This window comes from Didymosphaeria variabile (genome assembly GCF_027946475.1).
Source record: "Didymosphaeria variabile strain IMI 356815 chromosome Unknown scaffold_1, whole genome shotgun sequence".
Classification (NCBI taxonomy): Eukaryota; Fungi; Ascomycota; class Dothideomycetes; order Pleosporales; family Didymosphaeriaceae; genus Didymosphaeria; species Didymosphaeria variabile.
In genome coordinates, this window is record NW_026611620.1 from 2,899,953 (window position 1) to 3,325,069 (window position 425,117).

Genomic DNA, 425,117 nt, shown 5'->3' on the forward strand with positions numbered 1-425,117 from the left:
GTATTCCCTTAACTTACTATCTAAAGTTAGCTAACCTAATTATCTTTACTACCTTAAGGGCTAGTCCTTTTAGCTAGAAGTACTCTATTCCTCTAATATAGATATTCTTTCTAGGAGATATAGGTACTTCCTATACTAGTAATAAGGAGAAGGGCTCCTCTCCTTAGAGGATTAACTAGAATAGGGTATTAATTAATTTATCTAAACTACTCTCCTTTTTCTCTTTATCTAATTTACTATCTAAGTTACTTATATTAAAGAATCCTAGAACTTAGGTATTTTATTTCTTAAGCTATAGGATTATTTTATTAAATCTAGAAAGGGTAGCTAGTCCTAAATAGGTTAAGGTTAGTTCTTAGGTAAGACTTACTAAGGGAAGGAAGAAGGGGTTCCTATTAATATAGAAGTATCTTATAAAGTGTAATAAGTTAATAAGGGAGGCCTAAGTAAATCTAAATAATAGATTAAAACTTAGGTTAAATATAAGAATTAATAAGATTCTTCTATTTCTATATATATAGCTAATCCTATAATATCCTATAGTTCTATAAAATCCTAAGTATAGGATCTGTGAGATTCTATAGTATATTATATAATCTTTCTATTACGTGGTCCTAGTGTCCTAAGGCTTAGCGTATAGAACACTATAGGATATTACCTAATTCTTTAGTAGGGCTATAGCCGTCTTTTATTATAAGTAGCTTTCTTCCTATATTAGATTCTAGATCCTAATATTACCCCTCTCCTTCCTTTTGTATGCCCTTATATAATAATTAATATCCTTATATAGTACTATTTATCGCCATACTATTAGTAATTAAATAAACACTATTAGGTGGACTGCTATAGTGTCTTATAAATATTACGTTAAGAAAGGTTTAGCGTGTAAGATATTATTATTAAAGGTGTAGTATAGAAATTACTATAAGAATAGTATTTCTAAATGTAAGCTATCTAAGCTAGTAGTTCTAAATTTCGCTTAGATTAATTCTAAGGTTAATTATCTTAAAAGGTTAGAAGAGGCTATGGCTATAGAAGAGGAAGTAGTAATTACTACTCTATAAGCTATATAAGTAAAATATAATTATCTTCTAAAATAGAAACGTCTACTTAAGGAGTAGGAAAATAAGTTATTAGAGAATTTAATAAAGTTTATAGAAGAGATTAAGCACCTAGAGGGGCTTAAGGTCCTAGGGTAGAACGTTATTTAGTTAGAGAATAGTCTAATACTAAGTATACTTATATTAGACTAGTCTACTTATCCTCTACCTATAGATCCTAATACTCCTAAAGTTACTTCTTAGGTGCGTTACTTAATTATTACTATAGAGTAGCTCTTATCTCTACTAAAGCCGTTTCTAGTTACTCTAGTATAGTTATAGTAGTTATGGATTTTCTTCCTTACTTATTTAAGAAGCTACTAGTAGTTCTTTCTTAACTTACTTTTAGGTTCCTATATATTTTCTAAGTGCAGGTAGCCTTTCTACTTAACTAACTATTCTTATAGAAATCTATTATCCTAGAAGTCCTTTCTCCCTACTTTATAGTATTCTAGGAGTGTTTTAACTTTAAATTCTATTTCTTCCTCTAGCTAGTAATAGAAGGTGGTTTTAACTAGTATCTCTAGGTCTACTAGTTCTAATAATAATATATAAAATACTAGGTGTATCTTTATATCTAGTAGTAATTCTAATTTGTAGTTTACTAGTAATATTTATTTAGAAATATAAAATAGTCTAACTTTAATATAATCTAGTTTCTTATGTTTTCTCTTCTAAGTTTAAAAATTCTTTATAAGTAGATATGCTTTATCCCCTTCTTTAGCTAAGGTGCCATTTTTTATTTCTAGTTTATATATAAAATACTTTACTATTAAGCTTTCTTAAGGTTTTCTTAGAGTTTATTATATATTTTTTTATATTATCTACTATATCTATGGCTTCTTTTACGTTAATATTTGTTAGTAGTTGTTAGTTAAAGAGATTTAGATATTTTCTATATATAGTATAGTAAGGTGTCTGCCTTATTATTATTAATACCTTATTATTATGTACTAATTATGCCATAGGTAGTAGTAAAACCTAATTATTTTTCTATTTATTATAGTATATTTATAGATATATTTCTATAGTTTAATTTATTCTTTTTATTTTTCTATCTATCTATAGATAATATACTATAGATAGTTTTTATTTTATTCTAATAAGTACTATAAATATTATTTAAAAGTTTAATATAAAGAGCTTATCTCTATCACTAATAATTATCTTTAGAATACTATAGTGTCTAACCTACTTATTTTAAAAGAGATAAGCTAGTTCTTTAGCTATTATATTCTTTAGATATAGAATTAATTTAACGTAGCTTATAAATTAATATATAATTACTAAAATGCTGTTATACGAGGTTTTTATAGCTAGGTTAATTAAGTCTAGTATTCCTATAATAAAGTCTATAGCGATGTCTTTAAAAGGTACTATTAGTATACTAATTAGTTATATTTCTCTATACTTAAGGTATATGCCATATTTATTCCTTTAGTATTCTATATATTTTTAGATATACTTAGTTATAGCTTCTTTTATTCCTCTAAATATATAATTTCGCTGTATAAGTTCTATTATTTTTATGATACCTAGGTGTCCATATATAGGGTTATTATAGTATTATTTAATAATCTTAGTTTATAGTTACTTTAGTACTTCTTAGTTTATAACTAAAAGTTAGTTAAGTTCTACTATTAGTTTAAGAGATCTATTTTTATTTCTATAAAGAATTACTAAGTAGGTCTTAACCTTTTTTCTACTAGATTACTTTATCTACTAAGTACGTCTACTTATCTATTTTCTTTTCCTACTATATAGATAATTTTAAACTTATACTATCTAGTAGTCTATAACTATCTTTATTATTATAGTGTTAGTTCTTTTATTATTATAAACCTAAGTAGGTTTTTATAATCTATATAGATTTCTAGCGTTAAATAGCTAAGAGTGTATATTCTCTAGTATTTTAAGGCTTTAATAATAGCGTAGAGTTCTTTATTATGTATGTTATATTATGTTTCTACGTTGTTAAATTTATATAAGTAGTAGGCTATTAGGTACTATTTACTATTTTACTCTTATTTTATATATACTCCTAGTGTAAGATTGCTTATATTAGTCTTAAATTATAGTAGTTTATTACTTTAGAAGTAAACTAGCACTAGTTCTATAATATATACTATTTTAAGAAGTTAGAATAATATTCTATATTTATCTATCTATCTAAAAGGTGTGTCCTTTCTAGTAAGGTTTATTAATAGTATTATAACCTTTACGTAATCTTTAATAAACTTATTAGTTAAATCTATAAAATCCTAAGAATTCTTAGATATTCTTTATAGTTTTTAGTATAGGCTAGTTTCTAATACTTTCTATTTTACTTAGTGCTATCTTAATTCCTTCTATAGTAATAACGTGTCTAAGGAATTTAAGTTATTTAACGTTAAATTAGTATTTCTTAAGTTTAATCCTTAAGTATACTTTATCTAGGGCTTTTAGTACTATCTATATATACTTAGTATAGTTAGATTTGTTTTTAGAGAAGATAAGAATATTATCTATATATATAATAATAAATATATCTAAATATTTATAGAGTACGTTATTAATAAGTGCCTAAAAGATTACTAGTGCGTTAGTAAGTCTAAAAGGCATTACTAGGTACTTAAAGAGTCTATAGCGTAATTAAAATACTATTTTTTATTCTTTACCTTTCTTTATTCTAATTAGGTAGTATCCGTCTCTTAAATCTATTATTATAAAGACTTTTACTCTTAAGAGTCTATCTCTAAGCTCTAAGATATTAGGTAATAGGTATCTATTCTTAATTATTATATTATTAATTACTTAGTAGTTAATATATAGTCTATCTAATCTATCCTTCTTTTTAATAAACATAAAAGGGCTTACTACTAGTAACTTTAATAGTCTAATATATCCCTTTACTAGGTTTATCTTAATAAATTTATATTCTTTCTAGAGTTCTTCTCCTATTTTACTATATAGTAGTCTAAAGGGTGGCGTCTTCCCTTCTTCTAGGTTAATTATATAATCCTAGGGTTAATATTCTAGTAGGTTTACTTTTCCTTCCTTCTCTATAAATATATATATCTATACTTTATACTCTCTTAGTACTTCTAAGGGTGTGCTTTTCTCCTTTTTCTTATACTTTATAACCTAGTGGTTCCTACTAGTGTCTACTAAGGGTAATTTCTATTTTTTAACTTTCTATTATAAGTTTATATTATTAATAACACTCTTATCCACCGTTAATCTCTATTATTACGTAGGCTTAGCTTATAATACATATTTATAGTATTCTAAGGATAGCATTCTTAAACCCTAATTAATATGTAGGTTATACTTCCTTAACTAGGGTAATCCTAATATAATATTATACCTAGATCTATCTAGTACGTTAAGTATAATTATCTCCCTATGTCTATAGATCTAAAGTATAGTAGTAACTTTATAGGTAATATATAACGTGTTTAGTATTTAACTTCTATTTATAATATAGATAGGATAAGCTTTATCCTTAAGTATTAGCTAGAGTTCTACTTATAGTGCTACTTCTTAGAATATAAAGTTTTCTAATATGCCTAAATCTAATAGTGCCTTAATCTATATTTTATTAAGCTAAACTAGTAGCTTAATTAATACCTTACTATTAATGGTATTTAATCCTTTAATAGCGTTATCCTACCTATCTATTAGTTTTTAAGGGTTTCTTAGGCCTTATAGGCCAGGATTTAGTCTAAAAAAGAACTATTTTTCTTAGGAGCTAGGTAGTCTATATTCCCTTATTATTATTCTTTCTATTTCTACCCTTCTCTTCTTCTACTATAGTTATTCTTCTACTATAGTTTCTTTTTAGAAGCTTTACCTTTCTATACTATACTTATTTCTATTTAAATATTAATAACTATTCTTAGTTAGTTAGGGTTCTTACTAAATCTATAGATACGTTTATTATCCTAGTACCTACTATAGTTAATATTTAAGTAAGTCTACTATCTATCTTAAGTGCATATCCTATTATAGAGTGTACTAGTTACTATATTTTATACGTTATTTATGCTTAGGAAGTATAACCTTTTTTACTTATTCTATAGATGTTTATTACATTTATTAATTAGGTAATTATACTATTCCTAATAGTATTATTATTTATTTAGTGGTTATTTACCTCTATATAGCTCTTTAGCTCTATAGTGGGTTAGGCACTAGTTATATCTATATTTAATCTATTAGATATTTAAGTGCTACGGGTTTTAGTGGTCTAGGTAGTACTTTTATAAATAGTCTAGGTTCTTATTATAGAAGTATTTACTAGGGTCTTATTATATATATCTATAATCTACCTATTATCTATCTTCCTTTATAATAATTTCTAGTTAGTGTTTATTATAAGCTTCTAGTAGTATAGAGAATAATAGTAAGATTATTATAGGTAGTAATAATATATCTCTATTTTATAGTTAGATTAGTGGTTTATCTAAGTATTCCTATATATTTACTCTATTAGTAAAGATTACTTCTTTACCTTTAAACTATAGGTAAGGTATTAGTGTCTACTTAACTTCCTTATCTACTATTTTAGATTATTCCTCTTCTGTGTCCTTATAGAGTCGTAAATTAGTTAATAACTCTAATCTAGATTTATTATTAAGTATAAGGTTATTAATAGCGTCTATAATAGTCTATTCTTTATCCTTAATTTCCTTTATTAGGACGGTAAGTATATTTAACTACCTAATAACCTTATTCTTAAATCTACAGTTCCTAGCGATATGGCCTAATTTACTATATATAAAATATATATAAGTCTTAGTCCCCTAGTGTTAGGTTCTATCTAAGACATGCATATTAGGCTTATAAAAGCCTAGTCCTTTTTCTTTTCCTTTACCTAAGTAGTTAAACTAGATATCTTCTATTAGCTAGTATCTATAGGAGTCTTATAATGCGCGTTAAGGTCCTTTTAGTAGCACCCTATAGACTATAGGTGCTAATTATCTAAAACTAATATTTCTTAGATTACGTTAAAATTCCTATTATAGTGTAAACTATTCTCTATTAATCCTAATTAATTTATTATATAATTTATTAAGGGTTCTAATAATTCCTCTACTACATAGAAGTTCTTTTTATAGAGGTTTCTTAAGACCTTATTTATATATTATTATTAGTAACTTATTATTCTAGTTAAGTTATATAGCGTTCTTACGGAACTCCGCTATATACTTAGCTGCTAATTATTATTATATTATGGTTTAAATATTTTGTGCTATAATAGATACCTTATTAGTAATTCTAAATATCTATTTAAAATATTTCTTAAAGTTAGTATAGTCTTTAATAATATTAACTACGTCTATATAGTTATTTATATATTCTTTATCTTTATTATCGTGGTCTATTTCTAGATACTTAGTTATATAAGGTTAAATCCATTCTCTAGTATTACCTTACATATAAGTAGCTATAAAGATAACCTTTTATTTATCTTTAGGTTATTTATTAAGTTTAAAGAAATAGAGGTCTAACTAAAGAAGCTAGATATTAGTATACTTTCTATTACTATAATATAAATTAGGTTTATATGCTTTACTCTTAGAGTTACCTATTAGAGTAATAGTATTATTATTTAAAGCTATAGAAGAAGTAGGAGTCTTTATAGTTATATTAAGGGTGTTTAAGATATTAAATCTAGAAAGGGTAGCTAGTCCTAAATAGGTTAAGGTTAGTTCTTAGGTAAGACTTACTAAGGGAAGGAAGAAGGGGTTCCTATTAATATAGAAGTATCTTACAAAGTATAATAAGTTAATAAGGGAGGCCTAAGTAAATCTAAATAATAGATTAAAACTTAGGTTAAATATAAGAATTAATAAGATTCTTCTATTCCTATATATATAGCTAATCCTATAATATCCTATAGTTCTATAAAATCCTAAGTATAGGATCTATAGAATCCTATAGTATATTATATAACCTTCCTATTACGTGGTCCTAGTATCCTAAGGCTTAGCGTATAGAATACTATAGAATATTATCTAATTCTTTAGTAGGGCTATAGCCATCTTTTATTATAAGTAGCTTTCTTCCCATGTTAGATTCTAGATCCTAATATATTTATCCTTCTTAGGTTACTACTAACTTTTTACCTATTAGCTAGTATTCTATATCTTTCTTTATTTTTATATATAATATATATATATTCTAGAAGTACTTAGTCTAATAGGTTACCTTATATTCCTTACTACTAGCTAGTTTCTTCTTAGTATCTCTTAAGATTTCTTATTTCCTTAGTTCCTCTTTAGTACCTTTTATAGACTTATCCTAGCTTTTACTTAGATAGTTCCTAGCTATATAACCTTTCTTACTATAGCTAAAGTAGGCGCCTTCTTTATATTACTTCTCCTTTATTATATTCTAACTTAATCCTTTTTCTTTATTAGTATTTAAGACTATTAGGTCCCCTTTATTATAGGTTTTATAGTTTTACCTATTTATACTATATCTACTTTCTCTCTTATTATCTTATTTCTATAGAAATAACTCGTCGTCTACTTAGATAGCTTATTTAATTATTATAGGTAGAGTTATTAGCTTCTCTATTCTAATTATTTTATACCTAATATCTAACTTTAGTCCCTTATAGAATTTTTATATTAGGGCCCTTTCTCTATAGTCTAAGACCTTATTAGCTAGCTACTTAAATACTAATATATAAGCTACTACTATCTTAGTTTATTAGAGTTTTAAAAGTTTCTATTTAGCTATATATTCCGTATTAATATTACTAAAGGTTAACTATAGTTTTTCCTTAAAGTAAGTATAGCTTATAAAGATAAGGTTAGTTTCTATTTTCTAGTTATTAACTTAGCTTATTCTCTAATCTATAAAATAACTATTAAACTAGTCTATTACTTTTCTAGTAAAGTAGATAGCTATATAGGCTACCTTCTAGTCTTTATTTCTAAGATATTCTTAATTTAGATCTAAGTAAAGAAATATTAAGGCTAGAAATCTTCTAAGTTTAGTTTAAGTACTATTAAACTTCTCTAGATCTATAAGTTTTAGTAGTCTATTCCTTATTTAGAGTTCTATCTACTAGATCTATTTTTTTATAGTATTATTAGCTTCTCCTACTATCCCTTCTAATATAACTCTTACTTACTTAACTAATTACTTATAAGCTTTCTTAGCCCTAGTATTCTCTTTATTAAGGTAGTTAAGTTATTTCTTTATCTAGACTAGGTCTATTAGGTCTAATAATATTAGTTAGTTTACTATAGGAGCTATTATTAATACTAGTAATCTAGGTATATACCTATAAAGACTCTTAAAATATAATTATTAAAGTATAATAGGGCCTCTAGGACTCTATTACTAGCTATAGCCCTATTAGGGTTCTAGTAAGAAATAAGTAGTGTATAGGGTTATATAGATTATATATAGTATAAATATTAATTAATTACTACTATAAGAGTATATTACTAAAAGCTTAATAGTAATTTTCTATAAGAAAACTAGATATAAATAACTATATTATAGATTAATAATAAAGGCTTATCTAGTAGTAATCTATTATCTCTATATACTACTATCTAATAATAGCTCTATAGGCTCTACCTATAGATTCTATAGATTTAGGCTCTATAGCTCTATTCTATAGATCTATAGATCTAATTACGTAACTTCCTTATATACTTATATTATACTTAGTATCTAACCTATAATTATATTCTTCTCCTATATAATCTAATTAGTTACTACTATTATTAATATAAGTCCTATAATTCTATTATAGTATAGTAGCCGTAATAAGGTCTATTACTAATAAAACTTATTAAGGTATATACGTAAGTTATTACTATTATAATAGTGGAGGTTTATAAGGCTCTAGAATAATAGAATAGATAATTAGCCTATATTATAATTAAAGTGGCTAGTAAGGTAGTCCTATGCTACTAGTAAGGTTTTATAGTTAGTAACCTATTATATTAGGTTATTATAAACTAAGAAGAGGATTATAATAAGTATTTTAGTATTATTAGTATTCTATACATTAATTATCTTAGTATATATAGCTAGCGCTACTATATCTATATTAATAGAAGGAGTAGTAGGGCGTGGCTTCTTCTTTAAGATAACTAGCTATAGGCTAGCATATTAAAAAGTAATTATCTATGCTAATTAGTACTTAGTAAAGTTATTACTATAGGTAGAGAGCTTAGGTAGTAACGTAGGATTAAGTTTAAATAAGAATATTAATATTATAGAGGTAGGTAGGCGTTAGTATATAACTTAAGTAGTAAGGGTTAGTAAAGTCCTTAATAATAGACGCTATCTAAAAGAAGTTTTAGTAATAGCTTTAGACTATGCGTTTTAGCTACTATTATAGTAGAAGTATTATATAGTAATTAATCTATAGCTAGGGTGTACTATAGGTATTGATTAGGCAGCTAATAGTAGTAAGTAGAATCGCTAGTGGTGGTAAGCGTAGTAATACTTATAGGTGTATAGCTAAGTAGAGCGTAAAGTAATACTTAATATAGGTAGTAGAGCGCTAGGCTCATAACCTATTAAAAGTAGGCTTAAAACGTACAGGAAACATAAAGTTAAGTATAAGAGTGATAAATTAAGTAGGCTCGGCAGAGCCTCTATATAGGGCTAGTGCCTAGGGCGGCACCTACTAGCTGCAGCGGAACACCTTCCGCCAATAAACTAGGCATGTCCAACGTCTATTTAAGGAATCAATATACCTATATAAGTAAATTCTGCTTATCACGCCATACAAAGTTGTATCTAAATAGGGAGAAAATCATACGAAGTCGAGGTCATTTGCTCAACTGGCTGGAAAGGGGTTGGTGCCCAGGGGCATACCACGTCTCACGTGACTTGAGGTGGTGTTTCGTCTTGAGTCAGTTCAGCATCAGGCGAAAGCTTTCGTATTGAATATGTGCTGCATAACATGCAGGGTCCCTGAAAAAAGGAGATCATGAAATCGAATATGCTGCAGACATCAGGCAAGCTGCCAGCAAAGGTTGTCTGTGGAAATCGAAGTGGTTATCGTATTTTCGATCGATGCCAAAATTAGCCACCCACCATCTTGCCTGACGTCATAAAGATGCAGGTTTCACATCGTCCGGACTGTCAGAAGATGCAAGCTCATGAGTGGAAGATGTAAATAGGACCTTGAAGAGTCTTGAACGTACTCAGGTAATTAGATCATTTCCTGGTTCTAGAGACTCGAGTAGCACACGGGCTACTCTCAAGGGATGGCTTAACGCTTGTAAAACAGGACTGGATGGCTACGCACAGATCAGGCCGTTCAATTCTCAGCACGCTACTTGAGATTGGTTGAGGTCGGTGAAACAGCCCTAACATTCACGGAAGTCACAAGTATGGTGCGTTATGCTTGTCTCAGCCACTGCCCGGGGTCCAGTGAACGCCCACATTGAGACGGCCGCAAGAAACTGAAGCTCTCTTATGACTGAAGGTATCGCATTGGATCTGTTCCCCAAGTCATACAAGGAAACTTTCTAGTCATGCGAGTATCGGTGTACAGTGCGTTTGCATCGATAGCGTTTGCATCGATAGCGTTTGCATCGATAGCGTTTGCATCGATAGCGTTTGCATCGTACAGGACATTGCGAGCGAGTGGGTCGAACAGGCTTACAAAGCACTGCATCCACCGAGGACTCACACGAAGGGCGTATTTGAGAGGGTAGGCGTATGCTTTCTTTTCTGGAAAGGAGGGTTTATCGTTAGCAGATATGGGCAAGGCGGTTTTGAGGGCAAAAACAAGCAAGATATCGTCACTGCGCATCATGCGATGTTTTTCGGAAAACTAAATGTTAAATGTTCAAACCGGACACGGTATTGAAGCTCTCTTCGTGCTCAAATGTACATCGGGAGGAGCGCGCCACCCCGAACTACAGCCTAGACGCGCAAGCTAATCAAATTTTGCAGCATTGGTGAAGATAGGTCGGATTATAAACTCAGCTATTAGATGCCTTTGTAGGGTGGTGGTAAGGTGACGTGGTGCGGTAAGTCATGTGACCGGTGCTTGTTGCTAGGGGCAGGGATGCCGACTCGGTTAGCTTTGTTTACCCAAAGCGCCGCGCTGCTTCCACCACATTTGCATGCACATCGCATACACTTACACCCCGCCTGAGCCAGACACACAAGACACACAAGGCTTCTGCGGGCCGCAGCAAACCATCCTACAACCGTCAAATTGGCGAAACTCACAGAAAGCCCGAGCGGCATGTCGCCGCCGTCACCCTCCAAATCGCCCGCCAAATTTCCCATGTCGCCGCCCATGTCCCTCTTTCCAGTAAGCCCAGAGCGTGTAGCAAGCACGAAGCCGCCGTATGGCACTCCATCAGCTCAATCGCCGTCACTACCCGACCTACGCACATCACCTTTGCGTAAGCATCGCCGCAACGACTCGGACGTCTCGGTGCATGGCCTCGCCGCCATGTTTGAGAACCTCGAAGTTAAGGATTTCAAGGAAGCTCAAGCGAAGTACATGGTGGCTCTGCAGAAAGAGAAAACAAAACACGCTGCCGAAATCACGAAGATGGAGCGCAAATACCAGATGATGGAGCGCTACAGGGTCCGTGTAGACGAGCTTGAACACGAGCTGAAGAGGAAAGCCCAGGAACACGATGGCTGCATCGCGCGCGATACGTACGACAAATGTCGCAAGGATAACCGCGATGCGATTGCCAAGTGGGAGAATGCGTTCAAGCATGTAGAAGAGCAAAGGGAGCAAATGAATGCAAAGATAGTAAGCCAATCGCAACTGGTATGGGGATGCAGCTGACAATACGGCAGGCGAAACTGAGCCGCAACAATGAGGTAGCCATGGCTAAAGGTCATGTCTATAAGAAAGCCATGCAGGATGCGAAGGATGAGGCTGCCCATGTTAAGCCTCAGGTCGCCATTCTCAGAGGCAAGAACGAAGGGCTTGAAAAGACACTGGCACGCGTGGAGTCAGACCTCAGGTTCTACATGAAAGAAGCCGAGAAGTACAAGAATGAGTGCTATATCCTGGACATGCGAGTAAACGCCACCGAAACCCATTTGGGCGAGGAACTTCACACGTTGAAGGAAAAGCTAAGCCTGGTTGAGGGAGAACGCGACGCGCTCAAGACGAGTTTGAAAGAGGAGGAAGTGCTGCGCATCGCCGCTGAAGGCCAGATCCCGCTTCCGTCAGCTACAACAGACGAGTATGATGATTTTGGTTCCCCAGTACGATCTCCGCGTAAACGGCAGTCCTTTGCACGGGACGAGGAGGACAAGGAGAACGTGGCGCCGAAGAAGGCGGCTGTAGAGCTCAAGCTCGCGCAGCAAGAGCTTGCCACGGAGAAGCGCCTTCGCGAGCGCGCACAAGAGCAGATCGACTTTATGAAGATGGAGTGCCAGTTCCGTTGCTGCTCCTGTCGTATTGCCGACTCCAAAGGTTCGGACTATGTACACGACAACAGCTATGCCGCTGCGATAGACGCGATCAAAGCTTCATTCCCTGCCATGACCCCTCCGCCTAGTGACCATGGCGACGAACACATGGAAGATGTCATCAAGTCTGAAGCAATGACAGCTGAGCGGCCGATCACTCCACCGGCAGAAGAAGTACAGCGCGATGACCGCAGCGCGAAATCTATGGACCAGACTCTCGACACAGTCATCGTCAAGCGTCCGACTAGCACAACACCCGAGCCAGCTGTGGCTTTCTCGCCAACCACTGGCACTTTCCGCTCTATCTCATCGGCGGAAAAGGTTGACCACTCAACACGAACAGTCCCTTCGGAAAAGCCTCAGCTGGTATCATCTGCAATCACTGGATTGGCTTCGCCTTGGGTTCCCAATGCCCGTCGCCCTCAGTCTCGCGCTAGTATTCAGGCTGAACAGAGAAAGTCGAAATCAGGAAGCATTCTCATCCACGAAGACGCAGTCATGGACAGCGATGACGATGATGAGGAAAATAATGAACCTGAAAGCCCCTCACGGGAAACCTCAGATCCTCCGGCGACTCCTTACCTCACTCGTACCATCACGACGACCACGACGATCCCACTGCACTTTTCTCCGGTTACGCCGGCTATCAAGTCAGGGGTTGAACCTCTTACTCCCTCAACAGTCGCCCATGCTCCCACAAATGCGCCTACGCCAGTGCTCGGCGAGCTCAATCTGAACAAGCTCCCCATCGACAGAGAAGCTGCCCTTGAGGCGATTAGGCAACGCCGTGGACGTGCTAGAAGCATGGCTATGGGTCAAGAGACACCTCGAAAGCAAATGATGGAAGGCGTGAAGGAGCGTAGAGACATCAGCGCCCCAGTCTCAAGGGTGCGGCGATGACGGAAGATGGAGCGGGAAGCTTCGCCATTGCCTGTTCGGTTGGTAGGATTGTGTGGTGTTTTTTTTTTCGTTTCGCAAGGCTTGGATAGCGGCATTGCAGGAGTTTGGAGACGCGATGGCCTCTTCCTCGCGGGCCTTCTTCATCGGCGTTTGGTATTGTTCATCCTTCATTGGTTCTTTTCTGTTTCGGCTATATACCACCGGTTGCGCTGGAGGAGTACATGGTCTTAGCTTAGTATAATTGAGGTTATTGGATCACGACGATTTGTCCACGATGGGCGAAGGTCTTCAGGCCGTACGCCGCAATAAGCCTGCGTGTGAATGCGGGTTTGAGTGCACGACAACAGCACGCAACACATGATGAAGATCACATGAATCTCTTATTGTGAAATTTTTCTGTAAACGGCAAAATTTTGGTGCTTGTCCTCTGACGGTGCACCCATCGCGCCTACCTCGGCGTTCATGGTCCGTGCCTGCCTGCCAAGTTCAAACCGAGCTAACTAAGCGAGAAGCACACACTTGCCATTGCAAAAGTTCCACGCAGAACTTCGAACGACACCCACCCAATCCGCCGAAACCAGTCGATCCCCATCAACTCACAACCATGTCTGACGGCGAAGTCGAGGTCGAGAGCCAGGCCGGCTACCCCATCCTTCCCAAGGACGTCACCGAGGAGATTGGCAGCGTGAAGCTGTTCAACAAGTGGAGCTATGAGGACGTTGAGATCCGGGACATCTCTCTTACGTACGCCGTCCCCGAGTTTAGACACTGGAAGATTGTTATTCTGGGTGCAATGCGTGGCGTACGGGGCGCATCATGGAAAACACATGGGCTAACATAGTGCGTGCAGCGACTACATCCAGATCCGCTCCCCCGTCTACATTTCACACTCGGCCGGCCGATATGCTGTCAAGCGATTCAGGAAGGCCCAGTGCCCCATCATTGAGCGTCTCACCAACTCGCTCATGATGAACGGCCGCAACAACGGCAAGAAGCTCATGGCTGTGCGCATTGTCGCTCACGCTTTCGAGATCGTACGTCTCCAGCTATGCATACATCGCTCGCTCTTGCAAACGGCGCGATCATGATTTTACTTCTGCGCTGACTCTCCCCAGATCCACATCATGACCGATCAGAACCCCATCCAGGTCGCCGTGGATGCCATCGTCAACTGCGGACCCCGCGAAGACTCCACCCGTATCGGATCCGCCGGTACTGTCCGTCGTCAGGCCGTCGATGTGTCCCCTCTCCGCCGTGTCAACCAGGCTATCGCTCTCCTCACCATTGGTGCCCGCGAGGCCTCTTTCCGCAACATCAAGAGCATCGCTGAGTGCTTGGCTGAAGAGCTCATCAACGCTGCCAAGGGTAGCAGCAACTCGTACGCCATCAAGAAGAAGGACGAGTTGGAGCGTGTGGCGAAGAGCAACCGGTAGAGAGATTTTTAGTGGATGGCGGACTTGGAGTGCATGGATGTCAATGGTGGTTTCAAACCGAGCGGCAAGGAGTTCTTCATGTGGCTGGTCTGGGTGGTTTGCCTGGTCGGTATGAATATGAAAGGCTTTGGCATGTATCGGGTCTTCTAGGCGAATAACACCTCCCATGGTTGCATGACAAAAATGAACATTTCGATACAACACGGTCCTCATCCTCTCGCATGACCGTAAATCATCATACCACCATATCTATCTGTCTGCCTATGGGTGGTGATTGGAGCTGTGTGCCTAAGTTCTGATCATGGAGGCGGTTGCATGTTTAACACGTACTGCGCAGAAAGCCTATGCGCACGTACGCAAGGAGTTAACTCAGTCTAATTTATGTTCGTAGCATTCATTGGCCTAGTCCGGGTATAATGGCCGTTCTGTCTACATCATGTAAATGCATCATAAACACCATTCCATGCTTATATCCAACAGACGCAATACTCAAACTGCGGCCAACGCCCTCGCCCTAACTACCTTCTCTAGGATGCCGCCAAAGTTGGCAAAATTGACCTTGCCATCCCTTGAGTCGCTGAAAGACGCAGCCTCCTCGTACGCCGTTCGCATAATCTCGGCATCGATTTTGACGAGCCAACCTTCGCCTGTTATCATGACTTTCTCTTCTCCCTTTTCCATCTGGCTCAGCAGCCCACTAGCCCGCACCAACCGCTCGATCCACACCTTGTCCTTGCCCTCCTCCATCGCAGCGTCTACCAGATCAACCGCACCCTTCCGTACAATGTCCTCTTTGACCTTTTCCACCACACGTTCGCGCCGCTGGTGCTCTTCATCGGCCTCTTTCCTCTTTTGCTCGCGTTCCCAAGCCTGCCTCTCGCGCTTCTCTTCCGCAAGCAACGATTCCACTTCTGCGCGCCGTGCCTTCTCCTCCGCAAGCGCCGCTTCGCGCCCCTCCCTTCCAGCCTCTTCTGTCAGTCTCCGCTGCTCCGCCTGGCTCCGGTGAAACTCGTGGTATGCCCGCCTCTGGTCGCGGCGTGCGAGAGACTTCGCCTTCTTAGCGCCAATAACCCGGTTTGCGCGCGTGGGCTGCGGATGATCATTTGCTGGGCCGGGATCGCCATTTGCGAAATCGTTCTGCCACGCTGCATCCTCTATAGGTGGGTTGTGTAGTTGGCCTGGGGGCGGGGTTGGTGCGTGCGGTGGGGGCTCAATGCCGGCTTCCTCGTTGTCCCCGTCGTCTTGCAGCACCCAATCTTCGTCTAGAGGACCATCTGGTACATCGGGTGGAGGGCCGTTGAGGATCCGTCCGATCGGGGCGGAATCGTCAGCGTTTGCAGTGGTGTACGGCGCGGCAGGCCGGTGATGTGCGTGGTAGTATTCTGCGATTTGTGGTGCGTAATACAATGTTGTGACGAGGACGGCAGTGTGTATAACATCCTGCACGAGGGGAGTATCTGGGTGGGTGAATGGCAGGAGGAGGTTCAAGGTGCGCTGCACGGTGGAAAGAAAGACCCCCATTGAGGGCACGGAGGGTGGGGTTCCGCAGTTGAGGTTTCGTATGTAAACAACTCAGGTGCGATTTTCATACGCGTGCGTGGTGTTATGAGGACCCGACAGACATTGAAAGTGATTTATGCGAGCGACAAAGCGCGGTTCGGTGGGTTGCGCTAAGGATCGAAGGGCTCGGTGATGCAACTTTCGCTCCGCGTAGGGCTGGAAACTGGACTAACCCCTCACAGAATAGCGTCTACTATCTCAGTGTCCAAGCTTCCACACTGGTGCAATGTCACGTTCATGTCTACGTCTAGACTCGTATCGAATCATGCTTTGTATGTCAGTAGCAATCGCCTTGGGAATGGGGGTTCCTACTACTCCGGTTAGTGGCAAATAGGCCCGTCGACTGCGAATGTTGGAGTAGCTTTGGAGGGATGGAAGGCAACAAGATTCACGAATCACAAGTCACAAGTTGCATATTGCTAATAACGCATATACCCATTGAGGGCCACTCGCCTGGGGGAAACTAGAAGATGAGAATCATACAAAGTTAACATTTACCGTATTTCTAGAGCTCCACTTTACACGTGATCTGGACTAAACCTTGGAAGTACTCGTAGGATAGGAGGCCGAGAATCGATTACAGGAGGTTAGGAATTTACGTAGCGAGGCCGCCCACCCCCCACCAAATCATTATTTCAAAGTTTACGTTGGCAATCTTTATGGTAGCTTAGCGGCATTTGTTCTACTTCAAAAGGAGCCATCTGACACTGTAACATATGTACTTAGGATAATACGTTACAGTCATGACGACATGATCGATAGATACCGGATCTCGAGCCGCTCTCGTATCCACTATATCCTTCCTGGCATGGCTCACATCTCAATGAAGAGTGCAAGCTGTCTAGGCACCGTTACCGTTGTAGATGAATACGTTGGGGCTGCCGTTCAGGGATCCAGTAACCTTACCAGTCACAGCAAGAGCCTTGATACGGTTGGTGACAGCAGCCGGGGTGGACAAGCCCTCAAGTGCAATGAGGTAAAGAGCAAGACCAACAGTGTGAGGAGTAGCCATAGAGGTACCGCTGAGGCTGGCAGTCGCCGAGTTGCCACCAATGTAAGAAGACAAAACGCTGACCCCAGGGGCGAAGACGTCGACGCCCGCCCCATAGTTAGCGAACGACGCAACGCGGAATGAGGAGTCGGCGGCAGAGACGGTGATGGCGTTGGGAGCGTTGGCGGGCGACTGGCCAGAGACAGGGAGCGGGTTGCCGTCCTCGTCACCGTTTCCGGCAGCTACGACGGAAAGCACACCTTGCTGATAGGAGGCAGAGATGGCGCTGGTCCATGCAGTAGAGGCTTGACCACCAAGGGACATGTTGATGACGGACTTCGAGGTGCGGCCCTTGCTGACAATGTCGTTTACAGCCCAGTCGAAACCGGCGAGGATAGTGGACTGCGAACCAGTTCTACCATCGAATACCTTGACGGAAATGAGATTCGTCTTCTTGGCTACACCATAGGTAGATCCACCAATGGTGCCGGCGACGTGGGTTCCGTGGCCGAGGGTATCAGTATGCTGAACGCCGCTCACGGCGTTGTAACCGAGGGAAGCACGGCCACCGAATTGGGTGTGGCTCGTGATGATACCACTGTCTATAACGTAGGCGTAGGTGTTCTGTCCAGCGGTAGAGTCGTAGATGTAGCTTGTAGAAGAGCCGGTATTATGAGAGATAGCACCAAGGCCCCAGGTAGCGCCGGTCTGCGTTGTGAGAGCACGCTTGTCGAAGACCTGCTCCACCTTGAAGGGGAGATGTACAAGGTGGTCCGGCTCGATTGCAGCAACCTGTTGAAGTGTCAGTTCGATCACGTTGTATTTTCCTGGATCATGGCTGGACTATGCCTGGGACGTGTTGAAAATTACGCACATTGGGGTTGGCCTTGATCTCGGCCAGAGTGTTCTCATCGAACTCGCCGGCGTAACCTTTGAAGGTCTTGATGTCGTATGTGTGCTCGACACCAGCAGTGTCACGCTTGGCAAAGCTGCGCTTGTGCACATCGTTTACCCAATTGACCTGGATCTGGACCTCGGCCTCCGGCTTTAGGGTGATGATGTATTTGCCTTCAATAACATCGCTCTGCTTTGTTACGGGAGCAGCGAGCGCCGTGGGGAGAACAGCTCCGACTATGTAAATGTTAAACTTGCGCAATAGACTGTGGAGTGGAATAACTCACAGAGGAAAGCGAGACGGCTAATGTTGAGCATCCTGGGACGTGGAGGCGTTAAGCGACTGTGAGGATCCGTGGATGCTCTTCTAATGGTGTTCTAGACGGTCTCTTTATACATGTTTGATGACCAGAGAGTTGATGTTAGCCACAACATCATTAGACCACCGACTGTGGCCCTCCGCCGTTGCCAATGCTGAGCCCATCTCGGAAAGGAAGGTATAGTGCCTGCTCTCTCGAGCACAATGGTGCATCGGCCCTTTTCTGCCCCCGACTCGTGTAAATATGGGCATTCGCGGAGTCCCCTTATTGGTCAACATAATGTCTGTTCATCAGAATCTATCTCTATGAGCAGGTGTGAACTTTGAAACCCAAATGACCCTTCAAGCGCTTTGATGCTACTCATTAGTTGGGTCCTCCAATTATTTGCACCGAGCCATGTCTTGCCAACTCCCGTTGGAGTGTGTACACTAAGCATCTGGGCATGGCCAAAGGGGAAGGTCACAGAGAGATACAGTATAGCTCAAGCGGTGTCGACGGCGGTTATACGGCTTTGGTTCTACAGAATTGTAAGCTGGAGATAAAGTCGTGCCTCATCTGGCAACGTAAAACGCAAATGATTCAAGGACGCTGCAATTTCTCGCTTGGGTCGTCAATCTAAGCATAAAAACAGAACCCTGTAATATCCCGGACGCATATGTCGACCGCATCTGTAGATAGGTGCTGTGTGTGCCGCGGCGGTTGGGATAGGCGGCCATGTTGCCCTTCGCGGATGGGGTCCGAGAGCGGCGGGCTCGGCATCTAGCACGCGATCACCGTCTGCCGCGGCAGAAGTGTGGAGGCGAGGGGCTGTGCGTCCAGGTAGCGCACCTGGGTGTAGCATGCACCAGAAGTTTGGAATGGTATTTGCGCTCAGAGAGGTTGTATCTTAATTACCATAATGGATCTCACCTGCGGACTTGGCTACTAACAAGAGACGGACAGGGCAGCGATTGGTCTGTCTTGGCACTGCCGATCCTAATTGGTTTGGACATCTCGCCGGTGCTTAGTTAAAGGTGTTATATCAAGTCCGGTTGCGTTTAAGCGACATGGCGAGTTCGAACGAATATTGGGATCTCGCCGTAATCTAACCTACAAGGTTCTCTTCAGTACGTTCACGAGGCGGGATGTCCCCGAGTCTTCTTCCAAGATCAAAGAAGTTAGCCTGTCACTACTTGACCGTCATGCAGTGTGGATATTGGAGACAGAATTGTGGTTGTGGTGAATCGATAGTGTCAATGTTGGCTTGTGCGACTGAACCAAGCTAGTTTGGGCATAGCCCTGCAAACAACATCACGTGATTTTCAACCTTCCAGGGCTGCCCATGGGTCTTAGGTCATCGTTCTGCAGAGCGTTTACAGTCCCTGACGTCTGCGGTGATTCCGCGCTCCAGGATACCGGCTCGGTGTTTGCGCTTCGCTTAGCCCCTAGATCTTCGCGTATTGCATTCGCCTAGTTGTAACGGGTAAACACCGTGGAGATTTCGCGCAGTCATCTTCTTTTACCAATCATGCTTGTTCCTTCAAGCTGCGCATCGCTTGCAAACATTTATACGGATTGCGACGGTTGAGTGGCGCGGGGCAATTGCTCGACACAGAAGCTTCTTCCACAAATTCGCGAGCTTGTTCAAGCCAGCGAACAGTCCTCGGAACGTCGGTTTCACTGTCTCGATCAACATGCCAGGCGGCGGTCATTCGGAAAAGAAGGGCCCACTGGCCATCAACAGGTGGAGACACCACAACTGGAAACGGAGCTGCGGTTCTGAATCAAATCGGCCCTGTATTCCTAGAACCAAAGCGTGTCTGCCGTCAGAACTGGTTTCATACCAGATCAGTGGGCCAGCTCTCAGCTACCCACGCGAATACAACTACAACCTCGAATTGGTATACAAGACCACATACCGTATCTTCCGCACGTCAATTTATGAGTGATCTAACTAAGATCATTGCTACATTTCAGGAAAGCCGGCCTACCTGCACTCGCTCTTCCTTACCGAGAACTAAACTGTCTGGAATTGCGACGTAAGCTGAAGTGGAACGTCTATCCTGTACCCAAAGAGTATCCTCGATGCAGTCGCGCCGTTCGAACGTCTTGGAAAAGCAGACTGGTACGTCATCGACCGCGCTGGTCGGGATTTTGTTGCCACGTACGAATCCGACGCTTTCTTCTGCTTCCATACTGTCCAACGCCTGGGAGCAAACGCCCTTCAGCGACGCTAAGAAGACGGACATCATCTGCGAGCTGTCCCTGTACGAGGACCTAGACGTCGTCCACCGTTACTACGAAAATCTAATGAGCGCACACGACGCTTCAGAGGCCTATGCGGGCAAGAAGCGTCTCTCCTGCCTCTGGTACCTCATCACGCATTCCTTCTTCTGAGCGTTCAAATGTTGATTCAAGCGTCGCTCCCACGCACCCTCGTCCCGCCAAACTTCTCTGTAAGGCCGACCCTATGATCTCCATGGAACTTCCAACCTTCGATCCAGCGTACCTTACACGCAGAGATCGGTACTCGTACAGTACAGCCGACCATCTGAAGTCTATATTAATGGACGGCATCATCAAATTTGACAGCGTCACGAAGAATGCGGGTTTTCTGGGATACGGAAGCCCACACGCCGGATGAATCGATCTTCGTGGCCGATCCGCAGGCAATATAGGAGGACGAAGGAGTATTGCTGAGTGTTGTGCTAGATGAAATCAAAAAGAAGAATTATTGTTGGTGTTGCGGGCATAAGATCTAGCGGAGCTGGCCAGAGCGGGGATGAGGAGCCCGATGAGCTTCGGGTTTCATGGCATGTGCAAGGCAGTGGGCAGGGGGTATGCTGCTAATATTTGAGAGAAATATGAAATTTTCTTTTCTTCTTATTCTTTTGTTATCGTCAGTCCTATTTGCTACATACTTCTGCGCTCCATACTCGTTCAATCCTGGAAACGTCTCTGTCTTAACCACCAAGCTCATGCGTTCGCTTACAGCTTTTATTATCCGAAGTCCTTCGTGTCGTATCTGCACTGAATTTCTGCAGTTGATAAGGATCCGTGACAAGTGCATCATAAGCGGGCTATACATGATGTTCCGAACGCGATCTTCGTGAGGATGGTGGGGGCGCAAACGGTGCATTTCCAAGATCTACGCCTAGCAGCGTTTCAAGCACGTTACACTCTACGGCAATCAAATACCAGCCCTTGTTGGGCGTCGCTACCACCGTAAGGGTACACTTCACCTTTCGTCATATGGTAACCGTCACCATCGAGTACCACTGTGATATATAGGCCTGTGTGCCCCTCAGCAATACGACGAGCGTAACCTGAGCACGTCGCCCGTGAGCCACATTTGCCAGTATCATATACCGCCCGAAAATGCAACGCGATGGTCGTATGCAGGTCCCACGCCAAAGGATCGCGAATGTAAATGAGGTGCCATTGTCAATACAAAATGGCAGCGGTGGGGAGACAGATGGCCGTTCACGGGAAGCAGACGCTCCATCGCTCGGGACAAGGTGGCGAAAAGTCTTCACTGGACGTGAGGCTCGGGCGACTGAAGGTTTCTCTGCAGTCGCAGTGACTACAAGTGTCGGCAGGGCGGGGCGGACGGAATATGGAAGCGGATCTGCAAGCACTCGTACGTATATTTGATTAAATCTCTCCAAGCCTCAGGCTTCCACCTTATGCCCCGCTAATATATAAGCGCAGGTACCCCTTCCACAATCCCAGCAGCAATCGCAAAACTGCATCATCGCTGTTGTCTGCTACCCCCCTTAGTAATCGTCATGATACTCTCCGGGGCAGTCGGAAGCTTAGCTTTGCTTGTGCTGGTCCTTCCTGCCCATAGCCAAAGTAGCAGAGTCGAAATCCCTGCCCCTGACCCTTCTGGAATGTGAGTATTGTCGGCGCATAAAGTGGACATTCCAGCTGTCGCACATGTTTGAAGCTTTCAGACATCCACAGTTGGTCGGGGCATCTACATGTACCAGTTCTCCGATCTGCGATCGTCACACTGACTTTGTTTCCCCGCTATGTAGGCCCTGGAAGGTGGCCTATAGCTACTCTTTTCTAGTCGATCCTTCGCGCAAGGACCCCTATAACGATTCCGAGAACCGCAAGGTGGCGTACTCAATCTTTATGCCCGTTTTCAAGGAGGCCTGTGGTGCATTTGCGGACAACAATTATATGCCCACCCTAACGGCTCAGGCAAGCAATCTACAGTTCTTTGGCGACAAGAGCGCAGGAGTATTTGAGCAATTACACTTCGAGAGCTGCTCCAAAAACACTGATGATTATAATGCCAACCACTTTCCTCTCCTCATCTTCGAACCTGCTATTGGCACGAGTCGATTTGTGTACAATCAGCTCGCTCGCCAGCTGAGTGCGAATGGGGCTCATGTCGTCACCATCGATCACCCCAACGATGCGCCCATCGTTGAATTTACTGGCTTGGATCCCATCCAGAAAGATGGCGCCGTCACTTTGGATGCCTTTCAAGTCAACAGGCCTGTCAGCAATATCGAAACCAAGAAGGCAATTGATACGCGCATCGCTGATGTCAATTCTGTAATTGAAGAGTTCGAAAAGGCCGACACGCTTCCAAAGATCTTCCCCAACTTCACCTTTACGGATGGTAACACGAAGGTACCGACACAGCGCCTTTTCATGCTTGGACATGGTCTCGGTGGCTCCGTTGCAACCTCAATGGGTTTTAGTGACAAACGTGTCGAATGGACAATCAATCTTTCCGGATCCACACCTGTTATCACAGAAGACGTCTTGGCATACACCATCTTCTTTGGCCGCGAAAATTACACTAGCGAGAATGACACGGCCTGGCAAGAGACCAAGAAGCATATCGCTGGTCCGCAGGTGGAGTGGACCTATAAGCAGGCTGACCAATTTGACTTTAGCGACCTTCCCCTCGTCTCCCATCTTGTTGATCCAAATAAGAAAGCCAAGGGCCTCGGGACGCCTTACGAGAAAATGGACCCAAACGATCCAACCGCCACATTCCGCGCCGTGAGCTGCTTCCTCGAGGCGTACTTCCGCGATACTGTAATTCCAGGATGGTCCGTCGATCCACGGTTGCCAGGAGAAAGCCACAACGCTGTTCAAAAGTGCCTTGGGTGGTTCGGTGGCGCCATGAAACCCCATGTAGCGGACAGCAGCCGAGCTTCAAAGAAGAGTAATTAGTGTGGGAGAGGTAATCTTTGCAATCAATTTCTGCCCGCAGCCGAACTGCTAAACCGTTTATTTGGCGTTCTGCTAATCTGAGTTTAGCTATCGGACACGGAATGAATCATGGAAATAGGGCCTGGATTCAAAGTAGCTGGATCGATCATGATACAAGCTCCACTCTTGAGCGACGTTTGTGATGGAATATTTAACATTAGCCATGTTCTTGAATGTGTTATTTACTGAAAGACAATGATTTGAGAGAAGAGGAAATGTCTGAATCGAGTCGGGCGCATAAACGTGCTTTACTATGAAGCAAGCAATTCAATGATGTTGACTATACCCAGGCGAAAGCCAGATCTATGCCTTGTCTGTGTACTTTCTTGGTAGACTGCATTCATGACGCATTTTGGAAGCTCCTCGTAATACTCATGGAAACTTGAGACACGTCGTCGTAGGATACGACAAGTCATTTATCTGCTGCTGAAAAGACCCCTAAGTTTATCGAAAGAGTTTCACAGGGTGAGCTTTCGCCACTGTGGATGAAGACCAAGAGCTAACGATCGTTACGGGACTATATCGCATTTGCCACTCCTCTATACTTCCCCACCCAACGCCTAGAACAGTGTGAAACGTGGTCTAAAACTTTCTACAGGCTAAATTTCTACGGTGTAGAACATGATTATCTTCTATGTCCGCGGCTATGGTTTCCTTGTGGGTAAGCTGCTTGATGCCACTGAGTCGCCCGCTTCTAGGCTAATGTTAGTGAATCAGATATTTACATATCGTGCTTCTGTATATCTTCCCAGGTACATAGGTTCTGTTCTCAGCCACAAACTCTCATTATTTTTCAATGGGACTCCATAATTTGATTAGGATACACCGGCCAAAAGTAGAGCCCGCAGTACAATTCATCAAGTCCCAGAATAGTCGAAACTACGCACGATGCTCGCTGCAACTTCTCGGGCGTGCAAGGGTGAACGGACTTTCTCACAGGTCGCTATAGGCTACACTGGGTGGAAGTTTCCAGGGTGGCTTGCTTCTTTCACTGTTTTGCCGCACCTGCCGAGTCGAAAAGGCGAATGTATTAACGAATGCACCGTGAACGCGCTAGCGAATAGAGAGCACGGTCGGTCGTTCATTCATACCCCTGTCTACATAAAGAACTGGCCTCTTCATTCTCAGTTTCCCTCTCCCTCGAACACCTTTTGCAAACGCCACTCAAGCAAAAGTCTAATTCTTTGTTCAATCGTCTCCCATCGTGAATCCTCCTCGTGCCTACCAGAACAAGCGCGAGAAGACCCGAGATCCCAGCCGTGATACCGAGTGATGGTTGAGATGGACGGACTATGCTAATATATTCCTACCTAGCCAACAACGCCGAGCTTGATTTGCTTACTGCAAAGATTAAGCATAAGGGCCAGCAGAATTAGATCGAGGCGGAGAAGGTATTTAAGGAGTTTATCTCGAGCTTACTGATTGACTTCGCGTAAATGGACGTCGAGCCGTACGTCAATCCTACCTGATAACCTCAATGTAAAATCCAAGAACAAGAACGCATTGGCCTAGTTCTCCAAGTATTGGTCCGCCGCACTTCAGCATGCTGTCGTCAACAACAACATCCACGTCCACGACAACCACTCCCACCAGACCACTCAATAACTAACAATATGGGTACTGTAACATTCGCGTGAACGGTGGTGGACCAGGCGGAGGGGTACAAGGTTTGACCGCGAGAGCCGATGGTGGCGGCGTGGCTACACCTGCTCTCGTCACACCTTTACCTCCAACTCTGCCGAAGTACGGGAAGACTTGCCAGTCCGACAAGAAATGGTAGATGCCTGTAGTGCACGGACTGTCTTTTTCTCCATGCGGATCAACGGGCGTTCTATAGCGTGGGCTTCATCAATACCCTGCCCTGCAACAAGCCCTAGAAATGGGCGTCGTATGATGTGGAGGCAAAAGAATGGTCAGGCTGTAGTGAAGGTTTAGCTGGGTGTCCAGGTCGTTTAGTTCATTTATAGACGACCAACGAACTGTCTTCTGGAGTCAGTTCTACGACTTCGATGGATCCTGGAATAACCTTGGACCATGATATTCATATACTTGATAGTGTGTCCCCGAAGTAATGGCCCACATCTTAAGAGTGAGGCATTGACATGTGTTGATATGCTCTGCTGATTCAGATAGATCTGAAGTAAATTGGGTCACTATACCCGTAAAGATGAGTATTTCGATAGTGATTCCTTAGGTGTGATATCCCACACGATTGTCAAGGGCGAGGCGCCGCTCTACAACGTCGCCCACGAGCATGTACATGCATATTGAATGGATCCTAGGATGGGTTGAGCCGATTTCATTTGTATCTTCGTAGTTCATCCTCAAGTACGACAATTTACATCATTCTGAATGAGAGAGACGTGAACACGAGCCGTCCTAATGAATGTTTTAGGCACATCACATGGAACCTCTTTCTCAAGCCTAGCCTAGCAGGCATAGTACTCGACGAGGAATAGTGAAGGCAACACGCCAGCGCGGCACCTGGAATCCCCGATATATGCTTCCACTGCGCCTAGCGCGCAGGTCGACACAGGGAGAGCAACGCTGCTGGAACCAGCGAAAGAAGAAGCTCCTCCTATGCTTCGGCATCAGTGTTTGCTCGCCGGCGAGCCAGGCGTGCTGAGACCGCACTATCCTCTTTCGGCACTTTTATCACGTGCTATTAGGCAAAGTTCGTGGGAATAGTTTTGATGTGACTTGTTGGTGTTTTGTTGAGTGGTGATGCCTAGGATGGAACCACGGTACGCGGCGTAGCTGCTTGATAGCACTCAGAGCGCAATCAACCTCTGACTTCCATGCTAATTTTCCACACCCGCACTACCCTTGCCAGCGACTGCTCGAACTGGTTGCAAAGAGAGAAGATGTGCAGGCAGGAGGTCTCCGATCAGAAAGCTGAGTGAACAAAAGAAAGAGCGCTGCGCAGAGAACATTGGGTGACGAAGAGAAACGCACAAAACGAGGTGGACATCGGCGGTGGACGCGGGCTGATGAAGAAGAGGCCAGGCTCGCGCCAAGACACCGGAGTTGACACGTGATCGTGGCCTAGCGCAAGGAGGGCCGGGTGAAAGTGATGGTGAGAACGCGCCGCAGGCTCCTTTCAGAGCCTCGGAAGGAGTGTGTCCCCCTAAAGACATTCTCTGCGCTCAAACCTTTTCCTATTTGTCAATGCGTAGAAGGCTACATATGCAAGCTCTCGGTACATCCACGTCACACCTGCAGACGCTCTTCCGCTCCAGTCTCGAGTGAACAAGTGCGGTCGCATGTTGGGCCCGTTCATCAGCGCGTGGTCTCATGACAGACATTCGAGCGCTCTCGGTCAGGTCGGTCCGCTAACGGCGCAAGAGCGCACTTGTCTTCGTTTTGATTGCGGCCTTCCAAAGCACGAACAGCACTCGGCCATGGGGTACAGTATGCAGCAGGCACGATACTGTGTACGAAAGATCATACAGCTGCAGCGTGGACCAATGTCGCACAGCGACCGGACCGCGCCACTCGGATGCGCTCCTCATCATTCAATTCCTCTTACCGACCGACAATCCTCACAAATGCACCATGCGCTGTCTTCCACGCCTCCAGGGCCCTGCCTATGCGCCTCCCGTCATCCCACACCACTCCCACCACTCCCTTCTTCCCCGCAGACCCACCCCCTCCAATTTCCACCAACAATTCCGATCTCGTCGTACAACGACCCCCATGGCGGCAACCCCTTGCGCAACATGCTGCATGCAGGGCCAGCGCAGGCAATGTCGTCTCCATATAAGTCTGTTTGTGAACCCATCGAACCCCGCTGTCAAGCCTTCCGAACCCCTTTCCCTAGTTTTGTGTTGCCTCTTGAGTTTGAAAACGAGGCGTTGCTCGCGTGTAATATTGATTGACTTAGGCATCGCTTGTTACGAGAGAAAGAAGCGAAGTGTGTGTGTAAGAAGCATTCTACATCATCTTGACCACTGTTGTGGGATTCAATCCGGATATATAAGACTGCACCGGAAGGAGACAATGGCAGCACGAACGCGGTTCATCGCCCCGCCGCGCACGCCCTCGCCCAAGATACGGATACACCGCTCGCAGTCGTTCGACTCCCCTTCGTCCCGCATTTCGGTCACGCCAATAGACGACTCGCCGTACTCCAAGTCTACGAGCGCAATTTCGAAGCCGCTACCAAGGTACAATGCCCTCAGCACCGCGGAAGACGCCATAACAGTCCGAAAACCGATTGTCCTACAAACCAAGATGAGTTATGAAAGTATGATGTCCAGCGCCTCGTCCTCTGCTTCCAGCTCCCCGACCTCAGATAACGAGGCGTTCGGCCTGTTCTCAGGATCGCCGGCCGCGCCGTCTCCAGTGTCGGCGACAACACGTACACAGCGTAGGGCGCGGCCTGCGGACGTGAATACCAAGCCAGACGTTATGCCTTCTCCGCCGGAGATCATTTCCTCGACGCTGGCACTGTCGATATATCAGGATCCTACCGTACCCATGTATGACCCCTGGCTGGTGCGTGTGGTGCTAGACATGTATGACATTCGAGGCTTTGACTGGACTATGATTGCGGAACCAATTGAAAGGATCTGGGGATTTAAGACTAGTAGTGCGGAGGTGTTGGGGATCTTGAGTAACAATGGAAGAGTAGGGAGAAGGTGGTGGGACTAAGCGACATTGTATTTGAACAAGAAAGAGAATTGCATTTGCACATGGTGTTACTCTCGGTCGAGGGACAAGAAGCCAATCGGGCAGGGTATAGGATGGGTCACGGGCAAGACAGCACGGAGTTATGGCAGGAAGGACACTGGACAGCGAGCAGTGGGTTGATACACGGTTTCTTTCGGCGTTCTGGTGATTCCGGTTTTGCATGTCTCGCACATCACTTCTTTGTCTCTTTGTTTGCTACTTTACTATTCCTCGTGCATTTATTGGATATGACTAACGACTTAACGACTCAATGAAGGGAAGGGCCTGGACGCCCGACACATCATCATGACTTAACATTTAGTGTTCATAGGAATTGGCATTGATGTACGTAGACACGATACCATGAATCTCGATTTCGGAATCTAATGCTCCTGATGCTGTTCAGTAAAGCGTATTGGTTGCATCTACAATCCCAACGATACAGTATCACGATGAACGTCAGTGTAGGCAATAATGTTCAGGTCGACCATGCTCCGTTGATAGCCAAACCGCATCTCGGCTCTTTAGCAAAGGATGCCGAGGGCGCCTACCGGGTCTGAAATAGAAAGCGTCGACGATCATGCCTTCGAGGATAGTTTGGGGGGTACGATACCGAGCATGCGCGTGTACCAGTGTGGATACCTACACTTTCGATTGACATTGTACGTCCCATAGCCTGAACATCGCGAGAGGATTGCTGCGTTAGACATGCAGCTCCTTACATGGCTCACCACCTGTCAGGCAATGACTGGTTATGATTCATTCAGGAAGTACCATGTATGTGATCGGCCAATGCACCGACCATGCGCAAGCAGAGAGGATTAATCACTGCCCAGAAGCTGCAGGTCGTCGTGGAACCAGTCGAGTGGGTTGTAGTAGACAGGGGTAAATGTGGGATGGGTGGGGTTGGACGAATGGGGAAGTGCACGATAGACGGTACGCATGGGTCAAGAGAACAACGAGGAATGAATATTGTAGAGAGGTCATGAATGATGTTGTTGATATGTACCCTGTAGAATGCGCCGGTCGCGCCTTGTGTGCGCAATGCTCAACGCCGCAACCTGCAGCGCGTCACGGTTCTGTGTGGGTGGCGGATGTGCTGGCTGCAACGTCAGGTCAATCTGCACATCGCACAAGAATGCGCGTTGTACATTGCTGTGCGAACTTTCGTATGGAAAGCGCGGCAGACTTGGGCTAACAGGCCCTGGACACGGGTTAATGCGGCGCAGTTGCAGACCACTGTCGGTAGCTGTATGGGAACCTAAATCCTTCGATGGCTTTCGTCGTTGGCGCGTAAATGATCAACGCGCTAGGTGACGCTGTCTTGAATGTTCGCTCAAACGTCGACACCAACAGACTGATCCAATACCTCCACCCTGCCGCGACCCTTTGTTTGGTTCTCGATAAACTCGTTCAGATTCTTGTAGTTTCCTGGCTCAACGAGGCCGACCGCCTCCCATTCAGAGCCTTCTGTCTCGTCTGTCTCCACCTTCTCGATGTAGCTCAATATCGTCTCTTTAACGCTCTTGGGCGCCTGCTGCTCTTCATCGGCTGCGCCCTTTCCCTTCTCCTGCTTTCCTGTTGACTTGACTGTTTGCTTGGTGACTGCGGTTGGGCAAACAATCCGAAGCCTCATTTGGATGCGTGTGACAGGTATGGGTTGGTGGGCCATCAGACACTTGATGGCATGATTGGCTTGTGATTTGGCATCTTTGGTAACCACGACACCTCTCCACTTGGGCAGCGCTTTTTCCTTTTCCTCTCCATCTTCTGCCGAGGCACCATTCGCCTTATCGCCTTGCTGCTGGACAGAAGTCTGTTGGCTCAGCTGATCCAGCGATTTCTCAATCAAACCGGTTGTGTAGACGCGCTTCGATTTGGGCTCGACGAGCTTTGATGCGACGATGTTGATGACCTCGTTCTTGATTCGTTCGAGCTCTGCGCTACGCTCCTTCTCGCCGACCTGGTATTCACCGTGTTCCAGGATGTCCTCCACAATCTCCTTGTTCTTCTTGCCCGGCCATGCCTTCTCGAGATCTGCCTTGGAGGCCTTTTGGCCCTTGTTGACATTGATAAAAACACCCTCGAGTTGTATTACGTTGTCGATGTCTTTCTCGATCTTGTTCTTCCAGTCTTGGATCTTGTTTTTGTAGCATGCGACCTCGAAGCGTTTTTTGCCTGCATTTCGTCAGTCTCGTCAGTCTCGTCAGCCTCGTCAGTCTGCTGCGGGGTGTAGCGGGGCAATCTACCTTTTTTCATGCGCACCAAGGCAAGGTTGGTGAGCTTGATTTGATTTGAAGGCTGATTTATTCCGACAGGCATAGCGACTAATTTCTGAGGTTCAGTGTAGTGCGAAATTCGTGGAGGTAGTCGTCAAAAGTATAAGAGTCGGCCGCAAGTTTTGGACGGCATGGCTCACAATGGTTCACCGACCAGTGACAGGGCTGAGCTCGCCAAGCCACTAGTCCTCTCTCGGCGCATGCAGGTACGACTGAGAGGTGCTGCCCACGAGCAGATGACATTGACAGTAGATGACCTTCGCTGCAGGCACCAGGTCCATGAATGCACTGCCAACGACAGCGTGAGTGAGGCGGGCGCGCTCGACCTGCCGCGCCAGTCAGTGCTCGAAACGCGGAGGCCCTCGTGATGAGCGCTAGCGGATGGAGCTCCAGCCACCTGATAAGCTACCCGCCTGCGTCATCCGTTGCCTGGAGACGGCGCACCTCTACACGCACACCCGTCACCTGCATCCCTCCCAAGCTCCTTCCCTCATCCCATCTCCCTTCAGCTCAACGCTATTTGCCGCGTCCATCCATCCATCCTTGTCTCTCGTATCGTAGCGTTTATTCTCGAGCCTCTCTTCAACCACCAGTCGCATCCGATCGCCGTAGCTCGGGAAGCTCTCGCGCTCGTTGGCCACTATGAAGGTCGCCGCCTCCGCGCTCCTTGTTGGAGCCGCCTCTGCCGCTGTCACTCCGCAACAGCAAGTCTTCAAGCTGCCTGAACAGCTGAAGCACCTCAACACAGACTCATGGGCGAAGCCTCTTCAGAACCTGGAGGAGTCGCTCAAGTCGCTCACTGGCGAGGCCCGCCGTGTCTGGGATGAGGTAGCACTCATGTTCCCGGAGGCATTCGACAAGGCATCGTTTCTCTCCATGCCCAAGCCGCACACGCGCCGCGAGGACAGCGAGTGGGACCACATCGTCAAGGGCGCCGACGTCCAGAGCGTGTGGGTCGAGAACGCCCAAGGCGACAAGGAGCGTGAGATCGACGGTAAGCTCGAGAACTTCGACCTGCGTGTGAAGAAGGTCGACCCGAGTGTTCTGGGCGTCGACAAGGTCAAGCAGTACAGTGGCTATCTTGACGACAACGAGGAGGACAAGCATCTCTTCTACTGTGAGTACTTGCATGGCCAAGTCGGATCGCACTTACTGACAACACAAAGGGTTTTTTGAGTCCCGCAATGACCCGGAGAATGACCCTGTCGTGCTGTGGCTCAATGGTGGCCCCGGCTGCTCGTCACTCATGGGTCTCTTTATGGAGCTCGGTCCCTCGTCTGTCCAGAAGGACGGCAAGGTCAAGTTCAACGACTTCTCGTGGAACGCGAACGCCTCTGTCATCTTCATTGATCAGCCCGTCAATGTCGGCTACTCCTATAGCAGTGGCTCGGTCAGCAATACGGTCGCTGCCGGCAAGGATATCTATGCTCTGCTCACCCTCTTCTTCAAGCAGTTCCCCGAGTACTCCAAACAGAGCTTCCACATCTCAGGCGAATCCTATGCTGGACACTACATCCCCGTCTTCGCATCCGAAATTCTTTCTCACAAGAAGCGCAACATCAACCTGCAGTCTGTTCTTATCGGCAATGGTCTTACTGATGGTCTGACTCAGTACGAGTACTACCGCCCTATGGCCTGCGGTGAGGGCGGCTGGCCTGCTGTTCTCGATGAGAGCCAGTGCCAGTCTATGGACAACGCTTATCCGCGTTGTGCCAGCCTCATTGAGAACTGCTACAACTCTGAGTCCGTGTGGAGCTGCGTGCCCGCCTCAATCTACTGTAACAATGCCATGATCGGCCCGTACCAGCGCACTGGCCAGAACGTTTACGACGTCCGCCGTCCTTGCGGCGACAACGATCTCTGCTATGATGAGATTGATTGGATCAGCTCCTACCTCAACAAGAAGGAGGTCATGAAGGCCGTCGGTGCCGAGGTCAACTCCTATGACAGCTGCAACTTCAACATTAACCGTGACTTCCTTCTCCAGGGTGACTGGATGAAGCCCTACCACCGCGTCGTGCCCGGCATCCTTGAGCAGATCCCAGTCCTTGTGTACGCTGGCGACGCCGACTACATCTGCAACTGGCTCGGTAACAAAGCTTGGACTGAGGCTCTCGAGTGGCCTGGACAGAAGGACTACGCTAAGGCCGAGCTCAAAGATCTCAAGCTTGGTGGTGATGGCAAGAAGATTGGCCAGGTTAAGTCGAGTGGCAATTTCACCTTCATGAGGCTCCACGCTGGTGGACACATGGTGCCGTACGATCAGCCCGAAGCGTCCGCTGACATGCTGACTAGGTGGCTGTCTGGTGAGTTCTGGGCGTAGAGCGACTTACCTTACCGACCTTATATTCCCAACGGGGCGAGCAATTTGAAAGCATTCGGATTCGATATTGATCGCGGCTATTTTCCTTGGTATAAGATGCATTGGGGGCGTTGAAACATGTTGCTCCTTCGCGTGTACGATACCAACGAAGGCTTTGGTGACTATATAGTATGTCGTAGGGATAAATACATGCTTCTTTTGAACAACAACATCCTTTCGATTGCAATGCAAGGAGTCGAGTGAATGTCGTCTAGGCCAATCATGAGCTCCAGGCACCCTGTGTGACTGGAGACGTCGTTGGTACGTCGCACAAGGTCTGCTTTCCATAGACGCGTAGTCTAGAGTAACATGGCTTCCACCCTAGCGCCAAGACCTGGCAAGGCATGTGCTGGCGAGGCTGAGTGCTGTGCATGATACCCTTATTTCCCTACAGCCTCAATCCTGCCCCCTTCGCACCTCAGCATACTCTTTAGTCCACAATTCGCTTCTTGAAGATAGTCTCATCTATTCAAAGATAATTTTAGAGTGGTGGATACAATGAGACCGAGATCGACGAACCCGTAATCGTCCCCGTCTCGAACCAGTCAGGAATTGAATGACCAACCGTTGAGCAAGCCCGTTAACCCCATATCAAGTATAGCGTCGAATGAATGGGGAACCCTTGCGAATCGTATAGTCCGCGAAGACCGCGAACGCCTTTCTCCAGAAAAGCTCCCCCAGCTTGACACTTAGAAGAGCCGTTCTTTTTAGGAGCCTCATCAGAGCGAGAATGTATAGAAGAAGATGTGCGACTATATCGACTAAGGTTTTTGACTCTAGTGAAACCACTCGGTGAGGGAAGAAGCGGGAAGGTGGAAAAGGTCATTGACAAAAGGAGCAGCAAGAGCATGGCTCGAAAACGCTTCTTCGTCCCTGACTTCCGAGGGGAAAGGCTGCCGCACAAATCAGCGAGATCAGAGGCGAGATCCTCAGCTTAAAACGACTCTCACATCCGCACATCGTTCGCTTTGTGAGCTGCCATCAGCAAAAAGAGAACACAAAACACCTCTCCTTATGCAACCGGTTGGAAAGTACGACTTGCAGACTTTCATGGATATCGGAGACACACAAATCTAGAGGTATTCGATAAGAGTTGGATCAAACGGTGGTACATGTGTTTGTTATCAACTCCAGCTTACATGCACTCACAACATGTCCACCATGACGACATCAAACCGAGCAACATCATATGTCGACGAGGCCGGATATACTTCACTGATTTTATTTCTTCTCGTCGGAAGGAAGCAGACGACGAGACTTCGATGACAAATGAAGCAATAATTACTCGACTCTTTGCTGCTCCAGAATCCTTCCGCGGCGAAGAAAATGAAGCGTTGTCTCATGGCTCCAAGACGGGCGTTTTTCACTTGGTCTCGTGTTCGTCGAGCTGCTTGTAGTCCTTGGGGATGGCAAGATTGGAGCTTTTCGTGACGAGATGTTCAAAGACTGTGCGCCTTGCACGAGACAGTACCACCGCGTTGCGCACAAGGGCATTCTAGAGATCGAATGGGGCAATATCTCGGACTTTGACAACCACACTGTCTACGAGACATGCTGTGAGCTCATGCTAAAAAGGCATCGTAACTTCGACCAAGCGCAAGGAGTTTGTTGGCGAAGATAAAGCAACAGCGGAGAGCTGTTGGTCGGATAAGATGTGATTGCAAGATTGAGAATGAGCCACGAGACTGGTCAGAGAAGAGTAAATATGAAATGGAGGTTGAGGACGAGTCGGGTGTTACTATAGATGATGAAATGAATGACGAAGTGACTGGAAATGAGGTTGATCAAGATTCAGACTGGGTGTATCTATGAATTTCGAGATCTCTTTTAAGCGCTCTCGTACGCATTGAGCAACAACTGTTGATAGCACTGAAGCCAGAAATCGTAGAAATAGGTGGTAGACTCAATCTCTACATATGATATACAGAACTTCTCAAACTTTGACCGAGAACCAGCGTTTTGCACACTGTCACGGCAATATATATGCTAACGAGTGTAGCCGCTGCCATGGTACCTCACATAGCCCCATATCGATATCTGCCTATGGTACCAGACCTAGCGTCTGATTAGCGTTTGGTAACCAACTCCTGAACGCGAGGTTCTTTTGATATAGCATCTCAAAACATACTCGCTCGCACATGTACTGTACCGTCTCCAAATAGAAGATGAACCCTGAGAGCCAAGCCCAGTTTGCAAATGTTACACAAAGTTTTGAGGCTATTAATCTGGACTGATTGAGGCAGCCATTGCTTATCCAAGCATGGCTAGAGAAGACTGCTACGACTACCACGATGTGAGTAACTGCGAAGGATTTCCCGCTTCTGCTACTCCCATTACCGACCCGCGTCAACAAGGATTGGTGACACCTCCAACAACATCCGCCTTTTCGAATGGGTCTTTCGGCCGATACGCCGCGCTTTCCTACTGCTGGAGATCATCTGCCGGGGACTCCATGACCACTCACTCGCACAACATCTGCAAATTATATCATGGGATGCTCTACCACTTACAATCCAGGATGTTGTACTTGTCACGCGAAGCTTAGGGTTACGGTACTTATGGATGGGCGCGCTATACATCGTGCAGCAACCCAGCGATTGGGATGTCGAACCTGGAAGGATGGCCAGCGTGAAAGCGAATGTCTATATCACCATTGGTGCCGCTTCTTCCACCAACGCTATAGAAGGCTTCTTGCGCAAGTCCCGGGTGCCGGGGCAATCAAATGTCGAGGTATACACGACCAATTTATCCTTCTACTCCCCAGATCTAAAAAAGCGCGATGAGCAAGTAAAGCACTTCATCTCCGCAACAAAGTCTTTCCCTCTATTCCAGTGCGCATGGGCACTCCAAGAATTCTTACTCCCACCGCGCACTGAGTTTTTCAACGAGGCCGCACTCGTCTGGGTCTGCAAGACGCGCAGGCGGTTCCTGAACGCTACGCGACGCATCGACAATATGGTATTCTTACCGAGCTGGCGAGTTACTACAAGAGTACGAAAGTCGCAACAAGTTACATTTGGTGGGACTGGGTCGCGGATTGCCTCATGCGCTGTCTTACGAAACCGACCGGTAGCCGCAATCTCAGGTATGACGCAGTCCTTCGCTGAACAACGAAGTGGACGCCATCCTCGGGCTGTGGAAATAAGGCTTCCTGTAGGATATACTGTGGCGCGCGGAATGACCTACTAGTCGCTTGACATATTCTGACTCGAAGATGGCGTCGTGGTCCTGGTCCTGGTCCTGGTTTTCGCACAAGGAACCACGTTTGAGACGCCGCATGCGAGCTACCACGATACCTCACCGAGCGTCAAATCGGTAGATTGCGAGTCAACCAGGGCTTGGAGCTTCTTACACGAGATTTAGCATCGGCAAACGATAATATCGAAGTTATCGTCTTCGAAGCTACCGTGCGGCCGAAAGCGCACAAGTACGCCTCTTGTCTGAGACAAATGTAGCTCTGCTCTGAATTAACACGGATTGCGAACCTCGATTGTGCATTTGCTTGTTGGATAACGAGGTGGACGCTGGGCTCGTCGATGCTCATAATGATGGTGGATTGATATGAGGATTGAAGTTCTCGTCCCGATTGGGGCGCATGAGCCTGAGGGAAGCGGCTTGTGGGCGTTATGTGCTGTTGTGGAGTGGAGGTGCTAAAGAAGGCTTTTGGCAGGAGCCTAGCGAGCCTAGTGGGAATCCAAGGAGTATTTAGCTTATCTATCGACGTACAGCGAATAGGTGGACGACATAGATGATACGTAGAGCACCATTTTTGTTTGAAGAACCAGGTAGATTGTGTGATTTTGGTACAGGCTGTTTACCCTAACCGCTAGAAATCCTCATGCCATTTCATATCGTCCGAAGCGCATGAAGTAGCGTGAAAGCCAATGAATGCCCTTTGTAACACCGTAAGTGCACCTCCCCACCCGAAGAAGCCTTGTTCCCGCACCACACAAAGCCCCAGCTGCCCAGCGAAAGCGAAAACATTTATCCCTTCTTCTTGGAAACGCCAACAGTGCGACCACGGCGACCGGTCGTCTTGGAGTGCTGGCCACGCACGCGGAGGCCCCAGTAGTGTCGGAGACCACGGTGGGCACGGATCTTCTTCAAGCGCTCGAGATCTTCACGAAGCTTCGAGTCGACACCGTTGGCGAGAACCTGAGAGTTCTTGCCGTCGACAATATCGCGCTGCCTGTTGAGGAACCAGGTGGGGATCTTGTCTGCGGAACGTCAATGCTTGCTCGCTTAGCATAGGTAGTGGCCAAACGTACACTGGAGAGGGTTCTGAAGGATGGTGACAATACGCTCGAGCTCTTCGGAGGTGAGGTCACCGGCACGCTTAGAAAGGTCGACATCGGCCTTCTTGCAGACCAAGTTGGAGTATCGGCGACCGACACCCTTGATCTTGGTCATAGCGTACATGACCTTCTGCTTTCCATCGACGTTCGTGTTCAACAAACGGATGATGTACTGGAAGCTGTGGCAGGTCAGCATTCGTCAACAATCCTTGTAGGGCGAACAATATCCCTAAAAAGCCACGAAGACCATCGCATCCCACACAACTGCACGCATCCGTAGCTCACACAATATCGCTTCAGACAGCAAGGCTCCCCGCGACCCATCTCCCTGTGACTTGTCATGTTGAAACTACTGTTCCTTCTCTTCATTTCCATCGTAATCGAGCGGCCAACCTTGCTGTCCAACCTCAATCGTGTGTGCTGCAATGGATTCGAGTGCGGCTGGGTCGAGATGCGGTCTTGCGGGATATGGGCTTCGAGGGCACAGGGTTCGCGTAATAGGCTCTACGTACTTCGACTTCTCTCCGGAGACGAGCGCTGCAATATTGTCAGTTCATCTGTGCGTCGAAGAGCAAGAGTGATATCGATGCGTCCAGCTCTCGCCAACCGAAACCGCGCGAACAAGGGGGGCGGCGAGCATAGAACAATCGTACACCGCGAAAGGGGCTCTGCTGAAGGGCGTACTCACACATGATGGCGGCTTGTCGGGGGGCTCGTCGATGGGTGTTGTCGTTGGCTTTAGCGAGTTCGAGGGAAAGAGGGCGATTTCGAAAGTTGTGTGTGCGCTGGTTGACGCTAGCGGCTCGGCATTCCTGGAAGGCGCGCTAACCGAGTGTGACATCCCCATCGCGAACCTCGCCTCCTCTCGTCTCAATTGTTTGATCTAATATAATGTTCCGTCATCTTCAAACTGTGATACGTTTGGTCTCGACCGCATCGCCTATCTGCACTCCCGCCGCTCCCTCATGCGAATGTTCAAGTGACCCAGATTGCATTGAGAAGGGTATGCGCAATTCGTGTCCATGCAAAGATGCATCGTACCCAGCCCCAAGTCATCGCTTCTGCTCTAGCATATCGATCTTTCATTTGCACATGAGGCGGGTGTCGCCCCCAACATCTCAACCATGGGGTGGCGGAGTTCGTGTGGTCGGAACTGCGCCACACCAGAGCCCGGCACGACGCAAAATCGCCGGCCTCCTGAAGGGGCTTTTGATGCCTTGTTCAAGGCAACAACTTTTGAACAGGTCATCGGTGATGTGCGATGACAGTGTCGTCGCGATAAAGGGCACGTATCGCCCTGTACAAACTAAACTGGTAGCCTTGTGTGTATAATTTACCATTCTATCCTCAAATACCTATCTTCCTCGGGATAGTCTGTATCTCAGGTCTACCCTTCGGTATCATGTTTAGACCCTAGGACCCAATGGTTCCCTTGTTGAGCTAGTATTCCCATTCTCGCCGGGAACCTTACAATTCCTGAGACCAGCTTATCGACGAGTGATCGAGGAGCTTCTTCGGACTCGAGATCAGTGTTTAATGTCCTTCGCCGGAACCTCTGTCATTATGGACGCACGTCCCGAGACCTTTCCGTTCTCGTCGGGTTCTATACGGCGCGACACTATGTCGACCATTAGTAGCGACAAGCAGCCTTCGCTTCCCTCTGGCAGATGGCCTCTTACATTCCACGGGAACTGTGCGAGATGTGGTCATCATCACAAAGCCGCTATGATCCATATCCATGTAGTCGAAGGCGTCTGCGAAGCCAGCCACGTCCTTTGCGACCGCTGCGGTCAAAAATGGCTCACCATTGGTGGACTAAACAATACGCAAATATCCTTGCTTAGTACCGTTACGACCGATCTAGAGGACGTGGAGATCAATTTCCGCTACACTCTCTTCAACATGGTACGATCAGCAGCTGCCATTGCTTCACCGACAGCTTTGGCCAACGTTCCCGAAGATCCTTCGCCAACACCTTCCCGCAGCTCCTCCTCACGGCTCGCTCGTAACTTGTCGGATGCTTCCGCAAACACAGAGTCAAGAACTTCTCAAGCGCATCACTCCAACCCTGCGCTAGTGTCTGATGTCGCAGCGAGATCGACACAAGTGCTAAGTAACGCACCTACAGGACAGCATACATTGCCTAGCCTCCCGCAAGCTAGTGCGCCGACAATCAGAAGCATCAAAAGCAAGCTCAAAGACAGGATTGGCGTCTTGAGAAAAGTACGCTTCAAACCTTTCTTCCGCAGACCGAAAGAGCCTAGAATGGCTGCAGATCGTGAAGGGGAGCCTCCCAAAAGTGATCGGGAAATTCAAAGGGAGGTCAGAATGCCCAGAGTCGTCGCATCCTTGCTGTCTGGGATTGACAGGTCGTCCCATATGGAAGATGTCCCTACCAGACCTATAAAGACCACTAGACAAATTATCGAAGAACTAGAGTCCACCGATAAGGAAGCCATTCGACAAATGACCTCACAGCAGCGTCATGCTTGGATCCGGGAGCGCATAACGACCTTCAAGCGTTCAAAGTGTTCCCCTGCCGGCCAATTTGACTGCAATCGACGCCACTCAGCTTCTTCTATTGGCGATTATCATAGTCTAGCGCCACACCTGCTCTCATCCACCACGCCATCTGTTCAACGGTACTCTCTCGATCAAATGGGAAGCCAGTTTGACGGAATTGCTGCAGGCGCCTTGTTTACCCACACCGGTCCATTGACCATCAGCGCGACCAGGATATCTGAGGCAGATACTGCTGTTGAACATCAAGAGGGCTCCTCTAGCCCGCGATCCTCTCGACTAGACCTCGCGCAGCATGCTCATCGTTCTCGCTCACCGCGTCCAGCGTCCTCGTTTCATGCACGGCTCTCTTGGCAGAATTCACGGCACCCTCGTGCTCAGCGTGATTCTATGGATTCCGTGCTTGCGGGTACGGTTCGTGGCTCTTGGCGGGGATTGGATAGGCTTTCAATGGCTTCGATTACTTCTCATGACGTCTCGACCGTAGGCGATGCTCTCGAGGTACTATCTTCGACCGACGCTGTAGTGGAGGAAGAGGTGGCTACAGATTCTCAACGCTCCGAGAGTCGGATGTGAATTGAGTTATTCGTGTCATCCTCCTGTGAACACACTTCTATACCAAAAACAACAATTGCTACAACGGTCTCTAAACCTGTTCCTGGCGAACTCAGCGTATAGCACGGATTGTCTTTGGAATAACCTTCAGCTGCGGTGACAAAACGGCACCCATGGTGAGCAATTTCGACATACAGAATATGAGGAAGATCACATTCGAGGTTGATTCATACATGTTTTAGATACGCAGGGTAGATTCAGTTCGCTTTTGTATTTCCGATTTTGCTAGCATTGAAAAGCACACGTACTGTTCATACCCGCGCATTTGCTTGTCGATCGTGTTTGTTGCACCTAGTTTAGTTAGAATGCTTCTCGAAACTGTTCGCCACTGCTTTTACAGCAAACTCACAGACCCTTCGATCTTGTTTTAATCACCAATCCCTCCCTCTTTGATTCTGGCTCTATTTCATGATGCACAGAGACCGGGCGTTGGCCGGGCGACGTCCAGCAGCTCTACATAAACCCAAATACTGATCATCTGTTCCCTCCATTTCTCGCTCAACGGTGGATCATCCCGACTGGCATCTCAGCACTCTGAGATCACATCGTTGCTCAGGTAAGCGCTCTCCATTGTTGGCTCGTCCTCAAAACGTCGCTGATGCCTTCTCTGCTTCTAGTCCCACCTCTCCTCAGAATCAAGCATCTGTGTCATCAAACTTGCAAGACTTGCTATTCCACACTCCAATAACCTGGACTATACCTCTAACTGCGCCAATCTCGGAACTAAGCAGCACCCTCTACGAAGTCTACATCTTCCGCGTCGACGACGTCGACATCGGTATTTCTTCCGCTTCGTCCACGTCCAATTCTACGACAGCTTCATCGACGACAACTTCTTCGTCATCTTCTATCTGTGTCGACAACATCGTTCTCATCATGCGTTTCGCTGTTGTTCCCGAGACCAGGGAGCCATGATTGGCCCGGGAACTTTGGCCACAACTGCTGCAGGGTTTGCAAGGTGTGCAAGGACCGCTCCTACCCGCTTCCGTCAGAGCTTGGCAGGTGACGTCATCGAGGGTCTCGGAGCCTGTCACACGCACGCAGCACACCTTAGAACACAGCCTCCTCACAGATCGCCTCGCTGATCATACCGGTATCAGGGACGAAACGCGCTACTGCTCGGGTTGTGAGACTCGAGGAAAGCACGACACGCAAGTGAGATAAAAGAGGGGAAGGAACACCACGTTGCGCCTGCCGCTTGCAATCGCCGTCACCCCATTTCCTCGCGAAAGCCTCGCTCCTCGACCCTTGATTCCAACGCGAGCGTCACCATAAGAGCAACGTCTGCCTGAGTACCTCGACGCAAGCCACCAGCCGCGCACGCACCACGATGACCACCGTCACTTCAGGCTTCGGCACCGCCAACGGCAATGGAGGCACCGAGTTCCTCTCCATGCTCGCCCCGCCCAAGAACGACCTCAGCGAGTATGACAACACCAAGCCGCACACTCAGCAGCCCGCCTCGATACCACAAGTTTTCCGCGATGCCATGTCGGTGCGGGAAGAAGTCTACGGCGAGCAGGGCGTGCCTCTTGACGCTGAGTTTGACGAAGACGACGCGCGAAGTTGGCATTGGGTGGTTTACGCATCCGTCGCATCCACCGCGAGCTCACCACCAAAGCACATGCGCGCGGAAGGATCAACTACCAAAGAGGAGGATACCAGAAGAGCAAGCGCGTCAGCGGCACGGCTACCCGTGGGTACGGTTCGACTGATTCCTGCGCCACATAAACCGAGCAAATACCTCGAGAACACAAACAAGCATCCGGATGCGGACCCGCCTGCAGGCACCTACGCTGCTTCCAAGAAGAAACACTCGACAGAGCCATACGTCAAGCTTGGTCGCCTGGCTGTCCTTGCGCCCTACCGTAAACTCGGCCTCGCAAAATTGCTCATCAACACCGCCGCGGACTACGCCGCAAAACACCCCGAGACCATCTATCAACCACCCTCACCAACGACTATGGAACTTGCCAACTTGCGCGGCCAGGCAACCCAGGACGCTGCCACATGGCAAGGCCTCGTCATGATACACGCGCAGGCCAATTTGAAAGGCTACTGGGAGAAACATTTCGGATTCAAGGAGGAGCTTCTCAACGAAAACGGCGAAGTAGAGATCGAGAAAGAGCCGCATTGGGTGGAAGAGGGTATTGAGCACGTGGGCATGTGGAAGAGATTGAAGATTGACAATGGAAGGTTGTAGTGCTTGATCCCCTCGTTCTGCATTGCATACCTTTCCTTTTGTTCATCTTTTTGCCGCATGACACCTGCTTGGTCGCAGGCTATTACTTATCTGATCCTAGGCCGAACTACATAACCACTCCGCCTCCTGCGCTGTGGCCCGGATTTGGATACGGTCACCCTTGAGATCAACAGCACGGCCGATCTGCGACTGAACGAGTCCAGAATTTCTTATGTTCTTACCATATTCATCAGCGGCGACGAGAGATATCCCTATACCCCCTATACATGATAAAAACGTACGACGACACGACCTTTTCTTTCTTGTACCTTCATGTCGGAATTCTGGGCTCGCTGTAGAATGGCAGCTTCAGGTAGAGTAGGGCGGTGGTATTTTGTGGACGAAACGATAGATCCGGCACAAGGAAGATCCCCAATCCAGGATCATCCCAATCAAAAGTTTTTGCTTTCCAGTTTTTGCAGTGATTTGTCTCCACGAATGCATGGCGAAGAGCTGTGTCAAGCGCTTTATTGGCTGGAGCCTTACACTTTGGTCACATCAGCTGAGAGATTGACACCACCAACACTGTGAACGCACTCTCACATCGCCACGATCGATTTCTACGCTGTGGTATGATATCTGCGAAATCCTATAAGTATCGCCAATCACACGCGTGCGTATTAAAGACATACTTCACGCTCAAATTGGCAGCAATAATCCACACCGACGACAACGATGACCAACTCAGACACACTCCACGACCGATACATCCACTCAAAAATCTCGGAAGGAGATTGATAACCTTGTTTACCACTCAGGATGCCGATGTAGAGCCCACTAAAGATAGTGAAAAGGAACAAGGCCTACAAGGTCGAATTGGCCAAAGAATACGACAAAGCAGAAGAGGAGCAGGAGGGACAGTTTGGAAGGGAAGAGAGGTATCGGATGACCGAGAGAAGCGGCAGGAACAATAGCAAATGGGCACTAGGAATAATAACGCTTGCTAATGGGGAGTGGACTAAGGACGGCGGGAACCCCGTGACGCTTCTATGTTTTTTTCAACACTCCACGGATACGCTCAGTACGAAGGGTGCATAGATTTCACTGTGCCTACATCTCCACACCATCACATGGTAACGAACGTCACGCTTCAACGAGTGATCAATTGAAAGAAGGTATCGTATCCCGAGAAATCTGAAAGATACGGCAACACCGGACCAACACATTTCCGGTACATCCTCCGCCACGACATCGTCCAGGCGCGATCACTCGGTACGTATTATTATTGAAAAAGACTCTGTGTCCGTCAATCGGCTTGACACCCGTAAGGCTTTTTCCATGGATCCGTTGCACGTGAAGCCGCGCGAGTGGCCGTTTTCAGCGTGCCAGTGTTCACGGACCCGAAAGCGTTCACAGTTCTCGTCAGCGCCAGTGCTGGCTGGCAAACTTGAAGGCATACAAGATTTGGAGGCCTTGATCCGACTCCGAAGTCTGTTCGCTTGACGGTAGATGTCGGAGGTTTGATGAGGTGCGGCGTGCACAGCTGCAGCAACCAATCAGGAGCGGTCTTTGGCGCCGCACGTGCTCCGCTACTGCACTGCAACCACGCACAACATCAACCTCGTTATTGACTCTTCTTTGCTTCCGCTTGCAGATGCATCACGAGTTTTTTCTCGGCTTCCCCGAGGACCGATTCCTGGTTGTTGAATCTCCTGCGCAAAGGATGTGTTCCTGTGCGAGAGTGCCAGCGTGTCTGATCCGCCAATGCATCAAGGCCCAGAATTATCCTACCGAGTCCTGATTCAATGTTTCATCCCATTCAATCATTTGTAAGTGGTGGAAGGGTCGGGTTCAAGGAATTACAACAATGTACTACATTGAAGCTTTTCTGGTCACGAACCCTACGAGTACCAAGGCCATTCCTATGCCCGTACTTTTGAGACAACTGCAGATAGTTCAAGCAAAGCCTCAGCAGCGTTACATGTAAAAAGAGTATACTGTGTACAGTATGTAAGTACAACATGCTGTAGTCATATTACCATATCCTATATGCCAGATCCCTTGGCCCATCCAAGCCGTAAAACTACTGGTCCCACACCATTATACATAATGAAACAGCGCCACCAAGACCCCTTCCACCGTGACAGGAGTACCAAGTGGTCGCTCGGAAATCACATTGCCGCAACGCCGCTCGTGATGCGCACCAGTCAGATTCACTTACACAGAGACGTCGCCTTCAGATAGTCCATCGGGATAATACTTTCCTCGCCAGGAGATCCAATCCTCGCACCAACCATTTACCTTGTCTAATGTACCGGTGATATCGCCTGCTCGCTCGACAAACTGAACACCAAAGCCTTGCGAGAGGTGGAACGGAATATGGCAGTGCATGAGCCACAGGCCTGGGTTGTCCGACTCGAAGGCGAGCACGAGGTAACCTTTGACGGGCAGCGTCGCTGTATCGCGTCGAGGGGGGTTGTCCATTTTGAGGCCTGAGATGTCACCGTCCCACGTCTTTTCCGATTCCTGGGCAAGGACGTAGAAGTCATGACCGTGGAGATGGACAGGGTGCGGAACCGCAGCGAGGTTAGCCGGGTCTTGTTGGATCACCCAGTATTGGAACTTGTTCGCCTGCCCGATGTTGTATGTATTCTCCGACTTCGAAAAGTTGCCGTCGTTATAGGAGATTTGCTGAATGGAAGGGCTGCTGAGGTTGATGTGCATGGGCGTGTCGCCAATGAGCCATTGTACTAGATTCGCGCCATCAACGACGGTGTTGCTGAACTTGACTTCCATGTCTTTGGGTGTTGTCTGGGGTACTGTGGTTTTCACCCACGGCACCAGATTCTTTTCGTCATCACAGCCTGTCGATAACTGCGCACTTGCTTCTGATTCGGGGTTTTTTTCGTCTGCGCCTTCGTAGCGGAAGATGCTTCGAACGTTGCCTGCATTAGCGTTTGGTCCGTCACAGGCTCCTCCGCCAGTGCCGACGCGAAGCCAGTAGTTGCCGGCGGTCTGATTCGCATTTATTACAACGTCGTAGCGTTGGCCTGTACCTGATTAGCGGGAACGCTCCGAGATGTAGTAGCGCGGAGGTTGGTGGGGCTGGTGCAGGTATGAGGCTGGGACACCTGGACTTACCAACCGCTATTGTTAATGAGTCGGCACTAAAAGGAACGATCGGATTGAAATCCGCTGCAATCACAGTGAAGGGATGTCCATCGAGAGCTATGTTGACCCAATTGTTGATGCCATTGTTCATGAGCCGAAGAAGATGGGTTTTCCCTTTCTGGAGCGTGGTAACAGCATAATTGCCGCCTTGATCTGAGACCATCGTCCCATTTACCAACATGTTATCTGCAGTAGGTGGGGCATTCGCGTGGAGCGTGGCTGCATTTACGGTAAACCTTGTCCATCGTAAGCGAAAAGAGTCCAGAAGGTAGAGCGAGAGTCTTACACAGGAGTGTGAAACCAGTCGGTGAACGGCAAAGGTCCAAGATCAACGTCCCAATTCTTCGTTGAAGGACCATGGATCACGATGGGACCAGAAACACCTTCGCTGTACTGCACCGAGTAGTGACTGTGCCACCAAGATGTACCATACTGAGAGGCCTTGAACCTGTAGGTCCTTGAACCACCTGGTGGAATGGGGCACTCGGTCACGCCACCTGTACCATCCTCATCGTTCGTACCCAGCTGTCGGAAGCCGTGCCAGTGAATGCCTGTGCCATTCGACTGGAGGTTGTTGGTGAGTGTGACTTCAATGTTGTCTCCCCAGTTTGCTTCAAGTGTCTAAGCGTTCTCAGCAGACTCGGACGTTAATGTCATGCATATATATTTTACCGGTCCCGGGTATTGCCCGTTCACCAACATCAATATCCTCTCGTAACCATCTGGCGCTCCAGTTGTGTTGCTGAGTTCCCAGGTGTACTGGTCCCGTTAGCTACGTTCATCATATGCGGCAATTGGAATGTTCACCTTTACAGTGTTCCCGGTATCGGGCCATTTCGAGTCCATGTCAGTTTCGATATCGAAATCTCCCCAACACGACCTCGACTGTGGACCATTTTGGCAAGAATAGTCCGTCGCCCTCTTGATCGTAGACGACAAGACGGAGGGACATATGAAGGCCACCAGCAGGGCTGGAGAGGCCGCCCTGATAGACATGAACAGCATCATGAAGGTATTGACCACGGATGAGGGAGGATGAGGTTGTGTCAAGTGCGCGAAGCGCTGGAAGACCTTAAGATGAAAGCAAGGGTGGCGTCCTTCTGGAAGAACAGCCACTACCAGTGAAGGACGGTTGCGGCATTGTCCAGATCAGAAGGGTGGGATGACTATATACGCCATCCCTCCTGCTTCTTCGAGGCTGGCACGGTGATGGAAAAGCTAAATCATAGGGCTGTGGTCCGCGTGGGACACCGATCCGATCAGGAAATACCGTTGGCCGTCAGTTTAGCTTGACACCTGCGTGCAACCTTGTCGGACGTGAGGTTGCTAGCGAAAATGGAAAGGTCGGTGGGAGGTTGTGTTCCCGCCACAGTGTTCGTCGGTCGTCGGCGGGTGGTGTCAATGAAACTTGATGCCCAGAACCCCTGATAGTCATGCAAAACAAGTTAGTGGGTTTACGGCGGTAGCTTAGCCTCAGTGTAGGTATCTTAGGCCAGGCTGGTAGCGAAGGACTACTGCGGCTCAATTTGCAGTACACCGATCCATGATGGCATGGACGGGTGATGGGCGTTACATGTTTGACGATGATGCAGCATTGGTCTGTGTAATGGCGAAGGAAAGGCCTTAGCTTTCTGTTCAGCGAGAAGACGGAGCCGCTGTTGGTACGATTCATCGCGCTCGTCTGCTGTGGCGCTCACGCGGTCGGTGTTGTTGTGTGAAGTCGGAGTTACGACATGTCCTTCCCGCATCCGGCTAAGCCTTTTTCGGCTGGGGGAGACGCACCGATCGACCAAGGCTTGTGCTTGTGCGCGCCGCCTGAGCGTAACCGGAGTCGAGTCGGGGAGCCGGCGCAGCCAACACCAATCGCTGTCTCACCGTCACGCTGTCATAGGACGGCGAAGCAAGATTGCTGCAGTAGTCTGCGTTAACAAAGGCACCCTGCCGGTCGCCGTCCGCGACGGACCAAGATCGTGACGTTCTCATCGTTGGGAAAGAGGCTGAGAGAAGAGACTGGTAGCCGGATCTCTGCTACTCCGCGCGCAAAGATACTCGAGATTAACCAGACTCGATTGCAGTGCCATCAGGGTGCCGCTGTGCCGAGGAGATATCACCATGATCGTGACACTGTCGCTGTCCTGGTTGTCAATGTAGTACCACTGAGCATCCCTGCAAGCATGTGCATTTGGACTTCCGATGTCAGTTGCAAGCGAAGGACACCTCCAAGACGAAGGACTGAACATGGAAAAAATCTGGTCCAAGTCAGGCCTTGTTCGAGCAGCTGGCTAGGCCAAGTTTCGAATAACCTGGGCTGACATTTGATGTGGCTGCATTGTCTGACACCACAATGGCGAGGAAGTCGGCATGAAAACCAGTCGCTCGTGTAGGGCGCCTATAGATCAAGGGCAAAAGCTAAATCTGGTAGCTGGGACAGCGTACTCCAGCCACAGAGTTGTATGCATACCGCAAGCTCAGAGTAACAGGAACTCGTGGAACGGTATCTTGCACGAGTGAATCATGTCAATAGTTGGTAGCGATGCTTCACAGCATCTTCACGATATGTCTGACCGATCGTTCAACACCTTCATAACCAACTCTGCTGCTAGAACCCTATACCAGTCTCACTCAGCCGCTCCAGCCGCCGAGGTGCACGTCGATGATGAGTGGCGTGAGAAGTCGATTTCCATACCGTAAAACCAGCTCCCGCGCCTCCAGCCCAACAGTTTCCGAGGGCTGACTTAGGAAGCTTGATTAAGGTTGCATGATACTAACGGCCGCTAAGATACACGCTGAGGTGGAAACGCATGCAGTAAGAAGCTTGTCCAGACTACTGGTGGAAGTAGTCCGACGGTCTTTACTGGATGAGCGACACTGCCGTAGTAACCGCGCTTTGTATGGGGTGGCGCGCTTCGAAAGAAAGCGTTTCTACGTAAAAGTAACTGGGAGTGATCGGAGTCTCCGAGACAACGCAGTCTGTGCCTGCCCCGACGCTCTTTCGGTTACTTTGTACCGCTCCCAGCAAGCTTTCCTAATGTATAAAACCGAATGTTCGATATTCGGGCAATATAAACCAGCTATAGAAACACAGCTTAGTGCTCTGTAGACCAACGATGGCACTGATGTTGTCTCCAGAATCTGGGATCGCACGTTGGAAGCAGGCACCAGGTCTATTATTGGAGGTTCGAGCCAACGGTAAGAGCGACAACGCTATAGCTCTTATCCGGATATGGGCAACAGTAGAGTTCGAGGTAACATCAACATCGCTTGATGACATGTGACCAGGATTGTAAGATCGTGTTCTTTGTACTCATGTGCGGAGGGATTTGTGGTTTGAAGGACCTCCCCGAAATTTACGCGCGCTCCACAACATCACCAAGGTACGACAATATGTCATTACAACAGCATGTATATATAGAAAGCTTTCTTGAAGGTGTAGGCCACGGCAGAGAAAAGCGGAGGCTGAATTATGCGCTCTACCTGTGCTCGAATGATCCGAAGGGGCGATTTAGATATGCCAATGACTGAATACTCTGCGAGTTGAGCTGTAATATGGAAGAACGCCAGTGTAAATTGCTAGAATCATTGATCTGGAATGTCTGAACAGTTTTGAATTTGAGACGTTCAACGTGCAGCATTTCCGCTGGTGACTTGTATGCCGCCAAAGTTGTATCGCTAGGGCTGGAACGTAGACACAGACTGGATCAACCTGCCACCTTTTACGGCGTAGCCTGGTTGATGATCTCAACCCCCTTGTGCTCGCCGATTCCACCCTTATTCCCGCGACCCCAGACATGTGACGTAGACGTCGGATAGCAGAGCCTGGCTTCCTCTCATTTCTCCTGGGAGCATGCCGAGTATCGAACTAAGACACGTCTTCGCGGGTACGTAGAGCGTCATCGGTTCTATACCGCATGCAGCAGGCACAGCGTAGCTGCGCCTTGCAAAATTCAATGGGTGGAATCTGGCAGTTTTGAACGTCGAGAACGGCTGCGCATAGCCAGAGGATGCTCTGAAAGAACAGGGAGCTTGATTGACGATATCATTTAATAATGTATATCTGTCTGCTTCTCCTGTCACCATTTGCTGGTCATCGTGCTCAACGCCCTCAGTGAGTGTTCCTCCTCGCCATCCTTTTCGACATCCGCCTCCTGTAGGGCAAGCGTGACGATACTGAACTTCTTGCAAAGATTGCATGCAACAGCGCCTCCCTCCGGCAGCTGGAACGAGGATTGCTAGGCCTCAATCTCGCGGAATAGACATGTAGCGGCACTCTTCTTCTTCGTCCAGCCGATGCATTTGTCCACCTTTTCAGTGCTCGGCAAGGTACCTCCCGGTTACAACCTGGTAGGACATTCATGATGTTTACCCCCGATATAGGCTTTCGCTATTCTGAGTCGCGCAACGTTCTCCTGCTCCTCGCGCGAGTGCGGCGTCGGACGTGTGTTTTCCTCACTGCGCTTTTGGGCAGTCTGCTCGCGGGCCTTTTGCGTGCATTCTTGGGCATCTCGATTTTGGCTTGGCGGCATCGGTCTTCTTCTATTACTTTTTGCGTTCCTGCTCCCCCTTCTCAAGACCGCGCTCCCCCTCCACTTGACGACGCTTCTCTTCTGCTTTCTGCGCCGCACGCTTAGCTTCCTCGGCAGCCTGACATCCTTCGCATTCACGTCCAGTCTAACAATTGATGGTTGTGCCAATATTTTCCATGGACCAAGCATGCTCTTCGCGCTTCCACCACATCTGATCTACGCGGGCAAGGAACACCATATGTTGATCCCGCAGCTGCTTCACTGCCGCATCGTAGTAATCCTCTTCGTCATCCCGTTTTGCTGACTCATGCTTCCCTTCTTGCGTCTCGTTCGTATCTTCTTCACAAACAAACCAAGTAGAATACTCCGCGTCGTACTTCGCACACTCATGTGTATCGCAAAGCAAGACATATCCCGCATTGATCTACACATAGAGGTAAGCCCTACTTGACCAACACGTCAGGGCTTAAAACATACCCGCTCGAAGTCCGCATTACCTTTGACGTTTCCGAGACCCTTTATGTCTGCATGGTATAGTAGCGCAAGCTTACGGTACGTAATCTTGATTTGAGCGATTGTCGAGGTGCGAATCAAGCTAATGGCCTGCAAAATCCAGCTTGATAGGCGCCCTAGCGAAGGCGATACGGTACGCGACGGGGGTTATGATAAGAAGATGCGGCGTATACGTCAATAGGAGAAGGATGCTGTAGCTAGAGATCCTCAGTTATGCGTAGGGAATCTATAACCAAGACCAGTGAGTGAAACAGCGAAAGAGCGACCAAGAAACGGCGTGGAAATTTGACCAGTAGCAGAACGTTTTAGACCGAAGCTAAAGTCGCTTTATGGTTGTTGTTGTTGTTGTTGTTGCTGTTGTTGCTGTTGTTGCTGTTGTTGCTGTTGTTGCTGTTGTTGCTGTTGTTGCTGTTGTTGCTGTTGTTGCTGTTGTTGCTGTTGTTGCTGTTGTTGTTCTCGTTCTCCAATTGACTTGTGGTAATCTTCGCATATCGATGGTAGTGCCAAGACGAGAAAGCTGGAGTCTTGGGGTTAGAGTAAAGGTAAGAGACAAGATGTCAAAATTGGTCAATTGACGAGGAAGGAGCGACCACGCAGGGATGAGGAAAGTGAACAATTTATAAACCAAGTATTTGTGATTGCCAACCTCGGACGGAAGTCGTATGTATCTGTTCTCAATAATCGATGGAATCCGAATGAATCCAATTGAGCTAGTTGAGCACGCCGTAGTTGATGGCGGCCGAGTCCCTCACCAGGGCAGTCGACTAATTCGGGGAATGTCCTGCGTCCGTGAGGTCGTCGTGTAATTCGTATCGGAGCGGAGGGGTGTTCAAGCCGCAATTATTGACTCGTCGAGTGAGTCTCAAGACGGCCATTCTCTCATCCACACACCAGCCCCTCCTTCGGTACCTCAACCTCCTCGTTCTGCTTGTTCTCCGCCGTCACCGTATTATCAGCAGATTGTTCATCGCACATTCCCGTTTTCAGAATCTCCTTCTCAGTCCGACCCTCAGGTTGTAGCCAAACAGCCTTAGCGTCCGCCTCTTGCTGTTCCAGTCTCTTCTTTTCCTTCTTACTGAGCTGCATTGAGCCCTTCTCGATAGCTTCTTTTGGGAGCGGGCGGACGTAGGGCTGGCACACCCAGAAAGGACGTTTGCATCTCGCAACGGTGGCGAGTGAGGATGCGTATGGGTCCAAATCTACTTGTTTGGTCTCGTCTTGTGCGATTTCCGGCGCAGACTTAGAGTTAGTAGCGCTCGCGCCGTGGGCAGTTTCGGTATCGGCGTGTTCCCGCTCGTACGCCTTAATGCCTTCCTTTACAACTTTCTCCGTAACCTTCAGCACGTTCTCGTAAGCATCGATGTCGCCCATTCGGCACTTCGCTAATGCGTCCCTCACGTTGTGATGCTGCGATACGAGTGGCCGCAGGAGATGGAACAAATGTGCTTGCATAGCTGTGAGGTTTGGGTTTTTCAGCTGGCCTTTCTCCTTGTTATTCTGTTTCTGCTTCTTGCGCGGCGGTCCTTCATCTTCTTCCTGTGGCGGCGATGGTGGCTCCTCAGGGTCATCGGGATGGAAAAGCGGCTTTCGCACGGGCGGTTCCTGTCCGAGCGCATACTTGTGGATTATGTCCAAATATCGCCGGAATACAGCATCAACTCTGTATCCACCCTTCCCATCTTTTCCGCGCCAGTATTCGCGACCTTCTTCACCCACTGGAGGCGGTTTGGCGAAGATAGTTGGGTCGTACAGGTTCCCTTCAGCCGCCATAACGCCATCAGCGCCCGTTGCTTCTAGACACTTCGCAATGTCCTCATGCTGGAGAATGTTGCCATTTGCGAATATGACTGTTTCTTTCGGCAGATGCTCCCTCAAATAGCGAATAATTTTCCAATCTGCGAGTCCCGTATTGTGCCCCTTTTGTTCGCGCCGCCTGCCATGTACGGTGAGTATGGTCGCGCCGGCCTCCAGTATCATCTTTGCGTATTCCAGAGTCTTCTCCTTCGTCTCTAGTATCCTAAACTTTGCCGTAACAGGCACGTCCAGCTCCTCGTCCAATCTTTTTATCATCTTCGCAATCAGTTCTGGGCTTTCCTGCAAGAACGCTCCGTAGTTCCCCCTTCTCGCGATGCCCTGCGGACACCCCAGGTTCAGGTCCACCGCATCGCAGAACGGGGCCACATGTTTCGCGGCATTAAGTAGGTCGTTGGGGTCGTTGGAGCAGAACTGCACCGTGAGTGGGCGGTCGAACGCGGGGTTTCCGTCAAGATGGCGCTCTGATTCCGGCAGCTGCGAAATGTGGTATGTGTCGGGAGGGGAGGGTATGGCCGACTTGAGCGGTTGGAAATGCGAGTCGCGGTACTTGGGGCCTTCGAGGAACATTTTGGAGTGGAACATTGGCGTGTAGGCGAGAAGGTTGGACTGCTCGGAGGCGAGGAGGAAGGAGCGGGACAGCATGCGCCAGGCCTGGAAATGCATCTTTAGCCACTTTCTTTTGTTGCAAAGTCAAGGTATAGTAAATCAAATAACGTACGAACTCGGACTGCTCCACCATGGGCGCAAGCACAAGCTTAGGGCTCCCTATGCTCTCATAGAAAGCCCTTCCACGCAGCTTGACTCTCTTGTTCGGCTTCTCTACTACGTTACTACCCTCCATCTTCGTAGTTTGCGCCTCAGAACCCATGGCCACGATGCTAGTACCAAAGAACCGTCTGCAGGAACCAGAAGTGGTAGTCGCAATTTTCAGAACAGCGGGGACACCGCCCGCGGCGCGCACAACGAAGGAATGAATGACCGCCAACTCTGTCCCTTACGGTATTGATCGGGATGCGAACCCAGCAGAGCGGTGAGCAGACACGCGTGATGTGACTGCGGATATGGAAAAGAGGTCATCCACTCTCAGAATGTCGTGTTGGAATTTGACTGCCACGAGCCAGGGTTCAGCCAATCGGGGAGCGCCAGCATTGCCGGCAGCGATCATCGATAGGGCTGAAGACCGCTCAGTGGCCCACCAGCGAATTCTTCCTGGGCATTTTGTGGATCGACCAGCCTATGATGTTTCATTAAACGTGCATGTTGTCTAGAGAGCTGAATCTCTCCTGATGTGCTTGAAACGATATATGAAGTGCTCCTGCCGAGTGTTTGCTCAGGTGCGGCTGTCTCCACCCTGTCATACCTTCACTCCGAAAGCCGCTAAAGAGACCATCGGGACCCCATCACGGTCCTCTTCCCATCACGCCATCGCTAGTCATTGAGTCACCATCTGCAAACGGCTAAATCTCATAAAGAACTTGATTCCAGCATTGGATACCATATCGACCACACTCCTAAAGGGCCCATCCAAGATTACACGCACGACCATGGCGGCCCGCGAGCAACCCACCGATACTGCCTCGCAGTGTGCTCTAGCACTCTGCGATACCGTCGAACGTAGGAAGGAACAAAGTCACCAAGATTCTAAACGCCAGACCCATTAAAACGCCATTTCGCTGGAGCATGAGCTCAACTATCTCGCCGCCAGCTCAGAAGCCAGTCGACTGATCAGGTCTAAAAGAAACAATCATTAGGTTGGATATCTCGTTGGCCGTAGCAGCACGCGTTGACGAGAACGCTGCGATCTAGGAGCGCACTAAGTAAACACCGATTCGCTGCAAAGGCCCACCACCCGGATAATGCTGTACGCCAGGATACCATGCAATTATGCTGATGCTTCGGAACGAAGCTGAAAGAGTTGGAAAGATTGTGGACGACCGCGTGTCTTGCGATGGAAGATTGGCCGTCCGGGATATCATCATGTTGAGAAAGAAGGCACGATGCCTAGAAAGAGACGTCATCTAGAAAGTGCTCCAGTTCCAGGTGCCACCACCGAAGCTCTGTGACAGGAAGCTAGCCTTGGGAGCACACTCTGGGCGCTTCGCCTGCGGCGGCTCGATCTGTACGGCAGCGGGGCTCTCGATGCTGCCAGAGCTCTCGCTATTGGTGCGGCTAGAGCGCATCTGCTCCCATTCGCGGAACTGCGTGTGGCAACGATCGCAAGCCTTGTGCCAGTCACCCTCGGGGTGGAACAAGGCGTGCTCGTTGAGGCGAACCTGCTTCTGGAGGTGCTGGTAGCAGAAGATGCCGCCACACTTGCGACAGTGATGGCGACGCATGAAGAGACCGAACGGCTGCTGGCAGCACGAGGCGGTACACACGACAGTCGAACTGTCAGGCTAAAACCATTCAGTCAGCTCTATCCGATTGGCCCAGAAGGCTCTAGAATGAGGCTCCAAATGTCAAAGGAGTGGACTAACGACGGAGAAGACCGAGGCAGCCCGGAGACGGGCGACCCTGCATTCGCCAAAACATAGTGTGGGGGACTCGTGGTGGGTGAGACAGTGGAACCTAACAAAAAGCGCACGGCACCCGTCTCAACAACGTCGTGGCATCGTGCCTCATGCGCACATGGCAGCGATGTCAAGTCTCGAGGCAATGTCAGAGTTGTTGAGGTGCCAGGATGCACTTGTTGCAGCGCGCATCGGTATTCGGCGAGGCGTTGCCACGCTAAGGGGCCCGCTCCGAACCAAGTACGTAACAGCGGCTCGCTCAAGGAAAGGCACGCGACAAAAGTGGAGGAGAGTGGGTGCTGACAATAATAACAGAAGATGAACGAGCAAGCAGTAAAGGAGATCAACGTACCTGCCAGTGGTTGCGCGTAATCGGTCCTGCCACAGGAGAGAGCGGGGTGTCGTCGTAGATGGATCGCATATCCTCCGTCGCGACGCGAGAGATGGACGTAATATCGCCGGTGCTCTGTCCGAACAAACCGCCCGTGCTCCAGCTGGTATTCGGTGTATCCATGCCGGAGTCAAGGTTGGGCGGCGATCGTCCAGCAGGCTTCTCCGTCCTACGCAACGCTGCGGGGATGTAGCCAGGCGTCTTCAGCGGTCGAAGCGCCGGGGCATGCTGGGGATATGTCGGCAGGTGGCTCATGGTGCGTGGCGAGGTGGGTGACACGTTCATCGGCGTGTTGGAGCCCGAGTCGATCTGGCTATAGAGCGCAGACTTCTTGTATGCGTGCTGGAACGGGTTGTGCTGCGCAGCAACGGCCGCTCCTGAGAACTGGGTTGACATGGAGGGATCGAATAAGGGTGCGCGCCAGCAGGGAGCGAGGCAAGGTGTATGAGTGCGGGTTATAACCGGACGGCGGTTGGAGTGGCGCGACGAGCGTTTGTTCGAAGGATCGCGTGGGTAGAGATGCCAGAGTCGGCGGGCGGGTGGTCAAGATAAAACCGCGGGTGAGAGTCGGGAGGCCTTGTTCACAGCGCGACGCTGACGCTCTCGAAAGGGTATGCTGAGCAAGCCTGCGGCTCTGCGCGTGTTTGCAGTCGAAGGCAATTGGTGTTTGGGCAGAGGCGGTGGGCGATAAGGACGGGTACACGACAGGAACGCCCCGGGGTTTATCTGTCTCTGCTGCACGACGAGTGGACTGTTGCCCACGCCGGTTGGTATTGGGCGGGAATGGTTGGGCGGGCGGATAGATTGGGCTTTGTCGGTGAAGGAGCTGCTGCAACGAGCGGTATGGAGGGGTCACGTCCTGGAATGGAGCGAGGGAGTGAATTAAGAACGACGTCGTTCTGCCCGTAGCGGACTGGCGATGGCGAGGGTCCAGCGACCTTGGACCGAAGTGCTAACGGCTAGCCTCGCTGCAAGCATCTGTCTGTGCAGGATCATCCCAGCCCGCCGCCCAAACATGGCGGATCGCTCCACTGATCTCTGCGCTGCGCATCTCCTCGGCCGCACCATGTTTGCGGGCGCGCAGCGTCCACGACAGCACGACGACAGCGCCGCAGTCGCAAAGGTGGTCACCGCGCACAACATGTGGCGCTCTGCAGATGCCATGCAACATGCGCCCGTTTGTTGGTGTGTTGCGACGGCCGTGACGGCAGCGACCCGTAGGCTTTGGCAACGGGCCTTGGTGCTCCCAATTAGGACGCGGGCTTATCTCTGGCCACTCGCGTCGCTTTCCTTCGTAATTTATATTGGCAACCTAACGCCGCCGCCATCGGATGCCCTCTGGCTCGTCATGATGGGACCGTGGATTCATCTGCGTCGCTGCAACTCGGCGCGCTGAGCAATGTGAGCCGCACGCTGTGGACAGGCTTGAGGCAAACCAGAAAAGGGTCTCGTCCCAAGCCGCCCAGCCCTGGACGCTGCCTGTCCAGGTAAGGTAGGGCCGGGGAGATATCCCCGGCGTTAAGATGCGCACGTGAGTGTGGCTTGCTCCTGCGCCACCTCGTGGCGTCTGATCGATGCCAGTGCCGAGGTTGGAAAGTACGACTCGCGCACATGCACCAAACGAACCTAGGCTCTCATGCACTCCGCGTTTACTCCGCGTTTGAGGCTGACTGTCGTGCCACCAACAAACCGCATTGTTTCGAGCACTTCTCGCCCTCCAATGTGAGCAGTCCATTCTACGAGCCGTCAGGCTTCCTATTGCAACACCCGCGCCGTTGGTTGCCATGTCTGAACTCATCGCCACCACAACCGTGTCTCCAAAAGCCACTACTCTGCCTCCCCTTCCAGCTGAAGACCCTCTGACGCCAGCCCAATGGAAGACACTCCTCGCTATTGCGGAAACCGTCGTACCGGCTGTGAAGCCCTCCGCAACTGCTCGGGGCAGAGCCGAGATCGTCGTCACCGACAATGAATACTCGGCAACCGTAAGCAGACTTAGGGAGCTCACGCCAGACCTTGATGGCGAGGAAGCCGCCAAAGCATTGCTTCATGACAACCCGGCATTGGATCCCGTATTTAGAGAGGAACTTCGAAGAGTCATCGCGCTCACCTTGCCTCAATCGAACAAGAAGGATCTCTCGATGATCTTGAACATACTCAACACTCGCGCTGGATCACTCGTACTTACAGGAAAACTAACGCCCATTAGCAATCAGCCTATACGTGTGCGAGAAGCCATTCTCCAATCATGGGCTACGGCACGGTTGCCTCTCCTGCGGCAGCTCGTTCGATCCTTAGCCACTTTGTCCAAACAAACTTGGCTGAAAACAACCGAAACATTGCCACGGTTTCTTGGTTACCCACGAGTACCAGTTGGCATGGTTCCCGGGAAAGGCTTTGATTACGAGTTCCTCCAGATCCCTCCTGGTGATCAGCCGGAGGTCATTGAGACGGACGTTGTCATTGTAGGTAGTGGTTGTGGAGGCGGAGTGTCCGCGAAGAATCTATCTGAGGCTGGACACCGCGTGATTGTGGTTGAGAAGGCACATCATTGGACTCCGGAGCACTTTCCGATGCGTGACCAGTATGGATGGAATAACTTGTTCATGCATGGTGGAGGTACGTCCCTTGGCACGCTCTTCTGCCCCACCTAATATACTGGCCAAAGTATCTCGTTCAGCTGGGTTCTGCTGACTTGCATTCTAATATCTAGCCATCCAATCCGACGACAGCACAGTGGCAGTCGTTGCAGGACAGACATTCGGGGGTGGTGGTACGGTGAACTGGTCTGCATCACTACAAACACAAGCATTTGTTCGTAAAGAATGGGCTGAGCGAGGGCTCCCATTCTTCACATCTGCAGAGTTCCAAGACTCGCTCGACCGCGTTTGCCAACGGATGGGTGTTTCGACAGACTACATCGAACACAGCCGCACAAACCAGTTATTGCTCGAAGGCGCGCGCAAGTTAGGCTACGCGGCTAAGACTGTTCCCCAGAACAGCGGTGGAAAGCGACATTACTGTGGTCATTGCGTCTTCGGCTGTGGCTCCTGCGAGAAGCAAGGTCCAGTCGTTAGTTGGTTACCTGATGCGGCTCGCGCTGGTGCAAAGTTCGTCGAAGGCTTCCACGCTGAAAAGGTCATCTTTGCGAAACGAGGTGGGCATCAGGTTGCCACGGGAGTAAGAGGTACCTGGATCTCCAGAGATATCAACGGTGGTATCGCAGGAGATCCAGTTATCAGACGGAAGGTGATAATCAAGGCCAAACGCGTAATTGTTTCTGCAGGAACGATGCAGTCGCCGTTACTGCTCCTACGATCCGGGCTCAAGAACGATCAGATAGGGCGCAACCTCTACCTCCATCCCGTCATTCTCCAAGGTGGCATACACAATGAAGAAATTGTACCATGGGAAGGCGATTGTCTGACGTCAGTCGTCAATGAGTTTGAGAATCTAGACGGCAAAGGCCATGGGGTCAAAATCGAGGCAACAAACATGACGCCAACGGCCTGGCTTACCTTCTTGAACTGGAAGAATGGTTTGGATTACAAACTCAACGCTGCACGACTTAGGTACATGACTGGCTACTTTGCACTCGCCCGCGAAAAACATCCCGGCCAAGTCTATCCAGACCCCCACGATGGGCGCGTCCGCGTCAGATACACAACGTCGAATTTCGATAAAGCCCATCTCATTGAAGGCATCATCGCCCTAGCCAAGATGCTATATATCCAAGGCGCAATCGAGATCTTTGCCATGATACCAGGCACCGAATCTTTCGTTCGTGACCCAGCGACACCCGCTAGCGAAGGCGTCAACGACAACAAGTTCCAGGACTGGCTGGACGGTATCAGGGCTAGAGGTCTCCCGAGCCCTGAGACCATGTATGTGTCCGCACATCAGATGGGTACGTGCAGGATGAGTTCAAGAGAGAAGGAAGGCGTCGTGGATCCTACAGGACAAGTTTGGGGTACGAAGGGCCTGTATGTTGCGGATGCTTCAGTATTCCCGTCTGCGAGCGGAGTCAATCCCATGGTCACCAACATGGCCATCTCTGATTGGATTACTCGCGGGATCGCGAAAGGGTTGGCAGAGCGGGCGAGGTTGTGAGATTGTCACTCCGATGTGGTCTGTCCCGCCAAAATTTTCGGATATCAGAACCTTGATGACAAATTTCGACTCCTATTTCTCTTGCGAGTCAGAACTTCTCGCTCGATCAACTCCAATGAACTTTGAATGACAACGGTAACGGTACACGACACCCGTGCACGACTTGTCAAACTATCCATTATCATGAAGGTGTTTCTTCTCTGTGTCTCTTCTCAAAGTGTTGTGCAATAACGCCTAGGTAATTCGTCTTTATCACGAAGCTGTATTTCGGAGCTTTAATTCCTTCGCTACAAACATAACCCGCAGGGCCGAGGATGCTCTCATGGTTCCCCGCACCCCGCACCGCACCCCAGAGTTTCCACCGGTAATTTCTCAAACAAGGATGTCCTCCCGAAAACCCATGTGAAAGGTCACATCACACTGCATCGTATAGCATCGTATAGCATCGTTCTTACCGTGTCCGCTTCCTAGACTTGGGAGCAAGCGGTATAGTCACAAAACTAATGTTGATACATAGCCTATTGCGACGACGCACTTGAAGAGCCATTGTTCAACCGCCTCAAGATGAAGCTTCGTGTACTGCTCTGTAGCGGTGCTGTATCACTTGCCCAGCAAGTGTATATTCCAGTGGATGGACCACCGTCGCTTCCGCAATGCACTCGAAACGGATCGTATGCTACGGCCATTCCGTCGCACTCGTTCCGCGAGTTCAGCTTCACACAGACAGAGACGGTGAAGATGGCGACTTCAAGACCTGCGCCGACAACTACGACCACATTTGCACCAAACTACTCTCGATTGAGCAGCCTGGTACCAAACCTTACGACTACGCAATGGGGCAATTGGGACCCAGCTTCCAATGCTACTCCCACGGATACTGGAGTGCCTTACGGTAATGCTTCATGGACCGCACTGTGGACCGCAATACCGTGGGTCAATTTTACACGAGGAATTTACTCGACAACCGTGGAGCCAACGCCGGTCTCTACAAGCGAGCTCGTTCTTCCTCCGCCGGAGCCGTTCGTTCCTCAAACCTGCTATACTTTTCCAAAGGATTTTTTACTGGGCGTAGCTGCGTCCGCGGTCCAAGTTGAAGGAGCGGTCGCCGATGAGGGAAGGACGCCCGTGCACATGGATGCTATTAGTCTCCTATCACCAGGAGCGGCCAACGATTTTGTCGCCAATGAGAACTACTATCTCTATAAGCAAGACATTGAACGCATTGCGTCAATGGGAATAGGCTATTACCGCTTCTCTATCCCGTGGAGTCGAATCCTGCCTTTCGTCCTTCCGGGCACTCCAGTCAATCAGCAAAGCCTGGCACATTATGACGATCTGATCTCCTACGTACTTGAGAAGGGAATGCTTCCAGCCATCGTGCTACACCACACCGACACACCGCTCGAATTCTATCCCAATATCAGCGACATCGGCATTGCGCCAGGCACTGGAGGCGTTGGTTACACGGATTCTGGTTTCCAACGTAGCTACCAAAACGTGTCCTTTGAAGAAGCATTCGTCAATTATGGCAAGATCGTGATGACGCACTTTGCGGACCGTGTGCCCATTTGGTGGACTTTCAACGAGCCTCTACTTGGTTCCAGGAATGGCCACTCTGTAAACGCCGTCATCAAAGCACACGCGCGCCTCTATCACTTCTACCGCGAGGAGATTCAAGGGACAGGAAGGATTTCGCTGACACTTAATGATAATTTCGGTGTCCCACGCAACCCATCCGATCCTGCGGACGTCAATGCGGCAAACCACTTCAACGACTTCCAGCTTGCCACGTTTGCAAATCCCATCTTTCTCGGCCAAGACTACCCCGACGCGTTCAAGGACACTATATCAGACTACGTCCCGCTCACACCTGAAGACCTCGCTTACCTCAATGGCACAGCAGACTTCTTCTCCATCCAACCCTACACAGCCACAGTCGTATCTCCACCGCCGAATGACACAATCGCCGCGTGCGCAGCAAACATGTCGCACCCCTTGCGTCCCTACTGCGTCACGCAGTCGACCACTACGACCACCGGCTGGAACATCGGCTACAGGTCCTGGTCATACGTCTACATCACCCCCACCTACTTTCGCACGTTTCTCAACTACCTATGGAACACATTTCGCCACCCCATTGCCGTCACAGAATTCGGGTTCCCTATCTTCGCCGAAGCAGAGAGAGAGCAGGCCGACCAAGAGTTTGATAGTCCACGGACTTGGTACTACCAGTCATATTTGAATGAAGGGCTAAAAGCGCTGTGGGAAGATGGCGTCGACTGGATTGGAGCTTTCGCGTGGAGCTGGGCAGACAACTGGGAATTTGGGGACTACAATGCTCAATTTGGGATTCAGACTGTAAATCGGACGACGCAGGAGAGGAGGTACAAGAAGAGTTTTTTTGAGTATGTAGATTTTGTGGAGAGTAGGAGACAGACGTGAGGGGATCCGGTTAGCATTGGGTTAGGACGCTCGCGATGAGTGCGGTGAACCCCACGTTTGTTGTGCGAGTACGGAGCAGTTGGTTTGAGCAATGCGAGAGTCTGGATCTGGAACCTTTTGGCGGTGAGATGTCGTAGCGCAGCGCCTTGGCGCCCCTGACCTGCGGGCGCTAGTGGGCTCCCGCTGATGTCACTCCGCGATTTAGAATGCTTGGAACCTGACTGGCTGCCCTTGGCGCGGGCATTGTTTCGCAGGACCAAGCGGACAAGCAACGGCAAGGTGTGCGAAGCTCGCGCCGTTGCTGAGGGCGAAGACTTGGAGAAGACGGTGGAGGGACGTTGTTGCATGTGGTGCTTTGCGTGTGGTCTCGGAGTGTTGACGGGCACGGAAGCAGCAATGGGCAATCGCGAGTCTGATGCCCGATCGCCGCAGGGCTTCGCGTCGTCCAGTGGCAGCCATCCACGCGCCGCTCGTGCGTCCCGCGCCTCCATGCAATAATAAACTTGGAAAGAAGGCCAGCTCTCCAGATGACGCCGTCTCTCGCGTTCCCTTCACACATTCTCCTCGCACGAATCTCCGTGGCCCCTTCTCCATAGCAATCACCCGCCATTGCGTTGCGTCCCCACAACGCTCCCTGAAACACGCTCCTTGTCTGCTGCGCTGACGGTCTATGCACTGTCCGCCCAGCTGAAGACGCACTTCTCTGGACCTCATGCCGCGTTCCTACCCTCCGCAACACCACGCCATGTCGTCTCGCCGGTCGCGATCTTCACGCGAGTACGCGCAAGAACCCAAGTCCGAGGTGCCCCATGGCAACAGTAACGGCCACCGTCACCACATGCACCTGCCGCGTTTCAATCACAATGGCCACGAAGTCACACCAGGCATCGAGCCTGAGGGGGAGAGCGGCAGAAAGGGCTTCCACCCGTTCAAGTTTTTGAGGATTTCCTTCAAAAGCAACAGTCTCATCTCCAGCTGCGTCAACATTCTGTGGCCCATGGTGCCCGTCGCTATCGCCTTGGTACGTCCGATTCACACAACCAGGATGATTGGCAACTTTGTTAACACGCTTCGCAGCACTTTGCCCTCCCGGACAGCCCACGGAGTCATCTTGCCATCTTCATCACCAACTTCATCGCCATGATACCCGCCGCCAACACTGTGGGCTTCTGCGGCTCGGAGCTCGCTCGCAAAATGCCCAAGGTCCTCGGTGTCATTGCCGAGACTACGCTTGGTTCTGTAGTCGAGATCGTCCTCTTCATGGTGTTACTGGTAACAGGCAGGGATGAAAATGTCCCCGTCATTCGAGCTGCTATCCTGGGTTCAATCCTTGCCAACATGCTGTTGTGCTTGGGCTTCTGTTTCATGGCTGGCGGGCTCAAAGGCGGTGAACAATCGTTCCATGAGGCTATTTCAGAGGCTGGTAGCGGTCTCATGCTCGTCGCCGCAAGTACGTTTCCTCAGGCATGTGTGGTGAGAGTAATTGCTAATTTTCCTCACAGTGGGCTTGATCCTTCCAACCGTCTACTACAACGCTTTGAATGGTCGCACAGACCTCGAACTCGCTACCGAGGAGATAGGCACCGAAATGTTAAAGATCTCGCGTGCGACCGCCATCATCCTCCTTATTGCTTATCTTGTCTTCCTCCTCTTTCAACTAAAGTCGCACGACAATCTGTTCCACGAAATCTACGAGCAGGACGAACTCGTGGACAAGGATCGCCACAAAGAGCTGGCCAAACCTAAGCTAACCCTGACGGAGTGTATCGTGGGTCTTTTGATCTCGCTAGCTTGTGTTTCGATGATCGCCGTTTTCTTGGTCATCGAGATCCCCCATATGGTGGAGCAGCGTCACATTAGCGATGCCTTCATGGGTCTTATTCTTGTTCCCGTCGTAGAGAAAGCTGCAGGTACGTCGACGTTACCATACATATAGCCCTTTCGCTGACGTTTTCCAGAACACTTACTCGCCATCGATGAGGCATGGGATGGTCAGATGAACTTAGCTCTCGCTCACGTTCTCGGTGCCTCGATCCAGACCGCACTTTTCAACACCCCACTTGTCATCATTGTCGGTTGGGGCCTCAACATCGGCATGGACATGCGTTTCGAAATCTTCGACTCGGTTTCTCTGGTCCTCGCTGTGCTCGTTGTAGGGTCCTTCCTGCGCGACAGGAAGTCCAACTATCTGGAGGGCAGTCTGCTCATCTGCATCTATGTCATCATCGCCATCGCTGCCTTCTACTACCCTGACCCTCCTCACCATGCCAGCGGCGGTGAGTCTGGTGAGACAGCGAGCCACGAGAGGCGTTTCTTCTAGATGGGCTTGTGCGCCAAAGAGCAAAGTCTTGTGTGAAAGAAAGGAAGAGCATGGTCCCTCGGTATGTACTGTGTGTATTTAGCGTGCAATGGGCATTTGAGATGCGCCTGGTGATTTCCTCCATTTCCTGTTTTTGTCTACGTATGAGCGAGCAAGAGATACCTATTTAATAACTGTTCTTCAATATCACGAATCAATGACTATGCCATCACCAACAAACTTTGCTTCGTCGAAAGCGTGCTGCACTGCCACTGTTCGCAAGAGTCTACCACTACACGCTCCCTACCAAATTATCTCATAGCCTATTCGGAGCAACGTAGTTCAGCAAAGCACGGACCACGCACTATCGCTAAAAGTGGGGCTAAAACGCTAGTAGCGCTCGCTTAGAATCACACAATTTCGCAGCGCACACCGCGCACACCAAGGCCATCTCTTCGACAGCGACCGACTAACCCAGCAGCCTCCATCCTCTTTCCCTCCATACATTCTCACAGTCAACCGCCAACATGGGTCGCGTCCGAACCAAAACCGTCAAGAAGTCCGCCAAGGTCATCATTGAGCGATACTACCCCAAGCTCTCCCTCGACTTCGAGACCAACAAGAGGATTTGCGATGAGGTTGCCATCATCGCCTCCAAGCGCCTGCGGAACAAGATTGCCGGTTATGCGACACATTTGTATGTCTCGACGATGCGCATGTAACTGCTAGAATTGGTTGGCTGACACGGCTCAGGATGAAGCGTATCCAGCGAGGACCCGTCCGCGGTATTTCCTTCAAGCTCCAGGAAGAGGAGCGTGAGCGCAAGGATCAATACGTCCCCGAGATCTCCGCCCTCGACTTCACCCAGAACAGCGAGTCTGGCTCCTTGGACGTCGACCAGGAGACTAAGGATCTCCTCAAGAGCCTCGGCGTACGTCTTCACACAACCCTTACTTGCCCGCGAGTGGTCCGCTAATAATCATGCAGTTCGACTCAATCCCCGTCAACGTCGTTCCCGTCGCTGCTCAGCAGGTCGCTGAGCGACCCCGCCGCTTCGGAGACCGCAACCCCCGCTCTTAGACGCTCGATACGGTATTTTCTTCCTCGGTTCGGTAATTATGTGGTGCATGGGCTACGGATCTTGCCACGATTACGGCTTGGGATACCGCTCCTTACGAGAGCTTCATGATTAGGTGTCAATGAAAAAAAGGTTCTTTCCCCACTAGGTGTCGCCAAGTCGAAGTTCCGCGAGGGACAGAGACGAGGCTTGATCGCCAGGCTTCATTGCCATCTTTACCCTCTACCGTGATGTGATTGTGAAGTGTAGTTTTGGGGGAACGCAACGGTAGCTAAGTATCTTGCACGGGTAAGTAGCACGTATCAAAAGTCATCTGACTGCATTGAACCTGGACCAGACAGCATCTCTGTCAGTAGTAGACCGTGTCACCGCTTGGCCGCGAATCCATCATTGACCATTATGGCATTCGACGTTTTGACACCTGAGCAACACTGCACAATAGGTTCAAGGTAAGCGTGCACGATTTCTTTCCTTTTATGAAACCGATTATAGTCTTGTAAGAGGAGTCTTGATCGACTCGAACCTGAGATTCATCTACGATTTTGTGTCCATTTTTGAAGCACCATGTCCGTTCAAACGTTGCTTAGCCATCGCTCAACACGTCGTGCTTTAGCCTCACACCTCCCTCACATTTCGAGCGATCTCCCACCCAACTCCTCTCTCTACTATCGCCGATTCCCATGCACTGCGACCCCCGAGATACAGTCCCACCCAATCTACCAGATCTCGTCTTCTTCTTCTTCTTCTCCTCCATGTCCGTCCCCCTCGAATCCAACTTCACCATCTCTCTCGCACCAGTTCCGTCAAACACGCCCAGACTCTCCCTCTCCTTCTCCATCTCCTTGCCTCCTAGGCCCCTCATCTCGAATCTTCCGCCCGCCTTCTTCGGACTGCGCTGACCATGATGATTCTCCTCCTGCCGCCACTGCGGATGCGCTGGCAACTTATGAGGAATTGCATCGCACTGATGCAGATGGTACACTGCGTAGGCGAAGAGGAACGTCCATGCCAGTACGATGCACACCAGTGCGATCAGGACGGGAGGTATGCCGGGGAGGTAGTCTTCGGAAGGGCAGGAATAGAGGTCGAATGGGGATGCGCATGGTGGATCTGGAGGCGGATCTACAGTGGCGGGAGCCCTGCCGACGGGGCTTGCGAGTGTGGTGAAGGTGCTGCTCACTGCGCCGAGCGTGATAGATGCGGCCATAGTTGAAAGGGTTTCGAAGGTTGCGTTCTTGACTGGCATCGCCTTCCTCGCACTGGCCGCAGCAGCAACGGGCCGACTGGACGCATCAGACATTACGGGCGTAGTAGAAACCGGGATCTCATGCTGAGGATCGGCCATGGTGGTGATCGACAGGTCGTTCAGCGTGTCGGGAGCACTGCTCGTAATTGCGACCGCCTCGCATGACTGCGAGGCCCAAGGCGCGGCATTGGGGTCCGGGAAGGGGCATGGATGCAACTTAGTCGAGAGAACTCGGTCAGTGGGCGCATCTGGGGCAGGAGATGACTGTGACGCTGGCCTCACGACAAAGGCCGTGCAGTCGAGCGGCTGCGGGGACATCGCTGCAGAGTAAAGAACAGAGCGATGAAATTGTTGGGCGCTCTGGTGCAAAAGAGAAGTGTTGCGGAGTGTTCATCGCGCTTATGAGGCGCAGATACGAGGTGTCAAACGGTGAGTGAGTTCAGAGGTGCAGATTGTCGTGGTGGGGTGAAAGCAGGTTTGGGCTACGTTGCTGGGCGACGCGACTTTTGACGGCTTCACTTCGTCAATTAGGCATCGGTTGACGTTGGCTTTTGTACGTAGAGCGAATAGTGCTTGAGTCAACTGATGATCGCAAGAGAATGGGCGGCTCCATGATGCGTTACAGATTCCTGCAGCAGAACTAAGCAGCACGTTGTGGTTCCGGCAGCGTCACGATGGTACGCAAGTCGGTGATGCTGATATGAATTGAGGCCAGTACAGAGTCCATACCTATAAGCTTCCACGTCTCTTTGATCAAGTAGCACAAGTAAATCCAAAATTGTTGAGAGAACATAGCATAGCAATGTTATGCCATGACCGCACTCAAGTGGTACGAAACTTAGAGACATGATGCAAATTACAAGTCACTCGATAATCAATTCATGATATCGGTGATGGCTTGAGAAAAGTACTCATTCCACTCAAGCGTTCTTTTAAATTGTCTTTGCTAATTCTAAACGGTCAAGTTCTATCGAAAAGAGTGCCATCTTATGTCTTCCAGGCCCAAAATCTTCGTGTGGTTTGTTTTCTGAATTTATTCTGTGGCTATTGATCCGACATCAGAGACCTTGTTAGCGGGACGAGAGCGAGTGAAGACAAGGCTACCTATGGTAGATTTGGCATCCTCAACGTAAAAGGTTCAGGCGAAGCAACATGCTGGCTTCTAACTATGTACGTAGGGCGTGTCCGATCTAAGACGCATCAAGTTCTCAATTCTGGAGGATGGTTTCAATGTCATATTGGTGACCTCATTCATTTCAATATGCGAAGCTGAGGGACAGCCAGCCCAACTCTTAAAAATCATGCCGAGATACATGTCCGAATTGGAACGGACTGCTGAGGCACGGCGGTAAATGAAAGAGTTAGTTACACAGCAACACTGGTCGAGTTTAATGCAGTGGTATGGCGTGAACCGAAGCGTGAGGTCAGGTACCCACAAGGCGTAAACCCTGCGATATAGTTTACGTGGTGAAGATACTGCTGCCCGACGTACTGCTAGATCATCTAGCAAGGCGAAACGACCCGTCCCTTAGGGTATTGAGCATCAATACCAGGCATCTTGACCTAGCGTCTCCGCTCGGGCCCGCCGTTCTATCTGCGGCCTCCCATAACGTCAACAATCAGCGTCTGGTGGCGGTCTAGACGTCTAGTCAGTTCATCTTGCGTAGGTTATACTAGTCAAAGCACTGGCTCACAATCGCATGGGATTGTGTCACGCCCAGCTCGATGGTCGGCCGTCGTGGCGGGTATATCCCGTCAAAGCAAAGTCAGCGACGGAAAGAAAAGATTGGCCCGTGGGACTGGAGCCTTGCGAAGCGCCCGCCAACGCGGTTCACACACGGCATATCCGTCCAACAGAGCATTCCGGGCCTGTAGAGCGCCCAAGCATTGCGTTCAGCTGGACCAGGGACAGATGTCAGAAGCTTGGTATTCCTGATACACCCGCCGCTTCTCGCTAGGGTACCTTCGCGGCTATGGTTGGTCGTGATGGGCAGGATGGGTGAATATGGCTCAGCAGAGGTGTGGCGGACAGATCCGTGCCCCGTCTGATGAGTAAGACGGTTCCTTGATCGGCTCGAGCATGTATTGACATGCAAAAGGAGATGGGCTCGGGGTCTGCTATGCTAATGCTCCGTGATGTGTCACACTAACAATTGCTCCCGCCGTACCAGGGCCTTTGTGGAAGCCTCGATGCACTCGACTACAATGCAACGCGAGCTGAGTAATACGGAAAAAGCACCACGGGTCAAGTTGAGGTTGGCGATATTGTGGCTTGTGGCTGTGGTGGCTAGTGTGCACCCGCTGCCTGCTCCGTCCACGGCCGGCACCTGCTGGATGAGCGAGGACGAGACGCGGAGCGGACGACATACACAGAGGGAGATATGTTTAGCAGACGAGCAGGGGATCGCGTGGCGGGCGTGAAAACAGCACATGGACAGTCGCGAACGACAGAGATGCGCCAAGTGGACGTTGACAATCAAGCAAAGTCTCTCAGTCTCTGACGAGCCTGGGTTATTTGCACTCGCACCGGCGGACTGTTACTCTAGCGCTGACTTTCGTGGCTGACCTGTGGCTGCTATTTGTGGCGCTGCATCGCCGCTTCCCAAAGCGATCACGACTCTTTCCAGATGGAGGACCGCACACACCGCCTGGAAAGCGCAGACTCGTGTCTACAACGTGCAGACCTTGAGGCGCCAAAAGTCGGTCAAGCTGCAAAGGGGGCATGGAGCAATGTTGGCGCAAGGCTGCGAGGATCGCGGGGTTTCTGGGGTGGAACGGGGCGCATGCACACACGAGCTGCCATTGTCGACGGGCGCACTGGCGACTGCCGCAGGACCGTTTGGGCATCGCGACACGCCCCGACCGACGGCTTCCAGAAGCGGAAGCGTGCTGAGCGAGCATGTCTTTGCTGCCTCGCGACCAGAGGCGCCCGTCTCGTCCGACTCTCAAGGCAGCAGTGCAGGTGCCCAGGTGTCGCCTCCTGCACGTGCAACGGCGCGCCGGCCGTGCGCATCTGTGTGCAAGGCGGCCGAGGAAGAGGGTGTTCACGCAACGTTCGCAGGCCTCACGACTCGACATACGGTGGCAGAATGCAGCCCGATGCGAACACAATGTCTTTGCGTGTGGGCCGCTGCGGGAGTCGTCGAAGGACCGACTAGCGCCCGCTTTGCCAAAGCCCCACCGCGAATCGCTGGGCCAAGCGCCTTGCACCTTCAGCCTCAGCAATGCAACATTCCCAGGCATTGGGCGCCGTCGACACCTCCCCCTCTCGTGCCTGGCAGCCCCGGCGACAGGCCCATCACCACAGCCTCCGCCATCGGTCGCCAGCCGCCGTCGACACCTCCACTGGACTGCGAGCGGGCACGACGCCCGTCGCTGCCATGTGCAGCCTCACGCGACGACATGGTGGACAAGCCTACCGTGATTTCCCCGCCGCAGGATCCGTCGTAGGGCATCACTCGCCGACCGACGACGCCATGGGCCATGGCTGCCCGAGTCGCGTCGTCTGAGACAATGTCATAGCGGCCCGTGAGTGGCTCATTGTACTCGAAACCTACGCACTTCACCAATCGAGAGGCCCGCTTTCTGCTTGTTAATTCCCTAGGCATACCAGACCGGTTTTGCGCAGGGGTCCGCAACTTGGCCGTAGCCCGTGGCTGTCGCCGTCGGCTGTGCAGGGCAAAGTGAATTGACTGCTCCTCAAAGACCGAATGGACCCCACGGCGCCGGCTCCTCATCCCTTCCTTGCTCACCCTATTTCTCATGGCTCGCCGTTTGCTCTCTATTCCCAAGAGGCTCGCGCGCCCTTATAGTCTCGTTTTGCATTCTCGTTACAATCCTCCCCGGCTTGCAGCGCGTCTTTCCAGGCTCCCACCCTCCGCATATATATACAGCCTACCGCCCCCAGCAGCTCATCTTCTCATGCTGTGAACTGCATATCCCTTGCATTCCCCTGCTGCAAGTCACACTTTATTTTGGTATTCGCCTCTCCGACTCTTTCTGCATTGGGCCTTCGCCTCACCTCTTACGAATACACGGATACTGCTCGCCTCCCGTCACTGCCCAAGGAAGAGTCATAAACCATCAACATCTCCAACTTGTTACCACACCGCAAGACTAAGGAATTTGTCGTTTCGCAATCAGTGCCGCCCACTTTGCGCCCAAAAGGAAGCAGGCTTTTTAAGGTTTTCCACTCGCCTACCGTTGCCGGCTACAATTTATTTTTATAGTTCGGGCTCCGGATCTTAATTCGGAAAAAGCTCAAACCGTAGCACCAACAACGTTATCCAAGACCTCCACCTACCGTGGCAGGAGGTTGGGGGTGAGTAGCCGTCGACCCAGGCGCAACCAATTCGACTTGGATCAAACGCAAACCTTGATTCCACACCGCCATCACCATGTGCCGAATCGAGGAGAAGGTCTACATAGGAGCGGATGGAAGGAGCAGGACCTTCCAGGATACTTTTGAGTGTGACAGAGCCCGCCGTCGCGGCAGGCGCTGCTCGAAGCCCGAGAAAAGGACCAGAGAATACAGAGGCGCACCACCGATTACTCGCGATGACGCACCCTCGCCTGCTTCGAACAACCCTCCAACGCCCACTGGAGTAGGAAGCTTTGTTGTCGAGGAACGTAGACCATCAGCAAGCGGTGGACGGCGTCCGTCACTGAGACCCACTAGCTCAGTGAAACCTGAAATCGTCATCCAGATTGGCTCCAAAAAGGACAGGGACACGAAGTACCCACGAACATATGTGCCCAAGACGTACAAGAGGTCCTCTTTAGGTGCCTCATCCACGGCTTCTAACGAGATTGCCGTTGATTCACCAGGCTCCGACGCATCTTACCCGATCCGAACCGGCCTGCCAGAGACAGCTGTTCCTCAAACTCCTCCCTTCGGACAGCCACAAGGCTACGCAACCAGGCGAGCTGTGCCACATGGACACCGCAACACTCCGTCAGCCTCCTCGGTCACTACAAGCCAGACGCCTTCACTCTATACGACCTCAGAGACTGAGCCCGAGTCACCTTTGGGTCGACAGGCTCCCGAGTACCCTCGCACTATTGTTCACAATTCACGGCCGAATCCGTCTCCACCAACCACGTCACGTGTGCAGACCACGCAGTCAAGTGCCTACCGTATAAGGCTTGATGTTCCTCATAACTCGTCACGGGACACGAGCTCGTCGCGCGATAATTCAGGCGACTACTCCGACGTTGTTGATCTATATGCTTCTTCCAATGCATCCAACGCAAGCTCGACCCGCGCCGCGGCGCCTGAGATCACTGATCGCGCCATCGATCGTGAACGCCGACGGAAGAGGAAAGAGGAGCAGGAGCAGGAACGTCGTATTGACGAGGCACTAGCTCAGGCAACAGAGCAGGCAAAGAAAGAGGTGAGATTCGCAACGCTTGAGACTGGTCGCTATGAGGAGAGAGAACGGCTCCGCAAAGGACAGAGTGACAAACAAAAGGCCGAAGAACGCGATAGGGAACAGGAGAGGCAGCTTAAGAAGGCGATAAAGAGGCCTGAACGCGAGAAAACCCAGCCACCTACGAGCTACAACCAGAAGCATACAAGTGGTAAGCGTTCGCGTAGAGGTTCCATGACTCAAGCAGACATCGATGAGCAAGCCCGCCTTCTCCGGCAGGAGGAATTGCAGATGTCCCTAGAACGCACAGCTGCAGAACAACGAGAACGCGAAGAAGCCGTGCAACAGCGTTTTGTAACACGACCCCAGCCTCAACATTCACACTCGTATCCTGTCGAGGAGACGAGGCCTAGTGGCCGACGTCGACAAAGCATCATTGTTGAACCACCGGTTCTAGCGCCCTTGAACACTTCCTTCCAGCAGCAGCCATCGTATGCTACCCGTCCACCGAGTTCGCACGCGCAGTCCTACACGACACGTGATCAACTCCCTTCCGCACGTTACTCGCCCTCTCAAACAGGACATCCATTCGCACAACCACCCCGAATCTCGAACTCTAGCATGGACAACAACCCCTTCGCTGCCCCTTCGACTCGTCCCATTCACCCGTCCCATCCACCAGTACCGGTTGTGCACCACTATCCTCCTGTCGGGTCCAGCAGTACATGGGACACTCAAGCTATCCAGAATGCTTTGCCTTCGTACCCTAGTGGGCAGCCAGCGCAGTACGCCACGCAAGGACATAGTCGGGCTCAGCAAGCAACCCGGAACATGAACCAAGCCTACCAAACCCATGATGAGTGGTCCTCGCGCTAAACAGGATGCACGTGTCGGTCTTGGTAAAGATTTCTCTTAGTTCATGTGCTGCGAGCGCTTTTTTCTGCCTGTTGATCATTTGAGTTCATTTGTTTAGGCATGTGTACGTTAATAAGAGGTGGTCCATGTATACGCGAGGAAATTTTCTCTATCTCCTGCTTTTGTAAATCATAGACTAGGCGTTTTGACTTTCCTTTCTCGACGCCTCGTCCTTGAACCTGCTTCTTTCTTACTCCTGTAAGATGGATTGGCATGATGGGTTGGATTTTATTCCCCACCTACACATTGGGAGCCTTCGCGGGCGAAAAAAAAAAACATCTGGCGTAGTAGCAAGATTTCTCATTGTTATCATATACCCAAGCTTCGTAGTTTCATCAAAGTGAAGAGCGTTATATAGCATTGGTTAGCATTGCACAGTGTACGCTAGGAGCCCATTAGGACGGCTCATCCCGGCGATATAGAATAGACCTCATTAGACATCGCGAAATGGGACGCCTTACGTCTGCCTAATTTGTTTCTTTCGCTAGACTATGCGGTTGCGGTGTTGCGGCGAACGAGGTCCGAAATCTACGAGTGCCTAGCACCCTCGTTATCAGCGCTGGTCACACATCAAACCGCCGAGGTAAGCGAGACCGTAGCCGAGACCCATAGAGTAGTCTTCGAAACGAACGTTGCGGTCGCGTGGGGAATACAGGTGTTTTCCTTAGGAGTAGCCTACCTTCGCCAACGACCCGCATGACCGATAGTGGGAGTACATAAGCACTATTGTTATGGACAGGCGTACGCTTGCTTTGTATTCCTGTGGGTCTATGTTACCTAGGTAGCACTTGGATCTTGGTTATGGATCCCAAGAGCTTCCAAATCACTAGAGGGTAGGATATAGACCCATGGGCTCTGATTGGATCCATATGATAGGCCGGCTTACTGAGATCTGAGGGGGAGTTCATCTCAATATTTATTGCTGGATTGTTTCGTCTTCGTAATCTGTGCTGGAAGCTGTAAGCGTGAGTCACACAGGAGGGGGCAGCGCAACCCACTTGCACTCCGGCTTTTCTCGATGCGCACGTAAGAAATCACTTCAAGACTTAACTTCAAGACTTTTCGTTGCATTGCAATTGCTATTACGCCCCTGTCATAGAAATTTCTGTTACTTCAACGCCATAGGATAAGAGATTTAAGTCTTCGTTCGCAGACTCTTTCTGGCCTCAAGAACTTAGTTACGCGAAAGACCAGAAAGGTCCTGCCACACTTCATATTTGCCTTGTTCCTTCAACTAGAATGCTTATGGCCATTCATGATGGCCAAAAGAAGCGACTGGTGGAGCGTTACCCAAAGCCTTATCTAGACTAGAGCTTAATAGTTTGTGCTACGTTCAGAAGCACAATGTTCTTCACTTCGATCCCTCTTCTCTTCGGTTCGTCTGGACCATCCTATGGCTCGCGGCCTGTTTTCATGTGCCTATACCACTATCGTTCTATTCCTTGGCTAACTCCCAGTCATTTGGTAATTGTTCAAACCGTGGATCCTCGCAGTATACTACCTATGATCTTGTAGATGGCGTCAAAATATGCTTCATCAACTTTTAACATGAGTCTTAAGTTAGGTGAACGCGGCGTGACTCGCTTCATCAACAAGGGACGACGTGGGTTGTTCCTACGGCGAAAGGCGCCTTTAGACGACTCCCTGAGGCAACACGGCGAGCATAATGTCGAACCAGAAACCACGGAGCGAAGACACGACTGCCAGTTCTCAATGTGTTTTGGATGACAATAGAAAGTTCGAAATAATTATTCACATATGAATTTGTTGCACTTCTGCAGCTCTCTACTTCTCTCTGCATCTCCCACATCATTTCACTGCACTAATAACGCTCCGTTACACAATATCCTACGCCTTGGGCACATCCTCGACCCTCTCGGGGCTCTTCTCATGATGCAACGCCTTCTCCTTATCATTCAAATCACCAGCCTCCGCCCTCCTCGTACTCTGGTAATCCACATGCGTCTTCCAGGCCGGGACACCCACCAAGAAGAGCTCTTCGATATCTTCCAAAGTTTTCCCTGACGTCTCAGGGAAGCAGAAGAAGACATGAATCGCCATAGCCGTGCAGAACACACCAAAGATGAGGTAGACCTTCCATTGAATGTTGACGAACGCAGGCGGCACGAAGTAGCTGAGGGCAAAGTTGAAGATCCAATTGGAGGAGGTCGTAATAGCGACAGCCTTGCCGCGGACGCGCAGCGGGAAGAGTTCCGGTGGGTAGATCCACGAGACGGGGCCCCAGGTGGGCGCGTACGACGCGACGAAGAGGTAGGTACAAGCGATGACAGCCTTGGCGGGGGCGCCGCCAATTTCCCAGGATTGTTCAGCAATGTTGTTGAGGCCGCCTGGCGGGGCGGCGTGTCCGTACGAGGCCATGAGACCGGCGTTGGCAAACATCCAGGTGGCCATCAGGAGTGCGCCGATCATGAGAGGCCAGCGACGACCCCAGCGGTCAATGAAGATGAGGGCGAAGACGGTCATGAAAACGTTGATGACGTATTGGATAGACGAGGCGATGAGGTTGTTGTTGCCGCTGAGACCGGCCATACCAAAGACGTAGGTGATGTAGTACATCATAACGTTCATACCCGTCAGCTGACTCCAGATCTGGGTGAAGACACCAATATGTAGGCGGTTCAACATCTTGGGGTGGAACAGCTCTTTGATGGACACGTCGGCGTTCTGCCTCTCGAACTCTATCATCTGCTTGATCTCATTTAACTCAAGCGCAACAAAGGGCGCATTGGGATCGCCCTTTCCGTGAACCAAGGTGAGCACGGCATGGCACTCTTCCCACTTATCGTGGCGGGCCAGCCAACGCGGCGATTCAGGCAGCAAGAGCAATCCGAAGAAGAGGAAGACAGCGGGAAGCATCTGAATACCCCACGGGACACGCCAAGCCTGAGGTCCGTCGAGGAAAGTGCAGCCGTAGGAGACATAGAACAGAATTAGGATGCCCCAGGTAATTGCCCATTGCTGAGCACCGACGACACGACCACGCTTTGAGGGAGGAGCGAGTTCGGAGACGTAGACAGGGACTTGAGCGGAACAGATACCGACGGCGATACCGTTGATGAAACGGCCGACGATGAGCATGGCGATGTTTTGAGAAGCACAGGAAATGATGGAGCCAATGCACCAGATGACGGAACCGATCTGAATGGCGGTCTTGCGACCCAGTTTGTCGGTGATGTAGCCGGAGAGGAGAGCGCCGCAGAAGGACCCACCGGGCATGGCGGCGGTGATACCACCCTGGACGTTGGCCGTGGGACCTGAGCAACCATCTGGATCGTCGGCATACGAGGGTCCTTCGTTGAAGTAGCAGCGGTATTGTTGTGTGGGAAGACTACCAATGTGTTAGTCTCAACGTTGATACATGACTACGATGATGCGTACATGGCCGACATGCTGGAAATGTCGAATCCAAAAAGGCCACCGCCAATAACGGCGATGGCGGTGATGCCGTAGATGTTGCCAATCTGATACATCTTGGCTGGACCCGTGGAGTATCAACCTAAAGAAGATAAAGAGCTGCCAGACAAAAACGCAACCCAGCGAAGCGGAATCCCCAAGCTTATATACACAGTAGACGGGCAGACGGTCGGTCAAGCGTCGCCTCGGGAGGTCCCAAACGACATGCTCTAACCCAAACCCCAGGCATGCCGCCCACGGGGCCAATCCCCAAGCAAGAAACGTGGTGCCCCGCCTGGAGACAGTCAGACCAGCGAGCTGTCAGGCTCCCTCATCCCGCTCCGCTCCCAATCTCCAGGACTGCTCTTTCGAGTATAGGCTCCGGAGGTGGAGACATTGATTGGTCTCGCAGGGGCGTTGCTGCTATGGCAGACGGAACGATGGGTAGTGCAGGGTCGAAAACAAGCAATTGGGCAGCGGACAAGGCCGGCTCCATCGCAGCTCGTGCATCGGCTGCCGATGGTGTTGCGATCGTCATCAGCGGCTCGATGCAGTCCAAGACACGATGCCTGCTCTTTGTTCCTGCGAGGCCAACCGCAAGCGGGCTCGTTGTTGTTTCCCGAGCACCTCGCCATGCACTTGCGGCCCATTTGCCGCCTGAAACTCGTGGCGGCGAAGTCGATGCTGTCCAGGTGATGAAACGGGAGTTTTCGAGAGCGCGGTTGCGTGACGTCAGGCTCGCGTTGAGAAAAGCCATCACGCTTTCCGGTGTGCACGGGCCGGTGCGCGCTCAGCGTCGCTGACGTAGACCCGGTTTTCTCGTGCACCATGTAACGATGCCATGGCGACTAGCTCGAGCGCCTCCCGCCCATGTCTGCAGCAGCGCCCGCAGCCTTGATTGCGCCTCCAAGTGCCGAGTGCCGAGTGCCTCCAACATCTTCACCGGCCGATTCGTCCGTGCTCTTGCCTTTCTAGCGCCATGGACAGACCGGAGAGGTCAACGGCGGCGGGTGGGTTTCGGAAATGGCATTTTCCTAGGGCAGATTGGCGCATAGCTGAGGAACGGCCTGTCGAAGACCTGATGCATGGTGCCTTCGAATGAGATGCCCATGGGAAAGAGGCATGACCGACGTCTTGCACAAAGGCGACTATTCAGCGCGACTACTTCCTAATGAACCTCGTCGACTCCGACAGCGAGCTGCGAGCACCAGGAGCCTCAAAAACTCTCCATCGGATACGCTGCCAGACAAGGAAAGTACTGCCGCCGATCACAATGCAACCGCGCAAGTGGTGCGTCTCCACCGTGGCGTGTACTCGGATCTCGGACGTACCATACTGTTTCCACGAATGCGCGAGGACGCGAAAAGCTATTCCGAGTGGGCTTCTGTTGCATCGGTAATATTGGAGACTTGCTGGAGAGCTGGGGCGTGCTTGTCACCACATGAGGAGAACCGACTGGAGATGAGAAGACTTGTCTGGAACTTTGAGCAATGCACGAGAGCCTCAAAACTCTAGGGGCAGTGGGGGCCTCATGAATCGTACTACCTGAGCTTCGTCGGCCATGATGAATCGTGGCAGAACATAAAACGCTTGCATAATGTTTACCAAGCACATGGTGCACCGTCACGAGGACTCACGAAAAACGTCTCCGTGCCAATGGCTTCAGCTGGCATGAGAAGGAAGAAATGTGCGTGCCATTACAGCTTTTACGTGGTATCATCTTATGTGTTCAAGCCGTCCGTCACATCTACCCATCCCCCTGTCGACCATCTCAGCCCCAAACCAGCTTCTTCATCGAGTATGCCAGCGTTTCTACATAGCCAGTGCTCCTCTTCGCATCTGTCAAGCTGATGATATCTTTGTCCTCAACCAATAACCTTCTCGTCTGCGCCTCTTCCCCAATATTCTCTTCCTGCTCCGTCCCAGGAATGCTAAGCTTTACCTGCTCAACTGCCCTCGTCTTATTCACCACCTTCACGATCTCCTCACATATCCCCTCGACGACCTCCACCTCGTTCTCTGGGGTTTCTGCGGCTTCCCCAGATGCCGGCATGCTGGTTCGCGGTGGGAGCGCTTTGAACGCAAGGAAGCGGCCAGTGGGCTGTGGAGCCTTCGACTTCGACGCTGGCTGATCTTCGGATAGGGCACCACTTTTCCCAGAATCAAGCGAGCGCGTGTTGCGCCGCACGAGCTCCCCGCCTGGTCCTGCCCGATACCGAATCACAAACCCGACGTTCTTCTGTTCGTCCATATGGCGTGATGCTAAAGTGCTAGTAATGTAGACACCCCGGAATATGCTCTCTACGTTGTCAAGCTCGATACGCTCAAATTCGCGCACCTTTTCTGTGCCCCAATCCAGCCGGCAGAAATACAGCGCTTTTTCGGTGAGCAGTAGAACGGCCTCTTCAAAGGTCGCCGTCTTGAGATGATCGGCCGAAGTCGGCACGCTTAATGTCCAGCCAGCGACGAGGTCTTCGTCCTTATCTTCTATAACAATCCCAGCTGAGCGGTCGATGGCCGCTTGTCGCACCTTTCTGACGTCGATGAAGTAGTCTGCACTCTTCATGTCTGCCTCAAACTCGGCGAAGATGGTATCGGTCGCGCGTCCGAGGAGGTAGTCGATGACTGCTTGCGCAAAGTAGTCGTTAACGATGTTGTTGTAGTACCTTGTCAATGTGAGCCCGAAATCAGTCAGGGCGCCAGTGATTTGGCGTTTCCTAGTTCGGGTGAAGTCCCCCTTGAGCGCAGCAGTTCCCGCGTATTGCTTCGATATGGCGTCGCCGTTATCTGCCCAGAGTGTGTTGAACCATGATGTACTGGGGTCATTTTGGAGATCAATGCTGTAATCACCGGCTGACAACTGAGCCTCGAGTGTTGTTCGTGCGCAGGCGGACTGAACAACATTTGTACGATCGAGACAATCCATGCAATTTGTTCGCAGTACACCAGACTGCGCTTGCGCGACTTGGTCATTAGAGATCTCGGTCCAGCTGGCTGCTTTGAGAAATGGTGCGATGGAGTCCATGAGCAGAGAGACGTTCTCAAATCGCATGCCACGACAGACATGATGGAAGTCAAACCATTCAAAATCGAGCTTCTTCCCTTTTCCATCCATACCACCATGTTCATTGAGTATTTTCGCGTGTTGATCGTATAGGCTTCCAATCTTTGCTTCATTTCCGTGTTTGTCAACCAAAGACGCAGCATATACGGAGCCGTATCTTCCTGACAGCTCAGCGAAATGGCGTCTGAAGGCTCTCGCATTGGTATCTGTAGACCCCCAGGTATCTACCTGCGGCTTCAAGCTGTACGGAGACTGGGAAAAGAAGAGGGGGATCGAACCGCGATACTGGGTGAATGAGAAGATCTTGTCTTGGGAGGTGTTCCAAGTGGACGACGAAAGGATCTGCTCGGTCTCAACGCTGTTGGCTGTACTGCCTTCGTCATCCACGCCACGCCGAAGGTAACGAAGGCCGGCTCTTTTGACAGATCGGCGTGAAATGAGTGTCAGTAGGAAGTCTTTACCGTTAGAGGGCTCTGGTGGAGGCGTTTTCGTGTTCCTATCTGTACTAGTGACAGACTCGGTCGACTTGTTTTGGTGTATCGAATGTAGCTCCATGTCATTTGGAGTGGCGTCCGGATCTATCACAACACTGTTGGACTTCGTGTCAACAATCTTGATGCTGAAGGGGCGCTGGCCGACAAAGCCCTGGATGACAGGCAGAACGAAATTATGTTGACCTGCATCCGTGAAGGGCGTTATAATATGCTGGTTCCAGAAAAACTGTGCCGAAACTCAGCGATGATCATTAATACAACGCAATGAACATACCAGAGAATCAAACTGCTTGGAGAGTGATACACTAGAGCTAGGTTGTTGGCGTCCGATTCCATGCGAAAGGTCATAGTCGTATGAAAAGAAAAAGTTTCCAGAAGCGAAGTACATCTTTGTAGTACTCAAGATTTTGGGCAGCAGGGCGATGGTAGTTCTATCCTTATCGCCGCCGAGTGCTTTCGGTATCTCTTCAGGGTTGACAGTTTCCGGCACATTCTCGTCCTCGACTGGAAGTGCATCAGCGTTGGACGGGTTCACAGGACCTTCCTGATCCTTTGGTACCGACTCAACATTCTTGGGCATGGCCTTGCGCAAGTCTTCAGTGGAACTCAAGCCCTGTGTACGGCGCTTGTCGCTCTTCCATCCCTTCTTCGAGAACCATTTGTCTGCGAAGCGGCCATATACGCCCTTCCGCTGCATTACATCTTCGGCCACACTGGTGCGTCTGTCCGCCGGGCCCTCCTGGCCGGTAACGGGGTCCTTGACTTCGGTCGGTGGTGCTGGTGGTTCCTCTTCGAGCGAATCAGTCACGGTCGGCGCGTCTTCTTCGTCGCTCTCGCTGTCATAGTCGTCCTCCCCCAGACCCTGTGCCTTCCTATGCCGTTGTACATGTTCACGGGCAGATACGATGGCCTTGTCAGCGTCGGCCTGCGAAGCAAGTGGGATGAGGGCAACGTCGGTGATCTTGTAGATAGGCTTGCCGCGTATCTGGGCCACCTGCTCGCGGTCGCATATCGAGATGAGGAAGTACGATGTCGCGATCTTGAGCAGACCTGTGGACGCATCAATCGATGTTGATGACGGTGATATATTATCAAGTCTTACCTACGATGCCGTGAGCCTCGAGAGTGTCCGGGGCCGTGTCCTCCTGGTGGCGATCCTTGAGCAGCGGTCCGACATTGCCCTTGTAGTCGATCTTGATGGCCTGCTGCGTCGTCGGCGGGTGGTTGCGCGGCGGGGCGGGCTGCAGGACGAGCCCGTCCACGGCAGCAAAGATGAGCAGCTTGCGAACCAGCCCAGGCATTGTGGCGATAGAGCGATGCGCTCAAGGGAGCATTCGCGTGCACAGGCGATGCATCAAGCCTCCACTAACTGTGGAGGGGTAGCTAGCTGCTGTGGTGTGTTGACCATGACGTCGTGTTTTCGCAGGCTAGGCCTAACTGAGGGCACGTGTCTGTGCCCATCCCGCACCCTCATCTTTTCGGACGGAGAACCGCAACTGATGATGTTTTCATCGTCGACGATCCATTAGTTCTTGATGACTGACTGACATTCCCGGGCAGCGTGCGACCATTTACCATAGCCGCATCTGATATACGAGTCTGTAATCGCACATACCTAGTTGCCTGATGCATATCAAGATACCACGCGAACTCGCAGCCACAGAGCCCTCGCAAGGCTGGAATGCTGACTTGAACTTGGCGGTCTGCACCTAGCTCTTCTATCCTCTTTTATCGTCGCTACCGCTCAGCATTGCCGCAACTCCGAAGTTGCATAGTGAGATTCCAGCCCTTAACCCCCTTAAGCTGTCTGTTACGCGACTTGACTTCACGTCCATACCAAGTACAATATTATTACCGGCGCGTGACGAGGGCACGCTACTTCCGGCTTGTGCTGGCTGAAGGACCCTCAGTCGCTAGTTCCACGCCGATTTCAGCCTCGTAGCAGCTTCCTTGAACGGCCACGATGCGTCTACTTGATGTGCATACTAAGGAACTCCAGACTTTCCACAACGATTGCCCGCATTATGCCATCCTATCTCATATCTGGCTGGAGGATCATGAAAAAGTCACGTACCTACAAATCCACGACCCAGGGGCTTGAATGCGCATGGCCGGCTTTAGCAAAGTCGATTTACATGCCGATAGGTAACTGAAGACAGATCTGACTGGGTATGGATCGATACTTGCTGCATAGATCAATCGAGCAGCGCGAAACGTTCTGAAGCTATCAATTCCATGTTCAAGTGGTGTAGAGACGCTGCTGTTTGTCACGCCTATTTGCCGGACATAGAGGTTCTGATCAGACCCATAAGGGGCTTTACAAAAGCAGATGGTGGAGTCGTTCGTGGACGCTCCAAGAGTTCCTGATTCCTGTTCATCTCATCTTTTGTATGAAAACTGGAACCGCCATGGCACTATAGATGAGCATGCACAGACAATCGCTGCGTCCACTCACATTGAGGAAGTCATCATTAAGTCTCCTAAGTCGATGTTTAATGTCACTGTTACAAATTGTATGTTTTGGGCCGTGGAGAGGTAGGCTCAGCGCTTAGAGGACCTTGCATACGCAGCGCTCGGAAATTTCCAGATCAGTGAGTGTTGCTGGCACAACACATATCCGCGCTACATCCCCTGACCAGGTCTCAGATGTGCCATTGCTGTACGGAGAGGGCTCCAAAGCATTCTCCGTTTACAGAACGGAATCCTAACAACGACCGGCGATCTGAGCGTGTTCGCGTGGAACTTTGACAATTCTTTGGTATTGAGATTCGAAGGCCCAGCCAGCAACGAAACGCCCCGACCATTACTTTCTACTGGCATGTTTGCCCATCATCCAATGCAATTCCAAGGGTGTCGATGCATCACCTTCTATTAAACCCACTTGACAGAAAATCGCGACTTCAGTGGTTTTCTGAAATTGTCCATACCTCTAATTAGACACGATCCATCAGGCGACAATTTTTGGGCCGCTCCCTTGCAGTGGTGTACGTCAACCAGAACATCTTATAGGTATGCACCACAATATAATTAGAATCGGGCATTTTTGCTTATTTCTTCAGGAATATCTTGAAATTGGTGATTTTATGTTCACCCGCACATGGATCAGGTTACCGACGAGAGTAGTCCATGTCAGGGACGCCTTGAGTGTCGAAACACGAGAAGTCCTAATAGAGGCCCTGGGCTTATCACAGCCATCACCGTTTCTCAACTACAGCATTTTGCTTGACTGTAGCTTCGTCGACTCAAAACTAGTCTTTCTCGATGAACTAACACGTCCGGAAGGCTAACAGTACTAAAACAACTCTAACCGACGTAGGTACAATTGCCTCAAACGATGTGGTTGTGGTGGCTTGGTTTGATGAGCGACATAGGCATATACTTTGCGCGACGATACGTATGGACAAGATTGAACTCTTCCGTGAACCAGCAACTCCGCCGGTCAATACTCGAAAGGAGCTTACCATTGTTCCATCTTCCGAGATCCCGGGAGTCGATGCTGGTTTCACGAAGCTCCCAAAGAAATCACGCTTCCAGGCATACTTCGACGTAAAGGATATTCAACAATGTCATATTAATTTTGAGGGTTGAGAGTTAGTACCTTCCGACGGAAAACAAGAAGTTCGGTTCGTGCCATAAACGAAGCGCGTTCCCTATGACCAGAAAGGGTTCGTGGAGAAATAAATAGGGCGATAACGAGCCACACCGCCAATCCACCCATATGCTGAAATCGAAACGTCGATGACGAGGGTTTTGAATACTTGTAGGCTCGGGCTGAGAACAGAATCTTCGAGACGTACTTGCACGCCCACATCTCGGGATGATGGCTTTGTGTATAGCTGCTCGGGTATGATGATTCGACCTGTCCACATCTGTACAGTCGGACCAGTGGCCGTAGCTGACAAAGGTTTCATAGGTATATCACTGTATTAACATGATCGACCAAGCAGTCTTCATAATGCTATCAGGAGCAAAAAGGCAAGATATTCTCACGTGCAATAGCTTGAAGCTGAACAAAGTCTACATATGACCCATCAATTCCAAGCTTTTATGATAATCACTCGTCCCCCCACCCGGATCCCGATCCTTCGGTTTGCAATTCTGGTTGAATGGTACCTTCCCCTTACCATGCGCGCCATCAACGGCCATGAAAGACTGCCCCTTCGCTTTTAGCATATTCTGTGCGGCGTCCTCAAACCAGCCGTTGATGAAGTCACCATGGAAGCAATAACCGTCACCAATCTTTGGTATCCGTCAGCATACGTCATCTTTCGGAGATGTAGTGAAAGCAAAGGACAGGTCTTACCTCTCCGCAAGCAAGCTTGAACGGCGGCACGCCGCTCCACCCACCCGGAACAGCCTTGGTGTTATACCTCACCGAGAACCTCAAGCTCGGCATCCGCTTCATCCCACTGGGACACTTTCCACCAGGACTCGCAGCCGCGTATGCATACTCTGTAACCTTGTCTGGGTTAACGCAGTCCGGGAACCTGACGTGCAATGTTAATTGATGACCTGACAGTCCAGTCTTGATTTCTGCTTAGCATACCTCAGTATCGCCTGCATGTGCGCGCTACATGTCCTTCTTGGAAACGCAGCTCTTGGGCGACTGTTGCGATCATCTGCACCCGTATCGCACCACCACGTTAACGCCGTGACCTTCTCGTTGATATCAGCCTGCGACTTTGCAGACGCATTGCCGGCGACCATGTACAGGTCGCGCGGAAACGAGATCTCGGCGCGGTCGATGTTCTCGTAGTAGGTTTTGAAGGTCGCGGGGTAGATCTCTGTGTACGTGTCTCCATTGACGTAGTAGAGGGTTGGTGCCCCTGAAAGTATTAGTGTGTCGTTGCATGGGTTTGCACGAAGGGAGAAGCGTACAGTATACTGACAAGTCGTTTGGATTCTCACCTGACGGACAACCTTTCTGGAGGTCTTCGGTGGTTGGAAGGTCCTTTGTGACGGCGTCGGAGCCGTAGAAGGAATGCATATGGGAGACATATTTTCCAGGGAGGATGATTGGGTCGATGTTCTTTCTCATGAAGGGTTTGTGCTCGATGTCGGTTAATGCGGCAACAGTACCCACGAAGGCAAGTAGGGCGCCGCGCATCATGATTAGTGCCCCTTGGATGGTGAAAAGAGTCGGACATGAGCGTCCAAATGCTGTTCGCGTATATATATGTCGCTTGTTGCCGGCATGCTCAAGAGTGTGGGGTAGAAGTGCCGGTAAACGTTCTTAATATACAGTTCCTTATTTGCCGCGAGGTAGCCTTCCAATCACGACTTTGATTCGAATACTATTACACAGAAAGCTTGGAAGGACGGAGGATCAATTTGGGCAGACGGCCTCTGATGCGTGCATAATGCTCCATCCTGTCTATCAGAGGTGTGGGTCGATATCTAATTTGAGTTTAGAAATCAAAAGATGAATCTGAGAGATGACTTGGGAAGCGGTGTTTCCAAATTGATATGCGAGAGGAGCTGTGGAAACACTGGAGTCTATGTGGTCCAGTCTTCATTGTTACAAAGAGCAAATTTGAAAAGCGAGGCAAGTAGAATACAAAGTGGCAGGTATGCAGCCATTAGTACAAGTGATAATTCCCGCGAACTGCAAATGGTATTATGGTATATCTTAATGGGTATCTTCGCTTCGAAAGAATAGGAGGCTTAGCCTCCATTGTCAAGGTATCGTCGGCACAGCCAACATTATGTCGTCGCACAGCTGCTCTGTCGAGGTGATTCCCATGTTTCATCGAACCACAATAGTAAAGACGAGCTTTCTCGTCTCATGGCTCCGGACCAAGTATTTGTTGGGTCGCTGAGTGCGGTTAGCATTCTGCGGCGGCATATGCTCGGGATATATTATTGCACTTGGGGATCGATATGGTAGGTAGCGATGAGATGGGTGAGCCATGATCGCCAAAACGTGTCTCTCGATCTAAGAGTACTTTGTTATAGTATCCTCTTTCGTCGGAGTCGATGGGCTGATCTCTTTGCTGGCACTGGTTGTGCTGCCCATCTTGTCCGAAGCATGATGCATCTCCGCTGGCAACATAGTCCCTTCAAGTTCTGCGCGTACGGTTCCTGCCGATTCGTACGTGATATATGGCGGCGGATTGGCTTTCGAATCTGAGAGGAGTATCGCGTTGTTGTGACGGTTTGCCTTTCTCCGTCGCATTAAGAACACAGCACCCACGATCGCAAGGACTGCAACGACACCTAATGTGACACCGACTCCCAGGCCTGCTTTTGCGCCTGACGACATGCCAGACGACTCGGCCGATGCGGTTGGAGTTGCGGTCTCCGATTGTGCGGTTGTGGTGGCTGCAGCCATGGAGGTTCCGGATGTTGGCTGTCTGCTGGTGGACGCTGAGGAAGTAAAAGCACTGATGGAGGACGTGGTGGTGAGCCGCGGGAGTGCTGCGGCTGCAGTCCCTTCTATGACTGGCGCAGCGGCCTGGAACACCAAATCATCATCGTTACAGCAACTCGTATTACGTCCGGTGACTCCTGCCTCAAGCGTGCCTTGTGGTGCGCAGCAGAAATCATTTGTAGGGTCGAAGCAGTAAAAGATGAAAGCGTTGAAGTGGTCGGGTTCCTCTATGTCCAGATGTGAGCGGGCTTTTGTCGAGAGCAGATGTGAGCATACCTTTGCCCCGACAGTAATTAGGGCATGCGGGATCCTTCCATGTTTTGTCGGTACAGCCGTTGCGCCAGTAGTGGTTTGCGCCTTTTTGCTCATTCTGTTGCTCCATACACAAGCCGTTGGTCATGCAAAGATCTCCGATGGCGCAACAAGAAGAGTGTTCGCCATTTTCAACGGCCGTTATGTTGCAGGGCACGTACGTGGCCGCGGTGTTTGCATAGAGCGATCCGTTGTTGGCGTAGCATTCGGCGGCCATTTTGCAGTGGTGCGAGCTCCAAAATCTTGGAGGAACGAGGCCGAGAGGACAGTATAGCGGGAAGCAGCCGGACTGCATATAGTCTCGCACTCACTCCGCCTACCCGCACACGCCGCAATAGCGTGTCGGAGCGCCAAGTCTGGTACGCTTCGACGTGGGTGTCAATTGGCCGATGCTCGCACCAAGAGCTCGTGCGCGATGGCTCAAGAGTTTCACGTTACCCTTCGTGTCGCGAATTATGGGTCGGGCGTAATCTCGTTGGTCTGGGGCCGCATATCACGCACAAAAGTCTACAAGTCCGCATCTCGCGCGAGAGGCTGTCTATCATCAGCGGCCTGTGCATGAAAACGTGCCATTCTCAGTTAAGCGGCAACAGCTCTCCAAGGCTGTTTTCCGTCCGTACACGCTCGGGTTCTTCAAGATCCCGACCAATTCGCCCCATTCTCCACTGTTGGAAGCTTGGGCACCTGGGTGCTGCCGCTGCTTTGGCCTTGAAAAGAAGGGTCCGCACTGGCGCCGTGGCGATCGACTCCTCCAGGTCTGTGTTTCTGCGGACGGGGCTCGAAGGCAGTCTCTACGTTGCCTTTCCTGGTGACTTGTGCGCACTGGATAATCAATGTGCGCGATCTGGAACACCCTAGGATGATGCTCTGAGTTTGCACGTCTACGTCTTGTCACTGAACTTCGCATAGCAGGGTGCCCGCGTGTTGAATTCGCATCTGTCGGGATGCATCATGATGGCAGCTCATGTCAACGTTACGGATTCTCGCGCCCACAAAGAATCCCGCATCTATGGTAGAGGTCCCTGTAACAATCCAGAGCGAACGAACGGCCTGATCGGAAAGCGCTGTACTTCAAAATGCGCCACTAGCGTAAGTCTCAGCACGATGGTATTCGCCTAAACGCTTTGTTGGTTACACCATAATAGACATCCTTTGGTGTGTAGGGGTTGACCCCGCAGCACCAGCTACATTGCGAAAGAACCTAGAGCCAGTGCGGCTCATGCAAGCTTCAACATACATCAAGCTCCACTATACATCTGATTGGGACGCGTTCGACTGGTGTGCTCTACCCGCTAAGTCGTACTCTGAATTCCCGACACCATATCCGCTCACAGATCAGGACTTGAACCATCAACCTGAACGCTCTCTTCCTTTTTGTAGAACACCCTGTTACGCGACTATGTCGACCCAGAGCAGGCTACTTCGTTGCCCGTACTATAGCACCGCTTACTGTCCTGGGCTGGCTCAACGTTGTCCTTTTAAATGTGCGAAGCTTCTTGCTCAGCGATCGCCTGTAAACTATGCCATATCCTTTTTAGCTTGTGGAGACTAAGCCTGACTCCATTCCCATCGGCCAAATATTTGCCGGCAAGGCCACTGACACATTCTCTTGGTACCCAGACATGGAATTTGTCCTTTCCCCCCCGTTCTCTTTCCCCTCAATTCTGATTTTCCCTCACGGAGTTTCCAGAGTACCACTGACGTGCTGACTGAGCCCGGCTCGAACGCTCATGCAGCGGTGTTTTTCCGATGCCCACAACATGGCTTGGTGTTGTTTTCTTCAGTGTGTAGCATTCCCCTCCCGGCATCTGCGGTACCTAGGTATTTGTGCATAGGATAGCGATAGTGTCCGAATCATCGCCGAAGTGTTTGCGACCTCCTCCAGAGCTAATCCTCTCATTCCTGGAAGGATCGAACAGAGAGCGATGAATCTAATCTTGAGAGTAATGCATTCCTAGACCTTCTTTAGACTTGATCCCCAAACAGAAACCCGTAATGTACCATTTCAGTGAACGTGAAACCGCGTATACACCTGAGCGAACTCCCAGCCAATGCTGGCAAATGCATATGGCATGACCTGCCAAAAGAAGGTACAATCGTTAGCCAGTTGCTATTGTAGGTGATTCTAGCATGTTACCACTATGTAGATACATGTATGAGGATAGAGACTCTAACAAGGAGACAACCACTAATGTATGATTCCATCTTCTCAACAGCCAACAAGACTGGCGGCTCGGGGGTCACCCAGCCAGCTGAATGCAGCAGCTGAGAGGTGACATCGTAGCTATGTGAACACCACCTGGGCAGGTGCTGATGGTATGAAGGTTTCGTGGACACCATTCTCAATTAGATGAGGCAGCTCTGTAAGGGCAATATCAACTGAGCGCTACGTCACGTAACCTTGATATCTCTAGCCTCCGATCAATCTCCGTTGGAGCAGCATCTCTTCGGTCTCTCTCCTCGAATTCATCCTTTCCACCGAAACTGTTAAATCCGCAAAGGAAGACCACCAAGAAACATCGCAATGTTGAGTGATGTGATGACGAGTGCGCCACTGAAAGATGCCCCAGAAAGGATTATAGACGAAGAAGGCGCGCCGGCCGAAGCAGTCGAGGATAATACCGGTGATTATCACCTTGGGCGGGCATCGCCTCACTTCTACGTTGTTGTCCAACCATCTACTTAGCTCTGAAATAGCCGCAGTAGCGCTTAAAAATTCTACCGTCGGTTCCTAAAACCTATCTATATTGTACCGATTGGATTTAGCGACTCTGAGCAAGTCGAAGATGTAGTGCGGCTATAAAGACAACACATGTAACTCTTGACCTAGAGAGGGTGTTGAATAGCACGTTACAGAAGAGATATCGTACCTTGTATATCTCATTGCACTGTTCATGCGTAGGGTGCATCTCAGTATATCCCTACGCCACGGTCAGATGGTGATTTATATAGCGCGACGAGTCGAGCACTTCCCCTACTGGAGGGATTAGGAAAGCGTCTTTCGCTCGGGCCTAAGAATTCGAATTCAACCTCGCGGTGACGGACTGCTCTCACAGATGTGGGCCGCACGGACCTCGTTGCCAGGGCAGGTGCGGTATCATTGCCAAGGCAGGTGCGGTGATTCACTTCAACATAAATCGACCGTCGACCTGCTCTTCTAATCACTTCTCTATAACACCTCGTCGTTTTTCTGGCTCAATCTCCTGGCCTCGAAGACGCTCTCTTCATCACCTGCCACCCGCCCTCCTTTTGCGCCAGTCGAGCGCTCTCTCTTCCGCCAGCAGAGCGACCGCTTTCCCTCTTGCTGGGGGCGCTTTCTCCACCTTGACGACAGCATGCATCTGCTTTGTCTGTCTGCCTTTGCGGGCGCCCTTGCCATTGCCTCGAATGTTACATTCTTCGGCGCACCACGCTTCTCACTCCACGACACCCTTCCCAATCGGGATTCTCACGGCAATGTCCTCATCGCGCAGGATTTCAGAAACACTGTGGATAAGCCGAGTTGCGGAGGTGGCAGTAGCGCCAATGCCCGCTCCATTGCCTATTACCAGTAAGCCCTTCGTCTGCTGTTTACACTCTGTGCTCTCCTGCTTGACTTCGTGCCATGTGTCTCTCTAACGTGTATATAGAGAATGGAACATCCGAACGCGGCCCTGCGACAAAGTTCGACCATCACAGATCAAAATCGACGGTTTGACCCAACTCAACTTGGCTTTCGCTTATATCGACCCCAAATCATTTCAGATACGCCTGCAGAACCCACAAGACGATATCGTCTATCGTGAGTTTGTGGAACTCAAGAACCGTGGCATACAGGTCTGGCTTGGTGTCGGCGGCTGGGAATTCAGTGATGAGGGTCCAACGCGCACCACTTGGTCCGACTTAGCCAGTAGTCCTGCGAACCGCAAGACCTTCATCACGTCGACGCTTCGATTTCTCAAAGAATATGGCTTCCAAGGGCTCGACGTTGATTGGGAATGGCCTGCATCTTCCAGTCGCGGTGGGTACCCTGAGGACACACAGAACCAGGTATGTCAACATCAACTGCCTCCTTGCGGTCGGACCGTCTAACAACTATAGGTCAATCTCATGAAAGAGCTGCGTGATGCACTCGGGAAGGACTATGGTCTCACTTGTGTTCTGCCCCATGATAACACCTTTTTGCAAGGTATCGATGTCAAGGGTCTGTCGCAACACGTCGATTGGTTTAACATTCTCACGTACGATCTCCATGGCTCATGGGACGAGAACAACCCAGCAATTGGAGCCAGAATCCGCCCGCACACTGACTTGAAAGAGATCGATACTCATTTAGAAGCTATGTGGGCTACCGGTGTTCACCCAAGCAAGTTTACCCTTGGTCTTGCCTATTATGGCCGTGGATACACTGCTGCTGACCCCAATTGCCTGTACTATGGTTGTTCGTTCACTGGTCCAAGCAATCCAGGCAACTGTTCCACTCAAGCTGGTGTTCTCAGCGGCTGTGAGATAAAGCGTATTATCAAGGATCGGAACCTGACTCCGAGCTTTATCGAAGGAGGTACCAGTGCAATGCAATTGTCCTGGGGTAACCAGTGGATCAGCTACGACAATGACCGAACATTCGCGCTGAAGAAAGACTTCGCAAACGAGCGTTGCATGGGCGGCACTGCTGTGTGGGCCATCGATTACGACTCGTGTGACGATAATGGTCAGCTTTCCCCCGTGGGCCCGGGCCACTCATCTGCTTCTTCAGTCGCACCTCCTGTCAGCTCCATCGTCTCATCAATTCATTCCTCAGATACAGTGCCAAGCACTTCTGAAGGCTCCTTGAGCATGTCGTCAACAGCGAAACATACCTCGGTCAATCTCGCATCTTCGACTGGTCTTACCTCAAGCGCGCCACCGGCTGCGAACTCGTCCACAACAGAGAGCTCGATGTCAAGTGTATCATCACTTATGAGCCGAAGCTCAGCAGTTGGTTCTTCCCGTCCAGAGAGTCTGACTTTATTCACTTCCTCTGTGAGCGTCGATATAAGCTTTGGGCGTTCGTCGACATTATTATCTTCCGAGAGTCGAGTTTCATTAGATCCCTCCGCGAGCGTCACCACGAGCTCTGAGCTCTTCTCGTCACAGAGCAGCCATTCTTCAGCCTCCGCAATTTCCAGTCCGACTACGACCTTGTCGGCCTCCTCCGATTCTACATCCATGTCTCTTTCGTTGGCTACAAAAAGCAAGACCAGCACCTCTTTCGATAGGACTAGCTCAACTTTCACGGCTGTTCGCCCATCGTGGCTCAGTAAATCGAGCAGCGCTACTGACGCCGTGTTTAGTATTCCTACACTAGAACCGCAAAGCTCTTCTACAACGCTGAAGCTATCATCGGGAATTTCTATGCCCTCTAGTGTGACCTCTCCCACTCGTGGTGTCACGATTTTGATCCCGACCACTTCGTCCTCAAGTGCTACCACGTCCACATCGTCAGGGATGCCCGCAATAATTCCGTGGCCTGCAGTTGAAACAACGAAGGGCTGCACAGCGGATTTTGGAACGTCTGCACCGAGCAACTTTCTCAGTGCACCCTCGCACATATGGAGCAACACCTCCGCTGCTCTTCGTTGTAGTCCTCCATGCACCTTCGACCTACCTTCGTCGATGTTGTCTTTACAGAGCACTTTTATCTGCGCGAATATTACTGAGACATTTCTTACGATTGGCGGCGGATCGACCGTCACCACCACCAAAGAGATTCCATCTTTTGCGTGCGGTTCGGTCACAAAGGTTCAGATCACCAATATATATGTGCAAGGAGGTTCCACTGGGACGACAACGTCTGTTGTTACTCAGGCTCCCATCATTACGAATGTAATGAGCTTCTGGCCTGTTACGGTGACGAATGTGTCGCAATCTTCTGTCCAACCGATCCCGAAGGGACAATGTCAAGCCAGACAGACAACTCTCCTGCCTGGTCTCCTTCCTCTTCCCCCACCTGGACAGCCTGCACCAACTGAGTGGCCCAACAACATCCGTCACTGCGTGTTTCCTCAGGAGTATCCCTATCAGTTCTGGGACTTGCCTTGGCAGTGCTGCATGTTCGATTGGTGCTTGGCTCTGTACACTATGATCCCCTTCCCTACGATCGCTCCTCAAGAGTGTAAGGATCTTGATTGGTGCATCGGATTTCCTTGGAACAGCATGCGCACGTCTACTCCTAGTCCTACATCCGCATCAAACCTTTCAGTGGTTCCACCAATCCCGGTGATAATTTGTACTGAGGACTGCGATGATTCCGACTCCGATGACGAGTTTCCGGTTGTTCCTTGGTTGATCTTGCCTGAAGGTGAGCCAGATGGCGATTGCCCAAAAGATTCTGGGCGTGCAAAGAACGGTATCAAGACACGCGGCTTCTTCGGCTGTGGGTGCGGTTGGTCTGGTCTTCCTTATGGGCCACCTGGGTGTCCCGAGCCACCTATATGCGGATTCAAGCCGTGGTTCCCGATCCCAGACATTGGATGCTGGCTGAAATGGGGCATGGAAATTCTTTGGTGGACGATCACCCCGTGCGGTCATTTGTTCGAATGCAATCCCTGCAAGTGGGTTGGCTGTCCGGAATTACATCCAGAAATACCATGTGGAATCATCGGCTGCGACGGATATTGCCATAGCGAAAATGGATGCGACCCTGATTGCCCCGCAGCGGTAAGTAGCGTGAACAATCTCTTAGTGACCTTCCTCTAACATTTACCATAGGTATGCGGCACTTGTGAAGACTGTAAAAAGATCAAGCCCGGTCCACCACCTGGCGGGAAAAACCATCCGACCAAGCCATCCGAGACGCCTGAGTCGACGAAGAAACCCACGTGTAAGCCCAAAGACTACGTCACAGTCACAGAGGTCCTGAGTCTGTGTGTCAAAAGGAGTACGCAATGCCCGGGTACGAAGTCGATCTGTCTTAGACATAAACACTTCGTACCGTCTCCACTTTTATGACTTAGCTGACTTCGTACCTGCGCGTCTAGGCATGCCGGTCCTCATCGCGCATAATGAAACATCGACCACGACCATTTCGACTTGCACGGCACAGAGCATGGCTTTTGGGGGTTGCCCACCACTGGAGGGGCTCACTACTACCGAGTGGCAGACCCTGACGGACACTCCTTCTTGCACCGAATCATCCACCGTCTACTCGACATTCTCATCCTGTCTTGTCGGCACAGACTCCAATGGAGGCACTCAAACGTCGAGCTGCATGAGTACGGTCTCGCCGATCGTTGGGTGCGATGTCACCGGGGGCGCGACCAAGACTCTCTCAACCACCAGTAAAGCTGGTGGTTGTACGCTGGCGCCTTTGATTTGGGGGGAAGATGAAGGGATCAACTCGGGGCTTTCTAAAAACGTTAGCGTCATGACTACTGGAATTCCGATACCCTACCTCGAGATGATGCCCAATGCGACCAGCAGCGGTGGATCGTGTCCCTGGAGTCCGCTCATCATCGAGGACGACGACGGAGACAATTTCAACGACACCATAGTCATTCCGACCCTCTTCATGAAAAATGACACCAGCGGTAGATCATGTCCCTGGGTTCCCCTCGACATCAATGATGCCGAAGGTGACAACCCCCAGAATGGTACCATTGAAATCCCGACACTCTTCATGAAGAACGACACCAGCGGTGGATCATGTCCCTGGGTTCCCCTCGACATTAACGATGCCGAAGGTGACAACCCTCAGAACGTTACCATTGAGATCCCGACCCTTTCCATGAAGAACGACACTAGTGGAGCATCGTGTCCTTTAAGTCCCCTCAGTATCAACGATGACGAAGGGGATAACTTCTCGAACAGTACCATCTTAATACCTTCACTGCCGATGAAGACGGGCACTATATCCATCCCAGTGCTCACGATGAAGACAGACACCATCTCCATCCCAGTGCTCACGATGAAGACAGGCACCATCGCCATCCCAGTGCTGACGATGAAGACAGACACCATCTCCATCCCAGTGCTGACGATGAAGAAAGACACCATCTCAATCCCAGTGCTGACGATGAAGCACGATGTGACTAGCATAGGGAAGCCCGTAGCTCCAACTCTTGCGCACGAGACGATTACCGAGCAGAAGATAGCACCGACACTGTCGCAAACCGCCCATCCGACACCCTCGGCTACATCAACGGAAGCCCTCGGGCCCAGACCAATCCAGGCTGGAGGCAAGTGGGAGATCATGATCGAGCAAAAAGTAAGCGACTTGCATTGGAGGTTGTTCGATCCGGCCCAGAATGAGGCCGGACGCGGCGATGATAGTCTGCCGATACAGTGCTTTGGACGTCCCCAGAAAGACTGCTTTCCGTTCGACATCGAGTTCACTGTCGACAAAAAGGACGACAATCCGGTCGACTTCGAGATTATGATAGATCTCCCGAGCGGACGGCGTCTCAAGTTTAACGACCTGCAAGCCAATGCGGATCTGCCGGAAGACGGGTACCCAAGCGAGAGCTACGGCTGCAAAGACGACAGTCGCAACGTCCGCAATGGCGCTTCACATCGGATATTTTGGTGCTACTTCGAGTGGCTTGGTGCAGGCGGTTGGGATGGTCAGAGCGACGGGCCTGTTCCTAAGGATCTTTGAAGGACGACAAGCCGAGCGTCAGTGTTTTCGATCGCCTGAAAAGGACATGGACGAGTAGCGCCGTCGCTGAGCGTGGAGGGAAATGCTAGCGAAATTGGGTCGTGGTAGTCAGGATATGGCCAATGATGGCCTTGTAGCGTCCGAATGCTCACCGCATGTTGCTTCCTTTTTCAACAGTACCACTACTAAGAGATCCAAACGAGTTGCGTGATTCCAAGACTTCCGTACTATAATATCTAGCGCATTTGCGATTCTAATGTCGTGGGCATGAGAGATGCCGTTGCGCTCACATCGGTCTCGCCGAGTCAAGCAAGACCTTAATGTGCGTGAACAAGAATTAGTCAGTACATCCGTGTGCTTGGAGTCGTGAGCTTTGTCCAGGCAATAGCGACATACGGAGTGCCGTTCGATACGTGGGCCACATGTAGAAGGGTCTTGGGTTAGATACAGCGTCGTGATTTCTGATTTCTGATAGCGGATTGTCCTCAACAGGTTACCTTCCCAAATTCTTGGAGTAGATGTGCATTAACCGTCACCCAGAGATGTTTCAAGCTTTTCGAAAATCCGCCAGCGGCAGCGCGCCTCGACAATTCTCCGACGGTCCGGCCGGAGGCTTATGATCAGCTCTACGCATCTTGTACCGTAAACTACACACCCATGCTGCCTCACCATTTCCGCGCCTCCACCAAATTCTATATAGTATCATCACTGACAGACGTCACACAACCCATCCACGGCTGTCTCTTGCCTTCTGTACCGCATCGCGCCGCGCCGCGCGTCGTCTACGCAGACAGACCCATTCATAGCCGCCCCAATGCCAGCGCTTGGTGCACGTCCCGTTTCGCAGGCTGTCCGCCGCCACCACTGCCGGACCAACGCTTGCTTTGTATGAGCTGCACGGATACGAGTTGGCGTGCGCGGGATGGCAGTATTGAGGAGGCCTAAGGAAAAAGTTTCAAATACCGCCTTGCTGCCTCAGAATGTTTCTTCTGATTCCGGACTTGGAGACGGTGATTTGGTGGGTGTTTCTGAGGCTGAGATTGGGAAGACTGGGCGTGGGATGCATGTCCTGGACGTGGACATGATGGTAGGAGGCTGAGGTGGCGAGTATCGTTGGTGGCGGTGAGGAAAATAGCAAGTGATGCATGCAGAGGATTGAGGGGAATCGGGCCTTTGGGACGGAGTATGAGTTAGTCGAGCAGTGTATGTTCGCTGAAGTTGGACAACCTCCGGAGGCGAAATTTGGTCATCTCGATAATCTGCCATCGCACCGACGACAGTGGATCATGTTTCACAAGGCAGGACACTCCGCCATGCCCCAGGCCCAGCCCCATGAGGGCCATCTATCAGAGGCAACACTTGGTGGATTGATAACGTAGCGTCCGTACGTCAACAGTACGGAGTGGGCCCATAGCTACGCATTCACGCACATGCACAACCTTGTGAATATACCACCCCTGATCAAGGTAACAACATAAGAGTGCTTGGCCTAGAAACACGCAGCTCAGCTCTTGGCTCTCCAGCGTCGTTTCCGTTCTGTTTGCGTCTTCTTCCTTTACGTGACGTTTCTCGTCTTTTCGTTTCTTCGTATCTTGTGCTTTGCATGTCTGTCTTTACTAGGTAGACTCGACTGCTCTTCAGTTCTTGTACCATTCCTTTACCGTGCAGGTCACTATTTCGATATACTTTCGAGGCCTACGATCTCAGTATCTATTACATTCGATCTCATTCGTCTTTCTTCTTCTACCACCTTGGTGTCCCCTCATCCCAACAACACTCTAGGTGGCGATGGCATCCCACAACACCGGCCGCTCCTCCCGCTTTTTCGCCCGGAAACAAAATCGTCAAACCATCTGGCCGACACCAGACCCAACCACTTCCGACATCCAGCTTAGTGCGCCCTGGCCTGACCGTTATGGTTCCTTCGTAGCACCAAATAAACGATGGACCAACGCTTTCGACACTGAAGCTCGTGCTTCGCGCATGAGCTTTCTTGTGGACAGTACGCTTCTTCCACGAGCGCCGCGCGCGAACTACGAGCACGAGCAATGGGTGGGCAAGAGACAGACGTGGTTGGCTCCTGTGGCCCAGGCGGACGTACCAGAAAGAGTATGGAGTGGGGAGTTTGACGTTGAGAGGCGGCCGAGTTGGGTGGGCAGGGAGTCAGGAGCATTGAATAGTGACGACGATACAAAGTTGTTGAAGGAGAAAGAACAATTTTTGGTGCATTGGGAGGAGGGCGATGCCAAAAACCCGTTGAACTTTGGAAAGGGAAAAAAGTGGATGAACGCGATGATCCTCGCATTCGCATGCTTCATGGTATCGATTGCATCGTCCGGATTCTCGCAAGGTACGCTTCCCTTGTACATGGCTCGAGAAAAGCGACATAGTTAACATGGACGTAGGGACGCGAGACTTGAAAACCGAGTTCAACATCGATCAGGTTGTTGCATTGATGACCACGTCTGCTTTCGTCCTCGGATTTGCGGCCGGAGCTCTCGTACTGTCGCCATTGAGCGAAGTGTATGGTCGTCGCGAGTTGTATATCTCGACCTTCGGTGCATTCGTCTTGCTGACCGGAGCATTGTTCTTCTCTTCCTCCATGACTGCAGTAATTGTACTACGTTTTCTTGGTGGACTTACTGGCTCCTTCACACAGGCGGTCGCCCCGGCCGTGGTCGCGGACATGTTTGACGCACAAGAGCGTGGATTGGTACTCAGCATCTTCACCCTCGCAGGCCTTCTGGGCCAGAACTTGGGTCCCATTATTTGCGGATTCCTCGATGCCTACCACGGCTGGCGCAGCCTCGTCGTCTTCGTCACTGCGGCGTCTCTTCCCACCTGGCTCGTCTTGACCTTCACCTTCCCGGAGACATACGCACCCGTGCTACTACAACGCCGCGCCAACAAGTTGACCAAGGAAACCGGCAAAAAGCACATCGTCGCAGGCGCAACACCCAAGCCGATCAGCACACAACTCCGTGTTGGTGCCTTGCGCCCCTGGATCATGCTCGTCTACGAGCCCATTGTCACGCTCCTCTCCCTCTTCCTGTCCGTCGTCCACGGCACGCTCTTCCTTCTCTTCGCCGCCTACCCTATCGTCTTTCAACAAGTCCGCGGTTGGCCTCAGGGCGTCGCCTCACTTCCTTTCCTCGCACTGGTCATTGGCATTGTCCTTTCCCTTTTCTACGTTGCATTGATCGACCAGAGGCGATATGCTCGTGTGGTAGCTCGCAACAACGGCGTCGCACCGCCCGAAGCGCGCCTTCCACCCGCCATGCTCGGCGCTGTCGTCCTACCCATCGGCCTGTTCTGGTTTGCATGGACCAACGGACCCGAAACTTTCTGGCTCATCAGCGTCAGTGCAGGCGTTTTCTTCGGCTTCGGCATGGTTCTTCTGTACATCAGTCTTACGAACTACCTGGTAGACTCTTATCTGGCATATTCGGCGTCTGCACTTGCTGCTAGCACTGTCTTGCGCTCCTGCGCCGGTGCTGCATTTCCTTTGTTCACGAACGATCTATACAACAAGTTGGGCATTCACTGGGCGTCTAGCATCCCGGCTTTCATGGCACTGGTGTTCGTACCATGCTTGGTTGCCCTCTATGAGTGGGGCCATATTTTGAGGAAAAAGACGAGGTTCGGGCAGGAAGCCGCTGCTTTGGCGGCACAGGCGCAGAAGTAAGCGCCTGATACCATTTTCTATTGTAATTATTAGGGATAGATGTGTATATGGGCGCTGTTACGTGGCTCACGAAAGCACGCGCAGAACCCCTTGTCGATAGATGAATAAGAACTGCACAAAAGATGAGATATTGTCGACCAAAACGTGTTGCAAAGCCACGCACTGGGCAGGGACGTATTATGTGTGGTGACTCGAGCAATGCATGAGTGAAACCGGGCATGACTCGCATGCGTCATGGGCGTCGAACCGTGCAACTTTAGACGTCAGTGCATTCACCTGTCTCATTTCACTGTTTGATCTTCTATATTTTGCGCACGTAATGATTATATTAGTAATTAGAGAGTCTACTCGGAATTATTTGTCCTCAATTCCTGGTATGAGCGATGGCATATTCTATTATGACAAAGTGTACGCAAATTGGCATCTGAATTTGCATTCTGGCTCCTCAGATCCGCTTGCTATCCTTGCCTTCTACTGGGACCACGACCACGGCTACCACCTGCTCTAGTCTCCTGAGGGAAGAAAGTTGGCCTACCATTCCACCCGTTTCCATACCACTTCTCCCCGCGCTCGAACCAAACCTCCAATTGGGGCGTAATTTGCACCTCCTTCGAACGCTCCACAGCCGGCTCATACAGCCTCCGAATCATATACAACTGGCTCTGGCTCATAGGCATTCGCGAGTATCCCGCGTTCACGCTGTCACCAATGGTGCGTCGCAGAAACGCTGTGAACTCCGACCTAGCTGGCATCTGGGTAATGCCCATGGCTGTCAGAAACTGGGGGAAGCAATCGATAGAATGAATTGCACGGATCTTGTGGGCCATAGCGGCGGTCATACCGGGCGGCGGTGCGCTGTGCGTGTCAAACAGTATCTCGCGCAGCTGCACGAGTGTCTTCCCGGGGGTTCGTGCGGTGGAGCTGAATAGTTTGAGGAACATAAGGAGGCGGTAGGACGTGCGCGATGCTCCAAAAGTCTTCTGAAGCCGATAGTCGGAGATGGGCGTGGGCTCGAGGTACGCTAGCTCAGCCATAGCGGCACCTCTAATATCGAGCATCCAGACCACATTACGCAGGATTGCTTCCTTTATGATGTGTAAAGTCAGCTCCTGAGTGAGGCCCGTATGGGAGATGAGCGCTGCCACGAGAAGATGGCCAAGGTCTGGGAAGTGCGTCTTGGTACGTGGTCCGACAAGGAAGCGCGCAACCATACGGTTTGCGTTATTCACAATAGTAGAGTTCTCAGTCGCAAAACACAAGAGAAGGTGGAACAAAGCGAAGTAGGACTCCACTGCCTTCTCAGACGCGTGCGATAAGGTGCTTCGTGCATCTGGCTTCTCCCAAGAGCGTGCGGCATCGTTGGAGAATTGCACCACGATCGAGTTCATGAAGTGGTAGAGGACAGCTACCTTGTCTGTCTCGTAGAGCCCCGCAGCCACCCGCAATCCTTCTAAGGCATGGCCCGCATTCTGCTGCACAGACTTCCAGTGGCGATACGAAAGGGGTATAGGGAGCCATTTCTCGAAGCCGACGCCCTGTATGGATTTACGAACACCGAAGAGGTTGTATGCTTCGTTGGACAGCAAGTCGAACTCGGAGCGAAAGACTGGCTTCCTACCACCAGCGATTGAAACACCGACACCGAGCTTGGCCGTCAGAAAGGACTTCTTCAGGCAAAAGCACTGCAGTTCGCGAAGACGAATGAAGTCGTACGAGATAAGCATATGCTTGATGGTGGGTACGGCGTCGGCGAAAAAGATGATATCTGTAGTGTCCATCCACGACAAAAGATTAAGAATAACTTCGTCGGGAAGCTCAAACAGCTTAGAGTGTTCCGGATGAACGAACGATTTTGCAGCCTGCTTGTTCGCCATGACTGCAAATTTCCGCGCGACCGGATCCGGCCTTGAAGGCACCCACGACTTATTGAAACCACAGCAGTAGCACTCGTAGAACCAGGTGCTGTTGTCATGTCTCTCTTCTGTGTGGTACTGACGGTACGTCTCGCGAGCAGCCCTCCTCTGCGCTCTGTAGCTGGCGAGATCTACCTTCTCGCCTGCAAGGCCGTCGTCCTGCTCGATCATATCGCTCGAGAAGAAGCTCAGAAGCTGGATCAGGATGCCCTTGAGGGTGTAAGCCGGCGTCCAGCCCTCATCCGTGTTCAAGATCGTTGCGCAGATGTAATTGTCGAAGATGTTCGGATGGTCGACATGACTCTGGATCGTAACATTTGGGGCGCAAATGGGGTAATTAGTCGGAAAGTTGATCTCCAAATGCAGCGGCTTCTGTTCCTGCGGCGTCAAGACCAAGCAGGCGCGTGTTATGTCCTGATCGTCCAAGTACAGGTGCACGCCCGGGTAAGGGTCTTGTTGAACCTCCGCGATGTCGGCAAGGAGGCGTCGACGAAGAGGAGGCGGTGCGGCCGTCGCACGATCCGACATGACTGTATCGAGGTAAGATGGTTGTAAGAGGGCTATTGCGATCATAGAACCGGTATTTCTACCAAGCTCTCGATGGCGTTGAAAGGATGAGGATGCCAGGTGCTTTATAGGCAGAGCGGCTTCCTAAAATCCCCAATCGCCGCCAGGCAGCAACCCGAACTCTCGCATGCGCCTTTCTAGCAAACACAAGTGAGTCTGCGAACCGCTTCAAGTGAGTGGGCTTTCAGGTAAGGCGACAGGTGCGATTGCTCGATCGGGTTTAGATGCGCCCAGCTCGCCCTTCTCATCATTGCAAGGGCGGCACCTGCATCTTCATTCACCCTGCTTTCAAGCAAGCAACATGCGTCTGTATCGATACTTACATGACAATCGCAGGCAGTCACGCGGAGCCCTTCTCAATACGGTTCTAGGTCAGTGGGATCTCTGCTGCGTGATTAAGTGAGTGCAGTCACGATCAGCATCTATCATTCTTGGACTTCCTTTGATTGAATTTGGGTGGAGTAGTCTCACTATGAGCAGTGGGAAATGAGGATTTAGTCAAAGCCTTGAGAGTGTTAGATGATTCGGACAACTAAATACACGAAAACCAGCAGGGTGGCCAGAGAAGGGATGTTGGGATCAAACCCGGTTGCAACGATTGACTGACGCGGTGGTAATCATGACCGCTATCTTCGGACTCGACAAGGGCATTAGCCTGCTGGATAGCATGACTTCACTTGCCCATGTGTTCAAACCTCAGCGACTGGTAGGTTCATGAGGATTCCATTGATTCATTCTATTTATGTTATGTTATTTTTTACCTTGTCTGATCCCTGCAACTCACACTGCAAGACTTAGACGACGACCTTATGCGGCGCGTCCTTCTCTTCCGGCTCACCGAAGATGTTGATCGGCCACCTCGGCTTGTTGGCAACGTACGGGATGTTGAAACGGCGCGGCTCCTTCTTGCCAATCTCCTCGATCTTCTCGAAGTCCTCTTTGGACAGCTCAATTTCCCTGAAATTCTCCTGGATGCGCGACGCGGTGACCGACTTGGGGATGACGGAGTGACCGCCGACCTGGGCCCAGGCAAGGATAACTTGGGCGGGAGTGGCCTTGTTGGCAGCTGCGACTTCCTTGACGGTGTCGTGCTGGACGAGGAGGGGTAGGCCGAGCATGTTGTTTCCAAAGGCCTGGAGGTGTTAGCTTGTAGTCATAGGTCGTGGTGGGGAAGGATGCTCACAGAGTACTCGGTGATGTGGATGCCCTTCTCAGCGGCGAACTTGATCAGCTCTGGTTGAAGCAGACGCGGGTGACGCTCGATCTGGTTGGCGGCGGGCGTGACACCAGTGGCGTCAATGAGAGCCTGGAGGTGCTCCTTGGTGTGGTTAGAGACACCAATGGCGCGAGCCTTCTCCTTGGGAAGCTTAGTCATGGCCTTCCATGTGTCGACGATGGAGATGTCATCGAGGATCTTGACATCGCCATCAGGGTGGTCGGACTTGTCCTGTAGCGGGAAAAGGTTCTGGTTGACGTCGCCACGCTCGTCAAAGGCAACGGGGAAGTGCACGAGGTAAAGGTCAAGGTAGTCGAGGCCGAGCTCAGCAAGGCAGTCGTCGAGGGCTGCGGCGACGTGCTCGGGGCGGTGCTGGGAGTTCCAGAGCTTGGAGACGAGGAAGAGGTCCTCACGCTTGATGCCGAGCTCGGTGAAAGCCCTCTTCAAGGCGTTGGAGATCTCCTTCTGGTTGCCGTAGACCTTGGCGAAGTCAATGTGCTTGTAGCCGGCCTTGAGTGCCTCGTAGACAGCAGCCTCGACCTGGCCAGGCTCTGCCTGCCATGTTCCAAAACCCAATTGGCTGTAGGATTGCGTTCAGTAACGCGTCAACAGGGGTGGTCTGTTCAGGTACTCACGGGATGGAGGCACCGGTGTTGAGCTTGACGGTTCTTCCGAGAGACATGTTGGGAAGAGTGCGTGCGAGTGTGTGGGACTGAAGGCAGAAGGAAAAGTTTTGGGTGATGTAGTAGAAGCTTGGGAAGTGACGCGGGGCAATGCTGGAGGTGGGATGGTGGGGTTTGGACGGTGCCATGTCCGACTTGAGCACTGCATCCGCTCCGCGGTCCACTTCCTGCGCGTCATCGATTGGTGGACCGCTTGACAAACCTCGGGTGTGAGGCTCAAGGGCGCAAGAGGGCGCCCTGTCTGGCACCGCGCGCGACGATTGGTGGGGTAATGTGCACAGGGCTGCCGGTAGTGCCTGCCTAGCCCGGGCCGACCATGTCAACACCACCCGCGTTCCGACTTCACAACTACCGCGTTGCCTGCTGGGAGCGTCAACCCACGCTCCGACTTCACAACTACCGCGTTGCCTGTCGGATGGCATCCAAACGTAGCGGCAATCGGTGCACAACCCTCAGGCACACACGCTGCATTCGCTTGTGCTTTGGTGCATCCAGTGAACAACCCTCAGGCACACGCTGCATTCGCTTGTGCTTTGGTGCAACAAACGCGCAAAGTTTGGACGAGCTCACACAGTCTCACTCCGCATAAGAGCATGTCTGGCTGGACCGACCTCAATCTCTTTTTCTTCGGCTTCCAAAGGTCGTCGTCCTTCAGAACACGCTACCACTCGAACAATGAGCCAGATGGCCTCCACTCCATCACCCTCCTCGACTCGTCTTGACCCCAAAATCCGATACTATGTGCATCGAAAGCATGGAAACACCATCGTGCCGCTTATACCTGCTGACCAATTACCCTTCCACTTGAAAGACTTTCCCAAGAACCTGAACCACCGAGAGCTGTCCCAAGGCGGGTGGAAGTACTTGGAGGAGACATCTGAGATACCGTTTCCGCTTGCGCTGCTGAGCCCGGACGTACAGGTTTTATTTGAGGACAAGCCAGTGCAGAACGTGGATAGTGTAGTGATGCCCGTGAAGGAAGCTCCCATGGAAAAGGCGTCCCCGAAGCAAGTGGCCGCCACAGAAACACCAGCAAAGTATGTGTCTATTGATGAAGGACCTGCACAGGAGGCGCCAACGAAGCAACCCACCAAGGAAGCCGCCCCCAACGCGCAGAAGGCCACATCAACGATTATCTCCGGTCGTCCAACCCATGGCAAAACCAACTCCCTCACCGACAGCATGGCAGCCATCTACACTAATGATGCTCATCGGCTTGGCTACACTAAAAGCTCGTCCACCCTCAAGCGCACCGTAGCCGCGAAAGATAAAGAAAACTGCCGCCACTGGGTGAAGAATGGCGCATGTAAGTGGACTAATAATGAGGAAGGATGCCGGTACAAACAAGAAATACCATCGCTGGAGAAGCTGAAGGAGATGGGTATCAGTGAATTGCCTGGGTGGTTTCGGGAGAAAGATCAACACTCGAATGATTCCATCCCGAACAAGGCCGGCGAGCATACGGTTCCTGCGACTTGTGGCACATACACAACGAATACAGCCGACGAGCCTATGCTTATGGACATGGATACAAACATGAGTGACATGGCTTCAGTCCAAGATAATGTTCGCATCCCTCCCATGGCACAAGACATAGCACAAGACATGCCAGGCGACTTGCAGGCCCCATGTACTGTTGCAAAGCCTTCGATGACATCCAACAGCCCAAACAAATCTCCGGTAGGCCCTCCTGTATCTGCTTCAATGCCTATCCAATCCGCAGATTCATCAAGCGGCAATCTTCTCGCTGCTTCCGGTACTACAGCTCCAACACCAAAGCTTGCTCCAACATTGGTCGGGAATATTGTCAATCACCACGATATCTCCGCCTTAGCGCCAGCACGAAATCCAGGCCCAGATCCTAAATCAACATCCACAAAGCCCGCTTCTTCTTCTTCTCCTGTTGCTTCGCCCCGAACGAACGCACCCGAGTCTACGAAGACGCGACTGAGGCCATCTAGTACATCCGCCCGTCCCAATCCTGCGCACAGGCAAAGTCTTCAAAGTGCTCAGACGAAGAAAATAAAGGCCAATCATGCGACCAAACGACCAACTTCGCGCGTGGCTAACGAAGACGATGACGGTGCCGCGACCCTGGCCAGAAAATCCACGAAGCACAGAAGCTCTCCGAATAAGGGATGCAAGGTGCGTGTGAGACAGCCTGATTTGATGCCGCGCAAGAAGACGGGTCTCGTGGTCATTGAGGAAGGAGAGTTCGGAAAGACATCGTCTGGTTTTGGAAGCTATGTTAGCGCTGCTGTTGAGGAGGTTCCACATATACCATGTCGTTCTGTATGATGTGCTGTTAGCCTGGTTCTTCTCGATGTTTCCAGGATAGACTGTCTATATAGATCACTCTGCTAGAACAAATTTCGGGTGCATAGAGCGTCACGTGGCCGAGGGGACATCGCGGTTGATAGGTTGCATGTCTTGTGTGAAGCGATTGAGCATCGTGCCAATAGAGGTTACGTCGCGGAAAGACTGCTTCGCGCTGTCGCTCTTTTAGCACCGTATTCTAACATGTATACGACGAAAGACTGCGGTTCGACTCACTAAATCACCGTATCCAACAGCGTGTCATGCAAATTCCTTCCAGTATCCGGGATCAACACCATATAGATGAGCCAAATCCCGAACAAGAGGCACATAAGCCCAAGAAGAGCTGCTACTCCGTAGGTGCCGAGGTAGAAAGCTGTTCGGTTTGGTGCATCGGGTTTTTGAGCAACAGATGACCATTGCTTCAACCAGACAGCTTGAACATGTCAGCCAAAGACAAGGCAAAATTATAAGTGAAGGACTCACTAGGAAAGTTGTCAAGCGCTGCGCTCACAAGATGCGCTCCAGCAAGTAAGCCGAAGCGCCACCAGCCGGCTGATTATATGTAGTGCTTGTACAGCGCCCAGTCACCTGTTGAGCGACCAGTGCCCCTAATTTCGTTCTCCTCAGGCTTCACTGTGGAGACTGCTCTTGTGTCTATCTCGTCTGTCTTTGCAGCGCAATTAACAGCTTCCAATAGCTGTGTAGGAGGCGAGTTCGCACCAGCTTCTGGAATGATCTCGGGTGGCGACTGCAGCTGTTCGATACGGCCGTCTAGTATGAAGCTTAACATTGTGTCCATCAGGCGAATGATATTTGCTTATACGCGTCAGCGATTAGGGATTAAGATTATGCCGAACAAGAAGAGACTAGACTTACGTGAGTGCGATGCAACAACAGCAGTACCGCCAAGCTCTCTTAACAACCCTTCTTTACCAAAAACTGCGCGGCAGATATTCGCCGTAGTATGCGCATCAACAGCCAACAGAATATCGTTGAGTATGAAGATCTTCTGCCTGGAGAACAGAGCTCGGGCAAGGGCCTAAATGAACTACTTAGCGTGCATACTCGAAGTGAGTAAGTGAGAATGAATATACCACTCGCTGCTTCTGACCACCACTCAAATTCGTTCCCTGACTTCCTATGTCCGTCTGGTCGGCCGCGTTTAGAGTTTTGAAGTCTTCATGAAGTGCGCAAGCATCAAAACTTTGATGTACCATTTTCCATCGGGCTGCGATCCACCAATTATGGCATCTCGAATTGTACCGCTGGGAAGCCACGGCTTCTGGGCGCAGTATACGATCCGTTCATCTGGTTTCTTTACATGGTATCCGTCGACGACAGGTAAGCGATTGAGGAGGGCCTTGATTAGTGTAGTCTTCCCACAGCCTGCCGGTCCTGTGACGCCAACCAGTTGGCATTGGTATATGTCAAGATTAACATTGCGAAGGGAGAAGCTGTTAGAGGCTGCCCCGGTCTTCAGGGTGGAATCTCGTAAAGAAAAGAGTGGCCGTCCGGTGTCCTCATCAACTGGACCTATCCGAATATTATCAATTTCATGTTCTTCCACAGTCCTCTCTGTGCTATTCGGCGTGTTTATCACGGGCTGAACTTCGTGGAAGAACTCTTCTAGCCGTTTGAGACATCCTGCTGCCGCCGCAAAATGTGACATTGAAGCGATGAGTCCCAGTGTCGATATCTCTAGCAGCGAAATTAACGAAGGCGATGTAAACGCCCTCTCGATAGTAAACTCTCCTTTTCCGAGAAGCGTAAAGACAGCAAATGTCAGTACCGGACTAGCATAAAATGGTAGGTTTGCTACCCAATGTATCAGCCTACTACTAGATCAGCCCAGGCTCGTAATCATCCACGTACCGAGCGCGTTCAAAAAGACGGTATACCGTCTAAGCACCTTAAACGTACGAGTCTCTAATCTCTCAACGCCTGAATGTCTTCAACAATGTACTTCGAAATCCCCATTATTTTGATTGACTTCACAGGACTCAGGACAAGCGAAGTCGCGGAAACGCGTTCCTGGGTTGCTGCGTTCCACTTCGCAAGTCGCGGACCCATCTGACGGGACAGGTATACGGCGAGTCCGGAACTTACTTTTCAAGTCAATATTCCTCAACTATGGTCATGATGAAGGTATGGAAGTGACTTACGAAACGCAACCCCAAACGGTACAACCCACACAACGCCCAGCTGCCTCTGTAATGGATAGACAGCAATACCAATCTCCACGGCACTAGCCCAAACCTCGTTATACATTGGGACAGCATTAGTAACGCCATCAACATCAACGCTCATGAGCGTGACGGGCGCTCGATCACACAGTGCATCAGGTGCCGACCCCAGCGTGCGAGCGTACAACATACTCACCAGAGCGCCGCGGATCTTGGTAACAAGCTGATATGTTTTATGCTGGTAGTACGTCTTGCTAATGGCCAGTGAAAGGTACAAAAGACCAGTCGCAGTGATGAGAAGATACCCATTACTCGGATTGCGGTTGTCGAATGGCATATCAAGATGACCGATAATAGCCTGGAAGAGGAATGGTAGCGTGTAGCTCAGTGTTAGCATGATCGTTCTAGGGACCACCAAATATGCCACGTCCAGCTTGAACGCTCGAAGACAGGCGCTTAGCAAACCGCCTTTGTCTTTACCAGATTGAAGGGCTTCGAGCAGGCTTCGACCCAAACTCCTCTTGATAGCCATCAAGTCCATCGGCCGGAACGTCGCTTTATACCCTCTCTTCATCAGCCCGTTCAACCACCAGAAGACTCTCCTCGCGTACACGCCGCTGAGAGTCTCTGGAGCCTGGGACCGGTAATCTTCTCTCAGCCATGTGAACTTGTTCTGTGCTTCTGCGAACCAGAGGGCGAGCTTGACCGCGAAGCGCACACTAGCCGCGACACAGACAGACGTGGGAAGTGGTCGAAGCCACAGGGTGCGTAATTGCACTGCATCGAACATGGTGCTGGAAAGGAGGTAGACGTTGATTGTGTCGGAGCTTCGAGGTGATTTGACATGCTCGAGGAGAGACAGGCTACTTGGGGCTAAGACTACGGCCGTGAGGAGAGTTCGTGCTACGATGGCGGTTTATGAGCCAGCGGTGCCGTGGGAAGATGCTGTGAAGACGAATAGGGTGAGTTGTGCAGTGAAGAGGACGGTATATAGTAACTACAGGATCAGTAAAGGTCGGTTGGAGATGTGTCTAGAGGGTCACCAACCTGCTTCCCCATCACCAAGCGACTCCATTTCGCCTTCTTCTGCCCGCCCCAGAGCCACCATGCTCTTAGTGGAACATAGATCAAGACTAATGCAGCGGGCCATATACTCAATATACTCCTCTCAAACAGTAACGTGAAGTCAAACTGGACATTGTGACCTTGAAGCACTGGGCCAAATAGCTCGTCTTGCGCTGCACTCGCATTCGCAATTGATCTTAATGCGCCATCCGTTTCGCATTCCGTTGGAGGGAATGGAAACTGTAGAGATTAAATAGGACCGAAAGGCAAGACTTGATTGGAAGAAATGGTATCACTTGGGAGCCCGGCAGCTAAACGCGTGTCAGCGATTGGGCTACGTTGGAAGGGCGGTCTTTATACCCAGATAAGAAGGTGCCTTGGCGGCTGACCCACGGGGCGAAATCACCATCCGCAATCGTGCCGTGACTCAAGGCTAGCGAGGACGTCGTGACAATGCTGAAAGTATGCAACAAAGTCAAGGAACGTAGGATTTTAATACTCTTATCTCACTACTGAGCAACGCACTAAGCCCAAGGGATCTATTTGGTTGTGCAGCATATCAGGTCTGCTTGCATTTCACAAGTGTGGCGCCTGACCCTCCCTCGAAAGCCTATCATCAATGCTTGTTGTACCTCATATACTCATGTTAACGCATCTCTTCGTGATGTGACCAAAAGGGCACTATGCCGGCCGAATAATTTTTCCAAAGATGCCGGGGTTGCCTGGAATGTAGGGAGATGTGATGAGCCCGCTAAAATGCAAAACAAACAGATCACGATGTGAGACACGTATCCAACACAGATGCGCATGTATACATGACTTAGGCGTATAAGCCCGATGTCTTCACATCATTTACCTGCTTCCAGAGCTCGGAGGCGCGCTCTGCTTTGAGCTGTGTTGGGTCAGCCAACTTGGCCAGACGTGTGGGAAGGGGTCCGTTCATTACCCTGAGCATATGTGACTCAATCTCGCCAGTTGCCGTGGGTGCAGTAAACAACAGTCTGCCATCCTTGGGCTCGTTGCCCGACGCATCGCCGAATCTTAATTGGCTTGTTACCGCCACATTCAGAAGCAGACGATGCGTGCCGTCTGCCCGCAGGACAAACCTGGCCTTGTATGGCTCTTCCCGGGTAACGTTCAACTTCAAGGGCCCAACACCACGCTCTTGCCATGATTTCCTTCCCTCATGATTGACAAAGGTGTAAAGTTTTGCGCGACCTGTCCAAGCAGCGTCTTCGTTCTCTTCGCCAGTCTCGGGTGGTCCTGCTGTCGAATAGAGCGGTTGGCTGCTACGTCGTTCAGCTTCGTTCCCACCTTCATCTCCATCTTGATCATCACCAGTGTCATCATCTCCTTCTTCGTCAGATGCGGCCTTGACTTCTGCAGCTCCGAATTCAGGGGCGGCCTTTTCCTTTAAGCCGGTGATACTACCACCGCCTCCGAAGGTGGAGAGGCCAGGCTTCCCTCCAATGACACTCCCAAACGCACTTCCCCCTAATGAGCCACCGAAAGTCGACTTTCCCAAGTTAGATGCACTCGCGAACGAGGATGTACCCCCTCCAAGGCTAGCAAAACCGGTCGAAGTGGTTGTTGATGCAGCTGGCTTCGATGCGAAAGAGGACAACTTATTACCGGTTGCTGCACCGAAAGGGGAACTGGTGACGGGTTTGCCGGCGGCTGCGAAGGGAGAGGCATTCGAGCTAGCGAACGCCCCAAAACCGGAGCTTTTGAAAGCGGATTCTGACGTCTGCGGTAGATTTTCTGCGTGCGCCTCAGAAGGTTTCGCGGGGGATTTGGGGGTTATGGCTGCAAAAGGCGATGCAGCAGAGGTATTGGAGAAGCCACTGCCGGGAGGGATCTAGCAAATGGTCAGTATCATGTTGCTACATGAGATGCAGAACATACTGTGGACTTGATTTCTACCACCTTCGATACGGGATTAGACTTAGCACTGTCCCTCGCCCGCTTCGTGTCGCGCTCCTCTGGCTTTGGTGTTGAACTCGATGCTTCAGAAGGCTCACTTGTCGTATCGGCGCCAGGTACAGTCTGCTCAAGCTTCCTTTTATTCTTTGGGCTAGTCACGGTAGCACCTTCCTTATCTGAAGCTACGGCTTCGGGAGTTGCCTCCTTACCAGCGGTCGCAGCGGTGGAGGGTAGGTTTACGTCGCCGTCGTTCTCGGCAATAGGAGCAATGGAACCATTCGCCTTCTTCAACACCTCGCTATCAGAGCCTATAGGACTGGTGACGTCTCTTGACTTCTTACGAGCATGCCGCTCGTGCTTCTTGCCGAGCGGTTTCGCATCCTCAGCTATATCCTCAAAGTCCTCTCGGCTTCGCTTGCGCCGCAGCCGACCCCGCTCGTTGTCTGATCCAGAGGTGCTGGCTTCGCCAAGGTGGCCATTGACAGCAGCGTCGTTCATGAATTGATCAGAGCTCGGTGCTTCATCTACAGTTCCCTGCGCATCGATGCGTGTTTCCTTCAGCTTCTCCCTCACTGGTCGGCCTTCGCTGTCACTGCTCCTGTCGCTCCGCGCCGGTGAGGTGAGGTGGTCGGACTTTGGGGCGGAGGTCCGATCGTTGCTTTCGAAAGGGGCTGCCGCTACACTGAGCGGCCTGTCCATGGTGCGAGGAGCGGCGTGCCAGACGCAGGCGGTTACGTAGGGTCTTCGAAATGTGGGGATCGACTGGTGTTTAATGGACAGGACTTGCCCGCTTCGGTAGGACTATGGTCGGTCGAAGCAGGGAGCAGTCGCCGTTTTGCAAGGAAGACTTTGACTCCGCGCGCAAACGGATATTGCCCTCGTGAGTGGATGCTCGTGCCGATGAAGGGCGGTAGTGCGAGAGTGTGTGCGAGAATGCTCTGCTCAGGCTGTGGCGAGGGCGCTTAGCAGCAACGACAGGAAGGGTTGTCGATGGGATGGTTGCTCGCGGGGTGGAGTCAAAGGCGGTGTGTACAAATTTGCTGGCTCTGTCCGCGGGCTGGAGAGCGAGCCGAGCGGGACCGTGTGGTGGTGAAGTGAAGTGGGAGATGACGGTTCGAGCTTGGACACGCTTTGTTGGCAGCCGTTTGACTAGCTGCGTCGGCGCTTGTAGTATTTACGCATGCAGGACCCTCGCGCAACAACAGCACGCCTGCATTGAGCGTGCAGTTCAGTCAGCCTGGTGAGTGGCCGTAGGTAGACGCGCAGTTGTTGTAGGCGCCTGAACTGGTCGAAAAAGCCAATGACGCGAGATCGCATCTGTGGTGGGGCGCATTGTTTGCGGCGATACACTCGGCGAGCCATCTGTATGGTAGCGACTGCTCGGCTTTCGAGACTTCGAAAGCGCATGGGTACACTTTGAACGAGACGGAGATGGCGCAGTCTTAGAATACTTTCAGTGAATGTGTAGCAAATCTTGCCCGTTGTCCACTTCACTGTTTCTATTCGTATCACTTTGCGCCGTTTGACCAACCTAGGAAGTGCCCAGTGGTATCGCTCCCACAGCTACAATTACCCGTCTATAACCAAAGCGCTAGCTGATGAAACAGATGCAGCCCAGCGCGATATAGAACACGAACAGAGGGTATACGGCGATGCCAACGCGATTCCGCACAACGCCCGAACCGCCCATTATACTGATTCCCGCTGCCAGAGACCACGCGATCAGGACGAGATAGACTGGTATGCGCACTAGCATAGGTACAATGCCGGTTGCACTGAGTGCCGAGGCGATGACGAGGGGGAAGAGCGTGTAGCCGATGATTGAGACGGACTGGAAGAAGGCACTGTCGTTGTCAGTCTTTGACATGATCTTGTAAGTTAAAGACTCACATGTTGCCGCCCAACAGCTTGATCTGCATGGTTACCACGGCCTCTCCCAACCATACCATTGCGAATATGCCAGAAAACACTAGATCCTTCTGCTCGTCCTTTGCGCCCCTTGAGAGGAACAGGCTCAGCAACAAGCAGAAGATGAGCGGACCCCACAGATCCCAGTCTCGCAGACCTTCACTCATGCCACCCTGCAGAATGACATCCGCGTCTGGCCATCTTCCAGCGATCCCCCGAATTCCGCCGCCCAGACCGTCGGCCTCTCCACGTTCGGCAGCTCCTATCCCTCCACCGCGTTGCATGATGCCTCCCAGAAGGTATTTGGGCCACAAGACTTGCTTCAGCTTCTCCCAAATTGCCAGCAGGTCTCGTGAGAGTGTCTCCCATACTGTCTCGTCTATAGTATTCGTTGGCGCGCGACGGTCCTCGCCGCCGACCGCAGATGTCAGGTACGACTGCGTGTTCCCTCCAGACCGTGATCCAATGTTCCCTGTGAGTGGCGCGCGGTCGGAGGTGCCTTGAATGGGGTCGTCGAGGTCGTCAAGGGTTGCTATACACGTGTCAGCTGTGGACGCTAGCTAAGTTAACAGCGCTCCGCCATTCGACAAAACGATTTCCGTGAAATGTTCCGGAGGCTTTACAACCCAGCAGGCATCGTGAAGTGTTCGGCGAAGTGCTGCAGGTTCAGGCAGGTAGTTTACCATCATCCGGGTCAATCAGGTCCTGTTCCAGGGCATCGTTATCATAGCCGTTCGCCGTCGAGGCGCTCGGCATCATGGCCGCCATTGCTGCAACCACTCCAAGTCGGTGCGTGGGTATAGCTAGCTCGAACGGGCAGCTAGGGTGTTGAATTGATGGCGCGTGGTGAGGCTCTTTCCCAACGTTGCAAGCTGGCAAGAGCTACCACTCCGGCCGGCGGGCACGATTCCGGAAGGAGCAGCGTGCCCGCACTAGGCCTGCGTCACATTCACTATATTATCCTCGCAACAGGGACCATGTGCTTGCGAGTTCGTCGGTAGTTCCGCCAGCGGCACTTTTAAATATCCCGTGCTCCCGCGTGTCGGCCTCGTATTGGCGATTGTGTGTTCACCATGGGCGACCCGATACTGAACGACATCTCGCACCGCCGCTTTAATCTGTTGCGAGGCAGCTGGGTCCTGGTCTCGCCGCACCGAAACAAGCGTCCGTGGCAGTAAGTCAAGCACTTGGCAAGATTATGAAACCAATGCTTATATTGTCCCAGAGGGTTACAGGAGAAGCCGTCCAGAACGTCCCTCCCAGACTACGACCCAGCGGTACAAAATGCCCGTGCTGTGCCCCACCAGAATCAAGGCTGACCGATCGTAGTGTTACCTGTGCCCGGGTAACACGCGGGCAAATGGCTCCAAGAATCCCAAATTCACGAAGACTTTTGTTTTTGTAAACGACTACAGCGCCGTCAAGGAAGAGCAAGAAGAGTATCATCCAGCGCAGAATCGGAGCTCCCTTGCGAGCCGACTACTCAGAGTCGATCCAGTAACGGGAAAATGCTACGTCATCTGCTTCTCCCCTTCGCACCATCTGACTCTTGCGGATATGAACCCTGTTGAGATTATTCCCATCATCGAGACCTGGACAAACCTGTACAAGGCGCACCTGGATCCAGAGTCACCGCTAGCGGAAGCTGCTAAAGCACTATCACTACCTCCGTTCTCCCAGGGCGATATTGCTGCACCAAATGCACAATATAGGTACATGCAGATCTTTGAAAACAAGGGTTCCACCATGGGCTGTTCAAATCCACATCCTCACGGCCAGGTATGGACAACGACATCATTACCGGAGGAGCCAAACACGGAGATTCAGCAACTCAGCAAGTACAGGCACGACCAAAATGGATGCCACCTACTGGTCGACTATGCAAAGCTGGAATCCGAACAAAAGGAGCGAACAGTATTTGAAAATGAGTCGTTCTGGGCCGGCGTCCCTTACTGGGCTGTCTGGCCCTTTGAGGTTATGATAATAAGCAAACAGCACAAGCGTGCGTTGGTCGATTTCAACAACAAGGAGAGGGAACAGCTGGCCGAAGCCATAACGGAAATCACCCGGCGATACGACAACCTGTTCGAAACTCAATTCCCGTACAGTAAGTCTGAGCAGTTCATTCGCGTTCAGGCACAGACTAATCTCCGTGAAGGTATGGGCCTGCACCAAGCACCGCTGCAAGGAACTGAGGAGGAAATTGAATCCAGTCACTTCCATATCCACTTCTACCCACCGCTCCTCCGTAGCGCAACAGTGCGGAAGTTCCAGGTGGGCTACGAAATGTTGGGGGAGCCTCAGCGGGACATCACCCCTGAGCAGGCTGCAGAGCGGTTACGAGCGTGTGGTGGCGAGCTCTATCGCAAGAAGCTTGAGCACCTCACCAACGGTCATGCTGGAAATGTCGCCGACGTGGGCCAGGAGCAACAGAAGCAGTAAGCACACTGCCCAGCCTTGTGATCAAGCACGTTTATATTTGAAACTTGAGATTCGATGTAAATATATCGAGCATTAAATTCGGAATACCATGTCGGATGCATCCTAGTGGTGTATGAAGTTTCGAGCTTTTATGCTCACAAGGTTGGGAGCTGAGGGGATGGCGGTTGTGAACTATCCGGTAGCCCTAGGATGATATCTTGTTCTATTGATAGTCGATACTCTATCTGTGCACTTGTTGGCTGCTGTACACGAATATGGTGAAACATATGGAGTGACCCGTCAGTCGAACTGGAAGTTGTTGCTCAGGTTCGATATTGATGATGCTACCAGGTAATTGACACGCACAGGCCACCCTTTCCGAAAACCTGCCAATGTTTTCCGACCATCTTGTTTCGTATTCTGATCCGTCGACGCGCTCCCTCCGCCGCCTCCCTTTAACAATAATTCATTTCCGAGCACTGTCTCGCGACACATTGCCTCTCCCTCCTACTCGCCTTGCAGTAGAACAATGGGTTTGGAACTTGCATCCCACCTCCCGCCCTTTGAGGGCCTGCTACCGAAGTGGCTGCTACTCGTACGTACCTCCAAAAACATCCAAACGCACATCTCCTCGCACACGATGCAACGAAGGATCCGCAATTGATCTTCTAACCAGCTACCAGGTCTCCATAATATCTCTCGCGAATTCAATCCAAGCCTACACAACCCTCCACTACGCAGCCCGCGTCTACAACCCTAATCCAGACAATGCAAAGATCCCCTCCAACCTCACACAATACACCGCCCCCGGCAAACCCACACCATTACAACCCGGCGAGTTGCCTTCCCAAGTCACACCCCTCTCCGGCCGCAAATGGGGAACCTGGACGGCCCTCACAGGCATACTGCGGTTTTATGTTGCGTATAATATTAATCAGAAAGGGATGTATGAGCTGGGGATGTGGACATATGGGGTCGCGTGGGCGCATTATATGAGTGAGTGGTGGGTGTTTGGGACAACGAGGTGGGGGGCGCCGTTGGCTGGGCCGGTGATAATTAGTACGGGAAGTTTGATATGGATGTACCTGCAACGGGATTTCTACCTGGGTCAATAGGATGGGGCCTGGGAGTGCGAGGGGGAGTCAATATGCTGGAGGAGGATTATTATTCTTGGGAATATGTCGTACGAAATCCAACCAAGAGCTTTGTAGGACTTAGTTGTTGGGATTGTGCATGGGTCGTGATGAGGGAGACCGTGTATATGGATGAGTGATGGATAATGTTGATACTATTACCGACCAACGAGGAAAGCTGGTTTGCCAAGTGGCATTAATGCCGAAGTCCTTGTTGATAGGTATCATGTGTTCATATTATCAAGAGCTCAAGTGCTCTCCTCTGGCAAGGCTTAAGGCCATCGGTCGCTAATGAGCGATCTCGTTCATTTCGATGCTTTGTGTTAGCTATTGATTCTTCTCATCTCTGGCGGCTTTTCTCAACGCTCGCTTTCGGATGTCTTCGTGCATGCTCTTGTTGATCTTCACAACGATCGGTGCCCTCTCACCGATGAATCGCGAAAGGAACCAGATCATCAACCCGTGACTCCAGTAAGGTGCACTGGTAAAAGCAACATTCTGCGCACCACCACTTCTACCCAGTTTGCCAAGCACGCTCCTTACGAACTGTCGTGGATTAGGGACAAGCGCGGACGACTTGCGGATCTTGGACATAGCGGTTGTGACAAGGTGCGACTGTACACACTGCACATGCACACCGTGGGGTTCGAGTTCGGAGGCGAGCGCAGTGGACCACTGCTGAAGAAAGGCTTTGCTGCCGGAGTACGTTGCAAGGAGAGGTGTGGGAAAGAATCCGCCGGTGGAAGCCATAGTGAGGATAAGCCCGCGCTTGCGAGAGATCATGCCGGGCGCAACCGTCTGCGTGACCTTCAGAGTAGCCATGCAGTTAATAGTGATGATATTGTTCATCTCGTTGGCAGGCGTCTCCACGAATGGCACTGGGATGCTGTGGCTCTGTCCCACGTTGTTAACCAGAATACTGATGTCCAAGCCGTCAATAAGCTTCCGCAGCGAAGCGTAGTCGCTATCCTTGTTCTGACCGAAGTCCATTGCGAGCGTCTTTGTAGAGATATTTGGACCATATTTGGTGGTGATGTCGGAAGCGAGACTGTCGAGTTTGGACTGCGTACGCGAAATGAGGAGGAGGTTGTAGCCCTTTGCGGCGAGCGAAAGGGCGAACTCTTTACCGATGCCGTCGCTAGCACCAGTGATAAGAGCCCATGAGCCACGAGGACTGTAGGACGATAGCTGATAGGGTTAGTCTCCGAGTTGATAATGATTTACAGAAGAGCTCACAGATTTTCCAGGCAGAATGAACAGACTCAACAGGACACGAACGAAGCTTATGATTGGCACAGCGAGAGCATACGTGCCAGCGACCAGAAGCACTGCAACAAGTAGGTAAGATGAGTTGGAGTCGACCGTGACTCCGAGTCGATCCATGAACTGTCTCGTAGGATCCATGGTGACGTTTGGAAGAGAAAGAGGAGGAAGTGCGCAAAAGATCGAACGACGGTGAGGATTGTATTGATCTTCAGTTGCTGCCCACGGGTAAAATTCCTGACAACGCAGGTTACCTTGCATACGACCGGGTCTGGTTGAACCGCGCAAGAGCCTTTTCAAGCACAACGGCCCTGGCAACTCAATAATAAAGTATTTGAGTTAACCCAAGCAAATATCTGGGGGATGAGATTATTTTGAGAGCTTGAGGGGTCGAAATGCCGCGGCACTCGCCCATTGGTTAGCGCGGGGTGCGGCAGCACAATTGTTCCGGGCTACTCCTTCCTCTCCACTAGCCCGCCAAGCGCCAATCCGTTAAGCGAGCACAGCGATTTTCGACCACTTCACGACAGCGACTGACCAACAGACCGACAATATATCCCGACCGCAACCATGGCCACCGAGCTCACGTACGTCGCAATAATACTGCAATCGAGTCCCCATGCTGATGAGAAACAGTGTCCAGTCCGAGCGCGCTTTCCAGAAGCAGGTACTACCACTCGCACCCGCCGCGTCGCGTTTCGAAGTCTCGCAATACTGATACAACATGTAGCCGCATATCTTCCTGAATCACAAAGCTACTGGCCCTCGCAAGAACACTCGCACCAAGCGATGGTATAAGGATGTTGGTCTCGGCTTCCGTACGCCCAAGACCGCCATCGAGGGTTCCTATATCGACAAGAAGTGCCCCTTCACCGGTATGGTCTCGATCCGTGGCCGTATCCTGACCGGCACTGTCGTCTCCACCAAGATGCACCGTACGTACACGCTTTTTACCGACCGAGCGCTCTCCGCGCATTTGGTAGCATATGATTTGGGACACGGCAGACGCTAATGGATACTAGGTACCCTCGTCATCCGCCGCGAGTACCTTCATTTCGTCCCCAAGTACTCCCGTTACGAGAAGCGCCACAAGAACCTCGCTGCGCACGTCTCCCCCGCTTTCCGTGTCGAGCCCGGTGACCAGGTCATCGTTGGCCAGTGCCGACCCCTCTCTAAAACCGTCCGTTTCAACGTCCTCCGTGTGCTTCCCCGAACCGGCAAGGCTGTCAAGCAGTTCAGCAAGTTTTGAGCATTTGGTATAGACAACTGGGATGCTAAGGCAGGGTGGTGCGGACTGGATGACAATGGGATGAGATTTCGATGGTTCAATCAATGCATTTGGGACTAGGATCCGGAGTCCATCGGACTGTGTATGTTTCTTCAGTCTATGAGAAATGAAACCCCTTGGCAGGCCAAAAGCGCCGCTGGGGCAGGTCAAAAAGCAATTAGGGTTTGTGACACATTTGGTGCCTTTTGACCGGTCCGAATGAACGAACTATCTCCAGCGGTGGTGCTGTGATGTTACAGACGTGCTCTAACCTACATTCAATCATATTCGGCCATGGATGGCTAGCAGTGATGCGTATGGCCTCTTTCGAGCTACGACAAACCCTTCAGGCGATCTTTCCATGGACCACTGCGCTCTTAGAGCAGAACCTCTCACAGTACCTATTCCCGATGTACTAATGCCACTATGTCCAAAACGTAACTCCACTAGGACGAGCCTCGACGATAATACTACTCTTTGAAATCGCCCGCATCCAGCCTTCATTGACATCGCCTGCGTCTGCATCTGGACTTCCTCTGGGGTCCAATTGACTATCCAAACTTCATATATGTCATTTCTCAGACAACAACTACCGCGCGCATAGTATTGCCCCTGCATACGTTCATGAACGCAATTCATCGTATGTTTTACAGCCATCTTCAAATAGCACGAAGTGTCCGCTTTCACGCGCTGGATATGTGCACTGTAGAAGTCGATGGTTCTTTCTTGAAGCATAGAAAGTATTCCTGTTGGGAGGACCAAATGTCATATCAACTCCTATGGTCACCTGGATATGTGGAAACAGCGTGTGCACTTAATTTTAGCCCTGGAAGTATCACTATACTGTACTATGCTCTCCGAGCAAAGCGTTAGGTGGTTTTTCTCCGAAGTCTTATAATCAACATTCCAGTGGATCGATGTTCTCATACATATTCAGGGTACATTTACAATGTTTTGTGGTCAAGTATTTGGAAGGTAACGGTGTAGCGGCGACGGCGAGTCAACATCGGTAAGGAAGGAAGAGCACGGGCCTACGGTGCATACTACTTCGTAAGAATAATGCAAGGCCATCTGTCCATGTAGCCGTGGCAAGACTTGATAAGACTTATCCCATTTGACTTGGCCATAATCGCCACATCTTGTTATCGCAGCGCGAAAGTGCGTAATATGTGGCTGGCGCAATTCCTGTTGCATCTACGTCTGTCCATGGTATATGCGTTTGCTGCTTGTCTCTAAACGGCTAGTTGAACCAGGCCATAGGCAGGCGCACCTGGCGCTCGACCTCTCACCCAAAAGTTATCTTTTACTCTCTTTTGTTGCTCCACATTTCACTTCACAACTCTTCACCACCACGCATTGTGCTACATAACTCGCAACAGGCTGAAGTGCAAATTCCCCGATCAAAGAAATTTATGTAAGATACGATCTAGCAGTTCCTCTCGCAGGTCATATCAGTACTCATAGCGGTGCCTCAGGTCTCCTAAGCCGCCGACAAATGCGCTCGAAGCTGTTGCGCCTAAGAGCCGCAAGCGACACGGCGACAATGACGACGATGCCAAAACGTCTTCCAAACGTCCGCAGATGAGCCAGCTGCGCCTGAAGAAGGAACCTCCTCCTCTATCATTTAGATTCTTGGATCTACCTGCTGGTAAGCATGATGTCTATCTCCAAGACACTGTCCTGTCTAACAATTAACAGAACTCCGCAACCGAATATACGAGTTTGCTTTTGACGTTACCTACCGAACGTTCCCGACGAGCACTTTCCGTAAGGAGCATCAACCCCGACTTCGCTGTGCAAAAGTTCCTAGCGTTGTCGGCAAATGTGTGCCTATCCCATGTCTTGGCTTGGTACAGTCGTGTACTCAGATCCGTAAGGAGTTTCATCCTTGGTGGATGCAAGCCCACCGTATACCGCTATGCAATCTCAACAAGTACTTACGGACCTTTTTCCCACCCCGCCCGAAGACTAACACCGCCTACTATACGTCCCCAGGTGAACTCAGGATCTTCCTTCACAGAGTGGAACTGCACGACCGGAACCTGCTCCATTTGATCAAGCACTTGATCCAGTTCCCTTACCGAACGATAGATTTCGTCCTCCAGAACCCCTCCATTAGCAACAGAGAGGTTGATGGCTTGGTCCAATTGCTCCAAAATCGACATCCTACGTGGGTGCGCTGGATACGGGCTAATATCATCACCCAGATCCGGCTGGAGGTCAAGCCTGGATCGCACCACAAGCACATTATTCTTGTTGTGAGGGAAACCCATGCTGCTGCTTGGATGAAGAGTGTTTTCGGTCAAGCCTCACAGGCGCCCCTGGACGAGCATCATAGCTTTTTAATATCTATTGGCCTGAACACTATAGTAGGTTGGCATTTCGCTGTTGGGGTTGATTATCGTTGAAGATTTCTGCCGGAGGTTTAGGCCAGCCTTGCAACAACCAACCACGCCTCATTCGAACGTTCGATATGATTTGGAGCTGTAGATTTTCTGTTCGAGTTGGGTTTCCCTCCGAGCGTGGCCATCTCGATTTCCCCTGTATGTTCTATGCTTTGGTAGCAATTCCTTTCTCTTTTGCTCCTCAACATACCAGATCCTTGTCCATTTATGATGGGACGCTGTCTTAAATGACCAGATATCCGGAAATGCGATGCCAATCGACACATACGCTTATGGATCACTGGGCCCCTCTTTCTTTTCTCTATTTTGGCTGCGATACTGTTTGTCAATTTTCTCCAATTCGGTCAGAATGTACTCTTTGTTCCTGAAATAGGCTACGTCGAGAGTGGCATTCCGAATTTCAAGACGAGCTCAGAACGAACGATCTTTTTGCGACCTTTGACGGTCAGTATTTGCTGGTCCTCGTTTGCATCCGTAGCGGAGGGTAAATGGAGCAGCTTAATCTCGAAGGCCGTGAGATTCCAGTCTCTTGTGGATACTATTGCGAGTTGTTTGCTTGGCGGTTGATGCCAATTGGCCATCGGCATATTGGTCGGACAGAGGATATGAAGTCTAATACAGTTGGCACGGTGAGAGTCCAGACAAGTCAAGAGAGATAGACAGACGAGCGGATCCATGCAGCACGCAAAAACATGTGAGAGGTAGTAAAGGCGCAAGCGAGTACGACAGTAACAGTAAGCAGGAGAACCTCAACTAGAACGCGAAAGAATGCTTTAATACGTTGACATCCAATCAAACAAGATGTTGAGTTAGCGCAACAGCGAAGCAGACTTCGCATTATCATCTACAATGGCTCTTGATCTAAATTTGTGACTACCGTGACAAGCTAAGTAAGGTTTGGATGCTTTCCAAAACGCTCTTAACCACTAACATCTACTACCTCTCCAAGTTTCAGGCATAATGCCTCCCAGGTCTCCCGCCCTTCATCCTGCCGGTCACAAACCCCGCCTTCACCGGTACGGTCTCCATGGCCCACTTCAACACATCCTCCATCAAGCTAATCCCGCTCACCGAATCTTTGGTCGGCCGCCACCTTCCTTCCACGGCAAGCACTCCTCTTCAAATCACACTTCTAACCACTCGATCGGTCGGCACAGTGCCCGAGACGGATTCTTTCAAAAACTGCATGTAGATGACGGATTGGATATATCTGTTGAGCCGGTCGCCTTCAGACTGGGGAAAAGACGGGTGGGTATGGCGTGAAGAGAGGATGCGTCCCCTAGCAGCGATCGTCAGTAAGGGTAAGAAGGGTAGAGGAAGGTTGAATGGAGGGGAAAACGCCTTCCCAGCGAGCCTTAGCGGCGGGGAGGGCAACGTTTTTGCTACTCCGGCAGTGTGACAAGAACTCCCTAAGATAGGTGATGGAAGCCTCGTGGCGTCCCCGGTCACCGTAAAGTGTTCCCTTGATACACTCCAATCATGTTTTGTTGCCCCAGCCACGCCATGCACGCTAATATCTTGCAGACTGAACTGTCCACTTTTCCCGCAATCAGGTGCGAGAGGCGGGGCGCGGTGCCGAGGAAGGTCGTGAGCCGGAGGAGATGTTCATAGAAGATGGGAAGGTTTCGACGAGCATGGGGATGATGAGGTTGCATCAATTGTGTGGGATGATGTAGTAATTTTCCAGCGGATTTAGGTCAGGAAGAGGAGAGCAGAGGGTGCCATTTTGTGAAGGCCATGTTCGTGGCCCTCGTGGAGGGGTTGATCGATATTATAAACGCTGACAAAAGTTTCATCTTGACAACCTTGACAAATTCGACTTGCAAGTCTGCAATACGATGCGGTATAGACACATGTCTATTCATCCATGATCAATACTAACGAAGTTTTCTAGGCTGGTAATCGAAGGAGGTAAGGCAAATGCGGTGTGCGGAGTAAGGATTGACTCCACGGTTGTTGTGAAGCTCGCGCTAGAGTGGACACGACTTGTGTAGTAGTCGAGATGCTGATCTTGAAGAGCAGAGTCTAATTTGGGGGCGCTTAGGATTGGGGAAGGGAATTGGGCTCTGAGTCGTGGGGTTGAGAGTGTCAGACTCCGCTGGATGAGAGCTTTGGAAGGAAACGGGTCATGTGAGCACGCGATGGCGCGCGTTCGCGGGGTCCTCTGCACATTCTTGACCTGAGCATACATAGGAGAGAGCACAGACCAGTTCGAAAACCTCATTAGTCTTCGATATGTCAGGAACGCCCATCGGAGTGGTAAAGGAGCGACAGGAAGAGAGTCGATAGAGAGAAGAGAGTTTGCGAGGACTGGTCCCTGCGGGATGGACGAAATCGCTAAAGTTCCGCGCCACCGGTACCTACGAGTACGTCACTACGCTACCCAAAGCTCCAGGACCGCAGTTGCGAATGTTGCAAAACCAGCTATCAACGCAATCACCCTGGGTTTAACATCGAGAATCCTACGGCGTCATGTCTCCCCTCATCCCACGAAAGCGCCCCCGCTCGAATTCGCCGAAAGCAGAATCCACACCAAAGCGAACTCCCGCGCATCCTCGTCGCCAAGAACCCACCTCGAACACGTCACCGAACCTGCCGCGCACCCTTTCACAGAAGAAGCAGCAGTTAGAGAAATTCATCGGCGGCGATGACGACAGCGACCTTTCCTCGCTCGAGAGTAGCGAAGACGAGTTTGAAGACGTCCCGATGGCAAGCACCAAGGCGCAAGGCAAGCAGAAGGCACAGAGCGACAGCAGCGATGATGAAAGCGAAGAGGAAGAGTGGGAAGATGCACTCGGAACAAAACACCACACTAAGCACGATGCAGAACCCGAGCGTGAACCCGTTATTTCAGGCGACTTGAACCTCACGCTCGATGCGCCGGTGGTGGTCGAATACACCAAAGAGAGTGGCAAGAAGGGACCAAGTAAAAGGGACAGGCAAATCAGGATTGTCACACATTGCATGCATGTGCAGTTTCTTATGTTTCACAACCTGATAAGGAATGCGTGGGTATGTGATCAAGAGGTGCAGAGAATAATGTTGGGGCATCTGAATGCAGGGTGTTGGAAGGCGGTGAATCGCTACTGGAGAGATGCGGGTATTGTGGACGGACCAGAACGCATTGTCAAGGGCGGCTGGACGGATAAGATAGTGGATGACATTGGGAAGACGGGAGCGTGGATATCGAGCGGTACGAAGGGCGTGCAGGTGTATGAAAGCCCACAGAAAGCAGCCAAAGGCAAAGGTGGAAAGGGTAAAGCTGCGGCAAAAGCTGGATCATCGGAAGACAAGGCAAAGAAGACAGGCAACGATCGAAATGCGCGGGATTGGGGTGCGACCTCAGAACGTGTGGAACCTAACACGCCAAACCTCTCTGCTGGTGATCCATTACCGCGGCTATTGAATTATCTGGCTATGTACTGGAAGGGAAAGTACACAATTACGGCACCATCGTTGCGCAAGCGCGGCTTCCTTTCTCTTGCCGATTTGGGGACAGAGATATGGGCTTGGAAAGATCACCAGGACGATGCCAACGCCTTTGGAGAGCGGGTGGAAGATTTAGGTGCGTTCAGAGAATTGGCTCGAAATTGCGAGGGCAGTAGGGACGTTGGACAACAACTCTTCACGTCCCTTATTCGCGCTCTTGGAGTAGAAGCACGGATGGTAGCGAGCCTTCAACCTGTAGGGTACAGGTTCAACAAGGCCGAGGAAGGCAAGTCGAAGGATCTCAGCAACCTCAGAAATGACACCAAAGGAGCTCAGACGAATGGTTCAAAACGTACATCGAATAACCCAAGTCCTGTGAAGTTGCACGGCGGTAAGGACGATCCCATCGATTTATCGGATTCAGAGCTCAGCAGTGCAATATCGATAGCATCTGGTGACCAAGAAGAGCCTGGGAGCAAAGACCCAGAGAACGCACCCCAGTGGCAGGATCGCTTTTACGGTCGTGTAATTCCATACCCGACGTATTGGACTGAAGCCATTTCGAATCTTACCCATACACCAGTTGCAATATCAATACTCCCTAAAATAACGGTGGCCACACCTGCTGATGGAAAGTACTACCTATTCGAATCAACCCCTGCCAATGCAGAAAGAGGCCACCAAGTCTTCGCATACCTCATTGCTTTCTCTTCGGACGGCTCCGCAAAGGAAGTTACGACCCGTTATCTGCGGAATCGCCGCTGGCCAGGCGTAACGAAAGGCTTCCGAATGCCCGTCGAGAAGATCCCAATTCACAATAAGAAAGGAAAGGTCAAGAGATGGGACGAGTGGAACTGGATCAAATCCGTCCTTCGCCCGTACGCCCGCCCACACTCAAAGCGCCAGCCCTGGGACGAGGTCGAAGACGAAAGCGACCTCGTCCCTGCGCAGCCTGTGAAGCTCAAAACCATGGACGAAGGCGCAAAAGAGACACTCCAGGGCTACAAGAACTCTGCCAAGTACGTGTTAGAGCGACACCTGCGCCGCGAAGAAGCTATCGAGCCCGGTGCTTCCATGGTCCGCTATTTCACTACCGGCAAAGGCGACAACGAGAAGCAAGAGCCGGTGTACCGACGTGAGGATATGGTGACGTGCAAGTCTGTGGAGTCGTGGCATAAGGAGGGACGCGCGGTCAAGGAGGGCGAGCAGCCGCTCAAGTTCGTAAATATGCGTGCCGTTACCGTTCAACGAAAGCGTGAGATCGAAGAGCGCGAGCGGGAAGAGGGTCAGAAGATGAAACAGGGCTTGTATTCTGAAGCGCAGACCGACTGGATTGTTCCTGATCCCATTGTGGATGGCAGGATCCCACGTAATGCTTTTGGGAATATTGATGTGTACGTGCCTACGATGGTCCCGACGGGTGCGATACATATCCCACTCAAGGGCACTGCGCGGATCTGCAGAAAACTTAATATTGACTATGCAGAAGCGTGCACGGGCTTCGAATTCGGCAAGCAGCGTGCTGTACCCGTTATTACGGGGGTTGTCGTCGCTGTGGAGAATGAAGATTTAGTCATTGATGCATGGGAGGCTGCGGAAGCGGAGAAGGCTAAGAAAGATAAGGACAAGAGGGAGAAACATGTCCTTGGGCTGTGGAAGAAGTTCCTCCTCGGATTGAGGATCGTGGAGCGTGTCAAGCGCGATCACGGCCAGGATGCGGTGGAGGTCTGGCAGAAAGAGACGACGAAAAAAACCAGAGGACAAGCGCAACCGAAGGGACAGTCGGAGTGGGATACATTTCAGAACCATGATGGCGGATTCGAGGGCGGGTTCGTGCGTGATGAACTAAGCGCTGCAGGTGGATTTCTCCTTGAGCATGACGATACGCCTAGGAAAGATGCAATTATGGCGGGCGATATCCTGCAATCCGATGAAGAGGACGCACAACCGCCTATATCTTCCTTACGTTTGGATGGCGAAAATATCGAACATGCACATTCAGAGGCCAAGGCAACCGCAGCAGAGAATGCATACCAAACACCCATCTCCATGCAATCATTGCACCAAAAAGACGCTAAAGAAACACAAGACGACCAACAGGATGAGGATCCCAACGTCGAAGTCTCAGACTCAGATGATGAACCGCTGGTACCTTATTCAAGCAAACATACACGTAGGATCTGCTCCTCTCGAGCTCGTGTTCGCGACCAAGCCACGAAGCGCGCTTCAACCTCGACATGCAAACCAACTACCTGCAGACCCATCGTCGGTTCCGAAGATCATGGTTCCAGTCTTTCTAATCCTTCCCTAGATGTCCCTGCCTCCTCCGCCGACCCTATAGACGCCGGACTCCCAGACAACAATTCGGGAATTTTCACCCCAGCTCCACGGAGTACACGAGGAAAGCGCAAAGTCGCCACCTCACCTGTAGAGAGCAGATCAGTGCCCAAGCGCAAGGCGGCTAGGAACAGTACGGCGCAGGTCAAGAGTCACTTTTTCGCGGGGAGCGATGACGAGACTGATGCAGCGGATCGAAGTCCGCAGAAACATAGTATCATGGAAAGAGGCAGGGGTCGACGGCGGGGTAAGGGTCGCGGAAAAGTCTGAGACACCCGGTGCAGCGAAATGGAGTTAAAAGACTTATAGCGAACACGCGATTGCAAGACAGATCTTCGAGGTGAGGATCCAGAATAACACCCTGGAGTCATAGCCATCGTGTTTCCTTGCTTAATCGCCGTGACTATTCACTGAATAGCTTCGACAGGTATGAAGGTATCCTTCGCTAGAACTCGACTCGCAGTGCACTAGGCGAAGAATTGCCTGGTTTTGTTCATGTACTTCTCATCATTCCAGACCGCCCCACCATACCTCGCCTCCACAAACGGATTCCCCTCTGCCCCAACAAAGTACCTAAAACTCCCGTCCCCAGCCTCAACCGCCTCCCAGACGACCGCCGCAACATCCGCTGCGCTCTTCGCCCCCTCGGCTTGATCAGAAAGCGTCATCGTCTTGCCCATCGTCCTCGCACCCTCCGCTACATACTTCTCTAGAACCTTCCTCCGGTCAGGTTCCTCACCGCTTAAATCAAGCTGCTGGCCCATGAGGCTGGAAACAAGCAGCGGCTCCGCCTCCGGGAGGTTGTTCGCGCCGAACTTGGTCCCCTTGATGCCACCCACGGGGACAACATTTTTTACGACAATCCCTTGTGGCGCAAGTTCATGGTGCAGTGCCTCGGTCAGTCCTTCAAATGCGAATTTACTCGCTGTGTAGTACGAGAACAGCGGAATGGCGAAGTGTCCGCTTCCCGAGCCGATGCTGATGATGAGGGATTGTTCTCTAGTTTCGGTGGGAGACGAGCGTAGATAAGGAATGGCGAGCCGCGTGAGCTGTGCTGGCCCAAAGAAGTTCACTTCGAGTTGTTTGCGGAGCTGTTCTTGAGAGAGGAGCTCAAAGGCGCCGAGGAAGTTGATGCCGGCATTGTTGAGCAGGACGTCGATTGTGCTGTATGTTCTGATTGCAGCTTCCAGGGCGGGCGCAAAAGTATCTTGGTCGGTCAATTCTAGAGCCACGAGCAGAAGTCGCGCGGCATTCTGAGATTGCAGGGCTTGAAGTTCTTCGGAGGCGGATGGATTGCGGGAAGCGGCGACGACGTTCCAGCCCTTTGAAGAGAAGAGGCGGACGATTTCAAGGCCAATTCCGGAGCTGGAGCCGACAACGAAGATGGTTCGGGGCATGGTGATGAGTATGTGTTTGATGATGAGGGATCAAGAGTTGTCAAGCTGTCTGTTCCAAATCCATGATGAACAACAACGTCTTTTTATATTGAAGAGTTCGTATCATGATCTAACATTCTATGCTTTGATAGTCGCAAGGTATTACCTCAGTAGTTTTAGTCCGATTATTGGGTGATCGAAGGTAATCAACTTTACCCCTTTCGGCGCAGATGGGGGCCGCACAGATCTGATGAGCTCAGCACACTAAGCTTGCTTACTTCTCTCACTCACGACATCGAACATAACCAAACAAGATACGATAACGTACCAAATGTTGACTAGCAAACGATGCCTATCGGAAGCGAGGAGCTCAATCAAAGCAGCAATCACCAGGCCAAGAAGGCGCCGACAAACGCCACAACTGCCCAAAAGAGAAAGCTACAAAATAGAGCGGCACAAAAGACATACCGTATGCAAGACCACTAGGTCCGATGAAGGTAACCGCTCTAATGTAACGCAGGAGAGAAACGCAAGCGCAAGCTGCAAGAGCTTGAGGAGCTCACCGCGCGGTCTGGTCCTGCTAATCGAAGCACCAATGGAAATACAAGCCTGGAACTTGTGACCTCACAAGGCAGTGATACACTCCCTCCGCCAGATTCGGACACGAGCAATACCGTGGAGAACCCTGATTGGCTATTCGACTTCATCGCCCCTACCGCCATAGACCTTACTTCTCCATCGATAACCACCATGCCCCACGCAACCGTCGTAACCTACCAAATGTGCTTCCCGGATCTCCCCACAGAACAGCAACGCGCGGCACTCGCTTGCAAAGTCTTCGCCGCCTACACCCGCACGCGCACTCAACACCTGTTCGACCCATATCAAAACAACCTAAACATCTCAACACTATCCTTTGCCGCAGGCTTCTTTGCCAACGCACTGAGTTTGGGCTTGACAGACCACATGTACTGCAATCCGTCCGCACAATCTAACTTCTACCGCCCGAAGATCACGGAGTCGCCCTACGCGGATACCATGATGCTCGCTGTGCAGCGCAGCTTCGACGGCCTGAAACCGGATTTGCGACCCACATCCGCCCAAATCGTACAGTCGCATCATCCAGCTATCGACTTCTTCCCCTTCCCCAACTTTCGAAGACGGTTGATTGAAGGTTTGGCTCAGAATCCGCCCCTAATCAATGAAGTCGAATTCTGGGAAGACCTCAAAGCGGATGCGATAGTCTGTTGGGGAAGTGCTAGTGTGGACTTGGGTGGTGAAGGCGTGCCGTGGAGCTGGGAGGCGAAGGAGTGGTTTTTGGATAAATATCGTGGGATGCTTGGGGACGAGGAAGATGAGCTTTGGCGGGCGAGTCGGTGGTGGCGGGAGATGAGGGGAGAATATACGTAAGAGAGGGTTTGCACACTTGAGCAGCCTAATCAGATAACTGTATGGAATACAGTCATCAGCGTTTACATATTTGAAGGGTTGGGGCCTGTTTGGTTCGTGATGTCTTGGATCCGATGCTTTAGACGTCGAATGGAACTCATCATCACCAGACACTTGACAGCTGTGTTCCTTCTTGTGGCTGAACGCATGTCCTCTTCCATTTGACCATTTACGTATGACTTGATCCCATGCGTCAGATGCTCGTATACTGGTAAAAAATTGGTTGTGTCAACCCTTGATGCGGGATGTCCGACGAGTGGCGGTTTTCAGACCAATACAGGCCCATTACGGCAACGTTGTAGCAATGGAACTCTGCTGGTAGAAGCGCAGCAGGGCGAAGAGTTTAACGATGGGGAGTACACGGGAAGGGCCCGGCAAGTTTTCGCCTGGTATGCTGTAGATTGGCCTTGTGACCTTCTGTTCATAGTACCGAGGCTGCGCCAACGCGGGAATCGAAGGCTGGTGTCCGACAAATGCTTTCCACCCATTATCGCGGTCAATTTACATCGGTGAATCTCTCTCAGAGATAGAACATCGATGATGGTCCAACATGAGGGATGCATTCCGATCGGTCGTCTAGGGTATATAAATCGCAAGTACGGTTCTCTCAATATCTCTGGTAATGTACAATACGTTCTTCGTCGGTCGTGTCATTTTAAAATACCCCTAACATAAAGGCTCCAGAGTGTTAAGAACCTCTGAAATGGAAGTCAGTTAGGTATGGTACATGGCTTGGGATGTACTGACCTAGGTTATCCCCTATGCTACACGTTTGCGATACGCACGAAGTGACCGCATCCAAGAAGGGGCCACACAAACAGCTGTCGTCTGCATTTGGGTCGCAATTGGCTGTTACCGCGCTTTCATTCCAGCAATCTTGCTGCATGCGTATTAGTATGTAACCTCAATCGCATGCGCTATACAACGGATGACCTACTGCGCACGATCCGACACTCGATACGGTAACTGATGCATCTTCTCCCTTGGTGGCTGGAGGAGCAGGAGGGGCGGGTGCAGATGGCATGGGAGGCGGTGGTGCTGGAGATGCAAAAGCGCACACAGTCGCGAGGGCGATGACAGCGACGAACAAGGACCGCATTTCAATCTTCAGATGTTGTTCCTGGGTAACGAATGTGTAGAAGCCGTGAGATATTGTGTCCTGAGGGGGCGATTCTCTTGCCGACAGAGTACCATACCCATGATCCTAAGAGATCCTCTGCTATATAGCTATTCGCTTGTTCTGTCAGATCATACGGTCTCGCCACGATCTCTATGCACTAAGGGTTTCGAAAGCTGCGCCCCGACGGTTACATGTTCTGTGGTAACCCAGGCCAAGCGTCGGCATAATCCCCGTAAATTTCCACTGGCTGGGCGTTTGACTGCTTTTTCTGGCGTGGGAAGGGGTTCGATATGCACAACGCATGGGTCACGTGATATGAGGGCCCCGGCCTGTTTCAGGTTTGCTTGAGGCCTAGCGTCGTATGATCCCCAGTCTCATCCTTGCGTTTGTCCGTTGCCCCAAGAAGGATGTCCTGGCTCGAGCCAGACGATGAAGACATCACGATACGATGATAGCAGCGTGCTCTTACGTCAAGTACGGGTAGGCGGCTTGACAACCTTTAAGAGTTGTACACTCTTGGTATTTCCAATATTTCATGAGGCTTTGAGCACTCAGGAAGCCTTGACTGGCATTCGTCGCACCGTTTGCGTTACCCTGCGATATCAGAAACCGACTGACTGTTTCAATGCGTAGGGAAGTCTGTTCAGCGAACCAAAGACAAGTCTGGGCTGAAACTGTTTTCAAGATGTTGGAGGATAGTTTTCCAAGAGACCACAAGAATATCGAATATATTAGTATGTCAGTGCATGCTTTTCGTCGCTTGTTGTGGGCGTGTAGTCGAGCGTAGATGGACGCCGTGGTGGAGGAGTATTTGGACTAACCATATTCGCGCTAACGCTCACCCGCTACTTCCTTCCGGGAACAATATTGGTAAGCAACAATTGCACTTAGCTTTGTGACCTCTTGCTTCAATTCCACCTTGGATACTGGATATCGTGGCTGGAACGACACAGCATCCAAAACCATGACACGTAGAACTAGCCCCAGCGAAGACGACTGGCGAAACGTTGAAAACGCGAGGGAAAGGAAGAAAATCCAAGATAGATTAGCGCAAAGAGCACGACGTAAGTTTCCCCTATGTGGCCTGTTTCGGTCATCGACTGTGATTGAAGAGGAGCTTGTTTCACTATCTCATCAGGGCATGATATGCAGCTTCAATCTTAACAGAACTCGATCGCCTTACATATACTATCTGCCCGCTCGTTCGGGTATCGAGACCCAAGGCAATTGGCATAGAACGCTAATTGGTGGGCATGTCTAGGTCAACGGCTTCGCGAAGCAAAGAACAATGCGAAACGGAAAAGTGAGGAAGATGAAACGCGGAGAGGAGTCGGCACGCAGCACCAGGGGAAGGTATCCAGCGCCCTCAGACCTGGTGCCGATTGTTGGCTTGCCACTGCTTCCAACGCTCTCGAAATGGCACCGCTGATGCCGGATGCGGACTCAAGTACCTCTTCGTCATCAGCCTCGCCGTCATCAGCATTTGAGGATTTCCTGCCGTACCACCTTGCAAACATCAACCTGCCGGGGTCCCTTACCAATCCTCTGCCGACAATTGAATGCTCATCAATTCCACCCGAGTACCCTTTGACCTTTTACGGCGCGCTGTACATCAATGGAATGTACTTGAGGATTCCCTGTAGCACCGTTGTGCCTGCGAAATCCGATCCGGTTGGCCCGGATGTCCCAGCACCGCTACGACCAACGGAGCTGCAGCTTATCACCATACATCCGCGTTGGATAGATCGCTTTCCATTTCCAAAGATGCGCGACTCCCTCATATCTCTCAGTGGTGTGATTGATGACGAAGAGTTCATGAAGGACTTAGCGCTGATGCCGAGTTTCGAAATCATCCAGGGCAAGGCACCCTGGGATCCCAAAGCGTGGAGGATTAAGAAACCATTCGCTCAGAAATGGGGCTATCTCTTCTTTTGAACATTTTCCAAGCGAATACATGACTACTTGAGAGGACAGATCGGAAGATCATTGTATTACTTACTTGGAACTGGACGTTTCCTGGACACCTACGCTACTCTCCCTTACAGTACTACGTCAAAAGTTTGGGTACTCCATTTTTAGTGCTAGGGTAATACAGGGTACCAAAAGTTCTGACGAGGTACAGCAGGTTTTATCCTTATTCCTGTCCGGCCTTTTTGACCAACGGAACCATCTAAATCACTACCAATTGCGGTGCACCAACATGCGGCATATGGTCAAAAGGAGTCTTCATGACGTTGACTTTTTCCCCGCTCGCGCTCTCGTTATTGCCGATGCTCGTCTGCTGCACGCGCGGAGGAACGACCTCATCCTTCTCGGTGAATAGCCACGACACAGGGACATCTTTATAGCCAGCATACGTCAAGTCAAACAAGAAGCTCTAAGCCGATTGCTGCGTGAACTTCCTGGCCCACTTAAAATAATCTCCACGGACTTGATCGCCGAAATAGTATTTTGCGGTGGTTGCGGGTTCTGGATGCCACAACCACCCGCAGTAGGATTTGACAAGGAATGGGACAACGGACTTGGTCCTTGGTGGTGTAGTCCATGGGAACCCGGCGTCCACCTCTGCTCACTGCTCCGCCAGATGCCAACGCTGCTAAATAACTTATTAGCACGACACCGCACTTCTTCCCGCTTTGTCCTCTTTCGGCTTTGCTCAAGCCCTTCAACCCTTCGCTCATAAGAGTTCCACCGTGCGAGTGCGCTGCTATCGATACGTCTTTGCCTCCATCCGCAAGCTCACTTAAAAACTTGTGCGGCGCTATCGTACATGGATGGTGGAGCACGCTTAGTAGTCGCAGGTAACAGTACTGGCAACAGATCATGGCCCCGGGAAGTGAAAAGAGAGGTTAGATGCGGGTAATGGACGTCCCCGTGGCAGAACTGTTTTGAGATAGTTATTATACGCAGGCCTCATTGTCTTTGGTGGTAACTCACCGATCCCGGCATCATTACCAGTACTTGCTTATGATCTGCCATAATGTCTTCGAGGCTCTCAGATCCCGAACATGAAATTATAAGGGTGCTACAGATACTTCTCCAGCGTGTATGTTGATCGAGTGATGGTCCTAAGTGGTTATAAGCTCGTATATAAGATAATGTTGGAAAGTAGCCTGCTTGCTACTCCCACCAAATTGTCGATAGATCGGCTCGCTGCTGAGTCATGTATCCGAGCGGTTGTTCTGATTGCTCTGACGTTCGGTAGTCAGAATGTGGGATACCTTTGTAGGCTGGCATTTGCTGCTAGCTTCAGAGTGGGAAGAGCAGCTTCTCCCCTTAGCATAAGCATTTCGAAGTAGGCTCTTCGGTCGATGATCGCGCTTAAGGGCGTCAAGAAAGCGGTAGTACTGTAGTTCTGGGCATGATGTTAAGCATGGGGAGGACTACGCCCAGAGATAAGGATCTGAGTGAGACTTCGTGGTAGTATGTGCTGCATCCGGCCATGTAACCCACTCAATGCACGACGGTGAGTATGAGTACAACAACGGGATCGTCCAAGCAGTTTGTAAAAATTGTCGGATTTGTAAGCTTCGTCTGAACACGGAACATACACCGCCTCGTCTCAACTTATCCCAAGATGAGCGATGCAGTGCTAAAATTTTCGACCTGTTACGATATGGGGAATGCAGTAGCAGAATTTCAACCCATAATCTTGGATGTACCGCGTTGAGCCTATTCTCTATATTAGTCGTACTTCGCTGCATCGCGAAGCTTTTTGTGACAACCACAAATATTTCAAGGCGACGATCTCGCACATACAAGCACAGACATGTTCGTATTCACATTGTCGCAGTTGTACGAGTCCAAGGATCGATTTAGCACCTAGAGTTTACGACGAGACCTTCATCAACCCCCATTGTGGACAAGTTCCAAGAATCATAACTCTATTCGAACGCTATCAGCCCTTCAACCTCTAACATGAAGGCCCATTCTTCGCCTCCGCCTGCAAAGCGGCATAGTTTTTGCGCTCGTGTTCTGAGATGGCCGCGACCTTCTTCGCACTCGCGCTGTTGGGATCGAACCGATATCCAATCCACTCTTTCGCCAACCTTCTCGCCAACTCAATACCGACAACACGCTCCCCCATGCAGAGCACCTGGCAGTCATTACTCAAGATCGAGCGCTCTACACTGAAGCTGTCGTGAGCGGTGACGGCCCTGATGCCTGGCACCTTGTTCGCAGAAATTGCAACGCCCAGACCCGTACCACATATCAGAATTGCGCGGTCGGCTTTGCCCGCCGCGACGAGTTGAGCCGCATCGACGGCGATGTGCGGGTACGCGGTCTTATCTGTGTTCTCAGGGACGCCGACGTCCGTGACGCTCTCGACGCGCTTGTTGTCTGCTTCGAGGTCCTTGATGATGGCCTTCTTGTATGAAACGCCAGCGTCGTCGCACCCAATGGCGATGCGAAGGGGCTTTAGGTCTGACATTTTGTCCATTACTCTTGAGTGCGTGGTGTGGAGGGACTTAGAGGTCGCTAGTGTCGTACTGGTCTTCGATCCTCTTGCCCGACTTCTTGGCTTTTACCGTTCGAGTGGATGTTCCCTTCTCTGATTTACAGACGGAGGTGTGTACTTCTCCCTCTGCACTGTGTACTTCCTTCCCAGTTTCGTCGATGAAGCTTTCGACCGTGCGATTAACCGCCTGTTCAAATGGCTTCGTTATGATGGACAGGCTGGTATTTCCGACGGTAGGTCCTGAGCTCTCAAGGACCTTGACTTTGTCTTTGCCTTCCTTGTTGTGGTCTTCGACTCGCTGGTAGATATGATCGGCGTTGGAGTCAAGGTTGAGTGAGAAGAGCGCGCGCTTTGGGGCCATTGCTGGGAAGGGGCCGTTGTGTATTATACCACGTCGAGATGGGCAAACAATAGGTGGGGCGACGGCGTCGGCGCGAGCACTTTGGGTGAGCGGAGGGGTCGCTTGATCAGGCATGCCGGCCCGCACCCCGCATTCCACTGCCTCGTCACGTGGACACATGACTGCAGGTGGTCCTCGACACGAAGCACCTCGTCTCGAGGTGCGTGGAGCGTCGGCTATGCTGCTACAACGCTTAGAACGTATTGACAACTTTGTACCATGATGCTTTAGACAGGCTGCCTCTTGAATGCGTTCCGAAGGGTTGATGCTGGTATATAGACAACTTAGTCTCTTCTCCCCCATAGCCTATGCCACTATCACAGTAGTTGAAGTCTATGTCAGTCCCCATTCGTGTTGAGAAAAGTGAAGACCAACGACAAAGTCCATCTTATCATCCAGTTGCGCTACCTTGTTTTTGAGAAACCGCGAAACAGTTGGGGCAGCAAATCCTTAGACTTTAGTACACAAAGAATCTGTTTAGCTATCTCAGAACCGTGTATCGAGTTCTTGAATTGCGAAGCAAATGCTTCTCGTGTTATGGAAGATCCCGTAAAGAAGCGTTGTCGCGAGCAGATCAGTTCGGAGGTAGCGTTGCGCATCCTCAAAAAGCCGTTGCGTTGAAGCAGACTGATGAGCAAAGGATCATGTAAAGGGTTTCAAACAGGCTTATGAGGCATGTCGAAAGGATGGAAGAAGTAAGATGTGAAGAGACGCCTAAGCTATCGTGCCATCGCTCCAGCCTGTGCAAGCGCGGGTCGCACCTATTGGGGCTCGATACAATGCTATGTTATGAGTCTGGGCGCTGCATTGCTCATCCTGGAGTAACACAAGGTAACAGAAGCTCACCAAATCCGATGAGATACGGCAGTAAGACGCTTCAAAGTTGCGGCGTAACGATTATATAGTACATATTCCCTTTTCCCAGACCGACCCCCATGGGTGCGGCTATTTTCGACCGTTAGACCTGCCCCTGGTGCCACCGAAAATAATCCAGCGTGCTATATCGCATCGAAGAACGCCTTGCTAATCGAACCGCATAATCTCGATTCGAGTGTATGCTCGAGATCAACCATATACATGCCAAAGCAGTACTGATAATGGCAAATCACTGCAATCCCGCGTGATAAAGAGCGTTCTGGAACGTCTCTGCACCCTCGCCATTGCCATTGAAGCCGAAGAAATTAAACCTTGAACGCGCAGAAGTCAGTATCGCATCATCATCATTCACTGAACAGGAAAGGTGGGTTGTTGATAGCCGTAGAAATCGGAACAGGCGTTGGCGCCGGAAGAATTTTGGAGGAAGACGTACCAGTCTTCCACGTTTAATGTTGTGGGTACAATGGGATTTTGTCGTCCATTGCTACTATTGCTCCAATTGTCGTCGGCTGAAGCATTTTGCTGATTCTGCTGCATCATGTCCATCTGCTGATGCCATGCTTGGGGGTTGTTATGATCAAAGCCTGCCATCGACACCCCGCCTTGCAACTGCTGCTGGGGCGGAATTGGTTGTTGGGTCGCCTCGTTCGCTGGATGCATTGCCATTGTCTGTGGCCGCGATAACGCAGGATCCACAAGGCTGTGGTTCTGTGACGGTGACTGTTGCTGAATGCTGAGATTTGACTCTGCAGGAAACAGCTGATCAGGTTGAAAATTCTGCCACAGTTCCTGAGAGATATTGGGCGATTGACGTGTAACCAAGAACAGATCGGGAGGCGTACCCGGATACGAATACGAGGGGTTGAAGGGGGTTGTAGGGCGCGTTCCAGACCGCGATGGTCCCATGAAGGCGTCATTATTTTGACGTGACATCTGCGGTGACCCATGTGTGATCTGTGGCATTTGCGGTACTTGCGGTAGATCTCGAGAAGGGGTTACAGCAGGTGTCTGTGGCCTTGAACGCTCATACGATACTTGCGGAGCTGGAGGAGCGTTGACTTGCGGGAAGCCCCCAAAATCCATGTCATCGAACTTCCGCTTCTGTGCTGCGTCTTGCGCAGGCCTTGGAGGCGGCTGCGGCATCGACGCTTTGTTCTTCTGGTGTCGCTTGCCGGCGGCCTTCTGTAGGCGCTCCTCCAAGTGTTTGTTACCCAAGATGGATTCAAATAGAGTGTGCACCATCTTAGCCACAAGCCATACCTTCGAGACCTCCTTGAGCGCGTCCATGCATATCTGCAGCCGTTGCTCCGTAGCTGAGACTATCGACTTGTTCGACGACCGCATTTGATAGACGTGCATGATGAGGGCGGAGAATAAGCTGTATACGATGAATGCCGGCGTATATCGTATTTCGTCATGCGCGCGAAGATTTTCAACAATAGACGTAATCATGGCAGCTGCTTGGTAGGCAATGGTTCGAGAAGGATAGGCGTGCTCATCGAATCCATTAGCATTGTTCGCTTTCGGAGAACCCGCTGCTGGCATGTGAGCCCGATGCAAGAGACAGAGCGTCGTGCTACGATGCGTCAGTAGGAGACTTTGAGCGAGGATATGTGAACATACTAGTAGTTCGAATGTAACAGCGCCGCCCAAAAATGATGCCGCGACTTGTCCCACTGCACATCTGGAGGGCAATTCTGCAGCCAATCGGCAAGTGCCATGTCGCTATGGGTCAAATCAAGAGCGTTTCTTCTGAATTTGGAAGCGACCGAGTATTGCTGGGAGAGTACCAGACCCATGATTTCACAAAGCTTGACGTAGTTGATGAAGAAGTGGACGTGTACCGGATCGGGCGGATACTCTGCGGGTCGATCAGGTTCGTCCTCGATGAAGTCGTCCTCCGTAATCATCTCAACATCTGAATCTTCGGGGTTAATGGCAACGGGTCGTCCAAGCGCGACAGCTACAGAGCGGTCTCGCGAAAAGAGCGACCACCATATCCGCTTCCAGAGCCTCTTGTCGGATTTGGTGAGTTGAGAACCCTCAACGCTTCGATGCATGCCCGAGCCTTGCGCCACGACTATTCCGACTCTACTCCAGTAGAACACATTTTTCGTGACGTCTTCGGGGCCTTCCCAGTACCATCCCATGAGGATGGTAGACTGTACAATGGTCACTCTATCATCTTCATAGTTGGCGTCGAAGAGAGCTTTCGCCCGCTTATAAAAGGTCATGGCTGCAGGCGTGGTCGAGCCATTCGCATCCATAAGCTGAGGGTTTGTGCAGACCCGCGACCCCGCCAGCAGGATAGCTTGTAGCAGCAACAACGAGGGTGGGTTCTTTGGATCCCTGTATTGTCGCATGAATCGACTCCGATTTATGACTGGCACCACGGGAGCTACCCATTTGAAGAAAGCCTCGACCAATTCGTCGCACAACGCTCGTGGGGGAAGCAGAAATGCGCCTCGCTGGTGGAGGATCTCGATTTCCATGTTGTCCAGCTCGTTCACGCGTGCCTTTGCTCCTCGGACGTTTTCAGGCAGCGGGTAGTGTACGGTGTCGGTGGTGCCATAGCGGTCATGGACCAGCAGGGAGAGGTTGGAGGACTCGCCCAGGTATGCGACACGGCCGGCTTCTTTGATGGGCGCACGCGCAAATTTGGGCTTCATAAACTGCACGTACGTGCCATTGTGAGTGGCCTGCTGGGCGGCATAGGCTGGGGAGACGGTCGTCGAGGGGGTGCCGTCAGGCGAGTTGTACACGGTCGTCTTGTCGCGCTGCTGCTCGCCAGGAGTGGCACTGCTCGGTGCGGGGGAGCGATCGTCTTCGCCAAATTCACTGGAAAGGTGTGTTAGGGGCTGCCTTCCTGAATGTAGTGAGCTCATACCTCTGGGAGTCCTGCGTCTTCACCGCGGCCGTCTTCTTGCGCTTGGGGGTGGGGATGCGGCACTCGATGGAGAAGGCGGTGCAGTTGGTGCATGGCACACCGAGGCTCGCGGCGTCGCAGCGCACCTGCAGACATCAGCTCACATTGCGACGAGTGGTCGCGCCATCCGCGACGATTACTCACTTTCCGGGCATGGCAGGCTGCTGTGTGTTAGCACTTTGATTATCGCGATGCTCGGTGCCTCGGCACCACGTTGGCCTCGGCTCGTGTGCTCACTCGCTCGCTCGCTCGCTCAGGAACAGCGACGCGCTTGAAGCCCAGAGTCGCGGATGCGGGAAAAGAAATGCGACTTACTCTCGCAGGCCCTGCTCGCGCGCTGCCTCCGGAAGGAAGGGTGCCCCGGAATCTGTGATTGAGGCTGGGCTGCCGCGTTCCTGCTGCTGGTGAGCACTGCTCGATTGGAGATGGATGCGCCCGCACTGGCGGGGAACGTACGGAGGGATGCCGCCTGGCTGCGCTGCCAGCGGTGGGGGCTGCGGTGCGGATGCCGAGGTCGCCATGAAGCTGTGCTCCGAAGACATGCTTCCCGGTGTCTCTGGCGTGTTCGTGGTGGGTTCGGCGGTGCGCTGGCTGTCTGCACGACGGCCGTTGCGCGAAGCGTGACTTGAAGCCAAGCTTGGTTTAGCGTTAGTGCCCGCTGCTGCTGCCCCCCAGAATTCAGAGCTCGACTGAACAGGAACCGCGAAACCTGTTTTCTCTTTGTCCAGTCTGTAGAAATCTGCAAACATTCCTGCCATTGCGTTCGTCATTGTCATGGTTGAGATGCTCATTGTTCAGAATTTCCATTCCCCAACTGCGCAATTCGTACCGTCCCGTTGTAATTAGCAAATATGAGGTCGATCTGAAGAAGGCTACAGTGCTGATAGCCCAATCTGGTGCTCTGTCAATGCTCGAATTGCATCTACTATATACGTCTTACACAGTTGGTGAGGGTCATTCTGCGCAAAATGTAACTGTGGTATGGCATTTCCGCGCCTCATTTCGTGCACGGGCTCTCCGTGTAAACGACTCTCCAGTGATTGGTGGACAGCCACACCTCGATCGCCTACATCATGCCTTCGTTGAGGCGCAGCACCCACTACCTAGTTGTGAACACCGCTACGAACATGCAATTTCCACAATGTAGTAGAAATTTTCGTACGGACAACTATCTATTATGGCTGTGTGCATATTGTGGTGCGGAAGATTCGGAAAGTCTCATGTAGGGGTAAGGGGTGGCTTGAAGTCGTCGATAATTTGCAATTCATTTTTAGATGTTTCAGATTCGCCCGAACGGGCCTCTTGCGCCTTTTTGAGACGCTCTGGTCTCCGACCGCTAGCAACTTGGAGCCGCTCTTGGTCCTCCGTGTCTTCCTCGTATCCCTAATTAGGATTGCAAGTCTACATACCCGACTCCCGCCAGCGCTACCCATATCCTACTGTGGGCGAGCAAGGGCTTCGAACACCTTGATCATGATTGCTTGTTGCATTGAGTTTCGTCATGGGGGCAGGCGCAGATTCTTTTCTTCCGTGATGATCCATGGCTGATGCCTATAATGAGGCTACCCCTCTTCGCCGCTTAAAAGCATCAAGCTTCACCCGCTTGTTGTCGGGGCTGATATACTTTAGCACGATATCTCCAATCCGCTCGTGGACGATTTCATCTTCTGTTGCAAAGAGGTAATCATCGTGCTCCTTCGGATCCAAGTCAATGTCTAGTTGCTTGACCTGTGCATAGAGATGAGCATACCAGTCACTGCTCGAAGTATATCCTGCTAACATACCTCCATCTCGAAAACTAGCTTCATCCAACGCTCGATCCTGCCTTGAGTCCTAGGGATCTCGAATGTCATGTGAGTCGTCTGACGGACGATTCGTGCTGCTACGAGTCCAGTCTCTTCCTTCAATTCGCGCACCGCAGCATGGAGGAGTGACTCATCGGGCTCATCGACTTTTCCGCCAGGAATCTCCTACGAATGGGTCAATGCATGTCACAGATGAAAGTACTTTGAAGCCCTCGAGATATCGCAAGATGTGCCTCTTGGCACCTGTACGACCTCCTCACGAGATGCTAGGTTAACGTACCCAAAAGTCTGGAAAAGCCGATTCGGACGATGCCCGCTTGACGAGAAGCAGCTCTCCCTTCTCGTTGAAGACCACAGTCCCCGTGCACACAGCTTGGAACTCGGGATTTTGCTGCAAATATTCTCGCTCTGTGACTTTGTATTTTTGCAAGCACGGGTCGTAGTCGAAAGGCGAAACCTCGGCAGGAGCAGCCGCCATATTGCTGTCGTTGGTATTGGAAAGAGCCAAAGCAAGTGTCTCCATCTTGGACGCGGGTTGCGTGGTACTTCTACTTGACTGGTGCCTACTGGGGAGCGGTCAACTACCACAGGTGCGGCTGCCTTGTACTCGCAAGGCGGAATTCTCTTCGGGTTGCGCACGGCTGCCAAGATATAAATCTTCCGCCCGCGAATGTGTACGGAGGTATCCAGGCGCACTTGCCATCCACTAAGCGATCTTCTTTTTACCCTAAATGGACGTCGCCATGCGAAAAATTCAACTTCGACGCGACCCCCTGGAGGCCATCACACATGCAGAGCAACCTCTGAACAATCTTCGGTGCCAGATGACTCCCATTGGCTCGATTCATGGTGCCTGGCGATGTCATGCGACCAGCCTGCGCGGAGAATGGTGCAAACCATGACATATGAAGATGATGTTCTTCTCCGCGCGCGAACAAGCATGATCCACCTCCACGTCAAGGGTCCCACCGGCGTGGTCGTTTTGGTGGAGTCAACCAACTAGCCCCAACGGGCTAGGCCAGGCCACCGCCTCAACACGAACACTCACTTCACAGTGTTTGGACACGATGCTCGACAAGCGACAAGCCCTTCACCACCTGCGATTGTCATCATCCAGATCTTACGGTCGAAGATGTTGCACTAGATTCCTGCAATGGCCCGAGTCACCCGACTAAATCACAGCCTTTACTGTACACATCAATGGCTTCTTCTCCCAAAGAACGTAACAATGCTGATCCCTCCAATTTCCGCTCTCCTCGCAAAGCTCCAAATCGAACGTGTGAAGCACTCTCGTCATGATCAAGCGCATCTCGTGGTAAGCCATGCTATATATAATCAGCCCTCCGCGACTTGCAATAGCGAGGCTTTACACTTACTTTTTGCCTAAGCAATCCCTAGGTCCAACATGGAAGGGCTGCAGGGCGTGTCGCTTGTCGCTTTCGAATCGGGCGTCTCCAAGCCAGCGCTCAGGGATAAAAGAGACCGGGTCCTTAAAATTGCTGGCTGACGTATACATGGCTAGATGCGGTGCGCTGACGATCCACTGAATTAGTTAGTTGTGTGAGTGGACCGGAAGCTCGAAAGGAAAACTTACACCCGGAGGAACATAGTGTCCGCAAACAGTCGAGCCTTCCGGCGGCGACACTCGGGGCCTCCCAGTAGCCACAGGTGGGTAGAGTCTCAGCGCTTCCTTGATACAAGCATTCAGATACGGCAGCGCAGCGCACCTTTCGATGGTCATGTCCTCAGGCGTTTTGATTGCTCCTCGTATCTCGGTTGTCAGTTTCTTCATGGCCCGCGGATGGTCCAGCAACATCGCCGTCAAGCCAGAAACCAGCGTCGCCGTAGTCTCGGTACCAGCGATCATGAAAAGGCCCGCGTTGTTGTCCATCTCGGGGCGCGAAAGGCCTTTCTCTTCCGACTTGTTCAACACCAGATCCCAGATATCCACACCTTTGTGCTCGCGGCCTCTTTCGAGTCTTTTGGTCACGCGCTCTTCGGCAAATTTGTGATGTTCGTATCGCTTCTTCGTCATGATAGATGGCGGGATGAGTGCTTTGAAAGCTTTCTCCACAAGTGGATAATGAACCATTAGGCCGAGGCGTGTCCCCGTCTTGGTCGCAGCGAAGATGGCGGTTACCCATGGGTCGTATGTCGCATTCGACAACATCTGAAGAGGCTCTCCGAAGGTCAAGTCGCCCATGACGTCGAACGTGGTGAAGTTGTACATCTTGAGCATGTCGAATTTGTGGTTTGGGTCTCTTTCTATGCCTTCGTGTAGCTTTTCTGCAAGTAAGTTGACATATTTCATGAAGAGCGGTTCTTGCTGTTTGAGCGCGCGCTCGGAGAATGCAGGATTGAAAAGGCGGCGCATGCGGGTGTGATCAGCGTCTTGTGCGATGATGAGAGAGGTAGCTCCGTTCGGATTGGTATGACGGTGCCAGGGTTTATGAGGCATGCCTCCCAAGGTGCCCTTACTACCATGGCCGTAGATGTCTTTCCACGCATCGGCGTGAACAAAACTGACCTCGTCTGGAGCGATACGAACCACGCTGCCATACCGCTCGTGAAGCAACGCCACGCGTTTGTGCTGTTCGCCTTGCCATGTCGCGAGCACTTCTGGTACATGGCTTACTGCGGCGGACTTGGGGCCGGGGAACTTGCTCAATGGATGGAAGTAAAGTCGATAGATGCCCCTGATCACAAAATGGCCAACCAGCTATCCATAGTCAATGCCTGACGTCCCAATATCCACTCAGCAACTCACGATAGCAAGCACAGAGGTAGCAAGTTGTCCCCCCGAAGCATTGCGAAAAAGCCTGTACAACGAGATAGAATTGTAGTCAGTAGTAGTATACATCATCCCTGTGTCATGAAAGAATGTTCGCAGAGGCTGTTTCCTGGAGAGTATGGTAGTGAGCGCTTGATCACGCGGTTTTATATATGTTAGTCGTGAATCGGAGCCGGAATTGATCGCTGCGATCAGGGAAATTACGTGGTCCCCTGGCTTGGTACTCTATGTGACTGCGTGGCGGACGAACAGCGGCTAAGTACCACGGTGCCACTATGCGACGGGCGCTTTATGCTTCCGCGCCTTAGGAGGGCAGTCATTGGCTTCCAGAGACGTTGTTTCGGAGGGTCGGACACGGCTTTCCGCATAGCGCTGTGTGGCATTGCGCAACAACCACCAAATACCATCTCCGCAGTGACCACGGTCGTCGTAAGCGTTGCATATCACGCGAAGGCGCAGGTGTTCGGGGGCCAACGTAGGACACTGTATCATGGGTCCGTGCAGGTGGTCGAGCAAGAGCTAAGAGTTTCGTTTCTGGGTCACGTGCAACTTCCGATATCTAGTCGTCAAGGCATTCCAGATCCACCGAAGCCAGAAGCGAACAAAATGTTGAACTGCGTGCAGGTTGCGAATAGCATCATCTTAAGCAACTGCAAGGCGCCGTAAGCATTGGAATACCAACATGGTGAGGACTTGTCGGCGACGAATACGATCCGAGAGGTATCATGAGAGCGCCTGTAAGACACTGCACATCCCCTCCGGTGTTTGGTCTTGAAGAACGAGAATTGCGAGCTTGTAAGTCAACATTTAGCTGGAACTTTAATTTCACTTGATTATCGTTAGATATAAAACTTGATTGGAGGCGATCATCTCCTTCCCTAGACGGAGGAACTAAAGGTTCTTCGCTGTAAATATGGCGCCTTCGTTGGTACTTAACTCTACGCAGACTCCGTTGCGGATTTTGATCCACACACTCTGATACTATTGTGCTATGCAAAAGTTCCTCGGCCACCTTTGCATGGTTTGAAAACCTATCTCATAGAATTTTAGCCAATCTATGTACTAGAGGAGGCTGGTCATTGGCCAGATTTTGTCAAATTTGACTTTTTGGGCCTGGTAGACGTCATAAGGGGGCGCCTAAGGCCTCTTCTGCAGCTGAGCATCCCAGAGAAGCCTGGTACTCTCTACACTGATCCCGTTCATGGATGTCTTGATGATATTGGCAAGGGGTTGTCTGGGTGAGACGGTTTCTGCCAAAATCCTCCCTGTGGCGAGGCCTCAAGATTGCTTGGGTCTAGGAGATGCTGCAGGCTTAGAACCATCTAACTTCCGATCATCTTAGTATTCCTGTAGAGATCGAAGTAGGACGCCGAAGGTCGAGTGAGGGAGTTTCACGGCTGAAGCCGTATGTACTCAAAGCGCAGGTCCAGTATTAGGACGTAATCTAGTCGATGTCCGGTATGTTGCGATCTCAAGAAAGGCTCTAGACGTAGACCTAAAAGTTGTATGTGACTAATCTGACCGTAGTGCGAGATGAGATGCGGCGAGATTGCTACTTTAATTATAAGCGAATCCCTGGAGTACTCGAGTGCGTTTGGACGGTATATGCTTGACACTACGAGGAGCTATTCAAGGGGAAAGATCAACGTGAATCGTCGATTGCTAGTGAGCTAGCACGAAATTCTATTTATCTAGGTTTCATAAGCTAACCTATATTGATATGCAGATAGCAGAAATAAAATTCTGCACATGTTTAGTATGGAATAGAAGTTTAATCAAGTAATTAGGGGATTCTGTTCCTAGTCGCTATAGCTTTATAGTACTGGTACGCGCAGAGTAGCCTCTATCTAATCAGGCATTGGTAGAAAGCACACAAAAATTACGTTTCTGGTCTAGAATCATGTGGACGTGAAACTCTCGGCTTGAAGGGGAGGATTTCCTGAGACACGCAAAGAGTGGGTTTGAGTAGATCTTACCTTGGACTTGTTGCGCACGTTTTCTGCCACGTTACGAGGCGCCGATCTAGGAGGCTTCGATGGGTTGAGGATGATGTTAACCCCAGCCTGGGTGGCATTGTGTCGGGGATGTACGCTGTTGACGAGTACCGAGTAGGGTTCTGGGGAACACCAGAACGCGGGGTCGGGGTTTGGTAGCGTTCCGCAGCGGCCTACGATCAGATACGGAGCCAATTGCCCATGGAGCGTCATGGTCGGGGATTCTGGCCAATGGATCGATCACGATGCCCACGCCTGGGTGGGATGGGGCAGTGACTCGGGCACATGAGGGTGAAACTTTGTCAGACGACGGGCTCGGCAAAGGGAAGCCGATTGTTTTAGGAGGTCAGATTGCACTTGGGCTCACCTGAGAAGTGCGGACATGTGGAGTAGATCAGCCCCTGCATCATGAGGCTGATAGGGCGATAGGAACTGTTTCCACTCCGAGGTTGGTCGGCGGCGGGACCCCAAGCCTGTGGAGCGATCCCGGGTTCTTCCGAAGCACGTGTCGTCGGATGAGAAGTGCTAGGGCATATCTCGGACAATGGTAAAATTTTCAAGAGGTTCGAGCTAGCACATGCCAGGGACTTGTGGGCATCGTGAGATATGGCCATCATGGCTCAAGCAGCTGCAGACGAGGTGGCCTTCATAAGGCGCATCGGGGCGTCCTCCCGCCGTGCTCAGACCCACCTGTCGGAGATGCATCTCTGCCTGCAAGGCTGCGGACTTGGACGAGCGGCTGCAGAGCAATCTGGCTCGCCCGTGTCAGGGGGCCATGTAGGTGTTCAAGCATCGGCTTCTCACCGACTCTTGTCTGCTTTCCGGTCGGCGCATCCCCGGGGCGCGGGCCGAGAGGCAGCCGCGACCTACACAGCCTGGGGTATACGGTGGACTCAACGCCATGCGCCGAAGCCGTGATGCAGCTGCTGTGCGCGCCCGGCCACACAAGCCTGGCTCGCATGCGCGCACCAGGAGGATCGAGGAGGCCTTGTCTTCCGTTGCTTTTCCCGTGTCCAGCGCGTGTGCCCCGGACCCCCACATTCCCCAGGCAGTCACGGAGGGGGTGGTGGGTGGATGATTGGTCTGGACTTGTACACAGCATCAGCACGATTCGTATTGCTGAGCGGGCGCCATTGCTTCCAGAGGAGACGGTGGGCTACGCGTGGGTCGCGGTAGAATGCTACATGAGCAGTCGTGCCTGCCGAATGATAGAGGAAGGAGCGCCGCGTGCCAGCTCCAATACTCCCATCTCGACACGAAGCGCACTCATTCACTCCCTCACACGCTCGCTCTGCTCACGTGTACGCCGTCCGTGCCGCGCTGCACTGGCTGTGCAACTCGTCCCTGTATCTCACTCCGAGAGGACGCCTCGCCGATTATTCACCGTTCACCGCTGCTCCCCAGACGCGAAAACTGAAATTTCCTGTGAGGTGGGCCAGCAAACTCTTCAAAACCGCCCCAACCAGCAACCGTCGCCAGCTCAGCGCGTCCAGCACACCCCGCAACCTCCAGGCACACCCTCGCAAGCCCGCGCACTGGTGCCTTGGACATAGATGCGTGCATACATACCTCGCGCACTGCTGTACATGTCCTGCAACCATAACCCAGACGCACGCCATCTGCCCGCCTGCAGCATTCATCATTGCGCGACCGGGGTCCCGCTCGCTAGGCCGAATTCTCTTCATCCGAAAGAGGCCGACACAGAGTGGGGAAGACTTGGGGCAGCCCCTGCACCCTAGCTGCTGCTCAGCTTGGCCTTTTTGGCGCGGGATGATTGTGGCTGCTACCAAATCCACCCGCTGCCACTTAAGTACCTTCCACCACCCTCCTACCCCGACTTTTCGACTCCCACGCCGATCACATGCAACCTTCCAACCAACCCATAGGTTCTTATAACCTATCTAGTGTCCTCAATCACGACCAGACACAGCAACAGAACACTTCCCCATCTCAGAACACTCCTCAGACCACTGCCGCCGCTCCCATGGCGACGGCTACCGTGAGCCTAATGGCCCCCCTCCTCCAGAACGCCCAACAGGACGAGCAGAGGCCCTCTGGAGACCTACCACGCCCTTACAAGTGCCCTCTCTGTGAGAAGGCCTTTCACCGGTTGGAGCACCAGACTCGCCATATTCGCACACACACTGGCGAGAAGCCACACGCCTGTACTTTTCCTGGATGCTCAAAGCGCTTCAGCCGTTCCGATGAACTCACCAGGCACTCACGCATCCACAACAATCCCAACTCTCGAAGGGGCAACAAGCAGCACGCTGCCGCCGCCGCCGCCGCCGCTGCCGGCATGATCGAACCCAACACCATGGCTCATATGATGCCCCCGCCCAGCAAGGCCATCGGTTCGCGATCCGCACCTAGCTCACAGCTTGGATCGCCCAACGTGTCTCCTCCGCACTCTTTCTCCAACTACTCGCCTAACATATCTTCGGATCTTGCTTCGTATCGAAACGGCGGCAGCAACAGCAGCAGCCCCAACGGCCTGGCACGCAACATCGACCTCCTCGCTGACGCTGCTTCGAGATTGGAGCAAAGGCATGGACATCATTACTCCAACCGCCACGTCACCAGTCATGGCTATCATCCCTATCAGAACAATCATAGACTCCCGGGACTCGCGCAGTATGCCTACTCCCAGCCCATGTCGAGGTCGCATTCACATGAGGATGATGACCCATATGCGCACCGAATGACAAAGAAATCGCGGCCCGGTTCCCCCCTCTCCACCGCACCTCCATCACCCACATTCTCGCATGACTCATGCTCACCAACGCCGGATCATACCCCGCTTGCAACGCCTGCCCATTCTCCGCGGTTACGCCCGCATGGCTTCAATGATGTGCAGCTCCCGCATCTCCGGCATCTGAGTCTCCACCACGTGCCAGCACTTGCACCTATGGAACCTTCGACCAACACTGAGGCACCATACATCCCCGCTCAAACTTCGGGCGGTCTTCGCATAGGCGACATCATCTCAAAACCAGAAGGTGCCCAGCGAAAACTGCCTATACCGCAGATTCCGAAAGTCGCCGTACAGGATCTTCTCAACGCACCAAGTGGACTTTCCTCGGGAAACTCGTCCACGACGGGATCTGTCGCTGGCAACGACCTCTCGGAGCGGTTCTAATGATTGGCGCGCACTGCACCTCACTGCATGGAGTTTCGGCAGCATTGTTTGAGTTTTCTGCTTGAGCCAGCGAGCGTTGAATTTTTGTTAGGGTATAGAAAGGTGTCGGATTACGGTGCCGTAATGCCTACAGGCAGTAACGAGCTCATGATTTTGGGTTGCAAATTCTCTCATAGACTTTCTTATCGTTGGACCGATCATACCCGCGGACCCATTTACCGCAGTTCTGTATCACCACTTCTACCGTTGCTTATTTCTCATTCAACTACCTGGGCAGCTGCTTATTGGCAGCGTTCACGCAATACTAGCTCAGCGCGTAATCAAGACTCTCCGCCTAAGACCTCACCCTTACTTTATCATTACGAAATCGGAAACAGTGACGTGCTTTTGATGCCAAGTGAGGTAGCAACAGGGTCGCACGCAAGGAATACCAGCCCAGCGGTTGAAATGCGGGACTCGCAGCGAATCTTCTTCCGCTTCTAGCCCGCGGATTTCCCCGTCGGTCGAGCCCAAAGACGTCTTCCGAGCAACGTACGGGACGCAACTCGTCTCCGCACCTTTCCATTGTTTCCCCAACCCGAGATGCAGCAAGGGGTGGGCGGTGAACGATACCCGCGCTACACAGCATTCCAACCCTCTGCGCAACCACACTTGTCTCTCGGTCGGTCAGGCGACGATCACCCCAGCTGCTCTCTCCGCAATCGCACGCCCCGGTCTTTTCACCGCACTGGTGCAGGTACAAGTGTCATCATCAGTCATGCCCGAAGTGGACAGGTGTCGCGGCCGCCGCGGGTGCCCTCAATTCACCTGCCGAGTTCGGCCACAGCGCACCCCTGGCTGATTGCGCACCATGCCTCACTCCGCCGCGCGCTCGGCGCTCCTCGGGGGAGTTGGTGGAGGCTGTGGGTCCTCTTCTGATGCGGCGCAGGCCAAAACGCGACGCCGCAACCTAAAAAGGGGCCAGGCATGGTGCGCCGCCTGGGAAAAGTGAATGCACCCCAGACCCGACGCTCCGCATTCATGCGTGGTCATGATCGCCCCTGCGGCTCTGTTTCGCACGCTGGGAGCATGCCACACGTCTTGTGCGCCGCTGCACTTGGAGCGGCGCTATCGCAGCCAGCGCGCGGAGAGCGGGACTCGACGTGTCCTCCGCCGTAGATAGATCGCCCCCTACCGAGACGACCGGAAAAACCAAGATACGACAGAGTCATGGCTGACCCTCCCCACGAAAACGCCCAGCTTGTCCGGATCACAGCTGCTATTCTTATCGAGGGGTTACGTCGTAAGGATTGTTGCGCTGTCATCCGCAGCCAATGTCAGCCCGTAACGCCCTTGTAACACGTCCTATCTCATCCCATCACACAACAACCAAGGTCTCGAGTGTAGGGGGTCGTCCAGTACGAAACCGGCCAGCTCGGTTCACGATGCTGGCCACTGACGCCCTGTGGAGCGCCCCAGCGCCCAAAAACCTTGGATGCTGGCCGGAGCACAAGAGCCTATCGATGGCGACATCTCTCATTTCCCGTCCGCACCTTTTCCGCCTCCGCCTCGAGGCTATGTGATAGCAAACGATAGCTCTGTGCTACTTCTCAAGTCTTATCGCAAGCGCAGAAGTACCCCTGCGGCCAACCATATCTAGCGGGCCTGACATGCTTCTAGCCTCGCTCAGCCAGTTCTGGCGGCTTGACGCGGTTCTAGCTCGACAGAACAAGGAAATCTTAGCCCGCAATGTGCGAGTGTGGGGTCTCCACAGTGGCCATCGGAGGAGCCAGCGTACCCCACTATCAGTGAGCCGTTTTCGATAGCTGCGCAGTATCTATCATAGATACCACCATCAGATAGGAACCGAGAAGCAACCGGCGCCTGTCATTGGTAGTGGAAGTGAGAAGGTAATTACGGAAGGTAGACGACATCAGTTTCCTACCGTCGTACTTTCTCCAAAAGCCGTGTTCGTCACATGCTATCGACGCCAACACCGACGAGGCAACGTCAGCGGTGCTTATCATGCAATGAGCGTCAAACAAACCGGTGCCAGCTATGCGTAAACCGAATAGGAGCTCCAGGGCCGGATCTCCGCGCCATCTGAGCTCAACATTCCAACAACAATCCAACCGAAGATCTCGGGCCGTCTCCAGCTTTTCGTGCGTGGCCTACCATTTGGCACGTCAAGCAGGCCCGGGCACGGAGCAAAGTGACTAATTCTTCCAAGGTTTCGAGATTCACATACGTGCATATGCACACAGCATAGACGACTGATCGCCTTCAAGTGCAGCATCTCGTCCTACTGCTTAATAAAGTACCAAGTTTTACCATACCAGGTGTTTGGTACTCGCTTCGTGGCTCACGTCAATGTTTCGCTTGTGCAGCGGTTAATATAAACTTCATCTAGAAGATACATTGATACTTGGAATACCTGTACGTAGGGTAGGGTAAGCACACCGCCGCGACTCATCTATGTACATCGGGGGCGATGCGCGGTAGGTTCCATGAATCTGCATGCCGCGCATCTTCTCACCCGAGGGATCTGATGCAATCACATGTGCTTCCAAAACATTGTGATTGCACCGTTGACCTGATACATTTGAAATGTGTCTGAACGTCATTGTGGCAGATTAGTGTCGATTAGCCCTAATCTCCTAGCTTTGTTCCTGCCAAAATAACGTCACTCTGTAGTGAGCGTCCGTTTAGAAGTGCACGAAATCCTAAGACGGCTATTCAACATGCCCTGGCTTCACATGGCGGCTTCTAACGTGCTTCTACCTTGACTAAAGCTACAAAGGGCCGAATGCAATGAAAGTGCCAAACTGAAGATCAAGACATACACAGTTATTTTTCTGATAACAGGACAAAACAACGAAAACATGCAACATCGGGTATATAGATGCACGTGCCATCGTCAACTACAATGTATGGTCATCGACCGAGGTAGCTATGACCCCAAACAGCAAGACCTACGCACAAATCTTTCTTCTTCTTCTTTTTTTTGTAGAACCATACAACAGCGGAGATTCTCGCATCTTCACGGACTGCAATACTCATCTGCCGGTGTCCTGCTTTAACACGTGGAGACTTTTATCTTGCATGTGCAGGCCGTAGATGCTTCGGTATTACCGACTGCTGACATGAAAGTGAGCAGAAACGAGAATCGCACATACATTAATTTTCGTGCAAAGGGCGAAGTCAATCAGATTGTCCGTCGTTCAGAACCTTGGAAGTGTTGCTTGGGTGATTTGAATACGTCCGATTACTCAGTTGTCGTGCCACTTAGTGCACGTGATCGGACATAGCATCGATCCCACCATACCGTAACACAGTACAAGCACTATGAAACTTTGGCTCAAGATCTTGGGGTAAGCATGGTGCGCTTTTTCGATCAAACTCGAACAGAGTCCGCTGAACAATTCTAGAATGTGTACGTTACTACGCCCGCACAATAAACTCAAGCAACTCCCGTCTTTCGGTTGCGAGACCGTTATTCATTAATCGCACATGTAAACTACGTGAGTACTTTTGCACAGCCAACGAGCAGGGCGTCAACAGGCACCTCAATTAAGAACGACGATCTCTGCATGCGTGATCTCCCCACAAGTCATATATCGCACAGCACGCACTGATTTTAGCCTCAGTAGAATTAAAGCCCATTACACATGCATCCAAAGAAACCACGTTGAATAGATTGAAAACTGGACGCACGTAAGACGCACCATTGCAGCCTGCATCGGAGTTCGTCCCTGGATACTTTTCTGTTGAGAAGATCATGCGAGTCAAAATGTCCGTGGCGTCACCGCTACGTATCATTCGCAGAGAGGTACTTGTTACTGTACCTAGTCGCTTTCACATGCTTCCTATTTTTTCCGCTCAACACTGAACTTATCTCACGATAGCAGGTGCGTACTCGTGAGTCTAGTCTGTGGCGTTTCCTGTGTATCAAAATCCTCTCCACAAGTGCAAATTACAACCCCGAACGCGTAGTTCTTGCGCATATCGATAGCGACATGCCTGCCCATTGTCCAGGATTGGTATCCCTCCCTTGTCGCGACCCGTTCGTATCGAGCCGACCCGTGCGCAATGCGAACGCTCTAGAGCTTCGGTGCAGCGCATACCGAGGGACGAGGTACCCTCACGGCGAAATTCTGCGGTTGAGTACTTCCGCCGAGGTACTCCCCCGGCCATCTGTCCTTGAGGCGGTTCCGAGGCCCCAGGACCGAAGGATTCGCCGTTCGGCGCGATGGGTGCGATTGGAGATCGAGAGGCGATCAGGGTCGGAATGTGGAGTAACTGGTACCGGTACGAGGTCAGGATACGTGCGCTGGTAAAGGTGTCCATGAAGAAGACCGTTCCAGATCTTCTTTCATCATGGGAATCGCTGTTGGACGTTTTTACTCAAGTTCGCCTTCCTAATGCCTCCTCACCTCATGACAGTCTTTCCAGCTCGTCGATGTCTATACTGAAGTCACTATACACAAGCATTCCCATTCTCCCCGGCCCGAATACTCGCATTCTCAACCCTACACCCCTCACCGTTCGCATCGCCTTCCCGTCGTCCCGCTCGCGGGGCACTTTAGAAACCTTCTTCACCCCTTCCTCTTCATGTATCCAGGCTTGAACGTCTCGCTTCTACCCGCACCGATGTACTTCTTAGTCCTCCGCATCTGCATCCCCGTTTTCGAGCTCGTCTACAAGCACGACGAATAGCGCATAGTAGCAGTACACCTCTATGCTCACCCGAACCGTTCAGCGCAGACCTGAGTTCGGAAGAGCGCGCAGAGCGAGCATCTCCTGACATTGTTAATCTACGTCTTATAGATTCACGTGATTGTCAAAAGGGAGATTTTCCACGTTGTGGATGACAAGATTGAGACAGGTGTACCGGAAGTGTATATGCACCCAAGACGGCTCGCTTCATCTCAACAACACAATGTCCTGCTGACGCGCTCGATGGCTTTTTATGATAACGGCGGTAAGACGTCTTAGCAGAGCAACCATACTCTGTCTCTAGCAGGTACGAAAACGTGCGCCTGGGTACAAATCGCCTCTGCATAGCATCACGTCCAGAAACAATGAACGCATAATACATATCCCCCACGACGCAGCCACATCAGATTTCGACCAGGGGGAAGCGATGTACAACGATAAAGAGGTATTGGAAGTAGACAGGTCACACGTCTGCATTGTCTAACTTCGACGATACAATCAAATTGTGTAACTCCGACAGCTCCTTCCAAGGCGCATATCGCAAAGTCACCATGTGCGCAATTGTTAATCGACCGTTGCCTTCCCTCTTTCAGTCGGAACATCGCATCGCGCTCGAACGTCAGCTCGACAGTCTCATGCGGTTGCTTTCTTCTCCGATCTCGATCATCTCTGAGGCTGTTGATTGTCTTTCCGACACTTCCATACTCTCTTTCTGTCCTCTAGACACTCATGTTGCCCCGTGTCTGGCAGCACGCCTGGCGACTCCTTCGCCGTATCCAACAGAATGACTCCTTGTTGAGATGACGTCATAGCATAGCATAGCATAGCACGCGCACAACGATGCTGGCCAACACCATTTCTTCTCGCCCAGGCCTTGTCGAGTCGTCGCAACCAGGTAGGGAATAGAGACCTTTGCGCAAGCGAGGGAGATCTACACAAGCGGACCACGAGGCTCCACTACCGCGAGTGCCGGCAGAAAAGGGTCACCTGCCCGCTGTATTCACCCTATCTCTACCAAGACCGGGGTACAGGCCTCGTTGAAGCGGATAGGGCAGCAGTAGCCAGCTGAAAGCCTGGCCGAAGTGCCGACATAGCAGCGTTGCGTGGCCTCACCTTCGTATTCGGACATCGTGAGCAGAATCCGTGGGGTACTGGCTCCTCTGCGATACGTAAGGTGTCTTCGAGTCGCAACTCGCGTAGCCTTAGCTGCAGCACTGATACACTACGGTGAAGGAGTGCGGTGAGGAGTTATCTTCTCTCCTTTTCGTATATGCCGCTGCATGCGGTGAGAGACTCCGCTCTGTCGCTTAGCGGCGGGTTAGAGACGACTGCTCTTTTCACCATCGCAGCACCAATTTCCGCCAGTGGTGCTGCAGAAAACATCATGTCGGTCGGACCCGTTTTCCATTGCACACTGTGTTCCACCTCTGTGACTAGGCGTTTGGACCATGCATTCTATTATTCTGCTAAAAGTCTATTGTTTCTGTACACGGAGGATCGCCGCGCAAATGTTTTTCCGTCCAATGGGATTTCCTACGTCCTGCCAGACCGCCCCTGAAGCACTGCGGCTTTCGGCCAACCCCCACGCGATCTGGGATCCCAACTACTCCCCGGACTACCTCAGCCACAGACGCGGGGCACTCCAAGAAAGGATTCATTTCAGCCGGTGAGAAACCGTGTCCCGGCACGCTGGGTCCCGGTGTCTCCCCGAACCATGCGACAGCTGCCTGTGCTTACGATGCCTGCAGACGTGGGTTGAAATGTCGGGATCAGGATCCATCTTCGGACGGCCCCCAGATTTTTGGCCCCGTACCACAGACGCCCGCGTGCTTCTAGAATCGTGGAGATGCTGGGCGTAGGATCCTCGTACTGTGCCCTGAAGCACTCGTCTTGCATTTGCCACCGGAAGAATGTGAAGGTTGACATCTTGCCCATTCCTGAAACATCGCTTCCCACGCGAGGGTCATTGGCAGAAGGAGCTGAGCCGGTGATTGAGGATCTTACGTCTAGGCATTGTACATTGTGACCATTGGGCACGCTTATGGATAAGAAAATTGCATGTGCCGTGCTGCTGAGGTGAGAACGACTTGGCTCGACGTGGTTGAGGTGCTGCGCTTGGATGCAAGGTCTCCGCAGTTGGTGGCTGTCAACCCCACACGGCAGAATTGATGTTACCTGCTAGACGGGTCTCTGGGTGGTGCGCCCTGATACAACCCTCAGGGGTCATATATTCTCAAGCTTGGTCAGACGAGATAACATACTGGGTGGTGTGAGAGCAGGTGAGCTCGAATATCTATTTTGAGGTGCTGATAAGCCCCGTTGCGGCGTGGATATTCGACAGCAAAGACGCTGACCCGGAGATTGGGGTAATCAATATCTGGCATGCGGCAGTGGGCATTCCAAAACTGTTTGAAGCCCTCGTTACCTAAATTCGGTCAAGGTATCGGCGGTCGTGTCACGCTGTTGTGCTCTGCAAGACTTGCAGTTGTAGGTCCTGCATCATCCACAGATGCTGCAAGAGCAGTCGCACCAGATATTGCAGGGTCGCCATCCGCCATGTTGGGTGTTTCACCTATCAAGAATCCTTCGGCGGCGGCCTCGTCATCGTCGTCCATCCAGTCGTATAGTTCATCCGAGTCGGGTTCTCCCCCACCTTCGTCTATCTCCGCAAACTGTCGCTTGGGAGGTCTCGCTTCAGAAGACAGTACGGGTGCAGTAATATCGACAGCAGCTAGGTCTATTTCCCGAAGGCCTGTCTGTAATAGGTCAGCCGGTGATCGCCACACGAGAACCATATGCGTTGCTGATACTGTAGGCTCTGCGGGTACTAGATTAACTCACCTCCTCAATGGCAAACGGAACCACACTGCCGACACCGCCGTCGTCGGCCAGAGCTACACCGTTGGCTTTCAGTACGCCTGCAAACCGGGTTTTCTGCATTCTCGCGGCATGTGCCTTGCTAACCTTCCCTTGTCCCGGCACCCAATCCCTAAACAAGACGAGACGAGTGGATATGCCGTTCTCCCAATCTGCGCCTGTTATCGCAGGAACCAAAAGAGCCCTCGAACCGGCGCGAATGCGGGTGATGGTCTGAGACGTGATGAGCAGTGCGATGTCGTGCATAGCAGCCAATTTAGTGAGCGTCGAAATCAGCTCGTTCATTACTGCAAATTTACGACCCGCAGCCCAGCGTGCCTGGTCACTCCGGTTCTTGGCCGCGCGGTCGTCAGGATTGCGGGGATAGGCGTTATCAAACAGGGTTGAGATTGAGTCGATAACGATGAGCCTTGTGTTTGGTGGTGGAAATGAAGAAGGCGGATGCATGAATAGAGCCAGCAAATGCGTGAGCGTTTGGATTTCGTAGTGATGAAAGTGGCTTCGCATCTCATCTGGAGAGGTCCTGGGCGTACCAGGTACCTTGGGTGGTGCTGAAGATGCCTGCAGTATCGGGTCGTTGTCCGCAAGTAGGACATGGGTGAAGCGCTGAGGGACCAAAGGTGCACAAGCAGCATCTGCATGCAATTAGCCTCCGCCACTTCGCGCAGGTAGCATCGTGCAGCTCCTCCGGGTCTAAGTACTGACCAAGCCATACCACCTTCTGTCCTTCGCGCAATGCGCTCACCGCTGCCTGAATGCTTCTCTCCATCAGCATCTGCAACCCAATATAGGCAAGAAACTAGGTCTGGATTTACCCAAAAGCCGTCTTGCCTACTCCAGGCGGGCCGAAGATCTCGGTGACCTTGCCGCGCATGTAACCGCCAGCGACGGCTCGGCCTGGCAGTCCATGGGGAGCGAGGTGCTTGTCAAGCTGGGAAAGGCCGGTGCAAACGGTGCGGGAGCCCCGGGCGTGTAGCGTCTCGAGAGTCTGGAAAGCCGAGACTGTAGGCAGTCGATCTGTAGCAGCTCGAATTAGATGATAAAGCAAGCAATACCCCGATTCAACGTACGAGACGACGGTGGCGCCGAGGACGATAGCATGTCTACATTGTTGCTGGCCACAGTGGGGGATGGCATGCTAAAAGTGGGAGAAACCAGAGTGATTGGGTAGGTCCCGTAAGCGCGATGCGACGCGCAACGCGTGCTGCACACTCATTACAACTCAACGGTGCGGGTGTTTGAAGCATCGTGAAGTCGTGCCCGCTCGCGCTGGTTGGGAGCCATGACGCTGCCCAGCAACACGGCGGCAAGCGCATGACTCGCAGCACCTTCGAGAAGAAGACAGGCTTCCACTCGGGCTTCAATGATAATACGATCGCCCTTGCGCTCTCGAGACATAAGGAAACGGGTTCCCCATAGAGCTAGATTTTGTATTGGTCCTCCATTACTGTGTATACTTGGCTCGACTCCGCTTCCGCTCGAAGACTCTGAGTCACCGAGTGACCGTCAACCGCCGCACGATCTCATTCGACATGCGGTAATAGTGCTCACGCCTCACAAGATAATATCATCACTAGGGTTCCGAGGTATCTGTTCAATCTCTACCTTCTGCGCAGTTGAGTGTTGCTGCCGGATCAAGCATCACATCGCCAAAGCTGCGCATAAGATATTTCATGAGCACACCATACTCTTCACAACCGCACCGATGGCCAGGACCAACGCCCTCGATGACGTCCTGAACTCAGTGCAGAAGACATGGCATGCTGTATGCTTGCGAGCAACGCCTCTTGCTCTCTTGATCACCACGCTCGCTCTTCTCTTTCCTTTCATGTCTCTTTACTTCCTCGCTCTTTCCCAGCGCGAACAACCCACTGCGCCGCCCGCTGGGTGCCGCAAACTCAACAAAAGCAGTCCTTCCAACCTGTCCGACCAGTTCTCCAAGAAGTACGACAATGGCGCCGAATCATCCGCATCCAATCCCTGGAAAGTCAAGGCATTGATGGTGTACCCGCTCAAGAGCTGCGCAGGCGTGGAGCTCGATACAGCTGAAGTCGGGCACAGGGGCTTGAAGTACGATCGCCAATTCACCTTCGCGCAGCAAGTGACAGGCTTACCCACCCTAGAAGGCAAAGTCAAAAGTCAATGGACCTTCATCACGCTAAGGCAATTCCCGCGCCTCGCAAGAGTAGAAGTCGAGTTGTGGGTCCCAGACCCGGAAGCGCCTGGGTATGACAAGGACGGCGAATGGGTGAAGAGCGATGGTTGTATTGTAGCTCGGTTCCCATTCAGTCCTGATACGGAGCTCAGCGTCGCCGGTATCAGGAACTACGGAAGGATTCTGGCTGCGAAGTTGGGAGGGAAATCGGAGCCCATGGTTGAGTTTCGGATACCGTTCAACCCAAAGAAAGACAGGATCACAACCAGCGGGTACCGGAAAGAGCCGGTGAAGATCTTCGATGATGTACCTGTAGCGTTGAACATGGGCTGCGAGATCATCGAAGAGACAACGTCGAAACTTAAGTACACCCTCGGCGTATCGAACCCGTTGACCATCTTCCGAATCGATCCCGACGCTCCTAGATCGGTCTTACATAATGCACCGAAGAAGGATGATGTGGGTTTCCAAACATCGATCGGGATGCAGGATGCTGTATGTATTTCCCCCCATCGTCTACAGCACGTTATGCGTGTTCAACACGGAACTCATCTAAGATCTACGACAGCATCCAGTGCAAATCCAGAACCTTGCTTCAATTCACGACGTCTCTTCCAGAGTCCCCGCGCGCTTCCGACCCCTCAACATCCTCCGCTACCGCCCTAATATCATCTTCATCGGCCCACCCGCCTTTAACGAAGATAGCTGGAAGACAGTATGACCCCCGCACAACAGCCTTCTGGACTACAAGAAACCTCTATACATGCTGACTACTTCCGTCCAGGCACGCTTCGGCTCGCTCACATTAGATATCTCATGCCGCACCACCCGTTGCAAGCTCCCTAACGTCGATCCTCTTACGGGAATAGCAGATCGAAACGAGCCAGGTACCACGATGCGTAAGTATAGGGTCATTGACAAGGGGAGCAAGTCTGCTTGCTTGGGCATGCAGGTCACCCCGCTAGAGGAAGGTTTTATCAGTGTGGGTGACAAGGTCGAGGTACTGGCGACAGGAGAGCACTACTTCATCGAATAGCGTGTAGTCAATCTCGATGGGGATGCACATACGACAACCATTGTTTCGCCTGAGGAGCTGGTACGGGGCTAGTTTGGGGTCGATGTTACAGGCGTTCAGATAAAGAAAAGGTGTATAAATTAGCTGATTCTATTTCAATGCCTCAAGACCATGCTGTTTTGCAATATATTGGAATGAGGGCGAGTTAGAATGTATGCCAACCCCTTGAATTGAGATCATGTTCCAATTCGCACAAGCATTAACAGACACATAGTTCATCCGAAAGTCTCTAGCCCAAGAGAGCTCAGCACTCAACAAGTCTCCTTCTTAAAAAGCCATGGGCCTCCCATCCATGTTCTCCATCTCGTCGGTCAGTCACTTCAAGCGCCGATTAATGCTGAGTCCTTCCAATTTGCAAAACAACGATCTGCTCCTCACTTGACCATCCCAGCATTGCGCAGAAATGTAAGTGTAATCATGGTACACTGTTGAAAGGGTGGCACTCAGTTGACAGCTCTTTGTCTGTTTCGTCTTCCGCCGTGGCTTTGATCATCCGTGCGATGTCAAGCCAACCTCTTTGATACCGATAGGCATCCTCTGAATGGACATTTCTGAGGGGTAGAGAACATCAAATCAAGAGCTATGGATTACGCCGCAGCCACAGTAATTGATCACCGCTAGAGGAAAGAATCCCAAGCGTTCGGGCACTTCGCAATTTGCCACCAAGCAGACTATGGATGTTCCAGGCACAAGGGATATTGCCCTTTGTTCTTTATCGTATTCTGCCATATGCTTCGAGGCAGCCTGTCGATCTGGGCGCCACTGATCGAACGCTACACTCCACATGTACCGGACCACAGAAATCGCACAATGACACGGTGTCAGCATGCTCTCTTTGCGACGCGCAGTCTACCTCGTCAATACACTCTGTAACATCGCGTCTGCCGCGGGCACTACAACGTACAGCTCGAATAAGCCCACCCCTACGCGTCCAACTACGATGGCAGCATCCACAACCGAGACTTCCTTCTCAATACTCTCGACCTCTTCGGCAGAGTCTTCATTCACAGTTCCCCTCTCTCTACTATCCACTTCTTCTATCATAACAAGCTCAAAATCTGCGCATACCTTCACCGTCCAAGTGGGCAATGGCGATCACAAGTTTAAACCAGATGTCATACAAGCCGCCGTTGGGGATCTAAGCTGCAATTATATAGGGCTTAACCTTCCTTGCTGCCGTTCTAGTGAGAGGTAAGGAGATTATCACGCTAACGGGGGGACAAGTCGTCGAATTCGCTTCTACCCGGTGAATCACAGTGTTATGAGAGCAGAATACCAACACCCCTGCATCCCCTACGAAATGACCGGCAGAAACAAGTTAGGCTTCTGGTCCGGCTTCTACGCCGTAGATGCTGTTTTGGACGACGTAATCCCCCCTTCTACCCCCAAACAGCCCTGCCTAACCGACAACCCCAAACAACCTCCAAAGTACACTGTTCGAGTCAATGACACAAATCCGGTATTTTACTACTGCTCCGCCCCAGACTCTTGTACGAAACAAGGCATGGTCGGCGTCATTAATCCTAATGCTAGCACATTGTTGCAGACCCAGCGGCAGCTGGCTCTCCAAGCATCCTACCAGCTCTCGCCGGGTGAACCGTTTCCGTTCGAGGCAAAGACGCCCTCGTCATCTACGCTGCCCGATGGCAGGACACCACAACAAACAATGTCGCCCAGTCACGGAGGAGGGAAACTTGGCACCGGCGCCATCACGGGGATCGCCATTGTTTGTGTTAGCGTTGTTCGTCTCGGCGCTTTGCTAGCATTCTTCTGGGGCCGTCCCAAGGGGTTGAAAGAAGAGGTGAGGAGGAAAGGCAGGACGGTTGTGCGATCCACTAAGCCGAGAAATACGTGGTATCTCACTCACTCTCCTGCACCACAAGCATGGCCAAGCCCACAAACGCAGCTTTCGCCCCCCTACATGGAGAATAACAGCCCAATGACTAGCCATGCTGTACCTCCTGCATATTACGAGTCGCAGTACGGCAGCTCATCTACATCGCCGCAGCATGTTGGCTTGGAGGTCAACGTCGACCGAATCTCGCACGTCTCGCGTGCCGCCAGCCACCGCAGCATGGGCGGGACGTTCGAGTTCTGTCCTATGACGGGGTACTATACGTTGACGCACGATTCCCCAAGCTCAAACTCCCACCTCTACAAGTACAGCCCCCCAACGCGTACGAGCGATATGACGATTCCTGTGGACCCAGGCCTGATACAACCTAGCGAGCTGCAGAGGGTTGTGAGGTGAGTGAACTTGCTCTCTAATATTCATGTCTTGAAGGCCGGGTTGCTGATGAGGAAGTGGAACACCGGAACTTAGAGAGGGGTATATTGATGAGAAAGGAATGTTGGTCGGGCGACACATGGATCGGGAGGATCCTGCTGAGATGCTAGACACGAGTGTATAGGGTGGGAGGCTTCCTAGATGGAGCGTATTTGTTCCTGCATCTTCAATGGTGTCTGCGTAGACCCCCAAGATATAATGAAAAGGCAAGCTTCTGCGCTGTATTTACGATCTTGTAAATGTTTCTACGATCGCCAAAGTGAAGGGTTACTGATCACGTCAAATAACGGCTGGAGGAAAAGGATTATCCATGATTACATAGCTACAATACATGTCAATTTCCATCTTCACTTGTGAAGAAGCAAACACACTACATCTCCCACTTCGTCTCGACTAGGAACAAGAGCAACTCCAACGAACGCCAACACGCACGACCGCTTACCAGTTTTTCGAGGTGTAATAATGGAAGGAGGGCACCACTTATTTGCCGTATGCCTTGTCGATCTCCTTTTGGTACGTTTGCAGAATGAGCTTGCGGTTAATCTTTTGCGCCGCCGTGGTGAAGTTCTGGGGTCTGTCAGAAACATGTACTGCAATAGTTTGAGGCAAAACTTACGTTTTGCGGCGTCCACTCCTCGTCAGCCATGACCACACCAGCGATTATCTCGAAGCCGGCCAGACCGCCCTTCTGGCCCTGCGACTGTAGTTGCTTCAGTACCACACCATTCAGCTTGTCGTTGTGCACGAGCTCCTCTAAACTATCGCCCTGAATGCCGTTCTCGTGTGCCAGTTTCTTGAGCGCGGGCTCAGCAGGGACAATAATGGCAACGGGCTTCATCTGATCGTCCGCAGCGTAGATGCAGATGTTTGCAACGACAGGAGCAGATCGGTATACGGACTCCAATTTCTCAAGAGCGATGTATTCACCCGCGAGGGTCTTGACCAAATTCTTTTTTCGGTCGATGATTCTGAGCTGGCCCTTTGAGTCGAACTCTCCAATGTCGCCAGTCTTGAACCAACCGTCGTCGGTGAATGCTTCCTTAGTCTCCTCCTCAAGATCGAGGTACCCAGCGGTGACGCCTCCTCCACGAATCCAGATCTCACCCTGCGGTGGCTTGTTGGTCGAGAAGTAACCGGCATCGGCATAGTCGACCAACTTGACCTCAACGGACGCAGGTATCTCGCCAAGCGCCTGATCGGTCCATGCTAGGGGATCCATCAGAGCGCCCATGGCTGTGGTTTCGGTAAGACCATAACCGCTGATCATGGGGGTAATGGCGTACGAAATGAAACGTTGGGTTTCCTTAGCGATTGGACCGCCACCATTCATGCAGATGCGCAGACGTCCACCTGTCGCATCTTTAACCTTGTTGAACACGACGGTATCGAGGAAGCCAGATCCGGGCAATCCTGATCCCAGGAGGAACTGTTTCGCAGCCATAGCTCCCCAGAATAGCTTAGAAGTCAGAGCCCCACCGGCTTCAACTTTGGTAACAATTCCCTTCTTCACGGTCTCCCACACCTGCGGCACACCAACCAGAATAGTAGGCTTCGCTTCGCGGATATCGCCCTTGCAGTTCCTTACAGAGGTATCCGAAAGCGTCCTGATGGTGCCATAGGCCATGTTTCCTCCCCAGTAGAGACAAGCGTTCTCGAAGACGAATTCGAGGATGTGCGCAGCAGGAAGGTATGTGAGGAGTGTGTCGCCAGGCCCAATGTATTGGCCTACTATGACATTGACACCAGTAACTGTTTCGTGTTATTGCTGGCCAACCAAGCTATTCTGATCAGGACTTACTGGCAGCGACAACGTTGCTGTGCTTGATCAAGACACCCTTTGGTGTTCCCGTGGACCCAGAAGTGTACATAATGCAGGCAAGGTCGTCCGACTTTGGTGGGATGGGGTCCGCGGGGTGCTCCTTTCCAAGCGCAACGAAGTCATCAAAGCTGATAACTTTCAAGTGGGGGTGGGCATTAGTGAGAGCCTCGATGTGCTTCAGCTCAGCCTTGTCCTTGGTGCTGTAGACGACGACCTGGATGTCCTTAGCCTCCTTGAAGGGGTTCACAAGCCTGGGGAGCAAATGCGGGTCAGTGAACATGATCTTGGCCTTGGTCTGCAGCATGGAGTGCTTAAGACCTTCCTCGCCAAGCGTATCATATGCAGTCACGATGCTCAAAGACTGCGTGAAGGCACCTAAAAGTGTTAGCGCGCGTGCTACAGCCATTGTAGAGGATAACCACTCACCATGTGCGGAACTGAGCCATTGCATGCTGGTTGCACCGAACAGGTGGATGCGATCGTGGGGAACGAAGCCCAGCTGCTTCATAGCCGCGCCCACATGGAGGCACAGCTGTTCAAATTCAACGAAGCTCCTCCACTCGTATGGGCCGAGCTCGAAGTACTGCCACTTCTTGTCCACCTCCTGCTCCTTGCCATCGACCATCTTCTTTATTTTCTTGGTCTCCTCGTGTACGTCTAGCATCTTGCGGGTGCCGACAGCCTTCGCGTTGCCGAATTTGGCAGATGAATAGCGCAGCACATCGTAGAGCGTGTTGATGTCGTCGTTGGGCGTCAGGCGCAACGCGTCTGCCGTCTTCGCATTTCGACGTGGTATCGTTTCGCCGTCGACCTTCTGGACGCCGGACACTTCAGCCGTGACGGGGTTGCTAACCTCCGACCGCGCCTGGGGCATGAGCTTCTTGAGATCGCGCGGCATGATGGCGGCGAAGCGTGGGAGGGTGGAGGCGGCGAGGTATATCGAGACTGGGATGGCGGATAGCACGACAAGGAGTAGTAGTAAACGTGTCTGGAGTGCCGCCAGCGGAGCGTGTGGGTGCGGGAGGAGGTTGGAGGTATTGGTAGTTATGTTGGGCCTTGTGTGAACGGCGAGGGTCCGCGAGCTTGGAGCTAGTACCGCCTGCAATGACGCAGCACTTTACGCTGACTACTAGCCACGGCTGCCACCCGCTGGATCCACACAGATGATGCTCTTAAAACCTAGCCCTCCGAGCCTGAATTTATACCATCCTCTAGCTGCTGTGCACGCAAGCCTGCACCACGCGTCGCCCGGCCAAGACCACCCCATGCTCGGCTGGCTTTGCTGGAGCAATCCAACGCCGTCATGAGTGACTTGTTTACCCTTCTAGGGGACCCCGTGACTGACCCTGAGGAAGGTAAGCCAGCACTAGAAGCACTTCGACCAATCTCCATCCACCATTATCCTCGGCACAACGTATCTCTCTACACACGCGATTCGCTACGTTTCAACATACTGATCATGGATATCTGACCACAGAGTCCTTCGTTGTCTTTTCGCATGATGTTCCTTCTCAGCAGTCTCTGGGCTTCATCGACTCACAGGCAGCCGAGATCGAGATCAGCATCGGTGGCAGAGACCTGACTATCCGCCAGTCGCGGGGCCTTCTCACCTCGGACCGCAAGGAGGGCACCACGGGCGCAGGTCTGCACTGTCTCACTGTAATCATTTTTGAGTCGTCTAATGCTGGCTGTAGTCGTCTGGAAAGTAACGCCCCTCTTCGCTGAATGGATAGCCTCCCCAAACTTCCTTTCTAAGCACGGCTTCCTTGGCTCTGATAACGTAGCCATCGAGCTCGGAGCAGGCGTCTCCGGGCTCGTTGCCTTGACACTCGGTCCGAAGATTAAGAAGTACATCGCCACCGATCAAGACTACGTTATCAGGCTGTTGAAGCGGAACATTGCCGAGAACTTGCCCACCATTAACACCAGAAAACCAAAGCCGAAGAAGAAAACATCTCATTCGATATCAGAGAGTGTATGCGGCATTGAAACACTGGAGCTAGACTGGGAACTGAACTCTGTCTCTTCGCTACCTTCGCAGCTCGGTCTGAGTGGCGAGGGTGCAGGTTTCGACCTCGTCATTGCTTGCGACTGTATTTACAACGAGAGTCTCATCGAGCCACTGAACAGCACATGTGCGCAGATATGCAAGCTCCGTTCCCTAGACGGGAAAGATAGACCAACGCTTTGCCTCGTGGCACAGCAGCTACGCTCCCATGAGGTGTTTGAAGCCTGGCTCAAGAGTTTCAATTCTCTCTTCAAGGTTTGGCAAGTGCCCGATGCGCTCTTGACCGCACCTTTGAGAGTGAATTCTGGCTTTATTGTTCACATTGGAGTAGTACGATGAGATCAACATATCGGATGTTTGACAGCACTGCGGCTTGTATGTTGTCTGTCATCTCGGATGCCTAATTGTAGGCGACGATTCTAGGACTCTGCTGGTCCACTGGAGTCTAAATAATGATTCAACGGCAACTCAAGCACCTCGCACTGCTTCACCTCCCTGAACCCCTCATCCCTCGGTCGACTATCAAGCACCCTAAGCTTCAACTCCCGCGCACTCGTCGGCTTCCAGGGCGTCACCTTTTCCACAACAGTCGACGTGTTCGCAAACCCTCTTGCATGCAGGAAGTTCCGATCAGGATTCGGATTTTTTGTCCTGCCAAACGCCGTCCAGGTATCGAGCAGATACTGCGAGAACGGGATATCATCCTGATCACGCGGATCGCGGCCTTGACGCCTCGCCGTTCCAAAATCGTAATACAGCTCCCCGCTATGGCACTTGTAGTACGGCAAGCTGGGGTCACCTAGCGGATGCTCTGGGGTTTTGGGGGCTTCGCACGTGGGTGGATTGGGACTCCATTCGACAAGCTGGAAACCACGGTCGATCTCGTATGAGTACACCACTGGGAACACTCTATTTAAAACCGCCGAAAACGCAGTAGATTGGGTCGTGCAGCGGAATTCTGCATCTGTTGCAACGCGAGCGGTGACATTGAACATGTCCAGCGTGGCGTTCCCTGATTGCGGAAGGGGGAACAAGCCCGAGCGAAGAATAGCATTGGCATCGTAGCCTTGGTCCGTAAGCGCTTGAGAGACGTTCGAGCTTTTAGAAAAGGAGGTGAAAGGGTCGCCATCGTTCTCCATGACACCTGTCATGAGCGCAACGTCGACAGAGGGTCCAGACCCGTCTAACAGAAGCTCCGCAGCAGTCAAAAATGTGCCATCCACGACAGGATAGGTGTAGACCGTCCCTGTAACGAGCTCGGAGGGATCTACTGTCTGCAAACATGCAAGTCGGTCTCCTTCATCCTGCTGTGTACACCCCTTCTCAGCAAATATCGCGTTCGTCTGGTTTGCAGCATCCGCAATGCTCGAATATTTCGAGAATGAATTTGCGTAGCCCGCACCACCCGGACACGATTGCATGATGGCCCTTGAGAACTTACCCTTCGCGCGTGGCGACGCAAGCAATGCCCTCACTGAAGCGCCACCGGCACTCTGTCCGAATATGAGAACCCTCCCCCTTGTCGCCACCGAAATCTTCGATATGGTTCTGCACCCAATCCAACGCTGCTACTTGGTCCGACAACCAGTAGTTGCCGCCCGAGGTGGCGTTGTTCGTTGTAAGGAAACCCAGCGTAGAGAGGCGGTAGTTGATGGTCACAACCACAACGTCACCTCTGGACGCCATGTTCCCCCCATCGAACGTGGTGTCCGAGCCATATCCGCTCGTGAAACCTCCACCGTGGATCCAGAGCATTACCGCTTTCTTGGGCGACTTAGCATTGGAGGGAAGGTGTGGGGTCCATATGTTCAGGTAAAGACATGCTTCGCTACAGGTCGAGGTGCCGCAACCGCTCTGGATGCAACCTGGGCCGTAAGCAAGGGCTGAGACATTACCACGGGGCACCTGGTAGGCAGAATAGGTGAATCGAGACGGGTAGGATGCGTATTTCAGGCCCAAGAAGCGGAAAGAAAGCTTGTCGCGGTATCCTACGACTGCCGCCTCCCCGGTCCGTACATGCGTCTGCCATCTTGGCTCAGTATTATTACTCGATGTCGAACTCAACGGCGCCGACTGGGAACACAAGGCCGGTAATTTTGTGTCACACGGTACGGTCCTGATCTTGCCGGACGTTGTTATCGCTCTGCAGCCCGTGTCCTTTCCGCTTTGGACCCAATACTGACCGACATCGTCCCTAGCCTTCTCGTACGCCAGGTATCGCAAGAAGTCAAGCTCTGTATGGTCTGTCGGGTCCCACAGCGTTTCTTGCAGTGCTGCACACCCGGCCTCGGCTTTCGACTTGGATGCGCGAGCGCTTAAAACGATTGTCGCCGCCTGTCTGATGCTCGAATTGCCTGGTAAAATCTGTCAGTCGCAAAGAAGCTTAAGTACAGTTTGGGTACGTTGACATGGGAGCAATGAGCAATCTACAAACCATACAAGTCGTTATGAGTGAGGATAGTCAGATCACTGCGAATCGATTGCGGACTAGGTATGCAAACAACATTACCGGCCAGCGACAGGAAGACAAGCCAGCCGGCCAGGCCAAAGAGAGGAGCCATAGCGAATACTCGAAGGAGAGCGTTCAACAAGATCTTGCCGCATGGCGCCTAATTGCAGGACTACCTACAATCAATATATTCCGGCCATAGCGGATGTAAGAGGCTCTAGAGTATACGGCAGTTGAATGGATGAGGGGCAGAACGGCTATAATAGCATCAAGGCTGGCGCGCCGTGGGGCCGAGGACTGAATCTGAAGATCGACGTCGGATAGCGTGCGGAGGTGATTGTTGCATGGTGCACCGGCATCGCATAGCTTTACCTGCACGTTTTCTCAGAATGGTGATGTTTGATCGTACAGGCAGCGCGGAGGAGCAAGTGCAAGCGAAGGCCCGGGACACGTAGCGGCCTTGTCTTGTCCTGCACGGACGACAGGGCTCCGGGGTAGCTCTAGATCTGCAGTTCGTGGCGAACTCGTGGGACGAGGGCGACAGCGCAGCATTGAACATAAACGTCGTGCTCGTCTCAGGAAGCGCGGTGCGAGGGGTAAACAAGGCTCGACTTGACTTCATGGTGGTCGGGGCCTGCAGCAGACGGCGTTGTTTCCGAGCGGCCTGGAGCTTGAGGTCGGGGCGGAGCACAACCGTTAGGCAGCTGCGAGGGGCATGTTAGGCAGGCGCCGGCCAAAGGTCGTTCCTTCCGTCTCGGCTTCTTTTTCACTCTGCGGCTCCCGTCACCACGTTGGCCGAAATGGTCGACTACCGACGCGCGGCCGTTGATTGAAAATTGGCCGCGAACTTGATCTTCGCTCCTGGAACGCTGGAACGCGCCGACAAATCTTATCTCACTAATAAGCCGCTTTGGTCGGGTCCTCACTGCGCGCACGTGCCGATTGGTTGCGGCTTGCAAGGAATGATGCTGTCGCCGTTGTCTCATCACGCATCTCAGCCCCGACCGAGTCTCTGCATCTCGCGTCTTCCATCTCTCTCGCAACGCAACCCATCGCCCATGGGCCTCTCACGCAGAAAAGCACTCAGCCGCAGCGCCCCGCGTCGCCGCGCCCTATTGGCCGGCATCTCTTGACATGGCAGCGCGCAGGCCCTTCGCTAATATTTCGAAGGGCTCCCCGAATGCTTTCTTTCCAAGAAGTCGCTAGCGCCCGCCCTAAGTCCACTATGGTTTAGCTTACCTTCTATTCTCCCTCACTCTCTGTGCAGGTCCTCTGCCTCTGTGACTCTCACAACACATTAACGCGGTCCCCTTCTAGCCATCTACGCACACGAGCCAACCGTGCAGCGCCTCTTCGCCGTCGACAGCCGTTCCCTCTCGTTGCGCGCGCGCGTCATCTCCTTTGTTGGGCTTGTCCCTCAGCGCCCCTCAAGATCCGCCTCTCCGTCCATTCCTCCCCTCTCACACCCTCACAACCCGCGCGTTGCACCACCACGGCCTCTCTCGATCTCAATAGCTCTCTCCTGTGCTATTAGCCGGCCTCGGTTAGTTACTTGACATTCAACTGCCCTTGTCGACGCCTCCTTGCAGCGTTACCCGTGCCGCGAGCAGCCACGAAAGCCTCTTCCTCTGGGCCACCGGGCTCCGATAACGACCTGAGTTGTCGCCATAAACATCCAGCTCCTTGTCATCGGCCGTAGGACTCGTCTTGCGTAGCCGTCGTCCGCTTTGCTCTCGTCGTGCGCGCGTCGGGCGTCATGCGATCCAACGCACCCAGAGCCTGAGCCTCCCACTAGACGAACACTACCCTATCCCTGTGCGACGGCCGGATTATGACAGACGTGTCGTCGATAAAGGCGCACGCTGATCATCAGCCGGCTTCCGTCGCCCACTACGGTCCTCCACCTCCCGCTTTCACCAACGGCTCGCCTGCGCTGGAGGGCACCATCGAGGAAGAAGAGTCCTCGACCATCAAATGCATCTGCGGGTTCTCGGACGACGACGGAAACACTGTTCTGTGCGAAAAGTGCGATACGTGGCAGCACATTGTGTGTTACTACGAGAGCGCCAGCCATGTACCTGACGTCCATGAGTGCGTAGACTGTCTCCCCAGGCCGGTTGATCGGAAGAGCGCTGTCGATAAGCAACGGCAACGCCGAGAACTACACAATTTCGGTGAGCGCAAGGGTCGACCGAGAACTACCACCAAAAGCCATAAGAAGCGACAAAAAGACCCTCTAGGCGCGGTGCAGCCCAACGGCTGGGCCATTCAGTCGAACAACGATCTTCATTACAATCCAGACCGGAAGAGCGGGAGCCCACGCGACTTACCACCTCCTGCCAAACGCCCCAAGACAAGTCATCGGCCCTCTACGAGCATAATCAGTCAAGCGCCAGCGCTCGCACCAGGGTCTCGGAAACGAGGCAGCTCCGTGATGCTCAACGGTCATAGCCCTGTCAAGTCGCCTATCAACCCAGAAGGCCCCATCGAAGAGTTCTCACTCGAGTTCATGAACCTTTACCGACAAGCGGAGCCGCCTTCGACCGACACGAATTCCTTCACCGATCTCAGAGTAACGAACGATATTGCGTCGTGGCTGAACGACCGCGATGCACTCGCTGAGGCGACGGAAGGCAAAACCCCGGCCGATGTGTTCCAGCGGATCGATCAGTCGATCGAGGACATGGAAAAGTCTCTCGCACCGGTCGTTATCAAGCAGACCGAAGAAGACCACAATACAAAAGCCTACGGCTTGCACCCTCAATGGCACCTTATCATTGTAGAAACACCTGTCGCTAAAGAAGGCTTCATCGGCGAACTCAAAGGCCGCATTGGCAGGAAGGATGACTATTACAATGACCCTGCAAACCGTTGGCAACTCTTGCAACACCCAGAACCGTTTGTTTTCTTTCCTCCGCACCTACCCATATACATTGACACACGGTACGAAGGCACAATACTTCGGTATGCTAGGAGGAGCTGCAACCCAAACATGGAGATGAAGATTTTAACGCAAGGCCCCGAGAGTGGTGCTCACTTCTGTTTCCTCGCAACACGAGATATAGAGCCGGGCGAAGAACTTACAGTCGGGTGGAACATCAACGATTCGATAATGAAGCAACTGGTCAAGGTTGTCACAAACGGCGACATCAAAAAAGAGGGACTCAAGAAGATTCAGCCCTGGATTGCATGCGTACTCGCCAACTTCGGCGGGTGCGCTTGCGACAACGGATCTGGTCACGAATGTCTGCTGCAGCTCGCTCGGCGCACGGCTACTACTTATGCGGAGCCAGCGCAGCCTTCGAAGGCTGCGAAGGGACGAAAGACAAAGAAAACTCAAGTGTCCCCGTTAAGCACCGGCCATGCAACAAATAGCCGTGCGGGGAGCGAAGCCATACATCGCGATGCTCACGACGATGAAAACGGCGACAGCCGCTCAACATCAGGCTCGCACAAGTCCAGTAGTCGCGATATTACACCCGCTACTCATTTCTCGTTAGACGAGAGTAATGGAAAGATGTCTGAGCGGGAGAGACGCAAGCTACAGCAACAGGAACGTCTTTTCGAGCAAATGGACTATGACGAGCAGCACAAGGGGAAACGGGGAAAGAGGCATAGCGCTGGGTCGGCACTCAATACGCCCGGCCTTTCGTCTTCTGTAAGCCGCCCTCCACGTCCACCGCTTTTTGAAGCTAACAATCTTACGCAGAAGCAGCTCGGTCACAATGAACCGTCGCCGTCTTCACGTCATCCTCGCGAACATAGCAATGGCGTCGCACGGAAAGCCTCGGGTGGCTCGTCGAGAACGAACGGCCGTGTTCCATCGAAACCGAAACCAGTGTACGTAGACAGCTCTACGCAGACTGAGGAAAAAATGCTCGCGATAGATACGCCAGCCCGTTCCACAAGGCCCATAAGACCGTTCATCTCTTTCAAACGTAGGCTGCTTCAGCAAGCGCAAGACGACAAGGTACAGAGGGAGCGCATACGGTCCGCATCTGTAAAGTTGGAGATGAATTCGCCAGCTCTGAAGGATGTCACGTCGAGCAAGCCTTCGCCTAATGCTCCTTCAGTTCCATTAGAGGAGCCTATGGCCATGGACATATCTACGGCCAATGCGACTGAATTCAAGCCGCAAGATCTGACCACAGCTGAAGAACCCACCCCAGCTCCTTCAGTCGATGTCGACATGAGAGATGCAGAGGTCATAGCTGCACCTAAGCCCCCCACGCCGAAGATGGAGGGATTGCCAGATGCACCAAGCACAGAATGGTCTCCTATAACTTCACATCCTCCTATACAACCGCCCGCGCCACCGTGGGCACCGTCTACCGCGTCGGCGGATGCTGATCCTGCCCCTACCGCGCAACAGCCCAGGGCTACCGAGATGCGTTTAGAGATGCCGAACTCTACACTGATAATTCCTGCGTCTACCGCTGGCGCTACTCCCGGTGCAGCTCCCAATGCTATCACTGGCAGCGCTGTTGCGCAGTCGCCTGGTGGTGTTGGGGCAGCTCTGTCGCCTTTCTCCCCAGCAGTGACCAGTGCCGTCACACCTGGTCCAGCGCGCAAGAAGCTCAGCCTGAGTGACTATACGAGCAGGCGTGCGAAGTTGGCCCAGCAGTCTTCAACCGCATCTGGAACACCTCCGCACAACCCTACACAGTCAACCAGCTCGCCTACTTTATCGAACGCGAGCTTGCCGAACAACACTTCTCCTCCAGCTAAAAGCGTGGACCCGGTATTACCTCCGGTCGCAGAAGAAACGAAACCCACCGCAACGACGGCGACGACGGCGACTACGACCTCTTCTACTAGTACCTGAACGCAAAGTTCTCCGCTTGCCGATTTGCTTCTATCCGTGTCTTTTACAACCGCAAGGCGCTCGGGTAGTGGGCGTTGAGCGCCTTTTTTTGCTTCCGCCCTTTCAACTGTACATTATATAATGTGTTCACCGGCCTTCCTTTCAGCCTTTTCTTCTGTTTACGATTCTTCCCCAGCGTGTGGTCCGCGCTACGAGCTCACTCTAGAAATGGGTTTTCTGTGGCCTTAACGAGAAAGGCTTTTGAGTCTAAGCTTGTTTCTGAAATGGGGGACTGGCGTTGCGGTTCGCTAGTGCACCGGCTGGAGTGGCGTTTCAAAGTGTGGATGTCAACGGCCTATCTTTTGGATTTGCATGCCCGCTACTGCGGCGCTGGCCTGGGCTATGGATTATGAGCACTGACGAAAAATGAGGGTCTAGGCGTGAGCTTAAATCATCAAGCACTTTGAGTTGCTGTGGAGGATGCGAGTAGATCAATGGTATCAAAGAGATTACCCATGTATGATTGTGTCCTTTTGCGCTGTCAGTGATGTCTTTGGTATGTGTTCTTGGGTGCAACCATCTCAAAAACGATGTCATCATCGCAGGGCTGCTGATCGTCGAACTTGCGCGTTGATTTCGATCCCTTCTCGCAACGCACTTAGTCTGCACAGTTTCGGTATCTAGCCGAGTTTCTCGAGGCATGAGTCCCCAAGACGTGCCAACCCTGTCTCCGTCCAATGTTCTGCTCTTACTCTTGGCCGTGACTAGCCTGTTCCTGCACTGACGATGAGGGCGGACTAACCTCTGCAGGCGCACAGACAAGAATGTCACCGCACATGCATCCTGGCTAGATATAAAATGCTGCATCGTGACGCTCGAACCAAGAAGACCGAGAGACATTGCCAAAGCACGTCGAACCTGTTCCGACATACATATACACAGCAATCATGCTCCTCACCATAATCATCGGACTGGGCTATTTCATCAGCTTCATGCTCTTCTACTCCGGCATCACCGGCCTTCTTCACCCACTTCACAGTGCGTCCGTCCCCTTCCTCCCTCCCCCACTCACTCCTTCAATCCCTCACTAACCCACATCCATCAAGCCGCCCGAACCCTCTTCGGCGTCCCCAATGCCACCCCCGAGACCGTAACCTTCTACCCTGGCCTCGCCGGCCGCAACATTACCTGCGGCCTAGCGCTCCTAACCCTCCTGCTAACGGGGCAGAGGCGCGCGGCGGGTGTCGTGGTGACTTGTCTTTTGTGCAATGGGGCCAGCGACTGCTACGTGCTGCTGAGAAGGGAGGGGAGCGAGAAGGTGGGGCTGCATGTGTTCAATATGTGTGTGGGAGGTGTGGTAGGCCCGGGGTTGGTACTTTTGTCGTAGGGAGAAGGTGAAGTTAGTTAGTGGTAGAAGGTACTATACGAGAGATCCCAGGGGTGGAATGGAGAAAAATATTAGGGTTGATGAAGTTTGTGGTTTGTAATACCGCGGTTCATTGTTGCGGTTTTGGCTATCTGTAAAAGACTCGATCAGAAGAGAACGTCGCTTGTTCCAGCGTGGTTTCGTAAACCATGGATAATCAGGTTCGTAACATCCATCTCTTATGGGAACGATCATAAATCATAGACATACTTAACGCTTCACACACATCGTTGCTTCACAAGTTGACGGAAACGTGCATTTTTGGTTCGCCCAGAAGAATGCACATATTGGGGACGACTGATAGAAGCGGCGTCCCGGCGAGCCAGCTGCGTCCTGGGCAAATTCCCAGTAGAGGCTGGTGATACTGGCAACCTGGCTCACTTAAGACCCGGGTCACCAAAGCCATAGGGATCATTGCTTGAAGAGCTTCCAGAGCCCGAAGCATAGCCCGATGGTGCCATAGAATCTTTGTCTCTATTTCCTGGTCCGGGATTCGGGTCCCAAATGGGGAAGCCATCCGGAGGTTGAGCTTCACCAACAGGTTTGCTCCTGGAGTCTGCATATTCTGCGAGACTCCCGTTAATCCCGACCAAGGCCCATGCGAAGACTGCAACATCGCGAATGGCTTGCATGAAGGTGTTTTGCACCGCCGATGGAGGAGCTGCCTGTGTCATAGCAGGGTGTATTGCACCAAGAGGATATGGTGGAAGCTGAGGCAGAGCGGGCGCGAACATGGGTTGATGGGCCCATGGAGCAGCGAAAACTCCATTGTTGACCGCGGGTTGCGCAGTAGGAGTAGGTTGGACAGGACGGGCGCGGCGAAGGCACACAACAAGGCCATCGGAGGTGCAGGAAACCACAGCTTCGAGCTCGATAGGTTCGTCGCGTGCATCCGAGTAAGGCGAGCCGGCTGCTAGAGAAGAGCCAGCTGAACGAGCCTCAGAGTAACCGTTCGAGCGGTCGGCAAGATTTCCCGAGGCTTCTCGCGAATTGGAGCCCTCGCCACCGCTGGTGTCCATACTATTGGATACGTGCGAGCGGCTGTTTGAAGACTCGCCGCGTGATAGGGACGTGTCTCTATTGGTCGTTGAAGTCTCAGACTCGTCTTCGGAAGACGTAATGTCTGTCATTACGTCGTCCTCGCTCTCTGAAGCTGAAGTCAACGGGTCCGGGGGATCGTCTTGACGAGGGTCACGGAAGAAGAAACGCAGATAAGCGATCGAGTCATTGCCTTTGGCCGACTCCAAACATTTGACTGCGTCGTTCAGACAGTTCTGGGCGATGCAAAAGTAGAAGCTGCGTCCTATCATCTCATCGCTCGGTATGCCAAGAATCTCCTCGATACCATTAGTGGCATACATGACGGTCAAGGTTCGAGTGAAGCGATTGAGGAAGAGCGCAGCCCGCGGTTCATGCGTCTGGCTCTCTGGGCCAAGCGTAAACTTGCTGGACAAGTGCGACAGCATATGGTAGCGTGGATCCTTGGGAGAGGAGGAAAACAGCTTCCGCACGATGGGGGCTTCTGCCGCACGTTCTGCGTTGTCAGATTAGAGCTGCAGAATTTGCGTAGCGTGGTTTGCTTACTCTGGCTATTCATTCCTTGGTGATATATAGAAGTGCAACAGACCATTACATCGTAGACGATAGAGAAGCAGCACTCGCACCCGACCCAGTCGCCCTGACGGTTCTTGATGCGGCAGTATGACAAGACCGAAGCCTTGTCCAGCCTCACGCTTCGGTCATGGAGCTGCTTTGCTACAGGAACCTCCTCTGGGTGGAAGAAGTCCCACACCGACTTGTTGACGACCTCGTCCGGCGTGTGTCCGAGGATGTCGACAATTGAGTCTGAAGAGTAGAGGATGTGGGCATGCTCTGAGAGGTCTGTTGTTGTAAGCTAGACCCTATACAATCCTCCTGCGAGACAACATACCATGAATGGTGATAAAGGTGGTGTCCATGATTACAAGGCAAGTGGATGTTGGACTATAGGTATCTTGGTCACTTCCCGCCTTGGTCCGGCTATGTCGAATCTAATAATTCGCTGGGACGGGCGGTGAAGCGAGAGTCTACCGGAAGTGCCTCAGACACGTCCCTTATACCTGTCAAAGTAGGAAGAGATGTGGCGCTGGAGGGGCGACGTTGGACGGCCTGTTGTCAGGTCCCGAAAGAGTCTAGAGGCGCACCGTGGACACGACAGGAACACCCGGCCAGGCAGTTGTGACGGCAATGCCGGTGCTAGGTCAGCGGAGCAGAGCCAGAGCAGCTGCAACGAAGCGAAGCTGAGGCCACTGTCGCAGGATCTGTCGATGGAGCCTTCCCAGTGCGGTCAGTCGGCAACTGTGCTCACAGACGCATGCTGCAGAAACGGCGCAGAGCGAAGACGAGACGCGAGGAGCGACCGGGGTGAGCAGGCGCAGGCGCAGTGCGGAGGGTGCGAGGGTGCCGAAGGCGTGCTGGAAGGAAAAAGCGCCACGGCGTCAGCGAACAGGTTCGGGAGAAACGGGGCGAGAAAGCGCACAGGTGCCAACGGCATCAAAGTGGAGAACGGCCGGACAGCAGGCTGGTTCGGGCGACTCGTGGGGTGCGGCAATCCTGGCCCTGTGGCCGTTGTGGACCGACTTTGTAACTGTTGCAATGGCACGGTCTGGTCTGCAGGAGGGTGCGCCTTCGGAAGGCAGGCACGGTGCAGCGTGGGGTAGGAAGGCGCCACCGGCTGCTAGTGTCTTGCCCGTGAATGGCATTGCAATGTGCAGTCGTGTCGCGGGCAACGACAGCAGAGACTGGACGACGTCGTCCACCGCACTTGTTGCTGAGAACTCGCCGTCATCTGCTGCGGGCAAATCAGAGTCTGGCGCGCCGCCCTCTCTGCCACCACACACGTGCCTTGGCCTCCCAACGCGCCTTAGCGGGCGATCCTCGTCGGGCGCATCCCGTGTCGCGCTCTCACCACCCCGACAGCCACACCGAGCTATCACCGCCAGCGCCCTCGTCATGTTGTGCGCACTGCGCAAGCGACCATCCCGAGCGAGTCCTGGGGAAACTCTCCTAGCGCACATGATCGCGAACAGTCGGGCCGGAGCCACAGCTTCACCATCGCTTGCCCGTCGACTCGCGTCTCACAGTTTCACTTGTCACCGACAGCCTCTTCTCATCGGCCGATCTCCTTCCCACTAGCGCCACTTTAGAGGCCGCCCAGACACACCCCTCTTCCACGAGAGGTCCTGTACGTGGACGCCAGAGCCAGGAACAGCCTGCTTCGAAAAGCCGTCGGGCTTCGAGAGGGTGTGCAACAACTTGATTCTTACGCATGAACCCGAGCCAGCCCCATTGACCACCAGAGATTCCATAGCCTTCAGCCTGCCTTATTGGCGACTCCCACGCCCAGGACACGGGGAGCTGGTTCACGACTTCCGGATCCGCGCCCTGCATTAGTCGGCTTACATGCAGAACGCAGACATAAGCGGCCCTACATACAGCTTTCACTGCTTGAAACTGGGTCCTTTTCTTCTTGTTAACCAGGATGGTGCACTAGCTGGGACGTTTGTCGGTCAGAGATCCGAAAGCAACAGAGGTTTAACTGGTCCTCGTATACAACGAGACGAAGCTCTAACCGAACGGATGCGTACAGTGGAGGTGCCACCTTACATACGGTATCTTGATCCGTCCACCCCATCAACACGAAGACTAGAAAGTACTACCCCTTGAGGATCTTCTGTGGACATAGTCAGTGGACTGTCTCATGTTTTCAATCTGCTTTGGCGCAGGAGCGTCCTGACGACAGATCGAGAAACTTTGAGTGTCATGTTTCATTGGATTCGACGAACTCAAAGCTAACCCCAGGTTCTGCAGAGCATAGGGCCCACGGCCTGACGCGGTTACTAATCTCATCGCCCCTACCGCCAATTTGCCTCTTGGTGATCCGTCAGCAACAGTAAGGTCCCAGTCACATCCGTATTATGTACATCCTACAGATAGAACCGTTCTCTAAACTCTTGTTACCCAACAGAAGTCCGTCCGGAGAATTATGGAAATGACAAACAGCTGGGACCGAACCTCACAGCTGCATTGTGCTCCAGGTCACTCTAAGATCTACAGTGCGCTTGACTGCACGAAGTGCTCCTTAACTCATCTTAGCTCCAAACGCTAAAGAGAACACTAAATGTAAATACCCTAACAAGTGTTGAGTTGATCGCTTTCTCGAACTTGTTTCGCTTGAGGCTCGTGTAAGAATCAGTAGAAGCACTTTACTGAGCGTGACCTGAACGGGCACCATGCAAGTAGACCCCTACCCAATCCATGTTCTGTATCGGTTGAGCGTGGTCACATACCTTCACGCATCGTCCCGTGTGCAACACGATATGGTAAGACTAATCGGGATCAAACAAGCGTTCTGTAAGATGGATCTGCTTCTCGACTGTGAAAGAAGGCCAACCTCAGCTTTATTTATTAATGTGTGCCTGCCTCTCGAATATGCTGAGCGTGGTATCGAGGAGGGTTTTTTTTAGGAAAAAAAAGAAAACCGTTCTTTACAAATTCCGCTATGCTATGCAATAGTCTACCAAACCATCTCCGATCCCCGCCACCGACTATCCCATCCCCATTCCTGATCTACACTAACCCTTCGTAGCCTCGATAGCTCCCTCCTCATCGCTCCGGTTCCCCTTCTGGACCCTATCCCACTCGACCCTATCAGCCAACTCATCCGCCTCATTAGCCGTCAACTCCGGCATCTCTTCATTCTCAATCTCCTCTGGCAGCACCAAGTTGAGCACGAGATTGATGAAGGCTACAATCGCGAAGCCTGTCTCCAGGATGAGCACGATGGCGTTGTAGAAACCCAGGAGCGCATGATTGGGCCCCGAATAGGTGAACACGTAGGAGAACCAGCTACACGAAGTGTCAGTATGGAGAGGAGAGCAATAGGAGAGGACAAAGAACGTACTCCGGCACCAACGTCGCACCCAACCCTACGGTCAACCCCGCCGTCAAAATAAACCGGTTCCTCCTCGTAAACTCAACAGTACTGATAATCCTTATCCCGGACACCGTGACAGCGGAGAAGAGAAAGCTCGTCATGCCGCCGAGGACCGCGGACGGGATGGCGACGAGCGCGGCGGCGAACTTTGCGAAGACGCCCATGACGATGAGCCAGAAGCAGGCGGCGTAACCAGCTTTACGGTTTGCACAGCGGGTGAGGGCGATGACACCGTTGTTTTGGGCGAAGACGGACATGGGGGTTATGGTGCAGAGGCCGGAGAGGATGCCTGCGTGGGGGAGTTAGAGGGGTGTAGGAGTTTTAAGGAGCTCATGTATGCTGAAGATGCAGACATTCTTGAAATATCCAAGCGAAAGTTGACGTACCATTGAGTCCATCAGCGAGGATGCCACCCTGGATACGTGAATCGAAGAGTTCGCCGTCGACGTCCAGACGCGAGACATCACAAGTAGCAGTAATATCGCCCATAGCTTCCATAGCAAGAACCATGTAGACGGCAAGTAAAGGCAACACAATAGGCCCGTATACCGAGAGCTTAAAAGTATGCACCCAGATAAAGGAAGCAGCTGGCGAAGAATCTATGGAGCTCCTGTCAAAGTATCCACACGCACCAGCGATGATGCACCCGACGAGCAGACCAATGACGACAGCTGTGGACTTCATGATAGGCGCACCAAAGCGCTCGCAGATGATGATGGTGATGAAAACGCTGAACCCGAGGCCAACAAATTCGGCACTTCCCCACGGAAGCGCGTGAGGTGCATTGATGTTAGGGCATAGTCGGAAAAGGCCTGTCTCGGGTCTGCCAGCGCAATCGTTCGAACCACCCGCCCAGTTCTTGAAACCGGTTTCGATGAGATGGACGCCGATAAGCATAACGGTGGGACCGGTGACTAGAGGAGGGAAGATGCGCTTTAGGATCCTGGGCGGAGTGAAGGACATGAGGATTTCGAGCAGAGCGCAGACACATTGCGTGCCCAGGATAGCTCCATAACCATCCGGACAAGGAAGCTTAATCCCATCTGCGTCAATCGGACAGAATCCTGTCTGGTACATCTGTGCCAGCGCTCCGGTGGCGATGGGGATGGTCGCAAAGGATGTTCCGACTACCGAGATGAGTCCAGTGCCAAGATAATAATTAGTCTTGTAGAAGTGGAAGCGCGACATTTGAATTGCAGAGAGTATTCCGGATACAATCAACGAAGTCGAGACTAGGTATTGCTGCATCTCCAGTGTTAGGTTTGCTGAGCTGGCAAGGATAATGGGCGGCGTGATGATGCCCGCCAACATGGCAAGGGCATGTTGGAAACCGAGAAGAAGCGCGAGGAGAACTGGCATGCGATCATGGAGACCGAAAAAGGGCGCCGCTCTTCGTTCCTTTTTCATGAAAGGGAGATTTGGCTTGAACAGAAATGCATAGTCATAACGCCCAATGAGTCCGTCCCTAATGCATTGTTAGTTTCAGGGAGTGGACGAGGTGGAAATAGCGTACTTTGTGGTGAAGGCCTTCAGCAAGCGGCGAGCTTTTTGATCAATGCTCCGTTTTGGGCCGTGATCTGGTCCAATACGATCTGGTATAGCCATAGTTGTGGCAGTCACTTTTGAGTAGGGTTTGGTGGAACCTGTTGAATATTTTAGCCTCTCATGCGGCTAACGCTACCGACAAAACGACAAAATCGTCGAATTCTTGACGGGACCCAAAGGTCGGTCAGACGTACGGCAAAGGCAACGAAAGCGATGGCTGAACCGGCTGCCTAACTATGTGGTTGGCGAACGCGAACGTTAATCGATGCGTCGTGCGCCACTGGAAATTAAAAGGTCGCGTGTGGGTTGGGCTGGCCTTCGATACCGAATAGATGCCGGGGTGTTACGCTTGAAGGAAGTGCATGTGTCGAGGTGTGAAAGGCAGCTGCAGAGCTGATGCGGGATGATGATAGCCTAACAATGATGCAAGTTTGATTATTTAAAGATTCTTGTTCGACAAGGCTTTATCGTGACTGGTTTGCGATTGCGGAGACTCATCTAGGGGTTAGGGTTTCCGCGCAAGATTAGATATCCAAGAACATAGGGAGAAACAGGAAGCAATACGCATAGGCATTCATAGGCTTCCTGTTATCGCAAGAAACAGTCGTGTATGCTGTGACCAACGTTCCGGATGCAGGGCGATCTTAGGAGGTCGCCGACAACATCGCTATCCTCCGCCAGCATCATCGAGTTCTCCGCGAGAGAAGGTTGTACATGGAGCTAAGTCTAGTCTTGGATGCGGATGTTGCTAAAAGCTTAACAAACATGGCTGATAAGCACCACACTCCGCGTCGCTAAAGGATGTAGGGCACGTGATCCGGGCGTCTCCGATGTGGAGGACATCTCGTGTGGGTTACAAATCCCACGCAGCGAAGCCGGAGACCTCATCTACCTATGGTAGTTGCAGTACTGGATGATCTCGAATCCAGCTTCGCTGTCTCCGCTCGGTTCCGACAAGACCTCATGTTCTCCTACTCGGGGAACGGCGTCCGCAGATGGTCTACTAGCAAACTGTCGCATAGTACTTGACTCGTTGCGCTACGGCTAATGATTGTTACGAACACTCGTCGTTGCAACGAGGTGTGTTGAAAGTCTGACAATTGACACATGTGCATACTTGATATTTGTACTCCAAGGTAATGTATTTAGTGATGACGTTCTACAGTGGAAACATTATCTTACTTGGGTGTCTACAGAGCAAGTTGTAAGGTCACTCACGACATTCGAGGGATGCTGCAAGGGAGCTAACGAATCCAACGGTCGGTACAAGACGGGCGACGGATAGCTGACAGCAACTTGCTCTCGAAGCACGCGTTGAGAAGATTAACTTGGTGTGTGAGCTGTGGTAAAGGAAGCTCCCTCACATCTGAGCTAGGCAAGAGGCACCTCGGCGTCACAACGCATCATCTGAAACCGAGGCAGGTAAGAAGGCATACAAAGAAGGCATATAAATGCCTGTGATATGCGCGCAGTAGAAGTGTTGACGGCTGATAACAGGCAGCGCTACACAGTACGCGATAAGGCTGAGCCTGTGTTGGGAGCCTTCGGTTGTAGACTAACGGAAACGGGTCACGGTTGCGAAGGCCCTGGCCCCCGGGACGACACCACGAAGCTGCGAACACCATGGCAAGTCGGCATGGTTCGCATGAGCCGTGGAAGATGCAGTGGATCAAACGTGTACCCGTGGCCGGTTGGCGATGCTTGATCCCGGATGGGTTGAGCGTGGAGCGCGAGAAGCACTGCTGCGTCTTGCGTTCGCTTCTCGATGCTTACCACTGCCGATTTACCGCGCGTTCGATTGCATCACCACCCTGAAGATGCAGCGTGGCGTGAGACGTGGAGGCGGGCATCAGAGCTAGCTAGCACTGCTGGATCGAAGCCATCTGCCTGGCAATTCCGTTACCGTCATGTCTTGATGCCATGCTCTGGAGAGAAAAGCGGACAGGCGATTCACGCACTGACTTTTGCCACGCATCGACGCTTCTCGATGCTGCGATCGGCGGGGTGCGCACGGCGGAAGGGCAGAATTCTCTGCACGCGGTTAACTCGCCCAAGCCGACCCTGAGCGAGCGAATGGCAAGATGCGCCAGGCCGAGCGCTCGGGGTCTCGAAAGTGCTGGATGCAAGGTCCCGGTCCATTCGCTTGGGGCACGGGCACGAGTGCAGCGTTGGGGGTTCAACATTTCCGACCCTCACCCCGGTTGTTTCCACCAAGCGTCGACATTCCACCGCCTTTTATTGTCGGCCTCGCTTGCCTTCCACCTTCCCTCCATCCTCACCCCTCTTTCCCTCTCTCCCAACTCCCTCCCTCCGAGACCATTGCCTCGTGCGTGGCAAACAGTCCCTGCGTGGACTTGACACCTTGACAGGCGACCGGCGCGTCTTCCTGTAGCGAAAATTCTCCCACCCTACAGAACTCTTCGCCCCCAACCGCCGCACACGACAACCATGCCTTCCCACCAGCCTGTCGCAGGCGAGATGGCCATCGACCCTCAGTTTGTCTCGCAGCCATCCGCCATGGCTAGCACAGCCGAGCCGAACCGCAACCCCAAGTACGACCCCAAGAAGCCGCACATAACAGATCTTCCCATTACGAGGGGCAACTGGTACAAGCACGTCAATTGGCTCAATGTAAGCTCAAAACACACTCGACCGACATGATTGATCATCCCTGACCCGGCAACTAGGTCTTCCTCATTGTTGGCATTCCCTTGATGGGCTGCGCCTACGCTTTCTGGACCCCGCTTCGCTGGCAGACCGCCCTCTGGGCTGTCATCTACTACTTCTGGACCGGTCTCGGCATTACTGCCGGCTACCATCGCCTCTGGGCACACAAGTCATACAACGCTTCTCTTCCGCTGAAGATCTTTCTCGCTGCCGTGGGCGGCGGAGCCGTCGAGGGCTCCATCCGCTGGTGGAGCCGTGACCATCGCGCCCATCACCGCTACACGGACACGAACAAGGATCCCTATAGTGTTCGCAAGGGCCTTCTGTACAGCCACTTTGGATGGATGCTCATGAAGCAGAATCCCAAGCGTATCGGCCGTACCGACATCACCGACTTGAACGAAGATCCGGTTGTTGTCTGGCAACACAAGAACTACCTCAAGGTCGTTTTCTTCATGGGTTTGATATTCCCGACCATTGTCGCTGGACTTGGCTGGGGTGACTGGCTTGGTGGTTTCATCTACGCTGGTATCCTCCGCATCTTCTTCGTACAGCAGGCCACATTCTGCGTCAATTCCCTCGCTCACTGGCTCGGCGACCAGCCCTTCGACGACCGTAACAGTCCCAGGGATCACGTCATTACTGCTATTGTCACTCTCGGCGAAGGGTACCACAACTTCCACCACGAGTTTCCCTCTGACTACCGCAATGCCATCGAGTGGCACCAGTATGATCCCACCAAGTGGAGCATTTGGCTCTGGAGCAAGCTCGGCCTCGCCTACGACCTCAAACAGTTCCGCTCGAATGAAATTGAGAAGGGTCGCGTTCAACAGCTACAGAAGAAGCTCGATCAGAAGCGATCTAAGCTCGACTGGGGTGTTCCTCTCGAACAGCTCCCTGTTATCGAGTGGGACGACTACGTTGAGCAGGCTAAGAACGGCCGTGGCCTCGTCGCTGTTGCTGGTATCGTTCACGATGTAACCGACTTCATTGCCGAACACCCTGGCGGCAAGGCGCTCATCAGCAGTGGTATTGGCAAAGACGCTACCGCCATGTTCAACGGTGGTGTTTATCTACACTCCAATGCCGCCCACAACCTCCTCTCCACCATGAGGGTTGGTGTTATCCGTGGTGGCTGTGAGGTTGAGATCTGGAAGCGCGCTCAGAAGGAGAACAAGGACGTCCAGATCGCCAAGGACGAGGCTGGCAACCCGATCATCCGGGCTGGTAACCAGGCCACAAAGGTTCACCAGCCTATCGTCAGCGCAAGCGCGGCGTAAGCGTGTTTTTAGATAATCTATTTCGACTCACATCATAAGCGACTCGGCGTTGGGATGTCTACACCTAGTATCGGCGTAGCAATGTTTCCCTTTCTTTTTTTCAATCATTCGCTTGGGCTTTCGAACCCTCTCCACGATTAGACGGCATACGGGTCCGATTTGTAATGGCAGTGGCTTCAGTGCCCAAAAGTTGGCTAGGCAGACCCAGCCTTACTTTCAGTATAGATCGCACAACCCTGACCATTCATGACATGAACGATCTTCCTCTGCACAATGTGATTTTATAGGCTAATGAACACACATTCTTGACGTTCAGCCTCGCCGCTGACCTCGTCACAATACACAGGATGGCAAAACCCGCAGTCTGGACAGCCTAAGTAAGAAGTAAGCGGTCTTGAATTGACCAGCTATGTCGATGTAAACTCGCCATGACGCACTTATCGTGGGTTGACTGCACTGCGAACCTCGAGGTCGTTGGTGCCTTGCTTGTGCTCGCCTAATCCGGAAGCGTCATCTTGCACCTGAGCCCATCGTCAACCCTACTCTACGCACAGGAACCTTCCACTTCCACTTCACCTGAGCTACCAGAACCTCATATCTAGCTACAATGAATGCGGAGCACGATCTCAACGGCCGTCCAAGCAAGAGGCGAAAGCTAGAAACTGACATCACCACAGACGCCACGCCGCCGCCCTCAACAGCAGAAGAAGACATTGCGGGCGAGGGTACTTCTGCGAGCTTACAAAGACCTATCAGTCCTCCAGTCGCCCGCAGAAGGAAGCGTTTGCCGTGGTCCTTGACACCGCAAATACCGTATGCGGAGACCAAAGCGCACGTGACCGAACAAACAAACGGGCAGACCCCACAAACGCGCACGGCTGAGGAAGAGATAGACCACGAAGAGACGAAGTTCTACCCGTCGCCATTCCAGCTCACGAAAATCAGAGATCTAGCGCCATGGCAAAATATAGATACGGTGGCACCGAAGGACATCCTGGGAGATCCTTTGATCAAGGAATGCTGGAATTTCAACTACCTGTTTGATCTGGATTTCGTCATGTGAGTACTGTTATTAGAGAGGCTGTAGTTGGCGGTCTTTATGCGATACGTTGATTTGAGATGCAGAGGCAGAGGCAGGCTTTGTAGAAGCACACTGAATATGATTTAGTGCTTGACGGATTCAGGGCTGGGGCTGACCAAGTTAGGGATCAATTTGATACGGACGTGAAAAAAACAGTCAATGTGAAAATCGTGCATGGATTCTGGAAGAACGAAGACGAGAAGAGGATTGCATTACTGGTACATACATCAATCTTCTACACACGTTCGTGTTCTGATATCTGACTTCTGTAGGAACAAGCAAAGCGCTACCCAAATATCCAACTCATATCAGCCTACATGCCAGACCCCTTTGGCACGCACCACTCAAAGATGCTCATTCTACTTCGGCACGATGACAGCGCTCAGGTAGTCATTCATACCGCAAACATGATCCAACGAGACTGGACCAACATGACGCAAGCTGTATGGCGATCACCACTCGTGCCTCTTCAGTCCATTACCTCGGTCTCCCTAGCCGATGAAGTTACGCTACCTATAGGCAGTGGCGGTCGCTTCAAGAAAGATCTTCTCTGCTATCTCAATGCATACGGCAAGCGACTAAATGGACTGACGGAGCAGCTCACCAAGTACGATTTCAGAGCTATCCAAGCTGCTTTTATAGCAAGTGCACCTTCGCGTCAGACACCTAATGCCGCGAGGCCATCCGTACAGACATCGTTCGGCTGGCTTGGCCTCAAGGAGATACTGTCAACCATCCCAGTAAGGAAGACAGCAACCCCGCTTCCTCCCAGCATCGTCGTTCAAATCTCGTCAATAGCCACACTGGGCGCGAGTCCAGCCTGGCTCAACCATTTCCACTCTGTGCTCAACCGCACAGCATCTGCAAACCATTCCTCGCCAGCATCCTCCTTCTTCACCAAAGCCTCGTTCAACTCCAAAAAGAAGCCAGAGCCAGAGCTGAACATCATCTTCCCCACCGCCCCCGAAATCCGCACTTCCCTCGACGGCTATACCTCCGGCGCCTCGATTCACACGAAAATCCAATCACCTGCGCAGCAGAAACAACTCGAGTACCTACGTCCTCTGTTCTGCCACTGGAAGTATCAGGACCTTCTTCCAGACTCTGCTTCTACTTATACCATCCACGCAAGGGAGAGGCGCGAAGCTCACCGCGGTCCTGCGGCCCCGCATATCAAGACTTATGTTCGCTTTGCTGATGTGGAGAAACAAACTATAGATTGGGCGATGGTCACGAGCGCGAACCTGAGTAAGCAGGCGTGGGGTGAGGTGGAGAATAAGAAGGAGGAGGTATGGATTCAGAGTCATGAGACTGGGGTTGTGGTTTGGCCTGCACTGTTCAGTGTAGATGAGGACGCCGTTATGGTGCCTGTGTTTGGGAGGGATATGCTGCAGGCTGGAGATGTGTCTGGACTGGTGGAGGGGGACGAGAGAGAGAATGGTGGGAGAAAGGGGAAGGGGAAAACAGTGATTGGGTTTCGCATGCCGTATGATCTGCCGATGAGTCCGTATAAAGCAGGCGAGGTTCCTTGGTGCGCGACGATGCCGGATAGCGAAGAGGACTGGATGGGAAGGGTGTGGAAAGGATATTAGTCTCTCCACAGAGCCCCCCCAAAGACCAAAGCGTACGCCATTGCCCTTAGGGCCATCACAATCATAGAACGGCGAGATATGAATACGAATTCGAGCAGTTCAATTCGTGTAAAAACGGAGTATGTAGCTCAAAATCGAAAACAAGTCGCAGCACATGAACGCATGGGTTCGAGGTCGTGTCATTTGTCGTCCTACAAGTGTCTTTCTGCAGCCATGTCTTCATTCCACCCGCTCACGGCAGGCATCTATATGCATTCACTTCAAGTGCGTCTTGATCAGCGACTCGCCAAGCTCGATGTACTTCTTCTCCGCGTCGGCCTGCGAGGTACCGGCATCAACGACCTCCTGCCACCTCTTGCGCTTGGCCTTGCCCTTTTAACTGTCAGTCAGTTCCGTTCATCCCAAAACAGCTCTACTCCAAGCTCTAGTTTTACGAAGTAGTCATGTGAACAGACGAGCGTAGAGCGGAAAGGGTTTGGAAGGCACGTACGGTGAAGTCCATCATGCCCGGCTTGGGCGCCTTCTCGATGTTCTCGCCCTGCGCGATCTTGGCGTAGGCGTACAACTGTCACTGTCAGCATCTTCCCAGGACTCTCGAAGTTCGGTATGGAAGGCGGGGAAAGCATATTTCGTTGTGTCTAGGAAAGGATCGAGAGATGGGAACGTACGTTCAGCAAATCATCGTTGCTAGGTCCGCTCTTGATCTCGCGGGTCTTCTGGTAGACCTCGTTGAACTTTGCGGAAGGCATTCTCGAGCGTGTAGAAGACGGCGTAGAATGGTAGATGGGCAGGTAGAAGAGTAGGCAAGCAATGTAGGAAGGGAAGCTGTTGGAGACGAGGGGCAGAGGCGTTGGACTGGCGGGGTTTGGATTGGTGGGGCAACCGCACGCTAGCTATGACGCAGGCCACCTGACGTTGTGGGAAGCTTGGAAGGGGCGTTGCACATAGAGTGAAGTGCATGGTAGATGCCTAGGCAGAGGCAGCAGGGCGGATTGCTTTGCTGCGTTGGCATTGGAAGAAGCAGGGTTGGTACGAGGGGAAGCACTCAGGGCATACGTGTTCGATGCCTCGTGTTCTTCCCCATAGATTTGCATTTTGTACTATGTTACTGCCGAGAGCGGATGTAGAACCTATAGATACTTCTCTATATTTCGCCGTTTGTTCTAAATAGCTGTTAGGAGGAGCTAGCATTCGGCCTTGACACCCCGTACCATTTCTATTGTTACGCCCACAGTTCTTTTCAGACCTCTCAGCTTTTCTGGAGCGTTCTCCTTTGAGAGTAGGACGCCTCCAAGCACATGCCTGATGAATGACAGCTGTTATACTCAATATCTCGTGGGTAAACCATCGATACTGAACACTGTCTTGTGTGGAGTGTGCCTTCTTTGATTTGTCGTCCCTCGTGCTCTATAGTCTTCCTTTATGAAGATTGTCAAGTTGGTCTGCCACCCCAAGAGGCTAGGCGATCTCCGTACACCTTGCTGAGGCTGTCTGATATATCGAATACGCCTTGTGCATCGGCAACTTCCAGGGCGTTTCGACCTGACAGAGCAGTACTTCTCTCCAGGTAAACGCGTATTATTTGGTACATGTGTGCCGATGTGGTTTGCGGTCCGGCGGACTGTTCGCTCATTTCAAAACAATGCTATCCGAAGACTTCTCAATCACGGGTATGAACTCGGCCAAGCGATTTGGGTCTCTCATGATAGCGAGCACATCCTCCCTAGTACCTGCAAGTGTCTTACGCACCGTCTCATATTTCTCCTCTCTTGCAGTATATTCTCTTATCACTTCCCCGGTCGCAAACTCGACGAAAACCCTGGTGTCTCGTATTCGAAAGACCACATCATCTAACCGCATGAAGAAACGAGCTAGGAGCAGAAGCCTTGCAGGCATGACGCGAACCTTGCAAGAGAACATGGCGATACCATTGTCCGCGAGCTCGTCCTCATAGAGCATGACGTCGTCGAAGAATTGGATCGGGTCGGGGCGCTTGAGCAGAGCGAGCGGTATCGGGGCATCGGTGGGTTGGAGGGCAGGTGTTTCTGGGGTTGAGCCTTTGTAGTCGGTGCTATAGGACCAATCGAAGGGCTTGACGACCTCCTTGATGTCCTCGAATTGCTTTTGTCTGGCGATGTCAGGACTTCCCCGGAGGTGTATGCGCATCGGCTTTGCCTAGACGTCAGAATACTCACCTATTCTGCTGCCACTCCTTCGAGTAGGACACCTTCAGCATAGAGTCTCCCGTCTTGTCGACGCGATCCAGCGCATCGAAGGCGTTGAAATCTATGCGCCAGCCGCTGGGCGTATGCTCGATGCGCATGAAGTTGTCCCCGAATATCATCTCTGGCGGCGCAATTCCCAACTTCTTCGTCATCTCGTCGATCGGTCCGGCTTTCAAGATTGGAAGCTTACGCGTGGTGATCTTGAAGCCATCCTTGGTGACGGATGTATCTGCGTGACCCGGGGCAGTCGTGTCGGGCGGTGCGCCGTTGAGCGCCGACATCTTCGCACAGATTCGAAGGTAGCAGTTCGACAAATGATCCAGCGTGAACCAGTGGAGATTGCAGGTTGCGCAAGAAAAGTGTCTCAGCTTGAGCTGCGGGGGGTGGGGTTCGGAAAGCTCCAAGCCCCAGAGCGGGCATCGCTTGTGTCGCTCTAGCAACGGCGCTTGTGTACTGGTTCTAACACATCCATCCCAGCCCGGCCGCTTTGCCCTCAAGCCCACTCACACATCGCCAGGCCGACGCAGTACAGTTGTCTGCATTCAATCGCAGTTCCAATCTGCGCTTTCCTTCTGTTCTACTCAACGCCTTGCCTTCCAGCCGCCTTGCATCCTTTCGTATTTCAGCAGACACAATGGACGTTACCAACCTCGAGGCCGCTTTCGAGCGCATTACTGTCAATGACGAGAACGACGACCATGCTACTTATCACAAAGCAAAGGTGAGGACGATCTTCTTGCCCTACCCTCTGTTGAACCATCCCTAACGGTATCCAAGGCTTCTGTCGCCACCGTATCGTTAACTGGTCTCTCCGCCTCACAATCAGCCGCAAACCGAATGAAAATGCCACTACAGAAACTCGCTGCATCGAATTCAGCAAAGATAGTCAACGGGAACATTGCAAAGGTCACAGTAACAGCCTCATCAACACAACCCGGCGGGAACCCAGGACACCGCCGCACACTCACGGAATCTGCACTTTACTCTCAGTCCACTACTACTAAGCAATGGCACTTGGGCATGTTCGAGATCGGAAAGCCTCTTGGAAAGGGCAAGTTCGGGCGTGTCTACCTAGCCAAGGAGCGCTCGTCAGGCTTCGTCTGCGCGCTCAAAGTCCTGCACAAGAACGAGCTACAGCAAGGCAAGGTCGAAAAGCAAGTGCGCCGCGAGATCGAAATCCAATCTCACCTCGCACACCCCAACATCCTCCGACTTTTCGGCCACTTTCATGACGCTAAACGTATCTTCCTCATTCTCGAGTTCGCCGGTAAAGGTGAGCTCTACAAGCATCTGCGCCGCGAGCAGCGCTTCCCCGAGCCAAAAGCCGCACAGTACATCGCGCAAATGGCCGCCGCCCTCAAGTACCTCCACAAGAAGCACGTCATGCACCGGGACATCAAGCCGGAGAACATCCTCGTAGGTATCCACGGCGAAATTAAGATATCCGACTTTGGTTGGTCGGTCCACGCGCCTAACAACAGGAGAAACACCATGTGCGGCACGCTCGACTATCTCCCACCAGAGATGCTGACGGGAAGGGGCAAAGATAACTTCTACTCTGAAAAGGTTGATCTGTGGAGTTTGGGTGTGCTGACATATGAGTTTTTGGTGGGAGAGGCGCCGTTTGAGGATACGCAGGTTATGACGCAGAGGAAGATTGTACGGGGGGAGTACACTGTGCCTAATTTTGTGAGCCCTGAAGCAAGAGATCTGATCAAGAAGGTAAGCAAAGTTTGTTGTATACGCTAAAGAAGCAAACGCTGATCGTTGTGATTAGCTACTGGTCCTAGATCCAGAGAAGCGTATCGCCCTCGAAGACGTCGAGAGGCACCCCTGGATCGTCAAGCACTGCAAGGGTAGCGAGCGGGCGTACGACCGTGCCTCAGGCGGCAAGTTCCGCAGCAGCTCGGAGCGAGAGAGCTGAGTTCTCTCACAACGGGGAAAACCTTGTGACTGACATGTCTCTTCGGCGTTGAAATGTTCGATGTACGGCGTAATCTACCGGAATGGGCATAAAAGGCGGGTTCCTTAGGGGGTCCATCACTTGGAGTTCAGGTATTAGCTTCGTCCTATGCGGCCAGCACATAGCATTGCGTAGCATAGCGATGTCTTGATGATAATGCAAGTGCAATTGTTTATACTGGTTTCTTGTGGGCTTTACTGACTCCTCACTGATTTACACTTTTAGCTAGCCCGTTGCACGCGCGTAGATTGATGAGTGATAGAAAGGCCAAGCCACCCCAGCATAGACTATTCAACATGGAAACACGACGACGGGAGAGCAACCTAGGTATCTTCGGATCGCTTAGATGCATTGCTAAGAAGTGTGATCAATCTGTGGAAACGCAATAATGGCGCGCCTAATACCCAACGTTGTCCCGTGTGCTTTTGTTCCAGAAAGCCTGGATCGAGATATTAACCTAGCTGCCATTGATAAACCAACTCTGAACATAGAGTCCGGTAGATGGGAAGACGCTTTGAAGCCCTTCTAAGCGATGCGCTTCTGGCAGATCTCTACACCGCCTAATGCGCGTCTCTTGAGAAGCTTGCTCTTTCGTACATCACATTGGCACAGCTCCACCTGACTTCACTCACCACCACCGCGCCCCAAAAATCTTCGGCGCAACCTTCCCCCCTGTCTTTTCATCCGCATTCTCCAAATACACCCTCTGATGCCCCTTCACATCCACCGCCAATGTGTGATACTCGTACTCGTTCTGACTGGGCCTCTTCGTCAGATGTACATGGACCACACCCTGTCCCAGCGGTCCCTCCACGTAAAATCTAAACCGTAAGTGCTCGGTGCCCCACTTATCTGTTTCCGTGCTGGAGGTGATGTAGCGGTTGCGCGCCCAGCGGCTCCAGGAGGCTTCGCCGTGAGCGGCGATTTCACTGCCGGGGCCGAGCAGGCGCTGGCATTCGGGAGAGGTGCGGATGGCGGTTGTTGCGCGGTTGAAGTGCGCGGTTTTGGAGTCGGGGCTGAAAACGTCGGAGAAGAGGAAGTAGCCTACGCCGCACTTGATTGTGTAAGTCAAGATAATGGAAGGGATGTAAAGAATGCCTACTGTCATGACAATGCCGGCCACGACTATAGAGAGGTTCATTGACTGCTGGACCGTCCGCGATGCCTTCTCCCCGGGCGAGAGTTCGCTCCAGCGTACTGCACCCGTGTCATTGGCGATTGTGACTGCTCTTCTCTTGGGTTCCAGAGGACCTTTGCTCGTTTGTGTTGATTGTGTGGGCCGGGAAGTAGAGAATGCTACGCGCGCCGCCCGTCTTCGCTGAAAGCTAATTGGTCGTTTAGTGACTGGTCGAAGAAGCTGTATCGCTTCCGTAGGTTTATATATCGCCGCCATGGTGCTTGGTGGATCTGAACTTTCGTCGCAAAGAGTTCAGATGGTGGAGCACACGAGGGAAGCTCAAAGCGGAGCGAGGCCGCGCGCGCCACGTGTGGCGCTCCCCGATCGCGTGCGGGAGTGGAACAACGACATGGTTGCAACGCATTCGCCTTCCTTCGCTCGCGGACCTCCCTTTGCATTCTTTTTACCCCACATACCAAGGGCCGGAAGTGTGGATAATACACAATGAGCTCCAACAAGAAGAGTAGCCTCACAGGCTACCTACCAGACATCCTTATGGCTGCCGCCGCCGTACGTACTTTGCCCCGTGCATGCTTCTCGCGTGCAGCACATGCCTACAATTAGGCCGTAACATCTTCTGATAGAAACGTGTAGCCGTTAATAGCCTACTTCGTCATCCGAAACCTCCTCGCTCGGCTCGATCCAGAAGCTCAACAGAAGGAAGAAGCAAAGCGCAAAGCATCTGCCGCGAACCGCAAGCTCGGCGCGATCCTCTCGAACAAAGCACGCGATGGGTACGACAGCGACAGCGACGAGGAGTATGAGCGGAGAAGGAGAGGCGATAGGCCGAGGATAGAAGATCTCAATTTGACGGCGTATGAGCAGACGATTGCGATGGAGGTTGTCGCGCCCGAGGAGATTCCCGTGTCGTTTGACGGTATTATAAATCCCCTACATTACACCCAGCATGCATGGATGAGGGACTGTCATTGAACATGAACTGATTGAGTGTACCCAGACATCGGTGGTCTCGACCCCATAATCGAAGAGCTCAAAGAATCCGTCATCTACCCTCTCACCCTCCCGCACCTCTACTCACACTCCTCATCCCTTCTGTCCGCGCCCTCAGGTGTCCTCCTCTACGGTCCCCCCGGCTGCGGCAAGACCATGCTCGCCAAAGCCCTCGCCCATGAATCCGGCGCCTGCTTCATAAACCTGCACATCAGTACCATAACCGAGAAGTGGTACGGCGACTCTAACAAGCTCGTGTCTGCCGTCTTCTCTCTCGCACGAAAGTTGCAACCCTCGATCGTCTTCATTGACGAAATCGACGCTGTTCTCGGGCAGAGGCGGAGCGGCGAGCATGAAGCCTCGGGCATGGTCAAAGCAGAGTTCATGACACAGTGGGACGGCCTCACCAGCGCCACACGCTCCGGCAGCGGCGATCCCCAACGCATATGCATTCTCGGCGCCACAAACCGCATCCAGGATATCGACGAAGCCATCCTGCGTCGCATGCCCAAAAAGTTCCCCGTCGCGCTACCCAACGCGTCCCAGCGCCACAAAATCTTTAACCTCATCCTGCGCGGCACGCAAATCGATGCCCCCAACTTCGACCTCGACTACGTCGTGCGCGTCTCTGCGGGCATGTCCGGCTCTGACATCAAAGAAGCGTGTCGCGACGCGGCCATGGGTCCCGTGCGCGAGTACATCCGCAAGATGAAGGCTCAAGGGCGGTTACGACAAGGCGTCAACCCGGGAGATGTCCGGGGTCTACGCACGGAGGACTTTTTCGGGAGGGGGAGGGGGCTGAGGGAAGTAGATGAGCTGGATGATGTTGCAGATGAAGTTGTTAATGTGAAGGAGCGTGGAAGGAGAATACATATGACTGAGGAGAGCGATGCGACAAGTAGCTCGGGGACGGAAAGCGGGGAGGAGAGGTTTAGGGACAGTGCGTACCATGATGCTGAGGGTGTGCGTGTGCGGTAGAGCGAGGCCAGTCCAGCAACGGCTGAGATATGGCCAGGGAGTGTTTCTTCTGATTGTACAGATTTGAGCGTAGCTGGGACTCTGCTCATCGACAGTATATAATGGCGTCGTGTTTGACGACCGCATGTATTTGCTCTCTACTTCGGGGACCTCGGTGTTACGTGCCGCTAGAAAGGAGAGGGTTAGACAGCGCATGCTTTTGCGTCCCGAGTATAACAATGACTCGCTGTTTCTAGAACAAGTGTAATCATTTTCACTCCTCTGTCCACCCTCAAGGCTTAGCTCTGACTACTAAAGACGAAGCTCATAACCATTATCATCCAACATCAAAAGAGGCCCACGCGAATTCTCCAAACCACCAAACCGAGTTTCTACGTGAACTTCCCTCATTGGAGGCTCTCAGACCGGTGCCATGGAATCCAACTCCATGTCCTCTAGAGTCGGATATGAGTTGGATTCCTACTCCTCATCCTCTTCGTCCTCTTCTTCGTCCTCCGCGTCATCAGCAATCTCCTCCTCAACGCCATCCGCATCCTCTTCCACCTCTGCCTCACCCGCCGGGAGGTCCTCTACTGTACCGCCCTCCTTCTCCAACCGCAAGTACTCTTCCCACTCAGGAAACATCTCCCCGTCGCCCTCGTCCCCGCTCGGCGGCTGCCCGAGCAACCGGCCAACCTTGCTCTTGCCCTCTTTCTCTAAGCTAGTCTTCCACTGCTTGACTAGCCCAGCCGTCGCGCTGGGCTTGTACGTTTGCGAGAAGAGGACAGCTTCGGCCAGCCGGTTGGTCTTGACGAGCAGATCGATGCTACCTTGTATATCGCCCACCTGCCACAGAGCGGAAAATGCTACATTGTTGGCGGTTGCCGTTTCAGCAAGGGAAGCGAGTTCGCGGAGACCGTCAGTGTCCGATGTAGCGGAGTAGACAAGCAGTAATGAACCGAAATCCTTCGCCTTCACGAAGCACTCTTGCGCCAGGGTGATATCCCAAGCGCTCAGAGCAGCGTCTCCAACTGTCTTCCACTTGTGCTCTGTATCCTGCTCGCGGGTGATGGTTACGGCCTGCTGAAGGTCTCCCAATGACAGGGCAAGATCGAAGCGGTGTTCTGGGTCTGTGGCAACCTTAAGTGCGAGCTCCTTGTAGCCTTGACCCTCGAGGAACCTCGCAATCTTGTTGTTCTGGTCCTTTGGTACTGACGGCAGAACTTCCTCAGCCGCCTCAAGATCGCCACGCAATACGAGAGTCTGGTACTCAACCACAGCAAGAGAAAGTGCGAAAGACACCACATTGACATCTTTATCGGCGATGTATATCCTCGAGTCACGGGGAAGGTATCCAAGAACGTAGTGTGGCGCATCGAAGTGTGAAATAGTGTAGGTCTGGTCACCCACAAGATAGTTCAGTCGGTTCGTACTGTTAGTGTAGATGAAGCAGTCTCCTACCCAGGTACCGGTACGGACGCTTATCTGGTCAGCAACAGACTCCTATTGTCGGGATCAATTAGATCTTACCTCTCATTGATATCGCACACAACTTCGAAAGCTGACTCTGCGCCGTCCTCATCAACCTCACCGTTCTGTACAGCCTCTAGGTAGTTCTCTCGGGAGTATCGGAGGACGTAGAAAGTGTCATCTGTTGCAAGGGTGACCAATTCGCCACTCTCCGACCAGTAAACGCTCTTCGGCTCGACCTCGATTCTGCGTACCAGAGCGCCGCTGTCCCAGTCGAAAAAGCCAATGCCACCCTGTCCTTTTACACCGAGCAACACTCCACCGCTGAGACCATCGGCAGAGAAGCCTACGTTGAGTACACTTCGCTCCTTGAAGTTGCGGAAAGTCTTGACACTAGTGGATGACTCTCGAATAGCGTAGTCCTTATCGTGCTCTTTGGAAGCCCAGACGAAATCCAATGCTGAGCCGAAGGCTTGATTTCGGAGCGCTAGTGCAGTATAGATGATGTATTCACCGTCACCGCATACAGCGACGAAGCGGCCATTCGGAGAATGAAGGAGCGATTGGGGATATATTTCGGTTGAACCAAGATCCTTGTTCGGGAGGGTGAGCCGTTCAGAGTCCTTCAAGCTTTCGTTTCCTTTAATCACAGCGGTGAGGATTTCGTTGTGTCTTGCCCAGAGTAGCTTTCCTCCAGCGTCCATGCTGACCGCTGGCTCTTCTCGGCCCATGGAGATAACCACTGCGCCGTCATCAAACCCCAGCGCCACGCCGTTTTTGCCTCTCTGGTACGCTACGCACCATGCGCGTTCCAAACCATAGTTCAACGATTGTTCTAATCTGTACGTTGATGAATGCCAGATCTTGATGGTACCGTCTTCAGATCCGGAGATAATAACTGGAAGTTCCGGGTGGTAGACCGCGAAGCTGACGTTTGAGGTATGGCCTTCCAAAGTGGCGATGAGAGCCTTCGTTGTGTAGTCCCACACCTTGACGGTTCGGTCGTCCGATGTGGTGAGGAGGTATGGCTTGTCGGATTGAGGGTAGTAATCGATGAAATTCACACCCTTGGCTTCGTGCGCCTCGAGCGTGAAGTTTGGCGTTGAGCTACCCAGCGACCATATCTTGACTGTTCTGTCCAGACACGCTGAAGCAAATGTGTTGGGATCCTTTGGGTTGATCGCAATGCCCATAACATAGTGTCCGTGGCCTTCGAATACCTGTACACCTGCAAGAGATTAGTGAGGCCAATATGCGTTGCATCAACTGACGCACATTTCCATGATTTGTCCCAATCCCACAGCTTGATTGTCATATCATCCTGCCAAGATATCAGCACTGTCCCTCACTTAGTCCAAGGTGACTACCCACGCTCGCGGTAAGGACAAAGGGTTGTGTGGGGTGCACAGCAATCGCACGAATGTAATCGGGGTGTGCTTCGAATTCCGTAACCTTCTCGGAAGTGTTGTAATTGTAGACGCGCAGCCTAAAGTCGTCCGAGCCTGCATGCGATCGTCAATACTTGCAACTTGATAATGTGTGTGCGACGCACCAGCGACTATCCAGTTCTTCCGGGCAATGAAGCGACCTGCTCGGACAGGTACATCGCAGAGCTCGAATGTCTTGACGATCGATTGCGAGACATAGGACCATATGTGAACATGTCCTGGCCCCCGTCAGTATGCGCCCAGTTCATCGTAGCACTCCGCCCATGCGTACCGCTGTATAGTGTCGTAAGAATCCATGGCTCGGTAGGGTGAAAGTCTTCGAAGGGTTTAGCAAGTATGATGAAGCTAGAGTGTGTGATTTATACCAATCCCTGCGACGTGTTAGCTTTATCTAGTCGCGCAACACATGCGAAAGCTCACCTTTGACCCTCTCAGACCGCGCAAATAGCTGCCTCTGTGTTTTCACACACGTTAGATCTGACTTCCTTAAAAATTCTGCACCTCTAAACAGCGTGCCGTACCTTGACGTCTAGACGCATTGCGAGAGCTTGTGGTGGGCTTTGAGCGGAGGGGTGGTTTTTAGAAAGACGTGGCTACTTAAAGCCCGCCGCGGCGCGAGAATCGGAGGTTTAGGACTCAGTTGGAGAATTGCGCCTTGCAAATACAAATTCGTCGCAAAACAGAGGACTGTTGGTGGATGAGAAGCTATTGACAAGTTGCGGTTCCGTTGCTTAGCCCCAGAGGACATGTGGGATCGGTGTTGCCTGCCAAGACTTCGAGGGACCAGGTGGATCCTTCCCCGAAAGGCAAGTCTCGCCTTACACCGCTCAGTCCACCATCACTTCACAGAGTTAAGAAGGGGAACTCGACCTTCGGACGGACTGCCTATAGTGAGCTCTACCAGTAGTCCGTATGTATGTATGCAGCTAATCGATCCACCTAAAGACTCGTTCACGTTCATACAGACTGACACATTCTGTCTGAGAAGCAAGCCCTCTACAACATTATCATGGTTTGGTTGCGGAGGCCGTCTTCGATTTCGTAGATTTCACAGATGTATGTCATGCGCAGAATGTTATTTGACTTTTCATTTTCATCTCTTCTCCCCACATACTTCGAAATATTTACGTGCAACATCCCCACAAGCCGCTCTGCCTACTTCATGATCCTTCTCCATGCAGATGCTACGAAATGCTCGACATCAGCTAGATCCCGCAAACGTATCCAACAATATCTCCACCTTGAAAGCAAAAGCAAATATCTAGCTTGCCAGCATAGACAGGTATCTAAGAACGGAAAAAAGTACTAGGTAAGAAAAAGATCCGAGATCTGTCAGGTAATAAAAGAGATATCAATGGTAGGTTTCTTAGTGAGAGTGTCCGAACAGTAAAATGCAAACAATATCCCTGGAGCGGGCCGGTGCCAGCTTTGACTAGCCTGGTCGGAAGGCGCGCCAGTTAGATGGTCGCCAAATAATTACACGTGGAGGGTCGAAGGGACCCTCTAATGTCGTATGGCAGGTGAAGGCGTGACCTGTCCGTTTGAATATGATACAATAGCGCGTAAACTCATTTGTGTTGGATGCGCATGGACGGGATCAGTTCCAGCCGAGCGAGTTTTCTGCCATGACGGGGGCTGAGATCTGCTGCGTTCGGATGCTGCGACCGTTGCTGCTGCTGCTGCCTCGGCTACCTCGACTACCGGGAACGGTGGGGGTCAATCGTCCATTACGAGCGCCTGACATCCAGTTGCCGCCACCTACAGAGCCGTAGGTGTAGCGGCTTGTGCTGGGTACAGAGCTGGATCGACGATGGGCCGCTTTCTTGTTCCTGTATCGACGTGCAACGAAGAACATGGCAGCACCATAGGCAACAGCTGCGAGAACAGCACCAGTGGCAATACCAGCGCTCGTGGGGTTTATCTTGCGACTGCCGGTGGTGTCACCAGGGAGGGCACCACCGTGGCCGCTGTCATCGGTCGCACCTGGAGACGCGTTGTTCTGATCCGTGTTAGGGCTGCTAGCGCCTTCTGGAAGCTTGCCATAAGCTAGAGGCCAGGTGGGGTCCACGAGAGACGTCAACTGGTTGACGGTGTCGCGGGGCTGACCAACGTCGTCTACATTGTGGTAGAAGAGTGACGCGGGCTGTCCAAGCTGGACCTCCAGAGTGGTGTTCTTGTCCTTGGGGATCATGAAAACAGCGAGGGTAGTGACCCAGCCCTTGTATTGGGTGGTGTCGGCAGCTCTGAGACCGTAGTTGATGACATCATCTTCCTTAACACCAACGGCTTGCGCAATAGCTTGCCTCAAGTAGGTGAAGATCTGATTACTGCCGCCACTTGATGCCACGAAGTTGTAGTTCAGACCATAATCAAAAGCGATTTGACCCAAGAACATGTTTTGGGGCACTTCGGAAGGCATGCCATTGGGAGGCTGGATCCAAGGTGCAACACCGCTCGGCATTGCGCTCTGTGAAGCAGTGCTGAGAGTAGAGGGTTCAAAGACGATACTGGAAGGCACCACCAAGGTGGTGGCGTCGTCGGTGGCGGTTGGCACAATGGAATTTGGCGGTGGCGTCTTCGAGGGAGGCGGAGTCATAACAGGAGCGCTACTCTGGGTGGCAGAGCTACTGATCGATGTGGTCTCCGGCAACTGCGAGGCAGACGTATTGGTGGATGCTTGTGGAGCACTCGTCGGGCTCGTTGTCTTGATCTCCGAGGTAGGGATGGTAGGCTCGCTCGACGGCAATGGGCTGCTCGTTACAGCTGTAGAGCCAGTGCCTGAGGAGACGGAGGTGGTGACACCCGTTTCGGCAGGAGCCGAAGACGTAGTCACCTCCGTTCCCGTGGGCAGTGGTGTAGAAGTCTCAGCCCCAGTTCCGCTTACTGATCCCGAAGGAGTGATGCCGGAAGTAGTGGCAACACCCGTTGGAGTAGACGTAGGCACATCTGTAGATCCCGAAAGAGATGTCTCGGATGTCGGGATCGAAATGATGGTGTCCGTGGTCGCGGAGGGCAAAGACGTCGGGACACCAGTGCCAGTCGGGAGAACGGAAGTGTCAGTTGGGAGGAGGGACGTCTCTGTTGGAAGCAAAGAAGAGAGAAAACCAGTGCCAGTCGGGAGGAGGGACGTCTCCGTTGGGAGCAAAGACGATATGATACCAGTGCCAGTCGGGAGGATAGACGTATCGGTGGGGAGCGAGAGTACGCTAGACACGTCCGAAATGATGCTGGAGATCACACTAGAGACGTCTGGTAGTGAAAGAGTCTCGCTGGGTAGGAGGGTAGGCTCCGAGGTGGGCATGACAGTGGCAGTAGGAGCAGTGGGGCCAACCGTTGAGTCAGAGACTCCAAAAGCAGTGGTAGGTAGTACACCATTTGAAGTCGGTTCCGTAGGGTTGAGGACCGAGGTAACATCAGATACGACCGATGAGAGAACAGACGTGACGTCAGACACCACCGAGGAGAGGAGCGAGGAAACACCGGGAAGGAGTTCTGTCTCGCTGGGGGTCTCTGAAGTAGGAATGGCGCCAACACTGCTGATTGTGGGTGTCGCAGCCGTGCTGATATCACCCGTGCCAAATGCAGTGGTGATTCCAACAACGATTCCACTAGTGGGCAATGACAGCGGAATATCAGAGGTGAAGCTGATGTCGCTAGAAGGGAGAGCAACGCTGCTGGGTACCCCGCCAACAGAGCCAGTGGGCTCAGGTGCAGAGGCAGAGGCAGAAGGAGCCGTTCCAGTCGCGAGGGGGCTCTCGTCCACGCTTGATTGCGAAGTGATCGGCAGAATTCCGGTAGCAGAAGCAAGCTCGCCAGTAAGGCTCGACAGGATACTCGACAGCATGTTGTCGGAAGGTGAAGAACCAGTGGGCACAGGCGAATCACCAGTGAGGCTAGTCAAGCCCCCTGTTGGCAGAACGCCGGTCGGCAGAGGCGACTCGCCTGTGAGATCAGGCGTGGTAGCACTCTCCGATGGCAAGATACTAGTGGGCAAAATACCGGTCGGCAAAACGCCAGTTGGGCCAAAGGTACCATCCAAACTGGTTGGCACAGTGGGCGACTGGGTCGGCTGTGGCTCCGAAGATGGGATCCCACCAGTCGAGCCTGGAATGATGAACGGCCCCAGAATCGTAGTCGGTGTAGCTGAGTTAGGCTCTTGCGAGATAGGCGATGCGCTTGGTGAAACGACAGTCCCGGGAGTACCGCCAGTAGAGCCTGCAGCTGAAGACTGAACGGGAGTATCAGAAGACACGGCAGACGAAGGCTGGACCGGAGAAGAAGGAACTCCTCCAGTCGAAGCGACAGACTCAACAGGGGTAGAGGTTACGATTGATGAGGAAACTCCATCTGCCGAGCCAAGGCTGGATTGAACAGGCGCGCTGTCAGAAGTGGTGGGCAGAACCACCGAGGACGGAATACCACCAGTAGAGGCAACGCTAGATTGGACAGGCTCGTTCGCAATAGGAGTTGCCGAGGTCGTCGTAGGCTCAAGGACAGACGATGGGATACCACCGGTTGAAGCAACGCTGGACTGAACAGGCTCGCTTGAAACATTCTCCGAGGAAGATGTAGGCTGGAGAACGGAGGATGGAATGCCACCTGTCGAGGCAACGACCTCCGTTGCAGAAGTCGTGGGTGTCACAACTGAAGAGGGATCGCCGCCAACAGATTCAACAAAGGGAGGGATTACTTTGCTAGAGCTCGATGGTACCACTTCGCTCGAGCTTGAAGGTTCGATCGGCCTAGGCGCAGTTGTCGTGGGAAGTACAGGAGACGCAGGTACTCCATCGGTAGAGCCGACAGGAGTAGCAGGTTCCTGCACAGTGGTCTCGATGGAACTCGGTGTAGGCGAGGGAGTTGGCGTGAGAACGGGTACTGAGAACCCTCCAGTGGAGCCAACGCTCGATACTGGCGGCACTGATTCTTCTGACGAAGTAGAAGATGATGTGGGCAGAACAGGATCGGCAGGTACGGGTTGGGTCGAGCCAACTTCGGTGTTCGATGATTGTTGCGAGGGTATCTCCACGGAGGGCGTGGTAGAAGCTGGTTCCGATGCAGAATCCCCGGGGCTAGTGATTGGTGAAGGCGAGACTACGACGGTCTCAGTGCTTTCTGGAGATGAAGGGCGCAGATGCCATAGCGATTCGAATATGTCTGATACGTCCCGTGATTGCGACTGGTCGGGACTGGGTGTTGAACTAGGCGGCAAAACCAAATCGGACGTTGATTCTGATGATGCTGCCGGTTCGGTCGTGTTCGCAAACTGTCGCTTGACATGGCGCGGGAAGTAGTACCGTGGGCGCATGTTTGTCTGTTGTGGATCTGCTGGCAGAGCGTCCGCCGTGGCCACCATCGGACCAGCCATGCTGGAAACGAGCAGCGCCAGGGCCCATGTTGTGGTAGATCGTGGCATATTTACAATTATCTTCAATCACTAAGGCTTAATATGTATTGTATCCTTAGGATATCTAAGTTCCGAAACCGAGTCTAGTCATGTCAGACGAGCTTCAACAATGCATCGTAGTACATACTGTAGGACGCTATTCAAACGAGTGGACTTGACGAATCAAGGGTAAAAAATGTAATGAGTGGACCTGCGCGCGGGTTAGGTGACTGCGCCGTTGCTGCAGCAATACGCCTGGAGAGACTCACTAAGCTGGCAGTGCAGCTAGAATGACGACGATGCCCTGAACAGCGCAGATGCCGGGTCGACGCGAGTAAAACAATCGTCGAGTCGGCCTATGCCGTCATGTTTGGACGAGCGATTCCTAGTTTCGCGAGGGCAACTGCCAGTGCCACGGCAGTGGACTATAGCGTCGTCTCAACAAGGGGATGGCAGACGTCGGGCTGTCAATGAGCAACAAGGACTTGGGCGCAGCAATTCCTTGGCGAGATCAACGTGGCTTGGTCTGGGTATCGTCGGACACAAAGAACAGTGGGCTTCGCGCGTTTGTTCCTGATGGACGGGCTGCGTGCCTGTTGCGAAGCGTCCGGGAGAAGGCTGTATGGAAGCAATTTGCGGTGAAGGAGCGGCGGCGGAGTGCTGGATGGCTGAAGCACGAAGGAGGTCGAATTGCAGCGCGAGGGACGAAGAGAGCGTGAGCCCGAGGGCAGTCGTAAGCAGCGGTTCGTAAGGAGGGAGAGGCGAGGGGCGGGAGAGGGACGGGAGAGTGCGACGGCGGAAGAGGCGCACACAGCACGGCGACGAGTGCTGTAGTGCAGGCCGGTCGAGGATTGTCGAGAGGTGAGGAGAGGGTGGTGGGTCGGCAAGGCGGTGGTAAGGAAGGGAGAGGAGAGTGAGACTAGCACAACGGCGAGCAGCGCGCCCAGGCCTCGCGGACAGAGTTTCGCCAAATGAGCTTGAGCAGGGGGCCACCAGAACAGCGAGTCGCTAGCAGCGGTGCCTTGCGGAGTCGTGCTCCAAACGGGCACCCTAGGCTCGGCCACGCCCTCAGAGCGGGAAATTCGGGGCGCCGCTTTTCGATAGCGCAAAAATAGAGAGCGGGCGGCGCTTCGCCTTCAGAAGACACAACACAGAACAGAGATGCCGCCAGTGCTGCCTTCGCTATCACAGGAGTCACGGCGGCGGGCAGGCAGCGGACACATGGCCTTGTATGGGCGGGCGCCCGTCCTGTGCTCGGTGCGGGTGCAGGTGATTTCCACCTGGTCGCAGTGTGCGCCGCCAGCGTGTTTCGCGGGAGCAGGCTGTGTCCAAACACCCACGCAAAACCACGCAAGGATCCCCTGCGTGCTTCAATATCGCCGGCAGCGCACCTGCAGCGCGAGCCTCGACGCCGCAACTCTCAGCAGTGCCTCTGCCGCACGCCAGGCCTGCCTGCTCGCTGCCGGTTTGCGTGCTCGCCGTGGTGAGCGTCTCCCGTCGAGCTCCACGTCTGCAGGTGCCAGATGCCGCTAGCTCCGCATCGTGAGGCCGGTCGCCCCTGCTTCATTTCGGGAAAGCGCCACTGCCCCCTCGTGCTCCCACCAACCCGCCCTCCGTCGCTCGCCGCGACGGCTGCTTGCCATCCGCCATCCACGATGCACCTCCATCTATCTTTTGATTGACCTGCGTCCTTCAGCCGCCGCGCAATTCGTGCGCCTGCTGCACGCTTCTCCCCGCCTGACATGTTGATATCGACATGCAGCCAGCCCATGCCTCGCCCAATCTGCAGCTGCGACCTGTGCCCGCATGCGACCAACGCGCTGCTAACAACGCCGTCTACTGGCAGCCTCAACTCGGGAGCCTTCGATATATCGATTTCTGTCATGCTCACGCCCACCAACTCGCGCGTTTATACTCTATTGCTTTGCATCCTAGCTTGCGGGAGAGCGACGGACACCACGACTACCGATGATCTGAAACCAGCCTTTGCCGTACTGAGCCCTCTTTTGCCTGTGCGACCACGAACGCCCGTTTGAGCCCACCTTGTGGCAGCTACTTTGGCCAGGTGCTGGTGGTTTGTTGTGTACTTGTGGCAGCTGAGCTCCACCTCTTTCATTTCCTGTCCTGACTACACTCAACGCCGGTTCCGTTTCACCATCTATTCTCCCATCCGCGTCCTCTCGTTTCGTTGCCGGCTTTCGATGGCAGGGCGAGAACGAAACCATAAGAGGTTACACAGGCCGAACCTAAGACCCCGCGGGCCTGACCGTCTCTTCCCTTCGACAAATGCTCGTTTCAGGTTCGTCTTGCTGCCCATCTGCGCCACGTCCGATCTTCGTCGTCACGTTAGTCTGGTCGACTACCTTCACTCAAGCACGACTGGAATTCAAGTTTCATGAAGTTGAATCTAAGTTTGATGACTATACTCGAGAACCAAAGAACAACGACGGTACACTATGAATCGGCTAGCCACATTGACGTCTGTTGACGCAGGTATCATTATCTCCGGTTTCATGATTCATCGAAATACACTCCCCATCTCGGTCGACAGAACGCTTTCGATCCTCCTGAAATTATGTTCATGAGTCAGCCAATTTATAACATGGGCGAGGCATCTATTGCACGTGGGTTTTGTCATTCCAAGGTTTGAGCGTTCGCAACGCGTCGGCTCCCCATCCAATGTTTGCAGTTAGCGTGTACCGGTCACCAGAACCGCCAGACGGTACCAGTACCAACATGGGTTTGCTCGCGGCAAGTCGGTGTTCGACAACTCCGTGGTCCAGCAGTATGTTCTCAGCATGACACAGCGACAACAGGCATCGCTACCTATGACGAGTAAACGTATAATACGAAACCACCACGGACAACTTTATGGTGGTTCCTATAACTCATTCCCGGGCACGTCTACACCAGCTGTTCGCCCATCTTTTTCTACTGCCATCTCTCTTTGCGACTGAGCTCAGCATGGCATGTCGTCTGTTCTTGAAACAAAATGCTTATAGCGCATGAACGTTTCGAAACATGACAATCCATCATACGCTGTCACCATGCTACCGAGCGGCATTTGACATCTTATACCTGGTTTCGAGACCATATGTCCTTTCTGTTCAAAGCATATATCAGCCTTGGCTATGAGTACCTCCCCCGCATCCCTATCTATACCCATCAGCCCTATATTCACCGTTTGGTTTCGCCCAGACGCAGACGCATGAACAGCGGCGCACTGTTGAGCCGTTAGCGATCAACAGCCGCATAAACTCGTCCTCGTCGATATCCACTTTAAAGGTTCATGCCGCTTCAGCAGTTCGCCGCCTTCCAGTATATATTATGGTATGATCCTCGCATGAATAAGGGGTTGTGGGGTGAAGCTTGCGCGTTCAGACGATCAGGTCCATCCTTACGAACTATCCAAATCGCCTCACCGTCTACTCTTACGATCATCAAGATTCACACATAGTTGATCCTTTCCTGGCCCTGTGCAAAAGCGGCAATCGCACTCAAGCCAGCGAGACTACCCGATACATTCTGCTTTCTCCCACGTGGGTCACATTGCGATCCATGGATTACAAGAGCGCACGTGAGCGCATTAGCCACACATCCTCAACCTTGTCAAATCCATCAATTGCCGCCGACCACAAGGCAACATTGCCGAAATGAGCATGCAAGGACGTGTAAGAAAATGGCAACACGCGACCCACTGTACAAGTACTGCTAGAGCCCCGATGTGCTTTTCCGAGCCCAACAAGAGACTAGCCCATATTGCATCACCATTTTTGCAGTCCCTGCCCTACAGTACACAACACCACATCATGCAACATGCACTGCCAGTATTCCCACCTCTACAAAAGCCAGTAATCCAGCGTCCGCGCCAGCGATACCCATTGCGGCTGGCGCGTGTATATTTAGTGGCATTCGCAGCATAGCCGCGACGGCGCGCCTGCAGGCCCCGCGCGCCCCATGCGAACCACGCGGTTTCTGCCTTAGCATCCCGAGCTCAACCACGGGAGAGCATCCGACTATGAGCGATGACGTGAGCAGCCAAATGTCAATTACCACGCGCGCATGGGACTGCAGTGTTAGCGTGGAAACCCAGCGCATTCTCTGTCTCTCTCATCTCGAGAAAATGAGAACGTTCATCTTGGATAAACAGCGCATAAGATCTTCAATGTTGGTGGTTGGGTTGAACTCTGGATGGGCCTAGCTCACAAGGCTACGCCTCAGATTCCAATATTACGCTTCCCCATCGAGAGACCCCTATCTGCATTCGTCCATCGAGTATTGAAAGCTCTCACGCATTGGGAAGCGTTGTTTCGCGCTGTGCCTCTTCCACCAACAGCCCTACTCACGAGGGAGATAGTCTGCGAATCTCGGATCTTGTCGAACCCAGTGCTGCTTTTCGCCGGGCCGGGGGGTGTCTAGGCGATAAGCGGTATGGTACATGTGCAGGCGGTGGTGTAGAATGCCATGGCGATGAGGTGAGACGGTTGCGCATGTAGGTGCCGGTGAGCGGCATTATGAGGAGGATTGATGCAGGTTCTTACGCAGGACGTACATGCGTGGAAGTACTTCGCTTGCAGGTGCAGACTAAGGAACAATATTGGATTAGGGATGTGAGTGGGGGGGTGTGGACGTCGCTGTCCGATTGTATGTTGGTGTAGTAGACTGTACGATTACACGTCCAGCAGCGTGCGTGTATCTTTAAATGGGTGCAGTACAAATGCGATTCAAAGCAGACATACGCAGGTGCAGTGATTAGCAGTCTCATATCCGTGTACTGTTGGTTGGGATGCATCACACGATATGTTCTGTGGACAAGGCAATCACAAGTCACGTGACGACTACAGCTACGCATCTGGCTATATACCTTAGCTGCCTACAAGAATGATACTGTTTCGATTGAGGCTTCCATCAGTGTGCTAGTGACTTGAAATATAGTGTACTCAGGTGTTGATCCAGGCGTAGTCTCCCCTCGAAACTCTCTCTCCCTTTACAAAGACTTCGAATTACGCGTTGGACTGCAGAAAGCTCATATTCAACTGTGGCGAGAACAACCTATCTTATAGAGACATCACGATCACGTCTACTGTGTTTCCTTATCTTGATGCTCTCACTGCGAATTCAAGGATGTCTGTGGTGATACATAGTACGAGCTGGAGTACACTTTGAAGTCATTATGTACTCCGCGTTGTGCGAGCAAGGTTTGTTATATTTGTCTCTGTGAAGATGGAACCCTTGATTTTCGCGGAAGAGCTCAGGGGCAGATTTCCGAAGTTCACATATTTGTGGAACCGTGTCTTGTCCATAACGGTCAGGCCTCAACGCATTTCTTACGACAATTCTTAGATTAATGATTCAGGAAGAAGCTAGTGTAATGTTCCAGGGCAGGATTGTTCTGTAGAAGTCACTTCTAGCTTGGTATAATTTGCAAACTATCTTTGAAGTGGCACACTCTTCGGCCATGATAGTTCACCTTCAGGCTGGAACAAAGATAAAGTACCCGAGTCTTTGAGTAAGTTTCTAGAGGTATGTTACTGCTTGATGGGCGATTTTTCGGAACACATGTACTCTTAGCGGAAAAGATCCGAAATTCTGCTTGTGTAAACCAAGGAGTTCTTAATTGCCCTCTCTTCCTACTTATGTGCTTCTTTCCCTCCATTGCTGCATTTACGGTTTGTAGAACACTGTACGTCTTATATGACCGCTGTCCCGCGAATCGAGAATCTGCAGCACACGCATAGGCTTGGTTACCTATAACAATGTTCCGAACGAACGTGTTGGCCAGAACGTCCTCGATGACGGACGAACACTCGAGGAAGCTATAGAAATGTTCTTTCCCTGTCTCATCCATCAAGTCATTTCAAAAACACGTCGCATGCACCAAGCACCGACGACCCAGGTTTCTACTTCAATCCAAGCCAACTGAAGACTTTCTCGCTAAATATTTCTCTTCGACTAGAAATTCCCGTATCCTAGCTTTATAATTAAACTTCGCATCGTTCCACTCCTATTACCTAGGTACCACTCCCACCCCCAAGCGCCAACATTACTCCGCTCCAACCCCTTTATCGATAGCGATAAGCTACCCTAATCATCTTAAGTCCCGATCATCCAACCCTTGCTTGCTATCGGTACTCCGTGGTTTGAAACGTCGGACTTCGCAGCCCTCCTAATGCAGGACAGAGTAAGCGAAACACCCGAACACGTGAGAGGGAAAGAAACAAGGTTTCTCCTGATCGGGGTTGATAACCAGGTTCGTGAACAGAGTATGAGGAATGATCCGAGGTTGTGGGAATGTGGAGCGAAATGGGAATGGTGGAGTAGGGTGTTGAGAGTCGCGAAGCAATGCAAGTGTTTCTGGTCCACGTCTACATATTACCGAATTAGCACAGAAAGAGGACGTCGGGCCCTCAAAAGCAAAAGGTAAAAAGTACAAGGTGCTCGGCATCTAGGTATTTCGACGGTGCATCTTGTCTGAGCCGAACATCTAGCACCAATCCTAGAAAAAGAGACTTTAGAAAGGTTCAGAAAACATGCAAGTTGGTTGCATCTTCATAGGTTTCAAGGATTCCTTCACCATGTCTAGATCGACTCGTCCCTAAGCGTCGCTATTCACCTGTGTTCTTTTTCCCAGATTTCCCCGACTTTTGGGCAAGACCTTCAAACCTTGCTAAACCCTCAATGCACATCCACCCCCACACCTCCTTCCATATTCGAGCTCCTCCCAGCACTCGGCGTGTTCGGCCTACTCTTCTCAATCCCAAAGAACGCAATGTTTTCCCTCAGCGCCACATACTCACTATCTGCATAGCCCAGCGCATCATGAATCTGCGTGCTATGCAACCCCTTTATCCTCTTAATCTCGCTCGCCGAGTAATTCACCACTGCACGCCCGATTTCAAAAGGAGCAGGGTCGTGCAACTCGAACAGCGGCGGCGTGATGATTGAGGACGAGGACATCGAGTGGGTGAGAGCGGGATGCGTATAAGGCGCGTGACCAGAGTTGAGGACGGGGTGGGCTGCTGTCCGCGAGGGGACGGGAGCGATGGGTGCGGTGGTTTTGGGTGTGACTTTAGGGCTGGCGGCTGGAAGGCGCTTCACGACAACGATGCGGACGGCTTCTTGTTGGGCGAAGTGGCCGTCTACGTCGACGATGCCGACGGGGAGGAGGCCGGCTTTGTCGGAGAGCGCTTTCCATGCGCCGTTGTCGATATATATCGTTCCGTGGGGAGCGAGGCCGTGCAAGATCCAAAAGTAGCGGTCGCGGATGGGATGGGCGATGGGGAGGAAGCGGGTGTGGAGGGGGACATGTTCGGTGTCGAGCTGTGGGGATGGTGATCGCGCAGGCGTAGCTTGGGTCGGAGAAGAGACGTCATGGGTAGAATTGTGCAGGTTGAGGTTGGCCGTTTGCGAAAGCGGTATGCCATCGTCTTGGAAGTTCGTCATGCTGTTGCGACTCGATATGCGTGTTGGCCTCTGTGCTTCGGCATGCTTGATTATTGCCACGATGTTCCCAGGTTTACTTGACTTGGTGATGATAGTTGTAACGCCCGCACTCGTGGCTAACCGTGCTGCAACAATCTTTGTGCTCATGCCTCCCGTCCCTAACGATGAGCCGGCACTGCTGACGTCCACTTCTAGGTCTGCGATATCCTCGACCACTTCTATAGGCTTCGCGCTCGGATTCTTGCGCGGATTTGTATCGTACAGACAATCGACGTCTGTCATTAGGAAGAGATAGTCGGCTTGCACCATGCCAGCTGTGATGGCGCTCAACGTATCGTTGTCGCCAAATTTGATTTCCGTAACTGCCAGCGTGTCGTTTTCATTCACAATCGGTATGACGCCCATGTGTAGCAGCTCAAAGAAAGTGTTCTGCGCATTCTGGTATTGTGTCCGATCCGCGATGTCGTTTCGCGTAAGCAGTATTTGTGCAATTGGTTGCCGCATGTGCCCAAAAAGCTGATCCCAGAGGCTCATGAGCCTGCTTTGGCCAATAGCAGCGAGCGCCTGCACTTGTGGGAGGTGCTTCGGTCGTCTATCGAGGTCCATTCTGCGGAGGCCAACGCCAATGGCGCCCGAGGAGACGAGGACCACACGGTGGCCAGCTTTATGGAGTTTTACGGCGGTCTCGACGATCACACTGAGGATGGATAGTAACGGCTCATGTGTCTTCTCGTCGACAATCGACGAGGTGCCTGTGTCGCATTGGTAAGTTATTCTAAGCTCTGTGAATGTGGGGTAGAGTGTACAGGAAGTTTACCGAGTTTGATGACGATAGTGAGTTGTCCCGGATGCTTCTTCATGTGGAATGCCATGCTGAGCCTCTCTTCTCCACGCGGGGTCCCAGGTGTATAAGTATGCGCGGTATATGGGCGTGTTAATCGCGCTTCTTTGTTGGCTGCTATGACTGCATGAGGGCAATAAATGGCTTCCCCACCGCCTGTGCGCGCGCCCAATCAGAACTGCCGATCATCGCCGCATACCATCTTTTTGCGGGAAAGCAGCGCCCTTTGCCCGTCGTAACATTCACGCCCTATAGGCTTTCCGTCACGCACAGCTCTCTCCGACGGCAGACCGGCACAGCATCCCAGACATGTCGAAGCAAGAAGATGCGCCGGATGGTGTACCCAATTCTGCGAGCGCGAAACCGTCCCCGAGGCCAGAGGCGCCCAAACTCGACCCTGTATACTACACATGGAGCAGCACCTTTTCTATTCTGATGGGTCGCTATGTGACCGGCAACCGCGATGTTCCCCTGGAGCGCAAATACTTTGAGGAGATGGATGCGACAAAAGCAGAATCGTACTGCAAGCGCTGCGAAACCAGCCGCGACTACCTCCTACAATACTCGCCCATCGTAAAGTTTATGAAGGACGAGGTGGCAAAGCTGGGCGGCGATCTCAATGGGCAAAATATACATTGCAGGATGTGCACGGCGGAGCAGAGCGGAGGTTTCCACGTCGACCATGGCATTATGCTGTGTGCGAACAAGTTTCGGAATCGCGGACACCAGGAGGATACAATGGCGCATGAGATGGTACACGCATGGGATCATCTGAAGTTTAAGGTTGAGGACAACAATCTGAGACATCAGGCATGCTTGGAGGTACGTAAAATCATGTATTTCACCATGTTCTTCCCTCTGGCTCTCTAATACCTCTTGTCTCCTGCCCATGGGATATGGGATACAAAGCCCAGGAAAATCAACAGCATTATGTGTTCCCATTCGCGAAACCTGCCCATCAGACCAGACTACGCATGGGAAAATTAGTGCTACACAATCTTTATCTCCTGCAATGCCCTCTTCCCTTTGAAGTATCCAACACTGATCTTCTCCAGATCCGCGCCTCCACCCTCTCTGGTGAATGCCGCTTCACCCGCGAATTCTTCACTAAGAACCAATGGCGCATAACAGAACAATTGCAAAATTGCGTGCGGCGCCGCGCAACGTTGTCTATGATGGCCCGCCCCGGCGTAAAAGACGACGTCCACGCCGCTAAAATCGTGAACGAGGTGTGGGATAGCTGTTTCAACGATACGAGACCTTTCGACGAGATATACCGGTAATTGTTCAGGGCCAGAATACGTGCATACGTGAACATCTGTAAAATAGGAAGAACAGTGGGTCTTGATTATGTGCATAGCGACGGCGTTGGTATACCATCTGGACTTGTAATCCTCACTCTCGGATCTGAACACTCTATAAAAATAGCAAGGTACTAAAAAAAACTTGAGTTGAGCGAAGTTCACTTGTCGTGGAGCATGCGTTTATCAGATTTAATTTGTGCAGGAAGCTTAGTAGGCTCTCCCGAAGCACGAACACTAATTAACCTCCGCTAAGACGCCCTCTCAGCGCGAATTTGAGTATATGATTGACCGTTCCAAGGAAGAATCGCAATCCAGCATCGCATTCCTAGCTCTCCACACGATCCATCTTACAGCTGTAGTCATGACGACATCAATACTCACTCACCAAAGCATCACCAAAGTACCTGAATGTTGACAACCGCGAAGCTAATCCGTTCGAGTGCCCCTTCTGACACCAAATTACCATGTCGGACGCACCCAAAACAGTGATTTGTGATATTACACCCACCCTGACAACCTTCTCCATCCCCTTCAACCGCTTTGCGCCCCTCGGCTACCGCAAATTCGTCGCAGTCGGCAATCGCGCAACAGCCATTCACCTCTCCTCGGGAAGAATTCTCCTCCTAAATCCTGTCCCCCTTTCCCCCTCCGTTCGAGAAAAGCTGGACGAACTAGGCGGCGTACACTACATCGCTGCCGATCTCGGACACCACATCTCTGTTTATGACTATACGAAAGTGTGGCCAGATGCTAAGACCATCGGGGTGCCAGGGTTAGAGAAGAAGAGGAGGGATGTGAGGTGGGACTTCATCTACGGAGGAGAGGGGGAATTGGGGAAGAGGCCGGAGGAGGTGTTTGGCTGGGAGGGCGATGTGGAAAGTGTGTTGTTTTGGGGATTTATCACAAGGGCTTCGGCGTGGATGCATAAATCGAGCGGGACGCTGATAGTGTCTGATTTGCTGATGAACTTACCGGCTACGGAGGTATCTCCCCCTTCCTGGCATCGTAAGGTGCAGTATACTGATCCCAGAGCAGCAATACACCCCTTCCTCTGCAGATCAGGGCATTCTGTCTCAAGCATTTTCCACGAGAGCACGCCCGGGTTCTCTCTGGTTCAAGCGGCTTATGTATTATATTGCGAGTGTGGATTATGTGCAGATGCGGAGCGATGTTAAGAGAGTCGCGGAGTGGGATTTTGAGAGGATCATCCCGTGCCATGGAGATGTAATTGGGAATAAGGGGAACGAGGTTTGGATCGAGACGCATCGGTGGTTTTTGGAAGGGAGGGTGAAACCAACTCTATTCAGGAAGGTGATTCACGAGCCGTTTTTGAAGGCTGTGAGGTGGTCCTTCTTGACCTAGGACTAGCTCGGGGCTGAGAATTGACAGTCCAAAGAACTTCACGAGCTGCAAGCTATCAAGAGGACAAGCTCACTAAGCGACCGTGGAAGCATTTGCCAATCATCGCATCGATGACATCGTCATACTTTGTGAACTCTGGCACATTGGTACCTGGAGGAGTCCTCTTCATATTGACACCAACCACAAGCGGTATGGTTCCAAGCGATTTCGCGGGGACCGATGTTTTCTCCGTTCACCTTGCACGATTCTTTAGCCTCGTACTGAAAACGAAATTCCACTGACGCGTTGTCGCGTCAACTTACCGTGTAGATTCGCCAGCGCAGTGTGTCGACCAAGATCGGCGTCACATGCTCTGGTCGCATACTTACCAGCTGGCCGACAATGAAATGGTCCAATAGTTGCGGCCAAGGGTGTCTCCAACAATAACTGCCTGCTCGGCTTGTTGACCACAACTATCGCAGCCTTGTTTCGGGGCAGCGAATACATGTGAGACGCCAGCGAGCGTAGTCGCCACCTCGATACCCTGACTGTGGAAGCTCTTGCCAGGCTCGAAGTTGATAGAAAACAAGAGGATCAGGGCACTGTTTGAAGTCATCCTAGATGTTTGATCAGTCCGAGCATGTCTGACGAATGTCAGTTAACTTATCGATACCGCTCAGCCTGATCGTCAATGTACTTTTTATAGAGGTCCTGATCATAGAAAAGTCTTTCTCTGCGGTGGGTTGCTGGGCATGGTTGGTGAGGGCCCTGGCCGATGCTTAAAAGGTAAGTGGAGCTGGCGGTACGTGCTGGAAGAACTCTAATTCCTCAACGATCCATTTCCTCAGGAGGCTTACCAATGTTGTGGGAAATTATTTCAAGGTTGGACCAAACAAAACTCATCGAAGCTCGTGCGTGCATTGTCTGCAGCATCGTTTATGTCTGTGAAGTTATAGCTGAACACTTCCGTGCCCTTGGCAGTGTTGGAGCTCTAAAACTCGCCCTTCGCTCCACCAGGTCTCACGAAAGGGTATAGAGGTTTATCAACACCGGCTGGGTTACCATTGAATCACTTTTCTGGAGACTGCTCATTGATTTTCTGCCAAATGGTGAACAGTCGCTAATTTGGCTATGGCATCAAGATCAGTCAGATCAATTCGGTCGTATTTGATGCGTTTTGTTACCAATAGTGGAACCAGAACATTGAGTCGAAAGCATCTACAGCCACTCGACACATACGTCCACCCAGACGAGACCACCTGAGAAATTGTGGTACATGTCATGGGGAACGTCTAACGAGCCGGGAAGTCCCTGAGTATCACGACCAGCTCCAGGAAGCTCGAGGTCATGGGGTGTGATTTGAGGATTCCCTTGACTGCATATATATGTCATACTTCTTGCAGTCCGGTTGTACGAGCTTATCGAGCGTACATCGACTAGCGTCCATCCGTAGCTCATCGAGGTACATTTCAAGTTGGTCCGGCTTGATTTATTCGAACGCTCACTGCCTTGCCCTTTTCTAAAGTATCGGATGGATTCCACGGGCGTCTGGTCGTCTGGTCGCGGTTACAGAATTGCTCGGGGTCTTTAGACTACCGCATGTCAATCAAGTCCCAGTCATCCTCCTCCAATGTTCCAGTAACATTATTGAAAACGCACGTAAGTGCCACTTCTGAAGTCATTATCTGGAGGGAGGCGAAGCATGTCCAATTTCTGTGAAGACATTGGGAGCCTTGTAATCGTACATGAAGGACATATTGACGCCGTGATCAATGCTACTAGGAAATTTCACTGAGCTGTCACGAGGTCTGTGGTAGCCCCAATACTGCAGTAGAAAAAAGAGTACGGCAGATTTATCTTCCAATAATCTTCGAACATCTTTACGGTCTTGAAATATCGTATATATGCAGGAACAGTGTTTGCTACAGACAGCTCAGGTTAAGCAAAGGCTAAATTACCCGCGACATTTGCGAATGCTCACCTCGAACATGGCTAGACAAGGTCTATGCCACGTAGGGAAAGTAGTCGTTGCATGTGCGCAGTATTTGAAGTCATTCCCAATACCCATACTCTTACCTTCAATTTTATTTTAAAATAGCATATGCTGTCGAGGACAATTTGTCCAGAGGAGCGTCAACACCAACCTGGAAGTTGATAGTATCCTTTGAAATCATTTTTGCTAGTCTCTTTGAGGGCTTTCAGCGCGATTACAAACAGATTGAAGACTATCAAATGAGGTTTGATCAGCACATCGATGTCCAAAAGCGGCTGAACGCCCGAAATATCCTTCAACCCGACTACGAGGCCTCACTTGTGCTTTGCACGAAGGTCTTGAATCTTCTGGCGGACGCTGTCATCCAAGACGTTGAGTTTCGAAGCGATTGCCGTTCGATCTGTGCAAAGAAAGGGGAGCTGATCATTGAGAGGTGGAAAGCGGTGGACTCTATGCTATTAGACGGCCACTTCGTGAGAGCCCGTTGCCGTACGTAGGCAGGGTTCACGAAGTTACAAGCCACGGGCCCTTCTTCCACTGGCTGCGCAGACATTTTGGAAAACCGATACACCGGCATAAGCGAGTCTAGCTTCGCAGTGCGCGCAAGCTACGTTTTTGGCTAGCTAAGTATGAGTTGGTGTGTGAGGTTGGTTCAGTAGCAGGTTAGCAGGAGCATGCTGAAGAGCTCAGCCCAGAGAGACTATATTCTGCAGGAGCTACTGTAGCATAAATGTCGACGTTAACATAAGCGAGTCGTGTTACGGTCGGTAGTGTACACGACGGTACTAAGCTGCCCCGTAGGATTGAGCGAATGCGGACTTACGACACTTGCATGCTGTGGAAAAGTCGGAAACTCATTGAATGGTGAAGAACACCTGGAAGGCTATAGCCCTTGAACAAGGTGGGTTCTTCAGCTGCTTTAGTATCACTACCCCTATTCTTTTCGGCTTTCTCAGAAGCTTGCTGACAAGTTCGAAAGTCAATGGTGGATTGTGCATGTGTTTGGCATCCGGAGTCTGCTACGTGTCCGCCGTATGGTTAGGCATCTTGACCAGCCAGTTCTCCCAGAATCTTATTCCTTCGAGTCCCTGTTCCCGAGATAAAGCGCCCGCTTCTTCAGCCATCTCGAGCTCTTCGGTAGCCACTCCGACGCTCCAACCAAATCGTTCCGCGGTTTCCTGTGCGGTAACTCCTCTTCCGAATGCCTGTACATCCCATGAAACATCTGTAACCGACTCGTTGTGTAGCTCTTTGAGCCATGCGAGGAGACTTGCGATGGTCTTCTCGTCTGTTCGGTCGCGGCCTTGCACCACGAGAAGTCCACTCTTAAATTGTCGAAGGCGGACGGGTAGCTTAAGTTTATCCCACAACCTCGCCGCCTTCTCGAAGTCGGCTGGACTCACCAGTTCTACGCCGCCTCTGGCACGGTTGAACACAGCCCATAGATCGACTAGTGTCACGATGCCGCCTTCTCGCCGTAATATGCCGCGCGTGTCATCCGTCAGCCATTCCGCGAGGTTTCTGGACAGCTCTGAGACGTAGAGTGATTCCGAACCTGATCCTGATCCAAGCATATCTTTCGTTGTTACGAGCCCTAAAGCAGAAGCAGATTGCGATGCCAGGGCGTTCGCATCAGAACTTCCATTACCGCCTAGATTTGCTTGAGAGGAGAACTGTTCAGCAAGCGCAATGATCTCTTTAGCGGACGTCATCAAAGCCTCAAGGTCCTCGAAAGCGCCTCCAATAACAGCTTCGTTGTTCCGCTTCTGCTCAAGACCTCTTCGTTCTAGACCCGCTATTCCGACGACTTTGTTACGTGCGAGATCGACTACTGGAGCATCTGCATTGCTTGAGTAGGCGTCATCGAACGAGCCTAATGCTGGGCGCGGTTTTGGGATCGGTGGTGCGCTTTGAAGGAGCCATTTCCGCTGCACGAGCGCGTTCTTCAGACGCTCATGGAATATCTTGTCGCCGCCACCACGAAACGAGAACTTGATGGATTGAATAGCCTCATCTTTCAGAGGACCACGAAGAGAGGGACCTGGAGACTCGGCTCGCCCAATTTCATGAGGCACATCCAGCCTTTTGTCTATTGCGGATCCGATTGGGCCTCCACACATTTCACAAGATTTCAATGAAGGGTGATTCTGGAAGGTACAGCGTGGGCACGGAAGCGCGCCAGAACCCGAGAAAGTAAGACTTCCACTGTTAGGAGCCGAAATGTTCAGAGCTCCGTCGTTGTAGCTAGGGGGTGGACCTATTGTTTGCCGGTTCGACATCGCAGATATCGCAGCCTTGACCACATGCACCAGTGGAGGCTTTATGCCACATGCAAGACATGGTGGCAATGGTGTTCGAGCGTTCGCGGTAGCAGGATCGAAGTTCGACGGAACTGGGTTCGAGAAGGAGCATATTGGGCAGACCCATGTTGCGCTGACAGGTGTTGCAGCTGCAGATGCAGGACTCCCTCGTCTCTCCGACGTGGTGCCTGCATGACTTGTGGCGCCTGGAGCCCTCGAAAGTTGCTTAGATGGCTTAGGGTAGAGTGTGATCTTGGGAGATGATTTGAGAAAGCCAGCCTAAGACTAGTGAGTTATGCGCGCACATGTCTGCTGAGTTAGATGTACATAGCTTACATAGAACTCGTGTCGCTCTACATCTTTCAGATAGATGGCTACGGAGTTTTGTCGTGGCTCGTTGTGATCTACATAGCATGCACGATGCGAAGTCAAGTACGCCTGCCCATTCTGATATTGCGGGATCTTGTATTTGCTATGCCGTTGCGGTCAATATAGTATGGAGCAAGCAGGCATGCGGGCAATCACGTACCCCTCATACAAGCCAACAGCATCCTGTACAAATAAGAGTGTCTCTTCCGGCAGCAAAGATGGGCGCAATGCCGTCGTAAGGTCGAGCTGATGCAGAAACATTCAGTCTATGCATTGGGAAAGTGGCGCTTGAAGCTACGAACACAGATGAGCTTCGAGGCACGAAGCGCGGCATGCGACCTCCTTCACTGATTCATCAGCCCCTCCTCGTCATTGGCGCGTCCCGATTAGGCAAGAGCGCTCTTGGCTTCGAATCTGCACAACCCGTCTCACCGCACATCTCCCGCTCTTCGTTGACCATCGATCCCGCTCCATAACCGCCCGCACGCGACTTGTCCTCACCTTCATCCTCACGCTCACTCATAAGCTACTCACTTGATCCATAGCCGTTGTTCCCTTCGTGTTTTCCTTGGCCGCGAAATGGCGTTGCCAACCTCCACTTCCACCTCCACCGTGGCGTGGTCGAACCCGCTGCAACCACCTGCCTACAACTCCGTTGCCGCGCGAACGACCCTGGCGAGACCTCCGCCTGCGCAGGTAGGTCACAGCGACACTCCAATGCGCGACCCCGCTTTTGACGCTTCGTCGCAGCCAGTAGCCGCCCCGTCCGAGAAGCCGCAGAAGGTGGAGTGGACACCGGAGGTCCGCGAGTACGTCGGACGTGCATTCGAGGCTGATAATGCCATCACTGGTATCTCTAGGGAAGATACCACGAAGAAATTGAAGGACGTCATCAGCTTCTTTGCTGAACGGAGCCAGCTTGAGAGTGTCGACTGGTCTACATATCCCTTACCACAAGAACTACTTCGGGACGAGCGCGCGGCCGCGTGGGTTCAGACCCAGAACAACCCTCTCCTCTCTTCTCCTAACGGCCTCGCTAATTCCGCGTTTGACAACCCCCAATCTAAGAAGCGCAAGTCGCAAGACAAGACCGACCTGTCGGAACCCGCAGACATGTCTGTCCCGCCTTGGCGCCGAACTAACCTAGAATCTCGCATCACATACAGCAATGGCCACAACGATAAGCGTCACAAGAAGAATGCGCTGTCCGGGGATGTCTCTAGTAAGTTCGATCAGGCTGACCTGGAAAAGCGCAAGCAGCGTTTCCAGCTTGGCAAAACCGGCATTTCTTCGACACCGCCATGGAACTCTCCTAAGCCTGATTCCGATGCAGATATGGACAATGCCCCATGTGTTGGTACCAACATGAGTCTCGAGAAAAGCTATTTCCGTCTGACAGCACCCCCTAAACCGGAGACCGTGCGACCTCAACACGTGCTCGAAAAGACCCTCACGATGCTGCGAAAGAAATGGAAGGCCGAAAAGAACTACGGGTACATGTGCAACCAGTTCAAGTCGTTACGCCAGGACCTTACCGTGCAGCATATCAAGAATGACTTTACCGTAAAGGTCTACGAGAGTCACGCCAGGATTGCATTGGAACAGGGGGATATGGGTGAGTATAATCAGTGCCAGACGCAGCTGAAGGCATTGTATTCGCAAAACTTGCCTGGCAGACCGGACGAGTTCACCGCGTATCGCGTCCTCTACTTTGTGTACACATGCAACAAGACCGACATGAACGATTTGTTGGCAGAATTAACCCCAGCAGACAAGACCAAACCGGAGATCAAACATGCAATTGATGTCCGTTCATCGTTGGCCGTCGGCAACTACCATAAGTTCTTTAGACTGTACAACATTGCACCGAACATGGGCGCGTACTTGATGGACATGTTCATCGAGCGCGAGCGCTTGCATGCTCTCGCTAATATCTCTAGAGCGTATGTAAGATCCTCCGTACTTATTAAGACCTTACTAACGAGATGCAGATATATGAATGTCGGGCTGCGTTTCCTCACGGACGAACTCCAATTTGGAGACGATAATGAATGCCGTGAATTTCTTGAGTCCCACGGTGCTTCACAATTTATCGACAAGAAAATCGACGACCACGGCAAACCCCAATTCCGTGTCAAAGTGAAGGAGGCTGCCTCTATGTTCGAAAGCCTTCGTCAGGCTGCGTTTGCCTTGGTAGACATCAAAGGTCAGAAATGAGTTCACCGATCGATTTCGATGCGATTCGTAATCTCGAAGCTCATCTACTCAAATCATTTTGCACACTTCTCATATTTTGTACGGTACCCTGCGCCACTTTCCTACGTCGTCATTCTGGTCGCCCAGAAATCGACGCAAGCTTTCTAGACAGCGATCACCCGGTAGCCCCTTACTTCGTTTGCTGTTCTCAACCCACCGGAACGCGGGGAAGCCGCTTTATGCGACACTGTACGAACCTTTTAGCACCCGCCTTCTCATGCACGAGACGTTTGGGGAATTCTCTTTACGGATTACTCCGCACGCACGTGAAGCCACCTCGACCCCTTTCGTACGTCATGTCTGTAATATTGGCCTATTCAAGAAGAAGATGGGATGCCAAAAAGGAAGGGGTCCAAAATGGTGGGACGAACAGTAGGGATGTGGTCACAGTTCCGGCTCCCGGAGACCACGGGTCTACTGTCTCATCGTCGCAGGCATCAGCGGCTGAAGAAATGTCCGACTCACACGTGGGATACGGACAAGACGCCAGCATGGCTATTCACTTTCCCAACTAGGCAAGTATTCATCCGCGAACCGATTGGCTCCCGACACACTCGCACGAAGCGACGATTGGAAGTAGCGTCACGATGGGCGGCAAATCACCTTGGTGTGTGCACCAGTCGATCCGTTCAAGAGGAGGACGCTCTGTGTGGTTTTCGTTGGCGGCGCTGATAAAACCAATGGGGTGTTTCGAGTCGCGATTCGCTGGGCTAGTCTGTAGCAACGGCGCGCCGATTCCTGATTTAGCAGGAGGCGTAAGCAGGGAGTATAGTAATTAAATGCACTGGTTCACAAACGTTGCAAGTTCACAAACAGCGCGCAGCTAACGCGCTGAAGTAGCGGACATGTCGCATGTATGCCAACTTCGGGAGATGTGGGGCGAGGCTGAGGGGTTACGGACACACGAATCCTAGCAGGATGCCCAATGTAACGGACTTTGTTGTGCACGAGAGACAGTACTGTGCTGCCTAAAGGGTAATGCTCAGTGTAGAAAACACCGCGGCCATGCCGAGGGCCAGGACAATGCATTGATCCTGAAGACCTAAAGAGCGACAGATTGGGCAGCATGTAAGACGGTATGCTCTGAGAACTAAGCGTGTTTACTGGCGCCCCCAGGGCATGATTCACACGGTTGAAAGCTGCAGATTACAACGCCTGACAGCGGACCTGCATCCGCTAGGTGGCTCCGACAAGGCGTCGAGTGGAGGCGCGGGTCTCGTGGAAGTCTCCACCGTTCGCGCCGGGGGTTGCAAGTTTTCCCTCCTTGGACTTTCATTGTCTGGCCGGTGTCGTCACGCAGCCTCGGAATCCCGCCACGACAAAGACAATTCACCCTGTCCGCCAGCTGCGCCGCCGGGCCCTTGTCCGATTGCTGCTGCATCAGCCACGCCTTTCGGCGGAGAGGCAGCACTTGTAATTGCGTACTGTGGTGGCACACGCATAACGTGCACACTCGCCCTCGTTACTGTCGCTTCCTACAACCCGACGTTGGCACCTACACGACGACGTGCTAAGAACGACGACTCCACCGAGCGCCTGCAGCCCTACATTCACTGCTGCGACGAGTGCGCATCACAACGCACGGCCCCTGGCGAGCCGCTGCTCATTTCCTCAAGGTTCTCTCCCCACGCGGCCCAAGCACACAGGCCAGCCTGCCGGTTTCCATCTTGGGCGCTGTCCTTCGTTCAAGCGCAACTTCGCACGCACACCTTCACCACATCCCGTCTTCACTCGAGCCTGCTGCCGTCGCGATAGCAACCGCCGTGACTGCCCACCATGAAGGTACATACGCGCCCGCCCTCACCGCCGAGTCATGCCGTCACCAGCGCTAACGTGCTCCCAGTTCGTTCGAAGATCGGTGAAGGGGGAGAAAGATACGCGGCCGCACCACATCTCCATCCCGCCCAAGGACGCTATCGCTATTGTCCCTCCAAAGAAAGTGAGTCGCCGCTTGTCCTCGAGCTGCCCACGGTTGCCCGCTGCCTGGCGCAGGCTCTCGTATGCGCGCATCCTCCGCTAACAGCGCCGCAACGCAGGTCATAAAAGCACTTTACGACTACAGCGGCCCGCCCGACGCCGCGCCCAACGCGGGCTTTCTTAGTTTCTCTACGGGCGATTTCTTGCACGTCATCGGCCGCGAAAACGACAAGGAGTGGTACGAAGCCTGCAATCCGCTACACGGCGCCCGCGGTCTGGTGCCCGTTGCGTACTTCGACGAAGTGGGCAAAACAGTGCGCGACAGCGCCGGCTCTACAAAATCTACACCTGCGAACCAGCCCAACGCACCTCACGATTCGGGTTACCAAGAGCGCAGTATAACCAGCCCGAACAGTACCGATATCAATAGTGGAAGGATGTCACGGGGAATGGGTGGAATGGGCGGCATGGGCGGCATGGGTGGCATGGGTGGCATGGGTGGTATGGCCGCTATGATGGGTCTGGGCAAAGGAACGGGCGCCATGGTTTATGGGATAGTTATGTACGATTTCAAGGCGGAGCGTCCGGACGAATTGGAAGCAAAAGAAGGAGAGGCCATCATCGTCATCGCACAGTCAAACCCAGAGTGGTTCGTTGCAAAACCGATCACGCGACTCGGTGGCCCAGGTCTGATACCGGTATCTTTTATTGAGATTAGGGACATGACTACCGGACAGGCTGTGACTGATCCGCACGAAGCAGTGCGGCGGGCGGGCGTGCCAAAAGTCGAAGAGTGGAAAAAGATGGCCGCAGACTACAAGAACGGAAGCATACCGCTAGGAAAGCTCGAAACTAATTCGCAGCAGACGCTGCAGCAAGGTATGGAGCGAATGAGCCTGAGCGGCAAGAGTCAGGCGGGCGGGGCAGCAAATGGAGGTTATGGTCAAGCTGGTTCGGTGAGTTTTGCCTAATGAGCATACTGCAGCTTCCCCATTTGTCTAACTAAGATTACCGCAGGTCTCCTCTCACTCGCGCAGTGGCTCTCTCGCACAGCAACCTCGCCAAGACCAGCGTGCATCAGGCTCGAATCTCCTCGCGCCGGTAAAAGCATGCGTACCCCGATACTGTTTCGCCGACGACATTTTCTGGTTCATTATCGAATGTCAGATGGAAGATGGTCGCCATTGGGAACTGCAGAGACTGTACCAGGATTTCTACGACTTGCAGATCCAGCTCATCGCCACATATCCCCAAGAAGCTGGAACCACTGGAGGCGAGCGCACACTACCGTTTATGCCCGGTCCAGTGACTTATGTCACCGATAATATCTCCAATGGACGTCGTGCTAATTTGGATGAGTATATCAAGAATCTCTTAAGGTTAGGACCGCACATAACTCGGGGGTTGCTAGTCAAAGGCTTCTTTGCACCTAGGCAAGGAGACTACGAAATCGACCCAGAAATTTTAGCGCAAGAAGAGTACCGCCTATCGCAGACATCGGGTCAGTCATCGAACCCTTCGCAGGGCGCATCGCGACAATCGTCAGCAGATCAACTGCAGGCCACCACACCACAGACTCCATACTCGACAGGATCCAACTTCCCGAACCACCAGCGAGGCATGTCAATGGGCAGCACCCAGGGCGGATTGAACCCACCACCACTGCAACATCAGCATTCTGGGGTTTCGGGAACATCTACGTCTACGAGCACCGGCGTTGGATCAGCCTTGAAGATCAAAGTGTGGTTCGGAGAAGACAACTGTGTTGTCATTCGTATGCCGCTATCTCTGAAATTTGCTGATCTATACACCAAGCTGAAGGAACGAAGAGCAGTCGAGCATCCTGAAGAGAGGGACCAAGAGCTGAGTGTGGAGTATAGGGACGAAATGGAGGGCCAGTACTATCCCATTGAGAACGACGAGGATCTGCAGATTGCGGTGGAGAGAAATCCTAAGCTTTCATTGTCGGTTTTTACCCAAAGGTAAGCATTTGTGTTATTCAGCGAGCATCCGGTCTGCCAGGTGCTTTTGTTTTCTGGGAAGCGAATGGTCGGGGGGTTTGCATCGTTTGGACTTTTGGCTATGTGATGAGCAAATGCTGGGCTTTGAATTATGCTGGATGGGGGCAGATGGAGCACAACTGGATGGGCTGGAATGAAGGGAATATGGGACGACTTCGGATCTGGCACACACGACTCTTCGATTCTTTTCACCACCTTTTCACTTTTTCGACTTCACGGTTCCTCGGCACTTACGACTTCACGGCGTTGCAAAATGGGAGAGGATCGAATCCGAGTTTGGCGTACCAGGAGCATCATGGCGAAGCGACAGTGCACCCCTCTTATTACCCCGGATAGTTGTGGATTTACATGCTCATTTTGGGAGTACTGAGTGGATGCTGTTGCTTATACGGCGGAGGAAGGGTATTCAAGTCGGGTATCAGGTGCGACGGGCTGCTTGGTCACTGGTGGGAGGCTCATTGACGGAGTCATTCAACTATTTGCCCCTTCAATGTCTCTGCTGATTGAGTGTCCGTGAGCATTCGCACCACCACATCGTGCTTGGCCTTGCCACAAAAGGTGATTCGTGTCTATTTGCACGCACGCTCGTGGGTGGTTTGGTGGGCGTTTTGTTTGAACCCGCATCGTCTGATGTGCACTGTTAGTCCAGGGACAACAGGGTGTCGAACAATGCCGGAGCTAAGCGCTCACACGCAGTTGACGCCATTCGCTCACCTGCATTACACCCAAGACGTGCATGTAGCAAGCTAGGGAGCTCTAACTGACCTCGACACGCCAAAGCCCTCACCGTCTCGATGTTTATATCGCTCATCCGATGCTACCCTCCCGCGGCTTCCCCAGACCATGGCTCTGACGGAACCAGGAGCCGATCGGGTCGGTCAGCGGCCACGCGCCAATGAAACGCGATTGGGTGGACTCGGTGCGCTTTGCTCCGACTTCGGCGCCTGAGGACGCGGTGCAAAAACCGACGCTAAGCTTGCTAAGCTGGAGCCATGGAGATTTGGGGAAGCTAACATGCGATTGCGAAGTAGATTACTTCTTTCTTCAGCCCCATATCTAACCGTACTAATCCCCGTCTTGGGATCCGCTCGTTCCTATATTGCTCTGGGAAGGAATAAGACGAGAAATACTAGAATAGACGAACGAGTTCTGCGAGAGTAGAGAAAAGAGGTACATGCAGGAGCGCAGGAGAAACGAGTTTGTCAACCACAGGAGGAGGCTGCAATGGGGGAGAAGAGCGTCACACAGCACTCCCTGAGCAAAGCCTCAGCTCCCGCCGACGGATCCGCACCGCACACCGCCATTCAAAGCGTCGCAGTACCATCCGAAATCCCCTGGGACGCGCGCGCCTTCCCCAAGCCCAAGATGCCCAGCTCGCTCCCTGGTCCTCCGCTGCCCTCTCCCTCGATCACGGCGAAGATCGCGATAGAAGAGGAGCCTGCGAGGCCATGGAATACGCAGAAGCTGGGGTCGAGGGTGGGTGTAGATGCGCTCTCTGCTGGTGCGGCCGGTGTGTTGGTTGCGCCCATCATCACGATGATAGATAAGGGCATTATCGAGAATGCTAGTGGGAGGAATACTTTGGGGGAGAGCTTGAAGAACAGTGCATGGGAGTTATTGTTGAAGCCGCATCGGTTTTTGGGAAGCAAGCCTTTTGTGCTGATCTTTGTATGTTCTGCCTCAATCCATCCTTACGCTGCGTTCAGTCCACGCTATCTGCTACAGCCACACTTCCTCCCAATACACCCAAGAAATTGCACATGCTAATAGAAACAGAGTTTATATTTCGGTACCTATTTCACCGCAAACACAATCGACACCGCAACCTCGACCCTCAAATCCCGCCCCGTGTCCGAAACCACCGCCGGCACCCCCAAATTTGTCGCCACAAGCACCGCAAACCTCGCCCTCTGCCTCTACAAAGACAACCGCTTCACACAGCTCTTCGGCTCCACGGGCCCTTCCCGCGCAGTCCCACTCCCCACATTCGCCCTCTTCACCGTCCGCGACTGCCTCACCATTTTCGCCTCATTTAATCTCCCGCCATTGCTTGCGCCGAAGGTGTCAGAGCATATGGGAGCGGAAGTGCAGAAGTATGTTGGGGCGGCGAGTGTCGCGCAATTCGTGACGCCGGCGGCGGTGCAGGTCTTCAGCACGCCGCTGCATTTGCTGGGACTGGATCTTTACAACAGACCTGGCGTGAGTGTGGGCGGCGTAGACGGGAGAGCGTCAAGAGTACTACGGGACTGGGCAAAGGCCTCGTTGGCGCGGATGGGACGAATCATTCCTGCGTTTGGGGTGGGTGGCGTGGTTAACACAAAGGTACGGAGAGGGTTCATGGAGAAGCTGGAGTAGATGGGCAACCACTGGGGTTTCTTGGAAGAGAGGACGCATTTGAAGACTACTATATTGGAAGTCTTGTATATGGGCTGGATACTGGCACTGGCATAACTCTGCTCTGGTGGCAATGACCACTGATTACATGGCATTTTGAGCGTTTTGGCGTTGGTATTAGATTGGTAAGATGCTGGGGAGAGGTATGTGTCGATTGCATCGTACATGTAGTGAACAGCAACTCACAAGTTTCGATGACATTGACGAAACAGTTCAACCCCAGAACAAGAGAGGAAGCTCGCTTTCTATTTCGCGATCTCACCCATTCTTCACAAGAACTCGAAGGTGTGTGTAGCGTTTGTTCCCAAGGCTCCGAGAATAAGCCAGTTCTTCTACTACTATACATAGCTATGTAGGGCAGGGTAGCTCTGCGGATAGAAACCATAGATGAGTTCGAAGCTTCCCACGCGACGATCGGAATTCTCTGATTATGATTACTGTCATCCAATTGAGGCTGTCGACCGATATGTCCCGTAAGCCGCGAGCTGGACGAGACAGGGACAGCAGGAGCTTGACGCGCAAGCGTTGCCTTCTGTTTCAACCAGCCTATCGATAAGCCCAGTGTCTGCCGACGCCATCATCATCACTGTGCCAACCCGCATGCCCGCCCCAGCTCCAGCTCCTAGCTCCCAGCTCCCACGTCTCACACACCGTGGAGCAGCGCATCCATCCCCAGTCATCGATAGCCCACATGAAGTCCTCGCTTTTGCTACCGTTATGCACCGCAGCGCTGGTCGCTGCCGTCTACCCTCCGCAGGTCGTGTTGGGGAACTCGCAGGCGCCCATGGCCGAGACCGAGAAGTACCTTGTCGAGCTGGCACCGGGAGATACTCAGTGGGTCACGGAAGACGAGAAATGGGCTTTGCGTCGCGTATGTAAATGGCCATTTTGTCACGGATGGACAACATCGCTCATGGCATTTAGAAAGGCATCAACTTCATGGACATTACGGACAACGCAGAGCTCGGCGCCCTAAACAGCAAGTACGGGGCACGAAGCGTCAAGTTCCCCGAAAAGATTGCTCAGAACAAGACCGTTGCGCCGCTCCTCAAGCAGCTCGAGAAGAACAACATGCGCAAGCACCTAGAGGTCTTTACGTCCTTCCACACGCGGTACTTCAAGTCGAGAACGGGGGCACAGTCTTCTGCATGGCTGCTCCAGCAAGTCAACGACACAATCGCGAAGAGTGGAGCCTTTGATCACGGCGCATCGGTAAAGGCTTTCTCCCATCCTTGGGGCCAGTCTTCCATCATCGCAACGATCCCTGGAAAGAGCAACAAGACCGTTGTCATCGGGGCCCACCAGGACAGCATCAACCTGTTCCTCCCTTCCATTCTCGCAGCCCCTGGAGCTGACGACGATGGAAGCGGCACCGTTACCATCCTTGAAGCTCTGCGCGTGCTCCTAAAATCTGAGGATATTGTCAAGGGCGATTTTCCTAATCAGCTGGAGTTCCATTTCTACTCAGCAGAAGAGGGCGGGCTGCTCGGCTCCCAGGCAATCTTCCAGTCGTACGAAAAAGAAGGCCGTGATATCAAGGCCATGCTCCAACAGGACATGACCGGCTACGTCCAGAAGACCATCGACGCGGGCGAACCTGAATCTGTCGGCGTGGTCACTGATTTTGTCGACCCTGGCCTGACCGAGTTTATCAAAGAAATCATCAAACAGTACTGCGACATTCCCTATGTGCTCACGAAGTGCGGCTACGCTTGTTCCGACCATGCCAGCGCCAGCAAGGCTGGATACCCGGCGGCATTTGTGATCGAGGCAGACTTCAAATACTCCGACAATCGAATCCATACCACCGAAGACACGATTGACATTCTCTCTTTCGACCACATGCTGCAGCATGCTAAGTTGACGCTGGCGCTGGCCTACGAGCTGGCGCTGCACAAGTTCGAATCCTAGGCAAGAGGACACTTTGTAGATACCTGAGCTGTATGGATACAAGGGCAATTACGCGTCACAGGCATGTTGGGAATTGGCGTTGGTATCGATAGCAATACATTGTTTCAAGTCCCACGAGGATCACGGCTGCGGCCCAGCTTCCCCGAGACCGCGGAGAACACCTGATGCGGTCACCGACGTGTGACTCGCACCGCCTCGCAGGCCATGCACGTTGGCCGGTGATTGGCTTACGAAGCTAGCTCAGAACCACTACACTTCCCTTCGCGGAGCATTATCTTGCTTCCACCCCGCTGCCTGGACGCTTGCATAGAATTGCTCTTCTTCCTCTGAATTCCTACTCGCCTTATATAGAGCTCCTTGTCCCTGCCGCGCAGTGCCGCGCAGGTGTCCCTTCGTCCCCGCGCCGCTATCGCACCTCGCGCCATCGCAGCCGCGTTGCCACTCGCGACAATGGCCATCTTGACCACCGATCAGCCTCCTCAGCCTCAGCCCATCGACATCGAAGCTTGGACTGTTGAGACTGCAACTGCAGCTATCAGCCAGGTCACCATCACCACCCCTGGCGATATCCCAGGCGCTACTGTGAACCTCCAGATCCCACTCGATGACGTCTCGACTTCAGCTTCCTCTGGGGAACGCCCGACCTCTACCGCGGCAGCAAAGGAGGGCGGCTACTACAAGCGCAAGGAACCTATCCGCCGCGACAGCTTGAAGAGGCGTGAGGCCCTACTCAAAGGGAAGGAGGGCAGCCGCAGAAGGTTGAGATGGGAGAACGGTATGCCACCTACGTGACCCAAGTGCTCCTCCACTGGTTCCATGCGCACCGCATACCACTTTCCATCTGCCAAATACCGTATCTAACTCACCTGTCTATCAGACCGTCTCCTGAACAACCCCTACGCCGAGCCCCCTCAGCCCAAAGATTGGGAAGTCCACCCCACCCACCCCGTTCATAATGTCCCATACTACCTCGCCCCTCTCTGGGACGCCGGTCTCTCCCGCCAAGAAACCGAGCGCAAGAACACTGCCGCGAAAGCCAAGGCATCGACCAGAACTGTAGCACACAAGCCTACCACGCCTGGCGTGATCCCCAAGGAGCTGCGCGAGAAGATGAAGCGCTCTCGCGGCGCAAAGGGCCTGCTTATGGACCTCGAGGCTGAGGTGCGCAAGTTTGTGGAGGAGTGGGAGATTAAAGAGCGCAGGGCTGCAGACGACGGACTGCCGGCTGATCCTGATAGTTCGGACGATGAGATCGTCTTCGTTGGGCGGAACGGCAAGATGAGCGATCTCAGAAGCCCGATTGAGGAGACTCGGATCAAGCGCGAACTCATGCTGTTCGAGACACCGGAGGACGACCAGGGCGGCAACTTTGGGCGGTGGCTGGTACACCATATTGGTGTGTACTACGGCTTGAAGACATGGTCGGTTACGGTGGGGGATCCTGCAAGGAGGGAGGCATATGTCGGGCTGAAAGATTTCAAGATGCGAACAGGTAGGAAGATTGTTGGTGGACCGCTGCCACGTCCGCTGTGGGGACTGGTCTAATCCGGGGTGTCCGCAGTCTAGGCCCTGCTGGGATTCGTGGGCACGTCCTTCAAGCTTCTTTTCGCTTGTTTTTGCATTCTGTCTGGGCATGATTGTCGTTGGATGTAGATGGGGCACATTTAGAGTTGTTTGTCTGGCCCACGGGGTCCAGCATTTGACTTTGTGCGCATTTGCATACACACTTGAACCTGCATTCGCATCTCTAGATCAGCGTACAAGGTTGTACATCTACTACGTCTTTCTCGCACTTTGTTGTATTTACGTTCAAATGCAAATGTAAAAGGTCGTGAATGACAGTGGACTTCAGCTACGTATATCGTGGACGAGTACACAGCCGCATAAGAAGAAGCATTTTCTCCGCTCAAACGCCTTCATGCAATCTAATTCTTCGCTCACATCATATCATCCTCACTAGGCCAACATTCCCGTAAATTCACCCCCCTTCCTCAGCATGTCCTTCGCCTTCCCGCTCTTCACCAATTTGCCCTTGCCCAACACTATGCAGTAATCAGCATTCTGCACCGCCTCCAGCCGATGCGCAATCGTAATCACGGTGCTCTCCCTCATCTCCTCCCTTAGTACACTTTGTATCCTCTGCGCAGTCTCAAAGTCTATCGAAGCAGTGGCTTCATCCATGATCAACACAGGGCTCCTTCGCAACATCGCGCGTGCCAGGCCAACGAGCTGGCGCTGTCCCTGTGAAAGGCCCTTTCCGCCGCCTTCGATGCTGGTTTGCAGTGTCCACGCGTGGTTCCCCGCGATTTTGGAGAGCACAGCTTCGCAAGCAGCGTCACTGTGTTCGTCCAGGGGATCAAGATTCTTCCGCATGGTGCCTGGGAAGAGCACGGGTTCCTGCGCGAGGAAAGTCACGCGGTTGCGCAGCGCCTGCTTGTTTACTGTCCCAATATCCACGCCGTCGACGTATATCTGGCCTGCCTCGGGCGCGATGGTAGCAAGTAGTGAGAGTGCGAGCGTAGATTTTCCACTGCCGGTGCGCCCTATGACAGCGGTGTTCGAGCCAGCTGGGATCCGCAGACTGATGTCCTGCAGCGCGGGGTCGAGATTTGGCGCGTACCGGATGGTTACGTTTTCGAAAACGATGTCGCCGGTATACGTAGGCCAGTGGGCAGGCGGGTTCACAAAGCCAGGATCCTCCGTCTCAAGATCAAGAAGCTCAACGACGCGCTCCACGCTGGTGAAGTCCATCTCCAGCTGACCGTAGATTTTGCAGAGTTGCTCGGTCTGGATGACGAATTTGCTTGCGGTGATGAGGACGAAGGCGGTTAGACCGGGGGAGATGCCCGTGTAGACTGCGATGATGGCCATGGCAAGGGTTGAGGAGGCAGACAGCGTGGAGAAGCGGAGACCAAGCCAGGCTTGTAGGGACCAATAAAAGTGGTCTTTTGCCTGGAAGCTGTCCACTACGGTGATGACGTTGGATTGGAAGCGGGGTTGAGCGGAGAAGGCGCGGACGGTGGTGAGGCCTTCGACGAGGGCGCCGAAATTGGACATCAGAGGCGATAATGAGACCATCTATTGAGTGTTAGGATTGTGAGTGGAAAGGTAGAAGGGCTGCTTACCTCGAGACGACGAAGTGTCTGAGAAGTGGGCAAGAAAAGCCTGAAGTAGTATACATAGCATGCACTGAGCACGACTCCGAACGCTAGAAATGCTGGCGCCGCAGTCAAGATGATTACTATGGAGCTGACGAAGCCGACAGCCTGCCAAATGACGATTGTGAAGATGAAACTCAGATGTCCATCGATGGTGTTCATATCCGACGTAAGACGGTTCATCAATCTTCCTACAGGCGTAACGTCGTAGAAGCGGAATGTGGCATGCGCAACTTTGTCGACGGCTTCTCGAAAGATAGTTTTCGCTGCTTGATATCCGACGCCGTACATGACAATGTAGACCCACCAGAACGTAACGGAGGTGATCACAACGAAGACGAAGAATCCAACTAGCCACGGGACCACATCTTGCGCGGGAGGAGGGAGGAAGTCGAATGTGCCTCGTGGGTGATCGTAATCGTATCCTTCACCCCACGCTTTGACATACCATCCTTGGCCAACATCTATGACACGGAAGAGGATCATGACGAAGATCGCCACGGACCACCAGAGGAATGTTCCAGCCTTAATGTAACGCCAGTAGACCTGGAGCTTCACGGTTCCTGTTGCACGGTGCTCATCTTCGATAAACTTGTCTGGAACAGCCGCCGCCTGTGCTTCCTCCCGTTTCTTGGCTTCCTCTTCCGAGATTGATTCTTGTGTCTCTTGGCGCTTGAGTGCGTTCTCTTCTTCAGGGGCAGGCTCATGAATTGTAGCTTTGCCGTGATTGAGCTCCACCCACTGCTTTGAAATGCCGTGACAGAGCTCCGTACGATGCGTGACCAAGATGGTGGTGCGGTCAGCGAGCAGTGGTCCGGCCAATAGCTTACGGACAATGAACTCTGCAGTTTGGTGGTCGAGCGCTGAGAGTGGGTCGTCGAGCATGATTACATCCGCCTTACTGTACACTGCGCGTGCAAGCGCTACTCGAGCTTTCTGCCCACCTGAGAGTCCGATACCATTCTCGCCGATGTTAGACAAGTCGCCGTGTTTGAAGTCAGCCATGTCAGGAAGAAGTCCGCATGCGTCCAGGACTTGCTTGTAGCGTGCTTCCTCGTATGGGTACGAGAAGAGGATGTTGTCTCGGATGCTCATGCTTTGTAGCCATGGCGTCTGAGCGCAATAGCCAATAACCTGGTCCGGTTGCACGAACTCGCCGGCGGTCTTGTCGAGCTCTCCCAGCAGTGCTTGGAGAAGAGCTGTTTTTCCTGAAGCCACTTCTCCGTAGATGACAGTAAGTCCATGCGGAAATGCTAGGGTGATATCGCTCAAGACGTTCTGCTCTACGCCAGGCCAAGCGAAAGATGCGTTCTGCAGACTCAATTCAGCAGTTCCTTCTGGAACGACATCGTTTTGTTCTTTATCGGGTTCTTGCATGAATGACTCGATTCGACCCATCGCGACATAGGCGTTTAGCAGTGTGGTGATCATTCTGGGTAATTCGCGGAGATAAGAGTCTAGTAGGTTGAACAGGTCGATAGCCGGGAAGATGAGGTCTACGCGGAGCGATTTGCCAGACAATTTCGTGTATGCGTAGAATGCGACCAATGGGAATAATCCGACACCGAATTTGACTACGAAAGCCAGGGTCGTCTCGAAGACTATCAAGATGACACGAAGATGCAATTCCTTCTGACGCGATTCCAGGATGCCGTTCAACCAGGAGTCTTGCCATCCGTACCATCGCAAATGTCTGATTGATTCGATAAATTGATTGATTCGCTGCAACTTTTCGTCTGTAGCAACTCTGCGCTTCTTCTCGAAATACACTTTGTAGCGAGCAATGACGACGTTCAGCGATTGCGTGATAAATAATGCCAGAACACCCAGCAAGCAGGACCAGCCAAGCATCCTCCAGATAAGGAGTGTTGCGAAAATGACTCCTGCTGGTTTAGAGATGATGTCAGAAAATTCGTAGAAGCGTTGTGACACCTCATATACATCGTTCCGCATGAGGTTCAAGATCTTGCCCATAGAGGCAGCTGCGTCGTCCTTCTTTTCGGGCTCAGCTGGTTTCTTCTTGAACAGATTCCGAATAGAGAAAAGCGGACCCACGAAAGCCCACTGAAAGTGACGGGGCCATGTCCGCTTTTTGTCGGTCTCTCCGTTGGCGTGACCATTGGCATTTCCATTGACTTCGCCGTTGGAGTGACCGTGTAATCGCTCTTCTTCCGACTTTTGCTTCGCGCCCAGTATCTTTCTATTGAGGGTTTTCTCGTAAAGCATCGTGATCATCTCACCGCGTGATCGCTCATAAGCCCTTCTTTGATGCCATATGGCAAATACTTGACTTTGAGCATTGATCAGCCGGAAGAAAAGCGCAATACAAGCGTAAGTGATGGTGGCGTTCCCGCTAGAGTTCGGATCTTGCATGGTCGCAAGCAGTTGCTGTAAGAGGACAGGGATTGCCAATGTTAAAGCAAGTTGAAAAAGTGCAAGCAATGTTGTAATGACCAAATCCATGCCATTGGCAAAGAATATCCTTCTTGTCACTGATCCTTGGAGCACGCGAAAGGCGCTGTGGAGTCTCTCATGCTTAAACTCATAGCCCAAATCCCAAACATCTTCATCGTTCATGTCTCTGGTCTTCCCTTTCTTGATCAGAGGTCGCATCCACGACACAGTCATGTATTGGAAAGGCGTCAAATTGTCTTCTGGTGTCCGCAAGTCGACGGTAGGCGCAGTGGAAACGGGACTAATACCATCCCGCGGCAGAGCTGGATCGCGCAGAGGCATATTCAGGACGATAAAAATGCCAATCAATGCTGTTGCTGCCGCTAAAATAACAGGCGCATCGCGTGGTGCTAATGGAAACCGACCATGAGAAAGCATAACAAGTCTTTCGAGGAACAGGCCGATATACAGAACGATAAGCGATAGCGAGGCCGCCCTTGGGCGTTCGATAACAATGATACTGATGATGATGACCCAAGCAACTGAAGGATAAATGCCGTCATGAGAGAAGATGGGGAGAAAGCTGGCCAACAGCTGCATCGTGAGTCCGATCATTGAAACCATCAGTAATCCGAAGGTTGCAGACAGCGGCCGACTCCAGAAAGTAGGGCTCATCTCGTTTGAACTTTCTTTCTCTTCTTTGACGAACGGCTTTGTCCATTCCGGCTGGTATGCGCTGAATATTCGTAATGAATAAGTCAACAGAACCATGGCGCCAATAATGGCCGGGAAAGTGGCGACATATGGCAGCGCACAAGGCGTGAAACGGGCTGTTCGATTATCCTTCGCGAATTCAGTGGTATTCATGGCATTACCAGGATAGAATTCGTGCCTACCCAGAGCTTGTGACACCGAGCCAATGGCGGAATGTCCTGGCTGAAATTCCCAATGTTCAGCGACGTCGGGATATGAGCGGACGCCATTGCGACCTGTGGCGGCGCTTGTGTTATCGCGACAAGACCTCCTTCCACCTGAGCGCCAGCAGTAAAAGGCTTGAATTAAAGGCAGCTATCATGTAGAGTTTTAAGAGAGGTGCTAGGCATCAGCGATTGACGACGAGGTGTGTCGGTGAACAGGTCCGGTGCGCGAACGCACTCTAGGAACTACCACTTTACTGTTTTGGGTAAGCACGAACTGCACGATCGTTTCTGCCCCACGCCAACACGAGCACCTTCGTTTTGACTCAGGTACGACCGGTGCACGATGCCAAAATGACCTTCTTCTCCTTGCTACTTCATTGCTGTTTGTTCCTTCCTCGTTAGATACATTTGATGTTCACAATCGCTAAGCTTGTCTTTCATTCACGCATGAACGCAGATTGAACATGCAATAGGGACCTCGCCAAAGGGTGCAACACGTTTGTAAAGCTTTGATTTGTCACGCGCACGTGACGAACCGAATCGTGTTCAGCAGCTTCACTGTTCAAGCAATCGAACCTTTCTGCTCGACGCAGCTGAGTGTCCTGGAGCTGAGTCGCTCAACAGTTTGTAGACAGCCGTGAGCGAAAATATGCTCGCAGGGATTTTTCTTCGTCCATGGACCAGAGATGACTCGAAGGGACGAATATTTACCTCCCAATTTCCATGACGAGTTATACGTCGCACATCCTGTAGCAATGTATGATGATAGGCGACAATAAAGCAGTCCAAGAACGAACGCTCAGGACCGAATAGCTCAGTATCACTTGCTCACCATGGTTTCGGAGCTCGAAGTCTAACGAATGCAGGCATGCCATTTCACAATAAGCCCGCTGGTTCGCGCCTTGGGCATTCTATAGAGCACAGATTATAGTCCGCAGCATCTCGGTTCTCCAACCGTACCATCTCAGCACGTATAGAAGATTGATCGAGAAGCACTTCATGACATACCATTGCCTCCTGCGCATGTTGGTGGCAGACATCATTGAGAAGAGCTAAGAGGGTATGAACAGCACATGGAAGATCTTTGAACAGTTGCCGTGATCATGATAAAGTTCCTACATACACGCGTACGGCCGGCCGTAAGCGGAGGAACTCATGTAGCGTCATTTGAATCCCAAATAGACTGAAACCTTAGCCTTACGGACTTGCGGGAATCTCACAGTCGGCCTAGATAGTATCACCGACACCAGAGATGGCTCCATGATGCCTACGAGACGGTTTTCTTCGGGTCTGTTGGAAGTTCTACCTTATCTTTTATATAGCAGTAGACAAATTCCACCTTTGAGTTGAATTTACTCTACATGAATACACGGAGCAGCGTAGTTGCGACCCACATATGAGACATCTCGTAGAGGGATCTATTGTCTGCTAGAAATGACAAGAAGATACATGTTTGGCGTGCATAGAACTATTACACAGCGTCCATCGACTGAGACGTAGTTGCGAATCAAAAGTATAGGGCTTTACTTGTGGTTTATTGCTCACAGCTACTATACTGCTATTGATGGAATCGAGAAGTTTGACAACGGGCCTCCCTTATCGTGAAATTTTGCACTTGACATCCAGGTTTCGGAGCATTGATAAGAAAGAAACAGTACCAACATCTCGCGAAGATGATGACTCTATCGTAGCCTCTTGCTATGCATACTGTCTTTCTCTGATCCTCTTATCACGCTCTTCGCCAGAACATGCACAAATGAATTTTGCGTGGGTTCACCTACGCTGTATCATAGTCTATGCGTGTACAAACGTTCACACGCTTGAGTCATGAGCCCATACTACCGCCCATGAGGTTCCCGTGTTACTTTTTCGGTTGATGTACACATGACATCGGAACCAGAATCTCATGATTGGTGAAGAACTCAAGGTGCCGAGGGTCGCGCATTCAACCTTTTTGGGATCTTAGCGCTTACGTGCGAAGAAGTATTTTGTGACTTAAGACAACCATATGTGCGTTAGCGCACGTAAACAGGCGTAGATCAATGTATGATAGATGGTCATATCAATTCTGGTCCCTTAACTTAAATATCAAGCGGTACGCATTGCAAATATGAGATACCATCCAGTTCATCATTCCATCTTACTTGACCCTCGCATTTTGCTGCTCAACCCAATAAGTCTATTTTTCAACAATGCCTACATTTTCCTGGATCTGCCAGGCCATCGCGCTCTTAGCTTACATATCTACAACCACTGCCCAGCCGAACCCTGTCGCCTCCAGAGAGGTTCTTCCTTTCAAAACCTGCTATCTGTTCACTGCCAATGTCGAACTTGGAACACCGAACCCTGTCCCAATTCCGGGTGGATCAATCGTTACAGAAGCCATTATCGGCGGAACAGTGAAGGGGCCTTCTTTGAACGCAACCATTGCCTCTGGACTTGCAGCTCCCCGAGTCTATCTGCATCAAACATTGCAAGAACCGGTCATTGATTTGTACGGCGCCACAGAGGATGGATCTCCATTTCATATCCATGAAGTTGGCGTTGGCACCCCGGACGCTCAAATGACGCGCCTTGTAAGTAGATGACTTGGTCCATTAGTGTTCTGTGAAACTGATATTCATCAACACAGGAACTGAACGTGGGAGGGTCTCGATATGGTGACCTTAATAACGAATTCATACTGGCAACAGTCAGTCCGAACACCAACCGCACCTTAGTCATTGTTCAGGCGTATCTTGTTCAGAGCATTGCCAAAGCCTAGGCCTTCTTTGGTCAAGACGAAGATAGGGGCGCAACATCTGGGGTTGTTGCTTTCCATTAGCTTACATTCCTTTTTCGAATTGTTACTTAGCCTCCACTCCCCGGTCACTGGAAAGCATAGTGTCGCATTATAGATAAAGCAATAAGACGCTTCGTATACTACATGTATGAATGTCTTCTCGGCCTCTGCCGATTGCACAACAAGATGTTCTATATCAGTCTTTAATGGATTTGGGCATGCTACAAAACCCTCACGATACCAACAACGCTATCGTGATAAGACCTCTGTCGGATCATTGAGATACGCATCATCACGAAAGAAGATAGCTCGGATGAAGAAGGAAGGTTCTTTCGGCCAAAGTCTGTCCCCGGATGGTTGGAAATGTATGCACACGTAGAAATGTTCTAAGCTTACACTTTCAGAATATCAGACAGGTAAGGACCTTTACCACAACTATATTATGTAATAGAGACCTTTACTATACTTGAATAGTATAGGTTTCTCGTCTATCTATTATAGATCTATCAATACTATGACTGAATTAGTATAGGTTTCTCGTCTATCTATTATTGATCTATCAATACGATGACTGAATTAGTATAGAATCTCTATCTCTACTATGTTCCTATATTGAAACAGCTATTTGAGCTAGATTATATACTATAATAGACATCCTTTGGTCTATAGGGTAATTAGTGACTGGCCTCGGTTTACAGGACTGTTGTCCAAAGCATTGCGCACGAGCTATGCTCGAACCCTGGTGAACTCCGTAACCTGTCAAGTCTATAGCCCTCGGTCCTAACAATGCACATCGCTCTCTTTGTTGGTTACTGAAGTTTTTCTTTGTGCGAGACAGATGGGGCAGCATCCGCAAGCACTATCGTTTGTTACCGTAGTACCTTCGCCATCAACATGTTCGGGCATGCATCTCCGTCTTCTCTCGTGGTGAAGATGGAGGAGAGTCTTCTCATATATATATCTAGTCCGTACTTACTTCACAATAAGAAGATATTCCAGGGGATTACCATAGCTAATCGTTCTTCAAGCTAATTTCTGCATCACGATCTTCGTTCTACTGTCTTTCATCTGTTTTGCAATGACGACTGAGTCTCTATGGGACCAGTCCACGATGGAGAGCTGCTCAGCGTATCTCCAAGAAAAAGACGTGCAATGAACTCCAGGAAAGCGGGAGATCTGATTATTACTTCCAGATCGAGTCTTGGGAGCGACCTGCCGTAATGACTCCAATTGCGCTACTGCGTTACAGAAACACATGCAACATATTCGAGAGCTCAACACGGCGCTTGCCTACAATTTCTTATCCTGCAACGAAATCCATCAATCTCCCGCCTACGATCAATGGCTTTCTCTCTCGATTACCACCTGCAGCCCCTCGAGCCTATCAAGTTCACTAACGCATCTGAAGTTACTTGCTGGATCATATTCCATAATCACATCATCGAAGATGGCTTCTTCGGCTGGTGCAACGCGATTGTATCATGGTCAGAAGCCGTACCCGCTCGCCCAATTACCACGCCCGTTGAGCCATATCTGGTCTCGCGATGCAAAAAACCAGACTACCTGCCCTTAACTCAAACTTTGTACTAGAATCGGAGAGGTGATAGAAAATGTTACAACAGGCATGCCCATGGAGGCCATTATGACGAGCTCGGTGGTGGTCTAGTGCTTGGTCACCCAGGATCATAGAAGAACAGGCTGAGGGGACTCAGCGAGTCTTATTTTAAACATCGAGGTCGCATCAGTATAATAGAACGACGCATTCGGGTGTGAAAAGTAGGTAGAGCGCCTAGCGGATTCGTGTAGAAGATCCTAGACTGTGAATGGTGCACTGCCATGCGACGCAGTACTTAGTTATGGGCATACAGAAGGCATGGTCTTATAGGGCTGTAAGTGATATCGTGGAGGTACCGAGACTTTAAGTTGACAGGCTCTATACTTTAGGGGAGTATGGGAACAAAACCCACATGCTGGAAGTCTTGCATTTCTGGGAGTAGAAAGCACAATCTGTTAACCATCAAAGGGTTATATTATCGTGCATATGTATTCTGATAGGTTTTCTTTTAGATATGAATTTTCTATCAAATGAGTCCACAGCTTATATAGTAGCTTCCACCATGTTCACAAGGGAACAGAATCCTTACGTCGTTAGGAAGTTTCACCATTTCAAGATTGTTTAACATTCGTTCTCACTATTTATCTAGGCAGTTCGTTAATTCCTTACTATTAAACCCATCAATGCAACTAATATAGCAGAGAGAGAGCAATGCCAGGCTCATTGGAACTTCGTCATGCGTTCGACACACACAACGGACGAATGGCGGCATACCCTCTCACGACACATACGCTGTTTCGCATCCCAGGTATCCTATAGACCCCCCGTGGTCTCCCACAATTCACTTTTCCGGCCGGATACCTCGCTCTGATCCAAAAGAGAGGTTTAGTACGACTGAATCCCGGGTCCTATCGTCCGGAGTTAGGCTTAAGCCAGGCGGCCGCCGCGCCCGACCCCACATAATCCCGGTAACGCCGTACTACGCAGCAATAGAATGGATCAGGCCCTGGCAAAGACTGCGCGGAAGCTTGACAAGGCCTAGGCGAGTACCTATAGTAGTATAGTCCCTGGGTTCATGCACTCGTGGCCGATTTAGCGGAGGGACTATCATGAAACATGTTTATTAGCGCCCCGCTCAGGGCCAGATCCTTTTCCGTCCACGGGCTACGGTGCTACCGATGTATGCGGCGGTGGGATTTGTATAAATACTCGATGATGCTTACGGAGGAGAAACAAATACCATAGGTATAGACAGATCTTTGCCCCCTCAACAACCCCATTCACTCCGACGAAGCCGCAAAACACTGCTACATCTTGTACACATAATGGCGGAAAATAGCATTGTCCTTGTTACAGGCGGAAACACGGGCATCGGTTATGAGACTGTCAAGGCCCTCTACGCATCGTCAGATGCGCATGTCGTTCTCATGGGCAGCCGTTCGCTCGACAAGGCCCACACCGCTATCAAGACACTGCAATCCGAAGTGACTGATTCCAATTCGGAGTTGGTTCCAATCCAAATCGACATTGAGGACGACGCTTCCATTGAAAGATTAAACAAATTCATAGGGTCTACGTACGGCAGGCTGGACGCTCTTGTTAATAATGCCGGTAAGTAGCATGAGATCAATAGTCACAGACCCGTGAATGCTTTTACTGATTAATATGTAACTAAACCTATGATAGGAGGGTCTCACGACGCCGCCATGCGCGGAAACCCCAAGGCCGCCGGCATCCGCGAGGCTTTTGACCACACATACTCGCTCAACGTGACCTCCACGCAGGTCTTGACGCACACCCTCATCCCACTCATTCTCAAATCTTCGCATCCCCGGATTCTTTTTGTGACGTCCGGAATGTCGTCTCTTGATGCTTGCTCTGGCGGCAGCTCCATCTCTCCTACTCATAAAAAGGGCCTTGCCAGCGTTCCCGCTGGCTGGTAAGTATCTCGTCTATGACATCATCGGTTGCAGCCTAACTGACGGACCGTGTAGGCCAAAGCCGCCTGTTCTCTCTCAGATAGCGTACCGTAGCTCGAAGACGGGCTTGAACATGGTGATGTTGGAGTGGCAGAGATTTCTGAAAGAAGACGGTGTCAAGGTATTCTGCATCAGCCCTGGGTTTCTGGCGACGAACCTTGGTGGTATGGGTCCAGAAAAGTTGAGGGAGATGGGGGCTGGAGATCCAAGTTTGGGTGGAGCTTTGATCAAAGATGTGGTCGAGGGAAAGAGAGATACAGACGCTGGAAAGGTCGTCAATGCCGCCGGTGTTCAGGCTTGGTGAGCGCCAAAAGAACGTGTTCTGTTACGAGATGTTTCGTAGTATTGAAGTGGCAACAACGTCGATTGTCAAGGTGTTCATGTCTATGTCCTGAGTGTAGGTGAGATTTACGGACGTGTTCGGAAGTCATTCATACTACTACGATTTCGAATTATACGTGATGGTGACGGTCTCACGAACTACCATGTAGAGCCCACATAACAGCGGAACCCTTTGCAAATAGGATCTAAATATTGTATTAACGTTGTGATCCGCTTGAGCCTTCCTTTGGTCAGAAAGCCGCTCCTTCCCTCGCGAAGCAATTGGGGTCTGGGGTAAGCCCCCAGAACAACACCAAAACTTTGGCAGGCGCACCGACGTCACCCACCAATTTCCCGTTAGATGGGGTCTGGGGATGTCCCAGAACAACACCAGAAACTTGAATCTTTATCATCGTCAAGATGCTCATGCTACATGCTCGAAAAAAATAATTAAATTCCGACACCGGGAATCGAACCTAAGCGGGAATTAGATGAGTTGTATGTTGATGGAAGTGCTGTGACGCACCCGGGCCACATCGGCGCTGTGAATGAGAGCGATGTATCCTAGCCACTAGACCATATCGGATGTTGTTGTGATTTTTGGTAGAGACTATCGAATCATAATACTTATATAACTGGCCAAAATGAAAATAATTGGGATCAAAAGTATCGCTCTGGGTTCCGATGTCTTATTGTACCAAAAGTTGTCTTTGTCTGTGTGGGCTGACGTTCGCTTACAAGGGGTGGCGGTCCCGCCGCTGATCGCTAACGTGCATTCGGTCCCACCCAACCGTGTCATCCTTTTCGAATCAAAGATGTGCATTAAATATCCTCACCTTCGAGCCCGTACCCTTCCAAAACATCTCAGTAGACAAGGCATTTGCTCGTCAGAAGGTAGCGCTTCCCACCAGCAGTGTTGACGCAGCAGAGGCAGGCGAACGAACGAAGCACACCTTCATGCCCTTAACCGGTGGTTTAGAGCGCTCAGATAGGAATGAATCATAATGCTGATTAGGTTCAAGTCTATTTTGTAGGAAATCGTTAGTTTCCCCTCCCTCTAGAGCTTCGATTACGGTGTAAGACAAGTAGCAAAGTACACTACATGGTGGGGAGGTAACATCCAATTGACAGCAACAAGCACAACTACCATCCTCGCAGGCAACGTTACCGTACCTATCTCACGATAGCAAACTTCCTGTCCTTCTTTCTGCTCAGACCAGCCGCCGCACGTAACCTCAGCCGGCCGACCACTTCCTCTGGTCTTTCGTCTCCTATATATATCCAGACAGCCTGGCCACGATTTTTTTGCATTGATGTTCCGTCGCGGACCTCGCTAACTCGTCAGAGTAAATCATTCCCATCTTGAGTATTAATTCTGAGCCTATCCTTCCCGACCATGGCTTCATTACAACGATGTAAAGCGTCAACAGCAGCAGTCCCAGTAGGTGCAGGGCCCGAAACAGAGATCCGACGATGATGCCCGTGTTACTGATCTTAGGCTTCGTGGTTGGGATTCTAGCATCATAATATATTCTCAATTGGTTTTCCGTATGATAACCAGCTGTCGGCTGGTTCAGCCAGAGCTCATTCGCCATGAAGAGGGCATGGGATAGCGCTTCTGGGGTATCGTCTAGATAACTTCCAGTCCAAAAGTATAATGTTTGAGTGACTTGCCGAATAACCATGTGTTCATCCGTCGAGTCGTAGTGCTCGAAGCAGTCCGCTGCAGAATTAGCCGTCCAGCTGGCTAGAGGCCTCCTGTAAACACAGTTGCTGTCGCCTATGAGTCTTCCAATATCCGAGACAGTGTCAGGAGCCAGAACAAATGCCGAAGGATTGGACATTCTAGCTCCGAAGAAAGAGTACTGACCGCTAGGATTCTCAAAATACCCTAGAGAGGTAGCTGATGTAATCTTCCAGTAAGTCGCATTGCTCGGGGAGGTGCTTAGCGTTTTGTAGTATAATTCCTCAATTAGGTCCTGACGATCTCGAGTCACTGTTTTTGTAGACACGTAGTCAGTGCGTGTCAACGCCTGAGTATTTTGTATGAATGGGACACTTATTGTTCCAGGGAGGGACGCGCAAGTCGTTTTTCATGCACACCTCAAAATCCACATCAGGACCGTAATAGGTATCGTCTTGTATGATACTTGCCTCAACGTAGTAGTACCGGGCGTAGAAGCCGCCATCATTGATTTCATTGCGGCAATTATCCTTAAATTCAGCTTCGGTGATACATGCAAATGCCACCGATGAATTAATCTGCGGTGCAAACTGTTGAAGCGGGAAGACACCCGAAGTGAAATTGTTCACAAGAGGGACGTATGTGTGTCCTGCATCCTGCCTCCGATCACTACTGTGTGCGTAATTGCCTTCGTAAGGATCGTATGGAGCTCCCCAATTGTTGATGTCATCCTTGGCTGTGAAAGGCGACTCAAAACGGCTCCGCAAGTTCAGAGTCCGTTGACCATAATCGATTCTATCTTTCTCTCCTCTTGAATCGTCTGTACCATTAACGAGGCCCAGTGTGTCATAGACACAGGCGTAACCAAGAGTTAAATACGTCCCTCCGCCTGTAGAAAGTACCAGTATCTGATCGACGAAAGCATCTTGCAATACTCGACCAACACTCCCTGTGCCTTTTGGTGTAATACATACCTAGGTAGATTCCGGCGTGCTCAAGTGGTCCTACCAAACAGGGTCATGGCGAATCCGACATACAATGGAAGGCTCCCCATAGTCTCAATTCTTCCCCACCTGGGCATGTCCGAGGGCTCAACCATCCCGCATCGGCCAATGCCATCGATTGCCTCAATGTAAAGCTTCGTTTGAGAGGGCCAGCTTGCATGTAGCAACGCATGCCATCGAACAAATCGCGGTAATCACAGGGATTGTGACAATTGTGGCGATAGATTGAGATTGCGTTTAGAGCATCCGCAGAATCGGTCAGCTGAGGGGAGGCCCTTGCCATTTCGAACTACCCTGATGAAGAAGATTGTGGTAGGCACGCTCACAAAGGCGGCCGGATACGAAGAGTTGTCTCTCGGCGACTACGATGACATTTACGCATCAGTATGGGATTGTTGACTGTGAGAAGGCGGTGGACCAGTAGAAGGGTAACTTGAGGTTGCGAAATAGAAGAAAATGAAGGTGCAATGGATTCTCGTGCCTTATCGATAAGCTCATCGTTCGGTTAAGCTGGTTGTCTCTAGATATAGTCTTGTCGCCCCGGCTTGGGTGCTGCTTCGTTGCCATCCTCGAGGGAGGCGTCAATTTATTACTTCCTCATCGTCACAATGTCCAGTGTTGGCCAGGACACCAAGTATCTGGTAGATCTTGGTCTACTTCGTCTTGTTTCAATCTCCAAGACAGAGGTGCCGTAACCCTGCGCGAACACCACTTATCAGAACCACAACCCCCATCTATCTGGAAGAGCTGAAGCGTGCCATCAGAACGATTCCGTTCCGAAACTAGTGACCTCATTCATACGTTGCTCGATACGAATAATGCAGCCGTCGACGCCGACACTTTGGTCTGCCCGGAGCGCGAGGGAATCGCTGGATTATCTGAACAGCAGGTTCCGGAGCGCTTGTGGAGTACAACGACGTCTTTTCTCTTACGCAATGTTGCCCAAATCAATATAGGCTTGCAAGCCTAGAAATGAGTCAGCAAGTACTCCAGCCTGTTCATACTTCCCGATGATATTCCCCGACACTCCTCCTCCGATGAGGCAGACATCCTTCGACGTTCCTCGTGCGGAAACTAGGGCTGCATACCATACGAGTCTTATTGGTTCATTCAGCCACGGCCTATCAGACACCAACGTGATCTGCATCAGCATCTTTCCTGGGGATGGCGTCTTTCGAGAACCTGCCGGTCGAACTCACGGAGGCTATTATACTCGAAACTCCTCTTCGCGACTTAAGCAGTCTTTCCAAGACATGTAAGAGAATCCGCACAATTGCCTTGCGAGCGATGTTCCGCAGAATCGATTATCAGTGGGACTCTGACGTTACTCATGGTCCGCCTATTACTGCACTTCTTCGAACCATCCTCAAAAATCCCGAACTTGGAAAGAACATCAAAGAGTTGAATCTGCAAGCTGTCAACTATCGTGGCTTCCAAGCTCCTGGTTTTAACGGCGACATCCTTCTCCCGTCGCACACACATCGCATTCCAGCATCTGATTGGGAGATGTTCGAAAAGGCACTGGAGACTTGTCCGTGCGAAGAGAAGGGCGAATGCGATGACCCGACAACACGGGAGGGGAATTTGAACGCCGGGATTGGTGTGTTGATCTCGTGCTGTACACGAGTGGAGTCACTAAGCATCGATATCGAATTATTGATGCACAACTATCGGCTTCCAGCAATGCTAAGAAGCACACTGTACCGGTCACTTGGCCCCTGGGGAAAACTGTCCTGGTTCGAGAAATTGAATCAAGTAACGATTTCCCACACTGATGCTTATCAAGGGCCCCCTCATCATGGTAAATACCAACAAAAGTACGCTGAGAGTCTGCCGGTACCCACGCAAACATTCCTCCATCTATTCTATCTACCGAATTTGAGAACGCTGGACGTTTCGTTCTTCCCGGATGTTAGTTTTCCAAAAGGTATTCAAAAAGACACGTCAAGACACACGGTGTGGCCATTTCCACAAGCACCAACGGCTTTCCAACTGACGACCCTGCGACTACGGCGCTCGCCAGCACTCCCAGACACACTCGGACTTCTTCTCGCCGGGACTCCAAGTCTAAGCACACTGGAATACGATTTGTTTATTCCAACAGACAAAGCCCCGGTGTGTTTGACGACACTCAGGCAGGCTTTGGATCACGTACATCGAACTCTTAAAATTCTGGTGATACAAGTCGAGCTGTTTGGTGACACCGATAATGGTTTCGGCGGTATGCTCATTTCATCTGACGAGGTGAGCATGGTCTGCGTCAACGCTCTGGGGCAGCTTCGCGACTTCGCTGCTCTGGTCTCGCTCGAAACCTCGCTTGCTGTACTCTATGGTCAAGTGGTCGATCCTCACCTCCATCCTCTTGCGGGATTGTTACCTCCAAACCTGCAACGGCTGGTCATCAACGATGATCTTTGGGCAGCCTCATCGACCTTTCCTTGGAACGAACTCATGGTGCTCTCAATTTTAAGATGCTTCTTGATAGGGCAGACGTTGGCTGATGGATGGCCTGGTGACGCATGCGGAAACACGAATGTGAGCTGGGTCACGATCACGGAGCCTGAATGGAGAAGAGCTACACCCCAACTTTCGGGATTTGTCCTGGATTTCAAGAAACGTGGGTGGATAGAGCATGGTGTTCTCCGTCGCTCTGCGCAGAGAAGATCATTGGAGCAAGCTTGCGAAGATCAAGGAATCAGATGCGAGATTCAGCACGACACATTCGATCCGGACGATGTTCCATATTGCGAGGACCTGACCTAGGACGAAGCGTCCGAGAAACACACCCAGACGATCAGATTGCCAATAAGCGGTTGGCACAGCTACGCTCGTAGAACATGAGCAAATTATCTCGTAAACCTGCTCTGCGCTTGTTATATGCTATCTTGAACCATGTTGAGTACTATTAGACAACACCGAACAAATCACAGTAGTACCATATGCCCAATCGAAAAGACTTTACAAAATATACTACTGCAGCAGCCAAACTGTATGATATACCATATACAACCTGTAGCCAGGGAAAGACATATCTCACGGTTCTACCTCAGCCAATCCCAACGATCTTGAGGAAATTATTCTCCTTCAGACCTCCTTTCAACCCTGCTTTGGAATCTCTGTTATCACCGGCACATGCACACTGGTATCCTCTGCAGGTTCCCCTGACTCTGGCGCCGAAGTAGCTTCCTTCATTTGCCTCTTGCGGCGCCGCCACTCCCCAACAACGCTGCTGGTAACGTACGCGATCCACATCAACACGGCACAGATCGTGTACGCAATTACCTTCCAACTTCCATACCCTTGGTTCCGGAGCTGAAACCCAAAGCCTGCGTTGATCATGGCTAAAGTAATGCACAATCTTCCCGTCCACAAATGAATATAACTCCACGTTGTCCTCGAGATATACTTCTTGAACATCAGATGGTGGATGTAGCCACTCGCAGCCTGGATGAGAAAAAGGCCGTAGATAGCCAGACCAATGATGGCATGCTTGTTCCTGATCCACGAGTGGTAGGGACTAAGACCGAGTTCAATGCCTAGCCCGACAGCGACTGTGTACAAGCAGAGACCGAAGATTTGAAGAAATGCATGCACCACGAGGACCTTGCGGAAGGAACATGACCGGATCAAGATGCCACCGAGTGGGAAGATGCAAGCCCAGGCTGCGCAGGCTAGGATGCCATGCGCCATAGCCATGCGTACGATTCGCGCTGGAGGACCCCGAGAAGCGCTGTGGCCAACAGCCGGTGCCCAGCGCCTGGCTAACGGGACGCGGAGCGATTTGAGCCGAGTCCACAGACTACCAGGGAAAGAGTCGAAAGAAATCGTACCAAGCGCAAGCTCATGTCCCGAGTGATTGACCGCGCGATAGGTCCAGTTCCAAGTCTCAATGGGAGTGGTGAATTCCATGGATCCGCCGCTCCTCCGATCGCACGTTGAGCCTGTCTCATGTCAGCGCGAGCGCGCACAGTAATGGCGAATCTGCTCCAACATCGAATATTTGCGTTCGTCTTGCCATTGCTCGAACCGCAGCCAGGCAGTCTCTCCATTGCGGCGCTGTAGTCGCTTCGGACATGGTTCACGAAAGATCGAGTAATCTCAACGGCCGGGTACTCTGTGTTCGAAGTGACGCGAAAGTAGTCCTGCTCACGGGTCGACCAGTTGGTGTGAGTGAGGGTGATGCTCGCGTATGTCGTCGGACCGGTGATGGAGAGAAAGATGTCGCCAGTCGCAGCAGCAAGGGTCGAATGCGGAATCTCGAGGCTGAAGCAGAGATCTGGAACCGGGCATTTGGTCGAGGCGGCGGCAAGTGTAGTCGATGCTGTCGGAGGTCAGCGCATGGTATGCTACACACGAGAAGGTGCGCACCGAAAGCTGCAATTGCAGCCACAACAGGTATCCAAGCCATGCCAGTTTAGAGATTCGCAGGTGAAGTGTTGAGGGCGCTATCTGCGGAGATCAACACATGCGCCGAAGGTAAAGACTTCAGCGTCTCGTGCGTCAGGCCGAGCCCTGCACACGAGTTGGAGCCCGAGTGAAGGCAGGTCAGAGCTTCGGGCCAACCAAAGCGGCGAGCACCTGGGGAGAACGGAAAAACTGACTTGGTCTCGGGCGACACGAGCAAAGGTTTGATGCGAATGCAAGAAGCGTTTGGCGGTTCATATTTGCTACCAGTCCGTGTGGAGCGCACGATTCCGGAGACGCCATCGGCTGCCTGCGAGCAGATGCAGATGATTGTAGCCGCACGCGCAGAAAGAAAACCATGTGTAGAATGCGGCCCTTGATCTTGTGTAACAGGCCTCGCTCTTTCCGTTTGCGTGCGATTGCCGTTTGCGAAGCACGCTCCGGGGCGGTTGGTATTTGGCGATGCCTTGGAATGCGAGACAATGTTCTCAACCCGCTTACTCCAACCACAGTAGATTGGCTTTGGTCAAAGCGCCGGGTGCCCTTGCAATGACAATGACCATGGTAGGCCGTGGTTCTAGAGGCTGCAAATCCCATCCCAGAACCTCCTGTTTGCCATGTGTTGGGAGGCTCTTGCCCTCAATGTCCAGCAGCCACTGTCCAAGCTGACTCATTGTTTGGCCCCAGCATTTGGTACCGTTCACCCACACCTCGAGCATTACTGGTCCCACCGTCGCTCCACTTGCTTGTAGTGCTACTTGCACTTGTATACCGCCATCTCCATCGCCCGACATCTTTTCCACCGACGCTGTCAGCTGCAACACTGCCATGCTTTCCTTCCATGGTCTTGTCCAAGCTCCCATTACCATGTCACTCTCCAGCGGCGGCGTTAATGGCGGCGGGATGCGCGCCTGACTCCGTTGCTCATACGCATACGCATACGTCAACAGCTTCCCATCTTCATACGCTTTCCCAGCAAACGTCAGATTCACAGGCATCCGCTTCCCCTCCATGACACCCATTGGTACGCCCACAGTCGGTACACCAAGATGCCTGAATGCGCGGTTACCGTTGGAATACTTCACGCCGTTTTGTAGACTGTGTCGTGCACTTTCGAGACTGAATTCTAGATCCGCCAGCCCGACGTCGCCTTGCGAAGGAAAAGCCACGCAGTCCAGCTTCAGATCGTCCATCCAGTCCTCGAGGTCGCGTTTCCGTTGCGCTTCAAGTGCGGGAAGCACCTGCTTTAGACCAGGGAACTTCATCATGGGAACGTCCTTGACTTCAGCTTCCAAGGATGGAAGTGCCGAGTAGTGTACCCAGTTACGCACTTCCAGCCACGTATCCGGCAGATAGTCTTCTGGCTTCGGAAACAACAAAAGTGCATCGACGTCTGCCAGGCTCTTGATGTTCGGATCTTGGTTCTGAGCCAAAAAATCAGACCAGGCTTTGGCTATTAGTGTAGTGCGCTCCACGAGATGCCAGTCCGATGGAACGCCCAAAACATTGTTGTTCTCGCCGGATTTGGAGTCGTTCTCATAATTCGTGACAACGGGGAAGTCGGTGTAAATGATCTCGGCGCCTAAGTCCGAGAGATGTGCTGCTGCCATCTTCCACAAGGAGATAACTTCCGTGCTGACCACGGCGGGTTTGGCATGGGGGTCGCAATCTTGTTTACCAATGTACATCTTAGGGACACCGATTCGTTTGCCTCGCAGGGCATTGGGTTGTGCCAGGGTCTGGTAATCCAGTTTCTGCGGTATAGGTAGATTTACAATCGTCTGCTCCCTCCAAAAATCTCCTTTCTTTTCTTCTTGTGGGGTTCCGATAACGTCTAGTATGGCAAGCATGTCCTCCACTGATCTTGCGAGCGGAACCGGGACATCTGTAACAATTAGCTTGGCTTAATCAAGAACTAACCGAGGGGTCGAAAACGTACCGCAAGTGATGTATAGCGGCCACAAGCCGCAACATGACAGTACGCCTTTGCTAGGCGTATAGACCACTAGCCCATTGTTGCTCGCCGGTGAACGTCCAGAAGACACGGTTTCTGATCCCAACCCAAATACGCCCATACTTGACGCTATTGAGACTGCCGCTCCGCTCGAAGAGCCTGATGAGAAAGCTGCTGGAAGGTACTTCCGATTGTAAGGGCTCTCCGGACGTCCATACAGACCGCGCTGCATACCTCCTGCAGCCATTGGAGGCATGCTGGTTTTTCCAATTAATATAGCGCCTGCATCCCTCAACTGCTTCGCGAGGCTGGAGTCTTGGTTAGACAACAGACCTTTTAGAGCGGGCGAGCCATTTGTGACTGTGAGACCAGCGACTTTGTAGCTGTCTTTGATGGTATAGGGAATCCCTTCCAGGGGACGTGCTGGGACCCCTGCTGCACGACGCGCATCTGATGCAGCTGCTTCGTCGAAGACATTTATGTTAAAGACGGTAAAAGCATTGAAACAGTCGAGGATATCGTAGGTAGCGATGCGATTGAGATAGCTAATCACCAAATCGACGCTGGTGATCTGGCCTGTGGAAAGAGCTTCTTTGTGTTGAGCGATGCTCGCTTCGACTATATCGAATCCTTGTAATGCCTGCGAGGGGTGAGCGTGGGGGGATTTCTCGAGCTCTCATGCTCTTACCATCGCACAGGGGTTTGTACTTGCGAACTTTGTAACATCGCAATGCTCTTATACGATGGTTCATGGTCCAAGCCGAGCGTGTATGGCGATAAGCTGGAGGTCAGAAAGCGGGGATTAGGCGCTAACTGCAAGGGGCATTTCGATACCGCCTATAGCCCAGCGCTGTCTATCATGAAGCCGATATCTTGCAGTTTGACCCCTTCAGATTTCTGATCGAAAGAACCTGTGTTATCATCTCAACATTCGCCATAATGTACAGTCCGACAAGGACGACCTCCGACGCCGCCGTAGGAACTGATGACTCCATACGTTCGACTTCGAATTCATTCTACTTCCCTACTTACTTTCCTTCAACACGGCCGTGCAAACCTCGGCCAGCGTCTCAACAACAACCATATGATCATCCCACTGCTTCAACCCACTGACTACCACCACGCCAACCGGCCACTCCACCCCTTTCACATAGATCGGCACTCCGCCTCCATGAATCGCATACTCCCCAGCCTTCGCCTCCCCGCCAACCTTGCTTGCAAAAGCCTGCTCGTCACCATCGTATTTCACATGCAGCCGCCACGTGCTGGCGCCAAAACGAATGACCGAGTTGCGCTTGCGCGCGATCCAGTAATCGTTGTCAAGCGCCGTGCCGTCGTGCGTGATGGCGTGGTAGAGGACGTGTGCTGGGGTGGAGACAGTGGAGATATGGATGCAGGCTGGGGAAGGGAAGGTAAGGAGGCGGGAGTGGAGGGCGGTGCCGAGGCGGTAGGCAACCGCCGCATTGAATTTTGGCAGTTCAGATGCGCGTTCTTGTTCAATAATCTTCCCGATATCGCGTGGTGCTTCGCCTAATGGCTTGAAGTTGGAAGGTGAGGCCATGGTGGTGGGTTGTTGTTTCTGAAGACTGGAAGATTCTGACTCTTCCTCTCGTGAGATCAAAAAAGTCTTTCCGCTTTTCTTCTTGTAGGATTGTGCACGAGGGAGATTGATGGCGGTTGAGATGTAACTGCTGTTGAGAACACTGTCTTTTCAACAGTGTATTTCGCCGAGACGCCCCGAACGGTTAAAATTTCCACATTTGCCTGTAGTGCGTCCCACTGTAGCTTTCAGTTGTGGTCTTTGTACACATTTTACGAGGCATAGCTCAGCAAGTACACTCAAACTTCTCGAGACGCAGGTAAACCGATGGTCTTCTATCTCGACTGGAGTTTCTGCTGTAGCAGGAGGAAGAAGTGACGCTATTAGCCAGGTCCCAACACCGGAAGGTGCACCACGCCCAATATCCCGCGTTAACAAGGAAGCGTTTGGATTGCTACCTCGTACGGAGGCAGGAGTCAGCCCTACGAGTCATGGAATTGTAATCCACCCCCTCATGAGACCACGACTTGAAACATCAAGACTCCTTGACACCTGCCACGAACCTCTCATCGCGCGACACGAACCACATTCCAAGCTCTCAAGCAACTCAGCATATCATCATCCGCATGCTCGAAACTTCGGACATGACGCGCATAATGCTGGCGTACCCTCTGAGTAACACTGCGCACCATCGCATAACATGCCATACCGATGTGAGAGCACGCGAGCTTGATCTGCAGCCCCTTCTTCGCCGGTTTAACCGGTTTCATCGCCCATGAGCATTCGCATATAATGAACCTCCAGTCAACATGGATAAAGCAATATCACGATACTCAAGGAGCGCGACAACCGTTCGGCGGACGCTGCGCGACATTTCCCGGCGCAAGTAAGAGACGGGAAGGTGACAGGCAGCGGTTGAAACGAAACGAATTCCAAGACGATTCCCTGCTAGGTCAATCCTGAACAGAATACAACATGCCGACATACTTCCTAACCGGCGCAAACCGTGGCATCGGCTTCGAATTCGTGCGCCAACTCTCCGCCTCCCCAGGCAACAACATCATCGCTGCCGTGCGCTCGCGGAAAAGCGACCTTGCTGAGCTCAAGAGACTCGCCTTCTATAAGCCCAACGTCCACATCATCGAATGCGACGTCTCCTCCACCGACTCAATAGCCAGCCTGGAATTCCGCGTCGCAGAGATCCTCTCTAAAACAGGCGAGAATCTAAACTACCTCTTCAACGTCGCGGGCATCAACGCGAGCTCATCCGACACATCTTTATCAATAGATCCTGCATCCTTGCAAAGACATATGGACGTCAATGTGCTGGGGCCCGCGAAGATAGTGGAGACGCTGAGAAAGTACCTAGCGAGGGGCGCGGTGGTGATGAATTTGAGCACGGGGCTGGCGAGCTTGACGGTTGCGAGGGATGTATCCAAGTGCTGCACGTATTCGATGAGTAAAGCGGCGCAAAACATGCTCTCCCTCCATCAAGCCAAGGACCTGAAGCGGAGTCATGCGACAGTAATATGCATGGATCCAGGGTGGGTGAAGACGAGGATGGGTGGGAAGGGTGCGATGGTGGAGCCAGAGGTTAGCATATCGGGTATGCTGGAAGTTGTCTTTGGGCTGAAGAAGGAGGATAGTGGCAAGTTTTTTCGGTTTGATGGGGGGCAGATTCCGTGGTAATGGGTAATTCAAATCATGTAGATTGCTTCGCGGCGATGAGACCACATGTAGTAGGAGGATTAGGAATGAGAAATCGCACGCGAGATGACGTACCGTGTGCCTCGGCTTCGCTGGTAAACAATTACACCCCGCCAGTGCTCTCAGCGTCCAGCTATACGACAACGCAACACTCCCACAGAGTGAGGTTACACACATACATAGCGAAGCCAATGCCCCGAACGCGCGGTCAAAAACGCGATGCAGATATGGAAGCCGCCCTAAAGATTTTCTTCTCCTCGCCACGCTTCGCCGTCGCAGGCGCTTCCTCAGACCCCTCCAAGTTTGGCCACAAAGGTGCCTATGCCTCGGCCTCACTTTAAACACACATAGCTAATGTTTGTGCAGTATTCGCCTGGTACCTCCGTCACTCCCTCCCGGCAACGCCGTTAAACCCAAGATCTCCCACCGTAGACGTCCTCTCCCAGTCCTACACCACAATCGCTTCGCCCTCGCAGCTGCAAGACCCGTCTTCATACTCGTTGTCTGTAATCACACCGCCGGCTGTGACGAAGCAGCTGCTCAAGGAAGCCAAGGAGGTGGGCATTTCAGCGGTGTGGCTGCAGCCGGGGACGTTCGATAATGAGGTCATAGAGTATGCGAGGCGGGAGTTCAAGGCTACGATTGGGGGCAATGGAGGGAATGGAGGGGAAGGATGGTGCGTGCTCGTGGATGGCGAGGAGGGGTTGAAGAGCGCGGGGAGAGAGTGGTCGAGGCTGTAAGGAGATGACTGTAGGATGAGTATACAAGCAAGTGTAAGAGTTAGGTTTAAAACAAAGGTTGGGGCTTCGCTAGACTCTGATGGTCGTAGTGATATCACATGGGCTTCTTGAGCGGGAGAAAGGCACATGCGGATTGTACTAAAGGATAGGCACGCACTGCGCAGTGGTGGCAGCGCAATCGTTCGATATACCTGCAGATTGGCTGCAGGTTCTCGGGTTGGTGCGTCCCCCAAAACATTGGGAGCACAAAGCTGCAAGCCATACCTCGGAGGACTATGCAAGGCTTCGTTGGGCAGGAGGAGCCTATATACTGTGTCCTATCTTTAGATACCTCACGACTTCGTGTTGAGACTTTCATGATATAAAGTACGAAAGTAGGAATGCAACTTAGGTGTCCTGTTCGAGTAACCTTGACCACCTCTTGATCAGTCTCATCATCTACCCCTCACGCATGAGAGCCCAACGCACTCGTGCCATGACCCTTCAATCATCTCGTTCCTCCAATACCCAAAGAAACATGAAAAGCCCAAGATTCTGACCAGCTTAACCACAGATACGGAGACCATGCAAGCCACTACCGAAGTGTCGTGGCCCCTTACGATTGGCCCTTTGATTCGCCCGCGCCTCAAACGTAGTATAGAGGCGAGCTATGTGGGGTTCACGGGGAAACAGGAAGAAAGGAGATTCAAGTAACTGAAGGAGCGTGCATACGCAGTGAACGGTGCGACGTTTGTATGTGTTTTCATGCACGTGCCAACGGAAAGGTGCTGCTGTACAACACAAAAGTATTGGTCGGGAACATGGCTGCAGGGAGAGTAGCGTTGTGATTGGGTGGACGAGCGGTCTTCTCCTTTCTGGATGTTCAGACGATGTTGACGTATCTTGGTTGGATAGTGCCGTTTAATGGACCCGGAAGTAAGAGTCGAGAAGGGAATGTGTCGAAAGAGGAAACCAACCGAGGGCGCAATCCACGGAGAGTGTCAGAGCAGTAGCATAGTCTCAACAATCTGAGCGCTTAGAAGAACACTCTCGTGCAATCATCCTCTTCATCCTCTTCACCTAGCATCCATAGCTCATCAACTCTCTTGATCTTTTCCTCACTTCCCTCAAGCTCATTATCGGCCCGCATGACACAGCTGAATGCAGCACTCCACCCATTGACGCCCGATGCATAGAAGGCTTCGGCCACCGCAGCATCTCGACTACCACATCGGATCAATCTGTAGATCTGTCTGCCGTTGAAGTGAGCGCCATGGATGAACGGCTCGCTAGCTTGACAAGTAGAGAGGACAACATAATAGATCAACGGAGTTCCGTCCAACGCTTCGCTCTTCTCATCCGTGCAGATTGGGCAGGCGCCCGAGAAGGCATCATCGATGGTGTGTCCCGCAGTGCAATCAAAGATGTCGTCGTCCGTCGGTGTGACAAGCGCAGAGGAGGCCCATATACGTGGAGTCTCAAGGCTGACAGGTCTTGCATTGTCCAGGGCTTGAAGCTCTTCGGTGTCCTGCCCCGACGCTTCAAGTGTTTCCTGTTGACGTAGCCATGAACGCTTGGGCTTCTGGTACCAGACGTCAGTGGCGCCATGCTGAATCATCCACTTGGCCTCTTCAAAGTCGGCGATCTGGGCGCGGTGGGTGGTCACGAGCACGTTCCGTTTGAAGGGCGTGATGCGGACGACACGGCCGGTGTCGAGCAGTGACTCTCCAGAGTATCGGACGGGTATCAGATCTGCTGGTGCTGAAGCCTCCTTGTACTCGTCGTCCGGGATACGTAGATCGCGAGATCTGGTCGGCTTATATGGCGGAGAAGGAGGAGGGGGCGGAGCCATGGGCATTGGAGGAGGTACCTTTCTCACATGAACTGGTGTGACGCTAAGGAAGGATTCGATATCAACTCACTGGAGCCGCCATGCGTGGTAGCGGGAAAGGAGGTGGAGCCATCACCACTGGCGCAAGTGGTGGCGGAGGAGGTAAAGTCATTGCTGGAAGTGGTGGGGGTGGCTAATCAAGTCAATTGATCTTCTTGAAAGCTCTAACGTCTAGATTTTACCGGAGGTACTGGCATTGGTGGCTTTGAAAGGTCAGTCCTGAATTTAATAAAGAGCAGTTAACCTACATTGTAAGGAGAAGGTGGTGGTGGAGTTTGAGTCTTCTTCTTGAGCTTTGCGCGGGCTCCCGGTGTCACCCATCCCGATGTTGATCCGTTGTAAACAGGCGGCAGTGGTAGATTGATTGTGGGAGGGAATTTGGAAGGTTCATCCACCTGCGCCAACCTGTCAATCTGTTGACAGCTCCCACGACAGCAATACTGAAGATCTGCTGAGCTTCTAGGTATTGTCGGACAAGGAGAGTATCCAGGTTTTGATCTGAAAGCTAGTCCACACGGATTACATCCCAGCGCTGGACCAGTAACGGCTGGTGAAGTTGGTGAATAGGTATGCGGAAACTCTTTTAGACTAGAAGCGGTCGCTCCTTCTAAGGACTCGACTGAAGATGAAGGAATCAACTGCATTGACGGTCCGCTTTCAATGAAAACTAGATCATCTGAAGCCATTGTAAAGGGTTTGTATAGTTGTGCTGGTTTGTGTTGTCGGTTCAAGAGAGGCAAAGTAAACAAGGTGCTGGAGTTGGTAGCACTACAGTCAGTGCACACAAAGGTCGAGCTTCCTTCGCAGAAGAAGACCCAGATATAGTGTTCGCTTGCCCAAGAAAACAGCCAGCCTCTCACAGTTGTTTACGTAGCAAGGCTGCAGTCCCTAGGCGTAAAGACGGAAGCCGTTATCCTGTACAGCTGAGCAAAGTGAGGCCCGTCAGGTGCTGACGAGCTGCTTGTTGATAAGATTTGCATCCTGTAGTACGACAATCGGTAAATCAAGCTGTGACGCCCATTCGAGAGCACAAGCTAAGACTGCAAGTCATCTGCACTGTTACGCGGATGGTTTTTGGGGCTATCGATCGGTATGAATCACACCAGTGGTTGGCAGTGCCACCTAACCGTACAGCGCGCCAACGGAGAAAGCAGAGCTACGTGTACCCATTGACGTGGATGACCCGAGGCCCTGCTCTATGGAAGGAGTATTACGTCGCCAGCATGTTGAGTGGTTGGAAGCCTAGCCAATTCGAGAAACCGTGAATTCGGTCGTGGCGTTGCCAACATACGTATGACCTAGCTGATTAAGTCGCCTCATTGTGCTTGTCTTCCCCGTAGCTGAGGTGTTGCGAGAGTCAGAGTGTTGCGCGCTGCTGAAGGCCTGGTCTGGTAACGTATCAGTCTGAAGGGTCTTCGGTGTAACGTAGGACATATTATCATCGATACAAACCAGCTCAGTCATAGTCGATATAGTCAAGGCAATAGAGGAAGTCCCTGGTCAAGGGTCGATGGAGCTCTGAGAGCAGCCTATGATTGGGGGCCAAGAGCCTGGGGAATCCTAGCAAACAAGGTCTCGGGTATGTATATAATGATTAATGAGATAAAGCAGGCTTTTCAATAGTGGCTAAACAGGCGAAGCCTCACTACGTGCCGGCACGTCGCTCGACGAAGGACGACTGACCATCATGCGGTCAACTCCGAGGGAAACAACCATCGCTACGTCCGGTGAGATGAGGACTTTGGACAGCGGCTCAGTCCTTATCAAAAGATGATGATTTCAGGGCAGAGGCTTTGGTGACGGAAAGGGGGGGACACCGGTGAGGATTAAACCTACAGGGACCAGCCAGCTCGGTGACGGGGATCACGCCGTTCATACTTCAGCCCGGAAAACTGCTTGGCCAGGCTGCGTCGGCAGTGAGAAAGAGAACCGGATTGTGATCGAGCACAGTCTAGGTACCATAATGGGCCTCTACGGTTAAAGACGACGAGTACGAAGCGGACGCAGCAGTCTAGTCCAGTCTGACAGCCTTCATCGACAACGAGAAGCTTGTCAATATTCTTGATTGTGCTGCTGGCCCCAGAGGTACTTTCAAGATTGTAGGTTCGCTGTGAAAATCCACAGCGACTCACGCTGTCAACACGAAGGTTGTCAATTGGGCGGTGTGCCATGCATGAGATGGCTGCATCCACAAAGCAGCCAATTGTGCGCTCAATAATTGTCAGCCACATCAGACTGTGAAATCCTGGTGCGAAGAAATGTATAATGGTTTCTTCAACACTTTCACAATCGTATTCTGGTGGTGATGGATGTGCTTTCAGGTGCATGTTCCAGTATCCAAGCGAGCGCGAGGCTGAATCAATCCGGTATGATCGTCCTGAGTCATGAACTAAGGAAAGATGAAAGCCGGATTGAGCTTGTCATCAATTTGTCTTCGAGTTCAGGTCCGGAAAGGACGGATATGATCGTTTGCCGAGAAATTGATTTGCTGAGCAGTTAATCCCGGCCACGTTCGTAACACAGTGAAGCGCCGAAGCAACCCCCTCTGCGGCAAAGTAGATCGGTGACCATGTCGAATCATCATCTCTTACAGAAGTCTTGTCATTGGACAGTGAAGATGAGGCGGCGGGGTGGAGACTGTCATTTGAGCGGAGTATAAAGGGAGACGATATGGTATCGCAACTGTTCAACAGGGATCTTTTGCTTATTCTAGGCCATTGTTCTGATCAGCGATTGTAAGTGTACGAAAAGAGTACGAGATAGGATACGATCACCATCAGGGTCTTCGTAAAGTGAGGCGATGGAGGGTTGCACTTCAAGGATTTTCTTCGTTGCGAAAGTACGAGCGTATAGGTCGTATTTGAGTATCTCTGGATAGAAAATAACTCCCACAGTATTTGACAAGCAGATTTGGGCGCAAAATTGTCTTCATATAAAATCATCAAGATAGATGTTGGAATAGAGATTGAGAACTTCCTACATTTGTATGACCGGTGCGGGTGGCCCGGGCTCAATGCCGCGCTAGCTCAAATGAGCACTAGCTCAACATGCCGAGGAAGGCGCATCATCGTGTCCGGAGCTTCTCCAAGCTCGGCATTCACACATCCACGCCCTGCCATCGCCGCTCGACGCTCCCATCGCTTCTCAACGTTCGCGCCAGCTTGCAACGCCCCGCGTTTGAATATCAGCGAACCCATCGCCACCCACCAGGCGTACGATAGCGCGTGTCGCCGCCTAGCGACGACCCAGCTTAAAGCACCATGGCGAACGGGTAGGACCACCTCACCGAGATTTGCGAACATGAAATTAAAACATACAGATGGGCGCCCTTCATTGGCCTCGTGGTTGTCGCGATATTCTGCGGAGCCGCGTGGTTCCTGTCCCCAAAAGGCGAGGAACAAACGTACGTCAAGCTCGCCCGGGTCACCCTTCTTCTCCTCGCACTCCAAGGCTTCTACTATAGTCTACGATCATGATTCTGCAATGGTCAGGTCATAATGCTAGGTTTACTTCCCGGAGACGGCTCGAAGAGTGTGGCGGGGTGGACATACTACGGGGCGACGGCTGATGAAGATACAGTATCTGGAGATCGACTCTTGTCCTTTCGGCCTCGGCTATGTACATCATGTGGGCGATAACGTTCCTCGCACAATTGAACCCGCTCATCACCCCTGTGCGACAAGACCTGCGAGGTCCGGAGGATTTGCACCGCTAGGCGACGAGAGCAGACGCTGCACGATGAGGGCAGAATGGACAGGACTACAATTCAGACGAGGATTAGGGAAGGCAAGAAGCGGACTATGCATATCATGCCAGGCTAAAGGACGATTTGAAACTACGAACGGCGGAGAAGGATCGGGAGAGGACGAAAGGTATCGACTTCCGTGAGCATCGATTTGTATTGTCTATGAATACTTGGGTGTTAAGCATATATTGAACGGCGCTGTACAGATACAATTGATCAAGCATCATTCGCATATACTGTCATCGTGCCAACTACCATCATAGTATCATGCACATGGGTGATTTGCATGAGCCGTGTTAAGGGGGACCATTTGAAACCCCTTGTCCTTTGATAGATGACATAGACGCCGTTGTCAGCTCATATCTCCCATAAATCCAATCTCACAACCCCAACAACTCCCTCCCCTGTACAATCGCCTCCTTCACATAAATCAACAACCCCATCCCATCAGTGAGCCCCACAGCTCTCAATATCGCACCACTAACCCACCCCTAGATGCCGCCCCAATCCCAACCAGCGCCATCGCCTTCAAATACCCACACCCCACCAAAATCTCCACCGCAGCCACATTATTAACCCCCACCGCCCATCCTACGGCCGCCGCGCTGCTCTTCAGATCGTAGTCCCATATAATTAGTAGTATTGGGAAGAGCTTTGTGCAACTCGACACCAACAACGCCGTGCTCAGCGCGTTTCCCTGCGGGAAATACGGAAGGATGGGGCGCAGGAAGACAGGAAGGCGGGTAGGCGGTACGGAGCACAGAACGCGGATGGGGATGTGGAAGGCCAGGGTGGAGAGGGCGACAAGAAGGAGGTAGAAGAGGTATTGAAGAATGAGGGGTTGAGAGGGAAGAGTGGAAGGGGGTGAGTGGGTGCAGGGACGAGGGATGGTTGGGTTGCAAGGACGGGCTAGGGGACCGGTGAGAGAGAAGGAAGCTTTTTCGATGCGGGCCCAGGTTAGGTAGACGTCGAAGAGAAGGAGGAGGGTACCGAGGCGGAAAATAGATCGCTGAAATAGCCTACGCGTCAGTAGGAACTCCAACTCTCTTCATAGGGGTCTCAGCTTACGTCGAAGCGGTCGTCTTCTCGCCCAAGCTCATTGAAGAGTAGATGTCGGTACACCTATGGTTATGCTATTAGCATCAGACGGTGTTGCATATCATGTACATACCTGCGGCTTTATGAGGACTAAGTCGATGAATATGACGACGAAGTCATGTTCAATGTACTTGTCTGCGAAGCGTTTGCACCGAGGGCATTGTGTAAGGCGGACACCCTTGCCGAGCGCGCGGTCATCTGCTTTGCTGTATGAGGTATATAGCGTTTTGACGGGGGCACGGCATTCAATGCAGATAGGCATGGCGTCTACACCCTGGGTAAGAATCGTTTGGGCACGCGCCAGTTGTGTTGTGGTGGCCAGGCACCCAGGTAGAACGTAAACGGAGTTTATTCAGGTTCAGCCCTTTTAAGACCGAGGCACCTTGGAGAACACAGCATGCATTTGTCCAAAATCATTATTCATTATATCGTTTCGAAAATGGTATTTTACAAAACGTAAAGAAAAGATAGAAAAGAGGAAAGAAATGACATCCGTGTAGGACTGCGCCAGACCCACCAGTAATACTCGCAGAGGGCACGCTGAAAATGGAAGCAACGCAAATCCAACCGTTATATCCATGCATTTCAATAGAAAGCCGAAAGAAGCTGAGCTCGTAACCGAAGATCATAATGTTCCCAAGAAATTGCCAATATTCCTCAAGAGGCTCAAAACGCCTCTAGGTGAGGGTAGCCATCATCGCAGCGACGAGCTTGGGCTTCGGCTCCCGACGGCCTATCCAGAATCAATGCCATCCTAATGAGCCGAGCGGACAAGGGCCATCCTACCTTTCCGATCCTTTTCAATGCGGATGACTTCTCGGGGACGCTCACGTCGCTCGACAATTTCGTAGTCGCCGTCACGCTCGTACTTGAGCATTCGTCGCTCGTCCTCAAGCGCGCGGATCTCATCTCTGATCTCTCTCTCCGAGCGAATATCTCGCTCTCGGCGGACGACTCGTCGCTCCTCGGGCACAAGCACAGTCAAAGGCCCACCGATGTGATTAGACTCCTCGATTCTCTCTTCGAAGTGTTCGTGGTGATGGCGCGGAGGTGACATACCCCGAACTGACTTCTCGTAGATGACTGTATCGCCATGGACGGACATTGGCGGTGGCGGCGGCGGCGGCGGCGGAGGTGGGAGATGGACAGATGGAGGTGGGAGATGGACGGATGGAGGTGGAGGAGGAGCGAAGACGCCCGGAGGTTGCTCTACGACCGACCTCTGGTCTTCGTATACATATGTTGTTTTGGCTGACAAAGCGTTAGAAAGATATCACATTGTCTGGAGTGAACACTTACTCTCTTTGTATTTCTCGCTTATGCTGATAATCTCGTCAATGTGCTCCTTCTCCAACGCTCGGGTGATAACGATGAAGTCCTCCTACATGTTGTTAGTCGGCTTCACTCATAAATCCATAATGGTACTTGCCTCTTCCTCGTAAGGGTAGCCGAGCTCGGTCACAGCCTGAACTTTGCACAAACGCTTTGGAAGCCGAGTTTTGCCCTTCTTTCCCCAATCTGCTCTGGCAAGCTTGATCTCCTCGAAGCTGGAAGTGGAAGAGCTACGTGCGACGGATCGTGCAATACTGCGCGAAGGACTGGGTCGGCGCCTGCTCTTCGCTCGGTGGACCTCGACTTCACGGTATTCCTCGACTCTGTCTTTCCTCCCGGGACGATCCCTCTCGACGAAGCGTTCTTCCTCGAATTCTTCCTCCCGGTACCGTGGAGGCGAGCGCCGGCGCTCTCGGATGGGCAGAGGAATCGGGACATTTGCTGGAGGTCGCCATTCGTCCCTCTCCATGTCACCATAGCGCGGAAGCGGGCGGCGATCGAAGGTATCCAGGGAAGACTGTCGACGAATGTATTGAGGACGAGCAGGTCTTCTCGGCCTCTCCCTCTCAATATCGATGTCAATATCCCGTTCTACAACAGACTTGCGTCGGTACGGGGCAAGTGCTCGATTGGCAACCTCGGAAGGCGTGGGCTCTTCGAAGAGCTCATGGCGGCGGCGTCGGTCGAAGCGGTCGTCTTCGCGGAACGTCTCGCGCTCCATGACGCGAGGGCCGCGGCGCTCATAGTCGTCGTGAAGATCTATGTCACGACGGCCACCAGGGAACCGGTCGCGCTCGTGGAAGTGGAAGTCGTCCTTCACGTCGCGAGGAGGTCCGCCGCGCCGGGCCATGCGCTCAAACCTGTCGCGATCCCATCGCTCGCCGCCATGAGGCGGGTCGTCGTAATGGTCCAAGGCACCGGTCGAGGAGCGATACATTTTGCCGTGTGGTGCAGCGTGGAACGCGGTGTTGGTGTCAGTGAGTCGGACAGCTGCGGGGCACCGGCACGCTATTCAGGCGCAGTACAACGCTGGAAGAGCAGCGAGCGGACAGATGAAGGGCGCGAGAAGGTGAAGTGAAAGCTGAAGGATAGAAGCAAGCGAGTGCAAGCGCAGTGTGATCGGGCTGCGTCCTTAAGAGCGCCCTGTGTGGTGTGTGCATGCAGTTACCGCCAACTTTCGTGCACCTGCTACTGGGCTTCGTCATCGCCGGCCCTAGCCTCGAATTCGGCCATGACTGGTGGACGCTGTCTCAATCCCGGCCCAGTGGGCCATCCTGTCGCAGACTTGCATCTAAAGTCTTCAGACCGAAGGGCTGCCCTTGGGCATCCATTCGGGCAGGAAAGCGTTCACTTCTGCTGCCATGGTCGGGCACTGACAGCCGCCTGTTCGGACGAGGCAGTGCCGGCGGCGCCCTACAACGACATGGGGATCCTCGGTGGTGCCCGTTCGGCCGCTGGGACACCCCTCCAGCCAGACCGAGCGGACGCACATGCTGCGAAGATGACGTCGGTGGCTGCAAGTGCGCTTGGACAGAGCTGTTCGGGTCAAGCGCCGTGTGACACCGCGTTGCTTCACCTTTGGCAAGCTCACTCAGTGTTCACAACACCACCACTGTTACGCTTGCACGTTCCGATGGACTGTACCACAAGTGCACTTTCTGTTGTTCAACAGCTGCGGCACGTGCAATCTTATGCTTCGGATGCATATATGCTAGGTATGGCGGCGTGGATCCACAAGCCGCTTCGCTACCACACATACCGCCTCAACACCATCGCCGAATGCATTCATCAACTCCCCAGTATCGCGCCAGTGAGCTCTGTCAGGGTCTGAAGACACTTCCATGTAGACAGAGCTTGGTCGGTGAAACACACATCTACACTTTGCTGGTTAGACCGGCGCTTACCCCAACTCCAAGCATAGCTACATATGTTGTTGAATGAAGCGCGTAAGATGCCGTAGGCTTACCATGTCTCGCTCTCCCAACACTTGCAAGATGAGTGTGAATATTCACCACCACCTCGACGAAATATCTTTCCAATGTACTGCGCGTCTAACCTAGCCATTGATACGATTCGAATATCTTCGTGGACGACCTTTACTTCACAGGATGAGAACTTTCCTTTCCGTGGCGGCCTTCAGCTTAGGGGTCGCCGCTATTGCTATCCCTTCACCTTCGGGGGTGGAGAACCAGGCACAGCCCTCAGAGTACGTCGTGTGCGGTCCCCTCATCCATGCTGGTCAAATCATGATCGCGCTTCTCTGAAATACCCGTCCTTATTGGCGTTGGATGCTGACATGCTCTGGCAGTTGCTGGAGACGTGATCATCCAGTGCACACTGTCACTGCCATAATGACGGCTCTTCCTTTCGGTACCTCGGGCCCTTTGAACCGATGTCCAACGTCTGCTGTCTCCGCTGTCGGAACAATTGTTCCCGTTACCAAGATCATTGCCTCGACAACTTCTACAGCTACGACTCCAGATCCTCATAGTCCGGACTATGCGCTTATCCCCACTCGTCCTGCTGAAAGTACGCAACCAGAGATCTTAGTACCTCCCTACAGCAGCTCAAGCACTCATCAGCCCACTGTAGCTCCTTCGAACCCGGGTTGGCCTACCATCAAGCTTAACACGAATGGCTATTACACCAGCAAACCTTCATCTTGCACCACGACCACTACGGCCTACACCACCACATACGCCACCGTAAGTCCAGGCCGCATCAAGGCTCATGTGTCGATTATCCGGTTCCCGGACCTGCCTAGCCCCTTAGCCCTGCTCAGGGGCTTGTCTCCGCACGCAAGCGTCACTGAGACTGTGGTGAAACATGCAATAGTAACAGCTCCGCTAGCTGAGCGCGACATTGCAGAGCCTACGAAAGCTCCAGAGCTCCAGGACTTCCCGAATTTCTTCAAAACGCCGTTTGACAAGCTACTCGAAATCCGGACTACTCCGGTCGCTGAGCGCGATATGCCTGAGCCGACAGACGCTCCAGGGCTCGAAGACTACCCGCACTTCTTCAACGCGCCGTTTGAAGACTTGATTGTACCTGAATATGATGCAGACGACGTCTTACATCATTCATACCTTGTGACGAGAGCAAAGACACCAGATACCACCGCTTATCGTGGATGATAACCAAGCGCCTTCAACCCGTCCTTATCGCTTTCCGAATGACCGTAGAGGATGGTTGTAGAACAGGTTTATTTCTGCTGAGATGTTCGCAAAGATGAGTTCTTTCCCGCCGAAGAACTGTCCTGGTCTTCCGAGTTCATTGGAGGCTTATCCGAGGGAGGGTGACATGACGAGGGTCGCGGCGTGATTGCATTTCGAGGCCAGGATTACAAGTTGAAAGGTTGCGGTAATGCTTTGGACGTAGTAATTTGCTAGTGTCCAGGGCGCCTGATATTGAATGTGTGAAAGTTTGGCATTATGGGAAGAGTATTTAGAGATGTGCTCTTCAACGTAACGGTCTGGTTGAGTTCCCTTCTTATCTCTGGTGGGTATCTTTCATGTAGACAGATATCTTACATTCGCGGTATTACATGTTTTACAAGATGTGTATCCCGGTTGTGGTGTTGCTACAGTTTTGCCCGCTCCTTCCTCTTCACTTCACTCCCTTATCCCTCTCACAATTTTTGCACAACGACCTCTTCTACCACCCTCTTCACAAGATCTGAATCAACGGGTCTACCACCAAACTTGCCCATAACCTTGCCCATTACCGGCCCCACCTTTGCTCCCGCGCCCAAACCTCCCGCAACCTCTTCCGCCACATTTCTGACCTCATCCTCCCCAACAACCTCAATCTGATTCAAGTACCCCTCCAGCACCAGCAACTGCTCCCTCTCCTTCTCTACCAAATCCTCCCTCTTCGCGTTCGCAAACTCGTCCACCGCCGCTTGAGACGCTTTAATTTGTTTTGAGAGAAGGGAGAAAAGGGTGGCATCTGAGCTGATGGGTTTGGAGGTCTTCGAGGCGTTTGTGATCTCGGCAAGGAGGGCGCGGAGGACGGTTAGCCGGGGCTTGTCTTTGGAGCGCATGGCGGTCATGAGTTCAGGTTTTAGGGTCGAAAGGATGGAGGCTTGGTTGAAGAGGGGACGCGTGGTGAGGAAGGTGCGGTGGAGGAGGGGTTGGCGGAGAAGACCCTGGGTAGGGCGGGCGAGGCACAAGAAAGACATGTTGCGCGGTTTTGAAGGTGTTGTTGTAGATGGTCTTGGACTGCTCGAGGGTGTCGCAATAATGGTCTCGAATTGCTCTTGTGCAATCAAGAAGAGCGACTGTCGCAATTGCCAAACGAAAAAAACTGGAAGGGTAACTCTTACGCTGAAATTAAAGCTTGCGGATGTATCTATTCATTGCGCAACAACAATGCGACGATGCAGGTAACTTTTTAGGTTGCCAAGTCGAGACCGCGCTACTGGAGCGAGCTGTTGCTTGCGTCCGTGCGTGGCCTTAATGTTTTCTTGAATACACCAAGCTCGCCCAGAGCTCTTTCACGGCCGCAATTGTTCCTTGCCGCGCTTTATTTCTTTCGAGGTCGGCGCGCATTTCTTTCAACCACACGCGTCGGCTAGTTTCGCGCTGAGCTAATGTTTATGACCCGCGGCGCCTAACCTCGTCCTCCGCCTACACCTCGACCACGCCGACTGTCGCGGAGCTCCCCCCACCGCTCGCGATGGCTCTTAACATGCCGCCCGCAACTCCCCAGCGACAGGGCCCCGGAACATTTCCCCAGACCCCCGCCAGGCCGCCACCCTTTTCGTTGGGCTCTGTGCAGCAGCAACAGGCGCCCACGCCCATCCCCGTCCCAAATACAGCTCGCTGCCAAAGCCATTAATCGCATGCTCGACAATGATAATCGATATCCACCACTCGAGGCATACTCGAAACGTAGGTCACAATGCGCACAAACAGGGCCTGAGTAAATGCTGACACTATACAGCGGGCGTCTCCGGCGAATACGAACTACCCACAGGCCAGGCATGGGCGCCTTTTCAGAAGCTACGTTCATACGAACACCCCGAGGGCATGTACGATCAGGTCAACGAGATGCAGATGAGCGTGGACATGGGGCTATTCGCGGAGATCAATCACGCCTACGTTGCCGTCGACAACCAACTATACCTGTGGGACTACACGGCGCGCAACCCAGAATTGATCGGCTTCGAAGAGTTGAAAGACAACATCACCTGCGTAAAGCTGGTAAAACCGCGCGCGAAGGTGTTTGTTGACAGCATTTCGTGGTTGTTGGTCATTGCAACCACTGCGGAAATCCACCTCATCGCGGTGGAGTGTCAATCTGGACCTGAAGGCGTATATGGCGTAAACCTTTACCGTACAGGCATGTCGGTATCAGTCCGCGGGATAAACGTCACTGCTATTGCAAGCTCAGCCAAGACGGGGCGCATTTTCTTTGGCGAAAGTGCAACCGAAGATGTCTGGGAACTCAATTACCAACAAGAGGAGAAGTGGTTTTCGAATCGCTGCAGCAAGAAGAATCATGTCACGTCGTCTGTTGCAATTCCACTGCCGAGCATATCTTTTGGAAAGCGTGCTGCGCCCGTGGGTCTGTCGCAAATGATCGTTGACGACAGCCGAAACCTCCTCTATACGCTCTCTACGAACAGTACCGTCAAGGTCTTTCATATGCGCACATTCACGGCGCTCGAGAATGTCATCAAACGCGATCTCGGCACAATAAGGGGCCAGGTCAGCCACTTAATCCGTCAAGTGCCAGCTTTGGACAATCTCAGGATAGTAGGCATGGACCCAATCGCGGTTTCTGAAGCTGATTCCGTATCACTCATGCTCACTTCCTCTACGGGAGTCCGGCTATACATGAGTGCTACTTCTGGTACTTGGGATTCTACAGGCGCACCGAGCAACATGGCAGTCATGCACGTTCGCTTTCCTCCGGTATCCCATGATGCGCAGACAGCCCCTCCACCCAATGCTACGAGTACTCAAATGCAACCATATCAAGGCGGCACCCCTATTGGATTCGATTCCAGGATATTGACGCAGACAGTGGCTACCTTCCGATACGCGCCTGGGACATTCCTGTGTGCAGTCGAGAAAAATCCGACCAACCCTAACCATGAGCTCTTCATATCCTCCGCGCACACCGGGCAATTGCTTAGTGAACGCGACGCCCGCTTCACAGAATCCGGTCAAACCATCACACTCAGAGGCAAGCTACAGGACGCTGGCCTGGTCACCCCTCCATTCTCGGCTGGCCATTTTGGTAGTGAATACGCTGTGCAGTTTGATGCCCCTGCTGCAGAGTTCGCCGTCATGACTCATTATGGGGTGGAGACTGTGCGCCGACGGAGACTGGTAGATACCTTTGCGGCTATCATCCGGTACGGAGGAGGCGCAGAGGGTGTTGAAGCGGATGTGCGCCGGTTTGCGAGACATTATGGGCTCACAGAGACCGCTTCAACGGCTTTGGCAGTAGCATGTGGACAAGGCACGGACGTTGGTGCAGACTCCCGAGTTATTCTAATCACTGACCCAGAAGTCACCGAAGTGGCACGGAAAGCTTTCATAGAATACGGCGGAAAGCCTCAGATTACCGAGTCTGCTGCCGTGGAAGGACTGAGCGTAGACAACGTCCAACCTTCACCCCGCCACGATGGTATTGCTCTCTACGTCGCTCGACTGGTTCGCTCCATATGGGATACACCTATCATTAGAGAAACAGTAACACCCACTGGTCCGGTACTGGCACCCAATCATAAGGTTACCAAGCTCCAGGACATACAGCGCTCCCTCATTCGACTACAGCAGTTCCTTGACGACAATAAGACCTTCATCGATGGACTAGCTGGCCCAGAAGCTCTAGGTCGGGTCAGTTCCAGGCGGGAAGAGGTGGAACTTCAGGGCGAGAACCGGGCTTTGACAAATCTTTTGCAAATGATCAATAATATCGTAGAAGGTATCGCTTTCAGTCTAGTGCTTTTCGAGGAGCGGTTAGAGGAGATTCTGCTCCTACTAGCCCCAGAAGTGCGCTTGGAAACGCGGAAACTCACATACCATGCGCTCTTCGCGTCCAGCGAGGGCAAGGAACTGGCTAAGGAACTGGTCAAGGCCATCGTCAACCACAACATTGTCAAGGGATCGAACGTCGAGACTGTTGCGGAAGCTTTGCGGAGAAAGTGTGGTAGTTTCTGTAGCTCCGACGATGTGGTCATCTTCAAGGCCTCTGAAAACCTGAAGAAGGCGGCTGATTTGGGAGCAAATGCTGAACGCGGACGCATTCAATTGAACGATAGTCTGAGGCTGTTTGAGCAGGTTGCCAAGAGCCTGACTATGGAGCACTTGTCTGCAGCGGTGGACAAGTATATCGAGCTCGAATTCTATGCAGGTAAGAAGTACGCTGTCTGGTTTTGAAAGTGACTGACCAATAACCAGGGGCCATTCGTCTTGCGCTCAAGGTCGCCGAGGAGCGCGATCGCGGTAATCGGGCTCTTTCTTGGATCAAGGATGGCCAACCCAGCGGCGACGCACGACAACTTCCGTACACACAACGCACAAACTGCTACAAGCTAGTCTTCAAGGTTATTGAAGCAGTGGATCAAGTTTCTGGTGCTCAAGCCAACGCCGAGCAGGATGGTGTGATGTCACAAACCGGCCGTCGTAGGCAAGAGGCTTACGACCAAATTAACAACTCGGAAGACGAAGTCTTCCAAAATTTCCTCTATGACTGGTACATGGAGAAAAGCTGGGCAGAGCGCCTTCTGGAGATCAGCAGCCCTTATGTGGTGGAATACCTGAAGCGGAGCTCCGAAACTAATCCCGCCCATGCAGATCTTCTGTGGAAGTACTACGCACATTACAATGACTACCTTGGTGCTGCGGAGGTGCAATTTCAGCTTGCCAAAAGCCCAACCTTTAAGTTGACGCTTGAGCAACGTATAGAGTATCTCTCTCGCGCAAAGGCGAACGCATCAACCCGTATAGCTGGATTCTCTGACAGCGGCACACGGACTAGACAGTCACGGCAAGAATTACTACGGAATATCAGCGACCATCTCGATGTTGGAAACATTCAAGACGACCTTCTTCAAAAGATCAAGAGCGACAAGCGACTTCAAGGCGCACGTAGGGAAGAAGTGCTCGCAGACCTCAATGGTGCCGTGAAATCTGTAAACGAGGTATGCAACTAACGCTACAGCTTCTAGAGCAGCGGCTAACACCTTTTCAGCTCTTCAATGACTACGCAGACCAAGCTGGCTACTACAACATCAGTCTCCTGCTTTTCCACCAAGCCGACTTCCGTGACCTCTCCACAATCCGAAACACTTGGCAACTCTTTATCGAGCAGACCCATAACGAAGCCGTCGCCGAAGGTAAAGCCTCACCCTGGGAATCTGTTGCCATTGAAACAGAGACCCTTGGTCGCCGCGTCGGCACCAATCAAAACATCTTCCCCGTTTCCGACGTCTTCCAACTCCTCCTCCAATACGACGTCGATAAGTACCGCCAGGGCCCCTCCGGAAACATCGACGCCGACAACGCCCACCCACCTGCATGGCCCATCGACATATTCGTCAAGCTGCACGCACCCTTCGAGAACCTTGTCAGCGTACTAGAGGCTATGTGGTACGCACGGGACCATCCATTCAACAGCCGCAACGGACGAAAGTTGCTAGCCAAATGGCTCGTCTGCGTGGTTGAGAGGTGGTGGGAGAACAGCAGGCGATCCGGGGAACCCTTTGGCAGCACAGAGAACGCGCTCGGATTGTCAGATCTGCTACGGGTGGTCATGGAAAGCGGAGACTTCGTGCCGGCGGGGAGCGGAGCGGATGATGCACAGTGGGTGGAGAGGCTGAGGATTATCCGGGAAAAGGCGGATGAAATCGTGAGGTGAGGAAGAGGTGATATTGGTAATCTTGTAATATGACTTGCTTTGTGGTGAAGAGAATTGTTTTCCAGCGCGCGGCGTTTGAATGGAATGAGATTGGGGAGGGCATGGCGTTTGGGGTGGGTGTGCATCTGATGTACATTTAGGTAGGGATTTGTACGTTCTGAGGGGAAGACGGAAGTAAAGCATAGCGTGGTCAGGTAGTCAGTTGAGCAAAGCTTAGTGCGTGTAAGATTGCTCAAAATCTTTCCGAATGGGACGTTCCCCTTCTGAAGCACCCTACTTCCTCCAGGTAAGTTCGAGGAAGGTTCGACAAATAACCACACTTTGGAAGTCGTTCTTCTCTGTTCTTAACCCTCTGTTGACCCCAACATGTCCAGCAGACTCTCCTCAAACCTTTTCTGCCCAACACCCTTCCCAATTAGCACCAGCTTCGCACTGCTATCTTCTGCCGTCATGTCCGCGCCCTCATTAACATCATACACATTTCGCACACCCTGCACCAACAACACCTTCCCCTCCCTAACTGGAATCCTCCCCTTCAACCTATGCACCTCAAAATTCTCATGCGCGTGGCCTTCAGGAAGTTTATCTTCCCACAACACAGTCCTGAGCCACTTGTCAAATTTCTCTACTTGGGAAGGCATTAAAGCAGGGAAGATAATGGTAGAAGTAGAGATTGAAGGGTCGAGATGGGAATGTCCTTTTTTCGCGAACGAGAGATCAGATACGGAGACGGCGTCGTAGGCGTGGAGGTCAAGAATAAAACCTTCCAGCATGGGCACCTGAGCTTTCGTTGTGATGCTCAGTTTGACGAGGGCGTTGATGGAACGCACTCTTTCTTCCACCTTCTTCAAATGCTCTGGCGAGACAAGGTCGGATTTGTTGATTATGACGACGTCGGCGTGCGAAATCTGCAAATGCGCAGTCGTCAACAGCGGACCTTTGTGTCCATGCATGTCCCCCTCTTCCTTCTTTCTCGTTTCTAGCGCCTCGGCGTCATCGCCATATCCCTCGTCTAGACTCTTCAGTAAATTCTTCGCATCCACGAGCGTCACAATTCCGTCCAGGAATATCGAGCTGCCTAGCCCCTCGTCCAGCCAGAATAAGGGCGCGATGTTTCCGGGATCAGCGAGGCCGGTGGTTTCCAGAAGGATGTAGTCGAAGTCGTTAGTGGAGTTGACGAGGTTCTCGATTGCGGCGACGCCGATGTCTTTTACACTACAACAAATACAACCATTCGCCAGCGGTACAAACGGCACTTTCTCCGCAGAAGTTGAGTTGGAGTCCGAAACTGTAAGTTGCTTCTCGATGTCGATGGAGTCGCCGAACTCGTTGAGGATAACGGCTATTTTATGGCCGTGGTAGGCGGTGAGGATGTAGTTCAAGAGCGTGGTTTTTCCCGCGCCAAGATAGCCGGTTATTATTGTTATGGGGACTTTTCTTTTCGTTGTTGGCTGTTCATCTGCTGAGACTAAAGAAGGGGGCTCGTCACTATCGTTGGTTGGAGGCTCTATGAGATTAGGTATCTCGTCATCGGAGGCGTCGCTACTCATGGTGAATGGGTGAGCTCGTGACCTTGTTTAGACCTCGGGATTAAGGATGAAGCTTTTTTGGGGGTAGGTGAAACACTGTAATAAGTTAGTCCTGGCCTAGGAATGAACGACTTATCCTAGGGGGAAACAATAGGAAGAGTTTTGCACAGAGAGGGAAACGAACAATAAACTGAAAGAGTGAAAGCTCGATTCCGGATGTCCCTTACGTTGTCCCCAAGACGCATTGCAGAACGTGTACTGGACAGCGTATTTCGGTGCAGAGGCCGTACTTACACCTGAGTGCTTTTCTACAGTAGTATTCTCTTGTGGTTTGCTTTACGTTGCGTGCTGGTGGTCCTTTCCGTTGATGATAGAAGTGGGCTAAAAACGCGCCTTCCCGATCTTGCACTAGCTCACTGTGAGCGCGCTTGGAGCTTGCGACTTCGATTCCGCATTGGCAACTGTGACGGCCGACAACAAACAGCATTTCCTCGCGCGCTATTCGCTGCTCCACCCTTACTCGCCCTGCTGCGCCTACAATGGCTTCTGCCCCTTCGCCCTCGAGCTCTCCGCGACTCCCCAGCCCGCCACCGATTGCGGAAGATCAGCTCTCTCCGCTCCCCGCGACCGAAGAGCAACAGAAGCTCTTCAGCTCTCTAGACAATGGCGCGTCAAGGCGGATACGGCCAGGTAAAAAGGCTGAGGACATGACAGAGGGCCCACCGCTAGTAGAGCTGTCAGAGGTATGCTGCCGGGCAGAGCGCAACGCAGAGAGATCGCAACATCAGGCTGACGAATGCGCAGATCGACTCCGCATTCCAATTAACAGAGCATCTGAAAGCGCTACACAACTTCCTCACACATCCCATCGGGGCGGACACCACAACAGCGGTTGACAGAGAAACAGCACAAAAGCTAGCAACGCCGCCGGACAATGTGGACAAGACACTGTGGCTCTACGAGCTCTGCCGCTTCCTCACACAGAAAGTGAATGCCATTATTATCGCCCTATTCTCGGACAGCCCACCATGTTCGTCGACTACTTGCCCCGAAATGCGAGCTTCTGAATGGCAGTACCTCTGCGCAGTTCACGATCCACCTAAGAGTTGCTGCGCCATTGACTACTGCTGTCACACTTTGGACTGGGCCGCAAACACCCTGACTTCGCCCAAGAACTTCCCTTCACGACTCGCCATGGGCACCGATCAGACTACACAACACCAACAGCAAAGAAATCTTACTAATATTTTCAGACGTGTATATAGGATCTTTGCACACGCTTGGTTCCAACATCGTGACATGTTCTGGAAAGTGGAAGGAAGGACTGGGCTGTACATATTTTTCAAGACGGTGTGCGACGCGTACGGCCTGATACCAGAGGACAATTACACTATACCACCAGAAGCCGAGGGCTTGGACGTTTCCGAGGAGCCATCGAAAGCTCCGCCAATGATACTAAAGCGGGAACCATCAGGACCCGGTCTCTTGGACTCGGAGAATACTTCCGTGATAGAAGCTGGGGAGCACACGCTATCTACTGCTGGCACGACGAAGCGCCACCGCCATTCGCCATCGGTGAGCGCAACCTCGGTGTCAACAGTATTAGAGGAGAACGAAGAGGAGGAGCCAGAACAGAAGCAGGGATTGGCGGCACAAGATGAAAACAGTGCTGACGCCGTTGCTGCGACAGTCTTAGAGAAGCTACCTGCTGAAGGCGCCGTGGAGCCAGCAAAGGACGGAGAGGCGGGAGGCGAATCGGAAGCGACAGAGGAACCCGAGGCTCCAGCTGCCGATGAGTCTCACGCTACTGAAGAGCCGGAAAGGCAAGACAACAGCGAGGAAGATGACGAGCCGCAAGCCAAGGAAACGACGGCGGAACCTGAGGCTACTGCTGGTGACGAAAGTGGTCCTGCAGCACCTGCAGAAAATGACGAGGAGATGCAGGACAAAGTTACGGCAGAAGCGCACGCGACACCAGAGCAGAGGGAAGCGGAGAAAGCGGAGATGGACGAGAAGGAAGGGGCGGCTGCGGATAAGGATAAGGCTACCGCAAGCGAGTAGCAGCATGCAACAAGATGCGCTATTGAAACCTTAACGAACCCAGGAGTTCTGGCATGTAATCATAGCACTTACGACGGGAAGAAAACAGAGGACACGAATCGTCTCCGAAGACGCAGGTTTGGGGTTGTTTAAGAGGTGCAGAGATATCCAGCGTTTGCTTCGTCGAGTGGGCATTCTTGTTAGCATTATGTAATCGTAGGGCCTTGTAAGGTCGATGGCTCTGGCTTGTGTTTCAGAGATGGTATTCAGCTACCACTTGGTGGCGTGATGCATGTTTGTGAAGGGCGTATAGGCCGGGAACGTGTAACAACAACGGCAATGACGATGCGGAAGTCGGCTTGACGTACAGTCGAACGGATTCGGGAAGCCGACAGAAGTCGAGGCTTAGACCCGAAAGCGAGGAGTGTGCGCCACAGAAGGGCCGGAGGTGATCGGTGTGACAGACGTCGTTGGATGTCGGTCGGCGTGCTTGCGGGACACGTAGCACGCGAACGGCTTTTGTGCGACCACGGTAGTGTGAGACCACTATCTGTACACAATAGCTTCGGGGCTTCCTTCCCAAGCACGTTTGGCAGGGTCGAGCGGGCAACAGTGCGAAAATGTGGACAAGCAAAAGCAGAGTTGCTTTGTTGTGCATGGACACAGGTTTCGGGTGTCGAAGATTTGGCTTGGCGTGCTGTACGTGATGGACGCCATGATCTGGGGTAGGCCAGTCTGATTGGCGAGCGTGCGGCACGGATCGATGTGCGGCGTGAGGAGGAGGGGGCCGAAGGGGACGGCGCGTAACCAATGAGACGGGCTCGGGAACTGAAGGGACGTGCGATGAGACGATGCCATTAGTTGTAGAGCTGCGTGGATAGAGCCAGCGGGCCAGCAAAGGCGTCGAGGAAGAAGGCACAGGTGAGATGCAACACGCTTCGCTGACGTCGCGCCCACTAGCGTCGTCGGGATGGGACAGGTTGGGTGTGGTAGGGAGACGCGTGACGTCGACGTTGGAGTTGGAGGGTGGTGGATACGACGCGGCTGGGTTGGTTGGTAGTGGAGCATACGCATGTTGGCGGCGAGACCCGACTGCAGCTGCTGCCGTGCCTTCGCTCACGCTGCGATTCCAGTCTCCACAGGCGCAGAGGAGAGGATGCCAGCGAGGTTGCCTGGAGCCGTCTGGACAAGGAGTCGCTGGATTATATCCCGCGCACCCCCCACGGCGCCGTCGCTCATCCCACGCCGCGTCTGCCCAGGGCTTCGCTACTCCACACTTTGGACTGCAGGTGCTCGAAAGCTGGCGGCCCGCCTGCAGCGAGCCTCGACGCTCGAGTCCTGCGTCGCCTCCGCTGCTGTCAGTCGGACAGCCAGGCGGCCACGCTCGACGGCTACCCCTCTTCCGCGCGCTCTCAGCGATCGGGAGTCTGCTGCCTCAGGCCGGGCGCCAGGGGTCTTTATCGCGGCTACTGCGGAACATCACTCAAGGGCACACGGCTCACGGGCGACGGCGCCGGCTTTGCATCTGGAGCCAGGCTTCCCGGCACGCAGCGCAGCATTCCTCCTCACGCCGCTTACATAGCGGCCGGGAGTAGCTTCGCGCTGAGATATCCACCCCCATTCTGCTCCCGCACCCCTCTGTCTCTTCCCCACGTCTTCCTAATTTGGTGCCATCGCACGCCGCGACCACACCTCGACACGCTCCGCCGGCTCCGCTCCACGGGCGCATCCGCAGCCAGAGCGCCTCCCAACCAGCCCGACTGACCTGCAGCTCATCAACCAGCCCGACCTCATTCGTGCCCGAGGCACCGCGCACCCTATCGCCAACCAAGCACTAGCCTAGCCAGCCAGCCCACCTTAGCCGACCCGCGACAACCTGACCCCCAAAGCACCACCGGTTCTCGGTCCCGTGATCGCCCACCACACGCTGCTTTTGCTGAGCCCTCGTGCAACCGCAGCCTCAGTGTCGCAACTAACCCCAGCCATACTCAGCCGCCCACGCGACGTCGAGGACCGCCGACGCGACACAGACGGCCCTAGTACCCACCATCGCCCGGAGACGCCCAGCACGTCTCTCTGCCTCTGCAGACATCCATCCTGCCCTCGATGACTGCGCAAATCCTACCAATGCATGCAGGGCAAGGCTCCGACTTTGGAAAGCTCCAGAACTTCCCCCAGAAGATGGACACCAGCAGTGGCGCCGTCGACAACCCCGCTTCCCCGGATCGCGACGAGGACAGAGGCCGCCGGCGCGACAGAGACGACACTGACGGCGACATTGGCGACGGCAACGATGCCGCAGAGGGAACAGGCGGGTCGCGAAAGAGGCGGCGGAGCAGGAAAGGGCTCGACAAGAAGTTCGAATGCCCGCACTCAGGCTGCGGCAAGAGCTATTCGCGCGCAGAGCATCTTTACAGGCACCAGCTGAACCGTATGTCTTCACTTCTCATCATCTAAACCGGCTGTGCTGAGTTGGTTGCTGGCTTTCGTTCTATCTCCTGGCTCGTTGCACAGGTGTGGTTGCTGACCAGCGCAGACAACCCCAAACAGATCTACCACTGCGACTTTCCCGACTGCCACCGTTCCTTCGTACGACAAGATCTATGCGCGCGGCACAAAGAGAGACATACAGCGCGGGGCTCGCAATTGCTGCGCAAGGACACATTCATGCAGAATCTCAATCCCATCGTGACGGCAGCTATGGCGAACAAGAACGAAACGAACAAGCTTGGGCCTATAAAGAACTCTCCTACGGTACGTTCAGATAGCTGTGCCTTCGCTACGAACTCGCTGATTCGGTACAGGTGCCCCAGGGAGGTCAGGAAAGGTATGGACTGCAATCGCCTGGGTCTTCCGTGGGAGGTCCCACGGCAGCAACGCAAATGTCGCCGCCCAACTACCACTCGCCGGGATCGAACATGGGACGACAAAACTCTCTGCATCGGGCAGGGAGTGACGAATCGTATCGCAGCAACTCTGATGTCAAGCCTCAGCCCTATGACTTGCAGACCCGGGGTGCTGGGAGCTTTGCACCCCCACCGCGCCCCTCCCAGTTTGGAAACTTCGGGAGCGGGCAGACGTCGCACCACAATTCTCCCCACATGGGGAACGGACACTATCAACGGCCCGAGTTGCGCGCCCAGACATCCAACCTGTCGTCGTACGGCTCGTCGTCGCCGTACACTTCGGCTGCAACCCCACCCAATCGTACCCACCCTCGGCTGCCTCGAACTCTTATCCACCCAATTCTGCAAGCGGCTACCAGCAACAATCGAACTTCCCGCCATTTCAAACACTCCCTCCTCCCGAGTATCCCCATCAGTCGGACACGACCCCTGCTCCGAAAACCGAGGATAACCAATACTACAACGGCACGTCGGGGCAGACCCCCATGAACGGTGTTGAAGCGACGGACACTAGGATGAACGGTGTGTCGGAAGCTATTATGGAACAAACGCCTTCGTATGCCATACCCATGTTTGGCGGTGAAGGTTACAGTCGATCTCCATTTGCCATGGCAGACGACTTCGCGGCTTGGCTGTTCAACGACTCGCAATTCGGTCCCGGCGCCTCGCCCATGACTGGTCCAGGTGGTTCGAACTCGAACGTCGGCTTATCGTCACAGATCGGCCTACAAGCACCGTACTTCAACTATGACCCACTGGTAACTAACATCTCCTACAACCAACCGCCACCGGTTCACCCTATGGCTGTCAAAAGCATTCTCGATACCTCGCTTCCAGAAACGGCCTTGTCAGAAGACAAGCGGAAAGACTTGCTTGACCTGATCATATGCCGTTTCAATGAGACGGACCATGCACCAGTCAAGAAGCAAAAGGAAGACTTGCTCGAAGGCGACAAGGAGCGGAATGATCACGTCCTAAGTCTACACATGATGCAACAGTACATCGGTGCCTATTGGTTGCACTTCCACCCGCAACTCCCGATCTTGCACAAGCCAACTTTCAACGCATCGACATGTCCAGATCTCTTGCTACTGTGTGTCATGTGTCTGGGCGCTTCATGCTTGGACAAGAGCCAAGTGGGTGAAGAAGCAACACAATCGTGCGCACAGCTATCCAATTTCTTGGCCTGGCATTTGCGTTGGGAGATCTTCATGGACGCCGATTTCCGCCCACCAGCAAAACTTTGGGTATTTCAGGCCTTGTTGCTCCTTGAAATTTTCGAGAAAATGTACTCTACGCGTCCTCTCCACGAGCGAGCGCACATTCACCATGCAACCACGCTTACGTTGATGAGGCGAGGTAGTTCGCTCATTGGCAGATCTGCGATGGACTCTCCTCCAAGTCAGAGCGGCTCAAGCAGTAAAGGTAGCCACGTTAACACCCCTGACGAGTGGTGGAATCATTGGATCACCAACGAAGCCACCAGGAGGGCTGCCTTCGCAGCTTTTGTCATGGACAGCATCCATGCTACGATGTTCGGTCACAGTGCAGTGATGGTGGCTCACGAGATGCGCCTTCCTTTACCTTGCGACGAGGCTCTTTGGTCAGCAACAAGCAGCTCGGAAGTCGGGCGAGTGGAGGCGAACCTGCATTCCTCTGGTTTCAAACACACCACGTTCCTTGACGGGTTGAAAAAGACTCTCAATGGTCAGACAGTGAGGACCAATTCATTTGGCAGAACGATCCTCATGGCAGGCCTGCTCAGCGTATCGTGGCACATGAACCAGCGGGACCTACAAGTAAGCTCATTGGGCGTGTCGACAGTTCTCGGTGGTCGAGACAAATGGCGAGGCTCACTGACACGGGCCTTCGACTTCTGGAAACAAGACTTTGACAAGTCACTTACGAACCCCGATGAATCCGCCACGCCCAGTGCGCACTCTTATTCCAACAGTGCAGCCGACGACAATATCTTCGAGTCACGTACCGTGCTGCATCATCTAGCGCATATGGCGATGCATGTGGATATCGTGGATTGCCAGATATATGCCGGTGCTAATCGATTGCTCGGACGTTCCATCACGAACATCGACTCCAACGGTGCCAGGAAGCGGATGCAAGAGCACTGGGCACCAACGGCTCGAGCACGAGATGCGACCTTCTACGCTCTGCGCTTCTTGTCGGCCGTCATGATCAGCGAGGGACCCGGTGCAACTGGGCAACCACCCGTAGCGCGCTTCAACTACTCCGCCCGCAACGACTTCCTACTCAACCGGCCGTGGGTCCTCTATTTCGCCACGCTCATCGTATGGTCGTACGGATACGCGCTCGACGGACCAGTGAAACAACAATACATTTTGGACACGTACGAAGACAAGGAGACGGACATGATTCGCTTCTTGCAACGTGTGGGCGGCGTACGCGCTCCGGACGACCTGGCCAAGATGCCGGATAGAAACGCGTGTCTGGGACTGCTGCTCTTGATGCGCGATATGTTCAAGAAGACGAGGTGGGAATTGTTGCATGAGGCGTGCAATTTGTTGAGCAAGTGCATCACGATGCTGGTACCGGATTATCAGGGCAGCATGTGAGCTCTTCTCGGTGGAAACACCTCGGCACTCTGTTAGCCAGAGCTTTCCCATGCGCTTCGACACCTTACTCCTGCCCTGAAATACGGTATTGGATGGTTCATGATATGATGGCATTTCCTTTTACATTATGTTTTCCCTCATTCTTTTGCTGCATCATTCCTTTGGGATTTCGGGTTTCTCCTGCGACATTAGCGGGCGAGTTGGGGCAATCTTCAATTTGTCATGATCATGTGTATGTACATTACGGTGGTTGACGTCGTTGGTTTCGAAGGCGGAGCGACTTTATACCCAGGGTGTTGTTATGTCTCCCGGAGAAAGGAAGATAAGATACTGTTCAAGAAAATTATATTCTGATAGAGTTGTGCGCTGCGTGAGGGTTATAAGTACGCAATGCCCTAGAGAAAACTGCCGTTTACCCACCTCCTTGGTTTAAGTTTCCCTATCCCTCTCCTCTGTCTATCTCTCCTTTTCCTCTCCCACGTCACCACCTCGGGAACCCCTTCCACATCACCACCCTGCCAAAACACTCATTCTGTCGATAAACTAGAGATGATCATGCCCTGCACTAGGCTTGGTCTGCACCAGCCACTCTCGCAAATGCGTGTGAGATCCACCTTTTCCGGTGCATGAGGCCTACGATCGAAGGGATAGATAGTACAACATGATATGCAGCGGCAGTAGGAGGTCTCGGTTGGCAAGAGGTGTTTAGGTAGGTGCAGCATGGATACATCCGTTAGACTGTCAGGCTAGATGAGGGATTCTGGTGTTTTTATTGATCAGGTTCCATGTGGAGCTAAAGAATCTTGAAGGCGAGATCCAGCTTTTGCGGAGCGCGCATTGAGATTGTGGGAAGGCAAGCCATGAACATGAAGAGAGGGGTATGTGACCGCTAATGGACCAAGACGTGCATTTTCCAGCAGTGTTGCTCCAAGTCGCATGATAGTATGCTGCGTGAATTAAATGCTACGACATGTGATTATTACCACGGCGTCGCTACTGCCGTTCTTCCCTCAAATTCAAGTTCAATTCACGACATCTTCTTCGCCGCTATATGCCAAGTCCGGTGACCGACGACGCAATCGTTAAATGTCCCTAGAGCACATTATTCGGGAGCGGCAGAATCCATATCTATCAAGCCCAACCATGATATGCTCAGCCTCATCCTTCTCGCTTGAAGGAAACCGAGAAAATTACCTGGAGTGGTGGTTAGATCCGACCGAGTTAGAAGACCAAGATTGGGACGAGTCTGATTGTAGGACTAATGAATATTTTCTGCTGGATACTAATTTAGACGAAGAATCTAGGGTTTATGAAGCGGAGAGCAAGGGCAACTCGGAGTAGTACGGTCGGCGTGGAGGTGTGAACGTTGTGGCGGATCCTTTTCGACTATCTCGACACGCATCAATGACTTGCTGCGTTGTGTTTCTTTAGATAGATTCGAAGTGCTCGACAAGCTCAACGACATTCTTCACGACGTCTTCCCTAGCCTCCAGATCAATACCATGACCCCCCTTGACGCTCCTGGTCAGTGTGATACCGCTCTTGTCCAGATATGATTGGCGCAATTCAGGCGTGACGATGCTGTCGTCCTCCGCCCAGATATACGCAATGGCGCCATCGCAATTCGGGTCTTTGAACGGGGCGTAAGACACAGGAGTCCTCACAGCAGCCACAGCAACCGGCTTCATCTTCTCAAGCCAGCCTTTGGCCTCGACGGCAGGGAGTATGGCAGGAGCGTCGGGATGGCATGTACTTAGCCTAGCGGTCCATGCCCACCTAGCACCTTCCCTCATACTACACAGAATAGATACCCATTATTCTGCAGAGCTCCGGTGCTTGTGACAGGGAGAGAAGGCCAGAGCTGAGACGCATCGGTGAATACCAACGTTCCTGGTTTTTCCTACATCGAGATCTAGTATAAGACTATATGATAGGGTCGAAATAAAGATGCGGACGTACCCCTGGGCCATCCCAAGTGGGTATCTCAGTGCCTATCCTCAGCGTTTGCAGAGCAGAATCTCCGGGCGAGGAAAAGATGCAATGTAGACAATTCCCACAATACCACCTTGCTGGCCCCTCACAGCACTGTCTTCCTTACTCAGCCCTTGCACTGCGCCTGCGCCGTGGGTTCCACCGTAGGAATGGCACAGTAGGCCGACGTCTTTCCCTTCGGCTAGGAGGGGGACGAGAACGAAGGCGCGGACGAAGGCAATGTCGGTGTCTGCGATGACGGTTGTAGCGTCGGGGTAGGTAATGCTTGGTGGGTCGAGGGAGATGGTTGGGTAGCCTGCGGCTTCGAGGTCTTGGACGAGGGCGGCGTAGTGCGAGGCTGTGGTGAGGGCGCCTTGTTGGATCTAGTCGATAGAGAACACAAGAAGGCATCCTGAGTCATTCATGTAGGCGAGGAGCAGATGTTTGCCTATGATTGCTGATGTCTGGTGATCTAGCAATCCAACATGCCTTGTATGATGGCGATGGTGGGAATAACCATGGCTGGTTTGTTCAATGCTTACTCCAATTGGAAGAGAACAGAGTCCAAGAAGAGAAAGATAGTTCTTCATTAAATAGTAGAGTGACGGGGGTTTGATGTCCACGTACGATTCCATCTGACATATGATTCCGTCTTACGGGAAGCCGAGCGTTTAGCGAGACCGCTACACTACTTCGTAAGTTTGCCCGATCTAGCATTTGGTGTTCAGCAATAGTTTGTTTTGATTCCAAATTAGCAAACGTACGAGTGTGGAGCGAGGACTGTCTTTTTTGATGTGCCAAGTGCTTTTGCGACTCTGTATGTTTTTCGGATTCTATGTCGAATCCCCTGCCTAGTTTGGTGCAACGCCCTCATCAAGAGCTACTCAACAGAGAGACATGGAGCACAGGTTGAGTCTCAGTATTTATTGAAGTCTTGTAATTGTCTACTAACATTGCAACGACTTTTAAACTACTCATTCTCTTCAACGTCGGCATACATTGCCTAAGGAATAGCAGTGTTATCAACAACCCAGTCCCGAATTTTTTCATAATCTCGACACTTATGGTGGGAGCTAAACTCGGCCTTGTAGCCAATTGGTACAGAATCATCAATTTTAACGAGGTACGGCGTGGTGTCGACGTGGCATTGCATATGAATGCGCATCAGCTCGATGCAATGATCTATTAGCAAGCGATCAGTGACATGACCATGCAGCGACAAGAGGTTCTTACCTATGTGCATCATTACAAGGTACTCCGGTCCGTCGAACGCGGGGATGACCTTCCCTTTCTCCTGATATACATGGCGATACACGCCCTGGCGCACAAGATCCAGGCAATGCAATTGATGGAAGCCCCATAGCATGGCTGTTGCACCGCCTCCGAACTCTTCCGGTGTACGCTGCCAGGGTGTTTCAGTACTGCGGTTGAGGAGGTAGAGTTTGTCGTATGGCACATTGAAACCGCCATCTGCGTGCGACGGTCAGCACTTCCTTGAAAGGAAGCCATGCACAAGTCGAGTAGAAACGACGACTTACAATCCCACAACTCTCGCCAGTTTTCGTCGATCTCATCGGTAGGCGTACCACGATATATGGAAGCTTGATGGAATACGCCTTTGTAGTCCTCTTCGTGGTATTCGACGGCTTCGAGAGCAGGCGAATAGCTGAAGAGCTGGCGCGTGCAGGATGCATCCGAAATAGGGCGCGAATACGCGAGTGCGAGTAGCGCTGTGGATACTACAAAAAGGGTTATATTGCCCATAGTTAGCCAGCTGATACGCTTCGGCCGCACCGTGTAGGAGTTGTCATTGTCAATTTGCGACTGTTCCTGTGGTAAAGACGTCCGAATGCTCTCATTTGAGAGCCTCGAATACACAGGTGAGAAGTCACTGTTCGTGTCCGAAGGCTTCATCTTGTTGAGGACTGCTTTGAACGCCATTATAGACGAGTGAGGCGAATTGAAGTACGAGGAGATAGTAAAGTCTAGACGGTGGTGAAGCGAATAGTATGTGATTCGAGGGGCATGAGGCGAGATACCGAAAGATTGCTCTCAAGTGGCCGTCAATGTACATCTACTCTAGCTAGGCCATATGCTGATAGCAATATACCCTAGTCGCGAAAGTGATGCATATGAAAAAAAGGCGATCAACCGAATACTGCAGATCAACCTTCCTCGTGATGACACCTTCCATGACTTGACTAAATCAGTGACATGAATCCTTCCATCTCGCAGAGTGATACCTCGAAATACTTCTGTGATACCCTGTGGCGCTAAGACTTCGTACATGCAGAGGCTTGTAGAGCACAGATAGCAAATCGCAAGCGAGGAACAGATCCAATAACAGTCTCACTACAATAACGAATACGGTAAATGGTGCGTTCTCTAGTTATAGGCAAGTACGAGAGAAGGACCGAAACTAGCTACATGTATGTACTCGGGGGCCACACGCAAGCTATCGCGGGAGGATACTTCCGCATCCTTCAAAGGATCAGGCGTAATCCACTAGGAAATGCTTGAATCAACGACGAATTATCCTTGCAATGCATACATTGTCTTCGTCACTACGCATACATGCCGATAGATAGCTGATCTAGGCGTTTCGGAAGGCTAGCGCAATCCTTCAGCTTTTAATTGGGTGAAATAGCCTTTACGAGCCTCAAAGAGGCTCTTTACCCGCTTCCTACATCAGACTAGCTCAAGATCAACTTGCGCGCCTGTTTTCTTATCTTCATTCCGAGTTCGCTCGTCTAAAGATCGTCCATGCATTACTTCTTTCAACGCAGCATCTCATACTAAACTTTACGCATAGATGATCTGAGTCTGTGTACTCAAGGACCTCTATCTAATGTACAGGACCTACGTTGATCGGCACGCCGAAGTGCCTAGTTAGAAGAGATTCCAGGCTCCTGAATCCTTCAATAGACGGTAGGGAAGTGCGGCCGTGTGGTACATCTAGAACAAAGTTGTGTATTGTAGTTGCAGCCGTACATAGCACCTAGGTACCATAGGTATGAAATCGCCACATCCGGAGCAGGGGTAAGAGGTGTTGCTGGGCGGTGAACTCACCAATCCTTCAGTTGTAGAATGTATGATCGGGAAATTGCCGCGTAGGGTAGGCCCCCGCAACATCCGAAAAGCCTGTGCTTCAATACTCAATTCGCATGCCTTTGGCGCCAATCACAGCCTGCATACGCTCGGAAATGGACTTGATGAGAGCTCTGAGCAATTGCTCAGGTGCGGCATCCAGACATGCTGTGCCCACTCTTTCAATGACCGCGTAAATAGCTTCGCATTAACACCTCTCCGATATACCTGATGTTGTAAGCCATAATATCAGTGAAACTGAACTAGAATGCTTGTGCATGCGGGCCACGGACTGGCAGGGGTCACTTGGTCACTCTATAACACTCTGGAGGCCTTTGGCTAGTGATGTGCAATGGGAACATGGGTATCATTCCTCGGGCACAGAAGGGCCAAATAGTTATGGTGGAAAACTTGCATTGGACCAACACAGCTGCCTATCTAAGCATTAGTACTGTCATCATACGTCAATAGCGTATTTGTCTATATGAGGCTTAAACGATGTGGTTAGACATGGAAGGAATCATTCTGAACAGAAATATGTTTCTACCACCCATTGATTTGTTAACAAGAGACTAGCAAGCTTTAAGACCAAGTAACGTGGTCATTCACCCATCCCATGAAATGATCCCACTTGACGCATTTGTGATGAGAATCAAAATCGGCTTTAGTTCCATGTTCTCCGCCGAGTCGGACCAACAACGGTGTCGTATCGGCTCGACACATCAACGCCAGCCGCAACGTTTCGATGCAATGATCGACATGCATTCGGTTGAGCTTTGGGCCGTCTTCCAGCCCAAAGTACGATGTATTAAATTCGTCGAGCCAGGTGTACTGTCTGATTAAATTCTAAGTCGTCATTTCAGTATTAGCAGGGCAAGAGATCTATCCTATTGTGCTTACCAGGCAGTGAATCTGATGATGAACCTCCAAAAAGGCGCCATACATTCCAGGGGAAGTTTGTGCATAGCCCTTTGTGGAGCGGTTAAGTGCGGGCAGGTCGCTAGCAGGTACACTGATTCCCCCAATACGCCAGAGCCTTGTCCAGTGATCTTCTAGCTCCGGCGTTGGTCGACCTCTGTACTCGCTCTCTTGGGTGAACGCATTAGCAAAGTCAGTCTCGTAGTACTCGATCCCTTCATATGCTGGAGCTTTATCATGTTAGTAGCGAACACATGAATAACATCAAAGAGTACAAGGACTCACAAGGAATGTTGAACTTCTCATAGCAATATTTGTCGGTTGCTGGACCCCATACATGTCTTGTTGCAGCAGCCACCAGTATTCCGATCGAAATAAAGAAAATCAACAAGGCAGTCTGAAAGACAACGAATGTCTGAACTCTGGTCAAATTCCACCAGCTTTGGTGGGGTACAGACTTGGAATAACCGGAATGAAGGAACGGTGCCCCTTCTTGGTCGTTCTCTGAAGATGTAGACATTATCAGCGTGTTACTTTTCAATGGCCAGGTCAGGATAGTGAAATGATAAGGTGTAGAAGAATGGCAGAATCGAGGGTATAGTGATAAATTGTTCTCGTTACATTGTTAGCGTGCCATCTCGTGAGGGATTCCTTGTAAAATGTGTCCCGACGGATAAAGAGAGACCTCCGTTGAGATCGCCGTGACAAGGCAGTGCTTCGGCTTATATTCGGGAAAGGTTGGAAGTCCTTCTCCTAGTTCGGAGGCCTAGTGTTGGATCAAGATGGGAAGGATTTTAGGCTTAGTAACAACGTATTCTGTATAAAACTTGTCCACGCTGGCTATTGCATACCTTGGCATGAGGCCCACAAAAGCCGACCACATGCTACGCTCCCGAGGTGGGGTAGTGGCTGTATGACGAGAGGGAGACACTCATCAAACTACCCATAAGAGGAAGCTAAGTCAATCAACAGATGTGTTGGATCCCACAAGTGCTTGTGCGTCTGTAGGTTCGTGTCGATCATTGTACAACTATCACGAACATGAGATTCTCAATGTACAAAATCCCACGCTTAGTCCTTCGGGGAAGGTGTTACTTGGATCTTAGAGGGTCACATCCAACAGTGTTAGACCATTGATGCCGCTAGCACTTTGAGGTATACCATCTCACCAAGCTCTATCGGATGACACCAATCAATCCCACTGCATGCAGGTGAAGCCTGCATCGACGAGCATGATTCTCACCGCACCGTCCAAAACAGCTCGAGCTGTTAATCCTGGACAATCACGATTCCGCACATGATACACAGGGGTTTCCGTCGGCTTTTTGGATCACCAAAGTATATAAAGCGAAATTTGGACGTCACTGTTCACTCACTACCAGTGCCTTCTGTCATTAAGATCTAGACATTACTCCAGTCTACCAGCCATAATCTCACTTTGGATCCTCGCTATTCAAGATGAAGTTTTTCGGAACCCTCGCTGCCGCCGCGCTCTGCGCTCTCACTGCCGCCGCTCCCGCCCGTAAGTCTCCCTACGTGTGGCCTGCCATAGCAGCCGTCCTCAAGAGACTCTGCCTTGACAAATTTCAGATTTCGACACCAAGGACATTTCCACCCGTGCTGCTCCGGTGGATCCCTCTACTGGTAGTGACCTCGCGGAGAATGCTATCGTTTGGATCATCGCCGCGTATTCTGACGAGGCTGAGGGTTCCGATCAGATGACCAAGCGCACGGAGTCCACTGAGCCCCTCAACAAGGAAGCCGAGGTCATCCTCCTCTTGGTGTCTGCCTACGGCAACGAGGTCCCAGATGCGGCCGACAAGCGTGGATTGCACGAGCTAGCCAGGCGTGCTGCAGTCCCTGAGGAAGCCCTCACTAACGAAGCTGAGGTTATCCTTCTCCTGGTCAGCGCCTATGGCGATGAGGTCGAAGGAGCCGACGTAGCCAAGCGCGCAGCTACTCCTATGGAGGTAAGTGATTCGTTTCCATTGACCGCTAATGAAATGATTGCTAAGAACAGGTGCAGATGTCTGCGGCCAAGCGTGCCATTCTCCAGAAACTCAAGGCTTAGAGTAATATCATCAAAGTGCTACAAGTCGCATCCCAGGCAGTATGCAACCTTGCAACTGGAGGCGTTGCAGTGATATGGATCCAAGTATTTGCAATGGGTCTTTGATCGGGGATTATGCTGGGTTAGTACCCTCGCGGGAATGGAAGGTCGTACTGGCTATCATTCAGATTCAGTTGATAGGACGCTCGTTACAAACAGTCAAGTCTAAGCTGATGCTAAAAAAACCTGTGGTGTCCTAATCCTTAGTCGTTTTAATTTGCATACCAAAAGCTTTGCTTGCCCTTTTGGGCTAATACCGTGCATAGCTGTAGTACTTGGCTGGGCTCCAGAGTTCGAAGAAGTGGCCTAACGTGTCGTGCTTCCCTAGCATATCGATCCGCTTCGATTCTGCAGGATTGCTTTCCTTGTATATGTCGATCTTTCCTTGGCTTTTATGTCAGCATCTAGTGTAGCCTAAATATATTGCTCGGCTGTGCTTCATACTTAATATTCCTTGGACCTTATTTTCACAAAGCCAGAACATTTCCTGGTAACGCGGTTTGACTTGCCCACAATTCCACTCCGCACCCTGCTGAAAGGAAAAGGTCATACGTGTGCAAAGAACCTACTATGAGTCCCAAAAAGCATGACGAGTCCACTGAAAAACTTCTGGACGATGATGTGGCCAACACTTTCGAACACGGTTACCGCTCGGCGTCGCACTCCCTCATGGCACGAGTTGCACTCTTTTGTTCTGCAATACTCAATGCCGTGCTCATCGTTGTTATTCTTATCCTTTATGCCAAATCCGTTCATATACAGTCTCCGTTTACTCCATGGCCAGAAAGCGTATATTGTACGCTCACCACTCTCACAAAAGTTATTGGGATAGGAGCTAAGAATATTCTTTAGCACCAGCGGAGGACGTAGTAGAGTACGAAAATATTGAATTTGTCACAAACCTTCGTGCAGATATGTCTGTCCACCTCCACATGGAACAGAGAGGAGCCAAGCTAATGTATCTCTTCTAGGGAACATGCTGAGAAGAACGTATATCTCGAGCTTACCGATGAAGGCGATGCTGCATGGAATCTGCTCACAGAAAGTGCGCACCAATGCACGACTCCCATCATTGGATACGAAACTTACCTCACCGTAGCATATGCCACGTCTGCCATCGACTCTTCTCTTGCTCAACGACTCAATCAATCGACCGCATCATCACCCCAGGATCCGAACCTCTTCTTAGTTGGCTTGTCCGTTTTTCATCAACTACATTGTCTTTCACGCATACGCCGACTTCTGTAAGTTATGACCGAACTCTCTTACAACACGACCAATTTTACCCATTAACATGATCAGACACCCCGAGCGGTATAGCTCGTCTTATGGCAACCTTTCAGAAGCAGAGACAACCGTACACGACGGTCACTGTCTCGATCTGATCCGACAATCGCTAATGTGTCAGGCTGACATCAGTCCCGTGACTTGGCGATGGGACGAAAAAATGAGGATGGCGCTGCCGAACGCGAAGAGCATGCATGTTTGCAGGAAATGGGATCCGATTTGGGATTGGGCAGTTGCGCATAAGGCGGTTGGCGTCTAGGAAGGCCATGCGATAGGCTTTTCAGACCGTCGGTAAGGACTGTGCGACAGTTGCCGAAGCATTTTTCCAGTGATATAGAAGTGATAGAGATATGGACAAGATGAAGGCTATATGCGAAAGCTACCTAGAAGGTACTTGTGCAACAACTAATGGCAAGCAGTGCAAGCTGAACAGTCGGCCACTGGATTGCAAATTCTAGGACAACAGAAAGTATTCACACTTTCTTCTCTTGCTATATGAAAGGAGGAGCTGATACCTTTTCCATCTAAGCCGTTGAAATCACTACATGAAGCAAAAAGCTCATATATCTGATTATGCGCGAGGCGAGGCATTCGGGAAGTCTACAACCAAGTACGCAACCAACCCTAAGGACTACATACTCAAGTGACCCGGTCCATGTGCTCGTAGTTGCTTATGCCGTTGTTGTGGGGTTTGTAGCAAAAGACGTAACTCTGAATGCTAGTTCGAAAACCATCTCGAAACGTTAATATTTTCCTTCGACAAACCAATTATAATACCCAACAACCGCACCTGTACGTGGTGTTCCCGCACCTGCGACGTCCTGTCGATGAACCGTTCTGGCGCGTATGGCATACAGAGATCGTCAAGCCAGCCTTCGATGAGGCGTGGATATCTAGCGGATTGGTCGATGTCTGGAAGGATGAGGACACAGCATGAATAACAGAAAAAGCGGCACCGACAGCCGATCAAGTTCTTGGCCGCTTTGACAATGTGCACTCTTACCGGCGTCAGCGTCGTCAGCAGTTCCAGTGGCCTAAATGACACAATGTCTGGGAATCGTACGATGCGCCATGTCCGTATACCCTCTCGAAGGGGTCGGAAGGTGGGATCTGAGATAGGCGTGCGCTTGTGCCTGACGAGGCGTGGTCGGCGATGCGAGATATGTTAAGGGGAGGAAACGAGCCACGAGAGATGTCGGACCCTATCTTGCTGGCGGTATGGGATAAGGCGGTGTAGGTGGAGGTGGATGAGCCGGTATCTGCGGATGTTTTGGTCAAACCGTGGGAAAGGAGTGGAATGTGTATGTCTACTCGCGGTTTTTGGAGAAGAATATGTTTGTTGTACAATTAGAGGAGCAGGCGAATCGGACTATCCTGCGTGGGCAAGGATCCCAGCCTACGGGGCACGGCGAGACTGCTGGGTCAAAATGGGCGCAAGACCCGGGGGGGGGTTTTTTAAGTAGGCATAGTTGGGCTGGTTATTTGGAATTTTGGAGTATTCGCTTGGAGCGAGTGTTTGGATCGCTGATCAAAGTTTGGAGAAGTCGATGTTCCCTTCGAATTGGTACATGCTCGTTTGTTGACGCGTCAATTTCCATGCGGAAAAGTAATAACAGAGGTTTCATAAGCAACACACATCGTCAAGTTACCTATATACCGGGAAAGATGTATAGCTCATCAACAGGTTGAATGTCGCATGTGATACCTTCTCTCGTGACCCGACAAATTTCGTGCCCGCAGTCTATGTTAGCCTCTCCGGCTCGCCAGTAACACATTTCCAGTATCTGAAAATCTCTCAAGCGATGTTAAATACTCATTTCCAGATCTCCAGGTGATATATTCCCCATGCATGTTGGCTCCACGTCACCTAAATGTGACGATATGAGAACAAAACCATAGTGTCACAGCATAGCACAGCAGTGCAACGACACGATTTTAGGTCACTTGAAAGCTATATCTGAAGATAAATTCCAGAAATTGACAATGCATTCACACGAGACCTTGTGTAGGCCTCATCCCTGGATTTGATTTCCCCCGAGCAAACAATTCCCCGCCAAGTTCTTTTCCTGGAAGAAAAAAAAAAGGACAAACTCATCATCAGATCGTCAACTTCATATAGTGCCAATCTATCACCGACCACAGTCGAAATGGGGATCGAAAGCTCTATTTTCATCATCGCGGGTAAAGTCTTGCACTGGACCAGCAAGCTCTCCGAAATCAGCAACCTGAAAAGCAACTCAACAATACAGATTCTATCAACCAAGAGCGACGAGATCCTCCTCCAGAATAATGGCGCGACCCGCCGCTCTCTTGTCTCAAACATTATCGGCATCACCACTATCTTTTCCCTTTCAGTAGTTTATCCTCCTTTCGCTGCAGCTGCTGCAATTAATATATGGCAGTTAGCTGTGTCGGTGGCCAATTTCTGCCGCGTCCAACGAGAACTCAGGATCAGGCTCGAAAGAGTTGCAAATTTTGACGAGCTTTACTACCGGAATGACTATTCTGTGCAGGACCTTGCTATTGGAAGTACTATGAGAGCCGTTTGCACCGTATTGAGCACTGCCATAGTTCGGTTCGACCGTATAGAGCACTGGTATAGCGCAGTCGTTGTACACATCGTAGCTTCTGCTGTCTCACAGATCGCCGGAGACGTCGCGGCCGGCGCTACTCCAGTGCAAGGTCGTTCAGAGGAAGAAACAAGAAACTATGGCCCCAGACCCCAGGCGCAATGCAGAAAAGCTCATGAAGCACCAAATTCATCTGCCCCTCTGATAGACACAAACGGTCTTACTTTTCCTGGTGGTGTTCGAACGGGGACACTTTTGGGCGTACTTGAAGATCTATTGGATAGGGGGGTTTCCCACGTGGAGGACTTCGTCAAACTATAAGTTTTGGAGTTATTTTGAGCTTCTTGTGTCTCACCAATAAAGTCTTGGGGCATGGTGTCGTCGAAAAGCAGCTCTCCGGGAGAAGAACGAGTGTTCGATTAACAAGCGTACCCAAGGCTTCCGTCTCGTACATAGCGAACATTGTATGATAAAGAGAGTGCACTAGACGTTTAGCATGATTTCTTATTAGTGTGCTCTTTTTTGCTCGTCTATCAAGAACACTTCTGGAGATAACAGCTCCTCGAGATCACTATGCTTATCAATCGTGCGTATGCAAAATGCGAACAGACTTATATTCTGCACCTTTGCAAATCATGCTGACGTTCTACCTGACCAGCTCGTGGTGATTTCTGCCAGTACTGGCAACTTCTTCCATCGGGACACCTGCTCTTTCGCGATTAGTGCCAAGATTCTTGTTCAACGACAGGTGAGGTCATGTGTTCGCCGCGAACGAGTCGATGCTTTAGCACCACAAAGATATCTCAGAGTGCTTCCGTAGTCCCGCCTCGACACCAATACTTCGTTCCCCAACGACTGATGACTGGGCGCTTCGCTGCTGTCGCTCGTACCAATAGGAAGTACATACTACAATTAGTTGGAGTTATTATTCAGTAGCTACGCCATATCCAGAATTGGACAATCTTTTTGGGCCTCAATAAAGAAGACCAGAGCCAGGAAGGAGCGGGACAAGGACAAATGCAAACGCAGAACCTAGGGCAAATGTTGGATTGCTGTCGTTTGACTAGGGCCACTAGTAGGAAAAAGATTTCATTAAACACATTGTTGGGAAGAATAGGGCATAATATATAGAATTTGCGCTACTACAGGCGGTGAGCATTAGAATGAGAGACGTTTGCAGGTGAAGCTTGCCGCCTAATCGCCTAGAGCATTATCTTCTCACTCATCAGTCAAGCTGCAAGGCTGTACCCTGTTGCCTTTTCCCTTATTGCTAAGGGTAGTTACAAACCTTCCTCTACCTCTTAATCCTCTCTCTTCCCTTTCGGCTCGCACCACGCAAATAACTTCAACGATCGAACTCACCACCACGTTCTCAATCCACAGAATGGTCTTAGCGTCCATAGAAGACACGCCGTGTGCTATCTTCCGTGACCAGCCCCTACAACACGATTTGAGTAGGCAACAGCGTGTACCTTCTCGTCATCGAAGAAGCTGCGCGCCCTCACCAGTAGAGAACCTATCTGAGCAGCAGGTAAGATAAAACTATGGTATACCTAATCTAGAGTGTACAATCTAACACGTGTACAGCGGCTCTATCGTCTTCGGCATTCAGTATCCATAGTGGCGCAGTACGCGCTAAAAAAGATGAATGAGCATTTGCACGTACGCACTCACGTCGACTTCGAAGAGGAGATCAAATTCAGCCGCGACTTTACCTGGCGCATCCAAGGCACCGATGGCGTGAGGTTTAGTATTGTTCAGACGCTCGCGATAGAAGATGCAGACGTAGTTATCGCGAGTATTATCGCTTACATCGATGAGCTTTCTGAAAACAAAACGACGCTTCCATGGCCAGAGTGGAAAGCGACGATGACCAAAGATCTTCTTGCAACTGCGAGCGACCATAATGAGAAGCTTGGCAGTGCACTATCGCCTGAAGCTTAAGCGCGATTTGCAGTGCAACGCGCATACCTAGGCTGTATATACCCTTACACCTTTCTCTTACCTCTACTAGGCTAACGTTATTATTATATAGATGTCCTAAGAGCTACAAATGCTTGCAGCGTGCTGGGCTTTTTCGGCCGACATTTGGGACAACTTTGGCACCACAAGGCCAGCATACTGATCTGTCTAGGTAAGACCAGTTACTTCCTCTCTATAGGGCTAAGCTAATAGAGACGTAGAGAAGCTCCTTCTGTACACTATAGACTATCTTAGTTCAGGATCTTCTAGCACCCTAGCCCAACCCTATAGTCTCGGCGGGATAAGCAAGCAGGCAAGGTTATCTTCTCTCGCCTTACAGCAAACCTTTTACGTGGGGATAATCTCTTCTCTTATAGCTTACTCTCCCATACAATGTATCTTCAAAATACCTTTTCTACCTCATCCCGATGAGTCACAACTTCTGTGAATTCACGTCGACTCAATTTTGACCCCAACGATTCCTCACACCCTTCCCAGGCCTTTTAGCCCAAATCACTTACTCTCACCGCAGTGCATTTTCCACAACCATACTTCAGCGCACAGCACAATTTATTAGTCCTCGATTTACTGACCTCCGCTATTCAAGAAGCGCACAGTAAACCACATAAGTAACCAAAGGACAGGCACTAAACCGCTCCACGCCCACGTTAGAGGTTGGGCGACATAGTATAATAGTAAAATTTCAACGGTATACATTGTGAAACCTAAGAGTTCGGGGTTACACTTTGATTACAGGAGCTTCACTGTGATTGTTTGAACATCACCGTGCAGCGCATCCATTCAGCGCTACGCACATGGCTTGCACTCAGCCTCACATTACCATCCATCCTTATTCGTCCTCACAAGATAGGCACGTTCACACTCTCCACACGCGACAGCACATGGCAAAACCCATATAATTGACACACTACAAGATTTTGTACTCCCCTGTCTCCCTCCCTACTGCTTCACCTCCAATCGAGAAAAGAAAAGAAAAAAGAAAAAAGAGGCTCAAGACAGGTACCTCTGGTATCCATGGACAGAAAACAAACCAATCGAAGACAAACAAAAGGACAATGCTGCGTGGTGCCGTGACGTATATCTATTTCTCTCTGACGAAACCTTTTGCGGTTCGTCTTACAAAACTTTCGTGCTACATGACGTTGTGGAGTGTGCTCATTCGGGTTGGGGCGTGGGTGTGGCGTGGGTGCGCATAGACGGGGTGATTTGGTGCGTGGTGCGGTTGCGGGTGTTGTGCTGTGGTCGGGATTGATGCCGGGAACGGGGTCCGGGGGTATGAAGGGCGGGACAATTGGCGTATGGGTACGGCTATCGTGGACTCGATCGGTCAGCGGCTCGAAGTGTTGCCTCGAGAGGCCTAAGGTTCGGTGATGAAGTTGTACATCATGATGTCCTCCTGGCCCATGGCCGCCATGACCGTCATTCCAGATAAGTGAAACGACTCAGATTCGCATGGCAGCCGACGCTGCCTTTCCCGTTCGTGAAGCTGTCCGTCTTGCATCTCCGCACGTTCTAAGCTCAGTTTAGTCAACAGCCAGTTCAAACCCTAAAAGGGTATCCAGCGTGACATCAACATGGGAGCTAGTTTTCAGATGATGCGGGCAGGGAGAAGTTCAGGGCAATCAGGCCATGACACCTTGGGCGCCGCCTTATAGGGGATCAGTATAATGATATTATAGGAGCTGTCTCGATCGCAGCCATGGAAACGTAGCTTAGGCGAAAGAGACGTTCGTGAAGGACTCACCAATTTGACGCTTGATCTGTTCGCGTGCCCACCGAGCGGTGTCACGTGTGCGGTTGGTAAAGTCCTGGTTGGCGCGCGTTTCCCTGGTCATCGCAGTCAGGAAGTCATGACGGAAGTATTCCTTGATGTCACCGTTGGGGAAGGCCTCAGCTATGTCGCCGATCACGCCACAAGACGAACGTAGTAGCGCCTCGGTGCGGTTACTGTCGAGCTGGACGATGCGAAGCAGCTCAAAGATAGAATCCAGATATTGTACAAGCAACTGGGTCTTGCCACTCGACTTCATAGCGACAATGATGCCGTCCCAGGCGTCCATGATACCCTCGCGGAGCGAAGTGATGTAGTCCATCATCTCAAAGTTGCCCTCGGTGGTCATGGAGACAGACGAAGCCTGCTGGAGCACTTGCGCTACGACAGGTAGGTATGTCTCAAAGGCGCCAAGGATCGCGTGAGCGATATCACCGAAGCACTGCAGAATGGCCGGCTTGAACTGGTTACCCAATTGAACACTGCGCAGGTTGTTGAGCAGGTAGTTCATGAAAGCATCGCAGTATGGCTGAACCTTCTCGCCGAGTGCTCGAGTGATGTCGCTAACAAGACCGATCGCCATGGAGCAGAGACTAGGTTCTTCCTGATTGCCAAGCGCATTGTAAAGAAATTTGGAGAATGCATCCATGTACTTGAGGAAATCCTCCTCCAAAGCCGTTGCGATAGAGCCAATGGCAGCGAAGACGGCGTCCGGGACGCTGGACTTGGGTGGGAGGCTGGAAAGAAGCGTGAGCAGAATCTGCATAATGCGGTCTGCCTGCGGCTTGATGTCGGTCTCTAACCGCTGAACGATAGCCATGACGACACTAGCCAAGCTCGTCTGCATCTCCTCAAGTGTAAGCTTGTCCTCAACACTGACGACCTGTTGCTGGAGCTGGATAGACTTCTCCAATCGCTCCAAGATGACGTTTGAAAGCGTGGCAACGAGTCCGATGCTGTCGTTGGCAGCATTGTTGACGAAAGAGTTGAGCACCTCATAAGCCGCTGTTCGGAGCTGGTTGTCAGCATCGCCTCGCTCGGTGACCTGTAGAATGTGCTGGATGCTCTGCTGGAAGTGGGCGGAAAGCGGGTTCGAATCGCATCCGGGCTCGCCGGCGAAACGATCCGCAAGATTCATCAGAGCCCAGCAGCACGAAGACGCCATCTTGGTGTGGCTCGAGAGACCATTGAAAAGCGCGCTGATGAGCGGGGGAAGGTGCTGCTGTTCATCGACAGCGCTTGGTGCACCCTCACAAATGCGACCCAGAGCATACGCAGCGGAGTCCTTCACGTGTATCACCTGATCATCCATCATAGAGATCAAGACCGGAAGAGCCTGCTTGACAAGCGGCTCCAAGACGTTCTCTTCAGGACCCTCCACAATGGCACCGAAAGCCGAAACGGCTGCGTCTCGGTAATGCCAGTCATCGGAGCGAAGGTTCTTTTCGACGAATTGAAGGACAGGAGGTACAACGCCGCTGCCTACGCAGCTTGCCCAGAGCTGCAGACACTGGTATGCAGCACGAGAAACGTTGTATTCATTGTCATCGGCGTCTTCGTCCTGCTTCGCCAAAAGCTCGAGTAGGACCGGAACGACCTCCTGGGTAGCCACGCGGGCAAAGTTGAAGTAGTCCCGCAGCTCCGTTGAGCCCTCGGCTTGAGCTTGCTGGTTGTCATCTTCGATGGAGATCTCCTCCTCGCACACGGTGCACCAAAACTCAATAGCGAGCTTAGCGACATCTTCCTCGTCGCTCTTCATGCCCTGAATGGTCAGGCCGAAAAGCGCCTTCTCCATGTAGAACCGCATCTTGTCATAGTAGAGGCCCATTATCCTGTTCAGGCAGCCGTATGCACCCTGCTGAATGCGGTTGTCTTCCGCCTGTGTTGCCTCGCAGATAACCTGCATGATGTAATTTCGCTCTCCCTCGTTTTCGAAGTTGGACCGAACGAACTCAATCGAGTCGCCGAGGGCTGCGATGGCCGCGTGTCGTACGTCGTTGTTGGGTTCCTCTTTGCGGGCGCCCTGAACAACGGCGGTGAGGATGGCATTTGAGTGGTGTTGAAGAGCCTCTCGCAGGTCCAAGTCATCTGTGTCGCAGATGAAGCCGATGGTGGTCAGCGAGGCCATCTTCTGGTGGGGTGGACCCTCGCCCACATTTTGCACAAGCGTCTGCATCAGCTCCGGCCATTGGTTCTGAGGTATTTCGATAGCGGCGACGGAGGCGATGAACTGGGCGGCAGACTGTCCGGCGCGGGCGTCTGACGAAGATAGTGTGTTCAGAGCAAGCTGCTTCACGTTGCTCTTGATCTGGGGGTCAAGAGCTTGCCATCGCTCCTGAACCTGACGTAACCGTGCGTACTCGCGTGCGGTGAAGGCATTCTTGAGGGCAAGACCGGCGGCGGTCCTAATGTGCGGCTGTGACTGCTCGTTGGCGAGCTCGCCGGCGAGGATAGTAAGGTATTGGGGCTGCGAGGCGTCAGTGTGCGGGTCGGGGTGGGAGGCCGTGTGGGCTACAGCCTGCTCTCGCGGAGAGGGGCACTCACAAAGTCGGACTCGGCAGCCGAGTTGAGCTGTTCTTCGGCGGCCTTTCGGATGTTGGCGTCTGTACGAGAGTCAGTCAAGAGGCCGGGCGCGGTAGAGTTTGATCGGAGGCGCATACCAGGCGAAAGCGTCCCCTCCAACACCTGGTTGATGTCCATGATTGCGGAGGGAGCGTGTGAGGGTCAAAGGGGGTATCTGGGTGAAGGAATGGCGGTTGAAGGGCGAGTGGTTATTTAGAAATTAGAGGCAGGCAGCCAGGCAGAAGTAGCGGTGGGCGGGTGGTGTAGGGAGGATTTTGAAGCGAACGAGGTTCAGCGTAGGCAGGGCCAAAACACGTGAACTCTAGGGTGGACTGTTTTTCTGCCCCACCACGCCTGTTGCTGGAGGGGCTCCTTTTATTGAAGACGGGGGACTGTGCGCGTGCAAACAGCCAACGAAGGGCACCGAGAGGCTCGCAAATGCTGAACCTGCAGAGGGCACGCACCGCAGCGGCGCATCACAATTTCGTAGCTCCTGCCCGCGTTGTTGACCCTTCTGCTGCAGGAAGGCCCGGCCCGGGCGCAAGCACGGCGGCGACGACCCCAAGCCCCCAGCTCCGCCTTGAGCTGCTCTCCCTCCGCTCCGTCTCGCACCTCGCAGATCTGCGTGCAAAGAAACTTGGGGGTTTCCGTCTGCAGGTACACGCCTCCCCTTCCCTTGCCCGCTTCATTCGCTGGCACCAGCTGGGAGCCGCAAGCTCCCGCTGCGACGACAGCGCATTGGCTCGCTTCCCCAGGTTCATTCAGCCCTGCGCCGACGCATCTGTACCATGAAACTGCTAATCACCTTCTTGTGAGAACGCCGTCACAACTACCACAGCTTGCTTGCTGAGCTTGCTTGCTGGAGAAACTGTCGCGGCTGCGGCGAGTCAGGTGCAGACGCCGCATCCATGGATACGTAGAGGCGTCGTCAACAGCAACAATCGCTGGATCCACCCACGATTGTTCTGGAAAATAATTAAGCGAAACGGTGCAGTCTATGTACGGTTGCAACGTGCCCACGCAGCATCCGAAATCGGTCGAATGAGCTAGGCGCAGCTCGATGGAGCATATGTACCAGCACAGGTTCGAATCATCCTGTCCTGACCCCCACCTCTATATACACGTCCACCACTCCACAACGCCATGAAATGCAGTAGCCAAAGCCCAAGATATCTTCCGTAGCATCCAGGATAGCCTTTCCTCCAAATAGGCCTGTACACACTACGTCCTGCCCCTCCTAGGATCCATGCTCTCGCGTCTCCTCCAGTCCCGCATCTCCTTCGTTCCCAAACTGCCCAAGCCCCCTTCACTCCTCCTCTCCCAACCGCCTAGTCTGACAACCAACGTAGTCGCATTGTCACTGTCGCTCTTGACCTCGGTCGCAAAGTTGGTGACATCCCTAGCTGCCTGCTCCGGTGTCTTCGCCTCCTTGACAATGTCTACAATCTCCTGATCGCTTAGATGTCCTGATATGCCGTCCGAGCAGAGGACCAGGAATGAGTATTCTGCAGGCGACAGCTCGACGCGGCGGATCTCAGGTTCAGCTGACACACCCATACGCTTGGACGCCATGTCGCCAAAGGCACGCGTGTTCGCGAGACCGGACATGCGTTCTTCGCCGAAGGAGTCGGTCACAAAGGTTGCAGCGTAGCGACGGAGTCGGGTGGCTTCTTCGGGGAGAGACGGATGGTGGTTGGATGTGAGCGGGACAGCCTGGCCGGTTGCAGTGTCACAGAGTAGGATCCTAGTGTCGCCCACATGTGCCGTGATTAGGGAAGACGGAGACGAAGGGTGCCAGAACGGTGAGGGTGTAGGCGTCGAGATGAGTACGATGCTACAGGTGCTTCCGCCCTTGAAACGCTTCGGACCGCCGATGCTCTTGTCTGTCCGCGACGGGTGCCCCAAAATATCATTGTCGTTGATAGCCTTGTCAGCTCGAACGGGGTCTTCGTCTTGCTTGCTAACTTGTGCCGACACGAAATCGTAATCGGCCTTGAGAAATGCATATTCCAGCACAGTCTCGATACCTAATCCATCCCTGACTTTGTCCGGGATGTCTCCGAAACTGTTCCGTTTTGCAAGGACATCTTTCTCTGTCTGATGTCCTTGTCCACCGGCCGCTCTTGAGAAGTACTCCGGCTTGAATCGCCGAAAGTATCCTCCAACCAGCTCTTTCCAGTCTTTGACCAGGGTCCGTTCCAATTCTTCTGCTCTTGAGACGCTGTTCGATTGCTTCACGGGTGGAGCACTGTCGATGAGCTCTTCTTTGCCATTTGCGCCATTTGCTGGCGCTTGTGTGCCTGGTTCCGGTGGCTTGAGCGGTTCCAAACCGGGCGGTTTGTGTGTCTCGATCGCGTTCAAACTCTCCTTTCCGGAAGCCTCTGATGCTTTTTCCGGAGGTCTATCATCCGAAGTCCCCGTGCTGTTCGGCCAGCCTTTGATGGTGCCCTTCCTTGCGAGGCTGCTCTCCAGCTCAAACAGCTTCATCGCATCCTCGACGTAGTTGTGCAGCTCCTCCCGTAGAAAATCGGCACAGTCACTCCCGCCGTGTCCATCGAACACACCAAAGTAGAAGACCTGGGGGTCACCGCTTGCACTGCCGGCTGGTGTGAGCTCGCTCGTCATGCCGCCGCTTGCGCTGCGCTGCAAAGACATGGGACGCCTCTTTGCGAAAGCGGGCACCTCGACTGTCCCGGCCTGGAACGAGTCTTCATTATAGGGTCGCGTTCCTCGCGACACAGATACCCCGAAATGGTGCTTCGCGCTCCTCAGCGGTATCCTCACCACGGTCATCTCCCGCGACGCTCCCACCATGGGAGGAGCCGCCGCGGGCGAGCGGTGCGTGCCTCGCGGCTCGTGAGGCGTGCTCTTGTCTCGCGGTAGCTTGTGATGCGGGCCGCCGGATATTCGTGAGTCGGGATGTAGCGAAGTCGACGGCAGGTGGGTAATAAAGTACTCGTGGAAGCAACGGCGCTGAAGCTGGGCGGGGCATTCTAACGCGACGCAGCGAATGCGATGGCGCGCGTAGCGATTGCAGAAGGAGCGAGCGATGAGAGGCCGAGACCTGGCTCTATGAAGGTGTAATGACGGTTTCCACATGCTGTGCCTGACTGCGTGGGATGCATGGCGTTGCCAGCTCGGAGAGGGTTACGTCAAGGCCGCCATGGGCTGGGTAAACAATTCCTGGGTTTGCTGCGCAATCGGAATGCTTTCGTGAAGGTGAGCTTCCAATTCTTCCGATCAAGCACCGCAAGAGGTGTCTGCAGCTTCCCACGGCCCGGTGGGTTCAGCAGAAGAAGTGGGGAGCGGGGAGGTACATGAATGCTCGGTTGTCGCGCTGGCCCATCCAGCAATCGCGGACCCTTGCTCGCCTCGCCTCCTCGGCGCAAGTCGCTTAGCCTCACACATCAAGCAACCATCAAAGTCACGATAGACACTGCGAGCTTGCTGAACATAGTGCTCAAAAATATGGTATTGGATGGTTTTCCTAGGGTAAGTCGAGCTAGGATGATTCTCCGAACTTCGGAAACGATGTTGTGTGACCAATGTTCACGTTCAAGCCAGAGGCACAATCAATTTGAGCAATCATGACCATTGTAGAATTACACAATTGTACGTATGCCTCGAAAATCTTGGGTGTTATCATGTATACGCCACCGAGTGCCGTCACCCTACCATACAGTTAATGGTGTAAGTGAAGACAACCTTGGAACCCTAGCTTTTCCGATCGTGCTTGAAAGACCTAGACTTATTCAGATCGAACCCATTCCTCCACCAAACATGTACCAAAGCCGAATGCACAACCTCCTTGACTTCCTTACCCGTAGCAAAGTCCGATTTCGTCATGGTGGGCGTGATAGCGAATCTCACACAATACTTCTCCCGGTTCTGTACAAGCTCCTTCCACGTCGTCATCGGGTCGCCCACCAGATTGAGCGTCCGATTGACCATGTGTTTTAGGTCAAGGTTCATGCCAGCAACAGGAAAGATAACCTGCCATTTAACTGCCTTTGACCGCAAGCGAAAACCAATGCGGTACCCTTTCACATAGAGCTCGTTGAGCGAATGCTCACGATCAGCATCGATGCCCATGTGGAGAAAGGATGAAAGCGCGTTCAGAAGCGCTTTCGTACGCTCATCCGCCTTTTTGCTGCGCCATTCGTGATGATGGTGCTCTGTGTACATACCCTGATACAGGGCTTCTTGTCGAAGACAAAGCCGGTGTTTGGCGGGGTAATCTTCATGGGGGAGCATAGCGAAACCAGAAACGATTTGGCGGCATTGCTCGCCATTGTGATGCTCAGAGTTGAGCATAGAACCTTCTCCGATGGCGTGAAAGACAATGTCTCGAATGATGAGGGCCGAAACGACGTCTTGACGCAATTCCCGATCAGAGAGCAGATGCTGGATGTCTGACTTGCCGCCCATCATATCTGCGATGTCCTTTACCGATGAGCAGGGAGCAATTTCTCGAGCGTCCAGGTCATTGGTATGATGGATGGCCCATTTGCGGATATCTTCAAAGAAGTCATGGAGGAGGCCGCGGTCATCTTGAGGCTCTATGCCCGTGGTATATACCTTGACATCGGTGATGTCCTTGAGGAAGAGCTGCTGTGGTGTTTCGGTGCGCCTGTGGCGCGCTCCAGCCTGTCTGGCCACAGGGATGTATGATGGTGCAGAATGAAGAGCCTTCAGGGTGTCCTGAGCATACACAGCACCGGCTGCGCGTATATGCCGAGCACCTGTCTGCTTCACCTGAGCAAGCTCAACCTCCAGCTCCTGAATGCGCTTCAGGAGTATCTGGTTGAGTCTGGTAGCCTCGAGAAGGTGCTGACTTAGCGAGGTAACGTCGGAAGAAGGCATCATTCGTTGTTCTTGAGGAGGGATATTGTGTATGAAAGTGTTGTAGATGAATCCGCAGCAGAAAGCTTGCTGGATAGAAGAGAGATAGAGAGACTGAAGAGATATCTACAGAAAGAAGTGCTTCGACGACCAAGCTTTGACTATCCAGACGAAGCCTCTGTGCGACAATCCTTTGCTGCCTGACCGTGCGCAGCGCCCATGGTGACCTGTTCCACGACCACCATCTTGGGTGCCTGGATTATTCGCTGGCCAATGTGGGGACGCTTTACCCACTGACGTGATGGCCAGGCCATAGGCACCGTTGAGGCAGCAATTATACCCGGTGTGACGTGTATTTGCCTGAGAATGTGAGCGAATTAAGCCCGTGCACAAGCTTCAGTAGGAAATAGGGATGCCAACTACATCTGAGTGGAGGGTAGATTCCATGACTACCAGGTAGACAATAATTTGTGCGTTATCTAGGATGTTATCGATCATGTTACGAAGGTACCGTGTCTTTCTGATTGATGGTGCTTTTATGAAAGCGTAAAGGACTGGTTGGAGAGAAGGTCGTAGCATTGTAGCCAGCTTCAAAACCTGATTTTGAGCCGTCGTATGGTCATAAGTTCGTCAGCTGATGATTTTTTAACTTCAACAAGAAGAGTTCACTCTGTGTAATGCCAGTGGATCGTCCGGTGCGCCGCATTGATATTGTGAACGCTCGCGGGGATACCCAACAGGCATTCTAGCCGCTGACGGTTTTTGCAAAAACTGATACCATCATATACATATGATCCGGATTATGACCCTCTAGAGTCGAGACCATTGCGAGTCTTGATGTGAGCTGAGCGATGAACAGACGGTGGCAGAGCTGAGGTGGCATCGTCTCATCTCGGACCGGCCCGCTCTACGCACGGGCCGGCGGTTTCCTTCCTCCATCCCTCTTCCGCTCATGGCTCGCATGCGATCTTTGCCTATTTTTCACACGTTCATAGACATGCATCTCGCACCTGATCATAAAGAAATGTCTGATGTACTCTAGCATGGCGGCCACATGTCTAGACTGTGCCCAACGCTGAAGTCGATGGATTAACAATGAACTGGCGAGAGCGCCATGTTCCTTCCAGTACAGCAGCAATAATTCCTTCCTATCTGAGACTTTAGTCACGCCGGTACTTGCCTCTACAGCTCTCATGACAAGAATGATTAAGAAAGGAGTGCGCCCGCTCAGCTCCCTCTTTCAGTGGCAAACGTAATCTACCTGGCTCTCTCGGAACGACGTCGCCGGCCCATCGACATCATCAATCCCACTTCAAATACCGGATCCTGGCTGCCAGTTAACAGCTTAATACCAGTGACCAAGCACAACTTCCTAACAAACTTACACTCGACCACATATCAACGCAAGCAGTATTTCTATTGAGCGGCCCCGAATCTCACGTCCTCGCAACCCTCAATAGTATTCATCCTCACAATGCGTTTCGCATGGCTTTGCCTTTTCGTCAGCGCAATAAGCTGCCTAGAAGCTTGCGCCTCTTGAACAAAACGTAATGACAATTGCACTCCGCTCCCTCTAGGCAAAGGCCTATACCCGTACCTATGACGCCATTTCAGTATTCCTCAAGTTCAAGGACATGTATTCGGATGCAAAGGGCACGAACGCCATCCAGCTACACACAAGCCGTCCAAATCTACACGCTCCGAGCATAGGAGACGATTACGTAGGCCATATCACCCTAGAGTCGTACGACACCAAGCTATGTGCTGCCAATTGCAGAGAAGTCAGAGTGCCATCCATCGATATCTTCTTCAAGCGCGGCTCAACTGTCACATTAGGCAATGACTGCGGCAATCCAGCGTCTACAGCCTTGATCAAGTGCACGTTTCAGTCGACCTCTGAGGCTGAGGCCAAAGCGAATAATGAGGGCTCTACTGACCACCGCTTCCACCGCATCATAGCCGGTTCGAACGTGTGTTTCAATCCAAGAGCTATCGATCTTATAACAGAACATTGTCCATCGACCGGACCGGAGCAGTCATTTGAGTATCGCGAATTTCTCATTGCTATGGACAAGATGGGCTTCGGGAAGAGTATTGATATTGGTACTATAGCATACTAGTCGTCTATGATGACACTAGTCATACTTTCGACTAAGACTCAATCAATCTGTTTCTCTGTGATACTTCGAAGCACAATGCTAGCAACCTTCATAAACGAAGCAAGTCGTCTAGTCTAGAATGTTTAACAACAGCGTTGATGCGTGTACGGACGACCTTCTGTCGGATGGTAGGCGGCTGTCTTGAAACATCACACACGCTGGAACGTCAGAGTCCTGACGTTATTCAGGCAGGGTCTTTACAGAGATCAATTGAGCGACGGCACGAGCTCATGTTCTCGATCAGACCGTCTAAATCGTTATCGTCATGGAAGTTGCGTGCCTAGTCTGAGGGCGCTGGATGACAAAGCCATTGCGGATAATACTAGAAACACGTGGGATACTAAGTTGATGTGACATCAACATGTGGGGAAGTCTGCTTTCGATCAACAAATCTCCAGATGGCCCGCCCTTACTGAGTGAGGTCCAATCCATATTTTCGTCGACCGAAGGAGGACGCATCTCCTCTTTCTCTATTTGCTTGCAAAGCACCGATGACAGCTGGCTTTCTGCCTTCTGCAACCACTCCACCTTTGCACTATTGCAAATCGAACCCCAGATGAGTCTAGATTTCCCAGCCTCATTCACCCTAATTCGGGCGAAAGTTCAAGCTTTCGATAATCTACTAATGCATGTGCCAAGTCATATATATTATTCTAGGGCTTCCGTACCGGACCAATCATGCAAGGCAGCTTTCACGAAAAGAAGTAGCCATTGGTCAATTGACAATGTAGTGGAGTTCGTGATCGAGGCAATTGCTACTGGGGTAATAATTTGCAAATGATGCGATCGATGTGTGCGGAGGCACGGTTGGAGCACATATGGCGCAGTCAATATGGCAAATCCGAACTCGGCACCCAAATTTGCTCTCTGCTCACTTGTTTGAGCAGGTTTCTCTCCTCATGCATAGCCAGCAACGCCGCAATGTTAGCGACCGAATTGTGCTTGGAGAACTACCTCAAGATGCTTAACTAACTTAAGCTCCACCATCGTGCGATAAATGGCAAGGTTTACGGCAGCAGCACTTCAAGTAGGATATCGAGTGCGACGGCTCTAAAGGTCTCGCCACCAAGTGGTAACCATGCGGCTCTCCTACCTCCTCCTCATTTTTTCCAACCTCATTCGCCCCGGCACCGCACAGCTCCCGACCTCAAAAGCAACTTCAGCCCTCACACAACACTTTATCCATCCTATCCGCGGTGACGTCCTCCTCCCGGGCAGCATCTTCACCATCCGCTGGGAAGCCAACACCATTTTCAAGAACGTCACTTTCCAACTCTGGGACAAGACCTCCTGGGGCTTTGCCCGCGACCTCCTCTCCCCCTGCCACCCCTGGGCGCGCAACCCTTTCTGCGGCACCATCGCCGTCTCCGCACCCAACACCGGCTCCTTCGAATGGTTGGTGCCCAACCCTCAGAATGGCTCCTCGGGCTTCGGCTTCCCACGTGGGGAGCGCGCCTACTGGATCAAGATGTACGTGGAGGACTACGTGCACGCCGAGATTGGTAACACAGACCCTGTGTTGAGTTACAGCCAGAATTTTGCGTTTGCGAAGGCGGGCAACGTGGGGACGTTGGTCACAGAGCAGGAGGGGCCAACGAGTACAAGTGGGTGGGACAGTGGACCGCCGACGGTGTTTGTGACTGTTCTTGATATCGGGTCGGCGACGAGTACGGGGGATGGGGCTGTGAGGGAGACGGGGACAGGAGAGGCGACGGCGACGAGGGTGGGGAATAAGACGGCGCTGGTGCCGGTTGAGGGAGGTGCAGCGAGGGTGGAGTGGAGTTTGATGGGGGGAGTAGTGCTGTTACTATGCTGGTTTTGTTGTATGTGTCTGTGAAAGATAGTAGAATCGCATGCCTGTGAGAATGATTTCAGCCGTAGGTAGGGTAGTGATGAGGCCAGAAATGACGCGACATGCTATGGAAAGGGGTAGAAAAAAAGTATGGTAGGCCATCAAATGCAATCTGTTCTTGTTACATCTCAATTTTTGTTCCTCTACGCAGAAGTCTTAAGATCTCTACCAAGAAGGTGAATCCTAAGTATGTCTCGCCACCTCTATTGCTTGCTAAACGCTTCCATGGACAGATAACCTTCTCAATGCATGCAAGGCTATCCCAAAAAGGTCGATGATTCGAAGTCAGCGCATGTGACCTAAAGCGGCCAGTCACCACTGCACCGCAAAACCGAACGAGCCCAACTTTGCCTTGTTGGACGTCAGCCCACGGCGCCTCATCTCAAAGTGGACAAGCCAAAGAAGCATAAACATTTACGATCAAATTATCTCTTCAGCGATCGTCACAGAAGAGATCCAGGTCCGAATTCGCGAACACTGCCCGCGACTTCGCCTAGAATGAAGAATTTTTATCGCCAATTCCCAACGTCTCACCGCACTCACACCACGTTCTCCGCGTACCCAAAAGGACTCGCACACATCGTGACCAGCACTACAGGGCCGTCGTGTGGCGCTGGCTAGGCCCGCTGGCTTCCAGCTGAACTCTCGCTTGCTCGACGCCACGGGCACGCCAGAGCTAGCGAGTCGTGGCGTAGGATTTCGATAACGCTTCGTTGGTATGTATATGGGCACGGGGGTTGTCTTGATGATCTTGTCTTAAGGCTTAATTTTTGAGTAGAGTATACTTTACTGGTAAGACAGTGGGTCGCTAAGGGCGTGCTTGATCGTAGTGAGCGAGGCTCCACAGTATAGACGCGCAATGCGTTGTAGACTAAGAATTACTACACGAGCGCCACACGATGCCACAGATGCTTGGAAGCGAAGCGATGACGCTTTGATCGATGCTGGAACATGATGAGGTTTGTCTGTTGTTCGCCGTCTTCAGCTCAGCGCGATGGTATTAGAAATGTTAGGGTAATCCTATCTCCCCATGCTTTTTTTGAGACAAATGAATAATGCCAGTAAGGGTATACTTTCCCGCTTGCAAAGGAATCGAAGAAAAACAGACGCCAATTTGCGAGAGGCAAGTGCCGTATATCATGTGAGTGATGTGATGCGCCCCATGCTCATCAAAACGCCAGACTGCTATGCCATGTAACCGTGTTCGCCTGATGCATCGTGTTTTGGTATGCTGCTTATGAATCCCGTGTTATATGCCGGGAAACGAAATTCGAGCGCGATCTTCCCGAAGTAATATGTAGGTAAGATAACCATACAAGGTGGGGGCATCGTTTGTTCATCGCTTGAAGATGTTCATCATGCTTTTCCGCTTGCCCATCTTCGGTACAGGAGTACTTGCTGGTACTGGCGGCGGGGCCGGAGCCAACTTGAAATCGACATTTGACGACTTCTCACCGAGTGACTTGGACGCTTTGCGGTTCATCGAGGATTTGTTGGTGAATTTGCTGTCGATCGGGCGTAATACGTCGGACTCTTCTCGGTCGACTTCAACTCCTGAGTCGAGCGGGCTAGGGCTAGGAAGCGGAGGGGTGACAACTGCTCTTGCGCCATGGTCAGCCTTGGAAATGTTGCGGGCGAGCTGAAAGCTACTCTTTGCCTTGGTTACGGCAGAGCGCTTCGAGCTCTTTGTGAGGCCCCGCTTCAATCCACCATTCTCCTCGCCTATCTGGCGCTCCAGGTTCTCGATTTCGCCCAAGATGGTCATGCCATTTGTCGCAATGCAGTCATCCTGGATGGGCACAAATCTGACAATTCCTCGATCTAAAGGCACGCCGAGGGATTCGGACATGAAGTTCTGAATGAGGGCAGCATTGCGCTTGTTGGTGGTCTGCTGTAGTTGCACGGGAAGGGCAGTGATGGTCATGAGGTAGGTGGGTTCGAATGATCCGGCTAGTAGGAGGCATGCAGAGTGGTTGACGGTGATCATGATGGACGACTCGGGCCGCTGATACCGCGTGGAAAGATGGTGAGAAAGATCTGTAACCAGTGTGTACTCATCTTTGATCTAAAGCTGTATTAGCAGGATTGGATATTGTGTGAATGTATGAACATACGATAACATTGGTGCGCAGCTCAGCAATAATGGGCGCATCTCTAATCACGCGGTCGCGGGCAAGCGTGGTGGATCCGTCCTTGTATGCGAATTGCTCTTCATAGAATTGCGCCCGTCGGCGTGATCCGTTTGGTTGTACTCGATTGGAAGTCTGCGCGCCCCGACTCGAAGGCCTCTTCTCTTCAAAATTGGAAACGTGGTGTACATCGAGGTTCGACTTGGGCGACGACTCAAACGAGAAGGTGGATCGCGAGGGTGAGAGATGCTGGTCCACAACCGGCTCAGGCGCTAACAGATTAACGCCTGCCGGCCGTGGGAAGGCGTTGACCGAATGGCTTGATGTGGTCGACGGCCGCGACATATTGGAGGAGGTGGAGTTGTTTACCGAGTGCGGCATGCCGGAGTGTGTAGGTAGGCGGGAGTAGATGTGGCGGTCAGGTGTGAGGGCGCAGAAGGAGGTGTTTGTTTGTCGCGGGGAGCCGTGAATTCCTCAGTGGCACAGGATCGCTTCCTTGATATGGATAAGGGTCAGTCTGTGCGGCGTGTCGTGTGATGGAACCCTGCAGCCGAGATCATTCGACTTGATACGGGCGTGGACAGCAGAGGCTGGCGTGGCCGCAGCGAACGAGGCTCGAAGGTCAACTGGTGTTGGGAGCGGTTGCAGCTGGCGGTATATGACAGAGCAAGCCCGGGAAACAGCGACACGAATGGGCTGTGGTGACGCACAGTGCAAGATGGACTGGGGGGTGCCAAACTGGGCGGGCTATAGGTATATTATATTGTCCGGACCGTGGCAGGCTGCATTGCCCGGCAGCATGGGTTTGGCGCGGTACACGAGTGTCGCCGACGCTGGCTCGACCCTCCTGCCCGTGTCTACCTCGACGCCCGCATCGGAATAGCGTGCAGATGGTGGCTGACTGGGGGTTTCTGCTTTGGGCTCCATGGCGCCAGGCCTTCTACTATGCTACACTGTATGCTGGTCGGCTTTCTCAAGCAGCTTCGCGATACGCGAGCGCTTCTCCTTCGCTGGCTTTTCACAACCCCAGCAGCTAGGCTTCGGCGCGTGCGCTGTCTGCTCGGTCAACCCAGCTGTGTGTTTAGAGCTGTCTCTAGCCCGGCTGCTAAGCCGTTGCTTGCGGCGCCATGCTCCACAGGGCGTCTCCTCCACAGGTCTGGACTGCCTGCCAGCTCGTTCGTACTCATCTGCTCTCTCAATTTACGAATTTACACACACGCTTCCTTTCTCGTCATATCACCGCCGTCGCACCGCCCACTAGCCCATCGGCCATGCTCGCAACATCGCCGCACCGTGTGCAGCGGTTGCAATGTCGCACGGCAAACGTTCGGCTTCGAGCCGGTGGTCATCAACGCATCTACTTCACCGTCCGTGTGGCCTGAGTCTCGCTCGTGCTCTCCTTCAACGACGCCCGCGATACCCCTAGGCAACGCTGCCGCTCGGCTGCTTCCAGCAGAGCACCGGTCCAAGTCGCGCAACCCAGCCTAGCCTGTCAATCCTTCAATGAACATCGTACTAAATATACCTTTCCATTGTTCTGTCACGACTTCATTTACGCTGCAGGACTAGCTACGTCGCCAACGAGCACACCCGTTCACTAGGCGATCGTGCATCCCAAGCAATCTCGCAACTGCACTGCACCCTGCTGGTGCCATGTCAAACCTTGCGCGCGTACGACCGTGGGAAAGCCGGATATGCACGTCAGGCTTCTTCCAAAGTCTCAATTGTTCGGCAACGCTGTGCAACCACACACAGTACCGTGACCAGCGCCGCACAGAAGAGCCTTCCGAATGGTTGGCTGTAGATACCTTTGCTGGTCCCGCTGGAACCTAAGCCTCTTTGTTTAAATGAAACCGCCTCCGCCTGTGGGCGCGGCCTCGAGAGTGTTGCTGTAGGACGACACCAGCCGTTTCGTCAGTGCTACAAGAGTCGGCCTGGTGATTGTTGGACCTGCGATTGTGGTCCATGCCGGCGTAAATTGAGCGGTATGCCCAACGACATGAAGGATTCACAGTGGACAAGGTGAAAGTGAAGTCCTGCAGTGGCACGCTCGCATGGAAGCACCTTGAGAGCGCCTCATATGAAAGATACACGGACCTCGCAGTGCGTTGCTGCGTCCTTTTCTTCGCGAATGATTGGGCTGATAGGACAAAGCCTAGTCGTCCTTTGCGAATTGGGATCCGCGCCACGCCGCGCGATTACTTTGCTTCCTTGATGCAATGACTTCGCGGAGGAAATGGTTCAATTAGCTCACAATCGCCGACCTCAACGAACATGAAGCATGTTGTCGTCTGGTATAGTGACGTAACACATATCATGTGACTTCGTGTCAGCTGGAGCCCTGGAGGGTGCGCCTGCATAAACTCGTTCGCCGATACGCAAAAGCACGCGTCAACAGGCCCCGCACCGCAACACCACACTGCTCAGCTCTTACAAACACCCGAAATGCCGCCCAAAGCAGCGCCAGCTGCACGCCGCAAAGGCCCTTCGTTCAAACCTCCACGTCCTGTCAAGCCGGCCGCTTCTACTGCCGCAGCTAAACGCGCCCCGAATGCTACCGCGCCGCGACCTGCACCTGCAAAACCCTCAGCTGCGCGTTCAGGCTTCCACCCTGTAACGACCATCGTCTCATCCGATGAAGAGCAAGATGCTGAATTCGACGACCTCCCCTCAGACATCGACGCGCTCATGGAGGATGCCCTCGATGAGGAACCCACGCCGCCGCAGCCCGTAGCGCTCGATCTGTCCACACCACCAATACCGGCTCCTCTCCTGGTGAGGCTGCTTCATCACAACTTCCAGAATGAGAATACGCAAATCCAGAAGGGTGCCATGAACTTGTTTGGAAGCTACATGAGCATATTTGTTCGCGAAGCCATTGCGAGAGCCAAGGATGAGCGCGAAAGAGCGGGTAGAAGTGGCGGAGGTGCAGGGAGCCGATTCCTGCAGGTGGAGGATCTGGAGAAACTCGCGCCAGAGCTTTTGCTCGACTTCTGAGCAGGTCCCTTGGTGCTAAGGCAAACCAGGTTTACAGTGTTCCTTGTACGCAAAAACAATAACAACAACCACGTCATCAATGTGAAGGAAGAGAAGACTATATATCCAAAGCGGCTAGGATAACGAACACACAGGAGCGTGGACCCGATGTGCTCTAAAAGCTTGGAGTAACTACTCGGGAAGCCGATATCATGCTGGTTACCTACCCATGGTACGAGACCAGCCGTTCGAGACTGTACTTAGCGTCTTTACTGACAGCACAATGCGCATAGCAGTGATCCACTCATCCACTGATCAACGATCACGCACGCTACAAGCATGAACGGGCGCTGGGCTCTTGGCATGCAGTGACATTATTAGTAGCTAGGACCGCCATGCCAATTACCGTATGCGCAAATGTTAGCAATACTTGTTCATTAGTGTTTGGTGCAGTCCATATATGGGAACAACTCTTGCCTGACGAAACATACCTGGGGAGATTGAAGTTCTGCCTAGTTCTTGAGTGTTTGCGGCACGGGTAGCTAACCGTTTGGAAACAAATTTGAGGCTGCAAAAGTAGCCTTGAAATTTGCGCATGGCATGAACTACTGCAGAATACCAGGGCTAGGCCAATCCTGCGAATGAGCGTTCCGGGAATACTTGAATTCCGGTCTGGGCGATATGCGACGAGTTCGCGGCTGAAGCAACCTCAAACGCTTCTCGAACAGGGAGTGCTTCGTAACCAACCCCATCGTGGCCTGTACAGAACACGAACCCGCGATTCGTACACCACCACAACACAGTCAATACCATGAATACAACAGCACATTTATTGTCTTGCGATTTAATTTCTGTCGAGTTTAAGTGCTGGCCTACGCTTCTGCTCGGGCTGACATAGTAAATTTATTGGGCGGCGCGCTGCTTAACTCCCAGGTAGGGGTTGAGACATGTAACAGCCGAAAAAGTGGCTGAAGCACGAACAGATTCTGACATGTCGCAGAGGCGCTTGTCATGTGTCGGAAGCATCCTAACCGCCATGAAGGTAGCTGAGCAAAACGCACTAACCCGCGTTCCGAGAGTCGTCTTCATGCCTTAAGAGCAGTATGTAGCCTTCTCAGGCTGCATTCTGGACCCATCTGCTTCATACTCTGTTACCGCCTTTCCTTTCGTCTTTCTCTTCATTCACTTCGTAATTCCTGGCCAGTCCAGCTTTGAGCGCTAGTCGCCATCACACCGTTCTCTTCAAGCCATACGACTCTAGTAATCAAGGTCACTCTTTGACATCGTGCCCAGTACAGCAACAATGTATTTCTCCAAGAGTTTCATCGCATCTGCCCTTCTAGGACTTGCAGCCTCCACTACGCACATGGGAGAAGCAGCTTCAGGAGGATTGGCAACCTCTTCAACCTCAGCTGGCGCAGCTGGTACAGCTATTGCGGCGTCGGAGACACTCGCATCTAGCCAGGCTGAATCAACAGCATCCGCAGCTTCCAGCGGCACCGCATCGGCGGCAGCAACAGGCGGCGCATCGGCAGGAGACATCGCCACTCATGTCATCCAAGTCGGAGGAACGAATGGATCATTGACCTTCTCGCCTGAGAACGTGAAGGCGGCAGTTGGTGATCTTGTACAGTTCCAGTTCCACCCCAAGGTATGTTCAGCACGTTTCCACAATGAGATTGTAGCCCTAACTTCGCGCAGAACCACTCCGTAGTCCAGTCCACGTTCGACCAGCCCTGCACACCGATCCAAAACGTAATGCCTAACATGACGACCGCCTTCTTCTCTGGTTTCATGCCAACCAACGCTTCCGTCGGTGCGACTTCCCAGGTTCTCACTTACACAATCCGTGTCATGGACACCAAGCCCGTATGGTTCTACTGCTCGCAAGCAAAGCACTGCCAAAGTGGAATGGTTGGCGCTATCAACGCGTAAGTACCCTCTGTCTACATACTAGGTGCTAACAAGCTGACGTTCTGATAGTGCTGAGACCGGGAACAAGACCATGACCGCGTTTAAGGCCCTCGCTGCCGGCGCAACTGAGAACCTCAGCCCCGGACAAGCTCCTGGCTCTGGAACCCAAGCAGGTGCTGGAACTGGCACTAACACCGGCGGCAACACTGCTCAGTCCTCGGCTGCTGCGGACGGTGCCAACGGTGCCGGCGGCGCAGGCACGGGAGCTTCCAGCACCGATTCCAGCGCACCGGCTCAGCAAACCACCAACGCTGCATCCAACACATTCGGCTCACAATCACTCTTCGGTCTCACCTTGGGAGCTGTTGCAGCTGTCCTGCTATTGTAAAGATGGCCTCTTGATTCCGATGGAAAACATCGCGGGGACGACGACGCATGTCTGTGATACCATTTTGTTGTTGGACTGAGCTGGCTTTAGTTACGGACGCCCTCAGTGGCTAAGGGGCGTTTCTACATATTCTTACTCACCTCTTGAATGTCTAAAACATGTGGCGGTGCAGTATAGGCCGTCACAAGATAGACGATAATTGTATAACGAATCAAATTCTTTTAGATTGACTCTCACGCTCATGCCCAAGCAACCAACTTGCGACACCAAGTTACAGCCGACGTTTCTACAGTGAATGGCAGTCAATGGCAGTGATTGGTGGAGCGCGGCCGTCGGACCCTGGCGTTGCCGCGCTTGGCAGGTACAGTATTGCGTCACTCCATACCACAATCCAGGATCACGACTTCCTCGCCCTGTTCAGATCGGCACAATGCGCCAGGCGCAGCAATGTAGATTCCTTGTTTCTTTCGTCGGATTCGCTGCTCGGCATCTCCTGTTTTACTTCCACCCTCACCTCTCGCCCGGTCAGCCCTAGACCCTTCGTATCGCTCGCCTCAACGCTCACTCTATAGCCGCAATCTCACATCTGTACTGGCTGCTATTCTTTCCTCTCGCCGCATTCACACCGTGAACCCGCCTTATCGTTGACAATACATTCCCACCAGCGGCCAGGACGATGTTCCTCTTCAAAGACCGGGCGCATGCTCCACCCTCTACTTTCCTCTCTGTCCTTCGCATATATACAGCTTTCCTCGCCCTTTCGTCAATACCTATCGCAGATGGAGTGCATCATATGAATCGAAAGGCTCCGCGTAAGCTTGATCGCCGCAAAGAGCCTATGACGCCATTGTTGGTTACAAACAACTGCCCTGAAGTCATCTATCCTGGCATATCGACGCAATCTGGAGAAGGCCCAATGCAGAATGGTTTCAAGCTTGAACCGGGAGACTCGCACAATCAGACCGTCTCAGAAGATTGGCAGGGTCGCGTCTGGGGGAGGACCAATTGCTCCTTTAATGATGATGGTACAAAACCGGGTGATGGAGGACCGAAGGCGTGCGGTTCGGGCGACTGTAATGGAGTAGTGAATTGCAGGGTCGGGGTAAGCTCTTCCAAACCGCCCATATTCCGCTACCGTATACTGGAGTGAGTCACACTATGCTGTGACACAGATTGACAATCTACAGGGTGATGTGCCAGTTTCTCTCGCGGAGTTTACGCTCGATGCTGGCGATGGGCATACGTACTACGACATATCACTCGTCGATGGATACAACATCCCGATGGCGATAGTGCTACAGCCGCTTCAGAACGTCAGCTTGGATGATATTCCTCCAAACCTCACGAACCCTTCATGTCAAGGCACAGTAGGCCTGTTGGCACAGCAAAGCTACGATCCCTATGGCGACCATCCCGACTTCCTCCGAACCAATAGCTCCTACCCGCTTCCTTTTGAGCAGAAGGTTAATGACAAGCAAGTATCGAGATGGTGCCCTTGGGATTTGCAACAGAGCCCTCCCGAGAAGCCCGGAGACGGGGTGTACCCGTACCCGGATGACAACATTGAAAGACCGGCATTCAATCCTTGCTATTCTGCATGTGCGAAAAACAATAAGCCAGAAGACTGTTGTACAGGAAAGTACAACTCGCCGAGCGCTTGCAAGCCGAGCGACTATTCCAAGAACGTGAAAGCCATCTGTCCGGATGCCTACAGTTATGGTGAGTTGCGCAGCCTTCTATACACGGACATTGTACTAAGTCGGTTGTGCAGCCTTCGACGACCAGACCTCAACTTTCATCATCCCATCCGGAGCTGGTTTCGAAGTCGTTTTCTGCCCCGGTGCGCGTTCCACCAACATCCTGGCGACGGAGTCTGACAAGATGCTTCAGCTTGCACAGCAAGGACATGTATCGAAAGACAAGAGGGATCAATTGATGCATCGCCAAAGGATCAATACACTCCTCAAACGGAGCGGAGCGGAGCGGATCATCCCGTTGGACAACACCGTCCCAATGGTTAATTTTGTGTTGGCTGCAAGTGTTCTTGCATATGCGGCGTTTTGTTGAGAGCGAAATGTCTCGCTCACGGTTATTTCCACGAGCTGAGACGTAGGCTAATGTACTATTGCGCGCTGTTGGATAGCTCGAGATACCCTTTTTGCCTCAAATACAGCGTACTCCCATTCACCCTAATTGAGCCGCATCTCCTCAGCACGGAGTGCTACGTTCCAGGGATGCTAATCATCGTCGTCTGTGAGACAGCGGACAGCGAGGAGAGCCGAACGCTGCAGCATGCATGCGTACACGTGCATCATGCAATACGTTCCTGCTTCACGTTCGTTCAAAGTACAGCAATGCCGCGTTGCAGAGCGAACCTCTGGGCGAATGGTGTGGCTGTAAGATGCTACACACTAGCGGTGGGGGTATCGTCATGATATCTTGTAATCTCAAGCCACCTCTTATTCGAATGCCGGTGTTGGTGCAGTTGCAGGAATTTGCCCTGATACACATCCCGCGTGGGGGGGCTCAGCAACGTGCGTGCGCCTCTGGAAGGGAGATGATGCTCGTACGCTGACCGCTACCAAGACACGCAGGACTCCATATATCTGGACGAAAGAGGCGCTGCAATTGGTGGCGATTCACGAGAAGTTCGTCTGTGTTTGATGCGTTTGGTAGACCCCAGCATCGGGGAGCTGCTGCCGACACGCCCGCATCGTGCTTGCCTCCGCCCAAAGATCGACACATCCCATATCGACCCACCAAGCTGGCTCGACAGCCGCACACTTCACCTCCACGACTGCAAACGTCACGGAGAAACTCACCCCGTCCTCTGTAAGGCATTCCACTACCCCATCGAACGGCTACCGCGGCGGGCAATCCCACCTCACGCGGCTGGCCTGTTTATAATTTTCCGACCACGCTGCATTCGCCTAGTCGCTATACCTGATCAGACACGGACCTGTTATCTGCGACAGCTTACATTGGGTAAAGTCGCGCAGCAGCTACTCCACAGTGGTACAAAATGTCTGTTTGGAGCAACCAGCGACTCTGAAATGGACCGGCGGAGGTCTGACGAGTGCGTTCCTGTGCCGCGTCGGCGACAATGGTCATTGCGCTATATGTAGAGGGAGACGAACTGCTCTCCAGCGCCTGTAGTACATTCCTACACACTCTGGCCTAAAGTAGTCCGAGGCTCTTCTTGCAGCACCATCTTGAGGCCTGGATATCTACGTAGAGGGCGAATAGCATCATGGCTCCGACGACAAGCGTACACGAATTGACGGACGGTTGGACTTTCAAGCAGGCCGACGACACCTCGGAAAATGCATGGCTGCCGGTCAAGAGAGTCCCGACCAATGTTCATCTGGACCTCATCGATAATGCCAAGTATGTCATCACGTGCCCTAGTATTTGGAAGTTTACTCCAAGGCATTGACTAAAACGCGTCTCTGCATAGGATACCTGACCCCTTTCTGGGCTTTAACGAGCTTGAGGCCGAGTGGGTAGCAGATAAAACCTGGACGTACAAAGTGCAGCTGCCAGATATGAAGGTCCCGCAAGATGGCTCTGTTACGGTCCTGGCCTTCGATGGCCTCGACACCTTTGCGACTGTCAAGCTCAATGGCGAAGTCATCCTCGAAAGCGACAATATGTTTATCCCTCATCGTGTGGACATCACAAAACGGGTGGCGCAGGGTTCGGCCAACAGTCTCGAAGTCGACTTCGCCTCTGCAAGATTGGAAGCCATCAAGATTCGGGAAGCTCACCCAGAACACACGTGGGTTGGCTTCAACGGCGACATGTCTCGGCTGGCAGTGCGAAAAGCGCAGTACCACTGGGGCTGGGATTGGGGACCTATGCTCAACACTTGCGGCCCATGGCGACCTATCCGACTGGAAACTTATCATTCGAGAGTCACGGATCTTCGTATTGAATATGCTCTAGATGAGAGTCTCAAAACTGCTACTGGGTCCCTAGAGGCTAGAATAGAGGGGTCATCGGGCCAGAGTGTGTCATTTGAAATGCGCTGTGGAGAAGACTTGGTTTCCCAGATCTCCGCGGACATCTACGGTGGTGTCGCCCAGGTTGAATTTAGAGTGGGCGATGTTCGGCTTTGGTACCCTCATGGGTATGGAGATCAACCGCTGTACACGGTCACTGCGACTGTGTCAGCTGACGGTGTCACTTTGCATCAAGCGACCCGTCGGACCGGCTTCCGCAAAGGAGAATTGATTCAAGAGCCAGACTCTGTGGGGAAAACCTTCTTTTTCAGGATCAACGGCGTCGACATCTTCTGTGGTGGATCGGATTGGATACCGGCTGACTCGTTCACGCCCCGTATCTCAAAAGGGAGGTATCGCAGATGGCTCGAAACGATGGTCGATGGCTATCAGGTCATGATACGGTACGTACACTCGATTCATGACGTTGCGTTTAGAGCGCAATACCTACATTCGACTAATACGGTGCCAGTATTTGGGGCGGAGGCATATGGGAGGAAGATGTTTTTTTACGAGCTTTGTGATGAACTAGGTATTCTGATTTGGCAAGACTTCATGTTCGGTTGTGGCAACTATCCAGCATTCCCGGCCATCCTTCGATCGATCGAAATCGAGTGTGTGGCTAACGTTGCCCGACTGCGTCACCACCCTTCTATTGTCATATACGCTGGCAACAACGAAGACTACCAGGTGCAAGAGTCATTCGGCCTAACATACAAATATGAAGACAAAGATCCAGAGAGCTGGCTCAAGACCGATTTCCCTGCGAGATATATATATGAGAAGGTAAGCGCGCGCCCCCTCAATATGCGTCCAGACTTCTGACGAAGGTTCGGGCAGCTCCTGCCCGACGTTGTTGCTGCCGAAAGTCCGCATGTACCATACCACCCTGGTAGTCCCTGGGGAGATGGTTTGCGTACCTCAAACAACACGGTCGGTGACATGCACCAATGGAACGGTGAGGAAAACTACCTTTCACCAGGAATGCGGAAGAGTGCGCTGACGATTACATCAGTATGGCACGGTACCCAAGAAAAATACCAAATTTTCGACACGCTCGGCGGACGGTTCAACAGCGAATTTGGCATGGAAGCATTTCCTCATATTGATACTATCAAGTACTATTGCACGGACCCGAAGCAACTCTATCCTCAGTCGCATATGCTGGATTTCCACAACAAAGCCGATGGCCACGAACGAAGGATTGCAACGTACTTGGTGGAGAATTTCAGAACACAGACTGATTTAGAAGTAAGTGTTGATATTCGCGAAGTTGTTAATAATAATATGGGTATTAAGACTAAGGGCATGGTAGTCATTTATCCATCTGACGCAACTATCCCAAGCCGAGGCCTTGATGTTCGGATACCGTGGTTGGCGAAAGCAGTGGGGTCAGCAGCGCTACTGCGGCGGTGCATTGGTCTGGCAGCTGAATGACTGCTGGCCTGTTACATCATGGTCGATTATCGATTACTTCCAGCGAAAGAAGCCTGCATACTACGCCATGAGACGGGCCTTGGCACCGGTTGCAGTGGCCGTCAAGCGGGCACACTTTGACTGGAGCGTGGTTCATGCTCGCGTACCGAAGACCAGCGATTACGAGGTGTGGGTGGCGAGCAATCAGCCAGCTGAACTAACTGCAACTGTTGAGCTTCGCTTCGTGTCGATTGCGACAGGCAAGGAAATTAAGGAAAAGTTGGTCAAGCAGGACATCAAGCTGGTGGCGAACGGGACCACCGACGTGCTATCCGGGTCCATCGACAACGTGACGGAAGAGCCTCATGTTCTGGCCGCCAGGATCTGGGTCAACGGCGACATCGTATCGCGCGACGTCGACTGGCCGCAGCCGCTCAAGTACCTCGACTTGGAAGACCGGGGCGTTGAAGTCAGGCCTCAGGGCGACACGATCCTGGTCAAAGCATCGAAGCCCACAAAGGGACTAGTGTTCGAAGAGAGGGCAGGTGTGTTGGTGCATGACAGTGCCGTCGATGTGGTGCCGGGAGACGAACAGATGATCAAGGTGAGGGGGCTTGCGAAGGGCGACAGGCATCTGAAGTGGACATATCTGGGTCGCACTTGATGCAGTCTCAGCAGACACTCAAAGGCATTGCGGCATCGCTGCCTGGTCTGGGGGAGCAGGAATAGTTGAGGTGGAGAGACTGCAGGTTGGCCAACGGGTGACGCGGCGCGTGCACGTCGCGGCAATGCAACCGCAGACAAAGTTTAGCAAACAGTAGACGAGGGTGGAGAGACGGGATGGTGGTCGCCGCAACGGTGATGTGAGCCGGGAGCAGGCCTGTCGTTGGCGGATGGCTTGCGGATTGCGCTGTAAGACAGGGGATGATGTCGGGCAGTTTTGCCAAAGGATATTGGACGGGGGTATATGTGAGGCTAGTATAGGGTGTCAGTGAGGTGGGCAGGCAAGGAAATGAGAGGGTCGTATGAGAGGCCAGCGCGAGACGGCGCCTGAGTGGGTGCATATTAACGTGTGCTGATAGAGGGTGGGCGTGCGTGATGTGTGGTGGAAGTGGGCAGACGGCGCATAGTTGTACCCGGCCTCTGGAAACCCTAATGAATCGACTGCCGGCGCGCGCAATGCCAACTGCCCTACGATGGCCCCTTCCCGCGCCCGCCTGGGTGCCGGGCAGGCGCGACGGGCGCGCCTTCCGTCATGCCATGTCGCGGGCATGGGGAAGGGACGATCCGCCGTGTGCGACCGGCGGGCAGTAGCGCGCACGGCCAGCTGCGAGGTAGAAGCCTTCTCGAAGCGCATCACGTACCCACCGAAACCTCGCTTGCCGTTGCGCCGAATGCGGCTTTCTCGACGTTGGCCTGCCTGGACGCCACCCGTCGCGGCGGCTCTCTGCCCCAGGTCCTGGCAGCCGCAGGCCTATAATGCGGGGGCTAATTCCTCGACTACTTTAGCATCGCACGCTCGACAGGCGCAGACGAAGTCGGTCGAGCCATGGCAACCGACAGCAGCCCGGACGCATACACTGCTCTCCCTCCCGTACACTATACATAGCTGCCTGCAGCCGTCTCGCAACGACCACCCTTCCCATTTGGCCCCTTCTACATCTCCGCCTTGCCCTGCTCTCGCTGTTCGCACGAGAGCCACCATCCATTGCTCATCCTCCCCTCCGCATCGCCAGAGCCTATGTCTGCCGAGCCACACATCTCATCCTTGGCCGGTCCCCTTGTCCATCACCCATCCGAAGACTTATGAGGCGACATGTTCCACACCTTCCAGTCGTCTACCGCCCTACGCTCACCTGTCGCAGACGACGGCGTGACGGGCAAACCCACCCGGACTGCAGCTTCACGTCGGATATCAACGAGCAACGCCTGTGTCGAGTGCAGACGTCGAAAAATTCGCTGTGATGGCTCCCAGCCATGCGGTCAGTGTCAGTGGTACCAGCATCCCGAGGCATGCGGGTATTCGAAGCCCGCACAGAGGGTAGTCCCCAGCCGGAAGTAAGTGGCTCGTGAACATTGACATCTCAGACTAAACGAGTCAGACTGGTTGATAAGCTATCGACCAATATCGAGCAGTACAAAACCATCATAGCCAAGCTGTACCCTTCCAAGTCTTTGGATGAGATTGAGTCTCTGGTCTCAATGCAGCGCGAAGAGCTGCTGGAGCTGGCATTGTCAACTTCGGGTCCTGCGCAAACGACACCATCACCTACTGTAGAAAGCCACTCGATATCAGACCTCAGCCACGGCTCAGGAGGCGCTGAAAGCCTCGAGGCACTTGAACAGGCTCCTCCCCAAGACCCTTTTTGGGACGAAGCTCGCAAACACCAGCTCCGCGTGCAAGGCGTGTCTGACGACGTAAATGGTCTTTCGTTGTCAGTTGACCGACTCTCCTCTTACGTTGGCATATCGTCCATCACAGCAGCGCTCAAAGTCATTGTGCGATGTGCTCCCCAGGCGCGACCTCTCATTGCCCAGAGCAACAACGAGACAGTTCTGCCGAGCCGGGCAAATTCTCCAGCGCCGGAACTAGCTGATAACAGACCAGACGCCTTGCCTCCACCTCCTCAAGGGCAGGCCTTGATTGAGAGCTACTTTGAGTGTGTCCATCCCTTCTTTCCCATGATCGAAGAACGGAAATTCTGGTCGACGTATTTACTAGGAGACAGAAGAGATTCACCCTGGTTAGCACTGCTCAACATCGTCTTTGCACTGGGATCATTGGCCTCTTCGACAGCGAGCAACGAGGCACACTACGTGTACTTCAATCGATCACGGCGGCATCTGTCGTTCGAATCTTTTGGTAGTGGCAACCTTGAGGTACTGCAGGCTCTCGCTATCATGAGCGGGTACTACATGCACTATTTGAATCGACCGAATGAAGCTCATTCACTCATGGGTGGCGTGCTTCGAATGGCAACAGCGTTAGGACTACACCGGGAATACTCGGACAGAGCAACGCACGACAACAATCAACTACTCAGTGTTCTGGGTCCTGGTGAAGGAGACACTGTTTCGCCCGAAAATCGGCGGCGTATATGGTGGAGTCTTTTCTGTCTCGATGCTTGGGCTTCAACCACCACTGGACGACCATCTTTAGGGCGGATGGGACCATCCATCACGGTGTTACGTCCTGGCACGGCCAACAATTCGGTATGCCAAACATCGAACGAGGAGGAACTGCTGCTAATGATACACCAGGGCATCCTTCCGCAACCGAACAGTCCACAGTACCTCGAATACTTGAGAGTATTGCCATTGATCCACGCTTCCGAATTCTGTACCATAGCCACGAAGATCCAAGATCGTCTTGTCGAGTCACCACTTCTCTCACGGGCGGAGATCGCCGCTTATGACGCGGACATCATCAAATGGCACGACGAACTCCCTCCAATCCTTTCGAATCCTCTCGAATCCTGCCCGGACTTCCTACGACGCGTGCGATTAGTAATGAAGTGGCGCTTCCAGAACCTGCGCATCGTCCTTCACCGCCCCGCCCTACTTGTTTCGGCACTGCGCCGATGTCCGTTACAAGACTTGAGCGCAGAAGAGAAGGTCTCCGTAGGCAAATGCCGCATCATCGCCGCAAAGACAATCGAAGACATCTCCAACGAGTGTCTCCCCGATCTCATCTCAGGCTGGAACGCCGTTTGGTTCACCTTTCAGGCCTGCATGGTGCCTCTCGTATCCCTTTTCAGCGATACGAGCGTCCCCGAGGAGACGCAGAAGTGGTGTGCTTCAATCGAGACGGCGCTTACCTTCTTTGCGCGCAGCAAGCCCTGGAGTATCGCCGCTAAACGCAGCCTCGATGCCGTATCGAGACTTTACCAGGCGTACAAGATGCAATTTCCAGCGCAGCCCGGCTCGCTTGGCGCGCAGCAGGTCCCTAATCCCAACATACCCCAGTTTGCGCCAGACATGCAAGGCCTGAGTGGCTTCGCCTACGGTGCAGCTGCGCCTGTCCCGGATTATGGTTTTGCGATGAACGCCAACCCCGACATGATGGAAGGCTGGGGCAGGGATCCGAATATGGCCAACATCAGCGGGTTCTGGGACGATATGATGTGGGATACGAACCTGCCGGATATGCTTGACGCGCCATTTGGCATGGCGGGAGATTTCGACTTTCAGGGCGCGGCGCAGGATACTGGGGCGCCCTGCTGGATGCAAGGGAACTGAGTGGAAATGACGATTCTTATGATTGGCGAGGGCGAAGGACGGGAACGGCCGCCCGGTCCCACCGCGGGTGGGAGTGAGATTCTCGGGAGGATCTACGATGATGGAGAAAGACTGCGGTGAGTGAGGAGCGAGGGCGTGTCATTGGCGTTTTCGGCGGAAAGGAAGACGACTTCTGAAGCCAAACAGGACGTGCAGTTGACGCCTTCCACTTGGGGCGATACATACGTTCTGACGTACATGGGAAAAGGCAAGAACTTTTCTTCGAGTTTCGTATTTCTTGCCTACCTACCTGCATTGGGTTGCATGCATTTCTCGTCATTCGCTGGTCGCCTGCATCTTGCATATGCGCTTCTTTCATGGTTCGTTTTGCTGTACTTGTACGATTACATATATACCTCAGACTGGGAGGCATCTGCGAATCGGGACTGGCATCGCGCAGGGGTTGGAGGGACATACATTAGCGGTCGCAATTTCACGGGTACATACGGTCTACGCGAGGCTTACGCACTTATCGTGATTGATCTTTAGTCAGTGGTGTTCATGGAAGAGCTAGCTGCTCTACAGAGGCGGAAGGTCGCTGTCACGTTGACAAGTATATCAGTGTTAAGGGCAGGCATGATAGCCATCTGTAAGTTAGGGCTGCAAACTGTACGTCGATGTCGGTAGGATGAGAATTGGCGCCGTGAACCTGTACGATTGTATGCATGTCTTAGGAGGGGGTAATGCTTGCAAGCGGAAGCGTTTTGCGAATTTGGGAAGGGTCTCTCCACTGCAGGGGCCCGGGGGACCATACATACATGGGTGGTTGACTAGGATGTGGCACATGGGTTCAGCGTTTCTGTTTCCGCGCATGGCTTAGGCACACATCATCATCGTCCATTGTTGGTGGTGCTGTTGTTTATTATAGAAAAACTGGCTGTGTTGAATGGATGCACGAGACTTTTTTTGAATGGCAGGGATGAGATCGGCGTGTGAAGCGTGTAGAGGATGTATACTTAGACGTCGGTAGGATAAACAGTTCAAGATAGCACGCGTATGCGCGAATGTTGGTTGTCGTAGGGCTTGTGCAACGTGCCATCGTCCAATGACCAAAACGTACCCTGGTGGTGTGGCTCGCATTCGGGTCTAGTATAGGAAAGACGTACGATACGAACATGAGCGGCTGGCTGGAACATATGGCATGGGTTCGGCCCTTTTCCAAGGTTTTCGCTTGCGCACGTGGGACGCGCACACATCGTCGTCGTCAGTTGTTGGCGAAGTTCATGGAAAAGCTGGCTCCCGATAGGTTGTGTTATCGACAGGCATGCGTAATATCGAAAGACAAGGATGGCGCATCTACGCGTGAACGTTGTTGACGTAGGATTTGAACTCGCTTGGCCAATGACGAGATACCCTAGGTAGGGGTTGTTTGTGGTGTGGTTTGCGTCTAGGCCTTGTCTGCAGCCTTCTCGTATTATGGTAGCGTGGTATGGTTTTTACCCGCCTACCTTGTAGCTAGCCAGCCGGCATACAGGCTAGAGCTGAGGCTATTATTCTTCCAGCTCGCCAGCCAGTGTACTTTTCCGAATGGAATTCAGCCACCTTTAGAGAGAGAAGCGGAGTTGCGTCACTGGCCTTTCTGCCAAACGGGACTGCAGTGATCGGTGTGTGCGGATGCAGCAGTCAGTACGGGATGGTGCAGACGAAAAGGTCGGACCGACCGTGTGGTTAGACACGAGGTGTAGTACTATGTAGGTGCGACAGTGGAAGGGCAGATACGAAGTATGAAGCCTGCATCGGGAGCGCGTGCTTCCGATGAGGAAAGAGGGCCGAGGCTGGCTACACATGTCCACAGACCGGGTTGCAGGTACGTACGTACACGGCTTGTTGTGATTGAATGAGCTAGGAGAGGCTAGAAAAGGAAGGAAGGTGCAGGGGTGGGAAACGGTCGTGCATGGGAAAGATGACGGTGGATTTGTGGAAGAAATGTGTATGATGTGTGACGAGCTTGGGGTCAAGACCCTTGGACGCCCAAGTACTGCGCAGATACGATCGCAGTCGGATTGCTGAGGGATGGAATGGTGAGAGAGGATTGGAGGGATTGGCCGGAGTGCAGTACGCGTTGCGCTTTCGTAGTTGTCTACTCTCTGTGCGGACATGACAATTAGAGCGGATACGAGTTGCGGATGCTAGAGAAGGAGTTGCTAGCCCTGCTGGGAGTGTTTAACAACGTGGAATGTAGAAGTCGTATGAAAATGGCAGCGAGGCTGCTTTTTGTAGAGAATTCTTTCTGATGTTTGTTCAGATGATGCTGGAAATTCCTAATGACTGACGCCAACATAGTGTATGTGGAACAAGTCCGATGTCATTACAGGAAAGGGTTCGATTCTTGACAGTCTGTGCAAAGGCATATACACACCTCTAAGCACATCGGTAGAAAGCATCTGTTTGCGTGCTGAGTACACGGGAACCTTTGCACATCAGACTCTACGAATCGCTGAGCTGAGATGAGTATGTACCTTGAGGAGACTGCGTCGGCGGTGTGCTTGCTGAAGTGTCCGCGAAGGGGCGGAGACAAGAGGCCGGTCGAATCTCTTTCTAAGGTTTGTAGCTTGCCGATCGGCTCCGATGGCTTGCCGACGTGTAGAAGCGGCAGATCGAACTGACAAGGCTAGAGTGGAATGCTGTTATCGATAAGAGCATCCCTTTCACAAGTGGGAATTTTTCCTGGAAGACCGAACCACCGAGCGCGGAAGCCGGATAGTTTTCGATGCGCGTGGCGAGAGGTCTCGCGATTTGCTGGTGACATTGGGGTGATTTCGCTAGGCTAACTTTTCGTGGCCGTGCGTGCATTACTCTCCTGAGCACTCTCGACCGCCCCTCTTCAGTCTGCTCTTTTACGCTCTGTATTCGCTCCTTTAATCCTTTCGTGACGTGGACTGCTCGAGATTCTGAAGGCGAACATCCAAGCCTTGCATTTCCACCCTATCCGAACCTTCCGCTATTAGCGCCGTGGCTGTTTTGCCTCCCGGGCTGTCTGTAGCTTGACCGCAAGTTTATTGCTACGCGTTCTCTTTCGACGCTCGGCATTCCAAGTCGAAGAGAAGACTCTTCAGAGACCAGTCGTCGAAACCTGCAACCGCCTCGCTCGCCACTACTCCGACCGCTTCACAATGCCCGCTCGCACGTTGCCCACCATTCCTGCTGCCGATGTGCAGGCGCATAACACCAGCAAGAGCTGCTATGTCACTATCGGCGCGAAGGTTTACGACGTGACTGACTTTCTGGATGATCACCCCGGTGGCGGTGACCTCATATTGGAATATGGTGGAAAAGACGTAACCGCAATTTTGAAGGATGAGGTGTCGCATACACACTCCGAGGCAGCATACGACATTCTAGACGAGAGCTTGGTTGGCTTCATGCCTACGGAACCTATTATGAACGGCGCTACCAAGAGCAACAAGCCCGCTGAGATCGTGCCCCTCCCGCCGTCAAAAGAGGGCCAGGCCGAACTAGCTGCTCAACAACCAATGTACGCTGCGACAGGCATGTCGACAGCAGAGGATCTGTCCAGAGATACCGACTTCGACACGGATTACAAGGAACACAAATTTCTCGACCTATCAAAACCGCTGTTTCTACAAGTCTGGAATGGCGGTTTCCAAAAGGACTTCTATCTGGAGCAGGTACATCGACCTAGACATTACAAGGGCGGAGACTCGGCGCCGCTGTTCGGGAACTTTCTGGAGCCGCTGAGCAAGACGCCGTGGTGGATAGTACCAACGCTGTGGGTTCCTCCCGTGATTGCGGGGACCGCATGGGGATGTTCAGAACTGGGTGGAGCGCAGACTCTGGGGTATTGGCTGTTTGGCCTGGCTTTCTGGACGCTCTTGGAGTATATTCTGCATCGATTTCTCTTCCACTTGGACTAGTGAGTTTTGCCCCGCCAAGTTGATGTGCTTATATGCTAATAATTCCTAGCTACCTTCCTGACAATCGTGTTGGTATCACGCTGCACTTCATCCTCCACGGTATCCACCATTACCTCCCAATGGACAAGTACCGCCTCGTCATGCCGCCCACTCTCTTTGCCGCTCTCGCCGCGCCTTTCTGGAAGTTCGCCCACTTCATCGTCTTCTGGAACTGGCACGCCGCCCTCGTAGCGTACTGCGGTGGAATTTTCGGATACGTATGCTACGACATGACTCACTACTTCCTTCATCACCGCAATTTGCCGGCATATTGGCGGGAGCTGAAGAAGTACCATCTCAAGCACCACTTTGCCGACTACCAGAATGGTTTTGGTGTTAGCAGTCGATTCTGGGATTGGGTCTTTGGCACTGAGTTGGAGATGGCACCACCCAAGGTCCTCAAGACCAACTAGGGAAGATGTATATGATTTGACGTTGGGTAGGCGTTGGTTTGTACGAGTATTATGTGTGTGGGACCCATTCATAGACCTAGTAATGTAATACGCGACTCGAAGACCTATCTTGCTATGACTGGGGAACACTGGCCTATCCTTTCTCTCTTCACCGCACGTCAAGTCTGTATATTGTATGTTTCGCGCAAGAAACTTGCCTTCACGGCGCCACCGACTGACATAATCCAAATGTGACCGCGCAGCCGAGGTGGTCTGTGCGCTCCTGCCGTCTTCAAAAGCTGCCTGCCCTCTTCTCCGCACCTCTTGCCTGCGCCAACAACACTACGCTCGCGAACTCCGCAGCCGCGCACGTAACAATCCGAAGACAGTCAACCGCCGCGCTCGTCGCAGCTGCTGTTATATCTCTTTTGAGGTAATTCGATCGTACTTGCCACTCGCAGTCTCCTTGCTACACAGTCCCACTGCACACATCTTTGACCGACACTGTTCGCATGCGCGTGCAGAGATCGGATACTACTCAATTACCAGTTAGGACCCAGAAAGAAAGCTCGCCCCCGCGCAGCAATAACGCGATGGAGGTGGAAAACTTCCTCGACAACGTGGCCAAGGAGCTCGAAGATGAGCAGAAGCGCAAAGTGAAGCCCGAGTCTGGCGACCGCGAGGAGGATGATCGCCGCACCCGCAGCGACCGGTCTGATCGTTACAATGGCGATCGTGACTACCGTGACAGCCGCCGCCACGGCCGTGATCGAGACCGAAGCCGAGACCGATACCAACCTCGTGAGTCTAATGGGGAGCGGCGCCACAGCCGTGAGCGCAAGCGCAGAGATGGAAGCCGACCTCGGTCTAGCAAGAGCAAGGATGCTGACACAGATGAAGAACGTGTTAGGTATCCACGTCGCAGCAACTCACGGGACCGATACCGTGGAGGTCGCAGGGACCGTGGTGGAGATCGTGGAGGCGACTACTACAGTGGTGGCGGACGAGGTGGACGTTCTCGCTCCCCTCGTCGGAACCGAGATGATCGTCGTGAGGATCGTTACCGCGACCGCGCTCCCCGTGATAGGGACGCTGACGACCGTCGTGGCAGTGGTCGCCGTCGTACTCCAACGCCCGAGCCAACCGAGGATGACCGCGACAAGCGTACCATTTTTGTCCAGCAAATCTCCCAGCGCGCCGAGATGCGCCATCTCCGCGCTTTCTTCGAGGCTGTCGGTCCTGTGGTGGAGGCTCAAATTGTGAAGGACAGAGTTACTGGTCGCTCTAAAGGGTACGTACCACTATTTGTTTTTGGAGGATGCTGCTAACACATCTAGTGTCGGTTACGTTGAGTTCAAAGACGAAGAGTCTGTCCCCAAGGCCCTGGAGCTAACCGGCCAGAAACTCAAGGGAGTGCCCATCATCGCACAACTTACCGAGGCAGAGAAGAATCGTGCATCTCGCGCAGCAGGCGAAGGAGGCGCTGCCAGCGCTACCAATGGCGCTCCGTTCCACCGCCTCTATGTCGGCAACATCCACTTTAGTGTCACCGAGGAGGATCTCAAGGAGATCTTCCTTCCTTTTGGCGAACTTGAGCAGGTCACACTCCAGCGTGACGAGCAGAATCCGACTCGCTCAAAGGGTTACGGGTTTGTTCAGTATGCATTACCTCACTGCCACCAATGTAATGTTGCTAATAATCCACTAGATTCGTTGATCCGAACGACGCTAAGAAAGCGCTTACAGAAATGAATGGCTTTGAGCTTGCCGGTCGCCAGATTCGTGTTGGCCTCGGCAACGACAAGTTCACGCCCGAGTCGACCGCCCACCTCCTCCGCAACTTTCCACAGCAGGCGGCTAGCTACCAAGGCTCTGCATTCAGTGGTGCTGGTGGTCGCGGTGCTTATGCTGGCGGCTCAGGCGGTGTCTTCGACAGAGCTCATGGTAGAGATGATCGTGGCATTAGCGGCGCTTCAGCACTCGATGATACTGACATGGCGGGTGTCAACTTCAAGCAGGTCGATCGCAACAAGCTTATGATGAACCTCGCTCGCAACGAGGTCGACGTTCCCACCAAAAAGGACGACCGGCCGATGGCTAAAGCCCGTGCCCCTGTTGAGAACACGATTGCACCTTCGAAGTGCATCAAGATTCAGAACGCATTCGATGCTGACCAGTAAGTGAACTCGCTCTCCTTCCCTCACGAAGCAAGCTAACACCTGCATAGGGAGTTAGAACAATTCGGCCCTAATTGGGCGAAGGATCTCGAGACCGAAGTCAAGACAGAGTGCAACTCCAAGTACGGCAAAGTCGTTCACATCGCTGTTGACGCCAACTCCGACGGAGAGATTTTCGTCAAGTTCGACTCAGTCAGCGGAGGGGAAAGGGCTCTGCAAGGCCTCAATGGCCGCAACTTCAACTACCGTACTATTCGTGCCTCCTACGTCGTCGACAAGGTCTACAACTCCCTTTACGGTGCGGCTGCCGCATTTTAAGACCTGCACGGCCATGGGACTGTATGCGACTAGGACCCTCAGACCCAAGATGGATTCTGACGGTAAGAGTGTTTTCATTTGCTTGCGGTGCGGATCTGCCAGGGTGCTATATATGCAGGAGTGTTAAGGAATGGTCTTGGCGATATTGGGGTGATTGTTTGCGGATATGGCGTTGGTGGAATGCTTGGTTCTCTCTTTCTTCGGCCTGGCTGGGGCAAACTTACGTGGTGAAGTACTCGCTGGCTTCCCAACAGATTGACCGACCCGCCTGAGGCTGAAGGATCAGCAATTGCGACCATTCTCGACGCCGATCTGTCATGGGGTTTTAAAAGTCTTTCATGACCTTGGTATGTCGCGCGGTGGACCTTACGGTCAGATCTTACCTGTCCTCAGCAGGGTACTCCCGCACGAATGCTTTCTACAGGCAAAGGCAACGATTAAGGATAGAGGAGGATTCAGGGGGTGCTAATAGTCTTAGGACTCATGCCTTGCAGGCTTGTACAGTGTCCTTGCCAGCACAATTTGATCGATCCCATCTAGGTATTGGTCGGTACATCGTGACTCTGTTGCCGCGTGGTTTGTAACACCCCGTGCAAGGCATGCTTCCTAATATTGTGACAGGTTTTGCCTTCTTGATCATGTTCACCATTTTAGAGGCTAAGCGCTTTTACTCCCTTCCTACCGTGCCTGACGCCGCTAACGTTTGCATAGCGTCCTTTGTTTCTCTTGCTACCTGGCTAACGTGACAGGTTTGATAATTACAATGATGTTGCGTCTAACTCACCTGTTTCCTCAGCAACGCCGTGCGCAATACCTTTGGACATGCATTTCCTACGCCACAGTCCTGTATGACTTGGCTCTACACGTCGGCCGGTCACAACGTTTGGGATCCTCCCTTGAACCGCTGGACCACACCTAGATTTCCATTAGCCATGGCCGTTCAACTCGCTCTTCAGATCGCTGGCGTATTGATGCAGGCGCTCATCTGCTATGTCTGGCTGATCGTTAGCATCGCCACGAATCGATGAGGCAAGAGTACATGGCCTGTGCTAGGACACGCACGATTAAGTTGCCGTACCTCGTACTCTAGGCGAAGGGATGTAGTAGCTGCAAGATATTGCTGCACCACAGCCGCACCAGCTAAAACGAACGACAGCCTGTAAAGCTGTCTTGCCGCAAGAGCCATTAGCTTCTAGAAACGATCAAACTGTGTGTAGATACTGTCTTAACAATACTTCCATGTCGATGTAACAGCTAGCGCATACAAACAGACAATGCGCCAGTCTCTCGTTGATCTTGTTCGAGATTGATTCGAAACTGTAGGCCGAAGTCGAATCATTTGTCAATAGCGGATGCTAAGGGTATTCAGCTTAAGAACAATACTTTCATCTACCTGCTGAAGATCCTCTGCAAGTCCATGATCGCCGTTGTTATCCTGTCTCCCGAGTCGCCCTGTCCACGGGTCCTACTAGGTCAGCGAAGTGGCAGGGTGCAACTCTGAAACGTCCCCGTGGCGTCTGACCTTCACACTCATCCAATCTCGTGCGATTTGCCGCACACCTGAAGGCCTCACGTATCGCATTTACGAAATATGCACAATGGCAAAGACCGAGCGCGCAGCCTTGCGGCGACACGCGAAATGAGCGCGCTGCACGGTGGTGCAGCACGCGACTGCTGCGATTTGGCACTGTGCGCCGAAGTCCGTAGCCTCAGCCTCGCTGTGCTGATGCCAGTCCACCTCTCCTATTGGCTGCGCATCCGACAAAGACACTGTTCTTAGACCTGCTGCAAGAACAATACGCCTGCACGGTGGTCGGCAACCGATTGAGGCGCCTATGCCACTTAAGGCAATCATCTCACCACCACGTCGCTCCGTAAAAGTTGGAGAACCTGGACGCACACGAAGAGTGGAATAGGTGCTATAGACCTGAGATAAAGTTCGAGACGTTTACTTTCGTATGTGGTAAAGAAAGAGGAAGTCAAGTGCTCAAGAGTATGTGCACAAGGAAATGGTCGTATTGTTCATTCATTCTTGTCAAATTCGCCTGTGATAGCCGCGCCTCTTTCAAGCGAGCTGACGTGCAGTCGGGTACCCTCAGTCTTCCTTCGGGAATGCACCACCACCAGCCAAGGGAACATGGTAGTGCCATGCCACGTATAGAAAACTTACAAGAAGACACCATGGTCCACGTCACCGCGAAGTGTACAGAGACCCGCCATCTCGTTCGATCTATCTTGTTCTTCTCTTTTTCGTTCACAGTCTTTCATTATTTCCTTTAGGCATTCGTTTGCTTGGTTGGATTAGAGAAAGATGCCGGCGACACTCCTTCATGCAGAGCAGCTTCGCTCAAAATTGAGCCAAAGGCAGGCTGATGCCTCTTTCCACGTTCCTTCAGATCTCATTGCAGCGGCATCGATATGCCTTTTCTTGACGACAGTAGCAGTGGCCGCGAGGACTTTCATTAACATGGTGGATATGCGACGGTTGCAAATTGATGATCGTAAGTTTGATGATTCAAACCGGTCTTGAAATGCTAATTTCTACAGTTGCCACCATCCTTGCGGGCTTGTGCTTTGCTGTTTTCATCGCACTCATGTTCGTCGCCTCACATGCTGGTCTTGGTCAGCACGTAGCTCTTCTCTCCGCCGACGCCGTCAAGAGCGCGCTCCTCTACTCGAATATCCTTGACATAATGTACACTCCGATCATGCTCGCCGCAAAGGTCTCCATCCTCGTTCAAGTCGACCGCATGTTCTCCGGCAACAAGCAGCGGATGATTTTCTGGAGCGTGCGTGCCCTGGCCTACGTCAACACTCTCTGCTACACTGCCATGTTCTTCACGAATGTCTTTGCCTGCACACCGCGAGCAAAGATTGTGGACCCTACAGTGTCTGGCAAATGTATTTCCCAGAACAACCTTATTGTCGTGTCCAGCACTGTCAACGTCGCTTCCGATGTTCTGATCCTGCTTTTCGCGGTTTGGGGCATCAGCAGGCTCCAGTTGAGCGGGAGACGTCAGACTATGGTCGCGGTTGTGTTCAGCATTGGCAGCTTTGCATGCATTGCCAGCGTGTGTAGGTTGGCTTTTGGTGTTCAAGTTGATAAGAACCGCAATTATACGCAAACTATCTGGCCTGTGCACATGTGGTCGTAAGTATCAGCTCCTACAGATCGTTGATAGCACATACTGACCAATTACAGGCTCGCTGAGATCACGGCTATCATGTATATGGCTTGCTGCCCAGCTTTTCCTCGTCTTATCCAATACATTCGGGGAACGAAGACCGTCAAGCCTGCGATCAGAGGTTTCAAGACCGAGAAGGATCTATTCAGTCCTACATCCAGCTTTTCGAGCAGCAAGCCAAACACTCCCGAACAGAAGCACGGGTGGGCATCACCAATCATTACACCGCCTACTCCGCCAAAGGGTTCTCCCAAGATTACGCTACCTACTCCGCCAAATGGATCTCCTACCCTTCCTGCCGGATTTATTTCTCCCCAAAAGCCCACGCAAGCTAGCGTCCGCGTGACTCCAGGCCCAGCTCAGGGCTCGCGAGGTACACAAAGCGAAGACCGGCCTCGAGGACCTTTTCGAACTCTCTCCCTCCCCGTTAAACCTTCCATCCCACGCACCTCCTTTCAACTCCCCGCCACTAGGCTTGAACCCAAGGGACCACGCCTCAACTTCAGCATCCCCGTCCGTCCCACGCCCGAACAACTCGCCAACCAATCATCCCTCTCCCCACGCTACGTCCCCGAGGAGAGAACCGCTGCCATCGCAAAGAAAGCCGAAGGCGCCCTCCAAAACTACGCGCCCTTCGAGCGCCGCATCTCCCACCTCTCATACACATCCCGCCACACCGCTGCCCTTGAGGAGATTCGGCAGAGCCTCGAAGAAGTCCGCCATAGTCTTGATGGCGGCTTCATCGACAGCACGCCCACACCAACATCCTCAAAGCTCAACGTACCTCATACACCACGGTCGACCTCGACCTCGACGCCAAAGACACCGACGACTCCCGGCCCACATGCACGCAGCCCATCTCTCGCACCGCCCGCGTCACCCGGCATGCCATCTCCAGCTTCGCCGGCGCGTACAGAGTTCAGCGTGCATCTCGTCGAGAGCGCGGTCCGCATGAAGATCATGCCCGTGTACTTCGCGCAGCGCCGCAAGAAGAGCCAAGATATGCGTGCGTCAATCGCCTCGCTGGGTAACCAGAGTATCAAGCCGATGCACTCGTTCAAGCGGTCGAAGCACGCGAGGGTGCCCAGCACGCCGGGGCTGCAGACGCACTTTGAAATACCATAGATGCGGGTTTTTTGCTTTCTTCTTGTCTTTCTTATATCCGGTCCTGGGTAATATTGACTGAAATCACTCCTTACGAAGACGGGTGGCTGTCTCACTAATGTCTTCTTGTTTTTGCGCGTTTGCACACAAAAGTTCCCGCCGGCGTGCGGATTACGGTCATTATGATACCTACACTATCGGATAGTATTGGATGAGAAATCCATGGCGTCACTCTTTATGATAGATTTCTTAGATACCCCACAGTGTGTGGATTACAGGGATCGTTGGTGGGATGGAATGGGATTTGATACGAGGGTGTAGATACACATCCGTTGCGCTTTAGTCTAATTGAACGTTCGAGTACTACATTGTTCATATCCTATCGTCTAGGAGTGGCATCTGGTATTGGTGAAGAGAGAAACTCTATGATCATCTATGGCAATGAAATCCAATGCGTAGTTGACGCTCTTCTAAACCCTCAACTCCAACAGCTAGCTCTCTATATAGAAGACAACAACGCCAAACTGACATGCCAAACACAAATTGGTGACGGAACCATTACACTCCAAGTAATCGTAAGAATGCCTCCTTCCCTCCCATCTTCCCCCGACGATTTCAAGGCTTGGCCAGCTGCTCCTTCCTAAAGAACGCAAAGAAACCCACACATACCACTCCCTGCAGCACCAGCGCGACCCAAAATACCGCGTCACTTAGCCCATCCATACTCAGCGCGAGGTTCGGGAACACACTCCCAGGCCCCAGCCTATCTGGCGCCGTAGCCCTCGCAGCAATCGTAGCTACAGACCCTACAACTTGTGCTGCCGTAAGCGTAAACGCAACGTGAAAGCGCGTCATAGTCTGCAGTAGAATCATACCGAAGCCTACACCTTGTAGAGCGTCGAGAACGCCGAGCCAGAGCCACAGCGCGCGACCGAGAAGTGCGCCAACCGCGGGTGTCCCAGCCCATGGGATAAACGACCCCATGCCTGAAGTCCCCCAGAGCATCTGAGCCCAGCGCGGCGCACCGAGCCCAATAGCGAAGATAGGAAGGATCCAGCTATGCTCAATGGAGAGGCGCCGGAACACGGCGAAGACAGCAATCCAGACCAAGATGAAGAAGACGAGCACAAGGATCACGATGCCCCATGCCGGTACTAGCTTCGAGCTCCATAGGTACCGCCAGTTACGCCCATACGGCGCGGAGAGGAAGTAGTTCTGAATAACGACCACGACGAAGAACCAGAGGATGATTTTGCGGCGACACAGGGCGCTGTAGAAAGAGGGGACGCTGCCGGGGGAGCTGCGGTAGAAGTCTGGGAGGCCAATGAAGAGGGTTACGCCGATGAGGGCGAGCAGGAAAGCGACGGGTGTGGTTACGGCCGTGATGTATGGGCTGGTTGCAAAACCGGTGGGGTTGTGGCCGGTGGCGCTCAGCGCGGAGAGGTGCGCACCCCAGTACCAGAGCACTGTGACGTAAATTTGCTGTGTGCCTTGGACGACGCAGGCACGGAAGACCCAGGTGTGCGTTGCGGTGCCGCCTTCGGAGCCAAAGTTCAGCGCGAAGAAGAGGGAGCCTGAACCAGAGGCGAGGGCATATAGGCCGGTGGCGGCGTTCTGTATCCAACCTCGAGTTACGATCGAAGTACCATATGGAGCCATGCCGAGGACAAAAAAGGCGAGAGCGTAGCAGCCGAAAGGGAGTGCGATGACACAGCGAGACTGCAACGTGCGGAACAGCGTCCACCACACAATTGACCCAGCCAGGTAGATGCTAGCCACAATGTAGAGCTTGCTGGCGGTCTGTCCTATCTCTCCAGAAAGCAAGGTGACCTGGTAGCTATTTGCGGATAAAATCTGGCCAAGCGCGATGAAGAAGGAATACACAGGCCAGTCCCGGACCTTGTACTGAACAATTTTTTCTAGACCCTTTGGCGGCGTGTAGTCGTTCCCAAGCTCGAACTCGTCCTCGACAGCAGTTTCCGTCTGGATGGAAGCGTTGGAGCTACTGCTACTCGCAAGCTCTTCTACGTGAACCCTTGCGACTTTGGAGTATGATCTCTTCACGCCGAGCCTAGCATCATAGAATCGGGCGAACCAGTTCTTCTCAGATCTGGCGATGAACTCCTCAATACAAAGCTCGTTTGTCGAAGTGCGTCCATTGAGGCCGCCAAGAAGTCTCTCGAACTGCTTTGAATAGACACCTTGCGAGTCGGTGAAGTACGGTTCGACCTTCTGCATTCGATAGTTCTTCTCTTCACCCACCACAGTTTGTAGGCTGAGCACCGATGGCTGAGCGCTCATTCCATGCGCAGACGACGAGATGATAGAACCTGAACTGTCTGGAACACGATCTGGCTCTTCTGATTCAAGCCGAGCCTCAATTGACGACTGGGACACGTTCGAGTCCTGAGAGTTCTGACGAGACATATTTCGTGAGACAGCTGCACGGCCCACGCTTCTTCTTAGATCACCGTTTGAGAAGTAGTCCTCCTGCTCTGCAGTAGCGCTTGGGATAGGGAACAAATTGTAGCCATTCACACTATTGGCGGAGTGAAGTTCGGAAGGCGAACCTGGTACCGATACGTCTGATGATGATGGTGCATGTGGACGATAACGTCGAGCAAGTGCGGTGTTGATCGGGGGCAAAGCTGGAATGTTTCCCACCGGAAGCTCTTCGCGGATTGGACTGGTCGCTCGGCTGTTGACTCGGGTTGGAGCACGGCTGATCCTACGACTGGAAGGTCGCGTATTGGCGGGTGAGACGAAAGCTGACCCCGGAGCGGAAGGCAGAGGAGAGGGTATGGCAGGTGTGTTTGCGCCAGACCTCCGGGATGCGCGTGCTCCCGTGACATGCGCGTGCGTTCTGATCGATCCCGACTGTAACTTCTCCAGACCTTCGAGCCATTGGGCGACCGGAAACCGCTGCAGAGACGACCGCGCTCTCATTTCGGCCCGAACTTCTTTGGTAGAACCCATGGCCGCCTTGATGGTCCTCTGAAATTGGCGTACGAGGTGTTTGGTCGCGACTGACTCAATTGTAAACCACCAGCCAGGCATAGTTCCCAAACCGCCCACTCGAGAGCCAACACCGAGCGCTCCTTTTCGGCCAAACTCGACTGCGACCAAGCCGAAAGGTTCGTCGCGCGACGGAATCAAGGCGAACTCAGCACCGCTGAAGATGCAGGGTGGAAGAACCGTGAACTCTGGTTTGGAGCATACGCGCTCAGGGTACATCTCCATAAGACGCTGCAGCTTGGCAGCGGCGAATCTCCCATAGAGGTCAATGACAGGACCAACGCAAATGAGCTGGGCCCTGAGATTCTTCTCAAGAATAGAAGGGAAGACATCCGCGATGAGATCAATGCCCTTTTGCATGGACCAGCGGCCGACGAAGACGAAGAGTTCGGCATCAGGGTCGACATGTAGGCCTGCCCACTCTTGCGCTTGGGTCCGAAGCATACCACGCTGTGCTTCGCCGTTGGTGTCAACGTCGACGGACTCCGGCAGCTTGTCCTCTTTGCTCCAGGGTGCAGTATCGCTAGGATCGGGATTGGGAAGGGAACCAATCTTCGTCAACCCCCAGAAGATTGGATATCTGGCGAAACTTCGCTTACCGTACTTTTTGGAGACACCGACGGCACCGAAGCCACGCTGATGGATGCGGAGGTAGCTTGCACCTGCGTGCAGCATATTGAAGACTTCGCCGAACTGCACATATTTGTGTACAATATCTTTGCTGAGATTGAAGGTTCTGCAAATCTCGTCAAGGTCTTGTGGGCGTTTGATGGACCATAACCCTTGAAACTCGGCGTTGTGTAGCGAGAGACAGCACGGTGGTGCAGCATCCGTTAGAAGATAAAGTGGCGCAAGTGTACCATGGTAGTCGTTGATGTGATACAGGTCTATCTCAGGAAATCGTTTGAAGGTCTCGGCAATGCACTGGTTCCAAGCGGAGTAGTACACTGCACTCTCCAAGTCGTCCATACGAGCTGGGTACGGTTCGTTTTTGGTTTGGGCACGGAAAACTGGTGCATCCAAAAGGACGAAAGTGATGTTCTGGAAACGGTGGTACTGGACGTTGATGGTATACGTCTGATCGAGAAGGGAGACTTGCATCGGTTCGGCGATTGTGTCTGTTGGATAGTCGATACCGCCGACACACGGAACGACCCAGATGAGGTTCTGATGTTGGAGGTTCTTGCCCATGAGCGAAGCCATGACACCCAAGCCGCCGATCTTGACCTTGATCTTCCAGTCTTCTATCTCGTACTCCATTGTTGCGATGAGAATTGTCCGACGCTGATCCTCATTCTCCAAGGCAAAACCTTCCTGACGCAGGGGATTCGACAGAGCCGTGGATTTGGATTTATGTGTCCACGGTTTGAGGGTGACAACGCTTTTAGAGACGCTGGAGAACGTTGGCAGCCCGGCCATGATGCCAGACCGCTTCTCGGATATACCACGATGATTGAACTTGACGTGGTAAAACGACTTGAGGAAGAGCGAAATGGCAAGCGACCCTGTACTGAGCGGGATGAGCGCCAGGAGGAGTAGGATGGCGAGTTGTCTCCACGCGGACCCGACAGGCTGGTACGAGTAGCGTAGGTATCCATCGTTCGCAATAAGCTTAACACCAACGTATGGCATCCCTGGGTTGGTGATATTGATGACGTTCTTCCCCAGACTGGTTGGGGGAAGCCAGTCTAGGACACCATCAAGATCAACGTCGCCGTACAACTTCGACTTGTCCGGCTGACCGTCTGGATTGATGCCCCATGTGCTGAGAATCACGTCTGTTGGGTACTCCGTCATGATATCGAAGTGCCACTGACCAGTACCTGTGTCGTGCATTTTGTCAGGCAAGCCTGAATCGAAGCCAAACAGATTCCATTCTCCAGTGACGTGCATGTGTGGCCAGCGACGAGGAGCTTTGGAGCCGACATCGCCATGCTGAATGTGCTCCATACTTCCAGTCATCTCGCTCCAGTAACGAATCTCAATGTGCTCACCCTCCCAGGCTTGATCTTTCGAGCCAGACCATGGCTGCTCTGTGATGCTCGCATTGACAGAAGTGTAGTCGCGCCATTCGCTCCACGTTGCACCCCAGTTGAGGGTATATTGCCACTTGTCAGCACCAGTAGCTTTATGCGTGACGGTGAGCGCTCCTGTTTTCTCGTCGCGGTGAAGGAGTGACGAGGAATAATTTGCGCTGGCAGGGAATACCATGGGGTTCTCAGGCTGACCAATGCGGAACATGAAGTGATCTACCGCTTGGGTGTAGAGGTCGGTGTACTCTGTGGAGATGTTGTTGAGTGTGTAGACATGGATGCCATCGTAGACGTTTTCGAGTTCTCCTCTCATCACCCAAGCTGTACCGATTTGACCAACATACTGCTGTTCTGTCTTGACCGGTACCTTGGTGCATACGACACTCGAAGTATTGAGATGCGCAACTAGTCCAGCAGAGGTTGTCGACCGCATTGAAAAGTTTCGTTTCGCCGAGTCGCAGTTCATTTCGCTAGAGAAGTGCACTTCGATAGGAATTGTTTGCGGCCCACCATCGCGTACCTCAGACACAAGTCGCGCGTCGTGACCAGGGACAACGCGCGTAATCGTCGGCCGAGGTTCCGCGAATTTGTCTTTCGGCACAAGGAGTTTGTAGCTCCATGGTTGCATCTCGAGGCTACTGAGACAACCACTGGCTCCCCGAGAGCCGTTGAGGTTCGACTGTGCAGCGGAAGTCCCCAGTCTGTACTCCTCGTATGGGAAGAACAAGTTTTTGACGATAGTGCCTTCGGGAAACGGGGCGAAGAGACCTTCGGCCGCATCTTGACATTCGAAAGTGTAGTTGACCGTCTTGTTGTCGTTCGAGTAGATGAACCACACTCCTTGGTTACCCAATTCACCCGCTGCTGAGAAGTCCTGGACGCCGGGGAAAGGCCCACGATAGACGCTCCAGATTCCAGTCGGCGATGGCAGGCCCATGCTGCCATGGAGATAGACTTCATGAGTCTGTTGCGACAGTGTTTGAAGAAAAGCGCCGTCATTCAGCACAGCGTATTGGTCACGAAGTTCATAGTGGCGCTTGAAGATATTGCGCATGAAATGCGATGGGTCGCGATGGTCGAGGCTCACGGAATCGTCTTCGCACCCATGGAGTGCTTTATCGAATGGCATATCCACATAAACCTCTTCGCCCAACTTATAGCAACCGTGAAGCTGCCATGCACGCTGTGAAGACATCGGTGTCCGGCCAAAAACATAATCGCTTGCCTGATTCTCTAGAACGTATGATCCCTGCTCTTCACCCCAGAGTTGAAATGGAGCGCCAGGCATCAACAGATTCGCAATGACGAGGCCCATGATGTGTCGTTGCGTGCCGTTGGCGAGTGCAGGCCATCGAAATACGTCCTGGTTGGTCATACCCCACAAGAACCGTGGGTCGAATTCGCCGGTGTACGCATTCCCCATGTCAGTGTGCAGAAGCAGGTTATGCCAGAGCTCCACGAAGTCGACACCTTCTAGACCAATAGGACCATCCAAACCGAGAAACCTAGTCATGGCGCCATAGAACGGATAATGGAACGCGTCTCCATCCAAGGCAACGGATCCAAATTCTCGGAGATAGTTCTTGTCGTTCCTCGGATCGATGGCTGCAACTGCCTGCGTATGATTGTCGAAACGCATGTCTGGCTGCTTTCCGCGGCCAATGAGTAAAGAAGCATATGGAATCTTACTGACAACTTCACCAACGATGAGAAAATTCTCCTTGCCGTAGCGCTTCGCACATCGCCTTTGATAGTCGGAGAAGTTTGCGTGGACACCAACCGGTGTTTGTGCGGCTTTGTCCATTCTGAACCCATCCAGATCTAGCATCGCGATCTGCATGCACGAGAAATGATTGATCTTGTCAAGCACATCCTCGCGCCATGTCCTGAGCCGGTCCTGTACACCTGCAAATTTGGCGAGCTGAGTTTGCCAGACAGGGACTTCACCAACGCCCTTCATGTCGCCATACTACCCAATGTCAGCATGATCCAGAGAAGGCATAGTGACAGCTTGACCTGATCGAAGTCGCTATCCCTGCATGGCCGGCTCATAGCATCCAAGACTGATTGATTACTAAGAGGGTATCCGTCCTCTCCCCACATACGCGGGTAGTTGCAGGTCGCATTGAGATTGTTCCCGATGGCAAAGTCGTGATATTGCCGAGATGACTTATAACGAACGTCGTACTCGCTCCACTCGAACGGCGCGGTGACATTCTCGTTCCCAACCCATTGGAGCAAGTCACCCATCGTTCCGAGGGTATTATCCATGACCACGTACATTCCTCGACGGTGAACTTCAGAGACTAGAGCTCTCCAATCCTCGATCTTACCGTGGTGGTGGTCAAGAAGCGTGAAGTCAAGTGCTCCGAAGCCATCACTGCTCCACGGCATGTTGATGAACGGAGTACCAGAGAAATAGATAGCCTGGATGAGGTCAGATAATGCTCCCTGGTCCATATTCAAAGGTAAGTACCTTAATCCCCATTCCCTGTATGTAGTCCTGTACAGATGGGTCAGAGCACGATCGTCAACGTCATTGTATTGTTGCGGCACCCACAAGATTGTTCATCATCCCTTTGGCATCGCCACCAAAACGGAACTGATTACTCGTCCAGTCATGCTCAAATGAAGTACTGTTTGCCTCATTATTCGTAGGATCACCGTCAACATATCGATCTAGAGTGAGACAATAGAACGGAAAGCGCCAGCTCTTCGGCGAAGGGTGAAAGGTATGGTTTTCCCATTGGCCCCAGTAGTGCAACGGGTCAGTCGCAGTCTGGTTCAGATTCAGGTTCCAGCCCTCGTGTGCAGGATCATAGCGAAGCGCAAAAGCAGGTAGAAGGAGACAAAACAGAGACAGGGGTCTGCGAATAGCAAACATTGCCGCTGACTTAGTACTCGATCTAAGTAGAGTGATTGTAAAACGAGAGTGGGAAACGTGCTTGGTCCGGTCATGCCGGTTTCTAACACCATTTTATGAGCTGGTAAAGAGGCTCGATGCACTCCACAAAAGCTTTCATGATTGTACATGGTGGGTCATACCCTGCATCGGCGCGCGAATCGCTAGGATTGTTCTAATCTCGATGGACGATATGCAGCCCGAAGGGGAAACACAACCTTTACAATTGAGGGCAAGATATTAAAGTGACCTCAAACATGCAGATGCAGTGGAGCTAGGCCATTCGAAAAACGGCTCGCTTCTGATAGATGGCAGCGGAACCAACCCATTGACGCGTTTCTTCCACGCTGCTGCGGGCGATGTGTGCTACCGCCGTCCTGTTCAGTTGAACGCCACTGACAGCATAGAGAATTAGACTTTGATATGCAATCGCACAAGTCGCAAGATAGCGGGTTCGAATTGTCCCAATCTGCAGCATAAATTAGAAGCGAAGGCGTTGAATGACTTGGCGCGGCATGAGCGATTAGGCAATGATCCGCATTCTCAGTATGGAAATAGTAGGACGAGATTTTCTCCGGCCAGGGACAACGCGCAGGAGCAATCAAGCTTAACAAAGGCGAGAGTGTGGTAACGAAACCTCGAAGTTGCTCGTGGCCAGTCGGAAGACCTTGCGCGGCTTGGCTGTTGGTGATGGATGTCGGTTAAATTTGCGGTCGTTCTAAAAGATTCCCATGTCGTTCCAGGTGGGTGTCCAGGGCACCGATGCTCAAAGAGCCGCACCTAGTCGGTCGCAATCTATCGCCTCGCTAGCCTCATCCAACACTTTCAGAACACCGAACAGACCGGATGTCCTCCCCTACGAATGGTTCTCGCTGGTAATGAGCCTCGCGGATGCGCTCAATGTGAACAAGCGAAGTAGGACATCAGAATCTGTGCAAATTCCCGTTGTCAGCGATCCCACCAAGGACGTGTACCTACAGTAGCACCAGACCGCTTCACACACCGCGAACTTGCCGGTACGAGCCGTTGCTGAGAGGGTGAGTGACTGGGGTAAACATCAACAAGGGTCCAACGACAGAGTTATGTGTATGTTTCTGCCCATCCAATGATACCCGTTTGACGTGCTTCCGTGGACTTGTTGAGAGATAGCTCAAATGCACGAGAGCAAGCCAACGTCACCTCGGAGATTTTCAGAAGACGAATCTAGTCGAATCTCAACTCGTTGTTCTGTCCGCGACTCCTGGTCAAGATTTGCGCTTGTCGATAACGATATCTTCTGATAGGATTTTCTCGAGATGCAGAGACCGTCCGGGCGCACAAGATGCACGAAGGGCCACTAACGGTGGGAAACACAATCGCATAGCGGACCACATGCGCGTTTGAGTAAAGTTTTCAACGGGGGAAAGAACCCGGTCCAGAAGATAACGGAAATGTTGCTGAGAGGGGATAACGCTCGCGAAGAATATCAGAAGGTGACAAGTTACAGCGGTACGCGACTGCAAGCGCCTCGGAGGCCTTCGCAGTAACACGTGCACCCATCCCAGAACTTTGTATTCCCAACAGCTACATAGAGCTCACGAGGCTCACTCGCCTGTCGTACCCGGTTCGTACGACAGTGAGCATTTGCCTACCGCCGATCGCGCTTTGTTTCAATCGGGGTATTGCTTCGGTCATATCCTATAGACGATTAGCTGTGAAAGAGTGGCGTCAAAGTCCAACCAAAAATTGATCGTGTCTTTAGTGTTGGGGTGGAGAAAATGCCAACGTCGCGCGACTGGAGGTTGTTTTGTTGTCATTGTATTGCCACACGAGTGCCGGGATCTAGAAGTGTGGAGGAAATCCAATCGAAACTTCGGCAGAGATGCCGTTTTAATTACCGGGCTGTATATCATGTCGTGCCAAACTGCTAGCCAAGAAGATACGTCTTTCCGTGGTATATAGATGTACAACCCGGTTTGGTAGGCACACAATACCAATTAATGCCCAAGAAGGGTCTGCATCGATCCATATGCGCAAGGGAGGGCTATGGCAAGGAAGTAATCGGAGGTTGTAGCCCATGCCCAGACTGTTGTCAACCCGAACAAAAATGATCCAGGCTGTTACAATTGTAGGCTCTAGAGTTCAGAGCATACCACAACGCCATCGAGCTTTGTGGGTCGAGCAGGCCCATCGACCATCTCCACAGTGAGACAGTGTTGCACCCAAAGAATTGCTATGGGGCCTGCTACGGCTCGAGCGCGAGCCAATGGTGGTTTTTGCTATAGGCATATACTACATCATGCGGACTCCGTGTATAGCCTTCGCCCTTCTCTTCGCATACAAGGCGTGCAATGGTCGTACGTATGCCTGACGAGGCTGCGAGGTTCGGGGTGGGCAAGGCAGATGCTACCATCGAGCTCGTCCGTGCCAAAGAGGGTCATGTAGCGAAGGGGGACTGGTTCCTGGGACGTTCCAAGGTTCTAGCACTGGCATGCGTTACTTCCTGTAGACGAGACATGTCAGGCGACCGGCGGGAGGGTGCCATGGTGGTGCCAGATGAGATGTGATCGACCTCAGCTACGCGACTGCTGGCGACGGGCACGAACTTGCTGACTAAGTACCTCTCTGCACGTGACCCCATGTAAGAACCTGCACCTACCTAGGTAGCCATCCACATCAATCGAACGGCATCAACTCCGAGTCATTTTCCTTTCGACTCTGCACATGTAGAATCGGGATGCACTTGCACACACTCAAGCACTGCGGAATTGCCGTTCGTCCTCGCTCCGGCTTTGTTCATAGCAAACAGCTCCGTTAAGTCCACTCGGGTGTCACAAGTGCTGACAATAGCTCGCGTTGTTTCAAAGACCGACAAATCGAAATCATTTGAGCCGTACTGGACATGGAGTATCGAACAACGCGTATTGGTGCCGCAATGCCGTCGTACAACGCTGTCGGACAACGGCGTCACCAGCCAGAGGCAGGATGCATCACGTTGTAGGAACCTCAGTCGTACATGCCCAGCATTTGTGGCTTTGGCTGCGAACGACGTCAATGTATTATACATGGCGGAGTTTGGCGACCGCTCGCTTTACGAACGGGCCTAACTCCTTGCGTCGTTTCCAACACCGGCGACAATGCGTTGCAGGAGCAACTACTCGCTGTATATAAACGTACTTACCTCTCCGTGAAAGCTATTCGCAATTGACCACTATCCATCTAAACTCCTACATCGCTCTAAACACCACAATGGCAGCACGCAAGCAGGTTATTCTCATCACGGGTTAGCAAGCTTGCAGACCAAAAGCGTCGGGGACTAACACACGGCAGGTGCCAATTCAGGAGTCGGGCTCGGTGAGCAACCTCTGAAAGAGACAATTTCTGGCCCACCTGCTGATCGTGCATCGATATTCAGACACAGCGTATTACCTCGCAAAGACCGCCAGCAACCATGTCGTCATGGGAGTGCGGAACCTAGAGAAAGGGCAGAAAGCATTGGATGAAGTCAACGCCCGCAAGCCCCAGGGCACACTGAGCCTCCTTGCCCTCGACGTGTCGAACGACGACAGCATTCACGCCGCAGCCAAGAAGCTGGAAGCCGACTACGGCCGCCTTGATGTCCTCATCAACAATGCCGGCAACCAAGTACAGCCTCGATTCCCAACGCGCGAGCAGCTCCGTGAAAGTTTTGAAACGAATGTTTATGGCCCGGTGATAGTGACGCAGACCTTGCTTCCCCTCATCACGGCTTCTCATGGCAAGAAGATCATCAACGTATCCTCGGAGCTGGGAAGCATTACTGGCGGCTCAAATCCCAGCCACCATGCCTATCGCAATCCATTCACGGCTTATCGAATGAGTAAGGCAGCCCTCAACATGCTCAGCGCAACCACATACGCCCACCTCAAGGACCAAGGCGTCAAGGTTTGGAGCTTCTGTCCAGGGTTCGTCGTCACCAACCTCGCAGACCAAAGGGACAGGAGGGCTGCTATGGGCGCTGAGAGTTCGGAAACGAGTGCGCAGGCAATCTTGGACATAGTGGAAGGCAAGAGGGATGCAGAGGCGGGCACATTCATTGGTCGATATGGTCGCCAGATTCCCTGGTGATGGGTAGGGGGGTTGCATAAGCAAAAAGACACAGCTAACAAGTACGATTAACAAAACTAACAATGCTTATCTTACTGAAGCTTGCATCAGTGATCTTTGGTTCCTGAGTGTGCAGGCCTTTCGTAAACCACGCAGGCCAATCGCACTAAGGCACTAGCGCTACCATGTGTGCGCTCCCAGATAATGGGACATTTCCATCTGTTCCTATCCCACCCCGGCTTCCTCGGAGCTTTCCCAAACCAAACCCCTTCCTACGCCACTTCACGAGGACATTGAGGCAAGCGGGATACATTTTGGAAGGTCGATCGTATGCAGCCAATAAGCACCTGTCGCCTATGCATGTGCTATGATCACCGCTGGGATATTTGAATGACTTCATTTCATGCACAAGCGGGACGGAGCTGCGAGCAATGTCGCGAGGCATATATAGAGCCCGTTCAGTGCTCGTGAGGTTCGGCATCATTGCGATCAGCACTTCGATCTTGTATTTAACCGTCAGCATTCGAGGACAAGACACCATGCTGAGCAAGCTAGTACGTTCTTCGTGTCAATGCACAATATCGAATGTGTATGCTAACATCTTCAGGTACCCGCGAGCCTTGCGCTCCTTGCACGTACGTATTACATATGGTGAGGTTGAGTACAAATTGAGGACCATGCAGATGGCACTGCAGCCCCGTACAACACCAACTCCAGCCTCCGCATGAACCAAATCCAAGTCATCGGAACCCACAACTCATACCACCGCGAAATATCCCTCGCCGAGCGCGAAATCTTCGAGAAATACGTTCCTTCTCCCGAAAGCTACTATTACTCGCATTCGTCCTTGCCCAATCAACTCACGCACCAGGCCATCAGATCACTCGAGCTCGATCTGCACTCTGATGAGAAGGGCGGCCTCTACTACCCGCCACTCATCTGGACGCTTTCCAACTTGACGAATGCTACGACTCCCTTTGATGGTAGCGTCCTCTTGAAACCTGGAATCAAGGTGTTCCACGTCACCGACTTCGACCCGAATGCCGTGTGCCACACCTTTGTGGATTGCTTGACCCAACTCAAGGAATGGTCCGACCACAACACGAAACATGTGCCCATCATCATCGACCTAGAACTCAAGACCGAGGCCCCAGCCTGTGACGCAGGAGGCGTATGCCCCGGGGAAGCTACTAATTGGACGCTCCCGCGCCTCCTCAACGTCGACGCAGAAATTATGTCCGTGCTACCACGCAAACAGCTCATCGTCCCAGATGACATCCGCGTCGGCAACCTGAGCCTCGAAGAGAGTGTCTTGCAGCACGGATGGCCGTTCCTGGACGATGTCCGCGGTCGCTTCATGTTCTTCTTCGACAACGACCCGTCCTCCGATCCTAACAGTCCTGCTAAGCTGTACACCGCAGACGGCCACGAGTCGCTGCAGAACCGTACCGTGTTCACTAATGGCAAGTCTCCCAGGTACAATGTGAATTTGTGTTTCCCGCCAAACGAGCGAAGGACCATCTTCATCTCCTTATGATATAAGAGAAGAATCTTCCCTTTGCTTAGCCGAGACACGAAGCAATGTACCATTCCCACTTCTATGAGACATACACTGACTTTGTACCTTCGGGTTTGGTAGGCGTGGAAGGCGAGTCGGCTGCTGCTTTCATCAAGCACAACAACCCTGTCGGCAACAACACAGCTGACATCCAGCGACAAATCAAAAAGGGATACATCGTGCGAACTCGCGCAGATGAACCAATTACCACGGTTCTGAGTAAGAACACTACGATGAGGGATAGTGCGTTCGAAAGCGGAGCGCAGATTGTGAGTACCGACTTTCCGGTCTACGGCATGGCGGCAAGGTGGGACTTCGACTACGTCGCGAACTTAGATGGAAGGGTGGCTAGATGCAATCCCATAGTCGCGCCGGAAGGCTGCGTAGATTCGGATCTAGAGTAATACCGTGAAAAGTGTGAAATACGATTGTCATACAACCTGTAAGATCACAAACATTGTTGCATATTCTGTCGCAATTGCTCACTACATTTGAGACAGGAGACTTGGGCTGGGATTAGGCACAATGGTTGCTGGCAGTGCAAACAGTGCCAGAGAAAGCGCCTTAGCCCTAAATTGGCATCATTGGTCTCCTCCTACATCTAAGTTGATCGAAAATGTTGTCAAAGCCGGTAGCATAGAAAGGCAAGCGCAAAGCTGATCCAGCTGTGCGTACGCCTTCGTCATATCGGATTTGATGACATGCATCTGCCCCTTACGTGGCATCAAGAGGATACATTTGACATCATTGTCGCTAGATCTCTTGTTAAATGAGCATGACCATTAACTAGCTTCCTGGTGTCTACTGCATCGTACCACTGAACATCATTCCGTTTATGATCATGCTGTACCATTGCATTCCTTCTCACATCGCGCTTCAAACAAATGCCCGTCAAATGCAGCATACTTGCTTCGAATTTCATCTCCATCTCCATCCTTGTCTTGCTGCTTCTCTTCTTCATCTTCATACACCGTATAGTGGAATGCGCTTATACCGTAAGACACTTAAATATTCTTCCATATGGAAACAAGACCATATAGAGTTGCAGTGGTGGGCTCAAGGGTACTATAATGGAAGAGAGCGCAGTGTAGATACGTTACCTCACTGTGAGCCTACACCTGCTGTAACGCGTGGCGGCACAGCGAAGAGAGGAGGTTGAGAATGGAGGGGAGCAACTACCCCTGACACTGCAAATACGAGCATCAATGTGCTCCCACAGATACCCACACAGTCTTCATCCGCATGTTCGGAGACGCAAAAACAAAGATAAAAGCAAAAGGCTTGTAGACCAGTGCTAGGTTATACCCTGAGTGAAAACAGACACTACATCGGATTAAAGCTAGAGTGACCAAGAGAGGATGATTTGGGAAGTATGGAGGGATGGGGGTATCTAAGGGGAGCGGGAGGGGGCGGTAGGTAGAAGTGGCAGTGAAAGTGTGTGAGAAGTCTGGTGGAAGGGGTTCTGTAAGGGAAATAGTGCGGAGCTGAACGTAGTAGACGATATCAAAGCGGCCTATTTCTGCGTTTTCCACTTTCGTGCGGAATGTACAAAACCTATGGTCGGAAGGATTGGCTGAAGTGACCAAGGCCACCACCTCATGTTCTGGTTGCTGCCTTCCACACGTCGACGATACGCCTCTTTTGCGAGTTTTTGGAATTCCTTAGCTCGTGTCTAATTTCCTACGCTTTGAAGGTCACAAAAAAGCCTGTGTGCTTTGTTTCAAAGCGCTCCGGGTCGAGATGTACAATTTTTCGGAGATTACCGTAGAGCACACACCAGTTACCATACGCTGTTGATTGTGTAGAACCGCCCTCATACTACCGATCATACCAAATACGCCTATTCGCGACTCTCTTACCGCAGTGGTAAGCAATTGTCTTCTTCTGTTCAGATACTGACCCCACACTCTCCTTCAATGCACCTCATGCAAGTCGCTTCCATACTTCTCTCCTAAGGACATGTCGGCGCTCCACAAGGGACCGTGCGCACATTCTGCGGCTGAAACTCCTTTACACTAGTAGCGACATCGACGTCCACGGGTGTCGAGCTCATCCAATTGTTCCTGTACAAGACACTCAGCTTCTAGTTCAAGTGCACAAGGTAGCAAAACAATCATTCTGTAATTTCCCAGGAAATACTTACCCATCACACTCCCAAAAGTGGATCACTTGGTACTTCCCCGATGGCTCCGGGCCCCGCAAATCGACTTCGACATTCCCTCGTCCAGTCGAGCACGCAATCTCATTCGGGAAGTTGCCGTTGGAGTCAGAAGAGGCATCACATACTGAGCCGGAGATGGCGGCGTCAGAAATGACGGAGGGGTCGGGGAATGTGGAGCGGAAGACGAAGTGAACGGACCAGTCCGGTGGGGTTGAGTCGAGGGTGAAGGAGGAGATGGTGTAGTTGGTGGGGTTGCAGCTGGCGGCATGGCGGGCTGCGTTAGCGGTAGGCGCGGCAAAGGCGGTGGATGCAGCGAGGAGGAGGGTTGTGAGTATTGGATGAATCATCTTGGTTGAATGATACGGGTAGTAGGATCGAAGGTCGTTGGAGGATGGTTTGGAGGATGTGGATGTGATTGGGCGGTGCAGTTGTGTGCAGGAAGGCTGTACTGGCAGCATACTTAGACTCTTATATGATGATAAACGGCGCATGCATCTCTACTATGGTACTGAGTAGATCATGCGGGCCGTGCGTGAAGGAAGCTGCGACGGTCGCAAACGCCACAACCGTGCATGCGGCTCAGCCGCAGCCGCTCCCGCCAATATTGGTACTGTGACTCAGGGGACCGTATCATGTCCTTTTTCACTTGCCTCCGTTTACCAACCTTTCGACTTCGCAGGTGTTGAGGCAGCTAGTCGAATGTCAAGGATGGGCCTATGCGTCGTCATTGGTCCTCAGGTGGTAAGCTGACTGTAATTGGTGGCCACTGGTATCGTTCAACTGGGTAAAAGGCCTGAAACAAGGACGCCAATAGTACAAACAGATGCGGCTGTGAATTTCATGCACAATGTCGTCGCGCCAAGGGTTGAATAAAGTATAAGTGTTCGCATTGCGCTGATCGAAGCCGACCGTGTGTAACAACGTGGACTAAAGTTAGGCGGACCATCAGCAGCAATATTGGATATTCCTAATTCGATTGTTGGCCTCACTGAATCGTTTGTGTCGTTCTCGCCACGTTCAGACATACGTCCTGAGCTGAAGGGTCTATGAGTCGCGTTGTCATGGGGTGTTCAATATGGTGTCAAACGTTCCCCATGCAAGCTTTGTGGAAAGACTGTCTCATTACGCCGCTTGTTGCGTCCGTCTAATAATAGGCCTTTGCAATGCGAAAGTGGCGCGGTCAGAAAGCAGTAGCTTCTCAGGCATTGATACTTTGAGAGTGCCATTTCGCTAGCTCCGGGGACGCTTTTTCGTGATTAGGCAAGCATAGCACTCGTGGCACGTTACACCGTTGCAACGCGGGAGCAGGATCGCATGTGAGTACTCCTGTGTGTATTGCTATCCCTCGTTGAGTCGCACTAGCAACCCTTCTCTTCGTCATCGTCATCATCAAACTGTATGATGTTCCTCCGCTTGCAGGGTTGCTTCTCCTTGTCCTCGATCATCTTCTTGTAAACCCGCAGTTGCCTCGCATCGTCAGGTTCGTGCGTTCACGTTGCCTCGCCTCCTCCAAGGCTTCTCCTGCTTTCTTTAGCCAATGTTCTGTGGACGAAGAATTCTCATGCGGCTCGTCTAAATCGTCAGTACTGCTGATGATAATCCAGGCCTTCATGCGGTAATATGACGAGAGGTTCTCGGTATTAAGGATTAAAGCATCTCGCCGGTGACGATGCGGGTGACGCCATTACTATAGCACGCCTGAGGCCGTTAACTTTTGCCCACAGCAACATGAACCTAGCAAGTGGCTCACTTTTTGGAAGGAGTCTCAGATCTGTTGGATGCCTTTCAAAGAGTCGACTTCAGATCAAATGGTGTTGCCTTGGAAGATTGGGCCTGACCAGCACGCGTAGCGTCTCGCGATTCTGCCATTGGCTTTTTGAAATCGACCAAATAAGTTTTGGTGTGATCCGATATTTCGTAGAGAGCAGAGGTATTGTGCGTAGATCCTCGTGAGCAGACTCTAGATTGGATGCGACGACAAGCTCCAGGTTGTGTCTTCGTGACTAAATCAGCATACCGTTGGTGAGACGTTGCACTGTTGCAACAACCCAACCCGATCATGGTACACCACCCCCACTTTTGCCGAGTTACCAAACAGAAACAGGACCACTGCGGATTACAAACACACCGTACGCTTGCCGGACGTGTACAAATAGGTCTCCAGGACTACCTCTCAACTTCAAGCGTTCGCCTGCGCTTCCATCTTCAATCTGCGTTCGTTCCTCCATTTTGGGCCCCATTTCATCAGTACCCATAGGATAGGACTGAAAAATGCAATGACTCCGGCAACGAACGTGAAGCACCATCCTCTGCCCATGGCATCGATCATCAAGGTAATAACAGCCGTACCTCCTGCACCCATGAGACATCTCACAAGATTGTTAGCCGCGGTGGCAGTGGCAGGACTCAGCGGGTAGTAATCAACGAGCATGACGCTCATACAGTTGAAGGCGCCCGTAAGACAGAGACCAAGGAAGAAGTGCAAGACCAGAGGCGCCGCCAGCGAAGGCTCGACGTGGAGAACCCAGCCGTAGCAGAGAGTAACAAGTATTCCTACCACAAGCATAGGGATAGCGATGTAAAGTCGAGCTTGCTCCAATGGAAAGTCCTTCAGGTCGTCTCCTCGTTTTTTGTCAATGCGGAAGCCGCCCTTTTTTGCAAGGCGGCGATAGTTCCAGTCCATCAATTTTCCGGCTGTCATTGGAGCGATCATGGCACCAACGCCGAAAGGGATGAATGATAGGCCGATCTGCAGGTCGTTGAACCCGTAGATTTCCTCAAAAAGGTATGGAGCAGAAGATATGACGGTGTAGAATGCCGTGTATACAAGGCTGTTGTAGAATAACAGCAATCCTGCGTCTTTTTGCGCGATGACCTTCAACGTTCCAAGCGGGTTTGGAATACGAAGTTTTCGCTTGCGGGCCAGGGCTTGCTGCTCCTCTCGTGATACTGCTCTGGTGAGCTCGTTGGTTCGATGCGCTTTAGAATATTTGCGGACTTTGAGATAGCTGAGCAGAGACATGTTGAAACTCTGAGGTGGTATGCTTCCGTTTCCGACAACGTTGCGACCCGTCTCGGGAAAGATCAGGATGAGCGGTACCATATAGACGCCAGCCATGATGACAAGGAACCAGAAGATAGCTCGCCAGCCTAAAAACTCTGAAAGCAGACCTCCTATGATGGGAGCAATGGCTGGAGCAACCATTGGGCCACTCGTTACGTAGCCCATCCATGTGCCGCGCTCAGAGCTTGTAGCTACATCGGCAACAACGCCATTTCCCAGGGCGATAGTGGCGCTGCTGCCAGAGCTCTGGAGGCATCGAAGAACGAACAAGGCTCCATAAGAATTTTGAAGGGCAAGACCAATATTAGCGCCAATGTAAATGATAAAGCCAATAATGTAAGCCGGTCTTCGTCCACTGCTAACAGTTAGCATGGTCCATATAATGTTAATTGTGAACATACGCCATATCAGCAAAATCTCCGAAGATGGTCGGAGCCAATCCTTGAAAGATCAAGTACGACGTAAGAGTCAGGTTCATGAGTGTGCTTGATACATTGTACTCAACAGCCAGCTGTGTCAGAGCAGGAAAGTAGATGTTTGCACTTAGAGGCGAGAAGAAGCCTCCCCACGCAGCAAGAACTGCGGTTATTAGTATAAACTCGTCATCGTCGATACAGAGCTCGGGCATGTCAACTCACACACGATCAAGTACTTTTGCTTTTTGCTGAACACAGAGTAGGGTGGTGAGTTGGTAGACACAGTAGCGATGGCCTCCAAATCGTGATTTTCGTGTTGGCCTTCATGGATTGACGAAGTTGCGGATGATACTATTGCAGAGTTTCCATGGTGCTCCTCCTTTTCTTCACTCCTCATAGTACCTTCCTCCATACTTTCGGTCTTCTCCGTCGCGATCACGTCATCGTACTCTTCTTTGACCTCGTTGGCGCTCTTGGATATACCCCTTGGTGGTGTGTCGGGGCATGGCATAATCACACGCGAAGTAGGAGGAAATAAGGTCGTAGCACATTCAGGCACGGGCTGCCGGTCGACATCTTAACGGAGAACGACGCCGCAACTATACGTGCAGGTTGCCGATTCGTGATGTACAACCTTGCCTTTGCGTACGCGATTTTTGCAATTTGGGCGAGATCGGCCGAGGAGTGTGAGGTCAGACGGCTACGATTGGCTGGAAACGAGCTGCTATCGCACGGGTTTCGCACTCAATTGTCTACTATTCCCGCCGGCTTCTGGCGATAGCAACGGGCGAGACGTTCTGCGGTTATGTGTGGGGCGTCGTGGTTCTCCGCACAGGAGCGATAATTCCGAGGGACGCCGCGCATGAGCGCGAGTTTGGGGATCCTACAGTGCACCATAGCGAGCTTGACTAGGTCTCATAGATCGTGTCTATTTCGAAGAACAAGAGCCTCATATGCTCATGGTAAGGCCAGGAGTTTGACGGAGCAGTAGGAAGAGGGGAGGGAAAGATGGGGTGGAGAGGCACGAGCGCCATGCAATGACTCGATTGATACTCGATCACTGGTGGAGCAAGCGACGTACTGACTCATTACTCAAATCTTCGTCACCGAAACCAACATCTCCACCGGCAAGCTGCAGCACACCACCATGGATCTAACACCCATATTCAACCAGGTACTCGCTGCGCACGACTCGCGGCCAGTCGAGCCCTATGTGTTTCGCAAAGAGAACCTGGATGAATTCCTCAAGGAGGCATATCGCATTGTATGCCACGTTGCCCACTTGCGCTCCCCGCAATGCAGCTAACTAGTACAGCGAGCGCACATTGCACAACTACATAGCCATCTGACATCGATACGGCAGAGTTACCTCTCGACTACGCATGCTCCACGCCGGAAACAAATTGCGCGCCCGAATGGAGCCTCCACAGACAAGGACGCGAAGTATCTCACAGACGCTGAACGAAACGAAATCGATGCCTCGGCAAAGGAGCTATTGCGCGAACTGAGCCATGCGATCACGAAATTGTCCCAAACCGAGCAGATACGACAAGAGGCAGAGACCCATATAGCTTACAAAAAGCGTGCAAGGCGGGGCTTAGGGGCTTTGGGACGATGGGCCGCAGGCGGGGCAATAACGGCGAAGAGCCCTGAGGAGGAACTTGAGGAGGCCAAGTCGAACACAGTCAAGGCGCATCGAGAAAGCATAATATGGTACCTGCAGCGCGCTCTCGAGGAATGTGGCCGCTTCCAGAGGTCTATGATGGAGATACGGATCACGCGCGAGGTCGAGAAGAGCAAAAGCGTGCTGTACAAAGCTAGAGGGACTATGCCTGCACTGGACGACTATTCTGGTAGGCATGTGAACCACAGTGCAACAATCGACCACCGCGGGAAGTCTACGCAGCTCCCCGACGAAAGTTCGGCATCAGTGGAGCAGCATCTCGACGCTGAGCAGCTTCAGCTCTTTGCGCAGGAAAATCAGGATATGCTGAAGTATTACGAAGACACTCTGGATCAAGTCCGGTGAGTTTATACACATATATTGGTCTTCATAGCCTAACAGCACCAGCACTGCGGAGAAGTCGCTCCTGGAGATTTCCGAGTTGCAAACAACGCTCGCGGCCAACCTCAACATCCAAGCGGAGCATATAGACCAGCTCGTGGCTGACTCGCAGCTAACCACCGAGAATGTGGGCAGCGGAAACAAGCAGTTGAAAAAGGCGACGGAGCGACGGAGCACAGCGCAGTTGGTGTTTTGGTCCACGTGCGCATTCTGCACGACGCTGATACTGGTGGATCTCTTCGTATAGCGCTGAGAGTACGCATGAAGGGCAGGTGCACAGCCTGGATCGCTGGAGACACATGGTGGGAATGCTCTCCGGCAACGCGACATGCACTTATGTGAATATACATACATGACTGTTACCTTGTGAGCTTGCGCGCTCCAAGTCTGCGAGCATCGCGTGCCCCGGGAACACTTTCGCTTGACATGGGAAAAGTTGCCAAAAATGGAAACACGACAGAGAATGCACATGTTCGCTCGCTAGCGGCAGGTCGTTAGCTCACCCGCTTTGCGAACCCACTCTCTGTTGTGGTTTGATTCTCGCGACATGTGAGAGGTGGATGGAACGTACGTCGGCGTCACCTGCGCGCGGGACCTGGGGTTGCCTCGGCCCGCGTGGAAGAGGGTCGGCACCGAACGTGATGCGAAGCTGAAGCTCTTATAGTCGGCAGTCCGGATGCCTAGCATGGACAGCACGCAGGATCCCTCGTCCCCGCGACAGCAAGCGTCTCGTTGGTCCACTTCGTCTTCGCGTTTCCAAGCCCATTCTCGCCTGATCGTCTTTGCGGGGTTAGCGTGCGGCGGGTGGTGTTAGGTTAGGCGGTGTGACCAGTATACCAGGAGCTGGCAGTATGCCCGCTTCACCCTCTTCCAACGCTCCTTCCTCCTCATCACTTTCTCCTCAAGCCCGCCTCTCAAGTCTCACAGCACATCGCACCAATGTCTTCGACAAACTTTAGCGCAGATGTGGTCCCCGCAGGCGCCCGAAGACCCGCTCTTCGGGCTCATGGCAGCTTTCCGTCGCGACGAGGACCCCAACAAGGTCGACTTGGGCATTGGAGCTTACCGCGACGACAATGCGAAGCCCTGGGTCTTGCCTGTGGTGAAGAAGGTGAGTGCGAGCTGCTACCGAGGGAAAGAGCTGCATGCCATGTTGCAGTGGGCCATGCTGACAGCTTGCTCCGACAGGCCGACGACATCATCCGCAACGACCCCAACCTCAACCACGAGTATCTGCCCATTGCCGGTCTCGCAGACTTTACTTCGGCCTCGCAGAAGCTCATCCTCGGCGGAGACAGCCCCGCGCTGAAGGAGAAACGGGTTAGTACCCCGATTCCCCCGCAATATCATGACTCAGGCTCACCTGTGCGCAGGTCACCAGTTTGCAAACCGTCTCCGGCACCGGTGCTGTGCACCTGGGTGCCCTCTTCCTCGCAAAGTTCTATAAGCCGAAATCGCAGCGTACCGCCTACTTCTCCGATCCGACCTGGCCGAACCACTTCCAGATCTTTTCCAATGTCGGCCTCTCACACAAGACCTATCCCTACTTCTCTAGGCAGACCAAGGGCCTCGACTTCGATGGCTTCTACAACTCAATACAGAATGCGGACGAGGGCAGCATCGTCGTGCTACATGCCTGCGCACATAACCCCACCGGCGTAGATCTGACGCAGGATCAGTGGAAGAAGATTGCGGAGGTCATCCGGGCGAAGAAGCATTTTCCGTTCTTCGACACAGCCTACCAAGGTTTCGCCTCTGGCGATCTTTCGCGCGACGGCTGGGCCATCCGCTACTTCGTCGAGCAGGGCTTCGAGCTCTGCATTGCTCAGTCCTATGCAAAGAACTTTGGTCTGTACGGAGAGCGCGCAGGCTGCTTCCACTTTGTCACAGCACCATCATCAGACGCTCAGTCCACCGTTGGTCGTGTAGCCTCTCAGCTCGCCATTCTTCAACGTTCTGAGATCTCCAACCCTCCCGCGTACGGTGCGCGCATCGCCTCGCTCGTCCTCAATACACCCGACCTCTTCGCACAATGGGAGGAGGACTTACGAACCATGTCGGGTCGCATCATAGAAATGCGCAAGGCCCTCCGTAGCAAGCTCGAGGGACTCGGTACCCCCGGTACCTGGAACCACATCACAGATCAGATCGGCATGTTCAGCTTCACGGGTTTGACGGAGCAGCAGGTCTTGAAGCTGCGCGAGGACTCACACGTCTACATGACGAAGAACGGCCGCATCTCCATGGCGGGTCTCAACACCCACAATATCGATTACTTCGCGAAGGCAGTAGACAAGGCTGTGCGCGACACGCAGTAGATGCAGCTACTCCTCCATCGCCAAGCTGATACCACTCGTTCGGCAACAAACGGCTTGAAATAACGGGCGCGGCGGGGCAGCGGGCAACATGCGGATTTGACTTTCTCCACCCGTGCGAACTGCGCTTCGGGCTTGTAGACGACATCCTGCGTGTCGCCATGACATGATTATCACGAACATTACACCGAGGTGTAAAACTTGAGACGATCCGGAAGGTTCGGACTCGTGGGTCGGGAAAAGGGATGGGAATTGTAGAATTAGGCTAGGCGTGTTTGCGAGTGCATTAATCAGAGGGAATCTCCGCTACCACGTTGTCCCATCCGTGGACCCACACCGTTGGCATGGATAGAATGTGCACGTATGCGTAGGCTTGCCTTGATGTGCAAAAGTCGGAGAAACCCGAATTAATATGCGTCACGTGCGCCTTTGTTCGTAGGGCGAGATCGGAAATTTGGAGCACACCCGTACTGTATAATCCCCATTCCATGCATTACGTATGTAGTCTTGTCGTTGGACAGTACGGTACGACCTACGCCGCTAGGGCCCATCAAACTGGGAACCATATGTAGCATCCACCGTTGTTCGGTAGACTAGGGCAGACCACAGATGCAGTGAGCACGCGACTGCGCAACGCGCTGCCAGGTGAGATGCGGTGCTCTGGGCTCTCATTGGTGCTTCGATTACGGCGGGCTTGGAGAATTTTCGCTGATGAGGAGCCAGACCAACACCTCGGGCAAGTAAGCTCGTTTCACCGTGACAAGAAGTGTGTGTAGATATGGCGTGATATTCAAGTATAGACGTGAAGTGAAGACGGAGGTATATACAGCGGATTAAACCATTCCAGCGCAAGGAAACTTTGACAAAGGAGAAACTCGAATCGGAGTGCGACGTAGAGACTGTACTGTGCGCCTTGCGTGCTTGCTTCATGCTGTGAAGCGGGTATATCTAGGAAATCGGAGGTTGGGAAAGAGCAGGGAGTGTTGCAAAGGAAGAACTCAAGACGCTGTAGCCGTAGACGCCCTCCCCCTCATTCCACCGAAAGAAAACAAGACCAAAATCGGAAATGCGAGAAGAGGAAGACTAGATGATCTCCTTAATCCCGTGTCTCGCACTCAACCGCGCCTTGATGCTCCAACTCCTCTTCCGCGCCTTCTTTTCCTCCTCGCTCGGCACTAGCAGTCCAATCGCTCCGCGGCCCTCGAACTTCATCCTCGCGAGCTCGATCTTGCTAGGTGCTTTTCTCGGCGGCGTAGCGCCCTCGCTGATCGTCGTGTCCGCAAACTCAGGCGTCGCACTCCGCGTCACACCCTGCAAAGGCAGGCTGAGCACGCTGCTCGTTTCGCTGTCGATGCGTAGGAGTGGGCGGTTTTGAGACCAGTTGGAGTATGTGTCCTGTGTTTGTGGGACGATGGCGGAACGGCTGGAGGTTGGGCGGTTATCCGGCAAACTGGGCGCCAAGAGGGTGATGGTGGGTGGCGGGGAGGGAGTGAAAGCGCGCATTACGGCGGCAATGTGCGCGGAGGGGACATCGGCTTGAAGCTCAGGCGCTGTGTATTGCACTGGTGGTGGTGTGGGAGTTCGCACCCGCACTGGGTGCGGCTCGAGTTGCTCGGGGCTTACTGTTGGCTCCATCATGGGAAGAGAGTCGGTTCGAGGGAGGGGCGAGCGGAGAGCGGGATGTGTTTGCTCGAGGCCTGGGAGGCTTGTAGTCGGAGATGGGAGTCTGGAGGGAGGTTTCGCGGTTTTGGGCCGTGATATCGAGGGCGGGGCGTGTGGTGAGACGGAGCGCGAGCGCTCTGCGTTTGCGGGGATGGGTGGGAGTGGGCGATTTACTGGGGGAGAGAATGCAGCGAGAGCTTGGAGATGCTGGATACGCGCTTTGGGATATGGTTTAGGGCTGGAATTCCGGTTGGGACTTCGGGGAAGGCTTGCAGCTGGAGCTCGGTGAGGTCCTCGTATGAAGCGTGGATAGTAATCTCTTGTGATCTTTGAGTTGCGTTGGAGGAGTCGCGAGAGTGTGAGGGCTTCGAGGAGGATATTGTTGAGACGGAGTGTTCCGAGGGAGTGTCTTCTCCGTCTGAGTGAGGAGGCGTGTCCATTAGCGGCTCTTCAGGTATTGATGCCGGCACCGATTTGTGCGTTGAAGCGGCTTTTGTTGACATTGTCAGAGGACGGATAATTGACCAAGGCGGGGACTTCTGCATGACTTGTGCAAGCTGCGGCTCCTGGTCTAGATTGTCCCATGCCTTAATCTGTTTTGCAACCCACGGGTTCTGTGTGCAGCGCAGCTTTGAGAAGTAGGCACTGCAGGCCTGCATGTTGCTCAGAGGGTGGCCATGATCTAACAGATCTTCGAGTGTAGCCTGGAACTCCACGTTGAACTCTTCAATGTTGGTATATTGGTCGATGTGGAGGTTTAGGAAATGGCAGAAGACGTGATGATAGTCCTCAAACTTCAACCCATCGTAGTGCTCGTCCAGCGCCTCGAGCATTTCCTTAGCGTTCATTGCCGACGGTGGTAGTGGAGGCCCAACTTCGAAAACCTCAAGCTTAATGTCGTCCGACACCGACAGGAAGATATCTAGCTTCACTTCCCGATCCTTCTTTACCCAAGCCTTTCGGTCCTCTAAAAGCGTCGTCTGCATGTCAGGCTGTGACACGGGCGAAAAGAAGTTCGGTCCAGCTCCGGGCATAGGCATCGGTATACTTCCATCGCAGTGGCCCCAAGTTCCCTTTGCTGTGAAAGCGCTCTTGATTTCCCTTTTCCATCTCGCATATTCTGGTCCGGTAGCTTCTGCTCGTAGTAGCATCACGCCAGGCAGACGTGGCGATGACAGTGGGCCCATGGTTGCCGATAGATGACTGTTCAAGAGGTCGGTCAAATCCCATACAGGTGTGAGTGTTATTAGATGGGGTAAGCTCCTGCACAACGGTAAAGGCCACGCCTAAGTATCTAACGTAGTTGACAGCCGGACATTTGACGTAGACTAAGCGGCGCGGCCGCCCCACGGCACCTCACGACTATAAGTGTCCGCAGCGTCCAGAATGACATACGCCGGGGCGTCGGGCTTCCAGCTTGGGAACCCCAGTCGCAGAAGGCCGCAGGTGGCAGCCTCGCGCACGCCAGCCCGTCGACTTGACTAGGAGCGGGCATGCTCGCAGCTTACAGTATGTCCGTTTGCACCATACGTTGGAGCTCAGGCCTGCAGTTTTAGCTGCAGTCAGCACGCTATTGTTGTATACCTGAGGTCGGGGAGCTAAGCTGTACAGGGTGAACTGCGCCAATCGGGGTCGTGTTACGGACTGCCGGTGTGCGACGATTGGGTGCGCACATCGGGGATACGGCGATGGTGCTCAGCTCGAAGTCCGAAGACAGATTGTGCGCTTCCAGACGTCGTTCATGTGCTCTGGGGCGTGCTCTGGTATTTGGCAATTGTGGTGTTGATCGTCCCAACAGGGCTGCGCTGGACGAAGGATGGTGCTGCGAACCAGCGCAGTGGGGTGCAAACGAGGCTGCCATACGAAACAATCGAGCACGCCCGTGTCGCGACAATCGGAAGCAAAGGACGCCATCATCGTCAAGGAAGATTCGCACACTGTAGCCAGAAGGGTGGAGGGTTCGCAAATTGTCTTACACATTGCCGTGTTGAGGAAAGTGTCGCGGTGGCGTGGTGTAGGACGTAGAACGTGCTATTCTTAGATCCTAGAGGTGCGGGGGCCATTTATGTGTGACTGCAGTGTTGTGCTTGTTTGGCATATATATTTTCAATCAATCAAAATTTTCAACATTACTCACTAAGTGATGAAACGGCGTCGTGGCGGAGTGGTTATCGCGCAAGACTAGAAATCTTGTTCCTTCGGGAGCGTCAGTTCGAATCTGGCCGACGTCGATCTTTTTGGGGTTGCGTCGCCCAGGATCAGCAGTGACAAGATGCAGGAGTGAGTTCCTTTAGGCTCTGATTCGTTCTCCTTTTCCTTTTTCTCATGCCCATGAGATTTGTAGAAGCAGAAACGCAAAAAGCGCATCCAGTGACGAGAAATGCGGAAGAACCCCAGATTATCAAGAGCACTCAGTAGGTTGGCTGCTCGCTGAGCTCACATGCATCCGATGCCTTCGTGGCACGTTCGCGTGGCCGAGGCGCGTCATGCTAAGAAGGCTCCGCTTACCTAACTGCTTTCTTCTAGCGAAAGCTCCAGGGTGAAGCTCTCCATGTCGCTATGCCTCCACGACCTTTTCCGTTCCCCTTCCGCGTAGGAAACGACATATGTAGCATTGGGCGCATTCACAATCTCCTCAGGTTGAGCGACAAGGTCCCCAGCAAGATTGCTCATGATCCGAAGGGCCTGCCGCCTCAACGCACGCCGCTCAAGCGGTTCGTGTCTAAGCTGTTGACATGGCCCGAGCAATTGTATTTTTACCACCGTTTTCAAGAGGACCAGCATAGAGAGGGTGACGAGAGTTCTCCGAGTCTTAAAAAGGTGTCGCATTATCTCGCCGGCAGGTAGGACAATCACTTTTCCTGGCCTGTCCTCTATGTACTTACAATGTACAGGTGGGCAGCGAAAGAAGCCGTTCGCAAAGCTTGCGAACATCTCGGCCACTCCAACGGTTTCCACTCAATCATTATCCTGCCTGAGACCGCATTGCCGAAACTATCGCCAGGAGCGTCCTCCCGCCCGCAAGCCCTAGTCCTGCGCGACCGCCTCCCCGAGCTATCGCAGATCGACCTCGAAAAGACGATGGCTGGTGCAGCAGACTTCGACTATACTTCCCTTGATGGTCAGCTATGCGAAGTGAGCATAAGTCATGATGCGAAATACGCCACCGCAGTTGCCCTTGTGCCAGTGGTGGAAGAGTGGCAGTCACAGGCTGTAACGTCAAAGGTCTAGGATTGCGAAGGCTAAATTTTTGCGAGAAGAATTTGTACGAAATGGCGAAGGACCTGCATCTGTAGGGTGCGGTTGGGGCATGCATGCGCGAGCGGCAAGATGGAATCCATCTAATCCGGATCGGAATGATTCTTCTCCCGACGAACGCTGCATTATGGCTTCTTGATATACCTGCAGCAAGCACCAGAGTCAGCCGCACAGAATCTGGATTGGAGTACTCAGCAGTCTTCAATACTCACCAGGCTATACAGACAGGTGCTTAGCTCGGCCATTAATCTTGCGAGCCAAACGAGGTCCTTGACCCAAGGTGGACTGACAGCGTCCAAAGCATTAGGAGGTTGCACGTACTTGGAGTATGGACGAAGCGGTGAGTGTCGACTAGGAATACGCATCGCTATTCACCACATACATATAATAGTAGAAAACATTTCGTTTGCCCAGTCATCTCCCACGTCCTTTCTGTCGGTGCGTCTTGTCTTAGTACACTAATACCCAAACCCAATTTTTTTGAACACCTGTATTACTCATTCGATGGACAGCGACGGCACGTCTCGTCAGTTCCCCCTCCACAGCTCAAGCTTTCACGCACATTCTCACGCCACGACACTCAAAAACAAGTAATGCGGTCTCGGTACAGCACGCATTTCCTACCCAACTACACATCGGTGCCACGGCGATGTCGTGTTGGTTGACCATGCCACTTAAATACGAAGCCACTTCGCCCGTCCAAGCAAAGTCAGCCCATTGGCTACATGCAGACTCGCCTCGCACACTTTCCGATTCGCCGACAACGAAGCTCGTGGGAATGGAATCGATACCTCGGACACAGTTACAAGGTTTTAAGGCTCTCGCTGTGCCACTGCGGTACGGTACGTACATCACACTTGGTAAATAACAGTAGGGTCGTTGTAGATTCTGTAAGCTTCACAGCTGAGCTTCGTTCAGCTCGCTTCCTTCTCTTACTGCGTCCGTGACTTCGGAAGTTCTGTTTTAATGTGAGTTTTCCCTGCATCCTAGTGAACGCCACACCAACCTAACATGCTCGGACGCATCTTCGCGAGCTCTGCGCTGTTTCCGAGCTGCAGCCTGGCGGAACTTCTGACAGCCACGCACGCAGCCGGCCCAACGATCACCAGAGAACCAGATGTTCCTCCCGAGCTGTTATTCATGAAGCAAGTAGTCGAAGGCCGTCTCATAGGTTGGATCTTTGTAGAAGGAGGCTGGACTAGCCGTACATGCGAAATCGGCGGCACATACTTTCAAAGCGATGAATACTGGAGGTGTTGCGCAACCACACTTGACGGTTGCAATGTCCCGGTAGGATGCGTTGCAGGAAGCTTGGTCTACTCGCTCCGCAGCTCTGGCTCACTTAGTTTTACCACACGTGCATGGTACAACCTCTTCGATCACAGGCAGTAGAAAGTGTTAAATTGACTTGTCTGTGTAGTTCGGAAGTGTACGGTGACGACCCTAATGCTACGTCATGCTCATTGCGTGATACAGGTCTGATGTATGAGAGCACTGCGCATTTTGATCCAATGACCAACGTTTTTGCGTTGCAAGTGCTTCGAGGTGGACGTGGGTGATCTTGATGCAGGTTGTCCACACCACATGCGCTAATGTTACCTCGATAACCAGATAACACAGAGTGAGACCACCCGAGTCAACGTCGTCTTCGTCCTCCGGTATGTCAAATTTGCCCCACGCATCATGGAACCTTGCACTTACCTCCTCAACAGAGTCCTCGACTTCCTCATCCACTACTACCCGATCCGCATCAGCAGACACTACAGACGCAGCTGACATCGATTCCGCAACCTCAACCTCTGACTCCACTCCCATCGCCAAACCCTCAAAGAGCAAAAGCAAAGCCTGGATCACCGGCGCAGTCGTAGGTGCCTAACTCGCTCCCTGCCGGCGTGAGCTCGCACCAGAGCTGGGATGCTTCTCCGCCGCAGTCGGTTTCTCCGCCGACTCCGTATGGGGAGCAGTGGCAGTCGGTTCTGGTTCAGAGGCAGCAGGTGTACATGGGACCTAGTCCGAGCCAGAGCCCGCCGCCGCCGCAGAGCGTACAGGCGTATTCTATGGGTGGGGAGGGGAAGCCGCCGAGTGTGGGCAATGGAGAGAGGCCTTTTTCTGTGGAGTTGGATGGTGGAGGGCAGCAGAGGCTGAGGTAGTGTTGTGTGTCTTGAGATGAAAAAAAAATAAGGAGGTGGGAGTACGAGGTCAATACCGGTGGGCTTTGTATGGTTTGTTGTTGGAATGATACCATTTGTTCCATCTGTGGCTAGCATATCAATCTTGTGCTATCATTGGTACTACATCGTCTTTTGGTCGTATCCTTATGGCTGACAACTAAGAGGGATTTGATCCCTAGCTCATTGAGAAACATGGAAGAACCCACTCTTTTATGGCGTTTCACATGAACAATATTTTCCAATCACTCCTCTCCGCACCTCACGTAGTGGCCAGCGTGAAACGCGGGTTGATCGAAGAGATGTCCTTCTTCACGGCTCCTAACTAGGCGCAATGCAAGGTTTCGAGGTGCCGTGCAGGGTAAGCGCTGTGAGCTCAACGATACAAACACGTACAAGTTGACCTTTTGTTATCTGGCCTCGACCACTTTTGTACCCTTTTGAAGAGGACAGTCTCGTCCTTGTTCATATGTCGATTCATGCTTGAGAGATACTTTTCGAACGCATCAACTTCAGATCCTACTCATACTAGATAGGGTCACCAAAGCAGCTATCTGAATACCCCAGGCTATGATGGTGTTTGCTTTCATGAATAACCGTCCGTACGCAAGTGCGATCGATTACCTCTGCAATGACGTGTAAAATGAAGCGCGAGTGCCCTTGATCTCTACCAAAATAAGTTGCCAAGGTGACTTCCAGGCACGGAACCTCAAGAGCTAATATGCCACTCATCTTCACACGACTTGTCACTATCCACAACCGCAATACACATCACCAAGCGCATCGGTCAAAGTCTTAATTACCTGTCGCAATTCTTACTACCGCCCATACAGGTACGTTAGTACCGCTCACCCTTTCGTCCTTATCAGACATGTAGCGACACAATATGGTACTATTCATATCCAGGTTCATGGATCGTCGCTTTCAGCCAGGAGTTCATCCGGATGCCTATAGCCAGGATCCCGGAGACAGCGAATGTAATCAACGTGCCTTGCTTAAGCAGAGCAGCTGAAAATAGGAACTCAATCACGCGAGAGCACCATCGAGGGACCAGTGCGGTGGGGTCTCACACAATGCGCACTTGCAGCGCGTTGCCCCAGTTCAGAGTCGATGATCCAGACCTACCTGAACAGACCAGAAAACAAAATTGCACAATGACACCGGTGAAAGGCAAAAGGGAAGTCTCTCTCGCGGCTTCTCCACCTCCGCTCACGGCCATCGTCACCCACTCAATTGCCGCGAGATGGAAGCGCAGCAGCAGAACCAGGGTTCACACGGCGTGTCTTCCACAAGGCCGGCAACGAGCGACGCGCCCGAGAACCGTGGATGGCACAATGTCCACGAGGAAACCATAGCGAGGCTCAACCACGGTAGACATGGTCGACTTCGACCACATATCCGGTGCTATCACGCTCGACTTTATGCTTTGCAAAGAGAAGATGATCAGCAGCAGAAGATTGCGAAAGCATTGCAAAAGACTGTTGTGGTACTAGACTACGATGCCACAGCGTCCTGCCCTGCGTCTCGCGGCGGCGGTACGCCAGCGCGGACTACTGCATCCTACATGCGCAGGTGAGCACCAGAAATCGTGCCGAGCCGCGACGCACAGCATGCATTCGCGCGCCGCGCAAGTGGGCGAGCGCAGACCTTCTCTGCGGGTCTGTCGCCGCGACTGCACACGAGCTCGACGGTGGCCTTCACAATGCACACACTGTAGAGTCCAGACGCCGTCCCCTCGCAGACGAGCATGCAAAATGAATCGATACGACCGTCCCCGCCGATCGCGCATGCACCTCAGCGATCCCCAAAGCTTAATTGCCCGTCGCCCCCCATCGTGTGTGTTGCTCCAACAACGCCGCAATTTCCGCGCATGGAGACTCGTTTCCAAGGAGGTTCGCTGCGCATCACATGACCTTCTGTCACGTTGCGGCGGCTGTTGCGGTGTGCGGGTGCGCCGGCGCACGCTCGTGGCCTAGTAAGATAAGCGTAAGAAACATGTTTCGAACATGGAGTCTGCTCTGACGTCGCGTCGTGCAACGAGAAGATGGTGAGCCCAAGTCGACGTTGCGATTGTCGTGAAAGTAGTCGCACGAGCCGCGTGGACAGGCGGCTAGAAAGGGGCCTCGGAGCACGCGCATGCGTGCGTGCTTCGGTGCCTTGTTCGCCAGGGCCACGCGCTCGAGTCGCACGGGAGATTACGCTTTCGTTTGCGGTGACGAGTCACGATGCATCACGCGTGTGCGACCGATGAGCGAACAGAACGTCTATTGACAGCGGAAAGATAACTACGAAAGAATACTAGACAATAATGGTACGGGTGTGCTCCAAGCCGACGACGCTGTGTACATTTCAAGCCGTCCGTCTCAAAACCTACGAGTGAATTGAACAGAACGATACTGTGTTCAAGCGCGCCGATGAGGGTTATCGTCATGACAGTCGTGAGGGGTATTGACCGAAACTCCATCCGCTTCCAGAGCCACTAGAGCATGCCGAAGACAAGCAAGGCGACAGGTCGAAGAGCGAAGCGAAGCGCAAAGCGAACAAAAGCACAGTGCAACACCGGAAGCGCGTCGATAAGAATGTAGGTATAAGACTGAATTTGCCTGCGACGCTGACTACCGACATTACATGGGATGTAAATCTCCATCTCTTCCTCCCCAGTCGAAAAACTTTGCGAAAATGGTATCTTCAAACTCGGCATGCCCGTCGCGATGGACCAAAACATTAAGCTGACATAGAACACATGGTGCAGTGTAGCTTATGCGTGGAAGTGCTGATGGCGGCGGCCGTGTGCGTGCCTCCTGTTGACGAATTCGGTGACATAGACAACCTCAGTCTTGACGACGGGAGCAGAGGAAGCGACGGGAGCCTCAGTAACGGCGGCGGCGGCAGCGACAACGTACGCATCCTCCGTTGAGGAAGGAGCGGGAGCCTCCTCAGACGAGCTGCTGCTGCTGGTGGTGGTGGGAGCGGCGCTGCTGCTCTCAATTTCGCTCGAGGGTGCAGCCGACGAGACGGGTGCAGTCGAGGAGACGGGTGCAGCGGAAGAGCTGTCATCGTCGCCGGGGGCGTCGCCACCGCAAAGGTAGAGGTCCAAATCGGCGGTCACATCGCACCACTTGGTCTGAGGATCGTCCCAGTTGATGTAGGACACCTTCGCGGCCTCCTCAGCGTTGTAAACATTGAAGATGGGGCAGTGCTCATTGTTGACTGCGGATTTGAAGAGGCCATTTTGGTTTCCAGCCTTCAGATAGAAACCATCCGTACGGCCGGGACAGTCCTCCAAGTTGCCAGTGCAGTCGACGAAAGACATGTCAAGGTAGTTTCCTTGGAACGCTGCGTTCGCCTTCTCGATCTTGTATTCCAACTGGGTGATATCCTTTCCACCGCATGTCTCGAACTTGGAGAGCTTGATAGAGATGCCGCCGTCGGTTCCGTCCTGGAAGTTCTCCTGGTACAGATCGCCAGTCTTCAATTCGAAACCCGAGCCGTCAGGGCAGCCATACTGCTTGTCAATCGACCAGAGGTACACGGGATAGGAGCAGCGGTTGACGACCTTGACCTTAGGCTCGTTGACGTTGCATTGTGCCATGAAGTTGTAGACTCCTGCGCCACGCTCAGCGACGTTGGATGCGGCAGTGGTAGCGACGAGCGCAGCGGTAGCAATAAAGGACTTCATTGTGAATGATGGACCGGTGGGAGGTTATACAAAGATGCTGGGAGTCGTAAGAATGGCGATGAAAGAGCGACTGCCGATAGCTGAAGGAGTGAAGCTATTCAGCGACAACGAGAGACGAGGTCCTGCTTGGTGCGGTAGGAAGAAAATCGGGGGTTTGCTGGGGGAGGCAGCTTTAATAAGAGACGGCTGCATGGCAGACGCAGCCATACCACACCTGGTCAGCGACCCGCCCGCCATGAGACGAATGGCCGCTCAGGGCGCGGGTTTGTTTAGATCCTTGCCAGGCGTTGTGGCGGTCCGGAGACGCTGCATGGATGAAGTGTGCAGCCGCTACGAGGATAGCGTAAAACAGACGAAGCAGGCCCACGCCAATCGGGCGAGCGTCGTGCCTGATCGGCAGCCGCGGGCGCACGCGACTGGTCGACGCAAAGGCGACCCCGTGCCGGATAAGTGCTAGAAAAGGAGTAGACGACGACCGGGAGTCAGACCATGGCCATCAGCCCGCAGCGCAAGACTGCCCTTTTCTATTCTGGCTCTCACCGCACACCCGGCGAAGCCTGTCGTTGCACTGCGACGACACAGCAGAAGCTGATCCCAGAGGCAGACGCCGAGTTTGCTGATGAGACACTGGCAATGTTCGCATCGGCGCTCGTACCATGGTCTTCGATTGACAGCCTTGCGCCGAAATGAGGCCCCTTGGCGAGACTGACATGGCTCCTACGCGGGCGGTCTGGGGTCCTGGGCCGGCTTGGAAAGGGGCCTCGCCTTGGTCGCTGTTCTTGCCTTCGTGTGCAATCAGGCGTGGCAAGGTGTCGAGGTAATTTTCGCGGGCCCTGCCAAGTGAGAAAAACTTTGTCCACAAGTAATTTCCCATGGCCGACAGCCGGGCCCTTCGCAAGATGAAGGCAACATGAATTCAATCAGGCTGTCGCGTACATGGAATTCGCTTGCTGGGGCGTCTTCTTGGTCGCCGTCGTCACCACCGTCCCTTGGGGCGTCATGTTGTTGCAGCGACACGGCGCGTGTGCTGACGTGGGACTGTCGTGGCCTCCCAACGACCGTCGGCCTAGGCGAGCGACCAAGACGCGAACACTTTCATTACCTGTCGCAGCCGGCAGGCTTCTTGTGGGACGGCGAGCCGTGGTTGCTGTCGTGGCGATAGCTTGCGCCATGTGGCATAAGGATCGAGGTTGTGAAGTTGGTTGCGAATCTGTCGGGACGCTCCTGCGTAGGGCAAGCACGACCCGAATACCTCACGTGGGGCAGTTTCAATTAGCACAACATCTGAACACATCGCTCCAGCCATTACATCTTCCTGAGGATGGGTGCCTTGACTGATGCGCTTTGGTCTAGAGGTGCCAAGGACAGTAGGTGATGCCTACTTAGTGTATACAAAATCTTTTTGAGGTGCCGAGACCCACTCCACCGCATCTCTGCCGCCTACCACTTCCATACCCCGTCTGACTACTCCGTCACGACCTTTGAACCATCCCAGCATTGTCTTAACTTCTGTATCGCGCTTCAAATCCAGCCCTCTTTTCTGTACTAGAGACAGCAGATTCTCGCTGCCTGCTATGAGCACCAGCACGTCCGCTAACAACTCGACGTTGCGCAACATAGAGCTTGTATATCTCCGCTGGACGCATGCTACAACTGCCGCTGTGGCTATGAGCCAGGCGACAATTCCAACCGAGAGCTATGTCGCCGTTGCGTTCAAGTGTAAAACTTGGATACGATTCGACACTGTCGCAGCTACGGTTCGATTGCTCTCACTTGCAGAGTACTGTCTTCCTGACATTGTCGTGCCGTTTCCGTCTACAGCTCTTCCAAGATCATAGTGGCCCCCATCTCCGATCTTCTCATAACCCCAGTTACTCTCCATCATTGACAAGCTGTTGTTGACGAAGTGCTGGAAAAAGGTCTGCAACGTGTGGTTGGCGTGAGTGACAGGAGTCGTGTAGTTAAGCAGAGCTCCCGAATCTCTTTGCACTAGGTGGTACATCGAGTACGTCATTAGATCCATGTTCTCTCCAATGCCGGCTTCGCGAACGTGGAATGCGTCGGCTGTCAGGTCTTCCAGAGCAGTGCTCGTGGCTCGACCAGCAGCACCAACTATGGCATCAAGGAACAGGATACCGAAGGATGTTTTCATGTTGAGTTCGCCACTATAATTTCTGTTGAAGTGCTTGTGAGCATCTGAAATCTCGTGGCGGACATATACATCTGACTACGCGGAATCCACCGGCTTGGGCGCGGTTGTAAGCTCGTACGAATGCACCAGTTTCGTGTCTTGATCGATTTGTACTTTAGACCCCGCTGTCTCAATGACGGGCGTGCAGAGCGCAGCTTGTAACGATGGACGATCTTCGTAAAATAGGGTGTTCTCGCCCCCCAGAGCATAAAAGCTCCTCGGATTTCCGACAATCCATTTGGTTACAAACAGCAGTGGGCCGCGTCCAGTTTTTGTTAAAAGGGACCAGTGGCCTATGACTGCTTCTGCGGGTCAGAATCTGTGTCGTTGCTGCAGCACTGAATAACACTCGCAGCACTGACCACACCTGTGCTCGAAGGGGTATCCTTGAACATGAGATGTGGGCAGAACGTAGCCGTCGGAAAGTCCGGTAATGTTTGAGTCGCGTCCGAGGGTTGGAATATCATCCGGGGACGTCTTATCAAGCCAGGTTGACGTATTTGCGACCTGTTCAATCTGCTTACAGGCAAGCCAGGCTCTCATCGCTGTGGTCTCAAGGGTGACGTTGGTGGAACTTGAAAACCCTCCCGCAGCCTGATGAGGTACGTGATCTGGGATGTCGGAAAGGTCAACAGGTACAAAGTTCCATTCATCAGTCGTCCACGCTAGTTTAGGGCCACCCAACGACAGTTCGACGATGGCGCCGTACAGCCAACTGTCTGCATGATCTTGTTTGGAAAGAAGTCAGCCTATGGACATGCAATGGAAGAATCAGAGGCTCATCGGCCTGCAGGTACACCGCAGCCGTAACATGTCAAGCGACTTGCTTTGGTAGAGAGTATTCTTTACCAAGTCAGGATGTTTAAGATCCTCTACATAAGGGTTTACATCGTGGCTATACGCAGGAGTGTTGATAGTGGTAATTACGGGACATTGCCGAGCCTCTAGCGTTCTATTCAGTGACACTTGTTGTGAAACAGCATCGGCTCGTCGTTCAAATAAGGCGTACATGGAAACCGTTAGCACTTGGCAGAGTGTGCTTCCAAGAGCGACCAAGAACAAGATCCAATGTCTGTGTCGAGCAGCTTTGATGGCGGCTCCCATCCAGGTTTTCGAGCGATATGTCAGGCCTGCTCCGGAACGAACAGGTGTAGGCGATTGAGACATCGATATGTAGGGCTGCAGGAGACGTAGCGTCTCATCGAGTTGATCCCACCAGAGTGTGTTTGCTATACTAATGATGGTCGGTCCGATTGAGATTGGGGCGAATGTAGACATGCTCAATCCGAATCTGGAAAGGTCAGCTTCGTAAGTGAACGCCTTTTGGTATATTATCATTTTCAAAAAGAATGTGCCACCTCCCACAGCGCTGGAATCAGAAGTGCAACTAATATAGTGACTATAAGGAGTAAAGCATTAGATAGATCTTGTTAAGCTCATCTTTTAGGCATGGTAGAGCCTAAAATAGAGTATTAAACTGTTAAAATAAGCGTACTATGGTAAATAAGCTAATAATTTACTCCTTGTAGTAACTACATTGGCTAAAAACTCACGAATTTCTTATCCTAGCGCTGTGGAAGGTGGCACATTCTTTGCGCAAAGCACTGATAACTCGGATCGAGCGGAAAAAGCGTAGAAGATGAACAATGTGGCCAATACCAACGACTATGCTTATTATAGCGGGTCACTGGAAATTGAAGAAGGTTAGTCCACCCACACCCGTTGATAGGTCTGCGATATCGAGCTAGGCCCAGGTAGGCCTTCATTTTCATTGTGTGCAACCGGCCATCACTTCTTTCGCCATTTTTGATCACGTGCTGTTAGGCAACGTTCATGGGAATAGCTTTCGTGTGACTTGTCAGTGTTCTATTAAGTGGTGATGCCTGGGATGGAACTATGGTACGCAATGTAGCTGCTTAATAGCACTGAGCGCAGTCAAACTCTGTATCGCCCACCTCACTTCTATCCTCCTACATCTTGTACACATACCAGCCGATCAAGCATTGCTTTTGTTGTTGTGGCAATACCGTGCGAGCAGCATATAACGACAGCAAGTGTGACAAGAGAGTATGTAACAACACCTGATTACCCATAGAGCACTATACGTGTATCTATGATAGGACGCCAATACTCAAACAGCCACTTACATAGCCATGAGGATTCGGACAGCCCGCGGCAGCTCATACTCCCCCTAGCTAGTAACATTGCTACAGGTAGATAGTGTGCTGCAACCAGCCAGCCATGGCTTTCCCATAGGAATACCATTAGTGAAATTCGTGCTTGACAATGGATCACTCACAAAGACCCAAACGTAACAGCAGTATGAAAGTCCGCTTTGTATTTCCTCCAGAAACACAAAACCGTCGTCATGATTGGCCATGCCGTATGCAGCCCTTCCTCAGGTACCTATACCTCTCTCAGTATTTGATTCACTGCTTACGGTACATAGAATCCGCGCTACGAATACATCATTGCGTCTCAGCAGTCGCACTAAACAATGCGTTGACTTGAATTCTCTTCTTCTGAGTGTAGTCCTGTTCAGTTACGGTAGAATGTGACAACTTCACAAGACCGCGTAGTGAGGAAAGGTTCCACTAGGTTGACGGTTGATGTAATTAGGCCTCCTGAGGATCTGCCTACGGTTGATTATCAGAGACCGGCTCGGATGTTCACCGCATGAAGCAATTATCGATAAAGGTTGTTGATGATCGTTCGGGCTGTATTTATGGAATGTATTCTATGGGGAATGGAGCGCGGTATATGCAATAAAAGCTGCTGTGAGACGGTTTTCGGTCACTAGTATTTCGATTGATACTAGTCAGTCAATACTCAAAGTGAGCCAGGTTTCGACTTGTCCCAATCCCTAGGTCCGATACGATCTTTACCTCCACGAATCGGTCTTTCTGGGAGTTGCTGCGTCTTTGGCTTGTAACTTCATGCCATCATTATGTTCAAACATCGGATACAGACACTATCAGCGCACAGACTGGGCGTGAAATACCCATATTCATTTATCTTGCGTGTACGACGACGACATCTTGCAGTGCTACATGTCGAAAGCACGGAGAATCGGCAGCGTCGAAACTACCGTTGGAAGTCAAATTCGAGCGCCGGAAGCGATCAAATCCCGATCAATGTACAAGAGAATAATAATCTCAGATCGGCGGTCCGTGTTAGGGAGAGGAAAGCGCTAGGTACGGTCGGCTGACCCACATCGCCGGGTTCAGGACTCTGCGCTTCTTCGTTCTCTCTCCTCCGATAACTTGTTATCGCATAGAGTAGAATGGTACCATCCAAGACTCTCGAGTGATCTTTACCCGAGACTTGGAGCAAATGTCGCTCTCGGCGGTATTGGCCACGCGCCACAAGACCTGCTCGGAAAGCGCTCGAGTGAGGCGCCATCATCTTCTCGATTATTTCCTTGCTTTTTAGTACGACATGCAACATCGCTTTCTGCGTTAGCAGCGCCTACCCCTAGCCGATTCATGCTGTACCACTGTAACCTTTCCCAGATAGGCACGAAAGCCTTCCTTTGCGGTACCCATCACTACCTGTATTGAAAATTTGACAACGACAGTGGTAGGGAGCGGTGTGGGTCGTCTGCTGTATCACTGTACGGCAAATGGCTATGCATCAGGATTACGGTATGTCATGTCGGTAGCCGCAGCGAAGTTCTGCAATCTTTCGAGCATACTGTCTAAAGAAAATTTCGAAACAATTTTTCAATTTGGCGGGGCTTGCAAGTGTTGGCCCTCCCACTTATTACTGAATGGCATTTCACGATCCTGAAAGTTTCGCAAGACGTGGCGAGCAGCTCGAAAGCATCACTATTGCTCTTCTTACTCTATCATGGTTCTCCATCGCCCTACGTACCTACACACGAAAGTATGTGAGACCGAGCTTTGGATGGGATGATATGACTATGATATTTGCCGGAGTATGACCATCGCCACGTCCCAATATCCGCGCTTACTTGAAGATAGATGATTTTCACATCATACTGCGCTTGTATTCTTTACATCGAAGCACATGGCGGCGGAACCCATGTCACTAGCGTGAATCAGCTGAGCGATCTTACCAAGGGAGGTGTTGCATTTTCTTTGTGACAGATGAAGTGTAAACTAATCCGCACAGCGAGCTGTCGCTAGTGAAGCAACATACATCGCGACAGTAATGATGCTTAAGATCTCTGTCAGCATCTTCTTCGCTCGCATTGTAGTCAAGCACTGGCACCTTACCGTCATATACGTCACAGTCACCATCAGTTGCGTTTCGGCATCGGCATCGTTCTTCTATTGTCTTTTCAGATGCGGTACGAATCTCGATCACTATGTGATGCGGCAGCTAAGCAACCTATGCGCACCGAGAGGACTAGACCGCTTCTTCGCATATCAACATGCGGCATTTGCTTTCTCGACGGATTGTGTGTTTGTGGTGTTGCCGGTACCCTTGCTTTGGAACACCAACATGAGCGGGAAATCGAAATTCTCCATAGGCTTCATTCTCTCGCTGGCTGCACTGTAAGATAACCGTCTGACCCCTCTGCCCCAACTAAGAGTATAGCGGCTGTGTGTGCTCTGCCATCCGTTTTCGTTATGTAGATGGGTTGACTCAGATCGAAGACTTCTTTTGTGAGTGAATCTTAGCACTATCCTTCGAGTTGCTGATTCTGTTCATAGGGAACGCTACAAATATCTCGATATGGTCGACGATCGAACCGGGGGCTGGGATCATGGCTGGTTGCATGGCAACTCTTAGGCCTCTTGTGAAACTTGCCTGGACTAATATCCAGTCACTCCGGTCGTTCAGATCTGCAGATGCGAGGAAGTCGCAGCCTGTCGAAAACGGCATGTCTTCTTCGAATGAGGATAGTGGCGTTAGCAAACGTGCGGATGTTGTTCAGTTCAGCAAGGACTCTGGGTCAACTAGCGAAGTCCACTGTCCTCACAATGATCTTACACGGACATCACGGAGCACTAGTCGTAGGAGCACAGAGTGTATCCTCTTACGAGCAGAGGAGCAGAATGTGCTTCGACAAGATACCAGTCTAGGCCTGGAGGACGAGTACTTGGGCTTTTTTCGGTCGTGAGCCTAGCGACCTGGTACATCAGAAGAAGCCAACATTGCGAAATGCGGAAGTAGTCCACGCCAAGAGTTTTAAGCATCTGACGTCTTGTGATAACTACACACATTGATAACAGCCTAAGCCTTATTTGACTTCCCACACGACATCTGCAGAGTAACAAGTAATCAGGTTTGCGCTATCGTCGATTCTCGGCTATAGAACGCCCAAGTGTGGTGGACGAACAAGCTTCAGCTTGAGAACAAAGAACGCAGACGTTTGAGAGCTTCCGTTCACTACTGAACGAGTAGCTTGGAGACCTACATCAATCAGCTCTCTCTTTCGCAGCTCTTCTCAGTCCACTCAACTATGTGTAAAACGGTAAAAATATATCTAAAGCGTCTTAAAGACAATAATATATCTTTTGTTTAAGCCTTAACCGTCCAGCCGTCCGGCTTTCTCCAGGACTGGTCGAACACGATTATGAAATAACTACCTCGTTCGATATTACACTCGATCTAACTTCTCGCGTCGAGTTAGTAGTGCCCACTAGACCCCCTTAAAAATTAGCGCAAAAGCTCCAAAAAGCCTAGAAGATTGTGAGGGGAAAAAAATAAGTGAAAAAAAAAAAAGAAATTCTTTTAGAAGCTCGACTTTGTCTAATTTATTAACCCGGACGAGGGACATGGGGCTCGAACCCACAACCTTTGGTGTATTTCAGGCCTTAAGCTGACCGAAAACCAACGCGCTACCATTGCGCCAATCCCCCGCGGTGCGAAGTAGCTATTAAGATGGAAATCAACAAGGGTAAGACATATATATACCTTGTGTGAACGATCTAAGGTCAGATCTTTTTAATTGTTGGTGGTTAGCTCGACCTAAAATTGGGTAATGTGGGTATCACGAATACTCCGAGTCCCTAATTAGCCGAGGACTTACCGCCTACGGCAAGATACATCGTGCGGATTTTTGAATCTTGAGGTGCCAGTATAGATATATAGAGAGAATGAGACAATGTACATGTGCACAGCGGTAGGGTGATGGGTGACTGTAGATTATGTCTAGGTGTGTTCGATGTTAGCGCCTTGTACACATGGTCTGCCTACCACCTACTTATCTGCAATACTTAAGATGAGCTACAACGACTGCTCTTGGCCATGAATCGTGGTACTGAGCCTATGTTGGCCTGCGATGTAAGGCGCATGTTGAGTCGGACTAGAGTTTTAGCGTCTTACATATGGCAAGCTTCGGACGGGAGAGAGTTTGTATGGAACTGTACAGAACCTGGTGTCTGTATATGATGTAATGCTGGAGATGTGGATTAAAGTATAAGATTGCATCGTGATATGCTCCAGCTCCAGCCCGACCTCAGATGGGCTGCCGACGTGAGCGACACAGCAAGAGAGGTATACCATGATAGAAGCTCTTGAAGAAGCTAGTTAAGGCCCTTGTGAGCGCAATCGTTGAAAGAAGGCAGCATACTCCTACTATGCATAAGAAAGGGCTTACTAAGTCTCAAAGTGACCACTCCTTGGTCTAAGATAGAGGAAACATGGCAACATCGAGACAAACGACAACAATGCCGAGACCACGGACAAGCCCGATTATGACAAAGAATCAGATATTCCCAACTTCGAACGCAGGTTTGCAAACAACGACTCGTGGTCTTTTTTTTCTCGAAAACGTGCAACACGCTCGCTAGGCACGTCGATGAGGAAGAAGCGAGCAGGCGCTCCAGATCGAGTCGACAAGTTTAGTTGGGTGGCAAAGGGGCTGAGATGATTAAATAGACAAAATAATGGTCAACGAAAGGGCTATGCCACTTGACTTCCCCACGATTCTACGTTTTATAGATCGCGCTCAGAAACGGTTCTTCTTTCTTTTTGACGGCGGTAGCTCGGTCGCTCGCGCGTCCACGCCCTCGCAACCGTGCTTTCTCCGCCTACTATTGCGGGATCCCGGATCGCTGATTGAGGACGGTGAGTTGAGAAATGGAAAGGGACCTACGATGTAGTCTGTATATAATGCTATCTTCGACGTGATTTCGCTCTCTTCTAGATTGGCCACGTTGACTTTGAATTTGAGGGAAGCACTGATTATTACCTGGACCTTTCCTTTTACTGGGAGTGCAACTTGCAGGGGCAGATCTTGTCGAATTAGTAGTTGTGATTGAGGGTATAAGAGGGATATAGAATAATCCCTATATAAAACGTTCTTGATATACAGGCACAGATCGAGACTGAGCGTTTTACTAGATTAGTACAAGCACACGTCGTCTCCACATAATTAGACTTCGTTTAGAGACAAGTGCCTAAGCTGCCGCGATATAGCGCCATAGGGAGATTTCTTCGATTGCGGATGCTGGCAAGGGGATCGAGTGCATTGGACGAAACAGGCTTGAAGGATGCGATAAGAAGCATGTTCACTGCGCTGGGAAGACTATACTTGACTGCCACCCTTTTGTTTTAAGAAGGGAGAAGACTACTTGTAGTCGTTTACGATGCTTGATGTTTGTAGAGTCTCACCGGTCTCATCGACGCAAACTGTGAGCTAGCAGGATCAGACTGGTGTCTCTGATGGACAACGCCAGGTATGCTGATCTAGGGCGTGCACTCACTGGCGATTTCTCGCACCAGCCTTCGGGCCGTCCCACTCAGTCATCATACGGATAGTGCAGGATCACCTCCACCATAGAAGTTCGGAATCATATACAACTCAAGCTGACCCTTGCACAAGTTTCCACCGGAATGCGAGCCGAAGTTCAGCCAGTCCATGTGTGTAGACGCTCGATTTATAGGAGGATTTCCACAGGAAAGTCGCGCATCGCAGAGTGAGTTGCTCAGGTCCACATATCCCAGGGTTACCTTGCGCACCTTGTCAGCCTTCTCTGAAAAGTCGGGTGTCACGTAGGTCCTGCAGATGATGCGTGACGTTGCACCGTGAAAAACGTGCGAACAATCGGATTCCATTGCTATTGAAGAGGCTGCCCTTTTTCAACGTAATCCACGTCGACCATCAGAGTTGCCTGGCGTGGGTGCGTGGGCCGTGTGTTCCATTGCTAGCAATTTGCCCGAGATGAATGCGCAAGCAACATCGTCCAGACCTAGTAACTGTCTGCGGTCTGTTGGTACGTCGGATTTGAAGGAATTAATGAGAATCTTTTGATGCCATCATTACATGAGGTTTGTTTTTGAGGAAGATAGAGCAGTTTTTCACGATGGCGGCCCCTAGGACAAATTTGCAGTGGGGCAGCGGTGACGCGACGAATTCCGAGCGTTAGGCGGGTGGGGAGCCGTCCTCACAAAATCATTTCTTACGAGCACACAGCATTTTCGAGGTATCAACAAGAACTGTACAAGTGCCAATAATCTAATTAGGGCACCTTGTATTTCAATTGCAGGTTTTCAAAGGCTGGTTGGCGATCTTTTCCGGTAGAATTTCCTAGTAGCTACTATTGAATTAATCGCAATAGCTCCTTCGTTCTCGGCAATACCTTCCTTTGAAGGCTCAGCTAATTCAATTCTTCGAAGTCCGCTATATAGACCAATATCCTGCTCACATCGTGCTGACGCGGAGCTGAAAGGTCATTTCCACGATGCAGCTCCCGAAGCGTGCAAAGTAGGAAGGTATCGCCGCCTCTACAAAGTCGATCGTTACGGGAATCCAAATAATGGGACACTCGTTACAAGCGCCACATGAGTTGACGTGTCAACACCCGTCGCTCGAGCAGTTGTTGAGACTACCCTGTCCCTTCCTTCAGGTCTTGCTTGAATACGACTTCAAACTAAGTGATAGCGGACATCGCAAACATAGCATTAACCCCAAAATGTAGGCAACATCATTATGATAACGAATGACCCATCACGCCTTGTGAGCCTCAAAAAGCATAGGACTGCGCGATTAGACCGAGAAACAGTAAAATGTCTCTCCTATTTCTACGCAATTTCCTGTCCCGCTACCTACGCCGTTCGCAATCACAAAACAGCGTTTCCGTATGGCAGGGCGCCAAACGAGCTGTCCGCTGCGTGCAGAAGCCATGCCGAGCTAGGCGCTTGTGAGCACAGTTGAGCGACCTCGACTTACAATCCTGCACTGCACTCCTACGGTATTCTGCTCGAATTGCCTAATTCCACTCTTTCAGCGAACCTGAGACTTGTTCCTTCCTTCTTTCTTCTTCCCCTCTTAGAAAGCATGCTATCAGATATTTCTCTTTTGCTCGCTGGCGCGATGGCGCAGTGCGTTTTTGGCAACTCCGATTTGAAGACTGATGTTGACAGTCTGGAGCTTACAACGGACTTCACACCTGTTGTACTTGGAAAATTCACGAGTAATCCTCACCATCACCGAATACCTTTCGCGGTACGGCAATCATTACAGATCTGATATTGAGTACGTGCTCACAATACACATTCTCATCTGACGGGAAGAACGGCTATCTGACACACCTCGAAGGGAGCAGCGACGTGCACGTGCACAGGGTCGCTCTGGATACGATCAAGAAAAACGGAGATGTTGTGACCGTCAGTGGTGCTGTGGAGGGTCCGAATTTCCCTTTCCCAACGAAAGAATTGAAGTAACAAGTGGCCGTGTTGCTGCCAGCGATGGCCTCGCTCTCCTCACCCACACCAACACGAAACAGAAGGATACTAAAGAGTAGTGGATTCCCACAGTCATACGGCACGGATGACAGCTGGGGTGACGCCGTCAAACTCAACCTATTGAGATCCCAATAGTATGAGATCGTTGTTTACGACTCTGTGAAGCCAGTGACCATAGAGGGATCTTGGTCATCTTGAAATATACAACCTCGAGAACTTCAATATTCTGATCAATGGCTTGACGATCTCAGAGTGCAGTATGATGATATGCATACCCCTCACAGTCTCGATCACTTGTACGCTACAGCTGTAGCGTTGACAGCAAACGGTGAGTCGGTAACAGCAACCGCCGACCATACATACATTACCAGGACATGATGTGTTCGGGTTCTCGTATGATTGGTACGATACTGCGTCAAATCTGAAACGCCGCCAGAATGATGATTGTGTACCGCGGGAAGAAGAGCGTTTGGTTCAGGCGAGCTTGAGCGAACCCTGCAATTTCAAAGGACGGTACTTGAAATAGGCCTTATCCCAGTCGGTAACGAACGGCTCAATCGTAGATAGGTCATCGAAATAAACGCACTGATGCAAGTTCTTGACTGGCATGACTGCATGTGAAAGGTGGTGATGCCGATGTGCTCTCCAGTCGGCACGCACTTCTGTTTAGCTAAGTCGAACTGTGAAGGTGTATAGGAATGACTGGTCCTGCCCTATCGGCAATGAAGCAACCAAAGGAGCCAATGTTGAATCTTGCGGTTGGGGAAGGTGAACAGAAATCGCGGTAGGACATCGATTTACAGAACCTTCTGGAGGGTACCTAGCGACATGGATGTCATGGATGCGGCGGGGGTTTCATCAGGAAGGGCGATTGGTTGTTCTTGTTCCTGCCCATACGGTAGACGGCGCTGCTGTGATTCGGAAACGGCTCCTTTGTTCTTGCATCGTCATGTGAATTGTCGCTTTCCCAGGTGATCTCTCGGCACCTCAGCTTGCGACAGGGCGAACGATTGCTGACTTGGACTATGAGCTTGCTTCTGCTGCGTGCTCGGATTCTTACGACTCCATCCATGTGGAAGCACTCCAGCTTCGATCTCTATCGATGTTTTACACGTGGGGTGCGCCAAGGGTCGTGGCTTCCCAACCAAGCGGGGGCTGAGCTCTCTGCACCTCGAACTGCATCCTAAATTTGGGGCTGTGCTAGCATCCAACGCCAGGCCGATACACATTGCTAGGTCCGCTTATGGAGAATCATTGCCAGCACAGCCCATCGTCAGCTGTCTTCAGCTTCGACATGAAGTGGGCAGCTCCTCGTCTCTACGCCCGCCCACGTTACGGAACGTGAACGACAGTGCTGCGTGAGCTCTGCTTTATGTAAATACGGCAATATAGCACTTTGGCGTCATTGATAGCTGCATACTTCGGGAACTGCAGCTAGTAGAACCCGCAAGCTCACGGAGACCGTCAACCGGCCCCGCTTTCCAGGCCCAAATACCAGCACACAAGGGGACCAGCCACCTTGGTCTTGATACCTTTGATATCAGTTCTACAGGCGCACTGCTATTACGCGTCCTGAATAATAGTATCCATCATTCCTGACAACCTGTCCAGAACATTGGCTGCGGGTTGACGCAGTGTCACCGTCAGTAGGGCCCTCTCCTCTCAGTTCATATCCACACACCTCCGGACAGGCCCCATGGTACCACGGCGCGATGGGCACGGTGCTCAAAAGCGAGAAGACGGCGACTACCCTTCCTGGGTGACGAACAACGACCATATGGCAACCACCTCACCCGAACCCTCAAAACCCACGAACGACGACGACGACGACGACGATCACTCTCAATTTGAACCGCCCTCTTCGGTGAGCTGGAAACCAACACCTGGCGTAATCCCGCCGTGGGTGAGTCAATACTTGACTACGAGCACACTGGTCACGTCAAAGATCAATACCGACTCACAGCACGCACCAAGCGGACCCACAGCAACTGTGACGGCTACTTTGGTGGCGTCTGATGATGGCCCATCGCAAGCTCCTTCAAGCACCACCTTCCCCAGTATCGAAGGAGGATCAATAGGTGATACCCAAAGGAAAGAGGGATCGAACCACGGGCCCGTTTACGCCGCCGCGGGTGCTGTCCCAGTTGTCGCTATCGCTATCATCGGTTTCATTGTTTTCTTCTGTATGCGAAAGCGGCGGAAGCGGAGGCAGATCGCGGCATCGCAGAATCGAGTCCAAGAAATGAAGTCTCAGCAGCCAACTGTACGGGCGTATGTGGCTCCGGTGGTACCAACTTCGAGAGCGCCTTCATACACGGCGCGTACCTATATCATGCAACGTCCAATGTCACCACTGCCCGTCATTCTAGGCCCAATATCAGCGGGCTCTGACGGTAATTACATGACTGGAATCGATACTTCTGATGTCACGTCGACACGAAACGAGCGTACAGGCTTGGGCGACCCGTTCGCGGATAGCAACAGTCTTCACGAAGAGCCGCCTCCACCATACAAACCACAAAGTCTCGCCTCACGAAATAGTAGTCTCAGCAGACCTCGCTCATCGCCGTCCGTTTCGTCGCAATATTCCCGTCAGTCCCACAGACAGAGCTTTCAACCACTGTCAAACCCGTTCGAAGATCCACGAGAAGACAACGCAGTGTCGGATCTGTCAGGCCCCACCTTGCATAGGAACTCTGACAACCTGTCCATTGCGTCCGATCTTTCTTATCAGCAAGACCCGCCGGTGGGAAGAAGAGCTACTTGATGGAAACTTGCCACGGAGGTTCGCCTAACTGTCCCGCGCTACTGGTCTGGACTCGGTATTCGCATCCTAGGTAACACACGGCTACACTTAGTTCCTGCTTTCTGGACCAGAGTCGTATGCTGTCAGACGGTCGCAGTGCCAACGCGCGAGGCGTACGAAGTCCGTGAGAAATGCAGCTTCGGTTCGTCAACAAGTGTAGATGCTTTCGGAAGGGGGTTTGTTCACGACGGCTACCCGTCGCATGTGTGGCGGTAGCAGACGCCATTATTTTCATTTTGGAGCAGGGGGAGGGCTAGCGTACGTGGATGAGATTACGATGGGAATGTTGGTGCGAATGCGTGATAATGGGGTCAAATATAGTAGCCGACGTCCATGCAGCGAATTTACGAGTCGAATTTTGGTACCGAAATCCAGCTCCTTCATACCTTGCTAGTTCACAGCGTTCAGCCGCTGGACTCCAGAATAGAGTTCACTAGGGCAGCCCCTCACATGGAAGAACGTATGGGGTCTCCTTAACCCACGGGACAGGAGATGATGAGGGGCAAGGTGGGATGATTGCCAGTTGACGGCGACATTGTCCGGCTCCCTTGCTACAATGCTAGAGGATCCGCACTGGCCACTGGCGGTGGCGGTGGCTGCAGACCGACGGAATGAGCATCCTGTACCTTGCATGAAGATGTGCCCAGGTGGATTAGCGAGCATGTGACGTGCAATCTGGCGATGCTAGGGTACCGCAGAACATGAATGATGCTGCTGCTCCTCGGATACGGCAATATCACACGAGGACAGCACAAGGTAGATCTCAATGCCTTGGACGGCCCTGATCGGCGGCGAGAGGCAGACACGCCGCTGTCCCCAGACTGGCTCCCGCTTCCACGGCGCACACGATGAGGATGGGGAAGAGGTGGTCGCCCCGAGCCAACACGAACGGTCATTCGCGCGCCATTCTAGACGTCAGGAGATGGATCCATGGCGATTGGTCGCTTCTAGACATGGTGTTTCCAGATTTGCAGGGTGCAGGGTGCAGGGTGCAGGGTGGGAGCGGGCATAGGGCAGATATTAGAGCTGCCAGCTGTGCAAGCATGATAGGTCGCCCATTTGCTGGTTCGAGCCGTGGACGGACTGGTGACGCTGGCTTCAGGAGAGCAGGACGAAGCGCGCAGACAGCTTCGCAGCGATCCCAAGGGTTTGCTGGACTGAGTGGTGGAGCGTACAGTCCAGAGTGCAGGGCCGCGAACTCCTAGCGGACAACAGTATGATTAGGTTCACCGCCGCGTGTCTTCACGATGCGTCCACCACCCACCGCGCATCCTTTCGGCGGCCTCCATGTATCGTGCCGGCAGCCATCCAATCTGGCGCATCACCTCCTCGGGCGCCGCTAACCGCCCAGCCTATCGTACAGCTCGCCCTGGGCCGAGCTGCGGCGGAGGCTGCTCTCCGCTGGCTCTGTGAATGCCCTCAGAGCATCCCCTGCCAATAATGAAGCTCCCCCCAATGCGTCCCCACGAACATGCCAGCCCGCTACGGCGCGGTACCTGATCTGCTCCTGCACGATCCCTAGCCTCAGGAGAGCTGCATTCCTGACAGCGCGGGCGGTCGCCGGGCCACCCTCTCATCGGCAAGTTGAATAATTCCTGGTCTTCGCCAGCAGTAATTCTTTGCACACTTCGCCGGCCCCACAGGTCTCGCTCCGTGAAGAAAAACATACCGCCCGCGTCACAGACATCCGTCTGAGCTTTTGACCCCTCCAGAGCCCTGGCTTGCAGACGTCGACGCCGTCTGCTGCCGCCGTCTACCCCTTCGTGTGGCTTCTGTACCTGCAGCACGTCTCACAACACCCCAGGGCCCTGCCTCTTCCAGCGTCCCTCAGCGTCGAGTGTACCACAGCCGCTCTACCCTGTCTGTCTGCGTTGCCGCTGCTCCAGATCGAAAGACGGCAATACTCTTCTGCCAGAGCGCCTCCATCCCATCGTCCCCGCCGCCCTCGACGCCCACCACCCCTCCGACCGCCGCCCCAATAGAACTTCGCTATATGGTCTCTGCGGTGCCGACATTGTATCACCGGTTTTGCTATGAGTCTGGATCATCACATATATGGGTATGAGCTTCCTTCTACCCGTTTCAAGCTCGGCGTGTCCCTCACCGGACCACCAAGCTTTGCGGGACAGGATGACGCTGGGAACCGGTCAAGCACGCTTTGGAGCGGACACACGAGCAACAATGAATGGCTTGTCTGCGTATATGCAATGCTCCATCTGCTTCATGGATCGCCGAATTGGGGTGTAGTCCAGGCAGAGCGAAGGCAACACCGCACGGTTGCCGCTCCAAAGCTCCATCCCGACCCAAGCGTCTTCCATGTCCCAGTCAGCACAACCCATCATGGACTTCTCATGTCGCCACCGAATTCTTGTATACTCTTCGTCTTGTTACAGCGTCATGTTTTTTCCTCGTTCTGCCCTTTTCCCCTAGTGGACCCCAAACGTTTCATAGCTAACGGTCTGTTGTTTCGTCAGATCCTCCGACTGGCACCTTCCCAGTCCCACCTCCACACCAAAGTCCGTCGCCCCAGATTCGACGTTGAAGACGCCTAAAACCGAGTCGTTTCCCCAGTCGCACTTCCTCGACGCCTGGTCGACACCACGAGTCAATGGGCAGCAGACGCCCGCCCAGACCCCGACCTTCACCATCTCGACACCAATAGAGCGGCCGTCGACGTCACAAAGTCTGAAGGCTCGCACGCCTGAAGATCCAGACTTCCATGTCAATCACTTCGCTGTGACCAATCTTCCGCTGCCGCCTGTTGACCCGTCACGGAGGCTCTCATCGTCGCCCGACCCTCAGTCAGTGAACAATATCGGCGCAACTCCTCGAGAGCACATGGCTTCTCGGCCTCGTCCGCTCAGTATGGATACCTCGCACATGCAGACACCACCTCCCACGAGGGATGCCACGTCTCGTCGGTTTCAACAAGGTGCAGGGAATGTTTCCACGCCAGCCACCGTGGTTGCACGCACGCCAGGGCAGGTGCCGCTAAGTGAGGGCTTCTTCAACCAGACGCCGTTGGGCTACCCTAGCCTCCAGTTCTCGCCTGATATGATTCAATTCCCCAGCACTGGTCCAATGTCTGCACCACCACTTCCTCACTCTCGCTTGTTCTGGGATCAGTCTCATGATACTTCTCATATGGACATAGATATGCCCCTTGCATCCGATCCATTTGGGCCTACCCCGCACAAAATTGAAGGCAACATGAACTGGCAGGCGTTCCACACTCCGGCTAACGATCAGATGAAACCGCAAGCTTTTCAAGTTCTTCAAGGATTACAATCATCTCCCGGTGCGGTAACTTCGTTTACCACAAGCAACGCCGGAAACGTACCTAGCTCACGGCCAGGCTCCTTCGTTTCAACGTCGGGTGGTGTGGATCCCAACATGCTTTTTAGCTTTTCAAGCCCAGGTCCAGCCTCATCATTCAGTACCTCTGGACCGGTGCCCCGTAAACCAATTGAGACTAGACAACCATATGAGACACAACTCAGGGACTCAATGCGGGAGAAGGAAGCAGCGAGGCAGGCCAAAAGCCAACACTCCCGTACCAGCACCAATTCTTCAAGCGCATCATTCGAGGCACGTCCTGGCTTGCAGCGAAGTAATACGGACAGTGGCTTCAGGAAAAGCAGACCTTCCTCTATGGAGTCACGCTCATCCAGCTCAACTACGGCTTACAATATCCCTCGACGTTCGTCCCCTCTGAAACGATCAAGCGGTGGCCCACTCATGGCAATCCCTGAGGTTCGTAGACCTAGGACGCGCCTGGTAATCGATGAAAGTGGTAGGGCTAGGACAGAAACTGTGCCAGCCGACGAGGAAGAGGAGGGCAGAAGGGAAATACGTAGAAATCCTCAAGATATGCGGGCACAATACCCAGACTTGTGGGCTGATGATGACAGTGACTCGGAGGACGAGGTTACCCCTCAAGCAGTCACACTTAGCCGCAACACGTCCTTTAACATGCCGCAACGCCGACCTTCCAAACATGCTCGTAACGATAGCGGTGAACTGAACCGGTCTAACTCTCTCAAGGTACCACGGCCTGCATCGAGACCTTCGTCTGGTGTTTTCGATAAAGCATCCTTTGATACTTTTCGACCTATGCGGCGCGTTGCCGACAATGGCCACAGGAGGTTTAGCATGATGGATTTCCCAACTTCGTTCGATGACATCCAAGAAGGGGCAGACCAACAGTCGTCCGACTCTCCAGGAGATGCACTTGGTGCTCTGAAGAAGGCTGTTCAGGGTCGGCAGAAACAGCGCTCTGCTCACAACACCCTGCAAGCTCACAACCAACGCTGGGCTCAAGCTTCGGCCGACATGGCTTATGTACAATCTGCCTCGTTCGATCCGTTCAACAACGCATTCATCGCTTCTCCTGCGAACACCTCTGATACAGCTTTGACAACTCCATCGACTGATCGTAGCAGTCTATCGAGCGAGACCACCCGTTGTGTTTGCAATGGACCCGACGATGGTCGTCCGATGATCTTATGCGAGAGTTGCAAGAGTTGGCTGCACATGCCTTGCGTTGGTCTGAATGAGAACAATGTACCTCCAGTATATGTATGTGTATTCTGTACCGGACAAACACCCTTGGCTCGTGGCGGGAGGGTGAGGGGACCTATGCCTGGTCTCTTCGATTCGCCGCTCACACACAAGTCGGTATACCGACGATAACCCTTCGACACGCACACCGACAAATACAGCATCTGGTAAAAGTCTTAATTACCCTTATCACCCCAGGATGTGAACATCTTGGATATCGACTCAGGTTTTGACTTGAAAACTGTCCCTGCGCACTTTGGCCGCAATGTTACTTCCATTTCGCAACACCAGGATACCCGAGGCCCGATTGATCAGTTCGATTCATTTTAGCATACGCTATTCCTGATTGCAATTTCCATTTATACCTTTTGTATGCGGCATTTCCATTTTCGGAGCGTTGATGAGCGAAACAGCATGGCTACACTAGCATACACCCTCACCGGTATACCTTCTCTACAGTCCTTACACACAGCCCTATTCACTACCCTGGGTACTGCTTGTCGGCGCTTTCGAGCTGAAATCCACACAACAGTCTCGAAGACATAGATATGGGGCTGCACTTCCGCTAATGATCCCCTCACCCGACTCTTTCGACATTATTCGATAATCTTGCATGTCCCACAACACTGCGGGATCTGGTATAATCCGTTGTCATTTCATTCCTTATGAGGGGAGATTTGCAATGCGGAAGTAATGCTGACGAGCACACGTTTTCTATTAATTTTCTTCGCTACGCTCTTTCTAATGTGTTAAACGAGAACGTTAGATGGATGATAATGAGTAGGGCTCTCTTCAGGAATGGGAGTGAACAATCGAATGCGAAGACAAGGGGAGGCTAACAAATGAAATGTACATAGACTCTATGAGAATGAAGAAACGGGCCAATAGCCACATTTTGTCATACTGGCAAGCGTTCGGTACTGACAATTGGCGCCTTTGAAAGACATCTGGAGCGATGGTTCTGTGAAACATGCTGAATAAGTAGGGCTTGGCTAGCGTCATCGCCCGTTATCTCCGTCCCATCACCCAACATTCACAATGCATCACCACGGATTACGGCCACCAACATGAGCGGCTTCAAAGGAATAGCCAAAGGCGGATGGCATCCAGGGGGCAAGGGAGAAGGCGGCAGAGAGAGCTGGAGAGCCGATTTCAAAGGCGTCAACACGGTGGTACGTTCTACGGCATGCACTCACACCATGGCACGTTTCACTGACAAGTAATAAAGGCAGCATGGAAGAATAAAGCTACGGGAAAGAGTACCGACCCCAAGGAAGATCCTCATGCACACGTCTCAGCACCACTATCTACCCTGAAAGATCCTTCGTCGTTTGGACCACCTCCAAAACACCGTGCCTACTATGGAGACGCAGCTGGTCCGGCAAGGCCGCGGGCAACTAGAGCGGAGGAGCAAGCACCACGGCAAATAGAAGAGGAGGAAGCGAATAGACCACCGCCAGGACCATATACCGCAGACACAACCGGACTGAGCACCGCGCATCTACCCAAGCCGCCAGCCTTCAGACCTGGGCAGACGACCGCTCCAACCGTTTCGCAATCCTCGAAACCGAAACCGAAACCCAGTCTACCACCACGACTTCCACCAAGACAGAACTCTCACCCTGATGAGTATGCGCCCGCGCCGCCGCCTACATACAGCGAGTCTACACAAAACAACACTGCCTCCGGAGGATACTTGAATCAGGGCGCGATGAACAGGCTAAGGCAAGCAGGTGTAGCTGTGCCTGGGCTCGAGAGTGGACAGAACCCCTCGCCACCTGTACCTCCTCGCCAGACAGCATCACCATCGCCCATTTCGGTCCCAGCTGTACCAGGTCGCAATAGTTCGCAAATGAACGAGCTGCGGTCTCCTTTCGCGAATACGAACACCGCTTCATCTTTCTCGCCGGCCGCACCTCCCTCAGCTGGAACATCATGGGCAGACAAGCAAGCCGCCCTCAAAACCGCAAACAACCTTCACAAAGACCCTTCCCAAGTCTCCATATCCGACGCGCGTAGCGCCGCCTCCACAGCAAACAACTTCCGCAAAAGACACGGGGAGCAGGTAGCGACAGGGTGGAATAAGGCAAACGCTCTGAATCAAAAGTACAACATCTCGGGGAGGGTGAACAGTCTGGCTTCGGGTTCGAAGGCGAGTCCACCACCATCGCCTACCAAAGGTGGGCTGGGAAAGAAACCTCCACCTCCGCCGCCGCCGAAGAAGAAAGAGCTGGGTGGGTCGGGGGAGCCGCCGCCGATTCCGTTGGGGAGCAAACCCAAGTTTTGATGGATTTTGGCTTAGGTAGGGCAGTTCGCTATTGTTAGAGGGTTGGAACCGTATACCCTGTTCTCTTCAATGTACAATGTTTGGATATTGAGCATATCAATCGTACACGCACAGTCGGCGACCATACGAAAGGAAGAATAGTCTCTAAGATGCCTGATGCTTCATCCAGTCAACCTCTGCGGAGTAGACCTTGGGTATATATACACAGAAACCAGCCTCGCGCTCCTCGAAAGCTCGGACACGAGGGGCAGCGTCAGGGTCTCGAATCCCTGCAGGGTCGCACGACTTGTTGCTGTTGCTGTTGCTGTTGCTGTTACTGTTTCTGTTGCCGTTCCTGTTCACCTCCACCGCGCTGCCCGTCCTGCTCTCGTCCTGTCCCAGACCGTCACCGCCACTGACCGCTTCGCCGGCTAGGCTTGCGAGCCGTACTTCCCAAGCCTTACCTGCGGCGCAGGTCGACGTCGAGGCTAGATGCAGCGATCTTTCCGAGACGTCGACCACTCAGGCGAGTTGTCGTGGCCGAGGCTCGAAGCGGATGGAGGCGCTAGTCGTGCCGGCTCGACTAGGGCCTGTGCCCGCGCGGTGCCTGTCGTGAATTTTTAAAGACGCCCAGTGCTCCTGGTATGCGAGTGTCCTTGCAGCGTGTGCATTCGTGTGGGACATCAACCTGTCTGTCTCTTGACTGCATTTCTTCTCCACACTGTTGTCTGTCCGTGTGGTGCTCGTAGGGCGCAATCGCAGCGTTGGGAAGGTATTTGGAAACTTCTCTTCGAGGTATGTCGTCACACTTGTGCGCCTGTTGCGATAGGGCAAACAATCGCGCATCGCGCCTTAGGTCGACCCTTTCTCTTACTGATAGCTCCGCCCGAGTAGACTCGACGCAATTGACGTCTGAGACCGCGCACTCCCTCCATCTCGACGCCTCTTCCATCCCTCAACGACTCGGCGCCACAGTCACAGTTCATCATGTCGGGCGCAGGACCGAGCCTCTACCCAGGCGAATTCCCCAAGTGGGCTGTCTTCAGATTCCCTCCGGATGCCGCACCCCCTGCGATTCCTCCTCCTGTCGCCGATGCGCCCTTCACCAGCTTCAGGAATCCGTTTCCCATCCCAACGCACATCTACAACGCCGTACTACAGCCCATCGTCCCCCTGACCGTCGCTACCGTATACGCGACGACCATCTCCCTCCTCAACGCCTACAATAGGAAGCATGGAAACAAGCCGTGGCGGATCAGCAAAACGCGCGCTTTCCGCGCCTTTGTCATCTTCCACAACGTCTTCCTCGCCGTGTACTCGGCCGTCACCTGCTGGGCCATGATCCGCTCGCTCAAGCATGCCATTCCACACTATACGGAGCCAAACGCGCTCGTAGGAACCGTCGATGCTCTGTGCAAGATTCACGGACCGCGCGGGCTGGGTGACGCTGTCACTTACAACTCGGAATCGCAACAGTGGCAGAGCACGAACCCCAACATTAAGCTGGGTCCGAATGGTCTCCCACAGTCGGATGACCTGGGACGTGTGTGGAACGAGGGGCTCGCTTTCTGGGGCTGGATTTTCTACCTGTCCAAGTTTTACGAGGTCATCGATACCCTCATCATCATCTTCAAGGGCAAGCGGAGCACTACCCTGCAGACGTACCACCACGCTGGCGCCATGCTGAGCATGTGGTCTGGCATTCGTTACATGTCTCCTCCTATCTGGATGTTCGCGCTTGTCAATTCTGGCATCCACGCCATGATGGTACGTCCTTACTAGATAGCTTCTTTCGCCTGCTAACACAATCACAGTACACGTACTACACTGTTTCTGCTCTCGGATTCCGTGTCCCTCAGGCCATCAAGCGCACGCTCACCACCATGCAAATTACCCAGTTCCTCGTTGGTGTGACCTTCGCCGCCCTCCACCTCTTCGTCTCATACACTGTCCCTGTCTCAGTCGCCTACGAAGTAGCCGAGAATGTCCTTCCCAAGGCCAATGCCTCGTCGATCGCCTCAGCAGCGTCGTCCGTCGCTTCCACTGCCGTCCCTGCCGCCACTGGCGCCGGTCTTGCTTTCCTCAAGAAGTGGATCTACCGCGCTGCTGGTGACGAGGGTCTTGCCGAGAATGTCTACGCTTCCCCTGCTGTAACTCCCGCAGCTTACGTTGGAGCTGGACAGCACGCTCAGCACCCCATTCAGCACGCAACTCATACCCGCACTGTTTACCGCACACAATACGAGCACGTTCCTTGCATTGACACTTCAGGCCAAGCTTTCGCCGTCTACCTCAACCTCATCTACCTTGCGCCCCTCACCGGCCTGTTCATGCGCTTTTTCGTCAAGTCGTACATGCGTCGCGGTACCTCTAACACCAAGCACCGCACTACGCAGCAACACATTGCGAAGTCGACTCGCGACGCCATCCACGGTGTAGACCGTGAGATCGAGTCGCTTGGCAAGTCCGCCGAAGACGGCGTTGACGCCTTCGTGAACGGCCGCGGCCGTTCTTCTGCCAGCGGCGAGAAGAAGAGCGCGAAGCCCAACGGAGAGAAAAGGAACGGTAATGGTACACTGAGCCCTGAGAATCGCAAGTTCGTCGACTCACTTAATATGAAGGTTAGCCAGGAGCTGGAGCGCATCGGGGAGGACGACGCAGGGAGCAGGGATCGGGCTAGGAAGTTGGCGAAGGAGGCAGTTAGTGGGACACCGAAGAAGGAGAGAGGGTTGAGTCCCGAGGGGGATCAGACGACGATTCTGGGGAGGCCGAATGCAGATTAAGGAAAAGTGGGCTGATGAAGGTAGGGTATCAGGCTCTCCATTCGAAGACTGATGTGAGTGAGGGACCATGCTGGAGAGAAATACAGACGCATTGGCGCAGGGGAACAGACATTGACCATGCTCCAACGTAAAGTTTTTCTGCAGCAGTGCTTGCAGACGACAACACACTGACAATGGACACGCAAAGACACTTTGTAATACTAGCAACGAATTAGAACCTTGTAATGCATATACGCTTTCGATAGCCATCCAGAATTCTTCTGGAATCGAGTCTGCACATAGTTGATATGCACGCTTGCAATGGCATCCACAGCGTAGCAACTTGGCATGTAGTCTAGGTGGACGAATTGATCACGTACCAACTCGACTCAAGGGGTCCCGCGTCCCAATGTGTTTCAAGTAGACTGTATCGCAGAAGGTGTCGTCGCTGCCACTCGTGGATGTTCGTTCAATTCTTTCCTAGATGAGCTAGCGCGTCGAGGACTTGAGCGCGACTTCTTTGTCGAGCATCGCGAATGCTCCGCGCCACAACACTTCCAGGAACCCAGTCCCCTGTCAGAAAAGCTCATTACCGCGCCTGCGAAACACAGCTACAGCAACTTGAACATTCTGCGGGTTAGTCAGCTCGGTGCGTCGACGCGAGCGGAGAAGAACAACAAACAACATTTCCACGCGCACTTGCTTTCTGGAGGCGAGCAATACAGGTACAAGAGCTAGTTCCGACGGGCGTCGAGGCGAAAACATTTAGCCCACATTTGAATACAACTACCACGATTCTTGAACTGGGCATGTTAGAAGAAGCAAGTCGCTACTGAACAGGTGCACAGCAACGCCATTATGCCGTCCCTTCGCCGCAGAGGTCAGCCACAGCCTTCGCCTTCACCACAAGAAGTGCTCTCGGAATCAGACGAAGAGTATGTCTCAGCAGACGCCTCAGATGACGGACAAGAGCAAGAGCTACACCAACAGGTGGAGCAAGCACTCGTCTCCGACGAAGAACAAGCCGGGCCTCTTTCCCCTGGATCCGAACCCTCAGAGCCACCGCTGTCTCCGTCACATCTCTCCGCCGCTCTTCCACCTGATCTGCGCGAAATCTCCACCCTCGCCTCCTGGACAGTCTCAAGTTCCAAGCCCGGCTGCTCCATACCGCAGCTCCGACATCCTTCACCGAGCCTTTTCTGGCAGTCCGACGGCCCGCAACCGCACTACCTCAACATCCACTTCTTCAAGCTAGTCCGCATTGTCGGACTGCGGCTGTACTTGGATTTCGAGCAGGACGAGAGCTACACGCCGACGCGGATTGTGCTGCTGGCGGGCAGCGGGATGAATGATCTTGTCGAGTGGGGCGAGATGAGACTCGAGAGTCCGCGCGGATGGGTGTGGGCTGATTTCTCTGGTGTTGGTGACCCCGATGACGACGAGGACGATTCGGAGGACGAAGACGGCACGAATGAAGTAGATATGCCGGACGCGAACCCCACTGCTGAGGCGCAACGGCAAACTTTTAGAGACGCACCGCCTACAGACGACGTATCCGATTTCGAGAACACAGCGCCGCGTGTAGCACCTACTGCTACACCCATCCCGGCCAATAACGGATCCTTACCCCTCGATACGCAAGTCCATCACCAAACGGTCACTCCGGTCGGTCTCACAACTCAAAACACACCCTCCTCACCCGCCCGCACCCCGCGCCCCTTTTGCCACGCTCTCTCCCAGTGCCCCGCCCCTCACAAGGCCTTCCGCAACGGTTAAGAAACCGAAGATGCCCACGCTTCGCTGTCATCTTGTCCAGATTAAGATTCTGGAAAACCATCAGAATGGGAAGGACACGCATTTGAGGGGTTGCAGATTTTCGCGAGGGATAGTGAGAAAGGTGGTAGGGTGCGAGAAACGGTGGTGCACTCTGTAAGGGAGGGGTCTAAGGGTGGACGGGAGAAAAGGGAGGTTAGGGGACTGGTGGGGGTGGATGGATGGAAGAGGCTGTGTTGAGGTAGGGAGGAAGGGTTATATTGACGGCGGATGTTTCTATGGTGTGAATGCAGCGACAGACATTGGTACTTTTCAGGTACGACCGCGAATGTGGCATTCGGTAGCTATCTTCTCCATGGTCACTGACTCACGCACTTCGTGACGATGCCCACATTCCATACGTAAAACGAGTCGACCACCTCGGCCGAGGGCTAATTTGAAGAACCGACATTGTTGAAGGAAGAGTAGCATAGGTGAAGAATTCTAGTCTATAACGGTATCCACAGGAGCAGAAGAAGGTGTAGTGATATGTACAATGAAGAAACCGTCTCGAAGCTGCCCGAGCCACCGCGTGAGTCAGTAAATCCGTAAGGCAAAAGAGCGTGAGAAGAAGAAAAGTTTGAACAGAAGTCGAAGAATCGACAGGTCGAAAAGTCATAAGAAATGACGAGAAAGGAGAGGCAGTGGCGAAGAAAGAAAAGGGTATAGACAAAGGTCGTAAGAAGGAATGACAAGAAGTGGAAGGAGTGACAGAATAAAAAGAACAGGGGAAAAAGGAAGTGAGGGTATCCCGATGCAACGTCTAGCCCAAACCCAGAACCCAGCCCAACGCAAATCAATGCAACCATAACGCTTCAGTAAAAGAGTGTGCGCCGCGCTCAATGCAGCGAGTCGAATCGAAACAAGCCAAAATGGAACAGACCATCGGCTCCAAGGTACGCGCCCGGCACTTAGATCCTGTTGTACTCCCAGCACGACGGCCTCAGCCCATCGATACCGAGACTCATTCGCCGGGTCAACCTCTTCTTCTCAAAGACACTCATCCTCTCCAAATCGGTGACATCCGTCTCGCTCAGAACACTATCTGCCGGCATCAAATCCTTGATATCGAACTCGAAGGCACTCTTGAAGTAGCTCGTCGGTGAAGGAGTCTCGGAGAAGAGAACAGTCTCCATCGGCGGACTTGCAGGCAAAATACTCGTCTGCACCGGGGAAGCTTCGGCCCAGTGGCTGCGTGTCGGCAGCGGCAGCTCTTGTGGGAAGTAGTTTGGCGGTGGCAAAGCAGCGGATGGGGGCGGCGAATGAACAACGATGGTTATGCCAGAGGAGTTTGAGGATTCGCGGGAGTGCGTAAGGGAGGGGGTGCTGGAACCAGAGGAGAGAGAGGGGGAGTAAGTGGAGCCGAGTAGAAGGTCTTCAGCGGACAGGGACCAGCGGGAGCAGGGTTGAGGTGGGGAGCGCATGACGGGGGACCAGCCGGTGTGTTGGAGGGAGGATGGGATGGGTTTGCTGATGTTGATGTCTTTGGTTGTGAGTTTCTTGTGGTGCCGGGGCTTGATGAGGGTGAGGACCCGGGTCTTGATCCAGGTGTCGAGACGGGGCATTGTGAATGAATGTTCTTGGTTGAGACCGATGAAGGAGAGGTTAAAGTCGCTAAGGCAGGAAAAATAAAGTCTCTCCAGGAGGTAAAGATCGATGTGAATGAGTGAATGTATGAAAAGCTGCACCAGTTAGCAATATCCCCTTGAGCGTTGACCGTGTAGAGAACCCACCCTATGCACCAGCAGCAGAGCGCAAGAAAACCTCCGAAATTTTGTGAAAGTCCCTGTCGTTTGAAACAAATTTCCTACCTGCAGCAAGCAACCGTCGATAAGTATCTATATCATCTGGTTACGGCACAGCCTTTCGCACGGTTGCGATGCTAAATTCTCCTCACCACAGCACACCAGCTTTCTCCGTATCCGTGATTTCGAAAACTCCGTCACGCACGCCCCTCGCGTCCAGGCTTCTCCCTCACCATCTAGAGCAGAGAGAGCGAGTGTCCAATGGGAGGACGCGCTAGTGGACGAGCAAGGATTCGCTAGGCGACGGAAGTCCGTATGGTTGGCCACGCTCACCTCATCAGCCTTACATCAAGCCTGTTTCCGCAACACTATGTGGGAAACACAGCGAATGGCGATGCATTAGAAGTCGGAGGTCCGATGCGAGGAGCGGAAGCTGTCCACTTTGCTATCGTGGTCTACGTCCTCTCGTGAAATATCTCAGCGTTCTTCGCAAGAAGAGTCTAGACACGGGTGGCGTGGGGGCCGCCTTCCGTAGCTGCGCAATGTGAAAAAGGTGCATGAAGCACCAGGGCTCAATGCGACCGAAGCTCGTGACCAATGTCGGAATTTTTTGGGGCGTAGATGCGCGCAGACGGCTTGCGCAGGAGTCCGTTCGTAATTTCGTTTGAACATCAGCCTTGTCGTGTGGGGTGTTTGCGAGGTGGGTGCTTGTTTACGGCTTCCTGGATTGCCCAAACGGGAGCGAAGTCCAGCTTCATCAGAAAGTCGCGTTACGGAGTGTTGAAAACAAGTCATCCAGCTTTTGACGTCACAAGCTGCCAAAATCATCGTCCAGCTGTGCGAACGTTCGCGTGGTTGACTTATAACGATTCTTGTTAATTGTGGTTGGGCTTGCTCAAGCACGAAAGATCGATAAGTCGTATCAAGACTTCGAATACGGACATCAGGTGCCGCAGCCTGACTATACTCGCGGTTCTTCGTCATACTTCTTGCCATCAGGGACACCGTGCAGATCGTCCTGGTGTTCTGATTGCACAACTTCGAGCGCCTCTAATCCCAGATCTGTCCGCGGACCGGTGAAGTTCTTCCGCCCATCAACAAACCACTGGACCGTGCTGATAATAATGATGATGGCAAATGCGACGATGCAGTAGTCTGTGCAGAGTCAGCTGCCCGTTCCTTCTTTTGGCAGGTCCGGCGGAACTTACTCATGTTGCTGCCTGTGACGGGTAGTTCTGGCGGAAAGACGAAGAGTACCGTCGTGACGATGACATAAGCGATGCCGAGCAGGTTTGCCGGCCATGCGAACCAACCAGGAAGCGAGAACGCCCTGGGAGGAAGCATCTTCCTTCCTCGCAAACAATTGATGGCGACGGGTATGGCGTAGCTGACACCGAGAGCAACGACGGACGCGGAGATGATGGCGTTGAACGCGCTGCTTGAGCCCAGGAAAATGCACCCGAAAATGACTGTCAATACCGTTGTCAAGATCAGCGAGTTCAGTGGTTGCCCTAATCGTTTGTGCACCTCTGCGAAAAATGGGGAAAAGGGTAGTCCACCATCCCGCGCAAAGGCGTACGCCATACGCGACGACGTCGTCATGATGGCTGTCGTGGCGAAGAGGAGACAGACTAATGGAAACATGAGGAGGCACACGGAACCTGCGCGGCTCTGGGTAGCGTTGTGGATGATGTAGAGTAGGGGTCCGAGCGGAGATGCAATGATTTCTTCCGTATTGCCGCCAGAAACGAATAACAGGCAGGCTAGAAAAATGAAGCCGGTGAATGTTCCAATCGCGACGCAGTAGATCATGATCTTCGGCCCTTCAACGGATGCATTAGGAATCTCTTCTATCATGTGTGCAACGGCATCGTATCCGGTCAGACCGAGGCCACCTACAGCTTTTAGCATAGTTCATCGGTTCCGACTATCGACGTAGACAAAAGTGAAGTACAATAGTGCGGATAACAGTGATCCTAAGTCGCATCTTCCCCCAAACTCACCTTGTAGCAGACCAAGTAACCAAGCAATCCCATCAGGCCAGCCAGTTTCGTTGACAAACTGACGAAACACGAAACCGCCAGAAGCGTAATCTGGAGACGCGCAGGCCAAAATGGTAATAGAAATCACTACAAAGCCGGCAATTGACCAAGTAATGGCACCCTTGTTCACGTATGGTAGTAGATCCTAATTAGATATCAGTACGATGCATCAAGGACGCGCGCCTCCACTATGGGTGCAGCTTAGTGAAAGTAGTTTACGAACCGATACGTACGTTCAAGAAAGCATTAACAAAGAAGGCTGCTAGAGTGTAGCCGATGTAGATAAGGAACTGATGCCAGCGTTCCGGGCTGTAGCTGGGAGAGTACATTGAGATGATACCGATGATTATTTGTGATCCAAGCAACCCCCCACTGGCGACAAGAGCGATCCAGCCAGAGACGTTGATCCAACCTGTGATCCAAGAGAGAAGAGGCACATATCTCTTCCAGGAGATGACGGCGACCCAGTGATATCTGGTATGTTAATTTAGACGATACGATAGCTCAGAAAAAGACTCACTGGCCACCAGCGGTTGGGTATGCGGAGAGGAACTCGGCAAGCGATGCTGCTAAGCATAAGTTGCATATGCCTGCTGTAATGAGGCCCCATATGACGCTGGTCGACCCGCCGCTGGGGAGGGCAAGAGATAGTGAGGCGGAGAGTGCTGTCCATGAGTTTAGAATAGCGAACCCTAAACCTAGCATCGACAGGAATGAGAAGTTCCGCTGAAGCTCTCCTTTATGGCCCAAGGCCTCGAGCTGGAGCTCGTCCGCGGTGCTCCTCTCACGGTCACGCATTGTCGGTCTCGTTTCAAAGATGGGAAGTTGAGCATGCAAGAACGGAGCATGAGGCACGGATCTTAAGAGGACGACAGCGGCGTCTAGCAGAGCGCGTGAGCACAATGATGGAATGCGCGGATGCCAGGTCCAACGTCACAAAGCGTAGGCAGGAAGCACGCTGGTGCATGCATCGCACAAGATCGCCGTACTTTGTGCCCGCATGAGGAAGGTCCTGCAGTGCGGCAAGCTTTCGGTCCCAAAGCTTAGCCAACGCTCGCTGCTTGTCGGAGACCGGGAGCGACACTGCACAGTAGAAGCCAGGTAACAGTACAGTGTCCACGGGCTCTGCAGCTATCGCCGGTGTGTCCCATCGCTCTCAGCAGCGCGAGCAACTCCAGACGACTTGGCACGCTGCGCAACGGCCGGCACCTCGCTTCCACGCGTCCCTCGTCCACCACTCCGCCATCCAATATTTGTTTCCTGCGCCCGTCGCCATCTAAAAGAAGTCTATCCCCTTCGTCGACATTCATCTCCGCACCACGTGCATCACCCTTGCCCTGCTATTGCCGGCGCTGGTCGCTAGCTCGCAGCATGCAGGTCCCGCTCACCTCCCCTTCAAGTGCCGCCTCCCATGTCGAATAGCATCTCGAGCGCCATGGCCCACCTGTGGCAAAGGATAAAGGCAGGGCGGTCGCAGCGATATGAACTGCTGCCCCTGACCGAGCAAGACGAGCCCAAATTCTCCAAGCAGAGCTCGTCAAGCTTACGGCGCGTCGGTGTCTATCTCGCGCTGCTCCTAGCTTTGCTCGGTCTCTATGGCCTCTTCCGGTACAATGTCCCGCCTACTTGCGGCCCTCTTGTTCACTTCGTTGACCTTCCCCAGCTCTACGGCTGCGCCCACCGCGAACAAGTCGTGCGACACCATCGAAGACGGCTACCGCTGCAGTCCCAAGACGAGCCACTTCTGGGGCCAGTACTCGCTCTGGTTCTCCGTCCCGTCCGATGTGGACGTCGATCCTCCCGAGCACTGCGATGTGAGCTTCGCCTCGGTCCTGTCGCGCCATGGCGGCCGCGATCCCACCATGAGCAAGACGCTCTTGTACGGCGCGACCGTTGGCCTGATACAAAACACGAGCACTTCGTACCCAGATGAATTTGCCTTCTTGAAGGACTACGAATACAACCTGGGCGCTGATCTACTGACGGATGCGGGACGGCAGGAGATGGTCAACTCTGGTGCCCACTTCTACAGGCGATACAAGGATTTCTTGAAGGGCAAGACGCCTTTTGTGCGCTCGTCTGGGCAGGCTCGTGTGGTCGAATCAGCAAACAAATGGCTGGAAGGCTATGCCCAGGCCGCGCACAAGGAGACCGGCGTGATCGATGTCAGCATCCCCGAAGCTGCGGGCGTGAACAACACGCTGTCGCATGAGAACTGCGCCAACTTCGAGGACGGTCCATTGTCAGAGATTGGCGACAATGCGCAAGATATCTGGGTCGCCAAGTTCGTCCCTCGCATTCAGTCTCGTGTCAATGGCAAGCTCGGCACGAACCTCAGCACGACCGAGATCATCTACTTGATGGATCTGTGCCCCTTCACTACCCTTGCTTCACCGAACGCTCAGATCTCCGACTTCTGCTACTTGTTCACCGAGGATGAATGGCGCCAGTACGACTACTACGAGAGTCTTGGAAAGTGGTACGGTTACGGCAATGGCAACCCTCTTGGGCCAACACAGGGCATCGGCTATGTGAGCGAGCTTCTAGCGAGGCTCACTGAGAAGCCAGTACAGGTCGTTGGAAGCATCAACAGCACCCTTGACAAGGATCCCACATCCTTCCCTCTCGATCGCAAAATCTACGCCGACTTCAGCCACGATAACGACATGACCGCTGTTCTTGCTGCGCTGGGACTATATAACAACACCAAGCCTCTCTCCAACACGACCATCGAGAGCGCCAAGCAGACCAAAGGGTACTCGGCGGCTTGGACGGTTCCGTTCGCAGCCCGTATATACGTAGAGAAGCTCTCGTGCAAGAAGGTGAAGGAGGAATATGTACGCATCATTGTCAATGATCGTGTTCAGCCGCTCGACTTCTGCGGCGGTGATAGATATGGAAGGTGCAAGCTCAGCAAATTCGTGGAGAGCCAGAGCTTCGCCCGAACCGGTGGGCACTGGGACCAGTGCTTCACTTCCTCATAGACGCGTATATACGAATCATAGACCCCATTCCATGTGCGCATTTCCAACGCGCGGCGGCCCTTCTCGCTTAATTTTGGACTAAGAATCCAGACGTGCACTTCACAATCAGCACAGTGGATATGGTGAAAATCGTGGGAGCCTTAAGGGTCCAATCCCTGACTGCGATTGTCCACTCTAATGCCTCGATCTAGGCCCAGTCCGCTGCTCGCTTCGAAAGGAGAATGAATTGGCGCCCAGATCCCAACGCCCAGATTTCGAAAGCGGGTAACGCGTTTTGAATTGTTAGAGCAGATCCCCCGTCCCTTGACTTTACGTCTGTGCTCCGAGGGACCGTCCCTGATGCACGTTCACCGCCTTGCGAAAATTATTCGGTACAAAGGTCGAGGGCGGGACGGCCAAGTCAGGATGCCCTTCAGTCCTTTCTTTCTCTCTGCACTGGAATCATGGGTGTGACAGCTACTGCCACCCACGTCCGAGCTCCGTCGGTTCCAATTGTTGTCTCTGCCGTTCCCGACGTCAAGACTCTCAAAAATGCCATCCCGTCGAAATGCTTTGAACGCTCGCTAGTTCGCTCATTGTCATACGTGGCTCGCGATCTCGTCTTCGTTTCGCTGCTCGTCTCCTCCGCAGTCTACCTCACGAAGCTCGACGCCCCAGTCTACATCTCCATCCCCCTCTGGGGCCTCTACAGCTTCGTCCAAGGCCTCTTTTTCACGGGCCTCTGGATCCTCGCGCACGAATGCGGTCACGACTCCTTCTCCCCATACCTCAAGGTCAATGCGACGATGGGATGGATCCTCCACTCCATCCTGCTCGTCCCGTTCTTTAGCTGGAAATTCTCCCACGCTCGCCACCACCGGTACCACAACCATATGGCAAAGGACACGGTGTTTGTGCCTAGCACGAAAGAAGAATTTGAGGCGAACCAAGCCAAGGGGCTAGGGCTGCTCGCGAAATTGGTGGACCATACTGCTGCAGACACGCCGATCATGACTCTCGCCGCGCTTGTCGTGCACCAGGTCTTCGGATGGCCCATGTACATGTTCCTCAACGCGGGCGCTGGGTACGAGAGTCTTGTCAAGGGCTCGAGGAAGACGACCAAGAAATACAAACAATCGCACTACGACCCGCGCGCGAACATTTTTACCGACGCGGAGGCCCCGTTCATCGCAATTTCTGATCTTGGTCTTCTCATCGTCCTCGGTGCGCTGTACATGGTCAGCAGGAGCCTGGGCGTAGGAAACACGCTGTTGCTCTACGGACTTCCGTATCTCTGGATGAACCACTGGATCGGTAAGTTTTGTCCATGGCGTGCGCGTATCTGGCGCTAAATCCAGGGTCTTCGGCGCTAACGGAGCCGCAGTCGCAATCACCTACCTGCACCACACGCACGAAAAAGCGCCGCACTACGACGCAGACAGCTGGACTTTCGTGCAGGGCGCAATGTCAACCGTGGACCGCGAGTTCGGCTTCATCGGGAAACACATTTTCCATGGCATTGTGGAGTACCATGTTGTGCATCACCTCTTCCCGTACGTTCTTCCTGCTTACTTCTTTGCTGTGACCGGCCTAACACTCTCTGCAGGCGTATCCCCTTCTACCACGCCGAGGAAGCTACGGAGGCTATCAGGAGCCTGCTCGGTGACAAATACATCGAGCAGCGGACGAATTTCATGGCTGATCTGTGGACGGCGTTCACGACGTGCAAGTACGTCGAGCAGGGCACTAAGAAGGGCCAACTTGTTTGGGCGGCACCTGCCAAGACGAAGTGAGCGGAGGAGCAGGCCTCGTCTGCTGACTGAGCAAGGGCTAGACCTCGTCATGTGGAGGGCTGCTAGGTGCTTGCGTGGGAACCGCATTCGATATATTGGACCTGTGGGGCCCGGCAGATGCTGTTGGAACTCATCTCTACGTTGTGTTGGTGTCTGCGCTTGCAACATCGCGCATCGCAGCGGGAGGCGCTGGGAGCGGATCACAAGGAAATAGACGTGTTGGCAAAGGTCACAAGTTCGCATACGTTGGCTGACTGGCTTAAGGCATTATACCCGATAGACCATCTTGTCCTAGAAGATAGATACCTACTCCAATCTAGATCAGAATAGACACATTCACATTTACCAAACCCTCCCCTGAACCCATCACCACCTGTCCTCATTTCGCATACGTCACACTCGCACCACCAGGCAACTCCTTCAACCACGCACCATCCTTCCCAATATCCTCCGGCACTTGCTGCGCCTTCTTGCACTTCATCGCATCTGCCGCGCTCTGGATCTTCAACACGCCGCAATTGGCATTCGCGCACTTGCCCGAGGGAAGAGCGTCCATGGCTTTCTGCAAAGAGTCGTCTTTCCAACCGAAGAGGTAGTCACCGTGTTGGCCGTAGCCAGTGCTACTAACGTGTCAACGTGGATGAAGAGAAAGGAGGAGAGTGGAGGGAAAGGGAGAATTACCCGTCGCCAAAACTGTACACAAAGGGCTGCTTCCCGTTCTTGTACCAAGCGTCGTTCTTATAGCGGCCGGTGTCCCACATCTTTCACTATCAGCTGGACGACACAGGTCTAGGGGCAAAGGGGGTCTTACTATCTCGTACATGACCTGCGGAATCCTTACTGGATGCGTACTTGGGCAATTCGGGGTGCCCAGACCGCCACTGTTACTATACGCGACGTGGCTCTTGTGATCCTGAATGCGGGGAGAAAAGTTAGTATGATGCTCGTAAACGACAAGGGCATTTGTCGGGCGCTTATCTATCCCCTCCCCACAGAGCTTGAAAGTTTCAAACAGCTACGCAAGCAGGTACCTGACCTTACTTACTGGGCTATCAAGATTCGTGCCGTCCCAGCAGGATGGGAAGATGACCGTCGCACGGATACCCTTTGGGCAGTACTTCAGAGGTAGTTCGCCGGTGTCTTTTGAGTCGCAGGGTGCGAAGCCCTCGCCGTTGCCGAGACAGCGGTGGCAGATGGAGGCTTTGTTGGAGTTCTTCTTGAGCATAGGGTCGCCGGCGATCATGCGGAAGCCTGGCTTGAAGGCTGTCATTTTGCCGTTTTGGGCGGAGTAGGGCACTACTGAGGTTAAATGGGAGGAGCGAGGATAGGAGAGGGTTAAGGAGGTTAAGGGTTATAAAGGTGGTGGGAGAGACGGGGTGGGTGATGAAGGTGGTAAACGTACTGTAGTAGACCGTCATGCCGCCGTCTTGTTGGAGTCCGACATTCGCAAATTGCGGGACGCGCTGGAAAGTGCCGTTCTCAGGGGACTTAAAGTATAGGGAGGCGGTCCAGTAGTTGCTGAAGTCCTAAGATCCGTTGTCAGCGAGCCGATGCCTCATGATTGAGAGAGGAACGTACCTCGGAGTATGTGCACGTGGTGCAGGTGGACTTGGCCGGCGGATCGTATTTGGCTGGCTCCATCTATGCATCGTTAGGCGTGATTGCTTTCGAGAGGATGAAGCTGAGCTACCGTTAGGTTAAAGCTGTTTCCTCCAATAATTTGGTGGGTGTGAGGGGAAGGGTTGGCGCCAGGGGCAACGAGAGGATCAGCTCGCTCGATCGTGAGCTGCGAGCACCCAAAGCGCAGCATGTTCTGCGCGGATGCAGACTGCGCAAGCAGCGCGCTGATGGCAAGTGCGTTCCAGAACATGGTGGGAGAGAACTGCTTCGTAGGAAGTCTGAGAGGGCGAAAGTATTGAAGTGTAAGCCTTGGTTTCTCCCTATCCTGTTATACTACTCTATCAGATCTCCCAAGGGTCAATCTATACAATGCCGAGACAATTTATCGAAGCTTGTGATTGTATTCTAGATTATTCTCCCATGTGTTCTTTCCCTACATTTGGTACTTTGCCTCGTCCGTAGCCAATCACACCAGTAAAAGGAAAGAACTCAACAAACCTGAGGGAAGCTAATTTGTTCCGTTGGTCGGCAGTGGTTGTGCGAATGCCGAATGTAACATAGATTAAGTTGGACTCAATCTACTTACCCAGATGAGTTTACCCCACACCTTCAGCCTGTGAGGACGAACAAGCATCGAGGGTGCAAGGATACTGAGTTTGATGTGACGACATGTTTTATAGAATCAGAGTGCAAGTGTGACCAAAAAGGGACGAGGTGCTCGCTGCTGCATCGCGACCGGTTGGGCAATGTGTTTTCGCAGCCGAGTCTAAGTCCGTTGTCGTTCAGGTTCGTATTATGTGACGAAGGCGACAAGCTCACTCACCACTCATGATCCATAGACTAAAACATTCTCAACCAATAAGTAATGTCTAGGTTGCGTTGACTATCACTCGTACTCAACACTTGGAAGATACTCGCGTTATAGCTGCTTCAGTCAACATCGATATGCAACATCCAGGTAGGACTCACAACAGATGCAGCGGTACTGATGAGATTAACAAAACGAGCCAGAGAGTCCTTCTACGCGGCGGAATCTTCCTCACGTTGCTGAGGCTGAGTATGCCTATATCAAGCCAATCACTCTTCTGATGAGCTTTGATCATGCACTCTGCTCTAGTGGGAGAGGAGAGGACCTGCATCGCATAATGGATAACGCTCAGCAGTAAAGTGCTAAGAATTTTGATCACGATGTGAAGTACTGTACTCGTCCCTGAGATCTGGTCCTCACTTCCCGAAAGGAGTGTCGCAATGCCTCCTTGATAGCCCGATTGTGCGGTTAGACCAACTATTATGAACGTGAAATTCATAAGGAGCACGAAGATGCCAGCGCATATCCCAACTACGACATCCCGTTGCCAGCCATAAGAGCGACTCCCTCTTTTGCGTCTTTGATAAATGATAAATGGTTTCTTAAGAGTGTATTGAATATGCGTCAAACTAGACTTCCGTGTTTCTGTTTCAAGGAGCAGAGTGGGAGAAGGAGGCCGCAACAACTCCGGAGGGTTCAGAGGGACGTTCTTAAGACTGTTTTTTCATATCCCAGAGCTGCGTGGATCAGTAGCGCTCTATCCATTTCATCAGCTCATGGACGTGACGTACCTTGCTTGAAATCTTAGCTCATAACGATTGAGTAGTTGCTACAGCATGATACTCCTGATACTTCGTGTGCATTTCTTGGATGTAACTGTACTTTTCACTTTCCATGCATTGGGGAAATACGTTACCAAATGAGGCGCTGGCCAGTTTTCTTCCCATATGGGGGGCTCGACTTCAATCTCGTCCGGTGCAGCTGGATGCAACGTGCACCGTGGCGCATCGCTGTGCCACTTTAGGGGCGAACGTATATGGGGCAGTAGAGACACATATTGCGGCCGTTTCGATCGTGTTTGTCTTATGTTTGCTTGTTCCCCGACCTGCTCCATTGACCTGCCTTGTACGGAATCCTTGATTGGCCGTGAAAGATCTTCCTCGGAACACCTGTAGGTGTCGTTCTTTTGGGACTTGATGCTTTTGGAGCTGTGTGAGATTGTGGTCTGTGTTATGGAGATATGTCTACCAGCGTAGCATCGGGACTTCGTCACACTAACAGTCTTGGGATGCAAAGCAGTGTGCACGAAGCTGTTCAGATATTAGGGTGTGGTGCTGGCCTCCGCTACAGTGAATTGGACCGTTCTAGGGATAGTAAAGTGAAAGTATTGCTGGCCATCGGGGAGATGGGTCACTAATTGGATTACTCTGCGAAAACGGTTGGTAATTGTTTCGAAAAGCTCTAATCGTTGTACGCATAACGCAGCAAACAAATCGTGGTGTTCCAGATCTCCCGTTCGCTGGTTTTATCCTAGTGCGTTATCCCTTTTTATGTCCCAAGCGCAACAACGACCTTGGGACTTGGAACTTGATTCCACGGACATAGGTGTAGAAGACGATGTAGCTCTCCCTAGTCCTCTCAACTCATCGCCTTCGAAGTCACACCGAATTGAAGGTCAAAGTAGTACCAGAGTTCCTTCAGCAATTACGATAAAGTGGATGCTTTTGTTTTGGCAGTGGTTAACCCGCGAACACCAATGCATGCCAGAAACCGAAAAGTAATCTGATACACTTTATAAGGCAAGTCCTATCTATGACCGCAACGCATGCCATTATTTTGCTCAGGATTCGTAGGTGTAGCAAAGTATACCACCCTCAGTGTTCAGCAGGTCCTTCAGCGTCGCGTTACCCGACAATGCCCCCATGTTAATCTGGAAGTCGAGGGTGACATTCTGCCCGCTGTAATCGAAGGGAATGATGGGTCCGCCAACTTGGTCCAATCTGGCTGCCAAGTCCTTCTGCTGCCACGTCCAAAAGATATGGTCTAGGTTGCCGTGATGTAGGTAGAATAATGGATCAGCAGGACTGTTCGCCGCATTGCCAATCTGCCCCAGCACACCACCAACACCAAAGTGACCCGAGCCGTGAATGTTCTTCGCGTCGAAGCTGGGGGTTCCTTCGAGCTCGCGCGCAAAGGAGGTGTAGTCAGGCTGCTCGAGTACCTTTGCTACGAGCGCGGGATCCGCGAAGCCATTCATGATCCAGGGGATGAAGTCGCGTCGGAGGCAGTCCTTCTCTGGTACATTCACGTAAAAGGCTGGGGCTGCGAAGGGACCGTCTTGGACGCAGCCACCTCCCGTACCACCGGTAATATTAAGAGGGTTTTGGTCAGCCGTAGGCTCCTCCTTGGGTCCGTTGCCGCCGAAGCCGGTGGTGGGGTCGAAGATGTCGGTTTCATAGGGCGCGGTGGAGTTGGGATTTGAAGGCTCCGCGTCTAGAGACCAGTCCCAGTAGGTCTGGGCACCGGTGTAGCCGCAGTCTTCTCGAAGAGCCTTTTCGTAGGTGGCGACGAAGTAGCGGTGCCAGATGATGAAATGGCCTACCCAGTGGATGTCTGGTGTCTGCTCAGAGTGCACGGCCTGGTGATCATCGAAGCGGTTGACGGTCCCATCGATTCCAGAGACGGCTGTCTTTGTCGTCAAACACAGGACGGCGTCGATGTACTCCTTCTTCTGCGTTGTGGAAAGTTGTCGCCTGCACAGGAGGATTATTTACTTGGTCACAATGATGATTGGAGAATTGATACTCACCACTCTTGCCTCTTGGGAGGGTTGGTGCATGTGGTAGAAGCCGAAGTCTCAGAGGGAGCAGCAGCAGTAGAAGTCATCGTCTCAGTGACGGGCGCAGCGCATGCAGACTGGGCATTTGCCAACACGGCCAAGGAGCCAAGAACGAGGCTCGCAGAACGCATCTTGACAGAAAGGGAGCGACGAATGAACTGGAGTTGAATCTGCAGTGTGATAGAAGCCAGCGCCGGGTTATTGATGGAAAGGAAACGGCAGGTGAGCTTATGTACCGGGGATCTCCAGAAAAGAAACGCTAAAGGAAATACGACAATCCAATGGCATGATACTCGCGGTCCACACCATTGGGACTTTACTGTAGCGGTATAAATCTCCGCGCGTGGGAGGTGCCGTCGTATTGGAAACTACAGACGCAGTGCTATCAACAGGGGCACGAGACTGGTTCCAGAAGTGCCGCGTGGCGAGGCGCAGGGCAGTAGCATTGGTCGGTGTATGCTAGCCCGCACTGAGGTTGCGACGGGGGCCTTTTAAGAGTCCCCTGTAGAGATGGCATATGCACGTGGCTGCGCTAATGGTGACATGCGACCTTTTGACAGTCAACGCCATGCTCGAGTCGAATTAGCAATGATGGTGACAATGCCCGAACAAACGACGTTGTGCGACCTCGGAGAACGAGCTGTATGGAGAACGGCCACACTGATCCCTCGAGCTCTTCGTTCTGGCCGCATCTCATGGCGGCTCACCCTCTTTCCTCTGGTCTCGGAAGCCAGCTGTCCATTGTGATGAGGTCGTGGGCTAGGGCTTGCTATTGACGGAAGGCTTTTCGCGCAGCAGTCGAAACTCTGGTGTTGTCCTCTCATTTCGTGCCGACTCTTGAACATGGTCAGCAAAGGAGGCTCGATGCCGGGAGGCGGAACAGAAGCTTCAGAATCCTTTGGTATGCGAGGTCGATGGGAGCGGCCAGCACCCTGGAACTGTCTTACCGAGCCTATCAACAATGCCACCGACTTAGGCATCTGGCCGCCCATCGGCCTCGACTCTCCCTGCATTTGAGGTCGCGATCGCAAAGGCACCAGTTCCCCCGCTCCCCGCCGCGTCTCTGACAGTGCCTTGCGCAACACCAACGGCCGACGAGAGTGCACCTTGGCAGCTGCCGGCTCCTCTGTGTTCGACAAGAGAATCAAGGCCAGCCGTGTGCTCGCGCATCGTCACTCCACGGCCAAGGTCGTAGTCGTCAACATGGACGTTCCTTTTGCCGATGCTGGCTCTTGCCTGCCTGTTAACGTTACGCTCCTTTGCATCTTGCTTACGCCCGAAGACAATGCCCCAAGCGAGACACGTTCCGCGGGAAGGCTCACAAATAGCCGTCCCCTGTCGACTAGCCGTTCTCAACATGGTCTCTACATAGGCTTTGCTGTTTGATTGATGGAACGGCCGGATACAGCCATGGTTGCCGCTCGCGAAAGCGAGGTGCAGCGCTGCCGAGGAAGCCGAAACGGCCCCTTATCCTGAAACAGCTACGTCGAGGTACCTGTCTCCACAACCGCCAACCACAAGCCTGTCCAGACGCATCAGGACGGTTGAGTGTCTCGCCGCCTTCGTTGTGTTGACATGGAAAATGATAGGGTCCTGTTCCGCGCGGCCTATACCCTGACAATGAACAGGTCTCGCGAAAGAGGAGGCCGAAACGTCCTTAAGGAAGATGAGGCAGCCCGTGGCGACTCCACTATTAGAAGCTTGCGTACCATCTCTAGAAGAAGCTGCCTCGAGGAAGGCTGATCAGGCATGGCCAACTTTATCAGTGCGGGTAACAACTCCCGACAACCTATGTTCTTGATTACCACTGGGATCCTCCTGCTCTTGTCAACGATCGCCGTGCTTCTCAGGTATGGTAAACGGGTCTTGGGAACGATTAGTTTGCTGATCGTAATTTAGGTTCTGGTGTCGCTATGTGCACACCCGCTATGTCGGCCTGGATGACTGGTTCATGCTGGGTGCCCTTGTGGTTGCGATTGGCATGGGGATACAGAATGGATTCCATGTGTCTTGGGGAACTGGGTAAGCTACAAAGGGAAGACATGTCCTCCACCGTTATAGCTGACAATTACAGACGACGTGGATCAGATCTCGATCTTCTTGTGATCCTGGAGCCCACACTGAAGCATTGGTACGCATATCAGATGGTATACCCATGGTCACTGTTCTTCGTGAAGGCCAGCATCCTCGCATTGTACCACCGCATCTTTACGCAGACCAAGTTCCGTCGGCTTGTATATGCCGTAACTGCCTTCGTATCAACATACACCATCGTTGTGTTCTTTGTCAACGTGCGATTTAATCACCTGCGCCAGAGGTTCCGTATTACTGACAACGCCAGGCCTTCGAATGCCCGAAGAACCCTTCACAGGCATGGTCGCCGACGTTTCCTGCAGGATGTAACAATCTTCCCGCGACTTACTTCTCGACCGCCTCGATCAACATCTTGACGGACGTCATGATCTTGCTGATGCCCATCCGAGCATTTTGGCAACTCCAGTTACACCCTAGGAAACGATGTAAGTCGTCTCAGATGAACGAGCCTCTCCATAACACGCTCATACTGATCTTGTCACCAGGGGCCCTACTCGGAGTCTTCTTAGTCGGCGGCATCGCTGCCATCGCCTCTATCGTCCGTCTCTACGCCCTCTACGTTTACACTACCACCCAAGACGTTGCCTACGACGCCATTTTCATCCTACTCCTCTCCCAAATCGAAGTCAATGTCGCCATCATATCAGCCTCTGCTCCTGCGCTCAGGCCACTTTTCAACAAGACTTTCATGTCCACCTCATACAACCGCTCCAAGTATGGCGCAGGCTATGGGAGTGGGATGGGCAGCAACCTCCGTTCGCGTGCGAAGTCGAATGGTCAGATTGAATTGTACTCATATGATGCGAACAAGGAAACTGGCACCTCGTCTTCTGGGACGGGAACCAAACATACGAGGGGCGGAACCAGTGTTGGGAGTAACACGAGTGAGGAGTCGATACTGAGGGCGGGTGGAAGCAATGCGATTATGAAGACGACCGAGATGAGGATCGACGTTGAGCCGATCTCTCAGACACAGACAGGACGTGCTATATGAGGGTCTTAATCCGAAGGGGTCGCACGACTAGTAAGACAGGAAAGACAACCTTATTTTACACATGTTGGTTTTCTCGATGCATTGAAAAGATAAGCCTGAATTGGAAGGATGTTGTGTGCATCGGCGTGAGAGGACTGGCATCGGCGACAACAGCTGGGCACCATTGTACGGTACTTGCTAGCGTACACCCCCCGAACGATTCACCGAAGTTTTACTCCTGAACAACCATCCAATGGTTGGTCCCGAACAGATAATACCCTTCCTCGCACCTGCATATGTGTCTACACGTAATTGCCGTAGCACTAGAACTCCTAACCTCAACATCGTGGTTATGCCGCCACCCATGTGCTACTGTTTTGCTGCAAGAAAAAGGGCCTCGCAAACAATTTGGAGTCCAACCGCATATATATCGTAAGTGTTATGCATTCACACAGATAAAGGGATGCACAACGACTATCACTTGCCACGACCAGCCCTGATGATGCTGTAGTCACATCTACTCGCCGTTGTGGCAGGTTTCGCCACAGCCGACGCGCAGGGCAGACTCAAAAAAATAATCCCACAGGGACTACGGTATCTCTCACAAGAGCAGGAGCCATGTCAGAAACAAGTGGTAGCGGTAGTGAGTCTTCAAGTTGCTGTGTGCGAGGTGGCGTAGGCGATCATGCCTTATGTTCCTCCGGGTCGAGGATCGCCTCGACGTTATGGATGAATTTTTTACTCTTGCGGGGTGTGCTACGATTTCCCAAGACCGACTATGACAGGTGTCGCTTCTCCTTCGCGAAATAAAGACGTGGTCGTTATCACCATGACCTCGACATGTTGGACCATAGTCACACATAAGATGGCCTCACGTTTCAGGAAATGTCCGCCAGGATGGTATTGACTACATTCCTGACTCTTCTGACTCCGAGCTTACACATCTACGAGAAATCATTACCTATGGCATTATTCACACTGCTTTTCCTTCCAGACCCCGAGCGTTCACGCCTGCTGGTACTCCAACCGCTACTCCCACTTCGTTTCCTAGGATTGTTAGCATAAGATTTTCACCTTTACTAATACTACCGTTGTTTACGGGCACTGCGGAGGCACTGAAGGCACCGGCTGCAATGGCTGGAGTGCTTGGGCTGGCGATGTTTGTTTCGCAAACGCGATCGAGCAACATGAGGCACATATTATCATTCTCAAAAAGAATGCGGCCCCTTCCACGGCGCTGGATTCAGAGGTTACACTAATAGTGACTATAAGAAGTAAAGTATTGGCTAGATCTTGTTGAACTCATCATTTTGGCCGGTATCAAACTGTTAAAATGAGCGTACCAGAGTAGATAAGGCAGCCGTTTACTCCTTATAGTCACTACGTTGATTCCAGCACCGTGGGAGGTGGCACGTTCTTCTTGAAAAGCACCGATGATGAATCAGAGACTGATGGTCCGACCTTACTTGGAAACATTTCACAAAGCTTGATGAGGACTGACTATATGTCTGGCTGCGTTTGTCGCATATTCTTAGCCAGCCAGTACTTGCTCATACGGTGCATCACGTTGCTTTCATCTTCCGCGAGTAGCATGATTCTTCCCGTGCGTCAACTCTAGTCATGCGCCCATATGCCAGCCCACGTATCGTCTAGCGCCAGTTGGAGTCCTGAGCTTGTAGGTTACGAGCGGTAGCCTCGTCACGGGAAGTGTCGTTTTCCAAGCCAATGTGTGCCTCCTCTCCGTTAAGCGTGATAGCACCTTGCCTATTGCCTGTCATGCAGCAGGAGTAGAACACGCCGGCCCATAGGAAGATCCTATAATCTATCAGTGACTGTGTTGTCCACACTAGAGTAGAGCGTCGGTGCCTACCAGTTGAAGGCGTTCATCCACAGAATCAAGGCCTGCCACGTATTCACCTTAATGCAGCCCAACCACAGACCCTGCTCGCCGGGAAGCTTCATATCGCATTCCACCTTTTTTTCGCCAAGGACAATACTCAGAACAAAAGCCACAAAGGCCAAGCCAAATGCAGCGAAGAGTTTGAAGAGCTGGTACTTGACGTATTTATCCTTGGTCAATGTTCCCTCCCTGGCGCGACGCTGCTCCCTGAACACGAAGAAGGTGGTACTGCAGGAGATAAGGATGAGAGGGTAGAGTAAGCCGAAGGTGAAGGCTTTGTGCTTCTGGGAAACGACAGCGGCGAGGAAGGTGGCGACGATGGTTAGCGATACGATGGCCAGTTGGCAGCCCTGGATAGCCTTGAGACGAGGGGAGGCATCGCGAGGAAGGCCGAGGAATGTCATGTTAATGATGGCGTGTAGTTTGGAAAATTGCTTGAAATGGAGCGATAGTTACAGTTGTTGCTATGTTGGCGCGCACCGGTCGTTCTTATCTGGCCCGCGTTGTTCACCGGTCGAGCCCCAGGCAACAAGATAGGATTCCTATCCTTGTTGATGAGATCCAATCTTGGAGAACTTCAATACTTGACTCGTATATACCCTGACGGCGGCTAAAATGATTAGCTCATGCGCCTGAAACTCAGGCACGCGATACCGAAATGTTTCGCCCGCTATGCGGCGTAGGCGCGCGGGCTCTGCGTGGGTCCACTCATCCTGTCCAAAAAAATCGCTCTTGCGCAGGTTCGGAATAAATTCATAGCTTGACAAGTGACTGATAACTCAGACCCTGAGTTCCAGATCGACAGTGGCCCCACTGCGCAGTCACAGGACGAAAAGTGGGGGCCAATGTTGCTGGCAAGCAGCACTGGCGCCTACCCATTGCGTTCTCGCCTTGGACGCCGGTTATTCAGTAGTAGATGCAGAGTAAAGACCATATGCTATGCTATGAAAGAATGCAGAAGATCCACATACGAAAATCAGGGTCTTGGAAGGACAAAGAATGTATTAGGTACAGTGGTGAAGGAATGCAACGGTCGGTTTATAGGTCTCTACAAGGAATCGCATACCACACCCAGATTACTACGCAGTCGCAGTCCAGGACAAGCCTTAGAATAATTATCGCGCTTCAATGTGTCCTTGGAGACCCATTCGATCAATACCACTCTCCTCACCAGATAGCTTACCCTTCATTTAGCAGAGCGGAAATCAAGCTCCTCAAGTATCTTCTTTCGCCGCGTTCTCCCTCACATACCAGCTGCGAAACGCTTTGGCTTTGGACTGTGATCCATAAGTAGCTTCTCCGTCAAGATGGCTAGCGAGACAGAACGCCTCCACCACTTTGATTGCGGCGATCCCGTTCTCATCATCGAAAGGTATTTTGTCAAGGAACTTGCCCAGGGTGATTGATCCAAGTTTGACGTGCGACTCGGTGAGGTAGTCTATGTGGGTGAGTGTGTTTTCGGGAGTCGTACGGGTTACAAAGTTCCAACCATCGGATGTGATCGAAGACTGACGTGCTTGTACCTGCTCAGCACAAACTAGAGCTGCTAGAATCACAAGTCAGTAATGTTTTATGCGTCGAAAAACCCTCAGATAGGAGTGCTTACCAAAAGCTTTGACAACTTTTCGTTTGGTTGTAGTATATGCGGGCGTAATTTCGAGGATCTCAAGGAAGTCATCCAAAGAAGCGGTTCCGATGAAGATGTGCCGATGTTTGTATTCCAAATCACGTTCTTCCGCTTCGTATAATGGTAGGACACCTTCATCGGTGCTGACTGAAGCACTATGCGTGTGTCGTGCAAATGGATGGGCATATGCTCGCTGGAGGTTAGACACATTGATAGGAAGCTTCAGCGATACCTTGCGACGATGTTCCTTGGTTGGGATCCTCACTCCATCAACCTTGAGTGGGCTTGCTTTGAGTTCCAAGATGCCGTCGCTTGTAATACGGCGTGTTCGGCTCACGTAAGGTTTGCTTCCACTGTCACCTGAGGAGCTCGCGTAATCCGAAGAAGAACTACGTTGTGCGAAGCCACGGTCCAACGTAACGCATTTGCGTGGGGGACAGATCTCAGCTCTAGCCTCTTCCACTGACTGTCTAAGCTTCTCTGTCATGCCGTCGATGCGGGCAACACGATCGGTGTGATCATTCGATTCTGCCATAGGGGTAGTCTTCTCGAGAGCTGCAGAAGCTTCTGAAATTTGCTCTTGAGCGGGCATATGACGAATCCTTTCGACGTGTTCGGCATTGCTTATAGAGACCCCATCACCGAGCACCTCTTGTCCATTCGGGATTGACGGAACTGTGATGAGATCTGTTCAATGCTAGTAAGGTGGATACGCTTTTAGCATGATGCGGGGTTGAGGCTGAAACTTACCAGCTGATAATGGTGCTTGTAGCTTATGATTGACGTTCGCCTGTTCCTCACTATCCCTGGAGTGCACTATGCTCGCGTGTTCTCCGAAGGTGGCCTCGCCCTCAGGTGTGACGATATCCACTGAATGTGAGGCACCATCTACGTTTCCACCGAGTGCCTGAAGAACGGGAGATTCCGCAGATTTCGGATCCTTTAGAGCTTTTGCCGTAGGAGCGGCCCAGTTAACTTGCTCCTGACTCTTCTTAATCTTGTCGAATAATGCAAATCTCAGATTCTCCGCCTCGGTATCCGTCATTATATCTCTACCACGCGTCGATGGCGCCCAAGGTGGGTTGGTGATCGAGCGAATAGGGTAGGTCACAGCAGGTATTTCCTCTGGTTGGGCGTCTACAGGCAGTGGAAAGCCCTCTGCCGCCATCTGGCTGATTACGACGTTCCTCAAGCGCACGGAGTCCTCGGGGGTCATATTGCGAAGTGTATTTAACGCCTCTTCATAGATGGAAGTTGGATAATTGTGCAGTGACCCAAGTGACCCAAAAGGTGGCTCGCTTTCCCGAGGAATTTGCGGTGGAGGGCCGCGCTTCGACCGACTCTTTGGCTGTTTCGGGAAGGTTTTGCTTTTATCAAGAGGCTCTTGTCGTGCGAATGTCTGCAGTGGGTTGGCTGCCCGTCGAGGAGAAGACTGAGAGTACTTTTGGGGCTCGCAGAGAGGCACCAAACTGGGAATGTCTATATTGAAGTCAGTAGTCCGTCTTGCAGGCTCAATGTGCCGGAGCGAAAGACAGCTCACCTTCATCACCTTCGGGCCGTATTTCTTCCGCCGCTTGCACCGCACCGCCGTCGGTTTCTCCCTCGTCGTCGATGCTCTCCACATATGCAGGTTTGATCGCACGCGGAGTGTGGTTATCTTCCCGCTCCTTCCTTCTTCGTTCTTTCCGCGCCAGGGAGCCCGGCATTCTGCCCAATTTGACGTATACCACTTCAAACGTGCTCCGAGTATTTGAAAGAGAGCGAGGTCGAGGGTGACGTGGAGAAGGGCGAGGGTGAGGATGATGGCGGCGGCGAAGCAGGTCGTTGACGAGTGCGCAAAGTGGGGTGGCCGCTTTCATGCCGCCATGCACATGACGTGGTTGAGGCGGAAGGTGCTGTGCGTAAGTTTAGAAGACGCGCCTGCCTGGGTTTATCGTCGAGTGTGCCCGGGCACGTGGGGTTCACGTGGCAACACAGTGGGCTCCTGCTGGATGGGGTTGATCAACTACATGTACCTACCAATATCGCAAAATCCAGACCATGACCTGCTCGTTCAATATAGCTGATGGCCGCGTGACACTGGATCACCTCACCGGCGCACTCTTTCCTCATGTGCAGGTTCCACCTGAGCATCTGTTGAGGCTACCGGCAAAGTGAAGAAATCCTTGATAGGAGAGACCTATTGAACCAACACAGCCATTGCGATTTTACTATCACCTCGGAGAAACAGCACAAAGTCACCCAGCAAGCGCGACATCGGGCTTTACGGCTGGCCGAGGCGTCGGTGTTGCTGAGCAGCAAATGAGATCGGCCCAGGAGGAACTTTCAGTGGCAAGGAATGCAAGATTGCAAAAGATCTATCTGGTGGAGAAGATATTGAAGGAAAACAAGGTCTTGACACAACTACTGGAGTGCCAGGTTTCGGCTGTCTACCAGTTCTCGCGCCGCTCATGGACGGCTGGGGAGAGACGAGTGGCACCAGCAATGGTAGGTCTGGTGCTGTCGTCGTCTCCGAGACCAGCTTCGGCTTCACGGTGGCTAGAAGGAGATAACGGATGCGATAGTCCAGATTTCTCAGCGCTTGCGCTTGGCGCGGAGTTTTCCTTCGGAAGTGCTGGTTGCCAATTGATAACGTTTGACGTTGCTTCTGAATTCCAGGATAGACTTGAGAAGCTTGCTTTATTGATAGTTGGTATGTATGAATGTCTTTTCTAACTAGGTGGTGCCGACGATTCCCTCGTCTGGACAGGCGCTAGTGGAGGTTGACTGGTATGAATTGCTGAGCTAGACGATTTTCATGTTGTGGCAGAAGGAGCTACCGACCCAGATAAGTACACTTGAGGATGATCTTGGTTGACTTGATGAAAATCGGACTTATCCTTCAACATGGGCTGGACCTGAGTGCGAAATGCAACTGTAATGAAAAGGACAGCAAGAAAGATTTTGTAGAAGTCTTCATAGCGGACGGGATCCGAGGATCTTTTTGGAGAAATCATCCGCTCGGCTGATGCGGTCCGTACTGGTACTCATTCAACTCTGCTGGTAGGCATGTGGGGCTGAATGTTGCATTTCTGCGCAAGGGAATCTTTGAGAGGTCAAAACAAGCTTTCCGAGTCAGTTGTGTCGGATAGGATGAGCACATATGAATTGCGAATATCTGGAAGGCCCTGAAAGAGCATTTCTGGGTGGTCCCACTGGCTATCCATGAGCGACTCGTGGAGCAGTCACTCACTCTTCCCTCGCCGATGATGGACTTTCAGACTGCAACGAACTCGATCTTACCGCTGTAGATGAGGGGTTAGTCATAGGAGCTGCCATAGATTGTCAATAACATGATCAGCTAAAGATTACCTATCTTCGGAACCTGCTCCTGGTGGCGTTCTTGAATGTATTGGCATGTGCCTGATTGGTCACCAAGAAGCCCACATCGCATACATATCTCTATTATCCTCAGTGGACCTTTCCTTAAAGACCTTGCTAACTGTGGCAGATGGGGGTAGTGGCTCAGAGCTCCTAGCGCACAACATCTGGTATTATACGTGGGCATACAGATCTCGGATGGAAGTTGGGATAGGCTTGCGTAGGTAAAGCTTGAGCAGCACTGAGAGCCAGCTAAAAATGCTATAGACACGCCTACTAGCGGCAGTGAGAAATCACTCTGGTGGAAGCTTCTGCAGCCAACAAGTTGAAGATCGAGTCAGGAGAGGCAGGAAGTATCAAATGGCATTCGTTAACAACATTCCCACTACCACCGCAGAGATGGGATTGGCCAAAGTATGAGACGCATCATTGATCGACTGAGTCTATGACGACCTCCATTTCGTCCTATCGAATTCGGCAGAAGCAATGCTCTCGATCTGAGCAGTACGTACATCGAAAATACCTTCCATGACTCGATATCCACTCATGGCGGATTCATTGAGCAGCTAGTCACCGTGGATGAACACGTTGGCCAACATTTGAAGGGTCAATCCATCCCAAACATTGGGCGTTGCTTTGACCTATTCTGTAGGGATGGCAAAACGTCACCAGGCCTAAGGATCACTCGTCCGTCCGCTTGTGTGCCCTTTCGAAAGAAGGTGTGCCATGCCTAGGCAGTCAATACTTGCACATGTGTACCCCCCAACGTCCAGACTGTGCCGCTCGCGAAGTCACCTTTCGTAGCGAGCGAATACTCTTCGACTGCGCTTTGTCTTGCATTACCGCCCGTTCCCCAGATTCTAGCACATCCGCTACACCTCAACATCCTTCGCTCTTGGCAATGCCTTCTTCGCGTTATGTTCGGGCATCAAAGGATGCAGAATGTAAGTGTCTTTGGGTTTGTGCGCGCATCTCCACACCAATCAGGTTAGGAGTATTGGCAGCAATCCTGTGTGGTAAACGATGTTTCCATACATGTTGAGATCTGGCCGAACGGTGTCTGCGGCCCAAACATGCATACTGCATGCAGCCTGGTTGCACACAACCTTGTACCCTGCCGGTGTTCATCGATGCGCACGCGGCTCTGCAGGCTACCGAATCTGTCCGCATAAAGCTATTTTCCTATTTCCATATTGGGTTACTGGTCTATTGATGTGAACATTTTCGCGCAACTGGGAGGGTGAAATTCACTGTCCAGAAAGTCAGCCAAAGACTTATTCCTCTAGTGCAAAGTAGTATTCATGTGGGCAAGACAGAGAGGATAAGCGTAGGAGGATAGCCTCCGTAGCGCGCACTAGTATGTCCGCCCGCATATACCGTGCTCAAGCCAGGAGGGCACGTAACGCGCGGGCTTGAGAAGAAATTTTCGTTTCGTTCGGCTTCAGCACGCGACACAATATCTCGGAACACCAGCCCAGAGTGACATCTCCATTCGCCCCTGAGCCAGCCCCACGGCTGTTCACCGTTAAGGCCAGGTCAACGACAACTGACAAGCAAACCCACCCCCGCCTAAATTACCCCTCCACCACGACTAGTACCCCTGTTCAGACCAGTTTCTCGGGAGCAACCGCCCTAGGCCATATGTCTTGGCTTGCAGTAATCGGTGAGTATAAAGGAGGGCTACTACCATCGCCATGCTTCGACTGGACACAATCACTGCCGGTGACGCAAATGCACAGCAAGGAAGGAGCCGGAAAATTTCATAACCTTGGTCAGCGGCACACAGAGCAAGGAAAACTCGTAGAAATAATGGCGCGAAACGCGCTTCAGTGGCGTAGGCAGGTCGACCGTTGCCATGTAAAGTGGAGTTAAGAGTTTCTTAGTCCGTGGCTGGGTCCTGGTCGCGGTCCAGATGTCGATCAGAGGATGCTGGAGCACATATCTTGCAATATCCGAGCTTGCATTCGGCGGCAGCGATACTTTTCACCCACTTCCCCGGCTTATACGCATACCGCCCAAAGTCTTTGACCAAGGTCCCTGAATGGTTGGATTAGATGGTCATTATCAGCCTTGCCTTCGAATCACAAGCACCCATGCATTCGTAATAACTGCGACACATGCTTTTTCGTCTTCATCTGGAGCATGTAGCAAGACTGACCGATTTCTCCCGTCTGCATGGCACACCGTTCGTGTCTACCCCGCTTAGACCACATGCTATCAGGCTATGTAGCCTTCAGCCCAACGACATATGGGAGCGGCAATACTTGCGTGCCCGAGCTCTTCGCCCTACGACGGTTGCTATTCTCATAATCTGCAGACGTACATTGCAGCGCAGCGACGAGCAGACGACTCAATGCGGCTGTGGTTCCGGCTCTTCAGATCCAAGTCCCGAACCAGGAAAACACGACATCGATAGCTTCGACGTGCAGGATCTGGACCTTGCTCCAAGCAGAACGCCGATCGCCGATCACGGTACATCTCCAGATGTAGATCCAGGCCTGATCCACTGCCAAATTTGATCCTTCAAGAGCGGTTCGGGCGGGACGCAACGACTGTCAGGCCGCGGCCCGTGATCGGTGTGAAAAGTTCACCTACGTAAGTGACATGCAAGTGCCGGTGACCAGGATGAAGGGCAGCGGCGTGTTCCTTGTCCGCTTGACATTTTGCCTTCGCTTCGTATTCCATAATGGGCGCCCAGTACATCTGATAAGATGAGCTTGACCTCGGGCCGAGCCGGATGTAGAGGCGCATCTAAGATTCTCTCCGAAGCGTTATGCTTGGAGTCTGACACCATGAAGCTTCTAAAGGCCGTATGTCAAAACATCAAAGACAACTGTAAGAAGCATGGAGTGGGGGGCAATGGTCGCTGCAAGCACGTGCACTAGGAGAAGAAAACATTGCGAATAAGGATGGAGAATGTCAAGCACGTGCAAGGAAGTATGTGACGTGATGTGGTAAGGCACACGCAAGCAAGGTACGAAAAGGGAAGGCAGGCTGATACGTAGATGATTATGGCAACACCGTGTCGTGAGACGAACCGTGCCGAACGGGAAGCCGTTGGCCGTCTGCCCAATCGTCGTCGATCGGATGGTCTCAGCGCAGACCTTCGGCAAGCCGAACGGACCGGGCGGTTGCCCCATGAATGGTGGCGTAATGTCGGTGTGAAGTAGGAACAACCATGTCATCCTTGCTCTCAAGTAGGCCCGAAAGATCTGCAAACATATCTGCACATTGTCCATTTGTATAGGAGTTGAGTCGCGCGGCAGTCGCGGGCGACGCGAAAGTCAGATTAAGGCATGTTACACAGTGCCGGCTAACTTGCAGATAGGTAGCAAGATTTCGAGAGCTTCTAGACTATGTGACGGTGCTGGAGGGCTGAACGGAAAGAATCGGCTTGAAGGCGGCGTGGATACGACACTTCCCGGACTGTGCGAATCGATCTGAAAATGACGCCCTTGTGCTAGGGGATTGTATTGGGGTAATCAAGACTTGACAGAGCCAACTGATGACCCTGTCATCCATAACCTACAACTTAATTCGGAGACGCCTGGACTCTTTTTGGTCCATTCCTAAACAGCCCGCTAGGGAGACACAATTAGAAGGAACAAACTCCATAGATACTACCGGTCTGCAAGCCGAATGATGT

General features: G+C 52.1%; 131 protein-coding genes and 3 non-coding genes across 134 annotated transcripts; 66 read left to right on the forward strand and 68 right to left on the reverse strand.

Moving 5' to 3' along the window:
• Positions 1–11,322: 11,322 nt before the first annotated feature.
• On the forward strand, positions 11,323–13,418 carry N0V89_000921 (uncharacterized protein; the record flags this gene model as incomplete). Its single annotated transcript, XM_056209739.1, has 2 exons — positions 11,323–11,847; positions 11,895–13,418. 2 exons carry the CDS (start codon positions 11,323–11,325, stop codon positions 13,416–13,418), a joined length of 2,049 nt encoding a protein of 682 aa, XP_056076561.1.
• A 604-nt stretch (positions 13,419–14,022) lies between these two features.
• Positions 14,023–14,851, forward strand: RPS5 (ribosomal protein S5; the record flags this gene model as incomplete). Its single annotated transcript, XM_056209740.1, has 3 exons — positions 14,023–14,162; positions 14,269–14,452; positions 14,534–14,851. The coding sequence occupies 3 exons, from the start codon at positions 14,023–14,025 to the stop codon at positions 14,849–14,851; spliced, it is 642 nt and encodes a 213-aa protein (XP_056076562.1).
• A 489-nt stretch (positions 14,852–15,340) lies between these two features.
• On the reverse strand, positions 15,341–16,372 carry N0V89_000923 (uncharacterized protein; the record flags this gene model as incomplete). The annotated part of the gene is made up of 1 exon (XM_056209741.1): positions 15,341–16,372. One exon carries the CDS (start codon positions 16,370–16,372, stop codon positions 15,341–15,343), a length of 1,032 nt encoding a protein of 343 aa, XP_056076563.1.
• Positions 16,373–17,252: 880 nt separating this feature from the next.
• PRB1_1 (proteinase B) lies at positions 17,253–18,614 on the reverse strand (the record flags this gene model as incomplete). The annotated part of the gene is made up of 3 exons (XM_056209742.1): positions 17,253–18,194; positions 18,277–18,533; positions 18,584–18,614. The coding sequence occupies 3 exons, from the start codon at positions 18,612–18,614 to the stop codon at positions 17,253–17,255; spliced, it is 1,230 nt and encodes a 409-aa protein (XP_056076564.1).
• Positions 18,615–22,735: 4,121 nt separating this feature from the next.
• N0V89_000925 (uncharacterized protein) lies at positions 22,736–23,794 on the forward strand (the record flags this gene model as incomplete). Its single annotated transcript, XM_056209743.1, has 1 exon — positions 22,736–23,794. One exon carries the CDS (start codon positions 22,736–22,738, stop codon positions 23,792–23,794), a length of 1,059 nt encoding a protein of 352 aa, XP_056076565.1.
• A 6,046-nt stretch (positions 23,795–29,840) lies between these two features.
• N0V89_000926 (uncharacterized protein) lies at positions 29,841–30,826 on the reverse strand (the record flags this gene model as incomplete). Its single annotated transcript, XM_056209744.1, has 2 exons — positions 29,841–30,682; positions 30,754–30,826. 2 exons carry the CDS (start codon positions 30,824–30,826, stop codon positions 29,841–29,843), a joined length of 915 nt encoding a protein of 304 aa, XP_056076566.1.
• Positions 30,827–31,425: 599 nt separating this feature from the next.
• On the forward strand, positions 31,426–33,106 carry N0V89_000927 (uncharacterized protein; the record flags this gene model as incomplete). The annotated part of the gene is made up of 2 exons (XM_056209745.1): positions 31,426–31,900; positions 31,950–33,106. The coding sequence occupies 2 exons, from the start codon at positions 31,426–31,428 to the stop codon at positions 33,104–33,106; spliced, it is 1,632 nt and encodes a 543-aa protein (XP_056076567.1).
• Positions 33,107–37,129: 4,023 nt separating this feature from the next.
• On the reverse strand, positions 37,130–37,636 carry RPS18 (ribosomal 40S subunit protein S18B; the record flags this gene model as incomplete). Its single annotated transcript, XM_056209746.1, has 2 exons — positions 37,130–37,362; positions 37,414–37,636. The coding sequence occupies 2 exons, from the start codon at positions 37,634–37,636 to the stop codon at positions 37,130–37,132; spliced, it is 456 nt and encodes a 151-aa protein (XP_056076568.1).
• Positions 37,637–37,789: 153 nt separating this feature from the next.
• On the reverse strand, positions 37,790–38,132 carry N0V89_000929 (uncharacterized protein; the record flags this gene model as incomplete). The annotated part of the gene is made up of 2 exons (XM_056209747.1): positions 37,790–37,977; positions 38,129–38,132. The coding sequence occupies 2 exons, from the start codon at positions 38,130–38,132 to the stop codon at positions 37,790–37,792; spliced, it is 192 nt and encodes a 63-aa protein (XP_056076569.1).
• Positions 38,133–41,905: 3,773 nt separating this feature from the next.
• Positions 41,906–42,778, forward strand: N0V89_000930 (uncharacterized protein; the record flags this gene model as incomplete). Its single annotated transcript, XM_056209748.1, has 1 exon — positions 41,906–42,778. The coding sequence occupies one exon, from the start codon at positions 41,906–41,908 to the stop codon at positions 42,776–42,778; it is 873 nt and encodes a 290-aa protein (XP_056076570.1).
• Positions 42,779–44,974: 2,196 nt separating this feature from the next.
• lcc1_2 (laccase, multicopper oxidase, benzenediol:oxygen oxidorectuctase) lies at positions 44,975–46,774 on the reverse strand (the record flags this gene model as incomplete). The annotated part of the gene is made up of 5 exons (XM_056209749.1): positions 44,975–45,807; positions 45,899–46,164; positions 46,215–46,549; positions 46,601–46,687; positions 46,736–46,774. The coding sequence occupies 5 exons, from the start codon at positions 46,772–46,774 to the stop codon at positions 44,975–44,977; spliced, it is 1,560 nt and encodes a 519-aa protein (XP_056076571.1).
• A 3,822-nt stretch (positions 46,775–50,596) lies between these two features.
• DUS1 (tRNA dihydrouridine synthase) lies at positions 50,597–53,647 on the reverse strand (the record flags this gene model as incomplete). Its single annotated transcript, XM_056209750.1, has 4 exons — positions 50,597–50,875; positions 50,929–51,054; positions 51,856–53,430; positions 53,498–53,647. The coding sequence occupies 4 exons, from the start codon at positions 53,645–53,647 to the stop codon at positions 50,597–50,599; spliced, it is 2,130 nt and encodes a 709-aa protein (XP_056076572.1).
• Positions 53,648–54,797: 1,150 nt separating this feature from the next.
• N0V89_000933 (uncharacterized protein) lies at positions 54,798–56,076 on the reverse strand (the record flags this gene model as incomplete). The annotated part of the gene is made up of 2 exons (XM_056209751.1): positions 54,798–55,175; positions 55,642–56,076. 2 exons carry the CDS (start codon positions 56,074–56,076, stop codon positions 54,798–54,800), a joined length of 813 nt encoding a protein of 270 aa, XP_056076573.1.
• Positions 56,077–57,464: 1,388 nt separating this feature from the next.
• N0V89_000934 (uncharacterized protein) lies at positions 57,465–59,790 on the forward strand (the record flags this gene model as incomplete). The annotated part of the gene is made up of 2 exons (XM_056209752.1): positions 57,465–58,299; positions 58,394–59,790. 2 exons carry the CDS (start codon positions 57,465–57,467, stop codon positions 59,788–59,790), a joined length of 2,232 nt encoding a protein of 743 aa, XP_056076574.1.
• A 564-nt stretch (positions 59,791–60,354) lies between these two features.
• N0V89_000935 (uncharacterized protein) lies at positions 60,355–62,232 on the forward strand (the record flags this gene model as incomplete). The annotated part of the gene is made up of 1 exon (XM_056209753.1): positions 60,355–62,232. The coding sequence occupies one exon, from the start codon at positions 60,355–60,357 to the stop codon at positions 62,230–62,232; it is 1,878 nt and encodes a 625-aa protein (XP_056076575.1).
• A 745-nt stretch (positions 62,233–62,977) lies between these two features.
• N0V89_000936 (uncharacterized protein) lies at positions 62,978–64,552 on the forward strand (the record flags this gene model as incomplete). Its single annotated transcript, XM_056209754.1, has 4 exons — positions 62,978–63,253; positions 63,310–63,682; positions 63,735–64,142; positions 64,191–64,552. 4 exons carry the CDS (start codon positions 62,978–62,980, stop codon positions 64,550–64,552), a joined length of 1,419 nt encoding a protein of 472 aa, XP_056076576.1.
• A 506-nt stretch (positions 64,553–65,058) lies between these two features.
• On the forward strand, positions 65,059–65,611 carry RPS17B (40S ribosomal protein S17.e.B; the record flags this gene model as incomplete). Its single annotated transcript, XM_056209755.1, has 3 exons — positions 65,059–65,228; positions 65,285–65,462; positions 65,519–65,611. The coding sequence occupies 3 exons, from the start codon at positions 65,059–65,061 to the stop codon at positions 65,609–65,611; spliced, it is 441 nt and encodes a 146-aa protein (XP_056076577.1).
• A 581-nt stretch (positions 65,612–66,192) lies between these two features.
• Positions 66,193–66,954, reverse strand: N0V89_000938 (uncharacterized protein; the record flags this gene model as incomplete). Its single annotated transcript, XM_056209756.1, has 1 exon — positions 66,193–66,954. One exon carries the CDS (start codon positions 66,952–66,954, stop codon positions 66,193–66,195), a length of 762 nt encoding a protein of 253 aa, XP_056076578.1.
• A 4,298-nt stretch (positions 66,955–71,252) lies between these two features.
• Positions 71,253–73,100, forward strand: N0V89_000939 (uncharacterized protein; the record flags this gene model as incomplete). Its single annotated transcript, XM_056209757.1, has 1 exon — positions 71,253–73,100. One exon carries the CDS (start codon positions 71,253–71,255, stop codon positions 73,098–73,100), a length of 1,848 nt encoding a protein of 615 aa, XP_056076579.1.
• Positions 73,101–74,987: 1,887 nt separating this feature from the next.
• HGT1_1 (high affinity glucose transporter) lies at positions 74,988–76,630 on the reverse strand (the record flags this gene model as incomplete). The annotated part of the gene is made up of 2 exons (XM_056209758.1): positions 74,988–76,488; positions 76,539–76,630. 2 exons carry the CDS (start codon positions 76,628–76,630, stop codon positions 74,988–74,990), a joined length of 1,593 nt encoding a protein of 530 aa, XP_056076580.1.
• A 1,694-nt stretch (positions 76,631–78,324) lies between these two features.
• Positions 78,325–81,412, reverse strand: N0V89_000941 (uncharacterized protein; the record flags this gene model as incomplete). The annotated part of the gene is made up of 3 exons (XM_056209759.1): positions 78,325–80,337; positions 80,386–81,161; positions 81,214–81,412. 3 exons carry the CDS (start codon positions 81,410–81,412, stop codon positions 78,325–78,327), a joined length of 2,988 nt encoding a protein of 995 aa, XP_056076581.1.
• Positions 81,413–84,128: 2,716 nt separating this feature from the next.
• N0V89_000942 (uncharacterized protein) lies at positions 84,129–85,218 on the reverse strand (the record flags this gene model as incomplete). The annotated part of the gene is made up of 4 exons (XM_056209760.1): positions 84,129–84,350; positions 84,415–84,598; positions 84,658–84,937; positions 84,990–85,218. 4 exons carry the CDS (start codon positions 85,216–85,218, stop codon positions 84,129–84,131), a joined length of 915 nt encoding a protein of 304 aa, XP_056076582.1.
• Positions 85,219–86,046: 828 nt separating this feature from the next.
• On the reverse strand, positions 86,047–87,010 carry N0V89_000943 (uncharacterized protein; the record flags this gene model as incomplete). The annotated part of the gene is made up of 2 exons (XM_056209761.1): positions 86,047–86,729; positions 86,758–87,010. 2 exons carry the CDS (start codon positions 87,008–87,010, stop codon positions 86,047–86,049), a joined length of 936 nt encoding a protein of 311 aa, XP_056076583.1.
• A 3,118-nt stretch (positions 87,011–90,128) lies between these two features.
• Positions 90,129–91,364, forward strand: N0V89_000944 (uncharacterized protein; the record flags this gene model as incomplete). The annotated part of the gene is made up of 4 exons (XM_056209762.1): positions 90,129–90,343; positions 90,423–90,822; positions 90,874–91,171; positions 91,288–91,364. The coding sequence occupies 4 exons, from the start codon at positions 90,129–90,131 to the stop codon at positions 91,362–91,364; spliced, it is 990 nt and encodes a 329-aa protein (XP_056076584.1).
• Positions 91,365–91,562: 198 nt separating this feature from the next.
• N0V89_000945 (uncharacterized protein) lies at positions 91,563–92,363 on the reverse strand (the record flags this gene model as incomplete). The annotated part of the gene is made up of 1 exon (XM_056209763.1): positions 91,563–92,363. One exon carries the CDS (start codon positions 92,361–92,363, stop codon positions 91,563–91,565), a length of 801 nt encoding a protein of 266 aa, XP_056076585.1.
• A 1,496-nt stretch (positions 92,364–93,859) lies between these two features.
• On the forward strand, positions 93,860–95,407 carry N0V89_000946 (uncharacterized protein; the record flags this gene model as incomplete). Its single annotated transcript, XM_056209764.1, has 1 exon — positions 93,860–95,407. One exon carries the CDS (start codon positions 93,860–93,862, stop codon positions 95,405–95,407), a length of 1,548 nt encoding a protein of 515 aa, XP_056076586.1.
• A 1,983-nt stretch (positions 95,408–97,390) lies between these two features.
• On the forward strand, positions 97,391–99,092 carry N0V89_000947 (uncharacterized protein; the record flags this gene model as incomplete). Its single annotated transcript, XM_056209765.1, has 2 exons — positions 97,391–97,757; positions 97,813–99,092. 2 exons carry the CDS (start codon positions 97,391–97,393, stop codon positions 99,090–99,092), a joined length of 1,647 nt encoding a protein of 548 aa, XP_056076587.1.
• Positions 99,093–99,550: 458 nt separating this feature from the next.
• On the reverse strand, positions 99,551–101,578 carry N0V89_000948 (uncharacterized protein; the record flags this gene model as incomplete). Its single annotated transcript, XM_056209766.1, has 1 exon — positions 99,551–101,578. One exon carries the CDS (start codon positions 101,576–101,578, stop codon positions 99,551–99,553), a length of 2,028 nt encoding a protein of 675 aa, XP_056076588.1.
• A 788-nt stretch (positions 101,579–102,366) lies between these two features.
• Positions 102,367–103,470, reverse strand: N0V89_000949 (uncharacterized protein; the record flags this gene model as incomplete). The annotated part of the gene is made up of 3 exons (XM_056209767.1): positions 102,367–102,705; positions 102,756–103,368; positions 103,424–103,470. 3 exons carry the CDS (start codon positions 103,468–103,470, stop codon positions 102,367–102,369), a joined length of 999 nt encoding a protein of 332 aa, XP_056076589.1.
• A 685-nt stretch (positions 103,471–104,155) lies between these two features.
• Positions 104,156–105,769, forward strand: N0V89_000950 (uncharacterized protein; the record flags this gene model as incomplete). The annotated part of the gene is made up of 1 exon (XM_056209768.1): positions 104,156–105,769. One exon carries the CDS (start codon positions 104,156–104,158, stop codon positions 105,767–105,769), a length of 1,614 nt encoding a protein of 537 aa, XP_056076590.1.
• Positions 105,770–106,136: 367 nt separating this feature from the next.
• Positions 106,137–106,580, reverse strand: N0V89_000951 (uncharacterized protein; the record flags this gene model as incomplete). Its single annotated transcript, XM_056209769.1, has 2 exons — positions 106,137–106,209; positions 106,366–106,580. The coding sequence occupies 2 exons, from the start codon at positions 106,578–106,580 to the stop codon at positions 106,137–106,139; spliced, it is 288 nt and encodes a 95-aa protein (XP_056076591.1).
• Positions 106,581–106,952: 372 nt separating this feature from the next.
• Positions 106,953–108,763, reverse strand: N0V89_000952 (uncharacterized protein; the record flags this gene model as incomplete). The annotated part of the gene is made up of 2 exons (XM_056209770.1): positions 106,953–107,150; positions 108,170–108,763. 2 exons carry the CDS (start codon positions 108,761–108,763, stop codon positions 106,953–106,955), a joined length of 792 nt encoding a protein of 263 aa, XP_056076592.1.
• A 1,095-nt stretch (positions 108,764–109,858) lies between these two features.
• On the reverse strand, positions 109,859–111,660 carry N0V89_000953 (uncharacterized protein; the record flags this gene model as incomplete). The annotated part of the gene is made up of 2 exons (XM_056209771.1): positions 109,859–110,896; positions 110,944–111,660. The coding sequence occupies 2 exons, from the start codon at positions 111,658–111,660 to the stop codon at positions 109,859–109,861; spliced, it is 1,755 nt and encodes a 584-aa protein (XP_056076593.1).
• An 892-nt stretch (positions 111,661–112,552) lies between these two features.
• N0V89_000954 (uncharacterized protein) lies at positions 112,553–113,628 on the reverse strand (the record flags this gene model as incomplete). The annotated part of the gene is made up of 3 exons (XM_056209772.1): positions 112,553–112,805; positions 112,852–113,401; positions 113,553–113,628. The coding sequence occupies 3 exons, from the start codon at positions 113,626–113,628 to the stop codon at positions 112,553–112,555; spliced, it is 879 nt and encodes a 292-aa protein (XP_056076594.1).
• A 314-nt stretch (positions 113,629–113,942) lies between these two features.
• GAL7 (galactose-1-phosphate uridyl transferase) lies at positions 113,943–115,311 on the forward strand (the record flags this gene model as incomplete). Its single annotated transcript, XM_056209773.1, has 4 exons — positions 113,943–114,043; positions 114,095–114,146; positions 114,199–114,976; positions 115,028–115,311. 4 exons carry the CDS (start codon positions 113,943–113,945, stop codon positions 115,309–115,311), a joined length of 1,215 nt encoding a protein of 404 aa, XP_056076595.1.
• A 1,439-nt stretch (positions 115,312–116,750) lies between these two features.
• Positions 116,751–117,827, reverse strand: N0V89_000956 (uncharacterized protein; the record flags this gene model as incomplete). The annotated part of the gene is made up of 2 exons (XM_056209774.1): positions 116,751–117,611; positions 117,660–117,827. 2 exons carry the CDS (start codon positions 117,825–117,827, stop codon positions 116,751–116,753), a joined length of 1,029 nt encoding a protein of 342 aa, XP_056076596.1.
• A 429-nt stretch (positions 117,828–118,256) lies between these two features.
• Positions 118,257–118,935, forward strand: RPS11B (40S ribosomal protein S11-B; the record flags this gene model as incomplete). The annotated part of the gene is made up of 4 exons (XM_056209775.1): positions 118,257–118,273; positions 118,323–118,353; positions 118,417–118,621; positions 118,709–118,935. The coding sequence occupies 4 exons, from the start codon at positions 118,257–118,259 to the stop codon at positions 118,933–118,935; spliced, it is 480 nt and encodes a 159-aa protein (XP_056076597.1).
• Positions 118,936–123,830: 4,895 nt separating this feature from the next.
• N0V89_000958 (uncharacterized protein) lies at positions 123,831–127,394 on the forward strand (the record flags this gene model as incomplete). Its single annotated transcript, XM_056209776.1, has 1 exon — positions 123,831–127,394. One exon carries the CDS (start codon positions 123,831–123,833, stop codon positions 127,392–127,394), a length of 3,564 nt encoding a protein of 1,187 aa, XP_056076598.1.
• A 197-nt stretch (positions 127,395–127,591) lies between these two features.
• N0V89_000959 (uncharacterized protein) lies at positions 127,592–128,521 on the reverse strand (the record flags this gene model as incomplete). Its single annotated transcript, XM_056209777.1, has 1 exon — positions 127,592–128,521. One exon carries the CDS (start codon positions 128,519–128,521, stop codon positions 127,592–127,594), a length of 930 nt encoding a protein of 309 aa, XP_056076599.1.
• Positions 128,522–128,848: 327 nt separating this feature from the next.
• On the forward strand, positions 128,849–129,910 carry N0V89_000960 (uncharacterized protein; the record flags this gene model as incomplete). The annotated part of the gene is made up of 2 exons (XM_056209778.1): positions 128,849–128,969; positions 129,021–129,910. The coding sequence occupies 2 exons, from the start codon at positions 128,849–128,851 to the stop codon at positions 129,908–129,910; spliced, it is 1,011 nt and encodes a 336-aa protein (XP_056076600.1).
• Positions 129,911–132,033: 2,123 nt separating this feature from the next.
• N0V89_000961 (uncharacterized protein) lies at positions 132,034–133,004 on the forward strand (the record flags this gene model as incomplete). Its single annotated transcript, XM_056209779.1, has 2 exons — positions 132,034–132,133; positions 132,331–133,004. 2 exons carry the CDS (start codon positions 132,034–132,036, stop codon positions 133,002–133,004), a joined length of 774 nt encoding a protein of 257 aa, XP_056076601.1.
• A 1,978-nt stretch (positions 133,005–134,982) lies between these two features.
• N0V89_000962 (uncharacterized protein) lies at positions 134,983–135,510 on the reverse strand (the record flags this gene model as incomplete). Its single annotated transcript, XM_056209780.1, has 1 exon — positions 134,983–135,510. The coding sequence occupies one exon, from the start codon at positions 135,508–135,510 to the stop codon at positions 134,983–134,985; it is 528 nt and encodes a 175-aa protein (XP_056076602.1).
• Positions 135,511–135,538: 28 nt separating this feature from the next.
• On the reverse strand, positions 135,539–135,889 carry N0V89_000963 (uncharacterized protein; the record flags this gene model as incomplete). The annotated part of the gene is made up of 1 exon (XM_056209781.1): positions 135,539–135,889. One exon carries the CDS (start codon positions 135,887–135,889, stop codon positions 135,539–135,541), a length of 351 nt encoding a protein of 116 aa, XP_056076603.1.
• Positions 135,890–137,033: 1,144 nt separating this feature from the next.
• Positions 137,034–139,885, reverse strand: CTF1 (Transcriptional activator of fatty acid utilization; the record flags this gene model as incomplete). Its single annotated transcript, XM_056209782.1, has 5 exons — positions 137,034–137,115; positions 137,238–138,380; positions 138,428–139,642; positions 139,692–139,796; positions 139,875–139,885. 5 exons carry the CDS (start codon positions 139,883–139,885, stop codon positions 137,034–137,036), a joined length of 2,556 nt encoding a protein of 851 aa, XP_056076604.1.
• A 1,396-nt stretch (positions 139,886–141,281) lies between these two features.
• On the reverse strand, positions 141,282–142,058 carry N0V89_000965 (uncharacterized protein; the record flags this gene model as incomplete). The annotated part of the gene is made up of 3 exons (XM_056209783.1): positions 141,282–141,458; positions 141,515–141,700; positions 141,816–142,058. The coding sequence occupies 3 exons, from the start codon at positions 142,056–142,058 to the stop codon at positions 141,282–141,284; spliced, it is 606 nt and encodes a 201-aa protein (XP_056076605.1).
• Positions 142,059–142,706: 648 nt separating this feature from the next.
• On the reverse strand, positions 142,707–144,398 carry N0V89_000966 (uncharacterized protein; the record flags this gene model as incomplete). Its single annotated transcript, XM_056209784.1, has 4 exons — positions 142,707–142,860; positions 142,912–143,078; positions 143,130–144,254; positions 144,303–144,398. The coding sequence occupies 4 exons, from the start codon at positions 144,396–144,398 to the stop codon at positions 142,707–142,709; spliced, it is 1,542 nt and encodes a 513-aa protein (XP_056076606.1).
• A 3,846-nt stretch (positions 144,399–148,244) lies between these two features.
• Positions 148,245–149,459, forward strand: N0V89_000967 (uncharacterized protein; the record flags this gene model as incomplete). The annotated part of the gene is made up of 1 exon (XM_056209785.1): positions 148,245–149,459. A coding segment is annotated over one exon (1,215 nt), but the record flags the coding sequence as incomplete, so codon positions are not given.
• A 7,130-nt stretch (positions 149,460–156,589) lies between these two features.
• N0V89_000968 (uncharacterized protein) lies at positions 156,590–158,168 on the reverse strand (the record flags this gene model as incomplete). Its single annotated transcript, XM_056209786.1, has 5 exons — positions 156,590–156,910; positions 156,996–157,666; positions 157,737–157,806; positions 157,867–158,048; positions 158,102–158,168. The coding sequence occupies 5 exons, from the start codon at positions 158,166–158,168 to the stop codon at positions 156,590–156,592; spliced, it is 1,311 nt and encodes a 436-aa protein (XP_056076608.1).
• Positions 158,169–158,736: 568 nt separating this feature from the next.
• On the forward strand, positions 158,737–160,222 carry N0V89_000969 (uncharacterized protein; the record flags this gene model as incomplete). The annotated part of the gene is made up of 3 exons (XM_056209787.1): positions 158,737–159,681; positions 159,755–159,901; positions 160,139–160,222. 3 exons carry the CDS (start codon positions 158,737–158,739, stop codon positions 160,220–160,222), a joined length of 1,176 nt encoding a protein of 391 aa, XP_056076609.1.
• Positions 160,223–161,561: 1,339 nt separating this feature from the next.
• N0V89_000970 (uncharacterized protein) lies at positions 161,562–162,512 on the forward strand (the record flags this gene model as incomplete). The annotated part of the gene is made up of 1 exon (XM_056209788.1): positions 161,562–162,512. The coding sequence occupies one exon, from the start codon at positions 161,562–161,564 to the stop codon at positions 162,510–162,512; it is 951 nt and encodes a 316-aa protein (XP_056076610.1).
• Positions 162,513–163,028: 516 nt separating this feature from the next.
• On the reverse strand, positions 163,029–165,265 carry FAA4 (long-chain fatty acid-CoA ligase; the record flags this gene model as incomplete). Its single annotated transcript, XM_056209789.1, has 4 exons — positions 163,029–163,115; positions 163,165–164,297; positions 164,347–164,742; positions 164,794–165,265. 4 exons carry the CDS (start codon positions 165,263–165,265, stop codon positions 163,029–163,031), a joined length of 2,088 nt encoding a protein of 695 aa, XP_056076611.1.
• A 405-nt stretch (positions 165,266–165,670) lies between these two features.
• On the forward strand, positions 165,671–166,714 carry RKM5 (Ribosomal protein lysine methyltransferase; the record flags this gene model as incomplete). The annotated part of the gene is made up of 3 exons (XM_056209790.1): positions 165,671–165,722; positions 165,845–166,009; positions 166,062–166,714. The coding sequence occupies 3 exons, from the start codon at positions 165,671–165,673 to the stop codon at positions 166,712–166,714; spliced, it is 870 nt and encodes a 289-aa protein (XP_056076612.1).
• An 80-nt stretch (positions 166,715–166,794) lies between these two features.
• Positions 166,795–167,796, reverse strand: N0V89_000973 (uncharacterized protein; the record flags this gene model as incomplete). The annotated part of the gene is made up of 2 exons (XM_056209791.1): positions 166,795–167,740; positions 167,789–167,796. The coding sequence occupies 2 exons, from the start codon at positions 167,794–167,796 to the stop codon at positions 166,795–166,797; spliced, it is 954 nt and encodes a 317-aa protein (XP_056076613.1).
• A 16-nt stretch (positions 167,797–167,812) lies between these two features.
• N0V89_000974 (uncharacterized protein) lies at positions 167,813–168,785 on the reverse strand (the record flags this gene model as incomplete). Its single annotated transcript, XM_056209792.1, has 2 exons — positions 167,813–168,689; positions 168,778–168,785. 2 exons carry the CDS (start codon positions 168,783–168,785, stop codon positions 167,813–167,815), a joined length of 885 nt encoding a protein of 294 aa, XP_056076614.1.
• Positions 168,786–170,655: 1,870 nt separating this feature from the next.
• Positions 170,656–173,649, forward strand: SET3 (SET domain-containing protein 3; the record flags this gene model as incomplete). The annotated part of the gene is made up of 1 exon (XM_056209793.1): positions 170,656–173,649. One exon carries the CDS (start codon positions 170,656–170,658, stop codon positions 173,647–173,649), a length of 2,994 nt encoding a protein of 997 aa, XP_056076615.1.
• Positions 173,650–175,431: 1,782 nt separating this feature from the next.
• N0V89_000976 (uncharacterized protein) lies at positions 175,432–177,012 on the reverse strand (the record flags this gene model as incomplete). Its single annotated transcript, XM_056209794.1, has 3 exons — positions 175,432–176,588; positions 176,639–176,935; positions 176,985–177,012. 3 exons carry the CDS (start codon positions 177,010–177,012, stop codon positions 175,432–175,434), a joined length of 1,482 nt encoding a protein of 493 aa, XP_056076616.1.
• Positions 177,013–179,667: 2,655 nt separating this feature from the next.
• N0V89_000977 (uncharacterized protein) lies at positions 179,668–181,634 on the reverse strand (the record flags this gene model as incomplete). The annotated part of the gene is made up of 4 exons (XM_056209795.1): positions 179,668–179,941; positions 179,997–180,318; positions 180,416–181,494; positions 181,543–181,634. 4 exons carry the CDS (start codon positions 181,632–181,634, stop codon positions 179,668–179,670), a joined length of 1,767 nt encoding a protein of 588 aa, XP_056076617.1.
• Positions 181,635–184,022: 2,388 nt separating this feature from the next.
• Positions 184,023–185,521, forward strand: OLE1_1 (stearoyl-CoA 9-desaturase; the record flags this gene model as incomplete). The annotated part of the gene is made up of 2 exons (XM_056209796.1): positions 184,023–184,205; positions 184,262–185,521. 2 exons carry the CDS (start codon positions 184,023–184,025, stop codon positions 185,519–185,521), a joined length of 1,443 nt encoding a protein of 480 aa, XP_056076618.1.
• A 607-nt stretch (positions 185,522–186,128) lies between these two features.
• N0V89_000979 (uncharacterized protein) lies at positions 186,129–188,194 on the forward strand (the record flags this gene model as incomplete). The annotated part of the gene is made up of 3 exons (XM_056209797.1): positions 186,129–186,580; positions 186,727–186,820; positions 186,875–188,194. The coding sequence occupies 3 exons, from the start codon at positions 186,129–186,131 to the stop codon at positions 188,192–188,194; spliced, it is 1,866 nt and encodes a 621-aa protein (XP_056076619.1).
• A 255-nt stretch (positions 188,195–188,449) lies between these two features.
• On the reverse strand, positions 188,450–188,943 carry N0V89_000980 (uncharacterized protein; the record flags this gene model as incomplete). The annotated part of the gene is made up of 3 exons (XM_056209798.1): positions 188,450–188,566; positions 188,685–188,759; positions 188,863–188,943. The coding sequence occupies 3 exons, from the start codon at positions 188,941–188,943 to the stop codon at positions 188,450–188,452; spliced, it is 273 nt and encodes a 90-aa protein (XP_056076620.1).
• An 880-nt stretch (positions 188,944–189,823) lies between these two features.
• TIP41 (Tap42 interacting protein) lies at positions 189,824–190,700 on the reverse strand (the record flags this gene model as incomplete). The annotated part of the gene is made up of 2 exons (XM_056209799.1): positions 189,824–190,322; positions 190,390–190,700. 2 exons carry the CDS (start codon positions 190,698–190,700, stop codon positions 189,824–189,826), a joined length of 810 nt encoding a protein of 269 aa, XP_056076621.1.
• A 353-nt stretch (positions 190,701–191,053) lies between these two features.
• IPL1 (spindle assembly checkpoint kinase) lies at positions 191,054–192,343 on the forward strand (the record flags this gene model as incomplete). The annotated part of the gene is made up of 3 exons (XM_056209800.1): positions 191,054–191,140; positions 191,197–192,141; positions 192,197–192,343. 3 exons carry the CDS (start codon positions 191,054–191,056, stop codon positions 192,341–192,343), a joined length of 1,179 nt encoding a protein of 392 aa, XP_056076622.1.
• Positions 192,344–193,010: 667 nt separating this feature from the next.
• On the reverse strand, positions 193,011–193,775 carry TIM21 (mitochondrial import inner membrane translocase subunit tim21; the record flags this gene model as incomplete). Its single annotated transcript, XM_056209801.1, has 1 exon — positions 193,011–193,775. One exon carries the CDS (start codon positions 193,773–193,775, stop codon positions 193,011–193,013), a length of 765 nt encoding a protein of 254 aa, XP_056076623.1.
• A 228-nt stretch (positions 193,776–194,003) lies between these two features.
• Positions 194,004–195,488, forward strand: MSP1 (mitochondrial dynamin GTPase Msp1; the record flags this gene model as incomplete). The annotated part of the gene is made up of 3 exons (XM_056209802.1): positions 194,004–194,069; positions 194,154–194,436; positions 194,518–195,488. The coding sequence occupies 3 exons, from the start codon at positions 194,004–194,006 to the stop codon at positions 195,486–195,488; spliced, it is 1,320 nt and encodes a 439-aa protein (XP_056076624.1).
• A 459-nt stretch (positions 195,489–195,947) lies between these two features.
• Positions 195,948–198,924, reverse strand: SEC27 (Coatomer subunit beta'; the record flags this gene model as incomplete). Its single annotated transcript, XM_056209803.1, has 9 exons — positions 195,948–196,947; positions 196,998–198,165; positions 198,213–198,258; positions 198,309–198,439; positions 198,490–198,603; positions 198,657–198,701; positions 198,751–198,756; positions 198,806–198,839; positions 198,907–198,924. The coding sequence occupies 9 exons, from the start codon at positions 198,922–198,924 to the stop codon at positions 195,948–195,950; spliced, it is 2,562 nt and encodes an 853-aa protein (XP_056076625.1).
• Positions 198,925–199,982: 1,058 nt separating this feature from the next.
• N0V89_000986 (uncharacterized protein) lies at positions 199,983–203,750 on the reverse strand (the record flags this gene model as incomplete). Its single annotated transcript, XM_056209804.1, has 2 exons — positions 199,983–203,707; positions 203,744–203,750. 2 exons carry the CDS (start codon positions 203,748–203,750, stop codon positions 199,983–199,985), a joined length of 3,732 nt encoding a protein of 1,243 aa, XP_056076626.1.
• A 6,693-nt stretch (positions 203,751–210,443) lies between these two features.
• On the reverse strand, positions 210,444–212,071 carry PRO1 (Glutamate 5-kinase; the record flags this gene model as incomplete). The annotated part of the gene is made up of 2 exons (XM_056209805.1): positions 210,444–211,963; positions 212,029–212,071. The coding sequence occupies 2 exons, from the start codon at positions 212,069–212,071 to the stop codon at positions 210,444–210,446; spliced, it is 1,563 nt and encodes a 520-aa protein (XP_056076627.1).
• A 290-nt stretch (positions 212,072–212,361) lies between these two features.
• On the forward strand, positions 212,362–213,335 carry ATP23 (Mitochondrial inner membrane protease atp23; the record flags this gene model as incomplete). Its single annotated transcript, XM_056209806.1, has 2 exons — positions 212,362–212,874; positions 213,108–213,335. 2 exons carry the CDS (start codon positions 212,362–212,364, stop codon positions 213,333–213,335), a joined length of 741 nt encoding a protein of 246 aa, XP_056076628.1.
• A 4,374-nt stretch (positions 213,336–217,709) lies between these two features.
• On the reverse strand, positions 217,710–219,620 carry VPS36 (Vacuolar protein-sorting-associated protein 36; the record flags this gene model as incomplete). The annotated part of the gene is made up of 3 exons (XM_056209807.1): positions 217,710–219,269; positions 219,327–219,462; positions 219,520–219,620. The coding sequence occupies 3 exons, from the start codon at positions 219,618–219,620 to the stop codon at positions 217,710–217,712; spliced, it is 1,797 nt and encodes a 598-aa protein (XP_056076629.1).
• A 318-nt stretch (positions 219,621–219,938) lies between these two features.
• Positions 219,939–221,576, forward strand: N0V89_000990 (uncharacterized protein; the record flags this gene model as incomplete). The annotated part of the gene is made up of 2 exons (XM_056209808.1): positions 219,939–221,302; positions 221,351–221,576. 2 exons carry the CDS (start codon positions 219,939–219,941, stop codon positions 221,574–221,576), a joined length of 1,590 nt encoding a protein of 529 aa, XP_056076630.1.
• Positions 221,577–223,615: 2,039 nt separating this feature from the next.
• BEM1 (bud emergence protein 1) lies at positions 223,616–225,518 on the forward strand (the record flags this gene model as incomplete). Its single annotated transcript, XM_056209809.1, has 2 exons — positions 223,616–224,488; positions 224,550–225,518. The coding sequence occupies 2 exons, from the start codon at positions 223,616–223,618 to the stop codon at positions 225,516–225,518; spliced, it is 1,842 nt and encodes a 613-aa protein (XP_056076631.1).
• A 1,259-nt stretch (positions 225,519–226,777) lies between these two features.
• Positions 226,778–227,908, forward strand: N0V89_000992 (uncharacterized protein; the record flags this gene model as incomplete). The annotated part of the gene is made up of 2 exons (XM_056209810.1): positions 226,778–227,221; positions 227,330–227,908. 2 exons carry the CDS (start codon positions 226,778–226,780, stop codon positions 227,906–227,908), a joined length of 1,023 nt encoding a protein of 340 aa, XP_056076632.1.
• Positions 227,909–228,638: 730 nt separating this feature from the next.
• Positions 228,639–229,858, forward strand: LAP1 (Leucine aminopeptidase 1; the record flags this gene model as incomplete). Its single annotated transcript, XM_056209811.1, has 2 exons — positions 228,639–228,818; positions 228,872–229,858. The coding sequence occupies 2 exons, from the start codon at positions 228,639–228,641 to the stop codon at positions 229,856–229,858; spliced, it is 1,167 nt and encodes a 388-aa protein (XP_056076633.1).
• Positions 229,859–230,308: 450 nt separating this feature from the next.
• On the forward strand, positions 230,309–231,403 carry N0V89_000994 (uncharacterized protein; the record flags this gene model as incomplete). Its single annotated transcript, XM_056209812.1, has 2 exons — positions 230,309–230,633; positions 230,736–231,403. 2 exons carry the CDS (start codon positions 230,309–230,311, stop codon positions 231,401–231,403), a joined length of 993 nt encoding a protein of 330 aa, XP_056076634.1.
• Positions 231,404–231,814: 411 nt separating this feature from the next.
• N0V89_000995 (uncharacterized protein) lies at positions 231,815–236,393 on the reverse strand (the record flags this gene model as incomplete). Its single annotated transcript, XM_056209813.1, has 3 exons — positions 231,815–232,936; positions 232,984–236,253; positions 236,307–236,393. The coding sequence occupies 3 exons, from the start codon at positions 236,391–236,393 to the stop codon at positions 231,815–231,817; spliced, it is 4,479 nt and encodes a 1,492-aa protein (XP_056076635.1).
• Positions 236,394–241,992: 5,599 nt separating this feature from the next.
• Positions 241,993–242,950, forward strand: N0V89_000996 (uncharacterized protein; the record flags this gene model as incomplete). Its single annotated transcript, XM_056209814.1, has 3 exons — positions 241,993–242,278; positions 242,354–242,606; positions 242,662–242,950. 3 exons carry the CDS (start codon positions 241,993–241,995, stop codon positions 242,948–242,950), a joined length of 828 nt encoding a protein of 275 aa, XP_056076636.1.
• A 472-nt stretch (positions 242,951–243,422) lies between these two features.
• Positions 243,423–243,553, reverse strand: N0V89_000997. The gene has a single exon. It is a non-coding gene; the product is annotated as a tRNA-Glu (tRNA).
• A 3,389-nt stretch (positions 243,554–246,942) lies between these two features.
• Positions 246,943–248,418, forward strand: N0V89_000998 (uncharacterized protein; the record flags this gene model as incomplete). Its single annotated transcript, XM_056209815.1, has 2 exons — positions 246,943–247,566; positions 247,795–248,418. The coding sequence occupies 2 exons, from the start codon at positions 246,943–246,945 to the stop codon at positions 248,416–248,418; spliced, it is 1,248 nt and encodes a 415-aa protein (XP_056076637.1).
• A 2,138-nt stretch (positions 248,419–250,556) lies between these two features.
• On the reverse strand, positions 250,557–253,574 carry N0V89_000999 (uncharacterized protein; the record flags this gene model as incomplete). Its single annotated transcript, XM_056209816.1, has 3 exons — positions 250,557–251,944; positions 251,999–252,631; positions 253,046–253,574. 3 exons carry the CDS (start codon positions 253,572–253,574, stop codon positions 250,557–250,559), a joined length of 2,550 nt encoding a protein of 849 aa, XP_056076638.1.
• Positions 253,575–254,528: 954 nt separating this feature from the next.
• Positions 254,529–255,242, forward strand: N0V89_001000 (uncharacterized protein; the record flags this gene model as incomplete). The annotated part of the gene is made up of 1 exon (XM_056209817.1): positions 254,529–255,242. One exon carries the CDS (start codon positions 254,529–254,531, stop codon positions 255,240–255,242), a length of 714 nt encoding a protein of 237 aa, XP_056076639.1.
• Positions 255,243–255,487: 245 nt separating this feature from the next.
• Positions 255,488–256,000, forward strand: N0V89_001001 (uncharacterized protein; the record flags this gene model as incomplete). The annotated part of the gene is made up of 2 exons (XM_056209818.1): positions 255,488–255,575; positions 255,627–256,000. 2 exons carry the CDS (start codon positions 255,488–255,490, stop codon positions 255,998–256,000), a joined length of 462 nt encoding a protein of 153 aa, XP_056076640.1.
• A 1,015-nt stretch (positions 256,001–257,015) lies between these two features.
• On the reverse strand, positions 257,016–257,913 carry N0V89_001002 (uncharacterized protein; the record flags this gene model as incomplete). Its single annotated transcript, XM_056209819.1, has 2 exons — positions 257,016–257,849; positions 257,902–257,913. 2 exons carry the CDS (start codon positions 257,911–257,913, stop codon positions 257,016–257,018), a joined length of 846 nt encoding a protein of 281 aa, XP_056076641.1.
• Positions 257,914–262,674: 4,761 nt separating this feature from the next.
• On the reverse strand, positions 262,675–262,975 carry N0V89_001003 (uncharacterized protein; the record flags this gene model as incomplete). The annotated part of the gene is made up of 2 exons (XM_056209820.1): positions 262,675–262,737; positions 262,787–262,975. 2 exons carry the CDS (start codon positions 262,973–262,975, stop codon positions 262,675–262,677), a joined length of 252 nt encoding a protein of 83 aa, XP_056076642.1.
• A 492-nt stretch (positions 262,976–263,467) lies between these two features.
• N0V89_001004 (uncharacterized protein) lies at positions 263,468–263,818 on the reverse strand (the record flags this gene model as incomplete). Its single annotated transcript, XM_056209821.1, has 3 exons — positions 263,468–263,731; positions 263,773–263,778; positions 263,813–263,818. The coding sequence occupies 3 exons, from the start codon at positions 263,816–263,818 to the stop codon at positions 263,468–263,470; spliced, it is 276 nt and encodes a 91-aa protein (XP_056076643.1).
• Positions 263,819–264,118: 300 nt separating this feature from the next.
• N0V89_001005 (uncharacterized protein) lies at positions 264,119–264,982 on the reverse strand (the record flags this gene model as incomplete). The annotated part of the gene is made up of 1 exon (XM_056209822.1): positions 264,119–264,982. The coding sequence occupies one exon, from the start codon at positions 264,980–264,982 to the stop codon at positions 264,119–264,121; it is 864 nt and encodes a 287-aa protein (XP_056076644.1).
• A 1,414-nt stretch (positions 264,983–266,396) lies between these two features.
• On the forward strand, positions 266,397–267,179 carry N0V89_001006 (uncharacterized protein; the record flags this gene model as incomplete). Its single annotated transcript, XM_056209823.1, has 1 exon — positions 266,397–267,179. The coding sequence occupies one exon, from the start codon at positions 266,397–266,399 to the stop codon at positions 267,177–267,179; it is 783 nt and encodes a 260-aa protein (XP_056076645.1).
• A 494-nt stretch (positions 267,180–267,673) lies between these two features.
• N0V89_001007 (uncharacterized protein) lies at positions 267,674–268,225 on the reverse strand (the record flags this gene model as incomplete). The annotated part of the gene is made up of 1 exon (XM_056209824.1): positions 267,674–268,225. One exon carries the CDS (start codon positions 268,223–268,225, stop codon positions 267,674–267,676), a length of 552 nt encoding a protein of 183 aa, XP_056076646.1.
• A 663-nt stretch (positions 268,226–268,888) lies between these two features.
• On the forward strand, positions 268,889–272,919 carry N0V89_001008 (uncharacterized protein; the record flags this gene model as incomplete). The annotated part of the gene is made up of 4 exons (XM_056209825.1): positions 268,889–268,937; positions 268,990–271,413; positions 271,461–272,203; positions 272,254–272,919. The coding sequence occupies 4 exons, from the start codon at positions 268,889–268,891 to the stop codon at positions 272,917–272,919; spliced, it is 3,882 nt and encodes a 1,293-aa protein (XP_056076647.1).
• Positions 272,920–273,263: 344 nt separating this feature from the next.
• Positions 273,264–274,469, reverse strand: N0V89_001009 (uncharacterized protein; the record flags this gene model as incomplete). Its single annotated transcript, XM_056209826.1, has 1 exon — positions 273,264–274,469. The coding sequence occupies one exon, from the start codon at positions 274,467–274,469 to the stop codon at positions 273,264–273,266; it is 1,206 nt and encodes a 401-aa protein (XP_056076648.1).
• A 518-nt stretch (positions 274,470–274,987) lies between these two features.
• N0V89_001010 (uncharacterized protein) lies at positions 274,988–276,509 on the forward strand (the record flags this gene model as incomplete). The annotated part of the gene is made up of 2 exons (XM_056209827.1): positions 274,988–275,191; positions 275,253–276,509. 2 exons carry the CDS (start codon positions 274,988–274,990, stop codon positions 276,507–276,509), a joined length of 1,461 nt encoding a protein of 486 aa, XP_056076649.1.
• Positions 276,510–278,615: 2,106 nt separating this feature from the next.
• On the forward strand, positions 278,616–281,985 carry N0V89_001011 (uncharacterized protein; the record flags this gene model as incomplete). Its single annotated transcript, XM_056209828.1, has 4 exons — positions 278,616–278,919; positions 279,025–279,242; positions 279,293–279,666; positions 279,744–281,985. The coding sequence occupies 4 exons, from the start codon at positions 278,616–278,618 to the stop codon at positions 281,983–281,985; spliced, it is 3,138 nt and encodes a 1,045-aa protein (XP_056076650.1).
• Positions 281,986–283,412: 1,427 nt separating this feature from the next.
• N0V89_001012 (uncharacterized protein) lies at positions 283,413–283,955 on the reverse strand (the record flags this gene model as incomplete). The annotated part of the gene is made up of 2 exons (XM_056209829.1): positions 283,413–283,743; positions 283,945–283,955. 2 exons carry the CDS (start codon positions 283,953–283,955, stop codon positions 283,413–283,415), a joined length of 342 nt encoding a protein of 113 aa, XP_056076651.1.
• Positions 283,956–283,982: 27 nt separating this feature from the next.
• N0V89_001013 (uncharacterized protein) lies at positions 283,983–285,897 on the reverse strand (the record flags this gene model as incomplete). The annotated part of the gene is made up of 2 exons (XM_056209830.1): positions 283,983–284,329; positions 285,495–285,897. 2 exons carry the CDS (start codon positions 285,895–285,897, stop codon positions 283,983–283,985), a joined length of 750 nt encoding a protein of 249 aa, XP_056076652.1.
• A 3,522-nt stretch (positions 285,898–289,419) lies between these two features.
• Positions 289,420–290,032, forward strand: N0V89_001014 (uncharacterized protein; the record flags this gene model as incomplete). Its single annotated transcript, XM_056209831.1, has 3 exons — positions 289,420–289,483; positions 289,552–289,931; positions 289,988–290,032. The coding sequence occupies 3 exons, from the start codon at positions 289,420–289,422 to the stop codon at positions 290,030–290,032; spliced, it is 489 nt and encodes a 162-aa protein (XP_056076653.1).
• Positions 290,033–297,533: 7,501 nt separating this feature from the next.
• On the reverse strand, positions 297,534–300,382 carry kap95 (karyopherin Kap95; the record flags this gene model as incomplete). Its single annotated transcript, XM_056209832.1, has 4 exons — positions 297,534–297,559; positions 297,656–300,149; positions 300,227–300,285; positions 300,343–300,382. The coding sequence occupies 4 exons, from the start codon at positions 300,380–300,382 to the stop codon at positions 297,534–297,536; spliced, it is 2,619 nt and encodes an 872-aa protein (XP_056076654.1).
• A 1,083-nt stretch (positions 300,383–301,465) lies between these two features.
• PTC6 (Protein phosphatase 2C 6) lies at positions 301,466–303,343 on the reverse strand (the record flags this gene model as incomplete). The annotated part of the gene is made up of 1 exon (XM_056209833.1): positions 301,466–303,343. The coding sequence occupies one exon, from the start codon at positions 303,341–303,343 to the stop codon at positions 301,466–301,468; it is 1,878 nt and encodes a 625-aa protein (XP_056076655.1).
• A 615-nt stretch (positions 303,344–303,958) lies between these two features.
• N0V89_001017 (uncharacterized protein) lies at positions 303,959–305,331 on the reverse strand (the record flags this gene model as incomplete). Its single annotated transcript, XM_056209834.1, has 2 exons — positions 303,959–305,212; positions 305,326–305,331. 2 exons carry the CDS (start codon positions 305,329–305,331, stop codon positions 303,959–303,961), a joined length of 1,260 nt encoding a protein of 419 aa, XP_056076656.1.
• A 1,240-nt stretch (positions 305,332–306,571) lies between these two features.
• On the forward strand, positions 306,572–307,206 carry N0V89_001018 (uncharacterized protein; the record flags this gene model as incomplete). The annotated part of the gene is made up of 2 exons (XM_056209835.1): positions 306,572–306,587; positions 306,701–307,206. The coding sequence occupies 2 exons, from the start codon at positions 306,572–306,574 to the stop codon at positions 307,204–307,206; spliced, it is 522 nt and encodes a 173-aa protein (XP_056076657.1).
• A 1,117-nt stretch (positions 307,207–308,323) lies between these two features.
• On the forward strand, positions 308,324–309,130 carry N0V89_001019 (uncharacterized protein; the record flags this gene model as incomplete). The annotated part of the gene is made up of 2 exons (XM_056209836.1): positions 308,324–309,005; positions 309,093–309,130. The coding sequence occupies 2 exons, from the start codon at positions 308,324–308,326 to the stop codon at positions 309,128–309,130; spliced, it is 720 nt and encodes a 239-aa protein (XP_056076658.1).
• Positions 309,131–310,433: 1,303 nt separating this feature from the next.
• N0V89_001020 (uncharacterized protein) lies at positions 310,434–311,571 on the reverse strand (the record flags this gene model as incomplete). Its single annotated transcript, XM_056209837.1, has 2 exons — positions 310,434–311,162; positions 311,212–311,571. 2 exons carry the CDS (start codon positions 311,569–311,571, stop codon positions 310,434–310,436), a joined length of 1,089 nt encoding a protein of 362 aa, XP_056076659.1.
• A 2,100-nt stretch (positions 311,572–313,671) lies between these two features.
• Positions 313,672–314,223, forward strand: N0V89_001021 (uncharacterized protein; the record flags this gene model as incomplete). Its single annotated transcript, XM_056209838.1, has 1 exon — positions 313,672–314,223. One exon carries the CDS (start codon positions 313,672–313,674, stop codon positions 314,221–314,223), a length of 552 nt encoding a protein of 183 aa, XP_056076660.1.
• A 1,282-nt stretch (positions 314,224–315,505) lies between these two features.
• N0V89_001022 (uncharacterized protein) lies at positions 315,506–316,504 on the forward strand (the record flags this gene model as incomplete). The annotated part of the gene is made up of 3 exons (XM_056209839.1): positions 315,506–315,853; positions 315,904–316,133; positions 316,186–316,504. 3 exons carry the CDS (start codon positions 315,506–315,508, stop codon positions 316,502–316,504), a joined length of 897 nt encoding a protein of 298 aa, XP_056076661.1.
• An 838-nt stretch (positions 316,505–317,342) lies between these two features.
• Positions 317,343–318,571, forward strand: N0V89_001023 (uncharacterized protein; the record flags this gene model as incomplete). The annotated part of the gene is made up of 3 exons (XM_056209840.1): positions 317,343–317,606; positions 317,692–318,223; positions 318,276–318,571. 3 exons carry the CDS (start codon positions 317,343–317,345, stop codon positions 318,569–318,571), a joined length of 1,092 nt encoding a protein of 363 aa, XP_056076662.1.
• Positions 318,572–319,754: 1,183 nt separating this feature from the next.
• Positions 319,755–321,029, forward strand: N0V89_001024 (uncharacterized protein; the record flags this gene model as incomplete). The annotated part of the gene is made up of 3 exons (XM_056209841.1): positions 319,755–319,891; positions 319,962–320,909; positions 320,978–321,029. 3 exons carry the CDS (start codon positions 319,755–319,757, stop codon positions 321,027–321,029), a joined length of 1,137 nt encoding a protein of 378 aa, XP_056076663.1.
• A 31-nt stretch (positions 321,030–321,060) lies between these two features.
• Positions 321,061–322,585, forward strand: N0V89_001025 (uncharacterized protein; the record flags this gene model as incomplete). The annotated part of the gene is made up of 4 exons (XM_056209842.1): positions 321,061–321,291; positions 321,346–321,463; positions 321,521–321,756; positions 321,821–322,585. The coding sequence occupies 4 exons, from the start codon at positions 321,061–321,063 to the stop codon at positions 322,583–322,585; spliced, it is 1,350 nt and encodes a 449-aa protein (XP_056076664.1).
• Positions 322,586–323,885: 1,300 nt separating this feature from the next.
• Positions 323,886–326,160, forward strand: N0V89_001026 (uncharacterized protein; the record flags this gene model as incomplete). Its single annotated transcript, XM_056209843.1, has 4 exons — positions 323,886–323,909; positions 323,960–323,979; positions 324,024–325,134; positions 325,183–326,160. 4 exons carry the CDS (start codon positions 323,886–323,888, stop codon positions 326,158–326,160), a joined length of 2,133 nt encoding a protein of 710 aa, XP_056076665.1.
• A 3,152-nt stretch (positions 326,161–329,312) lies between these two features.
• Positions 329,313–330,526, forward strand: SCS7 (fatty acid alpha-hydroxylase; the record flags this gene model as incomplete). The annotated part of the gene is made up of 2 exons (XM_056209844.1): positions 329,313–330,073; positions 330,124–330,526. 2 exons carry the CDS (start codon positions 329,313–329,315, stop codon positions 330,524–330,526), a joined length of 1,164 nt encoding a protein of 387 aa, XP_056076666.1.
• Positions 330,527–331,098: 572 nt separating this feature from the next.
• rsd1 (Phosphatidylinositol-3-phosphatase SAC1) lies at positions 331,099–333,000 on the forward strand (the record flags this gene model as incomplete). Its single annotated transcript, XM_056209845.1, has 4 exons — positions 331,099–331,796; positions 331,843–332,163; positions 332,214–332,681; positions 332,733–333,000. 4 exons carry the CDS (start codon positions 331,099–331,101, stop codon positions 332,998–333,000), a joined length of 1,755 nt encoding a protein of 584 aa, XP_056076667.1.
• A 2,594-nt stretch (positions 333,001–335,594) lies between these two features.
• Positions 335,595–337,310, forward strand: N0V89_001029 (uncharacterized protein; the record flags this gene model as incomplete). Its single annotated transcript, XM_056209846.1, has 2 exons — positions 335,595–336,151; positions 336,203–337,310. 2 exons carry the CDS (start codon positions 335,595–335,597, stop codon positions 337,308–337,310), a joined length of 1,665 nt encoding a protein of 554 aa, XP_056076668.1.
• A 594-nt stretch (positions 337,311–337,904) lies between these two features.
• ags1 (Cell wall alpha-1,3-glucan synthase ags1) lies at positions 337,905–345,221 on the reverse strand (the record flags this gene model as incomplete). The annotated part of the gene is made up of 4 exons (XM_056209847.1): positions 337,905–344,242; positions 344,311–344,764; positions 344,814–344,840; positions 344,898–345,221. 4 exons carry the CDS (start codon positions 345,219–345,221, stop codon positions 337,905–337,907), a joined length of 7,143 nt encoding a protein of 2,380 aa, XP_056076669.1.
• Positions 345,222–348,677: 3,456 nt separating this feature from the next.
• Positions 348,678–349,325, forward strand: N0V89_001031 (uncharacterized protein; the record flags this gene model as incomplete). Its single annotated transcript, XM_056209848.1, has 1 exon — positions 348,678–349,325. The coding sequence occupies one exon, from the start codon at positions 348,678–348,680 to the stop codon at positions 349,323–349,325; it is 648 nt and encodes a 215-aa protein (XP_056076670.1).
• A 518-nt stretch (positions 349,326–349,843) lies between these two features.
• N0V89_001032 (uncharacterized protein) lies at positions 349,844–350,841 on the forward strand (the record flags this gene model as incomplete). Its single annotated transcript, XM_056209849.1, has 3 exons — positions 349,844–349,858; positions 349,912–349,939; positions 349,988–350,841. 3 exons carry the CDS (start codon positions 349,844–349,846, stop codon positions 350,839–350,841), a joined length of 897 nt encoding a protein of 298 aa, XP_056076671.1.
• A 4,361-nt stretch (positions 350,842–355,202) lies between these two features.
• Positions 355,203–357,014, reverse strand: N0V89_001033 (uncharacterized protein; the record flags this gene model as incomplete). Its single annotated transcript, XM_056209850.1, has 3 exons — positions 355,203–356,442; positions 356,489–356,666; positions 356,726–357,014. 3 exons carry the CDS (start codon positions 357,012–357,014, stop codon positions 355,203–355,205), a joined length of 1,707 nt encoding a protein of 568 aa, XP_056076672.1.
• A 636-nt stretch (positions 357,015–357,650) lies between these two features.
• N0V89_001034 (uncharacterized protein) lies at positions 357,651–358,815 on the forward strand (the record flags this gene model as incomplete). The annotated part of the gene is made up of 3 exons (XM_056209851.1): positions 357,651–357,767; positions 357,819–358,528; positions 358,575–358,815. The coding sequence occupies 3 exons, from the start codon at positions 357,651–357,653 to the stop codon at positions 358,813–358,815; spliced, it is 1,068 nt and encodes a 355-aa protein (XP_056076673.1).
• A 717-nt stretch (positions 358,816–359,532) lies between these two features.
• Positions 359,533–360,886, forward strand: aat2_1 (Aspartate aminotransferase, cytoplasmic; the record flags this gene model as incomplete). The annotated part of the gene is made up of 3 exons (XM_056209852.1): positions 359,533–359,679; positions 359,757–359,888; positions 359,942–360,886. The coding sequence occupies 3 exons, from the start codon at positions 359,533–359,535 to the stop codon at positions 360,884–360,886; spliced, it is 1,224 nt and encodes a 407-aa protein (XP_056076674.1).
• Positions 360,887–361,966: 1,080 nt separating this feature from the next.
• Positions 361,967–362,518, reverse strand: N0V89_001036 (uncharacterized protein; the record flags this gene model as incomplete). The annotated part of the gene is made up of 1 exon (XM_056209853.1): positions 361,967–362,518. The coding sequence occupies one exon, from the start codon at positions 362,516–362,518 to the stop codon at positions 361,967–361,969; it is 552 nt and encodes a 183-aa protein (XP_056076675.1).
• A 197-nt stretch (positions 362,519–362,715) lies between these two features.
• On the reverse strand, positions 362,716–363,732 carry N0V89_001037 (uncharacterized protein; the record flags this gene model as incomplete). Its single annotated transcript, XM_056209854.1, has 1 exon — positions 362,716–363,732. The coding sequence occupies one exon, from the start codon at positions 363,730–363,732 to the stop codon at positions 362,716–362,718; it is 1,017 nt and encodes a 338-aa protein (XP_056076676.1).
• A 963-nt stretch (positions 363,733–364,695) lies between these two features.
• Positions 364,696–364,776, forward strand: N0V89_001038. Its single transcript has one exon. It is a non-coding gene; the product is annotated as a tRNA-Ser (tRNA).
• A 41-nt stretch (positions 364,777–364,817) lies between these two features.
• N0V89_001039 (uncharacterized protein) lies at positions 364,818–365,776 on the forward strand (the record flags this gene model as incomplete). The annotated part of the gene is made up of 3 exons (XM_056209855.1): positions 364,818–364,825; positions 365,185–365,388; positions 365,440–365,776. The coding sequence occupies 3 exons, from the start codon at positions 364,818–364,820 to the stop codon at positions 365,774–365,776; spliced, it is 549 nt and encodes a 182-aa protein (XP_056076677.1).
• A 4,953-nt stretch (positions 365,777–370,729) lies between these two features.
• N0V89_001040 (uncharacterized protein) lies at positions 370,730–371,650 on the reverse strand (the record flags this gene model as incomplete). Its single annotated transcript, XM_056209856.1, has 1 exon — positions 370,730–371,650. The coding sequence occupies one exon, from the start codon at positions 371,648–371,650 to the stop codon at positions 370,730–370,732; it is 921 nt and encodes a 306-aa protein (XP_056076678.1).
• A 1,378-nt stretch (positions 371,651–373,028) lies between these two features.
• On the reverse strand, positions 373,029–373,802 carry N0V89_001041 (uncharacterized protein; the record flags this gene model as incomplete). Its single annotated transcript, XM_056209857.1, has 2 exons — positions 373,029–373,346; positions 373,470–373,802. 2 exons carry the CDS (start codon positions 373,800–373,802, stop codon positions 373,029–373,031), a joined length of 651 nt encoding a protein of 216 aa, XP_056076679.1.
• A 5,778-nt stretch (positions 373,803–379,580) lies between these two features.
• Positions 379,581–379,672, reverse strand: N0V89_001042. Its single transcript has one exon. It is a non-coding gene; the product is annotated as a tRNA-Arg (tRNA).
• Positions 379,673–391,934: 12,262 nt separating this feature from the next.
• On the forward strand, positions 391,935–393,154 carry N0V89_001043 (uncharacterized protein; the record flags this gene model as incomplete). Its single annotated transcript, XM_056209858.1, has 2 exons — positions 391,935–392,039; positions 392,096–393,154. The coding sequence occupies 2 exons, from the start codon at positions 391,935–391,937 to the stop codon at positions 393,152–393,154; spliced, it is 1,164 nt and encodes a 387-aa protein (XP_056076680.1).
• Positions 393,155–394,120: 966 nt separating this feature from the next.
• Positions 394,121–395,916, forward strand: N0V89_001044 (uncharacterized protein; the record flags this gene model as incomplete). Its single annotated transcript, XM_056209859.1, has 2 exons — positions 394,121–394,900; positions 394,948–395,916. The coding sequence occupies 2 exons, from the start codon at positions 394,121–394,123 to the stop codon at positions 395,914–395,916; spliced, it is 1,749 nt and encodes a 582-aa protein (XP_056076681.1).
• Positions 395,917–396,753: 837 nt separating this feature from the next.
• N0V89_001045 (uncharacterized protein) lies at positions 396,754–397,671 on the forward strand (the record flags this gene model as incomplete). The annotated part of the gene is made up of 1 exon (XM_056209860.1): positions 396,754–397,671. One exon carries the CDS (start codon positions 396,754–396,756, stop codon positions 397,669–397,671), a length of 918 nt encoding a protein of 305 aa, XP_056076682.1.
• Positions 397,672–398,618: 947 nt separating this feature from the next.
• Positions 398,619–399,272, reverse strand: N0V89_001046 (uncharacterized protein; the record flags this gene model as incomplete). Its single annotated transcript, XM_056209861.1, has 1 exon — positions 398,619–399,272. One exon carries the CDS (start codon positions 399,270–399,272, stop codon positions 398,619–398,621), a length of 654 nt encoding a protein of 217 aa, XP_056076683.1.
• A 1,141-nt stretch (positions 399,273–400,413) lies between these two features.
• N0V89_001047 (uncharacterized protein) lies at positions 400,414–402,292 on the reverse strand (the record flags this gene model as incomplete). Its single annotated transcript, XM_056209862.1, has 5 exons — positions 400,414–400,607; positions 400,661–401,347; positions 401,456–401,639; positions 401,728–401,968; positions 402,015–402,292. 5 exons carry the CDS (start codon positions 402,290–402,292, stop codon positions 400,414–400,416), a joined length of 1,584 nt encoding a protein of 527 aa, XP_056076684.1.
• An 815-nt stretch (positions 402,293–403,107) lies between these two features.
• N0V89_001048 (uncharacterized protein) lies at positions 403,108–404,478 on the forward strand (the record flags this gene model as incomplete). The annotated part of the gene is made up of 1 exon (XM_056209863.1): positions 403,108–404,478. One exon carries the CDS (start codon positions 403,108–403,110, stop codon positions 404,476–404,478), a length of 1,371 nt encoding a protein of 456 aa, XP_056076685.1.
• A 443-nt stretch (positions 404,479–404,921) lies between these two features.
• On the forward strand, positions 404,922–406,250 carry N0V89_001049 (uncharacterized protein; the record flags this gene model as incomplete). The annotated part of the gene is made up of 3 exons (XM_056209864.1): positions 404,922–405,771; positions 405,842–406,010; positions 406,064–406,250. 3 exons carry the CDS (start codon positions 404,922–404,924, stop codon positions 406,248–406,250), a joined length of 1,206 nt encoding a protein of 401 aa, XP_056076686.1.
• Positions 406,251–406,629: 379 nt separating this feature from the next.
• N0V89_001050 (uncharacterized protein) lies at positions 406,630–408,120 on the reverse strand (the record flags this gene model as incomplete). The annotated part of the gene is made up of 7 exons (XM_056209865.1): positions 406,630–406,870; positions 406,932–407,011; positions 407,062–407,163; positions 407,296–407,546; positions 407,653–407,776; positions 407,829–407,891; positions 407,941–408,120. 7 exons carry the CDS (start codon positions 408,118–408,120, stop codon positions 406,630–406,632), a joined length of 1,041 nt encoding a protein of 346 aa, XP_056076687.1.
• Positions 408,121–410,518: 2,398 nt separating this feature from the next.
• On the reverse strand, positions 410,519–411,648 carry N0V89_001051 (uncharacterized protein; the record flags this gene model as incomplete). Its single annotated transcript, XM_056209866.1, has 2 exons — positions 410,519–411,431; positions 411,488–411,648. The coding sequence occupies 2 exons, from the start codon at positions 411,646–411,648 to the stop codon at positions 410,519–410,521; spliced, it is 1,074 nt and encodes a 357-aa protein (XP_056076688.1).
• Positions 411,649–413,445: 1,797 nt separating this feature from the next.
• On the forward strand, positions 413,446–414,605 carry N0V89_001052 (uncharacterized protein; the record flags this gene model as incomplete). Its single annotated transcript, XM_056209867.1, has 3 exons — positions 413,446–413,808; positions 413,859–414,036; positions 414,097–414,605. The coding sequence occupies 3 exons, from the start codon at positions 413,446–413,448 to the stop codon at positions 414,603–414,605; spliced, it is 1,050 nt and encodes a 349-aa protein (XP_056076689.1).
• A 1,628-nt stretch (positions 414,606–416,233) lies between these two features.
• On the reverse strand, positions 416,234–416,888 carry N0V89_001053 (uncharacterized protein; the record flags this gene model as incomplete). Its single annotated transcript, XM_056209868.1, has 2 exons — positions 416,234–416,399; positions 416,455–416,888. 2 exons carry the CDS (start codon positions 416,886–416,888, stop codon positions 416,234–416,236), a joined length of 600 nt encoding a protein of 199 aa, XP_056076690.1.
• An 810-nt stretch (positions 416,889–417,698) lies between these two features.
• N0V89_001054 (uncharacterized protein) lies at positions 417,699–419,817 on the reverse strand (the record flags this gene model as incomplete). The annotated part of the gene is made up of 4 exons (XM_056209869.1): positions 417,699–418,030; positions 418,091–418,798; positions 418,862–419,590; positions 419,652–419,817. 4 exons carry the CDS (start codon positions 419,815–419,817, stop codon positions 417,699–417,701), a joined length of 1,935 nt encoding a protein of 644 aa, XP_056076691.1.
• Between the last annotated feature and the right edge of the window lie 5,300 nt (positions 419,818–425,117).